Source organism: Aphelocoma coerulescens, chromosome 1 (genome assembly GCF_041296385.1).
Source record: "Aphelocoma coerulescens isolate FSJ_1873_10779 chromosome 1, UR_Acoe_1.0, whole genome shotgun sequence".
Taxonomy (NCBI): domain Eukaryota; kingdom Metazoa; phylum Chordata; class Aves; order Passeriformes; family Corvidae; genus Aphelocoma; species Aphelocoma coerulescens.
In genome coordinates this window covers 19,458,654-19,914,576 of record NC_091013.1, presented here as the reverse complement: position 1 = coordinate 19,914,576, position 455,923 = coordinate 19,458,654, and the positions used below count along the sequence as shown (strand labels likewise).

At 40.5% G+C, this 455,923-nt stretch overlaps 2 protein-coding genes and 2 long non-coding RNA genes across 11 annotated transcripts; 1 reads left to right on the top strand and 3 right to left on the bottom strand.

The window, feature by feature from the left end:
• Window positions 1-39,412: 39,412 nt before the first annotated feature.
• LOC138118011 (uncharacterized) lies at window positions 39,413-103,591 on the bottom strand. Its single transcript, XR_011154959.1, has 3 exons — window positions 103,518-103,591; window positions 43,925-44,010; window positions 39,413-39,480 (listed from the first exon to the last, which is right to left on the bottom strand). It is a non-coding gene; the product is annotated as an uncharacterized lncRNA (long non-coding RNA).
• Window positions 103,592-114,670: 11,079 nt separating this feature from the next.
• On the bottom strand, window positions 114,671-434,785 carry ARHGAP6 (Rho GTPase activating protein 6). Of its 8 annotated transcripts, XM_069003628.1 has the most exons (15): window positions 275,963-276,141; window positions 229,822-229,863; window positions 173,880-173,945; window positions 173,608-173,767; window positions 155,476-155,547; window positions 145,975-146,231; window positions 141,878-142,073; window positions 138,782-138,837; window positions 134,974-135,124; window positions 133,607-133,755; window positions 130,331-130,510; window positions 125,956-126,053; window positions 119,635-119,897; window positions 117,539-117,619; window positions 114,671-116,760 (listed from the first exon to the last, which is right to left on the bottom strand). In XM_069003628.1, the coding sequence occupies exons 1-15, from the start codon at window positions 276,005-276,007 to the stop codon at window positions 116,054-116,056; spliced, it is 2,523 nt and encodes an 840-aa protein (XP_068859729.1). In that variant the 5' UTR covers window positions 276,008-276,141; the 3' UTR covers window positions 114,671-116,053. The 8 variants fall into 8 exon arrangements, with proteins under 8 accessions (XP_068859729.1, XP_068859740.1, XP_068859769.1 ...); XM_069003639.1 differs by lacking the exon at window positions 173,880-173,945; XM_069003668.1 differs by lacking the exons at window positions 173,880-173,945; window positions 275,963-276,141 and adding an exon at window positions 250,324-250,741.
• LOC138118008 (uncharacterized) lies at window positions 392,954-411,513 on the bottom strand. The gene is made up of 5 exons (XR_011154957.1): window positions 411,410-411,513; window positions 397,983-398,065; window positions 395,480-397,560; window positions 394,256-394,458; window positions 392,954-393,643 (listed from the first exon to the last, which is right to left on the bottom strand). It is a non-coding gene; the product is annotated as an uncharacterized lncRNA (long non-coding RNA).
• Window positions 434,786-439,948: 5,163 nt separating the features above from the next.
• On the top strand, window positions 439,949-444,680 carry LOC138104383 (angiomotin-like). The gene is made up of 3 exons (XM_069003608.1): window positions 439,949-441,046; window positions 443,506-443,553; window positions 443,640-444,680. The coding sequence occupies exons 1-2, from the start codon at window positions 439,961-439,963 to the stop codon at window positions 443,512-443,514; spliced, it is 1,095 nt and encodes a 364-aa protein (XP_068859709.1). The 5' UTR covers window positions 439,949-439,960; the 3' UTR covers window positions 443,515-443,553; window positions 443,640-444,680.
• Window positions 444,681-455,923: the final 11,243 nt, after the last annotated feature.

The following is a 455,923-nucleotide window of genomic DNA, read 5'->3' as shown; positions in this document are numbered from 1 at the left end:
TTATTATATTCAGACATGATTCATTGTTAGTTAAGGCACTTCCACATCTAAAACACTGTTGGTATGCAAGAGCAGTTAGACAGCAAGAAGCATGAGGATAGGAAAAAAAGGAATAAAACAACTGATGGAGGAACACAAAAATATGAGTGAAAATGAGAAAAGTTTCAAGATTTGATAAAATTTTGAGAGGCTGACTTAAAAAAACCCAAACAATGAGCTCTAAAATATATGATTTTCTTTATTTCTGTCCCCCGGATATACTGTCTATAACTCAAAATGCACAAGAGACACGAATTTGGCTTCCTGCTGACCTATGGAGTGTTAGAAACAACAGTGTACCACCCAAAAGCTGGAAATTATCATTATCCACAGGACTACAGCATTTCTTTTTGCTGCCCAATATATGACTTGAAGATCATTAAATAATATACTGCACAGAAAAGCTATTCCTAATGTCCATTCCTAATGGTTTCAATACTTCTTTAGTTATAATTTTTCTCTTTCCCTGAGGCATAAACATTCAGCCTCATGATACTGAAGGCATTTGGCTTAGAAGTTGAGAAAATTGAAAAACAATACCAATAAAAGTTGTAAGACACTCAATAAATACATCTAAAATAGTCTCTCTGTACAGTATATAGGGAATCAGGAATATGTGGCCAGGGGCTTGGTGTAATGATCTCCTTTCAACTCTTTTGGGGCAGTTAACTCACTTGTGGCTTCACTGCATAAGAAGAGGATCATGGCCTTGCCAAGTTCATACTCCTGTGATAAGGCATTTGCAGTGGACTACACAGCCAAGTATTCCCTTACCACCAGTGGGCTTGTGACCAATTCCTGAATGAGTATCAGTTTTTTCACGTGAGTCAAGCCAATTAAAATTCATCAGATTCCCAAGACAACAAAGGAATTTTAAGAGGGCTATTAAGCTAATAGTAGATTAGATAGTAGATATTACTTTGAGTATGGTGGACACTCTGTCCTTAGGCCAGCACTTTTTCTGTTACAGACCCCACAATGAACATCACATTCATTTATCTAAAATACTCCCTCAATTAAGGATTTTCTCACCACTTCTTCAGTGCCCATACATGTGCTTTCTTACCCTAGTTTCAAGCTGAAAACTCAACTACCTTTCATACTCTACACCTGACATACCCCTTTACCTCCTGACATACCCATTTACCTCCATCTCTTTACCCAAACATCATATGGTGAATCAGTTGGGGGATTTAGGCTCTTATAGCCAGGCATGAAATCTCATGCTTTAGTTGCTGGCCCCCAAGCTGTGATTTCATTAGATTGCTGGCAAAAGCATGAAAAGTTTCCCCGAGTCCTGCATATGCTACCTTTGTAAGAGAGAATCTCTTTGCTTAAAAAACACTTTTAGTAAAATAATCATTTTTCCTCAAACGTGAATCAGAATGAAATTTTTTTATATTTTCACTGCACGTCTCTGCTAAAACATCAACAGCAGTTAATCATCATAATAGATGTCATAGTCAGAGCTTTTTTATTTGAGTCCTTTATTTTTTTAAGAAACTTCTATATAATTCTCAAGCAATCCAGCTAATTCTTGAAGCTGAGAGTAACCTAGACTTATCACCCCCCTTTACTGTGCTGTCACACATACATATCTGCACGCAATGCTAAGATAACACTAACTACGCTGAAACCATCCTCTCCTTTTCTCCAGGAAGAGGTCTAGTAGATTTGAGCTTGTATTCTGCATCAGAGGCTATAGGAAAAGAGCTGAGAAGACATCTAGAATATGTTGGATTTAATGCTAGGAATTAAAATATTCATTAGAAATGAATGCAATTGATGAGAAGGAGTTATTTTCTTCACTGCCGTGGTCCAAGCTGCCCCCAGCAAAAGCCCAGCATTAAATAGACACTCTCATTCAGTGTGTCATTAGCTGTTTCCTGTGCACAATCCCTACAAACAGTTTATTGGCGTTAGTTTAGTCCTTGCTGTTTAGACAGTACCTATTTGTAAGCCAAATTACCTTTGTCCGGCAGAGCCAACCAGAGTCCCAGGCAGAACCTTGGTTATTGATCGATGTATTGCTGCCTTTCTCTTTCCTTCCAGTTGCATGCCTTACAAGCCACGCTTCCTTCATCTCAAAAGGTGGTTTTTAAGAAATACTGTCTCTTATGAAAAGACTGATGGATTTTCCTTCTATGACCTCTGCCCATTTTTTAAATACGCTGTCCTGTCACTCTTTATACTTTTGTACCAGAAATGGAAACCTAGTGTAAATTTGCATGGTGAATTTTGATTGAATGGAGTAGGTAAGAGTAGTATTTTCTATACCTACATTTCCATAATATCTATTTCTTGTATATAAAAGATACAATTTTAGTTTCCAATCATCTTGCCATGAGTTTCTAAATATCTGCCTTAAATTTTTTCCCTATGAAATGCTCAGGCTGAAACACAGCAGATTTAGTCTCCTTTCACTGAATTTCACTCAATAACAAGGTTTGCTTCTGAAGTTCTTTGTAGGCTGAAATTGTCCACACTTGAGTGGCTAAATAAATTGGCTCAATTTAGCCAGATCAGTATAAAGCAACAGAGATCTCTCAAGTTTCACTGCACAGCACGATGGCTGCACATTTTCCAGAATCAAGCTGTTAATGCATTCTTGAAGTTCTAATTTCTTCCGTGCAATGGCAACACTTCCTTTCACTTTGATACGGGCAAGATTTCATACCTCATCTTGGTATCTGCATCTTTACATCTTCAGTTTCCCTCAGAGATGTGCATCACTGACATCCCACAATGTACGTTCTGTTTTGTGGAGTGCAACAAGATCATTCATTCAATAGTTTATTGTTTGTTCTCAGCTACATTACCCAGTCCTCAAATCAAGTAACGTGTTCAGCTAAAATGGCAGCAATGAGTACCCAACAAATGAGGCAGATTCAGTTCTAACAGCCTTTGTTTCACATACAAGTCTCTTCAAAGATATGCAGTGTTATAGTGCATCTCTCTTTCTACATCAAAAGGTCTGTTAGCTTAAAAACCTAAAGCTCTGCATATATTTCTACGTACAAGTCCACACGTGCTATTTCCTTACTGCTATTAAAATAATTTATACATGTGGAATGCTAATACTGCATTGTAAGATACTGTGTCAGTATGCACAGATACACATTAACACTCACACTCTCAGTTTAGAACCTGAACAAGCTGTGAACAAAATGCCCTGGTGTTGCATACAGTTTTCCCCAGGCAAGTTAACTGCTGGACAAACCTGGCTAAGTGGGTTTGACTGGGATTGAAGTAACTTCCTTCAGAGCAGCTATTATGGTCCTGTCTTTTGGCTTTGTGGCTAAAATTCTGTTGATAAGGTACTTTTGTTTGGCTATTACTGAAGAGTGCTTGCACCATGTCAACATGCAAAATTGCCTTTTTTCCCACACTGTCCCACTCCAGTGAGAAGGTCAGGAGTGGGCAAGAAAAAGGGAGTGGACACTACCAGTAACTACAGCTGACCCAAACTGGCCAAAGAGCTGTTTCATACCATGTAGCAAAAATTTATCAACACCCAAGATAGACTAAGAACAAGGAGGGTGGCTTCCCAAAGTAACCGTTGTTTGGAGACTTGGCTGGGCATTGCTTTGCCTTGTAGTGTGGTGACTCTGTTACTTTGCTGTGCTTCCCACCACACTCACCCATTAAACCCTCTTTGTCTTGACCCATGAGTTTTCTCACTTCTGTTCTTCCTGTTTTCTTCCCTTGCTCACTGGGGTGGGGGTGAGAAAGTGAACTGTCCAGTCCAGAGACTAACAGCAGAGAAGTTTTGGAAATTTCTCTTTACTACTCATCAGCTACCTGCTTGTACCTCACAGAAGATACCTCAGAACAGCCTGTGTGTATGCTTCCATCTCATTTCATGGAAGAGTAAAAAACTGTCATGCTACATTGCCCTCTGCAGTGGCCCACTGAAGTCATTTGACTTCACCATGAAATGCACTAGAGGCATCTAAATGATAATCATACATCTGAGAAACAGCTGAAGTTGTCTCTCAGCCACAAGATCCTTGACTATAACTATGTGCATGCAGGAACTTCAGGGAAAACCACAAGATCTGCATGTCAGCAGGTACACTAGCCACAGACTTGGGCCTGAGATCTATGTAGTCACAGACTGTAATTCATGTACTCAACTAATAGAAGGCACGAGGGTTTAACATGCTATGCTTTTTTTTCAGCAAAGTAAAAATTAATGTAAGAAGCTACACTCATTCAACATTCAGGCTGAGAATGAAAATATTCAAAAAAGAAGAAACTAAAAGGTTAAGTTATTCAGAAGCAGTAACTCACAACTGCACATACTGTGGGCAGCTGAGCACGTACCTTATCTGGGGAACACTAGCTGTACGGATCAGTTAACTTTATGATACAACCCTTACTTTTTATTATTTCCTGATCTGGTGTTCAATTTTACAACCTTAATGCAAGTACTTCGTTAATAAAGCATTACTTATAAAATTTGACCACATTACTTAACCTTTACACAGAAACAAAGATGTCAAAACAAGTTAAGGCCAATGACTAAGGGTATTATTTTTACCCTTGGGAAATGAATTGAGCTTTCTTCCTCACCAGTCTTTCAAAATGCATCATTAAATCAATGTAACACAAAAAGTTGCTATCTTTACCCTTGTACCATGTGTTCTTCAGGTTTCAGTAATATGTTTACACTAAACAAGAGCTTTATGTTTCCATTAAATACATTTAAAACTCAAGGTTGTGGTATTAGATGGAGCTATTACCACACGATCCAGCAAATAGCTATTTGCTTCTTAAGAGTTTAAACACTTTATCTGGAAAAGTTAATGAAGTAATTATAATGTTTTTATTAATGAAGATTAGAGATGGATTTAAATGGCATTTGGAAAATAAACTAGACAATTAAACAGGCTTTCAGAACTGTGAAAACTCCTTAGCGTCAGGGGAAAAAAGTCTCAGAATACTTATACTGAGAAGGACATTTGGAAAACACTTAATTCTTAATGCTACAGAACTCCAGACAGCAGAAATTATCTTCATGTCAACATCAGCACTGGGGATTGTAAGCACTGTGATGCTTAATGCTGACCAGCTGTGCTTGAAGCTTTGTTTTAAAGTCCTCTCAAGATGTCTTTAACTGCAGCACCTTCCACATTAAGCATACTTTGCTAATGATGGGGTAGTAGAAATGTCATTAATGTTTGAACTGACACAACTATCAGATTAGTTAAATCAGTAACGTGATTTTACATGGAGGAGAAGGATGATGCTGCAAATGAAAGAGTCATTGCCATGTGAATTTTTGTATCTCATCCCATGTAATACTGCAGAAAATAGAAGAAAGCACGTGTACTGGAAAATCCTGAATGAGCCCAGAGAGGTGTTCCAGAGCAGGAGAGGGCAGGAAAGGTGACGCAGGACTGCGTGTTCCCTTGTTTGCCATGAGGGCAGCATAGAACTCATGGTTTGTTGACACACTTTCCCTAGCACTTTTGGAGGACTCACAGCTTGGCAACTGCATAAATTCACTTTACCTGAGTAAAGTGAAGTACTGAAAATTGGAGTTCAGCCACCATAACCTCTTCTGCAGTTTCTGGAAGAAAAATACTGCTGTTTCTCAGACAGTGGATCACCTGAGAGCAGTGCACCTCTCTTAACCCTTCAGAGGGGTGACCACACACATGGCTTAAAAGGCCAGTTACATTCCTTAAATTAGGAGCTATGACTGCTGGCCAAAGAGCATGTGAAAATGAGTCACATGACTAAGAAAATATTGATTAAAATGGACAGTAAGCAGATTATTGTGACTCAAACACCACTATTTCTTGGCAGAACACATGGACTAGTTTGATCCTTAGTTTTAAATAGTCCATATCTTTAAGCCTAACTGTGTGCATAATAACATCAAAACTTGGGGAAAGACAGTGAAGGCCAGACAAAAATTTGCATTCCGAGAGATTGGAGTATTTAAAGGAAAGTGTGGAATTTTTTATTTACAGGTCTTTGTCATGTGGAAAATCTGAAGCACTGGTCAACAGCAACTTTTGTCATGGAGTTCCCAGATGAGGAAAGGGAAGGAAACCATTTGACAGCACATAAGGAGAAATGTGTGTATATTGCAAAACCAAGTGCTTTTAATAAAAAGTGATCTGTCCTAGTCACTACTTACAGTACACAGTGAACTATTTTTATTCCAAAACTTATTGAAAATAACTAGTTAAAGTGCATTTTTAGACTTTGTGTCGATAGAAATGAAAATCAGACATAATACTGGTATACAAAGAACACATATTCAAAGAGCTGTACTTAAGAGTACGGAGGTAATAATTCATGTATCCACATGACAGCTGAGGCCTCACTTAGGATATCCTTTGACCTTCTCACTGTGAAGATGAGAGAGCAGCAAAGATGAAGAACATTAAGAAAGCTGCAAGATATAAGGAACAAGATGGAAAGGACATGTAGTTTAAACAAAATATGGAACTTTCAAGAAGTTTTTGAGAGAAACAAGATGAAAGAAAGAGACTTGATCATGGCTGTTCATGGAAAATGTTCACCTAAAACACAACAAATTTAGATTAGATGTAAGGACAAATCTCCAAATAAGAGTTATTCATCAGTGGAGAAGTCTGCCAAGAGAAACTTCTGGGATATCAGAAGAGGAAATACTTAAAGGGAGATTAGATAGTATACTCAAAATAGTGCAGCAGATAAACCTGTAAAATATGTAAAAGACTCGAGTAGATAACTTCTTTCAATCTATACTTTGGAGCCTTTGTTTAGGACTTTACATATAAAAATTCCTTTACAGTATTTGGCTTGTGAGAGTAGAAAAAATCCAGTTCTGCAAAGGACTGTAAAATTCCAGAGCTATGCAAGTAGCCTCTCTGTATCTCTCTGTATTCAGTTTATTTTAACTTAGTTCATATAATTATATACATATAATACAGAGTGACCAGAAATGCTCAGAAGGTTACCCTCCCTAACTGTCTGAAAATTATTTTGACAGCAAGCAAAGGATTATAGCTGAAGACCAGCAGATAAAAAATAACAGAGGAAAATATTCATCTACCCGGAAGGAAATATGTCTCCTCCATTGTTCCATTGTCTCCTGCTACCCAAGGCTTGCTACTGAGTGACACCTGAACCTTCTTAAACTGGAGCCTTCTTCCCAAGGATTTTATTACTTTTACCCATAAATACTCTTCTGATGTAGATTTAAATGTTGTTAAGTAGCAAGTTCAGGAGATCCACAGGAAAGAAAAGGGGGAGGCTTTATCATGCCAGACCACTCCACCATTATTCTGCTCTTTTGGTCCTGCCACAAAGCATCTACACTACCAGTCACAAACCCAAGGCAAAGGGAAGCCACTGCCCTGCCAAGCTGCTTGCTCTCTCAAACAGCATTTAACACCTGGTATAGTATGCTGGGATGTGGAGGAATTAAGCTTAAACTCACTTGTCAAGTCAGCTCTCAGGTCTGTGTGTTGCATGTAGCACAACAATCAGCTCTGTGTACGTGGAGGCCACCTTACCCTATAGCAACATGTTCTGTGATCAGATTCCTGCGATGAAAACATCTTCCCAGATCCATAATACAGCTGCCTCCACTTCTAAGTTATAGGCTCTTGCTGTATATGAAATCAGCACTTCCAGGGCTCGGTTTAGCTCAGCTATTTTAGGCATCTGCTTTAGGAATTATGCCCTCTAAGTGCCTATTTTTCTCTGGGGACTGTAAAGTGAATATTGATTGTTGACTCAAACACTTTGTCAGCTGATTCCCACCTCTAGATATTTGTTTTTCTGTAAAATTTGACATCACCTTACCAACTACTGCAAGTAGTCAGACAGCAGGAAAGTAGTAGACCTGTCACTGGAGGAATAAAACCAAATAATCAAATAGCCTTTAACCAGTCATCTTCACCACCAGGATCCCTGGAGACGGTATGTGCAATAAAGAAAGTTTAGCTATTTGTTCTTTCAATTAAATATAATCACATTTGTAAATATTTGGTGGATAGAAGCTGGCTGGTTATCTTACTTTTTAGATTATTTTATATTTTTTTGTTTAACTTCACAGGAGTGCCATGACTCTTCTAACTCTTTTTAGTAGAGAAAAGCAAAAAACTAGATATTTTTCCTGTCTTTTTCTTTTTCAAAGCCCTCCTGAAACACTGCACTCTTTTCTAAGAAGTAGGAAACTAACAGGTCTGTGAATGTTGTTTCAGATCCACAGTTTGACTGACTCTAAAAGGAATTAGAGTTGCATGAATAATTAAAACCGATTTCTCAGTTAAAAAATCTACAGACTATTGCACAAACGTTGGCCCAATCCATGTTAATCACAGAGGTGGGAATAAATGCTCAATTAATGGCAGATACAGTAAAAGAAGTTTAATTAATTCTAACTATTAAGAAACTTAGTCTGTGGGCTGATCTATACATAGGAAAATGTTGGCACTGTCCTTAGGGTTTCATTATTCTGGCAACAACATCTCCTTTTTTTTCTTTCCTATTTCCTCTACTGCTTAAACATCTCTTGTTACTCTCTCCTCCAGTTATATTGAAGGTGTAATTGAAGGAAGAAGTGGACAAAATTTTTCAGCCCATTATGGAAAATGCTGCAGTACATTTTTTAAATTAATTTGGAAATACTACCAGTTGTGTCTAAAAATTGAAGGCAGTACTATATTTTTTTCAATACAGGAGTTTTGAATTTAAAACAGTGTTAGAATGACAGTCTTCATGGAATCAAAAACCAATTTTGTTTACTTTGGGAGCTCATAGGTCAGGGAAAATGGGAGATTTTAAAGAAGTATCTATTTTTTATAGCCTAGAGATGCCAGCATAACTTAAAAAATCTATGTGAGCAAGGTCAAGATGTGAAAGCAACTTTCTTTCCCTGAAAATTTCACCTTTCTATGCCGCAGTATAAGTTTTCTCATGTTTTGTCTCCAAACGTGATTGAAAAAAAACTAACAGGAGTTTTTGTGACTTGAAACATACACTCCAAAGAGAAGCATCAGAATTCACATAAAAACTTTTAATTACTGATTTCATTTTGCAAAAAAAAAAAAAAATTCACTGTTGAAGTAACTAAATGTACTTCAGTTAATTCATTACAAAATGAAAATGAGTAACACTTGCCCTTCTTTAAGAAGTCTTGTACCAATGGCCTGTCTCCTCCTATTCAAAAGGCAGGTGCTGGAAAATGACTTGCACTTTTAAAAGGGGAAAAAATAGTTACTCATGCTTCATTTATATGGTGTTTAAAGTTTGAAATAAGAAGAATACTAACAGAAGATAATATGACATTTTCATCTGTCATAGGCTTAGAAGAAGCTAGGTTTAGGTACGATTTATACATGAAACATTATTATTTCAGGTGAAGCATTCAATAATGAAAAAGTGATACTCTGATATTGGAAACAAGGTATTTTAGAGCAGACAGAGAGTCAAAAATTTAGCTGTTTATGTTTGTTGAGCACTATTACTTATAATAATTTCATAAGTTTTGTAGTATTAACAGTTAACTCGAGTAAGTTCCAGTTCAGTTAAACCTACTCCATGCATGGCATTTCCTTCAATCATCCCAAACGCCTTCCACTTCTTTACTTGAGCAACTGTATGTAATGGCCATGTCCAACAAAATCCCCAGCAGACTTCTAAACAGTCAAAATCAGCAGGAGAGTCACTCATCAACATTTGAAAATGTGATCTTATATCAGGATTATTCAAAAAATTATACTTCAGTTCATGTTCAGACCACAAAAAAACTTTGCACCTTACTGTGATCTCTCCCAGGCCTGTAACATCTCCCACACTTCCAGGAAGGGATTCCCAATGTCCTTCTCCTCTTCAATCCTTTCCCAGCACAAAGAGCATAGCAGGATGTAGCTTTCTCCTGGCAGCCTCAGTACAACAGCCCAAATTCTTTCAGCAACTGATGCGTTCTCTCATCAGCTGGAGCTGCTCTTTGTCTGTGTGGGGGGGATGTGTATAGAGGCTTAAGATTCTTATTGCTCCTAGGTGGAAAGGCAGCTCCTTACCCTTACCTTTTCATATATCTGCAACATATTTCTGGTTTGCCAGCAACAGGAACAAGCAGCCACCCATTCCTGCTGGGTGGGAGTGCTGGTGGATGGGGTGATCCCAGCTGTTTGTTTCAGGCTACTGAACTGTTTGGAAAGGAGGTGATTCTGCTGACATTGGCTTCACCTCTGCAGGGCTCAGCTGGCACTTATGTGATACGTTATGGCTTCCTGTAGAGCCTAAAAAAACCCACCTAAAATTAAAAAATTAACAGAGGGAGCACTTTTTATGCTGTCTACAGCATATGAATAACAGCAGCAATGGGGAAATTCTGTACTAGAGCAACAGACTGCACAATGGCTTTTTTTTGAAAGCTATATTAACCTGAAAATGCTTTCCAATATTCCTCTTACTTATATATTAAATGGCTCCTTGGCTCAACCCATCTTGTCATATTTGCTCCCAAGGTATGGAAGTAACAGATTATTAAGCTCAAGGACTGTTCAGGCTCAAGGTTTATCCCTGAACAATGCCTTCAGGAAATCTGGGAGAAGGCAGAACTTTGCTTTCAGAGAATGGTGGTGCTAACATGCAGGAAAGAGTCTTATACTGCTTTGTAGTTACTCATGTAAAGAAGACAGCTTTTGAGATGTACTTGTCCTGTTAAACCCAGGGGAGATGGTTCAGGTGGTAAACTGTGACCTCTCTATAACCATCCACAGTGTACATCTCCCTGAGGTCCACATGTTCCTGCAGTAGGTTGTGCATATATTTAAAAACTGAGTTTCTGATTTTTTTTCCATTCTTGTAAGTATGAGATATATGATATATGTGACAAGCCAGCTCATTAGCATGACAGCAAGGTGCCCCAGCATGTATGACACTACAGTTTTAAGACATGGGTGACAGTAAGGCACTAGTAAATAGATAAAAAAGCTAATAATGTTCTGCTTTCCTTTATTTTGGACAGTGAAGAGTTTAGAGTTAGTTAGGAATTTTTCTTTTTATTTTTTTCTTCTTCTTTCTGGTTTCTGTGGTATGAAGCATGTATCCCTTGGAATTCTTCTTCAGAAACATGTCAGCTTGAGGTTTCTTCTATTTCCAGCAAGCAAGAAGATAATTGAAACCCTTCCTGAGTTACAGCTATGTTTCCTGCTGGAGAGACTGACAGATCCAGCAAAACAGAGAGAACACTGAAATGCAAAAGAACATTTACTGTGTTGTTCCCTTCATATTTTAACATATACAGCAATTCCCTGGACCAGCCTACAGGTCCTAAAAGGCAAATAGCAAGATATACCTGAAAAACAGACAGGAGCAGAAACTTCTCTATTTTTCTGCAGCTTGTGAAAGTGCCAAACCCATCAGTCTACAACACAGCACACCAGCCTGGCTGCTGAGGAACAAGGAACATACAGACCCAATGGCCGTTCACCAGCTGGTTTCTCTGCTGAAAGTCATTACAGCCACCTGCCAGCAGGTTTGTAGCAGCAGGTTTGTTTGTGCCAGGAACACCTGCCTCGTATGAGTGGGGTGGTCATCCCCACTGTGGGGATTGCCTGGCTTTCCAACTGCTTCTCTGAGAACCTGGGGTCTTCTCTTAGTCCCTTTATGGTGGGACCTTCATTTCCCCATGTATTTGGACTGAAGCTTGCCCCACAGACCAGGTGAAGATAATGTAAAGCCCACCTGTGAGACATAGCAACTACAGAAATCTGATATGATCATAGGGTATAATAGGGTTTTGTCTGGTGTGATGGGATACTTAGACTGTGCTGGTAGTGACTAGCTGGGCTGGATTTTTTTCTTCATTGCAAATGGAAATGTTTATATTTCTAAGAAACAAAAAAAAATTCCACTAAAAAAAATATTGGAAAGTGTTTTCCAGACTCCAGACAAACTCTTCTATCAAAGGAAAAAGACAGCTGCTGTGTAGGGAATACAGAACTGTCAAATCTGTATCCATGTTATGCCCATTGCACACTCCTCTGAAAAGGAATCTATTGGCAAGCAGCAGCACAAATTTGCTGCCCCTTGGGGTGTCCAGCAGAGAGCAGGGCAGCCAGAACAGCAGTGCTGTGCTGAACAGGAGTGGGACTCTGTGGGAGCTGGCATGGTATGGCTGAGCTCAGTGAGGAGCTTCCACAGCCTGTCCTTGGATGTAGGATGCATCTCTTACATGATTGGACAAGTATATTTTTATAAGGGTTGGATATGTAAACTTTAAACCTATGTAAATTATGAAAATTCTACCTCTGAGTTCCCTACCAAAATCATGCACAGACTATCCTAAATACAGGTAAGATTTCTCTGATTGTAACATATAAAATACTGATCACTGTATTTTACATGATGATAAAATTGCACTTTTTTTTTCCCATTTTCATATTGAAAAAGAAAGATCATCTGAGCATCAGATTGTTTCTGTCTTACACTGGAATTATATTCAAATATGCATGCACAAGTAAAGCATCATTATTCAGTTCTTTAAGCTGTATTGAGCTCTTTGCAAAATGATTCAAGATTTTGTAATGCTTCTTTTAAGTTTATCCTGAAGAATGTCTCATGATATAAAAACAAGGAAAAAGAATATTGCCAAATTACTTGGATATTTTTACAGTAATAAAGACTGTACTCTGCTATGAGCTAGGAAGACAAGAGATGTAGCTTTCACAGTCTCAGACTAAACACTGAGTCCGTCTTTTTGGTTATTGTTTAAAAATAGTAATTGATTGGAAGAGAAAGATGGAAAGAAAATATTTCATAATTTAACAGACCAGTGTAAAAATAGCTACTGCCTTTTGATTAGGAATATAACATTTGCATTTCCTAAATGTATTGTTCTTTTTTGCATAAGTTGTGTTACTAAATGCATAGCCTAATGTGTTGGGATGTGAGTGGATAATACATTAGGAGCAAAATTGAAAACATAACATAAAAAGTAAAAGAGGGAGACAGGCCTGTACATAATTTATATCCTCAAAAATGTATTCCAAATTCTTCTCTTTTTCTTTTTTCATAAAATAGAAGGAGGAAGAGAATGGCAATTTTTTTTTACATTTTCTTCCAAAAATAAGAAAATAGTTGGAGCTTTTTCTGACTGTAATGAAGCAACTTATTGGATGGCGAAAGTAGAGAAGGGAAGCATCAGCTGTTTTTAAGAAACTTTTTGCTCTCAGTTCAGACAGGGTCTGAACACTTATGAAACCACTTCCTGACAGGACACATTTAGCCAGGAAAAACTCTGTGGGAATCACCCAGTCACTAACAAGACAGTCATACCCATGCATAGCAGAAACAAGACAGTTATACCTGTCCACAGCAGAAGCATAATGTGCAAGTGCAGAAACACCATTTCTGTGTTTTAGAATTATAGGCAAACAATCAGACCTCATTAGAGTGAGCTGAGAGATGAAATAGTCTTTGGTGCCAGTTAATGCAATCTCAGGACTAGGATTTAATTTTCACTATTGGTCTTTGTAGTCCAGTTTTTAGTCCTGTAGGATCACACATTTGGTACATATGAAGCAGAACTGCTCTCTTGGGGATGTCTACCTTTAACCAAGATGGTTAAGTTGTGCAAGGTGTGCATCAAGCAACATCAAGCTGAGCTTCCCAGTTACCAGGCTTTTTTGGTGGATTCTGCAATCCATGAGTTTGATAGTGTCATAGCACCTTCACATTTGCACACTGGCTAGCTAGATACTCTTGCTGAAACAGCTCAAAGTGACAAACTGCCATCATTGTGACTTCCATACACACCGTTTCCAGAGCGTCCTTTGAAGTATCCCCTTTTTATTGACCTGGTAGTTCATAAGTCACACTTCCCAACATGCATCAGGTAGATAATATGTCATCCTACATGTACACTTCAGAAAGAAGCAACGTTCCCATGGAGTGCAACTGCAGAATCCTCGTCTCCCACTAGCACAATAGCCTGGGGTGTAATATTAAAGCTTAATTTGTTTTACATATGGAAGACTTTATAAATGTACCATACATATTTCCATTCTGTGGTTAGATTTATGGAAAGTCTGCAGAACTAGATGATAAAAATATAATGCAGTTCCTGAGAAATTCACTATAAACTGAATGTTGGAAAAAAGCCTTTGCATAAACAACAGCACCAATAATGCTCACAGAGTGACTGTAGAGGCATGGAAATCATACAGAAGCAAGAGAAAAAGCCACCTATGTTAAGTCCCAGGGGGAGAAACACTGCATTTTATCAGGAAAAACAAGAGTTGTTTCAGCATGCTGTGTTTTAGGCAGCACAGTAATAGACCACTGGCATTTAGATGCCACTGAAAGAAGTTGTTTCCATCATCAGAGTGCTGGTTCACCTCCACTGCACATCTTTTCCCTCTGCCCTGCCACCTTCAAGTCCAGTAATGAAATCTCATAAAATAGAGCAGACACCATCTCAGACTATGGTGCACAAAACAGTCTCATGCTACCTGTGAACAGTCACTGGCATCTATGGAATACATGTAGAGAAACATGCTGCTCCCCCAGCCTCCCATCATGTTGAGCTACTTAGAGGTCTTTAAACGTGTTAATGGTAGTAATTCCTAACTGTCCACTTGTTAGTACTTTAATTTCTCCGCTAAATTACTTCACAGGCTACACATATGTTATTGGAATTTACGCCTTGCTAGAAAGCACGCCTGGGGAGGCCAAGAGAAGCCATTTATTTACACTTGTTTTCAACTGCAATCAGCCTGCTCTTTCCTCATTTTGTCTCAAACTTATCCTCTCTACCTACCTTCATTTTCTGCTTCTCTCATCTGTTTACACCAGGAAGGAGAAAGGCCACCATGAGATAATTAGATTTAAATTGCCCCACCCCATTCAATGTTCCAAGAGGCTGAAGAAAAACCTTTCTCGGGGACTCAGCTGTATTTATTTTTCACCACCTGTGGCAGCAGTAACACAGTCTCTCTCAGATTTGTCTTCCACCTCCCTGGCTGCTCTGGAAAGCTGTGCCCCTGTCAGTCACAGCCAGAATGATGCCTGGCTTCTTTGGGAGGATGTCAGCATGGTTACAGGTGGTGGGGCAGCTAGAAGATAACTGGGCCTCCAGAGGTCATGAATGAAGCCCCAGGTAGCAGCTTGGAGAGGGACTGGATCATATGAAATCCTGCTCCCCTTCTGCAGCTACTGCCCTTCCCCTTATTGCTTCTCACAGATGGGGGACCTAGGACCGCTACACTTCCCTCACACATTAAAAACAAACTCTACATCTGATGTTTGCCTCCCTCATGTCTCCATGGGGCAATTATTCATGGTTTTCTGAAATGTTTTTAGGTGGATCAATATTTTATTCCAAATATTTTATTCCATTATTGTGAAAAGCAAAACAGGTATATTGCTATTAAATATTTTGTTTTGTTTTCCAGGAGACCTCACTCTCTTTACACGATTCTAATTAATCTTAGAGATGTGTTACAGCGGGGATACTGTAACACAATGCACCAAACCAGGAGTCCCATGGAAAAGAAATATATATGGATGGATTCTTGCTAGATGTTTCAGAGAGATGTTTATTTCTCCAGCCGCATGGCCAGGGCTCTGCTGAGGAACTGAGGCAATCACGGGACCCGAGGGTCCTTGCCCGCGCAGGAAACACAAAACAACCAATGGGGAACGAGGCTGACCAGGGGCAGGGAAACCCCGTGTCTCCCCCCCAGGGCCCCTCTCCCAGGGGTACATGGCAGGGGGAGGAGACCCCGACATCTCACCCGTTTATTTTTAACAAAAGAGATGTAAAACTTAACATTGAAAACAACAAGGACAGTTTCAAAACAAAACAAGCCACCTTCCTGAGTCTTTAAATGTCCAAACAGATTCTCTGGAACATCTTAGGGCTGACAGATGGGAGACAGGACTCTCCGAGCATGCTTTGTGGGGATACTGAGGCAGGAGAGGGTTGAATTTCTTCCCTCCCCCTTTTCATCCCCCACTCGGCATTGGAAAGGGATTTTTGGGGAAACAATTGGCATGGTTTTGTGAGGGAAACCATGGATGAAAAAACGGATTGGGAATACACTGGGGGTAATAGGACATAGGGTAAAAGGGAAAGGTGGGATTAGGAAAGGGAGACTGTAGGGGGGGTTTACAATGGAGATATTGTCTAACATGACTACGATTTTTTGCATATATACTGCCTTTTACAGGAACACCACCAGGCCCAGTGACCTGCGATGCTTGTAACCCTTTTCTACCTTGTATGATTTTGAATTCCACCACCTCTCCATCTCCCAAGCTTGGGATGCATTTTTCAGGGTTATTCTTTTTAATAGCAGTTCTATGCACGAATATGTCTTGCTGGTTGTCGCACCTTGTTATAAAACCATAATTTTGTTTAACATTATACCATTTTACTATTCCTAAAATCTTAGCTGCAATGGTATTTTCCTTTTTCCGAGTGGCTGCTGTTTTCTGTCTCGCTGCATCTTTGCTCTCTCTTTTGGTCACTCCCATTTGGAATTGTCAGGGCTGCTCGTGCCACCGGAGCTGCTGGTGCCTGCGCGCTCTTCCCGGGGTCACATTCGGGGCTGTGCGGGCCGGGCCGGGCTGCTCCACTCAGTTCTCCGTGCGTCGCCTCCTCTGCTCTCAGCTGCGCTGCCACTGCCAGGCCCTGAATCCACATCTTGGCCAGGTCCCCGAGCGGCGGCCCCCCCGCACCCTGCTCCAGCACGCGTTTCGGCTGGGCACGGCTCCGCTCTGCTGCCGCTGCCAGCTGCCGCCCATGCACTGCCCCTCTTGGTCAGGCATTCATAGGGCTCGCTCCACCACGCGCTGCGCAGGGCCGGGTGGGCACCGCCGGGTCGTCCCGCTCCCGCCGCGCCTCGCTCTGCTGCCGACACTGCGGCTCGCGTGGCTCCGCCCGCGCGCGGGAGCTGCCTCGCTGCTGCTCGGAGAGTGCTCGGTCCATGTGGTCTGGGTCGCACGGTCCCTGAGCCAGGCTTCCCTGAGCCAGGACACAGCTGACATTGCTCAGCAGTCTCGGTAATTAAATAATATTCACGTAAATATTCTTCCATCAGCATGTATTTTGACTCAAAAATTAACTGGGTCCAAACGGTGTTCCAAAAGTCTTTGGTAATAATTAAATCCCAAGAAACATGAAAAAAGTTCTTAAACAACCATGCCAGGAAGTGTTTCAGTTCTTTTTGAGCTTGAATCAAGCTAAAATTTACATACTGTTATTCAAGAATCATTTTAAGTTTAAGATAGATTTCCATATGTGGCTCTGAAAGCCAAGAGTCTTCCCACCACGGTTCCTCCATAGTTTAGATATGGAATAGCAAAACAAAACCAAGAAGAGGAATCCAAAGTTTCTAGGGTTTACTCACACAAATCAGTCGCTTAGGGATCGGGGATCGTTCTGCTCACAATTCTCCACCATTTGTTACAGCGGGGATACTGTAACACAATGCACCGAACCAGGAGTCCCGTGGAAAAGAAATATATATGGACGGATTCTTGCTAGATATTTCAGAGATGCTAACAGGAACATCCCTGGCTTTGCAACAACATCCATGTCTCAGTAGATCAGCTTCCTCTTTTCACTTGGAGTATGTGGCTCTCACTGCCATTTTCAGTGTCATTGCTGCCAGACTTTGGGCTTGTAAACATCACTCTGATTTTCCCTGTCGCCATAATTTCTTTGTTACTTATAAGTATTATTCCAAGTTGTTCCCCTCATACAGAATACCATGAATTGTTCTTGGTAATGCTGGATTTAACTTTTCAGTAAATGTGAATTATAAACCTTCCTGCACATAAGAAGTCAGCTGTAGTTCTAGTCAGGTTTTCCACATGGACATCTCTTAAAATGTATTTTTAAGCTAATGGGATATTTGTTTCATATGGTTTTGGGATGAGAGTTTTCATCTGATACCTTCATGCTCTGTACTATATAGTAATCCACTTGGGCTACATTTGCTTTAGGGAGTCAAAACATCCATTTTTCACTCTTGTCCTTCTGACTGAGTGATTTGCCAGATGCAGCAAGGAGAACCCAGAAGTGTGTAACTAGCCTGAAAGAAAGTTGGATGATCCATTTCTGGTGTAATCTCTCTTTTTATTATTCTGCAGTATTTCAAACATGGCAAAAACAGACAAAAAACCACTTCACTTCTATTTGCAAAGCTTTTATGTCATCCCTAAACTCTCCACAACAGCTTTGATCCCTTGGAAGCTACCTTCCACTCAGGAAATAAAACTATCAACCTCAAGAGGAACAGGTGTGCAAAATACAATTGATGGGTTTGGAAATCCCACGCATAAGGAAGGAGAGCAGCGGCAAAATACAACAATGACAAGGAAAATAGCAAAGCCAAATTTGAGTAGTGAGCTAGGGAGGTTTTTCAAGGCCCTGATCCAACACAAGTCTGCAGCTGTGCCATGAAGAGGCAGTGCCTCCCTTGTGCTTTCCTGTCACCAGAACTAGAGCCCAAATTGCCTCACAAAGGGACAAGTCAGGGAAGCTTTTGAGCTGGAAGACAATGTTCCTGGATGAATTTGCTTCAGAAAGAACTGTTCCTTGACCTTCCCTCACCCTGGATTACCTGGCACAAACCAGTAATCGGCCTGAATTTTTTGAAATTACTTGTCTTCTTTGTAAAATTTGATACCAGACAGAGAGAAAACAGGCAGATAAACATACGCATAATTCTAGATATCCACACATAACATTGTATTAAGGTTATAGACTTCAAAAATCCATATATTTTAATTTTATAATACTCCATCCTTAACTCATCCTAATCCTGAAACATAGATACCAAAATTCCTTTTTCACCCACTCAACATGTGCAACTACTGTAATCTTCGTAGACTCGGTTTTCCATAATGAATTTTACATAATACAAAACTTTTTTGTTCTCTTGCTTTTCTTTAGGCTTAGTGTCAGTAAATAAATTACAACTAACAGTGAAGACATAACTTAAGACCTCAAAATATTACTTTCATACTCTTCTCATACAAATGATTCTGAAGTCCATAGCAAACCTCAGTCTTACTTGTGGGACCCACTCCTACTGGTCTGTAACTACACTTGCAGGAGGACTGGATAGCTACAGAGACACCCCAGTGTGTAGCAGCAGCCAGGCAGGGGAGCTGGCTCAGGTGCCAGAACCAGTGTCAGTGTCATTCTCCTCAGACAAACAACCATGCCAAGCAAGAGGACTGGGAGAAACCTGAGCCAAGCTGCATCCCAGCCTGTGCACCTTCTCATGCAAGACCCTGTGGGCAGGAACCCTGACATCTAAGCTCACCTTTCACTTTCATCCTACCAGTTTAAGACATCCAGATTGCTTAACTTGGCCGCTCAATTCTCAATATTTTGACATGCTTTAAATCATCCATAAATTTTATTCACACTGCTTTTATATTTAGTTTTCAGTAATATCAAAAATATTCTTTCATAGTCTTGACCTGTAACTCATCTCTGCAAAATCCTATTTGAAATACTTCTATTCAATGATAAATCTTCCATGACACCACTTTGATATATACCAACTACCAAGTGTCTAAATCCATTTAATTTACACTTAATCAATATCAGTGTCAACTTCTAATCACAGTAACATGCAGTTCAGGGCTTTATGAAAGGCAGTTTTTATGGTATGCAATCAATTGTTTCAATGAAGCAAACTTATCTCATCAGAGGAATGAAACCAGATACACAAGCCATAAAGGCTGGTTGACTCATATTCCCATCTTTTGAATTGTAAATAATTAAATCCTGTATCAGCATTCCGATGTTCACCCTGCTGTCTAGGACTGACATCAGCCTGGTTGGTCTAACAGCTTCAGTGATTCTGCCTGCCCTTTTCAGCTACTTGTATTACCTTAGCACACACCCTCCTGCCTGGAGCCTCTTTGCCATCAGATAGATAACTCAGGGATTTTATTTAAATCATATGATATTGATAGATTCATCCAGTTATAAAGAAAATCATAGGTTTTCCATATTCTTCACAAAATCTTTTCCTGAACAGCTGTTTTTTTAATTGAAGTAGCATCACGGAAGGCAGAAGTGGCTATGGCTCTAGCACATACAAAAGTTCTGATGTAGCATGACTATTCAAAATCCTAGCCACAGAAATATTTTATTCAAGATACAATATTATAAGTATTAATACCTGGTTTTGCAAACAGCCTCACTTTACTTCAAAATGGATGGAATATAAATACTGTAGAGTATACGATATACAAACAATGACAACAAAACAGAATCTTTTTTCTAAGTTGTTTTTGCCATAACCACAAAAGTACAATTATGCAAAAAGTCTAAATTCCAGCTTGACATACTAGGGGCACAAGCAAAAGAAAAGAAGTTCTTAGAATGACAGACAGAAAGTTAATTCCTCCCATCTGTAGGTGTGCAACTCCATGGCAGTGTCAGAAAACGATTCACAATGTTAGCACCTCATTTTCAGCTGCCATTTAAAAACACAAAGTCCATTTAGTTTACCTGACCTCCAGTTATGCAGATGCATTCAGCTTTCTTTGGAAAGATCTTCTGTACATCTTTCTTTAAGGGCACTAGAAGCCTAAGAAGAAAAAGTTGAAAACATCTGATAAATATTTCTGTTATTTTATTTTCACTGAAGAGAGATGCAATGGTTAAAATTTGGCCACATCATATTTTGCTATCAGCCATAGCATTTTGAATTAATTGCAACCTATTCAAAATCTGGTATTTTCAATTAACTGGAGCTTACTCACATCTGGCAAGCTAGCAAACAGAGCAGGAGAGTGTTACAGCAGCTTAGCAGAAGCCTGCTATGAATACACATTTGGACAGCCTGGGAGAGCATCAGTGTCATTCTGGGAATGTTCCTGGCATGGTAAAAGAAAAACATCAAAGACATTACTGATTTAAAACTGCCTCCAAGAGTGCAATCTGTAGTGACAGGAAACGGAAAAATTGGCCTCAAAGGGACTGTGAAGAAAGAGCTAGTCCAGCATGATGGTGGGTTCCACACACAGAGATTATGTTTTGTCAAAAAGACTCACAAAAGCAAAATAACATGCTTTTTTTTGGGAGGAAACTCAGAAATAAGACTTCAGGACAGCTCAGAAACTGCAGGAACCAAACCAAGTTTGGTAGGGACAGCTCAGAAAGGAAGCCTTGTCATCTGCATGGTACATCTAATATTTTTAAAAGGCTACTGTAGCCTAGATACCAGCATTTAAAAAACAACAAAAGACTAATAAGGTCTGAAGATGGGACCCTGAGGAGCTATGAGAGGAAAAAAGTTGAGCAGAATAACTATCGGTGAGCTCTGCCTGAGACTACTCCAAACATGCCAAAACAGTACTCGTGGTAACCCAGCAGTGCCTTTTTGAAGTTCACATTGCCTTGGTTTGATTGATGGAATCAAAAGCTTCCAATAAACACAGGGGAAGAATAAGGATACAAGTTTGATCCCAGGGTAGGCTGAGGACTGTTATAGTCCATGGAATTTCTATGCATGGTTCCATGCCTAAGGCACAAATGCAAATTCTCAAGGAGTATATGTTATTAATGTTTAATTGGAAGAATTAATTGACAGAGGGTTTTGCAGCAGGAAAATCTATTTATAGGATGTGTTTTTGTAAACCATGGAAACAGACCCATAAGTTCCTTTAGCAGTTTTTAAGCTGAAGAACCTAGCTGCTAAAATGTGTTTTGGGGAAACTGTTTAAGTATTCAGGGACAATATACAGAGTAAATTTTGTGTTACAGTCTGAATCCAATCACTACACAGAGCCCTGTAAGAGCACTTCAGTACAATATATCATGCTGTTTACTCTTTAGCATTTGAATATTGCTCCACAGAAATTAATTTTCTATATGGAAGACAGGACATTGGTCACACTCCAACTTAACTTGGCTGCACACTTCTGGGCCATTCCCCTTTGTCCTAGGTCAACCAGAGGTCCACTTGAAAAAGTTGAAGGAGACACTACACTAAATTACATGTGCTTCAATGAACTCTTCCAACCTCCAGGGATTGTGAGAATGGTACAAAAGAGTAAGGCTGAATTTTGGATCTACCACTCCTTGCTGATTCACATGATCTATTCCTACAGAAACTAAATAATGTGTACACAGTCAATTATTGTATTTCTGTTATGTTTTGGAGGTATCAATATGGAAAGCAACAACCAAGAGTTTTGGAAAGAAAACTGATTTTCATGTATATTTCCTTGTGACATAGGTACTTATTTTTACAGCTCACCAAACAAACTGTAGGTTTGGTGCATTTTTGTCTATGTCTTAGATTTGTCTGCCAAATTTATAATCACTCTTAGGTTTCCCATGTGTCCAAAAGATCACTCCAAACAGCTGCAGTATTTGACCCAGGGGGCCTGTAGAGGGGTGACCACATCAAGAAACTCTGAGGAAGAAAAAAGAGCATATGCTACAAGACGGCAATGGTTGAGGAGTAAGTATGCATTTGGGATACAGACAGTCTGGAAAAGTCAAGGGGATCATTCTTAATTCCTGCTGAGAGTCAGTCTGTGCCAATGATCAGGGCAAATGGAGTCCCAGACTGAATGGCAGAGGAGGAAGATGGGCTGTGTTAAGTGGCATAAGACACTGGACCACATCTTGCATGTAACTCCACTTGGAAAATCCAAGGCAGCCAAGGAAGGAACATGAATTAGAAACACTACATGCATGTGTGACTACTAAATGACCTAGGTAGACAGCTTGCATGTTTAAAAAAATAAATCTGGACAAAGCCAAATCTTCACACATGCTGAGCAACACTGGCAAATTTCTTCATTATTTAGATCTCTTGAGCAAATGAGTATGTAACAATGTGTCTACTAATAAAAATGTAAGAAGACACAAGAGGTAATGCTAAAAGAAAGACAAAATTCCCTTGTTTCCACCAGCAAATCCGCATCTATAATCACAATGTCTTTTTTTTGATATCCTGAAGCAAAAAAAGGAAACCAGAAGTTACTGTGAGCAAACTGTACAATAGACATGCTTTTCAAGTGCATTACCCTTGCAGTTGCCAGGGCAGAGATGTTGTACTTTGCATTAAAAAACAACCGTTTTTCTCACAGTGCAAATAATACAAAACTTTGGGCCACAGTGCAAACAAAGCCAAGCATATTTTGGTTGATGCATGTTAAGTCAGGTTTTTTCCACTCGAATTTATTGGCAGTAAAGTCCAAGTTTGCTAATTGTTTCAGGCAATCTTCTCAAGATTAGCTGCTGTGTTTTACCTGTTATTCACCTAAATCAAGTGTAGATGTCAATTCCCTGGCCTTTTTAAAAAAGTTTGTACATGACTCTAATTTGGTTGTGCAATGCCATTTCTTCCTCCCCGCTGGGGAGTTTTTTTACAGTGTTGGGGCACTTAACATTGAATTACACAGAAAGTATTGCCTGAACATGATATTGTACTAGAGCTTCAGACAATGAAAACATTATGAAGACTTTATAGGCATCATTCCCACCAGAAAATATTTTCCATATTAAACGTTGCTGTATTTTTACTCCAAAGTCCAATCACTGTAGTGTAAAAAAGTAAATATAAATGTATTTTCCAAACAGTTGATAAAAAAGAATGGACAGGTGTGTTACACATATAAGACTCCAAAGAAAAGACACAAATCTTTAGATTTTGATTGTTATTCCCAACACTGTACTTAGAAAAATGTTCCACCACCACAAAATTGAGAGGAAACCACTTCAGCTGGGGAGAACTTCTGAGATCACAAGGGCCAAAAATACTAAAACAGGCAGAGACATAAACAGGTATAATTAGTACATAAATATTTGTGTATTGCCGTTTTTAGACCAGCATAATCAATTTAAAAGAGTCTTAATCAGTGTAACTGAAGTGTTGATAATGAGCAGCAAAATATAAAGTGAACTGCTGCTCAGGCTATCCAAAAATGTCTCCTCCACCTCACTGGCCCCATACCCTAAACTTGCATTCCTGTATGCATCAACAGACTGGAACTAAGATTAAGAGATTCAGACCAAATTGAAAAACGGCAGGTCCTTTGACTTTCGGTTATGCTCCAACACGTACCCTCATACTTACAGAACTGCATGTCAAGGGTGTCTCCCTTCACCTTTAAGCCTTTAAACCTACCCTCAGTCACACTGATTCAGCACAATCCTTTTTGCCTCTTCATAGGCAAGTTCCAGTGATGCAGCCAAGAAACAGAGAAACCTACTGTGCTCTAGTTCAGCACATTATTTCTGTTGCTGTCTCCAAAGTAAATGTTTGAAGAGACTTGAAATATGCAAGTGCTAAATAGCAGAAAGAATGGTAACAGAAGAACATCTAAAACACTGTTGCTTCCACATTTACTGAGAACCCTCAGGTCCTGATAAGTGTTCCTGGTCCTCAAAAAGCGTTTTTAAAACATTTTTCAGAATCTGTTCCAGTAAAACACTGAAACAAGTTGCCCACAGAGGCGGCAGATGCCTGATCCTTGAAAACATTCAACATTAGGTTGGATGGGACTCTGAGCAACATGGTCTAGTTGAAGATGTCCCTGCTCATTGCTGGTGGGTTGGATTAGATGACCTTTAAGAGGTCCCTTCCAATTATTGTATGATTCTATGAACATACAAAAATGAATGTAGAAGTTAAATTTTTAATAGAAGTAGCTGTTTTTGGTAAACACATGAGTCAAGATACAGTTTCCTTTAGTTTACATGGCTTTTTTTCTCCCATTACTTTAACATGAGAACTGTGCTTTTCATTAAAACCTAACTTTAAAGATTTTCAGCATGTGTGATAATGTGCATACATTTGATATAACTAATTACTTTATGTTTTTAAGCAGACACTATAAGTATACTTTTTGCTAAGTAAATCTGAAATACCAGTAATACAAATAGCAACAGCAGAGGTGGTTCATTTGATAGAAATATGAAATCTTTCTTAAGTAATGCTAGCAAATTTCAGTCACTGAGAGGAAAAAAAAACTTTTGTATATAATAGTGCTTCTCTACTGTAACATAATCTTGAGAAAATAGGGAAAACTCATTAGTAATTTAAAAATAATATTACGGAATGGCTCATTTCAGTTGTCTGAAGAGGCACTCCATCTTCCCTGCTGCATTCAATTTTCACTACTGCACAAATGTAACACACTAAAAAAGTTATGAAGACTAAACTTTACTTTCAGTATTGATTCTTTCAGGAAGGAGGTGAATTTAATAGATTATGGAGAGGAATCTTATCATACCATTTTCTAGGCATAAGATGGAAATTATTTTAGTCCCATTTATGCACTAGTATTTATGAGTTCCTTTTAAAAAAATTATATATATATATATACACACACATATATAGTATCCATGGTTTCATAATATTTTCCCTTCTTTACCTCATATGGAAGAGAAATTGAGACACAGCTTATGAAACAGGGCAGAGGATCTGATTCAGACATGGGACATAAAATAAAACTTGCCAACAGTTACCAGTGTTGCAGCTTTTTACCCTACCTCCAGCAAAGGGAATGCAGCAGAAGTTGAGGACAGATGAGGACAATGTGGCTGAAATAATCTGCTACATTAAGTAGACATAGCGACTCCAAGCTGAGGGAGGCTGAGTGACAGACATCGCATGACAAGACAACGCCAATTTTCTCACACAACTCAAGCACACAAATTTCAAGCTACCAAGACCTTGAGGATACTTGTACTGCTTCAAAAATGAGGAACATAAAGGGAGTAGCTGTTGCCATTGTTGTAAACTGAAGGTACGAGGAGAGACGGGCAAAATATAGTTAACCCCTTTTCCAACTCCACCATCTTATCCTGGATTTCTTTAAGCTTTTGTCTGGCCTAGTTCATGAAGATCAATGCAGGCAACATGAAATCAAACAAAAACTCTGGTTACATCCCTAGTGGTTGCAGAATGGTAGAGGTGTGCACATTTAAAAAGTTGGAGGCAAGGCACTGTTTGCCATTACCATCACCTGGATGCCAATAGTGTCAACAGTGTATGGCTGGATTGTAGCACATACCATCACACCTGCATACTAAGAGTGAGCAATTTTTTTAAGAGTATTGGTACCTAGGTTTTAACTTTTATATTTTCCTGATTCTGTACTGCTTAGAGTGTAACTCTGAGGTTTCTTGTAGCTTGCTAATTTCTGCTCACTTGTGCTAGGTGACATAACAAAGCTTCTCCGGGCCTGTTCTCAAAGGTCACCCTTGGTCCTAGGCCCAAAAAGTATAAGCCAAAGAGCTTCTAAGGGGGCAAGCAGAGGAGAAATTACATCATTGAACTGAAGCTTTAATTGGAGAATTAACCCTGATATGCAAATGAACCAAACCTATAAAGGTATGAAGAACTCGTGACCTGTCGTCCGTCTTGGGGTCCATTTTTCACAATAGCCTGTGGCTCCCAGGGTGTACCTTTGAAGGCCTTTCAAATAAATACCTATTTTATTCTTTTACTCCTGTCCAGTCTCTGTGTCTAGGAGGCCTCATAAGGCATCAGTATAACCTGCACAAACAAGGATCTATTTATTAGTCATATTATAAAAAATGTAAGTGCCTTCCTAAGCAGTTGGAGACAGAAATCTGAAGTATATAAGCACTTAAGAATCTGATGAGCAATCAAGTACTAATACAGAAGGGTTTTCCCTCCACCCAAAATTCTTAAATACTGTGGGTCACATTGTAATAGTACCATATAATACAGAATGTTAGAATTATGCTTCTTTAAGTTATTATTTCTGTGGTGAGAGGACTGCTAATGTTTGTCAGCCATCCTGGGTCTTATTGCTTTTGTAGTTAGAAGTCAGTAAGAGTTTACTCAACAAATTAGTAGCTAATTTTAACTCCTATTTTTGCAAGTTTGGGATCAGCAAACATGTAATTTTATTTGCTTCCACAGATTGCTTTCACTTTTGTTATGTTTCAATAAAATGTCTAGGTATGTCTCTGGGTGTTTGCTCAGTTGTAATGAATTACGTGATTGAGCACAGGATTTTAGTAAACCTACAGAAAGAACAGCAGAAAACTTCACAGTAGTGCAGTCACATTCCACTAACTCCTAATAAAAACACACCCTTAACAATTTTTGTCCAAGTTGATACCTGCGAACGCCACAATGCATCTTTAAAGAGCTAAAAACCAACCCCCAAACCAAGCTTTCAAACAGGCTGCATCAACAACAATAGCATTTGCCACCTGGTGTTTCTGTCATTTCTGCCCTCTTTTTCTATGTCTTCTGGTGCATTTCACAAGCCAAACCAGGAGGACGACCCCCTTGACTGACGTGGTTCCCTGAGCTGCCCAAGGGCAGCGAATCCCTAACAAATCCATTCCCTGACTGATGAGAAAGTTACAGCAATGTAATGGAGACAGTCTGGTAGGATTCACCTTGACTACATTTCTTGCCTTGAACTTTTGAGTTTATGCAAGACATTACATTACTTCAAAATTTGTTGAACTACAAATAAGCCTGCTTTCTGGTAAATTATATAAAATGTGATCCATATCAGGAATATTATATTATATTAATAAGGTAACAATATGGTTTTGTGGAAAGGGAGTTATAATAGCTCACTATTTCTAAAGCCTTGATAATTGCACATTTTTTATAATTTATATAACATATTCAGTTATTGTTTTATAAATCCTCTTGAACTCAACTTCAGTTTTAGGACTGCAAAATAAAATTCCCAAATACTCAACATAAAGTATCCAGTATAGTTGAATTAGCATCTCTCTGCATATTGGAAGTTAAGCAGAGTACCTGTGTATGCAGTTGCCCCAGCTGTGGGACTGCTCGGATCAGGGCTGCTCCAAGGTGCAGGATGTGATGCATCTCAGAAGGAAAGTAGATGCCACAAAATGGGAAGATTCAGTCTTGTCTCAGCCGTAGGAGTGCCACTTCTTGAGCTCAGTAAACCAACGGTGTGAAAGTATCCTTTCTTATCTTAGAATTATAAACCATAAGACACTCAGATGTGAACCTCAGCAATAACATTAAACTACCAAATGCTAAAATGACTCAGCTGACATTCATAGGAAAAAGGTCAGTTAAAGGACTGCACACCTGTGAAGAGATCACATTTGACCTATTTCTAGATCTCCTCACAGGTGTCAATAAAACCAAAGCTTGGTTACACTACATTTCTTCTCAATTGCCTATTGACATTAATTTGATGCTGAAAAAAAGCTTATAGAGGATTTAACTGACCAAGAAACTCACTCAAGTTTGCCATACTTGCAATAATTACAGAAAAGTAGGTCACAGCATCACTATAGGTGAGAAGTGCTCTGAATAGATGAGACCTATAGGGATAATGGAAATTTACAGAAACCAGTTGAAACACTTAAGCTAAAGATAAATAGCTACACAATTTCTTGTAGAAGTCCTACTAGATATAAATCTATTAAATAACTTCTGTGGCTTTTTACCATGAATACTTTGATATAGGCATCCACAATACCATCATATCATATCAATCTCTAAATTAAATGTATGCTGAGGACTCCACAGCTGACATTCTCAGTAGAGCCACATTGTTATTAACAATTGCTTTAAACACACTATAAAAGTTCAGTAGAAATCAAGCCCTACTATGACAGAAATATAAGATATGTCCTTGAACATGTTAACAGTAATTATTTCCAGTTTGTGGTTCACTAGCTTCTGCAACCTTTGTAGAGTAAGTATTCCATTAACTGCTTTGGTAGAGACTGAATTTGCTCAGAATTCAAGCTCATCAGGAGAGCAGGATAGAATCCTTAAGTAATTTTTTCTGTATATATCTAAATATAGTATTTGACCACCTGGGAATATAAATGACACAAGGTTTCTGAAGTGATATAGTTATAACTTTTTACCCACACATGTATTCTGCTTAAAAACACATTAAAAATATTAATTTTTAAAATTTTATGCAGTTATGAATATTCTTCATCTCAATGAACTTTTAAAAGGCTCCAGCTTTGGATCTGCTCGTGTAAAGTTCCACCTCATCTTTTACAATTACAGTAAAGCTGCACAATTTCCCTACATCAGCCATAGAATGAAACAAAACCACTCAAGTGCTGCAAGTATCCCTTTGCAAACAGCTTGACAACTCTGCGCACTGGTTGAAATAAACTGAAGCACAGTTTATTTTTAGGACAACTTCAGTCTTCCTTATTGGAATTCCATTTATTACAGTCAAAAGAATACAATTCTGATCACTGCAACTAATTAGCATCTTAAAGTAAACAGAAAAAGAAAGGCTGAAAGACAGCCGTTATTAACTTTATTTGCATGACTAGGGGAGGAAAGAATTATCTAATGCTTCATCCATTTTTCCATTAAGGCCTAATTTAAGACATTGACTCATAAATACATTTTAGGAGAACAATTTACAAGTAGAAATGAGTCTCCAAATGTTTCAAAAACAAGTCAATTGCAAGAGCAAATTACTGAATACCCAAAGGGTGTCTAATTCTCTTATTTGCCACCACCTACCATTGCAATTCATACACAGGGGGATGACATAGATATATTACCTACAATACTACATTTGTGATTTGCTTTTTTCTGTGTTTACACAGTTATATTCATTCATATAAGCCTAATAGACAACCTCACAGATGGATGATGTACAAAAGTGGGTTATTTCAGCAGAATATAGATGCAATGTTTTCCTAAATGCCACTACCAAACCCCAGCCCTAATTCTGAAGGTACATTGAGGACAGCTCTCACCCAGTCAGTTCCCTTAAGTGCCTCAGCCTTTCCTAATTTAATATTAAAGGGTGCCCAAAACACTGCTCTGTGTTGCTTGGTTTTACGCTTCAACAAAAATGGGAAAAAAATGCAAAGAGGTTTTTCACACTGAAATATCCTCAAGATGTTGCTTTATATGATCTGTCAGACAAATGCAGGAAAAATGTGGATTAAAGACTCTCACCTCAGTTTAGCCTCTGGCCTGGGTATTCAATCAAAACCCAGCAGGTAACTGAATAAATATATAAAGGAAAATTAATTTTCAGTTTTCTATAAGGGGCCAAGCATGAGTACAGGCTGTTTAAATGTTTGACAAGCAGAGCGTCCTCTTTCATTTTTTCACTTGGGAAAAAACAAAGATGTTTAAGATGCCATACACCCAGATATTTGGCAATTTGAAATTAAGACAAGTGATTCTGACTCTGGAAAATCTGAATTCCACTGTGTTATCAATTTACATGAAGAGAAATTGAAAAATGTCATCTCCAGACCAGAGGGCAGGACAACATTCTTCAATCAAAAGAGAAAACACGTCAACTTCTGAAATGTTAATATCTAAACAATCTTGCACATTGATTTTTGCAGCTACAAGGAAAACTGTATATCTTCCCTAAGTCAAATGGCAAACTTTTAACCCTTGTTCAGGCATTTGATTTTTTGTTAGATAGTAGATGGGTTAAGCAACTTCTTCACATGGATTCCAAATTTATTTAAACATCTCCCAATTAAGACACCTAAATTTGAACAAAGTTTATGATCTTTAGCCTCCTTCTTAGGTTATGAGATAAAAACAAAGCATGTAGAAAACTGAAAAATAATCAGAGACTTACTCCTACCTCTCTTAAGTCATAACTTTAAATTACTTGCATTTAAAACTTTAGACCTAGGTTCTTTTAAATGCTCAAAAAGTTAAAAAGCATGCATACCTTCTACATGCCTAGCAAAAAAGGAATGATGTTAATAATCTTATATGTAATGCTCTACCTCTTTACTGGACTGCTTCCATTGTACTTTAAAAACAATACTGAAAATGTATCAAGTAACCCTCCAGAGACTCAGAAAAACAACTTGCACAGTAGAGGTTCTTTTCTCATAAAGCTGGAGAGGACCTCAGCTTTGCCATGCACCAGGACACACTCCAGTATAGTCTCCCCATAAGAGGAGAAAGCCTAAAATGGCTTTATATATTTCAATTATAGGTGAATATTCATACATCCATATCTGTGTCTATAGTTGTGTCTAGACATAGAGATACGTATTTAGTCTGCATATATAATGTATGGTAATATACATACAACTATATACAGTATATATATGTAATAAAACATATAATGTATGTACAATATATACATGGATTTGTATGCATATCACACACATTCTCACAAACACTTGGTGTTTTAATATCTTCCCTCATAACTCAGCGTCGTGCATAACTTTCTTGACCATTTGATTTCTTCTTTTTAATTACACGAAGAAAAGTGTGAGGTAACTTAACATCAAAATGATCTTGTGGAAAAATAATCTTTTAGTTGTAAATAAAGTGTGCAAAATATTGTCTTTTTCTATATTTTTGCTTCTCCAAAGCTGTGCACGTCCTCTTTACCCCAAGTTTCTTCCTAATTTTGCTGAGGATCTCAAAAGTAGATCTCTGTTTCAAAGTGAGATTATGCTACAGCAGCATTTACACTGCTCAGCAAGTACTAGTGACCAGCCTACTTACCAAACTTCCTTGTCCCAATTTTTCCTCCCTTGACGAGCTTCATTTGGTGTTACCAATGAAGTCAGTATTATCTTTCTTCATCACTACTGCCGGTCTCACTGCACAAGTTTTTCTTTTTCTTTCCTCTCTGCTAGCACCTCTTGCCTCTACATTTCCAGCTATTACTACTCTTGCCCTTAGCTTAAAAGTTGTGCCCCCGGAAGTGCACATACAGCTTTCAAAGTTGCTTCCTTTCCCTGGCATTCACTCAGATGTACCTGTTGGCAGAGTTCCTCAGTGACCAGTACTCACCCTTCCTTCAAGACATTCTCTCCACCAGCACTCCTGTTCTGCCATCCCTGTCCCATGAGGTGATGCAGTATTGCATGCCACTTATTGCACCTTCCATGCCTGCTTCCCCAGTGTTTAGTAAGTTTGGCACCATGTGATAGACAGGACACCTTGAGACAGGAATCTGCCATGTAGGTACTTAACCCTGAACTCTTTCCACCTAGAACTCATGGCCCCGAATCCTCAACTCTGTCATTGCAAATAATTTCCCCTCCCCCCTTAACAATTAAGAGACTGCATTGCTAATGTTTGTGGAAGAGTGCTGCCTCTCCAGTGATGAATCTCGTCGGGAACAAAGAGCATACTTCATCTCCAGACAGGAGAAACAATGGATGCACTGCTGTCCCCCCTGTGTACTACTTGCCAGCACCACGTTCCCACCTTAAGGTTTTGCTGAATTTTGCTAAAACTGTTAGGTTAACTTTTCTTACTGCTAGGTTTGCTATTCTTACTACTTTGTAACTAATTTAAATGGTTTTGTGACATATTTCTGGCAAATACACCCACATCTCCCATGATACCACTGTGCACCTGGGCTTGCAAAGCATAGAAGTGTATGGGCAGAGGCAGGTCTGATGCAAAATTCATTGATGGCTACTCTCATTTGTTCTAATGGACTTATGTTCAAGATTATTTGGCTCATTAGAACAAGTGAGAATCTGCCACAGTATCCCTAATCTTTGTTAGCAGATGTCTGTCTTTGGACCATATGTTGGGTGAAATCACTTTCAGTTGCCATTTCTACTGCATGGTAAGCAATTTGGCAACTACTTCCTCTCATCTGAGAGGCATCTGGCACAGACAAAAGCAAGCCCTGTGGATTTTTCTAGCAAATAGAAAGATATTGAAAACAAATTATGAATATCAAAGACTGTATCTGGAATGGGCAGATAGTGCTTCCACAGCTATTTGCATATTTGTCTTCAATTATTCAGTTTTCTGTATGCATGAAATTAATTTGTTATAGAAAATTCATAATATACAAAAACATTGAGATGTGTGACTGCACAGAAAGGGAACAACAATTTCATCATATCATGATTTTCATTAAAACAATGGTACTCATGCTGTTCTGGGGTTCAAGACTTTCCCCCACCTGCCATAGAGTGGCATTGTACTTCATGCCACAAATTGGTACTTCACTATCACCAGACTCTGTTCTGTATCTTTTGACTATAAGCACAAAATAAGTAAATCCTTTGGAAAATTAGAAATTAATGCTATGGAATCAAGTCAACTCTGAGAAGTGTTAAATGTTTGTGATGAAATACATGAGGACAGTGAAACTGCTCATAAATATCCCTTACAGTCTCTTTTGACACTTTTCAAATATTTCTCAGAATTTAGAGATAAATTTCTTTCAGTTTTGACTAGCTCATTTGATAGACAGACATAAACCAAACAGAGTGTTATTCACCCTGCTTCCTTCTACTCGGTCCTGCTGTTCCACATCAGGTGTTACCATTGCTATTGTACTATAAAAACACTGATATCTCATTCAGCAAAGATTAGTATTTTGTTCTTTAAGGTTTCTTTTTGTTTTAAAGTGCTTTGATGCTAGAGGAATGTTTCCTTCAAACACACCACAGAAATGCATTTTGATGCCCTATAAGGCAAAGCTTCAATTTATAGCACTTTGAATAAATCTTCCCTTTCTCTCATGCAATAAAAACCTGCTGTGTTACTGGCATAGCTGTGAGTACCTTAGGGACTTCTGCCAACTCAGCTATGCCAGCAACACAACTTCCTTCTGCACCTCTTTGACCAATATGATTATTATTATTATTATTATGAAAGAAATGTGGTCTGTGGGAACAACTTCTGCTCAAGGATTTAATTTCCTGGTTGAGGCTCAAATTCCAATTTCCAAGCACAGTGACACAAATCCAGTGTAATATCAAACACCAGGATGATTCCAAATCCCACGTCTATAGAGGAAAGTTGCTCAGTAGATTGCACACAAATGAAAATGAGAGCAGAATCTGAACTACTGATGAAAGACTACCACAAAGATTCACTAGTTCAAAACCTCACAAATTGCAGGCAGACTTTACTCAGCATGTGTAAAGGTGGCAGACATATGCCAACATTTAGAACAAACACACTCGCTGAAGTTTTAATCGAATTTTAGTTCAAATTTAATTGAAATAAGCTTAAGAATTCTCAACATCATTAATTGTTCAATTCTGTGTATACAGCATGGATGGGAGGAAAGAGACACAGGCAGATGAGGGCATACTAGGCAAAACATCCCAGGAGCTTGTTTCCTTAGCAATTTACAAAGCAAATGAAGGTAATGTGAAACTTTCAATCTTACAATATCTGCTTTATTAGACTTTAGTTTCTTGTTACTCTTTTCTCATTAGAAAACTCTTTTAAACACTAAAGCCTCTATATAGCTCCTTCACCTCTTTCAAATCCCTTTCTCTAAACTCTAAGGCATGTATTAGGCTTCAAGCTTGGTACATGAATTAGTTCCTTGTGATACTGTCCCACAGAGGGTATTTTACTGATCTAATAAAACCACAATGAAATTACTGTACACAACCTAATACTGAAGCCAAATTATTGATTTTTAGGGCTTCATTTCCAACCCTAAAGTGGCAGCATGCTTGAAATCCATGCAACTATATGTGTCTTTGGCAAAGAACCAGCCAGGCGTAGCAACGCACTGTTCAAGCATTACATTTTAACCACTGCTCCAAGAGTCAGGAAATGATGTGTGCCTGTGGATACATGTAGTATAGATGCCACTCAATCATACTCCACCTCTCTAATTATTTTTATTGAACTTTTGTTTTTTAAACATTGAGATACTAGGGCGGTGAGAATGGTGCCTCAGTGGGGACATGACAAAAAGGTAATTTAGTGTTACAATTTGATGTCAGTCCCAAAGTATCATTTCTCCAGTTTGAGGGGCTTGGGAGGAAGCTTAAGTATCTGATACAAAAAATAACACAACCTAACTGGTCTTAGCTGTGCTACAGTATTAATTTATGCATTAACTTTTCTTCAATGTAAGGAAATGTTTGAAATTTAGCCTGTGAATATTTGCTCATGAGGGATTTTATACCACAGTGGCTGCATCCATGACTGATCCAAAAAATTGCTTAAATTTCAATAAACTTGAAATGAAAGTGCAATAGTTCATTCATACAACTAATTGGTGGAAAATTTCATAGTATATTATAGGAGGAAGATTTCAGTGTTCACATATACTATAAAGCATTCAGAAAACATAAAATAGTAAAGTAGAAACAATGCATAGGAAAAAAAAGGTCAAGAACTCATATCCCGTCCTGAAATGTATTCCTAAAGGAATAGCTTAAGTGCTATATGAAAATGAACTCCTTACTTCCCTTTTCTTTTAACTCTCTGAAAACAATGGAATATGAGACGAGAAAGAATTAGTGGCCAAGTGTGCAGTACAAAGTTTAATTGTAGAAACAAAGTAAAGTGAAGAAAATAGACAACAGTTGAACTTCTGTGCAACTTAGAGCTCTAATGTAATTTTCTTAATTTAGTTTTCTTATTCACTTAAATCCTCTTATTTCCAGGAAACCATTGCAAATTATTTGATTTGACATTTTTCCAAGCAGTCTTTTTCTCACAACAACATACTGATGTCTCTGAAGAGGGTTAGTTTTTATATGAAAACAAGTTTTGGACCTGGATGAATTAATAGAGAAGGTCTCAATTCATGAAACAATTATATGCACATATCAAACAAGTTCTTCTACCTTCTTGCTACCTAGACACAGATTAGCCACTATTACTTGTTAGCCTCATGAAAGAAGCAGCTGAATTGCCTATGCAGTACTCAAGATATGGAAAAAATAAAGTACATAAAATGAATACATAAAGAGTGTTTCACAGATATTCATGGGAGTAGAAGAAAAAACTAGCAGAAGAGAATATTTTGCAAAAGTTTATAGAAGCCACTAGTAGTGAAACACACTGTCCTGTAACTAGGGTACACAGCCTAAAAGACATGCCTTCAGGGTATTTATCTAATTATCATGATGGTTTATATGAAGTTAAATGTGTCACTTGGTCTCTTCTGCTTATAGAAGAACTTACCATCAAAAAAGGTAAAACACCAGATCTGAGTTTGTGCAGAAATATGGGAGCTGTAATGACTCATCGTTGGAAAAAGCAGTAGGGTATCCTAACTATTATCTTCCATCAAATCTCTCAATGGATGTTTAGTGCATCTGTTTGGTTTTAAGACACGACTTCTTTGTCTTCTACGTACAAGAACTGTCTGAAAACCTCTGACAATACTTTTCATAATGGTTCCATTGCACTGTGTATTATGATCTTAAATATTTTCCCCTTCTCCAATTCTAGAGCCTGTGCTCTTATTTCAGTCAGATGGTTACCTTTCCATACAGGAGGAAAAGATTAAGGAAAACTGAAGTGATATCTCAAATGCTTGTTCTCCCACTCTCATTCACAATATTGTGTACAAATCGAAGCAAAGAGGATTTTGAGTTTGGAAACTCCCGTATATAATTTTCTGATTAAGGCTGAAAGTCAGACATTCTGAAATTATCTCTAGTTCAAAGCTCCCTTTATTTTATAATGCTTGCAACATTTCTTCATTACTTATAAGGAAATCAGCTGAAGAATAGCTATGCAAAATTGGAAGCGGTAATCTGCTTTTGATGGAAAATCAGAGACCAGTAGGCTGTCTTCCGTAGGCAACAGTAATCTCGGTCCATCCATCCTGAAAATTACAACAGCAGGCGTGGATTAACAGTATTCTAACTCTATAAATTACCTCTCAATATCACTTAATTGGAGTCTGAATTCAATATACAGTTCCATGTTGAGTAAGCAAAAATAAGCTAACAAATATGCAGCCTGTCATTTCCAATGAACCCAGACTGCAGAGAGCTGACAGCATATAGTCTCTCATACAGCTCTGAAAATTAAAGATTGTAGCATGAAAGATTACATATTGTTAAGCAGTGTCAAGTCACATTGGCAGTTCTCACATGTCAAATGTGTAATTACGTAGGGATTATTGCTAGAAAATCGCAAGATCTGGGTGATTTGGGCTGAGTGCCAACTCAGCCATTCATTTGAAAGCACTTAGGGTAGAGATGTAGTTCAGAGTAAAAAAAACTCTGTGTTTCAATGAATTTGATTTTTCTTTGGCTGTTTCTTGTGATGTATCTCTGATGCCATATTGCTATCTCTAAAGGACACTCCTCCAACCTAAAAGCATCATCCTGTGAATGTCTGAGGTTTAAGGCATGCACATGCAGGAGCTCACTGATTCTGGCATGCCAGACCAGCACTAGTATACGAGCATGAAGCAAAGCAGCCCTTGCTTCAGATTTTCTTGCCTTTGTCAGTACAAAACAGAATTCTTTTTTAAATAGGATGCTCACATTTATGATTTTTCAGTGGTGCTATGAAAGAGTACTACCCACATTCAACTACCACAGCTATGGCAAAATAACACAGGGTGGAGAAATGGAAAAGAAGGTTGTAGAGAGATGCAACTGGACCAGCTGGGGATCAAGACGAGAAATGAAACCCCTCATAAGGCTAAATTTCATAAAAATGGCTGAGCTGGCAGACAGACCTGACCACCATCTGCACAGGTTTATTTCTGGTCCTGTGACTAAACATGAATTTACAGGGGCCTGTGAACTACTAGGTGACCTCAAGCTGAATTTTAACAGTCACTTGTTATAAGCAGAAGTTATTAACTTTTTATTCAGTTTAAAAACTTATTAATATTATCCCAAACATTTTGTTGTAAGTACATAAACTATAGATGTTGCTTTTAGGGCAAGTAGATGGCTATTTCTTCACAGGAAGAACATCATTACATTAATCAGAACTCAAATGAAGCAAAACTCAAATCTTCACAGGTGTTGTCAAAAGAGAAGAAAAATGGAAAATCAGAACCCAAACAACATGCGGAATCTTTTCTTGGAAAAATCCTCATTTTGCCCCAGCCAGGATTTTCAAGGCTTTTTAGGCAGGGTTGGAAGCTGAATCCAAGTTAACACCAGAATTTTCAGGCTTCTTCCTTGGAGACTGGTATCTTGGAAGCACAGACCAGGGATTGCCATCATCTGCCTTCTCCAGCTACTATCTTCATATCAGGATGTCTCACCAAGAGCAGTGACAGGTGTCATGCAAGCCAGAGGGAGCAATCTCCATCTCCAAGACAGACTTGCTGTGTGGGCATGCCAAGGGTGGTTACGTCTTTCTTTTTCTTTTTCAAGATGTATCTGGCAACACTTCTCACTTCAAAGCCAGTTTTCTGGGAAGTCAGGTTACAACTTTCCCTGAACTCCCATGATGATTTAAATGTATTGTTTTGCATTGTATTTGTGAGCCACTTCCAGCAAAGCAGTTTCTCACCTGCACTGCCTGGCAATGGTGGGACACGGTCTGAATGAAGACTGCCAAGAGCTTGGCTCAGTTACTCCCAAAGTGTCGAGTGCCATCTGTGATGGGGATATACACTAGGGTATCCCCTCTTTCAACTGCTCTGCCAAATTACAAGGATCTGCCATACTCCCATATATCCTGTATAGTATCTGTCAGCTACATAAGGCTGTGAATATGTTAGGGAGCCACACAGTGTGTAGGAAAAATAATGATACCCAAATTGATAATTTGTATCCAGCATTGTCAACTTATCTCACCAAATCATCCTATTCTTGGAAAATCATGGAACCAGATTTACCTCTTTAGAAGTTTGCTTTCATTAGAAAAGCTCATTTAAAGGTAAATAGAACTTATCTCCCTAGTTGAATTTTGTTATTAGAAAGTTCTCTATTGACAGGGCAGCCATGAGCAGCCTTGTCACCGACCATTTGTCTTATGATGAGTATTCCCTAGCAGCTATTATATGGGGTTTTCAGGCCCATATGTCAGGCCCAGTGTTTGAACACCCCTGTACAAAGGACATCCAACCTTGTCAGCTTGCTCAAGGCTTTTTTCAGTCTCTGAGTATCCCCAGGACTGGAGTTTTCATGGGGTGTCCAGGCAGTCTGTTGAAGTACTTACCCACTACCTGGATAAATATTTGTATCCTCATAATCAAGATTTCCCATGTTCCACCTTGTGTTGACTTCTTCTCCTATCAATGAAACCACTGGTAGAAATTCTGCCATGTAGCAGTAATTAAAATTAAATTTTTATCTTAAAGCAATCCACCTTTAGATATCAATGCTCTTAGGAAACCAGTTATTTTAGCAATGTTTTTCAGTCATGTATAAAACATAATGAGTACGACTAGAGTCCTATTTTTCCATATTATTGATAAGAGTTTTGCAAATGTTTGGCATTTCATATTGGTTAACTCAATGAAATCCATTTTTAGGTATGTGCTAGAATGCATAGAAGCCTACATATTTATGGTTATAGGGTTGTTTGACTAAACGAGATACAATATTTTCCAGATCTTATTTGAAGTCTTCTTTGGGGTAAAAAGAAGACTTTTTCAATGTTGCATGTTTGGTCTAAATTCACAGGAGGATAGCATGAGATGCTTCAGAGAGAATTTAGATTTAAACTAATGGGAAACCAAGCAATAAGACTTACCAGAAATGATCTGGTATCTCTCATCTTTTTTTTCCAGGACTGCGATGTTCAGTAGTTCACTGAGTATCTATACACAGCACAAAAAAGGGAAAGATAAATTCATACTAAGGCTTCTTTGGAACTCACATACCAGATACCATTGCTCTTTAACTAAAAGTTGTGATCAATATTAAGCAAAGTGTTAATTTATGCTTGATTCCTTTCAGGTACCAGAGGCTGTATCCCATTCCAGAAGAAAGGGACTGTTTGATAGCACTGTCAGTCAAGCAGAAACAGCAGACTGTGCTCTTTTAGCAAATTCTACAAAGAAGTTCTGGTAAACGCATCTTACAGAAGTTGTTTTGTGTAGTTTTGTGTTGAGGGAGAAGATGCAACCGGTGAGCCTGGCAGATGGGCAGAAACTCAGGGAGGAAACACCAGATACTGATGGAGCAGACACACAACATGTAAGGCCAGTCCTGTGCATTGTCCTCTCTTGCTGCCCCTTATCCCACCACACAATTTTGCCTTTCTCTCTGGTTGATCCCCTGCTGGGTGCACCAAGCCGCAGAGACCTCGTGGAGCCGGCACACAGCATCCGTGCTGCCGCCCCCAGGGCAAGGGACGTGCATGGGGCATCATGGCATTCCAGTGAGACCACAGCAGTCCTACCCCCAGTCAGGAGCATCTCTTCTCATACCTCTGCAAATTTTTAAACCCTCAGCCTAAAGCATTTCTGACAAATTACCTGGAACTTTTACACCCTTGATTTGCAATAAAGATGCCATATATGTCAATATTTGATATGGTTCCGTGTAGGGGCCATTTCCAACAGCCTTGAAAATGGTGAATCTTCTCAGGATCATAGTTTTGGGATCAATACCTCAATATTAAAATTCTTAGGTGAACATAGCTAATAAATAATATGGTTATGTTCCCATGATGTTTATCAAACTACTGTTTTGTTCAGTATGCTTATGAGCCACATACCTTTTTTCTCCACTGCTCTGAGTATGGACCACTTTTAGCAGAGGCTTTTTTACTCAGTATTTATAGCTCATATAAACCCTCTATTGTTCCTTTACACGATAAAAATATTTAGGTATTGGCAATTACATGCAGTTTAATGGGCAGCTTCAACAGTCTTTGTGATTTGATAGAGAAAGTAATTGTAATAATGTCCTGTACTTCTAGGCCAAGCTTTCCTGACTTTTGCAAAGATCAGCTCTCATTACCTCATGATTCCACAAGCTTCTATAAGTCCTTGATGAAACTTTCTTTAATAAAGACCCTTTCCAAACTCAACACTTCTTTTCAAAAGCTTTAGAGTTGATTGACTTCAAGAAGTCAAGAATGAATAAAACAAACACAGCAAAACACCAGCTGCAGGCTGTAATAAAGAATTAGGGAATTACAACAACTACTGACTCCCACAAGATTATTTCAAGTATTCACATATTCACACATTTCAATTTTGCTTCAAAAACAAAGGCTGGTTAATAGTTTCTATATCTATGTTTATTTTCTGAATTTCAAACGTAGTTCTGCCAACAAACTGAAGTAACAGTTAAATAAAAATAAAAATAAAAATAAAAATTTAACCTTTTAAAAATTAATTGCATTTTTTTTTATTTCCAGATTCACCACAGTTTCTGGGGATTTTCATCTTGACCTTCACAGTTTATAGGTTCAGGAATTTTCGTGAGTGTTCAGATGTCTCTGAGCATCAGATTTATACGGCCTTAAAGGGAAATAACATTCATATAAAGCTTCTTTGTTCTGTTGGAAAAATAAAAAAGCCTCTAATGAGTGTCTTATGTGCAACAACCAACACGACTTAATATTTGTAAATTGGGACTGTTGGAAGTTCATTAAATATTAATGTCATTTTGATATATGCTTATTAATTTAGTCATCGCTTTCAAATCCTTTGTTACTTGTCTCTTTTGTGCTTTGTAGCATACTAAGTTACTTTCTGTTAATAAATAACAAATGTATGTGTGTGCTGCAGGGATGTGGGACCCTCATGGAAGCAACCCATCAGAGAGACAGGAGAACTTGCAGACAGTAGTTCATATCACTTGCATTAAACTTCTGTGTCCAGGATAGGATGTAGGGACCTTTAGGAATGCTTGTTTTTTTCCAGTTACCTACAGAGTGTATTTGAATGCGTGGTTCAGATTATTTTTATTGACCAAAAGTGTAAATGATACGGATTTCCAGATATTCAGTGTTCCTGACCTTTCTTTGCCCCCAATATTTGCTGTTTTTTCCCACAGTTTATTAGGAAACCCTCCACAAATATGTTTCTCACCTAAAGACTTTTCCAGTCTTACTAGAGTGCAGATTACTTCACAATTTTTTCTAAATCTGCTCCAGTACACTAATACCAATTAACTCAGTCTTTACTTCCTTTGGTATTCCCAGTGCAGCACAAGAAACTTTGAATTACATCTCTATGAAACCAACGTTACTTTGATAAACTAAGCATTTTCTCATTAGCAAAAAGTACTCATGCATATGATAAAATCACCAGCAGGGTTAGCAGCTGTTTATTAATGGCTGTTGGCTTGTTGATACAGACATTTATGTTTAAACATAAGCCAACATATTACTGCAATGTGCTCCTGTGTTTTCCATTTCATCCAGGCATATCAGGTCATATTCCTGTTTCTTTTACCATTTGAGTCATTGCAGACTGGGAGCTACTCCTATTAAACTCGAGCAACCACACCAGTGTAACACTAGATAAAAATGAAAAAACAGACAAAGCCCATATTTTTAATGCACAAACATTTGCCATACATTATGGGTGCTTTATGCTTTCCCTGTTCATTTTCTGGGTATATTTTCTGAGAACTGATGGACTAAAGTATTCAAAATTATATTGATGAATTATTCAACAACTCTCTTAACTATGATTTATCTGAAAGCAGAAAGAATTCATCACCAGCAGAGCTAAAATAAACACACTCTTATGACTCTAAGATTAAATTACTGACATAAACAGAATCTGAAATTCCTTCATACAGTGCTCTACATGAACATTAGCAGAGAAAGGAATATTTTCTTGTAGGGGCTGCAAGACTGCAGAGAAAGTTTCTCAGCGAAGATCATGCCTCTTCTTCTTTCACAAGGGTAGCAGAAGAACTGTGTACCTAAAAATTTCCTCCAGTTGTATTTCTGACAATAAATGGTGACATAAATGGGAATTTACAGGTATTGCTAAAAGTTTCATATAAAGCAGTTAATAAAAAGTTCCGTTTACCAAGGTTCTCTTGATGCCAGTTTTCAGCAATGAGTAAAATCTGTAGTATACAGGAGTTATATATTTTTTTATTCAACTTTACCTGGCATGCTTTTAATTGTCCCCTGAGGAACAAGTTACAACCAGTGAATCCAGTCATCCCCTGGGTCCTGTAACCAGGGGTACACAGTTCAGCTTTAGTTCTATGCTTCATAATTAGGCATCCATGATGAATACACACACAAGATTGAAACACAGGATTCCATTGTGCTTTCACTTATTTGCAAACACGAAACGTTTATTTTTAAGCTCAGCATTGTATAGAGGGTCTTTTCTTTCCCTCCTGTCACATTAAATGCCAGGAAGGGATGGTTATTCTAGAAGGCCTTTTTTGTTACATGTGAACAGCCCAGAAATTAAGTCCCAGGCCAAACATTTTAGGATTTGAAACAGGAAAAAAATGATAGGAAACCAAAAACCAGACAATTCATTTTCTGAAGTAGGAGTTTCTAAGAAATTCATTTAATTCTATTGACTTACTTCATGCTTATGATAGCATAAGGAAGTGTAGGACTGGTGGATTTACAGCACAGTGCATTAACCCAGTGCACTTCTTTATGTTTTTGTACATTTTCCTGTCTGTTTCAAGGAGAAGTTCTCACAGTTCCACAAATATCTGTCAGATCTAGGTCTGGCTTTCAGGCATGTGAGCTGTTTAAATCCAAGGCCTGAATTAAGTCAAACATCTAGTGACTGGTGAAAAGTTATTATCATTGAATATAAACTTGTTTTCTTTTTTCAAAAAAAGATTTTTTTTTCTCAGTTATCTTTCCAAAGTTTTCATAATATTTGTCAAAGTCCAATATATCAAAACACAGCTGCTGGTGGAAAAGACAAATATATATTTTTAGTGTAATTATTTGAAAATATCAGATCTTTAAAAGCAACTCTCTGGGACATCATGTTTGGCTACAAGTACATATTCTCACAAAATAATTTTTTAAGTACATTTTTAACCTAAAAAGTTTATATCTCAACTACCTCTGCTATATTCCTTATCTACTTGCTGGAATAACCTTATCCACATGATTGTCTTCATCTTGTCTCAACTCTTCTCAAACTCCCTCACCCTATACATTTGCACAGCCTATAACAATGGTACTTTTATCTGGGGTATTATTTTAGATACAACTGAGATACACATCATAATAGCAGTAAGCACTGTAAGCCTTTTAAAATCTTGCACAAAATCCTGCTCTTTCAATTTAAGATATTACTCCATTACCTCTTTCATAACCTTCCTCTCCAGAGCTTAGCCTTGGGACATGTGAGAAATACTTAGTCACTGGAAGTGTTAGATTGGCACATTTCCTAGAACAGAAAACAAGATGCTTCAGCTTGTGAAATGAACAAAAAAGAGCAAGCAACAAGCTACATGTTTTAGACATTGTGAAATACTGGATTTTATGTGACCTTTCTTCTCTTCTGGAGTGCACACTGGGGCACACATTCTCCTTCCTGATGAAGCACAGATTGCTGTACAACAGAGGGTTTCAGAAGCAATGAAAAGCAATTTTTTTTATGATATTAGCTGTTACAATAGCATGCCTTCAAAGGAAATATTTTCCTTTAAAGTTATTACTGCAAAATATTAGATGAGTGCTTAACTTTATATTAATCAGTAGTCCCTTTGTCTTCGAGTGCAGTCTCTGTAAAATACAGCCTACTTTTTTTCTGTTATACACAGATGCTTCTCCTTAGTAGCACAAGAAGACATCAGGAAAGAAAAATTAATTTTCTCTCTAAATAGATATGTTAAAATGTAATGCCTGAATTGACAGGACCTTCTGTGCTTGAGAATATAGAAATGGAAGGCATGGAGAAAGTGTGCTTATAAAAGATTATTTTAGCAAAATGTATCCCAAGACTTATATACCTGGTTAGCACAAATGTGTGGCAACATTTTTTTTCCTAGAAAGTTGGGAATTTATTTCTGGTTTAAGGTTTCTAAATTATTTTTCATGAACTCTCAAATGTCAGATTATGCTGAATAATATTCCAACCTTCAAAAATTTCCCTCTGGTATTGGAAGACCAAAACACAGAAGAAAGTAAATCCTCAATACTCAAGCCAACATAACAAAATCAGACCTTTATTATGCACATCAATGTTTTCAAATACCTTTGTATACAGACATACAAAATTTTCATCCTTAAAAATCTATTAAAAAAAATTTCAAAGACAGCAAAGGCCACTTTCTGACATTGAGTGTAATACATGTTTTCCAAATATTTTGCTGACTTTCAACTGTTAGCATTAAAAAAAAAGAAAATATTTAATCCAAATTGGGTTTTTCTATTTTTGCAAGACTCTAATAAGAAACAAACAAAATAAAACCAACAATAACAGTAAAACCATTAACTTGACCATAAAGTACTTTTGCCTTACCTAATTGAAATTTCTGAAGGTCATAGAAGTCTTAACCTGCTACACTTAATCTTTAGATTTGGACCTAGTCCAGAGCTTTACTAAAGGACCTTATTGCTCTTCTTCTTAAAATTAAAATTTAAAAGAAGGAGAGAAAGTATTTAAATAAAGAGTTTTCCAAAGAGACATCTAAGGGCATTTCTAAATTTATTATCCTGTGACAACAAAGAAATTCTAGAGGACAAAAAACCAGTATCTCTAACAGAAAGAAACTATGTCATACAAATTCATCTTCAGGTATTTTGTTATTCCCATTTTTTTGTAACAAATTTATGTCATGTCTTCTTAAATCCCTTGGATTTATTTATTTCAGAGTAAATTAGCAAGCCTTGAAGCTTGTGGCCTTTACTTTATTTTTCTCTCCTAAGAGCAGCTACACATGGTAACATCATTTTAAAATACCCCCTTCCCAAAGCCTATTTGGGTTGCCATTTATCATTTGCAGATAGAACAAAAATTTAGAACACCAAAGTGCATTTTTTGATGAAAAACTGGAAAGTCTTTGTTTTAGGAGCCTCTGAACAAGGATTCAGTTTGAATACGAAGTTTTCACAGACTTTTTGTTGTCGTTGTTAAATCATCTGCTTTGGACTCACTGTTCAACAGCTGTGATAGGGATTCACAGTGGCTAAACCATTATTTAAGGGAAATGTGAGTCTCACTGTATGTCATACATTAGAGTGAAAAGCATGAAACATCCATTTATAAAAATCTATTTTTACTGTGACAGAAGTAAATCAAAACTCAAGAGTATATGTAACAGCTGTGATGCATTTAATGCACTGTTCTATCCTGTTTAAACTTGTTTTGAAATAATGTGGGAGAGGACGTTATTAGTGTAACTGGTATAAAGGGGTTTTGACTGAAAAATGTTTCCTTTACAGGGTGATGAGGCAAAAACACTATAACTACCTTCCATTTTAAACAAAGTAAACCATGCCACTAAGAAGGCATAATTTACTTTTTTTCTTATTCCTGAAGGTTATTCCTAATTATATTGAATGAAAGAGAATCACATTTTCGACATAAGCACAACTGCAGAAGTTTGATGGTCTTGATTAACAAGAGCCAAATTAAAGCACTATGAAAGACTGTAGCAGAATGGTATTTTTGGTCCATTCAGTTCAAATCTCTGCTTATTTAGAAGACAGTTTGCTCACTTTCTTGCTGCCTTTAGCTAGGATTTGTGCAAGCAAATATGAATAATAGAGGAATGCCATTACTGCAGGTTTGGAAGACAGCTGAAAGAAGCCAAATCACTACAAAAGGGAACAATGCAGATCAGATTTCTGAAAGAATTATTTTTCTAACCATGGCTGGAGAGTTAACATTGAAAGCAAATGTTAAAACCTTTGAACAGTTGTGTGTCTTTACCTGGATTAGATTATACCATTATAAGAGGAAAATTACTCAAACAAATTAATCCTGTGTACCTAACCATCACTGAAAACAGAATTAAAAGAACTGAGATGCATTTATTTTTTAAATAAAATATTTACATTTAAGATATGATTGACACCATTTTTAAGGCAGCCCTGCTGAAACTTTGTTAAGACTGGTTTGGAGAAATAATATTTGCCCATCATGTTGCACATTTTCATCACTGAAAAGTACAATATTTGTTTACTTGGGCTTGCTCATATACCCTGAACTTCTGGAAACAGAATTTTGAAGGAAGTGAGTCCAAACAGGCTGGGTCAGTCATAAACAGCATCTATCAGCATACTTCAGAGTGGCTTCAAGAGAAAGCATAAGCCAGTAAACTGCTTTTGTGCATACCAGTTAATTGCTGTGGAGTCCTACCTCAGAGAATTCATCTCCAGTAAAGCATTGCAAGTCCAAAGCTAGGACATAGGCTGCCCCTGGCCTTAAAGGATCCGTGGGACAAAAGGATACCAGAGGCTGAGACAAAAATCAACAATTTGTGTAACAAGCCACCTGTATATAACCAAGCAAAGTGATGACCATAAAATATTTCTGTACCATCCTTGTTGAGGACATAAACTTCATCCTTACAGTCTATGCAATGCCATGCACAGTGGCCAAGATCTTTTTGAGTAGTGGAGGCCAGATATCAAAGGCAGGAGAGCTGCACAATTACCCTGTCGTAACAGCCTCTTCTTCTTCTGCCTCCAAGACAGTAGTTCTAAGCAAGGACTGACCCTCCTACTCCCAGAAGAGTCACCTTGGCTACTCAGCAGCAGAGGCAGTGCTGGCTTTCCCTGCCTGCCTGCATGACTTCCCACGTAGTCCCACAACCAGTCATCCCTGAGAGAGGATCTACAGATTGGATACTGTCTTGGCAAAAGCAGGACTCCAGAGCACAAGTCCCTCATTTTCCAGTATAGTCTAACCACTACCTGAAAGAGACATTGTCCACCCTGCCAGCCCAATGTTCAACTGCAATTTTTGTGCAGTGCTCCACCCATGTGGCAGTAGCAAGAGATTCTTCTAAAATACCCGAGGGCCATCAGGTGACACGTAGCTTAGTATTTTAAGATTCTTTATTTTAAGCAGGATTAGGTATGAAAGACTAAATTGAGTTTCTCAGGGGCAGAAAACAAGAGAAAATGTGCATCATATTTAGGCCTAAGGTAGGCTAGGCAGGTACTGGATGGGGATTTTTCACAGAATATGTTTCCATTGTCCACCAAGATTCATCTCAAATGCTGCTTGGCAAGAGAGAACAAGAGGCATCTGAATTATTGGTTTAATTGAAGCACCTGAAATGTAAGGTAATCCAACAGGAACTGAGACTCTCCATGCAGGCCAGCATTTGTTGGCTGACAGACAGCTAGCAAGGAATAAGAAAACTAGTGGTCTCACAGATTGTAGTAGCCTCACAGGTCACAGGGATTATGTAAGATGAAGACTTCTATGTATAAATTTATAACTGTGAATTAGTGAATTGGTTGTGTGGTTGAAATGGTGGGATGATGATTTATCTTTTTGGGTGTGCAGAATCAGATGAACTGTCTGCTGTCCTCTTTAGTTACTTGGGACTTAGCAGAATTATGCTCCCCTGGTGGTCTTTTCATGTTCTATACCATGTAAACTAAGGTAACACTACACACAATGCTCACGTTTTAATTCCAACTGAATGGTAAATTTGACAAAATTGTTTCACAAGGAATGAATTCACAGATGTCACAGAGAACTTCCACTAGTTTTAAATCACAGTATCATCCAGGATTTCATCCACTGAGAAATCCAACAGTAAAAAGCTATGGTGAACAGTAAAAATAGAAAAAAACTTTCCATGGAAGTATCAAAATAATGGTTTTTACATAATATATGCTCTAATTGGAAACATGTCAGAATTTATGTATATCACAGCAGAGGAAAGGCAATTAAATTCTCATTTTAGATTCATGCTAGACCCTGTTCCAAATAATTCAGCTTTAATGGGAATTTACTGATTTGAGTCGCAAGGTCGAGGGCCACATGTGATCCTTGGCATGACATTTCTCTGTAAACCATACTGCCTTGTAAAATCATTATCTATTCTGAACTACAAAAATTGGCACAACTTTTCCACCCTGGCCTAAGAGGCTCAAAAAATTCAGGTGACCTTTTGATTCGCAGCAAGAGGACAGGCAGTAGAGCTGTAAGTGTAATGAATAACTATTCTCTTTTTGTAGTGCCTGAGGTAACAGTAAGGACACCATCTTCTTTACAGCAGGGGATTTTGCCTTCTTGGAAAAATTTACAGGAAAATTTAATCTACTGTTTCCATTCAGCCTATTTATATCATAATTTTTTAATAAAATGACCAATGTTTTACAAGAAAGCAGACATGAGTTAGATATGCCACGATTTAGAAGCAAAGCGGCTTTAATTTAATTTTATTTCATTTCAGACAAGTAACGTGGTATCTAAAAAGCTATGATCACCTTAGTCAAAGAAATATGAAAAGCACTAGGCAGTCTGGGGTAATTTAAAGGACCTATTATCTCAGGATTTCTAACAATGCACAAAAAAGACAGAAATGCCAGGTAGTATAATCCACTGCTGCTCAGTAATGACCTCACATCAAAGAGGTGAGGTCTTTATATTATTTACATGTGATAAATAATTGCTCTCATGGGTGAGGTCTCAGGTTACACCTGATCAGGGAACTTGACAATGTTTCCCCACTTTACATTTGTCTCCCTGCCCCAGACTATTTCTTATAAGGACAGAACCCAAATACACAACATCATTCCCCACTTTCCACAGAAAGGAGACTCAAATACAGGGGTCAGGCAAGATGCAAGTGATGCATGGACCAGAACCACAGGGCATGCATGGTATGCCCCAGCAGAAAAGTTAGACACAGCTTTAAAATATTAGTAGGAAAATAATTGATGAAAACCCATTTGGTTTGTAATGTCTGAAGAGCCCATCAAAAGTGAGTTTGCCCAATATCAGCTTGTCACAAAACCCAGCCTCTCAGAATGGGGCTCTGCAGGAAGAAACCTCACTCAAACAAAGATTTGGCTATCAACATTTGAAAAATTCATCAATATCCACTTTATAGTCAATGAAAAAGTAAGCTAGAAAAACCTGGAGCACTGGCATCATGATAGGTACATCCCTTAATTTGGTGAGCTAAGCTAATTTAATTTTATCCCTTCTTTAACATATCAAGTGAAGAAATCCCTTAACCAGTGAAATATAATATTAAAGAAAAATAGAAGCTTCAATATTAACCCAGTGTAACATATAAGAAAACTTCACAAACCACAGTTTTGGGTCCCCAGGATTTCCGAATTCAAAACCACACAAGTTTCAACTTTCAAATCACAATATTATTTCATTATGCTGAAATATTTAAGATGTTTGTAACACATGCTCTTCAGTCTTGGAGACAGATGGAAGAAAAAAAGGAGAAACTACCCAAGAGATGAGTGGAAACTATTATAGCACAGCAAAACAAATTTTATCTTCATCATTTAAAACTGACTCTTTTCTCTGGGTGTCAAATGAGAGGATGCTTGCAAATTTCAAAATTAGAGCTTCTACTGGCAGTTTTCTCTCATTTTTACTCCTTGCTTCAGTGTCCTGTGTCATGGTAACCCTATTACATCTGAAGTTACAGGGTTACTAACAACTTCATTTCAATACATTAAGGAGAAAGACTCTTCTTTTTGTTTGGCTTCTGAAAGAGTTTTTAATGCCTCCCTTATCTATATGCATTGTTTATAAATATGCATTATTCAGTACCTAATCTGGATAGTGATGGACCAAAAGAATTTTCATGGATCACATTTACAGCAGCTCACAGAAAATTACTTTATCAGACACACCACTAACATTATTACTGAAAAAGTTATTTCTGCTGAGCAATGGGTCAAAAACCTCAAAGACATCTGCTCAAAATACCTATGTGTGTATTAGAATGAAACTAACAGAAATATGGAAATAGTTTCCTTAGAAATCTAAGGCAGATTTAGTGAGCTTTAGTCAAACCAATATTGTTGCCAGAACAAATATTCTGGATACATCAGTTTAGTGATTTGTTTTGCTGCAAAGTTCCATTGGAAGATTTCTAGCTACAGACTACCCCATTTATTTGCTGGGCTAAGTGCAGGAATATCAGTTTTCCCCATGCTGAATTACAACAGCAGAGAGGAAAGGTCTTTCCATTCAGAAGAACATTCAGCATAAACTACTGCAAGAAGGCTTCCTTTGAAACTTTATTTTCTTTCTGTTTAATTTGGTATGGCTGATATGAAATTTGAATAAAGACATGAAAGCCTTATGGGAAAATCTGTGATGCTTCTAGTCTGTAAATGACAGTTTTAAGCCTCTTATTTTCTTTTTTATTCCCTTTGTTACCATACTATTGACAAAAACACTGGGGAATGGATCCATCCCCTAAAACCCTGGAGGAATTTTAGCTATTTGCTGAGCACACACAGCAGTACACAGTCAGCATTTGTCTTGTGTCGTGCAAGGTTGCCTCTCTTCACAAACACAGCAATACACTTTATGTCTACAAACATCTACACCCCACTATAAAGGTCTTTTATAACATCAACAAAATGCCCAAGACATGATGAGACAGATGGCCTATATGCCTCATAACTCAGTGACCCGTTGTAACTTGCATACCATCCTGTGCTCTTTTTTCCATTAAGGAGCTCGCCTGTAGAACTCCACCACAGCATCAGCTAAATCAGTTCAATCCTGATGCTTTACTTCGCTTCTGACCTGGTACTTTCAGTGAATTTTGGTGTGGACCCACAGATCTCTGCTATTTCAGTCCAAGAGCAGGCTCAGCGGAGTGACTAAGCATGGTGGTTACCCTGAAAGGATCAGTGCCCAAAGGATGTGTGTGCACAGTGCAGTGAGTTATGGTGCATGATCCCCTAGTCCAGTGTCGACCCAGCTTGTTCCAAATTGAAAACAATATACTCAGTAGTGAACTTGGCTGCTTTGCTCCTGCAATAGAGACTGGCCATTTTCCAAGGCATCCTGCAGTCCTAAGGAGATCTACTGATCTGCTGTAAGTAATGGGGACTCGTGACTTTCCCTACAGACACTGGAACTGTAAGAACCCATTACTTCTCCTACATAAGGTTCCCTTGTCTCTGTCTGTGTGTGTGTATGAGCACAGGGAGATGTCAATAGTTCATTTAATTCTAAATAGTTGACCCAGTTTTTAAGTTGACACTCTGCCTTCCCAGGATGGTGGAAGGTCAGCATTCCAGGGGCTCCATGAAGTCCAGCATCTTTTTTCTCAGATAGCCATACAGATGGGGCACCAATACAGCGTTTGTGGTTTGAGAGAGTGGTGTGAAGGGAAAGCTGCCCCCATGCTGGTAAGATTTCACTTTTTGATGACAAGGCGTAAAGTTGGCTTGAGACTCTCTGGTGTAATGCAGGAAGCAAACTGAACAAAATTACTAGATCTAGGAAGAGCTGAACCATCCCTCATTCCAAATAAAGGGTCTCAGCCTGAAACTTCACAAACTGGACCAACCTGGTAAAAGGGACTTAGAAGAGATGGTGATAATGCCTGTCATGGGAGGCACAAGTCACACACCTCCCATGGGTGGACAAGACACAAGATGCTGGAGGTGACAGTGCTGGCAGACATGGTGCCATGCTGACAACACACTGAGAGAAATGGGTCTCTGGAAAAGGCTGACAATGAGCACTGCACACCAACCTCTGGCTCCATCCCTGGGGAGGCACAAAGCCATGAACAGTGGATGGCTCATCTGCACTCTTGTGAGGCAAAATGCTGATTAGTAGCTTCAGCTTTTTTCAGTCTGGATCTAAACTGGGATAGTGTTCAAAGGCAGAAATATGACAGGCTAAAAATAGCTGTCAAAAAGCAGAAGCTGGAAGCCAGTATAGTGTCTGGGGTTATTCAGACTTGTGAATGTGTTATGAGAGTCTAGGGAATTATAGAGCTAACTCTCTTAAGGCATTCCTCCTAAGGCTAACAGTAAAACTCCTGTGATTGGAAATTAAAACATCAAATTGGAGCCTAATCATCTCAGCAGTTTGAGAAAAGAGCTTAATACCTTGACTTTCATTTTATAATTTGCTCTTGATTAAAAGGAAGATGAATTACACATCTGTGTGACTAGAATTGATTCAGACAGCATAGGAAAGGAAGAAAAAAACAGTTTTGTGGATATTTTTAAATTTAAATTTACTCCTCCCTTATTTACAGTGACAAATTGATTACATTACAAAAGCAAGGGCTGACATTCTTAGTTTTAGTACCATAATGACATATTTTCGTCAGTTCATCTATCAGCTTTTCTACAGCAACACATTTTATAGAAGAGGGTGCAGCACACCAGATAATATTGCTGGCTAAAGTGCACCCCCCTAACAACACCTTTCTACTACACACTAGAAGAATTGAGAAATTAAAGATCTTTGGCTCTTCCCATCAGAGAAGATTCCAAAGTAAACCATGAGTTGCCAGCAGCTTTCCTTTTAGGGTTTAAGCCACACTCATCCAAAGCCCCCAGTGTTTGCCCTCCTTTTGCTTTATTAACCTAACAAAGTCACACAGAACGCATCTGTGAACAAGCTTGAACTGGCCAGGGATGTGCTGACAACTTATCCTGTGGCCAAACAGCATTAGCTCTTCTTCATTCTGCAATTCTCCAAGCCTCCCCCACACAGCTATGAATGCAGTTCTCTGCAGGAGCACAAACCCCAGCTCCCACTGCTGCCCTTCCCATTTGAGACGGCATTGGGTGTAACTCCATCCTGTCCACTCTCCTAAAACAGTTTCTGTGCTCAGACTTTCTGTGTTCAAGTATCAGCAAACTTTGTGGTGAAATTCCAGGATGAGATAGCTGTTTCTGTTTCATTTCAGAGAATTTTAGGACCTACTCTTGAAGCTGTGGAAACAAACAAAGACCTCTTTAAAAGGTCTGACTTATCATATTGCTATTAAATGTGGACCGACCACCATTAATCCACAGAAAATTGGTACAAATCTCTTGCGATAAGAAAATAGGTGTGGAGGAAATAGCAGCTTTGCAAAATTGAAACCTGTGTTTAATTTTCTAACAGGACAAGTTTATGAACCTGATTCCTATAATTAATGCCTATACACACAGTTCCCTGTCCTGAGTTCCATCCAATACAAACACTGGTTTTCCAGCAAGGGAGAAAGCTGTGATATGTGCTGCAGCAAGAAGGCCAAGCACAGGAGAAGAGTGCACACTACCCAGATGGTGCAGACTGTACAAGACAACCTTGCTGTCTTTCCCATTAAAAAAATGAGTTTACTTTTAGTAGGTAGGTCTTTATCTAGAAAAAGAATAGGGAAACAACTGTATATTTCCCAGATATAGCCTGCAAATTAATTTCATTTAACCTCTGACATATTTCTCTTCTGACTTATGCTTATGAAAAGTATATGAAAAAAAGACTTATGCTTATGAAAAATGTATGAAAAGAGTATGCAGTTCTCAGATAGAGATAGTTATAGATATATAGATGTATGATATCTAGCTAGCTAGATGGATACATACACACATACATACACACATACATACAATTTTCCAGTTGATTTAGTTTGTTCTTTTCTACCCAACAGTTGCTGCTGTCATTCCTTCATCTTTCCCCTCTGCTCTCATTACTCCTTTCCATTACATTTCTCCTCTTGCCATTTTCATTCTAAACTGGATGCAAAACCAAAAACATTTATTCTCAGTGTATTAAAAACATTAAAAATGCTTATGCAAAGTAAATTCACCCCAGTATATAGCAACTCACTATATATAACTCTAATCACTGAATATAAAGTCTATCTTTAAAAAGTTCTAAAAACAGTGGGGTTTTCTTACAACATTCGTCATTGACATTAGCCCTGCTACAAAAAGCAAAGTAACTATAAATAAACTAGTCAATATCTCAAAAGGGAACACTATTAGAGCTAGCTATGGAGTGCTTGGGTTTTCACTCCTGAGGCTATAGAGTAGTAAGCCCCCTATTAAAGTTATGTTTTCTGAGATCTCAGTGAACTGCACGAAATTCCAAAGATGTTCATGGGTTCATGCCTTGCACTTTTAATACTTTATGTGGTTGTTTGGATGTATGTAGAAAATGCCCCTTTCAGCTTTTGCAGTCTGTATCTTAGACAGGAAGTTCCTCAAAAACTCTCCCATCGAGATGTATAATTTATAACATCAGTCAATGAGCAACTGGGTCTAGGTGCAAGGGACCAGATAATAAATCTGTGTCTGAGATTTGCCATTTGTTACTTTATGACTTTGAGCAAAACATTTCACTATTCTTTATGTACATATGTAGAGTCATTTGTGACTGCCTGCTACCAGAATTTAACTGATTACATAGGAAATGTTTAGATCGTGTTTAGTAAAACAAAGTTGATTCTAAGATTTCAAATGCTGAGATCAGAGTCAAACTGAAAATACATTTACTTTTCAGATATGGGGGAAAAAAAAGAAATTGTATAGTATGCTGAACAGCACACCATCACTTTGCATGCTGAAAGACTGTCTCCTTAGCACTATGATTTATTTAGGAAGGAAACAAATGTTCTGGATAAGCAACACACTCTTCATAAATATTAACAGTATTAACTATCAGGCAAGATAAATCCATGGTGCTGTAAGTGAACCTTACTTTAAGGTCAAAGCCATCCCTCTGGCTATTGCTTGCAAAATGTGCAAGACAGAGGAATTGTAATTTTTTTTTCTACTCTATTTCTCTCTCTGTCTTTTTAACTTATTTGACCACCCTAGGCTCAAAGCTTGTACTTGTAGATGAGTGTACTTTCCAGGTGGCTTCTCCCAGCCTTTTTAATAGGAGGAATTTTCTCTTTGAAGTGTATACAAACCATCATTTAAGTCTTAAGAGAAACATTGGCTGAGCAATGTCAGTTTTATGACGCTGTTTATTACCAGCTATATTATCCCAGTTTGAGGCAAGGATTACTCAGCACTTATAGGTAATCCACTCAGATCACTGCTATACCAAATGAGGACAGCACAAGGTTACACCAATTTAATCATTTTTGTTTCAATAATCATTTCACAGAAGAAAACTACAAAGTGACACTAACATATGACTTTAATAAAAAAATAGGTTTCTTTTAGCTCTCATGTTGAAAGCCACGAGGTAAAAGGTAGAGGACACAAAGCTTATTCAGAAGTACAAGGAAATTGGGAGTACCAAGAATCTCCTGTGTTTCTCTAGCCTCTGCAGAATCAGGGTCACTTCACATATCATCCCTCAGTAAATCAGATCAGTGAAAGTGAAACTGAGTATTAATGAAAATTCAGAAATAATGTCATATTGTGAGATTTGCTCAGCCACATCAAGCACATTTCTAGAAGTCATGTCTAACTAAACATGATAGAAATAGTTTCTTAACTGATGAATTTACAATCTGAGTTGTCACATAATTTAGGAACTAATGGACCCAATATGTTAGGACACAAATATCCTGAACACCTTTTCCTAGTTTTCAGGCACATATTATTCTAAACAGGTCAGACACCACTCCTGTGGCTCCCCAGGTAGTATCACTGAGCTCATCATGGGATGTGTGTTGTGAACATGTGTCTAATTCATGATCTCAGCCATGGAAAAGATTCAAAACCCAAGCAAACAAGTTTTACAAACATTCCCACAAAAGCTGCAATACACAAATCACCAGAAGATTGAACTTGCAAGTGACAAAGAAAGAGCAATTTGGCATATGCAAAACACAGTGTGCTGAAAAAGATAAAGAGAAACCTCCAAGTGGGACTGGGGAGACAGGCATGAACTGCTGACAAAATCCCTCTCCTGCCCATCCTCATATAAGAAGTACAATACGAGTTATTCCTAACTAAAATAGCTCTTTCACAAAAAAAGTCTATTTTCTTTAAAAGCTGGGATGAATAGATTACTCACAAGAGTCACTAGCATGCTCTCCTAGCCCTAGCTCTGCTGTGCAAGCAGACATCTAGCACTGAATAATTTAGGGGGGCTAATTTGGAGAAGGGGGTTGGAGAGAGGTAAAGAAAACTAATAACTCCAGCAGTCCCCCTCAATCATCTCCTAAAAAGGGTCAAAGTGCATCTGCCCTGAAAAATCCAGGCCATGTCTTGCCTGAATTCCTGACATTTGCAGAATTCCAGACACATTAGGAGACCATTAATGACAGGGAAAAGCACTGATCCTGTGCAATACAAACAGTAATTATCAAAACCATTGCCAAGTTTATGTCCCACGGATGCACACTTTCTTAAGTGAAATGGTTCTGATAAGCAAAGCTGTGGCAGCTAAGGAAAGCAAGGCATGGCAAAGAAGTTCTTTGGTGAGTTATCTCCCTTGTGCTGCCAGGAGGTGCAGGAGATTCCACAAGGCTGAAGTAATCTGAGCTGAGAGAAGGTCCTCAGCATGGGAATGACACACCTTTATTATCACCAGTCTCCAGCCTGAGAGGAAACCACCCTGCCAGCTAGGGAGTTATCTGTGCCTTCTCCTAAGCTTTTCTCCTCTTCTCTCACTCCTTCTCTAAAGCATGTTATCAATGAAAACACAAACAAAACCCAATTTAGACTAGAAGAATCTTTCCTTTTTCTGTTTTTCCTTTTTTCTTCAAAGAAGAACCAACAGAATTTCAAACATCTTATGACTGGTGATGAGAACATGAAGAGAACATTTCACAGTATGTGGCAAACATAAATTTTTAATTTAAAGCATGTAGCAGTTTCACGAAAAAAAATTCCCTCTGGCATAGGCTAAAATGGTTACAGAATCCTGAAAACTGGTACCAGCCATATATGTACTGATGTGACAGGAGGCAAACTGTCACCAGCTTGAAGGCACTGACTGGATTCATAATCCTAAATTAATGTACATGGGGATAATTCATTGAATGCAAAGAACCTATTTTCTTAATTGTTATAACTGTCAGGAGGCACACAGTAACATATTAAGATGATGGCTAAAATCCACAGTTTGAATCTCTGGAAGACTATTGAAAATATTCTGAAAGGTACAAAAGAAAGGATTTGAGGCATAGAAAATATCTTCAAGAGGCAGACATAAAGACTGAGCTTAACAAGGGGAAGACTAACAGACAACACGGCTGCACACAGTTATGTCATGGAGAAAAACAGCAGGCTCATTAATTGAAGAGCATAATCCTCAGTGGTCAGAAGCTGATGCCAGATAAAGTTAAATTGAAAGTAATTGTTTGTTTGGACTTCGTCAATCATCGACGAAAAGCTATCAAAGCAAACCTTCCTTAATTTCAGATCAAAACCGGATGCCTTTTTGGAAGGCATGTTTAACTTAAACAGGAAGCAATGTGTTCAACATGGATAACGGGATGAAGTGTAGCAGCTTGTGAGATACAGAGAGCAGACCACATTATCGCCTTCCAGCTTTGGGCTTTGTGCATTCCCGAGTTCTTTGGTGGACTTGGTAGATGCTGCCATCAACCCATTTTAAGCATTTCACAAGGCTGGCTTGACCTCCACATACACACTGGTCTGCACCATGCATTCTTTGCATGAACCTTTCCTCAGCCCATGTCAGAGGCAAATTGTTAGTTCACCAAAAATTCATTTGAACAAATCTAGCAAAAATTAAAGACAAATAAGTCAGCTGTGAAACCTGTGGCACAGAACCTAATTTTCAAAATATGTGTAAGTTGGTGACATGAAAATCAATTTCCTCTGGAAAGTGCTTCTCCTCACCAAGGGCTATTTCAATGCCACTGTGCTCTCTCACATCATTTGCTTTGGCTGTGATACTATTAAATGGAAGTGGCAAGACTTTTTTCCTTCCACAGCGGCTGAAAAACCCTGATTTTCTGAAGTGACTGAACAGGGTTTAAGGTCTAGGAGGGTTTAATAGCATTAATGTGTGTGTTTTGGAAGAAACAAGGCCTGAAGTGTAAAAACCAGGGAATATTAGATTACAGTGATTGAGAAAAGCAGTTGGGAGAAGATTCAGAGACTTGAAAACACAACTACCTAAAGCTGTAAATGTAATCCTGAGAAGTGATGAACCGACCAAACAAAATAACCAAAACAACTTACTATCAATGGAGTTGCAAGGAATGGGGCAGAGGGAAATCAAGCCTTATCCCTTCCGTGGGCTTCCTGCAGGGCAGCACAGTGCAAAATGTCCCTTTCCCTCAGGGCAGGCAGAGAGAGCACATGGGGAAAAGCAGCAACAAAACCCCAGCAATGCTGGGAGCCCCCGGGGAGCAGACACTGTCTGCTGCACACACTAGCCCAAGAAATTCATGCCAAGAGTGTGTTTTCTGAAGGGGTTTATGGTTGCACATGGTGCCCCTTAAGGATACAGGACATACTTGTATCCAAACATTTGAGATGCCACTCTTTGGACCCGAGCACAACAGGAGAGAGTGGAAAAATACAAAACAAAACAAAACATATATATATGCACAAAAGAACAAACAAAGAAAGAAGAGGAAAATGGGAGGGAAAGGAATATATGATGAGAAATCTTTCCTGTTCTCGCTGAGCCCACAAATCCTCAGGACCACCCTGGATACTAAGTGAAAACATGCCAAAAAAAAAAAGAGGAAATGCTTTTCACAGAGCAGTTACATTTTACCTCTTTGCTTTAGAAGTGCCAGGCTGACATTTTCAGAACTTCTATAAGAACTCTTTTTACCCTCAATTTTCATCAGTTATGAATCATTTTCTATTAACAATCTATTTTTAAAAATTATTACAAGAATCCACTCTCAGAAAGCAGCATCTGTCATATCCATTTCTAAAGGCAAACTTGTTTCACCCACTCTGAATCCTGGTTAGTAAACAAATCCATAAATCCATTTTGACAATGTCATCAGATCAAGCATTGGCTTTTTGAGGGTGGGGGGTGGGGGCATGACAGGAAAAGAAATAACTTCAGAGGAATAACAGAAGATTAATTTTTTTTTAAATGAAGTGAGAAAAAACATTAACAGTCTGGAGAAAAATAATTATTAAAACCCACACCAACCTCATTTCTCTACATCCAGCAGCATTTGAATTGGGCCTGTTTCCACCAGGAGTGAAGGTTTTCCATATTCCGTATGGGTAAAAAATCCCTTCCCAGTTACACAGCTATGATGGATTTTTTTAGTTTTGGGGATTTTTGGTTTTGGGTTTTTGTTGTTGTCTTTTGGTTGGGATTTGTTTTTTGGGGTTTTTTTTGGTTGGGTTTTCTTTTGGTTTGGTTTGGTTTTTTGCTGATTTTTTTTGTTTTGGTTTGTTTTGGGTTTTTTTTGTGCCAAATCCAATGCAGAAAATCAGTCACCTTCCTTCATTCATCTCAGGAGAAACACTCAAAACATAGTCTTTTCCTTTGGTTGAGGACAAGGAGGGAGCCTGCAATAGAAAGCAGTAAGTTCACATACCTGTGGTCTGAGTGCATACACTCATGGGTTTAACATGGGGTTAAAATACACACAGGTCCTATATATTTTTATCTGGCAAGGGGCTATGTGACATTTTCCATTCTAAAAGATTTGTAGAAGATTTTATAAAGGTTAGCTTCCTTTAAAATGAAAAAAACTAGCAACAACAAAAAACCCCAGAAGTGTTACAATTTTAAAAATCCTGGATTAGGGAAATGGCCTTTTTTATGCCATGAAGCTTAGCTAAATTAGAAATTTTCACAAGTCTGTATATATCCTCATAGGTTTTTCTAGGGAAACTTCAAATCAAGAGCAATAAATTAAACAGGGACATTTGGAGTATGCCTGTACCAGTAAATGACACAAGGGGATGCTCCCAGGCACTACAGCTTGGCCACAAGCACCATTCACTTCTGCTGTGGTTTTGACTTACACCATGGGGAACACTCACAAAATATTTCCAGGTGTAATTTGGAAGTCAGCTTGGGTCCATTGCTAACAGGGGGTCTGCATGGCTGTTTTGGAGGGTAGGAGTTTAACAGCATAGCTAAGAGCTGCTGCACGTACATTGGCCTCGGGGCCAGGCAATGGCTGGCCCTGCTGAGTGCACCAGTCTAGACCACGTGCCAGACTGATGCTGTTTCTAAGCAAAGCACACTCTGTGAGCACATCTAGAGCTGCTCTTTCTGTCATCAGACAGTGAGAGTCTCCATGATGAGCTATGTCAAGCTTTTCCCACAATCTCTGTCCTGCAGTCCCAGTGCCTCCCACATCGTCTAGGATGAGGAAGGAGAAGAAAGCTCAGCTCCCTCTTCCCCGCCCACAGACCCCACACAAAGCCCAAGCCACTCCTTGGCCAACAGCCGGCCAAATTCACTCATCTCCTTATTCCTAGTGGCAGAAAGCACAACAGAAGTGACTTAGTGACTGCTTTAATAAAAAGTTACGTATGCTACGGGAGTGATTGTAGTTTGACAGCACACATTTCATTTTACTTTTTATACTAATGTTGGAAATTTTGCACCAACTCTTTATCAAATTTATGATATTTTGGTTGACAAAGCAAATGTCTGTGAAAGCTACGAAATGCCACATTGCGGTTTCTATGCAAACATTATATATCTACATCTCTGATGTAAGTTTCCTCTAAACCAGGTTTTTCCCCCCCTTGCAAATTCCTCACTGCCAAATAAATGTATTTCCAGCTGTATCTGTGGGAAACAAATAGTGTCATACAATGAATAACCAGCTAGGAAATGCACACCTGTCATAAACTAAAGCGCATCTCATGGGATATATTATATTCCATTCCCAACTTACCAACAGAGGATACAATGAAAAAATGGATTGGTGTCAAATGCCAGATGTTTTCAAGCCTCTCTAATTAGGTAAAAATTAAACAACTGCTATGTTCTAGTTCATAGATATTTTGCAGATGTGTAATTCACATAAACATAAAATCTGATTTTCATTTACACAGAGGCGTCTTTACACTGCTTTGGCATCACAACATTGGTTAATATTGACCTTAGTTACTTATGTTTGCATTTCATGTTCCTTTTTTTATTGAGAGAGTATAATAATCAATTTCACATAAGCATCCCAGGATAAGACCCACAGTATGGTGGGGATGACTTCAGCAAGGAGTCTTGAGGGACACCAGAAGGAAAAAGAAGTTGTATTCTCTTTTAGTACTTATATTCATGCCATGTAGAACAAGTCTGCTGAGAATGACTTAGGTTCAATTCATCTTCAGTGTACATCTTTGCAAATGTCACTGCATATTTAATTGTAACTGTGATTAATTTGCTCATAAGGAGCACGAAATGTTGAGCTATTTCCATTACCTGCTTAGCCCTTCTCCTCAGGCTCTGCACAAAACCCCAAGATGAAAAACATCCAGAGGAAAAAATAATCAAGTAAATCCTGCTTGTACCAAAACAGCAGCAGTTTCTCATCTTCCAGATTAAAATAAGAGGAAAATTATAATTAGTCAAGGTAAAGAGGTAAAACTTTAACAAAAAATTCCAATATTGAACTAAAATAACTACTTAATTCTGTTCCTAACAATCAAGGGGGAAAGAAAAGGTCCTGTGTTCTTTCATCATAAGAGGACCAGTTTATCTAGCTATTCACAGTTATCATACATGAAGAACCTTAAGATGAAGGATACTTTGGTGTAAATAGTTCTGCTCACAGAAACTCAGTATACTTTATTTGTATCTTCATCCCAAGTAACAATTGCCAGAACTCTCTATAGTCAGATACACATTTGTAACCCTAATAATTAAGTAACTTTTTAAAGACAGAATATTCATTATACAAAGAACTAAAGATTGGAACGTGATTGACAATGTTTATCAGCACCTGTCTCCAACTATTTCAAATACAGTTTTCTCATTCTCCTCAGACTTGGATGTTTGTATTAGCGCTGCAACTGCAACACAGTCCCTCCACTTGGGACTGCTGCTGGGAGGAAAAGCCTGATAAACCATATGGTTAATAGAAAGAATGCCTCGACTGAAAATTATTATTACTACAGAAGGTTAGACAAACACATTCACAGTGTATCATTTTGCCCTTGGAGAAGACTCAAGCATGGTTATTAATGTATTTGATTTCTTTCTCAGCATTCCTGAATTATTATTTATCTTTTAGCCATCTGGTCCAATTGTTAATTTTCCTTAGAGATGGGCAGTCACACTATGCTCTTATGGTAACCATCACTTCTGGTAAGGATTTTTTTTGTTATTATAAGCAGTATCTGTCCAAATGATATTGCACTAGTCAAAAGCATTTGTCCAGAAAACTAACAAGATGTCCTGTGATAATCCTGATTAAAATGTTGTGTTTTCTTGCTATGATACAAATTACTTGGAAAAAGCAAGTGTTAGTCTAATTCCCACGTGTTGCTGCCTGTTCCAAGCTTCCCTTCCCCCTCCCCAAGACATTTGCCTTTGCCATGTGCTCTGAACTCCTTTGTTCCAAGCGCGGCAAAACCAAATGTAACTCAAACTCTTTAGCAGTGTCTGATTGGCCGCTCACCCTGGGTCTGCCCCCAGTCCTCCGCTTTCCCCTTCTCCGAATAAAAGAGGGCCTGAGAGGGGGCCTGTCCTCTTTGGCTTGCATCCCTTCTGCGAACATCTGCCTCTGTCTCTGCTTGAAAGCTTCTGATTGCAGGAATTGGCAATTGAAGGCTGTATTTCCCCCTCTTTGCTTCGACTGGTGGTATCAGCTTTGCAGCTACCATTTTGCCGCTTTTAGAGCTACTGAAATGCTGGATTGCCCGTGCTACCTCTCTAGGCTGCCCAAGGCTTTCTAAGGCATTGAACTACGAGCCTAGCCGGTAAAAAGCTGTGTCTCCACACCCATGTTCAACCATATTTGGAAGAGAGGTTTGTGAACTGCAAAGAAATCTGGTCTGGTTTCTTGCTTGATTTCTTGCTGATTTCGTGAATAAATTCAAAATTACAAGGAGGCAATTGCTTTTCACATGTGTGGAGCATGAGGATGAAGGCTGCCACCTGTTCATGGACAGCATATGCAGAAGTCACCTCAAATATGGACTGGCAGGGCAAGGAGAGCCCAGAAGACATCAACAGTTGGGCTACAAACACCATTCCAGCAATCCAAGATACTGTGCAATATGCATGTGGGATATGTCCAATACTATGTAATGTACCCTAGAAATCACACATAAGTCCTATTCCTCCTGATGTATTCTAAACTGCAGAGCATCTAAAAAACACGTATTTCCTCCTTTTGCACTTTCAGTCTCCATGTTAATCTGTGATCTCAATACTTTCATGACTTTTCTGTAACTTTTCTTTTGTTTGCTCACCTATTATATCTCCATTTCTCTATTCTTCTCCAAACTTTTCTTTAATACTTGCTCTGCCACTTGTTAATGTTTTATTCAAATCATCTTTCTTCCTTGTAAAAGAATGGGGGTCATTTCATGGCATGATGCAGCATTATCCAAATGCAGAACTTGTGCAGGTGCTGGACTGGACATGCAGTGTCTGGATGCATTAGCATGCACTCCCAGACTGAAGTTCATTTGCTAGACACACCTCAGAGAACTGTTAGTACAGCTGCTTGTGTGGCCGTGCCTTGGTCTTTCATTGTAGGGAAACATTGTCTACTGTGTCAGCACACACTGAGCAGACCTGCCTCAAGTGCTCAGACCAGGGATCACCTGTGCATTTTATTGAAACAATAAGCACACTCAATTCACTCAGGCACAAAAAAAGCTGCAAGAGTATAATGCTGGATGAGATACGGGTCACAGGATCAAAACAAAATACATAGGCATTGTCCCTTCTATAGCCTTCTCTCTACAACACCAGCACCGAACAATTAAATACCAATCACAAATAGGCTGTATCGATCACAGCAGCACTTTACTCAGTGGAGGCATTGAAGAGGGCAGAAGACTGATAGCTGCATGTTTTGCCATCTTTCAGAAGAGCTTAGCCCTTAGGTAGGATGTCGTCTTTGGGTGACTTTATGATGTGTATCCCCTATCGCTGCCCTATGCTCAGAAATTAACTTTGTGCCTTTCTGTGCCTTTAAACTGAGACTGAGAGGGGGGAGAGGAAAAAAATCAAGCAAACTTTTCAAAACAGTTGTTCAAGAACACAGACACACACTCCTCTGCTTCTGCAGCAGCAAGAGCAGAGGAAGCACCCTTCTTGCTTTTCAACCAACTTTCAGCTCCTTTTCTCTGGAGGGAGACAGAGAGTTGAACTTTCTTTTCCTGGGACTTCGGTTTTTTCTCTTTTTCTCTTCTGGACTGTTTCAACATCAGAACACATCTGGAGAATTCTCCACCGAGGTCCTGGAGGTGGGCCCACACTGACCCAGCTCTGAGGAGGAGGAGAGAGACCACACCTACAGAAGGATTCTGAAATCTTCCCAGGTTTCTCTCTACTGTGAGAGGTTTTATTACTTAGCATTAGTATCCTTTTCCCGTGTGTTTGTTAAATAAATAGTTTTTATCTCTTTCACTTTCCTCCGAGGAAATTTTTTTTTCCCAAACCTGGTGGGGGAGGGCTGGTTGTAACCTGCCTTCTACCAGAGGATATTTTCCTCCAAATTTTTCCAAACCAGCACAGATGTGTTAGAGAGAATTTGCCCTAGGAGTTGTAGTCATGTGGATCGCAGAAGAGGTAGGAAGAGGCTGCTCCACCCCATTCACAGCACTCCCACCTCCAGGCTCCAAAAGGATGCACCCAGCCTGGGCCTATGCCTGCCTAGCTGTGCCTCCCAAGGCCTGTCTGATGACAGCAAGTTGTTCCAAGAGGAGTTACACAGTATGGAGAACAAGCTGAAATACACACCTACTTCATATGGAGCAGGACAATTTATTTCATTTTCCACTTGTCCAGCAAAACTACGTTTGTGAACATGGAATGGCTGAACTGGAGCTGCTGGAAACTCCTCACAAGCATGTGCATCACTCAGTGGCTTTTGGGAAATATCAGTAAGGCTTTATGGGATAGGAGCCAGGTCAATCTTGGTGGGTATTCAAGTAAGGGAAAGGAAGTTTACCAGCAATGGTGAATAGTGGGGACAGAGACCTCCATCTCTGCCCACTGAAAGCCAACCCAACCACCCAATAGAACATTCCTCTTTATTCCATCACAAGAACAGCTCTCACCTCCCCTAGAGCCAGAAAATCCTTTGTGCTCTAACCAGGCTGCCCTTACCCACACACACAGACCAGACATCCTGATTTTCTAGCTCGGCTCCTCACCATCCTCCCAGTCTCACCAAAGAAAGCATTTCCTTCCTCCAGTAAGAGTCCCCTTCCTTCCCTTGCCACACCCCTGTACTTCCAGCAGCACTGACAGAACTGGGAAAGAGGCTGTGGGAAATGTTCCCCTTGTAGCAGAGTCAGGAGGGTGCCATAGGTTGGACCTGCGGATCCTGCTACCTCACCAAAGATGGGCACCAGTCACCACACCTCCTGCAGTGCCCAGGTCCCCTAGGGCTTCCTCCTGTAGCAGCACCAGCATCATGAATCATTTGGTGAACAGATACTCCTCCAACAGTTGTTCTTCAGCAGGAACACCACGGCAGCCAGCAGTCACCATTTCCTCATTCCCCTTCATCTCTGTGGACAACTGCCTTAGGCAATCATATCATTTAGAGAGCCCTACTGTTTTACTTCCACCTACTCATTTTCCCAGTAACTCACCGAGCCCCTGGCCACCCATACACCTCTCCCCTGAGCCTTCCCAGCCAGGAAAAACTGCTGCTTGGGGGCCCCAGAACAGACCCAGCTTTTAAGATCCAGCAGCAGCAACAAAATTATTTGGAAAGGGGTTTAAGTACATCTGGTCCTCTAATGAGTTTGTAGCATGGCCTCTTCAATGCAATTGAGGGGATAGAAGTGAGCAGAAATCAAAGGATGCCTTTATCCCATGAGAGCACCAAACACAATATATCACCAAACCTCATCTGTCTTAATAGCTTCCCTTCCCAAACACACCCTGGGCCTTGTAAAGCAAAGAGAATCGTTAGACCACCGGCCTCACCTTAAGGAAGTTTACTGTTGATCTGTAATCTCTTGGGTTTTATCTCTGAGAAAAGAGCAGTGGCACGTCTGGAGGAACCTCTGTCTACGTCAATCCCTATGGCCCTGTTTGCTTACCCCCACTATGAGCCTCTTCGAGAGCTAAACTGCAAACAAACCAGCTCCTATTTTCAATGAAATTCAAAGAAAGTCTTCATTGAGATGTACTGGGAATCTAAAGTATCACAACAAAAATCATGTGTTCCAGTCCTTAGCACGGGGATTTAAATGGGATGTCTATTCCTTTAACTTGCTAGTTTTAAAGAGCATTCCAGTTCTTACTACAGCAGTATTTTTATTCTGAATATGATCATTCCTATCACAAAGGGGAACAGATGGACTTTCTGCTCATTTTTGTAAAGCAGTTTAGCTCACTCATATTGACTGGGTCAATATTGAACTCCTGAGCTTGAATGCTATCAGGGAGTGAGGCCCTCTCAGAAATCCTCTCCTCAAAACCACGGTATTTCATGATGTGTGTAACTCTGAATGTCTTAAATGAAGCATTCAAGTGTAAAGAATAGAGGGATTTTGGAATCTGGTCTTGGATTACGAACACCTTTCTATTGGATTGGTCAATTATCACACATCACCTCCCAAGCAAAATAGATCCCTAATCTTTTTGCATAAGCATGTATCTACATTCTAGCAATACAAAGCTTAATCAGAAAAAAAACCCTTCTAAAACCTGTGTTGCTAAATCATACAGAGGAAACAAGATAGAAAGTTTGGCAAAGATTGTTTTACCTAAGCTTGTTCAAATAGAAGAAAAAAAACCAGGTGGATATGTGACAGCCATAATTGACATAAACAGGGTCTGTAATTTCAACTCAATATACAAGATATAAGTATTTTCTTTGCAAAAGTCTGATGAAATCTTAAAAAAAAAAAAAAAATCTGTTTATCAAGTTCATTGTGCACAGAACCAGAAGTAAATGGTTTTAAACTGAAGCAATAAGGTTCGTGTTGGATGGTAGGTCCTGAAGCACTTGAGAAAGATTGCCTAAGGAAACTCAGAGATTTCTATCACTGTAATTCCTGAGAACAAGTTAGATACATTTGACAAGACATATATAAGATATTCACCCAGGCCTTCTTGGCTCAGGAAGGAACAAATAATTTATTCAGTGCAGATCACTGTACTGTATTATCACAGAAGTGATATTATTTTTGAATTACAGAGTATTTACTATCTGGCATTTAAGAAACACATAATGTGTGCTTGCATTTATGCAGCTTCCTTTCATATTTGACAGATAAGAAAACAGCAGAAAAATTGTTTCATTACAGCCTTTAACAAATCTATAGCAAAGTTAACAATTCAGGAGTTTCAGCACTCATTCTCGTGTTCACTAGTGGGATTTTATACAATGGGCTAGCAGAAATAGCTTCTAGAGAGAACCCAGAAATTCTTTGCTACTGCTGGATTGTTTCAAATGAAATACCATTTAAAGCAAGTTTTATTTCTTTCACCTATGGCAACTGAACTTGCAAAAATATTCCCTCTACCATCATCTTGATATAACAAAAGAAATCTCAAGAGACTTCTACCAACAACTTCATGATCTAACTGTGGTGATGCTACATGTCACATGTGATGGAAGAGGGAAATGCAGAACTCGGGTTTTACAAGCAAACTTGAAGGGAAAAAAGAATTAAAAATCTCTTTTAGGGCTTTATGCAACATTAGCATCTTAACTGATTCAAAATAAATTTTTCAGATTTTATCAAATGGAATTATAAAACTACCTAATATCAAGATATTAAGAAGAAAATTTTTTTTTTTTAGGTCCTATGCTTCCCCTTTTTCTTCAAAAGCAACATGGTCAATAACTAGAAGGCTTTGATTTTAACACAGACTTATATTAGAGGTCAACTCAGCTGTATTTGTTTCTTAGAAAGCAGAAATATACTTTCAAATCTTTAAGTTCTTCTTAGAGATGATTTATTATTTAAAGAATCATATTTGATAGATGAATTGTGATAAAGTGTTCTAAAAACCAAACACAGAAAGATAATGATAAATTGTGCACAGGTAATAAAGAAATTGCAGACAAAAAGCTTTGAAAGCAAAAATAAAACAGCAAGATAGGACATATGGAAAGTTCTGAGATAAGATAAACCTGAAAAATACTTTGAAGTGTGCATTGAAGTCAATGAAACAACCTGCACTTTGCTCTGCTTCACCAGCAGCAGCAGTTTAGAGTCCTACCTGGCTATGTGCACCCTAGGATTATATTTTCCTGAAAAGTAGTTTGTTGAATTGAATTCTGGGAGGGTGGAAAAACTCATTATTTTATTAGAAACCTGAACTTCTTGGATCTGTCTCTTTGGCTACAGTTGCCAAGGAGCATAATGCACTGGAAGAATAATTTAAAAGTCAAGAAACATTTATCCAGCAATGACATAATTTTCCATTTTGGTTATAAATGTTTTAAGATATTTCTAGGTTTACTGTTACATCTCTTTGTTTTAGTACCATCATTTTATCCTATCACATAATAAATATTAGCATGCACAATGTATCAGTTTGTATAAACTGCTGTATGTATTTCAACATCTACCTTCAGTAGCCTTGTCCAGGTAATGAGTTAATCATTACTGTACCAAAGCCTGTACATTTGAGCTTTTGTGTTTTTTTTAAAATTGTCTCTACTTTAAGTTGTACTTAATGTAACTCCTTCATAAGGCAGCCCTCATTAAGAGTGCCAGTAAAGAATGTTCCTAGGAGTACAGTCTGTGTGGAAGCTGAGGTCCATTTCTGTGCAAGGACACCTCAGGCCATACTATATCAGTAGTCTTGGTTCCTGGGCTACACCTGACAAAGTTGATTCAGGTGCTTAGGGCCTAAAGGAAGCAGGAAGAAATTGATTCTCAGGAGCAATATTTACAAACCAACAGGCTGTGGAGGTTAACCTTTCCTTTTCTCAGACACACATGAGACCACAGCTTGAAATTCCAGCAAGAACTGAGCTCATGTCTCTGGACACAGGAGCATTGACTTCCTCCTTAATAGTACTTACATTACTGCAATAAAGTCAGCAGTAGTTGTGTCTACCTAATTACAAGTCATGGTTACAGCATTTCTCCATTTGAGCTACTTTAAGCCACAGCTCAAATTTTGCCACAGAAAGTCATAACCAGGCATTCCTCGGATGGAGAGAGAGACAGACTGATCACTTTCCATCCTCCACATGGATCAGAATAAAAGGCATGTATTGGAACAGGCATTGATGCGCTGCATTTAAGGAAGGAAGACAGAATTAAGACCAAGACCTGTTAACACACATTCTGTGAAACACCTGCTGAAGACCATAGTCCAACACAGAGTGTATGACCTAGAGTCTGGTGTCACAGGATCCAAGACTAATTCTGCCACAGAACACAGTGGATGATTTGATAGCTGTAACTGTGCCAACACCTCGCTTTTCCAACCTGTAAAAGTGAGATAGCTCAATCAAGCTAATCTGTGAAGTATTTTGATATCTGGAGAAGTGTATGCTGTTGGAGAAGCTCACATTATCTTGCACCTGCTTTGAATGGGAACTGGATCTAGCTCATGTTGGAATTCATTTGGGTTGGCTGGTTTGGAGGTGCCCGGTATTAAAAGTCATGGCAGGCCTGGGCTGTTTGGGACTGGTAGGAGCATACTTACCTGCTTAAGAGAGGTTTTTACATGATGAGATCTGGTGTGGTGCACGTGCGTGTGAAGTTGCCCTACCCAGGCACGGAAAGCATCAGCGGTCCTGATCCGGAGGGATGAGTGGCACAGGTCTCTCCCTCAGCACCACAGAGGTGCAAGCAGGGGTCAATTGTGACTTCACAACTCCTAAGACTAGGACTGCTAAGTTTTGTTTCCCACAAATATCCCAGAAGCAGCATTTCACTCTTTCCCTTCAGGCAGTCCCTGACTGCGGTCCAACATGGCCAAGGGAAGGGATAATAAGGATATTTCCACGGAGGGAATGTATGCTGTTACATAAATGCTTCTATAGGCCTGACTACTGTTTCCTGAGAAAGGAAACTCCATTCATCTAGTCTGTAATAAACTGACATCTCATCAGCAGGGGAAACAAGAGGAAGGTACTTGTGAAGGAAGAAATCTGTCCCCCTACATACATGAACTGTTTTCCTTTGCATGCCTAATCTGTGAGGTGACTAAAGTTTCACCCACTAGTGCTATAATACTCACATGGGAAACATTAAGTTAAATATTACAAAATTAAAGTGTAAGAGTTATTGGAAACCAGAGCCGAGCAAAATATTAGAATTTTCATCCTGGGGGAAATTCTAGTATTTCAACATTTGTTTTCTTCCAAAATTAGAATGGAAATGTTGAAATACCTCTCATTTCAGAGAATGAACATGTTCTCAGCTACGTTGACATTAAAATGAATTTGACAAAGGTGTTACAACATCTCCTGGGAACTGATGTTAAGGTACCTTGTACTTAGAACCATGTTAACAAGGGATATTTCATTTGGGTTATTGAACCAGAGCTGTAAAAAAATGCTTGGGGTCAGGCAGAACTTTCATTTCTTTTTTGTTTTCTTTGAGATTATTTAACTCTCGTATTCTCTTTAGCAAAAGAAAAAAGAAACAAACACCAAATAAACAAACAAAAGACAGAAAGAAATAAAACTTGCTCTGTTCTGAAAGGGAAACAAGTTTTGCAACCATTCCATTTTGAAGATATTCAACAGTGTTCTGGATTTTATTTCTGATCCTCATAAACTGTTCTTTTTGTGGTTAAATTTCAAAATGAGAAAATTAATTTTGTTTCACATGTTGTTGCCAAGAGTAATTATTAATATGGATTAAATAAATTACTTTGATTGATCCACAACTGAATTAATCAAAAAAATAAATCACTGAAAAAAAATCTATCTCATTTTTAAAAATATCTTCATAGGCTTCCTTCTTTGATTGCAAGCCCCCATAGTTGATCTTCAAGCTAGGAAGTTGAAATCCTCTCCTGGTATACTTCAACACTGACACTTTTGCAAGTAGCATCCTGGAAACTTACTATTTTTGTCTCTTCAGGAGGAATAATTCTTTTGTCCTGATATTGTGTTGGTAGGTGCTGGTTGCTGGGTAGATCACTTCTTTTATTGGAGTATTGCTGGCATGCTGGCTGAAGTTTGTGGACTTAGTAAGTGATGGAAGTATGAGCAGAATGGAAAAATCTCAGGAAAAATACCTTTCTCAGGAGGTGAAAAGGTATCTTGCTGCAATTAAATGAACACTAAAACACTTGAGAAGCAAAAAGGGGGGACCCCACTGTTAAGATTCTTTTTGCAGATTTAATCACACTAGAAATTTTCCACTTACTCACAGATCATTCATTGATCTTCTGATGTTAGTTTAGTTGGCTGGTATTTTTTAAGGTCTCAGGCCATTTTTTCTATTAAATAAATAGAACCTAAGACCTCAGATATCTATACACTCACTTTTTTTAAAAATTCCTGTCCATATTTTTTTGCTGTTCTCATACAAAGGCTAAAGGTTAGGGGTTTAATTTAAACATAATATTTTCATGGTTCATAAGAAAATCTGTATTGGTTTACATTTTTGGCAACTTTCATTATACACTAGTGATTCCTAGAAGTCCTTGTATTTTCCTGCTGGTGAGAGATACTTTCCATAAAATAACACACTATAAAAATAGTAATTATTAACTCACTGTGATGTATTTTCTTAAGGTGCAGAGAGTGTATCCAAAGGAATAAATATATTCACTGTCCAGTTTTGTGGCCATATTTTCCAGTTAAAAATTATTATGTAGTAAAAATGTACTTTAAAACCAGCATTAGAAGTTTTGCTAATGAGAAAGACAGGAGATAATCCTGGTTACTTATAACAGCCCCATATCCTGTATGTTTGACAGACAACTACAGTTCAGCTTTTAAAAGGATTTAAAGAGGATTTTAAAGGGCCTGTGCACTGCACAAAGGTTCCACTTTGAAAACAACTCTAAAAATAATTTCAGAAATTCCAGCTCTCTGCTCTGACACATTATCTGGGTTGATACCTGCATAAAGTATATTAAAAAGCTGCAGACATTTTATATTCAGTATACTGATGCAAAATAATTTTTCATATCTTTTTTTCCCTGAAGGATGTTTGAGTTGTCACAAAAGTGTGTATTCAGCAAATTTAAAATATGGCACATAAAAAGCCAGGCCCATACACCACACCTATGAACAGTGCTGCTCAACTGAGCTGTGATCTAGAAGATACCTTACATTTGTGTAAAAGGCTCTGTGACTGGAGAAGGTTAGTGACTGATGTGAAATGGGTCAGCCTTCACACAGACTGCCTGAGTTGAAGATGGGCATTGTAGATGAAAGCTGATTCTGCCCAAATTACAGGAAATCCTCTAAGATAACTTCATGTCCTGCATCCCTTTGCTGACTGTAAGTGCAAATACAGATGAGTGCCATTTGTTCCCAAGAGGGACTTGACTTTACACCCCTGAAACACACTGTGCTTGCTGCCACGAGCCTTCCTAGGCTACAGAAGCTTAGCCTATTGATGAGATTAAGGGAGGCTCAAACCTTTGCAAAAGATCCTTCTGTCTTGCTGCATTTAAGAAGGTGTTTCTGCAGGACCATAACATGCCCAGGTTGTGTGTGAATCTCTGAGAAGGGTAAATGAATAGTAGTGTTTCGGGGGGGTTGATGCAGCTATTCAATATTAATAAATTTATTTTTGTCTTTTTGTGGAACTCGCCTCCAGAAAGAAATGGAATTTTATTCCATTAATGCCTTTATAATCTCTCAGAATTATTTTTCTCCACAAAATCCCTTTGAATGTTCATATCAAATTGATGTACTCTAAGACTGAGAATACATTAACAGACTGAGAATATTTAAAATTTTATATGCCTGTCTTTACTGAACACTTACTGGCAAGAAGAAGCCTAGATGCATTTACAGAACAAATTTGTTGCTAGTTGCTTGAAAAGACATCTACCAAAAATTACCTCCAGAGAGATCTCATGTTACTTTGAAGTAGAAATCAGAACTGTGAGAAAAGATATGGAGCAAAAGGCAACATGGTAATCTTTCACATAAAAAAATTCAATTTGGAGATCCAAAGCAAGTAGTAGTATATACATTTTACAGATGGAGAAATGCATAAGCAAGAAAAAGGAGCATTAGCCTATTTGCACAGGTTTTTAATTTCCTTTCCACTGGAATTCCACTTGGATGTGCGCTCCAACATGTAGCTGTAGGGTCTACAGAACAGCATACAGTAAAGTCAAATGTTAAAGCAGATGAAATAGTGTGAAATAGTGAAGATTATGAATGGAAACTCTACATTAAAGTGTGCAAGACAACATTGTGGATGACAAGCTTTAAAGGAAATTATTATTAGCAGGATAACATTACGAGAATCTAAGACAAATGTGATTTCATGCAGTGCATTTAATGAGAGTTCTAAAAGGTTGTGCCTACCTTAATACTTTTATCAGAAAGTGAAATGAAAAAAATTACAATCATGCTTAGCAGAAAATAAATTCCTGCCTTCCTAACAACAGAACTTTACACGCTTCTCAAAGAATAGCAGTGGCACACATTCATCAGAGACTGTGCAATTCTCACAAGTAAAAGCCCAAAGTCAATAGCTTTGTCACACTGAAAAAGAAAATAAATAACTGTTCATAGGCTGGACATGTACACCCAAGGTTGTACAGTCACAGCCTACTAATGGATACAGAAACTTCACCACAGATTTTGAGAGAGGCAGAAGCAGACCTGAACTGTTTTAGCTAAAAAGAATGAACACCAAACTATCCCTCATATTCATATATTCTGTTTTATTTCTTGTATTCCAAATTCCTGTTCCTTTATTTAAACTATTTCCATTGCTCTAATTTTTCTAATCTTTCTTTCTTTTATAACTACTTTGTCTGGACATGCTGAACAAGTTATTCCTATTTATTGACTTCAGTCTGTGAGGCAAATTCTGAACATGCCAAAACGACTCATACAGATTGAGTCAGATAATGTGTCTGGTATCATATTTTGCAGAATACTTAAGTTACACGTGTAAACACACACACACACTGTGAGCTAATTTTTTGAGATATATTCACTTTAATATGGTTTCCAAATTCAAATATTTTCCAAAAAAATCATACATCCTTTAATCTACTGATCTTTATGTTAAGCAACTATGACTACAAAATGAGTGTTGTATATAGTCTGTATCATATCAGGACCAGCTGGCTTGAAAATTTCTCTAGGGATGTATGAGGAAAAAAATCCTTTGAAATAAAATAATTCTAAGAATCCAGTATGACTCTTAATGAAGAATCTTTCATAATGATTTCATAACCTAGGTCATGTTATATCTGAAATTATAAACCATGTTATATTTGAAATTATATGGGCAAAGCAGTAAAAAGTCTAAGCCAAAGGTAGTAAATCATCTGTTCTAAAAGCTGAAATCTTGAATCGACCATTGCCATAAAACGACACTTGCAGGAATAAGGGACGAAGATCAGATGTGTTTCATCTTCTAATACTCCGAGTATGAAAGAAAAATTGTTCTTTTCATAATGTAACTTCAATTTCAACAATTTAAAACACTTCCTGAGGAAACAGCGTGCAGTCAAGAGTCCCAACAGGTAGTTATTGCTATGCCCTTAACATACAAACTCAGACACTTGAATATTCTGCTTTTAGGGGAAGAAAAAAATGCTGCTTTTTACATGTATAGTTTCCATGTAACTAAGCATTAAAGATTTTTTTTTTCTTTTATCCCTTTATTTCTGTAAAATGCTGCACATTTCCATCTTACATAATTTGGAGGTGCAAATCCACCAATACAATGTGTTGCCTGAATGATTCAGAACAGCTACTCCTTTCTATTTCAGCCAAGGTAAAGCTGCCTTGGGAAGCAACAGCAGCTTTGGCAGCACCCAGAAAAAATGTATCCACAGGGAGAGAAAGCAGCTGTGGCTCCCCAAAGCCAAATTCAGCTCAGAGAAAGCAAAAATCCAAAGCATCAATGAAAATAAGATAAATATCTTGTCTCTGCAATCCAGTTTGCAAATTCTAGTTCTTCTAAGTATTGTAAGAGGAGATCTTGTCTAATCCCCAAACTACCAATTCTTCCTCACTACTGAACTGAAGAGTATTTCAGCCTTTGCAAAATCCAGTTCCTATACTTTTCACTACAAGTACCTCTTCCATTCTTCCTACCATTTGCAGCCTTTTGAACTTCTTTGTGCATATTGCTTAGGCCTACTTTCCTGTTATTCTTAACCTTTATTCCATCCTCTCTCTTCTATTTTTCACACAGGCAAGACCACAAAGGCACAAAGGCTGAGATTTTAAATCTGAAGCACTTCTGCAGGACTACACCTTCCAGCCAGGCATTTGTGCAGCTTGATAACGTGCCCTTAACAATAACAATTATTAGGAGCTGCATTGCAAGAGCTCATTTTCAGTTAACAGTCTGTCTAAGCTCCTGTAAAACTGTTAAGTTATAAATCACTTCACTCTGTTATTATAAAAAAAGTGGTAGCACACAATTAGCAATATAATTATAGAATTATTGCGCTCCACAAATTATACAGCCGGGCCCCCAACAGATGTAGCTGCAGGGTCCCAGTGCAGCCAGGGAATTTTTTTCTTCTAAAGCAACAGATGTGTCAAGACAGATTAGAATTTTTTTCCAGATGCATATGATATTAGGAGGGTTCTTTTCTTTTTTTACTTTTGCTGCCAAATCTGTTTTATCTTTTGAGATGTCTTCTCTGAGAAATTGTATAAATCAAGATATAGTAAAGATTTAAATAAAGGCTGTGAAGTTCAGCTTAAGACTCCAAAATTTAGCAAGCCTAGCTTGCATCTTGAAGTGTGGATGCTTGTGTGACACTAAGATGAGCCCACCATCACAGAGGCAGCTGAAGGCCAGCTGGCTTCTTTCCTCAGAAGAAATCCCTCCAAATGCTGGACATGTACAACCTGCTCTGAAGAAGACTGGAGTCACTTGCTGATGCCAGTGCTGCAGGTAAGGACCATCTTCTGCAGAGCAGAGCCCACCAAGCCTGCCTGCCACACATTGCCTGCCACAGCACAATAAAATACAGCACTTTCCCCAAAAGCTTAGTTAAGCCTCATTAATCAAAAAAGGGTTTTGAGACAAAAGTGTTGGCTATTTTATATATATGCCTAGTTAAAATGAGCAGTAGCACCTCACTTCTGTTTACAAGAACATAAACATGAACACAGGTAGGCAGACAAATTAACCCACTGACATGCAAGAAAAGTCAGAAGTTGGTCACCTTTTACAAAACCTGACATTTCCAGGAAAGTATTAGGATCATCTGAGTTATCTATTCACCTAAATCCATTTGACACACTACCCTGGCCCTAGTCACAAACTTAACACAGAAGCAGATATGTGAAATTGGACCCAGTCTTTCCTTTTATGAGAGGAGGTAAGGGAGAAAATAACAATTCTTTTTTTTTTGCCCTCATGGTGAGACAGCTGCTGAATTCTGTTCTAATAATAAAAAAGTAGGAGTCACCAGGATGGGTTTGCATTCTCAAAGAGAGAAAAAAAAGCAGCAACTGCTGCATCCCATACACCGCCTTTGGTAACTCCCCTTCTGAGACTCAATAGTATCTTTGAGGAACTTGAGGCAGTGGAGAGAGAGACAAAGGAACATATACAAAATAAGCAGCATTTCAAACATGTCCAAGGGGACAGCAGTTTAAAATGCAGCAGGATTTCCAGGCTGCAGTGGGCTGTGGAGTACTTCTGTCAGAAGATCTCCTGTCTCACTGTCTGGGTTCAGTTTTCTACTTAGCTCCATGCTATAATTAGTCTGATAGCTGTGCACTTACTTTAGTGAGTAGCAAAGCAGCTGCTGGAGCTGCCTATAGCTGAATTGATGTGTCAGCTTATAAATTACAGTTCTATTGCCCACACATGGGATCTTAAAGTCCTAAAGACATGTCTCTGCAATTTGCTAATTACTGTAATTTTGATAATTTTATATGACCACCTCCTACCAAACAAAAAATATATTGAAGAATTTTACTAGTTTAAACCTGCTCAGGAGTTAAAAAGAAAAGTGTTTAGCACTTCCACCATGTTTTCCAGTGTGTGAGTGCTGAGGGAACAGGTGGGTACTCAACTGTTCACTTAGCTGTCTGCTCTGTAAAGAAATGGCAGTCTATCAGAAATGCCTACACAGATGAAGAGATAATTTTATTATAAGGAAGTGATTTCTCAGTCTAGTCCTCTTCCAGACATTTGCTATTTTTTTCTCATTATTTTTGGTAATGCCCAAAGTGCCTTCTTCGAGCATCTCTCAATGGCAGCTGCTGCAGCAGAGTGGCGCAGCCCTGCTCCAGCAGCAAACCCCTGAATGAGGAGTTCAGGAACCTGCTCTTATCCATCAAACCCTCAATGACCTTCACCCCCCCTCACTTTCTGCAGTTCTGCCTCATCAGTCTGGCAACCCTGCTATGTATTCAGTAGTTCATGTCAGGGGTATGATTGCACCCCAAGGAGGGATTTCAGAGAGGTGAGCACTGTGTTTCAGCTGTGGACATCTATTTTAAAAAGCCAGCACCAGCATGCCCCAGACACTTGTACTGTGACTTCCTATTTAAACCTTATCAGCTTTACCACCATCCAAAATAGAAGACAGCAGCCTCACTAACATGGGACCTTGGCACTCCGTGGTGTTGAGCTGTTATTCCGTCACTGCCCAGGAGTCAGGCCACCAGACTGAGTTTTCCAGTGACCAAATCTAGATGGGCTAACACCATCTAGATTCAGTCATCTGCTTCCCTCCCCTGACCTTCTTAGGGCCTGAAATCTTTATAAATAAAAGTCAGTAGGATTCAAGCACGGTGTTCTCTGTCTAGAAAAAAGAGAGGAAAACACATCACTGAGTGTGTATATCCAGAGTAAATCAGAGCTAATTCCCTCTCAATTAACACCTCACCACTCTCTCCCCTCATCAAAAAAAAACATCGAGGAACTAATAGCCTGCTCTTGCCAATTCTTATTAAATTATCTGTAAGCTCACACCAGATTATCACAGTGGCTCCATCTGGTCATATAAACCACTCTCTCCAAGTTCTTGCCCTCTGGAAAAGTCATCTGTTCCTACTGTGAGAAAAGTGACAGCCCACCTCACACAGCAGTGGTATGGTGCCTGATGGAATGGTATCCACCGTCAGGGTACCCTAATAAACACCCATAGTCCCAGCTCCCTGGAATCTGGCACTGGGTGACAGGGTGAGCTGTCAAATCCTGCCCAGCACTGCAAAACACATGCAGAGCCCTGTGGGACCGACAGTTCCTCAAGTCCTTTTCAGTGGGTACCTAAGAATCATGAGTGTCTTTGAGAAAACAGCCTCTTTTTATTGTAATTACGTTCCTTTTGCAATATTACAGCATGCAAGTGTGGAAGCACAGAAGTTATAAAGCCAGAAAAATCAAGGGTGAAAGCTCTATCAGCAGGAGGAATACTACTTCTCTGCTTAGTCATGAAGACTGCCCCTAAGATCATGGAAGAAAGGGCATGATCAGGATGATCTAAGCCCAGGAACGTTCTCTGAACATGGACTGCAACTGGCACCTAAGCCATGATCTCATCCAGCTGAGGGGGAGTGACAGTGGCAGAAGGAAGGTTTGCTCTACACTTTTCTGGTTCACACTAGACAAGGTTTTCTAGTCTTTTTTTGCAAAGCAGATTAAAAGATGTGTACCAAACCAGAGAAGAGGTATATGAAGAAATCGCAACTGTTCGTGGTGCCCTCTTTAAGTACTTTAACTGTTCTAGCAGTAATGGTAAAAAAAAAAAAAAAACAAAAAAGAATTGCAGATTGCTGTTTGCTTTTCACACTGCACTTCAGTAAAGATTATTCATTGTAAAGATTAATGCAAACCACACCAGACTATTAAGTTTTGAATTAGAAAAAAGGGTCATTATCTACAACAGGCTTTGTAACAACTTCTTATGTGTCCTTTCTCACACACAGATTGAACTTCTACGTGCCTGTCTCTGTAAGCCTGGGGATACCCAGCAAAATCCCCACGGCTGGCTGCTCCACAGGCATGGGAATGCAGAACTCTGTACATTCTGATAGGGTAGTTAAAAAAAACCCTAGGCAAACTGTGATTTTGGGTTTTGACATGCATTATATTATTCCTGTCTAAAACTCTTTTTTCCCAGTAATTACCCCCAAAATTATTACTTGGAGATTTTATTTCAAAATAATGAATCTGAGAAACACTTTGCTATTAGTTTTCTAAATAATTAGTTGTGGTAGAAATCCTGCTTATACTGGAAAATTTGGCCAATAAATTAAATAGAAGAAGCTGCCAAAATTATATTTACCTTTAAAAGTAATTAATCACTCATACACACTGAAAAAAAAAATGCTGGGAGCTTTAAAAATTTCTTCATAGCTTGTATCTTAAGTCTGCAATACCAGGTATATAGAGAAAAAAAAAAACCAAACCCCCTGCATTCTGTCCCCTCCCAGCTTTCACTGCTATTTATTAAAAGTGGGAATAAGCAAAACCCCAATGAATGCTCTTGCACTTTGATTTTATTGAAAGAAGATTTTATTTTATTTGGAAGACAAAATTGATTCAAAACACTAAAGACAAATCTACACAGAAATCTCTCCAGATCCAACCCAGAAATATTCATGAATTCATTTTTTCATTAGTTTTGGATAATGGAATTAAAATTGTGTTTCATGGTCTCTCACTCCCAATCTTTGCTGGATATGGACCAAAGTAAGTCCTCACTTGTAGTGAGAAGTCCAAATTTACCCACTGGGCCATGCTCTTCGCTCCTTAGAAAACCCTAGTGACCTAAACTTTGTAAATTATCAGTTTTCATCTAAATGTGTTCTTTGAACTCACATTTTGTATCAGTAATCTACGAGATTATCATCAGACCATGCAGGATGATAGCGTGAATGAGTTTTGCAGTCAAGCTGGGTAGCTTTCACAACTGGACATTACTGCCTATGAAAATGGCATTAGCAAACATTGCCATTGATGGCTGGCATCAGATCATCAGCCTCATTAAATCTCTTCTCTACAGAAGTTAAGGAGGTCTCAAAAGCATAAATGCAAGCTAATTTTGAGCAAGAGGGAAAGAAATCAGATGAAAATGCATAATTATATGAAGGAAATTATTTCAAAATTGTTGGTAATTTCTAAGGACTTTGCCAATTCCTTTCTTTTCACTCTTTTCCTCTCCTATTTTAAGAGTAATCTAGAAATCGCAGAGAGAACTTTTAGAAATTGGTAGAAATCTCACTTTTCAACTTGAGTCTGGAGGAAGATGGGTTTTCATTTACTATTATTATGGCTTCTTTCTTTCTATGAAAAGTTACTGGCATTTAAAGTTCATCTGTGAATTGCTGTCTAACAATGCATGAAGGGGGAAACTTGCCCTAAAGAAGTTTAACGGAAGTGTACAAAAACCATTTTAAGACTCTGAAGTTAGTATTTCAGAAGTTATGCGTTTTGATATGAAAATGAGATGTAAATGACACAAAATATGATAATTTTTTTTGTTTGCTCTGTAATAGCCTTTCCAAATTTTTGAAAGTTTTGTGGCCAAATCGACTTATTCCAATTACATCAGAAGAGCACAACAGCGAGAGCTGTGCTTGCGAAATACATTCCTTTAAAATGGAAAATAAAACTGCCTGACTGAAATTCTCAGACTGAAGGGCAAAGCAAGGAAAAGGAAGTTGTAAGGCGGGAATGGTATCTGCAGCAGCACTTAGCAAGGATGAACAAGTAGCAGTGGGAAAAAAAAGGACTGTGTCCTTTACTAAAGAGAAACTAAATCAGACTAATTTGTTTTGATGTTGATGGGAAATCACTGCATGTTTTGAAACACTGGGACCTAATAGGCTGCCATTCGACTGGAATCACAATGGTCTGAATGTCAGGAGAGAGGTGTATGGGCAGAAGAGTTCATATGGACAAAGCACAGACAGGGCTGCCCCCAGTGACGTAAAAAAGGAAACAGGACAGCTGCAGTTTAAACCAGTTACCCACTGGATTTCATGGCTATTGTTAATAACACTTTGTAAAGAATATTTATTTAGTGTTAATTAAAAAATTCAGCTCCAAGGGGAAAAAAAAGCAGATGTAAAATTAATGTCTCTATAGAGATTGGAAGTGGTCCATTTGGAATTTCAAAGGCAGGAAATTCATGAAAACAATCATGCAGTGGAACTGTCAAGCATTCAGTTAAATCAGTTACTTAAGGAAAAGGCTCAGTATCTCAGAGTCTGTCACTGATTGCTCCACATATTTAATGGTAACTTATTCAAAAATTCATGTCCATGCATGCAACAGGACTACCCAGTATGTGAGCTGCTATTATTGAAAATGTTCCCTTTATTACCACAACATAATGGTAAGTACTGTAGCTAAGCACACACTGTAGTATGGAGTATACACTACACACTCTAAAGAAAAACTCTTGCCAGGCTTAATATCTATGTGGGGTTTTTAACTTATGAAAGAACTGCAAACAGGCAATAATGAGTAGACTATAACACCAATTACTTATTTTTATTAATAAACTATCAACTTGATCCATTGTGTCAACCATGAATTGTTGCTGATTGATCAGTGAGTCCTACAGCTCCTCCAATGACAGAAGCAAGGCAGGACTGAATTCTGCCACGAAGCCAAACAGCAGGGTAAAACTTTATGTTAGTTTTGCTTTCTCCTCTATAATTAGCTAAAATAACTCTATTGTTGTTGTTGCCATTCTTCTCTGACTAGCTAACCTTATTTTAGTATATTTCTCTTTCTATCTTGCCTGATTATGGATATCTTTCTGCCCCTATTACACACAGAGATAGGCCAAGAAAAAAACATTATTTGCCCCATATGTTACTTGTGATGTATCTCAAACTACAGCATAATCCAGAATATATAAAAAGCACTGTCAGATGCTAATGGGCAACTCTTCTCAGTACTTTGGAACCATCTTGGTGTCCCCCCACTACTTCCCTTCTTGGAGGAAGGAGGAGCATCTGTCAGTACTGAGTCCATATTTTTCTGATTTAGTGGAAGCAGAATATCATCCTTAAATGTCTTTGAGCAAACCCTTTATATTATCTGTACTCTTCTTTACTCTGATCTACCACCACCATGGGAACGATGTACCTTAAGTTTACCAGCATCACCTTCTACTACTTTGACCTAGGTTTGAGGACAAATGCATAGACATTTTTAGCAGGGCTGTCTACTTTGCAAGATTTAAAGAAGGGGGTTTAGATACAAGCACAGAAAGAAAAGATAAATGACTAAATTATAACTCAAATAAAATCCTCAGCCATGCTTAAGCTCCTGCATAGCTGTTTCAGCTCCACTCTGCCAGAAGTTCTATCTTGCCTCTCCTTGCTGTCGGTCCTGGGACCTTGAATTCAGATACATTCCTACATTCCCAGCTGCTCCCTTTCTTCTGGAGTCAGGTTTTCCTGCTAATTCAAGTGCCCCCTGACAATCTACCTAGCTCAGTTTTTCAGACTATTCAGCAGGATTTCTCCAGCCCCACTTTGCTCATATCCATCCAGGAACACATGATCCAAATGTGAATGCTGATGGGGCTGGTAAACTTGCGTGTTTAAGACTACTCTCCTTAGTCAGCCCTGATGTCTGCCTCCACTCAGTGCAGATCACTCCTTTGGTCCACTAGAGATTATTAAAATATTCATATTAAATGTCTTACAATGCATACATTTTGTCCTGCTTGTGATCTGGGTTTCTTGACAGCTTTCTGTGGAGACCACACAGTGCTTTCAAATAGCTGAGAAACACTCTAAGAAGTTAGGAAGAGAAATCCAGCTCTACAGGACCACACTGACGATCCATTTAATTCAGAAGATGATTTGAGAGTAGTGAATATTTTGGAACAGAGTAAGAGACAAAGGAAAGCAGACAGAGATGTCTCCCTTGTATATTCTACTTGTTCCTGGCCCTGCACAATTTCAGACTTTCTGAGCCAATGGTCACATCAGCATCTTAATGTTTAATAGGCCTGAGAGGAGAGCTCTTCCATGAATTTGTCTCATTGCTATGCCTGGAAATGGTAGAAAGGCTAGCTTTCCTCCAGTCATTTGCTTTTACTGGGGTTCCCATGACACAGGAGGCAGTGAAATGCATAAGATGTTTCAGCACTTCAGAAGATAAGTACCTGGAAAACAGACATCTGACTCAGCTTTGGTCTGGATGAGAGCTCAGTGCTGCTGTTAGATGGAAGAAATCTTTTCAAGGGTAAACCACAAGCCTGGAATTGAATTTTAACTGAATATATCTGCCAGGGTCTGATTACAAACCACTGCACATTCGAGGCAGCTTTCTCAGCTGCCAGATGCCCAAGAAACAACACCCCAAAAATTCACCTAACAAGCAGATGCATAATTGCAGTGCACAAATAGTAGTAGCCAACCTCACCAACCCTTTCATCACACCAGAGCAGAGCTCAGCAGAGGGACCAGTCATTAGTTTCAGCCAACCTAACCTGTAAGGTTAAGGGTGTTGGGTTATACAGTCCAGTGGTGGTGTAATGTACAGGGTTACCTACCAGAGTTTCTTCAAGCAGTGGGCAGCATGAGCTTGTAGTTCAAGATCCAGCTAATCCAGATACTGAAGGCAGTCCTGCCTGGCCCAAACCTGGCACTCTGAAAAGTCCAAGGCAGAATATGATGGCAGTTGTTTCCTCCAACTCTAACAAGGAGTGAGAATCTTTGCAGCTATACAGCAAGATTCAGGTTTGCAAACAAACACACAGCACTGACAATATATGAGACAGCCCTGAAGGGAAGAGAACATACAAATTCTCCCAAAGAAGTAAAGTCTGTGTGCGAATCCATTCTAGGAAGAAGGATGATTTCCCTCTCTGGGGCTGCAAAAACATTTGTGGCCGTACAGCAAGCCTGTAGATGAACTTAGCAGGTCATGAGAAAGTACTGAAAATATATTTTATTTCTGATGAAATTTATTTCCTAAAGCAAACCTTTCGGGAGCCATAGTGACACCTAGACACCCACAGATTTCTCAGTCACCATGTGGGTACAAAGCCAGAGTTCCTGAAGAGCTTGGTCTCAGATTCTAACCAGATAGAAATGCAGGAGGTGTCTGAGGCACAAAGAACTTGTCTGGAGTCAAAAAGGCCAAAAATCATAGAGAAAAAAAGCGACCCTGATTCTCCTGAATTCCAGGCTATTTCCCAATGTATGCAGTCCCAGGCTCTGCACAAAATTCAAGCCATATGAAGGACAAAGAATTATAAAATCTGAGACTAATGAAGATAAACCATGGACAATACTGTAAAGTGGATGTATGTGGCATAAACTCAACTGAGCCAAGAAAATCACAGAGAATCCTTTCTATTATCACAAATAGATTAAATTAATGTATATTTGTAGAAGTCTTCTCCAAGAGCAATTGCTTGATCCTGTGCTGTAATGCAAACCAAATGCAAAGGGAAATTTTGTGACAAAGGTCTATGAAAACAATAAATAAATATACACACGCACACATATATATATATGTATATATATAGGTATATGTGTATTTAAATGAATACTCTAGAGACCTCTCCTGGAAATCACTCTTGAACTCTTCTTTCCAAGATAAGGAAGTTTTGAAGTCAAGACTTTTAAATAACTATGCTGTGAAAAAAACCCAGTTGTAATTTTATTTTCAGTCCTTTCACACTCCTGCTAGATGGGTGCCTTGTCCTCCTAGCATTTATTCAACATCAAAATAGCTTAAAACATCATTTACCTGCATGTCAGCAATTGGGTTGAGTGTTCACCACATCTTTCTGCTTAGCTTTCAAAAATTTGCAGCAGGAACCACTTGGTTGTATACATGGAAAAGGTTTGCCATTGCTGCTGCAATGGCAAAATAAACCATTTAGGATTATACTGGGGACACCAAATTTCTGTCCTAAGGAATAAAAGATGGTCACAAAACAGCTGACCCAGCATTCCTCCAAGCCCATCTTTGGACAGTGGCAATATGAGGATGGATCCCAAGTATAACTAATATAATTAATAATATATAATTATTTTCCAGTGGTGGAAATTTTAAGGCTAATCCAAAAACAAAATCATAGAGAATATGGTTTTGAACAAATCCCAGTACCTCATCATGCCCAACATATGAATTATTACACTGTCCTCATGGATATTTTTAATTCTCTTGTTATACAAAACATATACATTCAGGAAAAATGGGAGGAAGATCCTTATTTTATAGAGAGCCTGCTGATTCCCAAAAGACTGGAAGTGCATTTCAAGAGTAATTTGTCTTAACGCAAATCTAAGCCATGGCTATTTTTGATGCAGTGACTGAACTCATAACTCACAAAATGAAATAGAAACATTTGTCAGGAGTTGCAAACCAATTGTTGAAAGGCGTGCATTTGTCATGGGATGTTAAATATAAACTTACACAAGTGTAGAAGGCTTTCCTGTGATGAGCCCTTTACAGAAATAGTTAATTAATGTTCAATTCAATTCATTCATGGTAATTAGCAAAGCTGATTGTACTAAAATGTCTTTAGCAGCCAATATTTGTCATCTGGAGACTGCAACAAAACTCAAAAACCCAGTTATGAATATGGGAGTGACTTAAAGTTTATTAATAATACAACAAACAAACCTGATTTCCGACTCCTCAAGGAATCCTTGTAATTTTCAGATTGCAGTTCAAAATGAGAGGGAGCACAGTGATTAATCTGTGAGCTACAGAATAACTACTATACATATAACAGATGTCTGCTGTGACAAGGGGCACATTACCTTCATGTTTATATTAAGAAATAAGAGGGATTCAACTGTTTTATATGGGAGAGTTGTGGGAAAGATCTCAGAAAGCCCCTATGAGAAGGTGGGGAATTATAAATATTTGCAAGTGTTTATTCAGGTGCCACTACAGTACACTGGTGAAACACGGCCTGAATGCAAAGGGGAGTGAGGGGAAAACATCTGATCTAAATGTTACTTGGTTCGTTTCACCAGTACAGATATTGACTCAGTTCATCTCACTTGGTCAACACCAGCCCTGAGCCAAAACTTTCATGTTCATTAGCATCAGCTACACAGGCAACAGGACATTTTTCAAAGTAAAATCTTGCTGGAGAAATAATACTACTAAAAGTAATTACTTCTGAATAATTAGAAACACAGGAAGCAGCTTATCTTCATAAAGGTGGGTGGGTCCCAAGCTATTTGGAGACATGGCCCCAGATACCCTCCTGCTTTCCTTGTGCTAGGATTTAGTATTGAAAGATGCTGATGCCTTTGCTCCTTTTCAACCACCACCCCAACCAGCTTGAAACACAAAGCCGGATTCTTCAAGGAATGTGAAAAGTCCATCTACGTTTGCATGAGCTGGTACAAGGATTTAGTGATTTTGGTTGGAGTCCTCTTCCACTTCTGATGGGAGAATACAAGTATTTGGGCCCTACTGGGAAAAAAAAAAAAAAAAACCAAACCAAAACAAAAACAAAACAGCAATGCAGACAATAGACATAAAGGGTAGGATTCAGCTAAAGTGACCTGTCATAAAGTCATATGTGTGTGACCCCATGTCATCTTGGGGCTTCAGGTCCCACCATGTTCAAATTGCCTTATCTGAAAATGCTAGAAGTGATCTCCTGGACAGCTCTCTCATTTCTGCTGAGCTCACTTTCCCCACATGGTAACACCTACATATAGACATCTAAATTTAAAAACTGAACATACCTGAATTTTGTCTTTATGAAAGAGAGACTATGAAAACTAGGACACAAGGGGACTGTTTGTTGAGATGGGCCTTCCCTTCTCACCTGTACCTCTGAGCATCCAGAGAGACTGACAGCAATTACAGCATAGGGAACCCATAATCATTCTCCTTTTTGAAAACTGATCCCATCCTATAAAAAATGGAGGAGTCACAACTGGCTGCTTCTCTCCCCTGTTTAACAACTTTGAGCAGTCCAAATAACACACACTTCATTCCAAAATCTCGCTGTTTAAGTTTGCCCCCCTAATAGGAAATAGCTCCAGTACTCATCAAATTCCTTTCCTCCCAACCATTGCCTTCAGGGAGAGGGTCTGGGAAGGGAATTGTTTCAGAGCACAACCGGCTCCATTTGCCCCCATGGACAGTGACAGGAAATGATCCCAATTAATTCAGCTTTAGGAACACTGCCATCTGTACTGACAAAGGAAAATCATTAGACCATTGTCAGTTGGTGGTTCCTTTGCCCAGTGCTCTATGTGGCTGATAAGAATTACTGTGCTAAATGATGATAAACAAGGCGGGCGGGAGGGGGAATAAGTTAAGCTCCAATCCAAAACACCCCAAAGCTTCCCAAAAGGATCCCAAGGATATAAGTTCAGTAGCTGGGTATGCACAGTGTTTATTAACTCTGCTTTTCTTATCGTCAATTTCTGATTTCATTTTAAACATCTCCCGGAGGAACTCAAATGAAAAAAAATCAATTTATGTTCCAATGCCAGAAAAAAAACTGGAATAGATAATATCCAACCAAGGGGAAAAAAGTAAATCCAATCTGCACCTTAGTTGAGCAGAGTGACTCATTGACTGGCTAGGCAAGCATGTTGTACGTTTGGGGAACAAAAGATGTGAAATTCCAACTGACTTCAAAAGCAACAGAATCAGGTCTTTCCGAAAGCAACCTATAAAATATATATTCACTAAAACCCACAGGCATAAGCATAACTGTATGTATTTCACAGAGGTTATTGGTATAAAATTGCAGTATCACCAGGCAGCAAAGCAACATTTGGTTCAGTCTCCAATAAAAAAACTGAGAAATGCTGTACATGTAAGATTTGTTGTACCTCATGCCTGCCAGTTCTCTCCATGCTTCTAAAATACCAATTTCAATCAAGACCTGGCAATCTTATGTATATGTAAACAGTCCCAAATTACATGCAGTGCAAAATGTGCCAGAATCAGAAAGCAAAGTATTACTAAAAATGGCTTTTTCCTACAAACCAGAAACTGGTTTGTAGGAACTATAAACTCTGAATCTAATCTTATCTCTAATAAGAAACAATTGGCCCTACACTGTCTCACTGGCACCAATTAAAATTGTCTTTATTAGAGATGATAATCACAGGAGGCAGGAAAAGGGACACACAACACTTCTGTTTGACCTTGGAACATCCCATATGCATCACAAGTCAGAACACGAAGCAAAGTGAGAAAATAAATCTTGTACAGGAGATGCAAAATAATACAAAAGCATATTCCTTTGGAGAGGAAAGAAGCACCTCAGGCCAACCCACATGAGCAAACAGCCAATGGGAAAGTGAGCCATGGCACTGCGGAACATGCAGGAGCCCTGATAGATGGTCCAAGTACCTGGGGATTGTATAGGATTTCAGGACTGCCCGGGGTTTGTTTTCTACTGGATTCCATAAGAAATGCTTAACAGAATGACTTGCAGCAAAAAACAAGATGGTATTTGCTAAAAGAACCACTCAGTTTAGTTAAAATATCAAGACAGTTGGAGGAATGCAATAATCCCCCTTAGTCCCTGATCTACCTCCTCTGCCTGAGAGTATGGAGGGGTAGCAGAAGGAGAAGAAGACTTCCAGCTTGCATAGCAGGATATAAACAATCCTGTGGGCTTCTGCTGTAGTACTGTACTTTTCTACTATCATCTTTACTGAGGCTGCAAACACAAAGGTCTACACCTACTTTTCAAAATCCAAACCAAACACAGCAGATGAGGAAAAGAAAAACTAAAAATAAACTTAAGATCAATGATTTTCAAATAAGAAACTTCTTGGGGAAAAAACCCAGGTTCTTTTACAGAATTATCATCCTGAAAAACTTCAGCTCTAACTCCTTTATTTTTTACTATTTTTTTTTTTTTGTAGGAAGAACATGGCAGCAGTCTGGAAAATAGTGAAAGAAGGAAGCAAATCTAGATGCCATTTTGCAGCTGCAGGTGTCTGGACCCAGCATTTATACTGAAGATAAAGGGTATAAAGAGCACTCAGTTCAGAACAATATCCTCTTCTGCCTGGGGGGAAGAAGCTACAGATGCTGCAAACCAGCTGTAAGGACAAATCTGACAGAGGACGTTCCCGTGTTATTGGAGAAAGGTCTCTAATCATCTACAAAGCAAAGCTGTGGAGCAGCCTTTCAAAAAGAGTAGTGGGACTAGAACTTGAGTCTATAAAGACAAATTTCTCAGGTGTAGGTATCATATGGCTGTCCAAGTGAGAAGTGGGCTGAACAAGGTGATCAAGGTCCTTTCCTATCCATATCTGTATGTCTGCACATAATGAACACAATAAAGATGGCAACTGTGACACAAAGACCACACATACCATTTCACATATTTTCTTCTGCTGAGATAACCTACTCACTTTCATCTAGATAAGTAAAGTAGATACAAAATAAAATAAGGTAGCTCCTACAAACCAACAGCAAAAGAATGATAGAGTTGAAACTTCAAAATTTTGATCAAAAATAGTTACATGGTAAGCAAAGTTTAATTTTCATCCATGACCCTAGTTTCCAGAATGCCAAAATTCATTAAGTCAAGGACAAAATTTGTCTTCAAAAGTGCTTGCCAAGCAACAAATACAACTCCATGAGCAGTACATTTTGGGTATCCAGCATGGTAACTTTGAGCCAGAAGCTGAAGTCTGAATGTTGGTGTTCAGCTTGGTCCCTCAAACACCCTCACTGTGTGAGAAAGGCACTCCAATTCTACTGCCTTTACCAGTATAGCCACGTCTGCCCTGCCCACAGGCACATTCCTCCCCCTGACAAATGGAAGGGAGAGGAGGGGCAGGGGCAATATTTGGATTAAATTGATTAATCTGGGAGTGATCCAGTTCTAATCAACACTTAAAAGAAAACCCCACATTCCCTCCCACTGCCAAAATTAGGCCTTAGTCTCCCAGATCATCTAGCACTAATGAACTCAGATGCACTTTATGTAGCTAATTCTCATATGGTCTGACAAAATGGGAAAAAACAACTGCTGTCTTCCAACATATTAAAAAGATCCAAACCAGTTCAATCCAAATCATCACATTTGAAAATATGTTCACCACATTTGCAAAAATTTAAGACCACCTTTTATTTAATTATTTCCAGGAAGTAATGGAATATTTCTATTAAAAGTTAAATCCCAGGACCACTGTTAGCAGATTGCACAATGTAGGAGATCCTGGTTTAATGCAGCTTTCAGGAGTTGGATTTTACACCATGCTTCAAGATCTAGTTCAAAACAAATGTCTGGTTATTAGTTGAACCCATTGTTATAAAAGTGAGCAATTCTGTAGCAACAGAATATGTGAACAGCTGAAAGAAATACAGAATCGGGAATCCTAAGCAAATGAAAACCTTTCATAAAGGAAACATTCCAAAATATATTTCCAAACAATGGTTGACTGCAACCAAGTAATTCACACCCTGTTGTGAAACAAACAGTAATAATATCTAGCAGACACTGGGGCTCAGAAGCAAACAACAATTCCCTTTATTTCCCCCTTCTCTTCCAAGCTGGTTTACCAAAAAAGTGTGATTAAAAGTAGCATATATTAAATAAAAGAACTGAACTCACTTCCAGCTCTAAGAGAGTAGATTAGTAAATGCATTTTTTCCTCAAGTGTTATTTCTAACAGAATGCTCTTTTAAAAAATCAATCAAGCTTCAAAGTCAGCTTAACTCTTCAAAAAATCACCTTCTATTTAAAGTATTTTTGGCATGAGGTTTGGCTATTGTTTTCAGCGCTCCTTCCAAAGGCTGGTTTGCTGTAACAGAGTGGCTACAAGCTCAGACCCCACATAGTAGCTGTATGCACTAATTTTGCAGTTACTCGAACTTGCATGGGGACAATGTTCACCAATGCTCTGTGCTGAAATCACACACCATTTAGGTTTGAAATTACTTTGCACTTCAATACAATTAATATTTTCTATTGAAACTATAGAGCAAATTTCAGCCTTAGTCAGACAATACTTCGAGTTATTTGAATGTTGACAGTGCAGGGTTTTTGCTAAAGCTGTGTGAGTGACAGTTTCCGGCACTCTTTTAGACATGTGGGTATGAGCATCAGCAATTAAATGTCAAGCACCGAAGGGCTGCCAAGGCCCCACAGGCTTCCTCCTGGCCCTTCAGGTTTGGGCAGGTGGGACATCCTTCTCCCAGGACCTCTCCATTGTAAGACAGATATCCACGTGTCTGTTTTCTCTCTGACCCAGCCAACGTCAAAGGGAGCTGTCTCATGGACAAACCTCAAGCACGTCAGAAGTTTTTGAGGTCTGTTTAATCCCTGAAAATTTGGATCAGTTTGAGAAATCTGTATCCCCATCTGGAATAAAGACCAGTCTGCTGTGGGGCCTAAAGCCTTAACAAAAGAAGAATCTCCAGAGATTTTAAGTGGTCTTAGTGTCAGAGAAGAATTAAAGTGCAAATGTTGAGAGGGAGTGGGGGGTTTCTTTTTTAATCATTAACATTTTGTAGTTGATCTTTTACTTAGTTGAAAACCCTGAGGCTGTTGGTTTTTTACCAAACCCATTCACCTGTGGCAGAGCTATGAACTTTGGCATTTCAGAGGTTTGGCTGCCATGCAGAGATTGCATGTATTTTTTGTACTACTTACACTGTTATCATCAGTGTACACATCCTATTGGAAGAAAAACCACCCTGAAGCAGTTAGCTAATGCTGAATTTCTCTGTTCTAAGAGCAAAAGATTTTGCTGAAGCCTGATGAGACTGACTCAATTTTACAGAAATCTCAAGAATCTGCTACTGCCCAGTAATAAAATCATAACAGAAATCCAATAATAAAAGTACTTTCACAACAAAGTTATGTGTAAATGATTTTGCATTGCCGGCTGTTCTAAAATGCCATTTTAAAACATTTCCTTCTAGAATGTTCTCTGAAAACTTTTTCCCAAGTTAAAAATTACAGAGTTTTTAAAAGTAGAAATTTGAAAATTTTTATTGATGCAAATGGTCTGTAGCATGCTACGCTCCAGATAGATTATTTTAAGTTTCTGTATGACCATATTTGTGGTCTTTTTCCCTCCCTCTTGCATTCTATAAATAAAAACAATTCAACTGTAATGCAGACCATCCTTATATAAGGTGTATGGAGCAAAGACCGACTTTTTCTTTTCTTTTCTTTTCTTTTCTTTTCTTTTCTTTTCTTTTCTTTTCTTTTCTTTTCTTTTCTTTTCTTTTCTTTTCTTTTCTTTTCTTTTCTTTTCTTTTCTTTTCTTTTCTTTTCTTTTCTTTTCTTTTCTTTTCTTTTCTTTTCTTTCTTTCTCTCCTTCTTTCTTTCTTTCTCTCCTTCTTTCTTTCTTTCTCTCCTTCTCTCTTTCTCTTTCTCTCTTTCTTTTTCTATCTATCTATCTATCTATCTATCTATCTATCTATCTATCATCTATCTATCTATCTATCTATCTATCTATTTCCATGGTACTTAGAGCAAAACCTCGATTGGACACTGTAGCATATAAAGTAAGGATGCTGCAGAAAGTGAGAGATGACCAATGTGTTGCTTCTGTTGCATCGTTCTAAGCATTACTTAAATTCAGAGGTTGAGGTTGTTTAGGCAATTGGTGACTGACAGAATCAGCCCCAGGAGTTTGCATCAGTTTCTCTCAGGAACGTGGCAATAGAACTGACAGGATGCTAGAAAAATATGCCTCTTATTTTTTTGTCTTGTTTGGGAAAAGGGAACATCTGCCTGTTAGTGGTTTTGATTAGCATAACATGACTACTCTACTGTGAGGGGCAATACTGACCCTCAAGACAGAGGGAATAGTGAGTCAAAGAGAAATAGAGTGAGTCTATTTTCCCTGTAGATTTTTAGGCTATGTAGCATTAGGGAACAGATCTTTGGCTTTTCTACAAGTTCCCTGAAAGTCACTACCACGGGACTTTCCTCTCTTCACCTCTTTGAGCAGGAAAACTGGAAACAATTAAAGATTTTAGAGAACAGCTATTCTCTCTCTTACCTCTGGGCATAACTCCCAGATGTTTCAATGCAAGTTCAGCTTCCCTGCAGGAGGGAAGAAGCAGCACCTTATGTCTCCAAAGTGGACCTTGTTCTCCATGCTCTAAATCCTTCAGATATCCAAAGTGGATAACTGAATGAACACAAAGACAATCTCATTAGGAAAATGATTATGGACCTGAACAGGTGTGCCAGAACAATGAGGCATCTGTACTCTGACTGGACCCTATTTAAGGAAGCAGAAATAAAAGTTTTAGAGATTTCAAGACAGTAGGCGACAAATGGCATTGCATACAAAATTTGCACACCATATGGAAAAAACCTCTTCAAGTCTAATTTCGGTCTTTTTCCTATCACCCGTCTCCTAATCTCCTGTGGAGATTAGGCTCACACAGACCACTTACATCCTCATTTTATGCCATCCAAAAGTTCAACTGTATTGAGTGTTCAAGAATATGATTTGGAGAGGAAGGATTTACCACAATGACCATTTGCATATGGTCTACAGGAAAAAGAAAAATGCAATGGATTCACATTTAGTGAATGAAATACTGAAGCTCCCTCTCTGTGGATGCCAAAGGTAAGTTTGGCTTATTCCACTCCATGTGTGTATAAAGAAATATAAAACCACACAGGGCTACAACGCAGAAGCTATGCTATATTTGCTTAACAAATGAAATATAGATACTTAAATGAAAATTAAACAGTCAAGACTTTGTTATTGTAGTAGAGCCAAACGAGTCTAAAAATCCATAGAATAAATAATCTATATAATCCTCTGGTTAAAATAGTTCAAGAGAGTAACTCATATCAACTCCAAGAATTTGCTTATGCCTGTCTGCTTGACTAGGTCTCTGTCTTTAATTTAAACTGCAAATAGGATATGCAGTTATCTTCTGAAGGGCTTTGCAATTGCTTTTCTCTAAATTAATTGTAGGATTCAGCTGGTTCTTAATCTGGATGGGACAAGATATGTCATACAGAGAGCCTTGTTTGCAATTTCATTTCAGATTTTTGTAATCAATTTCCTAATAGGATTATATTCAGGGTTCATTCACTTATCTCAGCACTGAGCCTTAAGTTTTCCTTGGCCCTATGCTTTACAGCAACACTCCTATTCTACTCCTTGTGTATTATTATCAGCACTGAGCATAAAAGACATAATGCTGATCATGTCCTTAAAATAATAAAAGATGGAAGAAAAGTCAGATATCATCTCCAAGCCAAGTGTACAGCATGAAGGAGACATGCTCTGACTGCTTAGAAAATATTTAATTCAAAACCCTCAGAAGCCTGAAGTGTTAGCAGTCAAAGAAAGGGGAAAAATGGGAATGAGTGGGGTCACACTCCTCTGAAATGATTTCATTGCTGATTTCCATAAGAACCAGAGACACCTCTTTGAAAATCCTGATGGACACTGATTGTAACTGCTCCCTCAGCCTGTGACAATCTCCTGAGGGTTGCTACAAAAAGTCCTCAGGCAGAAACCAAGCCAAGTTGTTTATTTTTGTTTCCTCTTTTTACAACTTCTGTCCAAGTATTTTGACCCCAAAATTTTAAGACATAGAAGACAATAACACTGAGTGTCAGTCAGTCTCTTTAGCACTTACACCAGGTGAAAGGATATTAGCTACAAAGGCTGTGAGCACCATGTAAGCCAGCACAGGGTTTTGCCATAGAACAGAGGCACAGAATCATAGAATAGTTTTTTTTGGAGGGGACCTTTAAAGGTCATCTAGTCCTGCCCCCCTGCCATGAGCAGGGGCACCTTCCACTAGAGCAGGTTGCTCAAAGCCTCATTCAGCCTGTCTTTGAACACTCACAGGGATGGGGCATCCACAGCTTCTCTGAGCAACCTGTTCCAGTGCCTTCATTCTAAACAAATTCTTCCTTATATCTAGTCTAAATATAATCTCTTTCACTTTAAACCATTCTGCCCTTGTCTGACCTCTACCTGCCCTTGTCACAAGTCCACATCCAGCTTCTCATAGGTCCCCTTCAGGTACTGGAAGGTGCTATAGGGTCATCCCAGAGACTTCTGCAGGCAGAACAGTCTCAGCTCACAGCCTGTCCTTACAGGAGAGGTGTTCCAGCTCTCTTACCATCCTCATAGCCCACATCTGGACTTGGTCCAACTGGTCCACATCCCTCTTATGTCAGAGCCCCAGAGCTGGACAAAGTACTCCAGGTATGTTTTCACTAGAGGGTCCTGTTCCTTCATCTTGATAAAGAACCACAAGGTCTATACGGAGAGATGGGGACGTGCATTTTTGTTTTATACAGCTAAAGAATTCCTCTACCAATAAATAGTTCAGCAGTCAGGAAATATGAAAGGTCTGGGAGCACCAACAAAACCAATTTTATTAGAGCCATAATAAACAGGAACTTGCACCAGTATTCCCACTGCAGAGCATGATTTTTTTTTTTTTTTCCCTTGAAATCAATTATTGGAGCACAGATTGCTTCATAGTGAAAAAAAAACCTGACAGAGCATCTCAAAAATTTTGTTTTCTATTTATATTATTATTATTATTATTATGCAAACCAATAAAAACTTATTTTATTGTTGCCTTTAAAACTCCTACTTAATGTGATTTTTGTCAGTTTAAAAGCTGCATAAACCTAATCTTGCACAAGGCAAGAAAACAGACAGTACCTCATGAAATTGGTTTAGAGGTATATGGTAGAGTTTGTCTTCTATTGTGGACACCTTCCATTTCACCAAAGCACCAAAAAAGGTTTCCCTTTCTTTTCCTACCCTTATAAACCTCCATAATGTCAGTCCTCATAAAAGGAAAATTTATGCAGTGGTCAAGCACACCTTCAGGGTGTCTTTTCTCTGAGAATCTCAGCTGTGTCCAAGGACCTAAAGTAAATTAATCAATCCTTCACTAAATGCATGTGTTCCTGAAGTTCAAAGTGTTTTCCCAGTTCATTGAACAAATCCTCATTTGCTAGGACATTTCCAGTCACTTAACTTTAGAAATCCAGCCAATTACTAAAGAGAGGAAAGTTGGATTATTCCTGTGCTTATCTTCCAGAAAAGCAAACTCTTGCAGACTATACTTAACAACCTAAGAGGGGAAAAAATAAACAGAACATTAGGAAGGTTTGAAATCTTTGTGGGAGAAAGGATCTAATCCTGACTGTGAGAGTATTCTGACAGTATAATAAGAGAAAATAATGCATCCCTTTAAAGTCATTATATATGTTTTGTATTGTACCCCTATACTCACTGGAAAGCATAACTAAATCATAAAAAAATATGTTATGGGAAGTGCAGTGTAAAATATACATGAGCTGGTTAAGGGTCATGTGTCTCAGAGAGAGCTCAGTCTAGCTAGCTGTGTCTTCAGCACAAACTGAGGAAAAAGGAAAAAAAAGGCTTTCCTGAGCCAGAAACCCACAGTGGAAGGTGATCAGAAGAGGAGAAGCATTAAACCTCCTGGCTGACAGACACTGTTCACCATTGCCTTGAGCTAACACAAGGTCCCTGGGCAGGCAAGGACAGTGGGCTCTAGGGCAGTCTCCACTCCTTTCACTTAGCTAGAGACCTGAAACTGATTTTTCCAGGTGCAAGGCAGCAGTTTTTTTCTGATGATTGAGAGTATGCGCATGTGTGCAGGCAGATTGTGCACCTTGAAGCACCCTTGGAGCTTTGCCCTTGTGGCAAGAAGAGGGTTGAGTGGTGCATGCACTACACTGCATGGAGGTAAGGAGCGAGCAGATGCTCAGGCTGGCTACCAAGGCAAAGCTCCCAGTCTTAAAAGACATATTTCGAGATTTTAAACATCCATTTGTTGCAGATAGAGTCTGAGGTGGTCATTTAAATTGAACTTTCATCCTTGATAATACAAAGGTTGTTAAGTAGGGCTTCCAGAAATGTGCACACACCTGTCTCCAAGGGCTTTAAACCTGGAACAGTAATATTTAAATCAGTTGAAAAAGTTACAGGATAAGATAAAATCTCCTCAGGTTAAAGAACTGATGCTTTGGTTATTCCCTCATTCCCACCCCAACCTTTACTTACCTACAGACATATACTATAAACTACAATTGTATTAATGATATTTGGAAATTTTCCCTTGCAAGTACCAGTTGTTTCCTCCTCTTGATAGACTGTATTGTTTTCTGCTAAAGTTTCATTGAATAAAGCATCTATTTTCAAGGACCACTAACAATTTTAATATGATTTCCTTATACCTGCAGGTCCTCTCATCTGCATTCACACTAGTGCTTACAGCCAACTCTGAAGGCAGACAAGTTCACTGCAAGGAGGACCGAACCTACTCAGTGTCTTGTATGTTTTCAGTAAATACAGATTTCTTCACCATCACTCTGCCGCTTGTGACGGCCAGATTTTAATGTTAGAATAGAAAAGCAGGTTAAAAACACACCTGGAAGAAAGTCTCGGTTTTCAGCACAAATTTACATGGCCAACTTTGCAAATAATAGCCTGGTGTTTCACGTGGTCTTGTTCCAAAAATCCTAGAGGGATTTCAGTTGTTTCCACTCCAAAGGAGCAAAACATTTCATTGCCCTCTGAGATTTCTTACATATTACATACAAACATTCAGACACCAAAATGAGTGCAGTAAGCCAAGCATACAAAATAAATGATGTATATGTTGTGTGCAGTAAAGGACCATGAGAACTAAGAAGAGGAATACAAGGTCTTACTCCACCTAGGGTCATGCTTTTCTGCTTTCTTGAGTTCTTTCAGATTATTTAGCAAGGAACCGATTCAGAATTCACTGGATGGCTATGCCTCTAGGACCAAGAACTCACCATGGTCCAAAACATCTGAGATAAGGAAAAGAAAGAGAGAGAAGATATTTTTTCTTTACTTGCAAGAAATTACTTCTTGTGCAAGCCATAACCAGCATCTCTGTCCTCCTGAAGACACATGGGTAACCCTGGCACTGCAGCCTGAAGGACCACACTATTGCTTTTATCCCTCTTGCATCTGAATGAGCACTTTGCTGCTAGGCAGCATCATGTGCCCTGGAATGGTTATTTCCAGTTCAAGAGCTGGCCTTTAGGCCAAAATAAAAAGCATATCACTGAAAATTTTGGGTTTGTTTTCTTGGAATTAATCCCACATTTCATTCCAAATCAAGCAAACACTTGTCAGGACCTAAACTAAAAATTTCAGTCAGCACTGCTGTGTCCCCAAATACACACTCCTTCAGTCAAATGGTCAGGACTTTTACCTGAGGCATGGAAAATTTAGGTTGAATCTCATTCTCTTTGTAAGGTTATTTATTTTTTATTACATGCCTTCTACATGCCTTGTTCTTCAAGTGATAAGGGCACAGTTCCCTCACTCTCTTGTTCACACCACAGAGCTTTGTGGAAAATACTGGGCTACTGCCTGGAGGAGGAATTGGATTATGTCTCACCTCTCAGGGCATGTCCTGTTGTATACTTTTTTTCCAATATCTGCATATTAATAATGGATGGCATAGCACTACCAGGTCACCCTGAGGAAGATCTGCTTGCAAATAACCTTTAGCCTTGCATTTCATAACCTGTCCTCAAAGAAACTGGGATGGGAGGAGGAGGGGAAGGAGTTGAAACTCCTGTGCAGGAAGAGAAGTTGTCAAAACTTGGTCTTCCACATTCCTGCTGGACTGGCTATTGAGCAAATTACAGAGATGCTTGACTCCCTTCTATTCATCTAGCACAAAACAACAGAATGCACGCTACCCAGCAAGTTCAGACACATAGCTTTAGGATGCCAAATCTTCATTTTTCCTTGAAGGAAATAATCCCTCTCCCCAGCCCTGTTTCCAAGGGGATTAAAAAGAATCTGTCAGCTCATTCCTCCAGGCTTGCCTATACAAAAGCAGCACTCCATAAGAGCATTTATTTCTTGAGTCAGAACAGTTTTTCCATCTAGTAAATAAAAATTTTTTTGGTCCTAATAAAGAACCATTCATATTTAATATCTTTAACAAGAACTTTTTATACAGTTCCAGAAAATAAACCTGCAACTAATATCCTGAGTCTGAGAGTGTTACTGATCTTGCCAAGTCAATCTAGTACATTGCTTTAGAGAGTAAGAAAGATAATATAGAGCCTCTGGGTGGGATTTCTTAAAATGGGCTCAGAGGAGAGCAGTTCTAGAGGCAAATGGATAGCAGGGAAATGAGCCCTTCTCCTCTCTAGCCCCTGAGCAGAAAAAATATTCATATTCCATTCCTGTCCCTCACAGCAGTGACACATCTATGTACTGTAGATCCTGACTCAGATAAAACCCTTACCTTCCAACTCACCATCCTTATTTCACTGTGCTGAGCACAGGATGGCCCCAAAAGCCAACTCCACACTGAGCAGTGTGAAAGCTTCTGGGGAGTTCATGGCTGAGAAATGTAGAGGCATAGAAAGCATGAGGTATACAACTGGACAGAACAGGAAAACAAAGATATACACAACACAGAGAAAACAATGATTATTTCATAAACAATTTTGTGAGAAGAACAGATGGATGGAAACACTAAGCAAAGGCTGCAGCAACTGTATAATGGGATAAGTTGTAGGGAGGGAGGCCATTTCCTATAACACCAGTCCCAAGAGGAGGGGGTTGACACAAAATTAGTAGAGCAAAGGATTTAACCTCTTGCCCAGCAGCTTTCTGTGCAACTCAGTACTGAAATAAGTGATCTTCTGGAAAGACTGGACTTCACCAACAAAGCATTTGTTACCATTCCTGTGCCTGGCTACATCAGTGAGGGGTTCTGGGACTCCGTGTCATGAACACATGTGCCACCATCAGTCAGGGCAGCAAAAAATCACTGGATTATCCTTTAGCCAAGACAAATTAAGCCAGAAAACACAATACAGAAGGCCTTCAGTTGCTGCAGGATCTTAAGCACTGATACCGAATTTCTGGGTGGGAGTCCCAGAGACTTCGTGGAAAGAAAAAATTTGTGTGATGAAAGAGGGCAAGCAAGGATTCCTTTGATAGGGATAGGCTGTGAAAAAAATTAAAATGGTGATTTGTCCTAGTAGGCTAAGCATAGGTATCCCTGAGGCACAAAATGGTGTGCAATACAAAAATCTCCAAACTGCTGTAGCTGGCTGTTGAACCAGTAGTGGTATCATTATCCCACAGTAGATACACAGTAGATTTTAATCAACTGATTAAAAAGGCAAATCTTAGGACCTTGTGCCTAACAGTATAGCAGTATACCGGTACACCAGCTGGATCTGATCTAGTATTTCCACATAGAGATGTGCTCTGTCCTGTAGATCTACAAGAGTGAGGTTTTTTTCCAGTTCTCCATTTCATAATCTGGGTACACCCCAAGTATCCCTAATGATGTCTCCTGGAAGCATCTCCTCTTTCATGAGCCCTAGAAACCCACCAATAAAAAATAGCTTCTTAGGGACAACTACTAATAAAGTGTTATGTTGAAAAAGTCTGAATTAAAGAAGACCTTAAGAAAGAGGACCAAGAGCTGAGCAAGGAGATTTCTCTTGTGTTCTCAGTGTCCCATGACCACAGTGTGATGATCACCTCAGATAGTGCTTGGGGTTCTAGATGGTCACAAGGCACAGGTAACTACTGCAGAGAAAAGAAAAAGAGTATGTATATATATATATACAGTCAATGCAGTATGAGGATTGGTATTCAGCAAGTACAAAGAGAAGGAAGAGTGGTCATTTTTACTTACACAGTCACAAAGACCTGAATAAGCAGTGATGGCTCATAGAATTGCTGAGGCTTGTACCTACCTTTATTTTTGCAGTGGTTCTTCTATGCAGTAGCAGGACCCCTTCAGGAGGTGGCATTTCCCCAGCCTCAACACAGTGCAGCCAGGGGGTTGAATACACAGCTGTGATTCCCCTTTGTTCCCTGGCACTGCACAAATACCAACACTTCCACAGACCAGGATTCTTCTCATAGATGCACAGCAACAGGATGAAAATGGCCACAAGCTGCATCAAGGAAAGTCCTGACAAAATACAAGGCAAAACCTTTTCCATCATGGCAGTTGATGGAACAGGTTGCCCAGAGAAGTTTAGACATGCCTATCTAAAAACTTGATGAGATTCAGAGCAAGCTACTCTGGGAAGCTGGCCCTGCTTTGGGCAGGGGCTTGGACCCGATGATCTTGGAGGTCCTTCTCACTGAACTGTGCTGTGGGAGTGCTCTCTGCTCTCCCATTAGTCCTCACCAAGCTCAGCTGATCCTGGCTGGAACAGGGTGGTGCATTTCTCACCCAGCTCCACACTGTCCTCTCATACTGCCAATAACAATTTAGCACTTAGCTCCCAGTCAGCCTATGAGGGACAAAGCTTAGGCTGCATCTCAGGCACCATCCATGAAGGACCAAGGCCCCACTCCCCCTCAAAGTGAGGGACCTGAAGCTATGACTTGTCCCACGAGGTCACGTTGTATTCCTTGTCCATTCAACTCTCCCTTTCCATCGCAGCAAAACCAGCGAGGTCTCACTGTGTCTGTCACATCACCATCACAGTCTCACAGTAACTGTGTGAGGACAGATCCCAGCCACTCTGGGTGGAGACTTCCACATGTGCAAGGCAACTGATGACCTGCAAGTAGATGTCCTAAAACTCCTGCTCACACAGCTTCTTGCCTCCAAAGCAAAGCTGAAGCAACAGAGGCCATGCTTTGCCTAGCCAGACTTCAGGTGTTACCAAAGAACTGTTTAGATCTGTTCATACCTCCATATGCTCAGAAGACCTAGGACCACCCCTTGAAAATGCCAGGATTTGAGCAACTTACTGGCAATCTCTTTTCCTTCCTTTACACCTGATAAAATCTAGCTGTGGTTAATATTCACATGTTCTGCTGCACTCTCTCTTAGCAAAAGCCTGCTCAAAAGCCCTTCAAGGCTTTATTCCTTTTGATGGGGTTTTGCTGGCCAATACAAAATCTGGATGAGATTACAGCCTGACTGAAAGCCATAGCTCATCATCCTCTTTAAAATCCTAGGGCTTCCTGTCATGGTAATCAGCTGCTTTGGAATACTCATCCTGATGTTTTACATTGCAAAACATGCAGGGTAACACCCTACTTGGCTAAGACAGGTGATGGGATCAGCAAGGTTGAAGCTGAACCTCCTGCTCTACCAAATGTGCTCCCATATGTGGTCTTGTCTTCCACGATGCTGGAGGCCTCAGGAACCACTAACAAAGAATAGCAACCCAATCTTCTTTTCCAGACAGAGCTTCCAAAAGGAGAGATTTGGGGAACTGTGTGGATGCTTCCATCATCCCAGTGCTCAGGATATGGTGGCATTCCCAGACCTTGAGAGAACAAGTTGCCAGGATGCAATTCAGTTATCCCAAGTGATGCCTAAGACACCACAGCACAATTAGGAATAGCAGCATGGCTGGAATACTACCAAAGATGGGATCTTTGCTTATAAGGTTTGTATTGAGAGAAAAAGAAGGTGAAACCCAAACATTTTGGGTAGCTAGGGCGGTAATGTCAGTTAACAAAAATTCTGAAAGGGGACTTTGTGTATTTTTATTTCATGCTGCCTGAAAGTTTATGGTATAAGAAGCCTTTCTAAACTACTTCATCACATCTCAGGGTGTTCATCTGAGCGCACTTCATTCACTTTGCTGAGCATCTATCATGCAATACTGAGATAAATACTGAGAAACATTTTAGGATTGCTCCTGCCTCTGAGAACAGGCATTAGGATGTGGCCCACTTTGTGCTTGGAATAAAAGAAGAGCTGAAAGGAGGACTAGAGTGTTGCTTTTCCCCAGCTGCTCTTTCAAAACACTGGGAAAGCACCCCAGCCACCCCTGGGACCATGCAAGGATTTGTCTTGTGATAATATGTGCAATGTCCTTATATGCCCCCTACAATATCCAGGAACAGATGCCTAAAATAAAGGAAAGTCATTCTAATGGGCACAGATTACCTTAGATGTGAGTCACGAGGACATTTCTTGGGACACTGCATTTATAATGCCATCAAGCTCTTCAGACACTGCCTGAAAAACACACAAAGGTCTTGCTACTGTTTCTGTCACAGCAGACACTCTTGCTTTATACTTGTTCTGACAGCTGAAATCTCAGCTCTCCAAATGACAGTTCTTGCATTCAATCAAGTGAAATGGTCAGTATTACATGAGTCAGTTCTGGCTTGCAGTGCCATCCTGTTAACATGAATCCCCAAACAGACTTTCTTTGGCAGCCCAACCATTCAGTATTCACTCCAGAGTGGCCTTGGTGTTAAACATGTGACAACAAGCGGAGAAACTGAAACAGAACAAAATGCCCTTCGAAAAGATCCCACAAACAAAGCTAATTTTATGTCTGTTCTGCTGTATCAACAAGAGTATAATGTTCAGGAAACATGAAAGGTAGCTTAGCACCCAGACTGGCAGAGAGAGCTGGGCAATGAGACTGTTCCTCTGGTTAATCCCTTTGTGGGAACATGGTCCAAAACTGTCATGCTTTAAAGTAAAGGTCCACAGGCTCTGACATGCAACAGATATTTGAGTTTTCTGCTTACCTTGCTATGTGACTTCTATCTTAGTTTACTGAGAAAAACTATAAAGCTGAGAGGTCTATATGAATGTATTTTATTTTCCTGTCTCCCTCCTCACTGAACATCTACAGTGAACATTCACAGGGGGCAAGGTTGGCAGGATTTTGGCTCCAGCCTTGAGGAACTCAGGCCAGCAGCCTGTTTGCTGGGTGGAAGAATTAAGGTATTCAGCACAGTTCTTGTTGATGCCAATATAAATGGGTTTACATTAACACAATTGTGCAGTGGGCATAAACTTTCTGAGCAGAAAGGTCTGCTCCAGTTGCCCTGCTAGTGTGTTTGCATAGGCCTGCCAAATAAACAACATTCCCTGCTGGGTGGTTGGAAACAAGCACAAGAAGTTCTGAGTGTAAAATGCTAATCCTTATGGTATAATCTCATCCCTGCTCTACAAAGATTTCTCCAGTCACTGGATCTGACAGGGTCACACAGCAAAGCCTGTGGGTTGGCAGTGAGAGCTGGATGCATGGCCACTGAGATTCTGCCTGCAGCTGAGGATGCAAAAATCCTGGAGCTCATGCCCTGCCCACTTACCTCCTCTTACAGAATCTTGTCCGGCACAAAACTTCCAGGCAGTGAGGGATGTGCTACAGAGGGGCTCAGAGAAGAGATGGAGACCCAAGGTGTGGAGATAGCAACAAGTCTCAGGGCCCTGTGGAAGGGCCAGCATTGCTCCTGCTGCAGCCACACAGGGCTGTGTGCAGCTGACACTCGTGGTGGAGGCTGGGTGTGTTCCTCATGGTAGCAGTGAGGGTGGAGGGGTGCTTGCTGCAAGTGAGGGCTGTCTCCATAGCAGTCAAGGAGACTGACAAATCCACCAAACTGCCTACAGAGATGTGAAGTGGACATGCACCAAGTGGCAAAAGCATTCTGACTGTGGCTCATGTTTTCTTTTTCTCTCTCCCTCCCATCTAAGAAAACTCTTAAGGTTTTTTCAGAGGTAAATGTAAACCTGAGGTTCAGCCCGAGTCAGCTTTTGGCTTTTGACCTTGAGTCCAAACCTAGCCCTAAAACGGACATGCAGAAATTTTTGCTACCCTTTTCTAACATGCAGCACTGCAGAGAAATGCCCTCCTTGCTGTGCCTAGACAAGTTTACAGAAACTAGGTATTTAAAAAAGAGGAAAAAAAAAGAAGAGGGAGGATGGAATTTGTTATTAAGTTGTAAATACAAATCATGACTCGGAAACTCTGATCTTATCCTGTTCCTTTTAGTTTTGAGGGGTTCACAGTGGCTTGCTGTGCATGTTGTGGCAAATGTCTGGAATTAGGCATAAGTTATCCACATTTTATCATTTGATATGAGCTTTGGTATCGCAGAACATGGCATACAAACCTTAATAGCATGGTTTTATTTTATTTGGTGTCCAAATTTATTTCCTTGCCTTATACTGCACTCAGTTCTCCACTGGGTGGAGACTGATCAGAATTGACATGGGGTATTGCTCATTTGCTTGAAGGAAAAATGGTCATGGAAGATTTTTCAAAAAATCTTTTCTATTAAAAGGGATGATGGGGTTTTCTGTCTTCCCAGTCTCCTATGGTTACTTTTATTCTTCCACTGCCATCTGCATGCCTCATGCTCCTTATCCATGGGCTTAAGCTAATCCCTTGATACCAGAGGAAACAACAACTACATGTCCTCCCTGCCCACTCCCTTAAAACATGGAGTAGAAAATTGCCTGGGGCTAGTATGAATATTAAACCAAAAATCTTCTGAACAACTCTCCTCACAGGGGAGTGCAGGCTCCTGCTCCCTGTTTTGTACACAAGGCAGATCCTACAGTCCGCAGGCATGTGAAGACCAGTGGGACCAAGGGGCAGAGCAGAGAAATACTAAATAAAACCAAGACCCCCAGAACAACCACAAACAGGACACACACCACAGGCATAGCTCTTGTAGCAGGGAGCTGAACACTGCCCTGCCCATCCCAGGAGGATATGAGAGAAACTCCACTTCTCAGGGCTTACCTGCAGTGACAATTGGATGTCTCCATGTGGACAGAGACAGGAGTGATGAATTTTCCCTACTAAAAGAGAGGTTTCTCTGGAATCCTTAATTTCTTTTCAGCCCCTCCCCTTGGGACTTTCCCATTATTCTGCAAGAGGAGTGAAACAGAGGTTTCTGGTACTAGCTAGCAAGGGCTCATTTTGCAGCAGTAACACTGCTGCTTTCTCAAGGCTCCTGGATCAGCTTGTCTGGCTCTCAGGGAAAACTCTCCTTTGGTGTCTGAAGGTGAATCTGAAGGTGTCCAAAGGGCTGCCCCAGACTAATGAGGCTTTCTGTTTACTCCCAGCACAAAATATGGTGTTGGCACAGGGCACATGAAGCTCTTCCAAGCTCCCTGTGCCTTAAAACACCATGGGCCATACTCACATACTCCAACCCTTGGGGCATTGGAGTCTCAGTGCAACACAAGCCAAAACAGCTCAGGCAATTTAATCTTCAGTGCTGAGCAACTGGGTCCCAGGACACGGAATTTTCCACATAGATCCCAAGTACTGGGCAGCACTATTTTCAGGTGTTCTTCCCTGTCCTTGGGGAAAGGCACCAGCTTCTCAGCTAACCTCAGCTGTCATGGGTTGTGGGAGAGACACGCATACTGTCATGGGTTGTGGGAGACTCCCCACCCCACCAAATTCAGTCCAGCAGCCTGGCTCCACATAGTACAGATTTCTGCTGCCCTGACCTCCAAGCCCCATGCAGACACAAACACCAACCCTGACAGGTGTAGTCCTTAGGCCAGCCACTGCAGCTGTAACACAACCATTACCAACAGCAGAGCCCTGCAGCCCCAGGGGCACTCCATGCTCCAGAACTCCCTGGGCAGACACAGTCTGCAGCATGGGCCCTGGCACTGCATGATCCAGGCTGAGCATCCCCTTCCCGAGTGGAGGGATAAAAGAAAATGGGAGGGGCTGGAGGAAGGCAGGACCTGAAAATTGTGTGTGGTCCATTGATGAGTGCTATGCAGCTGCTGCACTGCCCTTGGTGGGACCAAGGGCAGTGCAGCAGCTGCACTAGCCAGTGGAATGGGAGAAAGAGATGATACTCTGAATTTACATATGCCTGTTATATCCCAGGAGTATTGTTCAAATCACCAGATGACAAGAGGGACATATTGAAGATCCTTCTTCCGTCTTGGTTAGTGCACAAGGCAGAAAAAAGGAGCCTGAAAAGCAGAAGAAAAGCAGAACAAAAGGCAGTATGACCGTCCCAGCATTTGTGTAGCAATGCCATTGCAGCAAAGCTCAAAACTCACACATATTCTCACACTCATGTTCTCACTGGCACCAGGATCAGACAGAATTAGTTACAATGCCACAGAGGACAAGACACACAAGATAGCAGGGCCTCATCACACCTGCTGGGTTCTCTGGAGACCTTGTTCTACTCCATCACACCAATTCCAAATGTTTCCAATGACAAATCTTGACTCTTCAAGGATGGGAAAACTTAAAGATTCGGAAACTTGTTGTCATGGGTTAGCAAAGCATAGTCCCGGAAGTGATGTTCTTGCAAAGGGGTGCTTACAGCATCCTCTGTGACCTGATAGAACCTATCAGCTGGCCAGTTTGAATATGGACAATTTTTTAAGCCACTTAAAATTTTGACCGCCTCTGTGATCCACAGTTAATAATAGACAAATGCCGGGCAGAGCTCTGTCTCTTTTTTGGCACTGGGACAGGTGGCTGCAGGGCCTGTACGGGGGCTGGTGGGCCCGGCCCAGGCTCTGCTCAGGCCGGGCCGGGCCGGGCCACGGCCATCCTGGAGTCAATGGACCCTGTTCCACTCACGGTCCTTCCCCCCCCCACCCTCCCCAGCTCTGCTATGGGCAGACGGAGCGGCCCAGCTCTCCCTCTCCACTGTGGCCAAGATTCAGCTGAAGCTGCCCTCCTGCCCGGCAAAGATCATGTGAACAACAGCGATAAGCGAAATTCCAGCTGCAAGGCTGAGGTGAGATTAACCCTTTTAGTGCTGTGAAGAGCTGAAAACCTGAGGGAGGAGAAAGAGGAGATACTTAAAGCTGAAATTCTGTTGTAAAGTTATGATATATCAGAGTAGCCGTTGTAATTTCATGAAGGCATGGGGGGTGGAGTGTTCAACTTGTACTTGTGAGCAAAAGCACCTGTGCTGAGATAGGCAGATGCTGAAGCAGCTGTAATTTGATGAGAAGTTTGAACAGGGAGATATGGAAGCGATGAGAACTTTTGCTCCAAATGGAAAAGGAGAAGACCTCAGATCCTAGAGATGCTCCAGAGATAGTTCTAGAGATAAAGATGATGAGGACCCTTTTTCTCCCAGGGAAGGGGGAGGGCCTCTGTTCTTAGAGATGAAATGCTCCCAGAGATGGGTGAAGAGAACTTTTGCTTCTGAACAGCTCAACCTTAAAATTGTACCCCAGTAGCTCAAAATTGGACCCTCGAAAGCAGTTGTGGGAAAAGCTGCAAGTTGTGGGAGGGGACTCACATGCGAGCAGAGAACCAACCCGGGCGGCTGTCTCGTTGTGATGTCTCCATAGCATGGGCAAGAGAGACTCCTCTTCCTAAATGAACTGAACAAGGTTATTACGGAAGTGGTAAACAGACTGAACATCTCAAGGGTTGTCTTTTTACATTGCCAGTGGGAGAAGGGAGAAAGGTGGGGGGAGGAGAAGTGTTCCGAAGGTGTGGTATGATTTATATTTTTTCTTCTTTTCTTTTTCTGTATTTTAGGTCTATTAATAAACTTCTTTACATTCTTTCAAGTTTGGTGCCTGCTTTGCTTTTCTCCTAATTCTTATCTCACAGAAGGTAAACAGTAATGAGTATTTTGGACCAAACCACTACACTTGTCTGTCAGTGGCAGACATGGGAAAACAGCATTCACTTTGCATTGCAAACATTCTCTGTCTCCTTCTTTCTTTATATTTTTAATTAGCTTTTTTGTTCCTTTGACAGGGGAGCCCCCCAGCTCCCCAGGTCCTACCACTTGCTTGCCACTGTCAGAGTTAGCAATAGATTCCTCTGAAATAACAGCCCCAGTGGGATGAAGCTGCTACTCCAGAGCTCTCTTTTTTCTTTCAATTTTACTCCTTTTTTCACAGACTGAGAAGTGGCTCATAATACTGGAACCAGGGCCTTTTGTGGGTTTTTAAGGAATATTTCAGAAGAGCCTTCTTGCAGCTCTGAGGTCTTTCAGGGCTCCAGCTCTCCCTGCAATCAGTCATAAGGCCACAACTACACAATGTCAATACCACCCTGGGCAAAAGTGCAGCTGGCAACCTTTAGCTGCTGCTGGGAGCTACAGAAATAGCCTGTGGGTGAAAGGAAGAGTTTGTTCAGCATTTCACCCTTTTAAACCTTTCTTTTTGGGAGAAAAGCCAGATGCTGCTTCCATATTCAATACTCCATCTCCCCAAAGTGATCATATGATTCCTGTCCTCGAGTGAATGGTGTGTTTTTACTTCAGTAACCCTGCTTGGCAGGATACCATGTGAATTTGTTATTTTCTGCATGATAAAGTGCTTTTCAGTCTGATTCTCTTTCTTTTCTCTTTTCTTTTCTTTTCTTTTCTTTTCTTTTCTTTTCTTTTCTTTTCTTTTCTTTTCTTTTCTTTTCTTTTCTTTTCTCTTTTCTCTTTTCTTTTTTCTTTTCTTTTCTTTTCTTTTCTTTTCTTTTCTTTTCTTTTCTTTTCTTTTCTTTTCTTTTCTTTTCTTTTCTTTTCTTTTCTTTTCTTTTCTTTTCTTTTCTTTTCTTTTCTTTTCTTTTCTTTTCTTTTCTTTTCTTTTCTTTTCTTTTCTTTTCTTTTCCTTCTCTTTCTGTCTCTCCTTTCTCTCTCTCCTTCTTTTTCTTTCACTCTCTCTCTTTCTCTTTTTTCATTCTCTCTTTATTTTTGAATGGTGTCTCTAATTCACCTCTGTGAAGTTGAAGATAGTAATCATGGTTCAGGTGGTCTTTTCTCATAATGATTTAAGAGTTTCTATACTCTAAAGGATGCCTTGGTTGGTCAGTGCTCCTTTTTCAAAGCAGAAAAAATTTGGATTTCTATTAAGATGATGCTATTAAATCTTCCTTCCTGACCAGGGAGGCAAAGCACTGGAGCAGGGAGCCATCTATCAATGATTCCCAGTTGGAAGCTGTGGTTTCTGTGTCCATAACCTGGCTGGTCTGGGCAGAGGTGGTTCAGCTTGGCAGAGTTCCATCTGGCCAGAGCTGCGGATGGCCCTGACTGCAAAGAGCACCTCATCTGCTGAGCATAGAGAGCTGGGCTGGGGTCAGTTCCTTGCCCAGTGCCTGCGTGGCCCTGGGCACATCTGTGCTCCCCCTCCTCTCCTCATTCTCATGAGGGCACGAGGCCCCATGGCTGAACACTCATCTGCTGCCCAGACTCAATCCCTCCTGGAGAGCAGCGTCCAGTGCCCCCAGCACGTGCGCAAGAGAGAGAAAGGGGCTGCTCGTTGTTTGGTAGGATGGGGCAAGATATTTTCTGATCTTTTTCCCATACTGGATTTTTTTTTTTGCACACCAGAGGCAGATGATTTTTTTTTTCCCCAGGCCTGTTTTATTTTTTTTTTTTTTAATTAACGCCCATAGCTATGGTTGGAAGTAGACAAAGGGAAATGGAACAGAGAGAAACCAGCAAAAGGAAATGGTGATTGAAATGTCTATTCATGCCCCCTTTGTTCAAAAGAGACACTTAAAAGTTATGCTCTTTTATTTAAAAGTCTGAATAATCATTAGAAGAGCGTCCAGAGACTGGGGCTGAAGTCCTCAGCCAGAGAGTGTGACAACCACCCAGCTGGAGATACTGTTATCATCTGCACACATTCCCCCCTCCCAACTGCAATTTAAGAGGGAAGTCGATCCTCTTTCCTTCTCACTCCAGTGGCAAAGACATTTACTTTCTCAGAAGAAGAAGAAAGAGGATTAACACCTATCTTTCAAAAGGAAGATTTTATCTGCCTGTCTTCATTTGCCAGTCCCACTTGGGAATCAATACAAGCCCCCTCCCTACTATATATATAAAATGCCCAAATTAGATTGCTTTCATAAATCCTATATTCATTTTTTAAGTCACTGAAAAAATTAATTAAATCACAGTCGTGTTCATGAACACTTTCACATCACCTGGAAACAGAGCTTTTAGTGAATAAAGAAATCCAACTTAAAAACAAACCAACCAACCAGTCAAACAACAACAAAAAAAGTGAAATTCCAGACCACACAGTGTCTCTCCCTCACTTTGCAAAAGCCTGGATTTCTCACAGAGCTGACTGTGCCATCTCCCCAGGCCCCCAGGAGCAGCACTGACTCTGCCAGCCCCACTAGTCCCAGGTTCACCTAGGAACCCAGGGAACCATACAACAATGTTGAGGCCTCTGGAAAAGCTTCGCTTTTCCTAGGAGCTAGAAACCTGTGTTGATCATTCACCATCCATTTTCTGTTTTACTAGACCCTCAGGGTGGGATTCATTCCACCAAACTTGGAGGGCTACCATACTTGGGCAACTTAGGCTTCCTTTATACAGCAGGGGAAAGAAAAAATAGGCCCTTCCAGTGACCAGCCCTCAAAAGGGACTGTCCTTCAAAGACACATGTAGGCTGTATAAAGGTGGCACAGAAATACCCATCTCTTTCCACTGAATAAAAAGGGAGCCTGTGAGTTAAGTTTTCCAGATAGAGATACCACTTTTCGGGGTGCTTTGCACTTCAGAAAAAAATTAAATTAATGCTATTCTCAGAGACAGTGCATTTTATGCATGTCTGGAATAGCTCTGTGGTCTCTGCAGCACTGTCTGGCTGCAGATACTTTCCCCTATAGCAACTGTAGCACAGCAGTGCTTTGCAGTTCCCAGTGATGATGTAAAAGGACTTACTGATGTCAAAATACTCTTTAATTCAACTGAGAACCATTTCCACTGCTTTGCAGCTCTGTGAAGTTAAGTATTGCACAATGGGCCACTATTTTCTTTTTTTTTTTTTTAATTAATGCAAAAGGGAGGGAAAGAGAGAGACAGAGAAGGAGCAAGGTGAAGCTCAGACATCCTGTGTGTTTCCCAGAGGAGAAAGAAGTCCCTGATCCTCTGCCAGACAGCAATGCAAGGCAAATTGATGCTCCAGAAATGCTGGAATTGAGATTTCTGACCTCAACCGATGCCTGGGAAACAACAAAACCAGTAAAAAAACAGGAAACACCTCCCCCCCCTTCCCATACAGCCACAAATTCCAGTCCACTGACACATAATTTCAACAGCAGAGGAGTTCTGAGTGGCATTAATCTATGCCATGGTGGCAGCCTGGGCTCACAGTGTAGACAGCAGAGTGCTTGAGATTTCATGTACTCAAGGCAGCAGCTGGACTGGCTCAGGTTTGTAGCTCAGAGCCACTCTCCAGTGCTTGGCTGGGCTCGTGCCTGCAGGTTGAAGCAGCAGGCCCTGAGGTTGCTCAAGCACCTCACAGGGCTCACTGGAGCACCTGAGAGAGGAGGAGCCAGTCCCACCCTCCTCCTCTCCCCATCTCTGACCCTGTCCCTCCTCTTCCCCTGTGCCCACCAGTTGTGAGAGCCACTAAGCCACCTGAATTTTGTGTGTTCCTTGCTCAGGACAAGTTTCAGCCAAATCAACAAGCCCTGGAATTCCTCCCACCCACTGCACAAGCTGGTCTAAGGGATGGGAGAGGAAGCTGAGGAAGAGGGAAAAGGTGCAACAGACCCTTCAGAAGAGGAGCGTGGTCTTAGAATGCATGACTCAACATCATAACCACATCTTGTTTCAAAACATGGCAGCAACAGTAATCTTTAAAGTAGTATTTTAAAGTCTGTGTTTTCTTTTTCCCTTGGCTGGCAGGTTCCTCACCACATCTGGCTTGTACCTAGAGATGTACTGAATCCTTGCATTTTTTTGTTTCTGCAGCAGAAGTGCAATCCCTGCCCCATGGGAAACTCGCAGGCAGCCTGTCCTTGGAGCACCCACATCCCATCTCTCCCGGGCTCACCTGTGAGTGCAACACACCCTTCCTCCCAGCTGGGAGACACCTCCTGAGAGAGGTATTCAGCCCAGGAGGGGAAAGTGGTTTATTTACAATCCTAGGTATGAACCAGTGTGGTGCGATAAGAAGTGATAGGAGGGAAATTGAGTTTGCCCAGAGGCCTCAAGGCCTTCAGAGGAGGCCTTCTCTATCACACTCTTCATTAAAACACAGGCCTGTGACCCCATTGCTGAGATAGGAATCCTCCTCCCAAGGGAAACAGAGAAAAAGCTTTGATACGCTCACACTAGGGACCTTCCCTGTAAAATGAGTTTTATGGCTATACAAGAGCATGTGTATCATAAGAAGAAAACCATTGCAGAGATGATATCCCACACAGATCTATCACCCAACATAAAACTAGAAACAAGCTTTCAGGGCTACCTTTCTTGTGAAATATTAAAAAAAAAAAAAAAAAAAGACAAAAAAATTATGTCACTGATTTCAGCCTGGAAAGACGTACAACTAAAAATTACATTCTTAACCTGCTCGGGATAATTCTGCTCTGCCCTGTTAAAATGAAAATGACAGAAATAATGTAATCTTGCCAAGTGTTACTTTAATTTATTGGAATTTATTATGTATCTCTTTTCTTCCACATAACAATCTATTGAAATGTGTGCACGCAAGGCTGTCCTCCAGCAGTGGTCTTGTCTTTTGTCTTGTCTTTTGTTTTCATCTTTTGTTGCATAAACTCTGTGTAGATGGTCATACACAGATATATATAAATACATACAGGGAGAGGGAGTGGCAAAAGACAATCTTTTCATGAGGCTGAGTAATCCTCAGACATCTTTCACTAAAAAGGTGCAGGTGCTCCTATATTTAGAAAGGGCTTTAAAATACAGGAGATGGACATCTAGTGAATACAGTATCTTCTGCAGCAAGATTTACACTATGACTGGTTTTGAGGACTACTTGGGAGCTAATCCCCAGTAGCAAACCTCTATCAAGCCTAGCATAATACTGAGACAAGATCAGACAGGGAAGATTGTTTATAAGAGCTCATTTTTGTCTTTCCTTACATTCCACAATCATTTTAATTTGGGGTGGACTGCCTTTTTTTTTTGGGAATAAATAGACACAGAGCTGCTGCAACAAGGGACACACACTAACCTTTTCCTATCGAGTCTCATATCATGATAGTATTTAGAGAAGCCTTGCAACTACCAGAAGAGAATTATATTTATTGTGCATAAAAAGAGCTAAACAATCAAAGGCCAAATCCTGCCCCTTTCTACTTGTCTTGGTGCTTTTATCTAATAACTATACTTGGAAAATGGAGACACAATGAGAAATGGAGATATGAGGGGAAGGACTCCTTATATGATGGATTTTAAGCCTCAAACTAAAGTAAAGCCTTGAATCTTGTATATTTAACTTGCATTTGAAGGTGATCCTTAAGCTCCTATGCCTTTTAGATGTATTTGACAGAGACACTCAAGAATGTAATAAAAACGCATCAATATCCCGTAAACCTTACTTCAAAAAAAAAGGAGCAAAAAATATGCTCATTGTTTTACTTAGCTTTTTATTCCATCATTATGGCACAAGATAGAACTTAAAGACAACATCACTGAATAAGTCTTCAACTTCATTAAAATTAAGACTAATATGTTTTATAAAATTCTTCTGATATGATACACTTTCCCTTATGGCGCGCTACGAAGGAGTTTCTCTGGAACGCTGCAGTACATTGCCACCCGCTGCCCACAAACGGCTCTGCAATTGAAAAAAACGTGTATAAAACAGCAACATTGAACACAACACAACATACAGCTACTGAGGAAGTGTGACTGACCCAGACTTTGGCACAATATTTATAGAAACGAAGTTGTGAGCTTTTCTAAATGTCATGTTCATTTCTGAAGCTCTGCTTGACTCCCTTTCATGTGTCTGTCTGCAGTTTTTTCCTTTCTCTTATCTTTCTTAATGCTGGAGCTTTGTTATTTCAAAGGAAAAGCCATATTCTTTCTCAGTGTTACACATCCCAATTTATTAGGTTTGGTTTTCTAAAATTTGGATTCCAGTTTATTGTTTTAAAACAATACATAAAATCATACATTTATAAATATATATATTATATCCTGCATATATAACATTGGTTTTCCTTTAGAATGGGAGGGCAGACTTTGCACTACATACTTAGTTGGTTTAGGCACAACGTTGTTCTTAGTTGATTCTCTGAGCTGCTTCCTACCTGAATCTAAAAAAATACTTTTACAATCTTGTATCAAATTTTAAAGTTTTTTGCAAACATATGTGTAAGAAAAAAATATTTTGTATTTTCCCCTCTAAGCTCACTACTACCCTTATAAAATATATGGCTTTTCATGTTCCACTCTATTTTAGTGTTTTTCAATAGGCAGTGAAAAGAAGTAGAACTTTCCCCTTTAACAGCTTTTTTTTTATATATATAAGCACAGAAACCAGCTTGTGCACTTTCTATAGAATTCCAATGCATATCGGTAATGTAAGTGCAGTGATTTTTTAAAAAAGCAGTCATGATTGATTGACATCTGTATATGAAAACATAACATGATTATCATACAATACTCATTACAGAATATACAATCATCAAAACTGCAGATATATAAATACATTTTTTAGCAACATCAAAGCAACAGTTTTATCTTATACACAGCGTATGCATACAGAGTTATTACACTGAAGTTTTCACCTTGTTTTTTCTCAAAAGTTTGCTGAAAAACAGGAACATACCATATTTGTAAATTAACTGCTTGACAGTGCTGTTAAGAAATTAAAGTGAACAAAGTTTTTAAAAAGTATATGCAATTCAGTTGGTATAAAACAAACAAGCCCTCCCTGTTTTCCAATGTCACCATTTTCCTATGAGACAGAGGCATGGATATGAGTGGCAGCTCCACAGAGTCAGATCATACAAGGGTTTCTGGCAGGGCATCAGGGTTATCGGCTGATAACAGCTCCCAAATCTGCCACCTCTCCCTTTGCCACTCATTCCAGTCCGCCTCTGAAACACTTTTACTGTTCTGGCTATGAGGTGCTGTGGAATAGTTGTGACCTGCTTGCGTGCGCAGGGCCGGCTGCTCCTGCCTGGAGGTGGCCTGGTCGGGGGCTCTGGCTGGTGGCCCTCCAGCTGCTCTCAGCCCCAAACTTTTTTCTGGGCGTTGAAGTCTCCACAAAGAGTGCAACGTTGAAGAAACACTCGACCGCTGTGGCAACGCAGAGCTTGTTTTTGCTGGGCCTGGGTAAGGGGGTGGTGGCCGCTCTTTCCTGTAGGAGGGCTTGGCTGTACTTTGCAAACAACCCGCATTTGAGTCGTGCTCACTGAGGTCCTCCACACTGCTTAAAGTCAAGTGCTGCTCCAGCCTGGAGTGGGACAGGTCTGAACTCCTGCTGCCAACTTCCATGTGTGGGTTACTGCACACCCGAGACACCACGGGCTGGAGCTGACACTCGGGAATGGCAGCTGTTGTCTGGCTCCTCCGCATGACCTGCCTGCCACTGTCCAGTTCCGAGGAGCTGCCCTGCCACCGAGGGGAATACACGGCGAGGTTCCCCTGGGAAAGAGAGCACTGTCCGGGGCGCAGCAAGCTGCTTTCATAAATGTTCCCGTAAGAACCTAGGGGTAGAGTCAGGAACACAACATGAGTCTGCAGAACCAGTCATGTGGCATTTAACAAGCTACTGCTTTTCCCTTGTATCCCACTGTAGGAGAGGGATGGGGGCTGAGACAGGCTGAGAAAGTTGGGGCTGTTCCGCCTGGAGAAGAGGAGATTGCATGGAGACCTCATAGCACCTTTCAGTATCTGAAGGGAGCTGACAGGGAAGCCAGAGAGGGACTCTTCATCAGGAACCGTAGTGATAGGACAATGAGTAATGGGTGCAAATTGAAAGAGGGGAAATTTAGGTTAGATATGGGGAAGAAATTTTTACTGTGAAGGTGGTTAAACACTGGAACAGGTTGCTCATGGAGGCTGGAGATGCCTTAACCCTGGTAGTGTTCAAGGTCAGGTTGAATAAGGCCTTGAGCAACCCAGTTTAGCGGGATGTGTCCCTGCCCAAGGGAGGGGGGTTAGGACTAGATGATCTTTAAGGTCCCTTCCAACCCTTATCACTCAATGGTTCTATGATTCTATGAATTTTAGAAGAATTTAAAACTTTTCTTGAAGCAAATTTAAAATGACTTTTAAAATTACATTTGATAGTTTGAAATGTTGCTGCTCTCTGTATTCCACTGAATACGGTGTGCTCCTCTGTATTCTACTTAAGAGTCACCTTTTAAAAGTCCAACTCTGGACAATGTGAATTCTCCTACTGGTTTCACTGTGATTTCTTGAAAACAAGAAATTGCTTCTGTCTTTGCTAGATTCAGGCTTTAAAATTGAAAAATTACTGACCTGTGATTGCTGGATCTTTGCAGCCACTTTTCAGTGTTGAATGCCAAGTGCCCCAGATATCAAAATGATCTTCAGAAACATCTAAACAGCAGTAAGAGCAGGGAAAAGATGATGAATTGATCCTCTTAAAGATATTATTTAGAAATACAGAAATAGAAAGGTAAAACCTTATGTAAAGTACCAGAGTCATTAACACCCACTAGCATCTTCAATGTGCACCTAACACGAGCATCTCATATGTGAGCCCCACATGGTGTACTATGTACAGTTCTGGTGACCCCAACCTAAGGACATGGAAATGCTGGACAAAACCCAGAGGACAGCTATGAAGCTGGTAAGAGGACCAGAGCACCTTGTCTACAAATACAGGCTGAGAAGATTGGGGCTGTTCAGCGTGGAGAAGAGAAAGTTGTGTGGAAACCTCACAACAGCATTGCAGAATCTGAAGGAGGCTGACAGGGAAGTCAACAAGGGACTCTTTATCAGGAACTGTAGTCAGAGTACAATGAATAATGGGTGAAAATTAAAAGAGGGGAAATTCAGATTAGATATTATGAAGAAATTTTTTACTGTAAGGGTGGTGAGGCCCTGGAACAGATTGCCCAAGGAGGCTGTAGATGCCCCAGCCCTGGCAGTGTTCAAGGCCAGGTTGGATAAGGCCTTGAGCAATCTGACCGAATGGGAGGTGTCCCTGCCAATGGCAGGGGGGTTGGGACTGATGATCTTTAGGGTCCATTCCAACCCCTTGACATTCTATGATTCTGTGTATTTGTTCACAGCTACTAGTTTCAAGATCAGATCCCGCAATGGATTCAGTGAGCTCTGTTATGGGCAGGGTGCCTGAGTTTGCTGAGTCCGTAAGTCCTCTGCCTTACTGAAGTCAGAGAATTTGCACAAAACCAGGAGGATTTGGTCCACAAAAGGTAGTTTCAGTCAAAGCTCCCTCAGGCAGCCCCATCCACAGGGGTCACTGTAAGGCATGCTCTATCAACCCAAGGATGCTGCTAGTCTTACCCAGAAGTGCAGCCACAGAACAAAGATTTAATGAAATGCTGGATTATAAACAGTTTCATGCCTTTTTCTGATTCCACTAGTCAGCAGAGGAATTTCCTAATTTGTCATGGTCCAGTATCTTATTAAAGTCCAAAAGATGGTTAATAGGATAAAACTTCATGTAATTTCCTGTTCATAAGTTAACAGAAATCTGACCAAATCCTTAAATGTTTACAGAGATTTAGATATTGAATACAGAAGATAAATTCCAATTGGCATTTATTAAGCATATAATTGAGATATTAGTCTAAATCCCATTAATTCTAAATGGAATTAAGTGCCTAGGCAGTACATCTGAAATTAAATGGTTTTAAAAATACCACCAGTTATGTGCATCCCAAGGCATTGAAAGTTCTTAAAATTTGGCTCACTAAGTATGAATTTCATGGATGACAATTTTTTTTTATATATATTTAACAGGAGAAGCATCTTGAAGTACTGGTGAGCTATTAGTTTAAACCATAGTTCTTTATCAAAGAAATCACTCAGGTATGCACTCCCCAGGTAGCTAGGTGAATTAAGGATCTCTGCACTAGTATTGCTCAGTGTGTAACTGGTTGCAGATGTAAAGCTGTGCAGCTCAGCTCTGTTTTTCAGTGAGAGGGTGTTGACATCATTCTTTACAACTGGATAAAGTTTGTGGACTGAAATCTGAAAATCCCAGCTTTTTCCAAAGCCTGGACCATAAACCTGCAGGTATTACAGTCCCATGAATCAGGACTAGACTTTGCCATGCTGTCCCAGAGAAGCTGAAAAACTGGACATACATAGTTCTGTCTTCCTAAATAATATCTCTAAGTATTGAGAAGTGCCATACCAAGAGCATCCCTGACAGCTGGTAGAGCTAATGAGAAGGGCTGAGCACAGATCCTTTGGGCTCAATACAAAAAAATAGATACTGGTCTGCCATTTTTTTATAAGGTTATTTACACTATTGCTCCTCAAATCCTAGTAGCTAATAATACAAATCCGGCACTTTTCAATTATTTCAGGAATCTCCATCAGTCACTGAGGAGGAGGAGCACAAGCAGGATGCACTATACCTTTTCCAGCCTGTGATGCAGAAGAATTCTCCTTTGGCTTAGTTTGCAAGTGTCCAACCAGCGTGTACTGCTCAGGTACCTTGTAGAGCTTATCTGGGCTGCGGGCAACCTCTTCTTGCATTGCCACCAGCGAGCGCTCAGACAGCACTGGGGAGTTGTTGTCGTAAGGGGAGACATCACCACTGGAAGCTTTGTTGGAGTCTGTGGAAGAATGTCTTTCTCCTGTGGAGTAGGAACCTTCTGACCGCAGCATCTCAGGGCTCCTGAGAAATTTTGATAAACAAACTACTGTTAATAAAAAAATGCTACATGGGCACAGTTACAGGTGCAGTTTGACATCAAGGCCAGGTTGGATGGGGCTCTGAACAACCTGGTCTAGTGAAAGGTGTTCGTGCCCATGGGCAAGGGGTTTGGAACTAGATTACTTTTAAGGTCTCTTCCAACCCAACCATTCTACGATTCTATGATCACACACATAAAATCAAATATGGGAGAATGGTCACAGCTGCTGAAATGAAAACACTTCAGGAACAGTTATTGAGGTGGATTTTCCATGAGTAAAACTTTTGCTATGAAGTGGCCAGCAGAGGCCACTCAAAATCAAAAGATGTTGCTGTCAAGAAAGAAAACAAGAAAAAACCCACAGAACCGTACAGAAAACCACAGAAACTAAGCAGTGAATCAATTCCTTATGTTACCTTGACAATTTAGCTTGTGGCAACAATAAAGCTGAAGGCGTGATAGGGAAGATTAGTTGTATGCTAAAATAAATTTCTGTATTCTGAAGTTTTACATAGAGAAATGAAGCACTCGGCTCGCCTTTCACACTATGAGAATGATCCTCTTCCAGAGACATAAGAAGGTAAATATTCTACAGGGGACAAACATATGTATTTACTGTACTTATGACTGGGGCAACAAACAACTGGTTCTGCTGATACCTTCTACAACTTCTTTTACCCTTTCACCTTCACACCCCCACCAACATGAAATGCCTTTAATTTTGCCAAGAAAAGGCAAACACAACTCCCACCAAAGGACAGCCAAGGCTCAGAGAGACAATTCATTTTTGAAATGTGCTGGGAACATTGACTGAGATTTCTTGAACTGTCACAGTTTACAGTGCAGGCTGTGAGTCACTGAATATCACAAAGAATATGCAGAACTACTCTGTAAACAAAAAACTTTCTTCTCCTGTTGTTCCTCCCTAACTTGTATTTTTAGTACTCATTTTTCACTTCTCTGCACCTTTGTTTTGTAAAGCTTATCTTTTGCTTCACTTGAGTCAAACACTTCTTTCAGTGGCTTCTCATTAATATCTGTTCTAATTGACTGTGATACAACAGAGGCTCATTCCTGTAAATGTCTGAAAATGGTCAGCCCTCTTCAGAGTCAAATCCAAAGACAGCTTGAACTTAGTGAGCAGCCGAAACTCATTTCTCACTATGGAACAGTAACGTTGTTTCCAGACAAATCAAATAAAACTGAAGAAAGAAAATAAAGAAAATACACAGCTAGCCACAGCACAGTAAATATTAGTACAGAAATAATGACAAAATTTAACATCACTTCCAAGTTGTTGTTTTTTCCCCAGCTGATTTATGTATCACGTCCCAAAAAATAAAATATATACAGTTGACAGCATGATTATTATGTTATTCAATATTCTTATTTTTTTTTCAGTATGAAAGCAACCACAGAGTGTTGAGAATTAATTAAATAATGTTACTTCTCAGTAACTCAGTGACAAAACCATCGCTGGACTTTAACTGAGACGAACTCAAAAAACAGAGCTGCCATTTGGCAAAATTTGCTATGTCCCAGGCCTCCCAGTGCAACATGGTAATGCTGGGGAGTCATTAAAAAAAGAGCCTCCATTACGTAACTTCTCATTTAAACTTCTCATCTGAAGATGAGTCCAACATAAATTAATCTATAAACAGACACACACTGAAGAATTATAATCTTTTAAGTATGTATAATTCTATCACAAACCTTTTTTCTCTTTTTTTGCCACTTGCTTCTTTCTGTCTGTCCTCCTAAGTCCTAAAACCCCTTGTGCAGTGACATGAGATTCGAGCAATGTCTTGGGATTTTCAGAAGAACTAGAAAGACCTCGTAGAAAAGGGGAGAAATGCTGGTATCTGCAGGTGTCCTATGACCAAATGTCTTTGTTTCCAGCTTTCTACACTGAATGTCATCTAAGCCTCACCTGCCAGCATACAGACAAACTTATCACTAATGGTAACACCAGTAAGGTTTATTGCAGGTAAATCTTTGCAGCATCAAAACCTAACTGTGCTGCACAGGGCAAAGACAGATGTAAACCAGCACTTAGCCATGGCAAGGTAACACAAGGAATAAGGGAAACGGAAATGGAGATGAAAGAATGTGGGAACATAAACTTGAGCTTTGTGAAACACTGATTTCATGTCTTACCTTGAATGATCTGTTATAGTCTACCTCTTCTTAAGACAGAGCTCCTGCTAAAAATTTACCTGAATGGAAACTTTCAAGTCTTTGGAGAGATTCAAACATTCAAGTTTCTAAACTGATTTACAGTTTCTGTTGGTAAGCCCATACTATTTTTTATATACATCTATAATATCACTTTCATATTTGTTTAGGTAAAATAGCTTTAAAAATCAAAGGAACTGCTGTGGACCCTGTCAATCTTACTACAAGAAACCACCAAAATGGACTGAATACTTAAAAGCCAGAAACTGAACTCATACATTCGCAGCTTTACTACGCTCTTCACGAACAAAGTAAAACACAGTTTGCAAGAAGACTTTGGTTTGCTTCTTTGCAAATAAAGAACGAATTCTCACAAACTCCTTAAAACGAAAGTTTTGCATCTGTTTGCTTTACTGTTTGAGTTCATTAGCAAACCAGTATTTACTACAATCCAAAATTCTGCTTTCCTTGGACAGTGAGATTCTCTTATCCACTGACTGGGGAAAAACTATATTGGAAGCAAACATAAATACTGTGCAAGATACCCACTCCTCTATATGCAGTATATGGGGAAAGGCAGATTATGGTCCCCACAAAGAATAATCGATGATTACGTGCAATTAAATGTGAGGAATGGGAAGGTAAGTAACGTATTTTCCAGGGGTTATGAACTATGTTAAGGAAAAGATTTTAGAAATGGCTAAGTACAAATGGAAAAATCTGAAAGCAGCAAAAGGAACCTATGCCACACGAATTTAAAAATACAATTTCAGATTCCAAAACAACAGGCATCTTTCTATAAATTGGTGTTGTCCACCAGAGTCCACTTGCATGGATGAACTGGAAATGTGTTAATAATTGCTTCTACTTTTCTACTAGCATCAAGGTTATGAAAACAGGAAATCCCTTTCTGTTGCTGGCAGAAACCCTCTTCTGTTATAACTTAAAGCTTCTGAGTGGGAAAACAATTACACCTTCAAGAGGCAAATCATATGGAGTGTGATGGTTTGGCAGCACATAGTAGCAATTTCCACACAGATCTGTGTAACACAGGTGCTAACAACAAACCAGATTACTGGGATTATGATGTGGTTGCTACTGTAACAGGGTAGAGGATTCAATGTTTCAAGGAGCTTTAAAAACTGCATTTACACATATTGTATGACTTCCTGTATGGCTTCATCTTTGTGCCACAGGTCAGGATGGATTAAAAACTCATTATCATAATCCAAAAACATCCAAAAATTCTGTAACTTTGAAACTTATTTACTCTAAAAGGACTACTAACCATGATAAGCAATAAATAATCATAAGAAATAGATTTTATTTTTTGTTAAAGATGCTTCATCTTACAGCTGTAAACCCAAATTCCATTGTCATCAAGCCAACATACAAAAGTTGGGAAGTCACCCATGAAAGCACACTTCACAATTGCTGCCATTTTTAATTAGTGCTTTACCATGAACAACTTCCATAAATTCCCTGACACACTGTTCACAATGCTCAGCTCTTAAGAGAATTGAAAGATGAGGGAAGATGATTCGTCCTCCTCTGGGGAGGAAAAGAGATTGTGTTTTCTCTGTTAGATCAGAGCCAAGAAAGCATTTATAGTGACAGCAAGAGCAGAAATGTGAGGGCAATTGCAGAACAGGACCTTCAAAGCAATTAATGTGACATTAAAGTCTTGAAGTTGATTCTATACTCTATGCAGTCAACTAGCTCTTCTGGTGAAGATTGTCTCAAGAATGTAAAGTTTTTTGTTCCACAGATCCACATTTGTATCTTGAGTATGTGACCAGGCAATTTCCAAGAGCAATAAGGATGTATTTTGGACGCTCATTTTTATGAAATCAAGACAACCATCTCCTTGTTGTCTGCTGTATCACATTTCTTATAGGAAAAATAAGCAACAAATTTGTAGCCTCAAAATTGAGATTATGTTCTGAAATACATTAATCTCTTAAGAGCATCACACTCCTAGCAATAACACTAAGCAACATCCCCTCTAATTGCCTGGAATATCTTAACCAAGAAGTTGCAACCACAGTGAAAACATATCTCATTAACATTAAAAATAAATCACTTACATGACAGCAGAGTAGAAAAAAAATGACAGTAAGTTTTTCCTATCTCAGTGATATTTCATCTGCCCATTACTGACAATACAATAAATTAGTACTAGTGTAGCTATATGCTCCTATTTGGCTTCAGAACCTTTCCTTACAAAATGCCATCAGTTGTGACCAGCTTTCCACAAAAGATGCATTTTCTCCTGTAGGTGTGCACGCTGGCTAAAAGTAAGGAAGTTCAAGGAGAAGTCAATAAAGGAGACAGGATCTAACAATAACCTGTTACATCCACAATGATTTGTGACTAACTTATGCAGAATTGGTATGTGTACTCACAGGTGAGATACAATTTGATGTCTTTTTATTATATAGACAGTGAAATCCAGCATGAAGGTTTTTGTTAGCTTGAGTTAGAAATAATATGATCATTCCAAACTCAGGACTGAAAGGAAGAAGTGTCTACACACTACCTTATGTCATGTGATTTGTAGTGTCTGTCCTAACTGTAGTCTTGGTTTCTGGCAAATGGGAAACAAGTCTAAAAGACAGCTCATGTACCTCTAACTATCTGGCACTTACTGTGATCTAAATATACACATGGTTACTTGTCAGTCAGACAAACTAGCTACAATTATTTCACACAGAGAAAATTACCCCAAATCAGATGATCTGTGATAATTTGCTACTGTGTGTTATCTGTTCACGTGGTTAAATTAGCAAACTAATAAAATCCTTTACAGCACAATATATTCTGCACATATTTTTGTTTCCAAATTTTATAATTAAAGAAAGCGTTTTCCTCAAGGTGTTAGTTACACTATTTCTTCTATACCTCTTCCTTTAAAGCCAGGCACACTATTACATTACCTCAAATTATACAATGTTAAAGAGGGAGAGAAAAAAATCATAGCTAACTGACTGTACAAATTCAATTTTAATTATATTCTGAATGCACTAGGCACTTTTCACAAACACAGGAAGACAAAGTCCAATATATCCCAGAGAGTTCAGAGTCTAGAAACCCCCTTAAAAATAATTTAAAGCAAGTCTGTTAAGTTTTGTAATTTTTGGGTCTGACATATTGGGATTCACTAGAATGAAGACAATGACTGTGTGGTCCCATGAGAAAGCCAGGAATCCTGTTAATCTGAATGTACAAACTCATAGCATTAAGGCACAAGGGTGCAGGCATATATACACCATACACAAGGTCAGAATATGTTATGTATTGTAACTGCTATAGTGACCAGTGTGATTTTTTTTCTCTTCAGATCTTTCACAAAGCATACAATTAAATAATATCCAAAGTCTCCACAGAGCTGCTGTTGTGGCAGTTGGCTTGTTCACCATGTCCTACGTGTACAGGATAGGAGAAGAATGACAGAGTGGTCAAGCGGCTCACTGTGACGGTGTTAAGGCACTGTAGGGTGTGTTTCAAGGATAGTGGAATACATGCCTCCTGTTCCTGAAGACTATGATAAACCCAAGACATGAACCAGCAGATCACTAAAATACATCCTGTCAGATAATAGTGCACTGAATATTTTTATGTACGTCATTCTGTTTTCAGCAGAACACAATCTTTCCTCTGAATCAGGGAAACTAGTTTTGTCTTTAGAAAATGCTGTACAAGAGTCATAATTTCTTTGGCAGAGTCTGTGTAATAGGGAGGATATTTCTACTCCACTGTGGACAGTGCAGAAGAGCTGGGGAAAACTAGAACCTTTTGAACACTTCCAGTGGGAGATAGAAATTCCCAGCAGAAAAAGGGATGATGAAAAAACAGATTACTCACGATGACTGGGAAGCTTTCCTCCTCAGCAAATAGTCTACAACATCTGGGTCAGTCTCTAATAAGCTAATAAGCACTTCATTCTGTAAATCAGGGGAAACCTATGAAGACATAAAAAAATACTTAGTTGGAGGTTAATATCCTTTCACATACATTAATTTAGGTACAATGTTTAATCTAAATGACCAAGTACATTTACAGAGAGTATATAAAATATACAGAGGCTTTCACTTAAAAGAGAAATTTCATGTAACAACAGATGAAGTAGGACTAAAGATCACTTTGTACAATGTTAGATGCTGATTACTGTTGAATAACCAGTTGGTATCCAGTTGGTTATTATATCTGGAAATAACAGTGGGATTACTTATGTAACACAATCTCAAAAGCTCCAGTTTAAGGTCCTCACTTTACATCCCCCCTTCAAAGATCTGAGGACGTTTACAAATCTCCCTCTCTGGCTCTCCAGCCACTCTGACCAACAGGCTCAGTCAGAATTTGTGTCACCTTCTTTGGAACTTGGCCTTCTTATTTGCTAACTTTCTCTTTGCACTCTGTAGGGGGATGAACCTTCAAAACCCTTGATAGCTTCAGATGCTGCAGGATACAGCAACATCTCCTGGGCAGGTAGCAGAAACGGCACCCCAAAACCTGCACAAGTAAACTTTGTGCTTCCAATTGCACTTTACATGAGTCTTATCAATCCTCAAGTGAGTTTGTCTGCTTTGTCTGCATTACAGTCAAACATTCAACTCAAACTTCAAAACATTGAAACAGATGAAAACATCCAAGAAACTTGAACAGTCCAGGTTCACTCATGACAGACAGAACTCGATGCAAGACAGTCTCAACAAGGGGTCATCAGCTGGGAAATATATGTTACTGGATGCAATGTCAGAGCCTGAATCTCTTGACCTTCAAGTCCCACTTCATGGACCATTTGTTCTCCCTGACATTTCCTGGGAAATAGGAATAGAATTACTAACACATTCCCCAGAGGAATATCTCATTTTGGGAGGTATTTAGGGAGTCAAGTTACATAAAAGGCATATTTCTTAAAATAAGGAAGTAATTAGAAAATAAATGAAGATATGCATCATTTAATTCAAACTGACCCAAAATCTCTATGAAAAACTTGTGTAAACCACCTACACATTTTTCAAAAATTGTATTCAGTCTCTGAACTGGAAAAATATCTTACTGATGGTCACTGATATACTAGTCTTTAAACAAATTTTTTTATAGGACTGTATTTTTGGAAACCTGGTGTGCTGTAACTTGTCCATTCAGACAGCCTTTCTATACACTAGAAGAAACTCCAGATAAAGTTTGATGGTAAAACAGAATCCACACATTTTTGTCTGTAACTTACTACTCAGCTTTATATCAAGTAACCTGTAAGAAACTACTGAGAGAACTTTGTCAGAAAAACAAAAAACACATCTTGCCCTATTTAAAAAAAAAGACAAATCAGTCTTTCATTCCATCAAAACAAGTCTGAAAAAGTTCCACCACAAGTTCAGTTCAACAGAAAGCTTCTATGAAACCCAAACTTAACAGTTCTATTGAGTCACAGGACTTTTACCTGAATGAGTCTGAAAGTAGATTTGTACTGATGGTCTCCTTGCTAGCTATCTACTGGGTTTGAGGCTTCTTCCTGTGCAGCAATTTTCTTCAGTGTAGTTCAGTAACTTGGCAAGTGTAGAAATGATGTACATGTAATTGTAAACTTACAGAGAACTACAATATTGGTATCTCAGGAAGATGTCACTGTAATGATTACTGAATTAATTGTTTCACTGGTAATCATGCCTGAGTTGATGGATGAGAACTTGAAATTTGGGACAGAAGGGAAGCCAAGGCATTGCTGAAATAACAGCTCTAGAGGACACAGAAGGACATATCAGAGGGCTCTAGGGTTGTCAGGACTGCAGTAGAGTACCAGATATTCTGAGATCTTGGGGTTGGGTGCCATATGAGAGTCACAGCTGTTGAGACACAGAAGGATGGAGGGACCCTTGAAGTGTCTCCTTTGTGCTGTCCCTTGCCACTGATTTGGCACAGAAAGAGAGCATGTGGGAAGGCCACAGTAGCCTCTAACAGTAAAAATATGAATTTTCATATACTCTGTAGCACTTCTTTGCAGCAGGACTGGATTTGGGCACTAGGAGATGAAAACCATGACCAAGCTGCTGCTCTCCATCTTTCATGACAAGTCAAAGCCAGCAAGATGAAGGGTGGTTGAGTTGTGCCTCCTTGCATTCAGGCAAAAACCAGTCCTTTATACATCCCCATAAAACATTTTAATGCATCCCTAAGACTCGCTGAAATGGGCAAGATTTGGATATGAAAATGATTATCATCACTGACATCAACGAAGCATGGTCAGATTACATCTTCTATAAGAAATCCACTTTTGCATGTTACTGATGTTAACAATAGTTACTTACTAAAAATGGTGCTCAATATCCTGGGTTGTTCTGACAAACAGAATCCCTCTGACCCACCAATACGTAAGAATCGTTCCAATATTGTGGTCTGGGTACCCTACCACATCCTGGTTTCCTAAGGTTTGGTTCAAAAATGTTGATCCAGTTTCAGTGCTGAAACCAATCAGTTTTATAACCTTCCCATATATAAAAATTACAGAAAGAAAGAAAAAAAAACCAACACAAAAGCAGCTGAGAATCAATACACTATGTTATAGCTATAGCTGAATGTTTAAGTCCAGATGTTCTTTTTTTAGTAGCATAAATGTCAAGTATAAACAGTAAAAGCTACTCTGAAAACAGAAGAGGTTTTTTTTCTCTCACTTTGTTTAACCTTCAGATGAAAGTGCAAGCACTGAAGAGATGAAGGAATACATCCATCAGAATTAAAAGAGCCCAGATGCAGGTTAGTCTAACCTTAGGCCCATCCTCTCCACACTGAAAATCAGAATGCGTGCCTTAAGTATTATGTTCTGAGATGTGTCTGTGCTGTGAGAAGTTCTTAAAGAGAAACAACAATAAGAACACTTCAAGTACTGCAAGTATTCTTATTCAAGTATTATCTTAAACTTGATAGTGCCATCCACACTCTGGGCCAGCAGACCTTCACCCACGAGTGCAGTTCTGTCCTATTCTTTTCCTGGAATGAAAAATAGCACCTCGCATTTTCCCAAACTGTGAAAAGCATTAAAAAAAATAAAACAAAAAAGAAAATGATTGCAAGTGTCTCACTGGTACAAGAGTAAAAATAAAAGCCAAGAAAACCACAAAGAAGTTTATCTGAGGCTAAGACATCTGAGGCAGGGCTTATGACTGCTTTCTCATGCTCTATTCCCTGTTGAAATCTGATAGACATCTTCCATTTACAGTACTATGTGGCCGTCAGCCCACAGTTCAGGCTCATCCACCTTCTTCCAGCAAGGTCTCCAGCACTCAGCTTTGCTGAAGCACTGAAGGTTTCCAGAGTGCTCTTTCTGCTTTGGGAACTTACCTCCCCAGTGCAACCTACAGTGCTGCTTAGTCTCAGCACACAACGACCAAAGCTTTTTCCACTTTTTCAAGACTACTGGTTTTGTTACAATGTGTACTTTTACCAAAATAAAGACAGAATAGTGCCCACAACTAGATCTGACTGGCCTCTGCTACCCTAGAGCAGGGCTCTCCCAGACACAAATCACACTGAGCTGACCTGCAATTTTGTACACAAAAAGAACATAAGATAAAGCCACAGACTGAACTTCTTAGGTAACTGCTAGGCATGAGGAATGTGATCTAACTAAGCTGTATCTTAAGTGAACAGCATGTCCTAGTCCAAGGCCATCAGCCTTCTTATGAAGAACTTCCTTGCTTAGGTGAGAGACTTGAAGGGAACTCAGGAACTACATAGATTTATGTTTTATTCCTTTTACCCAACTAACAAATGAGAAAGCTTTGTCCTTCCTTTCCTTTCCATCCAACCAACAAATAAATATTGGTTAAGGAAGGCAATTCCTTAAATTAAATCCCCTTAAAAGGATCTCTGCAGAAAAATTGTCTTCCTGACTTCCGAAACTGAGATGTGAAAGAGCATTTTCAGTTTGGTCCATGCATTGCTCAGTATACAACTGAATAGCCAACCCCATCATTTCCACAGACAATCTTCTAAACAATATACCCTTACCTATATAAAAATAATTCCAAGCAAGATGTAAGTACATTTTTTTAATGTTTTTACTTACTGCAAATCATCCTCCTTGCTGGAAGACTACTCTTTTTAACCAATAATTATTGATCCTAATTTAATGCAGCTTCTACAGTTTATTCCATCCCCTTCTACTTTAATATCAACCAGATATTTTCCCATTTATCTTACAAATGCATACAAACAATATGGAAAAATATCCACCCACCATGAAAAGGGCTTCATAGTTTTCAATCATCTTTTGCACAACAGCTATGATAGCAGTACTCTCTTCAGCTCGGGCTGAGCTCTGAACTGAGAATTCTTTGTCTGTAGATTTCTGCTTGTGCAACAAGTTAGGGCCAAAGATGGTGGCCAGGTTAAGCGATGTCATTTTGTTCCCAGTAATCTAGGAAAGAGAATATATATATGAGGTTGGGTCTCACAGGGCCTAATGTATACAGATATGTATATGGACACATCTACACACACTCACACCCCTACACACCCACACAATAACACACTCTCTCTCTCCCCTGATTTGGTAGATGCTTGATTGATCAAAACCAAAACCTCGTGCTTGTCAATCAAAAATCAATAACTTTTAGAAACACCTTGTTTTGAACATCTCTGCAACAAGCACTGTAGATTTTCTGGATATATTTTCAAGTGGATTAGAGGAGCAGAAGGTGGAAGTGTTTTTGGCCCTTAATTCCCTGGAAGCTCAACAGTGGCATACTCCTGAATGCAGAGAAACTTCCCTCCTACTTCACCATCTCAGCACATTACTGTGTCCTAGGATCAAATAGTGAAAACTCCGGGCTTTCTCAAGTAGCAGTCATGATCTGAAACATACATAGTGATACTTTTCCATGTTTAAACTGTTTAGATAATTAAGGAGCAGGCTCATTGTTTTATTAGTATTTTCCTGTATTTCTAGAACATGCCAAATGTCTACTTGGCTTTTTTTAGTTTGTTGGGTTTTTTACCTTTTTTCCTACTTTTATAAACCTGTGCTCAAGGAAGCAACAGTAACCTGAATTTTGAAGAAGTAAAAGGCTAGGAATACATACTAGACTAGACAGGAATTACCTGAAAAATATGTCATATACATTATTACATCAAAGATTTCATTGTCATATTTGTGATTAGACTATTATTTTCCCCTTCTATTCCTTCAACAAACTAAAAAGTAGAGGTAATTTGAACTAATAATTTTTAAAAAGGACATAAATAGGGACCAAAAAGAGGTAATAAAACCAGAATTTCAAGAAATGAGTTGTACAAAACAGATGTTTTCAAAGTAGTATTTAAAAAATATTTTTGTAGCTGATCATTCACCAAATACTCTAGTCAACTTAAAAGTGCACTGACTGCATCTGGTTTATTTTTGAAAGAGCTTAACTAGACTGCCCAGAAATGCCAGTAAAAAGCTTGTCTTTTTATTGGTAGGAGCACTGTGTAATGTTGGAAAGACATCTGTACGAAGTAGGTGCACAGGCAGTCACAGCAAACACGTTGGCTCTTTGGTTAGAGACTCACCCCAGCACGACTGTGAGAACAGCACACTCCCTTATGTGCACACCCCTGAGCACCCAGCTGTTTCTCAGGAGACCTGCTTTTTAAACTCTGTCCAAGTTTTGAGCCACCACGGATGCACAGGCACACGTGAGCAGGGGCAGCCTCTGGCTGTGCCCAGATCTGCATGTGCAGACTGTTTGCACAGTGAGCCTTTTCTTAAGGGCAGCCTCAGGGCATCCTTAAAAAATGTTGTAAACATTTCCACTGAAATTAACTGAATGAGTAATTTTAATAAAGGTAGTCATCCATCTTCATCTTCATGAGAGAAGGGCTGTTGAAAGAAATCAAGAACAGGGCCTGTGTGCCAAAGCTTGGCTGTTTTCCTTCCAGTGATAGCAAACAGTCTGATAAAATACTTTCGCTTGCCCTGTATGCCTTTATTCACTTAATTATTCATAAATAGCTTAAAAAATTGTGAGCAGAATACTGTATTATCTATAAAAGGTATCCAGTTGCACATAATATTCCTGATGCTTACAGAACTGTCAAGACAGCTTACATAAATTTGCCTTGCCAAAATACCTGTGGCAAAGCTGATGTACAACTGCTGAGCCAAATCAACTCTGTTAAGCAGCATCCCCTAGCCCTGCAATAAGATCCTCCTGGGTACATTCCTGAACCAACAGAGAATTCTTTGCAGGACCAGAAGGACCATGACCTTAGCTGGCTTATACGTGTTTTTAAGCACAGTAAAACTGTTACAGGCTGCTCTTTCTAAATGCTTTCCATCACAGTGATAGAGTTTTTTATCAAGTCCTTGCTGAGAACAAAAATAATAGCATTTAAAGTGGATTTAAAAGTCAAATAGGCCTTGAAGTCACATACAACACTGGAAGTTAGGACCAGTAAAGATAGAATAACTGGAAATCAGGACTTGAGGCAGAAATTTGAAAAAACTACATTTCAAAGTGCCAGCTGTTAAAATTGGACAACTGCAAAAGGCATCCAGATTTGACAAAACCAGCAGGATTTTCCATCTGGAAGACAAAATTCTCTAGGAGTTTCCAAAGAGTCTCAGAAGTAACACCAGAAGTAGTCTCTGCTGCAGTTTAGAGGAGTGAGAAGTCCTTCCATGGACAAAACAGTGCAATTTGGTCAAGCAGTGACAGACCATATCCATTTTATTTAGTTAACAGAATAGCCTCCTTTGCACAGCAGACTACTCTAGTTCAAGCACTTCCCTGGCAGGAAATGGGAAACATGGATTTTCAGGTCTTCCCCAGCATGAATGGGCACAGGTGCAGATATGAGAATGCTCAGGGCTAGAGCCCAGCCCCACAGCTGGGGGCATTCTTGTCTCTGTGGGGTGAGTGCACACCAAACTCTACACTGAATTTTGTCCAGACTGCAACAGTTAAGGAGGCCAAAAAGAAAAGAGGCAAAGATGAACCCTGACTCCAGCTACTGATGAGGTCTGTCAGCTTCAAGGATATAACTGGAGTTCCTGTCCCCTGTTTTTTTATTTTTCACTACCCAGTGCACACAAGGAAGCTAAGAGAACAAAGAAGCAAACTGCTACGTCCAAAGGTCATATAAAAAAGCAACAACAGAGAATGAAAAAACGAAAAAGCATATTCTTGCATGCTGACCTTTTCTGAGTACTTTTTCCATAGAATATAATAGGATAAAATAAGGCAGTTGGGGAAGGATGGATGACATTAGATGTTCTTAACAGCAAGGTTGGTACACTGTGAATCTCCCCAAGGAAGTGGTAGATGCTTTACTGATTAGGTCATACAAAAATTAAACTTTCATAGCCCTAAGAACATAGTAAACAACTAAATGGTAGAAGTGCAGGCAAATAGATTAAGTCTCTCCTATCATTCAAGGGTATGCCACCACTGTTTATGTTCCAAGGCTTTAAAGGTCTCTTTTCAGACCACCAATTAAGTAAAGTCAAAGGACACAAGTGACCAGGACTTACCTCTTGGCCATCCTTGTCTTTGGTGTCTTCTGCATGGCCAGCTACTGTGGAGAGGAACTGCAGCAGCCGGTGAAGGGTATCGCAGTTACAAGGAGGTAGAAGATAAATGAGAAGCTGTAAGGTGCTTAGCTGTTCATCAGGCTCTAATACTAAGAGGGGAAAAAATATGTTCTAAGAAAATCACTCCAACTAACCTAAAAGCAGAACAAATATACGGTTCCCATCCCAAAGGAAGGTATAGGAACAGCTTTGTTTAAGAATCATTTTCCTTACAATGTCAGAAGAAAAAGAGAAAACTTCAAGGAAACATCAGAAGTATAACTACTACTGTTACGGGATTTTTGCCTTAGTTGGTCAACATTTTGCTCACAAGTTCACAGGATTTTTTCTCATCCTATAAGAGAGTAAAATCCATATTTTATACTCCATCAGTGTTTCTGGACTCAAATATTCTGCTTATTTTTCTACTTACTCCATTCATTTAGGTATAGCTACTGGTATGTAGAGTCGCTGGCAAGCATTCCAGTCAGGTTTATGCTTCAGCCATTTTAAATCAGTTTTCTTACAATTTTTCATCTTGCAGAGGTACCGGCAGATTGGAAAAGCAACACCTTTATACCCAGAGGTATGAAGGTCATTCTGCAACCACCACCACTTGAACCATCTAGCATCTAAATGGTAGCCAGTGACAAAAGTGGGACAGAGGCAGGATCTCAGACATGAGGGCTAGAAAGCATCTGAAGAACACATACCAGGCAGCTGCTTAAGCTTGAAAGGTGCAACTTTACTTTTTCCCAAATCTCTGAGAGTCTGGACTTGGGTCTTAAGCAACACAATTGGGAGTACGTAGTATCACGGCTTTGAGGACCATTAGCTATTAAAAAACTTGAATTTTTGAAGCCAGGCTGGAACTTTGGTCCATGGACATATCTAAGAATTTTAAGATACGAGCATGCAAATGACAGTCTGTGAGCTGGTACTGCTAGATCAATGACAGGGTCAGGTTTTAACAGACAACCTGAATTCCATCCTTACAAATGCAAAAATATGTATAGTTAGTGAAATCTTTCTTGTTCTAGTTTTCTGGATTATACTTATACAGTATAAAAACCAAGAAGAGACCTCAGTAAATTTATACTAAATAATATACTATATTATTTATATTGTACATATATTATATTTTATATATATATACTATTGTATATTAGAATATACTATATTCTTTATAGTGTATTATACAAATATTTGGAGCAAATCAAGGCTAGAGCATTAAAGGAACAGAATAAAAGAAGGCTATTAGTAGAGATCAAAGAATTTAAACAAATTAGCTTTTCAAAATTGATAAATCAAGATGCTGTAAAGCTCACAGAGAGTGTTGATGAAAGGTGTATAAAGTTCTCTGGTAAGAAGTGGGTCAGGCATGTCACGCAGAAATTCCTTTAACAAGGCAGCAACATCATGAATGCTGTGCTCTTCATCTAACACAACATCTATGCCTCGGTCAAACTCTTCGCGTAACTGAAAAAGATCACGAGAGAAAACCAGTCACTTATTGTCCCAATTAATACATCCCAACATAGAAAATCTTTTAAGAAGTAAATTTACTCATTTTCACTTTCAAGATTGAGCATGACTAGTCTCTGGTAAGGTCAAAGATGTAATTCATGTCTAACTGCTGCTTATTCCATGATACAAAACGTTTGTACCAGATTGTAATAAAATACAATTTTTTTCCCAGCTAATGTATGACACTCTTATATGAAAACATGTATCGAAGTAAAATTTTTGCAGAAATGCAAATTTCATAGCAAAAGCAGAAACCAGACACAATAAGGAAAACTACAAGACAGGCTCTTATACCACTTTACTGCATTATCCCTGGAACCAGAAAGACTAAAATTGCATGTCGTAACATTTATGATTTTGTACAAAAACATTATTAATAAGATCATGTTAATATCTACCAAATTCACACTTCTCTTGTCATTCAGATAGGCAGCAAGCAGACAGGTTCACTAAGACTTCACAGCTTTCCTACAACACACTTTGTTCTGCCTTCCTAATTTAGTTATACTCATTAAGAGATCGTCATTATGGAGTTCACAAACTAATACCATTGCAAGGTATCGCTGGGGTTTTTTTCCCCACCTTGGTCCTCAGCCAACTTCTGTATAATTCAAAGGCATCACACTTCCCAAAGGCAGAAAAAAACCCTCTCTCAAATCCAAGATACTTTATGAAAAGATAAAAGCCTGCCTTTCTGGACAGATTTTCCATCATCAAGAGCAGAATACTTTCCTCAAGCTGACAGCTTCACCTTTTACTCTCTTTTCATTTTGAAAACAGTCAAGACATTTTAAAATTATTTTCTAGAAAAAATTTGTACCTTTGCTAACATTATGAGCTATCACGATATCACACTTATCTTCTCAGAGAGTGATTACAGCTAATCTTATAAACAAGGAAATCTGAGGCATCAGGTTTCTTCACCAGGAATATTACAAACATACCAGAGAGGAAAGAAGCTAAGTCACAAGCAAACTATATGCCTGTGGTAATTTGTGGCAAATCTTCATCACATGCAAATCTATCCTGAGTGTGTTCAGTGTGCAAATCCTGCGTTTTCAGCTGAGATGTGCTTTCATAATGAGTGTGAAAGGTATTCACTAAAAACCACAGCCTCCATGCTCATTTATTAAGATTATTTTTAACATTATTAGTATCAGTCATTACTAATCATGAATAATTATGCTATGAAGACCAGAATGTTTTTTACCTAGTATTATTCTTTGATTTATGGTCAAAGATTTTCCAGTGCCAACTTGGGGACTTCATGCCCAGCTTAATTCTACTCTCCAGACTGGTAATGAATGCAGAACATCCCTGTGGAGCACCATAAATTACCTCAACCCAGAAGATTGTTTCTGCACTTACTGCTCAAAAGCAGCTGAGGAAACAGATTAGCACTGCATCAGGAATTCAGACTTCCCAAATAGCTGTCTAAATCATAAACTGCTGTTACAGTCTTGAATATGGCACTTCTGACCTGACATCCTGAGAGACCTACAGAGATGTCCCAAGAAGCAAAATATCATAGAAGTTTTGGTGAGACGTGGCCACATTTCAGGCCCAGTTATCAAGGCTGTTAAAACCATATATTGTAAGTTTCAACTTTAAGTCTTTCAGACTCCATTCACATGGAATGCTTTCAGACTTTTCAAAGATACAGCTGGTGAACAACCACAACCATTGAATCTTATGATATGAGAGATGAGGACATCTGTGCTGCAACAGGAGATAGGAGAACAGAGCTCCAGCTACTTCACTCTTCATCCTCAGGGTTGAACCTTCCACAATGTCACCAGGCCCAGTATTGACAGTTGCCCACCTCAACCTTGGCAACAATGCTCTGCTCAAGCATCTGTTCTGGGCACAATGATGGTACCTGGCATCCTGATGCACCAGACCTACCACCTTGAGTCAACATGAGCTCAGCAATCTTTGTCCTACAACCCAGTGAACATGAAGGAGGAGGTTTGCAGGAGATGCACATGTTCTGGATTTTCTCTTCCTGCTCACCAATCAAAAACCTCACTGGCACATGCATTTACTTATTTATGTATTTGCTGCAACAAACTACAGTTGAAACAGGACATTTTCTAACTAGGGAAGGAAGGAAAACAAAATATGTTTACTTTCTACACAAGAAAAACTAATGAACAGCTGCAAAAGCACACCAAAATCTGAGTGCTGGGTTTGGCTTTCTGTGGTTCAGAAAATGAGTGGAATTTTAATTGAATCCAGACTTTCCCATGTGTTCATGTTGACAGCATTTATTACTGTAACTACAAGGGCCAAGCTCATGCTTCCTTGCTGTTTAATGAAATATATCAATTTACCTAGTTTGATCAATTAGTCCATGTAATAAAAAACATAGATATCCAAATCTCTTGATTTCCTCACCTTTTGAAAACAGAATAAAAGTGGTGAAAAGTTATTGATGATCAAAGGAAGACTTAGTTTACAAGTAAATGATAGAAGCTTTATGCTTTTTCCCCAGACACATGATGCAATTGTACTCACCCCTAAATGATAATATATATGTTTTGACACTGAAGCTTGCAATGCAAATGTGAGGCAATTTCAATACTTTATCTAGTTCAGTGTTTATCTGAAAACTGCCTCTGCAGATGTTTTTTTAGCTTGGTGTTACACCAGCTACTCAGGAATAGGAACTGCTGGAGAATGAGCTACAAATCAGTAGGCTATACTGTCCTACCAGCCAAAATCAATTCAGTTTAGCCATTCAAGGTAACTTTCCAGAATGATAAAACATTACTCTGTGAAGTTTTTGCAGCTTTTTGCAAAGAAGTATAACTTCTGGGATCAGATACAGTCAAGCTTTCTTTTGGTTTTTTTTTTTTTTTCTGTTTGGTGTTTTTGGTCTTATACTTCCTGGGAGGGGTATTATCCTGTAACTTTTTATTCCCTCCTTATGCATCATGCAAACACTAACCACTGCTCTCCACTGCTCTAATTCAACAAGTATTCCCAGCTTCTGGGAATAACAGTGCAATATCTAGGTAGGTATACCTAGGAGTTAATACCTCCTAGCACTTGACTTTGTCTCTGGAACTTAATTGTACACTGTCTTTGCTTTTTCATCATTTGGCTGAGACTAAGACTTGGAAGGGTCTGCTCTGACCTTGAAGTCTAGCAAGGGTAAAAGAAAGGTAACATTTAGGAGCAGCAATCTTAGGGTCAAAGAAATTGTTCTGTACTTGCATGTTTTCTCATACCGTGAGTTTTCCAAAAAAGATTTACAGTTTGAGTTTACTTTGGGAGCTTCAGCTGTTTCTGAGATGAAATGAACAGCCAAGATTTTTTTTTCCCTGCAGTGTGACCTTTGGAAAATTTCTTCACTGTAGTTTATTTGGATCTCCAACCCTGTGCTACTTTTGCAGAGCAAAACATACAGAGACTGTTAACCTGCTGAGAACCTGACAAGGATTTCACCAGATGTAAAAGATACTGGAAATGCCTGTTATGAGCCATCAAAAAACCAATGAAGTCACTGACCCAGAAAGCCTAAATTTCACCATACTATGGATGGGGAAGAAATCACAACAAAAGGAATCAGATTTATTTGTATCATACCATATCCAATCCACTCACCTGTCTTACTCTCTTTTTTGAGCTTCCAACTCTGAATATTCCTACTGTCTGGAGACCTGCAAGTGTAACACATCATAGCACTGTTTTATTGTTTCATTTTCTCCTGAAAATCGCATTGAACCAAAGCATTCTGACCTATGTGTGTACTTAAAAGAATAAAAAAAAAAAAGGAACATATTTCTCCACAAACTTGTACTTACGATGTTGAGGCAAGATTCGGTTTTGGTTAAGAAGCCATCCACTGTGGTTTTTAAGGATCACACTTAATCTGCAAAATGGCATCTCTGTGACATTCTGGTGATGCCACTTTGGCAGTGCCACTGCTATGAGAAACAAAGGTATGCAGAGGCTGAGGCACTACTCAGGGTTTGGAGGTGTAATTTCAGGACTGACATGAAAGGGAACAGGCAGTATAACAACTAAATACATGGGCATTGAGCTGGGTCTTTGGATACAGGAAGCAGTTGGTATTTGGGGTTACTCACCGGCTCTAAAGTGCCTGTCAAGACAAAGTTGAGAGTTTCCTTCAAAGGTACATAAATAGGGCACTCAGGCAGACTATGAGAGGGAAGAACTTTAACTGGGAGTTGTGTGCAGTTTATAAGGTAGGAACAGCTATTAAACAGGGGGAAAGCTATAAAGAAGCATTTTTGTACTTTAGGGAAATTACAGAAGTGTGTCATTTAGACTTAAAGTAATTAGGAAATTGGTGTTGCCTGCTATTTCATAAGAAACCAGTTCAAACCTTATTTTAACCCTGTAGAAAGCCACTACAAATACAACAAATGGTTCTCGAATGGACATATCTTGCATTAATGGGACCTGAAAAATTTGAGAGGTGACATGGTCTTTAGCAATGACAATGTGAGTGGAAATTTTAGAGCCTTAAGGAGCTGTGTAAATAATATAATTTTACATGGTTATACATTTTTGCAAAAGGGATGAAGTTATCTATGAGCTTGGAAGTTTGTGGTCTAAAAAAGGGTGACTCTGCAGCTCTCATCTCTACTGACATACAGGAGATGCAAAATTACCTTGTGAAACAAATGCCTTTTGACAACCATTAGGCTACACTTGCTTGCTGGAGATGTGTCACCTTGAGCAGTGTTTGGAGTTGCACATCTTTGTCAAAGAAATTCAAATAGGATTCTGCTTTTTAGTTTTTAGTCTCAACATAACCTCTTTTAAAATCTTCTTTCTTTGGTTAACAGAAAATTACATTCATGGGCTATCATTCAGTAAACCCAAGAGCACTGGCAGGGAATCATCTGAGATGGAGACACACCCACGGGGAAAAGCCTGCAGGCTGGTTACCCATTCCTACACAGACATACAGTGCTTGTTCTACACTGCAGGTCTACAGAAAGTCAGGCCTTTCTATCTCTGGGACATGATCCCAGGGAAAACAGGGAAGATGAACAAGGACAGGGACTTCTATGTCTAAAAACAGAACCATTTTTTGTCACATAATATTTAAAATTATCCTTTAAAGCATTCATCAGAAACTGCTGGTGATTTGTTGCTGAAAAATCGACCTAAAGGACTTATGCATACAAATAAGTATTTTCAGAATCAGTAGCTTGGTCCATCATACAGCCTAGAATGATACTGGTACAGTGTCCATCTTCTACCATCTTTAATTTCTCTCAGTTCCAATGACTGTCTTGTGGACAGCAGATTAAATTGAAAATTGAAGAATTTGCACCAGATTATATCAGATTATTGCAATGTGGTATATTACAGTTTACTCTTAAACAGTGCACAATAACCCATCATAAATTTCCTTTAAAGGGAAACTTCAATGTAAGGCAAGTATTTTCGTACAGAGCATGACATAGAAAAGAATCTTTGTTATGGCAGTGGGTTAAGAGGATTAAAAATTTTATCACGGATGATCAAGTGACATAAAATCACAGTATCCAAATGATACTTAGCTGGATGGCTTTTTTGGCTGACTCAGATACTTTTATGTTCTCCAAACTCAGCTACCTTTGTTTAAAGGGATGGAAGTCATTCATCTCAAACTTAATCATCCCATACTTGTCAGCCATGGTATCTAATCTCTGTAAAAGACTAACAGTGACTATCTTTTGCCATGTTCCTTGATACATTTGTAAGGAAGATAGTTTTCAACTATGAATTGTGAAAGCTCAGCATTGTTGTTTGAATTGCAGTCCCTCATCTGCAAAAGCCTTTCATTCAGAGTCAGTAAATTATTTCTTTCTGGTGAAATTAGCATCAAATACATCAATTGCTGTTGCAATCACCATTATTTATGGTTTGTTGATTATCTGGCCATTTGATAACTCTATCTTGCTGTGGCCAAGTTATTTCAATTATCATTAACAAACTTTACAAGACTAAGATACACTGGCAGAGATGGTGAGCAGATACCTACATTGACTATTGTTTCTGCATTATGTAAAGCTGTAGGAGGTTTGTGTCTGGAAAATCATGAACACATGAGAAGAATACTGGCAGGAGTCTGTAATTTCCTTCAGAGAGAGCAGGCCTGAGCCTGAGGCTGGTCAGGAGGAATCAAGCCAGAGACAAACTGAGTATTCAGCCTTCAAGCCTTGCAATGAATAGGAAGAGGCTTCTTGGAGCTTAATATATATTTAGCATGGAATTCTTTCTTATTCTGAGCCTCCATCTTCAAATATCAAAAGTCTTGCACTACAGTATAAATAGTTCATCTAGCTCCCACACCTTAAGATCCACTGGTTGTGAAGAATGACTCCAGACTGACCGGCACTTTTCACTCTGAAGGTACAGGTAAACCTGTGGGGTGTGAAGAGCCATTTCTGCAGAGCTGAGCACCCCAGTACAAGATGAGTGACCTCCAAGAAAAGCCTCTATCCCTGTGCTCTATGGGCCAGTTTACAAGCTTTTAGCATAGATCTTTAGTTTGGGAAGTTATCATGTAAGTAATTACTTATGAGAGAGTATTTTTAGCAAGAGGCAAAACAGGAGGGAAAATGTCTAGCTTTCAAAGATGTTGCAAATGGAAGCATGTACTTGCTTCTCAAAATAGGCATTTATTTATATTATAGTAAAAATACATCTGCCACTCCTGGGAAAACAAAATATTCTTACCGTGCTTTTCCAAGTGCTGGCAGCAGCTATCTACAAGCCGGGGAACCTGCCTGTAAATAGGGTTCAGGCTTAGTTTCTTATCTCTTGCCTTTTCTTTCTTGCTCTGGGCTTCTGCTGGCAAAGAGAGCTGGAGAGCCTCCAACAATCTTGACTGATTGTCATCAAGGTCTGTAATAGAGTCCACAGACATCGCACCCTGTGAAGTACACACACACAAATAATCAGTAGGGCTGCAGAAATCTCAGCATCACAGGACATCCAACAAAGACTTTTGCCTACCTGCATTTTATACAAACTAATATAAAAATACAATTTGCTACAACATTTTTACAAATTAATGAAGTTATAATACCAGTGCAATGGATGGAAAAATTACAATGGTACCAATTTTATTCTCATGACATTACAAGGAATTAAAATACTGAAAAACCTAAATGCTTTCCACGCGCTTGCTCCATCTTTTTACTGTTGAAAGCCTGCACATACTGCAGGGCAAGGATGGATCACGGTCTGTGGGTGCACTTCAGCAGTATCTTATCCATGTGCCTGAAGATATACAGATATTTTTAAATCTTATTGACTACTACTTCTGTAGCTTGGACCATTGTATCAATGAAACTTAGGCAAAATGATTTACAACCATACACCATAAGAGTTAATATCAGAAATACATACAGCTATGGAGTTTGAAATAACCCCACATTATCACAGAATAAAGATACACCTGAGAAGTTGAGGGGTAATATTTTTTAAATATTTCTACTTCAATTATCTTAATATTTTAAAATCATTAAAATTCCAATGAAAGCTTTGAAAGCCAGGTTTGGATTACAGCAAGGCGCAGAAGTTCAACCAGTCTGTAAAACATAAAGCAGCACAAGCAGCAAGAGGTTTATGGCATGTTTCAGTGTTCACACTTGATAAACAGGACTTTTTTTTCAAACCACAAGATTATTGTCACTTCAAAATTATCATTTCTCTCAATTGTTCTTGAACTTATGAGGTGAAAACATACTAGGGGACAAGTAGGCTTACAAATAATAAAACAGAAGGAAAAACTTCAGGTTTCATTCCTATTAAAAATATCTGCTCTAAACAATTTTCTTTCTTTCTGAAACAAAGCATAAATTTTACCAAAAAATGTACTGTACAGGTATGCAGCATGTCATCCTAAGAAATAATAAAGAAAATGTAAATTCCTACTCAAAACTTTGCTGACAACTATAGTCTGTTAAAAGCACACTGTTCTGCTGACAGGTAATTTATAGACTGCTAGTCAGAGCTCTACGTCTATTAAATGAGAACTGTTCAATTGCCTTCAAGGGAATTTCAAGCTCCAGGAGTATTTTGTTCCATCAACCTAGCCAACTGAACTTCATGAAGATTTCTAACTCGTAGGCAAAACTCACAAAAAGTCCACCGAGATTTCAAATTCATTGATAAATTTCTAGTTCATAATATCTTTTAAAAAAAACCATTTAACTTATCAGGTATAGTTCTGTTTCTTGTAACTCATTATAGATGTATAAATGAAGTACAGTGAAGTTTTTTAGATTTTTTTTTTCCCACATTACTGTAAATAATTACTAGATCCTTCAGAATGCAACTTTTGACCTTTATTTCTGATGTCTCTCTGCTTGATTCCCTTTGCCATTTCCTGCCAACAGGAAACAAAACAAACAAACAAAAAAACCCTCCAAACCAAACAAGAACCTCTGGCTATGATCCACGTGTGTAAAATTCCAACTGAATGGTTTTTTGATTTTGTTTTATTTAAGAGTTTGGCATTCTAAACATCAAATGAATCGATTGACACTGAAAATCCTAACACCATCCTCACCACTGCAGCCCCTGTGTGACAGGTGCCCTCCTTTATACTCTGCCTTTACTGGTCCTTTCCTGTCTGCAAAGCATCCTCACCTCATGAATCATTATCAGAGTCACTTAAGTCGGATTCAGATCCCTAAAATAGATGCAAATACAGTCAGTTCGACGTTGTCCTTGGGCATTTTATCAAAGTTGTGGATTAACTGGCACACTGAGCTGGCTTTAGGAAGAGTGACCTTGAGTTCAGTGACTGAAGTCACTGCTTGGCAATACCAAGTCCAGGCCAGCTCTGAGTCTACAAAGTGCACAGGAAAGCATTACCAACATACTCCACCGATCCAGCTGATCAAACTCAGCCAGACCTATTACTCTGGGCTCAGACAGACCTACCTGACTGCTGAGGAACAGTGGAGAAGAGACAAACAGTGCAATGGTGCTCAAGAGATAAAAGATAAGTGCAGGCTTCCTGACCATCCCCTAAATAAGCTCAGGGGAGAGCAGTAAGCATACTGATAAACAGAATTATGAAGACAGACAACATATGGGAAATGAGTTGATACTAATGTTAAATAATTGACAATTCATAAAGTTCATTAGCTAAGTTAGTTCACTATAGAAAATGCCAGCTCCCTCATGTCACACTGCCCAGCTTAGTCTACTCTTTCTTCTCTGTAGGTGAACCATGTCCTACTGCATCCTCATGGCTATGGGCTAAAGGCTCCAATTCAGTACTCTGAAAGCTGCAATGCCAGTACTGACAAAAAAAAAACCCTAAAACCAACCATGCAAGAAACTGAAACACCCAAAACCCTCCCTCAGCTTCTAGGAACTTGGTCCTGATAGAGCTCTATGGATGTACCAAAGGATTCATGATCCTCCTGCTTGCTCACTGGTCAAATGCAGAAATCTTATCATACTTCATGAAAAGAACAGCAGATGGCTCACCTCTGGACACATGAGTTATCTTTCCCTCCTATGAAAAAAGGTTCTGAAGCCCATGAGTGCATACAGTGAATTTTTATTTTTTATCACTGACTGCCAAATTCTGAAAGTTCATGCGTTTCCCATCACACTCAGTCAAGTTACTTTGCACTTTTGTGTAAACACAAATGCCTGTTTACATGGTTTGCACAGACCAACAGATGTGTATTAAAGCATATACAAGACTGCAAACATCATGTTTTCAGCTATTTGCAGACAGAATATAGACACTTCAAGCTTCAGCTGGCAGCTAGAGAAACAAAGAGCCCCATGACCCACTTTCTGCCTTCTCTCAACTCGCAATTTACTCCAGATCTACCCCTCTTAAACCCTGGTTTGAAGAGCCCAACAGAGAATTTCTATGACGCAGGTTTTATCCTAAGTATGAAAGGTGAGATTCCTAAGAAAATATTTTCTTTTCCAGAGTCAGTTCTTGTACCTCAATTCTTGCTCAGATTTCTTAAAAGTGGTTTTATTCAAAGTCTTTTATTATGCAATTTTTTGTCCCTCCATTGCAAATGAAACTAAAAAGCAGTTAAGTCTAGAACCTCTATTCCATGGTAACAATAGAAAAAAAAATTACTACTATTATTAACTGTAGAACTGGAAAGTTCAGAGCGTAAAATTTACTTACGAGGAACAGAATTATGCTAAAAAACGGTCAATTTTACATGTAGCTTAATATTCAACCTAAAACCACCACACTGTGTTCTGCTGTCAAAGGCATCTTCACAGCCTGCATGCAGAAACATCCTTCAAAGACCCTGGTACAAATCTAGTCTGACAACTCCTTAGTTACCAGAGGATATGATGAGGGTTAGACCATAAGGATTTTTATTAATATTAGGAAAGGGATTAATAGTTAGATTTATTATCAATTTAGAGCTAAATTAAGATAAGTATACCTATAAATATCAAACACATAGGTTTAGTCTTCCCCTGCTGAAAAAATTAGGTTGAAGACAGATGGAATTTGTTAAATCTAAAAGACTTTGACAGAAGAAGGTAGATAAAGGGAGCAAACAGGAAGAGTTCTAGATAATCTCTCTGCCTCTTTGCGATCTGTAACAGACCTGCAGAGCCTATATGATCTTTTCCCACCAGCATCAGCAAAAGAAGATTCCCACTACAGTTAAGAGTTTCCTGATGTTGATGAGGCTGACTTCCACCTGAAAAAAACCCACTATTCAAACATAACAAAAAAATATTCCACAGTCCACACAGAGAGGTTTTTCCTGGTCCAGCTCTGGACCTACTGTCACACAGCCCATTGTGATGTGTCTACTTACACGTCTCCTTGCTCGTGGCGCTGGCTCAGGTGTGTTAGGCGAAGTGGATTCATTCGGTGTTTCTGAGGTTGAGCTGAGAGATGAGTTACTGCTTGAAAGTTCTTTGTTCTGTCTTTTAGTTCCAAATGGCAAGAGAAAGGCCACGAAATCTGAAACATCTTTTTGCTCTTCTCTCTGAGAGTCTTGCTTCAGCTTGTAGGCCCGGTCATTAGCAATGACTTGAGACAAAGGCATTCCAAAGGCCTGGGGAATAAATTCTGCAACAACAACAAGAAGATGCTAATATTTACCAAACATCTGAATACTCACTTAGTACAAAAAGAATTAACTGTTAAGTTGTTAAGAAATCTGAAGTCCCTTTAAATTCAAATGAAGTATTGGACTGAATAATAACAACAGTGCCAGGTAATTGTAGCCCATGGTATCTGAATCCTGTTTCGAGTCACATCATGCAAGATATACTGCACAGAATCTTGGAAAATCATTTGAGATCAGATCTAACTAAGATGTTAACTTCCACCAAAAGTAACTGAAGTTGGGCACTTCTGGTTACACATAGATCATGCAGAGGGGCATCAGAAGCTCTGGTAACCATCCTGAGACTGGGGAGCCTCGTTGGACTGTGCCAGAGCTCTCTCTCTGATGTTTCAGATCCCTTCACCAGGCTCCTTTCTCATAAATTCTGTAGGGCACCAGAGTCAAGGGGTACTGGCACATGCACAGGTTTCACTACAGTTCAGAGAAGTATGAATCTACCTGTGCAGAGACCTTCAAAGTACATTCACTATTCAGACTAAGCCATCAAGGATATGGTTTTAAATTTATACAAGAACTGTACTGTTTTAAATACTAGTAAGATTAAACCTGTTTAATAGTGGCATATCAGTATAAAACAATACAATAACTTTGTAAATACTTTGTAACAATAAAAAAAACATGGACACATGGAAACACAAGAGAACATGTTTGTCGCAATTAACAAAAAGAACATAATCCCATCCCACATCAATATAATTGTAATGTAAAAAAACAGCATATGCCACAGGTCTCAAAGTAAAATGCTTAAGTATTTTTACAAAATAGGAAAATGTTTCACAGTGAATCAGTCAGCAACAATCAAATTCTCATTTATTTTCAAATCAGACTTATCTGAGATTAGCAGAAGCAAAGCCACTAAGACAGATTTCCAACTAGAGCTGGTTTGTGCTCAAAAGAAATGAAAAAAATTACTATTGATGTTATTCACCCTGGTGAAAATGAGTGTAACTTCTACTAGCTTCCAGCTTCAGACCTGCTCGTATCAGGAATAAATAAAACACCAGAGATTAAAACCAAATTTTTAAGCATCAAAAGAGGAATTTTAAAGAAAAGGAAGCACAAAGAAAAATTCTTATATACTATACTTCTCTTTTGCCACAATTCTGCAAATAATTAAAGGCCAAAATTCTTTCTGGGATTTTAAGTCTAACTAGGTCTTTGATGACACTTCTCAAATTGTATCTGGACTTGCATTAAGGTAAGGCACTGAAAAGAAGAGGGTATTTTAAGAATCTTGAATGAGGACACTACTAGTCTATCACACTAAAGAAACAAGAGTCTGTTGTTCTGATTTGGTAGAAACATTCCTGCTCTTTGGAAGCATGAAATGTTAAGACACAAATTAACTTTGGTGGCCAGACAAAACTAAATCAGGAAACAGAGCCTCATATATCAAGCAACTCTGGAGGTGACCTATGAGTAGAATGACATCTAAAACCATCTGCATTTAATTTAGGACAAGAAAGATCATCACACAGATATCAAGCAATGCAGGGATTGCCAGTTCCAGGAGTTCAGTTAGACCTTTCCTTCCTATACGCAGCAGCATGTGTCTACAAAATATGACAGTATCAACATTAAATTTTTTGATTGTTCTGAATTATCTTACTAATGAACATTTAAGATGATGAATTTGAAACACACATATGCAACATGTGTCCCCTTCTGACTGTCTAAACTGGGTGCTTTGTTGTACTCCCAGCACCCTTTTTTTTATTTGTTCTTCTACATTTCCTGAGAAAAGCCACTGAGACAAATTAAATCCTGAAAACAGTGTATTTCTCTGGTTTGGCTCAGAGCTGCTTTTGCTTTAGATTGGGAGAGGGCAGGAGTACTGGGCTCATGTGATGCCCAACAGCATGTTGGTGCCATTAATCCTACATCAACTGGGGCAAGATCAGCAGGAGACAAGATCTGAGCCCTGCTTCATTAAAAGAAATTTTTATTAAAATGACCCTCTTCCTGACTTCAATATGTAAAGGCTGGTATTTTGAGGTAGGCGTTGCCCCTGCTTGGAAACTCTCAGGTGTGGGATTCCAGGTTTTTAACTGCTCTTGCTCAGCGTGGGCCAGAGAAGGGACAATAAGCCTCTACTCCAGGCTGCTCTGATGTAGGCCTTCTCAGAGGACCTCATGAACCACTTCCTTGATTTCTCAATGCCTGGCAGAGATGTGGAACTGGATGAAAACCAACTGGCTGAATTTCAGACTAAATACAGATGGTAGTGGTGCTGGCTGGCAGTGGTAATTACATTAAAGAGTTGGCAAACCCAGAAACTTTTTGCTCATTTGTTGAAATTAAGAGAATCAGTTCCCCCTCTGCAGACTGCTTACAGCCTCAAGTTCCCACCAAAATGTGTGTGTGTGCTTACACCATGGGCTGTGGTGGCAGGGAGCATGTTCTATCCACCACTCTTCAGGAGCATTCACTCACAAAAACTTCCTTGTTGGACAAGTAATTAGAGTGAATGTTAGCACTTCTGACATTTCAGATTCATTAAAAAAGAAAAGCTGTACTCATGTGAAGTAGTTAGCAACCCCATGGATGGGAGAGGCAGGGCACTAACTCAGACACAAGATGTGTGGGTTTGAGGCTCTGGTCTCACAATGCAGGTAAAAGGACCAGCTGCTTCTTCATAGCTGTAGGCTGGGGATCCCCACTGTTGGAGAGGTTTTATTTGTATGAGGAAATGCACCTTAAAGCAGTGGCTCAAACCTTGGTCTGTTGTATACACACTGAGTGCCAAAGCTACCAAGTTAGTTATTCTCTGTAAACTCAACAAAAAATTGACCATTCAATGAGGAGACTGGGCAGTTTAAAAAGATGTTTTGCAGAAAGCATCATGTAAAAATGTGAAACAACCTGGCAGATTGGGCAATCAGCTTGGAAACGCAGACTCGCATCCTTAGCCAGCAGCACTTTTAATACACTCCAGTTTTCAGTGTTTACTGGCAAAGGAGAGAATTTACTATTTTGGAGAAGTGCATAATTTCTCTTACCAGAAAGCCAATCTTGCAGCTGAGGCCAGTTTCTTAACAAAATTTTGATTGAAACTGATAAGTTCCTAAGAAATCTTTCTTTGGTGATAAATCACCATTTCTAATAAAAAGCAGCATGTCACAGAAAAATTCCCAGCCGGATCAAATGAGACTTTCAGTGATCCCAAATCCTCCTTTTTGCTAATCAAATTATAATATTCAGGATGTTGACCCACATGGTTATAGCTTACTTCAGCTCACGTCACCCTGTCCAAATAGAGTTTGAAAGACTTCTCTGAAATTTCAGCTGGTGAAAACTGCTTTTCATCCCACAAAATATAAGAGTCTATTAAGAACCAGTGAGGTCTATATTCTAGATTCTAATGAGTCTTTCAATACTAATAAAGTGAATATTAACTATGGTTAGTCTCCTTAGCATTTGGAGTTTTTCCTTAAGTACATTGTAAATGCTGGTTTTGGGCTGCTAAAATCCTGTGACCAAGATTTACTAAGGTGTTTGTCCCACCTCTATTTAAATGACAGGAATAGAGATTGGGGAATAACATGGTTTTAAAAGGATATTTAAATGGGGTCTTTAAGTCAATCTCCCCAGCTAGCCAGATACGGTAACTCTGTTTTGCTAACTGAAATCAGTTATTTTAGATCTGTAGGGACAGTGATGGAAGCAGAAAACAAGGAAAACAGAAACCTCAGAACATAATGGTAACTGCAAAACTCCTTCCATCTCAAGGTTCTTCAAAACCTGCAGTGACTCCACGAGATTTGAGATAAGACAATGTTCTCAGCATCAGGTCTGTGGCTGAAAATCACTTCTCCAGCTACTCAGAGCTCACTGACCTTCAAGGAGTGATATAAGGCCCTCCCAATCACTTATGCTTTTTTCTGGGAGTATGTCTGGGGTTTTTTTACAAAAAATTAAGAGATTATTTGGTACTTTACTTGATTTTAGTATAAAATATGATACAATGTTGCTTTAAAAAACCCTTTCTTTATGCCTAGAGAGCATGATTCAAAGATTTTTACAGAAGCATGGTAGGGCACTGAAAAGGCTTGAAAAAAAGCCAATTTCTGATAAACTACAATAAAACAAACTTCATTTATTCAGCTCTCTCCTTACACTGTGCCAAGGCACATGGATACCATGATAGGCTGAATTACTGAGAACAAAGGAAAACATTAATAAATACATCTTAATTTACTGAGCACGAATGGTAAGTAAACACAGAAGAGACTTTCAAAAAATTTGAACTAAAGAAAAATCAAACATCTACTGCTGGCGTTGCATATGCCAGAGTCACCAGGAAGGCCTTTTATCAGGAAGTCCCGTATACACTGCAGCTCTGCTAAGGCCCCACAGATGAACCTGCCAAGTATTTACATTCCACACAGAAACATCAGCAAAAGGGATGATTCTTAGTTACTCAAGCAATCACATAACAAGTGATTATTATTTCTGAGCAGGTCTCTCCATTCACCTGTAGGGTTTACTGAAACCAAGGCAAAACAAAGTTGGTTTACTGATAAAGTATTCTAGGACAAGTAATTTCTGGGAGGCATCTCTCTCAGGAATGCCTGTGTGTACTTTGAAAGTAGGCCTGCTTATGCTGACACCCAGATCACTGGCACGGGACGGACAAAAGATTCTGCTTCTGCTGCCGTCAGAATTAGCACTGAATTCACAAGGGAACAGTATCCAGCTGCCAGCATGCACAGTATCCTGAGAATGTCTTATTCCAAGCAGCATGGACATGTCACTGCTCCTCCAGCCTGAGTACTGTTTGTCAGCAGCCAAGCCCAATGTTTAGAGACATATGTAGACAGTAGGATCGAGGGTCATGATGGCCATTAATAACAAGCAGGCTGGGTAAAGCAAAAACCTTGAATGATGGAAGCTGAAAATATTGCTTAAATATCTGGGTGGAGTGCTGTTCTCCTGTTTAGTCTGTTTGCATCCAGCAAGTTTTGCTATATCCTGCTTTGGTGAATCACTCAGAGATGTAAAAACAATTGAAAAAAACACTTCTTTTACAATTTCTCCCCTTTTATTGAGATGTTGACAGATATCAAAAAGGACAAAATAGAGATATGAAACTCATTTAAAGTGCATTCAATTCTACTGTAGTGTCTTTATTTGCCTTCAGAAGTCTGGCAGGTTGCTGAAACTAACTTAACAGACAGGTTGACTGATCCATCTAAATAAAATGTGAAGTTTAGACAGTAAAAACTCCACAGATTGGACTGAGTCCTAAAATACAAGTTATTAAATCTCCAAACAGTCCTAGCAAAAATTCGTAGTTCCATTTGGTTGTGCCTTTTAAGTATAGACATCTGGTGGGGTGGTGGGGGGAAGAACAGTCTTTGGCACAAACTGGAGAGAGGTGGCACGTCTCCAGAGAGAGCAACCCCAGAAACCTGCACCCTGGGGCAGTTCAGTGCACATTGGTGCTAAAGGAGAGGGTTTGTCAGGCAAGAGCTGCACTGAGGCCTCCATCGTGCATCCCTGGTGACCAGCACGGTGGCCCTTTCTTTCCACCTCTGTGGCTTCCTGTGCCAGGCACATCCCTGTTATCTTTGCAACCCACGCACACGATCACATGGTGCTGCATGATTGTCAGGATTAACCTCCAGCAGTCTGTCTTTACAAAAGGGGATTTCAGGTGGCACATACTCTGGGCAGGACCTAACACCACGGTCCCCTCAGCTGTTACTTGTCTGGGTATGTGGGGCTCCCAGGCTGGGATAGAGAAAACTCGAAATGTTTGGAATTAATGACACTTCCAACTGCAACTGTGTTTACAAAAGTGATGCTGAAGGGATGGAAATGAAGTCTGCATTAAGGCAGCTGCATCTCCTCTGTATGAAGTGTCTGGAAATCAGCTTCCCTGATTGATTCCCCTCCGACGCCCTCTGTGGCCTGGTCTTGTTGTTTTCTTCTCCTCACAACAGCGCAGCTGGACTAGTTACTAAAAAACCCACCACAAACTCCCCAAAATAAACAGAAGGAAGGCGTCCCTTTCAGGCATGAGGACTGGGGACCTGCCTGGGTGGGTAAGTGTGTGCTCCCAGCCTTTTGTTTAGCACACCCACGTTCACAGTGAGGAGTGTTTGTCTTGGACCGGCTGGCCAGAAATGGGAGATACTCTCTTTACAGAACAAGCTTGCTGTGAAAGGCATGTGGAGGGAGGTTAACTCTTCCTTCAGGTGACATAGAGGCCACTGTACAGGGAACGTGGTGGGGCTCAATTCTGACGTGAGCATAGCAGGTTCATCTTTATGGAGACCAGCAGCACAAGGCCTTACATTTTTCTTTCCAGAGCCAACTCATCAGCTGAAAGCTGGGCAAATACTGTCCCCCCTAACTCCTGAGGCTGGAGGAGATGCTGGTGCTGCTGCTTCCCACAGGAAAACCACCACCTTTCAACCACTGTGATAGCCTCCATGGCACAAACCACAAATCCTGGTTGTTCATTCCCTCTTCTGTCACTAAGACTCTGCTCAGCAACTACCTGAGAAACAGATGCTCTTTAACAACTTAGAAGGGCAGAAAAAAGTACACCAGAACCAACCATTGCCAGAAAACCTGACAAGTAAGATGCCATATGCTTCCATTTGGGATATTTTTGCCTAATTGCTTTTGGCAATAAGTAAGAGCAAAAATGCCTTTCTTTTCACTCTGCTAACACAACCTGTTCAGAACCTGACTCCTTCCAATTTCCTGGACCCTTATTGATCAACCCAAGTTTTTCCTAAAGGAAGGAGAGAAATACAGATTCTACTCTTTGAGAAGTGATGGGGTATTTTCTTCTCAGAGGTTGCTCCTATAATATTTTATAAGTGGAGGGCGCATGTAAAACATCTCTGTAACTCAGAATAAGACAGTGAGAGATGGAAGAAAAAGGATAAAAGCAGAGGGGTATATGTTTGAAATGTGAATTTCAAATAACAATAAGAAAAAAGGAATTAAAATTAGGAGAATCAGCATAGTGATTTCTAAAAATGCTTGGTATAGTTAACCAGATAGTATGAGCAAGGCTGAAAACCAGGAAGTAGATAAATTTAAACAATGATGAATAAGTACAAAGTGCTTCACCGTGGAAACTAGTGAGCCCTAAAAGGCAAAGTGCACTCAGAAAACCCTTCAGAATAAAAATCAAGTATATCCCCAAACCTACTAACTGAATGAAGCATAAATGCTACCATGCAAGGCAGACACACAAGAAAATCCCTGAACAGAAGTGTAATAGCAGAAACTAATATTATCTGGAAGTGCTCAACCAGTGCAGCTGTGTAATTATTGGAAACAGAGGTCAGCTGAAATAAAACATGGCTGTAAGGAAATACAAAAGAATGCAAGGCAATGTAAGAAAATTATTATTTGAAAGATCTTTGGCAACAGAGAATTTAGCGGAATAAATACCAACTTTAGGTTAAGGATTTGCATCCATCACCAAAAGGACACACTCACTTCTCAAGGCACTGCACCAAAGAGCATTGGTGGAGCTCTGAAAGTGCAATTGCAAAGATCCATCAGGTTTGGGTGACACAGCAAAATTCTGTCTTTGGTGAATTATCAAAGCGATTTATCGTTGTTAAAATCTACTACAGCAAAGAAAAATGCGAGAAAAAACCCCAAAATGTATTTTAACTCTCAAAAGAGCTTCTAAAGAGAAACTTTCAACAGAGACTACCAAAGTCATGCTACCCATAAGGCAGGAAAGATAAAAGCTCTCAGTACATCAAATATTTGTGAGAGACAGATCATTTCAAAAAAAAAAAGCAGGATGTGGTTATCCTTTTCTGATGCAGAAGAGTACTCCACAAGCCCTATTAAGATCAATATCTGGCAAATGCACTGAAAGGAGGGCAGGTTTTACGCAGAATGAAGTTGCTTTGCACTTCTAACTGTACAAACATCAGAAAAAAACAGAGTAAGAATCACTAATTACAGTGTAGCCAAATGTAATGCATTAATAGGACAGTACAAAAAAGATTTTCCCCCAAAAGAGGCTATTAAATCATTATGACTCCTGCATGTGGGCTCAAGTCATATATCAAGTAATTCTTGTTACAAATGAAAACGTTGATATTTGCAATGTAACACAGGAAGCCACTGGATATATCAAACCAATGTGTCAGGGGACATTCAGTTTTAGAAAGATTAATACAAATATTTACCATAACCAATGTTAAATCAAGAAAATAATAATCACGTATTTTAAATCATCAAATAAAAAATTAAAAGAAAAAAATTTTTTTCTTAACAACTATCTAAAGTAACTTTGAAATGGGGATGTTAATTTTTTCAGTGGAATTTCAAAGTTCCCTTCTTCTACTAAACTAGACTAAAAGTAAGGACATCAGAGTAACCAGGTCACGTCTCCTGTCACAATTTCCTGCATTTGTGTGCATGTTTGTGAAACTGGGGTATCAATACAGAGTTTTACTACCATTTTTACAGAAATTCATTCCAGAAGTGAACATAAAATTAGATGCACAATTACCTACATGCAATTTCACAGACATTTTTCAATGTCTCAGTATTTAGACTTGGTTCAAATGGCTCTGAATTACAGTTCAACTTCAGGTCTTGCATTAGGACCCAGCCCATAAAGGTGATTAGTTTCCAAACAAAAGAGTACAACCATATCTGTAAATCCATGTCACATGGAGTTTATTAAAATCCAACTGATCAGTAGTACTGAAGCACTCACATATTTTAAACAATGTCTCTTTTCCTAAGGTTAAAGAAAGAAAAGCAAACCAACTGACTTGCTTGGGCAGTGCGGGGTTTATGTGCTTTGTAAATTGAAAGATGAGAGAACAAATGCAGGTGAAGGACTGGATCATGTTATCCAGACCACACTCGCACTGGATGGTGAAACTGCGGAGAAAGAACAATGGAGAAAAGATGCAGTCCTTTAAGTCTTCCTTATTTTCTCAGGGGGAAAAAAAAAAAAAAAAAACAAAACCAAAAAAAAAACCAAAAAAAAACCTTTCAGTGGAAGAGATCTGAGTTACACTAAAGTCAAACAGAAAAGATAAAACATATTTTTCAGCTTGAAAATAAATACGTAGACAGTGTATCAGCTCAACAACATTCTCCTACTTTAAAAAGTATGTTTCAGACTAAAGAAATCTCATATGCAAAACTAAGACCTGACCACTGAATATGTACTCATTTTACCTTTGTCTCTGTTCTTCTCCTTTCCTAAAGAGTCCAGTTTCTTTCTTAATGACTTCTTCCTCTTTTGTCCATCTGCGAGAGGCAAAAAAAAAAAAGAAAACAAAAAAAGGAAGTAAGTGAAGAGAAGTAACACTGAACAAACTGCTGCACAAGCTGTAGGAACATGGAGTGAGATGGTCACAGCACTGGGGATCAGGGAGGGTGTGAGGCACATTGCACAAGGACTAGGAACCGTCACAGTCCTCTGGCCCAAAGGAGGGTGCCTTTGTTCGCCCAAACACTGAGGCTGTACTGGGGAACACAAATGGATGTATCCCCTGCATGCTGCTGGGAACATCTACATGTGTGGTCACTGAAGAGTTAACAATGGAGGTTTCTTGCTGGGTGCTCTTGACAGCAAAGCACCATAAACCTACAAGGTACTGGGTAGCCTTTCATCCATGGTCACACGACTGTGATTCAGCCGTGGAACTAAAGGCAGTATTTGGAAAGGGAGGATTACTAACACCCAGGATAAAGTTCTGCATATCAGTCATGTATCACCCTATCCATGGGTGATAGCTGACCACCTTCATGACCCATCTGATCTGAACTCATATGGGGAGCTGGCAGCTGGGTACAGCAAGTCCAGATTGGTTCAGATGGATTAGAGTCTCAAAGGAATGATTGTTCTGACAACCGATATATTGTCCAAGTTTTCACTAAGGTATTAAGGACCGAAGATTTTAAGCAATATCAGAGGCAGGTTGGTTCTTGAAATGATTATATCAAAATGATTATATCATTATTTCCTTCAGCAGCATCTTTTATAATGAAAAGTCAACAAAACAGCATTTTATTTATTAGGTCTCAACAAATACCAGGGATTTCGTCAAGGGCCTGCTTTAACTTGTACCTTTTGAATTTTGCAACTTTCACAGCAATATAAAGGGTCTACCACAGGAACTGATATGCTAGACACTGCTCTAGATGAAGTTTAATGAACATGTACCTCTTCCTTACTGATTTTGTAATATGGCAAAAACTCAAAAATGAGCACACTGTATCCATTTCACATTTAGGGCAAGAGGGTCACCAAATAATCTGTCTCAACACATTTTTCTAGTTCTGTAAGTCAGCGGTCTTTTATAGGAAGGAACACACCCCAGAGGAGTGAAGTGGATCTTTGTTGATGAACTCTCATCTTTGCAATTAGGGGTCATGAGAGAATACAAGCTGTTTCTAAATACTTTTCCCACAAATCCTACTAAAAATCAAGTCCAGAACATCACCTGATAGACTGCTCAACAAATTCTGACTTTTTTATAGCCAATTAATATCCTTTTAATTTAAAAGTAGCATTTCATTTTACTTTTTGTAATGGTGGTTGGACCAACTCCACTCGCACTCTGCAGTTATTTCCAGGATACCACAGAACCACAGAATGGAAGGGAGGGTTGGAAGGCAGTTCTAGTCCCTTCCTAGGAGATCATCTAGTCCAACCACTCCCCCCAAGTGCAGGGTCACCTGGAGCAGGTGACACAGGAATTTGACCAGGTAAGTTTAGAATGTCTCCAGAGAGGGAGACTCCACGACCTCCCTGGGCAGCCTATTCCAGTGCTCTGCCACACTCAATGTAAAGAAGTTCTTCATTGTGTTGAAGTGAAAATTCTTGTGTTTTCCTTTATGGCCATTACTCCTTGTCCTGTTACTGGGCACTGCTGAAAAGAGTCTGGCACCATCCTCTTGGCACTCAACTTTGAGATATTTATATGGACTGATGAGATCCCTTCTCAGTTGTCTCAAGTCTAAAGAGACCCAGCTCCCTTAGTCTTTCCTCATAAGAGAGATGCTCCAGACCCCTCATCATCTTTGTAGGCATTTCCTGGACCCTCTCCAGTAGCTGATTGTCTCTCTTGCACTGAGGAGCCCACAATTGGACACAGCACTCTGGATGTGGCCTCACTGAGGGCAAGAATATGGGCAGGATCACCCCTCTTGCTCTGCCGGCAAAGATCTCCCGATGCACCCCAGGCTACCAGCAGCCCTCCCAGATGGAAGGGCTCCCAGCACTCCCTTAACTAGGATCTTTGGTTCCTGTCTCGAGATAGAATTGCCATGTGTTGGTTATGTTAATTCCCCTTTGCCCACACCTGCTCCAGTGAGAATTCATCTCTCTGAAATAAGGCTGACTAGTGAGAAGGTATTCTGGATGAGAGTTCAGCAATATAATGGTGGTAATTCATTGCCTGACATGGTCTATGATTAGATTTTCCTTTTTTCTTAGCCACATGACAAGGTTATAACTCAAAGTCATATTCTGATTGACTAAAAGCCCAGACTTTTCACACCTTCTGACATTTCCTGTTGCTAAGATTGAGTTTATAAAAGAAATTCTTTCACCTCTCAGCAATATGAATAGTTGGTAGCCTGCTTACATACACCTGACAGGACAGCTTATTCTTATAAGGTTCCCTGCTATCATTGTGTTCTGGCTTTATATATATAAAATAATTTTCAAATTATTTTCCATGTTATAAATTCAAATTACTGCTTCAGAGAAGCTTTTTGATGGATGACTAACACTTCTTTGGAGTCACAGAGCCTTACTCTCCAAAAACCCATTTATTGATATTCTGGCATCCCACTGAAGTCTACTGAGACATTAAAAAATGAGAGAAAGAATCAAAATTTAATGTAAAATGCAGTGTTTTGCTATGATCATTTACAGTTTACCTCACGGCAAGAGAAAAGGAGTTGCGTATGAAAATAAGGTTGAGAGGAATCTCAGTCAAAAGCTAAAGCTCAGAAGATCTACCAAGAGGTCTGAGGTCAGTTCAAGTTCTCCTCCTCCTCAGCAAAAGACATGATAAATTGCAGTCTATACACTGTACATATAAACACGTTTTGAAATTACTGTTGATTCAGGGTACATCAGGCATGAACATTGCTGAAATATTCATAATGTGTTTAAAGACTTATGCAACTCCAGCAGTTTTACATATTAAATGAACTCAATTCACAATTATAATGCTTAGTACTTACTAGCTGCAGTGTGGTTTTGAGAACATAATTAATATCCAAAATATTCTTGAGAAAGTGGCAAAGCATTATTATCCATGCTTAATACCTACTGTATGTTTTTAAATTAATTAGCAAATATTATGCAAAATAGCATTGTATCAGTCCAAAGCGCTATTAGGTATGGATGGACTGGCTATTTTTAATTTCCACTTTGGAAATGTTCAAACCACATAGCAATAAAAGCTGTTGGGCTGTTATCCAGCCTTTTGTATATATAATTGTCAATTTATGTCTTCTTACTATAGCTTAACAATACACTCCTCCTTCAACAGATTCCACTCAAGAACATCAGCAAGACTAGAGGAACACTCAAATGACAACGGTCAAAGGAAAGGAAGCTGCTTTTTTTTCCTTTGCTAACCCACTGTTTTTCCTGAAGGGCACCTGTCCAGGCAGCTGTGCAGATCAGTTCATTTTTCAGAAATGGACTTGACCTGTTCAGTACTTACTAATTTATATGTTTGCTGCATTTTTCACTGCAATGCTACATCACTCCCTGGGCTTCTATGTATTAAGACTAGCACAATAAATATTTAAAAGACCAAGAGTCTAGAATCAAACTCCTGAGTGCACATTACATTGCTACATGACCTGTTTTTCCAAAGTGGTGAGCACTTCCAGGTTCAGTTAATGCCAAAAAGACTTTTCTATTTCAAAAATCTCTTTAGGACTCTGTCAGTGAACCACACAGCCTACAGAATACAAGATTATTTGTATTGATCTACTGACTTTTGACAAGAATTGAGCAGTCTGACTTCTGAGATTATCAAAGCTTAAATATTTTGTGTTAAAGTTGAAATTCACCTGAAGTGTCCTCACTAACACTATTTCTTTAGCATTTACACTATCAAATCTCAGACTTTCTACAGACCATTTCACGGCCTAAATTTCTCTCTAAGTGAGACCACAGTTCTACAATCTAGGTAATAAGTCATTTTCACACTGAGGATATATAAACTTCAGCTTTAACAGTTTAAAAAATGAAAAGAAAGAAAGAGAACTTTGTAAATTTTTAAACTTATTGTTCTGTTGCTTTGCACAAGACCACCTACCAACACCTTATATGACTGAAAGAGAGGGAGTGCAGGCTGAATCCAGTTGCTGTTTACTTCCAGTACTTCTTTAGTCAATTTATATTTATGGAAATCAACAAGTCTATTTGGTAAGTAGAATTATTGCTCAGCATAAGCTAAAGCATCACAAATTAGGTACAGGTAATTAGCTCAAAATTACACAGTGGCACACAAAGTTAACATTCAGGAACTCTTGGCCAGCAGTTTCAGATTGTGTCACTTAATTGTCAATATCCTGTGAAATCCTAATCCAATATATTTTTTCAATAATTAATATAATAAGCAGTAAAAAAGTACAACATCATCCAAGCTTTGTACATAATTCTGGGACACTATTACAGTATTACGGTTCAGAAAAAACACCCTGTGTCAAATATGTTTGAAGTGAACCTGTAACAAAATCAGGGTCCTTCAGCACTTTCCTTGTACCTGGGCTGGCGGATTATCTAAAAGAATGGATGTCCCTTTTATGTTACTTATATGCAAGGACACTTTATTAATCAAAAACATAATTCATAAATTCATACAAATCCTTCAAACTAATTTAACTCAGTGGGCTTTCGACAGAAGAGATGATGTGCTGCTGACAGGGTTGTAGAATGAAGAGAACTTCCCTCCCCATCTATTGGCAACTTCCTTTGCTTAAGAGAAATGAGTTTCTTGTCCATTTAGGGAAGAATATTTGTCACACAGTATAAAAAGAGGAGCTACCTCGGCAATTATTATCAGACCTATAGCTCAATTATCAAAACAGATAAAAAGGTTGATATTGTGAGATTTCTAAACTACTTCTTCACAGTAATTCTAATTCTATTCATGGCCATTTTTCTTAATAACCACTAGTAATTGGATCTAACAGCATTTAAAGAAAAAAGCCAGAATACACCTTCTAAAACTGCAATCAGTTTTGTCTTGAAAATTACTACCAATGGAACTGAAAAGCACCGAGTTTGACCTATCTTGAGCACTCATTGGTTCACTTCACTCATCGAGAGCAACTCATTTCCCCAGTGCCAGCCTCCCACAGCCAGCCTGCGTGCTAAATGTCAAGCTGCAGTCTCTCTGGCCTGTGCAATACTGCAAGTAATTGAGAGTGTCAATCAGAAAACACTGCTAAATTCTGTTGACAGAGCACAATAAAGACAAGACTGCACTTCATTCACTGACAGTTGCACAGTGTTTGTGGTTGCAGCTACTTCTTTGGGTCACTATACAAAGCAAATTTATTTCTGAATATGCACTTGGGGCTGCTCTGCTGAAGAAGAGGGTGCTGGTTTTACTTAGCCATTTCTGTGACTGTAAATGTCCATCTCGAAACATTTATTTATAAAAACATGTTGAAATGCTTTGTCTCCATGCAGTAACTTCCAGAGCACTGCCAGCTGCAACACAGATGGAAGACAAAAAAAGTCAACCAGAGAAACAGGAGCTACAGATTTTGGCACATAACACAATATGAAAAGGGGAAGCCTGAGCCTTCAGGTATTTCTTATCACTCTCACCCTTTGCCTCAGCCATTCACACACAAGATCTCCATTGGTGATGCAGATAACTGTATTTATTCAGAAGCCTTGGGCTGTTGTCCCATTTTTCCTTATGGCCTATTTGCTCGCTTTATTTCACTTTGACTTAAATCAGCATTTCTTTGTGCTTGTTAGCCAGCAGCTGATGGAAGAAAAGCCATATTCATTCAAGAGTATCCCTCAGCTGCAGTCATGACCCTCCAGGTGGCAGCTGGCTCACCTCAGCCCACAGCGCCAGGTTCAGGCTGCTCGCCAAAGGCACCACACACACATCAGAGGCAGCTTTCCTCTTACACGCTGCTTCCTCTGACGCAGCAAACAAGCTTCGGCATTCCCCTCTCCGAGAAGTTCCTGATAAATATGCTTATGGCAGAAGAAACAGCATGAAAAGGGCAGAGCTGAAGTTCTTCAAGAGAGGGGATGTCCCTCCCCTTGGACTGTGCACGGGGGGACTGGGCCGGCGCTCTGCAGCCCTCCAGGAAGGAGCTCCACCTGACCCAAACCCTTCTCAGGGCAACGGCGAGAAACCAGGAGAGCTGTGGGGAAAGATGACTGCACAGGAAACAATGTTCTCAGCAACACACAGTGCATACAATACAACCACTTGAGAAAACCCCCAGCCACCTGACAAAAGTGTACTTTTAATTCGCCTCTTCCACACCCCAGCAGTCTTCAGTAACTTGCTAGTGCATCTTCTTCAGACCTAGGCTTCAGTCGCTCTGGGCTAAGGCTCTACTAATTGTTAAAATGAAACACAGAGGAATTACGAAGTACAGTTGTGCAGGTTTAAGTGATTCAGCTGCTGGAAGTTTAAAAGCTGCGTTATACACAATTTCTTTACTGCTGAACAGTAAGAATTTGGTCATACTGTTAGACGAATTAAATTATTTATTTAGGAAGTATTCACAAGTTTCTGTGGAACCTGCCTAGAAGGCAAAACTGCTGGAAATCTCTCCTACTTCAAAAGAAAGCTGCATCCCTACAGGAACTACAGTTTTATTAATCAAATAACACTTTACAATACCTCCATTTTACCACCTCCTGTGATTCTGATACAAATTTAAAAAAACCCAAACAATCAATGCTACATTATTTGCTTGCCAGGTACTAACAGATTTTTGATACACATCTGTTCATACTGCACTGCTACTCTGAAGACAAAGGTGATAAATCAATTTATACTAGCTGAGCATATTACAGTAGACAGCCCTGTGTTTTAGGAAAACAAATTTGAAAAGTATAGTTCCAAACTAGACTCAAATCTAGAAAAATGCACTATTTCTATTGAAACCTATTTGCAAGGTCTATTTCTATCAGAAGGAGCCATGACCAACTTGTTGAACAAAAAATGTTGCACGTTGGAAAACACAGACTGTAACTGAAGTGGGATAGGTATGACTTTTTCTTCACAATGAAAAACCCCAAACAAACAAAAAACCCCCAAACAAACAAAAAACCAAACAAAAACACAAGACCACCATCACGGCAACAACTTACTTTGGTCACTGCTCTAATTCAGATAACAAATGCTACTCAACTCCTGTGGCTATAGGAATCATAAGAAAACATGACATTTCCACTCCGTTTGCCTATACATTCCCTAGTGTGTTTAAGGATTTAATTAGTCTCCAAGTATATATGTTATAAAGAAATAACTACTTTTGTATTTTCAAATATGTTCTTCCATGATTCTCTGTCATGAAGAGACTGGCGAGCAAATGCAGGGGCAACATATTCTAAGGGTGAGAACCAAACCTAAGTTGACAGGGAATATGGGATTTGGGCTCTGGAGCAAGGCCAGGGCTCCTGAAGCCACAGACAGAGGGAGGGGGATGTCAGAGCCCACCCATGCAAGGGGAAGAGCTGGGAAGGAGCAGCTTCTCAGGCCTGCCCAGGCCACTGCACTCCTGCTGTGCAGGAAGCTGCAGGTCTTACAGATGAACACAGCACAGCTGCATCAAAAGAAACATTTCAGCAAGTACAAAGTGGATGCCTGCCTTGTTTGTGCAAGCCACGTATAAATATCCTTAAAATAACAGAATTCTTAATAGTTGCAGAATTTTTTGAACCACCACACCAAAAGCAAGAATAAAGTTTCCGATCTTCCCTTTTAATTTGATTTTTTTGTTTAATGTATTCTTTAAACTTTTTGCATTTGGGACTATTGACTAGAAATTATTGTGTTGGAAAAGTCAGGAAAAAAACCCTCTTCAGTTACTTTGCCATTACTGTAATGAAAACATATATAGTTTTACATAATTTAAGTACTTTTTAACTAATAATACATTTAAAATGGCTGCATTACATGAGCTCTGAGGAACAAAATATTCAGTGAGTTTTAGAACCCGAACACTAAATTATAATTGTTTGGGAGCTCATTTGTTAAATCTTTTGCCATACGTAAGGAAAAAACTCATTTTGACATGAAAATAAACAGTTACTCAAATACTTTTCTATGCCAGAATGAGGAAAATGGCTGCTGCTGCCATACATAGAAAGGATGATGGAAATAACTCAAAAAAACCATGCAAAGCTACCTGGCAGCCTTTAGAGGATTACAAAGGAAAGGCCAAGTACCCTTGTACACAGCTGTCAGTGGAGAGCAGCAAAAAGCAGGCAAATTCCTGGAAAGGGAGAACAGATGCAGGATGCCAGGTCTGACTTCCCTGTGCATAGACAAACTCAGATTTTCAACTCATACACAACTCTGCTTGCTGCAGCACCTACATTAGCACAGGGTTTTCCGTGTCATAAGAAATCCTAAATCACAGTAACCTAAGAAAATAATATTAAAACCGCACCTCCCACCCACCCAAAAAAACCCTGCAAAAAAAGCCAGAGAGAGTGTCCAGGTGTTTTGATGGAGCACATGCCTTGTGTCAATAGTGGAAGTAAAAATGTGTCTAGGCATACTGAAATTAGAGGGAACCATTCCTTCTAGGCTTCAGGGTGTATTTGCTATATTGACACTGATGACAGGATTCATGAAACCATGAAACAGCAATGTCAAGTAGCAGGTGCAAGACAAAATATAGACACTACTTTTTCACATTACAGCAGTATCTACAGTGTGACAGGAGTTTCCTTAATCTCCAAAGATAGGCAAATTCCTGACTTAAATAGACTGTGATACATCAGGGACCTTGCTGCTGCCCTTCTAAGTGGAAGACACTCAGAAACCACAATGATGGGCAGAGGTTTAAAAGCTTTCAGGAAGACTGAGCAACACTCCCTTCTTGGAGTGTTTTCATAACTCAGGAGAACTGTCAACACTAGAACTGGTCAAAAAAAACAGGTCAAAAACTATCTACACTAATAAATGAAAACAATTACAGTCGATGGAAGTATTTTAGCTGTATTGAAAAAAAATTCAAAACACCAAATGAAACCCAAACAGGAGCCTTGATGCTATAGTTTGAGACAGAAAAATACAAATAAGAGCTCTAAAAACACCTTAATTTCACTGGGGGGCCGTGGGGGAGATGAGAAATTGACTGTCTCCTGGCCTCAACTACCTAAATAAAGAGTAATTTTATAATGTGGAGGGGAGGGAGTAGTTTGGTGCTGTTGCTAGTCAAAATGACTCTTGATTTGGTAAGGAGCGTTACCTTTAATCCCTACAGACAGGGTGGGCCAGGGGCAGAGCAGATAAAATTGCCAGCATATAACTGGTATGGGATTTATTGTTATCAATAAACTGGCTTGCAGTGAATTGGCAGGTGAAGAAGCAACCGAGTTTCTTTACATCTCACTCAGACCTTTCCCCTCACATTGCTGTTAGTGTAAGCATGAGTTGAGCTCTTCAAATGAAGAGGAAATTCCTCTAACCCTCTGGAATTCAGGAGACCAGCCAGTGGTCACAGAGTTGGTTCAGGGCACCCAGGTCTCCACTGTCTTCTGAGCATTGCCTTGCTGTTATGAATCATTTCTGTAAGTCTTTACTCAGATTCTCACCTTAAAGAAGAAGCCATGCAAGAAAATAAAGCAGCCTTCATAACTTAAATTAGTCCACAATACTCCTGCTCAGAGCCTTGATGAAGAAATAAAATGAGAGAGGAGCTGTCAGTGCATGGAAGTGAAATCACGGTGCAGCAGGTCTCTCACTGGACAGTTTGGTGGCTCAGATAACTGAGCTGTTATCCCTCTGAAAAATGACCAGTGGATCTTACTTCTAATAATGTCTCCTTGTAGTAATTACCTGTCCTTTGTATCATCAATCATAAGAGAAACAGGCGTTAAAAACATAAACCACACAGGAAAAAGACATGAGGAGCTCTGCAGAGAATACTTGGGTTGACTTCCTGCACAGAAATAGTGTCACATGGACATCTGCCTAATCTATTCTTAAAAACCTTCAGCAGGAGATTAGGTCTCCATTAAATCTCAAGGCAGCCTTTTCAGTGTAAAAGCCTAATACAAAGATATATATAGTACCACAGCTCTGATAAAATAAATCTATCTGGAGTCACTTTATCTTTCCTAATCAGTATCTATGAAGTTCTGAAAGGAGCAACACACACAAGACTACAGAAATAAGTCTGATTTTCAACTGAAACTTTCGAAGACAGATACTGGAAGAATACATGTTATACTGGTGTTACATGTTGGCAAAGCTCTGCCAAAGGCAAGTAGAACACGCAAACTAGTAGGCTGCAATGTCAGTATTCTTAATAAAGGTTCAAAAGCTTTTTCTTTGGCATATATTTATTGGTATTTATTCTTTGGCCTTGAACCATAACAAAGCACAAATTCTTAAGTCACTATAGAATCACTGGACAGATATGTCGATTATTGGCAAATTCAGAATCAAGGGTAAGTACTACACGAAAGTGCTAAAGACAGATTTGGTAGAACATAACCAGGAATACCTCTATTACACTAGTGTTCTCTCAAAGATTTAGGAAAAAAAAAAAACAACAAATACACCTAATTTTGCAAAGCTGTTTTAGAGCCTCTGTGCATTTTGCTTCCCAGCACTGATTCTTTCTGCCACATGTCTCAACTTTTGAATATGGCCAAGGGTCATGATCAACGTTTTAAAATTAAAGTCGAGATTTTCATGTCTGACACTAATACAGACAAAATACCAAATATATTTATATGTACTTCAAGTCAATAGCTATTTCAAGTGTACTCCTAAGGAAACTACATTAGATAGGATTTTTTTTGTCTCAGAATTTTTATACTCTATGGGACATAACATCAAATATACGCATGCAGCAGTCTCTGGATCTGATTGCTTAAGAGCAGTACCCTAAACCTACATCAGACAGTATCTAAATAAGCAACTGCCCAAGTAATAAGAAACTCTGGTCATGACTCTGTCTCCTCTAACTTTTCATGATATTTACATATGGAAATGCAGATTGTAATATTTTATTTATCTTAGGAATTTAAGCAAGATCTCTCCCCTTCATTGTGAGGGGAACTGAAAGACTCCTGCCTTTCAGCACTCATGCCCAACGAGCTCCATAGCTAAGCATTCCTTCCATGTCCATCCCTGTCTTCATTTCTTTCCTTTCTCTCCACAAAATACACCCACACAAGAGGTAGGTTCTCAGAAGTTACACAAATCTTTCCTTTAAATGTGCTAAGGTATGCACTCATTTTTTCATATTTACATTATCAGTGCCATTAATTTCCCCATGAAGAAAACAGCATTTTCTACCTCTGTTCTGCGTTCACACAGCACAATGAAAATGCATGCTGCTTCTCAATCAAAGCTCCTAGCTATTTACTGAAATACAATTTAGGAAAAAGACAAGCCTTTTTTGTTTGTGGTGAGCTTTGTAATGAGTAAAACCTTTTGCTTTTAAAACTATTAGCTCACCTCTAACTGACGGAATAGCTAAGTTGAATAAAGCTTTTCTGATGTAAACAGACAAGTAAAACCTGCTATGTGATACAAGCAAATCTTGGAAATCACTTTGCTGAGCATGGCATAGTCTTTTATAAAAAAACTGCCTCACAGCAAAAATTAAAAAAGGAACATCCCTCTAAAAACTTTCTTAAGTCTTGAAGATAATTTATTATTTCCCCTGTTGCAATGTTAGAAAAATTATATTCTTGCAAGCTTGATGTATTTCCATTTTGTTCTTGTCTCAACAGTGGCAAAAAAAAAAAAGTAAATTTGAACGAAAAAATCCCAACAAAAAATTTCTGCAAATTTCCTTACTGGGAGAAAAAAAAAATCGGAAAGTTTTTATCTTGTTTTCTTATCTCTCTGCCTGGAAAAACTCCTGTCACCTTCACTTTGATAAATGCCTGTGTAGCACAGTTCAAGGCTGTGTCTTACAATGTCTGCCCTGCAGCAGCTGGGACTTCTCCTAGTTTAAAACATTAATTCAATTTTATTTCCTTTTTTTTTTTTTTTTCCAGACTGAGAGATATTTGGGTTTTTTTTCTCAGGAGGAAAAAAAGAATCCTTGGAAAAATACATTTTTCCATGAAAGATTTGAATTGGAGGGCACAGGTGGGAAGTTTCAATCTGAAAATCAGCAAGTTAAACAGTTTTTACCTCTGACCAGTCTGTCTGATACAGTATAACCAAGATTTACTAATGTAGCATAAAGGAGGAGAATTTATCTCAGCCTTACATGTCTTAAATATAATCTTCATGAACTCTACTACACTGAAAGAAAATCCATGGATTCATAAGCCCATGTTAGAGACAGTATTTATATGAGAAGAATCAGCAGAGGTTGGCATTAAGAGGGGTGGCAACAAGCCTCTTCACTTAGAAGATACACTGATGCCAGTTCAAAACCACCCAGTCCGTAAGCCTGTAATTCCACAATGTATACACTACGCTTCACTTAGATGTTTTCCTCTGCCACAACAGCTATAAAGTAGGTAACATGGTCAGTGATTAGAAACAAGGAGCAGTTTGGAGCCTTCACAAAAATGCAAGCCCAGATAAAAATCATAGTCACTCTCGGCGTTAAGGAAAATGAATAATGAAATACAATGGCGAGTAATGTAAGCAAAAAACAGATTGAAAGAAGTACACCCTGCCAAAATAAACAAGAAGCAGAGAATTGTGTAACTCTTAATTCCCATTTTTATTCAGAGCTTAACTGGAATGTATTGGGGGCAAAGTACACAAATGAATGGTAAAAATTCAGAAAGCCCGGACATGTTTTCTTTCATTTCAGAGACAGGGTAGTCTCAGCTCTCAGTCTGTAATCGCACACTTATCCAGCCCTGCTTATTCAAACTCACCTTACTAAAACAAGTTGTACAGGAGACTAATGCTCACTTCATGTGAACAGATGCACAGTGTCATGTGTCACAAAACTTGCATGCAAAAACATACACCAGCACATGTCCAAGCAGCATCAGCTTCCCTTAAAATGACTTTCCTTAAATGACTGGAACTGCATTTAGGTTTCTAAAAGCATCCTTTCATCATATTCATTACAACTAAATGAATGAACCAGATTCAGCAGTAAGGTTAAGAATTACTTTCTCTCTCCCCAAAATGTCACAGAAGCGTCAAGGTTTGAAAAGACATTCAAGACCATTATCATGCTGTCAACCCAGCACCAGCATAATCACCGCTAAACCGCATATAACCTCAAATGCTCTCTTCATTTATTCTCTCTCTCCACAACTCCTCCAGCCACTGGCAAGAATATAAGCAGTCATTCTCTCTTTTTGAACAAGAGAAGACCCGAATGTGACCCCTAAGTCTGAAATCCTATTCAAGCCCCTTCACCAACAGGTTCACATCATACCTTCAAAACCTAGGCAGATGCTTAAAGAGTTGAATTAGGGTTAAAGACCAAACATCCCATTTGCTCAACTCATAATGTCCTAGTAGTTCCTACCACTGCTTCCAAACACAGGATCAGTGAAGTGGGACAGGACTGTGAAAGAGAGTCATTATGAACATGTGGTATTTAGGAAACTGATCCTATCAAACCTCATTCAATAACCCCTCAGCTCAAGAGATACCTGGAACCAATGAACAGAAGAAAATGAGCTCCTCTTCTGCTCTGATCCCAGTTTTACTCTGCAGAAGTCATCTGACCTGAGTTAGCATTTGCTTGTGAAGACCTTCTTTAAAAGGTTCATTTTTCTCTCTACTTGTGTGCAAGGACATACACAGAATTGTAATGTCACCAAAATGTAAGCACACCTAAAGTGAATTTCATCATTATTTTTTTTTCTCCTATTATAAAGAGAAGGTTGACTTCTCTGAAATGAGAAAAAAACCACACTATATTGTAAACACGTAAAGCTGCAAAGAAGCATCACCAGAATGGTACTGTTGTGCCATTTAGAACATCAGCAAATTAAAAATCTTCCACAGAGTAATTGCATTAGTAAAGAAACTGTGTAATGCTTTGCCTGGAAATTACATCCTCTTGCAACTTAACACATTAACCAAGGGAAGATAAATGATTCTTGGTCTAGTTTCTGGTGGCAAATGGGGGAGGTCACATGGTGCAGGCTTGTTTTGTTTTGAAATTGTTCTTGTCATCTTATGTTTATCCAGTCATTTTCAATGTTAAGTTTTAAAACTCTTTTTGTTAAAATAAAAGGGTGAAGTGTTGGGGTTCCTCCCCCCTGGTGTGGGGTCCAGGGGGAAGGGGGACCCTGGGGGGGAGGCACGGGGTTTCCCTGCCCCTGGTCAGCCTCGTTCCCCATTGGTTGTTTTGTGTTCCCCTGCGCAGGAAGGACCTGTCTGGTCTCGTGATTGCCGCAGTTCCTCGGCAGTCCCCGGCCACATGGCTGGAAAATTAACATCTCTGAAAAGCATCTACCCAGAATCGGGCCGTATTTCTTTTCCACAGGCCTCGCTGTCTTATACATGTTGCAGTAATCCCCGCTGCAACAACATGGGAGCAAAAAAAAAGTGTTGATTACATAATTTGAAAGATAAAGGGTAGAAAAACAAAACAACAAGAAACAAACCTGAAGCATCTCATCATCTATGTAAAACTAGTAACTCTTGGTCAACTTGAATTCATTCTAATTACCTACTGCAGTGCAACTTTAGCATATTTTAAATGACATGCTGGTTAAAGAAATTCCTGTGGGAGGTAATCCTTTCTCTGTGACCACAGAATATTTTACTAGGAGATGTTAGTAACGTTCTTCATTAATGGTAATGGCTACAATACAGTGAAGGACAGGAATTACATATGAGGTATCCCATTCTATGCATTCCTACGCAAGTGTGGGAATAGCCAGATGTGCCCTGGAAGAGGTAAACTGCACTTCCTGTGACAAAGGGACCTTCTGAGCACAGGAGGACTGAAACTCTACAAAGAAGCAACCAGTAACAGCATGTCTGTGGTTGTAAAGATAAGGCAGAGGTATCTGTACTCTGGTTTAACTTCCACACATGCGTGTTTGGCACAAACACCTGTTAGCCAACAACAATGCATTTTTACTTTTCACAATACCTATGCCAGTAAATGTAATTATTCAAATGCCTGCAGGAAGCAAATGTCCAGCAGACACATGCATGTTCTAATGCAATTCTCTAGCAAGTCTTGAAAAGCAGCCAAAGAACCACAAAGAAGTCTGACTTTGTAAACAGCTTTCTAAACCTTCTAATACGTAAGTAGTTCCATTCGCCTCTACTCGTGAATATTTTCATAAGGCATTCTCTGAAGTAGATGAATTGTAGAGTAGATCTTTCATTTTTTTCAATCTCTCCAGATCTACAGACCTCTTTAAGCTCCCTCAGACAGTACTAGTTCTATATCTCACTGTTGTGGGTTTGGGTTTTTTAAACAGAAAATGTTTAACAGTCTGTTTTTAACTTGAGTCTGGTTTTAACTTGATGGCTGTGATGGAATTTTATTTTATTTGTATTCTTGGATACCCAAAGTGCCCAAGCCAGTTTCACATGGATAAAACTTGAAATCCCCAGTTTGCAGAGTCCTATGATGTTCATCTGTGATGATTGACTGGATGGCTGCCTGTAAACTCTTGTCATAAGTTTTCATTCCACACATTTAAAAATGATAGGAACATGAGATGGACTTCAGACTGTCTCTGCAATGGACCTAAACCAACCTGTAATAATTTGACAATATGGTAGACTCTTACTCTCCTACCAAAGATGTAGCATGATGGACTGATAGAGTGATTATTATATATCCACTTCAAAATATTATTCATATCTGTTGCCAAAACTGGTGCCAAACTTTGAAACGGGATGGACATTTAAATACTAAATGTACTTTAATTCTAGCTATTACCTTCACTTCGTTCAATAGGTGATATTACAACATTTTAAAATTCAATTGTACTGGCTATTCCTTCATGATGTATACCTTAAAACATACAAAAATTCATTATCTGGTCATTCAAAGCAGTAATATTGAGTGCACCCTCAGAAAATCTGCAGACGACAGCAACCTGAGCAGTGAGGTTGACACACCTGAGGGATGGGTCATCATCCAGAGGGACCTGAACAAGCTTGAGAACTGGGCCCACGGAAACCTGATGAGGTCCTGCACCTGGACCTGGGCAGCTCCTGGCATTCGTACAGGCTGGAGATGAACAGATTCAGAGCAGCCCTGCTGAGAAGGACTTGGGGGTGCTGGTGGATGAGAGGCTGGACATAAGCCAGCAATGTGCCCTCGCATCCTGGGCTACATCACAAGCAACGTGGCCAACAGGGAGAGGGAGGGGATTCTGCCCCTCCACTCTGGTGAGACCTCACCTGGGGTGCTGCATCCAGCTCTGGGGTCCTCAGCACAGGAAAGACATGGACCTATTAAAGCAGGTCTAGAGGAGGGCCACTAAGATGATCAGAGGGCCGGAGCACCTCTCCTACAAAGACAGGCTGACAGAGTTGGGGTTGTTCAGCTCAGAGAAAGAAGACTCTGGAGAAACCTCAATGTAGCCCTTTAGTAATGAAAAGGGAGATTATAAGAAAGATGGGGACAGACTTTTTAGTAGGGTCTGTTGCAACAGAAAAAGGGGGTAGTGGTTTTGGAACAAGAGAGGGTAGATTTAGATTTGGTGTAAAAAAATTTTTACAGCAAAGGTGGTGCGAAAAGGTTGCCCAGATAAGTAGTAAGTGCCCCATCCCTGAAAACATTCAAGGCCAGGTTGGATGGGACTTTGAGCAATCTCATTGAGTTGAAGATGACCCTGCTCACTGCAGGGGGTTGGACTAGATGACCTTTAAGGTCCCTTCCAAACTAAGCTATTCTATGACTGTGTGTACTCTACTGTCTTGGATGGTTATCACCATACATCCTCTTATGGTAGGATCTCCATATGTGTATTTTCATCTCCCACAGGAACAGCCAGCGGCAGCTCAGACTGTCAGAAATTATTGCAGTGCCCTTAGTGATCCAGTTCCTCCTATGAATATCCTATGAAATTGTTCTCCTTTTGATCAAACATTTTTTTGAGGGACCAGGGGAGCTGGTGAGGCTTGAAGAAGTTGATTAAATCCATCTCACTATAAACTGATGCCTTGCTATACGTGTAAAATCGGACTTTGTTGGTTTTGATAGGAATTTTCTGCAGATCCTAAAAAGCTGATGAATAGAAAAGCCTGTCTCTTTCACATTTGTTCTTTTCTACATCATTATTTTCATAGACTGGACAACTTTTTTCCTGCTTAACTTACAATCATTAAAAAATTGTTCCTGTGGCATCACTATGTATATGCTACCACGCAGCACCTCTGCTCAGAATCAAAGGTGAGAATTCAGTCATCCCTTGTTATTCCTCATGTACATATACGACTGCAAAGAAACAACAGGAAAGACAGATTTGCAGATGATTGCACAACAGCTATCTCTGCTATGCTTGATCTCTAGCCTACAGGAAACAACAGAAACTTTCTCATTAGTGAGGTTTAGATCTCTTCCACAGTAACCTAAGTACAGGTTCTACCACATGCATATATCCTGCATCAGGATTCCAATAGCTGAGCTTCTCCTTTTCAATTAATCTCCTGTTTCCTAGGAGTTCAATGTTTTATATTGAAAATTAACTTGTTTTCTAGGAAATAAGCAACACTGTCTTTAGGAAAACTTGGGTCGGACTCATATTATTTGATGCAAATGTCTTCACTCTGTATCTGAACTAGTGACAGTTGGCTTCCTTCACAGACAATGTAACACAGAACCAAAAAAAACACTTCTATGGTAAGATCTACCTGACCTACATAGACATTTAATTTTGGATATCAGGAAATGTAAGAAAAGCATTTTTCTCTCAACTGAGTATCAAGACATCCTGGCATGAATGGGTCTGATATAGATTATCTACCCTGTAGACATCTGCCCTTGATCAGATGATCCCACCCCCAGGTGGCCCAAATTGGACACAGCAGACAAACAACTTTACTCATCATTTTTACATAATGACTGTGGTTACACAAAACTGAAATAGAAGACAGAATCTGTGGAATAAAAAATCTAGTGTTTACTGCTGTAACATGAAATCAGTGGCTTAACAATCTAAACAGAGACAGCTTATCAAGCCCTTACCTTTGGGGATAGTAATCTGACAGCCCAAGTCACAGTCCTGCTGCAACTGATAAAAAGCCACTTCCTGCAGCCGAGCACGCTCCAGCTCTGAGAGGCTTTGAACGGGAACTGACTTCAGCCGAACACTGCGCCCTGACATGCTGTTCCAAGTGAAATCACCCTACAGGAAATCAAATGGAAAAATATGAAGCATTGTATTAATGCACATGCACAGTTTCATAAACAGAACCATCTCTTTTACTGCTAGAAAAAACAACACAGGTTCTTCTTACCAAAAGGCCATTTTCTTGGACATCTCTAACCTTTCGAATATCTTTATTTTCCCTAGAGCAGCATTCCTTAAAAGGGATACAGACACGCAAAACAAGAAGTCAGTTCTGTTTGAAGTAATTTAATCAAGTATTGTTGCAAAAATATTAGGATTCCAGTAACAAAAAGCACAGAGAAAGGAAGGGGGGGGGGGGGGGGAAGGCACCTTTGTCTGCTTTTCCCAGTCTGCTTTCTCTGTACAGTACTTGATCATCACTTACTTCTTTTCTGACACCATCAGTCAGAGCAGCAGACCTCCAAAGGTCCATGGACAACACCCATCTTACCTCCTACATCTTGCTAATCAGACTCCACCAGACTTGGAGAGTGCACTGGCAGAGCCCCTTTTCCAACACATCCCATCACCTCCTTGTGAGGATGTTGGGTTTAGAATACAATCGAGTCAAGAACAAGCTATTCCATGTTTTTGAAGAGCCGGAACAACAACATATTTGTTAATGTTTATAGAGGAAAACAGCATGAGATATGCTACAGCTCTGTAAGGTACCAATTATGCTTGGAAAGGAAACTGAAAGCTGTAGCTGTTGTATCCCCCACCTGTGAGAACCTATACAAAAATCCATTCTCCTAGTATTTAGCTTGGGCCAGAGAAGTAATCATCACTCTAAGAGAAGAGCAAGCACAAAGACAAGCTTAAAGCCTGACAATTAACTTAAAGCAAGACTTTCAGAATTCATCAAAGCATCATCAAAGAGCACAGATTAGTACTACAGGGAGAGAAAGAAGAATTTGTTTTTCATTCTAACCATGTTAAAAAATAAACATCAATCTTGTCATTAAGTACAACCTGATGCAGCTGTCGATAATGAAAAAACTCTGATGTACAGCAGCTGGGCTGTAAGACAAACCCACCAACCTGCCTTTCATCAGAGCATGGCAGACTTACAATTAACAAACTTCACTCTCATTTTCAGTTTAAATTTCCATATCTGTACCTTCACTGCATACCAATTTTTTTCACTCTAAACTTATGATTCATCTGCACATCCATTTGCAGTCAAAGGATGTCCACTGACTTTAAAAATTGCCTGAAGCTCCTTAATATGAAAATCAGTAAAATTTGACTTTACTTAGCATCCTGTTGTATGTAAACATCTTTGTGCATGTTTCCATATATTGTGCCTGTATTTGTGCATATGTATTTATATGTGTACATACAACTCGTACATACATTTGTATATGAACATATATATGCCCACCTATGACTGCGTGAGTGTATTCACAGATGTATGAAACAAAAACCATTTACAGCTGTGCAGCACCATTTAGCAATACAGATTAAAGGAATCACACAATTAACATTGTTTCTTGTGATTCATGAAGTATGTTTGAATTCAGCATGGATTTTTTTTTTTTTTTGCCAGAGTAGTTTTTGCAAGTCGTTAGGCAACCATAATAGGTAAAGGCATCACCTCAATGTGAACAACTGCACCTCTATATACTTAATGCATGTTCTATGATCAGTGTCTTTATATTATTTATATGCACATGGGTCACACATGCAAAACTTCTGTGTTAGCCCAGTATTTCACCACTGGAATTTGTTACTTCATTTTTTTGCCGCTTCACCTCTTCTTGCTCTTCTAGTGCCTTACTGTTGACTAATCAGATTTTGTGATCTCAAACTAAAGGTTTGCACCGTGTCACAAGCCAAGCTGAGCAGCATAACTCCAGCAAAACCAAACCAGCAAGCGTCACATAAACCTTATTTGCAAAACTGCAAGTAAACGTTTACATTTTTTAAAAAGCTGTTGTCATTTACAGATAAAAGTGATCAAGAGCAGCATCCACAACCAGATAATGTATACTACAAAATTAATTCCTTTCCAGCCCTGACAATGCAAAAGAAACTTTACAAGCACAGAAGTATGCAATTCAATCCTTGTGAACATATAATATATAAAGTATTCTACAGTCAAAATGGTACATACAGAGAAATAGATGTCTTTATGGTGGAGGGTAGGGGTATTTTATCTTAGTTATTTCTCCAACATGAGCATTTGCATAAACAAAAATATGACTGATATGTCTACCATAAAAAATTTCAAATCCAAACCCTTAATACTAAAACATGAATGGGAAGCAAAAATTACACCCCTTAGAAAATGTTAAGGTAATAGAATACATGTGCTGTTTCCTGTAGATCACAAAAACTTCCAGAAATTACCAAATATTAGGCAAAAGTTCCTTAACTGCTTTCTGCATTAACACATAAATTATTCCTCTTTTTCAGATAGATTAGCCCTTGGCAATTTTTAACTCTGGAGGTAACTCCTCATCCTCAGCCTTATCTCTGAGGTGGCTCTCTAACAGTGAGCAGTGAGCTGTTGCACTGCAAAGCCCAGTGCCAACATCAGCCCTGCCAGAGCAGGTGACCTCTGACACAGGGTTTGCAAGATGTGGTACAGCCCTGCACAAAGGTTCTGCTCTGGGGACTCCTGCAAACCCCCCTGCACAGAGCAGGGCTGCTTTATATGAGCAGAGCACTCAACGCAGCACTACCCAGGCAAATCTCACTTTAATATGGGAGTATCCCACCCTTCCACCCAGGCAAGTGGTAGGATCACAATCCCTGAAGGTATTTAAAAGATATGTAGAGGTGGCCCTTAGGGATATGGTTTAGTGCTGGACTAGGCAGTGCTGGGTTAATGGTTGGACTTGATGATCTTAGTCTTTTACAAGCTAAATGATTCTAGGTTTTTTTGTCATAGGAGTTCAAGGATTTAAAGCCAACACAAAGGTGAAAGCACCAAACAAGACTATGAGGCCTGTTCCTTTCAACCCGGTTTTAATTCTGCCAGTTTTCAAGCTCCCCATACGTTCCTGGTGCTCACTGTCTAGCTAAAAACAGTCATTTGCAACATCTGCACCTTGCAATGCCACAGCAGGTTGCTGAGCATCTATAAAGAATGTGGAATCACTCTGCCCAATTGCTGTGCACTAAAGAAGAAATTCCTTTTCAACACTTGATGGGTTTGATAAAATCTCTGCTAGGTCACATTAACATAGGTTTTTATTATGCTAATGGAACACACGACTAATAAACTAAAATATTTTTGGAAAATCATGTGGTAGGTAGGGCCAATGAAATCTCCTAATCTTTAAAGGCTCAAGAAATGTTTCCTTGAAAAAGTCTGTTTCCTTTTGCAACTATATATCACTGTCTTCTATGCATCAAAACACAGTATTTGAGAATTTAATCTATTTAAATACTCCTATGCTTTACATAATACAAGGTAAATTAAAGGCCTCGTCTTCCTCCCAAAGCACTGCACAGTTATACAAACAGCCTATAAATTATTGCAAAATAATCCAGGCTTGGGAGAGGTCCAGAAAAGTCAAGGTCCTTTGAAGAATGGGTGCTGGTGTAATTACATCTGCCTAAAGCTATTCTGCACTCTGTGGGGCAACCAAAAGAGGATAAGGGCAGCACAGACATGAAGAATATTTTCTGTTTCTCTCTTCATATGAGAGGCAACACTTCACCAGCCTAATTCAGCATCAGCCTGACACAGCTGGAAGCTAAAAAGGAGCAGAAGATCTTTAAGCAAAACAAGTCAGAATGACTTGTTTTTTGAAGTTCATGCCTATATGTGCTCAAACGTAGTACACAGGTTGCTCTCTATTATTTACATTATAGGACTGTAGGTCTGAATATGATCTGCAAATGATTCCATCACCAAGAAAATAAAAGGCAACTCACAAACAGAAGAGTACAAACAGAAATACTGTTCTGGGATAAAGTGATGAGCCTGGCAGGACATAAACTGCTAATTCATCAAAGAATTTTATGAAACCATAATCTAGACTAAAAGTTTTCTCTGGCTTCTTCCACCAACTGGTCATGCATTTTTCCTCTCAAGTCTGCAACTTCAGCTTCATTTTCTCTCTGGCACTTCCATTAATATTTCACATCTTTCCTCCACTCAACCAAGCAGTTCACTTATGAGGTAACTGCCTAGAATACCAGAGCAGATGACTCAACAAAAGAGATGACTGAAAAACTGCATCTTTTGCCTCTGAAGAATCTGAATCTGTCCATTTTCCCTGTACTTCTTGTCCACAGTCATAAGCACATTTTTAATAGGAGACAGACTGCAGCTTTACTGATATTCTTTCAAGCATTTTTCTAATAGGTTGGATGTTTGGTGGCTCCAAAATAAACATTAAGTGGTACATCCTGACTTAAGTAACACTGTGCACTTAAATTACTGTTAAACAGGTCTAAGCTATTCTTGTGTGCCTGGCCTCCTTCTCCTGAGCCTCTGACAGGCAATCTTTCAGATGTCTTTTAGAAAAGTCTTGTTCTCCTGTCTTTTGTGCAATATAGAAACCAGTTGACAACTGCATGGAATGCTGAATGCAGATGCAAATCTATGGGCAGTGATCAGCTTCGATTTCTGTGGAGTTTCAAGCCTCAATGAATTATGTGGATGGTGCACAAATTGGGAAATAAGAGCCTCAAATATCACAGTTTTAGAAAACAAGCATTTTAATCCAATATGGAGGGTGCAATTTTTGTCTTATGCCTTATTGCCATTGTTAATGATTTTACTCTGTACTCTTTTAGGTGAATGCCATTATCAGATTAGCTGTCTATTTTTCATTAGTCTTCTGCTCAAATCCATTTGAAATCACTAAGATCAAAACCAATTACGTCTACTCGTTTTTCTTTTATCCTAGAAACTCTTAGCTATGCACTTGTATTTAGATGGGTGTCCACTGTAAAAGAACTCAGTGGTTTTGCACAAAAAGATTATATTGCAAATAACATGGCAAATATAGCATTAGTGTGTCTTAATTCTGTTTGCTTAATTACTTCTTTAAGCTTCATGAAACCACATATCATTGCCACTTAACAACCTTTCTCTTCCCCCATGTCATTTATTTCACCCCTCTCTACAATTATTTCCAGACTCCTCAGGCAGAAACTCTCACAATTTGGCTGTTGGTACAGGTAGTCCCTCTCTTCTTCATTTCCCTGGTGTTGCTGTTAGTAAGAACCAAAACCAGTTCTGAAGAAAAAGTCAATCACTTCAGTACAGCTACATACTCTGGCCTATTGAATCAATGTACAGAATACTGTTCCTGGACAGGGTGAGAATTAAAGAGAAGTGGAAAAACTCATTTAAGTAGCCTTTTAAGCATTACATGCAGTTAAGGACTGCATGAAAATTCCTTTACTAGTGCCATCCTAGATAACCACCTGCAAATTAATGAAGAGTTAAAGAGCAATAGATGGTACAAGTGTGCTACAGCCCGACTCTCTCTGCCACCCTCATTTCAGACACTCTTCCATAGCCAGCTCAGCACATTACAAGCAGCACACTGGTTTCTAGCTGGCATTACAAACTACTGCACCCTAGGATGCCCTGGGATCACAGAGCTGCTCCTAAGGGTCTGATAGTATCGCAAAAGAATTCTTTCAGATGAACAAAATGCCACCTCAACACTATACAAAGAAGCACAAGACTTGCTGTGTGACATCAAAGCATTCAGAGGAAGATATCTGGACATGGATGCACAAAGCATGGGGCCCCAACAATTAATCTTCATTAAGAAAGACTGACTTCACTAAGGTTGTTATCTAGGGTGACATCCTGTTCCCCTTGACGTCAGCGGCGGAATTATTAATGTAATGTCTCCACTAGGAAGAGTAAGTACAGTCCAGATGATTCTGTGTTACAGCTTGAAGCCTTGCACTAAAGTTGCCTTATCTCCTGCTGTATTGTATTAAGTGTATTTTTTTCAGAAAGATCACATTTTACGAAACACTGGTTTAGATATCAAAACTACTTAACGGCAATTAACACAACCACTGCATTGCCAAAGACAGACACTTCCTCACATCCTGTCTCATTCCCAAGGGTGGAAATCCATGTATTCAGTACTGCAAGGCAACCCCTGGGGGAACACTGGAAAGCTGGTACTCCACTCAGGAGAAACACAATTCACATCCACAACAGAAATACTTCATCTAGCAAGAAGGCATGAACCCATGCCCAGGTAAAGATACACATTTCAGACTATTACAGTGGTGATTTGCATTTATCAGAGTAAAAACTAACTTTAGTCTAAGGATAAACAGAGAGCAGAACAATGAGCATGCTTTCACAGCAGTATAAAAATTGTTAAAGGGAAAAATATTTCCAGATAAATCTTTCCAAGTTTTCTAAATGCCTCAGGATACTATTTCATGTTTAGAGTACTTATAAAGCATTCTCTTACAAAAACCTGATGCATAATGGATAAATATATTTAATTCTTTCTCTGACATTAATAAACCTGAATGATGTACAAAGGTATTGCACAGCAGAATATTCATCCCTAACATATACACTCTGTACAGAACTCTTTCAATAGATCCAGAAAACCAACCTCCAGAGGTTAGAAAGCTCCACTAAAATGCATCAAAATACATGGTCAGATTTTTTTTTGATTTCTTACTTCAGCAGATATCAATATTTCTTAAGGGATTTATCAAGAAGAACCACAATTAAAGCCAGGAGGGGCCAAATACCTTTTTGGAGGTGTCACAACAGAGACAGAACACCTTAAAAAGCCCAGATCCAACTTTAGAATTACAGCTGAAATTTTGTCAGTCTTCACATAAACAGATTTTTGAGTATTTTCATGTGTAAGAGAGAATGAAGCCATACTGCAATACTCTGAATTTTGCTGCAGGTTAAGGGTACAAGCAGTGCTGTCACAACCATGACCACATGAAGTAACAACCTGAAAAAACTGCAGTAATGAAACCATCTGAGAGCACAGTAATGGGCTACAAAAGTTTCATCAGTCTCAACACAAAAAGTCCGGGATAACCTGGCTTCATTAAGAGGAGAATTATTTTCCCTTCCATAGGTTCATTTACTGTACATTTTGAGAGGCTAGTGCTATGTTTTTCTCAAATGTTAAAACCTGTTCCTGCTTCATTGGGAATAACATGAACTCCACAAGCTAATGGCAGCTGAACCAAAATCCAATACAATAGCTGCACAAGTATTATTTTTAGTGGCAAAGCTGCCTTAAATAGACCCTACTCCAAATACCTATGATGAACACAAATGTGCTCCCAACAGCTCTCGGTGTTCAGCTGCCTGTGAAGGTGAACAAGGAACCACAGCCCATGATACAGTGAAGACTGGCACGTACTGTTTGAGTTTTCCTGTGCCACGGGTCAGGGAAAAGGGGGCCTCCATCCTGAGGACAACTTTTGCTCAATACTGCAGGTTACAGTAATCCATTCATTCCTGAGTGCCATCTATTCAAGCTATGTCCTTACTAAATGTAAAGCTTCCAATGAGATTCTGATTATGAAATAGTGCTCTTTCTCCTAAGCCTAATGAGATTAATGTTAAGCAAACCCAACAGTAAGGCTGAAACTGAATGAAAAAAATATTATCATATGTCCTATCTGGATATATGATCCTGAAGTAGTACAAAATATCCTGCTGAAACAATAAGGACCTCTGCTAGCCCAGCACAAAAGTTAAACATTTCCACACCCAATTAGAAGTATCAATGTGACCACAGCCAATGCAGTGAACATTTAGGAGTGGCATCTATTTCTATTATGTTCCATATAAAAGAAAAAATTGCAACATTTTAGAGAGAAGAAAATTACCTACTGTTTGAAAGAGAGAATGCATGTGAAAGAGTACACATTGTCATTTCCAAGCCTGCAAAAATTATATCTGCCTAAGTATTGTACACAAAGCTAAAAATACATATTTGAATACTTTAGTTCACTTCCTGGATTTTGAGACTTTAAGATTCATGCAGATTACATGATCTGACAAGGATACTGTCAGAATCTCATAATGAAGTTAAAATCAAATAATTCCATAACTGCTAGAACTAAGATTTAACTAATAGTAAAGTCTTTAACTCAATACAAAACCCTATTCTTCTTATTTCAAGTGGTTCACACCAGTATTTTCTATAAACTTGTACAACTGACAGAAAAAAAAATGAGGTCTGTTGCACACAAGAAAACCATCATCTGACTACCTATATACCAGATCTGGCTGGAAAACAATTCTAGGGTGTTCTTTTCTTCTTTTGGGGGGAGAGTGAGGCTGGGTGTGATTTATTTGATAGGTACAAAATGCAAGACATGTCTAAACATTTACATTTGGAAGGAGAGTGAGAGCTCTCAGTTACTCAGCTAAGAAACAAAGGACTTGGGAAGAAGTCTGTACTACCCGACCTGGAGCGAGAGTTTGAACTAGGCTTTCACGCAATCACAGAATCATTAAGGTTGGAAAAGGCCTCCGAGATCATCATGTCCAACCTTTGACTGGACACCACCATGTAAACTAAATCACAAGCACTATGTGCCATGCCCAGTCATTTCTTGAACAACTTCAGGGATGGTGACTCCACCACCTCCCTGGGCAGCACATTCCAATGCTTAACAATCCTCTCAGTGACAAAATTCCTCAGTATGTCCAACCTGAACCTGCCAAGGCACAGCTTGAGGGTATGTCCTCTCCTAATGCTGGTTGCCTGGTAGAAGAGACCAACCTTCAGCTCGCTACAGCCTCCTTTCAGGTGGTTGTAGACAGCAAGAAGATCCCCCTTGACCGTCCTCTTCTTGAGGCTAAACAGCCCCAGCTCCCTCAGCCATTCCTCATAGGACCTGTGCTCCAGGCCCTTCCTCAGCTCCACTGTCTTTCTCTGGACATGCTTCAGTATTTCAAAGTCTTTATTGTGGTGAGGGGTCCAGAACTGGACACAGGACTTGAGGTGTGACCTCACCAGTGCCCCGTTCAGGGGAAGAATCACTTCCCTTGACCTACTGGCCACACTATTTCTGGTACAGGCCAGGATGCCATTGGCCTTCTTGGCCCCCTGGGCACTGCTGGCTCGTGTTCAGCCACTGTCAACCAGCACCCCCAGGTCCTTTTCCACCAGGCCACTTTCCAGCCGCTCTTTCCCCAGACTGGAGAGATGCATGGGGTTGTTGCGGCCAAAGTGCAGGACCCAGAACTTGGTCTTATTGAACCTCATGTTGCTGGGCTTGGCCCATGGATCCAGGTTTACCCCATCCCACATAAATGCCCTAATCAGGAGGCCATTGCCTGTTGGGGCCCTCCCCCCCTGCCATGCAGCCCTGGGAGAGGGGCCCTGGGGGGAGGCACGGGGTTTCCCTGCCCCTGGTCAGCCTCGTTCCCCATGGGTTGGTTTGTGTTCCCCTGCGCGGGCAAGGACCCTCGGGTCCCGTGATTGCCTCAGTTCCTTGGCAGAGCCCCGGCCATGCAGCTGGGGAAATAAACATCTCTGAAACATCTAGCAAGAATTGGTCCATATATATTTCTTTTCCACGGGCCTTGTCTGATACATCGTGTTGCAGTACCCACACTGTAACAACTGCCTACCCCAACATTTCCACACCTGCTATGCTGAACCTCAGTAGAGATCAACAGCTCCCTCCAGAGCCATCTGCAAACTCATTACATGAATGGCTACTCTCAGAGCTGACTTGGATACCTCTAACAGTGACTACCCACCGACTCTGTACTGTGACCATGTGTGCTTCCTCATGCACATTCTCTTTTTCATAACCTGGCTGAGATAAAGGCTGAAAAAAGGTTATAGGAGCCATTTCTGTATTTAAGGAAGTTTTCTTTGAGTCATGAGTTCATATCACCAGACAGCAGTGCTGCAGTAAGTGACACAAGAGCTGTAGAAGGCAGGGACAGGCCCATTTCAAACATGCAACAAGTAAGCAATTAGCTTTTAAAGAACAGGAGTTTTCACTTCTTTTGCTACATAATCACTCTACACTTCAGTTTTATCACTCTCACACACTATGTTCACATGTGCAAACACTACCCTGTGGTACACGCTGGTGTCATGCAGCCTGGGACAAGTCTGTACCACTGAGTGGGTTACAGTGCTCTGCCAATGTCCTCTGGTTTATTGGGACTGTGCTTCTTGCTTTGTTTGTTGGGGTTTTTATAAGATCTGGCATATCAAATTCCACCCACACTAGCATCTGTTTTGATGTCTTTTTCCCAAAGACCCCGCAAAGACAATTCTCTCTGGAAAAGTTCAGAAAATACACAAAGTCTAATAACAAGGAAAAATATTGCGAGTACAAAGAGCTGGCTTTGCACTCCTTAGTAACATGAATACTTTTCATCCATGCAATTACTTTTCTTTCTATGCAATGAAGCACAATGTGATCCCTTTTTGCAAAGCACAGCACAGGACATTGCTTTAGCTTATTGCAAAGCACTATTTCGGCATTTCTGAAAAAAAAAATTACTGTTTGCATACATGAGTCTGCTGATTTGCCATTAAGTTCAATATCAAGCAGTTTAAATATTTTTTAAAAACCACCTCAACTATACTGGAACTATACAAATGCTCTGAATGGGTATATAGCTATAGGTCAGACTGATGGATCTTTGTACATACCTGGAAAGATCACTAAAGAGCACCCTGAAGCTCATCATTATCTATTAACATGGAGGCTTGTTAAAAATGTGACTTTTAAAGTAAAAAATGTAAAATGGATCCACACAAATAAAAACACTCTGCTGCAACATCAATTTTCAGGAAAAAGGTATATTTTTCTAAACTGCCCTCCAACCTGAAGGACCCCAAGTTCAAGTTTTGTGCCCACCAGACATTCCACCACTTCTTTCTTTGTTTTTAAACAGCACATTTGCTTTGGACAGAAAAGGGGGAAATAGCCATAAAGTTCCCACTGTTATGAAAAACAGAAACAATTGCTAGAGTTACAAGCACCTCACAGACCGAGCCAGAAGATGAACAGCTCTGGGTCTCTATTCTCCTGTATGCAGTTAACTCGAATTTAAAAATGCAACAGTAACAGTCATGGCCATAAAACCTGATGCTTACAGAAACTGTTGTTTGCCAAAACGAATCTATTCAGCAGCAGCTGTCATGCCATCAGCTTTCAAAACCTCTTTACCCTCAACATATTTTGCTCACAACTGCCTGGGTTACGTGCCCTTCATGCACAGAGCACACAAAAAAGGATAAACTTGTCACCCCAAACTTCAAAGCAAACCACCTGACGAAGCCACTCATATTCAAATCAGCCTAATTACACACTTTGGTTTCCAAACATTAATGTCACTTCTCATTCCATAGTTTCATTACTTTCAGTCTTTGTGAAAAGAGGCAAGGTCATGAAACTGATCAGGAAACAAACACTATTTGAAGCTCTCAGATTGTTGATGGATTTCCAGAGCCTGATGGTTGGTAGTGTCAGCTTTTTTTCCCACTGAATAAAAGCTGTTCACTTCTCTTCAAACCCATCTAAAGCCCAAAAACATTGAACCTGATGTCACCATGAACACCACATTCCGACAATGTTCTCCATCACACTTACCTCTATCCTATGACATACAAGGTTATTCGGTTTCCTTACCCATCTACTGAGCTCTCTTTTGTCTTCAGTGTTCTTTAGTACTTGATCAAACCAGGCTTGAATTAAGGATGCAGATCCAGATCCAGATATGCCGTATCATAAAATAAATTAAGAATAATGTTGTTGATCTGAAGCTGTGTACGAAGCAGCTGAGAGTGAGCCCAGCTGGAGCAGTTGTGACTCCCAGGACACCTTTTGCTGCCAGACGTCATGAATCTTAAAGAGGAAAAATTATCTTTTCCTCTTTTCACTTTGAAGCAAGCTGAGAGCCTGGCCCAAGGAAAAGCTCAGTCACACAGACAAGTTGTGACTGGGTTCCCTGCTTCTTACTCCAGAGATGTGCTGAGACAGTGCAAGGAGCTGTGAGAAAGGTGCAGATCTCCCCCCAAAAATCCTTCAGCCTGGGGCTGTGCAAGCTCAGAACCAACTGCAACTGCCCAAACTCTCCCGCTAGCAGGAGCAGCCAAGAGTGTTGGACACAGCTGCTGTTGCACCTTAGAACACAGCAAGGAGCTCTGAGCAGCTTCTGACTGACATTCTCACACAGAGCTTTTTAAAAACACCTTTGAAAACTTACTCAGGCAGGCCAGCTATATTTACAACATAGTTTTGACAACAGCAACACAGAGACTGAGCATTTTACACAGTCTGCTAGGGAAAAAAAAGTCCTTTATAAAGGTGCTGCTTCATAAAGCATGTCTGTCATGTTCACAATCCCCATACAGAATGCTGTCATCTATACTGCGTGGGCAGGGAGCGTAGGAAATTTGTGAGAAACAAACAGTGAATCACCAATTATTCTAATGGCAGCTCTGCCCTACGTGGCTTTTCACCAAGTCATTCTTCAGAGTGACAAGTTTGTTTGTTGGCTGGCATGACCAATGTTCTGTGCACAGAACCATGGGCTAAAGTTCACAGCAATGGCAAGGGAGATTATGTAATGTAACTTTTTCGATTTTTGTCTCCCAAATATCTACCCAGATGCTTTATCCACCTCTAAATCATCACGCTGAAGAGCTGCCCACCTGCCAGGGTATGAGAGCCCCACCTCAGAAACTCACACAGTCCCTCCTGGGTTGACATCTTGGCCATTAGCCTGGTTCCTGGTAGCACCAAACTCAGACATTAGATGTCCCTAATTTTGGAGCCTTATGAAAGCCCAGGGAAATCAACACAGAAGCCTCAGCATTTTCAGTACCTCTTAGATCCAACATCAAATCTTCAAATTATGCAGCTCCTCACCTCCATTCCCAGTCTTTTTCCACACCACTGCCCAGGGCTGAGAGGTGCCAAGACCAGCTGGTGTGCTGAATACTAGGCATCACACCATACCCCATTTCCCAGGCAAAAAAACCATCTTATCTGCAGAGAGAGATGAATAACCCCAGCAAAGTACTGCCACTGACTGTCGAAATGCTGCAGCCAACAAACAGTGTCCTGCTAGTCCTCTTGTAAATATGCCGTACATTTGTAGTCCTTGCAATCTTTCTTCAAAACTAAGTTTCTTTAGCCCACATATCCCTTGTGCCAATATTCTTTGAGTTTCCTTAATGAGCAAAACTCTGCTGTTTATGTAACTGGAAATGGGGTTGAGCTCCTTCATGAGCCTGGCTCACTCAAACCATGTGATGAAGGAACTGCCATTTCCAGGCTCCACGCAGCAGCTGCCCTGCAAACAAAGTATCTAAAAATCACCAATCTTTCCTGGTGGCCTGCATAAAGATAAAATTTTATGTCTGTGAAGTGTCCAACTAGCCTGTCCCCCTTTTATTTCTGAGCTCCAGAGGTGGGTTTTTTCCTTTATCTTAGATTTTAAAAAAAGTGAAACTGTATTGGAACTATAGGTTCCAATTCATATTTACTGGAAATACAGGTTGACAGACTTTTCCTTCTTAGAAATTGAATTCTGCAGGTTACTCAGTAACTGAAAGTGTTCTCTGCAAAAAACCCCAGGGTCCTTTGGGGCACACTGTCTACATGAACTTATTTGTATATAATTTCTAATAGCTACCAGCACATCCAGGGAGTTATTTTTCCCATTTCAAACTACTTTTTTTCAGTAATGCACAGCTTTATATTTAAAAACATGCTATCGGAATTACATGTTGTAACACAAAATGTTCACAGCTTATGGAGAGATTATATAAAATATACCCTATTAGCAACAAAAAAGGAAGAAAATGAACATTTGTTCTTTGGATTAATTTCTTCCCAGAGCACTCAAAAATATTCATCTTAAAATTTTGAATTAAGCTTGGCCTAAACTCTCATAAAAAATTACACACTTCTGAGATTGTAACTTTGTCATTCACAGACAAGGAGTATGGGACTTTAAGTTTGTTTCTTAATTGTTCAAAATTCCAAGGACTCACTCACACTCTGGAGGGGCGCAGGATCAAGAGAACTAAATTAGCAGGCATTGAGAATTCCTCTGGCTGATCTCTTGTTACACCAATGACCAACTCTAGACACAAATGCCTCACTGTTGAAAATAGCTTCAGAAACAGAACTGACCTAAAATCTCAGTTTTTTCAGTGGAAGAAAAAAATAGGATTTTGTCTTAAAAGAACATTCATGAAAGATATGTTTTCTGTGGACAAAAATGATGGCTTGGTGAAAAAGTTAAAAAATGTTTGCAGCTATGAATGATGTTTTTGGTCCAAAAATGTGCTAGTGTGCCTCATGGGGGCTGCCATTCAGGAACTTTGTATGTGTAACTACGTATCTTTCCCCTTGCAAGCAGGAGTTCCTGTGACAGATTCCTTCCTCCACCTCCAGGGATGTCACTGCACCACCGAAAGCTCTTCAGGCTCATTAGAAAGAGCCTGGGGTATAAAACCCCCTGCAGAACAGCTTCCAGGAGACACAGCAGAGCTATTGTGAATAAAAACATACTGGATCTTCGCATTTCAATGAAAAGTAACTGAAAAACACTGATTAGTTTAGGGTTTCCTTTATTCTTTTTTGAATTCTACTGTAAAGCCTGAGAGACAGACTGAGCTTCCACAGTTATACAAGGTTATATGCTTTAGGTTCAGCTGAAACAGCTCACTCAGAAGTAGAAATAAATAAGAGAAGTACAACAACCTCTATTAAATTCACACTTCATATGATCCTAACACCTGTGAAAATAGAGAAGTAGTTGCAAGTTGCATATGCAAAAAAGGCACTTTAATTGTATCTCAGCTGTCTGGTCCAGTAACCACAAAACACCCATCTGCTCCAGAGACTCTCTGCCTGTGTCTCACAATCTCTAAAAAGCAGAAAGCAAATAAAAACCAATTAAATATATTTAACTTGGGGGTTTCTATCTCTTGATTCTAAGTGTTATCCATCACCAGAAACTGATGACTCCAAAAGAGATGATGTAAGTACTCTGACAAGTTACATTAAGTTATATTAGACTCTAATAAAAGCCCATACATTGAGACAGATGAGGAGAGAACGCGCAGCATCATTCCTCTTTCCAGAAAAGGGAAACATCACAGGGAGCTGCACAGACTGAAAGGCTGATGGAGAGTAGAAAGGCCATCCTGGAGGGACCAAAGCTGGGTTTGCTCTAACATGCTGGTGCTGTCATCTCCAAGAAGAGTATGCTCTGTATTTTCTCAAAGACTTTTAAAAGCAGTCAAACACATTCAGAGTCATTGCAATATCCGGAAAACGCCACTTTACAGCTTTGCTTTTATAAAATCACAGAGCAGATTTTATCTTCATTGTAGCTCCAAAATCCAGGTGCAACAAGCAACATTCGATACAGCCTATGCCTCACCAGTCCTTGAACCACAAGGACAAACTCCCACCTTTGGAGGTGTTTAGATATCTGACCTGCAGAAAGCAGAGCCTAGAGAGAACTACGGACTCAACTGATATTTTGGAAAATGCTAGATTTTAGAAAAGAAGAGGGGATGCAGGAAGAGTCTTATCCCAGCATCAGAGGGAGCTGCAGGGCTAGGGAGAAGCTCACAGCAGCTCCCCAAATGTGCAACAACAGCTCCAAGTCCTGTTTCAGGAACCAAACTCAAGGAGCACAGGCCCTACTCCCAAAGCATTTGAAAAGACATGTCTCCATCCACAGTCTCCAAAGGAAAGACAAACATAAACAAACTCAGAGGCAGACTGAAAACCTATTTTTAGATAAATGAAGAGCACAAAAGCTTTCCAATGTCCTCTCCTTACCCTCCTTCTATTTCTTGTCTTCCCCTCCCCTTGTTCCCTGTATGCTTTGGCTGGTGACTGTCAATGCTCTCTGCTCCTATTTAAAGTTTTTAGTGGCAATCTAGTAAGCATCCCCAAACCAATTTTAATATGTCTGTGTTAAGTGGCCATAACAGCTCCTCTTATCAACATTATTATTATGTAATATTATGTAATTAAAATATACATTAGTCAGCTCAAAGATCCACAAAAGCCTCTTCAAATTTTACCTTTCATTATTGGTTGAGCAAAGTGTTTAGTGAAAAGAGAAGGAACCGAGAGTGTGGACTTTAAGAGCCGGTATGAAGCTCTTGCAGGAAAAAAGGCATGCAGACACAGGAAGTTAAAGAGCTTTCACTGCAGTATCCTTGTAAAACCAACAACTGCCTGCCAGGTTGTTTCCTGCTGAATCTTGCACTGTTGCTGTACAAAAAACTCCCCATCCCACAGACACATAACAGCACTGCATATTGCTTTTGAACTTTTATCAAACCCTACTCACATCAAAACATCACAACACTTCAGCTTACTACCAAAGATTTCCAGTAACATATGGGTCTAGAGACCAGATTAATTTTGAGCTTTACGGGGTCTAAAGTGTTCTTATCTGCATTATGCCCTTTAATGAGCCAAATAAGATTATTTGATATAGCTCATTAATAATCACAAAGAATATTCAAGGGAAACTCAATCCAAACGCCTGTATTTTGAAATAAGAGGGATTATACACTTAAGCATCATTGCAATGCACTTCTAACAGGCTGTGGATGCATTTTAGTTGATTGCCTTAGACATGCTCTTTGTTTTCCAGATCCCCAGGGATCTCCTACAGGAACTTCCACACTAGGGGAGACAGCCTACCTCATGCCAACCTCCTTCAGAAGTCACACTCGCTTTAATATAATTACACATGTGTACTCACGTAAGTGTCCAGCTCTTCAGAGAAGTCACACTGCCTTAGCTGCAGTATGACAATTTTCAATAGCTGAAGTTGTTGCTATTTGTTCAGAAACAGAGCATGACAGAAAAAAACGGATATAAATAAAACTTTTTAAGAGCTTTTACTCAGGTCTGAAGAATTCAACAGCTGCATCCCATTCAAAAAACAGAACAGAATAAATATCCTCAGCTACAAGAATGACTTTCCAGGGGCCAAGCTGAAAATTTGGTACATTTCTAAAAGAAGACATTGATTTTAAAGGCATTTGCAACATTTGCACATTTCGTGGCATTTTTACGAGTTAAAATATCTTTGTGGTATTTGATATTTGCTTTAAAGCTTTATCTCCAGGAGGTATGTGAAAGTCTAGGCACATCCCATCATATGTATTTATGTAAGGAATACATAAAACTCCAGTTGTTGCAGAGAGAAGCCTGCAGGTTTGGAAAAGGACAATCTGAGAACATCGTACACAAGAGATGTTTTGGTAAAGATACATACACCTAGCCAATAATGTTTGCAGTGGAAAACTGAGGTAATAATAAAGAATGAAGCACTTGTTAAATGTGTAACTTTGTGTTTATTATTCCACAGAAGGCTACTTCCTTTACACTTCTCCATTCAAACCCTCCACTGAATAAGCACTAAACCTGCTTTTCCTTTCACACAGCACAGAATTAATGAAAGCGCATGTTACTGGTGTTACTAGTTTTATCATTATTATCCATAAATCATTCATTACAGAGTGAACAGGATCATCCTTCAGGAATCCCTGAAACACTGTGAAATTTCCCCCTTTCCATTTGACAGAGAATTAAAGCCAAAAATAACAAAAGTGCAGGCTAATTATGGATGTTTCAAATGCTGACACATCAGCTGTGGGGCAGACCAGACCTACAGTGGGACTATGTTCAAAATATTGCCATCTCTAACTAGACATTCTAAGCACCACCTCTAACCAGCAGTGAGAAACAGGAACTTTTGGGGAAGTAATTAATTTCGTTTGGCTTGCAGAGATAAGGGCAAAACTCCAGAAATGCCTTTTTCCCCATTTCCTCCCATGAAGGGGGGGAGTGCAAGGTGGCCAGCTCAGAGGTATATGCTTACACTGTGGCTAAATAGCAAACATGTATTGAATGAACTGAATTCTGCTATTAAATACCATTTCCCCTGGCTGCTGAGCACCACTAAGTTTCCTCTGAGCTCTGACCTTTGCTAGTAAGGCTGCAGATACATGATGAGGACGCTTATCAGTGGTCAAACTCCACAGCTGCTTGATAAAACATCGGGTTTGTGGAAAACTTGCCAGCAAGTTTCCCAAAGCTGAACATTCGTTCAGCCCCAGCCCCTCCCACAACCCTCTGAAAGAAGTGGCTCCGGCGGATCAGACTGCCACCACCTCCAGTGCACTGACCATGCCAACAGAGCCCAAACCACACTTCACACAAAGCTGCAGACCTTGCAGTGTGCACAAAACACCTCACAGCTATAGTTCATGAATTTCATGCCCGACAGTGAAAATGTCAGCTGCAGATGAACCTGCCATTGCTTAGCTCGTTGTCTGCTGTAATTTCCCGAAGTGTAATTGCCATTTATAGCGATGGGGCTGGGTGGAGCATCCCTGGGAAGGAGATCACAGGCTGCATTCTTCAGCTGCTGCAAGAGTCTCTTCCCCTAGGAACTGGGCATATGCTGTGCCATTACAAAACAAACAACAGTCAGCCACAGTTTTCAATTATTACTACTGGCTTTCAACTAAATTGGTGCCAACCTCTAGAAGAATGGTTTCCAACAGCACAAAAATTCACCCTGAAAGTTGCCTCAGTGAGTCCTGTTACTACGGATGTGAACTCCCACAAAAATGACCAGCAATACAGAGAATAAAACACCAGATGAAGCAATAATATACCCATCATGAGTTGCAATGCACTGTGGCTATGTAACTAACAGCAAGTACTAGAAACCAATATAAATCAATAGTGCTTTAAGGTTCCTTGCCATTTACTGTCTTCACTCAAAAACCCACCCATAGCCTTCAACAGGAAGAGAGTCAAAGCTCTTTCAAGTCCATTAGGGACTTGGCTGTTGCTAGTCTGTTCTACGCAGGAGGCATTCAGGCTACCATGCACTGCACAGAGTAGCCTGCAACAGAGAAGTGCAAAGAGCAGAGAATCCACAGATTGCAATGACATAGTTAATACTGTCCTCCTCCCTCATCTTTTCCAATGGGCTAAAACTGCCTTCTATCTGAAAGCAAATCAGAAAACAATAGTACAAATACCATCCATAGTTCACACTTCCAAGAAGGCTCTGTTTAAAAGAAATAATCTCATAAATTGCTTTCCAAAAAAAGCTCCATTTTTCTCTGCTAGTTAATAATTACAAAAGAATTTTCTCAAATTTCTTGATGGTGGGAAAGAGCACTGCAGTTAAACCGTTGTTTTCTTGTAGAGAACTAACATTTTTTTCCAGATTTCCACAGAGATGTTCAGTGGAAAAATGCCCAGTATCCTAAAACATTTCTCTCTGGAAATCCATTTCACTCTTTCCTTCCCCTACAGTCTTTTATGGATGGATAGACAAGCACACAATAAAACAATATGCAGCCTTTAAAAGCACATTGAAATTTTAATTTCTGATATCTGAAATGTCTGGCTGCAAGTTTATTACACAGCATTGCAAAACAATAAAGATTTTCTACCAGCCTAAAAAGTCTTAGGTTGTTTTTTTAAATAGTTTCCTATCATTGCACCCGAACAGAATCTACAAGTTCTGTTTGGGTTAGGTTTTTTATACAAATAGGTGCATAAAAGAGAGGGGTGAACTCCTTTATCTAAACCTTAAGCTCTAAGGTAAAAGAATAAGATGCCAACTATTAAAGCATGACTGCACATCTCAGGTTCTCATTTACTTTCCATTTTTCTGGTAATTACAGAAGTAATTCTAAGAATCATCCATCATCCTGATGAAGATATATTTACAAAATGTGCCTACATGTTTTTTCACAGTACCATGGGTGAGAGGATAAGCATCATTTCAGACGTGCAAGATGAACAGGTTTTTTAAACCTTAGATTAGCCAGACAAAAAAACTCTCAGAAAATTAGGAGAGAAAGAGGGCAGAGGGTGGTAGAACAAAGAGGGAAGAGGCACTGACCCAGCCTGTTTATCTCACTGGAGAAGAAAGCAGGGATACATTCCAGAATAGGCAATCATTTCAATCATAGCACCTCACACAACCAATTTAAGTTTGCCTCGCCTTTTGCAATAGGAACTGATATGTTTTAAGTGGTACTCAACTCAGCAATGCCAGCCAGTCATCCCACCGCCTTGTTGCTGTCCCTGCACGAGACAGAGACTCCTGTCCAGGGGGAGAGCTGACAGAGGTAGAGCTGTCCTTCACCCTAAAAGCTCAATGTCAGTGTCCTGCCCCCTGAAAGCGCTCAGCTCCACCACTGGGACTCAGCCATGAGCTGAGGGGCCAGTCCTGAAGGCACACAGACAAGCTCAGCTGGCACCACTTTAGGTTTCTAACCGTGTTACCCCATTTTTCTTCAATGTTTTTCTCCAGTCCTACTGCTCTGTGGTAACTACTCCCCCTCCTGCCCTTCAGCCCTGCAGGACTACCACAAAAGGAAAACAACTGCTGTACAAAACAAAGGCAAATGGCAAACTAAGCAGCTCTTAACATCACAAAAGAATACAGCAATAAATCAGAAGGATGAGGACGGAAAAGGGCTGTAATTTATCTTCTTTAATACCTCTCCTGTATTACAGCACATACAGTATTTCAGAAGCAGTATGGTTTTAAAGATAATTACCCCTCACAAACTGTATTCCCTTTTTACCCACCTGTGATGAACTATTTGAGGCAAGTCTAGAGAATGGCAGTCCAAGTTTCATCCCACTGGCCAGGCTGGCCCCCGAGGGATGACCCTGTCCTGCTCCCTAACACTTCTGTCATCAAATAGCATAGCCTCTTGGCAGACAACTATTTTACTGTATAATGTAGCCCTGGGCTGGCCATACTGACTTGTTCTAGACAACACCAGGGACTGCCTTTGCAATGCCTAAAATCAAAAATAAAGTATATTAAAAAAATGTATTTGCCCTCATTAAAACATGATGCACAAAAAGCATTTGATAGTCTACTGATCTGTGTACCTACAGCTGCTTTGATTTATATTATGCTGGTATAAAATCAGCAAATGCTTGAAATAAATACAGGACTTTTTTTTTATTTAACAAAATGCTTGAAAGGTCACTTAGTAGTACACTGCTGTTGAAGAAAACATTATTAATCAGGATGTTACCTCATGTTTTTATTTGAGTATCTTGTTTCATAATTTAGGATCCACATTTTGAATGTAAAAAATTATACTGAGTGTTTGTTTCCCACTGACCTTACCACCAGATTTGCTCATTCGAGTTTGAATTAATAAGGCTATTAAATCACTCGGCATTTGTCCTCATGTAAACACAGTCACAATCTGCTGCTTCACTCTTGGTCACTTTACACGCTTCCTCACAGACTTTTCTTTGTATAAAAGGCATCCTCTGTATAAAGACATACCTTCTGGAGAGAAGATAAACTCCAAACTGCAAAATTTACCTTGCCAATAGTACTGAGTTGCTATCCAACGCCAAGGATGTAGAATTTATTGGCTCTGCTGACAGCCACCATGGATTTTAAAACTCCACAAGCCAAAAAACATTCATCTAAGCCATCATGTGGGTTTTGTGCTGTGCTGGATCTAGACCTGTTTTCTAAATCTTGGACTCTGCCTCACCAGTAAGACAACCCCAGGGAAACCAGTGCAAAACACAGATACAGCTGGAGCCCTGCAGAAGCTGTAAGGATTCAACATAAAATGTGGAAGCAGATACATGTGTGTGTCTGCATTACAGATATGGGTATGCCTGCATCATCAGTTTAAGAGGAAAATACCTTACATTTAGAGGAATTCGTTGACAAAATAGTAATAACAGAGTGAGAACAGTCAGTTGTTCCAGGTTAAGAAGCAGAAAAAAAAGGCTACTGCAAGGAGGAAGACCTTGTAGCTTTCTCCTACACCCCTAGTTTCCCACCCAGACTGAGCTACTGTATGCCTCCAGGTGTGCTTGGGCAGTCTACAAAATTCTCACTGTGTCCTACTAATGCACTAGCAAACACATCTGAAACAACAACAAAACCCCCATCTACTGAAACTTGTAACATTCTGTAACAAGTTATTACCTGTTTTAGTTGCCTATATATTTAACAAGTTCCCATACAAAGGTACCAACAGGGCCTGAGCATAAAGAGAGCCATGCAGGTTACCTGGTCTTTTATAAGAGTGTTTTCCAGTGGGTTAAGAGCTAACCTCACCTTGTTTATTCTACTGTGAAAGTGAATAGTCCTGCCTGTTCTGTTTGTATGGCATCATGCTCTGAGTATTCTGGAGGTTTCTAAGTGCTGGTAGAGACAGTCCCCACTGTCCCCAAAAGAGGTTGTAGAGGCCCAGAGAAGGTGGCTTTAGTCATGGGTTGTCACAGCAGAGAGCAAGCACAGCTTCACATATATCAATAACAGAAGCTTATATTTTATAAATATTCATCAGAAAGTGTGTGATCCTCAGGGCTGTCCCTACACTTAGGGACACCCACCATAGTGCCTGCTCAGGCAGTGCTGATGGAGAAGCTGCAGGGTCTTACCAAGGCTTCCATCTCATCCACCCACCTGGGTTTCTTTGCAGGAAGGGGCTGGTGTGCAGCCAGACCATGCCCCAGGACCCATGCAAGTGAGCCAAGCTGTGACCTTTCTCTGCTATACAGCTGCAGCCTCCAGCAGCTCCGCATGCACAGGGACAAGACACAGATCTCCACAGCCAAGGAGCTTCTACGTGAGCAACCTTATGCAGCTGAAAGGTGACAACGCATCAACAGCAATGCAATTATTATCTGTGTTAGCACTGGTAACTTGCAGCTATGGAAAGACACCATGCACTAACTCCTGAACATGACCAAAGTCAAAATGAATGTATTTGCAAAGTGCTTTGCCAGTCAGAGGGAACGCATATGACTGGCTGCCTTAGCTCTACCATCTACTAAGCTTCATCAGCCCTGTGATGTTCCCAATACTGTGTGGCTTATCACTGCTGATACGGACAGTCGACCAAAAGGTTCCCTCACTCAGGGCTGAAGTGCTATGTTGTTGTGCTGGAGAAAACCACAAACCCATAACCAAAGATTGAAATGTATATTCGCAAACTACACGTGTCTGGGCTCGTGCCCTGGCAGTGACCCAGCTGGCAGGGAACAGCTTTAATCCACACTATAAACCTGCCTCCCTTTGCAGAGTGGCCATGTCCAAATGGTCTGTCAAAAATTACTCCTGGCCTATCTATGCTCACTCTATACACCAACAGCACAGATCGAGTCCCAGCACCAGAGGAAGCTCTCTGACATGGTTCAATCTCTAAGCAGGCATGGCCCAAGAGAGCAGGGCAGGAGGCAGAAAGACACGCATGGCATTGAGGTATCTCTAAGAAAGCTACTCATGCTCTGCAACCAAGTGAGAAGACAGGAAGCAGTACTGTCAAGGGTAAAGCAAGGGGGCAGAGAGAGAAGCATCTTCTTGGATTAATTCTGCTTTCACGGCTGTAATAGAGTTGTGCTGTCTATTGCCTCACCTTCAGAATGCATATGAAAAAGAGAAAGAGGCTCTGGCCTGTGACTGAGCGGGCCAATTCTTCAAACCTGCACGAAAAAGGTAATACTACATTTTATGGTGTATTTTTGCCCAAGCTTTGTGAAATACTCATGTAAGAGTGAACTTGTGTGTATATGACACAGTTTTAACTCACAACAAAAACAACCTACATTTATCATTAATATCTTAACATTAAATAAAATTAACATTTTACCCGCAATAGGACAGTCTTTCCAAGGTACTCTTAGTCCTACTGATAGGGTCAAGCTCCTCTCAAACTGGCTCCAAGCTTCACCTAACCTTCAGCTAGATTAAGGTCAAATGTTAGAAGACTCAAGGTACTGCAAGTCAGGCTGATTTATACATTTGTTACCATTCGATGATGTTTTCTTACAAAGCAGACACTGGGACTGCTTCTCTGAAATTACACGTACACTCCAACTAACAAAGCTGAAGCTACCAGAGCGATTTGCAACAGTAGAAAATACTTCTTTTACCTACTCGCCAGCACACACCAGTCAGTGGAATCGCATGTCCAAGCAGTTACACACAAGATGACTTGGTTCTTTTCAATAACAGCCAAACCAGTAAATCTCTGAAAATACAAAGGATAGTTCTCCTTTGGCCACTCTGTTGTATTTGACTTGCAACAAATTTGGCTGTTGGCAGTCCTTAGCTCTGCGAGAGCACGGTAACAGTGCTGTCTTCATTGCATATTTTAAACCAGATTTGTCAGCTCAGTATATTTTTCTATTTTCACTCCTGCACAATTCTTCTAATTCCAGAACAAAAACAAAACAAAAAAAAACCATGAAGGACTTGTTCTGACACAATGGGTTCTCTGATGGCTGCAGTAACCCAGTTACTAAGAGGAGATTCCACTGTCTCCAAGCCCCTCTCTCCTGGTTCTTCTGGGACAAGAGAACAGTTCGACATTTTCCTCAACTTTGGAAAGGCAAATGAAAAAAAGGAGACCTATAATCTACCAATTTATTTTCCTACCTTGAGAAGGCTAAGAAGGAGCTGTTGCAGCCTGTTTAATCTTTTTCCTTTAGCCCAGAGAAAATGATCTTTCCAAAGGAAAAGAGCTATTCCCCTCACTCTTTGGCAGAAGGTGAACACATTACTCCTTGAAAAGCAATAGCAGAAGGGATATTCTCATCTCCAAAATAAAACACTAACAGGCTCTGTGTAAGTTGGGCAGAACAGAAAGTTCAGGCTGCATAAGGATTTTCGATAGAGGTTGGTTCTGCCAGCAAAAAAAGGTACTTGTCATTTACCATTCAGTTAATGCTGAGCATTTTTCACTCCGCTTTACCTCAGCCAATGACTATCCAACCAAACTACTGTTCATCTCCTTCTCCTACTTAATGCAGAACATTAACATTAGCATCTAATTAAAGAATTCTCACAGGAGATGGAAATTTTATACCACAGAAAATATTTGGGTTGATTTACACTACTGTTGCATTTTATTTTTCATTGTGTGAAAAAACATCTGTAATCTACTGCGCCTTACTCAGCATTTATACCATGTTCTTCCTTGTTGAGACCTTAATAACGTTAATAATATAATACACTTGAAAACATCACTTAAAAATTTAGTGTATTAGCCTAACTTTCATCATCATAAAAACCCTGAATATTTTTGTCCTGAAACATCACATCAGAACAGCAGAAACACTGGCTTGCAAAATACATACCCAAATACCTGAGCAGCCAGGAGCTTTATACATCAAAATTGAAATTTTGTTTCCTGAAATTATTTCTGAATATTACCAAACCACCAAATAAGTTAAGCTTATTTTCATGACCTGATATAGCACTACTAGCACAGAACATGACCTAAATTGGCTTATTGTAAGAAAAGCAAAATACCTTACTTCTCTTCAACTCCCAGCTGTGACAATGTAAATGATGGATGACCTCAAAGCCTTATTTGTAAAGGCACGAAGTCATTAAGTGCTGGGAAATGGAAAGCCCTTCCAAATCCAAATGCAGGGATTCACCCATCCACTCCTATCCTCCTCTTCACTGGGGAGAGCAAGGATGTTCCCTGTAGGGAGATCTGGGTGCTCACTCTCTGGGTAAGGCATGGGTGACAGTTCTGCGATCAGCTAAAACTATGTGCAAACAGACACTAATCCTTCTCCTCCAATACTGAATCTTGAAGCTGTGAAATCTTTTTGCTGGAAACCTATTATTTCTTCAAACTATGAGAGTGGGACAAATTCCTGCTGTGGAATTATCAACTCCACCCAGATTCTTAGCTCTGCTCATGGCAGCACACTGAAGGCATGACCTCCTTAACTTTGATGCACACTTCTGAATAGAGGTCACTTCAGCTAATACTTTTAGCAAGACAAATGCACCACACCATTATAATAATAAACGATATGAGAATTTGGCACAAAATGCTATGATCTGTGAACTAAGCTACATTAAGATAGATAAAGCAGCCAGGAAAAGGAGAAAAAAAAATTAACTGTAGCGAGGGAGTGGTCTTCAAGGCAGCTCTTAAGTAAATACTTTTATCAATTTTTTTTAAAGTCTTCTGTGAGGGTTTGCAAAGAAAAAAAATCCTAAACCCAACCCCCAAAAAATCTTGAGAGCAAAAACTCAACACAGAAAGTAGGGATCATGCACAGATCTCAAATATTTTTGCAGATTCTCCATTTGCTAAAGCTTATTGTTGTTTTTTTTAAGGCTATGACTGCTCCCACATTCCTGTCTCAGAATCTACTAAAGCTGTGCTGTTGGCAAGTATTGCTACATTACTTTTAAATGACATTTAGTCCTTTTGCTCTTGGTACTCATGAACAGGGCTTTAAAATTAAAGGGAACTGCCCTCAGAGATTGCAAAAACAATGGAGACCAAAACCAAAAAAAGTTCAAACATTTGCATTCTATCTTAAGATAAATTCCAAATTCCAATTTTATCACCAGTTTGCTGTTCTCACTAAATCCTTAATAATAAATGAACAAAGTTTCCAAATTGACTGCAGAAAATTTTTCCTTGATATCTACATATTTTTAATATTGTTGATATCTACATATTTTAATTCAGATGCTAATATATGAGCATTGTTTTCTTCTGATATAATGGTAAGCAAAGCAGTATTTTTTACCCCTCTTGTTACAAATACTAAAATTTGAGACAGACAGCGGGATGAATGTTGATCACTTGCCTCCTCAGTGCAACATTTGTTACACCAGTGAGTAACAGAGTCCCATTGTGATACAACAGCAACTCAGCGTTGTTAAGCCTCATAGTGAATACTCTTCTTACTTTCTGATGCAACATCAACCATACCTATACAAAACTATAAAGTGAAAATTCCAAACGAAAATAAAAAGCTGGTACAGTAAGCGCTCTGGCAGGATTTTAGCAGACCTCTTGGGAATGAATGCCTCGTCTCATTGATGAGACAGTGCCACTGGCTGAGGAAGGTAGAAGCCCTGGTGCTGAGAGCTGCCGTGGTGCAGGGAAGGACCCCTTCAGATCAAGGACCCTTCTAAGCCCCCAGCATTCCTCATGCCAGGAGTGCAGAGGTTCAGGGAGATGGAGGAGAGCCACAGCACAGCAGCACACAGACACACCCCGGGGGTGTAGGAGAGTGTTAACACCAAGACACCCAGCTTGGTCTCAAGAGGTAGCACATAGCATTTACCAGCCCTATGCTATCACTGCTTTCAGAAGACTCCCCTACTTCCCATGAACAGCACAGGGTAAAGATTAGTACTGCAAATGCAAACTTGCTCTCCTGATACCTGGAATGGCATGATATGACAGAATTGGCAGCCATTCCAAGCCAAAGAGCAAGATTTCTTTTCCAAACTCCTGCAATCTTTGCTTCATTTCTATGGAAAGATTAAAGAGATAGCAATGCTGTTTTGACTGCAAATGCTTCATGTAAAAATAAACTCCTAAAGACTTCAGACAGAAGGCAAATTTGCCAGTCAGCAAAACATTTGAGTACATGCTTAGTTTGAGAAGTTTTGCTATCTGTTGTACGCAATTATTCTCTTGGATCACAGATGCAGGCTGGGTTTTGTAAGGCTGAGCTATTTTGCAAATCATCTCACTTATCCTACCATCCTTTGACCTAAAGAGGTACTCACTGTGTTGACTATAGTGAGGTACAAGACAATTGCCTTATATGTTTAACTGGCAGATGAGAAAGCTCACGCTTGAAAAATCCTACCCTTAGTGGCCGACCAGTTAATCAGTGAGACAAATTCATCACAGCTCCATTTGTTATATGAACTCAAAGACTGCCAGCAAGACCCAGGCCAAAAGCTGTGTTACTTCAGAGAAATTTTACTTCGTAACACCAAGGTAAACAAAATACAGTTTACTTTCCTAGCTACCACCATCCAACACAACCTAGTTTTATCAATTTCAGCTACAATGTAAAGTATTTTCATCCTTCTGACACACTCGTTCTCTTTAAAATACCTGGCAGCAGGACGGCAGTGATTCATTGAGTTACATCAGTGTCAAACAACCTCCAGTGATATAAAACCAGAGCACAGCAAAGGGAACCTGACTCACTGGATCTTCAGACAGAGACAATCCATTTTAAAACGAGTTTGGAAGATGAAAACAGATCAACTATAAGGAATATCTTCAAGTGTCAGTCCTGGTTTATCAGTCCAGAAATTGTTTTGAACATGGTAGTTTACATGGTAAATTCAATTCTGGGTTTGTTGTATTTTATGACAAAGGAATTTGCCTAAAAATGGGAGATGTTCATGCATTTGTATTCAGGTAACTCCATATTCATAAAAGTCCATTATATCCTTTAAATGAAACAAACAAACAAACAAACAAACAAACAAAAAAAAAAAAAAAAAAAAAAACCAAAAAACACAGAAACAAAAATCAATTTCAGGGAGCTTTTTTTGCCTGTACCTAATCAGAAAGTTCAGAAGCGTTGAGTATTTGGAAAAGGTTATCTGCGTAACAGAAAACTTGATCATTACATTAGGAAAAGAAAATTGCAGATTTTGGAAACTATGATATCTGGGATTTTTTTCCTTCTTTAGTGTTTTAGCTAGTACAAAAATATTTCCCATTCCTCTAAGACCAGATGGCTTTAAGTTTTAGCCTTGTGGACTGCAGCAGCAAAGCTGAAACAGAACTGGAAACACCGAATTTTCATTCTCATGAAATTGTAACAGTTTCAAAATGTAATTTCAGTTCATGAGACCTGTAACAAAACATTCAAAATGTGTTACAGCAGGATGCTCTGCTCTCTGGAGGAAAAAGAGAGAAAAAAGTTTATCAGAATGTCTTGTCTGCCTTTTCACCAAGCCAATTCAGGATTTCTGAAAGGTTATGACACTGGCCCAACATCTCCATGTAGGCAACTCTAAACCAGAAATTTCAGGCTTCCAGACTCACCTGAAAAGACATTCTAGAAGACCTTGTCATTTTAAGATCTGCATCTTCAAACTGCCAGAAATTAATCAAACTTTGTAAGTTTTGTCCCACAAAGTCTGAGACTTTTTTTTCATGGAATTATTTTACTTAAATTGTTCTGTCTTCTTATAGTGCTGTTCAGCACTCAAGGATACTGAAAACCTTCTCTAGAAAATAATGCCATCATAGGTGTTACAACTGATTCAGAGCACAGCAGCATGATCAACACAAAGCTTGGCTTTGCCATCTGTTCTCAGGCAAGGAAAAATCCTAAGCTAACATACCTATGGGCAGATTACTCCTGCACTAGTGCTTACATTTATTACACAAAAACCCAAGTGCCAAGCATATAAAAGTTCTGTGTCAAGACACCTGAAAAATAAACGCTTAAGAACCTTCATGGATACATAAGTTAGAAGAAAGCAAAAGAAATTTCTTTCCTGCATGCTCCATAGCTTGGATTCAAACACGAGGAAACAAAATGCATGGGGTCATATGCCACATGGACAGGTATGACACTGCATTGTGGAGTTCAGACACTTTCCTCTTAAACATCTCACAAGAGTAAGCATCTGGCATGCTTCTTCTGTTTTCATAGAATCATGAACTGGTTTGGGTTGGAAGGAACCCTAAAGATTACCTAGTTCCAACCCATGGGCAGGAACACCTTCCACTAGACCAGACTGCCACACCCAACCTGGCTGTGAACAGCCAGGGATGTTTCAGGGATGGGACATCCACAGCTTCTCCAAGCTAGCTTCTCTGGTTCAGAGCTTCACCACCCTTAAAGTAAAGAATTTCTTCCCAATATCTAATTTAAACCTACTCTCTTTTAGTTTAAAGCCATTACCCCTTGTCCTGTCACTATTATGCTCCTATTATATCAGCCTGCCAATTGAGGAAGAGAGTAGATTAATAAAATAATAAGATCCCCATTCTGGGGAATACAGTAGTGTTCTTTTTTGGTTTGAAAAGATGAAGACCACCAAATCAAAGGGAAGACAAAATGTGGTCCAAGACCTTTTATTATATAGTCTGGACAGCATAAAAGGCACCATCCTCAAGAGTCGCTACCTGCCACTGGATACATGCTAAATTTACAGCAAGAGCACAATAAAATTGGTATCTTTCTCCAGCTCTGCATTCAATCATTGGCAAAGATTCAAGAGGAGCTGGCTACACTGCCAACCAACATCCACAGATGCAGAGCCTACCACCTCTCCAACACAGACTCATCATGGTCCTCCAACAGCAGCTGATGTAAATCCCAGGCTGTATCAGTCCCACAGCAGCAGCCAAGCCTGCCAACCCAGCTCAATCTGCACAGCTGCAGGTGGGTGAACAATCAAACACGCCCCAGCAGCCTCAGCATCCTGTACATCCCAGCCAACCCATGTGGCCCCAATGGCAGGGGAATCCCCACCCAGCCAGGTATCCCATGAACCCACCATCCTGTCTGCTCCTGGACACACAGCTGGAGCCACGGCAGTCCATCAATAAGAAAAAGCAAGAAGAAGTAATAAAAAAGCTTCTCCTTCATACCTGCCTCCCCTCAGGCAAAGAGTGTGATAGTTAAATCACTGCCTCAATCTCTGTGCAGTCACACTCTTGTCAGGTCGGGATTGGTTTACATCAGTTTAGCTTCTGCCAGATTGGAGCAAAAGATAAAATTTTAAACAAATTTGTAATTAAGCCAGATATCTGATCTGACAGTCCTCTCTCTCTCTGTGGAGCTGTGATATCAATACAGCCTTGAGTCTGTCCTGTCAAAGTTCATTAAGTCACATGGAATTTCAGAGGAAGAAATGTGTATTAACCATGCAATGCTGTACAAAGGGAAGAGTATACTTTGCAGGACCTTGCATCCTACAGGAAAATATAAACAGAAACATCATGGCCTTTGCAACAGAGAGTTAATAACATGTCCTGTTATGTTTAAAAGAAACCAAGCATGCAATAAAGTACATGCTCACTAAGTGATTCAGAAGGCATGAAGATTATAGGAGCTTCTTTTAACAGTGCAACAAGCTTACACAATTTTTAGCTCACTGCTTTTCTCCCCATTTCATACTTCGAGCTCACTGATGTTTTTACTCATGAAAAGGCCGAAGAATTTCATTCCTTCAGTATCTTTGAACTCATTTCTTATCACCACTAGAAAAGAGACAAAACACAAACCCCATCACCACTGCACGAGAGCTCTCTGTAAGGCTGGTTTTAATTTCTTTTTTTTTCTTCTCCTTCAGGATTAAAGATCAGGAAACCAGAAAAAAAAATAGCTGAAGTATTTCAGGCATTTTCACTTGTTTTCAGAAATCAATCCATCTCCTGTACTCAGCAGTGCATGCCTCCAGTAACCCTCCTCCTCAGGGAGCACTCTAACAAAAAAAACCAAAGTGTGTAAAAAGCAGAGAATAAAAATACTTTCAGGAAAAAAAAAACCTAAAACCAACCAATCAACCAAACAAAAAACAAACAAACAAAACCCCCAACCAACAATTCTTTTATTGAACTTTGGATTTAAAATGTGAGCTTGAGGTGTTACACTTTGTACTGAAAACAGCACACTGATTGAACTGAATAAATACACTATCCTGAAAAATGGTCACACTGGGGTTTGAAAAGCTACAATATACCAAATTATAAAGACTATCTGATAACTTTAATCTGAAAAAATTACTTAAAATACAGAAATACATAATCCGCACTATGTATGCATATCATGATTGAACTTGACTTTAGACAGCAAGAACCTGACACTGCCACAAAGCATCCTACACTTCTAATAAAAACATAGAGAATTAAATCTCCATGGACTGTTTCTAGTTTTGTTTTTGCAAACTATCCAAGAACACAAGGCCATACTCATTCTCTTACTAATGAGGAAAGAAAAAAACCTTTTTTTTCCTGAGAGAACTGAACTTAATAAAAAACATATTATTAAAATCACTAGCTTCATGTCACAAGAGAGCCTTAATAATTTATATTTCTGTAAATAGGCACACTCACACAGGGACTTATTAACTATAGTACCCTTAAATTAATTAGGCTTATACTATAGAAGTTAGTACTATTCAAGTCACAGTGCCAGTTCACAGGCTATATCAGCATCCTCAACAGACACAGCTAAGGGAATGGCAGCAGAGAGGTATTTGCTACCAGTGCAGTGAGGACTATCACTGTGCTGGCACGCTGGGAGAGGATTTCTGCCACACTTGTCAGAATTCACTTTCCTAAAGAGCCATAAAAACAATGAAAGAGTCTTCAATCTTTTCAGTAAAAAAGATCTTGTGGAAGTCAGTGCCACACTGCTGTCGGCCTGCTTTGACAGTAGAAGTGCTGCTGGAGCTCTCTTGGAGAAAGGCAGCAGAGCTGGCGATGGGACAGCAGAGATTCAGCCACCAGTGGTGAGCATTGGCTGCTAAGAAATCCCCCAAATGTGTCCTAGCAGTGAGCACAGGCTGAGCCCCCAGGAGGTACACCCAGGCACAGGCTCACAGCTTTGCTGCTGCTCACTGCGCACTCACACCCCCACTGAGCCTTGCAGAGACTGTATTTCCAGTCCCTTAAACATCTCTGTGCTTTTGTTTTGCTTTATTCAACAGGAACAAAACCACCCAGAAGTGACAGGGTTCACCTGGAGTAGCTGCCTTCATGTCAAACTTGTGTTGCTGGCAGCAGTGTCAACAGAAGCCGCCTACACCACCTGGCTTTAGGTCCAGGCACCAAACTCTGACCCTCTTCAGTATCACTGACAAAACTTCAAGGCATAATCTCTTCTGCTCTCATCTCCTTTATGCATGATGCTAAAGATTAGTTCTTATTAGCTTAATTGTCAGGGCAGCATCTCCTGAAGCCAAAAGAAAGTCATATTTCTACTATCAAATCTACTTTTCTTCCAAAATATTCTGTATTTTTAGAATGCATGGCCAATTAAAAAAAAATAATTTTACTCTTTTTTTCTGTTTTAAAAAACAAAGAAATGTGAGAATAACAGCAACCACGTAGAGAGAGAAGGAGGGGAAAAAAGCTTTACTTGACTTCAAACCAACTGTTTGCTTTTCCAAACAAAGTGAAACCTAACCTTTACATTGTGCTGCCCATACACAGAGACTTTCATTCTACATAATGGCAATGTCCCCCTGCATGGATGCTTGCTCAAAAAAGTGTAAATGGTATCGAACATTTCAAAATAACTGTATGACAAGTGTTCTTGTTTAAAAAGAAAGGATCTTATACACTACACCAGACATTTTGCAGAATCCCATTATTAGATAATCCTTTAGTGTCCATTCCAGCCCTAGGAAGCTACACACAGTTCATCTCAAAGTCCTACAGAGAAGAAGTATGGACAGCTGGAAAGGAGCTTTGCAGCACTGGGGATCATGCACTTTAATTCATCTCTAACTCCATCGCACGGGACTGCCCCACCACGTAACACAACACAAACAGAAGAGTTTAAACCTTGCCTGCCTTGAACTGGTCCTGTATCTGCCTCTTGGATCTCAAAGAGCAGCTTACAGCAATGGATGTTTACACACAAAACACAGGAGGCGCAGTTCAGAAGAAGAGAAATGCAGCAGCAATGGGGGAAGAAAAACCTCCTTTCCAAGAGATTACTCAGAAAAAAAATTAAAGAAGGCAAAAACAGAGGAAGACAATTAAAAAAAGAAGAGAACAGTATTGGTGGGGGGAATGGTAACAATAAGCAGTATTGGACAGACAAAACTTTAATATTGATTAAAAGGTTACTAACCTTACAGCACAAGCAGAAGCAAGAACACCGAATTCAAGTGGAAAATGTTCAGCCTTGTTTGTTCTTAGAGCTAATTTGCAAGTTAAGACTGGACTGAATGCCTTCATTTGTTTCTGAGAACCAAAGTGAGACTTTTAGAGAAATGAGAATCAGGAACTGGTATCAGAAAAAGGAAGATAGAAAAATAGTTCATTTGAATGAGACTAGAAAAAAACCAGAGGCAACAGCCCTCTGCATATAGGCCAGTGGATCTGAACGGCAACCAAAATCTTGCATATCAACATTTTGAGGGATCTGTGCATCTTCTTACCTATTGGCTTACCATGAGAAGACTTTCAAAGTCACAAAGGACAGCTCAGAGCCACAATCCACTGGGAAGCCCACTTGCATATTAACCATTTGTAAACACAAGAAATGCATATCTCTGAGTCCATGCTTCTGAAAACCTGTCTCCTAAGATGGAAACTTTGCAAGAGGAAGTCAACTCTCAGTTACATGTCCATATTATTACCACCTTGCAATGACTTATAACTGTCATCTATGATTTCAGAAAGGTCCATTTTCATTATTACCCTGACAAAAGACATGAAGTGACAAGAGAATGATAAGTGCAAACAATCTTTTTCTTTCACACATAGTTCACTTCTACAAAAATGCTCACTACTCCAATGTCACTTGCTCCAGAATCCCTTCCCCATGTATTTACCACTTCTAAATTTTGAAAGCAGCATTACCCAGCTTACTAATTCCCACCTGATACAGAATTATTCCCTTATTTCCTCACATATAAGCAAGGAAGAACAAAAGGTAAGCTCAACTTACCATGAAGCAACATACCCACTACCTTCACATTCCTCTTTCAGATAAAAAGTTACATGCCTGGATTTAAGTTCTATTCCCTCACTTTCACCTTTGCTATACAGCCTTTCACATCAGAAGAAGGCATACAAGCATAACATATTTGCATGGAGCAGACAACTTGAGGAAAATCACCTGCATCTTGCCGAGCTCCTTTTTCTTCCTACAGCTACTGACTTATCGCTGGGAAAAAGGTAACCTCTATAAATGCACACCACACTTGGCATAAGGCACTGCTGAAACTCAAGGTTTGTTGCTGCCTGCTCCGAGCTTCTCCTCCCCCTCCCCAAGCTGAACCCCTTTGTTCCAAGCGCGGCAAAACCAAATGTAACTCAAACTCTTTAGCAGTGTCTGATTGGCCGCTCACCCCGGCCCCGCCCCCAGTCCTCCCCTTTCCCCTTCTCCCAATAAAAGAGAGGACCAAGGGGGGGAGGGGCCGCCCTCTTTTGGCTTTGCAGCTCTTTCTGCGAACAGCTGTGTGCTTCTGTTTCTTTTGAAAGCTTCTAATTGTGGGAAATTAAGCAAGCTAAGAGCTAGATTTCTCCCTCTTTGCTTCTTCTGGTGGTATTAGATTTGCAGCTATCATTTTGCCGCTTTCAGAGCTACTGAAATGCTGGATTGCCCATGCTACCTCTCTAGGCTACCCGAGGCTTTCTAAGGCATTGAACTACGAGCCTAGCCGGTAAAAAGCTGTGCGTATACCCCCACACTGGTACAGAGAAACAATGCCTGAAAAAAAACCTTCATTTTGTTTAGCCACAGGCAGCTGTCTTTTGCAAGCCAATTAACTGGGCAAAAATCCTGTGAGAGACTGAAAGGGACAGAATGGGGAAGAAAACCAAGAGGGGAAAAATGACAGGAAAAGAGTGGAAACCTCCAGCAGATTGTAAGGGACATTACATGACCAACCTGCAACCTGAAAGAAGATGGAGGAATTTCCCAAGATCCAGAATCGAGTTGGGCTGAGAGTGTGAGACATGCTGAATATCCCACTAGAGACAGGTGAAAAAAGTAGATGAAAGTTTGGGAAAAGCAAAGGCACACTGGTATAAAGCAAAGAATAAAACAGAGAAAGAGAACTTACAATAAGAAGATGAAAATCTATGCGAGACTACATGAAATTAATTGAAATTCATCTAGAAAGCAAAACAGTTATGATTTCCCCAAGGGATTAATATCTCTGTTTCTCTTGATACAAGTTCACATACAAAGACTATTTATTATTGTTGCCTAAAAATTTCAGCAAAGTACAAGTATTCTCAAGTCTAAAGCATCCATGGGAAATTTATTTTCTTGATAGCTAAAATCAACCAAATTGCTAAGTCTCAAATATCATAACATGACGAAAAAGAACAGCATGAAGTGACTCAGGTATTTTTTTCCATCACTTACATTCTACCATCAAAGCCATGTAAAATGACTGAAAAACATTCTTTTAAAAACAAGAGAGTTAAGAATCTTTTGGGGCCCCACAGGGATTCCTAGTAACTCAGCTGTCTGTGGAATGCAGCTGCCCTGGGAGGCTTCATCTCTTCACTAAGCAGGAGTGAAGGGATCCCATCAGATACTAATTGTCCCAGATAATATTACCAGCAATAAGATCAATTAGAAAATGAGCTCCTGAGAGAAGTATTGTACCATTAACTTAAATGAGTCTGCATGTTATCATACGTTAAGGAGTGGAAAATTTCCACAGAACTTAAAAACTTAGTGCTTGAAGTCCATTTAGATTCCTGTAACCTGCTTAGGTCCTTGATTAATGAAGAGAAAGAGATTATTTTGAAGGCCTCTAAGGTAGAGATCACTCCCCTGCAGCTAACAAAGAGAGCAGCCCACAGTTAGAGCACACACTGAAGAGCCCAACTGGAACATACTATTTTGAAAGAGGCAATTAACAGAAACCTTAACTGCAAGGTCAGCCACCCTCTTGGTTCCTCCCACCATACAGGTTCCCCTCCCAAACTCTCCCAACTGCATGGGCAGCCCAGAAGACAGCAACTGTCCATCCAAGTGCAGTATCTCTATGAAGAGAACCACTGGTAAGATCAGGAACATGGAGATTTCTAGACACAGGCTCTTTTTTCACATGACTTAGTCTTTTAATTTTGTGTCTGTGCAAGGAGTGTTATTTTAGGCCCAAGTGAGCTCCTCCTTAAGTTAATGGCTACGCACACACAGTTAACTTCAAAAAGCATGCCTGCTATTATTATCAGATCATATGTTCTCTCACATCTAGTTATGCAAAGCATGAACTCAGATCAAGTTAAGCATGGCACAAGGGAAAACAGTTTTAACAGTAAAGACTAAATGGAGGGGGCAGAAAAGATCAGAAATATGAAGATCAAGGTTAAGGAAGGAACAGGAAACTCACACCTCAAGGTGGAATTCCTTCATCCCTGGTGAATGTCAAGTGGTGTGGATCAAATTCCCTTGATCATACTTTGTAGAGACAGGTAAGGTACTTACTTATTTCCTGAGCAGCCCAGGAAGCATCCAGATGCTTAAATAGTGTCTTCCTTTATCCTCTTCCACAGATGCTTGGGCAAGATAAAACTGGTGGCACTCAAGCATTCATAAAATGAGAGAGGAGTCTTCCAGAGAAGAACAGGAGCAGGAAGAAAAGTCAGTTCACATTACAACCCACAAACAGAGGAAGGAACTGTAACAAATAGTTCTGTGCCTCATGAGCTCTCATAACAAACACAGTCCTCCTTCATCAGAATATGGATAAATTACCTCAGTAAAGTTTCTACCTTGGTGTAATATGCTAATCTGTAATGATTAGAGAAATGTAAATATTGCTGTCATCTTCAAAGCACTGCACAAATAATAACTAGTTGATCAATGAACACTGCACTGGGGTCTGCTAACACAGGATTAATGTGTTCATAGGTGTGAAGGTGGCTAATGTTCATGGTCAGCATTTAATTTATGTGCCTGATTTCACCTTCCAAGAAAGGTCACTCCCTTAAGGCAGGTCATCTGTCTGCCTGCAAGGGAAGGGTGAGAACCAGGAAGCAGTGGCTGACTCAGTGCCAGACCCCGCCTGACAGTGGAAAAAGCAGCTTCAGAAAAGCCCTGGAATGGTCCCAAAACCTCCCCATCTCCCGAGCCAAGTGAAGAGAGGGAGAGAAAACTTTACAACTTAGGCAGGATAAGGCCGGAGGTGGCTGACATTTCAAACAATAGCATACTAAATGGGAAAAGTAAACCTTGGGACACAAAGCAGGTCTGAAGCAACTCGGTGATACAGCACCTTGCAAGCACCCAGAGAAAAAGTGGGCATGGGCAGGAGAGCACCCCAGTATTTCTCTTTCAAGCCATCCATCAACCCATGTGTTCAGGTTGTCAGAGCCAAAGAAACCGGGCACCACCTCAGCCAATGTGCAGGATTTGTTATCGTTTTGAGAACCTGATGATCTGTCTGATAAGACCCTGAAAGGTAAGAGATGCAGGCAATGCAGCACTATCTCTCTGTGGGTAAATAGCTCCTGTCATTACACGCCTGTGAGCACATCTACAGCCTGAGGGGGATGACCCATGAGTGACCAGTCTTAAAATACAGTAAGACCACGTTAATAAGTCTCTAGACTGACCACGTGCACAGCAAATCAAGATTTTTCTTTGTAATCCCATTAACAGGGAGCTCTCCAGTTTAGCTTTCCCCAACCTGCCACAGCCATCTCTTCTTTCTGACCACATCTTGCCTACCCATTTCTGAGGTCCATTCTGAATGGACAGGTTGCTCCACTGCCAAGCAGCTGTTTTGTAACAGCAAGGTAACTGCACAGGATTATATAGATGTAAAATCTTAATTGGTGAAAGCTCCTGCACATTCAGCTACCATAAAAAAACTCTCCAGCTTCTGTTCTCATTGTTATCTCCTAATATCTGTTAGCAGAGTTTAGCAATCAACAAGTGGTACAGTTTAATTTGACCTATAGATAATGGTCCCAAATGGTCTCAGTTTGAGACAAGTTTAGGAGGAAATCACCCCAAGACAGTAATCTAAAAAACGTTATGTGGAATGATTATGACTGTGAAGGCCATGCTGTTACTCTTCAGAAAAAACCCCAGTGACAACTAGAGAGACTCAGGCATCTTGGTACAACCATTTCCCCAGTCTGCTTTCATTTCCAGGCTAAGATGCTCTGTGTTGTATATGCTGAGAAGAGAGGGCCAGTCTTTGATCATCCTATCTCCCAGCTTGTTTTCCTCCAGCCCAGGAGCACAGCTGCTTGCCAAGGGAACCTACACTCTCAACAGCGAAACTTTCCTGCATAACAAAGGAGCCTTGACCCACACTCCTGAGAAGAGGAATCTCACTGCAGATAGCAGAGGCTTTTCCATGGCTGCCTTTGCTTCTGCAGGAAAAGCAACACCCTGGCAGTATGGAAGCTCTCAAAAGCTGAGGGCTGCTTCACTCTTTCAGCCTGGCTTCATTTTCACCCCTCAAGAAGTTACAACCCAGATCCATAACGACTTCACAACAGTGTGACATGGTAACAGTTATTTTTGAGAAAAATTAGTATTTTGACAGTGCATCAGAATTTGGCTCTTCTAACACAGATGCTCCATGGCAAACACGTCTAGGAAGGGGTGAACAAATGGCTGCTACTCTTCATTAACTTGTGTTAGGAGTTCGCACTGCTAAATTTAGGTGGCAGAAGCTGCATTTCTTCATCAGTGTTATAAGTGCAGTTGTTGATGCTCCTCTCCTTATTTTGTTCTCCTGTCAGTTTTGCTAATAGAATTCCCCATGGTCAACAGCAGCGTCTCCCAACAGAGATTATTTCCATACCCATAAACACATGGAAAGCTATGTAACCACCCAGGCTGCACACAACACAGTCAGAGCTATGGAAATTCTTTCCGTCAGAGACTTGGTGTGTGCACAGTTCAGACACCTCACCACCACCACACAGGCAAAGTGGCAGTGATAAACCCAATGCTTGGCCACGATGCATGGAAACAGCAGAAATACAAACCAGGATGAAAGACTTGTCAGACCTGTGAATGTAAATAATCATGGCTGTAAAGAAGTGACAGCTCTACACAAGTGCTGCTGTTACATTAGATGTTAAACACACCTTCTTGTAAAACTGCATGTAACTATCAATATTTCTGGCAATGTAGATTATATAAATACTTAGAAACAAAGGCCAGGCCTCACTAAAAACTCTCCAAATGTCTTTAGGTTAAAAAATACTGCAGCCCTTTGTGCTGCAAGGTTGGGCTCACATTTAACACTCCAGGGTATCATATATCAAAGAGAGCTTCCTCTTTCAAAGAGCTGAGTGCCTTTCTTAGAAAGTTACCAGAACTGCTTTCCTTCTTTTTTTGGCAGTCTCATGTAACCAAACTTATCATATGCAGACATTAGGCAACAGAGATAACACTCCATAACTCTCCATATAGTGGACCTGGTCCCGGAGAGAAAGACCTACTGCAACTGGTCCAAACAGGACTGCAACTGTCAAAAGTTTCACTCTCAGGCTATGACCACAGCTGATCCAACAAATTCGAATCCAACTGCTTTTAGAAGAGCATCAATTATTTGATAACAAAAGTCAACATATCTCGGTCACCCCTTATCTGCAGCTAACTCTTTTTTAAGTGCACTCTTACATAAGGCTACAGATTTCACATTGACTCACCAGGTTTCACATGCTACGGAAGAGCTTTTTCCAGAGGCTCCAGCAATACACCACCATGCTCCAGTATCCCACCAGGCACCCCCTGGACATCTCTGCCAGGAACCCCCACACAGGAGGATGGTCATAGTGCAACACTGATGTTGCCAAGGGGGTTTTCTTCACAGGACATGATCAAGGGATGCTTAAGGGAGTCCTCGAAGAAGGCACATCCTCCTCACCACAGCCTCACAGTGTGACCTCTCTGCTAGCCACAGGATAAGGAGCTCACTGCACAAAGCCCCATTCCTTAGGTAAGGGAACCAGTTAGGAAGGGGTTGTACCCACCAGTGACAGCCCCACACAGAGAGGAGAAGCCCCTGCCGAGGTTTGCAGAGCATCCCCTCTGTGTGTCCCTGAGCCTTCCCAGCCTGGCAGCACTGGCACTGACATCTTGAGCATCACCTCCCCAGACACTGACTCAGCTCACTCCCTCCCTCTCCTGCTGCAGAGGATTTAGCAACTCTCTTTGATGTTAGGCTGACTTGGGCATGGTAGGCTGCACAGAGAGAGCCAGGAGACATCTCCTCTAGATCTCATGCTCTCATGTTCACTGCTACGAAGCTGTGCAGTCTGCAGGACCCAATCTCCCTGCTTCTGCTTTAGTTTGTTTTTTTGGTTTGTGTTGAATATAACAACCTTTTACCATTCAATTTAGATCAGTGCCTTTAGTGGTGCATTAGTACTAAACTACAGAATGGAAACCCAGCCACGACTACAGTTTTATACATGACCTTCTTGACAGAGTAAAATCAGTAGAAACTAAATCAGATTTTCTTTCTACCCAATAAAATTCAGTGGTGCCTCAGGTGAGCTTGTGCATCTACCTTAGAGAATGACAAGGGCAGTGGAAAAAAAATACTCTATCATAACAATGTGAACCCAAGTCAGGTCAGCTTTCCTTTCAAAGACACAGACTGCTAAATTTAATGTTTGTGGACAATTTTGCATATGGAGGCTCTTAGTATTAACAGCTGACCACCTGTTTTCATTAAAGAACCATTTGCTGGAAAACATGGAATTATTCTGTTCAATTTCCCAAATTACAGTTTTCTGTCTTTAAAAATTGCTGAAGATAAAGACAGGAGTGCTGTTTTCTGACAATAAAATACTATCATCAATTGCATAAACTGGGCTTCAGTTCAACTCCTTTGGACTGTAATGTCATCAGTATGAGGGCAGAAAATTCTTTGGTTTAATGCTACTTTGAAAATACTTAAGAGTAGCTATTCCTAACCATTTAGCAAGAATTCACTTTCAAGACAACTGCAAATCATTTCCTGTCATTTTTGATCTGAGGAAAAAATAAGTAAAAAGAGATGACTACTTTTCTTTCAAGTTTTGTAGGAAAAAAATGAATGTGCAATATCCATGCCCAAAAGGCCTTGAAATAACACTAGCTTACTAAATTAAACTGGATAAGATTCTTCTGAGTATCTTAATATATTTCTGCCTCAATCTTCCTAAGTTTTTTACTAAAGCCAGTGGTGACTGATTAGTCTTACAAACTGCAAGTAACCTGCTTTTGCTTTCACATGATACCATTTCTTTAGGTGAGAAATTCCAGTTTATCTAAAGAAAAGTCTGAAGTGGTTGGCTAAATGAGACACTAAAACATTAGAATCATCCAGTAATCCTCAAAGTTTAGTTTTCAGACAATTTATAAAAGTGTGCTGCATGCCTACAGCTGTCAGCAGCATCGGCACATTCCAGATGAGTGCCCATGAATCAAGAGATCCAATAATTGTATGAAAAAGCAGCAGCATACCAAGTTTTGTAAAAAAGAAAAAAAAAATCTGATAAATACCTACATGTTCTGTCATGCCAGATTGTAAGTGACAGTATTAAGTGGAAGACTTATCTGAAACACAGTTACATACAGCTGAGAGGAGAAACCCTTACCTTGAAAGGTATGGGAGGTTTGCATACTGTGTAATTGCACCCTGACCATCACATTTTCTCAACCATTTTTTACCTTTTACAGAACAATGTAAGAATAAAAATGTTAGCATTTTCAGGTACATATAGTTCCTCTTCATGTCACAGGTGTCCTTATGTGTTTCCTAGGAAATCACTCCACATTCACTAACAATTCAGTGGAGCTGAAAGACTTCCACTTTGTGTGACCTAAAGAGCAGAAAGAATGCATTGATCAAGTGCAAGTTCTGCTGGTGTCCCTCTAATAACACAGTGCTATTTGGTAGTCACAGGATGCTGGACAAGGGCAGTCAGGTGCCGTGGAGGGGATGAAAGCCAGCCTAGAAGTCCAGATGGAAAAAAAACCAAAAAAACCTTCAGGGAGCTGAATCAATCTATCTGACAAAAAAGCAAGAAAGGACATAGGCAGCAGTTGGAATAGCTGATGAGAGAGATGAAAGCAGGTTTGTCTCAGTGAGGGAAAGATGGTGAGACATAAAGGAGAATCTTGCAGCAGGGTGATCCAGAGAGACCCTGAAGGAGTGAGAGTAAAAGAGATTTGGAGATCAGGTGGTGTCACTGGGGCAAGTGAATGAGTCAGAGAAGCAAAAAGGATAAGCCATCTCAAGGTCTGGGTAAGGATGGAAGAGGAGAGGGTTGTAGGAGGAAGAAAACAGCAGACAGGATGCTGTGGGGAGGAACGCATTCATGTCACAGATTTCAAACTTTGCAAATTTCCTTTCTAATAACTACTGGTCACTAACCCATGAATATCTAAAACGAGATCTTTTTGTCAGTCTTCCCTTTAGTTCAAATATTTCAGTTATTTCTCTCATCTCAGATGAATCCACAAAATGCCGTAATGAATGCAAGAAGGTAGTAATTATCCTCTACTGAGTTTTAAAATGCATAAAATTGGTTGCACAGGTTTATTACTTTTTCATCCGTGAAAAAAATGTGCATGCTTCATGCACTGCTTCTCAGCAACTCAAGAGCAGTGAACTTATTCCAGTTAAAATACCTCAGTGTCATTCACTTGAAAACTGGCCCTTAGTTCAGTCATAATTTTTTGAAAATGCACTGTGTAATATTGTCATGAATTGTATTGAAGGTAACTTTCTTCTTTTAAACTGCAAAGTGAAACACAGGATTTAAACCTACAAATGTGGGAGCTCTGATTATGAGTTGTTAATGCTCAAAATATTAATAAGGACATCTGTAAATAAATCTTAGTTCTGAAGAGCTAGGTAAACATGCTTGGTTCATGAAAACAGGTCTTTAAAAGTAAGAACAGCAAAAACCTGTATTTAAGATTCTATACTTGTGCATATTTATGTTTCATTTACAAATATGATTAATAGCTTAATACCTACTCTTCAATTAAAATCAGCAGCCTTAACTCAGAATTACTTCTGATCTTGCATAAAGAACCCAAGGGGGGAGGCAAAGTGCCTTTTTGCAGCCTAAGACTTCCAGCAACATTTCAATGAACAAGAGTATTAGCCAAACTTTCTTCCCCTGAAATTCAGCTGTAAAATACCCCTAAATTTCAGTAGTAAAACCGAAACCACCACTAAATTAAAATATGTCATTTTAAACAGACTGTCAATTTAGGCACCTTTTTGAATCCTAAAGTGATTGTCTCTACACTCTGGGATGTGATGTGTGGTTTCCACTCATGTATCATTTCTCCTGGATAACAGCAGGCAGCTGGGTCCTAAAAAATTACAAGGGTTAGAGTCTCTCTCTGGACAGCAATTACTGGAGCACATCTATGCCAGGACAGCCAGCAGAATTCCCCTCCTGCCACAGGTTTGCATCAGCTTTCCTTTACTCTATAATACATCATCATTCCTACACAAAAAAGAACTTCAGAGTAACCCAAGAGAGTTTAAAAAACTTTGCAAAAAAATAATTGTGGCCGGGAGGAAGGGAGAGGATGAGAAGAAAGGAAGCTATGAGATAAAAAAGGCTTGTCCCACTGACATCCACATCAAACAAAATTTCTTCAGGCAGAACAAGGAATGCATTTGTCCCTTGAAAAGTGTACTTTTCAGAGATGCTTGAATCCCTGCTTTCTGTTAGGTAAATAATTTCTTCTCTGTTGTCTCTGTAAAGATCACGCAGTCTTGCAAATGAGGCTGAGCTGGGCAAACATAGAGCCATTTCTCAGCTGAAGTCATAAATTACTTATTGTTTTAATATACTGGAAAATTGGCAGGAAGCGGGGGAAGGTACGTCAGTTACACAAGACTTTAAACCATCACTTATCCTTGCCTTCCATTAAAAACGCGTTAGTTGCTGTAGCAACTGTCAAACCACACTCTGGTTCCTCTTCCTCCAAGATACAGAACTTCTCCAAAACACTCACACACAACACAGCTCTTCCCCATCCAAAGGACAGGTTTCTGGCACTTTTGCATTGTTTAAAAAGAAAGAGGCTCTCCAAAGAGCTGACAAATCCCTTGCAGGCCTTTTACTCCAAGGTATGATCCTGTAGAGAAGAAATCCTTAAGAAATCCTTAAAATTCTTGCTTTTCCCCCCCATACATCTACCCTCTTTTTTTCTCCTCTTCCTTTTTTCCCTTCTTTCTGCATTAGACAGAATGTTACTCCATTCAGCTTAATGCACCACTACATCTTCCAGCATTAAACAAAATGCCTACACATCTGTCAGATGTCCCTTCCCCTCTCACTCCTTCCATCATGGGAAAGGCACATGCAATGGGGACAATGTCACATTGCAAACACACATTGCAACATCTCTACATCAGGAAATACAACGGCAGAGACAGGTCTCCCACCCGACATCTAAAGAGAAAACCCCTCTCCACAACCACAGCTGCTCAGTCATTCTGAAGGGATCCCTGCTCTGTCACCAAGGAGAACAAGTGTTTTCTCACTGGTTGAAATTCTACTCTATGGGACTGAGATTTGAACAGGCTAAAAAAAAAACCAACCAAACCAACAACCCCAAAAAAATAGCAAAGTGAAGAAGAAACCATTATCATGAAGAGAAAGCTCTGTCAGAAAAAGGACAAAAATCACACACTACTGAAGAAAATCTCATGAGGAAGTGGAAACATATTCCTCCCCTTTGTGCAGCATGCCAATATTAATGATAAGCAAAGATCCCTGGGAAGTTCTTGCATGTTCAAGGATACTACCATGGGCAGGATGCTTCCACAATAAAGGGAGGGCTTACCCACCTTCTTACCTCCTTCAATCCTTAGCAGCTCCATCCTACTTCTAACTAGAATGTGATGCTTAAAAAAAATGTTCACACCTAAATGTTTTTTTGTTTTAGGAACACTTAATGCAAGCAAATCTATTGTGCACAATGGGATGATTATTTTTAATTGCTGTTCTGAAAAGAAAGCATCATAGTATTGCACAGATTATCTTCAGGAATGCATATGAATTCTGCTCTTCTTCAAGAATTTCAGTCTTGGATATACTTACCTTTTCCAGTTTTATAATGATTCTTCTGAAGCGTGTTGTAGACCAGGGGATTAGTGGTTCCACATAAAATTATTTTTGGTTCCTCTAGCAATATCTAAACTACCCAGCCACTTCACCTTGCAGTTCATTTCTTCAGCACCATATGCATCACTTTCATTCCTTTCTACCTACACACTTGTTTCTCTAACAGGGCAAAAATGAACCAAAAATGTACAATGCACTTGTGCTGCCTACAGAAGCAAAAAGCACTGAGGCAGCTATGGGAGAAGGGGTTTGTGTGTGTGTCCATACAAAGTTAATTGCCAAGTAATATGCACAGGCATACCCTGAACCCAGCTTTCTGTGAGTTTACAGTGGAAACAGCTGCCTACTGGCCCAGCTACACATTATAAACAAGGTCACTTGACTCCTGGGAGCAGTGACACTACCACTGGTTTGAACCACAAACCGGGCTGTTCCTCGAGCGAACAGCAATCACTCCCTGCAGTTAAGTAAGGAGCACTGAGGAATGTTTTTACTTGCTCCCAGTTCTGCCCACCAAGAGCAGTCACTGAACAGGTATTGGCGGCTGCTCTTCCTATCAAAAATTCTCAAACCAGCCAATATGTTTCTTCTGCACTTAAAGAGATTGTTGGACTGTTCCCATACCCTTGTTTTTCTAGTCTCTCTCTTTTGTAATTTGTGTTTGAGCAGACACTCTAAGCAGGTTTGTTTTTCTGTGCTCAGTCATCCTTTCATGCTTCTACTGGTGCTGCCCCTCTTTTACCATATCCTTAACTTTTATGGTACCCCATAATTTATCCAGGCTCATGCACTTACCTGATAAGGGTTCAGGCTGCTATGATAATGAAACAACCCTGAAGGAAGTGCAGGATACCATTTGCTTTTTATTACCACTTAGCATCTGTACATCTTGCACAGAATGAAGAAACAGGGCAGCCCGCAGCTCAAGGACACCTTGTGACATTTTGACTGTCAGATTTCAGGCTGCAACAGAGAACTCCAGAGCAATGAACAAGGGCTGCTGACATTTGCACTGAAGTTCCCAAACCACAGCTGTGAGATTTACATCCAAAAAAGGTGCGATGGAGTAGAGCCTAACTAATTACAGTGTGCTTAAATACAAGGCAAAGCAAGCACTCCATCGCATTAACTCACCAGCTAAGTTTAGTCAATCTACAGCTAAGATCAGTCTGGAATTAACCAGAGATCTTCATCCTAAACATAAAAAACATTCATGCAGTCCTAAAGCCACACACCAGAACACTTTCCCATATGTGAACAGATTGGACTGAAAAGTTACTGACTATAGAAATTCATCACCACTTCTCAGCTGGCATACCAAAGTTCAGCTTTTTTTTTTCTATTATCCCTATACAAAATTGTCCAGATTACACAAATCTCTTCAAATACAGCATTTTAAATATGATAGCCAGCTGACAGAGTCAGCCATTGAGCAAGAGGCAAGTATTTATAATACTTCTTTAAATACTTCCTCTATTATTTACAGCTTTATGTTACATTACTTTATGTTACATACATTATGAGCTGTATCACCCATTTTTGCTGCTCCAATAGTTGCAAAGTTGATCTCCCTTTCAGTACCACACCTATTTAATCTGAATTCTTTTGTTCTAGAATGATAACGTACAAGAAGCTGTGCTTCCGCAATTATCTTACTTAAACCTGTTGTAAAGGTACACATATTCAAGCCAAGTTTTATTCATATATAAACAAGGTGACACTTTAAAAGCTGAAATTATAAAATGTGGAAGAGCATCTGTCTAACTTCACTAGAGACAGATTTTAAAATACTTCCTTTTTTTTTTTGTAACTTCAGTGTTTTAACTTTAAAACATTGTCTGTCTGCCCATAAATAATGAAGTGAATCTGTCCTTTAGAACAAGCAAATATTTGATAACATTTTCTTTTGAGTTCTGCTTTAGCTACAAACCAAAATGGACCTCTTACCCCACATATCCCACTCCTGGAGCTGATTAGTCAGCTCCCTTTGGATAAAAAAACATCCAAACAAATAAACCAACCAAACAAAACCCAGCAAAAACCCCCAGGGCCTATGGAGAGAGAAAGAAGCTTATACTCATTTCCTAAGACAGGAAGTTTGAGTACATACAGCCTGATAGGAGGGGGAAAAAAACGCCTTCAAATGTCTGAGCCTAGTAGCTTGGCTACTTCTGAATACATACCAGGATACAGCAAGTTCCTCCTTCTAAAAAAAGCATGATGAATCATACACTATAGCACAAACCCTTGGGTTTTTTGTTTGGGTTTTTTGGTTTCTTTGGGGGGAGGGGGGATTGTATTCTTGTTTTTAAGTTTCTAAACAAAAAGTTTTACAGCAATACAGAGGAATAAACAACTCCAGGACAGGGCAAGGAAACTTAAGAAAACTTAGACTAGGACAGATTTTCCCACATAACCACCTGCAACAGTACCAAAAAAGTAAAGAAAGTCAACCTCTTGAGAAAGCAGGAGGTTTTTTTTCCTTTCATTCTTTGGATTTCCATTCTCTTCATTCATGTGAGGAGCTACTGCTTAGAGGTGATGCACTGCAATTGCACAAATAGCTTCTACTGCATCTCTTTTTCAGAGGCAGTTTGCAAACCCTGCCCCCCAAAACCAAACCACAAAGCCCCCACTTCCCTTAGTAACATTTTCATAGCAAAGATAATAATTTTGTAGCTATCATGTACCATTAGCATATTGAGGTGTCCCTAAAAACTTTAAAAAAAGAAATAAAATAAGAAACCTGTATTTCAACAAAGTGCAATATAATGACATTCAACAATATAATAATAAAGTCAACATTATGATGTAGAAAACCGTCCAGTGGAGAAATGCCTACACTTGACTGTGATGAAAACATTGGTGGTCATGCAACAGAGAACTCCATAACAAGCCTTGGAAAAGACAAAATATCAGGACCACTGAGCTACAAAGCTTGAATCTGGTGGTAAATAGATTGAGAGTCGTGAGGAGAAAGGGTAGAAGAGAGTAGGCTTGGAAAAAAAGGAGGGGCAATGGTCTTAGAGATGTTTCTGAACTAGATTTGACTCACAATGTGCTTTACTAAAATGAAAATCCGTCACTATTTTCTACAGAACTAAGCTATCAGAATGTTACTCAAAAATTAACATTGTTGCCTGGTTATCGTGAGTGCAGAACTTGATCTATGCAGAAAATACCCAGGTGAGCCATGTAGGCACTCAGAAATGAATGACTAGAAGCAATCCTGAGATATTCAAGTATGATTAGCATTTGTTAAATGTGAAAAGGAGAAAGGAAGATGAAGCAACACCATGATTATATTGACATACAATTCACATCAAGCTGTGATGTCAAGATATGGACTCCTATTCACACATGCACTCAAAGAATGTAAGACATTCTGAGTTCTGACTGCAAAGAAATCTTGCCGAGTTCAGAGAGGAAATTACTTTATAAATGCCCTTACTAATCATGATTCCAGCAGTATTAAATTTACTGTGGAACTACCTATGATACATAAGTTCTGTAGGTTTTTCACAAGGAATCTCAGAAGGAATATATTGCAAACAAAATTCAACAGAAACTTACCAGTCGGATGCATCTATATTGATCTATCTTGCCTCCACGCCCACAAAGATAAGCACCAGAGCATCAGAAAAATAGCTGCTCGTGAGAAACAAGCAGAAGCTTATCTCCAGAAATAATATTATTTTTGAAACTTTAGCACATCTTCCATTTCAGTTGTCTGTAATCATCACTCCAAAGATTGATTCTCATGTCACATGATTTTTACAAAAATTTGGTTTTGTCAAATTAGGCACGCATATACTTGTATAATATGCTACATATATATAAAATACATCTGTGAATGTTTAGAGGGGTAATTTTTTTTCTGGACATTCCCTGCTCCCCATTGGACTCTTAGCTGCTGTTGGCATATACTGCTGTTTCATGTTTCAATTGCTGTTATAGTTACCACTTGCATTACTGTCATGGATCAGGTTAATACAAGTGGGTTGTCCAAATGCTTAACAATAATAATAGAAGTAATAATAACAGGCTCTTCTGCAAGGAATAAAATTTTAGAGCATTTTTCACATCTGGACGAAGACATACCATGAGTTTCTATGCAAAACACACCAATCGTGGAAGCCATGAAGCAGGCTTGTTCAGAGTCACACTAGCCCAGTACTATATTTGAGCTCCATTTCCTATCTAAACACCACAAGTGCTGTCAGACAGAGATACCAGCAGAGACAGTGGAGCAGAGTCTGGTGTCTCAGTAAACACCCCAGCAGAGCAGGAACAAGAAAGGCACCAGCAGCTGGACACAGCTGAGCAGATGGGAGTGCAAAGGAAGTGTCAGGCTGTACTGGCCAACACAGTTGGCCAAGCTACGAGTGCGGCAAAGCTTGGCAGGGGGGGAAGAAAAGTTGTACTTATGTCCCAGCCAACATTATCGACCAACGCCTGCTTGCCTGTTCTGTTCAAAGCTTGATGATTACTGTCATTTTAGTTTGACTTTTCCAAGCTAGCACAAAATCAACTCCAAGCAGTTTCTAAGTACCAAAGAAGCAGCAATCCACAGCAACTTCCAACACCAGTCAGCTTTGATGAAGCAACCACATTTAATGAAAATCTATTATGGTCTCAGATTACAACAGGGTGACATTTGTAAGAAAGGTTCTCTCTTTAGCTATAGCAGATGGCCTGAGAAGCTATTGCATTTCACAACCAATCTTTCATAGCACTGAAAGTATGAAAACATACATACACTCACATAAGAAATCTAGAATCCTCCTAAATTCTTCTCTGTGGAGAGAAGGGGGGATAAAAAGAAAGAAAAAAATTAACAGTGGGAAACAGCATCATCAAAAGAAAAAGAAGCAGTAACAGGTACTGGAAGGCTGCAATAAGGTCTCTTCAGAGCCTTCTCATCTCCAGGCTGAACAACCCCAGCTCTCTCAGCCTGTCTTCATAGGAGAGGTGCTCCAGCCCTCTGGCCATCTTTGTGGCCTCCTCTGGACCTGCTCTAACTTGTCCATGCCTGTCTTACACTGAGGACCCCAGACCTGGATGCAGCACTCTAGGTGGCGTATAACAAGGGCAGAGTAGAGGGGCTGAATCCCCTCCCTTGACCCACTGGCTACTCTTGTTTTGATGCAGCCCAGGGTGCCATGGGCCTTCTGGGCCATGAGTGCACACTGTTGGCTCATGTCCAGCTTCTCATCCATAAGAACCCCCAAGTCTTTCTCTGAGGGGCTGCTCTCAATGACTTCTTCTCCCAGTCTGTGCTCATGTCTGGGACTGCCCTGACTCAGGTGCAGCACCTTGCACTTGGACTTGTTGAACCTCATGAGGTGCTTGTGGGCCCACTTCTCAAGTTTGTCCAGGACCCCCTGGATGGCATCCTGTCCTGCTGTTGTGTTATCAGCAAACTTGCTGAGGGTGCACCAATCCCACTGCCCATGTCACTGATGAAGATATTAAAGGGCACCACAGAATCACAGAATAATGAGGTTGGAAGAGACCTCCAAGATCATCAAGTCCAACCCATGCCCTAACACCTCAACTAGACTATGGCACCAAGTGCCATGTCCAGTCTTTTTTTAAACACATCCAGAGATGGTGATTCCATCACCTCCCTGGGCAGACCATTCCAGTACTTTACTATTCTTTCCACAAAAAACTTTTTCCTAATATCTAACCTATACCTTCCTTGACGCAGCTTGAGACAGTGTCCTCTTGTTCTGTCAGTTGCTGCCTGGTGGAAGAGACCAACCCCCTCCTGTCTACAACCTCCTTTCAGGAAGTTGTAGAGAGCGATAAGGTCACCTCTGAGTCTCCTTTTCTCCAGGCTAAACAATCCCAGCTCCCTCAATCATTCCTCACAGGGCTTGTGTTCCAAGCCCCTCACCAGCCTTGTTGCCCTCCTCTGGACACGCTCAAGCACCTCAACATCCTTCCTGAGCTGAGGGGCCCAGAACTGGACACAGTACTCAAGATGTGGCCTCACCAGTGCCAAGCACAGGGGAAGAACGACCTCCCTGTTCCTGCTGGCCACGCAGTTCCTAATGCAGGCCAGGATGCCACTGGCCTTCTTGGCCACCAAGGCACACTCCTGGCTCATGTTCAGTCGGCTGTCTACCAGCAAACCCCAGGTCCCTTTCCACCTGGACACTGTCCAGCCACACTGTCCCCAGCTTGTAACGTTGTAGGGGATTGTTGTGGCCAAAATGCAGAACTTGACACTCAGACTTACTAAACTTCATCCTGTTGGACTCTGCCCATCCATCCAAGCGATCCAAGTCTCTCTGCAGAGCCCTCCTTCCTTCCAATAGATCGACACAAGCTCCCAGCTTAGTGTCATCTGCAAATTTACTAATGAAGGTCCCATGAGAGTCCCGAGGGACACCATTTGTCACTGGCCTCCACCTGGACCTAGAGCCATTGACGAAAATTCTTTGTGTCCATCCAGCCAATTTCTTATGCAATATTAGTCCACCCTTCAAATCCATGTCTCTCCAAACTGGAGATGAAGATATTGTGTAGGACCATGTCAAAGGCCTTATGGACATCTAGGTAGATGACATTGGTCAGTTTTCCCTTGTTGACCACCGCAGTCATTTCATCATAGAAGGGCCATCAGACTGGTCTGGCATGACTTGCCCTTAATGAAGCTGTGCTGGCTGTCTTGTATCATCCATCTTCCTTGTCTTGTATGTGCCTTAATAATGCTTCCATGAGGATCTGCTCCATGATCTTCCTGGTAACAGAGGTAAGGCTTACCCATCTGTAGTTCCCTACATCTTTCTTTCTCCCCTTTCTAAAAACAGGAGTGATGTTTCCTTTTTTCTAGTCACTGGGGACTTCGCCTGACTGCCATGACTTTTAAAATGTGGAGAAATATATTCCATCTTTGGAATAATCAATAATTGAAATAAGCTATTACTGGAAATATGAACTTTAAATGACTGGGCAGCACATTCACATTTGTTCTTTGTGTCCATGTGTAAACTTTTTAAAGCTAAACTGGGGGACCAAGGAGTGGTAGTGGATTTTACATTAAATAGAAAATGTCATGCAAAAATTTATGTTAGTAGCAAAGTTTCTCAACTGATTAAACTACGTGCAAGTCAGTTTTATAAATGCATAGCTCTTGAGGACACATGCTCTTACAACAGTTCTATAAATATGCTTTGTAAAACGTTTATGTGGGCTCAGTGTGTGGGCCCATTCACAAATAGATGTGCTAACTCCCTTCTTCCTGATGACCAATAACCAGAAGAGGAAAAAGAAGAGATCCCTTTTAGAATAATAGTCTAGACAGTTCAAAAATAGCATCTGTGCCCTTGCCAGGTACACAGAAAACTGAAAAAGTAGGAACCATGGTGCTTACTAAAACCAGAGTGTTGTTTTGACTGTGTTTTCCATCCACTGTCAACATTCTGGATTTCAGCAAGGAGATTCACACCCATTCATGTCCCAGATAAGGCCACTTCATCCTGAGGCTTAACTGAGAAGAACCATCAGCAGGTTTCCAGGTGACCTTCATACAGTGCAAAATCCTGAACATTAGGAGTATTGGTGATGCAAAGCAGCAAGAGGTTTCAGAAGCTGAGATGTCTTCAGAGCTTTAGCTGATCCTTTCCCTATTTGTTCTAATAAAGCTCTTTTTTGTTTGTTTGCTAGCTTACGACATGTGCTTGGCCTGGGGAAGGACTTAAAGGTAGAAAGGAAAATCAAATTCCCTCTTTCCTGTCTTTGCATTTCCAAAAAAAATAGCAAAGAAGAGCTGTTTATTCTGCCAAGTCAATGTGCATGTTCTGTGCACTCAGGATGACATTCCCTCACTGGAGACATGTGGAGTTAGATAACATCAATTTATGTTAAATAATCTTAAAATAGAAACACATACAGTGCTGTTTTAAACTTACTAGATAGTGCTTTCTCAGAGTCTGACTCTGCATGTTGTTTTTTGTTTTCAGTGTGTGGGAGATATTATCTCATGTTTTAGTGGATGTGGTCATTTTCTCTCTGTGGCCAAGTTTATAAATTCTTGCAGGTTCTGTTCCCACATTTGGGGACTCTACATTTCCCTCAAGATCCTGGGTGAGCAGGAGTTTGTAAAACTCCACTCTGCAAGTGAGCCTTCACAAACCTGAAGTGACTGAAACTAGAGAGCCCAGGGACAGCAAGAGCTGCTGCAGGAAGGTTTATCACGCAATGATCTGGGATGTTAAAGATTTTAATTTCTAAGCAGAGTGCTAACGTTGCATGCACACACTGTATCAATATAATAAAGTAAGGCTGCAACCATCAGATCACATCATAGCTTGACCAATTTGAATTGACAATACTGAATTATAAATTACTATGTTTAGCACCACCAAACTCCCAGTCTGTAAACCCTAACTCCATCCTGCTCTTACTAGCTGCTATAAATTTGCCATTGGAAACTAAGTACTGTGGAGAGACTAAAGTTTAATTGTTTTATATCTTCTCCTCACAAAGTTTTGATACTGTCAATATGAAGACAGCTCTGCAAGTCAAAACTGATTAAGTCTCCAAGCTGCTAAAGACCAAGCTACCGTAACCTGGATCTACTTGATACTTCTGCCACAGCAAGCATGCTCTTTAACTGCTCCTTTCCCAGTCTTCCAGCATGTTGTAAATTTGTCCAGTAGCTAAATAGTCAACACAATACACTATACAGAAGACGGAAAAGAGATTGGGCTTGCAAACACCAGTGCAACTAGAAAAAGAGAAACTGGGCTTAAATTTAACAGGTTTTGTGTTGTGCCTACTTTTCCCCTGCCCTCCCCTTCCTTAACTCCACGGTATGCATCAGCTCTCAAGGGACATTCCCAAAGTTGTTGTCAATCTCTAGCCTTAATTTCCCGCAGAATGCATGAAAGTCCCTAAACCCAAAAGTATTAAGTGGAAAACATCAATGCTGGATGGAGTCCAGATCTGATGATACAAAACACAATTAAAGGCTCGGCAATTTAACAAATGACAGAAGCTGCCTAACCACATCAAGAAATATCTTACCATGCACACACTTCAAGGGGTATTTTCTGAAGCTTTATAAATACCCTGTTTCTTGAATTTACACTCTCCAAAGAGTTACTGTCAATGGTTCTCATAAAACACTGCACACACAATCCAGACAAATTAAGTGCTGCAGCCAACGGTGATTCCTCCCAGCCCTTAGAAGCAACCATGCTTTACACTGCTGAACTAATGATGCATTTTGCAACATTGCTTGGAAGGAAAGAAAACCAGCACACTCAGAAAATCTTACTCTTTCTACAACAGCCATTTTAAGAGAGTAAGGAAATAAGAGTGACTAGATATATTTGTTTAATGCAAAGATGCTAGTGTTTTACTCCATGATCTAATTCAAGCAAGAAGCAAAATAAAAGGAAACAACAGAAAATTACTTACCTGGAAAAAAAATTCTTATTCCTCAGTAGACTATCTAACTTTATTTCAAAATTACAGCTGCCTGACAAGAACTTGCTCTAACAAGAACAAAAAGTTCATAGTTGCTTGGCCTAGCAAGTGTAAGTAATTATTTTCTGAACTGACAAGTCATTATGAATGGGACTTCATACTTTTAACTGCAAATCTTCTCAAGTATAGATTGAATCCTAACTTTGATCTAAGGTGTCACACCACCATACTTATTTGAATTCCTACATCATATAAGGAGACTCAATTTAACCCAATTTTCACAGAGCAGGCTATCAAAATACCCTGAGGTGACAAAACAGGGTAATGCTGAAGGAACTAAAGCAAATCTTTCCAAATCAATAAAATCCTACACCAGACTTCCAAACTATCCGACAAGCGCCAAATTTGCTTAATAAGTTAGTATTCATCCTTCAAATCTTAGGCTGCAGAAAAAGAATTGTAGGTATCAGACTACCAGAGAAACAAGAAAAGAAAAGAAAAAAGAAAGTTTTGACCCAGCCATCTGCAGCATGATCCTGATCAGTTATTTATTCAGCCAAGCACATCACATAAGCACCCCCTACACTATCGCTGCACTTTTGCTCCTAGTTACCAGAGAAATTGCATTTTGGCACCTAGTTCATTGTCTGTAACAAATGACCTTTTCTATTTCAGAGATTAAAATTCTGTGATGAATATTTTTCCATCTTCCCAACAGGTGTTAGACTGCAGCAAGTCAGACATGGTGATGTCTTTCAAGCAGACCCGAGGTTCATTCACAGCAAGGCGAAGCAGCCCCTCCCATGACACAGCGCACTTCAAAGCCTCTCATAATGTGAAGTTTAGACTCAGAACCAGACATCTCTCTAATAATTCAGCATTAAAAAAAACCCAAAAAAACCAGATGAGTCATGGAAGTGTTCCTGTTCTGAAGCAGTAATGGCAGGAATAAAGATAAAGAGTGATCATGTGCATGGCTCCTTGCATTTCTAGGTCTTCATACTGGTACTTCACGAAGGGTTTTGTATTTTTTCAGTCAGATTGGAAAGTTCCCAAAGCACTGCTCACCTCTAAAATGCATGAATTGGCTTCCCTGGAAATGGCACTCAGCTGGAAAAGAAGAGTTATAAAAGTAATAATTACAACAGGGAATAAGAGAAAGAAATCCTCTGCGTTTACATTTTAAATTTATGAAGCACTTTGCTATAGTCAGAATTCATGTAGCATAAAATAATGGTGGGCAGACTGAAGAAAAGACAATTTTGACAGCCTGGTTTCCTTTAATTCTATGATTCTACCATCTTCCTTACATCTTGGTCATTCCTTCCTATCATCCATACCTTTAATCCATACTCTACTGTCCAGCATACAGAATCAGAAGCACTCTGGGCACCCTGATACTGCATTATCCTGTACATAGGGAGCAGTTCAGTTTTCCATACACTCAGACTGGCATGGTGGAAGACATGTGTTACCCAAAAGCCTAGACATTTCCAGAAAAAAATTTGCTAACAGCCAGTCATCATTCCCTGAGAAAGATGTGCTAATTAGAAAACGAGTATGTTTTTGCAACTTCTTTAAAATGTCATCTCAGGAGCTCCTTGAGTTTTCACAACGAATAAAATCTCTTCCTGCTTTTTTTCAACATGACCTTTAAATCTCCTCTTGCCTTCAGGTAGCTTTTTCTGCAGCCAAGAGCATAACATTTCCTTACATTGTTACTGATGCTCTAATTATGAGTGCAGCATTTGCCCAGGAAATAATAGGAACTCATAGATTATATTATCTAAACTAACTACTATTTCCCTTCCCACTCATTTGGAAACTATCCCAAATAAAGCCTAACACACAGTTTACAAGTTTCATGCCCACTTGGGACTACATTAACAGCAGATTTGCATGTAAGTAAATGCATCACAATTCTATGCTGTCACAGCTTTTGGTTGATGGACACTTGGAAATTTGCAGTAAACTCTGTGAAGTGCAGAAAAGTTTCTGTGCTTTTAAACCCAACCCACGATTACATAAAAATCTCCATTTCACATTTTATTCTGCCTCTTAAAGCAGAGTTTGAGCCCTCAGACTTGTGCAGAGAATTTGGGAAATATATTAATGTTTAGAAAACAAAAAACAAAAGGGTCACAGAGTATGTATTTTTTTTAATGTATCTCTATATTTTTCAAGCCATCTCATGATTTCTTAATGCTCCAGATTGGACAGTTTGGCTGCAAAGGAATTTTACAGAAGTTTAAAAGAGGTATGGCAAGCTATGAGAAGGCTGTAAATACATGCATAGCTTTCTCTCTATCAAAGCATGATTTGCAGATCTCCGGAATAAAAAGGCAGCTGGAAAGCAAAACACTTCAAGGGATGGTTAACTGTAGAATTAATTTGCTGTTGGTTTGGTCATTTGTGAATCTTCCAGATATGTTCCCACAGTAGAGAGAGGAACCAAATTAAGAATTTCTGTTATTTATAGTGCTCCAATAGAGGAGCAGTTCTAGCGTACTACATCTGGAAATGAATATTTGTATACTGAATAAGTTTTGCTATGAAAATTAAACTACGCAAAACTCTAAGCACAGATTGTGTACCTTCTAAAAATACAAGCAGAAATACACAAAACTGCAGCACTGATAATAAATTTTAGAAGCCCCAACATCCACAAGAAATTACACACTTCATTATCAGACTGTGGTTCTACATACATTTATGTCTAAACATATCCTTACTCACACCATACTAAACAAGGCATATCCATTCAGGATATGAAGTCGCAACAGTTCAATAGTAATAGCTATCTTCACAGAATTCAGATTATTTTTCACTATGATAAAAAAAAAGTACAGGGAAACTGAGATTATGTCAGTGCTTTACAGACCATTACAAAAAGCAAAAAAGAAGAAAGGCAGAGTTCCCATCTCTCTGGTTCTGCAAAACCATGTAGAAAAAAACCCTCAAATGATGTGCAAAGTAAGTTCACTGAGGAATTATTTTGGATTGACACTAGTATCACATTTCCTTCTGATATTCTATAGTCTACTATATTTAACCACAATCAATATTTATATTGCCTAACTTTGACACACATCAGGTAACATGCCATGGCTCTGGCATTATACTCAGTGTAGGCAGTTTCCACTTCTTAGGATAACAATTCAGTCAGATGTAATATTAAGTAAGATTTTAAGACAGCAGATGGCATCACTTAGTTATTTTTAACTGTTGCACACTGACCATTTACTGTGTATCATAATCCATTTCTGAATATTAGTAAATGGAGCTTATGAGCAGCACAGAAATGGGACATTAAAAAAAAAAATACTGTTTTACCTATCTGGTTGCCTTGATCTGTACTGAATGTCCTGCAGGCATTTTAAGAGTGCAGCATTTCCCACAGCTGTAGCTGCCCTTCTTTGGATTCACCAGATACTTCTGAGCCCCCAGATGAAGGCATTCTTTTCCTCCCTAGATCAGCAAGAGCAATGGCAGGCTTTCAGCAACCTGTCAGCCGTGACTACAGCTTAGTGGGATTTATAGACTTTTCCTTGTTTGTTTCTACTGGGATCAGAGCTACATCACACCATCAGGCATAGAATCACAAAATGTTTCAAACCATTATTAAAGAAGTTGCCCATTCAACAAATCAGAGTTGACAAAAATGGTGAATGCCAGAAAGGCTCCTCATGCCCATCGAGCATCACACAGGAAACAACAGCCAGGATGAAAACAGACCTGGCTCTAAACTTTGAGAGGGACTGCAAAACCAGATCTGCTACTCCATATTCCTTTTATAATTTCTTTCTCAGTGTTCCTTGTATAATATCTATCATATTGTCGGATGATGTAAAAAAGGCAGAAAGATGCATTTCCTTTGTCAATTCAGATGATACGCAGATTTTAAAAGGTAAACTTTAAAAACAGAGGTGTCCATACACAGGTTCAAGCTGCCTGGGAAAAGGGGAATTCAGAGATGACAATGTACCAAGTCATTCTGCTGAATCTTTTCAGAATAATAAAAAACATGTTCTACGCAGGGTATTAAGAAAGTGCCTGTCACAGTAGTTAGTAGGTGTTACAGTCAGAGTGTGTGATCAAAGAGGTGTATTTTTCCATGTACCACTCAGTCAGAATGCAGGAATGCACTGTGGGGAACGTGAGCTTACAATGCCACCAGGGAACAGTCAGCTGGACCACCTTCATCAGGCTCATGGCAAGACTTGTAAGTTCAAGGATGGTGGCCCATAGTGCAGACCTGGTGCAGAGGTGGCCCTATGCTGGTTCATTCCTGGTAAAGCCATTGGAATCTGTCTCCTCCTGAGCCACACGCTATTCCAGAGTACAACAGAGGGTCCCTTGAAACCTTGCATGAAAGAGTTGCATGGGAAATGGGGAATAAACCATACAGAGAAGGGAAAAAATAAGGTCAGGGTACAGGAGAAACACTCTCCTCCTCACCCACATGTACACAGCTCTGCTTTTCTTTACCCACTCTAACTTCTTCTCTGGTCTCACCTTTTTAAAAATCTGTATTCAGAGAGCCATGCTGTACATACTGTCTGAACTTGGAGATGGCAGTCTTACAGAATATTCAGCAATTCTCTGCAGGGCTCCCAAGAGTATCCTTACTTGCTGGCTAAGTGCAAATGCCCACCAGAATTCATGCTGAGTATTTAGTGTGCATTTTATAGCATCCAGAAGCTTGACCTGAGCATCTTCTGTTGGTAGCAATAGATTTTTAATTAATAACGAGTCATGAAAACCAACAGGGCAAAGGAACTTATGTGGAAGCTGTAGATTTCTTCAGAAAAGAAAAAAATACTGCAGAAAATACTGAAAACAAACATTAGAAGTAATGAAGAGGTTATAAAATAATTTCATTTTCTGTCTTCATAAAGCTCTGTTTTCTCCCCTAGCGTTCAGATCAGCATTGCACTTCCAAATCATTCATCCTTTCTGCTCCAAGCCTATGGCAGAAATAAGCCTTTTCAGTCACTCAGAGAATGTCATTATACTTCTGGAAAGCAAACACAGCTCCAAAAGCTGTGGAGGAACAGAGGGGGAAGGAAGGGAAAGTATCAATCTCTGCTACAATTAATTATTCAAATCTTACTTTTTTTAATGGAAGTCCCTTTCTAAAGTGTTGTTAGTGTGTGCATTAGACAACATTTTGTTTCCCCATGGGTTAATTTCTTTTCCAACCTGCTAGCAATACAGACTGTAGAATGCAGAATCCATAGCAGAATGAATTAAACTTATACATCCAACAAAAGTGTGAATCCAAACTAACAGCACTATTACTAATGTCACAGTAATTGACATTGATACTCACTGTAGCCATATGCTTTCTGCCGAGTCGATTTTGAAACACCAGTCCAAAAGGTAGTAGACAGAAGATAGAAGAATAAATTCCTAGAGGTCACCAAATAGTCAGTAATGTTATTTGTAATGAGCATCACAACCATAACAACAAGAATTATCTGACACAGTTGTTTATAGCAGCAGGGGTTAGCCTCAAGTGATTCTTCCCTGTCCTGTCTTAGGGCTGCAGCTCCACAAAACACGATACAGACACAGAAGCCAAAATCCACAAGAAACAAGCTCAAGAGGTCTGTCCTCAGCATCAGAAGTGATGTCAGGTAGACTTCAAATTTTATCTGAAGCATACTCATTGAAGTATCAGACCATATTTTAACATTACTTAGAGGTCTAAAATTACACATAGAGGTCTCACAGGGCTAAGCCAGAAGGGAGTCAGTTGCCTAAGACCTGTTCCAATCAGCAGCTATTAACTTGGTTTAAACACTGTAAAATGCCACTGAGGACTTCCAGGACATTTATGTGCCTAGGCATTTCCAAATATCTGATCTCTAGGTACAGGCAAAGTGTAGCCCTTTAAAATTCCACAATATGGAAGCCATTCTGTCCTATTTGATGAATTTTGTGGTAACTGAATCTCACAATCACCTATGTATTGTATTCTTTATGCAGAGGCACACATACAGAAACAGAGGAAAAGCATTTTCTAAAATCACAGGGAAAGCTCTGTAGACATGCCTGTATTATTTTAAAGCCAGCTACAGCAAGCTTTTGAGCTAATCTGTGTAAATGAAACATTATATTCTCCCCAGGAGAATTTATTTATTTATTTACCTCTGACAGGAAAAAGCAGACTCCAGAGCACCAACAATTCCTACCATGAACCCCTAAAGGATTCAGGTCATGATTTGACTTCCTGCACCTTCAGAATTACTTCCAAATCTTCCTTCCCCTTTTTTCCTAGACTAAATTCTGAATTTAAATAAGCAGCAAGAACGTTTCTCAAGTGTATAACAATCTACTTACACCTTTATCCCAAATCCCAGGTGTCTTAGTTGGTTTGCAGACACTTGTGCAGCAAATGCCAAAGGGACTGGCTATCTCCTCAGCTCCTTTAACAGAGTGCAATTCTGAAAATATGAAAAATTATCTCCTCCTTTCTGTCTTCTACAGTGCTTTTGAACTGGTGGTGGGAGGAGCAGAAAGTCTCCCTATCTTGCAATGTGAGAAAAAGCCCATCATAAGTGACTCACCAACATTAATCACATATATACCAGATTGAAAGGCACTCAGAACATGAAGTCTGAATCCCAGGCTCAGTTAAGCAAATGAGAAACAAATTGCTTGGTACCATCATATTCTTTTAACTCTGTATCTGTACAGTTTTGCATGATGAAGCTGATGAATATAAATTTATTGTTTCTAGCACTGAACTTATACAGAGAAGTGATGCTGAATATTTTGGAAGAACAAGCAGCTGAGTAGCATGCTACTTCCTATGTCTTGAAATGAATAAGCACCAGTGTAAAGATTTTCTCATGTAAAACATTCACATTACTCACCACCTGGTCTGTGCATTAAAATCAATATCCTTATAGCTTAACCAAGCAGATGAAGATCAGAATCTTAAATAATCAAATCACACTGCAGCTTGAGATATTTCATCTTCTGTTTGCTTCTCATGGAGAGTATTGTGAGTTTTTATTCACTAAGACAAAATCCAAGTATAAAAATCCAGAGTGTACTGCTTAGATTCAAGACAACAGCTAAATATTGGGGGTGAGTAGATTTGAAGAAAATAAGAAAAATAGTAAGAAAAAGTCCTACTGCCTCCAAAAGGAAGCTTAAGAATGAGAGGATTTCTTTTCTTATTTAAAAAAAAAAATACAACTAAGCCATGTTTGGAAATATATACATGCTACTTGAATCTACAAAGCAGGGAATTTTCCTATTCACACGATGTATGTCATACTGCTCTACATTCTTCATAAACTGGACTCAGGCTCTTTGCCTTTCTGGTATTTTTAACTCTATGTGATACCAACTATCCAGCTCCCATAGCACTATTCCCAGAATTACATATGAAGAATATTCTACTAGCCATAAAAAACAACAATATAATTACAAAAAGTAAACTACACTCCTCCTGTTTTTCAAGGAAGTATTCCAATGCCCAGAACTAGATTACAGTCTGCCACAGTCCTGTAAATTCAGGATAAATCAAGTGCTGCTCTAACATTACCTTGGCATAAAAGAAATCAAGACCTCACTGCAATATAGTGCTTGAGCTACTACCAAGTTAACAATTTCTATTGGCATTTAATTACAGTACATTACCTGAAGCTAAGGCACAGCTTTAGCACGAGCAGGGCTGCTCTGAGCAAGACACTTGTTCTATTCAGATCAACACTTACCTGACAATTAGGTTTAATATATAGCAATGCGTGACACACAAAACCAGGCAAGGATATAAATTTAGCTCATCACTGATTGCTAGAGAATGTTCAACCCAAACATTATAACTGTAACTGTAAATAATAACAATACTTACGTAAATCCTACCTATGTTTTGCAAACGTAAGAACAAAATGGTCAGATTTTCTTCTGGGTAGATGTACTTAAAAGAGTCCTGGTTAAAAACCTGCGTTCTGATATATTTTAGACATTTATACTCCCCTAGAGAAAATGCTTGCATGACTTCAGAGCTTCAGTCTGTTCTAGTTCATCACACAACAGAAGAACGTGCTGCTTTGGACAGATCATGTCTTGCTTCTGGTATTCCCTCTCCCAAATCTTGACAGGGAGCAAGACCCCCAGAAAGAGCAAAGTGATAATCTCACTCTCTGTGACATGGGAGTATGGCTTTTTGTATAAATATGCAGCTTCAGACTTAGGTCACAACCACTCACTTTGAGAGGCTCTCTGAGGTATATTGACCCTGTGCCCTCATCCTTTGAAAAAAATCAGTGACTTGACTTTGCCATCCAAAACCTGAGGTACCCTGAAACACTACTCACTTCTGAGACACTTGGGTCTGCTTGTACATTATTCAAGGAAACAAAAATCCAGAAAGTAGAATCCTAAACTGGCCATGATGCCACATTTAAAGGGGTCCCTAGTAATGTCAGTAAACTAAGTTAGCCAGTGAGAAAAGAGTTAAATGGGACCTGGCAGGGTGGAATATCTACAGAACCCAGCATAGACCCAAAACCATCTCTCTCTCTGTTGTGAATGCACAGGAAGACAACTTTGCCCTAAAGGAAGCTCACATTAGTCTTTCAGTAAATGTTAGCTGGAGCAGGACCACACTCATTTGTTCTGCTTTCACACCTTGTTTAGGGAAGCTTTTCTAATGTCTTAGCTGGCAAAAGTGATAGACAGATGGAAAGCCTTTCCACAAGGGCTAAAGAGTGCCAGGCTCTGTTTCGTGAACAGAGAAGTTCACAACTTCTCACAAAGATCCTGAAGGTTTATCTTACAGACTCAGTCACAACTTTGTAAAGCAAGAGAGACAGAGATGTTCTAAGTTTTGGTGACTGGGCTTTTTCACAGTATTTTGACATGTTTGAAAAAAACAAGCATTCCATAGAAAGGGTTAGAGACATCCTAAGATGCAAATGTCCCTGAAGAATAACTCCACATCCTCTGGGTAAAGATTTTAAATAATAAGTAAACACTGGTGATAAAGTGATCCAAAATGCTACTGATGGTCCCAATGCTGTTATTGTAGTTTGATGTGCAAACGCGCGCAAGATCTTGAAAAATCATATTAATAATGTACAAAAGTTCAGTCTAAGGACTATCACTTTGGTTGTTACATAAGATCCTATGAAGAGAAAAGCAGAAGGTGGTAAGCCTTTGTTTCTTGGTAGATCTTGAGAACATAAAAAATGACTGCTTGATTTTACTTTAAAAATTAACATCTCTGCTCTCTTTTCTGCACTGTTAGAAATAACTGAGAATAATACCTCACACTGTTTGAGAGTTGTGACCAGTAAGAACAAATCAACCATGATCAGCTTGCAAACTATGTTTATAACAATATATACAGGTTATTGAATCCAGAGCAGCAGAGGGGACCAATCCATATTCCTGTGAAGTACCCAGCTCAAAAATCACTCCAATTTACATGTGAGAAAACCAAAACAAAAGGTTTGTGCCACATGCCTAACAGGGACTGTACATAGGTGTTTAAATTTAGACCAGGGAAACTGCCCAGGTTTCCACAGCCCTCCTGGTACAACCAGCAAAATGTCAGTCTGCTCTCCATACCTCAGCCCCACCACACCACACTAACATCCACACAGCAGCGACTGAAAAGGCAGAAAGTACAGGAGGTGGTTTCCCAGAGGTACATGTAAAAGGCCACACGCTTACAGGACAAAGAGATGACCACAGTTTTCATTCAAAAATATGGAAATAGGCTCTTCTGCAAAAAAAAAAAAAAGAGCTTCATCGCCAGAACACTAAGCAGATATGGGAATATATTTCTGAAAAAAACCAAAAAACCAAAAACAAACTAAGAAAAGGGTGAAGGGAAAAAAAAAACCATCAAATCCTCAAATCAAACCCAAAAATCAGACATGACCACCAGTAGGGAATAAAAAAATCAAATGAAACCAACATAATCAACCAGGCAAACACAAACAAACAGATTCCTGATTTTAGGCTATTCTCTAACCTAGTGGCTTGCAGCTTTCCCAAGAAACTGGAGTTGGAACCTCCCTACAGGCCACACTGGAGAACAGTGAACCCACATTTTCTGGTCCTGTGCAGCCCTGTCTGGCACGCTGGCAGGTCTGTGATATGGCACCTGCTTCATCCTTTCCACTGCACAGGGAGCTTACACACGCACTCAAGGCTGTAGTTTCCCCTCCAGAAAAAGCCAAGCGTTTCACAAGTGTGTTACAACTTTGCAGCTTGACACTTCCCTCCCTCTTTTAACTCAGCCCCAAGGAAACTGCTGAAGGTCAGCATGAAACCATTTGCACAGGCAGGAATAGAAGTCCAGCACCAGTCTCAGATGTGGACCGCACCCTGCTACTCACTGCCCAAGTATGAGCGCATCGGTCAAGATCTAGGGCTTAATCCTTTCTCTTCTCCAGATGCTTTACAGCAACTGTTGTCAGACAGGCTGGAACTCAGTGTGAAGAGTGCTAAATTTCAAGTACATTTCTGTGCTCGTATGACTCTGATTCGTCTTTCTTGTCTGTTTAGAAACATACTGAAGTAACATACACCATAAATAAAACCTTCGGAAAAGGCCTCAGCAAGATGCTCACAAAGTCTTCTTCAATGTGTCTCCTCTCCAGTTTAACCTGACATGTTGGCTTGTTATTAATCTGTGTGATGCTTCAGATATTTTCAGTAAGTCTTACTGAGATAAATTTTCCTCCCATTTAGACTAAATTTGAGTTTTCATCCATGTTATCTGAACTTTTTCACTGATCAGAGAACAAGTTCTAAACTGACAATACACTGATGTGGGGAAAGTAGAAAGGGGCTGATCTGAATGTGGAAAATCAGAAATTGCAAGGCTATCTAAGTAGAGAATGCTCGTGAAATTTGAGTCTCCAAGCCAAGGAGAAGCTTTTATCTTTTACACTTCTAATTAATTTCTAGCCCTGTTAAGTACACCAAAATACACAGTTGCCTTTGTTTCTACCTAATGACGATACAAGAGTCCCAGAAAATTTTGTTGGCAAATAGGAATAATGACCAATCTTGACTGTGGTATAACAAGAAAGGAACAAAAGAAGGATCATGAAAAATTGTAGAAGTAAGCAGTAATTATCCAAAGGGAAAAATTCAAGGGAAGTTAATGAGTAGCCAATATGGGACTGAGCAGGAAATCAACAGTGTCAAAAACCTATGGAAAAAAAGCAGCAAATGCAAACAAGGAGAACACAGAATGAAAAAGCAGCAAATGTAAACAAGGAGAACACAGAATGAAATAGGGTGTTGTCAACAGGCAAAGAAAAATTCAGGGCATTAGGAAATGAGGAGAATTGAAATGACCAGTCAGATGCAGGAAGGTGAGAAAGAAAAAAAGGCCAAAAGAGTCACAAATAGTTTCAAAAAATAATGCACTATTGAAAAAAAAAAAATGATGTGATATACAAATTTTGGCAGCCTGTCAAATTTTAATTATCTTTTCAATTACTACTCATGTCTTCTCATTGACTGAATGAGAAGACAGACTTTCACAAGCTTCAATGTTACCTTTTTTCCACTTCTATTACCTCCTCATGACACTGGAGACCCAAACCCCATTAACAACAAGAATGGGACATTTGCTACGAGATAATCTCTGTCCCTTAACACTACAAGAAACCCCAAGTAAACATTTATCCTAAATGAAGAAAGGCAGAAATTTCAGTTACATCAGTGGAATAGGATTTCATACGTCTTTGTGACAATAAACCTCTCTGAGAAAGCAACCTATCTAAAATGGAAATTATGTTTAATTTTTTTTTAGTCTTAATTGGAATAATAACTTGTCCAACCATATGAGCATCAAAGAGAAACACAGCTGACGAGCATCAGCAGGCACACATGACGCCCAGCAGTGGTACCTGAACATGACCATACTAAGTTACATATATGCTCACCCAAAGCATCTCCATTTCTTCCTAACTGTTCTCCAGACTGATTTCCTTTTAATCAAATAAGAGACATAAAGACACTGTTGGGCCCAAAGCCAGTTTTATCATTTCCAGGTCACCTTTTATCCCTCCTCTGTGGGTAGCAGCATTGGGACACAGTGAAGGCAAGGGAGCAAAGTCAGGGATTTTCCCAGCACTCTTGAAAGGAATAGCAGCGCTTCATGCAGGACAAAGCCGACACGGTTAGTGCTGGAACTAATGCCTGGCCCAAAGTATAAAGAGAGATACCTGGAGCTTTGCTCCTGCTCCTTTAGGGATAGTACACAGAACATGTTGTTATTTACAAACTACAGAGAAAAAGCCAATTGAATTCTTTTCACTTAAGATGGCTTTCAACAACATGTGCTAAATCTTAAAATTATATAAATTAAGGTGCATTTGCCATGGGAACATTAACTCATTTTTGTACTACTGCTTTTCCTGAAATTACTTTAACAGACAGTTTATTCATTTAAGATAAAGCTTTAAGTCTCTTTGTTCAAATTCAATGGGAACACTTATGCAGTACATGTCACAATGAAATAAATGTGCATTAAAATTTGGCCTCTGATAAGATTCAATATATAGACAGTAGTGCTTACTCTGAAGCAACCTGGGAAGACATCCTTTATCTCATATTTTAGTTTTAGTATTTAAGACTAATGCTTTCAATAATCCTTAATGCCTAATTAAGAAAGATGACAGCAAGAGTAAGCTCTGTTAGAGAATCCAATATAAATATAAATGTCATTTCAGAACATCTGTTGTTATAGATTAGGTATAATTAATATTATGTTGAAAATGGAAAAAAACTGAATTAAACTGATACTGTACATCTAGGGAACCCTGATAAAGTAAAAACTGTTCACAGCTCTATGCTCACAGCTCAAAGATTAATCACTACACTCTAAAATAAGCTAAATCTGAAAGAGAACACACATGGACCTCTGTGCTCATGGTCACTAAAATGCAAGGATAAATTTTACAGAATTTACAGAACAAAACTGGGTTTGCATTTGTACTAAAAGAAATGTTCAGAGTACCTGAAATTTTGCTGGAACTGAAAGAAAAGTTGAAAGGCAAACAAACTTCCATTTCTGCAATGGAGAAGACAGCAGTGAGAAAATTAATCTGGTGTATTAATCTTAGCATTCCTCACAAGTGACTCAGGCCTGCAGAAGAAAACATTCCCACTATTGGGTTAGAAAACGTCATGTTTCCCACACAGAAGGAAGGAAAAAAGCCTGAGCAGGGCTGGTTTTACTACTCTCACCCTGATTAATTTGCTTGCAGACCCTTCTGCTGGTCAGAGTTCCAAACTTTTAAGGAAAACAGTTGCCATTTACCAACAAAAAAATTGAACTAGTCCTCATGTGTAGAATAAGCTTGAGTCAGAGCACTTCTAAACAATTATTTAGCTATTTATAATTTATTATAATAGTCCTTGGTAAAAGCATTTTAGAACCACAATCAGTAGCAAAACAGAAGATAGACTGATAAATTCTGTGGCAATGTGGGTTTACACACTTAAGAGCTATAAATACATACTTTGCATGGTGATAAGCACAAAGAAGAGCCCAATAAGCAGTGAAGAGTAGGAAACACCCTTGGTGACCTGGAGGAGTGAGAGAGGTCAGAAAGCCACCAGCAGCACCTGAACCCCCACCATTTCTCACATCTGAGCCAAACGTCTCTTTTTAAAAGTGAAATCCCAGTTCTGTTGGGAGCACTGCAGTTCTCACATGCCTCTGTAAAAGCCAGCGTTGTTACCAACAGGGGAAAAAATACATGGGCAAAAAGGACAGCTGCTGGCGATGCTTCACTAGTAAACCCTCCATGCTTGCAAGCAGAAACCTCCTGCTGGGCAGTACAGGACAAAGGGGAGCTACAAGCGGCTGCTTCCACACCACTATGGAGCAGCAGATGCGCCTGTCCCAGCTTCCATCACCTCAGAGCAGGAGTGACTGTGCTCAGCAGCCAGGAGAGCCTTGTGCCACAGCAGCCCGGAGAGCCTTGTGCCACAGCAGCCCTAGGCCTGCTCGGCCTCCTCAGGACATGGGTGCCCATATGGAAACTGCAGCACATCCAAGAGGGAGCAGGAGGCCAGTCACACCACAGCCGGGGGCTGGCACCCACATCCTGCAGGACTCAAGGGAGACTCCGCTGGATTTGAAGAAATGATTGGCAGGACACAGCTGAGCACTGAAAACTAATTTACTTTCTCCATAAAAAATATGGGACAGTGAGGCAGGAGACTCAATAATGACTCCTGTAGAACCAGGTAAAAAAACACCAAAGCTTAACCACTTGCAAAACAAGAAGGAATCAATATGAAACAACTAAACTACACAGAACACTTATACAGATTTCTATTAATCTTAAAAGCATTTCCCATACAGTTACTCAGCTGAGCTTCTGATTTGTTTTGTATTAGTGTGACATGAAAGTTGAATTTTGAATTATTTTTCTCTATTATTATGTATACACGTGAGAACCATTTACAATTCAGGAACAATTTTTTACTGTGTCCCTGAAAGAAAATTATCAGTTTGGACTGAATAGTTTTTCTGTACCAGATTAGGTCTTTCAGTAATTGCTCTTTCACAACACAATATTTGAAAAAGGACTAAGATTATTGAAAATAATTGTATTGGCAAGGAAGGAAGGCAAATTTTTAAGGGCAAATATTTCAAGTTTTTAAAGTCAAGTCCTCCTATTATGAATTGTATTTCCAACTTTCTGCTACTTTATTATATTCTACCAGACAGAAATGTTGTAGAAAGACATAAATCTGCTTTAAATGTTTTCCCTCTCTCTCTCTATAAATATATATCTTGCATGTTAGGTCAGTTGCTCCACTTTGCAGCTCAGATGAAAATTTATAATTAAAACACAGAGGTAAAATACATTTGAAGAATGCCACCATAAAAAATATGCACTTCTTTGCTCTTTCAAAGAGACTCAAGGAGTTTCTCCATTTGTCACACAATGGTAGGTGACGTAAGACAAAAGGATGGAATGAAAGTTATTAACAGATTGTTCCCATCTCTCTTCTGTATCTCACTGTGGTTTATAATATCCTTAGTCATGTTTGGGTTATGTGTTGTTAGAGGGGTTTTCTTTCTGGTTGCTGTTGAGTTTGGCACAAACAAAGCGTCTCCAAGCCATGACCTATTAGAAACTTCTACACAAAAAAAAATAAAATAAAAGCTTATTACTAGCTAGGTGTTCATTTTAATCTGTCAACAGGTTACAAAGAAAAGAAGATTAAAGTAGATAGCACAAAGAATTATAATATACCAACTACATTTGACTGATGAGTTTCCAAGTGGATTTTAAAAATTAACACTTTCACAAAATGTGTATATTGCAGACTTTGTATTACATATGTGAAAACAAGACTATGGCAGTTAATTCAAGACAGAATACGACACAGAAAGGTTGTATGTTCTTAAAACACTTATGAAATTCAACAACTTCCTTCCCCTCCTGTCACCAGGTGCTTAACAATTTCACCAGAAAGGAGCACCAAGTAGATATCCACACATACTCATTTTTTCATCCACCCATAGCCCACTAACTATTGTAATCTGCATACATGCTAACATTATTTACTGATGTAAGGTGTATAAGCACCTTTCATACATATACAGACACTGATGTGAAGTTGGGGAAGAATTATAAAAAAAACTTCATAAAGAAATCTCCTAATTTCATCAGTGTCTGACAGCTTCACTAAAAGACTTCACTGGAAAGATACAACCCAGCACAAGAATCTCAAACTTTGTTAACCTTAACCCAGCAGGGCAGAAACTGGAGATCTTTGTCTCATTTGGAGTGACTGCCATTCTAATGCTTCAGAGCATCTCAGCCATATCACAAAGGCATCTCTCACAGGCAGCATCTACAAAAACAGTAATAAATCCAGCTGTTGGTCCCTAATAAATGAAATAAGAACAATGCCAGACATTTTCAGAATCAACAGAAAGACAGGGAAACTTAAACCACTGAGAAGTGAAATAACATCCCACAAAAAAGTCAGTAAAAGAAAAGAACACCCAATTTCTACTGACATATTAGATCGGCCCCAGGATGGGAGAATCCACCTCAAAGAAGTCAAACATACCAGGTTAGGACAACTATAATTTATCATAATGCCATTATTCTCTATAAAAAAATAAACTCTGAGATTTCTTTGACCCCGATTTTACACAGTGAATTGGAATGCTTAGAATTGTAAATGTTAAAGAAACAATCTTTATATAAGTCCAGATTTTAAAATGCAAACTTTTTAAAAGAGCTCCTCAGGTATTATTTCACACTATCAGTTTGGTTAGCAAGATACTGAAAGCTTAAGAGTAGAAACAGTCTGCTAAAGTCAGTGGGTCTACACACACCAAGTTCAGTCACGCAGGATTTTTTCTTTAATGCTGATGCTCCAGAACCAGCCAGGACACTGCTTTCATGGTAGATAAAGTTTAAAAATATAATCCACATCCTTCAGCACTGAAGTCAGCCATTATTAACTTCTTTCATTCAATAAAGACTGACTTCTTGATCTACAAAATCTCCTGGTCACCTAGCAAAACATGACCTATTTGCTCCATTGCTGATTATTATTAGGGATCTCTCTCAGGAGTCATTTGACGTGCCCCTCACTGATATTGTCCCTTTCCCTATAATATTTGTTCTTTTAATCCATCTCATCTACCTGGATGAGCTCTGCATTCTCCTTTCCCCATTTCTTCCTCCTAAGAGTTCTTGACTCTCTTCAGTGTGTCTTCCTCTTCACTTGTTTTTATGTCCATACTATAGCCTAGAAATGCACTAAGAGAAAAGGACAATTACTTTGAAAATAGCATGAATCCCACTAGTATGCTGCTTCCCCTGCTTCTACCCTTCTTACTCAAACAACATTCATTAGCAGTTGTCTGATTTCTTCTTAGCATGGAACACAGGCAGATCAGGCAGCTGCTGCAGCAATGCCACTGGGTGAACTCTGTGGTAAGATTGCAGTGGAGAAGACTGTGCTCATATGGCAACTCCACAATGAAAGTGAACTACATCACTCTTTAGTGACAAAGGGGCATGCCACTTTCTGGGTACCACTGAGTAAGAGTGATCCACCTGTAATGGACAGAAACTTCTTAATATGGATATGCAACAAACTAACATTTATCTTGATGTAACTTCCTTACATTTCCAAAACGTAAATAATTCAGGAGAGTTGGTTTAAGTCTTGCTGTCACATAAGGTACCTTCAGAGTATACATATTGTACCACTAGTAGCTGCTTTACACAGTCAGAGAAATGTAAAGGAATGTTACTGCAAGTAACAACTGACTCTTTTGTATTACATGTAAAGAAAAATGCATCAGAACATATCCATATGATAAAAAAAAAAAATCTGAGGGGCCATCAAACCTCTCTAAAAAGCTTTGTTTCTGTTATTTATTTAAACCTTGCACAAACTTTGTGGGGTTTTCTAATGAAGGAGACTAAAACTTAAATATTCTAATTTCATAAATAATGCAATAGAACTTCATTGTAGGTATACTTCGGAGCAACTAAGAATGTTTAATAACTTTTTCCTAAGATTCTCCCACAACCTGACATTTCAAAAGTTGTACAGTACATCAACAAAAATAATGCACTGATGGGAATATCCTGACAAAAGTAATGAAATCTGCCACACTTAATTTTCTTAAAAAAAAAAAAAAAAAGACCTAAAAGAACATTTAACTACAAAACTATAATTTATTTTCTAATATGTCTCTTCATATGTGCTAACTAGCTCCTGTATCTTTCTGCTAAGAAAGTATAAGACAACTTGGCAAATAAATGTTAAAAAAACAAACTTTAGAAAGGTCTCCAGATGTTCAACCCTGCAAAGGTCTGAGCACCTGAACGTGAGAGGTTCCCCAGATGCTTAATGCTTAACAAGTACTTTCCATATCTCTCAAGACCAAGCCTAAAAGAGCTTTTTATTTCTTGGTGCCAACTCATTTAATACAAATCTATCTCCTTCATGAAGTGTTTTCTGGGAAATGTGAGCAGTGTCCTATTACAGCTGGGGATGGGGTCCGAGGCTGTGACCCAGGGAGAGGTGACCAGTCCGGGGAGATGGTCCCGAAAGGAATCGCCTTCCCGAGGCCCGGTGTCTTCCCTCAGCTGCTGGCAGAGGGGCCCTTGCAGAGGCTGTCAGCTCTTTAGTGATTATCAGCTCGTGATTCCAGCTCAGCTCTGCAGGGCAGCCTCCAGGCCAAGCCAGACCAGAGAGAGACGAGAGGCTCGTGTGGCTGGTTCCACACAGAGGTGGCTTTACTGTTGGTCCCCTCCGGCCAAGGGGGGAGCCAGTGATGGGAGCCCTCTCCCAAGGGGCCCAAGGGAGCTTGCCTTTATAGGGATACAGGGGATCAGTAGGGGACCAATGGATTACAGAGGGTCTGGGACAGACCAATGGGTTACAGAAAGATCTGCATAGTGTCTCCCAAAGGATTGTGGGTCTGCCTTTCCTCACCATGACCAAGAAGTGGCTGCCTTTCCAGGGAGTCCTGCTGGGAGATTGCTCAATCTCCTTATCTCAGCAGACGTTCCTCCAGGGCAGTGGCTGGGCATACCCCACAGTGTCCTGTCTTTGAATAAATCTTTACATTTTCAAGCCTTGGAGTTCTCGGTAACATTTTAGCCATATACATCTACAGCTTACTTTGCATGAATTGATGTGACTTTCCCATAAAAGTTGGCTTTAACATTGTAAATAACTGACAAGCGTTAAATAAACTCTTTGGAAACTGAAGCTCAGGATGAGATGAAGGCTCCCTGCAGGCACCCCACCTGTCAGCAAGAAGACAGAGGCCACTGCAGCTGCTCGTCCCCACCCCTCCAAAGCTAACTGGGACATTCCAAGGCAGTGGCTCTTGTAAATATTTTGAATGTTGCATTCACAAGGAGCATAACTGGGTGTCATAGGTTAGCATAGCTCCAAGTGCATCACTGAGATGGAAGTTACTCTGAGAAGATGTAGGTTTTACAAGAGGTAATGCTTTCTGCTTCCCTGCTCATGAAAAATCCTGGGTTAGCATATAGCCAAATTTTCACAGGCTTTCATCCATTTTTCAAGTTACAGAGCAACATACACATCCTAAAACTCAGGCAGAAAACAAAATATTTACAACCCCTTCTGACATTTGCCCTTACACACCATTGTCTGCCATTTTCCTTGACTTTCCACCTGTTCTTTCCACCCTAAACCCATTCACCAGTACATCAGCCCTTTCACCTCCACTCGTGTGGTGCCATCCCATGGTGGTATCCATGTGGAAACTCACTGTGCCGTGGCTCCCTACACACTTCCATTTCTACAGCTCTGGCAAGGAGAGAAGGTAAGATCGGGGGCCTGAAGGGAACCATCGAGAACTGGTTTAGAAGATGATTGAGCAATACACATTTCCAGCACAGCTGCTCTGTGCATGCATACAGCAGGTCCAGGGAGATAACACATTCAAGGAAGACAGAGTCTCCTCTGGCAGGGGAGGCTGTCTGGAGGAGGAATTACAGGGCAAAGACAGGACTCTTCCTTGGCACTGGGCCTCTGCCAAGACGAGGCAATGGGATGAAAGGACTTGACCTCTGAAACTTGCCTGAAGATTAAATGAGCTTCTTCACATGGTGTACGAATGTAACTGTTTTGATTGTGGTTCACTTTCCTACGAGACTGTAATAAGAGGTTTTCTCTCAGCATAAAAAAATTACATCAACAGCCCAAGGCGTCGTGGGACAGCATGCACATATTTCCTCCATGAGCACCTCCTCTGTGTGACATTGCACCACCCCTTCATCTTAGCAGGGAGGAACAACCTTCCTCACCCACAGCCAGAGCAGGCCACCACAGGCAAATCCCTGCTGGACACCATCATGCTACTCAGTCAAGACAATATACAAAGAGACATTACATGCAAAAATTTAGTATGACAAAGATCCTTCGATGACTTTTGTAAATGACCAAATCTCCTCATTCTCTACCCTGACAGTCACCAGTGACATCTTCTCAAAGTCTAATGTGAAGATGACAAAGGGCTGGGTTCAAACACCTTTATCAAAGAAAATATAGATGCATGAGGAGAGTTGTTTTTCAGCTTCTAAGAATATTTTAAGTAACAGAGTTAAAAGCAGATACAAAAATACCAGTTGACAGAAGACATAATACTACCTGAAGGACAAGTAACAATTATCTTATATGACAACAGATGCTGGACTTCACCCAAGGTGACACAGCACAAGCAGAGAGCATTTCCCCTTTTCAGCACCCCATCTCAAACCTTACAGTTAGTTACACTAACAAAAATTTATAGTGCCATCAAACACTCCACAAGGGGCCTCTGTTATGCAAAGTTCCCACCTCAAAAACGTCTCAGCAAGAAGCTACTCCTCATTTGTACCATGACAGGTGACACGCAAGTACAGCAGCATACACCTGGCTGTTTACCACACATAAAGCACATGCTGGCTGCTGCCCCTCAAAGGCCCCATGTCGTACTTCTCAGTATTACCAGCAGAGGCAATTCCTAAAGCAGAATCTGGTAAAAATCTGAAAGAAGTAGCTTCTAGCATCTGGATGATTTAACTGATGTATGCTAGAACAGTCTTTCTTTCATGTAGTCATACACTGAGCCTGGTCCTGTTATAAATACACCCAGCGTAAGAATAATCACATATACTGCCAGGATTCTGTGTACATGGCAATCAGCCTTGGTCACCCTGAGTGAAACACTCAAAGAACTGAAGGGGGAAAAAAAGAAAAGAAAGTCTGTTGTAAAGACAGAGTATTGTGTCATTTGTATTATTCATTTCATTCCACTGATGAAGAGTTTCTCTGATAAACTAGGGAACACAGCCACAACCTTCAGACAGCAGCTTTCCAAAAGGAACAGATCTAGCAACCTTCTCATTTTAAATTCCAAGAGAACACTGGTACTGCAACAAATCAATCTCTGTATGCTTCCAAATATCCAGTGGGATATTTGTGTTTAACAACATAACAACACATTAATGCCTCCCAAACATTAACAGTGTGACAGTGCTAGTTACTGGTAGTCAAACAGAAACTCACTCTTTCACAGCTAGAAGGTATGATTAAGTCCTAGCTGCTAAGAATTAAAGAACAGATCAGGTTAATGTCTAGAAGGGATGATATATGCAGAGTTCTCCCTCATGAACTGAAGACAGCTTTTTGAAAGACTTTCTGCAGGTTCAATGAACACTAAGCAACAGAAGTGAGCTAAGTGAGTACTTGAGCTTCTAAGGCTGCTGCCTCAGTATGAAGAGCATTTCCGTACTCTACACAGAGGGGTCTTGCACACAGACAGAGCTGGCAAGAGCTGCAAGGGGCTCCATGAAGCTAAGGTGCCAGAGGGCTGTAAAAGTAAAGTGGAAAGTGAGCTACTCAAAAACCTAGTATTTTAACACTAAGGAGAAATGTGAAGCTGGCTTATCAGAAACAGCTGCTCTTCACATACAGGACAGCAATGGGGAAAACTATTCAATGAGAGCAGAAACCTTTTAAAGGCAGCAGGAATGAAACTATTCTACTCCAACACATCCTTACCTCACTTTACATATCCACATACGATCAGGACTCGCACACACGTATTTATTTCAGTCTAGATCTTGTAGGGACTCCTCTGTGGAGTGCTGAGAAGTATTAGCAGTTCAGTCCAAAACTTTGTGCACATCACGTAAGATGAATACTGCTCAGCTTGAGTAGAAATAGCCACTGTTAGAAAAGGAGTCTCCTCAATCATTAATCATTTCTGCATCAGCACATATAGTCCAGGCACATTCCTTGTTTTGGCGCACCTCTGAGAGCATGCATTTACAGTCCGGAGGAAGTCTACAAAGAGATGACAAATCATCTCACACAGTAAAACAGAAATATTTGGCTAACTGACTGGTACCGAGAAGCATCCAAAACAACAAAAAAGTTCTCCCTTTTCTGCTAAAAAGCTCAGCACTCTGCTCCTTCTTCCCCCTTTCCTTCCACTGAGTGAAGATGGTTGGTCCAGCTGGTTTTATCTCAGTGACTTGCAACAGCTGTGCTCTTCTTCAATACAGGTACATGGGACTCATCACAACAGTCTGTGCCTAAAAGACACTACCAGTCTTCCACTGGACTTTACTATCAGTGCAAATACTTTTAACTCTCATTTCAAAGTCCACCTGATTTTTCAACCAAACTGTTCTTTTTCCAGAAGTTACTGAATATTTATAATTGTTTGTATATAGACTCAGGCATTTATCTTCTCTATTTCTTACCTAGTTGCTATTCTGTAAGACTGCCTACTGAAGAATAGCCAAAGCCAAGTTTAATTCTTCACTGTTCTGGTGAACATTTGGAGCAAACCAAGTAACTGCTTTCGAGTTTTAACCCTCCTAATTCAGGGCAACATGCATTTTTCAGGATGACACCACTATGAGCCTAAAAGTAATAAATCCTTCTAAATGCTGTACATCTTTGAGATATAAAATATCCATTGGCAGCAAATCCAGGGGAGGGGGGAAAATGTTTTATGTAGGCTTTTCATACTCATTTAAGTATTTTGGCTTCAAATACAGTTGTAACATTAGGTACTTTCATCACTGACACAAGGTTATACAATTTAAAAAAAAGAAAAAAATGTTACTTTTACATCATACTTCCTCTTCAAACTGGGCTTCAAAGCCTCAGTACTTTTGAGTGTTCACTTAATAAAGCAATCAATTCTTTCATGTATTGGCATTATACAGATAGTAAGCTTTCCTTACTTAAAGGAAGAAAACTGGAAAACCAGATTATCATTCTGACAGTCTTCTGCATCCAAAAAGATAGAATTGCATCCTTGCATCTGACAAAAGTATTTAATGCCTTTATAAAAGCACTGTGGTGTAAAGTTACAATGTTAGAGGTCTTTTATTTCCTTGCTTTTGTTTCAAAATATTATTCCTCTTTGATAAAGTTTTTGCAAGATGTCTTAAGTCCACATGCTGGATTTCTTGGCCCTGAACCACGCATAAAGCTTTCCAGATTCCTTAATTTTTCATAGACATGAAAACACAAGGAAGGGTGAGCTGCAATCCAGCATAACTCAAATAGGTAGCTAAGAGTAGTGACAGGTACTATGTCTGCTGAATATTACAAAGTTCTGTTGGTTTGCAAGCTTTTTCCTTAATGTCAGTAAAAGATCCACACTAAAAAGAAAGAAGCCTTGCATCCACAAACCACTCAGGGAAAGTGGGTATGTAAAAACCACGGAACTACACTGGCTTTAGAAGACAAGCCCATTTCTCCCAGATACTAGCTCACATTTTTGTGTAAGATAAGACACGAAGCTACCCGCAACAGAGAAAGCTCAATGCGGAACCAAGCTCGTGTATTCTCGTCCACACTGTGTGAACAAACAAAGCACATGGTATTGATTCCATGCCCAGGACCATGCTCCCTAGCAGATCACTGCAGTCATGTCCAGCTGCCACCATAAGGGTCCCAAGCCAGCTGCAGATATCAAATGCTGCATGAATTGATGGGCATGCAGATTGCCTCTGCTGCCTGTAGCACAGAGCAGGCACGCTGCACAAAGGTACACAAACCTCATGACAAGGTCACCTCTCAGGCCCACATCACATCTGACCTGCCAGACCTCTAGGGACACTCGGGTGCAAAGCAAGAACTGCTCAGCATATGAGCCAAATATAGCAGGGCCACCGGGCTAAAAACAAAGTTGTGAAAGAGGCCCTGGTTCTGAACTTGAGCCAACAACGTGCCCTCACAGCAAAGAAGGCCATCAGCTTCCTAAGCTGCATAAGCTGCATTAGACAAAGTGTCACCAGCAGGTCAAGGGAAAGGATCCTTCCCCTCTGCTCAGCATGGCTGAAACACACTTGGAATGTGGGATCCAGTTCTGGGCTCCCCAATACAAGAGAGACAAGGACTTACTGGAGCAAGCTGTCCAGCAAAGGGCCACAAAGATGATTAAGGAATGGGAGCATCTCTCATGGGGAGAGATGAGAAAGCTGGAGAAGAGATGTCTTAGAAGGGTCTTATCAAGCTGTAGAAATACCTGAAGGGGGAAGGCGTACAGTCACAGGACAAGAGACAGTGGGCACAGGCTGAAATTCCACTTAAACATAGGAAGAAACTTCTACAATTAGGGTGGTCAAACACTGGCATGGATGCCCATACAGGCTGTGTAGTCAGTCTCTGCCTCTGAAGATGCCCAAAATAAAACTGAACAGAGGCCTGAGCAAACTGCTGTAGCTGACCCTGATCTGAGCAAAGCATTGGACTAGATGATCTCCAGATGAACCCTTCCAATCTTAACTATTCTATAATTCTGTAAAAAATAAAGAGAAAGTATATTACCACTTGTAAAACTAGTAAGAATGCACAGAAAGAAATACAGGGTTTTTAAGCTGAAAGCGTCATTCATTGAAGTTTTATCAGTAGACTCAAGTGAGTTACTACTTTCATTCTTCACTCTTCACAGAGAAAGGAAAAACTGTTTTAACTCCATAAAATTTCTTCTGTCAGATAAACAGAAACTTTTACCAACAGCAGTTTACCAACCAGCTGAGAAAATAAGTGGCAAAATAATACTTAAAAAACACAAATTAGTATATTATGCTATTTTCCCCAAGGCTTCACTGCCAGTCTTAAAATTTAAAAGTTATTAACATGCTAATTAGTACATGCTGAAATAAAAAGTACCTGTTGTGATAAATAATTACACCCCAGAGAATATTGAAATTTATGAAAACGATGATAGCACATGTTTTTTCATTAGGCAGCACATGAAAGCGTGCTGGCCACACGCTTATATTCCATCCGCATGCACCCAGTGAAAATCATTGCCAAAAGCAAGAGTTCTTCTTGAGAGAACAAACAAAAAAAAAAAGGCAAGAAAGAACATAATAAAAACATTTGTCTGAGTAATTCATTACCAAATTACAAGAAACTAATAAGCTAATAACCTTTTTTAAAGAAATCCATCTCACTTAGATTTTATTTTACTATTTCATGCCAATGATGAGACTGACTCAAATAATTTACATTCAAATGTGACTGTGAAGTTGCCCAAGACTGTGTGTCTAGGGAAGAAATCCAAGGAAACAGTCTGGTCTCTTACTGCAAACCAAAGAAAGCAATTCTTAAAATAAAAACTGACATTTTCTAAAGTCACAAAACAATAAAGTCAGACTATTTCTTCCTTTGAGGAGTTTTTGTTCGCCTCACTGCCTTAAAATTCCTTCATAGGGGAATAGTATCTTCCATTTGAACTCAAGGCTCCATTCAAAACCCACAAATCCTGGCATCCCTCTGATGCTGACACTCAGTGAGGAACAGTGCTCCCCTGACCAAGTCTCCTGCCTTGCCTTCTTGCCAGGATGCTTTTTCACAAAAGCTCTGTCCCAACTCAGCATCTCCTGAGCACATTTTCCCACAAAAAGGAACACAAATGTGCAGGACTAGCTAAATGCATACTCTGTGACAAATGGGACATGTGACTTTCACTGATGTCACAACAGCATCACCTGTAGAAGTGGACTCAATGTTAAGGAGAAGACAACATGAAAAGGTGGCACGAGTCTTTGTGCCTTCGACCAGCCTAGTGTTCCTTACAAACAGAGGTAAATGAACCTGTCATGTTAACAAGTACTTATCCACAACTGGATTTAGCTGCATCCTGTACTGGCATGGCATCCTAACATTTATTGGAAATAAAAATACTGAGGACTACTATAAAGTAGGAAAGGTTGTTCTGCCCTCTGTGTCATGATGATTACAAATGAAGACAATGTCCAGTTAAAGACTATTTAAAGTCTGGTAATAAAGCCATTTCCAGAGGTAAAATAGACAGACCCTTGGGAATGCTTAGGCTGTGCTGGAGTGTCTGACATACCAGCAGTATCTGGGGGGGGAAGAAACAGTGAGAGAAGAAACAACTCCCATTCATGTTAAAAGGATTAGGATCAGCGTCTTGCAGACAGAGGTATTCCACAAGCCACACAGAAATCAAGTATGTTTTAAAAGTTCTACATATAATAAAAGCAATGCCAAAAATTTTTTCAGGATAGACTTCACTGCACTACATTTATTCCCAGCCAGATCACACTCACAGCCTGTTGCCCATACTAGAGAGCACCTTGGCTAAGCCAAGGCCATTCCAGAGAGGTTTCACAGATCAGAAGATGCATTAAGGGATTTGATTTACAGGAATTATTTTAACATTTTGCTAATCTAAGTGATATTGCATTAAACGCATTCTAATACCCAAATTAATACAGTTTAGAATAGGAAAAAGTAAAGATTGCTCTGTCAGCTTGCAAAGTCAAGTACCTTCTGACCATCAACCCAATATACATTTCATAATAAAACCACACACTGGAGAGGGCATTAAATGTTAAATGTAGTGAATGTAAGTGTAGTGAAGCACAGTGCCTGGTGGGAGGAAAGTTAGGTGGAGTGTGCAACTTAATCACAACCACTTCATGTGGGAAAAGCTGGAAATGTAAGGCACATAGGAAAGAACTAAGTTGTCCCAAAGCAGCAATCCCATTTCTCACTTTGAACAAAGGCTCACAGGATTTGCCTTCTACATAATAACTGTAACCTAAGGAAGCACAAAATCTAAAAACCCTCCTTCGCTGCAGTCTTTAGTAACTCATGGAAGCCAATTACTGAGGGCTTGTAAAACTCTTCAGATGTTTCTTTGATACCCTAGCTCAGCTAGGTTTGTACAACAGGCACAAACCACACACTCCCCAACCGCTTGAAACAATTTGAAGGTAAAGAAGCCAAGACGTGCATCAAACCTCGAGCTAACTTTTATGGAGCTCTGCACTTCTGCTGCTGTTTCTGGTTTCCATTTTATTCCAGCACTTCTCCTATTATTTAATGATTTACATAGCACCTATATCCATAGCTATCAGCCATCCTTCCCATATAGCCTTACAAGGACTTGTTTAGATTTGCAGGGGAAGGGGGAGGGGAGTAAAGGGGGTTCCTTCTAGCTGCACTATGTCAAGGTTGTTGGAAGCCAGCAAATCCTGGCCTCCTGACCCATTTTTAAATAGCAAATTATCAAAACAGTCCTCACGCTGTTTCTCACTAAAATCAATTTTATGATTCTCCTCGTAGTGAGAGATAGAAATCTGCGTTTTGGTGACAAACAGAATGAGAAGCATTCTGTAACTTTCACTTTAAAAGGATGCAAGAATCACTGGCTCCTTACAAACTTGACATACTCAGCACACACACACACAAATTTAAACAAGTCCTTTTAAGGCTGCATAGCTTCTGTCTTAAAAAAAAAAAAAACAACAACAAAAAAAAAACAAAAACCAACCCTCACATATTTGCTGGACTGGGTTGCTAGCGCTTCCCAGGGTTCTTCTCCATCCCTTTACAAAAATCAAACTGTGCCCTGTCCCCAGACACATGGGGACAAACCCACCATCTCATTCCTCACCGGTGGGGAAGGGATGGCCGAGTGACATTTCTGCTGCTTGGCAGAAACCTTAGAATAAATTATAAAAAATAATTTAAAATTACAGTACAAATGGAAAAAAAAAAAACAAAAACAGGAAAGTGGGGAAAAATGGAATTGGATTAAATCACTGAAACTACAAGCTATTTTTCTGCCCCAGTGAAACTAAAGCTCAGTCTTCATTTTCCTAATGCACTTGATTACCGATCTTTGCTGGCTTCAGTTCTGCATTTCCTGCCTTTGTGATATTAACGTACTTTAAAGCCCAGAAGACCAATTGGTACATAGGATCTGTCCCCATCATAAATACATTCCATAATAAAAAATTCTAGAGATGAAAATATCTCCTAACTCTTTCAGTTTTTATGTCCTCCAGCACGTTTTGTCTCCATGGATACTCAAGGCTCTACTTTTTATTTATTCTGTGTGGAAATTTGCGCCTTTGAACAGATACATACAACACTAATGGTCCTTACACACAAAAACCACCACAAATTCCTCCATGAAAATCTTTTCAATATAAAATACTTGTTCTGTGAAAACCAGTATTTCTTGTGGACTCCACAAGTCCTGGCCAGAAGAGGTATTTCCTATTTCAGCCAACTTTTTTTATGAGAGAATGTGACAGGAGAAAGGTGAGCATCAGCTGACCTAGAGGGTGTTCAAGAAATACCCTGCTTCTATAGAATAAGCTTCTAATTGCTAACCTGAGTTTATTTATGCCTAGTTTATGATTCATAGCTGTGCTTTAATGGAAAGAATTCTTTCTTTTCTGTTTATTCCCTTGACATATCATTGGCAATAATCACATCCTTCTCATCTTCCCTTTCACTATGCTAAGCAACATTATTCTCCTTCAGTCCTCAAGTTGAGAGTACCTTTATTTCCTTAATTGTTTTCATACAATTTCTCCAGACATTAGTTCATCTTTCTTGAACACAAGGCACTGGAAATGTATTCCTATTCCCGGTGAAACTGTATCAGTGCTCTTTGCAATGCTATAAATACTTTCTTTCTCTACCAGAAACCTAACACCAAATACAAGGCTTGTGGTTAGAAAAGGAAAAAAAAGAATCCCACACTTTTCAAAAATGCAACAACTACGAAGGAGAACCATCAAATTTTTCTGACACAATCTGGCCATGGTAAGGTTATGCTTCATTTTCCTCTCCCATTCATCATTATTCCTTGTTTTTAATAATGACTTCCTTGTTCTAAACTCTTTCACACAACAAATGTCAGAATAATCAACCTATAGGTGCCCAAGTCAGATTTTTGCTTCTTTTTAACAGGAAAAAAATATATTTGTTATTCTGCAGTCATATGTGAGCAGCTCTGGAAGGACTGAGCTATCAAAAATGCTTGAGATCACATATTAAGGTTTATGTGTCAGACCCTACAATATTTTGAGCTGATGTCTAATGACACAGCCAATACAAACCTTGCAGAGAGAGCAATCTATTCTACAAGAACAATGAATGTAGCTAGGCAGAGGACCTTGTGCCATTACTAAAGTCATTTAGGATTGATATCATACAGTTCCCAGGATCTGGGAAGATCAGACACTTAGGTTTTACTCTTAAAACAGAGATTGTATTTTTCAGGCCCTCATTTACACAAATAACCTTGGTTTTAATTCAGAACCTCCAACATTATCACTCTATTGAGAGTGAAGGTAGAAAATATCTCATTTAGAGATAATCTCGATATTATTTTTAAGGTATACTACTTATTCAATGTATCATGGCTTAATTTCAGTCCCTCATTCTGTGTATGAAGGACATCTTTTATTTGCATCAGCTTCCTCTGCAAAGAACTCCGCTTAACTTCTTACAATTTGCACAGAAGCCTTTAGCTTGCTTTGTTTGCAGGATCTCTGCTTACCCTTTATTCTAAGGCAGTTAATCGTACATTTGTATTTCCAACATAATGCTTTACGTGCAATTTTGACAGCTTGGGGACTTTGTTTTCTGGAGAAAAAAATTAAAAAAAAAAACCAAACCAAAACCAGTCCCCTGATCTCTTCAGTTTAGTTAATTGATTCCCTTAACTTTATTCCCTGCATTTGGTTCAAATTCCATTTGAAATTGGTTGTCGGCATTTGTTCCAGTACTGTTTTCATAGTCAGCTCTTCCACAAGGTCATTCCTACATACCAAAGCCAAGCCTGAAATGGAGTGATCTTTTCATTCAGTAACTATTAGAAGAAGAAGTATGTTGACTACTACATCCAGAAATATCCTTCCTATCATTATTAATAGCATCTTCTCCAAGGAATAAAAGTTTCCCATAGATATGGATCTCCCAGTAGCATTTCCTTCTCTAGCAACATAGACTTCTCCACAAGAGCTGAACTTGGCATCTACAGCAGACCCCTAATGCCATCTCACTGCACCTCACATCTCAAACCTGCCCACATAAGGTAAAGCAGACAAGGAGAAGAGACCTGTGCATTTGTCCACCCCATCAACCAGGAGGCCTTCCAGGCAACCAGCAACTGGGATTACCTTCTCACCACCCCCAGGCCATTCTGGCACTGTGTAACAGGCTGGGAAGCACAACTAACAGTGTTGTATATTTCATTAAAAATTTACTCAGAATCCATTTTTAAAGTACTCCAAGTGACAGAAAAATTTAAAAATTCATAAACTTTGCCACGGTTTCTAAAACTTCTTAAGTTTGTGGATCCCTTCTATCAAAAAAATAGAGAAAATTAGCCAATCTGACCTAACAGAAGATTTTTATCATTATTAGACGTATGTTTACAGATGGACAAGTTTGAGGACAATTTATTCTTATTTTGGCATTTCAGAAGCACCTCTCACCTTTGTAGTGTAACAAAGGCAGCTTTAAGTACTTGAGTGCAGTTGTATTTATTAACACTCTGCATGAGTCACCACTTCCAAATGCCTTATGCTGTCCTTAAAATCATACTGGCATATATTTCCTTTTAACATTTTGCTAAGTGCTACTAAAACTTTACAGCCCTGGGGGAAAATTAGGTAGGAGAGAGCTGGCACACTTACACTTCAAACAATGAGGCATACATAGATCTGTTCATCCTTTACCCCATTCAGATTCACAACAAGCAAAAAAACACCTTTACTTAATGTAATGTCATCCATAAAATTTTACAAGTATGGATTACATTTCCCCCAGAAAATGCGATGTATCCCCGGTAACCCTGCAAAAAGGGCCACTGCTTAGCACAAAGATAATGATCTTAAATCTTCTGTGTAGCCATGTGAGAGAGGGGAAAAGCCAACATGAATTTAAAAATGAATAGGCTCACAATAGATACTCTTTAAGGGTATGTACTGTTCTGACTTTTTTGTCTTATATTTTCTGTTTTCAAAAGTTTGGCAAAACAGAAAGAATAGCACCACTGAAGTGAATTACTTAGGAAGAAGACTGAAAAAGTTCACATTATTTCTTTTAAGTTGGTGAGGTCATCTTTGTCAAATACCTATATAAATTCCAGGCAGATGTGTGTTTTTCCCATTGACAATGTATCTGTAATCACTGACAGTGAAATGTGGAAGATGGGGGTTTCCTCCAAATTAAGCTATCCGTACAAAAGTGAGTTACTGTCACAGGAGTAGTGGTGCAAACAAAAGGAATCTGTTTGTATGAGCAGAGGGTTTGCCCACTGTAATGAGCATCTGCTTCACCTACTGTGGTTTAATGTGGCAGGAACACACCTAGGACCTCCTTCCACAGTTTCTACTCCAAGTGCCAGAGTTTTTATACCCCTGGGCAGTGCCACAGATACTGGCAGAAGGGCAGGGGGCTGCAGCAACTGCAAGGGATCAGTGCTTGGGCTGTGGGCTGGTTGCCAGACACAACAGCAGCAGGGTCACCTCATCTATGCCCTTCTCTCTCTCTCATCAGTACTTTGCAGTTTTCCTTCCTTTTCATTCCCCATTATCTTCAGTTTGCTATCTCCCAACTCCACCTCTCCCCTCTTCTGTCCTCAAAACCAAGCACCATTAACCAACACACTTCAAGAGAAACTCCAGCAGAGTGAGAAAGATGAGGTATGTCCTCAGCTTCCCTCTTCTCCTCCACCTGCAGAGGCAGCAGAACTCAGTCTCTGAGAGGATGCTTCTTCCTTACTAAGGAACTGCAGAATAATGTTGATTAAGGCAACTATTTGAAGGATGGGAAATAAAAGGAAAAAAGTAAAGCCATGAGCAGAAAAGGTTGCCAAGGGCGGTATTCATCTAAATGAAGAACACTGCAATGTTGATGTCAGCTGTTAAGCTTGGGCTCCATTTATAGTTGGGGTGAGGAAGGGATCATGACAGAGGACATTTTCCCTTTGACTTCAGGCCATGAAATGAGCTCCTGTCACTCTGCTCTCACATTTTTTCCCCACTGTGTGTGAAGTTCATCCCTGAAGAAAGCAACAAATGCAGAAGATAGTTTCTATGCAGAAACACAGCATAAGGGTCTCCCTCACAGCAGAGCCAGCATCCCTTCCACAGACAAAACAAAATGAAGGGAGGAAAACTTGAATAAACAGCAGGCCAGCAAAAGTGCAGTCTCAACTAAAAGCTCATATGCTCATGCTGCCCCAAGAATAAATTTAAGTCAATATGAAAAGTTGGTCACAGGGCTCTGGAAGAGCCCTTCAGCTGAAGGAGTGAACTGAAAAAAACATCCAACTTCTGAGACACAGACCCTGCTGTGTTTATCTAAGCAATTACACATAGCTGTGTGCAACAGTAAGGGGCAGGGATCCACAGCCCAGGAGGTCCCCCATGTCTTACATTCCGAGATATTGGCCAAGGCAAATTTTGCTAACTTTTCAAGTATTTTCCTTCCCAAGAAATCACTTTCCAGTTTCACACAATTATGAAGAGTTACAGGCTCAAAGACTGATTTTCTTATAAAAAGTAACATTAAAACAGAACAAATATGCTTCTTTGAAACTTTCAGGAAAAGGATCAGTCCCCTAGTTTGCCAGACATGTAAGTAATAATTGCACTAGCATGTTTCCAGACTGCTTTTTATCTCTTTGCTATTACCATTCTCTTTGAAGAAGCAGTTCTCGGGAGAACAATAATTAATAGAGTCAGTCTAGAGATCATTTCCTCCAGTCCCTCTGCAGTGCTAAATTGTATGAGACTCCAGGAAACAGAGTAAAGTGGACAATCTAAAAACAATCTAAACCTGCTACAAATGGGAGGAAGATGTGTATCAAAGCAATGGGGGAGGGGGGCATGCACATGTTTAAGGGAGCTCCAGAAAAGCTATTCTTTCTTTGTCTTATTTTCCCCCATTTTCCTTGATGCTCAAAGCTACAGAGGTTTACTAAGACTAGAAACACGTTTCAAAGGTCATTTAGAAAGTAATTTAAACACATTTAAGATTACGTACATATAAACCTATGAAAAGTGTAAGTGAGCCAGGAAACTACCAAACACTCCCGACACAAATATAAGAAATCCGTGACTAAAAGGCAGGATCATCATATACTCCCCCCAGAATAAGGCCAAACTGCAGACACAGTTTTGATCCTGAAGCAGAGAAAAAGCACAAGAGCATCAAAAGAAGGCACCAGGAAGCAGGCTATCAGAACTAATATATGACCTGAGAAACTTCTGGATGAATTATTTTTATGCCTCAGATCCAGCCTAGGTGCTGCAGAAGAGGCACCCTCCTGTAAGCACAGCTACAGGTAAAAGTGCATCAGTATAATTACTGCAAGTTCACCTCTGCTTTGTCAAAACATGCCCTTATATTTTTCTCCAAGTTGGTATACTGTTCATTTGCATAACTAACACAATTATTTCTGCTGCTGTCAGAATCTCAACTCTTTTTCTTCCTTCTTTTTATTTGACGAAAGCTAACACTGTAAAGAGAAGATTTTTAAGGAAAAGGATTTCTGAGAAGTAATTGTGCAAAACTCACAGGTGAGGCTTCTATAATATCAACACTGAAAATACCACAACAGTCTGTACTCTCAATTAGGCCTTAGAACAGCAAATCTAAGCCTTCATCGGAACATGGAACACTGCTCTGTTTTACAAGATACAAGAAATGACTGTACCCATAAAGGAAGCGTTTGTAAATGGATAACTGACCTTAGTTTTGGCAAGGTTACTTAAGCATCTTCTAGTAAGTGTGGACAAGCTTTGTTACAACCTCAGGAGGCCAAGTAGCAAGATTTGCTCACTCCTCCAGTGTGGTGGCCCTCGATGCCAGTGGTATTCATTAAAGGCCAACTGTGATGTGGTGATTGGGTAATCTTGTGGATAATCTGAAGTGAATACTTCCAGCAGAGAAGAAATACAAGAACGGTATACAAAAACATACACAACTAATACATTGCAATGTACATACGAAAGAGAAAGATAAAAAGCAGAAAAGCTTCTGATTACAAGGATCTTTTTTCCCCAAAGAAACATCTTTTGAGCATTGCTCCTCGCTAAAATGATGGTTATGCATTTACTTACACGGGTATGTCAGCAGGGCTGTTTACATGAATGTGTAACTCAGTCTCAAGTGCTGCTCTTCAGTGATGCTGATGATTCAGTGAGCAAACAAAAGCTGCAGCCAAAGTCTGGGCGAGCTATCAAGCCCCAGGACTAATGAAAACCAAGACATCGGTAAGTAGCTGACAAGACTCAGGATTCACTGAGCACCAGAGTACAGGGCTATTTTTTCAGCCCTTTTTTGAGTGTCAACACAGTTTCTATACAAGGAATTCTTTTAAAGTATTACTCAGACAGAGCATGAACCAAGCACTGGTGTATGCTGTCTGAAGGGGCAGTGGTCTCACAGCAACTGCCTGCTGCCAGCAGGAATGGAGCTCAGGAAGATATCCAGCCACACCATCAGTAGGACTGTATCTACAATGCCCACCCAAACACCACATTACTTCTCGTTTGAAACAAATGTGAACACTCCTGTAGCTCTGAGCAGGTCAGCATAGCCCTGACCTTCAGTCTTCACTATATTTGCTTATTTATAACCATCACTGAGGCTGAAAGCACCACTCATAAGGCCGGGATCATCTGAACCGTGTGTGGCACAACATGGACAGAAAGGACTCTCAAATGCAAAGAATCTGCATCATAAGACATAATTATAATGGGTGCCAGGGAATACAGAGCCATTCATTTACCTACTTCTGCCTCAAGCAGGCAAACCTTGAGGATAATAGAAGAAAGCTCATGTAAAAGCAACCTCATTTGCCTGATGAATGGAATCAAAAGGTCTGTTTCTTTGTCCGCTTATTTGGAGCCAGATTGAGAAACTGCACTTAGAGTTAAATCTCTCTCTAAATACCTAAATATGCACTGTGATGAGTCAGAGTATTTATTGTTGCTTTGCTCCAATCACCCTGTTAAATCTGCATTCAAGCTTGCTTTAAAAGGGATCCACAAAGATAGTTAGAGGCCAGTTTAGGCAAAACGGCAAGACATTAATTCCTCATGGTAACTCCATTAACTGCAGAAACTTATCCCAGAATAAGTGTGACCTCCCCTTTTCCCCCTTGCTTTTGCATCCTTGATAGATAAATAGAAATTCTACTCAGTTAACAGAAAACTGAGTAGTATTACCATTAGTGGGAAGAAAAAGCTTCATGAGAGAAAAAACAGTGAGATGAATCACCAAGAACATAACAAGGTTATTTGTGAAAACCAAGGACATACATACACACTCTATTACACATTATTACTTCTAAATGCACCAAAATGCATTAAGCACTTTACAGAACAAGCTATGTACAAACTCTGCTCTTGTCAGTTTATAAAAATTTGACTTCATAAACTCTGAAACCATCCTCACCCCTTGTCAAGCAGCCATGCGACTGCCGGGATTTTCAGAAGCAATGACTGAAATCTGCTTTCAGTTTTGAGGTTTGTTTTACACCAGACCTCAGGAGCAGAGCTGCAGCACTTCAGAAAACTTCAGTAATATATACTGTAAAGAAAGCATTCATCCATGTAAAATGAAACCTTGACTTAGCCTGGTCTTGCACCCTTAGGAGAGGAACAGTGTTAGATAAGAGATCAAACCTACAAGTGTCTCAAACACACAATACTAACACACGATACAATGACAATGTATACAAGACAAGGGGAAAAACGAAGAGAGAGTCATTTTAACATCAATCTTCTGTATCTTTGCAGCTGAAGGTCTTCATTTGAATTTGAAGGGTTCAAACCAAAGCCCCGCCTTGCAAAATGCCACCAGCAAAATTAAAGGCAATATAATTAAGAAATGTCAACAGCATGAAGATCTGAGCTCTAACAACCCTATCTTGGGAGAATGTGTGTTACCAAATGACACGCATAACTTGGAAGACGAAGACGTGAAAAACCTTGCTATCTCCTGTGACTTTTAGTGAAAGGGACAATCTAATCTGCAAAGCCTCACACATTTAAGTAAATAGTTATTAATAGCCAATTGTATTGTATTTATTTTAACACCAAATGATGGAGAAAGCTGATTAAAAAGTGTAAATGTTCCACCAGAAATCATACAGAATGAGTTAGGCTGATAAATGTGCTCTGCACAGCATTTTTATTAAAAATTGTGCATGATCTATAGAGTATCTGTATTTCATGATGGTTTGTTTTCTCACTTTCTTGCAAGAGACAGAATTTAAGAGAACTTTAAAATAAGCAATAAATAAAAAATCATCACCAGAAACATGTTAGTAAAGGAAAGGAATTCAATGATACTTCTTCAGTTGGAATTTCAGGCATGAATTCTCCATAAAGGACAAGTGATTTAGACAACTGGTACAAAATATAGTAAGACAGAAGTAAACTCTGCTTAATATTACATGCTAGCTAAAGTAACAGGCACTCTATTTGCAGGCACAGATAATAATTGTAAGGACTTCCTGGCAATAATATTTCTTGTCAAATACTTTGGGGTTATGCTCAAGAGAAAGGGAAAAAAAAAAAACCCAGCAGCTTGCAACTCATCAGATTTTCTCCCTGTGTGCATTTCAGTTACTCTTTATTTAAGGTAGGGACAGAAACACTGTCCCCTTCACCTTTTTCAGTCTTGCTGAGAAAAAGGAGTTGCAATAGGATAAAATAGTTTTGCTGCACAGCAACAACTACTGGGTATTATCTGGCAACACCAGATGAGAAAGAAAAAAGCCGCAGCCCGAGGCCTTAGCTGGCCAAAGGAACAGGGCTGACTCCTAGTAAAGGCATCTTTTCAAATTGAGCTGTACAGACCTCAAAGCTGCTGAAAGACAATACATTTGACAATCAGCCAAGTAATTTTTTCTCATCACTTTATAGAAGATGACTAAAGGCCCCTATGACATATTTAAGGGCAGAAAAATAGTTCTTGCTTACCTGGGTTTGAGAAAGCCTGCACCAATACAAATACAGAATGAGATGACTTTAAATGGATGATGGGAATGCAGAAATGAAAAATGATACAAATCGGTGTGACACACAGTATTGGAAAAATTAAAGTCATACCACTGCAGCAAGGGCCACAGTCTTGAGTTCAGCCTAATTTAGAGACTAGTAGGCACTCTGGCAATTTTAACTTATGGCCAGAAATGCTGTTCTAGTACTGAAAGATTTAAATGCTCTCCAGCCATTATGTATACTCTCTGGAAGTAAAATACATGATTCAGCATCACTGACAACAAGCCATCCAAAACCATGCAGAAAGACTCAATAACTAGAGACTCACAGATTTCTCATCTCAAGGAATGCTTTCAAGACTACAATGCTATCAGTAAATAAAGGTTTGCAAGGACCACTTCCAAAGCCATGAATCACCTGCACTGGGACAACTATTGCTCATTAGACAATTGACAGCAGGGAGAACGTCTTCCAAAAAAAAAATATAGTTACCCAGAAGGGAAATCATCAGCTAATCAGCATTCAATAAGGACAAGAGCATCTCTTCTGTAAATAAATGTAAGCAACTCTCCTTGTTACAATAAAATAACAAAAACATTTGACAGAGTAATGTACAATGTACAGAGGACTGCATAGTTTGCTCTTTTTACCCTTTTTCTCCTCTGTAATTCTGACAGAGGTTAATTCTGCCCTCTTGCAATGTTTTTATCATCTTAAATTCCTAAAATATAGAATGCAATATTACTTCACATGGGCTGTGCATTCATGCATGGAAAATCCTGACTAAAATGCAGATGCATTCTGGAAGAAGACAGGTAAGGGGCAAGAAAACTAACAAATTTGCATTTAATTAATCCATTCTCCTGTGGCCTTATTTCAGATTTACATCAATCTAAATCAGACCTCACAAATACATTTCAGGGTAAGACATGCAAAAATAAAAAAATCCACAAATATTTATAGAGAAATTCATGTTGACAGTCCTCAAAAACTCTGAAAACAAAGCTCATCACTAGCAACTTCATTCCTTCCAGCCACAGCATCCAACTGCAGCCTCACTCAGCCACAAGAAAACAAAGCAGCCCAGAACAAAGCACCAGCAAGATCCTTGCCCAAAAGATAAAATTGTGTGTCCTGAATCACAATGGAGCAGGAGCTCACTTTCTGCTGAAAGAAGGACTGTGAACTGCCTCTGGAAAGCCCAGTGACTTTATATCCAAAACTTCCAGGTCATGCTGAGAGAAGGATTGACTCACGCACTTGTGTGACATTGTCGTTTTTACTCCTGGAAAAGTTAAGCTTCTGTCCATCATGTACAACTGGAAGCAAGGGATGCAATTTTCAGCTGCTCACAGTTCTCTATCACAGTCTGCAGTCATCTTCCCTGCTCCTCCAACAGTCATCGCAGGCAATTCAGCTTTTGAGGTTACAGGGACATGGGTCAACATCTCCCCTACTCCTGACCTGGACAGAGGTATTAGAATGTGCTGCCTGTCACTCAAATGATGCTGAGAGCTATGCTGTGCATGTGCATCTCTGCAGGGCAAACCCATCAATGAGGTACATACCTGATCTCAAGACCCAAACATGTGGCATCTCTCACTGCAGGCGCAGCCCCTGAGGTTCACATGTGCTTCTCATGGGTTGAAACAAAACTCCCTGGTCATTGGTGCTTCCTCTACTTTTGCAAGACACTGCAGACACCATAAGAAGTAAGAGACTCAGCAGCTACAACCCTGAAAGAGCTTGCTGAATGACATGTACCCTCTAGTTAAAAGCCAAGCCACGAACTTCCTCTTCTGCTACCTGTTCCTACCATTTGTCCAGCTGTGCTCAGAGGCCAGAACAGGCTGTGAACTCGACTACAAAAGCACAAGGGAGACCACAGAAACAGGCATCTGGGAGAGGAAGCAAGCAGCTAATCAGGGGGTTCCTCAATTACCCATAGAGATCTCTGCTTGCAAACAAGAAAACCCCTCTGACATTCTACCACAAGTTCCTCAGTGCCATACTCTGCAGTAAAATAAATCACTCACTTTTATTTAAGATAATTTTCATAGAAATGGGGAATATTTCCAACATTCAATATGTGCAGCTACAAAAGCTGACATTTAAAGGATACATAATAACAGTATGTAAATATTAATGACAGCCTGCAGTGATACAGGACAAGAAAAATTTACCACAGAAAAAAAAAATAAACATTTAAGGCCACAGTACCAATTAAAGGATGTTTTGTCCAGAGGGTCGCTGGAATGCAAGACAATTTGCCAAGGGAAATGGAGGGTGTGGCCTCTGCACAAAGCTGGACTCCACATCTGTTTCAAGAGCTGGGACATATTTCAGCAAGTACAGGACTAGGCTCCAAGTACCTACAGTTTTCTTCCAGCACAATTTGCTTATGGGTTTGGTTTGGTTTTCATACAGAGAAGTCTACATACTGTGCTCATTAAAAACTCCCACCTGGAAAGCAGAAATACATTTCCAAGTTTTAAAGCAATCTTAATCAAACAATGATCTTCAGATTCTTTTCCACAGCTTGTATTTAAACAAAGCCTCGGGATATTTATTAATAGGACCAGACTGGAAAAAATACAGTAATCACACAAATGAGAATTTCAGCCAGAAAGGGTACTGAATCCATATGCCAAGTCCCATACAGATGAGCGTAACAGGACCTTTTACAAATTAACAGGAAAAAGGGAAAAATAGTCATCGTTAAACACCATTTAATTTAGGTCTCTGCATCAAATCTGACACCCCAAACAATGCAACTAACTTCATAAATATTTAAAACTTTGCAAATATTATTACCTTTATCAACATCAAAAGAAAACAACTGCAAGTTTCAGGAGATAAGACACTCAGGCCAAAGTTTGGGTGCTATAGGGATACTTAGTTATTCAAGATGCTTGATTTCAAAGAAATTGATCATCTACAGTAAACAAAAACAGTGAAGACTGGCTCTAATCTACATGTAATTACATAGCACAGTAGTAGCTATAAAATCATAGGATCATCTATCTTCACGGCACCGCAGCAAAAGTGACCAATAATCAGATTCATATAAACTAACAGGCAAAAGTATGAGATATTATTTTGAAGTAAACAATTCAATTGTATGATGAAATGTCAACAGCCTCCTGTATAATTTCCACAGCTTCAATCACCTGCTTCAAAAATGTAAAGCATCCAAGTATGAAATAACAGCAGACTACCCTGCAGGTAGTTAAGATCAGCACTTACTCTTTCTGCATACCTGAGGGCACCACAGCCTGAAAAACCCAAACTTTACTTAGGCTGCCCTTAACAACTGAACACTAAATACAGTCTATTAAAGTACTGCTGTAATATTCAATTTTCCATCAGCAATTCATAACATTTTTGATTTAGTAAAGGAGATTGTCAGAAAATCCTTTTAAACGTGGGCTATCAATAACACTTAGAATAGTAAGCATTAGAAAGAAAAAATATTACTTACTTTTCTTTTTAAGTCAGCCATGCCTGATAACATCCAGGTATCTCCCAAGGGAGCACTAAGATTTGACACCCCTTTAGAGAAACTTAATGTGAACCATGTGGACTTGTCAGCCAAGGCACGTTACAGAAAGGCTGTCACATTCTTTTTGTAAGCAATACAATGCATGCAGACCTCCTTTATTCCCTAGACAAGAAAAAGACATTTCACTCCATGCACTGCATGGAGTGAAATGTCTTTCTATTATTCTCAAATGTCATAAAAGCAGCAGTAGTGTGGAATTTGAACTCTGAGGACATCTTTTCCAAGTCACTGAGAGTTCAGCTGTATTTCTGCCACAGGTACAGGTATTCCATTAGAACAAGAGCAGCAAACATGCCTTGCACAGAAATACTACTTGGTGAACAACAGAGGTACTTAGCAGACAAATGGAAGATGCTCAAAAATCACTATTTACATGATGACATGTAAACCAGCGTATGCCTTAGGTGTCTTTCATTTGAGATTAAAATTCTAAATATATATGAAATTTTGAAGAAATGTAGCCAGCAAAACTACTTTACTATATATAACTCTACAGAAACAAATCTCTCAAGTAAGTAAATCTCCTTCTTCACAGTTCTAACACAGGTGTTTGCGCATAAAAGGTAACCAATTTGCAACTGAAGATAAATAAAAGTACAACCAACTATCTAAATACATCTGTGACCTTAAGTATCTTCCATTTACTTCACTCTTCAGGCTGAAAGAAGTGTGAAGACACATCTGCAAATTTCAAAAATCTTCTGGGAAACAGAACTGAAATACAAACCATCAGCTTGGGTGGGGAATATTGACTACGTGAAGTTCAACATTTTTACTTACAGGTAGTTCTGTATTCACACCACCTTCACACCCAAACAATCTCTAAAGGCTAGCATGTGTTTCCACACACAGGTTCTTTTAGGCAGAGAAGTATTTCCACAGGGGAAAAAAGAAATTTAAAAGGACCAGAGAAGAGCCTTGCTCAAAAATTACCAAAAAAGGACATAACAGAGACTGAAATTCTCATCTTGCACTTCATCTACATGGCTAACCTTCATTACAAGCACAGGTTGCTGACTTCAGCCACACATGACCTTGCTGCTCAGGCAGATCTGAGCCCAAAACCTCATCCTGAAGCTTTGCAAAGGACTAGTGCTGATCGATTCAATCTTCTCTGGGAGAAGCAGAATCAGCATAAACCTTCCTGGAGAAGCACAGCACCACATCTGAGCCTAATGATTGCGTGCCCTTCTGAAGAGAAACCCTGAAGCTCCACTCATGTGGGGCTTATTATTAAACAGTATCTTTGTAAGTATTATTACAAGAGCTGTAATTGCTCCGCAGGGAAGATTATGCTAGACACAGAGAGAGAAAATGAATAAAGGGAAGCTTTACCTCCTGTTGTCTATACACAGGGTGGCCACTTTCTCCATACTTTAGGCCACTTCTATTCCTGCACAGTATCTGGGAGCAGACTAATAAAACCACATCAGAGTGGCTCTGCACCTAACCTAGCACGTCCTGCCCAACTCAGTCTGCATTTGCCCCCCCATCTTTCTCCTGCATATGAGAGGAAGAACATTCATATCCACATGTCACTGAAGAGCTCCCAGAATACATCAAGTGTTCAAGAGGTGTAAAAAAATAGAACCTGATCAGAATGGAAATCTACGTCCTGTAACTTTTTAAAATCCTGTGACACACATGAGCCCCTGGCTTCCTGTCTTCGCTGGATTCTTTGGTGTCAACTCATGGGCACTTTGCACAGCAGATAAAAAACAGCTGGACTCACTTCAGATGCTATCAATCCCAATCAAAGCTTGGCCTTGGTGTTCATATTGAGCGACAAAGAGTGCTCACTTCCTATATTTAGATATGCTCTTTAGAGATTAGCAATAAAAGTACTTTCAAATGTTGCAAAAGTGTAAGCAAAGTCACCACTGTCACTGGGAATTTCACCCAAATGAATAATGAAGCACTGGGCTCAACAATCATCAGAAATCATATTCCTCCTTCTAAAAAAACCAACACGCAGAAGATGAGCATAAGTCCTTGATGAATAAAATCCAAGAATCAGATGCCAGAAATCTGACATTTAACCATTCCTCTACTGCTAGTTGCCTCCTCTGTAGCTTGCTTATTTGGTGAATTTGATAGTTTTCTTCACAATTTTCTAATTTGAAAACAACACCTACAGAGCAACTAAACTTCCTGAACAAGTTAACTCTGCTTGTGAGTTAATCAGGATAGGAGAAAAGAAGCAGCTACCTTCTGTGGAGTAGAGATGTTTTTTTGGTGGGCAGGAACATACTCGCCAACCCACAGCCTGTCCTTAACCTCACCAAACCTAAGTACAAAAATACATTATGATTGACCTGGATACGCACTGGGCCAGCCTGCTCCTATGCTGCTTCTTGCTGGCAAGCCCATCGGGAAGAGAGAGAAACCAGTCAAATTATCTAGGTGAAGGCAGCACACTTACTAGTCCAGTAAGATAAATTACTTGTAGGATTTCCTACAATTATGGTAACAAATGTGGTCTGCTTGCGGCATATAAGTTTGTTGTTAAAATCTGTGAGTGGCTGAAGGCTCAAGCCATGAAGCAATGTGTCCTGAAATCAGAAACGCAAGCAAATGTCTTTAAAAGTGGATTCTTGCAAAACACAAGCAAGCCCACAAGAGGATGTCAGTGCTTGGGTCCTCCTCACAAGGAGATTTTTATACTTCTAGCTTACGCTTTCACAGCGTCACCACCAATCTCGCTACTCCACCTTGAATTATTCGAATACCTAATTGTTATGAGGTACAGTTAGCATTACTACAACTGGAATATTAAAGGAAAATATCTATTATCCTCTTTTTACTCCCTCCATGCTCCAGAAAGCAGAAGGTTCACTAGTGTCATAGTTTCCCTTGCAAACTGTTTCTTTTGTTTTCTCCATCTTTCCATGCAGACTGATGGCTTTAATACACTAAAGAGTGAGCAGCCAGTCTGCCCATCACCCCAGCAAGGGGTCAGCTGGGCAAGGGCTGAGCAAACACACAATACAGTGCCCCAAACACTGCTGGAGGCTGGGAAAAAAAACCCTTCTTTTCTCAAAATACTCTCCTCCAGTGTCTGAATTTGAGGTGACTTCATTATCAGCAACAAATTCAGAAGCTCAAACCAACTCAAAAGTTGTGTTGTCCAGGGACTCACACATCCCCTCCACTCTGGATGCCAAAACACTCCGGTTTTGGCCCCAAGAAAGAGTCACATCATCTCTTCAGACGAATTCCCCAAGGTACCCCTCAAGTCATGGCAGCCACTTCCAACTCTCAGCTCCTCCCCACTTTCTCATATTCCCTGGTGAAAGGCAGCCAGAGTTTCCGCATCAGGGTAAAATGTCCTTTCCCTTGAGGGAAATCCTTTCTGGTAAATGTTTCAAGACAAAACAAGATTAAAGATATTACACTAAGATTAAAATGGCTATATACAAACCAGATCATGCTCCAAGTTTCCTGCTTTGAACCACTGAGGGGCCGGTTGATTGGGTAACAGCTAAGGCTGTTTTGAGTCTTTCTGTTACATAAAAAAATTCTACATCTCAAGTAACCAATGGATATCTCAAAGTAAGTACAATATTGCCTTCTGGTATTTTAGCCAAAATATATGAAGCAGCTTTTTAGTTCCCCCCTAAAACTACTAAGTTGGGGGGGGGAAGGAAGAATTTAGCAACAAACAGGAAGAAGTCCCAAGCCAGGAAGGTGACAATTTCTTTTAATGAAACTATGTGAAAACTATTCCTGGAACATTTGGACATCTTAGTATTAGTTACAAACACCATGATACCAAAAAGAGCTTGTAAATCAGAGTAATTCAGCCAGATGATTAGTGGGCAGGTAAAACTAACCCACGTCTAAAAATTAAAGGGTACAGTTTGGCCAGGCAACATACATCAAGAACGAGATATTATTTACCTTTCTGCAAGTTTTCATTAAAAAAGACATATAAATATATGTGAAAGGGAGAAGAGGTCTTTGGACTGGTGAAAAGATATTCAGATAAAAAAAAAAAAAATTGTTTCTGTGATCCAGTGCAAGTAGAACTCTCAATCTGCATTTTTGGTTTGGTGGAGGTTTTTGGTTTTGTTTTTTTTTTTATTTTTACACCTACTCCTTTAATAATATATTTTTATTCATTTTCAAATGGCTGGTTTCTTTTAACTTACTTTTCACTGAAAGCAATGTTTCAGCTTATTAAAATCACCTCTTTGTCTGCTGGAGTTTTGGTAAGTCAACACCAGTGCTGAGTTCAAAATGGAACCGTGACAGTCATCCCACTCTCACTTAACACACACACACACACAGGATCAAATGTGCTATAGGTGATATGATCATACCCACTGACATAACAGTCTTAAGCTATTAAGTCTGTGTTTGTATAAGCTGTGCTTGCAAACACACTAGGAAGCCTCAGAATCACAGTGTCATCCCTGTTGATTTATTGCTACATTATTGTGTTGCACTGGATGTAGCACATTGCAGAGCTCAGGGGCTAGTACAACAGATCGAATGTCCAAACAACATGAATTTTCCAAGTTTAGCTGACTCTAGCTTGGTCCTGAGGCTCAAATACCCTCCAAGTTCTGTGAAGCACCAGGAGCACATTCCCCAATTCAGCATCACCTGAAAAAATGCTGTTTCCCATGCTCTGACTACCCGAGACATGAAGCTAAGCACACAACTGGGGAAGACTGGGAGACTTCCTTCAAAAGCACACTGCTGATCAGAACAAAGATGCTAGTGCAGATGCTTCCTTTTATGAAAACCATGAAACTTTTATTATCAGTCCTGAAAATCTGAAGAGAAGCTCACCACAGAAATCACTATAATTTCTTCTGCCAATAAATTAATTGCTATTAAATGCTATAACACTGCATAATTTTTAGTTCACAGTTATCAAAACAATCCAAGAACTTGATTGGTATTTACACCACGCAATTACTTAATGAGAACAGTACTACGTTACATGTAAGCAGGAATTACTAAGGTCTCAATACAAGAAAGCTCTACAGTCTTAGCTTATCATCAAGCGAACAAGCATTTCTTGTCATCTAGGTTTTTCATAGACTCCACGTTAAGCTTATGCATGGATAATGCAGCATCCAGATCCCTATTCTCCAGGCAAACCAGTAGTATCAACTACAAACGTCACTTACCTCCATGATATAACTATGTGTTGCTACTTTATTATTGAAATATATCCTAAAATAGTAAAAAATACTTAGAAGTTTCATTCTTAGGTGCACAATTTCCCTTTTGGTATATTATGTAGCAATGAAAGAGCAGGGGTTTTGCAAAAGGGGTAATGGTCACCTGAAATGGCTGGCCATCCTTTTTCCCTTGCACGCCTGCTGTCCTGAACTCAATGCACTACCTGCTGCTGGCTCTGGGCATAAAACAGACTGATGCCCACCTGACAGAAACAATAATGTGTTTGCAACTAGTAGTTAATGGAAGACTGACAAGCACAATCACAGGAAGTAATAAAAGTCTCATGGCGCTAGCACGTGACGTGACTGGCAGTGGTCTCCACGCATGGAAATACGGCACCATTACCCTGTTGAAAGACGTGGTTCCAATTCATTTGGTGTATGATAACTAGATTCCTGGTGAAATCACTATCGCTACTCATACAGAGTACCAAAGGTATTTGTTTCTATTAACTAATTTAGGTGACCTACCATTACCTCCAAAAACTCTCGTATTATTACAGCAGCTGAAGCACTAACACCTACAGTTGAGTGGGTACAAAAATATGTAGAGAGAAAGACTTTAAACCTTGCGTCCCAAAAAAATCCAAGCTGTCTCTTTCAAATTGTTCACAGTAGGTTAAAAAAAAAAAAAAAAAAAGGACGTATAAAAAGAAGTTTAATTTAATGTCCAATATTGAAGGAATCAAAAGTGAAGCAAGTGAAAAAAGAAGCATATCGAAGTGTATCCCGTAAGTGATACACTTAGAAATCCACCAACCCATCCACCAATCCAGCACCCGTGCTCCCAGGACCAGTGAAGCAAGCCTGCTCTGACTGACAATTCCCACACAACTTTAACAACAGCAATAAAATTATTCATCACTGACATGGGTGCAAACGAGAGCGGCAGCAGCCCTCGCATGCTATTACTCGTGCTGGAGTTTATTTATGACTTCAGGAGAGGAGGCAGCTGGTTGTTTTTACGCGGCTTTTTTTCTTTTTTTTTTTTTTCCCGCCAGAGCAAACGAGAAAATGCTCCTAATAAGGCTGGTGGAAGTGCAGCGGCTTCTAAACAGCACCAGCTCTCGTGAAGGAAATGAAATAAAGTATGGTGTTATTCTCTGAACCGCGGCGGGAGCGGTGCCGGAACCAGCCACCGAGAGCACTCCCGGTGCTGGGCTCACCCCCAGCCCGCGGACGAGAGAAGGGGCCAGCGGGGGCAGGACACGGGGCTCCCGGGATCCCCCGAGCGCCTCCCTAAGCCGGAGAGCCCCGCTACCCCCGGGGAGGGGCGGCACCGCCACCGCTCCTCCCGGCTGCAGCCCGGCTGCCCCGTGGCTGGCACCGCGTCGCCCTCTTTTTTATTAATTAAAAAAAATATATTTTTATGTCATCGCCAGCAAAGCGCGACACTCCCACGTAGGAAAGCGGGGGAAAGCCTCCAGCTCGGCTCCCTGCCTGCAGGCTGCGCGCATCGAGTCCTCGCCGGGGCAGGACTGCAGCCACCTCCCCCTGACCCGCGGCTCCACGCCCGTGCGCACGGACAGACGGACGGAGGGACGAACACTCCCACCACCCCATGGCACACGTGGGCGCCCCGGCCCCGCGCAGCCCCTTCCCGCCGCGGCACTCACCGCGTAGCGCAGCGCCGGCCTCTCGCTGAACACCGAGTCCCCCATGGGTGCGAACGGGCGGGCGGCGGCGCCGCTCCCTCCGCAGGCGCGGCGGTGCCGCTGGGCACGGGCACTAACCCTGACCTGCCGTCCGGCGGCCGCCGCAGCGCTGGGCTCCCGCCCGGCAGCCTCCGGCCCCCGGCGCCCCTCCTCGTAACTCCCGCCCGCAGCCCGCCCCCGGCTGTCCCCACCCCGCCGCGGGAGCCGGCAGCCCCTCGGCAGCGCCGGGCGGCAGCGGGGGGAGGCGGCGCCCGGAGGGGCGGCGGTTTCGGTTCTCCCGCCCAGCGCCGGTGCCTCCCCGCGGCGCTCGGCCCGGCGCACCTGCGAGCCCTCCCCGGAGGGGCGGCTCCGTTCCCGGCTCTGGCCGTCCCGGGCGGACCCCGACGGCGGCTCGGGGCCCGCCGGGCGAGGCGCCCCGTGGAGGCGCTGTCCCGAGCCCCGACCGCCCCGGAGCGGCGGCTCCAGCCGTCCCGTCCCGCAGCCCCGGGGCAAACATCGCGCCGGCCCCTGGCAGCGCCTGGGGGCGAGGAACCTCGTCCTGCAGGCGAGGATCTAAAGGTGAAGGAGAGACCGACAAATAAAACGTAACTTTCCTGTTCATGTTTTCACAATGCGTGCTTTGGGTGGACTGGCTTCATGCGTAGGCTTTGAAAAGAGAAATGCTACGTCACAGCCTATTTGTTATTTTATGAATGTGTCTTTACACAAACTGTAGAAGATCAAACAAATTTTGAAGGAAAATTGCATTGCTGCATTATATAATTAGTAGTGACTTCTGTGTGACTTGCTTGGGGAGATTATTCCATCAATGGAAGTGTTTAAAAATGTATGAACCTCCCTCAGCTAAGCAAAGCCTCAGCAGAGCCTAGGCCAGGCTACATGACTTCCTGAGCCCTCTTTCACCTTTTTAATAATTTTTCAGTTCTCTGCACAAATCTTGGTAAGGGCAGCAACCCCCCCCAGTTACTCTCAGTTGTTCTCTTAGGAAGTGGCCTTATTCTAGTGGTGCATGACATATATGAAATCAATCAGCTTTACTGTTTCTGACGTACAATCTAGGCAAATGCTACTAGTGCATCGCATTACCTCAAAACAGAGGTAGCACAGTACATTAGGGGGAAAGGAAAAGGTATTTTAGGGAAAAAAAATGTGTACAATAACACAAAATACATCCTGGAAAGATAAAAGTTGAGACAAAGTTTTTATGTGCTCTGATGCTGATGTACTGTACTCAACAAGCTTCCAGTTATGGATCTTCCATGGATCTTAATCCCCATTGCAGAGGAAATAATCTTTAAGTGTTCCCATGGACAGTCAACTTGGCGTGAACAAAGAACACAGTATCTGCATTTGCTAATAAAGTCCATTTTTGTCTCTTGGGTGAACAATCTGTGCTACTCTCCTTCCTGGAAAACAAGACAGGGTAGATGCTTGAGCAATTGCAGAGCATGTATTGGAAAGCAGCACCAAGAGAAAGAAACCTTGTATATCAAACTTCAAATCATCAGAATTTCCAGGCAGGCAGGTGGGAAAAAAAGGGTAAAAGAAAACCCTGAGTGCCTGGTTTTCCCTTCTAAATTTCTGCTTTTTATTTCAAGGAGGTGTTTTCAACTGGAAAACTCTACATATATCAAATGCTCTGATTCCCAGTGTTTGTCTGCTCTGCAGGTTTGACCACAGAAGGCAGGTAAGCAAGATGGGAAGAGATTTGCAGGATTTCTACCCTCAAGCTCTGTACCATCAGCTTCTTCTAACCATGGCCAATGCAAAAGAAAATGCTAAACATCATAAAAGGATTAAAACAGGGGTGTTGTTTCTAATAAATACCCCAAGGTGAAAAGAATAGTATGGAGGAGAGCAGAAACCCTAACTGGAAAGTAGAGAAGAAGCAAACCAGCAAAGGGAGAGATGCAAAACTCTGAGAAAACAGACTAATTCAGGGGAAGGGAAAAAGCCAAAATGCCAGGAAGGTAAAGAATGCCCTAGAGGGAGAAGCCAGAGAGGGGAAGGACTAAAGGTGAAATTTTGCAGGTCAAACTTGTTTGGCCTAGAAACTCATTGTCACTGCAAAGGAGAGTCTGCCTCCCATTAACCCTCTTCATGCCCCTCCTCCAGCCACACGCTGCCACCACCTCCCTTCCCTGTCCCCGTGCTTCTCACAAACCAATACCGCAAATGAAGCCCACAGCTTTCTTTTCCATTTAGCAGACTGAATCAGCCCTCTGAGGGAGGAGATGAGTGCCAGAGCTGGCACAAAAGAATTCTGGAGTCTAGTTGGGAGCAGGATACTGGCAGCAGACGAAGAGCATGCATGGAAGTGCTTTGCAATAATAACAGGTTGTTACATTGGTGCAGCTAAGATTAAAAATAAAGAATACACAATAACTAAACTGCAGTTGAACTTTTTATGATGACAAGGAGAGTTATGAGCAAGCAGTTACAGTTTGGGGGGGTATCAACCCAGAAAAACACAGGTTTACTAGATTTGGTTTTGTTCTGGACCCACAGTATAAAAAATAGGGAGAAAGGATTCTTGTGTCTTCATGTATAAAATCTTAAATGTTTTTTTAAGTTGCAGCTATCAGAAATTTCATAGCAGAGTTCAAGATTTTTGTATACCTAGTATCAGAATTTAAAACTAATTGCTGACTGCAGAAGGTGTTTTCAAAGGCCAGACCTCAACAAAAGCTTTCTGGATTTTGAACACAAGCTGTTGTGGCTGTGATTAGAAAGCTCCCTTACACTGTATTTATGGTGGCCAAGGAGCCTCTGATTTCAAGCTGCACAGGGTTTGGAGCCCACCCTGGTCTGCAAAGAACAGGAACCCACTGAGCTGTAGTATTCAGTTGCCGGCAATCATCTGTCCCTCTCTTAAACCACTTAGCAACTAGGATTAACAGACAGATCTTTCTGGCCATTCTGATTACCTCTTAGCCTTTCACATTCCATCCTTATTCACTTGAGATGCATTTATGATTCCTCCCTGCTGTTCATTCCAAATTCCCTTCCTCCTTTATTTACCTGATAATGTGTACCCAAGGAGTAGATGCAGCTCACTTTGGGAAGTGTAAATCTTCCAGGTCAGCTTCTCTTAAGAGATGATACAAAGCATCACAGTTAACTTCCTGTATATTCATGCCGGGGCAACTCAATTCATGCTTTCCATGATTCCCATTGTGGTTGTTCCTTACACAGCTTTAAGGAGCTGTAATTTGGGCTTTACACCTACAAACATAGATTACAGTAAAACCTTCACTCCTCTCCTGTTTATCATTTGTCATTGACAACAGAAAAGAACAATGAACAACACTTCAGCTAAAATTTAGTTGCTTACAACACAGCAGCTGGGAAATGAGTAGGTAATTGAATCTTACCTACCTGATCATTAATGAAGGCAGGTTTTGTTTTTCCAGTATTACTCTAGGAACTGAGTGCTTCCTCAACAGTAATTGCTAATAAACAAAAGAAAATAGCTATTCAGTTGCAGACAGCACACAATTATGAAACTGGGGAGAAGTGACTTCTCTAATTCTCAGCCATTAACTTCACCTAGAGCTAGTGACTCAAGCTGTCTGATGTCACACCAGATGAGGTAGGAAAAAGTTTCCAAATGCATCCTATTTTGGGAGGGCAGCCAGTATGTTCCTTACTGCAGTAATGGATTTGTCTCACCAAAATGTAAACATCTACAGTCTCCGTCTCAGCTTATCACCCTAGGCTTCCCTATTCCACAGGAAGAAACCCACACATCTGGTGGACAATGTAGGTCACTCCAAGTAGACATCTAAACTAGAGCACATAATTTGAAGTGCTTCTTCACTGCAGTGGGAATCTGTGACAATTAGGCTGCCCTTCAGGCATCTGCAGTTAAGTGAGGGGAAGCCCACCTGGGGGCCCAGCTATTAAAGCTCACTTGACTTTCAGAAAAGTCCTTAATAGTCTCAGTGCCTTGATTCATTGCATTCAGAAAAGCAGTGGCTACCATACTTATCAGGTGAAAACACAATCCATACTTATCAGGTGAAAACACAATCGATATCTTCAGGTGAAAAAGCTTCAAGCAAGCATGAAAGTCTTGTTTTGCTTGACCTTTCTAATAGTACATGAATGCAGCTTCCATACAGAGCTAACTCCACATCTGGAAAAGACTTGCCTCTGTGGCTGCTGAACCAGAGCCGAGAGTGATACTGGCAGCACACTTCTTCATTGGGGAATTAGGACTTTTCTTATTCTGGCCAAATGTTCATTCAGTTGATACAAGTAACGGTTTAAGTCTATTTCCCAAAAAGAATAGAGAGAAAAGATGACAGACAAATATATGAAGTGCATAAAGCTCTAAAAATAAAACCTAGAAACTAAGGAATCAGAATATAGGGATAATGTACTGCAAAAATTTTTTGTTCAGAACTTTTTTTTATTTATTTGCTACCTATCAAAATATGCTGATAATTTCTCACCAGTTTGTAACAGAACTTAGGGAAATAGTATGAATGCCCATGAAGAATGAAATGCCATCTCACTCCTGGAGATGCTTCTTTACAATGACACAAATCTTCTTAGACAGAAAGAAATCCTATTTGGAAAGAACTTGATCACTGTAATTTCCTAGATGTCCAAAAGCTCTTTATACAAGATCCAATATATTAGAAGAGTGTGACGCTGTTACTGCTCTCAAGGAGTTGCCCAAGTGTTGCTCATACTGGTGGAGAAGGAGTACCTTATTCGTGGGGGGCAGGTACAAAGCATGCTGTGTTTCCTCGATGCAAACACTTATCTTGTGCTTGCACCAGGTGGTGCAAGCTGAGAGGAACTGCGCCTTGTGCACACCTACAAAACGCTCCTGTACAGCCCAGTGCCAAGAAGCCCTCAAGGGCAAACTGGACTCCAGATTACAACTCAAAGATGCAAACTGTGCTGTGCAGAGGGGCAGGAGGAGCAGCTTTTCTTAAGAATGTAATCAGTAAGTATCTAGAGGAGGACTCTCCACTCTTCTCCATGCCCTCTGCCTCTGGTCAGCTGGAGCTGCCAGAGCTGCTGCTGCCTGATGGGGCATCAGCTGGGAAGGAGCAGCAGAAACAAACGTAGCCTTAGGGAAAGGTGAGAATCAAGACAACATGCCCCGGGGCCAAAACCGCCTCTTCTGGTAAGCACTTGATATAAGAAATGGACAACTCATGGAGCAATCACAAGGGAAACCTCTTCCCTAATGTGAAAGATGTTAGCAAGCATCCAGGAGTTTGTTACCACTGGTGTGCTACCAGAACCTCACTCAGGTATTTAATTCTAGCTATCACATTCGTATTTATTTCATCTGATAAATCACTACACTTTTTAATTTGTAAGTCCATATCTCTGTATCTATAGACAGATATACTGTATAATTGGTAGGTCAATGATGTCCTGCATGTGATAGTGCATATTACTGCACTATCAGTTATCAGCAGCATGGCAAAGAAATTTAATTTACAATACTTTGGGTTTAGAAAAAGGTTAAATTACTTTATATCCCTTACATGTGCACAATGGTCTTTATTTCCAGCATCAGTGAAAATTCACTGGAATATCTTTAAACTAAAACTACAAACCACTGACTTGTAGATCAAAACACCTACCCTAAAACATAGTATAAAATATTTTTACAACAAAAATTAGCATTTACCCCATGAGTCACTAGAATTCTTTTGGGTTTTAAAGCTGCAGAAGAAGCTACCAGTTATCCTGTCATATTTTTCACTCCTTAGAGGCTACAGTTTAAATAAATGGGACCACTCACTGTTTCATGTGAAGATAAATGACAGGGTTTCAGGTCTAATTTTTTTAATGTTTATTTTTACTTGCTGACACCGACCATGATAAAAATAAGGGGAAGAATGCCAAGGCTGGGGGAGGGGAAATAAGGGGGAAGAAAAAAGAAGCAAGTGTAACTTCCAGGTTAAGAGTATCGAAACAACTTAAGGGACTTAAGCACATGCAAGCCAAAAATCTCAGTGAAGTCTCATCTCTGTAAATTATACACATCTGGGAAAATACCAATTCACTGGAAGATTTTTCTAGTTCCTGAGAGTGGGTAGATCTCCATTTATTTCCTTCCTTGTTTATCTCCTTGCGACTCACCTTCACTGTAAAGTAAAACTGGGCTGAGCTCTCACTAGCACTTATCCTTCTCCCTTAAATGTGTTCCAAGAGCTGGAGAGGGAGAAAAACACAATTTTCTTTTATTACGTATGATTTTTACAGAAACTGCAGCTACATAAAAAAAAATCTAAAACCACTAACTTGAAATGAGTCAACTACAGATACATGATCTGGTTGCTCTGACTAGAAAGAAGAATGCTTATCAACAAGTCAGAAGTACAGGCTCCTATCTAAATTTACCATCTGAATATTTGACAAGAATTTAGGAGGAGGAAGGGCTCTTTCACAAACCAAAAGTTTATTCAAAATTGTTTCATGAATAGTATGGGATTGTTAAAATCCATTTAGTCTGTGGAGTAATAACACAATAAACCTCCCAAGAAGTAACGTGACTACTGTACATTTTGATTTAATGTTGTAATTCATAAACCAGTTTTGCAGTGTAAAAGCAATTATTTCAAGACTGGAACAAGACCAAGCCTCTTGGACCCACAATAATAATATTCATAATGTTAACAAACCTCTTCAAATGAAGTCATTGTTTAATACATCTCAGTCTACATGTGAAGTGGTTACAAACATCATGTTTTTGTAGTTGTCAATAATTTGGGGATCATGTAAGCAGCCGGACTTTGTGTTCTTCAGGATATCAACTATTAGTCAGTATTAGTATTCACTGAGGCTGGTTGAAAAGCTAGTGTTCCAGCTGAGAAGGAACTTTGCTTTTCAAAATTTGACTTTCATCCGATTGAGTCTAAAGCCAATGTTTTCAAAGTTTTTGTGAACTATGGAGCCAGAAGAAGACAAATCATGAAGCAGTCTGCTTGGTTAGCAATAAGCCTGACACAAATTCCTCTTTTCTCTGAGTCCTGGGGGAGAGCTCATGCAAACTGTCCTTGGAGTGACAGTCCCTGGGAGGCATCCCAGTCGATCTCCACTCCAGGGCAGGGAGCCTGGGAAGCCAGAAAGGCAGCCTGAGAATTACTATGGAATTAGGATTAGCCACAGTCCTGTGAAGCCCTGAGGTCTTGGCACTGACAGGCTGCAGGGCTATGCCATCTCCGGCGGTGCCAAGCCCTGGCAGGCAGCCTGTCCTATAGCCAGGGAGGCTGCTGCAGAGCAGTTTTGCCAGGCAGCCCACACTAGTAATGGGAACTGAGAATTTTCAGGATCACTGGATCTGGGTTTGGATCACTCGACGGACTTAACCAAAGACACACACTCTTGAATCAGTCCCAGGCCTTGGACTGTGGGACAGCCCAGGAGGATTTTTTCTCAGTCATAAACCCAGAGTCTCCATGCAGCCTGCTTGTAACTCAGGAATAGTTTTCCTGGATTGATTAGAAGCAAATTCAAGGAGTTGCAAGTGAAATATTCGAAACCCAGAAAACCAGCTTTTTCCACTGCAGTAAATTTCTACTCATTAGCGTGATTAATGGCTTTTGAAATGTTTCTTCATCTGTATTTATAAAATGGAATCATATCCAATAACCTCACACACTGAGTTCCTCATGAGGTATTTTGAACTTGTGTATATGACTGTCCACTGAATTAACAATGAGCATTTTTACAGTGTGCTCAGCAATTTACATTCACGGTCTGGTTTTACTCTGAAGAACGGGAATGGTTACAATTTCACTGTGTGGAGTCTGAGGGCTTCAAGCAGTAATGAGTTTTATTTGAGAATCATTTTCCCTGGCCATAAGTTTATTGTTGTTTTCACCTTGAGGCTGCAAAAGCATCAAAGCATATTTGTTTTCTAGTAAGAAACTTCTGTCACCTAATGATTCAGGCATAAAAGTTCCCCTGACCTGTCATGACAAGTGAGAGATAATATGAGGGAACAGACTCCAGCACTCAAAGGGGGGAGATGGAGAAATGCAGAATGTTAAGCACTCTGGGTGACTCTTACCCTAAGTCTAAAAACATTGTAAAGTAGTTAGGAAAAGAACAAACAACAACAACCATGTCCAAGTGTTCTAGGTGGGACTCACCTACAGGTTCAGATAGTTACCCATCAGTGTCTATGCACGAGTTAGGCATCTTGGTCCCCATTTAGTCACTGAAGACCTACTCTCTACAGACAGTATATACAGACAGAGATGAAAGAGTTTGGGGCATGGCAGTCTAAAGCAGATGCCGTGTTTGATATGCTGGACACATTTCCAGACACAGATGCAGAAGCTGCCATTGCAGACACATCCACATACAGATCCCTAGAACAAGCTGTGCTACCCAAAGGTAGGAATGACTGTGTTAAAGACTTTTGGTCCAACTGCCTGGATAGCCTGTTTCAACAGTCATGTGTTTCTAAAATATAAACCAATGCAAGTTGGAGCTTGGGAAAGGGATCTGCAAGAAGGCCTGTCTTCTATGTCCAGGCACAATGGATTAATACCTTACCCAAGAAGATCCATGGACTAACGTGCTACTTAGCAGTGCACATTGCTGAAAACACAGCCCAGTAAACATAAACCAAAAGGTGTATTTATTGTACTTTTGTTCTCCCCGGCAGCAATTGTGACAGTTGCACTAGATGTGACTGCTGTAAATGTGGCATCTCACCCTCACAAATTAGTCTCCACACCACAAGAGCTGAGTTTAACTGAAGAGTTATAATAGTTATAATATGTTAGTGCTCAAACTGCTTCCCAGTTGTACTGAGGAAAACGTTAAATCACCCAGCACTTGGGCGGCTGGTTCTCCCTGTTACCTGGAAACTGGAGCTCTGAGTGCAAGCACTGTTGAGAAAGTGATTTACAAAGCAACAGGAACATGAAAGCACCATTCATATAAGACATGCACCATCATCCAAGCAGTTTCTCTGATTGCAGAGCTGTATTGTTTTAAGCTGCAGGATCCTTTACTGATGGAAGTACACTGAATTCCTCATAGCTTGGGTGCAATTATTCCAGTGTATCCCATACTGTGGCTATTTACTTTGCAGAGGTTGGAGGAAGGTGAAGGCAAAGCACAACCCACAGCCTTCCAGATCCAGGGATCCAGAGGTGGTATAGTCACAGTGCTGCTGAGCAAGGGCACTTATGCTAATCTGGGAGGGGAAGATCCCCCTAGGCAAAACAGCTTGGGAAAGGCTGGTTTGTATAAAAATGCTGACCTATTCTCACGCAATTGCTTTGTAAAAAGGTAAGATATGAATTGAAAGCACTGAAGCTGTTCCTAAAGATTCCCCCACCAGTCTGCTCTCATTCTGCAATAAGGACGCCCAGTTCCTTTGTAGTTAAATTCTTCTCAAGTGACTTGTATTGCTTAAACTGTCCTGGTAAGACTCAAAAAAAAAAGTAAGTACAGAAAAGGCCTTGGAAAGATTCACTGCGGTTTTACACTAACTTGATAATACTGGTAATTTCAATGAAGCCAGCATAGGGAAAAGCAGGAATAATGCAGCAGTGAAAGAGAGCCGTGCTAGAGCCCTGCTCTTTATTCTCCCTTTTTGTCCTGTTCCCTTGATTAAAAAGTTGAGGAGAAATCTTGGAAGTGATCCTGTACACGATTTGTGCTCCTAAGCAGAGCCAGAATGCCTCGAGCCAAGCGCCAGGCTGAATATCCAAACTTTTACTGTTTATATTGAGGCATATATTCCCTGGGTGCAGGAGTTTGAGACCACTTCTCCCCACACACCAGCTGGGAGGTATCAAAGTCCGTGTGCACTATCCACCCATTCACCTCCAATTAGAAAAATGTCCACAAGATGCTGACAACATCAAAGTGGTAAGGAAAAGGAATTCATCCACACAGGACAAAGAATTTAGGCTGTTTACAACTTTCTGCTCTCTGATGTTTATTACAACCCCCGCTATAAAATCTGTCTCCATGTGCAGTGCCGTGTAGTGAGAGAGTTAATGAAAACCCAAGCCACATTCCAAGGATGGCAATACAGAATGAGAGCGACCTCAGCATTGTTTTGCTAAGATCTCAAATTGCCAATACTGCAAAATGAAGTAATGCGCTCTGTCAACATGTAGTATGCTCTATAAATGGGATTGCCTATTCATCTGTTAGTAAAACATGCAGAAAAGCACTATTCGACTGGCCTTAGAGCAGCTGACTGCTTGCTTTGACTTCTTTCTTTAAGATTTATTTGAAGCGTGAAACTGCTGAAAGTCTCCAGTGATTAAAAAGGACAAAAATATATTCAAAATAATTAAGTATATTTGCAAATAGCCCTCACTTTATGTGGCTGGTCTTGAGTTAGAATTTCTTTATCAGAAGAATTAAATCTAAAGTTAACTAAAGCACTGAATGCTCAAAGTTGATTTCCACAGACTTCAGTAAGTAACTTATAAAACTTATATCTTTTTACAAACAGAAGATTACTTCAATAGTTAACTTAGAAACCTCAGACAGTTTTAATAAATTTATAGACAGCTTCCAGATTGAATTTTGCTGATCCAGGCTTCTTAGGAGGAGTTTATGGAGCCAGACTTGTCATATGAGCTATTTCTATAAGCCTCAGGTAAATATACACAGGGTTCCTGTTGTTAGAGAAAGTGTTTTTTTCTCTTCTAAAAAATTTTAGTTAATCTTAAGCAAAAACAAAAGTTCATTCAGTACATTTTGTATTTGTTATTTTTGACCCATTTTGGGAAGTATTTTCCTTCCACAGATCTGCACTGTCCATGCTTCTCTCCAACTCACTTTAACTCTTTCATTTCTTTTACCACTGTTTCACAGACTGCTGCTCTGGTCTCTGAGTTTGAAAAAACTAGATGGCACAGCTGGAGAAAAGGAAAGGGGTTTCAGGTATTTCCTTTTCCTTCCCACCCAGTAGCTCTCGTGCCTTCCCTTTCCTACATGTCTGCTTTAACTCAAGTTTCATAGAAAAGTTTGACCTGTGTTGCAAAACCAGTTTAGAAGTGTAAGTTGTTACTCATGTAGCGGAAGTCCTGATGTGGATGCAATTACAGTGATCAAATGGATATGTTTTATTTCCTTTTCCATTCAAAATTGCTATGGCCATCTGAAGCAGCTTTATTAGAATATCACTCTATAAAAACAGGGTTCTCCACTTTTCATAAGTTGGAATTTGTAAAGTCCATAGCCAAAGCAGTATCTCTTATTTAAGATTTCAGTTTAATGTTGTTCTTTCAATGAAGTGTCACATTAAAGTTTACCCATAAAACTCAGAGTCAAAAGTACACCAAAGTACTCAAAGACAGGAAGTCAGGAATCAAAGGATCTGTAGCTTCCCTTTTAGGTACACATGGGCCTGCAAGTGAGATGGGAAAACATCCCTCCCCCTGGTTTCATCTATGACATCTCTCCATCCACCATTGGTACTAAGCTGAAATTTGCAAAGCAATGCAGGGTTTTTTTTTCTACTAAAGTATGATATACTGTACTTACGACAGGAAAAGGATTGTTAATAAACATACTAAGTCTTGCTGCGACAGATAATGTGAGGAAAGGTAGCATTAGCAGATAAAGAATGAAGAAACTGATATTGCAACACAACAGGGATGACCAAAATTGAGAATGGACACCTTCACGTGACCAATGCCCCAGCTTGAGGGCCTGTTGGAGCAGGCTCCAATACCTGCTGAAGCAGTTCTCAGAGATGAACACACGATGGCCAGAAGCTCCCACTGCTCCTCTCTGAGACACCACTAAATTTCTGAAACTGGGAACCCAGTCAACCCAGCAAGGTTGTCCAAGCAATCACTGTTGGCTTAACTCTACTCACAGCCAAGGATACAGATCAGTCACTGTGCCAGCACAATTTCACTGCTGCCTTATGATGGAATTATGGCCCTTGAAATGCCCTGTGAGGACTGAAGACACTGGCTACAACCCATAAGAGACTCCAGACAAAATGAGAGCAGTGTTCACATGACAGAAACCCAGGCACGCTGTCTGAGATGAGAAAAGGTAGATTGTCACTTCTTGTTGGTACTTACGAGGAAGGCAGGCAGCAGTATTTTGCTGCTGATGGTGCTCAGGCCTGATGTTTTGCTACAGAAGAGCACTCCAACAAAAGATATGAGACAACAAAGTCATGTCTGAAAACCACCCACGACAGACTCTTCTGCTCCCTCTGTACTGTCTGCTCCCAGCTCTACAAGCACAAGAAGTTCTCTTGTGATCCTGGGTAGATCATCACTGTCCTAACAGAAATTACTGATCCCATGAGTCCACAGAGAGAAAAAAATTTATGCCGCTTCTTATTTAATTTTAAGCAAAAGCGTCTTGGCTTTGAATAGCTCACACTGGAGATTTGACTGATTTCTTGCTTGAACCATAAACATCCAACTTGCACACATCCTGGTCTGTTGGCACCTCTGAGACCCACCAGCACAGTCCAGTGATGAACAGATGGTTGCAGTAACCTGTTCCATCAGCCTACAGGGATACAGAAGACAATGCTTGTATATGTCTGTCTACCATCTGGATTAGTCCAATAAATGGGATCATTTTTAGACTACTGTGGTTGCCCTACTGATTTGCAAATGAGTGCTCTCAGTATTGTGTTACTTCAATTCAAAAACATTGTGAAACATTCACATTCATACACGTCTCCCTCTTACTCTTTATTTAATCATAGGCTGCTGACAATGGCTGTAATTCAAGGTAGCAGCTAACTACTCACATAGTTTTGAGTATGTCTGTAGTCCAAAGACTGTTCATACTTTAAAAATTCTACAAATCTAAATCTAACTTGGTTCTTTTTTGCCTTTGTTTACAAAGTATTAGAGCAGTGTGGTGAATCCCACGGTGACCCCTGAAAATTTTAACTATGGGATTCTCATGGAAAATTGCTTCTGAACCAAAGGCAGAGGAAGCTACACACCTCTCGTTGTGAAACCTGCTTTATCAAAGCTTGGTCTGCAACCAAGCTTTACTAAAGCTTGGTCTGGAATGACCTCAGGTCCAGCTAAGGATCTCAGATGGAGAAGCCAACTCTCAGGCACTTTACTTCAACTGGACAGAAAGCTACACAGGAAAGCTTCAATATTGCACCTTTTATCACTTCCTCCACATTCACCTACAAAATACCATCCAAGGAGCAGAGTGTTTCACTTTGGACTCTGAAGTGTGTAGTCCTGCCAGAGGTGCAGCACAACAAATGCTGCAGCAAGTACCAGCACATGAACCATGGTGCCCACTTGATGAAGGCTCAAAAGAGCGTGGCAGTTCTGCTGCTCCAGGGCTGGCATGACACACAGACCTACACTCTCCCATTTTTGGTGGGAATCCAACCTAAACAAATGCAGGGCAGCTCTCAGCAGAAGAGAGGAGAGCACGCTGTGTCTGCAGTGAACTGAAGTCACCAATGTGCCTCAGCCTCGGCTGCAGCTGGACCATAGCATTCCTTTGGAGATCATGTATTTCTCAGAGGCTTTTCTGTTTATTTTCTTAACAAAGCTTTGCAGACTTTTTAAGTGAGGGAAGGGAGACTCAGATATTCCCCTCCCTCAGTTTTAAAAAATCAGGCTCAATTTTGTAAATAGATACAGGAAAAAGAAATCTCTATTAGAATCTGCCAGTCCTTTAAGGTCTGAACTTCATGGCTTTTGTTAGCTGACTCAAGATCTTTTCATGTTTTAACTATCACATTTATTTTCAGTTGAATATTAAATAAGCAATTCCATTATGGCAAAATTGATATTACTGTAATTGAATAATATGAGATATATCCAAAGGAAAAGAAATTAAGTGAATTTTTACTTAAATTCAGAAGTTAAATCCAAATACCTAAGTGAACTTGACAGTGTCTGTCACTTGGTCTGCAAGTAAATTCTGACTTCTTCCCTCCAGCACTGGAACATAAAGGGGCTGCCAATATGTGGATAAGCACTGTACATTACACAAAACAGCAGTACATTCATGCCTTGTGTTGTAATGGGAACTCTCAATTTAAGATCTGAAGAACAATAATAGAGAGAAGGAAAAGTTGGAGCTACGATTTTTATCATAGCTGGTGGGATTTTTTTCCCAAGTGAGGTCAGGGAAACAGACTGGAGAACTACATTTACAAGGCTCCTCTTTGTCAAGCACAGTAGGACTTAAGCCCATCATTCTCCTTGTGGCTACTGAACTACGGTCTGTTCAAACTTAGGTGGCTGTTGTGCCCATGTCACTGAGGGTGGAATTTGCCTCAGTGGACTGCAAAAAACCAAAGAAATTTCTCACTTAAGGAGAAAGCCCTGAAAAGGTATGGTATCTGTGCAGTAAGTTAAACAAACAGCTGCCCTACACTTTTCAAACACATCTGCCATTGAGACTCTGTGCAGACACTCAAGGGGCTTGGTCCATCCAGGGGTGCATTGCCCCTGGAGGAGGGGTCCTGCATTCATCTACTCTTCTCATGTCCATCCACTCCAGGTTTTGTGTGTTTGTGGCAAGGCTGCCACTCTGAAGAGAAATTAATAGTCTTATGGTGGACTAATTGTCTGTCACATCAATTCTCCATGAGGTCACTCAAGTACTATAGGTGTTGCAGGGAAAGTGGGAGGAACAGATGGTTTCAGGTTGCTTTTAACTGGAGTAATTAAATCCTTACCAGAGTAATTAAACATTTGTTGCAACTGTACATTCTCTTTTCCCAAACCCTGCGTATTTAGGGCATATTACTCTAAAAAGAGATGACATTACATGTTGATTTTCCTACAAAAGGAGAGCCTTTATCAGCATTGGGAAATAATTTCATTGTGGAATTTACTGTAACAACAGTGAGAACCAGGATTAAAAATGGGTTAAGGAGTTTGAAAACTGAATAAAGATGTTCCCAGCCATCACTGGCTATGTCTTAGGTTACAATGTAAGATGTAACCAAAAGTATGTATTCTATCACCATCTATTAAAACCAGGTGGGGCAGTGTTCTTTATCTCTTCCATGACACATCCCTGACAACTCCCTCCAGGGAATATCTTCTGTTAATGGGCCATCCAGCCTCACTGCATGACTCATAAAATTACATCATCCCATTGTGAGATGCTCCGCCCAGGGGGAGGAACCAAGCATTCCTAGCTGGGTATAATCTGAGGTTTGCAACACCACACTCAGCCCTTACCTACTGGGTTCCCAGAGGACAAGAGCTACATAACCACTAGTGGACCTTCAGAGGAAGAGCAGATCCTTCTACAGGATCACTGCTTCGACAGGACCACATCCATCACTTCAGGAGGACTGCAGCCACCACTTAATTGGACTGCTACTGCCACCCTGCCCAGCAGGGTGTCAGGTTGTATCCTGACTCTGTCAGGTTAAGCCAGTGTTTCTGTATTACTGCTTTGTTTTATATATATATGTATATATATATATATATATATATATATTAGTAAAGAACTGTTATTCCTATTTCTCATCTTTGCCTGAAAGCCCCTTAATTTCAAAATTATAATAATTCGAAAGGAAGGGGGTTACATTTTCCATTCCAAGGGAGGCTCCTGCCTTCCTTAGCAGATACCAGTGTTTCAAACCAAGACAGGCTATTAAACAACATCACTCAGATTATTGTGTAGAGTATTGTCTATTGTACAGAAGACCCTAAATCACTAACCACAAGGAAGGGGAAAACATAACTTACATCTTACACTTATTAATTGTTCTACTGTCTACTACACTTTTGTTACTCATCATTCCTGCCTCCCACAGGAAACAGCATTAGGGTGTTAGGGATCCTCTCTTCATCTCCACCAGTATTCCAGTTTTTATGTTAATGTACCAAGACCTCACAGGAGTTTGGCACCTCATCTGTGGAGTACCTCAGAGGACAATGCAGTGCTATCACGAGCATTCTAGCTGTGCCACTACCAAAAGTTTACAAATGCTGAACTCTTCTATAAAGAGTTGCTTGCAAAATAAAGCCTGAAAAGGGGAGGAAAGAAAGGAGAACCATGACGCCGAATGTCTTCAAAAAGAAATATGGAACAGGGAAACCAAAATGGCAGCAAAGTGAATTGTTTTTGGACCCAGTGATATCAGTAAAGATGATATTTTTTACTAAAAGGATAAATAAGAATACTAAGAGGAAATACTATTTTTTTATTTAATGCATTTTAGATTTCAGATTTGATTTAAACTTCACATATGATGCATTAAATTAAGTTTTTGCATAAGATTCAGGTTGAGACAGATCAAGTTTCTCTGCAGTAGGGGCCTTAAGGTCTCACTAGGCTGGAGGGGATGTAGTCAGAGATTTCAGTACTGCTGTTCACTGGAGCCCCTGTTTCACAGGACATTAATGTGCCTTTCACTCTAGAAACCAGGATGCCATAAAAACAGATCTACAAATGAAAGCTCAAGAGTACTCTTCAAGAAGGATGCTTTCCTAAACTTGTAGCCAGAGGACTGATGTGGACTCAGCTCCCATATGCCTGTGTTAATGTGTGATGTTGAAACACAGTCCTTTGATGTACAGACTCACGTTCAGAGAACAAGACCCTCTGCGGGATGGCTCTTCTGACTTATATTTTGAATTCACCAGTGATGGGAGACCTCAGCAGAGCAGAGCATAATTTGACAGACACTCTGTCCAGAACCCCAAATCCCACCTGAGTTCTGTGCACAGCTGGACACTCACCTGCCTCCCTAAGGCACAGCCACTGCGGGGCAGGTGGTCCCTGCTCCTTCCCCAGCACAAGTGGCATGCAGGGAACAGCAGGCACATCGGGAGCAGCAAAGCTTCCATAACTGTGTTACAGAGCTGGTCACAGAAGGCACGAGCAGGACAGGAGGAGTAGAAAGGACAGAGTCTGCAGACAGATCTGGCGCCCACAGCCAACCACACTTACTGACTGGTGAAGGAGAAAGGCAGGCCTATATTTAGCAAGAAAAGCAGATAGGCTCTCTTGAGAAATGCTCACTGCTTTGAAAGATCAACAAAAAGCAACAGCCTCGTCCCTGCTCTTCTGCAGAGGCCACCAGCAGTCCCTGCATTCCCCCGCTGTCACCACCCTCTCTGCTCCCTCACCTCCCAAGTGCTTGGGCTTGTCACAGAAGGCTCTGCTCACTCTCCTGGAGAGCCCCACTCATATACTGCTGCTCAGACACACAACACCCATGCATGCCTTGGCTGCTGCCATTTATGAGCACAGACTAGGAAAGAAACACAATTGTTTGATAATTTTGTAACTGGACCCTACTTTTATATTATTTGGGCTTGTTGTCCAGAAGCAAAAAGGCATTTACTTAACCCATCACACTTCAGAGTTTGCAAGTCAGATAATTTGTAGTCTGCTGAAGACATGGAGCTGAACTCAAGAGTGACTGTTGCTCTTTAAAGCTATTTCTGCTGTCTAAATGCTAAGGATTCAGAACAGCTGCACAATGTGCACAACAGCTTTACTCCTTGTTTTCCACAGACACATTTTTCTTCTCCAGGAACCCATAGCAGCAAGGCAAAGGGAAGGCAGAAAACTGCAGAAGTTTCCCCTTTCTGCAAGGAAAACAGTTTTGAAGAACCACAGAGGATGGAGACTGCTCTCCCACCACACATTTCAGAGCTGCAAGGAAGAAAGGAGCTCTTGGTTGGCTTCTTTCCTCTTGCTGCCACTGCTGGGAAGCTTTAACATCACTGTTTGCTCTCAGGCATCTCTGCAGCAGGGGACACTCAAAGCTCAAAGGGTGAGGTATTCTGCCCGCTTGGATGCCTGATCATGGATGTGATCTTCTCTTCACCAAGGTTTAGTACCATTATACATCCACATCTTGTTCATGCAAGAGAAGCAAGACAGAGAGGTGATTGGAAAAACCTTTGCCTTCACAAAAAAATTTTGCTTCTGTTTCAGTGCAGTGCATAATGTGAATTTTCAGTAGAAAATCTCAACATTTAGTAATTTGTTTTTAATGTAAGGAGATGTACTGACAAAAAGTTATTTTTTCAGTATGGTGAGCACTTTTTGAGGTAATATTGTGTTTCAATGAAGCCCAGCTTTTCCATAGAAAATAAAGTTTCCTTATAATCACACTAAGAATTAAGTTGGTTTTAAGCACAACAAACTCCATGGGTGATGCAAATCTTTCCTTTTTTTTTTTAACAGTCTTACATAGTTTCCCAAGTACATTGTTTGACTCACCTTTTCTGTGCTGGCTTATTTCTTTGGTCACTTGCAGTAATAATTTTCTTTCTGTTACTGTTTTTAAAAATATCAACATTTTGTTTCAAAATAATTTAATAGTGCTTCTGGCCCTCCTCTTAGACTGTGTATTTCCAGCTCTACCTGCCTTCTCAAGAAAGTTGGCCTTAAGCCTATTTTTTCCTAACTTTTGGAGTTATCCCTGTCCCTTGTTCACTGAAGTGGCTTGTTATTTGCTCTCTGTTCCTCCCACTGTTTCCTGATCATTCCCAGTGTTTCCTGTGTTGTTCAGAGAAAATGATCGCTCTGAGGACTTAAAGGGAAGACAAAGGATAAAAAGAACTCAGAATCATTACCATGACCTATAATAGTACATGTCCAGGGCACACACACACTGAGACACCCCCACTGTATACAACCTGAAACTAAAATCTGCAATTACTTTAACACACTTTGTCTTTAAACTGTGCAGTTTTCCTATAGGGAAGAACTGAATGTAATCCTGGATGAGATGGAACTGAAACATTAGAAGACTTGCCTGGAACAGACTTTGCCTTTTTGCAAATTACACTGTGGTATGTTTAATTTATCTATTAATACCCAGACCCTCTTCCTCACTGTTACTATATAACATTTTTTTCCCTCTGGGTTTTGATTGATAAAAGTTTGTCTTGGGATTTTTTTTCCTCTCATTGACATAACTTTATGATGTTGAATTTCCTCTTGAGAGTCGCAGATTTTGCTAGAACTCTCCAAGGCAGTTTCAGTGCTCCAAAACCATAACTTTCCACAAACTGCAATAATCAACTAGTTTAAAATTCCAGATAATGCATGAAAGCAAAATTAAATATGGATTTACCCTTGACACAAAAGTACTTAAATTTCTAAACTCAGTTTCATTGCAATACCAGCCCTGAATTTCATATCAACTACCTTACTAAACAGCTTGTGATTAAAAAGCTTCAAAAATATACAAGCTTTGCAAAATCTTCTCTGTTTTCTAAAAACCCGTATTTCCCACAGTATATCAACCTGTTACCATCTGACCATTTACAGAAGAATCTCTCTATTTGCTTTTTGCTATGCTAAATATTGAAGTGAGACAAAGTGGTCAGCAGCTCCCTGGGTTGTTTACTTAGCCATTTACAAAGAGGAGATCTCAGCAGAAATAAGTGCTGGCATTGCCCCTTATTATATCATCTGAATGGCTTTATTTCTCCCTTCAGGACGCTCTGGTTCGAATCTCCAGGTCTAGCTTATCCTGAAGTGTTCTATTTATCTGGAGACTGAGGAGTTTGTTATTACGAGTAAGGAACAATACACTGCTTCTCCTCATTGGACCTCTGCACAAACCCTGGCTTGGCGTGAGCTCTGGAGGCCAGGAGCAGGGTATGGTTCCAGCTGGGTTCTCTAAGCACCTGCACTGCTTTCCTGCTTGTCCCACCAAGCCCTGGCTCATTCCCTGGGGAGCATGGACCAGCCTTTTCTGAGCAACCATGCAACAGGAGGAGCATTCTTTGCTGAACAAAAAACTACTTTCAAGTCACAGAATATTCTCAGTTGGAAGGGACCCACAAGGATCAAGTCCACAACCTTGGCATTATTAGCACTGTGCTCTAACCAAATGAGCTCACGTCAGTCACATTTGACCACTTAGTAATTATTCTGCTATGAACATCACACTGTAAAATGCATTCAGCAATTCATAAGCCTGGTGGGCCAGTGGCCCAAGAATTCCTTGATGCCCAAGAACTGTCTCCCTCCCAGCTGTACCAAAGGCAAAACCCCACTTTGCACCAGTTACACTGCCCTAAGCACAGTGCCAGGGGCAGGAACTCGTGCATGCAGCGCTGCTGCCAAACCACTTGCGCTGTGGAACCACAGTCCAAAACACACAACGTTTAATCGCAAAACTTGCTTAGGCAGCTGCTGAAAAGGAGAGACAAGTTGCTTACACATGCATAGTCCTGAATGGCCTATCTTATGTGGACTTCAAGGTGCTTCATAAATATCATCTAAACCCAAATATTATTTAAACCATCTAAAAAGAAACCGCTTCTCTGCAAGTCAGAGCTCTGGTTCACACGCACCGAGGTGATGAAGTGGGTACTGACATCCAGCAATCATTTGCTGCTCAGACGCAGTGACCGCAGCAAGGAAAGCTGAACAACATCTGAAGCAACTTCTAGAGCTCCATGGCCCAGTACTTCAAAGTAAATTGAAATTGTATCACCATATGGTCTCACTCAGGAAGGGTATTACAGTAACCAACTCCCATTTCAAATCAAATGCAGGTAAAAGCATGATTATATTGTATTAAGTATGCACATTCATATTCGGACAGCAATGCTGTAGTCTGTAGAGGGTACATGGTTTCGAAGCTGAGAGCACAGGACATGGCTTCTGATCACCTGGAATTCCTTATGCTGGATCATAGCTCTCCTGTGGACTAGGCAGTACTGCCAACAGCTCACTCCCCTACTTGTGCACGTTTCTTTTCCAGTGCTTCTCACAATGTTATTACTGCTTTTCCCTCAGGTTTTAGCAAAAATTATAACCTGATTGATCATTTTTCTACTGTATTCTCCTAATTACTATGATATTTTCAAAGTTTCTTTTGACTCAGTTTTTATTTCCCCCAAATATTGTTGTAGCCTGGAGAAAGTAGGTCTGATGTCAAGATGGGCCTAGCTTTGAACCCAGGGTGGAGAAACTTTTGATACACTTCCAGACTATTTAATTCTCTACTCAGGTCTCTCGAGTGTCCGAAAAAAACAACTTTCCCAGGCCCCACTTGCCTGTGAGATGCTGGAGAGTAAAGCACCTCTTTCTGAGAGGTAAGGTGCTGATTACACAACTTTCAGCACATCCTGAAAGCTGATTCCAAAAACTAATATTGTTTTTGGCATCACTCAGAGTTCTTCACATACCCTTTAGAGGGGAAAGCAAGTGCAGGAAGGTGAGTGTTTTTTAATATAACTTGCAATAATTGGTGTTGAGAAATAAGACAACCTAAGACCCAGCTCAGACTAAGCCAAATCTCAGCCACATCATTCATGAGATTTTGTTTTTGTCCTCTCAGTTCAGTGTGATCATGCATCAAAAGTTGCTCCACAAAACTGTATTAGACTGAAATTTTTACAGTCTCTCCTCTAGCTAGTACCCAGGATAGGTGTGCTGCAGAATTTCAGTATAAACTGCTTTACATGGAGACAAGAAAGCTCAGAGATTTCAAAACTGCTCCTCAACTAAAACTTCTTCTTGCCAGACTGATGTCATTAATGGTTCTAAACACATTCAGTAGTCAAGAAGGCAGCCATCAAAAATGATCAAAGCTTCAGAGTGTGTCTCAGAGCAATTCTATTATTAAAATAAAAAGCTATTCGTTAAACATCAAAGTGTGCTGAACAAACAAACCCTTTATTATTACAAAGCAAAATAATTTCCATATATATACATATATATATATATATGTTGGGAAATAGAATTATTGGGATCAATAAAATAACTGTAGCAAGAGCCTGCAAGCAAAAGGCCTGTGTGCGAGAAAAAACTCTCCATGAGAAGATTCTTGTGTGAGAAAAGGCCTGGGGAATGAAAAGGGAGTGAGGACTTGCAGCTGCTCAGATAAGACCCAGACAAGGGAGATGAACATTGAATTCTTTTAATCATAACATGACTATGGAAGCTTGCCAATGTAAGTCCAATTAGGTAGAAGTAGAAATGCGCTCTGATAAGCTTTAAGCCACTTAGGAGCTAACAAGCTGGTATACTATATAAGTGCCTTTGGATTGCTAATAAATGGAGTTTGCTCTTATCAACCATATTGGTTATGGACTGCTTCTCTCCCCTTGCCAGGGTCTGCCTTCTCCCTTTTACAATTCCGACATATATATATCTCCATGTATATATATGGAAAAGGAAGCAGGACAATGCAAATTTCCCCTCAAAGCTGGAAGCAAAATTTTCTTTATTGGCAACTGCCCAACTACCTTTCCTTAAAATACAATACAGTAAAAAGAATCTTCTGTTCCCACATCTCATATTCAAGGTATCCAAAAATATTTACCACACAGACCAACACTACAGTTCTGTGTACCAAGACAGACTCCTGAACGCTGACTTTGCTTAACATAAGAGCTGCCTTATGTGCAGACTGGGTGGGAGATGTGCCTGTGGCTGCTGCCTCCCCCCACAAAACCAGTGCCTGTGCATGGTGCTTTCCTACAGCCTACTCCCACTTCTCCCAGTTCTCACAGGGGAGCTCACCCCTCTCAGCATCTCTATCTCCCCTCTTGCAACAGAAAACTGCTGTAAAGTGTTTGAACCTTGATAGTGTGCCCCAGCCAAACCATTTTTAGTTATTTGTACCAGAGCCCTCAGAGTGGGACCAGGATAGAATTGCCCTCACTGGCTTCACCCGGCCTTTCCACCTTCAGCTGCAGCACATCAGCCCCAAGAGGGCTTTTAAGCTCAAAGTCTGAAGGCTCGAAGGGAGAAGTGGGATGGGTTTTTATTTGTTCCCTGTTATTTGCTGTCTTGTTGTTTGGATTTCCTGGACTAACTTGGCTGCTGATCACTGGGTGGGTTTTGTTGCTGTCATCATCTTGACGCTGCTTCCCTGGATCAGGAGCCCCACCTGTTAGAGCCCTTAGGAATTCATCAAGGACTGAAAGGTAAACTGTGCTAAATTGGAAGAGAATTGGGAAAGAAGAAGCTGAAAAACTAAATACCAAGGCATAAAGGAATAGCTAAAAGAGGACTGTGCTGCACTGGATTAAAACCAATCATATTATCAGAAAGGTGCATGCAGAGCTCATGGACAAAATAGAGAGACCAATCAAGCAATATGAGATCTCATGCACAGCAGTTACAAAATGTATATGTACTGTATTATGTAAAAGTTGTAAAATGTATAAGTAGTGTATTATGTATAATTAGGTAAAATGTATAAGTAAGTAAAATGCATAAGCACTGTTATGTAGAAGCTGTAAAAAGTATAAGTAAGAAAATGTATAAGTAGAGTGATATGTATATGTATAGGATAAGCAAGTGAAGTGCATAAGTAAGGTATTATGTCAAAGTTGTGAGATGTGTGAACACAGGGGTACTTTAAACAATAAGAAGCTTCTGCGTAATCATACTGATTTGTTGATCAGAAGACATGAGTTCCTGCAGAGAATGACTGTAAATCGGGATAACTTCACCAACACTGACTGGAAGTCAGAGAGATGTGAAAATACATGGAGCCACCAGCCTTTCCTAGCTCCATGCACCAGTGATACTCCTGGAGCAGTGTGATTCCCTCAGCACGGCTGTGACAGCAGAGTCCTGGGCGTGAGCAGAGAGCTCTCTGCCAGGTGCTGCACAAACAGCATAAATTCAGAGTTTACTGAAAAAGAAACCAGAACCTGAAATGGACACTCCCTCCAGGGCAAAGGAAGGGAAAATAAATAAGTGAGATAGAGAAATAAAAGCTGGCAGAGAAATTAGTGTCTAGCCTAGAAAGTATTTCAGAAAAAGGGTGAGCCTCTCTAAGTGGTATTTAAAAAGAGAAGCAGAGTTGCTGAGAATCAGAATATTTTCCCACCAGGTTTAAGATGTTTTAACAAAACACAGTTAGTTTCTTCTGTCTTGAAAGAACATTTAAACATTCTTTTAATCAGTGGGAATTTTTCTCTACTTTCAACTCATGGCTGTTTTCACCCTTGGCTTGGGAGCAAAAGGCTCTAACCTATTTCTCTCTGCCACTGGAGAGAAATAAAAAAATTTTAAAAAATAAAAGAACCAGGCTTAGCAAAAATGCCATCAGTTTCTTTTCCAAGACAAAAGAGGACTTTTGAGATTGCAAGCAGGTTCAACACTCAGCCTTTGAAACTAGTGTATTTTCCCAGATGGAGTATCTGGTGGAATAGCGGTGGACATCATGGAAGGCAGCCCATTGACAACACAGTACTGGGAATAGCTAATCATCCTGCTGCTTTCCTGCATGATTGTCACTTATCAGGTATTTGAGCTAATATGGAGAAGACAGTAACCATATTCTTATGTCCTGCCTGTGAGCAGGACAAAAATCTGGCTTTTGCCCAGAGGGCCCAGAGGAGGGACTGGATGATTCCTCAAGTCTGCCTTTCTTTAATAGCTAGACACCCAGGAAAACAAGGGACACCATGCTTTTCGTACCTGTTTGGTTCAAGGTAAAAGATTTTGAATAGGGGGTTCTCAAAAATGCAAAAGAATAAACCCAAGGAAAAGAGAAAAAATCATGAGACCTAGATTTATCAATCAGCAGTATAAATAGATTTTGCAGTTTATTTAACTTGGTTTTGCTGCATACTTTGGCATTTGAGCCATATATTGGCTGGGACAGCTTTTTCACAAGTGTTTTTCTGAGCATATTGCTCCCAAGATCGTGTCCTTAACAACCCAAGTCATGCATCCAGAGGCCTTTTCTAGCAACAATGACTTCATAAGCATATAAATTTGAAAAGTGAATTTGCTTATGATGACTTAGTATTGCTCATGTAGGACATCAGGGATCTGGCTAACTCCTGTGCATTTGGTGTCCACACCACATGGTCAGATGGAGTGGCTCTACTCCATTCTGTCACAAACCCAGTGCAGGTGGGACAAATGCACATCCCACATGGAAACACAAGTGGTGCTGAACTTTGGTCCTTGTGACTCATATTTTTCCAGAAATCTCTCCCAGAACAAAAACTTTTCTTGTGTGAAACAAGGCTTGGCACAAAAAAATCCAGAATAAATCTGCTTTTTAATAAGCCCTGTTGCAATAGGATGAGGCACAATGGTTTTAAGGTAAAGGAGGGTCAATTTAGATTAGATATAAAGAAGAAGTTTTTTACAATGAGGGTCATGAAACACTGGAACAGGTTACCCAGGAAGCAACCTAGTAGATGTCTCAACCCTGGAGACATTCAAGGTTGGGTCGGATGGGAGTCTGACCTAGTTGAAGATATCCCTGGTTACTGTGGGGGATTGGATCTAGATGGCCTTTAAAGATCTCTTCGAAGTCAATTTTTCTATGATAATCCAAAGGGTTTCAATAGTTTTATGTCTTCTTGTTGTCAAAGCAGTATCAGACAAAAACTACCTTTTTTCCTGAAGGAAAGCAAGTTCCAAAAAAAGTTATACAGCACAAACTTTAGAAAAACATTACATTATCATGCAAATTATCAGTTTCTTGTCACTTAAGGTATTCAGGCTATTTCAAACTGATTCTCACAGTAACACTTGTAAACCATATCAATCATAATTTTAGAATAAATTTACCTATGCATGACAACCAATTGATTACTTAAAAGTTCAGTGAGCTAAAAAAAATACTTCTTTTTTGTCCAGAGATAAATCCTTGGTGTCCAAAATATGTCATGGAGATATGCATCTAAGAATTACAAAAATACATTTAATGAAAAGTATTTTTCCATGCTAGCAACTCTTAGGACCTAAAGCATGTATTTTTTGTAATGATGGATTTGCTCATGGAGGCATATTTACTGTAGATGTGTTTTTATTTGTATTCATTGGTGCCATAGGTTGCATGAGAATCCATAAATCTAGCATGCTGTGTTTCTTATATCCCAGAAATTCAGCATTGTACTCTTGAGGATCAGTGTGGTAAGTACATCAAGTGATGTTCTCAACAACACAGAGCATGTATTTTAACCTGCTTCCCATCTGCAGATGCTGTTTTGCACTTGTGCCACTGAAAGCCTTCAGAAGGTGTGTGCCAGCTTATGAGGATCCAGAGAGGTTTGCAGGGATGCAAACTAACTTTTCATTTGCTTCACATGCACAAATTATGTTTATGTATCAGCCTGTCAGCAGTGTTCATGTAACCTTCAGCATCAACTGGATGCTACCTGATGAGATGGTGCCTGTGACATCTCATTAATTCTGCCCTGTATTTTGAACCTCTTCTCATCTACAGGACAGTACTGGCGGGAGAAGCAATAATGATGGTGAAGAGAAAAGGCTTTGCAGCACTACCTGAGATTCAGGGCATCTCCCGGCACTTTAAGGAGTGCTCCTAGATGAGATTTCCAGAGGGACATCAGTCTGAGGCAAAAAAAATGGTTGCTATAAAATGTAGTGCTCGTACGAGCCTGTGCTTGCTTTCCACTCTGCCACAGCCTGAGAAGAATGAGGTAAATGACTCAGCTCTCTCCACACATGTATAAGGCATTTCCATTGGCCCTGGAAGATTGCAGCTTTTTTGACATACAATAGATATGGGAATCTCTGCCATCATGAAATCAGGCTTCTTCACAAAGACTTTCAACTCCTGGGACATTCTTATGATGAATAATTAGCCCCATTTTAAAGCTGGCAGCAAAAGCAGGGAAGAACTTGCAAAAGATCACACACATGGGCTGGTCTTCTGTGGTAGATCCACTTAATTCCAAGCAACTACTTAAAACACAAGACTCTCATGAATTTAAAACTGAATTTCCACCATCTCCTGTATTGGAGGTCATGTTGAGGAGTACTATTAAAATTAAATTCAGCCCAAAATCTTAGGGTTAAAATAATTTTTAAATGTAGCCTTAAAAAAAAATACATGAGCAAAGACAAGATCTGCAATAACACAGAGGAAATTAATTACCTAGGCAGACTCCTTTTCAAGTTCATGACTCATGCCAGCATATAAATGTCTGCATGAAGCCAGCTCTTAAATGCTAATTTTGTCACTGTAAGAAAATTGTAACCTTCTCTGAGAAAGACTGACTGCATACCTTGCTATTGATTTTTCAAGAGTCTGACTGGCAGAGTACTGTACTGTAACTGCAGATTTGTGCTAATGCTCTAAACTGTTTTGCTAAATTTAATCTTTCACCACGGATATAAGAGATTCCTGGCCATGCTGCAGCTGGCCTCAGCTGCACAGAAGCTGTGGTCACAGCCACTTAATTTGTTCCTTTTTACTGAATATAGACATGCAAGTGTATCACTTAATAGGTCAAAAATCCCATTCCATATAATGACAAAACCACAGTACAAAGAATACAAAGAGTAGGAGTAAGAAAAGATGCATTTCTGTTAGAACTAATCTGTGGTTCAAACATTCCCCCTGCCAGAAGCTGCTGTGTTTATCAGCTGGTGCTGGCATGGGGTCGCAGTGCCGGGTGATGACAGAGCTGCTGAGGGACCTGGCCCCATCTGCCTCCACAAGACCCCTTCTTGGAACTATTGCCTCTTACCACAGAGTTAATTTAGAGACATGAGCTACCAACTACAGGGATCTGCTTTTTATATAAGAATTACAAAAGTGCTCCTTGGGTTTTTTAAATCTTAATGGAGCAGTACAAGAGCCAGCAATTGTGTCTGATGGTCCATATGCACAGCTGTACTCGGCCACACGGTGCCAAAAGCTACACACACCATGGCTGAAATTACCCATTACAAGGGCAGCATCTCCATTAGGGGTCATGGGCTCATTAAACTGGGGAAAAAAGAAACACAGGCACATGGACATGGGCATTTCTCTCTGCTGGTGGCAGGCAGAGCCCAGGCACTGCAGGGAGGATGGAGCCAGCAGCACTGCTGGGCTGCACCACCCCAAAGGCTGCTGCTCCTCTTCAACTCCCCTGGAAAGTCCCTGGCAGGGAGTGGGATGTCTATATCGTGCTGACATTAGAAGTGTCATCAACACGAGGACCTCATTGTGACAGAGCCTCTCCAAACATGTAGCCACACAAGGGGCCTGAAGCACTATGTCTGACTAGGCACTGAGCGCAGCAGAGGTTTTTGACTGGCAGACTGAGAGCAGGTCCAGTGTTCTGGCAGAGCCTGGCATACCACTACACAAAGCAAAAACAGCATGAGAAAAAGGATAAGATGGGGGAAAATGCCTCCTCCCCACCATTGCTTCCCCCTGGCCTATGGCAGCAAACAGGGAGCAAGGCTCAGTCTGTGAAAGCCAAGGGCCCAAGGAAAATGTCACCTGCTGTCACCCGCTGCACCCAGCCTCACCCCAGACACTGGGCACCCAGGGGAACACATGTCCAACTGGTCCAATGTTCACAGGGGCTCGCAGAGCAGGGAAGGGGCAGGAGCTGAAGGCAACATGGGGAGTGCCCCTGTGCAGCCCCAACCGCCCCTATCCCACTCTGCAGGGTGGCCAGGCTGGCCCCAGGGGAAGAAGAGATGAGTGGCGAGTAAGATGAGAGAGTGCTTGTTTCATTACATAAAGCCACACAACACAGCATTTGCACCCAAGCCAGAGCAGATACAAGCAGGGACATTTATATGATGCACTGGCACATGGGGTGGAAGTCTGAGCTTGTACCTCCAAAGAAGCCCAGTCTTATCCCAAAGTGCAGAACCCAAGCAGCATCTGGAGGCAACAGAGGGAGAAGCACCTCTACATCCCATTTTCTAGGCTATGTGGAGGCAGTATTTATATTCAAAGGTGGTAAAGGGAAAGATAACTAAAGCATGTAGTCTTTTTTACTTTCCAGAAAAACATTGTATCTCTTGCACTTCTTTTAAGTTAATTTTAAATGCAAAGTGATTGGTTACTAAGCACATTAATTCCTTGCAAGTATTCTCAGAAAGTGAATGTGGTCAGCCTAGATTGATTTTATGACTTTGTTGTTATATTTTATTCATATCACTGTCATAGACATGCACACATGGAACAATCAGTCAACTGGACAAATATTAGCATTTCCAGCTAAAGTGAAGTAAAACCATTTGCTGGATGCTCCAGTGTTTCTGTAGCAAATCAATAATGGGTATTTAAATTGTTGTTTAGACATCAAAGCTAAGATGAATGGGGACATTCTCATTTCTTTCCTGCTGCTATGCTTTCAGGTTATACCTTTTAAACAAGACCTGGCAGGTGCAATTCACATCACAGAATAATTTATACTTAAAAGCTACAGGTCTAATTTTCAGTGCAATGTACCAGCCACCTCCATACAATCGTACATGGATTTGGCCGGTTCATCTTAATGGCAGCAACTGAAAAGCATCCACAGTAATCTGTTATGTGCCTTGAATAACCTCTTCATTATTGCATCCAGACAACACAGCGCTTGTTTGCACTAACCACTCAGCCTGCCAGGGAGGATCTATGGCACACCCCTGCTCAGGAACCCATCCTATGCTAGACAGCTTCCAGAAACCAGCACAGTGCTGGGGCTTGAGAGGAAACTTGCATACAGTTATGATTATATTCTCAGGGTCCATTAATTTTGTCAGTGTCACTTCCCAAACACAAAGAATTCTCATTTTTACGTCAAGTCTATTGGTATTTTACTAAATTTTGTGGGAGGCTGGAGAGGGAAGAGGCAGAGTACCATGAGGTGTTTGATGCAGCAATGATCCTTAGAAATGTTGCGGATGTATTTATTCAACTAAGAGGCTCTTTGCTGGATATATTATTGGATTTGTGATTTATTTGTTATTTGATGCTCTGCTCAAGATGAATTCTTTTAAGGGCTTTAGTCTGTAGTAACTATAAGGGTGAGGGATGGCTGTATTTTACAGAAAACAGGGATGTGGCTTTTTAAATACCTGAGAAAATATTTGCATTTGCAAAACAGGACAAACACAAGAGCATAAATCAACAACAAGCATTGCAAGTACACTATCAAGGACACAGACTTTGAGGAGGCTATTTAGCTTGTGTAACTTAGGCCATACTTGGAGATGTACAATTGCACAGGAAGGTTATGTAATTTCTCTTCTAAGCAATGCAAAAAAATAACAGTTATTAATTTGTGTTTCTGAAATGTGCAATGAAAAGAAGATGCCTGCAGGTCCCAGATGCATTCTGTAATTCCCTATTTTCCTGTTCTGGCCATGCTGACTCCAAGAGTACACCAGCCCCCGTCTCCTCTGGCCCCACCTGCAGTAAAGCACCATGATCCTCTCTTTGAGAGTGTGCAGGATCACACTTCTCTACTGCCAAGAGATTAGTAGCTCCACCGAAGCAGAAGCTGATCCTTTGGAGGCGTCTGCAGCTCTGGAATGCTCTCGAGCCTTTGCCTTGCAGGTATTATCAAAGAGATGCAACAGAGGCTAAATCTGCAGCTGTGTTTTAAATTGAAAGCATCAAGCAGGCCTATTAGGAAGACAGCCCAGGCATTAGTGGAGCCAAATGTTGCTCCCAGATATCTGGTGTAAAGTGACTTAGCCTGCATGAAATGAGGAAACGAGCTAAGGCGCTGAAGAGATGAGTGGGACAAAATCCTGAGGCATAATTGATGGCTCTTTTCACCTGATCTTCATGTGATGAAACTGAGCCTCTGACTCATTACATTAAATTATATTTCCAAACTGCCACAGTAGAGAACTGAAGAGCAAAAATATCACTCAGAAACTAAAAGCTCTGGTTTTCAACAGCAGGTGGACACTGTAGGGGACAGGAAAGGAAGCAACAGCCATGGAGGCACCTTAACTTCAGCCAGTCTTACTTCATTTGGCTAACAGTATGTCCCTTACCAAAGGCTTTGAATTTCCGGCTTTTAAATAAAAAGACTGGCAAAAAAATTTAGAATTGTAAAGACAATAGGTTCTTAAATAAATATTCTTCAGCTCTTCACTTCTATCAGGTGTAAATTCCATCCATAGCTGGTCTCTGTCATTTTGGTAGCAAGAGCATATCCCAAAAAATCAGGATAGAAACAGCAAGACTCTTATAATGTCAGGTAATAACAGAAGAGGGTATTTAAAAGGCATATCTAGACAATAAATATATGTTTTCATTTCTCAGCTGATTAGCGAGCTAGGAGGTCTGATGTGTTCTTGTGATGCAGAGTAAGTGCAAATCAATACTCAGTTTTCCAACAAGTGAAGTCAGTGGGCATCCTAAATTCTGCTCAAAAACTGTATCTGGCCTCTGTGACAACAGTTTCACTGTCATGGCCTATTATTGAAACACTGGGTTATTTTTTATATCAGTGTGGTGGCAAAAATGGAGTTTGATTACACATTTTCCATGGGATAGCATCAAATATATTTAATTATTTTTTGTGGTGGCTTCCAAAACTCATTGGAAAACATAGCTTAGGTCTTTCATTTCTGAACTAGTTAAGGAATATTCACTGTTTTATGCAATCTTTAGTATGTTTTTTTGTTCTCTGTGAAATTACAGAGTTATAATGGGACAAACTTTGAATAAAAAGACACAGAAATGACAAAATCACTGTTCTCAACAGCTTCATGCATGGAAAAAAAAACCAGATACCCACCTACAGAATAAGGTCCAGACATGATTTCCTTCCATTCACCGTGTTTTTTCACAGCTAATTGCAAAACTGAACAACTTTTAAACCCAAGTTTAGTTACAACCATGTCACCCTGTCTCAGTCACCAATAATATGCCCTTTCACTCAGTGTTTGCATAGTCACTTTTAAAAATGTCTTTCAAATGTGAAGAGATTAATCTTTTTTTATCATATCCACATATTAAAATTACTTTGTTTTCTTAACTGCTCTTTACGGATGCCTTTTTTTTAGTTATAGTATAGAAGAAACTAATGTGTATCAATCCATTACAGCTAAAACTGCAGTCACACTCACTCTTTGTTCTTGTTAGAAGTATTATCAGCAAACGTGCCTGCACATGGCCCATAATTTACCTGTAAAAATAGCCCACATAATCTAGCAGTAATGCAGGCTTTATATACATGTGTCCTTTCCTGTAATCCCTTCATTTTGATCCTCCACGTGGTTACTATACTAAAGCAACACAGGAAGAGCTCAAGAAAGATACTCAGTGTGCAGAGAGTAAGGGATATTCCCTGTTGCAAAAGTCTTGTAGTCCCAGTGAATGACATAGACTGAAGCAATAAGGACCTGTTTTTTGCCAGATCTTCATTTTACTATGAGATTGGTGGAATGGAATAAATATAATTCAAGATACTTATTCATAAATATTAATTTCAAAAAAGCACTCTTCTGGTAATGAAAACTCTGAAAAAAAGGGCAACATGTTAACAAAACAAAGGACTGCTTCATTCAGGGAACAGGGTCAATCCCCACTAACTTTTTGTGTACGAAGGTATTTGTGGCTAAGACACTATGATAAACCTTGCACATCTTCAATATTTTAAACTGTCATACAGCCTTTCACTGACAATGGTTTGACACACGTTGAAGGTAAGTAAACATGAGTATTCTCATTATAGACTCATGCACAGGGAAGTTACAGGTGGCGTAGTTGAAAGAAACCCCCCGCTAATGTTTGGTTTCCCTCTTTCTTCAGTCACTAGTTCACATGTTCCCCTGAGCCCATTACATTTCAGTCCCTAAATTATTATTTCTCATTCTGTGTTACTGATATTATCTTGATATTCTTGGCATATGTTAATAGCACCCACAGGGCAGATAAACTGTTCTAGTGGTCTCAAACTAATAAAAGAATGGTTCTTACCAGGCACAGAGAAGATTCCTCAGAAACCCATTAACAGCTGCAATGATTCACTCCATTTTCCATGGATCTGTATTTGCTGTGGCATCAGCTTTGCATATTAAGAAACGCCTCATTTGGTAAATCCCCAGTAAATGGCAATTTTCCCTCAACTAGTTCAGTTTGACATGCACGACTTCAAAGATATGCCTTGTGGTGGGGTGCAGTCCAGTAATGTCTCTCTCTGGTTCAGGGGATTTGCCCAGCTCTGGAGCAACCTCCACCCTCCTCATTTTTATCAGAGGGGCAGGATACTGACTTAAATGAGTTCTTGTATTTCAGGCACCACTGCTCCCCTTACACCCACAGTCTTTCTTAGTATGGTCTCTCCTCCTCTCTTCATAAGCTTTGTCTAGTTCCAGAGAAAGCCACTTAGGTCCACAGCTGCTTTTCCTCACTCCTGGCTCCCTCCATGAGGCAGCAGAAACAGAAAACCTCCCCAACCTGGACTGCTCAGCTGCTGACAGCAGTGATTTATCCAGGACTTCTCAGCAACCATGACCTAACAGCATTTCTGAGATGTGACTTGAATTCATGATTATGAAAGAGCTGAATGCTGCAGCTTCTGTGGTTTTTAAACCTTCAGAGATGTTGTCACCTCAAAGCACGCTCCAAGTCAAAAGGCTGGGCTTGTACACACAAATACATACATACTTATATTGTATTTAAACAATGGCACAAACAGTCTTCGAGGAGTATAACTGCACAAGCCAAGCCTTCAGCTAACAAAAGTCAATATGAAATCCGTGTGTTCATACACAAATGACAGATTTATTTGTTTATGGGGTTTCCTCACAGTGTAATGCTTACCATCTCGCTGCATCTTATCAGTGACTTTGCATTGTATGAACAAACTTGAGGACACTGGGATAGCAGAAATTATTATTAAAGTATAACAAGATTGTATTGGGTAAACATGCATGGATTTATTTTACCAATGGTGATATAACCCAAAAATCTAGGTTTTAGGGTAGGTCAGCACATAGGAAACAAGCAGAGAAGACAGGTTGCCTTTGGACAAAGACATGACAAAACTGATGTTGTTTAAGTTTTGGTTTCCTACTAACACTGACACTTCAAAGCTGGGGGTTCCTGAGCCAGGGGCCCTGGGAAAGGAAGCATCCTCAGCAACTAGTCAGTCAGCAAAGGCTTGTAAGGCCACAGCCTTGATGACTGACAGGAAAAATGAAGAAAAAGTCCAGAGTAAGCAAGGGGGCCCTTAGAATCACAAACAACAAAGATAAATGGTTTTTTCATACACTTTCCATCTTCTGATGAAGCAGATGAAAGATCCTAGCTGCTCTAGGATGTTGGTTCTGGATGCCAGTATTTCCCATGCTTCAGTACGTTTTGCTCTGACTTAACACGCTGTATTCCAATTTATGGAAACAGATTTCACAGTGTTTGAGAGAAAAAGAAATATGATTTTTTAATTTTTGTTATTTAGAAAAGTTGATCTAGAAGGCAGCATTCCCAGTTCCAACATGAGTTAATGACAGTTTAAGTACAGTGTATTTTTTAATTTACTCAAAATATAATTAGGTAATTGCAAGCAATCAAGTGAGAGCTGTTTAAAAGCTACTGGCCACAGCTGTTAGCTACCTCATCTCGTCAGAAATCACCACCCCCTCAGCTGGGGGATTTAACCAAACCTGTTTTATGACAGCGAAGTGTAAGTGCTCACGTCTTCAATTACTCATCTGAGAAATCAGTAACTTCTGGGAGTAGGGCAGGAAGTTTGTTACTGCTCCACATGGATCTGGAAAGGGCGTATCTGACTGGGCCCACCAATTTGAGCTATTCTTTCTCCAAAGGTGACTGTCAGTTTCTAACTCATATTGCTACTAATATTCCTCTCAGGGCTGCCAACATAGTATGTGTTTAAAATGCTTTTCTCCTCTGAAAAATGATTTTAATTAAAATGATATTCAGGGGTCCCATAGTCTTTGGTTTTTACTAATTATCATAGCGCATTTGTACAGTTTCCAAGCTAATGGGTGCTTTCACTACCTGCCAACTCCCAAATTAAATGTGGGATCTGAAATGCCAGGCTTTTTATTTCTCATGTCATGTTTTGCTGCCATTCCATCTTCTGGGATTGCATAGTCACTGCACAGAGAGCACCCTCCAAAGTCTCTTTGCATAAAACTCAGAGATGAGGCTGGCTGAATGTGTCTGACAGCACTGCACATGGTCCAGCCACTGTGCTAGGTCTGTGGATGAAATGGCAGCAAGACAATACTTTAGAGCTTAAAGTAAGCAAAAAATAATCACTATGAAATCATCAGCAGTGAGCACAAAACACAGAAAGCAGAACAGTTAAGCAAGGAAGTGTAATTCGGACACACAAGCAAGCAATGCTCAAAGATACAATATTAGAATGCTTCCAGAGCAGTGGTTTTTGTACAGCAGTTCATCATGCAGCTTTCTTCTTCCTTCAGCTCTCCTGTAAGGGGTTCTAAATTCACATTGATTGCACACACATGGAAATGTAATGGAAGTAGGAGAGGATTTCTAATATAACACAGTCTTGAAAACCTGAATACATAATGGGTTTTTCATACAAAGTGTTTGCAATACACTAGATTTTTCAGGATGAGATTTGTGTTAGTTAGTTTGACCTCTACATCCCATATTTGTTTGTTTCAGAAATGCAAGCTAACATGATAAAGTTATACAATCCAAGCCTATCAAGCAGATACAGTGAATTTTCCACAGAAAGTCTTATTCAGAAGTCAAGAAGATTTAATTTTAGGACTCCCACTTTGATGTGTACTTAGCCAATTTCTAACACAGAGAACAAAAAATTTCAGACCTTGCAAGTAATGCTGCTCTTCTCCCTGCTCAGAAACAATGACCTAGAGGAGCAGGGGTGCACAGAGCATAAACTGGGGACAGATTGTGTCGCAATGACATCCACATGCAGTGGTCCCATGCATGGAAATGAAAGACCCTGCATAGAGTGAAAGGATGTGCAGTAGATTTCTGAAAAGATCAGAATGTAAACACAGTTGTTAAAGATATTGTACAAGTTTATGGTTAAACACTCTTTTTGCTGTGCATTGCTCTTCCAAACAAACAAACAAACAAAAAAAGGTGTACACTAGTAAACACAGCTGTGAGCAAGCCCAGGAGCAGCCTCAGCAATTTGTTTCCCCAATAAACCCAAACATGGTTCCTGACAACCCAACCCTTTCTGTGGGCTCACAGAGGCAACTGGCCCCCAAAGGAAAACTGCTGCTCACAGGATCCAATGAATGAAGTTCTCAGAGGGTGCAGGGACAGAGGACATGTAGGTGGGAGAGGATGGAATAAGAATGCTTAAGAGAAAGGGGTCATGGGAGCCAGCACTTGCACTTGCACAGAGGACATGACTCTACTCGAGAAAAGTGATGGCTTTATCACTAGCAAATTAAAACAGTTCTTTGCTTTCTGAATGTTTCAGTTAGTGTACCAGTCTGACATTTCCATAGAGATAGCACACTCATAATTGCCTCAAAAACATTGTGCACTTAATCTTTAGGAATAAAGTTACTGAAGATACTGATAGAATCCACAGACATGCGAGTACTTTAAATTATATTTGGACAGATACTGCCTGAGGCCTGACCTGTGCACCCAGTTTCTGGATGGATATGACTATTTCTAGAATTTTGAGGTTAATGCATTTACACCGGATGTGTCAAAACAACCTTCCTAAATCAGGATAGTCTAGCAACAACAGATCAATCAGGGATGAGACCTAAGGCAGTGAGCAGATTTCTGGAGGACTCTGTGGTTTTGGCTGCCCTGGAGGAAGAGTTCATCCATCCCAAGCAGTCCTTCACAGCCCCTCTGCAGGAGGTGGAGCCCCTTCAGGTCTGCAGGCTTTCTTGCTCAACCAAGGATTTCCCAACTCATGCCCAAATGATTCAAGATAACTCAATCCCTGGGTTTTGATTAACCTGGCTCTACAAGAAAATCTGAGGAAACACAAGGGCAGGCAAATGTGTATAAAGGAACTTTTTTTTTTTCCTCCTTTTGCTTTAATTAAGAATATTTCTCATTCCTTCCTGAGCAACAAAAATGACCTGGGAGCCACTGCATGTCCCAACACCCACAGCCACAGCCTGGCCAATGCTGCCAGCTCTCCCAAGTCTTGCTCCTAATCCCATTGTAACCAGATATACACTGGCATTGCTATTACTCACCTGCATCCCTTGACATTTGCAATTCTTGTCATATGTGATTGAATGCCAGACAGACCACTTGGAGATATGGTCTTGGTGCTTTTTTGTACATACATGGGTAGGAGAGAGTAGGTGAAAGTGTGCGAAATTGATTTTATTTTAAAATAAAACTTCTTCCCCCTTCCATACAACTCTATTATATTAGCTAGGTTTTGTTTCTGAAATGTTGTATCATTTACTATGCTGCGGCCTCAATTTTGCATCATCCAGATGCTCTTATCATACAGCTATGAAGTAAATTTGTGGCTCCTTTATAAGCAAGAACAACATTAGGGTTTTTTTGTTTATTATGAAAGAGACCTTCAGATGCCATACTGTGTACAAGGGAACTTAATCCATTTTTGAGGAAAACCAATCTATTTCATTTCACATAGCACAACAGCAACTGGACAGGATAGGTGCAACAGGACCTATTAATGCACTGCCCCCTGTGCTGCCTGCAGTAAAGCCAGTGCCATGTGCTCTGAGCAACTGCAGCTGTGTACCCTCATAAACACAACAGCAACTTCTGCAGATTTAATGGGAATTGAACAATGGCACTAGATACAGAAGACAGGAAGAAATCCAAGTCGCATTTTAAGCAGCTTTAAGGAAATTAATGCTGATCACTCAGAAAGGTGAATAATGAGAAATCTAAGGAGAAATGTATAACCAAAGCTTGAACTAGACTGTCTAGACACCATTGTGGTGACACAAAACACAGCATCAAGATTTTGCAGCCTTCATTCCAGCATCTGCACAGCAAGAGGACTGTGATGTCCTACCTCATCCTTAATGCACCTTACCATCCCTGCTTTGTTCTAACAAAACTGCACAGAGTGACATAATAAACTTCACACTTTTTGTTGCTTTGTAAAACTGTAACAACAACTTTAGGGCTGTTTCTTATCATGCATGGTCTTTACTAGTTTCTTATTAAGCATTAATTAATCACTTGCATACCAACAGCACTGAACACTGCTGAGCAGGACCCAGATCATGAGGTACTGGGTCCTACCCAGTTCTGTTGCCACAGAATATCTTTGCCTCTCCATAGCAAATAAGGATATTTCTACAGCCAAATCACACCAGATATTCCAAGAGAGCCATCACCAACTTTCAGTTATAAGAAGGATTTTAAAAGGCTACAGAGGAAAACCAGAGAAATTCAGAACAACTTTATTAAACTGGTAGCTATAAAACTGTAGTTCATGTTGCATGGCAAAGCTCACTCCATCTCACAAGGCTCTTTCTTTCTTTCCTTAGAACAGACAATGCTCAAGGGAGCATTTATAACAAAATTCTTCTTTGCTAATAACCCACTAATCACTAGGATTGCTACATCATACATGCATATGTACAAGAAACCCTTACAGCAGCAGTGTTGTCAGGGATGCCTTTGAAAATGCTGAAGCTAAAGTCTTCTAAGCTCTGTTATTCCCACTGCATACACTTTTCTGCTGTTTCATTTACTTAACATGTCAGATAAGGCAGTGAGTCCTCAATTCCTTTATAGCCCAGAAAAAGAAGCAATAGTAAAGGTGATTTTGCAGCTGGAAGCTCATGTGAAGCCTGACTGCTTTCGTAACAGACAGGACACATAATTTGGTTTTACCTTGATAATGTAACTTGTTCAGTAACTACCAGGTGGTGAAGTGTGCCAAGAAGTCTAATAATTTCCGTGAACATTCCATTGCAAAACAGAGTTTTACCCCAAACAAGTGCACTTCTACCAAGAACAACTGTGAAGAACATTATTTCACTAGCCAGAACTTTCTGAGTATATGTTCAGAGTCCTTGCTTAGAGAAGATGCAATAAATCTACTATTTCCTGAAAGCATTAGGCCCACAAGGTCTACTTGGGACTGCCCAGAAAGTTTTGGAGTGTTAAATTAAAAAAATGAATAAAGTCCTCAGTATATTAAGTCATCAGTAGACAGAGAAGCAGCTCTGTGGAGTTTATCTGTGTTTACCCACAAGTATGGCACCGAGACCAAGGCTCAGAAAAAACACTGGATTTACCTGAATCTGGTGCTACACAATCACATGGCAGTTCAGTTTGGGATGTAAGACACTTGAAAGAATCATAGAAAAATCCTCAACAGCTACCCTGACAAAATTTCCAGGCATGCAGGGAACAGTACATCTAGAGAAACACAGAAGGAGAATAATGTTGGGCATAAGTAGCAAAGTCAGAGTGGGGCCTTGCCCAGTACTGCAAGGAACGAGTTGTTCGTGGAGAATTGAACCATCAGAGTGTTCAGTCAGTTGGCTTGAACAGAAAATTATTGGGTTTTTTTTAAACACCATTCCACCTCTCAAATAATCTTTAATATAGGTTTTAAACAAAATTTACTAATTTCTCAATGTGGTCATCTTTTCATTCTGTGAACAATTTTATATTGGAAACATGTAATTTACAGATGGCTCATTAATTTAGACTCCAGATCAGTTATTAAAAAAGAAAAATTGCTTTCCATTTACTTAAACCACTTGAAGGGTATTTCATTTAATTTATGGTTGGTTTAGGTCCATTGCTTTATATAGTTCCAACAGCACCATTCAGCTGAGTATAGATATGGAGCTGCATAGGCAGCAGGTAACAGAGCTCATTAAGTGTTAACAATGTTTCATTTTCTTCAGTCAACAAAATATTTTCTAATACTTTAATTTTCATGTTATAGTTCTTAGAAAAGTCTCACGAATTAGAGGTGTACATGAATTATAAGCATCCATTTTATGAAAAAAAATTGTATTTCTGTCTTTTTTCCATTTTAAAATGGGGTGAAAGGCTGGAAATGTGACATATTCTACTGAATAGATATTTCTGAGAAATAACAGGCTGTCATACCACCTCCCTGTATAGCTGTCAGTCAGCACTTCAAGCAGCCTGCCTTGTTCATAGCCTACCTACTGCACTGGATGGGTAGGAGGAAAAAGCAGGCTTCACCTCCATGAAGAATTGCAGTAGAATTGCATACATCACCAGGGATATTTTGATTCCAACATACAAGAGTTCTCTGAACAAAAGCTCTCTTAAACATTGTGGTCAGCACACATATATGTGTGTTCACATACAGATAACTGTTTGGTACAGGTGAGAGTGCACATTTGTCAGACCAAGCAAAATCCTTATGATTTTGTCTGTGTGGGGTGTGGAGAGATGATGATAAAAATGGAAAGCCAATGGGATTATCTTTAGGATGAGAACGCTATCAGAGCACATCTTCTACTCAAAAGACTGGAAAAACCTTGGAAAAAAACTCAGACACCCCTTGTAGACTTCTTTTTTCTATACAACAAAAGGCCTATAGATGTAGAATGGAGGTGTGGTAAGGGACAGTGGCTCACCAAGATTCCCACAGATATGGTTCCAGCTACAGCTAAAGGGCTCAGATTATGATGGCAATAAATTACAAAAATAAATCAGGAACAAAGCTAAGACTAATAGAATTTTACTTCTAAATAAGCAAAGCTCTGTTATGCCCTCTTTGAGCCATTGCACTCACAGCTAGGCAGACACAGGAACTTGGGATTGAGGTGAGCAGTCCTGGAAATCACCCAGACACACGTGCTGTTTGCCATATCTAAATTCTCTCCGACCTAATCCATATGTTATTTTAACTGTCTATTCTCTACAACCATGGCAATTGGCAGTACTTTGCTATATCCAAAGCCTCTCCCTGAAGTTCACAAACCTTTGATGTGCCACCCTACAGGAAGTCAGCATTTCTTCAGGGGGACAGTGCCAAACATCCTCCTGCTGAGCCCAGGTGGCCACATGGGGTTAGTTCGCAATGCTCAAGACACCTGGCTCACTTTCCTGCAATGGGATCTTTTATCTCCTAAGTACAAGATTATTGACAGAAATTTGGGTAAACCCCTGTCTCTCTGAGCTACAAAGAGCACTTAAAAAGTTCTGACTCATTGCATACCCGTGGCACAGTGTTTGAACAAGCTCTGCTGACAACCTGCAACAGCAGCTGGGAGAGGTGAGATCTTTCTCAGAGCAGCAGGCTGCTAATTTTGAAAGCCAGTGATAAATCAACATCAGCTTTGTTAGCAACTTAATGAAATTACCAGAAGTAAGAGGGAAGATCACACTTTGAAGTAAGCAGTTTGAAGAGCTTATGAACAGAATTTACAATAATGTCAATAGGGGTTTTTTTTCAGATATTCCCAGCCAGGAAAAATAATATTGAATTCTGCATCTCAAGCCAAATCCTCTACTCTCACAAACATCCACATCACACAAAACCTTCTGTAAATCACCTAAGCACACAGGCAGAACTAGGTAAGCATCTCCACTTCTCTCATTGGGAAGCTGTTGCAGAATATTGCTCCTCTGGTGGTTCAAAGTATTTTCTAACCTCCAAGCCTAAATGTGTCCCTCTCCAAAGCATCAGTTTATACAATAGGACAGGCCTATAATTGAAACAATCCTAAGCATTCCCTGATTTTTATCTTCCAGACAGGTAACAATCAAATCCTCTCAGGCTTTGCTTTTCTAACCCAGACAAACTCCCTATCTCACCTCTTTAAAAAGGCACTTTGTTCCCTATGTCACACCACTTCCATTTGTCTGATTTGCAAGATCCAACTCCTTCCTTCCCCTTAAGAAAGGGATATTTGAATCCTCCTTTCTCTTCATTACAACTCCAAGCTTTGAGTCATCAGCATATTTCATTAGTACTGTTATTTTATTGCAAAGGTCTATTATGCTAAACTGCTCCCAAGACCAACAGGAATTTCTCTAGTAAGTTTCAGCATTTCAGCTTCCAGCACTAATTGTTGTCATATTCCCATTAGTCAATTCCTTACTCATCTCAGATTTTTCTCCTACTAATCTGACTCATTGTATATAATGATTCTCCATGTAATAAAAACATTTAGGTCAATTAAAGAACTATACATCCAAAACCCACCACATTAAAGGAAAGGCTCAGGCAAATACTTCATGAAATCATGTTCCAGAACCACTAGAGCCATAATAGAGTAAAAGCATCTGCTAACTAGCCTGTCCTCCAGTGGGGAACACTCAGCTCCCTTTTCCCTTTGTCTTCACCCAGTCTGAGCACAGAAAGTGAGTATGGCACGGCTTTAACCTCAGCTCTGGTTATTTCCATTGCAAGAGCACTTGTGCCAAAGCTGATTTGGAAGGATGTTGGCTTTTCAGTTAAGCTGCTCCTGAAAGTAGTTTTATGCCAGGATTTGACAGTTTCCACCCAACTGACAGACCTTTTATTCTGTTTCATTGTGTGCCTGCTGTTGTGAGGGCACCCATCTGTTGGGAGATGGAGTGAGAAAGGAGGGAATAACTTCTTAGACAGATGAAGTAGGGTTTTCAAGAGCACCTTCAATGACACACTAGAAAGAGTATTTTAAACTAATCTCCCTAAATCAGGAGATGCAGTGAATTAAAGCCAATCAAGGGTGTAATTCCATGTTATAGGTTATGATGAAGTGTCACCAAGAGGTGCAGCACAGCTGCACCAGCTCCTGCCTGACCTTACAGTGTGCTGATACCAGAAATTCAGAGAGAAGAAAAACTATTATTTCAGGGTTTTTTCAGAAAGCTGTTTCTCTCTCTCAACCAGTTTTGCCAGAAACAGCAATGCCAGCACTAGTGAAGCTGTTTAAAGCTTTACTGGAATAAGAGTACTCATCAGGCAGTTGTGCTGCCTGAAAAAACAATTTATAAACAGACTTAAATAGAAAGAATGAAACTTTTCTCTCTTCTCTTCTCTTCTCTTCTCTTCTCTTCTCTTCTCTTCTCTTCTCTTCTCTTCTCTTCTCTTCTCTTCTCTTCTCTTCTCTTCTCTTCTCTTCTCTTCTCTTCTCTTCTCTTCTCTTCTCTTCTCTTCTCTTCTCTTCTCTTCTCTTCTCTTCTCTTCTCTTCTCTCTTCTTTATCTTTTCTTTCTGTGCCAATGAAGCCTGTAACCCCAGATTTACAGGTGGTTGCTCCCACCCCCAGCTGTCTCTCTTGTCCCCTTGCCAGACAATCTTTTGCCTGTAACAGGGACAACAAAAATGGATGTGTTTGTGCTCAGATGGCCTGTCTGAGCATCATCACCCAGGTCTGCTGTCCCTACTTCAGGCAACAATTAAAGTCATGCAGCAGGGATGGCCACTGAAAGATCTGGGCTGGGATGATTAGAGGCACAGCTATCATTCCTCAGCAAAGTAAGTGGAAATCTATCCTAGGCCTATGTTAATCTCATGTCCATATAACTTACACCTTCTTCTAAAGAATCTATGTTAAAAGCTAACTTCTGCAGCATGTAGTCTTGTGTGTCTAAGATACTGCACTGGAAATATTACAGTGGGCTGGGGGGCTGAAGCTGTTGAATCCTCAGAATGAAAAATCTACATTAAGAATGAAAATGTATCCCATTTCTCAGCAGAACTTTAAAAGCACACAAATACTCTAGGCAATCAGTTGGCAGATGAAAGTAAGTTTTTCTCATAAAATATGGCACTTCAAATGAGATATGCTAACATTTTAAATTCATGTGCTTCCTTCTATAGATTTCTCTTGACAAAATTGTGAATGCTGTTAGCAACATTAGGAAGTTTTGCCATATCACTTATTCTACATGCCTGAGTGAAAGACTTGAGCTTCATGAAGTGCAGTAATCCCCCATTGTTTGAAGGGCTGTATTGTTTTCACGTAGAAGGGTGAAGATGGAAAAGTCCACGTTTATGTACTTAAGTAAATTCTTCATACACAGTCAGGAAACTCTTCTTAAAGTATTTCCAAACCCAACTCCAAATAATATACAATACTGTAAATCCCTCTCATGTGTAATCTCGTCATCTGAGATGACTCATGTTCCTCTGAGGTAAGAGAAAGTCACATGGATTGTCTTGCTGAGCAGCTTCCAACCATGGTAGAACTAGAAATATGTATGAAAATGAAAATTATAAATTCTGAATCACATAAAAGTATTAAAAGTATTAATATAAACTGTTAGACCCGATTGCCACATTTGACACATGTAGCACGTGGTGGACCCAGCACAGTCCTCCAGCAATATCTCTACAAGCTCTGCACTCTCATGCTCTCCCCCATGCTCTCATGCCATATATATCCTTTATTATATGTTATAAAACATACTCTGTGTTGCTGTGACATAGCCACCTCTTTATCCCATATACTTTACTATTATTTCTCTTTGTATTTCTCTCTCTAACAACACACAGTGTGAACCTTGTGCAGCTTTGGAAGGTCAATCTCACCACACAAATCAGAGGATTGGACCTTCCACTTCACATATACTTGGCCAGAGCTAGATCTCTCTTTCTGTCTTGAGTTAAAGCAGCATGGAAGGCTGTCAAAAGAAGACTTGCTACCAAAAGGATTGATCCTGCAGACCTGTGCAGCCAAACCTCTACAAAACCAATCCTCTGGCAGCAACACTGGCATAAGGCATTCTCAGCTCCCTGATGTCTCATTCCCTTCTCGGCTCATGGCTGAGCACCATCACACCTCACAGTGCCAATGAGGGATTACATTGTCAAACAGGTCGTGCCCACTGAGGCCATGGACATTTTGCTGGCAGAGCAGCAGAGCAGAGAGGGTTGCAACTTGGAGCACAGAGGTAGGGCAGGAGTCCAGTGCCAGAGGAAGGCCTGCATTTGGATAATTAATCAGAAAGCTCTGTATCAGCACTGTTTACAGAGCTAATCTGTTCTTCAATTCCTCTGGTTAGAAAGTGCAGAAAGTTGGAGGGGAAAAGACAATGTAAAAAGTGAGGATTCTCTTTCCATCCCCCACATTCAGAAATCCTCAGAAATACCACTTTTATTTTGCTCTCCACTAACTTCGTCCCAGTGTACAAAACCTAGAAGTATTTCCCAAGAAGCTGAGCTGTTGGTATCTGAATTTTTCTCAAGTATTTATCATTATTTTTTCCTACAAGTTAATTTTCCTATTAGTTCACTGGCCTTATATTTATAATATAAATATTATAAATTCTAAGCCTGTGTAAATATTTGCTGTATAAATATTATAATTAACTACAGTAAATTATTTCTAAGTAAAAGCTGATCTCAATCAAGTTTCTCATATTAGTGCTATGGACTACTGAAAAAAAAAAAAAAAGATACTGTATAGAAACAGGTTTTGTTTTACACAACATACCGCAACATACCATCTTTTATGTTCTGGGCCTTTTAGCCTCGCCAAGAATTACTTCAGCTGGAAAATATCCTGGTTGGGAGACGTACTTGTAACTTTAGATACCATGAAGCACAAGTCTGAAACTTCAAATTTCAGCACTTTCTTCATAACAGTAAGGGGTAAAAGAACTCCACTTCAGCTGGAATAAGCTAAGTGAAAGCTAAGTGAAAATATTATTGCTTAGTAGACCAGCTAACAAACAGTAGCAAAGAAACCAACAAAGTGAAATTAAAGCAAACTTAAATCATTTACAAAATGTCAAGAGAACTCAAGATTCACAAATTTCCCTTTTTGTGTGAGGCTTGCTACTCTGGTTCTGCATGCCTCAACAGTGTTTGGGTGTCACAAAATCATAGAATCCTATAAGCACAGGATGGTTTGGCTTGGAGGAGACGTTAAAGATCTTGTCCTTCCAACGCCCCTGCCACGGGCAGGGACAACTTTCACTACACCAGGTTTCTCAGGGCTTCATCCAACCTGGCCTTGAACGCTTGCAGGGATGGGGCAGCCACAAGTTTAGTGGGCAACCTGTTCCAGTGTCTCATCACACTCACAGTAGGGAATTTCTTCCTAATATCTAATCTACACACACTCTCTTTCAATTTGAAGCCATTCCCCCTTGTCCTGTCACAACAAGTCCTGGCAAAAAGTCCCTCTCCATCTTCCTTATAGGCCCTCCTTCAGGTACTGGAAGGCAGCTATAGGGTTTCCCCAGTGCCTTCTCTTCTCCAAGCTGAACCACCCCAACTCTCTCAGTTGTTCCTCATAGGAGAGGCACCCAAAAGTAAGTCTGGTTTCCTGACAGCTTATTTTCAAAGAGTGTAAGACCTTGAAATCTTATTCAATGGCAGAAATTTTCATTCCAGGTTTTTCACAAAAACCAAACAAGCAAACAAACAAACACAGAGACAAAAAAAAAAAAAAAAAAAAAAAAAAAAAAAAAAAAAAACACCAAAAAACCCCACAAGCATTTGAACTTCTGAATAGGTCTTGATTTTCAAGCCTTCAAAGTTTAGCTACTGCCAGCCTAAAACTCTAGATGTAGTTCATCTAAACCAGCACAGCTTGTCTCCAAATATCCAAAAGATTGCAAAAGACTAAGCCCACCTGCAGATCATAGGAGAGAAGGGATTGAGTTGTGCACAGCAAGTAAAACTTACTGCTGGCCAGCACAGTACCTTGACCTCTGAAGACACATCAAAGCACCGCCTCATAAAACTACTAATGCTGTCATTCCTCAATCACACATTTTTTGTTATGCAGCTCTACCTCTCTAATGTAGTTTCTCCACCACAGATAGTTTATAAAAAAGAGTTCAATGGCAATTAGACTCATGTCGTAGCAAGGTGGATGTCAGCCTCTTCTCCAAGGCAACTAGTGACAGGATGAGAGGACATAGCCTCAAGCTGTTCCAGGGGAGGTTTAGGTTGGACATCAGGAAGAATTTTTTCACAGAAAGGGTGATTAGACACTGGAATGGACTGCGCAGGGAGGCAGTGGAGTCACCATCTCTGGAGTGTTTAAGGAAAGACTGGACATGGCACTTAGTGCCGTGGTCTGGTTGACAGGGTGGTGTTCAGTCATAGGTTGGACTCAATCTCAGGGTCTTTTCCATCCTAATTGATTCTGTGATTCCTTGCCCTCCTCTGCCATGTGATTTCCAACCCCACTACTTTAGCTTTGTCATCTTGCAGGTGTGTTCCTGCCTTATTGCTAGCACCCAGGAATGCCTCATCCCACATGACAAAATATGGATCTGAAAGAGAGACCACAGAAAACTCAGACATCTGCAGAAAGGGATGCAGAAGTAGCAGAGACCCTGAAACTGCATCATTCTTCAGTACAAGAGGATGATGGTCATGATAATCATCTTTGCAGCACTATAATTTACTCCAAATTAAACACTTCACAGATCTTTCCCTGTTGCTAAAAAGGCTCTTAGGTTCCCTTGCCAACACTGATGCTTGGAGGTGGAGTGGAAACAGGAAGGGCATAAGGGATGCAGCAGAGAAAGGTTTCTCTCTCAGCTCCCTAAAACACAAACCTTGATGCTTCATTAAGCCTTTGCGTAACTGTCCTGACAAGTTAAATGCTGCTGTCAGTCCTATGTCAGTTCTGGTACAGAAATTCATGCCAAGCCCTTCTAGAGAAGCGGTCACCAGAAATGTATTGCTGAGTGCTCTGACCACTCTGTTCCTCCACCTCTCCAGCTGCATACTTGGAGGCAATAATTCTCAATTACCTTCACTCCCCAGAGCAGTATGAGATCACTGTACTAAATTCTAATCTCTTCACAAGAGGTTGTTTACACAGACATGTCTGTTTGGCTATAGGAAAGAGTACCTCTGTGCACAAGTTTGTCTATCTCCCACTGTGAGCCACTAAATATTTACGCTAGCTAAAAGTTAATATGTTTTCCTGATTCGTTTAATCCAATTTTAATGTAACTGCTTCCTAAAGTGATGGTCACACCTTCCCATTTCTGCTGTCTTCATGTTCCCAGTCCCCTCCTCATCGCAATGCTAAAAATTGTGTGACTGCATGATAAAGGAAATGACTTGCTATAAATTCACCCAGTGGTAAAAAAGGAGCAAAAGATGAGTTTTCAGCTGAACCAGCTCTCTGATCCAACAACTTGCTATGCAGTCCTGTCCTTACTGGGCGCTGACACAGGAAGCAGAAAAACACCAACTGCCTTAAATAATGAAATAGCAACCTAACCAAAATACTGTAGCAGTGGCTGAAAGTTTTGTAAGTGGGTCCCTAGAGCTGAGAGTACCAGTCCAGTTAAGGGAGTGGTGCCACAAGGTAATCTTCACCCACAGGACCCCAGGATCCCCTCAGCAGTCTGACGGGTGGAGTGCGAACAGGGCCCTCACTCTCCCCTCAGAATTAAGGGTGTCTGTGTCACAGTATAGCAACAGTGCTGTGTAAAGAAGAGCACGAACAGCAGTTACTGTTACCGGAAAGTCATGATACAAACACCCCTTCAAACCAGCAAGGCCATGGTCTGTGAGAAGCCAGGAGGCCGGACCTTTTTGCAGAGGTTTTGCTTTTGTTCAGCATTAGTTACTCAGATATTGTCATACTTTCATTTCAGGGAATGGTTGGCTCTGACACTTTTGCACCTTTCTTTTCTGTTTTTATGATTGGTGTATTCAGGAACAGTTTTCTGTGAGGTTCATTATTGCCTTATTAAATGCCTAATCCTGTAGAGCGTGGCTGACACAAATACTGACTTAAAATTTCTGGCATCAAATAGACCCACATAATTCTACCTTGATGTTAAATTTTGCTTTTGTCTAATGTAGCTGACATTGAATGACAGGTCAACAGCAGTAGAACTACAAACTAAGCACATACCAAAATGTATGAAGCCTGCCAGGAAACCAATTCAAAGAAACACTGATTTATGAGACATACTTGTGCCTAGCCTTGTGCCAAAGATAAGGAGATGCTGCCTCCAGAAGAAGTCAAATGCAAGGTGCTTCTTTCCTCAGCAGGAAGACAGCAGCACCTGGGGGGAGCTCCACATCAGCTGGGCACTCCTGGCCATGGGCTGCTGGGGGTTTGCAAGGACCTTATTTGCAAGTACAGATCTGCCCAGCAGCTGCCACAAAGAAAGGAAACTAAAGCAAGAACTTGCAATAAAAAATATTTGTTCCCCATCCCAGAAATGTCTTCTAGCAAGCCAGTTCACACTTTTGAAGATCCTGTGGTAAAATGAAAATGTCAGCAAGCACCAACATGGCATAGCAGTGGGGTGCTGACACAATAATCACCTACACCAGTGCACTGTGGAGTTAATGTCAGTTCTCCAGTTCCTTGAACACTGACTTTGGTCCCCAAAATATGACCCAAATAATTGGGGTTATCAACAGTTCAAGTTAGGACTCTGGTGACTTCAGTTTTAGAAAATGAGATTGCAACAAAGAGCTATGAAAAAGGTGTGAGCGCAGCTCCTCACTGATTTTAATTATAGCAATCACTACAAATGTCCTCCTATTTTCCCCAGGCTCCTTTAAATGCACTGCAATCACAAGGGTGATGTTAACCATGCTGGAAGGAGGACACCTGACAGTAACCTTATCTTCAGCCTCTGGATAACACGGTGACACAAAACTGGGAGGCCTGCCTGGGATTGGGAACAATCTCCCTCCTTCAGTCCTTATCAGACCATGAAACTGGGGCATGTGGTTTCTTTGTCTTTCCAATTGTCTCATGCCTCCACGCTGAACTGGAATGTCAAGAGCAAACAGTATTACCTTAGCAATTGAGGGCTCATCAGCTGTGATGTTCCACAGAAAACAGCCCCCACAGAAGGGGCCAATTGCTTCTAGCCAGAGTGCTTCATCAGGAGCTGGATGGGGGTCCTCAGCACACCCACATGAGTCTTTGGCCCCCTCCAACAGATATTCTCCTGCATCCTCTGGGGGCCCTCTCGCTACTGAAATGGAGGCATTCCCCATGACTTATCAGTCCCCCAGTCCTGATGCAGTCCTTGATGCTGCAATTTCTGGTTGCACAGACCATGACAAGCTGCCTCAGAGGGCAGGCCAGCTCCTCTCTGTATCTGTGAGCTCATCTGAATCACTCTGCCATCATACTGATGCCAGGGAAGCAGCAGGAACATTCTGCGGGGGGGGGAAAGCCCCACAAAAGCCTCTCCTAGGTAAAGGTAGGAATGAGGACGGGTAGTGAAGCAGGCTAACATGCTGACCTAGATTGAAAATGTTAGCCTGGTTTTGCGTTGGTTCCATCTTGACTGGGACAGCAGCTCCAGGTGAGCCAGCTCATCGCACGACCTCCTGACCTGTGTGAGAGAGATGATCTGTCAGCCTGCTGTGGGGGACATTGAATCAGAGACACTGCAGTGCACAGTGTTCCCTCCTACGCAGTGACCTGTCCACCTGGACACAAAACTCATGGTTCATAAGCCTGTGGTTAGCCAAACACAGCACCATCCTTGCCACAAGGAAAAAAAGCAATACACAAACTCCACTGGGAAGGAGCCAGTTCAGCTCTTCACTTTCCCCATGATCTTAGCCTTGATGACTAATATGATAATCCCAGATTCTCAAGAAAACAAAGCTTATATATGACTGGTTCATATCCGGGCCTCAAGGGCACATCAAGGCTGAATTTCCTACTTCTCTGTGATAACTAGGTTTGGTTCCAGTAATTTAGATTCTCAAAGGAGTTACTGTCCCTTATACTGAAAGTTTTCAGGCACTGAAAGCACAGTAAGAAGTTTTTTAAGCACCCAAGGGGTAGATTGGAGCTTTCCAGACCATTCTGAGTGAAAAATGACTAAAAATGGTACCTCAGGGTTCAGTAGCAGCTAATAGCCTGATAGCCAAATTAAGTCTTGGTCACTTTGGGGTAAATAACTCTTTGTCCTAGCCTTATAAAACCTTGGTTGGGTTTGACAGATGAACTGGTTCACTATAAAAAAATGCCAAGACCTAATGGGAGGGGGAAGACACACTGGGGAATATCAAGTGAGGAAAGAGTGAGTCTGTCCCTTCTGGCAGATGTGAGCTCTCAGACTGACCCACTCGTAAGGTGACTTAAGAGTACTGTGAGCCAGGATTGGTCCTTTCTTAAGGGTTTTTGCAGTTCCACACATGCTCACATTTAAGATGCTGCTTTCCTTGAGTTTTAGTTTTAATGCTTGTGCCAAGCTTAAAAGGTGATTCACTGTTGCATCATGGCAAGTGCATTTCTGTGCAAATTTGACAAGCACAGTAATAATTCTCTTTTCCTCATATGATTCTAATCTCTGGAAAGAAACTGTGAAAAACTATTTCCAGAAAATAACTATGATAAGTGCAAACAATTCAGTGACATTTTTATAGCAATGTGCTTTCAAGCCATCATTAAGTCTGCGTGAGAAAAACAACCACAAAACTACTGGAGCACACTGAATGGCAATTGGAGGTTTTAATGTATCTGTCATTTTCCATGGTATGTATACATATTAAAAAGACTCAAACCAACAAACCTTTCTGGCATGCAGAACTGTCGTATTCAGAAAAGTTAGCAACATAATGCTTCAAGAAATGTACATGTACGTCTTTCAGATTTCTACATACTGAATTAGTTGATCTCACTGCAGTTATCCATATGCACTAAATTTTAGGGGTATGTAAAAGTTGGAAAGATGGAGACCTAAACTATCATGTTGCAACTCTTTTGGAAGTACTTGAGACTGAGGAGGAACAACTGGATAAATAAAACATTGCAAACTCCTAATTTCCACACAAACCTTAAGGAGAAAGAGCAGTGAAAATAGACAACAGTGTTATGCAGGACAGTGTTGGGTGTGTTCCATCTAAAATGGGAGAGACTGTCAGTTTTAAAGGTCTCCTTTCCAGTAGTATTGATGTTCATCTTTGTGAGTACGTAACAAAAATCAGTCTAGTCTTCCTAAACCCGCAGACAAGATTATAGTTAAACAGTCTGTCCTTCACAGCTCACTACTGGACTTGTTCCCTTAGGAAAGATCACATCAGTGCCAATTTCTTCAGATTCATTTTTAAACTGAATTCCACTAGGAACCTTTTAATGCCACTCTTCCACACAAGCTTATGGAACAATGAAATATAGAAGAATATCCAGTGCTTGGGCAGTGAGAGATCATATCAGGCTGGCCTGTCACCTAATGAGAAATTAATCTCCTTCTGAAAACGTATGACTGCCTACCTTAGCTCCTTTTTTTCTACCCCTTCCTCATATGTCTCAGTGTTTAAGGAGTTATTCATATGATCTTAGAAGATGCTTTTCCTTAGCCAAAAAGGCAGTACCTGTGATAAAAGACAGCAATAATAAAAGATGCAAAATAAGTACGGTACTCCCACTGATTTTGAAAGAACATGGATACTTCCTGAGTGAATTAAAACTCATATTGCCACACATTGTTAATTTTTCTTATTCAAAATCCTTTCTACCAGTACTTCATACTTTACTGGAATGTAAAGGATATAATTTATTCAGCATCCCAGTATTTATTGGCCACTGCTACTTTGCTCTTATGGTAGGATTAAAATATATATTATTCACTGTATTCATATAAAGCCTATTATTTTGTGCATGGCTATAAACCTCATGAGAAAATTGTGACTATATGTGATTTCAACATAGTCAGAATTCCACCTGATAACCTACTGGGAATCTGTGCAGCTGGAACTGGAGGGATTTCCACCTGTACCTTTATTTTCTGTGAGGTTTCTGCTTCCCCAGCTGGAGGAAGCAAAATACAATAGTCTTCTCATCATAAACCCAGTGGAGATGAGGAGCAATATGCTGTGAATTAAGCTGAAAAGAGCCCTCAGAAGGAAGCTCAGACCTTTCACTTCACATTTCCATGAATGGGGAGCTGTGCAGGGGCATCAATAACTGAGAAATGCAAGATGGGAGAGAAAGGACTGAGGGACGGGAACACAAAAACTACATGCTGTTGGGACCCCTCCCCCCTGCCGTGGGGTCCTGGCAGAGGGGCCCTGAGGGCACAGACACACGGGGTTTCCCTGCCCCTGCTCAGCCTCGTTCCCCATGGGTTGGTTTGTGTTCCCTGCACGGGCAAGGACCCTCGGGTCCTGTGATTGCCTCAGTTCCTCGGCAGAGCCCCGGCCATGTGGCTGGAGAAATAAACATCTCTCTGAAACATCTACCAAGAATCGGTCCATAGATATTTCTTTTCCACGGGCCTTGTTGTCTGATACATCATGTTACAGTATCCACACTGTAACAAATGGTGGATAATTGTGAGCAGAACGATCCCAGATCCCTAAGGACAGCGACCGATTTGTGAATAAACTCTGGATTTCTCTTCTTGTTTTTGTTTTCCTATTCCATATCTAAGTTATGGAGAAACTGTGGAAAGACTCTTGGCTTTCAGAGCCACATACGGACATTTATCTTAAACTTGAAAAGATTCTTGAACAACGATTCGTAAATTTTAGTTTAATTCAAGCTCAAAAGGAACTCAAACACTTCCTGGCATGGTTGTTTAAGAACTTTTTCTATGTTTCTTGGGATTTGATTCTTACCAAAGACTTTTAGAAGACTGTTTGGACACAGTTAATTTCTGAGTCAAAATACATGCTGATGGAAGAATATTTTCGTGAATATTATTTAATAACTGAGACTGTTGAGCAATGTCAGCTGTGTCCTGGTGAAGGGAAGCCTGGCTCAGGGACCGTGCAGCCTCGGCCACGTGCACCGAGCGCTCTGCGAGCAGCAGCGAGGCAGTTCCCATGTGTGGGCGGAGCGATGCAAGCTGCAGTGTTGGCAGCAGAGCGAGGCGCGGTGGGAGGTCACCTGGCCCCGCGCAGAGCATGGTGGAGCGAGCCCCGTGAGAGGAGCGGCATGCAGGCAGCGGCGGCAGAGCAGAGCCACATCTAGCCAAAACACGCGCTGGAGCAGGGTGCGGGGGTGTCGTCGCTCGGGGTCCCGGCCGAGACGTGGGCGCAGCCCCAGGCAGCGACAGCACAGCTGAGAGCAGAAGCGACGTTTTCCATAGCGACATGAGAAGCCACACAGCGCCGAGCTGAAACGAGGCCGCTCTCAAAGCAGCGTGGAGTTGGCGGAGCGGAACCGCTTGCAGGGTGCGGGGCCAGCGGCGATGGCAACGCGGGGCCGCGCAGAGCCCAGACACGCGCCGGAGCAGCGCTGCTCGGACGACACAGAGCAGCCGCAACGCGAGGCCCTGGCCAAGACATTGGAGTCGGCGAGGCGGCGGCCACGCGGGACCGGCACCCACGACAGACACGCAAGCACGTGATAGGAGAAGTTGTAGCCATGAAAATCACAGGAACTGTGAAATGGTACAATGTGAGAAACAACTATGGATTTATAACACGAGATGATACAGGGGAAGATTTATTCATCCATAGAACTGCCATTAAAAGGAATAACCCTAAAAATTACCTGCAAAGTGTAGGAGATGGGGAAGTTGTACAATTTGATATAGTGCAAGGAGAGAAGGGTTTTCAAGCAGCGAATGTTACTGGGCCTGGAGGTATTCCCGTCAAAGGCAGCCGTTATGCACAAAATTATAAACAATATCCATCCCATCAGCTTCCCTACCCACAGCCTACTTTCCCCTTTTACCCTATACCCAATATGAACCCTTTCCTAAGTTTACCCCATCCCCAATTTATCCCTAATCCATTTTTCACCCCATGGATTCCCTATGCAATTCCCTTTCCCTACAACTCCTCTCCAATGCCGAATGGGGGATGAAGAGGGGGAGGAAAGAAATTAACTATTGTTGTTTAGGGTTCCAACAGGTACAAATGGAATAAACCCTCTCCTGCCTCAGTTTCCCCACAAAGCATGCTCGGAGAGTCCTGTCTCCCGTCTGTCAGCCTTAAGATGTTCCAGAGAATCTGTTTGGACATTTAAAGAGTCAGGAGGGTGGCTTGTTTTGTTTTGAAACTGTCCTTGTTATCTCATGTTTATCCAGTTGTTTTCAATGTTAAGTTTTAAATCTCTATTTGTTAAACGGGTGAAATGTTGGAGCCCTCCCCCTGCCATGGGGTCCTGGGAGAGGGGCCCTGGAGGGAGGCACGGGGTTTCCCTGCCCCTGGTCAGCCTCGTTCCCCATTGGTTGTTTTGTGTTCCCCTGCGCGGGCAAGGACCCTCGGGTCCTGTGACTGTAGCAGTTCCTCGGCAGATCCCGGCCATGGGCTGGAGAAATAAACATCTCTGAAACATCTACCAAGAATCCGTCCATAGATATCTCTTTTCCACGGGCCTCGTTGTCTCATACGCGTGTTGCAGCATCCCCGCTCTAACAACATGCCACTGTGGGAAGCCAGTAACAGGTGATGAAACAGAAGCTGTGTGAGGAAAGGGGTGCAAGGAACTGAGGATGGGGACTAGTGGGCAGCCATTTTAAGATAATTTCTTGAGTGTATCCAATGCATTTCCTTAAGTGTTGAGCAGACAAATGAAATTCTCTGCTTCCAGGAGGAATTAGAAAACAAGACCAAAACACAATAGAAATTAGAAAAAAATACCCTAGTAATGGAGAGTTAATATTATTTTAGTCATTATCTTAAACCAGTCTGTTTATATTTTGGGTTTTATCATGTTTCAAATTCACAGGCAAAATACTTATTTTTCAGTACATGATTATTACGTGGTATTTTTCTGCCATATGTTTGACTTTAGTACTACATGCAATTTGTGGATTTAAAATTTGTTTTCCACAACCCCTTTGGTTTTGAACTTGCAATGGTCTCTACTATCCTTTACCTCACAAAAGTATTCCAAAGATGTGTTCCACAAACACTAAACCTACATCACTTTAACCAGCATTCAGCAAGAAACCATCCAGCGGCTTAAGTTTTCCAGCCAATTCTCTTTCAAGCAGTGAGAAAAAGCATTTATAGCATTCTTAGTATTCCCTGCCCTCACAGCCCACACTTCACAGTGTTTTTGTTGGAGGCAAGAAGAAGGAAACATACAGAATAACCTCACTGAAAAGAGCCATGGTTTAACACTATAAAAAGCTAATTCTGTTTCATCTGCCACAGCATATAAACCCAACTGTATCTTGTCCAGTGGCAGACAAAATTAAAAGTGTTGGCATTTTCCTAGTGCTTTCTATCTTAAGCTTGCTGGCCTAAATTAGACTTCTAAAATTGCTAGTCCCTTTTGAAAAACTGAAAGGATATTAAATGCAGACCATGTTTTCTGAAAAACACGCAGTCATCCATGCCTTTTTCAAGATGCTTCAAGCTGGGCAAACAAAATCACCCATGACTATTCTTTAATATCTCCAAAGTTTGGAAACAAATGCAGCTTTTCATTGACAAACTGAGTTTTTGAGTGCTGCAGCCCTATCATGTAGCAATGGAGTGTCAAGAGAGACAAAGGTATAAGAACAAGCTGATGGGAAAGCTATTACCTATCCCCAAGTGCCCCATACAACTTGTTGAATATAGAGGGAATCTGCCAAGTCAGTTTTCTAGATTTCCCTACCCTAAGGCTCCCAACCATTTTACTCACACAGGAAGGCTGATGCGTTAAACCTGCCTCTGGCTGGGATACCCTTGTTTCAACAGCACCACTTTTTGCTGTACAGAAAACCTCCAGCCCACAAAAGAAACACCCAGCAGGCTGTGTGCAGCTTTGCCAGAGGGACTACCTGCACACAAGGCATTCCTGCCAGGAAAAAACACGGGTATGAAGGCTCTCACAGCTTCATACCCCAGATACTCCAGGTGCCTTGGCAAAGATTTGGAGCACAGAGCTGGCCTCAGCCTTGGGTTGTAACCACAGAACTCTCCTCTCCGTCATGAGGATGAGTCAACTCATTTAATTCCTCTTGATAGATGGACTTTTATGCAATTTCACCTGGTTTTCTTTCTCCCAGAAAGAAAACTATAAATATTTAGGCTTCTGAAAAATAAAGAGGGCCAACTTCCTGAACGTGATCCACATGCAATTCTTTTACTGCTACAAGGAAATAGAGAGTGTAGATATTTGAGTGCCATCTGGACAAACAACTTCTTCCATCTATATAAACATGTCTCAGCAAGTGCAAGTCCCATGGGCAGGATACTTGCCACCAACTTTCAGATTCACATGACCCTTCTCACAAACACTTCAAGGCCTTTAGATTAGGCATCTCTATTCCTGGCACAGCCTTTTGGTGCATACTCCCTCACATCTGGGGAAGAAGGAGCTCATCTATCTGACTCTGGTCCTACTACTAGCTCCACGAGACCCCAGTCACAGACCTGCTGCCAAATATATGGGACATACTTGATTTGTACATTTGGCAGCCTTTTAACACAATCCTTCCCTTTCCCAAACAGTAAAGTATTTTAAAAGATGTATTCAAATTCAGTTTTAACTAGGACATAATGCTTCTTGCTATGTCAGGGCATAACAGTGTGTGAAGGAACAGGGGCACCCCAGACCTGCTGGGAAGACCTGGCACATTCTCAGCCTGACCCTTGGCTCCAGATGGTGAACCATGATGTGCCAGTCAGTGCTCTGGCCTAAAACAGGCAGTAAAACCATGAGGGTGTGCAGAAGATGGTGAAGTCCAGCTGCATCACTTGTGTGCTTTTTCCATCCAGGTATCACTGATGTCCTTATTGGAAACAAGAGGAATCAGTGGGAGTCAAGCTAGGGATGCCTCTCCATTTCTACTCTTCCCCTACCATCACCTTCCTCTCTCCAAATCCCTCTTCCACCCAGTCTCTTCTGCAATATTGTACCTATCCTTCAAACAGTCTTGTCATTCCCTGACTCCCCTTCCAGCCCTTTGAGTGGCTTCTCTCCCTCAAAATGGAGTCAGGCTTATTCCTGCTGTGAAGAGCAGGGAGGAGGGGAAATCTTAGGAACAGCTTCTTCTCCAGCATCACTCTGTGGTATGCCTCCTGTGTTAGGGAAGAGGCGGGAGAATGCAAGGTAATTTGTAGGTGTACTAAGCAGTACAATGGTAATTGCATTATTAAAATCCTCTAACGTAAGACTGCCTGCAGAAAGGAAGAAAAACAGCTAAACTGCCTACTCAATACTTCTTTTGTCTTGTATAAACAAGACCATGGAAATGTACGCAGTGTACCATGGAGACTGGCTTATGAGAGCCTCCTTACAATCCTTGATGCTTTCTAGGGCTACATTTGCTCTGTTGTTCCCTTACCTCTCTTGTTTCTTTGTTCAGTGTTAGCTAGTTATCCAAAAACGGGAGTTCACACCCAGTCACAATAACGCTTTACCTTTCTACCAAAACCACCAAATTCCTACACCTGTATTTTTCAAGAATCAAAGTCAAGAATCAGGAAGAGGAAGGCGTAAGAAAAAGAACTTAAGAATATTTAAAGGAACATTTTATTGGTGCTTAAACAAAAAACAACCCCCCCCCCCAAAAAAAAAAAGAGGCAAAAAACCCAACAGACCCATCATGCATTAATTTTGTACCATTTATTGAACATGCCAGGTAGACACAGACCTCTTTTTTTTTTTCTCCTACCTGATGGCAGTCCAGACTGGATCCCTTCTTTAGGTAAGCCCTCCCTTCTGCAAGCCTCTCGAAGCATGCTCACCATGTAATCATTTCAAAAGGGCACTATTCAAAAATAGAGTTCAGAGCTTCAGTAACCACCTACCTGGGGATTCACATACCCTGTCCCTAACTCCATCCCACACTTGACTGCCCCTGCCCCCTACAGAGCTGGCATTGATAGTCAAGACAGTCAGAAGCAGGGTCTTACACCTGGAGAGGCTGCTACAGAGCACACTGCCACAATGCTTTAGCATCTGAAGCCAAAGCCACAGGTTTGGCAAGCCCTACAGCCTGCTTAAAGCATACGTTTGGAATGAGTGCTGACTGTGCTTTTCTGAATATCTACTCATGCTGACATGTGAAAATAAATAATAATTTTGAAAGGTATCCCTGGAAGTAAACTAGGCTTGGCCCATAGCTAGAGAAACGATGGTTTAGGGACTGGAAGACACCTCTGAGACAAGAGGCCTGGGTATGGACAAATATGACAGTATTTGCTCAGGCCACAGTCACAGCTTCCTGAGGAGACAAGTCTTTTCACAAACCTGTTGCCTTTACTCTCATTACTTTCATTCTGAAATGTCTCAGAGTCTCACTAGTTGGAAACCATCTTCTAATTTCTGTCCTAAGGTTATTCAGTGCCACATTATAGCCCTTTAAATCTTTAGCTTAAATAGCTCTTCCATTTCATCCCTAGTATTTGGTCCCTACTAAGAAAGGATAATCCTACTGCTTTCCCAATGTCCTTTTGTGAGGCTAAGCAACCTAAAATCTTTTGATCTTCCTCCTCCCTGACTTTAGCAACACTTACTTGGATCTACTCCAGCCCTAGGTCATTTTACTTGAATATGAATGACCAAAATTGCACGAGAAGTCTTAGTCATACTTTGTAAAATGGAGTAACACTTCTTCACATAAAACTATGCATACACAAGCAAATTAATAGTTTTACAAAGATCATAATGTATGCCATGAGTGCTGTCCCTTAGGGGTTGGTATTGGGACTGGTGGTGTTTAATATCTTTGCTGGTGACATGGACAGTGAGATGCAGTGCACTTTTGGCAAGTTAGCCCATGACACCCAGCTGAGGCTGCTGTTGGCACACTGGAGGGAAGGGATACCATCCAGAGCGACCCGGACAGGCTGGAGAGGTGGGCCTGTGTGAACCTTCAGCAAGGCCAAGTGCAAGGTCCTGCACCTGGATATGGGCAATACCAATCGCAAATACAGGCTGTGAGCAGAACGGACTGAGAGCAGCCCTGAGGAGAAGGACATGGGGGTATTGGTTGACAAGAAGCTCAACATGACCTGCTCTTGCAGTCCAGAACGCCAGCTGTGAGCTGGGCTGTATCAAAAGCAGTGTGGCCTGCAGCTCATATTGATGCCTAACCTACTCATAATGGTAGAGGTATGAAACAACAATGCTGCTAAGACACAAATATGCTGAGAAGGGAAATACTAGGGGCAAGTATTCATGCACTTACTGTGAAATGTAAAAGTAGTTTCCATTTTTAACCCATCTTCGAGTTCTTCAAATTCCCCTACAGTAAAGCAACTCATCCTCCAAAGTGCTCCTCATAAATCTTTACAATTTCTATCCTAAAACGGTTTTGGAGCAGCTGTGGTATTGAGATGGCTGCACAAATACACCAATGCCTGAAAGTCTGAAGACTTAAAGGTCATCATTTAGGAAGACCACAGCATGAAAAAACAACTTCTCTATCCTATGAATGGGCCTCTCTGAGGCCTGGTGTGTCAAAGCAAAGGTTGGCTTGATCTCAGCCAGTTCCTCTGTCACTACATGTTTAACAGGAGCATGTAAGCAGTGCACAAGTACAAAGTTGTCCTTACACTGACTGGCTTCCCCCTCAGTTCTAGCAATGCAAAGTGTAAGGACTGCCACAAGCTATATTCAAAGCATGCTGGTTTTTATCTATGCATTTGTTTCTCCTCATACCCTGCAGGAATTCAATCATGCACTGTCAAAAAACACCATTGTTCTATGGCAGAAATATAACCTGGGAGCACCCCTTGGAAGCCCTCAGCAAAAAAGTATGTTGTGAGCCCCAGCTGGAAGGGATCTATCCCTGCATCCAACACCTGGGACAGACAGTGGTGTTGATAAATTCATTATCAACATGCTGTTGTCAGGTACATTTGACCTGCTTCAAGACAGTATTTGTTCTGTCTTGCCAAGAAGCTGGGTAGAAGGTTAAAATCCTGCTCATAACCAGAGGCCTAACATGCACAGCTTTCCTGGCTTATGGGGCCTCTTGCTGAAAGCTTGGCCAATAACAAGAGATGTGGCCAAATGAAGAGAAGTTGTGCAACTGAGTGTTTTTGGAAGATCATCAGTTATATGGCATAGCCATGCCTCCCAACTTACTGCTTCTCAGAGGGGAAGTGTTCACAGCAGTTTGCCCAATATCCTGAATAATATACAAGAGCAGGAAATGAAGAGACTTTTGAAGATTTTGGGCAGTCTTAAAGGCCACCTCTGAGAGACAAAGAGGAATTTGTCAAAGAAATAGGTCATAGATACATTAGTGTTGCCACTTCAATTGCAAGGGCAGTTGTGTTATTAAATACTCTGCTAGATAAGAAATATACTTTTGCATGGAGAAAGAGAAAAGAAAAATGGAAAAGTTAGGTACAAAAAATGCAGAAAGCTGGCATATTCTAATTTGTGGATTGACCAGAGTTATATAAAGGTTTTTTGACATATAGTTAAAAATGCATTTGCTGGTTTCAGAAAACAGAAGCATTTGTTCCACAAAAACTGGAAATTTTTAAACTTGGGAAGAGGAGAACTAAGTCATACCAAGGAAGATTTTATGTCCTGTGGGACTGAGCATGGTGGAAACAATCTGGCAAGCTGGCTGATTGAAATGGATATTCCAGTGTGGAGTGGTTTTTTTGCAGGGCACTGGAGTACTTGATCTTGCAAAAGTGGTACAACCTATTGTCTGTGTTCTTCTGTAGGTTTTAATCATACCACTAACACAAAGCCACATGTTAACCATTTGCTCCACTGAGAACTGCTCCAGGAAGCTAAATCCACAAGTCTGATTTTGCATCTCTCAGCTGTGATGAACCAAATGTTTCCTGGAACAATTTGGAGCTATTTAGGGAGTCCTGAGAGAATTACTTGATCATTTACTACTCTTGTCAAACAGAATACTTTCTTTGCCTTAACTCCCACAGGCCAAGCTATAGTGCATTGCCAAACTGACAGTTTTCTGTATTACCACCACACAAGAGAGTGCCTTATGTACATCAGGATTTTGAACTCTGTGCATCCCTGTTTGAAGCCTTTGAATCCTGACCTCTGAAATTTCATGAAGGAGGAATGCATGGACAAGATACTGTAAGAAATAAAAAATAAAATAAAATATTTCAATCTCCAGCATAGAGGCCACTTGGGAAAATCTGTCAGTAGGAGGCTAACAGCCACACATCATTAGAGAAGTACTTTCTTCTAACCAAAAAAGTGGTAGGCTAAGAAAAGTAGCTGAAATACACCTGCTAAATTACACTGCAGGGAGAGATCACACCTCTGGAGAGACTCATAAAATAATGCTTTCAAAGGGACTGTCCTCTCAGGGGTCTCTTGGAGCATCACTCACAGATAATGTTCCTCTTCAAATTGATTAGCAAGTGGTCTCTGCAGGGCTTTTCACATTTCCCTTTTGACTTGTGGTAGCATTTTGTCCAAAAAATAGGTTCCAGTTCTTCAAGGAAAAAGTAGATATTGGACGAGTTGCCCAGTGTGGTTCTGGGTACATCTACCACAGAGACCTCATTTTAACACCTGAACAGTTACAAGCCCTGGCAGTATGCAGCAGCCACCTGTCCTATGGGACATGCAAACATGGATATCAGCTCCAGCCTTGACTTCATGTCTCATGCACCACTTGTTTCTTCAATGCAAAAAGTCATCCTGGATGCCTCAAGCACTAGAAAAGAGTGAAGCAACTTGTGACTATGCAGCTACCAAGCATCTAGATTTAACTAGTGTAGGATGCCAGCTTGAGGCAACAATGCAGCACCAAAGAATTTGTCTATGCAAGCTTAAAGAAAATTCCTGCTCTGTGACACAGAAAGGTTGACACTCTGGGAAGATTACATACTGAAATTTAAAGAGCAAAATAAATTACTTTTGGACAAACACTTCCAACATAGCAGATGCTCTAACACGAACCAGTGAACTAGAGATAGAAGGTTTGCAGGTAAGCTCCAACTGAACTTGTGCTTCTATAGGCAGGGAAAGAGGGAAGCAGAAAGCACACAAAACAAACCCTGCCTGCTTTCCCCTGACTCATCCTCCCACAACATACACACACTCCCAGCACGGCTGGTGCACAGGCTGGAAAGCTGGTGTGCCATTATGAAGCAATAAATTCCAAATACTGTCCACTGAAAAAAAAAAAGTTTGGGGTTATTGAGAAACTACATCATCCTGGAAAAAGTTGAGAACTGCTGAAGAAAATGTTTTCCTTTAACAGGGTGAAAAACCACGGATCTTAAATGTCCTTCCTAGCAAAAGAGCTGCTTGCAGCCAGACACTCAGAACAACACTCCCTCGTGTGGTCCCTGAAATAAGAGTTCTTCCTTCCTGAAAAGCTGAATCAGAATCGCCATCAAATCAGAACCACCTAGCAGGCTAGGAAACCTCTATCAATTTTAGCCAAATGTTGACATCAAACAAGGGGCATTGAAAAACAATGACAAAAAAAGTTTAAACCCTTCAAGAGGGACTACCCCATCACAAACTTTTACTAAAAGAGATACCATTGAACAGCACAGCAGATGCCCAGCTTTTTCCTCCCCAGGAGTGGCTTCCAAAGTTTTTTACTTTTTTCTTCCAAAATAATTTTTTTTAAAAATTTATTTTCTGTTTTTATGGGAGAACTCTGAGGTGGTCAAATAGAAACATCTGTTTATTTCTGTAAATGAAAACAAAAGCTAGGGTTTGGAAGAACAGAACATTCTTCATATAATTTTATCCCTTTTTTTCCCAAGAATTAGCCATCTTTGCTGTAGCTAGGTGTTAGAAATGGGCATTGCTTCAAGCTTAATACTTGTAGCCTTTCTCAAATGTTTTGTCTAGTTTGTTTTTCCTTATCTAAAGAAATAAGGGATTCTTTTTTTCCCTTAAAGGATTCTCCAGGAAAACTTAATTTGTATTCAAATACATCTAACTCTCAAATTACTAGAGCCTGTATGAACCTTTCCTTAAATTCTGGAAAAAGTTGTTAAGCTTTGCTTCTGCTTAATGGGAAAAGAAAGCATGAGGGAAAAAGTGAGTCATCACAGGCATCCTCATGTTGTGTATCAGTGAATCACTCCCTGAACACTCTTTGCATCACAGATGTCCCGTGCAGCACCCGCAGTATCTACGACAGTTAAAGATGCATAAACTTGTGTACACCCGTACATAAACAAAAAAGAATGACGTTTCCTTTTACCTTACAAAGCTGCATACACACACTCCTCTAATCTGGGCCCAGTGATGTTTGTATCTGTATCATCAGCCTTCTCAAAAATTACAGCTTGAATGATGATTAAGCAAAACATTTTCAAACTATGTTCCCTACATTTGCAGCAAACATGCTGTAAAAGACACGCGCCCTGACGCACAGGCCTCAGCTTTTTGGTCAACATTAATACATCTCCACTGGTACACACTGTAATCATGTCTTGCTGTTCCATTCAGAGTCACTGCAAAACACCATGTACAAGCCCCCAGGAAGTAAGGAAAATCACTCAGCACAGTTCTTTTTAATTAATCATTTTTGAAAAATTAGTCATTATTCTACCACAAAGAACAGTCACCGACAACCTTCAGAGGAAAGCAGTGTAATTTTCTAACCCCCAATAATCACTTGTCTCCTTATTCCCATATATATAAAAAAATATCACATGGCAAATTGTAGCTTTTTTCTTTTAAAAAAACCCACATACCCCCACTACCTTTACAGAAGCAGCTTTAAAATGGCTATGGCGTGACTCTGAGGTCATGGGCAAATTTTTTGTCAAGCAACAAAACCAAAGGAGCTAGAAAAAAAAAATAGCTAACGTTTTTGAGGAGAAGACTGAAAAAGGATTTGCTCAGGAAGTGGTTTGCTAACTGAAACATTAGCAACAAGGCAAGAGAGGTTTCCCTGAAGTCCACACCTGCTTTCTTTCGGCCATGACCATGCCTGGCTCCTGCTGACAGGCCAGCCACTCCCTATTCCAGCTCTGCAGTCCTCATTGCCCACACCAGAAGGGACCACAGAGTTGCAGAGGGGCTGAAGACATCAAACCCAGGACATGGATAGAAACAGTGCTGGAAAAATCCAACCTGATGCACTGGAGTTGTCAAAACGTTCATGCACTATGGGGTGGTATTTCACAGCCCTGCAACTACAGCTTCAAACAAGCCAGGTATACACAGAGTTGAGTGTCCCCTCAGTAGCAATTCGCTGGGTGGCAAAGGCTGCATTTTCCCTGAGAGGATTCATTTTTCCAAAACCTGGGCAGCAGTGATCCAGGCCAGCATATGACTAACAGTGCGGCTGTGAGCCATGATGGATGCTGTCTCCCTTGCAACACAACAGAAACAGTAGGACTGCCAAGAAACATTTAGTGAAAATAATTTGATCGCTTTTCACCTGCCAAGCAATCAATTACTTGAAAAATTAATTTGTTTTGCAGCAGCTCATGAGCAGACCTAAATGAACTCTCCCCATGAGAACAGACAGTGGACACAGGCAGCTCTCTGGGATGGGACAGTATCGATGTCAGGGTGGGCTGTTCCGCTTGGGTTCAACCAGGGCTCACAGCAGCAAACCAGACAGGTACCATTCAACTAAAATCCCACCCTTTCAGGTGAAGGCAGGGGTGGAGGAAGAGCCAAATTTTTTGAACCTGAGAGCCACCTTCATTATACCTGTGCTCCTTCCCTGGTGCCTTTGCTGCCTTCAGCAACCAGCACGAGCAATCCCAGTGACACTGCAGGAGCCTCAGGAGCCTTCTGGTGGGAACACCATGGAATATCACACACAGCTTGGGAAAGGGAAGATGTAGGCGACATGCAGAGAGCTTCACACTTCTGCAAGCTGCACCTTGCCAAGCTTCTTTCTTTGTGAATGTTTTTAACCCCTAGTTTTCCTGAGAATTTCAGGACTGATGTCATGTTTTGTGACTATGCCTAGAAGAACATACTTGACTGCAAGTACCTAATTATAGTGTACTAGTCATTAGAGAACAAATTAGTTCCCTGTATCTCAAGATACCAAAAAAGTATTTATGAATCTCAAGGGAAAAAATCCCATGTATTTTTCTAATTTTCTGCCAGAAAACTAGAGTTGAGTTCAAGGATGTAAGAATTGGAGAAATATATTATGGATAGCAAAATTAAATTAAGACTTTTCAACATGTTTCATTATCTCTTTTATATATAAGGAATCATGAAGTATATTTCAACATTTTCAATATATTCATATATTTCAATATATTCATGAAGTATATTTATAAACATTTCAACATAAGATAAAATTCATATTCAATCGAAAACGAAGGTTTGGAATAATGGAATTTAATATAGCCTGTAAGCTTCATTTCAGCACAATTTAAAAATACAGCTTACATTAATAAGAAGAAAACAAAATTGCCAGGAAAAAATTAAAATTTTAGGTATGTTAGTAAGACAAGAGCAAGATAATTAATTAATATAGAAAATGAATAAAAATCTTATTTTCATCCCAAAATTAGTGGGTTTGTATCTTTACCAGTAAGAAATTCTTATTTGCATTTTTTTCTTTAGTCAGAAGCAGACCATTTTCCTCTTCTCCACTGGGTGGCATTACTACCTAGAGTAATACAAAGTAAAGTACTACCTAGAGTTGTACTTGACGACTACATTAAGTTGCTACAATGAAGTAAATGTCTCTCACACCTTACTGATCTGAATCGATAGAATTAAACCACCCAAAACAACCTGAGAACAACCGTCCTGAGACAACCATCTAAGCTAGTCTGCTGATGTGCAGAGCTACCCCTTCTTAGACAATTAGTCTTGTCTGATAGTTTTGGAATGAATATTGCTGAAAAAAAATAGACATTTCAGCTTAATTTAATTCATTCTACTGTGTTCACCAATGTTGAATCACCTCTACAAAGAATAAATTCAGAGGGATGGATTAATGTAGTAAAAACACATTGTCACATTTCACATATGTGAAACCGAGAAATACAAGAAGAAAATCTGGATATGAAATAACTCACAACTTCTAGGTCTGAAAGAGCATTTGAACTCTAGCAAATATCTGAGCATTCAAGCAGTTAAACAGTCCCAGTGAAGTGAGCCACAAGCTTACAAGTACACCTTGGTGGAGTATGCTGAGGGTGTCAGAAAAAAAGGCTGTTACTGTCTTCTGCACACGAACAAGATATCTGGGCTCTGCAAAGCATCCCATAAATCCCACCACCTATGTCCCATGACCATTCTGCCTGTTTCCTTCCAGTAGAACCAAAGTGCAGGGAATGAGGAAAGAAGCTTAAAACCTGTTAGGTGTCAATTGGCATGAAGAAGGTAAGTGGTGTGCACACACAAATGCTGGGTTGGGAAATATTTGGGGTCATGGTTCAGATAGCCACACAGCACTACTAGGAAATACATGAGGAATAGGAAAACTTCTCGATAATCTCTCTTTTCTTTTCCCCTCCCTTTTGCAAAATTAAAAAGTAGGACATCAGTAGTAAAAAGATTAATCCAGTTTTATTCAAGAATCCATATAAATAAATATTAACAGATAGATGGTTGGATTACAGGGTAAAAGCCTAGCAAGATTTTCTGATGTTGTTAAGGGTTTAATTTTAATCTGGTTTGACTGTAAGTCTTAGACCATGATCCCTGAATTATGTTTGTTTGGTTATCCTGTATTTCTCAACACACTTCCTCTACTGCCTTTCCCCACAAACACCGCTGTTAATGTCCCAAATAGACTGTCTTTATGTGCACCCTCCTAATACCCATCAGGCTTTCATCCTTGAAGGACTTGCACACTTATGACAGGACAGTGAACCCAACACTTTTGGAATATTGTAGCTCCCTCAATGTGAAGTTCTGTTCTCATCTTACTATTTTCTTCTGGGTCTTACCCTAGGCTTGAACATCTTCACAGCTGGGAGAATGAGCACAGAGGAAACTGTCCTGACTGACCCTTCTGAGAAAACAAAACCAAAACCCAAACCTTCCTATTTCCACCTCGACTCCCCCAAAATAAAAAATCCAAAGACTCTCTCATGTCTTCAGTAGTGCCCTCTTCAGTAAGCCCTCTCTAATGAGAATAAAACCTTCCCAGGGTGAGAGGGTCGTTTATGTTGCAAAGCACCTTTCTTCTTTTGTATTTATTCCAGAAAAATCCACTTGAAAGGATTTATAGTCCAAACTGAAAGACCTGAGCATGCCCAAGCTGGCTCCCACACAGTGAAGGGGAGCTGCACATTCCTGTCCCTCCACCCCTTTGCATGCACAATGGACAGGGCTGACCCCGCTCATCCCTATGCATGTGCAAAGGGAAGCTCAAGACATAATGTGCAGTGCATTTCCACACTGCTGAATTAATGGAAATGTAATTTAGAAAAATACAAACCTCTCTGTGCTATGGTCTACCCACTACTTCCTTTGCTCTGGTATTCCCTCTATGAGCATGTACATTTTGGGTAAGAACTTGATTAAAGAGCCAAATTTGTCTTTCCCTGAAAGGTTTGTATTTGAAACCTCCCCACAGAAACAAGGATGGAATTCTTTTTCCTCCTTTCACTTCCATTCAGTATCCATATTTAACCTAATTTTGTTGCTTCCTGAGACTTCATGATTTTTGTTCTTATTCATCTCTGGACTAGCTGCTATAAATTTATTTTGGTCTTTGTCCTCTAACAGGAGGCTAGAATAGGAGGAACAAAGTTTTTCCAATAACGACTGTTCCTCTCAATAAAGCAATTTACAGATTTTATTTATGTCACCAGGACAAAGCTATTTTTATAATGTGATTGTTATTCAAAAGTGAGCAGAAGAATACAAGAATTACTCTATTATTGCCAAATCTAGTTTATCCACTTACTGTTTTCAATAGTTCATATAACCCTCCTACCTAAATCTGCCATCTTCTCAGTTCTGCTACTTTAACTATTTGTCCAGTGTTATCCTAATGTAACTTTCTCAAGTGATCCAAATTACGAAAAAGGGGGAAAGAAGAAGAGAAAAAGAAGAAAGAAAATCTAATACCAGATGTTCTACACACATACACATTTTGCAGTCCATTAAAAAAAAAGTTTATTTCACAAATTTGGAAGAAAAGCACTAGTGGGAAAATAAAAATAGCAACCATATGAGCCAAATCTATCACCAAAAGAAGAAGCTCTCCTACTCAAATGGTCTTATGAAGGTACTTTCTGTAAGTTCATCTCCATTCATGCATTTGGGCATTGGTTTGGGTTTGGCATACCATACATACCTTCCTGCTCCTATACCATACCAACCACATCAAAGAGGCAATGTCACCTGGAGAACTCGGCATTACCTTTATAGTAAAGGCAGAGAAGGTTTTTCCTCCTTGCTTCTCACTCTCAAAATCTTGGGCTAGAACCCTGCTGTGGGGCTGAGCTCTTAGGAGCTGGAGCCAGTATTTTTGGGCACATACCATGAGTGCCAGAACTGCACTTCTGGTCATGCTGAGGCAAGTGATGCTCCCCACCATCCTTGCAAAGATGCTGCTCTTTATTTTAATGAGTATACAGAATGAGCAACTTTCAGCTCCATATGCCACATCATGTATGAGTTAGCAAGTAGAAAAAACGTCTTGCTACAAGAGCTAGACTAACTCACTGCTGCGCTGCTGTGTCCGAGAAACACCTTGTCATATGTGAGAAAGGCTGGGTTTAAGATGCACTCAGGCCAGTAGTTCTGAGTTCCCTTTTTTCTTCACATGAGGGATTTGCAAATAATCCTACAGATCTCTCAGGTGTCTGGATATGTGGGCTATGCACACATCAGAGAATGTGCACTGCTATTAATTGCTATATCCTCTTTGTAAAACAGCCTGTCAACAGATGACTTGATAAAGTCTTTGATTCCTTCCCTTGACAATTAATGGCAAATTCTGGCATGCATTTTTGGGTGACTTAAAAATACAGCTGGTCTATCCCACTTTACAGTAGAATTCACCAACAAACTCTAGCCATTGGAGATCTACATGCACCTCCTCTCTTTAGAACCACACATTGTGACCTTCCCTACTTGCTTCTTATCACTATATAAACCCTTGAGCTCAGCTGTATACAAACATTAAGAGTCACTGAAGACAGTCATAAAATCCTGACAGCCACAATCAGCTGCAGCTGAGCTATTCCAAGACACAGCTACCTATCAAAGCCATGAAATCGCTCTACCTGGAAGGTAAGAACAGGGTAGACAATCTATTTCAATTCTTAACTATCCTTTATCATCAGAGAAATACTGATGTTTACATGTCTCCTTTTCATTTTGTTTTGGGGAGTTTTATTTCCTGTGGATGCAGAGAATTATATTGCCTCTTTGCCTGTGGTTGTATTCAAGAAACTTGGAGTGCATCTCTGACATCTTTTCTGTAAATTAAACAAACCCACTCCTTACAGACTTTCAAAACATGTAACAGTCTGTAAACTTTTGGTAGGTCAGAACTACCTCAAGATGGCCCACAAAGTTCTTGATGAAGGATGCCCGAAAATGGACACAACACTTTTTCACTCAATCTTCAGCAGAGCTAAGTAGAGCAGGAAGATTACTTTGCATGCCTTGTATACAGCAGTCCTGTTTATACTCACTGGATGGTTTTACTTCCAACACATGCCACTCTGAACCACAGATTAAATGCAAGGCAACAACCATCACCACATCTTCCTCTGCAGACCTGTTGCCTAGCAAACAATTCATTCCCTAACACAGGCATGTGCCCTTGATAGCTCATAAATAAACAGCATTTTGCACTTGACTTGTATCTTATTTCAGACCCAGCTGACAAAAACAAGTAAGTTTTAATCCCATTCTTCAGTGTTTGTAAAGCAATTCCTCTCTCACTTTGGCATTGGCTGCATAGTGAATAAATTTAGTCTCCACTTTCCAAGTCATTAATAAAAAGGTTAATTCTTATTGGACAATGATAGGTGTGTAGCTCAGCACACAGGATTGACCTCTTCTTCAATATATAACTCCCATTATATTTGCACAGACAATTTACTGTGGTTTTGGAGACAGCACACCAATCTCCCACAATTCCTGGGATTTTCAAGAATTTTTTTTTTCAAAAAATTTTTATTTTTTAAATTAAAATAAAAATCAGGTCTACTACATCTTCCTTTCTTGAAAATTAGCTCTTTTCAAAGAAAAGCATTAGGTTATTTTCCATTTCTTTTGTTTTTTAATTAGTCTTTCCCTCAACACATGCTCAAAGCCCTCGGGTCATAGAGACACTCCATTAATGAATTCATATTGCCTAGACCACATTTTTCTACCTGTTCTTAAAATCCAGTACTGTATTTCTGGCTGTGTGTTTCTTTAAGGATAGTCACCAATTTGACTGACTTGATATTCATTAAAAGTCCTTGTCAGATCTACTATTTCATTCACTTTAAGATTCTGGCAATAATCAGAGAAACACTCCCTGATTCACTCACTTGAGTTGTCCTCTTGGTTGTGCTATTTTCCACTCCCAAGCTTCACTCCCATTAGTCCTCTCTCTTTCAGTGGGTATCTCTGAAACCTGACGCATATTTTTCATTTGATCATTTTGGTTCTCTGTTCTGCCATCTCTGCAGAGCAAATGAGATCCCTTATTTTCTAAAAAGTTAAAAGACCATTGCTATTGGCACATTTCTTTCATGGTAACTAAGCAGGACTCATGGTTTTTTACCATGGATCTGCGTTTCTGACTTTTAGACACTTCTTTATTCTGTTCCTTTTTTCTAATCTTTGTGGGAAAACGGACTGCTTGCTTCTAACCACCTCATAAAGTTCTTTGTTTGACGGGGCTGAGCAGGCTGCTCTGCAAGAATTTTTCCTCAGTTTGAAACAGCACCTCCAGTTCCTCTGTATTATTAACACTATTCACCAAACCACACATAAAACAGGATTAACAGGTTCATTGGCTATTTGATGAGAGTCTTTTACATCTAGGAATACCTAAAAATCACTTGTTCCTACCTCCACACCTGCTGTGATGGTAAGTGCCAGCAGTCTGCTAATGCTGACTATCTGGCCCAGGGACCAAGGGAGTGAAGAGTTTCCCTGGGCTCATCTCCATGAAGCTCTCCATGGAAGCCCAAGAGTCCTTTTTGCTATGCCACTTACTGGCTTTTCTGCCCTACCTTTCAGATAATACAAGGATGTTTTTCCTTCAAAATGTTTTTGTCTCTTGCCCTGATAAAATGCAGTCAAAATGAGACAGCAGCCAACCACCAATGGCAAAAGCAAAGAAGAAATTAGCTTTAAAATAAATTCTTTTGTCCTCATAATGCAGTTTTTATCCCCAAGAGTAATTCTGTAAGAAAATACGAAGAAGAAACATTTATTTCAAGATGACATCTGACTGCTCTAACCTTTTAGCTAATGTCATCCTCATTTTCTAAGTAAAATTTGAAGTAGAATCCCAAGCAAAGGCTTAAGCAGTTTCTCTTACCTTTCCTTTATATCAATACTCTCATCTGCAACCAGCAGGAAAAGCTCCCATCGCCTTTACCCAGCACCCTCACCAGCCCATAGTCAGGGCACCAGCAGGGAACAGCAACATGGCTCTGTCCACAAATTCACCCAGTGTGCTCTGGGACAATCATTTTGGTCTTCTGGGCTGCTCAGAGCATGACCTCTCCAAAGGATGAGTCCTACCAGATACACACCAGGTTCTGTGCTCCATCCAAAGGGATGCCAGCACAGGAAAAGCTTTGAAAGACAGCACTATCAAAGGAAAATTGTATCAAACACGTTCTAAAGGACTCCCCCCCGCAACAGCTTCCATAGGAACCAAGGATTTGTGGGACAGAACGTCACATTAAACACTAAGAAAAATTACATTAGAAAATATCAGAGGCTAGGGGTTAATGGATTTACAAAGGAGTGACCCAGGGGATGATGGCAGCTGCCCCTCAGCAGCAGGATCCTTTGTCAGTAATACACATTTTAGGATACTTTTATATTAAAGTAAAGTACATTTTCAAGAATTCAAGCACTACACAGGATGAGTTTGCAATTGATTTTGTTAAGAATCATCTTTCTTTTCTCAGGCTCTTTTGCTGAACTGATGCAACATTTCACTGTCCTGCAACACTACTTTTAGAAATCATCCAGCAGTGATATAAAGAAATAAAGGACTTTCGTTTTGCCTTTATATCAACCTCTTCATTTTGTTATTTTGTGAAAGAGATATCAAAACATGGAAGAATACCCCAGGGATCTGTGACTCTTCAATATTAAATGATCCTTTTGTGAAGGTTTTATCTTATACAGTATCTCCATTTCAAGAAAATGCTCATTTCCTACTCAGAGGCCAGTTCTTCTTATCATTTTATAAACATGGATTTTGCAGATCTTTCAAAGATTTTCCTCTTTGCACTTTTCTAAATTAGGCCAGGACTGCTAGATGTTATCTGCAGGATATATACAGAGCACTCCCTTATTGCACCTTTCGACCTGCATCATTGTAAGTTTTCTTCTTAAATACCTAATATTTACTATCTCTATTCTGTACACATATTCATGCTTTACTGCACTCATGTTTTACTGTGTAGCTGCCCTCAGAAGTTGTGAATAACCAAAATGGCTTTTAGGCAGTTCAAACCAAAAAAGTGAAATGTTTCAGTGATCAACACCAGAAACTGAGGTGTGAACAAATACAAGCTTGCAGGTTACAGGTATTTTATGTTCCCAACTGCCTCCACTAAGTGGCGGATACAGTGCCACACCTTACTTCTCAGTAAGTCTCCTACAGCTACACTGGGGCAGAGTTAAAATCATTTACAAAGTCTTTAATGATCTGAAAGAGTAGTTCTCACATCTGGCAGAAGCAAAATAAGACCTTGAGGGTTCATGTTAGGCTGCAGACCAGGTGCCTTCCACTAAACACAACTGGCCATGGTGGTCACTTCCTTCCTGAATGGAAGAAATGCAGTAAATGCCACTGATGCTGTATCACCTGGGAGTTACCTGGTCCATAAAGCTTGATGAGGAGGAAACTCCTTTCAAGTCTTCCCTATTCATATGCAAACCCCATCTATACTCTGAAAATAACACACAAAAGCCAGCCTGTGGTTAGGCTAAAGGGAAGTTGAGATGCTTACAGACTTGTCATGTTCCCTCAAAGCACAGCATCTGATTCTTGCAATGATGGGGTGAGAGCTGCCATGCCAGCTATCTGAAGAAGGGTTTTCCCAACATGACAGGCCACTTGCATGCTGAGCCTTACAGGCACAGTCTGTCTACAAAGTAGAACACCAGGACCTCCACACCAGTGGGAAACTAGTATCACAGCAAGAGATAAAGATGCTTGGTACACATCCCACATTCAGAAGTTATTTATTGAGGCAATAAACTCATAAGCAATTTATCCTTTGATATTCAGCTCACAATTCCCCATGGAATCATAGATACTATGGAAACTATGATAAATAATCTGTTAAAAAAGTGCATCTGTTCCTTACACCAATGTTTCCAGCATGAAACCAAGCTTCAACAGATGGGTTCTTGTAGTATGGGATCATTTTGTGGATAATTCTCCCAAACGACCTCAAATGCTATTATATTTTCCATGACCAAGTGAGTGTTTACATTTGAGCTTCCTCACTCTCTCTTCTTGATGGCAGCCCATTTTGTAGAAAGCTGCCTGATTTTAAAATGTGATAAATTCTGTAAAAGAAAATGTTTTCATCTGATTCAGAAACTCAGGGATTGTCACAATAGCTCACCTGCAGATATGAGGAATAATCTGAAAGCTGCTACAAAGAGTACAGTTTTAGCAGTAACTTCTTTGTCATCAGAACTCAAGAGTTAAAATTAGACCCAAAAGTTCTTCAGATAAAGTTCTAGGAGATAACATGGTAAAGAAAAGGGGTGATAGCAAAATGTCTTCAATTATTTCCTGCTGTGATTATACAATAAATGTGTGCTTTTAAGTCTCATGAATAATCTCTGTGAAAAGAAGAGGATGAGTCTAAGTCTGGAAAATTTCCAAGTGTGTCTCTCCCACATCCTTTCACTGTTTCAATTTAACAAAAACACCCACACATACATACAGAAGATCTGCTTCCATACTAATGAGTAAAAGTACTCACCAGCAATCTAAGAGGCTTCTTTAATGGATCCAAGGAGGTTTAAGCACAACTAGCATTAATTTAACATTTGGTCATTTTCTTGCCAGCATTCTGCCATCACTAACATCAATATCTCTTTAATGACACACAAGTTCTTCTCACAAGTGACTGACCTAAAGTATACCACAATGAAAGAGCTGCTCTTAAACCAGTCAGCTTTTTGCTTCCTAAAAGTTCAAGGACAGGATGTGATATCCCTATTTCTGTCATTTCTTACGAAAATTCAAAGCAGGGAAAGTTCCCCAGAGCATCCCCAAAAATACAGTGTTATCTCAGTGCACATGCTTTCTTCATTCTGCGTGCATTTCATGTTGTTTCTACAGAGCTGAAGCACCACTGCCAAACATCAAGATTGACTTAGGGTCTAATCTTTCACTTGAAAAGGGCAAAATGTGTTGTTCCCTTGCCTTTACACCAGCTTCTGATGGGGCCCAGCCTGGAAGAATGGTCCTCAGAGTGGAAGCCCTAAAAATTCACAGAAAAGCAATGTTGCAATACAACAACCATCTGGAGAAAGGCCAGTGTCTCTCTGGAGCAGCACAGAAAAGACTCAAAGCACCAGGCTGAAATCCAAAGGCCCAAGCACAACCTGACCCTGCCAAAGGTGAAACGGATTATTAGTAGTAATCCTGGCCAGACTGTGGACTGGCTTTGTTGATATTTTCTTAAAGAAAAGCAACTGTCCTGTACATATTCAAAAGGAAAGGGACCCACTTTATTTATTTTTGCCACTCTCCAGGATGGGTTTGTTTTATCATCCCGAATTCAGGGGCCCAACTTAGTTTCTAATTCAAGGAGAAATGTTTTTTGCAGTACCAAGAAGTAAAGGGAGAAGACCCAAACCTACACTGTCTGCAGTGATCCCTTTCCAGTGCCAGTCCCTTCTCTTCTGCCAGGAGGCCTGAAGCTTCCTGGAACATTGCTCCAGAGAAAAAAGAGAGGATACAGGAAGATAGGATTTCCCTTTACAAAAATCTAGGGCTACGGAATAAATTCATTCACGGGAAAAGCACACCAGCAGCACAACCCATGTCATGGCCAGAAGCACAGACACTGTGGCAAGTGACAGCAGGATGTGAGCTGCTGAGCAAATGACAGCCAAAACAAGAAAGCCCTCACAGATCTGTAATTATGTCTGTAATATTCAAGGAAATGTCATGGCTACAAGTGTCTGTATAGATCTCATTTTAAGAAGTGCACACTCAGTTTTACAACAAAAGGTACAAAGGATTTCTGGATTAAAGAATAAAAAAGAGTCATAATACTTGCTTGAAGGGAAAGCATAATTGTGATTGTTTCATAGACTATAAGGCATCTAAAGACAGTCCCTGAAATGGAAATGCTTTCTTAGACCAGTTTCTAAGTCAAATTTTTGAGCATTGACAGAAAACATGGAGTCCTCCTGGCAGATTTCATGCATTTCGCCTCCTTCACTTCCACTCTCTTCTGGAACCCTAGTACTTGGAGCAACCAAATGTGAAATACATGTTATTTACATAAAGTATTACTGGAATATGCATCCAGATGAAAAAGCCAAAACCAAACCATTCATTTGGATGAACTGCCATTTTTAAGAAGTCCTCCTCAGGGACTGACAGGATAGGATTCAACACTGCAAATCCAAGCTGCTCATCAAGAGGCTTTTTATAGGCAAGAACAACACTTCCAGGATACTGCTCATCTCATTCTTTAACAGGTACAAGAAATGCTGGTGTTGTTCTCTCCACTGGACTGCCTGCAGAGAGACCCCGGGGAGGGTAACGGCCACGTAGAGATTTACATTGAAAACATCTAGACTTAGACTATACAAACCCCTACCCTCCTAGGTCAAGGAGAAGGGAAAAAAGAAGGGCTTGCGGTGAGAAAGGTGCAGAGTGAGCCTGGGGATGTGCTGTTCTCAGAAGGACAGGTTGGTGTGGCTGTTCCCACAATCAAGCCAGTACATCCAGCTGGAATCAGAGCATCTGACACATCAGCACAGGGGTGGCCTCCAGCCCATGACATCACAGCAGGACTGGTTTGGCTTGGCAATGCTAAAATTAGCACTTTATTCCCAAGTATTGGCTGTCCTCTCCCATGTGGTGGAACTCTTTGCCCTCTTCCATGGAAACCAAAGATTTTCCTCCAATCCTCCAAGCCTCCAACCAGGTGACTCCACAAACACATTCCTAGAGTCTTATCTTAAAGACACAAGCATCCAGCAAGGAGAAAAGGTTCAGCTAGGGACACCATCAAAAGCTTTGATTTTTAGTGATTAAGCGATTCAGGCGTGACATTTCCTACTCCCAGTTCCATTTCATCCTTTTCAAATTAAGGACTGGATTCAATCACTGGCTTGTTTTTACAGGCATTTAATCATAATAAAAAGTAAACTAAAAACCTGGCGATGAGACAAGCTCTGCAGCCTGCCTTCTTCCTTAACACTGCTACAACTCATTACAAGGCAGTTCAGCTCAGTTTTGAAAATGCCAGTACCTATCCTGATGCAATGCAGAAACCTGTGATGCATCCCCAGCTCTCTGGACAGCAATGAGAATGATCCAAAATCTAAAACAAGCACACAAGACACGTTCTTACAATTACAAGTAGCTACGGGAGAATATTAGCAGAAGATAGTAAAAAAAAAGCTGATACCACCCTCAGTCTACCAAAAGAATTACCGTTACCCAGTTTTGAATACACATTTATTTCTTTATTTTTATTACACTTGCTTTAAAAACAAAGTGTTAGTGCTTATCTATTGCCTGGGTCCAAATATTTGTTTTTTCTAAAAAGCGCCTGAGAAGCCAAGCAAATCAACAACTTTAAGTTTCTGTTGGAGTCTAGGAAGGATTTGAAGTTCAGGACAAACAAGGTTTGTCACATGATGGGCAAGAAAAAGGAAAGCAGAATAATAAAACGCAACATCAGCATCTCCCTGGGAGGATGAGTTTTTGCATCATTGCTAGTTCCTAATTTCAAGCTGTGTTCTTTACATTAAAAAATTAGCATGATCATTCTTATTAACTCTGGCAGGAAATTCAGTTCTATCAAATGACTACTTATTATTGTCATTGATCAAAACCATGATTAACATAGAAGAACCTAAAAATAATATTTTGATGATATTTTAGGAATTTCTAACATGAAAAGGAGGGGACCAGAGACAGGGGAGATGATTAAAGAAGCATACCATCTAATGAAATTAAGAAGTATCTGTGAAATGGAGTTGAATCTCAAAGTTTAACACGCAAGAGACAAAATAGTTTACACCTATGATACTGAATTTTGGAAGGCAGATAACTTTTCCCCATTCTCTTCCCTTGAGCTGCCCTGAGGAAGCAACTGAAGCCATCACAGAGGAGTTCTCACTGCTGAGACTGGCAAAGGAAATAGTACATTAATAAATACTGACCCACGCCAGCTCCATCATCTGTGCCACACACACAGGCAGACCCTTCCGACAGGCCACTGCTGGAGAAAGCACAAGCACACTGTGCACTTTGAACTTTTCCAAGCAACCCTCTCTCTGCTGTGTTCCTTTTCACCTTCCTTATGGCCGTGCAGGAAGAGTCAGGAGAGGCTGAACCCAGCATTGATATGTCCGTCGCTTTGGACGCAGCCGTGCAGCTTCGCCTTTGCTCTGCCCGGCCCCAGCAGTACAGGCAGACACTGGCACCTCTTTGCTGGTGAGGTAGCTTTGCAGTTATACTTAGGATTAAAAAACATAATTACCGTTCACTTCTGGAGACAGAGTGATCTTAAATGTCACTGGGAACAAAAAGTGATGCTCTTACAGGAAAGAAAGCTGCACATAGCCACAGGGTGAAATCATGAGGATGCAAGGCATAAAACTGGGCTGTTGGTGACAGCAATTTTCAGCATATCCTCTGCAGAATTGATTAAAAATGTTCAGAGCACAGAGTTAATTCAGCTTCAAAATATGACACCCTTCTTTTTTGCAAACATTTCCATTAAATATTTTCCTGTTTGTCATCCAGTTCTCCATCTGCATGCCAAAAGGGGGTGCTGTCAATCTTACTGAGCAGTGGTAACTAACCTTTCCTTTCTAGCTCCCCTGTCCTTTGAAAGCTTGTCTGGTAAGTGATATTTGGCTTTAAGCTGATTGAAAAGGTCTGTATTTAAGTATTCAGGACTCCTAAAAGAGTCTTAAAAATTCAGGGAGGAACTAAGGTCAGCCTGTACTTAGCGGAGACTTCCTGCAGGATGGCAGCACCAGAGGGTAAAACTTCTAATATCAAAGGAAACAAATCTCTTCCCCCTTCAAAAGCTCAATAAAATAAAGTAAAACCTGAGCAACATTAAACAAATACCTAGTGAGAAGACAGTACCCATTCTGTAAGCCACAGATCGGTGTTCTGTTTGCAGTATGAGCAGCAATTAATTCAGCTCTCTAATGAAAAAACACACTTCTCACGTGGCAGATCCTAGATAGCTATCACTTCCAAGCAAGTCTTTTTGACATCATTGACTCCTTGAGGACCAAAAAACTGTTATTGGTTTGCTACACTCCTATTACCAAGAATGAATGTTTTCTGGTCCTTTCTGTATCCAAGTGGTGAAAACTTTTTTATGCAATTCCTTAGCCAGAAAAGCTTATCTGAATGCCTTATTTCTTTCCTCTCACCCAGCACTGATTTCTGCTGTCTTCCTACAAATTAAGGAAGATTAGAAGCATTTTAACAGTACTGGAAGATTTCCATTACTTTTCTTTAATACAAAAGAGTCATTAGAAAGAGATAATAGCCATCTGCAAAGAGAGATGTAAATCTAGGACTGTTCGGCATTCTAATGAAAATGGAATCCCAAAGGCATTATGTTAATGCTCCTAAAACTGGCTCCCTCCGTTTTGGGGAAGAAAACTCACCACAGCAATCACGGCATTTTACAGTTACTATAGAATTAAACAGAAGGGCCACCCGTGGTTGCCAGCAGCTGAAACAAAGCATTCAGCAATACATGACAGCTAAACTCAAGCTCCTCCTTCTTGTTATTAAAATGCAATACACACGAGAGGTATTTTATTTTATTGTCTGCTTCAGAAAGATGGTAACAGTCAATTTGGAATTTATAAGCTCTAGTAAGGTAATCCAGTTTATCCTCCTGTTCACTATTAGTGTTGATGAGACCCAAAGATGGGAGATAAGAAAAAAACCCACAAATGTAATAAAATGAAAACCAGTGACTCGTCTTGGGTACCAAGAGTTTGTGGAGAGGAAAAAGGTGGAACCTTAATGCTAGACAAGTTCTGAGCCTCCTCAGTAACTTTCGCTGTTTAATGTGCAGAGCATTGCAAAGTAAGATGACTTTTATTTTTCTGCACAGGAGTTCTTGCAGTAGCCACAAATGAAGGGAGGTGAATACAGCATAAGAAGATGAAGCATGATATTATTAAGAATTGATGCAGAAATGTGCCATAATACATAAACATGCTATCTAACTTTTGTGTAATTGTAGCAAATTGTTACGGCTAGCTTGCATGTACAACAGGGACAGTTGCAAGTAATTCACCTTGCTCTGCTCCATGTCCCTCTAACAAAATATAGCTCTTGTTGACATCACCTTTTTTTTACAGTCCTTTTGTTTTTCTGGGAGGAATGACAATGTAAGAAGAAGATGGTATGAGCAGCTTAGATTTCTTCTGAGTCTTGAACTCAGGAGTAATTTTCTTTGTTCACTCCTTACCCTCGCTCTTCTTTTTCCACCTCCCCCACCAAACAGATAACCTATCTCTACTTAAACAGGAAAGCAAAGAGGAGTGTGAATGTCTTTGTAATTGAGGTAAGTGTATTTATTTTTTCCCAGCATGCTTATTTTAAACTGCTTTAAACACTCAGCAAGATCATGTAATTGCTCCCAGCCCCAGCCTGGCAGCAGAGGCACCATGCAGGGCAGCAAGGCGGGGCTGGCAGCATGTGATGCTGCAGCAGAGCAGTGTTCACAGGGCTTGCTCAGTGTGAGACAGCATCTCCATCGCTGCCATCAGCAAAAGCTGTGTCTGCATCTGGAACAGCGGCAGCATCTTGCGCACTGAAATCCTAAAGAGGGAGGTCCAGCATTCACCACACAGAGATGGATTTTGTGGTCCGTGTCATTTCCAGCTGGATGGTTGGTTTTGAGGGCAGAAGGACACCACAGCTGCACGGAACAGGGAAATTAAAAAGAAAGCAGGAGGCTGGCTTTCTCTAAGAGCTCTTTCTAAAGTCCTCTTTGCTGTTCAGAAAGCCCTGTTTGATACTGATGAGAGGCATGGATTTGGGTTACTATAGGTTGCCTTATGCTACAAATATCCCCTGATTTTAGTGGGATATTCTTTATAAAAAACCAAAATACAGTATTTTCTACAGTGGCTTGTAATCTCAGCGTATAGAACATATAAAATACAAGCAATATCTCTTCTCAGTCCATTTCCAAGTCTATTAGGAAAGGGTAAAATATACAGTCTATAAATTCAAGTGAGCATTAGTACCCAGTTTGCCACTCATGATCTTTCACTGAGTAGCATTATTCCTGAATTAACTACTATTTTTAAAAGGAACCTGTTGTTCTCTTCAAAATGTCATGCATTCTTTAAATGCCGTACACCAACACTGAACAATGAAAACCATTTTATCCTTCTGGAATTCATACTTAGAAAATTTAGTTCTGCAAAAATAAATTATTTGAAAGAAGTTTTTCATCAGAGGTTTTGAATTCTAATAGGTTCATAATGTTCATCTACCCTGTTTCTGGGCTACAGGTACTATGGGTTCCTATTAACAGATAATGCATTTTCACTGGAAAATTTGCCTATCAGAAAGAAATTATCTGAGAAACAAAAATGTTCCAAAACTATATAGTAATTAGGTGAAAGCTAAAAATTTATTGACTTGTCTGTATCAAAATGGTTTAATTTTATCAGAAAAGACCCCACAGCTAAGAAAAAATTTTGTCTTGAAATTTTGAATTTTCAACTTTTCATATCAGTTAAAGGCAAGAAGTGCTACAGGAAGCACATTCAAATTTTCTGGCAGCTGGAAAACCCTGGTTTAAACAGGATTATAGGCATCCCACTGTGTCCTATCATAGGACAGTAAATCATGTACATCCTCGCTGAAAATTTGCTCCCTATCACTTGAAGAAAGTTACCAGCTTCCAGTAAGTGAATTAATTATAGTTCTTTTTCAGATAAGTTAAAAGTCAAGGTGTATCAGAGCTCTTCTCTCCAACCACAGACATAGTCTCCACAAGCCAGACTAACCATGGTGGTGCCATAGAGAGGGGTATTAAATGGACACAGAACAGGGTGTCAGTATTGGCATCAGCATTTTCCTCTATTGCTCTAACCCTCTAGAATTTACTTTCATGATTAAGTTTCAAAAGCCTGTTGCAATACCAGATTCGCTACATGTTTTGCAGCTTTGGTAGTTACACTTCCAGAGTAAGCAGCAAGTGGAGTCATACAAGGCTGGCAAGATCACCACGCCCTTCAGATGAGAGAGATGACCTTGCTGGGGTCAAAGTTACAGAGAAGTGGACCCATTTGGGGATTCCCGTTTTGGTGGCAAAATGGATCTGAATTGCAACTGAATTGAACTGTTGCAATTGTAGCTGCTTGTATTTTGTTATTTTTTAGATTCAGCAAAAGAAAATTTAGGCTGATTTAAAAACCAAAAAAAACTTCAAAGTTTTCTCATTGAAGTTAAAAAAGAAAAGCAGAGCATGGTTTTACTGCAAGTGAAAGGAAATACCTAACTTTGCACTGAAATGGCATGTTTCCCTGGCAAGTTTTCTAACACCACAGGGAAGAGAGGACAGCAGCTGTGGTGGTGGCAAGGTGCTCAGCTGTTGTAAGTTACAAGCTGTTGTAAGTACATGGATAACCATCTAGACCAGGTCTGGATGTGAGCACGTGCCCTAGACACCAGTGCACCCTCCCCCTTAATTCCTAGGGCTCATCAAATTTGTAAGTCTTTTATTTTATTGTTTTTAAAGGAACAGGAGCAAAAGGAGAGATAAGGAGTAACATACCCCCAAATATCCTTTATTTTGTAGATCGTATTACTTTCTTAAGTGATGACTGATGTGGCTTCAAATCCTTTTGGTCTTGAACCCATACTTCATTATCACTTCCTAATCAAGAAGAATTACCACTTTAGCCTGAAGCATTTTTTTGTCCAAACCTATTCAGCGAATCATCCCAAATTTCCAAATAGTTGCAGAGAGAAATCACATTCTGTTTTGGGGCAAACTATTTTCAAAAAGTGTTCAACTGAAAAGTACATTTTTCATGGTTTATGTGGATCCACTGCAAAAAAATGCCCATAAACCCCACTTTCAGGTTAAATGTAAGGTATTCCACTCCTTTCTAAGATGAAATAAAGTGACCAAGACATTTAACAGTGTTAAGTTTTTGAATGTTTTTTTTTGGTGGAAATTCCCTTCCTAGGCAAACTTAAGGGCTCGAGCACATGGTTCTTTCCTGGAGTCAACAAGTTCCTGTGCGTCCGCTGGTGTGCCTTTACCTCTTCTTACACGTGCTTACACTTAGATAAATGCAAGTAATACAACTTAAATTCTCATACTTTCACTGCAATCTAAACTAAATTGGATTACTTAGTATTTGCCATGGGCAAGGGACATGTGCACACGCTGGTACAAACAGCTTCTTTACTAAAATACAGTACACTTTGAAGCAGCAGTAATATGATTATACAACTGACACCCAATGTATCCATTGCAGTGCTCCCAAACTCATCATTTCATGAAGCTGTAATTGCTTTTTTAGACTGCAAATGCAATATTTTAAAGCTATAGTGGTCTTGTAATTCATCTCCCTTCCCTCACCACATTACTAATATATACTACCAAATTTCACTGGAGTTTAAAAAATTTGTCCTTTGCTACTAAGAAAGAGCATTTAATGTTACAAGACATACAATTATAGAGTGCCTAAGAATATTTTCAATTAGCAAGATGACTATAAATATGGAAATCTCATTACAAAGAGCTGTTTGAAACTTCTACCAAACAGATCCTGACAAAACCTGCTAAATGATAATTTTATTCCTACCCTATTTTTAGGGAGAATGCTAGTCTTGCAATAAGATACCAGTTACTCTCACTTCAGTCTTGCAAATACCTCTATGTGGAAAAAAAACCCCACTAAGTAAGGTTTAATTTTTGCTTCTAACAGTATAGGAAAAGATGGAAGGAAAAAGTAAAGGGAACATGTTGAAATAATTGAAGCACAATGGTCATAGGGAATTGCCAGGAAAAACAAACAGTATAAATTGAAAGATGTTTTTTAAAGACTGGATTCTCTAGTCCATTACAAAATTGAGTGTTTTCCTTTTGGATGGATAAAGAACATTTATAAGAAACAGCCCTCGCATAAACTGCAGTCAAAAGTACAGCAGGTGTTGAGGGACAGAGCAAGCCTTCTCCTTTGAAGAACCTCAAAAGTGACTGGATAAAGCACACATGGGTGTTACTTTGTTAATTTGGGAATATTCGTACACAAATATAAATACTTTGCAAGTTTGCCAGTTATAGTGGCTCTTTTAGCTCCCCCTGAGGCCAAGCAAAGTTGTCCCCTCTGGCAGGCATTGCAGATTTCTCATTTCAAATTCTACATGAAATGTAAGCAGCAGAGTTACTACTCAGAGGAAATCTTTCTGTAAAGGCAACCATCTCATACTTTTATCATCATTTTATCACTGCTCAGGCAGTAATTGTTTTAGTGTTAATTGGTTGTAGTTTTAATATCGGGAATAATGTGAATATTCCATTATGGAAAAAGTTCTCCATCAGCTACTTCAGAAAAACTGTATTAAGAAAAATGCTATTGGTTCCATATCAAAAGTAAAATAAATGTTTTTCTTCCTTGCTTTTAGATTGCACGTTTAAAAGTCTAATGAACAACTGCAAAGTGCACAGGGCTGCTATGAACTCAAGTCCAAGCTTGCACACTTTGAGCCAGGAACTTATTATTGGATACAGAGGTTACCCGTGTAGGAGACATAGTTTGTGCTTCACCAGAGGAAAATGCTCCTGCTCAGAATGGTCAGAAGGTTCTGACCCTGCTTCCTTCCCTTAAAGCCCTACACACTGACAGGGCTGTGTTTAAGTCCACAGAGGGGACCAGTTGGCAGCAAGCAGCTCCTCACACGTGGTCTGATTCAGGGTACGTTAGAGTTAAATCTCAGAGCCTGGGCCCATAAAATAAACTTAATGCAAGATGTTAACAAGAAGTTATATTTTTACATTAACAGGATACACAAAATGCATTTGCTATGAAAATAAATCTCTTGGAGTGAACCAAAAAATGCCCTTATTTCTAATAATAGGAGGGAAAATTACAGTTGGCAAACTTAAGAGACAATTAATCCAGTGTTTCAGAGAACTCCAGATCAGTGCCAAAACAAATATTCAGATAAAAGAACACAGCTTCCACTCCCTGCTTCCTTATTAACTGTGTTTTCTTCTCTAGCCATTACAAATAGCTTTGTAAAATATACTCGAAAAATATATGGGTCTCTGTTTTTTCATTTGCACTTGATTGTTGTTTCTGAAGATGCTACCAGCTGCTGAAGAAGAAAGGATTGCACTAATATTCACTCTATAAATAATGTAAGAAAAAAAAGGGAAAGCCACTGCACAGCAAGGTTAAATGAGGACAACATGGGAAATTCAGCGTAAGGGACTGTGAGGCCTCTCACTTGGCTTTCCAAATGCAGCACATTCATTGCATTTTATTAGCTGATTAATGAAGTGTGTGGCAATTCATCTGGAGCTACTGAGGTCCTTTGATCCACCCTTCTTACAAGCACTCCTCATAAGAGACAAAAAAAGTTCTCTGCAGCTAAAATCCCTGTGTCCAGCAGGAGGATGCTGCTGGAGACCAGGCTGGAGACTGGCAGCATGGTTTTCCCACATCAAGGAGAGAGGTCCAGCTGTCTCATCCCCCAGAACCAACCCCACAGAACCAACCAACTGCCCCCTGGGGCAGCCTGAGGGTCCACCCTCCCACACTGTGCCAAAGCAGACACATAAGCTGACAGTGAGCTTTCTGTGTGCCACCCCATGGCTCTGTGATGCTCTGAGGAGTCTCCCCACTCCATGTCTCAATGGGACATGCAGCTGTTGCATCAGTGCTCCTGGACATGTATGATTGCTTTGGGGATGCCCTCAGCCTGCAAAGGCCCTCGTTGCCCTTGCACACACAGGTATCAATAACCTCAATACAAGAATTTTAAAGATTTTTTTCACACAGAAATCATGGCCTCAGACCTGCACGCGGTTTGTAGTGTTCAAGCCTAAAAATCTCCAACATTAAACCTTTTAGTTTGCCCTTGGGTGCTGAAAAAAGCCTCTTCACCCACTGCCATTAGGCAGATATATGCAGACCCCCCTGGACCAACCATCCATGGAGCAGCAGCAGTGGGAATCTGGACCCAATGACACAAGGGTTCTGCTAATCTATAGGCTACAAATGCCAAGGTTAAGCTTTATATGATAGGGGACATCATCCTGGCTGCAGGCAGCTTAGAGGTGGCGTCTTGCTGCTTAATGTACAGGTTTAGAACAATACAAAATAGTACAATCTACAGCAGGCACTCTTGAAAGGCAGAGAATTGCCTCACTAAAGAGACAGTTTTATGTAAGTGTTCTCTTTTCTGCCATCTTCACTTATAGACCAAAACCCTAAAGCTGTCCTTATCTTGTGGCTTTGGATGTCACTCCAAGCAACAGAACAGCAGATGATGTGAATCCAGGGGGAGCAGCACAGGAAAGAGGCAGGAAAAGCAGAGTGATAAGAAGCAGGAGAGAGCAACTTTCATCTTGATCAAGACAAGAGTACAGTGTCTCTAGAGAGCAGCTGGGATCTCCATCTGTACTGAAAGAACAGAGACATGATAGCTTCACAAAGGTCTCTGGGACGGGATGAGGGAGTCCTAGATCTACACCAGCTGAGCATCACAGCAACTGCTGATGAGCTTTACAGCCAAAAAGTATCCAGAACTGAATTCTGTTTTTCTGTACAGTTAGCATGCTTCTGCTTTTCTAATCAAGAACCAAAATTTTCTAGAATAATCCTATCTAATTTTAATCTTCTTCTTCCCTAGTAACACGGTTATCTCAGAAGAATCAGAGGCACTGAAACACTCGTCTCATCAGAGAGTGTGCATATATTTTGGGAGGCACCCTGGGGCCTAAGTATAGCCATCTAGTGCCACTTCAAATGCACTTTAGGGCAAACAAGACTTCTGGGGGACCAAGCAGAGTGACATGGGCCCTGTGCTGGACTTGCAACAGGTGGGACAGCCAAGGTCACCTCAATTGGTTCCAAACAGTTGTGAACCCCAAGTGCCTGTCTCAGTGCCAGGGTCACCTAAGAAATAAATTTTAATTCCCAGGTAAACACACATTTTTCTCTACCAAGCTGAAAATGGTATTTTAAAAATGTAAATCTACCTATGGCAGGGATAAACCTGCAGCCTTTTAGCAAACAGCAGCTGGTGGAGAAGTACCTTATGAGTTAAAGTTTACACAGAAGTATCATTATGGAGCCATTCAGTAAGATGGAGGCAAAAAAAGTGAACTCCAGTGACATCCTGAAGGACAGGGAACTGCGGCTGCTGCTCCTGCCTCATCTGGAAGGCAGCACTCACCACAGTTCTGCTGTGAGTGAGCTTCTGAGTCCAGTAACTGGAAGCTGATGCTGCTGTTAACAATTAAAATCCAAGTTAAGTTTTATGGATTCTTAGCTGTAATGGAGTTTCCAACAGCCTGTGCCTGGCACTGACCAGCCTGCCGTGGTTACTACAGGGATCAATTGTTACTACACTTTTAAGTGTGAGCTGTGCACAAGTCTCAACGATGCACAGTTCAGTGATAACTTTCTATTAAGAAATCAAATGTGCAGAGTAGAACAATAAATGGACTGTAGTGCTAAAGATTTACATATAATCATTAACAAAAAGCCAATGCATTACTTGAATTTTTTAAGAAGGGCATCCTATGCTGTGTTTTCTAACAGTAAATAACAAGGGATAAAATGAAGCTAACATGAAACAGTGCTAACAGCCAGTTTCAAACAGAAATTAAATTTACTCTGTCCTGACCTGTGTCAGATTAAAATCTTTTCTCCAGTAACATTCAAAATTACCTTCTCCAGATCTTTAATACAGCAAAGGAGATACCTGAGGAACAGGAAAAATTTCAAATAAGTGAAGTGGGCAGATGTAGATGAACTCTACAGTACAGTTCCTCCACGCTGACATTTTCAGTCTGCAGCACTGATTTGCCACACTGGTGTTTGCTTCATCTGGTTTTATGTCTTCCCTGGGTGATAAGGGAAGGGAAGAGGGGCAGGCTATGCTGTGATTCTAGGGAGAGGCTGATGCCGCTCTCTTTTTCTACATGTGGAGTATTTCCTGCAATTCTTCCCATAATTTCCTGGAGACACAATTTGACATTTCCCTTAGGAAACCTCCTTTGCATCACACAGATGCATCTTTTACTGAAGTCACTTAATTGATATTCCTTTGACAAGGTACAGAGCAGCATGAGGCAAGACCTATTACTCTATTCTCAAAAAGGCAAAATCTAGCTCTAATTCTGCTATCCCTGCTGCTCATCAAAGTCATAGGTAGCAGAAGTCTCACTGTCCATGAGGGGATGTCCTTGCAGGAGGCTTGAAGCAGCTCTCTGCCATCATGAGCAACCAAACACCTAGACCTATTCCTGGTCTCTGCACCATGAACACTGGGTGCAACTTCAGGAGTGAATTAGTGCTTGACCCCCTTGTTGTTGAGCTGCTGATGTGGGATTCAAAAATCCTTTAGGTTCAGGCTACCTACCTACCTACCCCTCTGTCACCCTGTGACTGTCACCCCCTGAGGCAGCAGCTGCTCACCCAGGGGTCTGTGAGGCTCGACTTCCAAACCAATGGGACCAGATTTGGGAACACGATGAAAGTGCTTCCTCAGGACTTTCCAGTCATGGCATCAAAATATTTTTGCCTGTCCATTTTTGTACTGCTGAAGCTCGTGTATCAGTGCAAAAGCAGTTCCAAAACAACTGATGTGTTCCAAAATTTTCAAAATTATCTATCTGGTGTGCTTCCTCAAAACAATCTTTTAGTTTCAAAATCTTACTTGCATAAACAGCAAAAATACTTGAAAGGCAAAAACCACCAAACCCCTTGAAATCAATCTTCTCATTCAGCCTGAAATAAATATGCTTGTTATTTATCATCCAGGATTCACTTAAATAGTTTTGTGGACTTGACCCCACAGGAATGTATGCATTTCTGGACATGCTGACAAACCAGTGACACTCCAGGCTCACATCCAACACTATCGATTTTCATGGCTGCTGGTGCAAGTTGGAGACATTAGAATGTTAAAAACAGTGCAGCTACACTTACAAGCACTCCCAACAAAAAAGCACTACCAGAAACAATTGGAGTTACTAAATATATTCAGTAGAACTTGCACAGCATGCAAAAGCCAGGCATGGCAAATGCCTGCTTAGTAATTGGATCTACTCTGAGATTGTCCTCCACGCCCCTTGGCTTACAGGAAAATGACAGCCCTTAACGAGGGCCATCAGTGGAGGGGGAGGAAGATGGGGAAGTGAGGGGAAATGCTTTTTCATTCTATAATTGTAACTTAATTTTGAGATTAAACCGATCATTTAATGACTCCTACCAGTTTGAAAACAGGATCCGGGAAGAGACGTGACCGAGCAGAGGCAACTGTCATCTCCCATCTCTGATAAACTCCCAGCTGCTAAAAGTAGTGTCTGCCTGGTGGGAACTCCTTATGAGGGCCGAGGCCCTCATATCCCTCATTCCTCGCACTGCTGGCAGGGACACAGACCTGGGGACACTTCCAGCCACTGTGCGTTTGGGACCTCTCTCTCAGTAGGCGTCTGAAAACCAAACCAAAAAAACCAAAACACTCCAAAATGTGACTTAGGACCTCAAATCCTTGACGTGGAGCAAAGAGGTCCATGAGGAATGGCAGCTGCCTGCTAAGCTGCCGCAGAAACTGCCCTCATGACAAGGCTCATCCACGCTGCTCTTCTACCTGAGCCTGATTTCTGCAAAACTGGACAGAGCTTCTCCCTGTCTCCCAACTCTTGCACAAAATCAGAAGTTATTCATGGGGGATGGTGTGATAGTGTGAGACTCACTCGCAGAGCAAAACAACCTAAAAATAGTTTGAAACTACCATTGGGTAGTTTCTATTTGTCCTTATCTTTCAAGATATTTTCTGCAAGCCCAAACAAACAATTTTTTCATTTTGGAGGACAGCTGCACTCCTCACATGTGTACATCCCCCACTGAGTATAAGTTTAAGACATGCAAGAAACAGGGCAAGGGTCCCCGTGACTCTATGACAGGTGGCAAAGGGAGTGGATGAGAGGGTATGGCATCACACCATGGAAAGACCTTTTCCAGCAGCAGGGGTCCTGGCAGAGTGTGAACGTTGTGGGCAAGGCCACCAGGAGAAGCAGTGGGAAGACCACCACCACCAATACAAGGCTGATGCAGCCAGCTGAAGGGACACCTGCACTGCAAAGCTCCATATCTGAATGTGTAGGAACAGCTGGGGTGTATGAACCTCTTCACCTGAAAAAACTCAGAGAAGCACCTGCATGGAATTTAGGAAGTATGAGCCCTGAAAAGGGGGAAAAAATAAAGAAGAAATAGTTGAAAAGGCTAAGGAAAAAACCTGACACTGAATCCAACATATTGCAAGATGAATGCATTTGCAGACAAAGCCAGACTCTCCACGGCTCAGGAAAAATCAGGAGAGTATCTAACATTTTCAGGAGAATCAGTTCACCAGCCTGTGCTAAGGATATCCAGCCCAAAGTTTTGCAATTCTTTATCTGCTGTTTGTAAATGATTTCTGATTTATTTCCCCACCAAGGAGAAGACAGGCTAATCTAAAAATAAGCTGTGTGAGCAAAACCACAGAATTACATTCAGAGCTTTGGCACTTGACAATTTTTAGGCTGCAGTTCCAAAACATCTCATTTTCTTTCAGCACAAAGAAACAGCAAAATATCTTGCTGAAGTGACGTCACATAATACATATGTTTGATAGATAGACATGAATATATCCTTTTGTCCCTACCACTGGGCATGCTGAAAACACTATGTTTAGAATAACATCAGGATGCCTCAATTTCAAGCATAAAAATCCTAAATGATTAACATGGCAACACATATTACTCAGGACCCAGAGCTTTCTTTTTCACCTCTGCCCCCTCCCTAAATAAGGCAAATATGGTTACTTTAAGTTTCCTTCAGAGGTTGTGCCAAAAATTTAAAAGTAATAGGAAGAAAAAAATCTTTCTCTGCAGATTTTCATCAGAACAGTATACTTCCAAGAAGAATGGTGTGGTATTATTTTTAAAGATTCCCAAAAAGAAAGTTTCAGGGTTATTCTGTAACAAAACTTCACAAGAAACCTGGGTTTCTGTCCAGCAGTGACATGGACTGTGTTAGTCAATGTGTGCTGCTAGGTCTTTCTTCCCAAAGAAACTATTTTAAATGTTTTAATGTGACACAATCACATCAGTTTTTAAACTCTCATACCACTAATTATAGGTTTGACTTTAAAATCATCATACAGAGAGCCAACCTTGCCTGCTGTTCATGCATCTGTTAGCATTCCTACCACTGCTGATGTGACAAGAAGCCCCAAACACTTCTATGCTTTTCATTTTTAGCAGAGTTCTTGGTCCTGAAGCATTTACAGCTTTTTAGGGAAGACTCCACACTGGGAAAAGGGAATTTGATAAATATTCTTCCATTTTGACTCCAGTTTTCTAAGGTAACAAGGCTAATGCCCTTTTTCCTGTCTGTCTGTCAGTCCTCCTACAGCAGCACTTTGGGACAGCACAAGCCACATTCTTCAGGAGAAGAGAAGTCTGGTGGAGGATGAGTTGCATCCCCACAGACTTTGCAACATCCCTGGTTGACAAGCAGAAGCCCAGAGGGAAAAACTACGAAGTGAGTCCAGCACAAGTCTGTTCAACCTGCTGGGCTGGGCTGCCTGTCACTGTGTGTGCCAGCCAGGTCATCAAACGGGGACCTGGGAGGGACACAGCCTGCTCAGCCCCAGCCAAGGACTGTGCCAGCAGCATGGACCCACACAGGGAAGGATGCGAGAAGGACTACCAGAAACATCAGGGACTACCAAGTCAAGCAACTACCAAGCCAAGGGCGAGACTTAGGAAGGAACATATTTCATCAGTTCTTCTCCTCATGGTTATATCTGTTAAATATATATGTAAGATTGAGCAAAGCTCTGCTGTTTTAGTTTTTGGTCCCACAGCTCAGTGTGCTGTGAACAGCCAATCAAGAAACAAATTCACAGCTATTAAAAGAGCACAGGGGTGTGGGCATATTTATACACCCACCAGGAGAACAGTGCTGACACCAGCAGTGTCCATCCTCCCCAGAAGTGACGTGGTAAAAGGTGTGTCTGTGTGTGTCTGTGAGCCAGAGACAGATGGATGCCCCGCAGCAGCAGGCTGGATTCAGTCACTAAAGCAAAGCATTTGCTGACCCCTCCATACCTGCAGTGCCACAAGTTCCGCACCCAGCTGCCAAGCCCTATCTCCTATCAGCAGACACTGCCCTGCTACAGTTTTAGTTTATAAAGCACCACTCTGGAAAGTGTTCTTTTTCCTACAAATCAAAACCCTTCCAGGTACCTGCCCACAGGACAGCACTTGCTCAACAACAGATTCCCTCAGGGGCTGAGAAAACTATCTGACAACCCAAAGACTCCTTTCTTCTTCAATGTGTTCACTTCACTGCATGTCAGGAGTTCTAATGGTAGCTGTTCCCAACCAGACAGCTCATGGCAGTGACGGCTGGCAGGAGCCCCCAGTGTATTTCTTCATCGATGGGAAGTCAGTCTCTCTCTGGAGGGTTTATAAATGAACCTCTATACTCACAGCTGCCAAATGTTTCCTTCCAGGCATTTTATCTATGTAAACCAAACAGATAACAAGGAGAGCAAAGACCTTTGAAATATTTATGAATCAATTAAAGCCCTAAAGCTTTCTACTGCGCAGTGATAAGGAGCAAATTCTCACATAAGATGCCAAGGCATATGGAGCAACTGATTTTATATGAGTTCAGAAAGTGTAGGTTTGCATACAGAGAGAGGAAGAAAAAATGAGCTATATACAGATTGAAAGATAGATACCATATACCACGAAAGTAATATGCAATAATGTGTCAGAACATACAAACTAAATGTTAAAGGTTTATCAGCCAAACCTAGAAACTATAAATATAGACTGATTTATTGATAGAATACTTTCTGACTGTTTTCTCAACCATTCACTATTATGTTAATTTTATGACCGCAGACAAAAGTTGTGTAAAAATACAGATAATACATAATAGCACTTCCTTGTTCAACGTGTGCAAAATTTATTCTCCTTTTCCCTGAGTGGCAAAGGTGCTTATTTGCCTCATAAACACCATGTTCAAGGAAACCTGAATGTGAAAATAAATGGCTTCATTTTGTTGCTTTGGTGTACTCAGTTTCACGACAATGAAGCATGACTTAGTGGGAAGGTCACTGCTCATTATGCACAAGAGCAGAAAAACAAAGAATGCTGGGATACACTGGCAGAAATGGGGACTTGAAATAGGTTTGAAAAATAACCCAATGCAGCAGGATCGCAGCAACACTGAAATACCATAGAGGCCTGGATGGTGCCATCTCTCCAAATTTGCCATCACCTGAAGACAAGAAAGAAGGAAGGGGCAGGCAAAGGCAATGCCAGAGCTCCATGACGTCAATCAGTGATCAATACCTTTCCCCTGAATCAAGCTGTGTTCTCCTAACTTGCCTCCTTCATAGTGGTTTTTAAAACTTTGAAGCTGTAATTAAAGCAATCTCAGATGATAAAAAAGCAACTGAATAAACACACCAGGAAACAAACTGCTTGTTTCCACCCACTGTCACTGCAGGGGCAGGTGCTGCTGGAGCACATGTACATCTCCCAGGTCATTCTGGTGAATCTGTCACTGCGGTACGAAGGCAACTTTTAGTCTGTCAGCCACATTCACAAGGGCATTGCAGGTGCTTTGCACAATCCACAAACACATCCAGGTCCTAAATTCAACACTTCGCTGGGAAACAACTAAAATGTTGTATTTCCTTGTGTGTTACAGTCTTTCAGGAGTGTCAGAGAAAGGGGAAAAGGAGGAGTAGTACAAGAAAGCAATGGTACTTTCTATTTCTAGCTATTTTTTCACCTACGTTTTGTTAACCCACTTGCAGGAAGAAAAAAAAGGCACCAAAAAAATCCCAAACCACAAAACCTCGCTATCATCATTGCTGGAAACTGCTTGGGCAAAGTGTTTTCCCTTTGGAACATGACAGTTCTTTGAGCATGAACATTTCACCAGATATTGTCAAACCCATATCCTTTCAGAAGAAATAATCCTGTTTTCCCAGGTCCCTCTTACCTCCCTGACAGGTCCTAGTCTGGCAGGCAGTCTGTGACTATGGGAGACCAAAAATCAGGCTCCCACATCTCATGACAGCATAAAGATCCTGATATCTATTTAAAACTTTTTATGTGCCACCTCTGTAATTATTTAAAACTCATTCTGTGGGAGCACTGGCTCCAAAATTTCAAACAACCTTTGGAAAATATTTTTCTGCATCCTTCTTTCAGGGTAAATTATTGCCATTTAGTGTCATTACAACACAGCACATCTGGAAACTGAGGATTGCAATGTCAGGGTGTCTGTATTCAATGACAGTCCCTAATTTCAAGGTGGTAATTTCTTATGGAAGAACAGTACAAATCTGGGCTGGTAACACTACATCACTTTTCATCTCTTGGGACTGCTTACCAAACGAGGACATGTGCAGTGCATGGGCATCTCAGCAAGCAAGCAGAAGTGCAGACACAGTCCCAAATCTTCCAAAGATTTAGCAGAAAAGCATCAGTTTTTTCACATCAGTGGCTGCAGTAAAACTCCTTGGCTAAAGATGTAAGGTCAGTATGCAAGACCAATCATGCATACTTTTCTACTGAGGAAGCTAGGCAAATTTTGGAAGCCTAAAACATGTACTGCTGCCTCAATGGTCGCAGAGCCTGACCCTGCCTTTGCTGGCTCTTCTTCAGAGACAGAACTGAGAAAGGCACGTGAAGAGGAGCAAGTGTTCTCTGAACTGCACTCTTCCTGGGGAACAGACAATTATGTTTGGGTCAGGAAAAATTCACCTCCTCAAATGGCAATTTATAAACCACTGGGGCTTGTAGGACCAGCTCACACAGCCTCTAACTGAATGATTTATAATTTATGTGAAGAACATCAGAGATTTAAATACCTCACTGCAAAAGGTGCAAGAGTAGAGATCTTTGCATTGTTTTGCTCTAAAGTAGCTCATAAACGTCCCACTGGGAGGGGAAGCCCTTGGATGATAGCAAGGGACCTGCTGGTGCTAACCATGGGCTGGAGAGCCCTGGGGTCATGTTTTACATTCAGACAGGGAGCCTGCTGCCCACATTAACATCCCCCAGCCGTGACACCTGTGCCTGTACCCATACATTAGCTGCTGTTACTGCCTGTTACAGCCCATAAACAGCACAGTGAGAACTGAACCCATGTGCCATTAGCAGCTGAACTGGGCACTTGTGGAGGCAGAAAGGGCTGCTCCATCGGCAGAGGTACCTCATAGAGCTGCTTCTGTTGTCACCTCTCTCCAGCCCTTCTCCTCCACCACCCAGAGCAGAAGGATTAGGCTGCTTGGCACTCTTCTCCCTATTTTCTCTCTGGGTGGTTTATTTACTCATCCCCTTATTATTCACAGTCTCACTGAAATTTATTTCTATCCCGGAGACGGTGATGGTGGAAACAGATGAGACAAAAAGGAAGCTGCTTTTGTGCAGAGAAGGAAAGAAAACAGTCTCTGTAAATAGAGCATGATATTAACAGGCTGATCCCTGACACTAAGCAAAAATAGCATCTTCTCCAAGAAACTTAATTTGCTGTAAAGATCACCAGATATGTGAGGATCTTTAATCTTCACAATTATTCACCCATGAAGCCTCTTGATCTAAATGGCCAACACATTTCCTTTTGGGACAGCAATGGCAATTTCTCCTTAAAAGGGGATAATCACGTGTCAAACATGTTTAAGGGAAGAACAGACATTAAGGAGTGAAGTAGACACAAAAATAGAGCATAATCAGTGGCAAAGTAGAAAATTAACATGCAAATTAATAAAAGTAGGAGTTTAGAATATGAATGTAATGAGTGCCAAGCAGACTATGATATGCTCCTTTTCTGTCAGCATGCTGGCTCCTCAGGAGAAACACAGCTGGCACTTTTGTTCCTTCAGCAGCCTCCCTTGTACATGCAGAAGAAGTGGTCTCACTCACTTTATACTCCATTTATCGATGAGAAAATGAATGCAACCAGAAACTAGCACTGTCAAAATATTTGAAGTTTAGAAAATCTTGCTTTCAGTTCTATAAAGCTTGGAGTCAAAATGCAGCTGCAGACAGCCTACATTACACACTCCCTCCAGTCTGCCTCCTGGCCAGCACGAGGAGCAGGGCTGGCAGCCCCTTGGTGCACAACTGCAAGCGTTGCCAGGGCAGGAGGCACTTCAACTCTGCCTTGCCCCAAGCACTGCAGAGGCTGTGACAGAAGGGCATTAGCTCCACCAAAAGGGGGAAACGAGTGAACTGGCAGCATGTACTGGTTCCTACGAAATATAAGAACTAGAAAAGGCACAGGAGTGAAGATTCACCTTTAAACACATCTGAAAGATATGTAACCATTCAGGACCTGAAGTGAGATGAACCAGATCAGTTCTTGGGACCACAGTATAAGGATTCCCAGAGCAAAACGAGCATCATAAATCTGCTTCTTCCAACTGAAAGCAACACTGCCTCAGGTGCAGGCAGCCCCAGGGCTGGGATGGAAATGGCACTGGCCCACCACATCACCCAGAGATGAGCCTTCACTAGTGAAAACACCTGAGAAGCAGCTGTGTTGCCTTGCCCCAAAAGTGAACTTCTCATTTCAGAGAGCAGCACAGCTCCTGTGGTGCTGCAGCATGGCTGCTCACCTACAGTTCAGTCCCCCACTCTGCACAGCTGCTGCTGGATTTTTAGAGGGGAAACAATTAGTCAGCAATTTAAGGCTGAAAAACAAAGGACTCAGTGACATAGAAATTGTAAAGTGAGAAGCGTATCCCCTTTCTCACTTGCAGTTCTGAGTCTCTGAATGAGCCCACAGTTCCCCAGAGTATCAGAACATCTTTTCTAGCCCACCTCAATAGTCCTCAGCAGTAACTTCAACAGGATGACCAATACTTTTCAAGGCTAAGTATGTATATATATATATATTTTTTTTTTTTTTTTTTTTTTTTAATATATGGAGGGGATATATGTATATGGGGTATGGTGATTTATTATAGTAACATTAGAGTTACATTTTCTCATCCTTAAAAAAAATTATCATTTTAAAACTACATGTTAAAGTTAACAGAAAATTAACCTAGGTACATTTTGAATGCAATGAGATTTAAAATAGAAATTACTGTTTGCTACCTGAATTTTCCCCTCCAAAATGTGAATCATATGATCTAATTATTTTACCAGTATATAAATAGTTTGTTTTTTTCCTCTGGCACAAGTTATGAATACACTCTTTTTCTGTCCTGTGTAAACACATTTTTCTCAGGACTTCCATAATTCAGTACATGGAGGGTATCCTGCAACTAGCACGTCCATGAAGCCCTACTGATTGCAATAAGCCATTTATATGCAAAGCACTGAAGTTTCAAGCCATGTGCTTTTCATTTTATGTATACAGCAAAATTACTACACCTGGACTAAATCCAAACAGAACCTCAAATCCCAGATCATTAACAACTTACTTTATGTGTTTATGCTGCAATTCACATCTGACATGAAACTATAAGAAGCCATAATAACAAAATGCTATAAAAGTACACAGTGCTGTCAAATTGAAATATCTTTTAACATAGATGTACTTATCTGACTTTAAACACATTTGTTTCCAAAATTATGTCAATATCTGCTATAATATTATATTTAAACTTTCAATGGTGTTTATCAAGTCAGAACAATCTGGTGAGACTCTTCAGTTGTCAGGGATTACAGGCAGCAACAGTGACATAAATGTCTCAGGCTGTGAGATCCCACTTGGAGCTCTGCATCCAGGTCTAGGGTCCTCAGCACAGAAAAACAGGGACCTGTTAGAGCAAGGACCACAGACATGATGAGAGGGCTGGAGCACCTCTCCTGTGAGGACAAGACTGAGAGAGCTGAAGTTGTTCAGTCTCAAGAAGATTCCAGGAAGACCTTAGAGCGAGAAAGAAGACAGATTTTTGTAGGGCCTGTTGTGATAGGACAAAGGGTAATGGTTTTAAACTGAAAGAGGGTAGATTTAGACCAGATATAAGAAAGAAATTATTTACTGTGAGGGTGGTGAGCACTGGAACAGGGTGCCCAGAGAGGTCATGGGTGCCCCATCCCCGGAATGTTCAAGGCCAGGTTGGATGGAGCTCTGAACCACCTGGTCTAGTGGAAGGTGTCCCTGACCATGGCAGGCGGTTGGAAGTCGATGATCTTTAAAGTCCCTTCCAACTGAAACCATTCTATGATCAAACAATTTCTGTTTATATCTGTATTATTTATTACACATATATTTAAAGTGATAAGAGCAATATGATTCTGATACCTAAATGGCATTGAGACACTACATGTATCACTGTATTCATGTCATAAACTGATCTTTGTGAATCAATATGAAAACTGAAGAATTGCAGAAAATACAATTTTCTTGTACAGAAACCATTCTATTTTCTTCCTGAAACAACTGCCCATAATCAATATCAATATCAATTAAATCAAGCAGTTCACCAACTTGTTCTTTCCCATTCATTTTTCTAGGAAGTTAGGGGCTACTTTTTACTTTCTTTTAAATAAATTGTACTTACATTCAGTGTTGAGTGCTATTTCACAACACAACAAAGGAAATACTTCATTTCTAAGACGACAAACGCTTTGATTTTTCAGTAATGTGTCTCCTTGTTTTTCCAGCTGGAATTGATCACTGAAGGTGTACCTCATTTTTATTCCATGTTCAACCAAACTCTTCTGACACAAATTTACTACTTCTTAATGAATTGTTTATTTTATTTGATAAGTCATGCAAAAACACTCAATATAGACCAGTAGAAGAATGAAAAAGAGAAACAAACATTCAGATCTCATGCATGTCCTGTATCTAGAATTATTAGCTCACATATGGGTCTCATCTACTTCAAGCTGAGTTTAGGAAGAGTGTAAATAACATCATCTTTGAAAGCTAAAGGAGGCAATACTAAAACATTAAATCCTGGAAAAGAGCAATTTCTGACTATAATCTTTAAATATATGGAAACAATTATTGATAATTTGTATATTCATTATATGATACAGGATTTAAATTATGTCTGCTCTAGAAACTCTTTTAGGAATGGCCTTGATAGGGAGTCAGAGAATTTTAGGATGCCTGATGAAACACAATTCATCTCTTCTGTACATTTCTTCGGTGACAGTCACATTTTTCAGAGGAAAAAGAATTGATTCCCTTTGAAGAAAAAGAAAAGCTACATATACAGGAATAAGATCTGCCAGCTCTTCATGCCAAATATAATCATGCTTATGAAACTGATCTATTTAGAAGAGATAATACAGCTAAACCAGTTGTTAGAGTTGATTAATCCAAGCCTTTCTTGTTAAAAACAGATGGCACATGCAAGAATAACAAAACACATTCTGAAGGGTAGCTGATGAGAAAGTCCATTAACTTTCACTAGTTTCTTATATATACAAAGCAATAACAGCTGGACCACAAATAATTACTAAATATAAACAGAATGGAAGGCTGAAAGCAGAGACCAGTTCACGACATGTTTGGACAAGTACTTTTACAGATTTTGAGCAGATTTAAGCTCAGGATTCCCCTGGTCCGCACATTAAAAAAAAAAAAAAAGAAGTCCTCTTTTTGAAACATCATCTGGAAATATATCTATGAAGAGAAGTACCATTTTCCATTTTCATGAGTTCCTACAGTGACTCTGTTTGACTGTACTGAGCTAATGTCCATTTATCCAGCCTTTCATGATGGCCTGATTGAGGCCTCATTGCATAGCTTTTATTTGTCTAACTTGGATGGTGTGTGAAATGAGGGCTTTGAAAATGTTCAATTACTAATAATGCCACTTCAGTGTCCTATAAGATTAAATGCCTGGAATGAAAGAAAAGCCACAGGAGAAGAGAAATAAAGAACTCCGCTGAGTGGCCTGAAACCTACACCTTTATCAAAGGCAATGAGAGCAGCTGAGCTGCATAAGGGAGGAAACAGCAAAACATATTGTCACCACTCGAAAAACATCATTAGATGTCTGAAAAGCAGGAAGTCAGAGCAGAGGCCAACCAGGGCACCATTCAGCAGCTGCAGCTGATTTTTACATACCATGGGCTGGAAGGAGGAAGCACCAGAGATGGACAGCACAGACCACATGTCAATAGCTCCATGCAGCCTGTTCCTCTGGGAGCTAACCACAGTGGTGACCATGATCAACCCTGCTGCAAAACACCCACAGCACCACATATCTCTCACCAGCAAATTTGTGCTGGGAACACAGGGCACCAGTTTCCCCAGGGTCCCCGGGCATCGTGCTCCAGTGCAACAATCCAGCAGCAGCCCAATATCTTTCATCCAGAAGTCTGCTGGTGTGAATCCCATTGTCCCTCACATTCCCCACACAAAACCTCATCAGCGTGACACAGGCATAGGCACTCTGCCAATATTTCCCATTGCACCATTAATGCCCAGGGAACATGGCCCTGCTCCTTGGGCAGGGACCGCTGCTGAAGGATGGGCAGAAACCACAGGGTCCACCATGGAGGCAGACAAGGCTTCCTGCATCCAGCAAAACCAGGGCACTGCTCCAAGCCCCCTTCTCACTCAGGAAGTGACGAGAACATTGCAAAGAATTGCTAAACTACATCCCACTTCAGTCTGGATCAAAATGTACAGCCTTTTGGCAGCTATGAGAGCTCTGCACAGCGCTTACAACACCTCCAGACAGGACACAACATAATAACTAGACCAATTTCTTCGGAAGACCCGGAATCATCACATGAGTTCTTAGTGAAGAAATTTACATTTCCTCTTCATAATAAGCATTCAAGGAAGAAAAAACAACATCTGGAGTTGAGTCCTCTCTGAGATCATGTATCAGGTCACAACCTCAATATCCTTCAACTTTCAAAAGGGGAACAGTTTACAATTTAGCCCTTTTCCTATAAAGTCCTTTTCGTTTCCTTCCTATTACCCTTCTTTCTGACAGACATATTTTAAAAAATTGAACTGCATGGGCCTTACCTGAGGCAGGCATCTCCCTCTGCCTCTCTCCTGGCTGTAGTCCTGCCTCCTGATTTGGCCAGGTTCCAGGAACATCAGGGAACAACCCCACTGCTTTCCTTCTCAGAAGTGTAACACAAGGAAACTTTGTATGAAATGGGATGCAGTGTACAAAACAGATGTTTCCAATACACTTCTACCATTTCTAGATGGATTAAACACTTTGCTTCCCCTGTATCCTGCAGCATGATGGAGGCAAAACCTCTCCAGGTTCCCAGAAACACTTCTCCATAGCAAAGAGGATCACGAGAGGAACTGGAATATAAGGAGTCAGTCTATGACAGCTTTCAGTTAGAAGCAAAGCCTGATGTGAAAAGAGCCAAAGGGAGTTCTGGGGGGGAAATAAACATTGTAGTAATAAACTAAACAAGCATGTGCAAGACTTGTGCAAGAAACAGCAATGATGTGAGCCACGTTCAAAGGCTACAGAGTATATGCAATTGGTTTCTTTCAGTTAGAAGTCTGCTTTAAATTCCTATTTAACAGGAACTGTAGCTTTGATTTGATTTTCTCTGATCACAATATAATAGCATTATTATGACAAGTAACAAATTTGCATTTAGAAGACATCTGGAAGAACTGTCTTCTCCAGTTGGCCTTGATGATAAATTCAGACATGGAATACTTTCATACTCATATTATCTTGTAAGCATTAGCATTGCCTTCAAATCCAAATGTACACTCCTTGGGATTACAGTGTACTTCAGGCTGCCCAGGGGAGAGCTGAAGGAGCATCCACACCTCCTTGAGAGCAGCCTCCATCGGGAGTTGGGCAGGGAACAGGATTTCCTAATTAGGTCTGGAGCTGAAAACCAGCCTCAGAGCTCAAACAAGTAATGATCCATGGGGTTAGACAAGGTCACAGGAAGGGTCTCTGCCATGCAGGGAATTACAACATAGAAATAGCAGAAGGAGTACCTTCTGCTGTTTCCCAAAGCACATGCACAAAGCAAATTCACATGTAAAATGAACAGAGGAATTCTCCTCAAGGCAAGGGCCTGCATTTTTTATGGGTGTAGCCAGCACACTACTCTGACTCTCAATGTTTAAGCAACAATTACTGGATAAGAGGGGATTCCAATAACCTGGAAGTGTCATAAGGAGTTACACCAACCCAGCCCTTACATTCACAAGCCAGTGGCCCTGCTTGCTCGCAAACTTCTCACCAAGCTGTACAGCCCATCCAGCTCTCTTTAGCAAGCAGCACAAGGCAACTCTTGCCAGATCTGGCCCCTGGCTAGCACAGAAGCCAGCCCAGCTCAGCCCAGCCCACCTGGAAGCCTGGGCTGAGCAGCTCAGGAAGCAGGCTGGCTGCACAGCCCTCGGGCAGCCCCGGTGGCCAAGCGGCACGGACAAAGCCCAGGCTTCCGAAAAAAGCTCCGCCAGCGGGAGGGCTTCTTACAACAAACATAAAATGCAACATTTCAGAAGAAAACATTTTTACATTGACAGAATTCTGTTAAACTCATTGGCAAAGCTCCCACCAGCTGCAGCAGGATGCTAAGACTTTACCCTTGCTATTTAAAAAAAAACAAACACACACACAAAAAAAAAAAAAAAGAAAAAAAAAGAAAAAAAAGAAAATCCACATATCTAAGATGAAAAAACCCAACCATCAAACAAGAAACTGAGAGACTCTTTGGGGATCTTCACTAGGGGCTATCAGACACTCACATACCATTGCAAAGTCCTTGTTAGGCCCAAGTGCTGCCTGGTGCTTTTCTTCTTCAGCCATGTAAACACTAGAGTGACATCTCCAGAGATAGGAAGCCATCTCTCTGTTTCCCCAGGGATTCTTTGGACATCTGATCAAAAAGGGTGCTGTTTTCCCAGGACTCTTCACATGGATGCAGGAGATGCTGCTGGATGGACAGAGTGGAGCTGCCTATCACCCAGCCCAAGGGAGCACAGTGCCAGAGACAGCAACGGAAGAGCCAGTTCCTGGAGAGCTTTTTCCAACTACAAGTCTAGACAGGAAGCTTGAAAGAAAAAGAGTTGCTTTATACAGGTTCAGATTTGAGTTTTTTCCTTTTCAAATAAAAGGATATTCCTTTTACATGCTATCATATATTCTATATATGATAGACAAGACAGAGTGACTCAGGCACATTAAAATTTGTGCTTTCCTTTTATTTTTCCATGACACAATAAAAGCTATTCATATTTTTTATTTGCCTACACCTAAACAATTTCTGAAAAATTACACAGCAAATTTGCTATCTAAATGCTATGGTAAACTAGAATTAAGATTATGTTAAAGCAATAATTAATTTACTTGTTAAAAGTAAATTACAAATAGAAACATAAGCGCCGCATTTTCATTTCCTCTGACACAAGTACTATTACTCATAAAAAAGTCAAATTCAGGTGTAAATTGGAAATTAAAATATCAAGCATTGCTGCAGAAATGTATAGGAAGGACACCAAAGGGGCAACTATGGGCTTAAACTTCCTCAGGTTATAAATGGTTTCTATGGCCCCAGACAGTTCTAGAAGGAGCTCTTGTTTACACGGGGATCTGAGCCCCTGATCACCTTGTGGCATGATTTCTTTCCTTCTCCTTAGATGAGAGATCTCTGGGACCATGTCCAGGTCTGATAAAACATTTTTCCTTAAAAAAAACCAAAAAACCAAACAAAGACATTAGCAAGAGAAAAAAAAATCAGAATTGAGCAAAATGGTGGTGACAATGATTGTATTTCCCACTGTATCAGTCACTAGTAAGTAGGAAAGAAGCTAAAAATGACATTTGGAAAAAAACAATATAACAGTGTTTTGAGGAGCAGAGGGAGTGGCTAGATCAGAGTTTGAGGCAGCAGTAGACAAATTTCAATTTGTGGGATTCTCCAGCTACAACCAAGGTGCGGGCTGCAAAGCTGCAAATGGGGTACAGGAACAATAAACCAGAAACCAAAGGGTGAAAGGACACCCCAGTGACACTACCAGGGCCTTCAAATGCCTCCACAGGTCTGGCTGATGTAAAAATTTACACCTTATTTATGCACTTCAGCAGGTTAGCGGTGTAGTTCCCAGACATTTGATTCAAATTTGACTTCAGCAGTGCATCCTGATGTCCCTGCCCACGGCAGGGGGTTGGACAAGATGATCTTTCAAGGTCCTTTCCAACCCAAATCATTTCATGATTCTATGTTCCTGTCCTTAGTGTCTGATCTACTTGCTTTATAAAAAAAACCCACTGCAGTCAGCATTCATCCCAGAGACCTGCAAGGCCAGCCCAAAAGTGAAGAGCAAGGATAGCTCCATGGGCAGGCAAAGGTGGCTGAGAAGGCTTTGCCACAGCAGTAGCCCACAAGGAGCACACTGCCGACCCCACATTAAAAGTCACTCTAGTTGTGCTTGAAAAACAGATGGGAGCTGAAGTGCTGCCTGGAAAGTACTGGTGCTCTCTCAAGGCACTGTTATTATGTAGATAAGAAATGGAGAAGTATGTTGTTTACTAGAAGCTCTGCTTCAAGGACACTTTTTTTAGTCATGTCTTACTATCTAATTAATAATCACATTGAAGTTGCTGTGCTGAATCAAGGCTGTACAAGACAAGAAGCTGTAATGCAGATCTCTGAAACTGGAAGCTAAGAATATTTTTTTTCATATTTCAGAAGCAAAGATCTTTTATCAAGATTGGCAGCAAAATTTGTATTTCTTATTTTGTAGTACTAGAAGAGCAAGAGCAACATTGGAATAACCAGATGAAGAAAAAAAATTCTGGCATTAGAAAACCTAGTTCATTATTTGTGTAGGATGTTTTAAAATATACAGAAAAAAATTGCTTCCATGACCTTAAATATATTTTCATCATTGGCACACACAGGTATAAAGCCTCAAAAATCAGTATTTATTTTGTGGGGCAAGCAAAATACCACTCAAAACTTGCTGTTTATAAAAGTTACAATAGTAAAATATTTCTCCATTGCAAATATTCTTCAATTACTAAGTAATTTATAGGAATACTGTAATAAAACTTACACAATTTGACCGACATGGAGGTGGAAGTTTCATAAAGCAGCATTGCTGAAAGCTAAGTGAATAACAATTCCATTATAAAAATTCATTTGAACATAACAAAAGGAATGTTCCTGGAAGAAAATCATTAGAGTGCAGATGGTGACCTGCTTGTAAAATGTATGATTAGCTAAGGCAAAATTTAGAATAACACTACTTGCTTCTTTCATTTGAAAGAAAATCATGGGCTTTGAAGGACTTTGCTAAAAGAGGCTGAAGCATTTCAATACCATTCTGGTAAAATGAATTCTTTAATAAGGTTATGGTGCCTGAACTCCTTGTCCAAGGAAACAGGTCATTCTTAGGATGGACAGAGTAGGTGGAGGCTAATCTACAAGCTGGTCCCAAGGTGGGCTATCAAGCACCCCAGAAGCCATTTCAAGCCAAGATGAGGCATGTCCATGGGCCTGTTTCTAACTGGCACTTGGCAAAAGCCATGCCTGCAGCTTCACTGGTGTGTCACATCCCACGTGCTGAAGTGCACCTCACAGCACCTGCCCCAGGGCAAAGGGCTCCCTCCTGCTCTGCACCACATGAGCTTTATTCCCAAAAGAGTTTTGTGCATGGGATGATGAGCACAAGCACAATCACAAGCTCCTGCAGAGTTTGAAAGCACTGTTAAGACCGATTGCTCCTGGAGGTGCTGGGGTTTGCTTCATGAAGGTGCCTCTGCTTCCTGCTAGCCAAGACAAGCATTGGTCCTAAGTGTGGAAAGAGGGCAAGGATGGAGCAGGTACTGTGACTCCTTTGGCAGAGGGATTGTCTTTGATGTTTGCTCTTTTCTGTTTTTATCTTCTTTTCATTGCCACTGCTGCCTGTCATTATATATCATTTCCTTATTGAACCTTTTGCTTTGTGGTTTAGTCAAAATAGATGCAATCAGCAATACTTACTCAGTTTAGCCTGACATAAATGTTTAAGGAGACTCACTGCTGGGCCACATATATGTTGCAATATATAAAATTTATAACATAAACCCAGTTAAATGGGAGAGAGGATAAAAAGGCAAGAAAATTAGTAAGAAAAGCAGATATAACGAGACAGGTAAGTTGATTCACTTTGAACTTATTGTTTCTGCTAATTTGAAGGTTTCTTGGTCCTTCTGGCTATTCCAAGTACCCTCCCTGCAGCCTGACAGCTTCCACCACAGCAGGTGGCTCGGGCTATGCGAGTTAATGCAAAGATCAAGGGCTTGAAGGATTGAGAGTCTCCTGAGTAATTCCAGATTTGCTGGGGTAACTTCAGCTACACTGAGAGATGAGAATTTGATACTCTGTCCTTAAAGAGATTAGTTTTACGAAGGAGTTATGCAATTCAGAAAAATGAAGGCTGCGGTCCCACATTCTTCTTCTCCTGTTTTACTGTATTTAGCCAGCCTGTCATACCACGGTTGTATGTGATAAACAACTGGAATGCTCGAGTCTACCCCAGGCATTTCATAGTGCAAGGGCGTGCATGGGCAATTGCTGCTTCCATATATGATGCAGTGCTTTCAAACACTGGGACACCAGTGCCAAAAGCCACTATGCTGACAAGAAATGCACCAGCACCTAAATTAAGTAATTAAAGTGTTCTGTACTGTAAAAATCCCATCAATCTCAAAAGTTAAGGCTGCCTTCACAGCTGTTTGTGCTTGATGAATTCCCATAATCTCTTAAATAGGCTTTCTCCACATATCTTTGCATGACAGTATCAGGGCATTAAGTTTCTATCATTCCAATAACACCAAGATTTTTCCTTCAGTCTTTTCAACAGTGGATGATATATGTTTCCTGCATATCGTCACCATCTTTCTGAGCTTTACTGAAGTATGCTACAAAATCCCAGAGTTACCTTCTTACAAATGTATTTTTGTTTCACTAATCTCTGTAAAAAAAAAACAGAAAAAAAAGGAAAAAATAAAAAAAAGAGCAAGAAACTCTACTAGAGCTCATCTCTGACTTTCCTTTCCCACAAAGAGGATTTTCCCCCTTTGCTTACAAGAGATGACACCTCCTTCACCTGAAAATGGATAGGATTCTTGGTGAATTCTATGACAACATAGAAAGGCAAAACAGCTACAATATGACACAACTTCCTGCAACTTAATGCTTTTGAGCCTACTTTCATCACCCAGGAGACTTAAATATGGGGGAGGTCATCCACACAGGAGACACAGAGACCCCATGGAGAAGGGATGGTGCTGAAAACAGGTAGCTGACAGATGCCAGCTATGGTGCCACCCATCTGGGACCTGGCAGCAGAGCAGCACAGACTCACATCTCCTTCCTCCCTCCTTTGTGGCCCTCCTGCTCCCCATCGCAGCCCTGACCTCCCTGCTGGCAACCACAAGGACTTCTCTTCAGGGAAAGGCTGTCCCTCTCCATGAATCCAGAACACAAAACCCACAGAAAGGCAGTCCTAGCTCCTTGCTGGAGTTCTGCCACAAGTGACCTGATGGTAATGAAGTGAGGACTTGCAACAAAATGGAAATGGAAACAATGAAGTTTTATGCCCTGGAACAAGTAATTAATTGTAGGCAACCCATGTTGTAAGCATAGTAACTTGAGACCAGATAGACATTATTACTAACAATCTGATCCAACGCCATGCCCTGAATCTGAGGCTAATCATGAAAATATTTCTCTCACACCCACTCACTACAACAACAAACACAGCCAAGTGTAATAAATTACCCTTTTTCTGTTGATCTGCCTATGTCCAGAGTTTGCTGCCTTTCTGTTAAGATCATTTCAACAAGAACAGCGTAAATACTTCTCTAGCTGCCACATTATCAGTAATTGCAATTCTTGAGAGTTATTTTGCCAGTTTTTACCACCAAGGAAGATAACAGTAGATAAACAGAAACAATGAAAAGAAGAAAAAAGATCAATGCATTAAAAATTGAGCACAACCAGGTCTTTTAAGTAAACATATGTACTCCAGCCTCAAGCTGGTAATACATAATTTTCTGGAAAGGTTACACACTTCACATGAAAGTGCTAGTCCTAATGTGTGCCAACTCAACGTTCCAGCACAGCTCCTCTGTCCCACTGTGGTCCCAGGCCCCAGCCAGCTCTCCAAGCTCACGGAGTAGCTGTGCCTGATCTCCTGCCTCTGTCTCCTCCCCTGGCCTGTTCTGACCATGCTTTATTTCATCCATGGATATCCACACATGCTCAGGGCCAAGGCAATGAGGTCAGTGAGCATCGTGAAGCTCAGGTTCACCAAACCCACCATGCTTTACCCACTGCTGCTCTCATGGCCTTTTCCATGATGGTCCAGCCAATAAGAGTTTTCTCCTCTTTAAACCAGTCCTTGACTATTTTCATTGTCACCTCTTCTCTTGGAAAGACTGGTTTGTGACTATAACAATTCAATAAATTCACCAAACATCCTCAAAAGCATTTGTCAGAGCTTGTCCCAGCCTGGACAAACGTTATTTAGCAACTCCCTTTTACAGAGCTTTTCCCCCTGAATTTAAAAGCAATCATCCATTTTGGATGATACAGGTGCTCAAATAACAAAAACGGGAAATGTGTGACAGTGAAAAACACTTGGGGGTATGAAATGCATTACAAAGGTTAATCATCTACCAGTTAGCACAAGCAGATCTTTTATTGCATTAAACTGTCTGTAGTAACATAAAATGCAGTGTTGGAACGTAGCAAATGCACCAAAATACCACAAAAGAACATTTTCATATCCAAGAATACATATTTTCCATCCCAAATGAAACTATTGCTTCCTTGAAAGAAACAGATGTTATGGCAAAGCTGGCTTCTCTTTTAGACTGATGGTTTTTCTCAATTTAAAAATACTTAGCTGGTATTCAATGATACAATTCTGATCAGTCACTGCTTTACCATAGAAATGGAAGGAAAAATGAAATCTTCCCGAGATGATGAATCTTAATCACAGCAGGAATATTTTATGAGACTTCTGTAGAAGCAGTGACAAAATTATGAAAAAATAAATTGAGGTAGACTGGCAGCTCAATTACACAGCATCATTGAAAACAAAAATTTTATGGTTTAAAACATAACATTGCTCAGTACTCTACTTTGGGCTAAACTGATACGGCAAGACAATTTAAAAACTCTTAATGTTCTCATTTTATTGTATTTCCCCTTTGAAATTGCTAACCATTCATGACTGAGTTGTAGCACAGTGGTCAGGAAGTATGCCTGAAATATTGTCAAAGCAATATTACTTTTCCATTTGTCACTTGCAATAAAGTGTGATGATACACTAAGATCACTATTTTTTCTTAACTTCTGTTTGTGGTAGCTGAAAACATCTGTCCCACACACAGAAGTGCAGCACACAGTCAGCTCACACGGAATGAAACGTCAACTCTTTCCAGGCCAAGCAGATGCAGAGATGGGGAGGTTATCACTGGGGTCTTAAAAGTGCAGTGTTGACTGCCTGACCCTGCATGTTAAGCACCAAGAGCCCTGTGAATGACATCAATTTTAACAGATAGACTCTGAAATTTGCTAGTGATGATCTACATTTCAGTATGGACCCTTTCATTCCTAATCCAATCAAAGCAAAGACTATGAAAATACACCTAGGAAGAGCCTTTGATCCATGCTCCATGATATTCATCCTGCACGATGCTGGGTAAGACAGCAATAGAAATTTGATCCAGGCCAGGAACAGACACACAATTACATTTTTGTTGAATAAGCTACATCATTATACTTTTATGCAGGCTGCAGAAGGCCAGAACAACATCTGACACAGAGAAATTTTGCTGGTATAAGGTTAACTCCTAAATATTGAAAGAGCAGAAGCCAACATTGGATGAGTGCTTTGCTCCACATGGCCACAGCATTTCTGATCTGATAACCAGGACCAAAAAGTTAGATGGATTTATGATAGGCCCTGCATTCAGTATGAGAAAAACAAATCTTGTAAGAAAGAAATAGTTAACCAAGGAGTCATCTTGCCTTTGGAAAAGTTACTAAGGTGTTCAATATACTGCCTGTGTTTTCCGTAACTGGTCCAGATTTTATTTCATAAAAATCTTATGAGACTAGAACTGCTCAGTCAGAAAAGAAACAGAAACTTGAATTTTAGAAACACAGAGAATCAAGGAAACAAAGATTTGACCAACAAGTGGGAAAGATGGAGAGGACCTGCCATAGCCATTCACCCTCCTTGTGTGCTCACTCAGGTCTGTGGGAGACAAAAGTGTCCCCTCTACTTTTCCTATAATGAAAATTGTTTCAGACTGATCTCTCTTTCCACTAAAAGTCAGAGTGGAGCCTAATGCTCTTTAACACAACTATTAACATGTTACTAAGTCCTCAAACAGTATATTTTTAAGGAGATTTCAGATAGGAGTTACCATTCCCTGGAACAGCCTAAGATCATTGTTAATGTTCAGTTCTTGTCAGTCATCCTCCATAAATTAACACTAACAGAGCTAAAAATAGCAACATAATTTTGGAGAAGGATATTCTCCCATGTAAACAGTTTATAAATTAAGGGAGGTTTTTAGATTGGGTTTATATCATCAGCAGAGCCAGTTAAGTATGGCACAAAGTAAATTGTCCATGAAAACAGAAGAAAACCTTCCATATTTTCTCAGCCTGCTAGAAAGAAAGAAAAATTACTGAAATTGTTCTTTTTTCTGTGTCTGTTTAAAGTGTCACTGGACTGAACTCTGGATAACACCCAGGAATCTGGAGCACCCTCTTTGGCTAAAGGTGTGTTTTCTAGAATGGAGCTGGAATTAGCACACAGCTTCATGTTTCACATAACCTGACTTTAAGTTACAAGCAGTATATTACAAAATACTCAAAAATTACCCCTCCCCTGCTAAAAAAAAAAAAAAAAAGCCTTTAGTAATAATAGCTGATAGTTTAAATGCACAGAACATATATACAGATTTTTATCTGCAGTATGATCAGTGCAAACTACAAATCCAAAGACTGCCTTCTAGTAAACATCCCACCTTGCCATAACTTCCCTAGGGGCATATCCATATTATTTCTAAGACACAGGCAGAGCAGCATGTGGTGGAACAGAAGAAACATATGGTTTGTGGTTCTTGCCTATGCCCTATTTGACATTTGGGGGTTTAATAAAAGCTGGTTGGCTTAGGTTAAATTACTGGTGCAAAACCAATCAGACATAGTTAGGCATGTGCACATGTCCTCATGGGCAGGGATCCCAATGCATGGGGGGTGGGGGGGGGGGGTGTGTGTAGGAAATGTCCGTGTGTGGTACGTGTGAATGCTCTCTGTTCTCGCTGGTGCTAAAGGAGAGATCCAAGGTAAAAGACAGCAGTCACTGAACCACAGGGAGAAACAAGACTAGGCAAAGGAAAAGATAATGAAGAAAAAAAGAAGGGAAATTGGAATAGAGAATAAAGGGAGGAAATGAAAAACTGATGGTACGCATAGCAGAAGGATAAATCTGTGGCTAACGTACAGGACAAAGAGTCCTTGCCAAGCACCATGTGTAACCACAGTCACATCTTCCCTTATTATTTCAGTTAACGCATCTGCCAAGCGAGGGAAATACTGAGCTAACGCAGGTAGGAAGGATTGCAGAAAGTCCTGCGAGTAACGCTGCTGACTTGCTGTTAGCACAAAATGAACTAAAGGTATCCCAACCCTTTTGGTTCAAAAGCCAAATAAAGCCCATCATTTTGAAGAGGTCAGAGCTACAATGAACACTTGCTGACAAGACACCTGCCTTGTTTTGATCTGCACCCCAAAATCACCTGGGAGGGGGTAGCCATGGGGAGGCAGGAGGATCACTGCTGCTTGGAAGGACCTCGGGTGGAAGGGGCCAGTGGGGACAAATGAAAGCAGTCCCCAGCCCATCCATTCTCAGTGGGACCAGCAGCTATTCCTAGCTGCTCACACTCAGCTTCTCCCTTCCTTCTCCTTCCACCAACAACTCAGGGTGGAACTCAAAGCAATCACCTACAAAAATCTCCCCTTGGCTCTCTCGGCTTCTTCCATACAGATGCAAGAGTGTGAGGAGGCCAAACTCCCTTCTCCCTCTGTTCCACCCAGTACAGCAGGGCAGCAGCTGAGCTGGGCAGGGCAGAGGCTGCCAGGCCCCCAGCTCACACTGTGGCCACAGCTGTAAACCCAGCAGCAGCCACACCACAAGTGCCAACACCCTGCTTTGTGCTTTTCCCAGGAAGGACTCCCCCAGTGCAGTTTGGGAATCTCATTTTGTACACAATTAAGTGCAGTTTTTCCTCCTAAATGAAGTTGTCCAAAGGTGCCAAAACTGATGACCACACAGTCCTAAGTAAAGGAAGCCCCAGGCAACCCAATAACATTTGCTCACTTCCACTGCATTCCCAAAAATAGCTGTTGCTCCAGAAACTACTTCAGGCCTCTTCAGAGCAGCTGGTGGATCTGAAAGCTGTCTTTTACTTTTCCACGGTATCTCTGCTGACCTAGCCAGCAACCCAGTCTCCTAATTTGGTAGCGATCCTCTGGCTTCTCCTGCTGTGGGCTGTGTGTTTGCTTGCAGACCAAGGAAACTGCTGCCAGGCAAGGATCTGTCTCAGCACAGCAAAGTGCAGTGGAGGAGTATTTCTAGGATGATGAAACCTGCACCCCAGACATCTTGGACCCACATGCAGCAAAAGAGCAAGGAAGCATGAGAAGAGCATGAGTGGTTGGGTATGGCCCAGGCCACAAACAAGATCCTTAATAAAAAAAATTGCATCACTGATACCTAATTTTGCCTCACAAAACATAGTTTCTTAACATTTTGGGGACAGACACATCCTCCTCCATCTCCCCAGCTCACCCCTTGGTTCAGGGAAGTTCCTGTCTCTCAGGCACACATGCTAGCCAGTTATGGGGCTTACATCTCAGCTGGCCTGAAAAAAGGCTGCAATGGAAAACACTTCAAATTTTCTGCCAGGTTGTCACAGCACTGAATTGGGTAGAGCAAGACCCTGAACCTGGCTCCTCATACCCAGATGATGGGGTAGGAGAGGTCCATCACTAGTAATTCACAGGGGTTTTTTTGCTCTCATATCTGAACTTGCCAGTAGGAATCCTACCTTAGATCCAAAAAAATACACAATGTAGAAAGTTTCTGCCTGTATAATTAGATATTTCTGATACAAAACAGATTTTAAAAAATTTGCAGCCATCTCTACAAAAGTTTCTCCTTTTGTACTCAGCATGAGTACAGCATGAGCTCTGTAAGTATGCAATAGCTTCAGGGTGAGAGTAAATTTTAGTGTGCTTCTCCTGTAAAAAGCACATACAAATGCAAAAGCAGAAGAGAATCCTCCCTATATTTCAGCTGCAAAGACCTTCTACGCAAGTACTGAGAAGTTACTGCAAAGAGTCCTGTTTCCCCCATGGGATGGAAACACATAAATTCCAAATAATTCAAGGTGAGCCAAAGAGAAAAATCACCAGGCAGGATAAAAAATTCCAGCTGCATGCTGACTGCAATAGAAATCAAAACAACTGTTCAAAGAGCTGTGCCAGGCATCCAGATGCTGCTGCTGGCATCAGAAGATCTTCCACAGTCCGATAGCAGCTGGTTCCAGGGATGGCAGCCAAAGCCTGCACATAAATAAGAGGAAAGGAGAGAGAGGGGGAGAGTTGACAGCTTACCACCCAATCAGCATCATTCCTTCTATACAGGCATATGCATGTCAGCTACTAATCATTTTTATATTAAAAGAACAAGATTGATACCAGGGCCTATGACCTTGGAATGAATAGGACTGACACCTGCAAAAACCTCACTGCTCATGTAGGCAGGGCCACTGCAGACAGCTCCCTAGGATACCTGAATGAGAAACTGCTTGAGAGCATGGAGCCAGAGCCCTCCCTCAAGTTTTCCACAATTTCTGCAGAGTGTTCTGTTTTAAAATGTTCACTTCTTTGATTACTGGAGCAATCAGGGCTTTTCAAATGTTCTGTGCATCTGTACCTATCCCCTTGCTCTCAAACTGCTGCCCACCTCCTGCTGCTGACACCTCCTTCAGCCTCATGGCACATGGTCTGGGCACTGCACCAAGTAATTGTCTCAAACTGAATGACTGTTATGCCTCCAAGAAATTGGAGGCAACTTGAAATGACCGTATAATTAACTGTCCCCAAGGTTTGCTTCCCAGGCAGCTTCACGCATGTTTGTGGCTCAGAAAACACATATTGTGCACACTCCCTCCACTCCCAGCAAGCTGAGACTGACAAAGCAAGTCACCAAAGTGTAGGAGCTTAAGTTTCTCCTCTGCTCCACTCTGCCTCTATACTTTTCTCTGGTAAGATCCCACCTGGAGTACTGTGTCCAGCTCTAGAGGCCCCAGCACAAGACTGACATGGTTCTGTTGGAGTGGGTACAGAAGGCTGGAGCCCCTCTCCTATGGAGATAGGCTAAGAGAGCTGAGTTTATTCAGCCTGGAGAAGGGAAGGTTTCAGGGGGACCTCATTACCTTCCAGTACCTAAAGGGGGCTACAAGACAGCTAGAGAGAGAGTTTTCCCATGGGCATAGGCATGGTACATGTAGTGATAGTTTTTAAAGGAAAGAGGGAAAGTTGAGACTGGACATAGAGAAATATTTTTTTGTTAATGAGTGTGATGAGACACTGAAACAGGTTGCACTGCTGTAGATGCTGCAATCCTGGCAGTGTTCAAGGCCAGGCTGCAGAGGGCTTTTAGCAACCTTGTCTAGTGGAAGGTGTTCCAACCCATGACAGGGATCCCAACCCCATGGGATCTTTAAGAGACCTTCAACCCAAAGCATTCTTCGGTCCTGTGATTCCAGGTAACGTGGAATTGGCAGAGAGAAGTAATGACTGACAGAGAGTAACTCAAAGTTACTCTTGAGTAACACCTGAGTTAGGTGTCTGCTCCTGGACACATTTCAAGTAGCCAAAGTTCAGTCACTGTTGTGATGTGATAGAAATAAACTGTTCTGGTTTACATACAGATGGTGACAATTAACTATGACACTATATTCTAGTTACATAGGTCAGAATGAATTAAGATGGAGCATCACCAGGAGGAAGAAAATGTCTCTGACATGGAAAGGTTACAGAGGGAAAACTTCCAGGATGGACAGAGTTGGAGTGCAACTCAGCCAGGGGATCCCATTCCCAGGCCTTTGCTAACAGCAGCAGTAAATCTAATTCCCAGGAGAGAAATAAGCTTTTTCTTAATAAAGGATGTGAACTGTATCAGCTACAGGATGCATGTTTCTCTCTCTTATATGGAGAAAGGGATGCAACAAATACACAGTTCCTGGTAATGTCCTTAGTTATCAAATGACCCAAAAAGAAAAACAATATGGCCATTTTTATTTTTCAGTAACTCTCCGTAATATTTCTATTAATGTCTCCATTAAAATTAAGTCCCTGAAATACTTCACCCAACCAGAACATACCAGAGGTGTAGCCTGGCCCAGTGTCGGGTCCCCAGTCCCTGGAGATGCCCAGAGAGGAGAACAAGTGCACAGCAAGTGCAGCCATACAGCACAGTCCTGTCCACCCCCCGAGAGACAAGCTGCCTCCACATCATCAACACCATAGGGGCTGGTGTGCAGAGAAGAGGACCTGGCCCTATGTACCTGTTTGGGGGTGTTATTTTGGAACAGGTAAGACTCAGTGTCCCTTTGCACATGGAAAACAGGTGTGCTTCCAAAGTGCATGTTCTGAGTGAGTTTCACCTAAAACAGCTTCAGCTTGTGGGCTCTGAGACTACAGCTGGGCAAACCAAAGCACAGGAGGCAGGGATGGATGAGGCAACTCCTTCAAAAATTGTTTCTTGTTGCTCTTTGTTCCTTCTCTGTAACTCCTAACTTTTTTTTCTTTTTTGATAGCTACTGAACTGCATCTACAAAATAATCTGTTATGAACTTAAGGTCTTATTCCTCAGGCACAGCAGAATGCTCAGACCCACTATCAGCAGTGAAAAATTAGACATTAGAAATCTCAACCATGCCCAGCTTTTTTTCTTTTTTATGTTCTTTAAGGATCAGATCACAATTATGGTCAAATATATCCCATCCCCAAAACCACAATTAATCCCTCCATCAGATTTTCTCTCAACATTCCTGATCACCAGTGAGCTTCAAATGAACTACTTATTTTGACTAAGTATCTCAGAGGAAGATGTTATTTTCTTCCACTTTGCAGAACAAAAATGTTATGGTTGGACACACTGGGCAAGCCAGTGTGGTGAAAAGCGGGAAGAGTAATTGCACTCTTACAAATAAGTTCATCACCTAAGTAAGTCTGGCTGCTGGCATTTCTGCAGGATTGAAAGGAAGCCCTCTACACCACCAAAGAAGTTTCCCAAGCTCCAATTGCACCAAGCTAAATAATCCAGTCTTGGCAAAAGAGGATCCTCAAGTCAGAGGCATCATGTGTGGTTCACAGCTCCAAGGGGTCCCTGGAGGAAAGGGCCAAGGTATACCAGCGATCCCAGTTGCACAACATGGAAGAGGCCCCATTAGAGATGACAAAAATCATGTCTCACCAACCCTTTGTGGGTCCTGCCTGCGTGCTTCAAGTGCATTTGTTTTCTTTCTTGACCAAACCTGATCCTTATAAAAGTTATTATAAATCAACCCTGGCCTAGAATGTTGTTCTGCTAAAAATACATGCACTCTTCAGTTCTTCTTATGCCTGCTCAGCAAAATAACGACTGCTGCTGGAGATGCAAGGACAGTGTGTCTAACCAGGCTGCACTAGGGGTGCTAGGACAAAGGTTGGGAATGAGAAAGCAGATGAGAAAGGGGACAGAAATTCCTGACTTGGGGTCGTCCTAGTTGGAACATCTCCTGCCTCAGGCCCACGGACTCTGGAGGTAGTGACTTCACAACAGACAAGATGCACTGGAGATGGAGATGTGGTCCTCAAGGCAGTCAGCCAGTAATTCCATCTTGTCAAGCATCTCCTGGAGCCTGCCTTTCTTTGGTAAGAATTCATCACACCAAAACTGCTCTAGAAGCCATCAATTTCTTCAACCAATAGGATTTTTCTAACAAACTTATATTTAATTTTGAATTCATTCTAGTCTTTACAAGAATTTAAAATTCTTGAGAGTATTCCTATGCATATATACAGTCATTTATGTGGGTTTTACATGATAGAGAAGTTTCTTACAATAGTTTCCCCTTCATTTATCCAAATAACTCATTTGCTGGCCCTTGCCCAGAAATAACAGAACTATTTCCATGTTAATGCTGATAAACCTTTCCTTCAAATCATCCTGGATTTTCTTCCCTATTTGATATTATATACACAAGAAAAAAACATGGACAGATACATTAAAATGTACTAAATTAGGGAATTAAAAAGGAACAGGAAAGAGGTTCACTGCAACTTTATATAATGAAAACAAAATGTGTTCATATCAAGGCAAAGTCCAGAGCAAGAAGTCGGTCAACTCAGCATGAAATTAAACAAATATGCAAGGAAGAAGTTCTACAAGAAGGTCCAGATTTCATCCAAGGATTCAAGTTCAAAGGGGAGGCAAGGTGACAGCTCAGGCCCCATAAACCTTCTTGCATGCAGGGAGAGTAGGAACTGGTTGTCAACAGAGGTAATAAAAAGCATCTTGCAATATCCTACAGCACAAATTGGCTATTGGTGGCAGCTTCCTGAAGCCAGTGTTCAGGGACTGCAAGAGACTAATATCTCTATCTCTGATCTGCAGACTCCAGGATTTTGATTTTCATTTTGCTTCCTCATCCCTTCCTTTGAGTTGGGATCTAAAAGGAGGTAGAGAAAAATGGGAAAACATCAATCCACTCAGTTTCCCTTTTCAGTAAGACCATTCTGGATGACTGACTGCAGCCCACTTTCAGTACAAGAAATCAAAGGATTGTGCAGAAAGGGCTGAGGGGAGTTACTGAAATAACCCAATAATTGGATTCAAACATTGGACCCAGCTCTCAAATCTAGTGCCCAGCCCACAAAAAGGAAGAAAAAAAGAGCAAAGCAAGGGCAATAAGGAAAACCAATGTCATATATTGCCTGAATATTCCAGCCATAGGCATAGTTATTTATGAATATACATAGTTTTGACTAGATGCCCAGCTACCATGTAAAAATGATGGTAACTCTAATGAAACTTTGTTCACTATAGCATAAATGCCAAACAAAGGTACAATATTCCACCTTTTTTTCTATTATTTTGTTAGGAATTTATTTTAAAATGGAATCAGCCAAAACAAACAGCTGCCAAGAATTTTTTCCAGTATTATGAGCAATCTGCTTTTAATACTTACCAGGTTGTGGGTTTGCCTTTAGAGAAAAGGAAAAAAAGAAAAAAAACCCTGTGTTTGGATACAAGAAGTCACATGCAAAATGCTAAGTGTTACCTCTTGCTGCATCATCTCCTATGCTGTACAGGTAAATTCCTCTTGCATTAGAAACATCTGCATCCCATTCACAGGATGAGAAATCAGTCAGCATCTAGTTTCCATCAGACAGCAATGGCACTCATCCCAGGACAAGCAGGTGATTTTCTTCAGTCTGCAGCATTTCATGATGGCACTGCTCCCTACCATTGTTTATCTTCCAGCTACAAGTGATAGCGTTTCAAATTTTGAACCAAATAAATCAGAATTAAGATACTACCTGATCCTCTATATTTTTAGAACTAGGTCAATAGTTATTTTATTCCTGGAGCCAAATAAGTTTGAGCAAGACAAGCTGCATCAATCAGTACAAGATGTATTCATTAGTTTTGCGTATGTATTGGCTTAGATGTCTAGTCCAGCTTCACCATTTTATTACTGACATTAAATGCATTATGCTGAAGCAGATAACCTTACTAGATTTTGACCTTCACTACTAACTCTGTCTAGTTAATGTGCTGTATCAGAAATGTAAGTTACATGTATGGTCAGAGGTGTGCATATAAGCATTTATGTATTTCTGACCCATAAAGCCAAATTTCTGCTTTTGCATCTTAATTGTGTCAGCAAAAGAAACCACAATGGAAATGTGCATTTGTCTGATAAAGCCCAACTCTCTTACAAAAAGCATGCAATGCCCTTTCCCCTTCTACACAATACAATCAATGAAAAGATAGCTTCTTTGGTAACACTTCCCACCCCTATCCTTCAACAGTAAGCCTGAAAAACCTGTTGGTCACAGTATTTTCTCCAATCTTGTGGAGAATCACTTGTTCTGATTTTGTCCTGCTTTCCTAATGCTTTTCCCTTAACCACTCATGTTTTTAACATACCATCTTTCCATCCCACGAACGGTTATCAGATGACAGGGAGTACCTATTCTGCCTTCAAGTTAAGCCTCTGACAGACAAAGGACAGAATTTTGGGGACCAGGAGGCTCTCAAACTTTTGTCTCTTTTTATAATGCCCTTCTTAGTTTACTGTGAATAAGATAAATCAGTTAGGTCATCCAGTCCACAATAACACATCTTTTCATCACGAAAAGGCTAAGAGTAAAAAAGGGATCTAATTTTCAAACAGGTTATGTACCTGACATCTGGAGCCAATGTATCTAACAAAAAAATTAGTGTAAGTGTTCATTTGCTTTTAATGCATTTAATTTTTTACTTATGAAAAAAAACTCACATGCTGATTTATTTCAACCACAAGATGCTGGGGTAGATACAGGAACAGTTGGCCTCAACAGAGGTCAACCTGAATCATCATGTTCCGTTCTTGCCTTAAAGTCTAATACATTATTCTGGATACAGCAGAAATTACTCTGAAGAACACACAGGGAGATTTTCTTTATGCACCTGCATTTGAAAAAACGAAAAATGCTAAAGCAGAAATATATACTGTTGTCTGTTGCCAGTGTATTGCAAAACACACATTTCTTCCAAAGTCTCAGTGCAGAAAGGTCTCAGATAGGATGGGAACTGGTGTAACTCTTCTAATTTGTAAAGAAGTTTATTTAACATTTAAAGATTTGATGTCTCCTCTGTGCTTTTCTGTTATGTTCACACGCATTATTGCCCTTCCGTAAAAATAACTTTATTTATTTTTAAAATAGAAACTCTCTATGATGAACAAAAATAACAGTGTCTCAACTGGATTTCCTGCCACCCCAATTCCAATGCCAAAAGATGTGGAGGAACAAATCAGTAACATTCGGATTTGTGCTCAGATTTCACAAATATGATGAGAAAAGGGTGACAAAGGAGACTGTATTTCATCACCCTAACTGCTGTCATCTAACATAAATATTCAAAAATTTTCCTGGCATCCATCATTAAATAATCCCTGTAGGTTTTCTCCATCATGCATTCAATTAACCAAAGAAATCTCAAGTTAAATTCACCCTGAATTACAGAAAAGTCAGAAGTGCTTTTAAGGGGTGCAGTGACAGAGTTTGTAGTCCAGTGAGGACAGCTTTGGCACTTGGATAGCCCTCTACAAGCAACTTTCCTCTTCCTGGTTTGTGAATGATACCCTGGGAGGCAGCATAGTAGGGAACTGGACCTCTTCTGCTTTGTTGTATGTACCAAAATGGCAGTAAAGAACAATCATTCAAGGGTTTTTAGAAAATAAGAACAAAGACTGAACACTGTGAAAATGAGGTAAAACTACAAAAACTTCAGTTCACAGTAATTAAATTCAACTCCCTGTTTTAAATCAGCTGATTCTGCAGCACAAACTTAACTTGATAGCAAAGGTCAGCAGATACTCCTGGGAACAGATGCATCAGGAATAAGGTAAGGAAATGCTGCTGTCATTTTTGGAGCTTCTTTATACAAATCCACCATCAGAAGCATATAAGAAGCATAGTTAAGGAGGAAAATCAACCTGCAAGTATGACATTTCTAGAATTTTTAAATTCAATTCTTTAGTATAAACTGCTGGAACTTGAACTGCATTACTATTTGCCTGAAGCACTATAAAAGAGCCTTAGTGCCTTTGAACACAAATGAAACTACTGAACCTCAGGAAGAAAAGAGGAAAAAGAAAAAAACAGAGAAACATTTCTGGCATAATATTCTGTTCAGAAGCTGGCAAAGTTCAAAGCCTTAACAGACTATGGTAAGCATCCTGTAACAACTTGGCATATTTGGGGATCCACGAGAAGACTGTTTAAGTTAGAAGTTTAGACAGTGAACTTCACTAAATGCCTTCTGTAGACATTCAGCCTGGGGTGTGGGAGTTGTCTTTTAAAGCTGGGAACTTGTTCCATTGGCTATTGATTTTCACAATTATTTTGGACTAAATATGTGTCAGTAACAGACAGAAAGCTGCTTCCAACTATTATGAAGAGCAATTAAACAGCAAGGCAGCAGAGGTCCAAGAACCATTTTCTTGATTCCCTTATTGACCATGTGAAGGAGAGCCACAAAAAAAACAATCATGCTGGGCTGTAAGACAAATGTCTTAATATCAGCTATAAATGTCTGGGTTCATTTAGCACTCAGAAATGTGATGAATCCTCAGTCGATATATTAATTGCTGCTGCAGGAATTTAGATTAATTCCTGCATGAATGTCCTTCAGCAGTGTCACTCTTTGTCCTTTCTTTGCTGGCTGTTGAGGTAGCAAATACTCAACAAGGCAGGGAGAGAAAAATAAATCCCAATATCTTCTGATCTGGAAGGATCTGAAGCAGAGCATTAAACAGGCTCAGATAGTTACCATCTCCTCTGACTCAAACTCTCAGGAAACATTCGCCTATAGCATCTGAAAGCACATTCAAAAATTGAGAAATATAGATAGCAGGAAATTAAAAATATTTACATTACAGTTCTCAAATTGAATTTTCTCTACTGAAGTATTACATTAGTTAGAAACCAAGACCATTTACACACACACAAAATCCAGCTGTTGTATCTGGAAAGCCATTTCTAAAACAGTTTGTGTGAGCACAGTTCTACAGCAAACATTCTTCACCTCTCCTAAAGTTTAGTTTTAAAAAGCTATCATAGTGAAAGCTGTTGGGTTTTTTTTAGAGCAACAACTGGTGTACCCTTTGAAATGGCTTATTTATTTATAAACCATTTGTGTGCATGGAATGGTGACATTTGTTAACTGTCTTGGTGCTGCTTTGTTTTGATCCCACAAACTGCTTGTTTTGATTCTTTGTAACACTATGAGATGCTCACCATCCAGGCTAGAGCTACTGAAGCTGAGAGATGGAGATGAGGTAGTACTTCATCAGCAGTTACTTTCTGTGGAGCCCTGAAAACTGGATATTTTAATATCACGTTAGGTTTCACAGAAAGAGTTAACCAAATGCTTCAGTACACATGCAAAAAAATGTAGAAAGTATAGCAAGAGGGACAGGTCACATTAGGACTATTTGCCAGGCTAAGCTGAATATGTGAGGTAGAACTTCTACAGCAACGTGGAAGATGAACATTTGTTTAATTTTGACTACTTATAACACACCACAATACAATAACGATTTCCAAAAATGCTCTGGAGGTGTTACTGCCTTTTAAGACACCTGTTAAGAGTTTAGACAAGCCCATACAAAACAACAGTACTTGCACAATGCACACACTGCCATTATGGTCTAAAGGCTTTAAACAGAATAGTCCAACATCATGTCATTGCTCATGGCTTGCAAAACCACCAAGGAATGATGTTTATCTTAAGTGAATGTCAACAAAAGCCTTCCACAAAACTCAGCTGTCAAGTGTTTTCTGTAAGTCATTACAGTTTGGGGAAAGTTTGTATTAATCCCTGTAGTGACACCCAGGCAGGAGAATTTCCAGCCTGCAGTGGGCAGCAGCAAGACAAAAGCCACACAACCTCTGCAGCTCCAAGGGCTGGTCCCAGTTCTTGACACGGCACTTATCTGACAGGGAATGCTGCAAAGCACGGGCAGGGATGACCGTGCTGGTCTTGCAGGAGCCATCTGAGGTTGAGACACAACAGCATCAGCCTTTTTTTATTGACAATACCCTGCCTCCCTGTTGCCATAACTAAGGTAATTCATTGGGCTGCCTTTTCTGTCCACACGCCTGCGAGGCTGAGCTGCTTCATTCATGACATCCAGCTTTATTGTGGATTTTTAAATGTAAATTCCACCTCTGTAATACTGACCCTTCTATTTATCTCTTCAGTGCCTACTTCTCTAATATTTCTTCTATTTTGCCCAATACAGCAATGGTGTAAAATGCCTTCTCTCAGGATACACTGTATCTATAAACACGTTGTACAATTCCTTTAGGAAGAGGGGAGTGCTTGCTTTCTAGTATTGTGAGGCTTACTTTTATGGTCCTATTAATTCACAAGTTACCAGGCTGTAAATCTGCCATTATTCTAACACTGTATTTTGGCTCCTCTGCCCCTCAAGCTACCACATACTTTTCAATCTTGTAAGAGAAAGAAACGCCGCATTTTGAAGAAGGAAATATTTCTACAGACAACAGTAAGGAGGATGTTTCAGCCAGCAAACAAAACATAGAAACCAGTCATCTGATAAATATGTATTTTACCTTTAACTGCAAACTCTACAGTACTCTTGTTAAACACTTATGCATACTTGGCCAAGGAACTCAGAAACAATAATTTCAGAAAATTAGTAAGACAGTCCTTACAAACTGATCATATGACTGGTTTGAAATAATCTTTTTCTAACTGAATGATAAATAGTATTCCCCTTTCCTTTTACTTGCCTTTCCAATGAACAGAATTTGTTTATACCTGATTGTAGCAAGCATAAATTAAATTTAAATAGTCACAATATACAGGAGGCTCTCAAGCTTTTTGTAGATTCAAAGTTTACTCAAATAAATATTACGGACAACTTCAAATAACTGAAAAGAGACTTACTACAGACCAAATTATTCCTCCACAACTACAGTGACTCCTACTTATGTAGTTACTCCAAAATTCAGCAGCCCCCACCCTCATTGCAGGGGAAAAAGCAAGACTGGAAAAGATGTTACAAAAGGGCCATTAACATACTGCAAGTTCATGAAACTTGGAAGGACGTTGTCTCCTGTGATGCTTTACAGATCCAAATACAAGGGGTTTTTTTGTGATATTATGCTTCCACAAGTCTTTTTTAACCCTAAATTACAGTAATTTAGCAATGTAAATAGAAGGACTAGAAAAAGAGGCAAAAAATGCAGGAGCAAATCCTGTGCACCCCTCCCACAAAGCCCAGGGCTGTCTATCTGGAATGTCCTTAGAGAACTTTATACCAGCATAAAAAGCTAAAGCTGTGACACTTTTATGTAAGGATAAGCTAGCTGGAAATCATGCAGTCATGACCAGCTCCAAACAAATCCTCCTGTCCCTCTTCCCATGAGAGTGATAACACTAAATCGGCCCTCAGAAAGCTGGTATCACACAAACCATTCCTCTTTTGGAGAGACAGACGGCCTCAAGAGCAAACACCAAAGACACCAAGTTGAGAAAGAACAGACCCACGAGCTGGGAGTTTTTCTTTAGCACTATGCCAAATATGACATCATGCTTGAACTACAAACAAAAGCTAATAATAGTTTCTGATCTTAATTTACAAAACAGAGTTTTTACACATTTTTGGAGTCTTACCAGATTTAAAAGATCCATAAAGCTTAATCATTGCCCAGGAGAACATTCATATTCCTCTCCAGCCACTAGAAACAATTAATTGCTCTGCATCTAGTGTAGTATCCCACAAACATTCAAAAGGTTGAAACTAATGACTATCAACTGCAAAAGCCCATTTACCAGTAGGGAAAAAAAAAAAAAAAAATCAATATTTGGCTTTAAAATAAGGTCAAGTTCTTGATTTTTCATTTCAATCCAGTGTTTTCTACAGTAAAAAGAAAAATCCTTACCAGATGATAGCAATACGGTAGATCTAGGGAACCTCCTTGCATTTTGAAAGAAAGACTAAACAGGCCTGTCCCAGCAAGGACACCAGAGCTTTGAGCAGTTCAGCAGAGGGTTATGTAAGATAGTTCTCAAAGCTAATGAAAAAAATTGTTGAGAAAACATCAACCAAGTAAGCACTGAAGCCATGACACCAATTCTGCTCTTTGTAACAGTGATTCTTCTGGTGCCAATGCATTGCTTCCAGCTGACACCTACAGAAGGAGCCAGCAGGTGGAACAAATTACTTGAATGATGTTATTTACATAGAGAAAGACAGTGCACATCAGCAGCTATCAAGACACAAGCAATCTTCAATATTATAATCACAGACATTTAGGGTGTAGAAGGTATTTGACACATCAAAACTGAGGACTATAGTTAATGTTGGTGCAGCAGATGGCATCTCAAATATCTATCTGCAAGCACTCCCATTATTATGTAATGAAAACTGTTCTAATTTCAAGACTGGTTCACTGTTTCAGGCTAAATGCTGATATTTGAAATGCAATTTAATGGCTCACAACTCAGGACAATCTTACTAACCTCACCAATCAATACACCTTTCTGGTGATGTTATGCCCATGATTCTGGTCCTGAGCTGTTTCATCCTACAGGACAGCCAGCCAGTGCAAGGAACTGAAAAGGTCATCTTGGATCAACTAATTGCACTCCACTTAGGACAGAAGTCCTTTCTAATTTCACCCCAAATGCAAAAAGAATTGTATTTTTTTTAATATCTGAAGGTCAGTCTGTCTTCTATCCTTTTCTTCAGTTTCAGTCACAAAATCAACCTAGGAGCTTGTGCTTCAACGAAGTGTTAACTACTTCAAGTTCCAAAACCAGATCTGAAGCTCAAAATTTCTAATAAGCTTACTTCCTTTTCTTTAGGCGTTCCCTCTTCATTATTTCCATTCCATCAAAGAACACTTCCAGTGCAGCAAAACAAAACAAACTCAGTAAGAAACCAGACTCTGGCAGGTCCTTGGGGACATTACCCTTAATCTATTAGATAGGAAAAGATCACAGTGCCCAGGTGCTCTGTTCCTCTTTCCACGAGTTTACAGACCTGGGGTAGCTTCTCTGCAGAGTTACAAGTACAATCAATATGGGGAGGAAAAAATCTATTACTGTTATTGCTCATGAAATAAAACTCTTAACTCACATGCTGCAGTGAGTATAAAAACACGATGAAAGGAGTTTAATGCCTACTTAAACCTCTGCTATAAGGAAATGCTCATTAAGCCAGGGTGGTGAGATGTGGGTGTGACTTTGACCCACTACAGGGACCAGCATCAGGAACATAGGAAAGAGGCAGGAGCTTTTTCCCTCCTGAGCTAGCAATGGAGGGGATCACCCAATGCAGCTCCCTCTGGAAACCAAAGCCAGATCCCCATAATTCATCATTTAATTATAAGTACTTTGCAGAGCACACTGCAAGAGCAAAGCAGCCTCACAAACTACCTAAATTGCTGAAACTGAAAAGAAGAATTTGCGTTGTGTACCCTTACCAATATGTTTTTGTGATTTTAACTTTTTTAGTGACTTCATTCCGTTCCTGTAAATCTGTATTTTGAATAAACATGCTTTTATCATTAAATATCCTCAGTGATAAAGCTGACTCAGAGTAATATGACACACACCAAGACCTCCTTCTTTCCAGGGTACCAAGTCATCTTTCCAGGGCAAACGAGTGCTCTCTTTGTTTCCCACTGAATAGCTCAAAGCCTTCCTGAAAGCCTCCCAGCGATCTGCCACAGGGGCGCAAGGTTTCAGCTATAGTTTCTCAAAAGCTGTGTCTGTGCAGCCCCCCTCTCTCAGCAGTGTGAAGTCAGTGGGAGAAAGTCCCAGAACTTGAGCATCAAAAGAAATAATATTTACACTCAGCTTTCCAAGAAAAAAAAAAAGAGAAAAAAATATAAACAAAGCTGTAAAAAATATTCAACTGGATCCTTAAGAAGACAAGCATAACTCATAAACTCTAGGTACCACCACACCTCAGGGTTCCTGCCTATCCCATCAATTTGTAAAGAAAGAGGAGGAACATTTCAGTCGAGACAGCCTGAGCCTCAGCAGGTCTGAGCACAGAGCCTCTTCATCAGGGTGGCTGATTAATAGCTGATTACCACAGACATTCACCACTCCCCAGGTGATCACATGAGGGGGCCATCCCTGTGGGCAGCCTATTCTGCCTGCACATGTTTGTACAAGGATCTGAATGCAGCACCTTGGGCAGAGAGGTCCCTGTTTTGGGGTGCCAGCAGCTGGGGAGACTGGGATCCAGGGGCAGCTACAGACTAGACTGAGAACATGTATGTGCATACATACACTGCATATTGGTGTATAAAGATGTGCTATATACATGTCTGTATTTGACTTTGATCTTACATAGCTGGAGAGGAGAAACCAACCAGGCCATCGATGGCTCTCCTATTTGTGTCACGGCCGTGTATCCTCTGTGTGTGTTGATCTGTGAGTCTGTGTAACCCTGTTTATATGCACACTCATATATAGTGTGCACATGTGCCTCTTGGGGATACAACCAGACCTGGGGACACAGAGCCACAGCAGTCTCATCTCCCTTTGCCTGTTAGATTCTGCACCCCCTCACTCTGCATGTTCTTGAAACGCTACCAGCCCTTCAGAATGCATTTGGAAAATGATTAGTATAGCTTAAAGTGCTGTTGGAAAGCATCAAACAGTTCTTCTGAAGACTGCATCACCAGATACCAGCCTGAATCATAAAATGCTTTTTGCAGCTCTGCATGATATCCCTGGATTCATCTGAACAATCTGAGTAACTACAGGAGGCTTCAAATGTCTTTACATAACAATTTGCAAGACAAAAATATACTGCTTACTTTATACTGCTAAAACACTTAAGGTGCCCTCTTTTAGCATCTCAGAAAGTGATCAAAGAATCGCCCTTCTTTCAATGCTGAATTCTTGTAAAAAAACAGTTTCACCACCTTGATCATGTGTATCTGAATGTTGTTAAAGAGTAATACAGATTTTAAAAGGAATTGGACTAATTCTTTTTTTTTAAGAAATCATATAGGTAACTAGTAAAAGTTCAAGAGTCCATCCTTATCAAGAAAATACTACAAATACATTTGGAAAAAGATTTTCCTGCTCTCTGAGAAACCATTTTAGCTGTGGAGTACTATGAGGACACATTATAGCCAAGAAAACACAGGGGCAAATTATTCACTGGCTCAAAGAGATGAGAAAAGTCTACGAAAAGGGAAAATGAGGTACCAGTCTCCAGTTTCTTGATTCTGAGAGTGAACTGCAGTTAGAAATCAGAAGTTTTCTATTAAGTACTAGGTACCGCTTTTCATTGGGGTATAAAAATGGAAGCAAAGAACAGATTCTCCTCTTCTATGTTCAGTTTGGAAAGTAGTAAGCTCTGGTTCTCAGTGTTACTCAGGAAGAGATAAGCTATACCATGGCAGCTGGAATCAGTTGCAAACATACAGAGTTTTGAGATTGTTCCAGTTTCTTGTGGGAATGGGTGTTCTTTGGTGTAGCTTCAGTTCCCAAGAAAGGGTCTGACACAAAGTTCACTGAAGTCTCTCTCTGGCTACAGATAGCTTTACATCAGGTACAGAGAAGCATGCAAGGGGACCTTCATTTATAGAGCAGCAACATCAGGACCTGATGGGATACAGGTGGTAAGAGCAGTCTCCATCACCAGGAAGATCCTGAAGGTAGCAAAGGATATTTGGCTACGGGCAGAAATGCCAAACTGCACAGAAATGCTAAAAGAAGACACCAGACCAGAGTTTTCACATTCCTGATGCTGAATTCTCCACCAGTCATTGTATACAACACTAGCCACAAGTTTCTTCAAAGTTCATGAATTAAAACTGTTAGCAAAAGATATAGACTTATTTGGGACATCAAAAACATAATGGATTACTACAGTACAAAGCACTGTAAACAGGTGCACACATTTGCCATTTAAGGCTGTAGATATTTGGGTATTCTTAAATGAAGTCTTAGACACAGCTTAAAAATTTAAGTTCCGCAAACATAGTCAGGAAAAGAACTGACTGTGCCTGAGTTCACATGACTGAAGATGTACAGCTGCAATCCAGGTTTATAACTTGTCATCTTGTGGTATCTGTGGTTGCTGCTTTGCAAAACCAAAGTGGCAAGAAGACCTTCTATTCTTCCAGAGACTATGCTTAAGGACGTTAGAAACCATTTCCTCAGACACAGACCCCTTACCTGTATTTCCTGAAGGCAAGGGTTCTCAGAGGTCCTCTGTTAAAGCCACTTAAGTTAACGTGAGGATTATGCTTCACCTCCTGCCTGATGGCATCAACCTGCACCGCATGCCATCCACTCCAGAACAGCAGTGCACAGACAGCGAGTCCCCCTTAGCAAAAGGATGCCCTGAGACGGACACCAGTTTCCCTTGGGGTGCTGGAACAGTGCTTCCCAGGGGTGAATGAGCGAGGAGGAGGCTGCCATTGAGCTTAGTTTAGTTTGCACCCTATTCATATAAATATAATATAAAATAACATTAATATAAATGAGTTCTTATTTTACTTCGATTTGAGCCAAGGAACAATTTAATTTGTTCTAAGAAACACATATTTAGCATAAAACAGTTACACTGTGCTTTAATAATACTTCCATTACAGAGGATAAAAACCTGTACGTTTCCTATTAAAATAACAGTGTGCATTCATGCTAAGGGTAGTTCCCAGCACCAGTTTTTGGTAGTCTAGCTCAGGAGGTTAAAATTCAAAAAATAAGCTTTTTACCATTTATGGCTCATGTTTTCTTGTTTACATTGCACTGTGCCTTCAGAGAGACACGGCCAGTCAACTGGAGTTTCAGTCTTCAACATCAGAGCTATGTTACTGTGCATGGGTTTCCAACACTAACAGAATTACTTGTCTCCAAAATAAAACCGTTAAACGAAATTAGGAAAAATATTTCATGTTCATAGAAGCAACACAGATATTCAGAGCAGATTAAATGCCCTGTTTTGCATTTTGAAAAATTAATTTAGAAGACAAATTCATAATCCTAAAAAAATTGGTGTTTGCCATACTAAAAGGTACAAATATAAATTACATCTATTGCACTTACCTGGTTATTTTTAATCCTAAAAATGCAAAATTAAATTGTTTGAGGACAAAGTCACCTTGCTGACTGTTGATAAATGTATATGGTTTCATTAGGCCATATGGGGATGGGGGCACACTGGGACATGCATGCACAGATAGGTCACTTTGCAGGATGCTCTCGTGTGTCCTATCACAGCAAAATGTTGAGCACTACTGTTTTAGCTTGTTCTGAATACATTTATTAATGTTAATCAGAAGCTCAACAGTAAAGGATAAAAAAAATTCCATGTTTCCTAAAAAAGCTATGAAGAAACCCCTGAATTCTGTGTTCTACCCCATGGGAAAGTTCCTAAGAGGTCCCCAGTTGTGCCTCATGCCTTTATACAACAGGAAATCTAGTTAGATACAAATGCTGACACTCTTGTGTGCTCTATCCAAGAGGTTTCAGGTCATGAAACAGACCTCGCTCAGCTAAGTACTACACTCATGTTCACAGGACAAACCACAGCAATACTTTCAAACCGCAGCTAATCCTATCCAAATGGGAATGTAATCTGTTTGAATAAATAAGAAATAAAAGGAAGAGTGAAGCCAAGGAATAATGAGTGTTTCTCAGGGCTGTGTGTCACGGCTGAGTATTTGAAAATAGGGTTGCATCATTTGTACTATATACGCTGAAGAAGACAATCTGTGCCCTGTAAGGCAACACAGACAAATGTCTTGGGACAGAAGACTCCATGCGTTAAACCGTGATTTTCTGCCTGCTGGAGAGTGCTCTTTGAAGTTACTGTGGATGAATTCCTTCTGTACTTGTATTCACACAGGCGCACACACTTGCATTACGAATTTTTCATCTGCTTCCACAGCACTGAGCATTAGGCACAGACAGTGACAGAATCACCGATTCCACAGCATAAGGTCTGACTAGTGCAGTTTCTTGAGCAGCATGAACTAACTTACAGTCATGTCCAAACACTGTATTTCCTAATACTTTTTGCCATAACCATTCAAAATGTTTCAAATGGCTGCAGTGGAGCCTACAGTTGTGGAGGGCTGTGAGCTCTTGGCACAGGAGCTCTCTGCACTCCCTTGAAGGAGAGAGGTCTGAGGCCCACAGGACTCTCCCCAGGGATAAGCAACCTTCCTCAGGTCATGGTGACAAAGTGAACCACCCCCAGCATGCCTTGTTTCTATATGGCAATAGCCTGTACCCAGTTGGCTAACTGGTTTCTACCCCACCCCCTGCCTTCCCCATACAACCTCTGTCCCCTAGCCCTGATGTAGGGAGCCTTTGTCCCTGGCCTTCCCTTCACAGAGGCTGCTGGACAATAAAAGCCACCTCTGTGGAACTGCCAAATGAGGCTCCTGTGTCTCTGTCCCCGAGTTTGCCTTGGGTGATTTCACAAAGAGCTGAATCACAAGAGCTGATATCACTTGTAGCTGAGAAGTTGCTACACTTGCTGGAATCACCTGCTGCCCAGGGAGGCCGGCCACCACCCCTGGCAGAGCAGTTCCTTGCAGGACACTCTCTCTAGGAAGGTTGTGGCACAGCAGTGCTGACCAGCACTGGACTCCCTGCGATATACAGTTATATTGCAACTATTCCTACTGCAAAATGATTCTTATATCCCATGCAGAATGGATGGCTATTGCAAAATTTGAGCTGCAATCACATGAGTTTCATCTCCAAAAGCTTCCCACTGCATAAGTTAAAGATAACATATTTGGTATGTGAAATGATAAAGAAAAGCACAGTGGGTATTAAGTGCCTTTGCAAAGATGAAGTATTTGGCCACATGTCACTCTGCTGTGCCAGCTGTGCTGACTGCAAAGGTTACAGCCCCTGCCCCACTGCCTGTCATCTCCCCTTCACTGGAGATTAACACCTGCCCTGGACTGCTGGCACAGCCACTCCCAAGAGTATTCCAGCACCTTTTCAGCAGAAATAGCGCAGTACCTGAAGCTGAGAGAACTGAGACTTAACACAGTGTGGATCCCAGAAATGGCTGTGCCAGACACCTGCAGCAGTGCTGTGCAGGTAGGAGCAGCCTGTGAGCAGCTGGATGGGGACTTCTCCATCTTGGGAAGCAGGAGAGGCAATGTGATCACAAACAGGACACAAAACCCTATTTTCTTTGTCTGACATCACAAAGTGTCATGGATTTGCACCCATAGACACTGCACCCCACAGACCTACAGACAAGCACCAAACCTGCTCTGAGCAGGTATCTTTTGAAAGTCCCTAAGAGACTGAAGGGCTGAACACTGCAGGTCTGGTAGATTTCTTTCATTTATGTATCATTTCTAAAGAAACAACCTCTTAATATGTATGAAAGGTGGAATGAGTGTTCTCAATATGTCCCACAATAAATCTCTCTGGAAACATCCAAAATCTACCTCCCTCCTTCTAGATGATCCCACCTTCCCCACCAGGATTTCTTCAGAGTCTAGGTTTAGAATAAAGCTATCCTAACTCTGTACCTCCAGTCTTCTACTCCAGGTTTTAGTGTTTCTATTTCTCCTTCCCCGTGAATATCCATGAACTAGCTTTCATAACTATTCCTGTCATCCAGAAGAAATTTAAGTGGAAGCACACGTGACTTTTGCCTTTTTCTTTTTTGTCCCAAGGATTGAAATAGCCACAGGGAAACTGCCCACTATGTTACCAGAATCACTTGTCTGCAGTTTGGCAAAGTTCATGAACTGGCAAGTCCTGGAGTTGTCTAATGGCAAAATCTGGAAAACAACTTTTAGCTCAGCACATTTGGGAGAGAGGTCCTCCTGAAACCAAAAGAACTACAGATGTTTCTAGCTAAACTTAAATTCTACTGGAACTGGTAATGCTTGTGTCTTACTCCCTCAGCAATAAAATACAACCTCACTTTTTTTGAAATGTTGACCTTGTAACTTCTTTGAAAATATCCCCAAATAACAAGATCTAAAAGCCAGTAGAATAACTCTTTAATTTTATAACCATGTGAAAAGAATAGAGCCTCCCTTTTTGCTCAGCAACAATAAAGATACTCAGAGATAATAGAAGCACACTGGTGGTGCTGTGATCTATATAGGACTCCAAATATGCCTGTAACTAAAACCTCTTTAAAGTACAGCCTGGGTTAAATAAACAAAGACTGATCATTGTAAGCAGCAGTGCTCAGCTGAGTTCAGTCACTGCATATCCAAAGGTCTTGCTGGATGAATATTCAAGCAATGCATTCAGCCTCATGACCCTGGACTCCGCTAAAGAAAATTCCAGGAGACCATCGAGGTCTGATTCTCCACAATCTCCCTGGGAAGAGAATGTAGAGATTAATGACCTGAAAGTGTAATGTAACAATCGGGAAGAAAATATAAACCATACTGAACTAGAGTTGTGAAAAAGGTAAATATCTGCAAATAGCCATAAAGGCACTTTGACAGATATGAAAACCACAGTAGGGGCAGGGGAGGAAAGGAAGGGAAGAATAAAACTGCAGTATCAAATGACAGCACATAATATGCCAAAGAAAAACGTTGTAGAAAATGGACATAAAACTCTGTGCACACACTGTGAAATTTTGCTGCTGTAGTCAAACTGGGGATCAAACTACATGAAATAATAAGCCAAGAGTTGACAGCACTCCCTACTCAGAAGAGCTGTAATGCTTAACACGTTGTTCAAGTATACTCATTATATAGAAAAAAAAATACTAAAAGGAATACTCTTTCCTTAGTAGAAAAAAAGCACAGATTTTGCAAAGATCTCACTGTGAACAAAAAAAAAAGTCTTCTTTCATTTTTCAGTATCAGTTCTTACCTTGGACCTAGACAGTCCAAAAGCAACAAAGAAAATTGTTCCTCCACTTTCAGTTGTTGATATACAGACAACCACAACCCTGTGCAGGTGAGCACAAGGAGGGTGAGTTCATTGACTTGCATCCCACTAGACACATAGTCTATGCTCTCATGGGATAGCTACACAAAGGTTGTACATACACTGCCAGCTTGGCCAGCTGCAGGCTGGGGCTCACACTCTGCTGTGTGCAGTACTAAGCCATGAACCCAAAACACCCAAAAACTCTTCTCTCACTGCAGTCCTCTCTAGCCATGGGGCATTTTTGAAAACGCACTAAGGGCAGACCAGCGGGCCACAGCCACAGAAGCAACACTTCTTGCTTCTCAGAACACAGATGCACTGTTCCTTTGCTCTGTTTGTCTCAGCCCAGTGCCGGCCATCTCAGAAGGACACAGACAACTCTGAGCATACGGGACACCCACGCTGATACAACTGGTCACCGGGAGGCAGCAGAGCACGATTTTTCTTTCCACACATCCCTGCCACTTCTGTGCTTACATCACTGCTGACCCCAGTATGAGCACGAAAGAGGTTCATTTTTTCCAAGATCACATCTTAGAAACAGAATCATGGACTGGTTTGGGTTGTAAGGACCTTAAAGATCATGTACTTCCAACCTGCTACCATGGACAGGGACACCTTTCACTAGACCAAGTCGCCAAAGCCCCATTCAACCTGGCCTCAAACACTTCCAGGAACAGCACATCCACAGCTTCACTGGGCAACTTGTTCTAGTGCCTCATCACTCTCACAGTTAGTTCTTCCTAACATCTAACCCAAACCTATCCTCCTTCAATTTAAAGCCATTCTCTCTTGTCCTATCTTCTTCAGGTACTGGAAGGTGTTATAAGGTGTCTTTGGAGCCTTCTTCTCCCAGCCTATTCTCACAGGAGAGGTGCTCCAGTCTTCTGATCATCTTCATGGCTCTCCTCTGGACCCACTCCAACAGATCCACGTCCTTCTTATTTTGGGGGCCCAAGAGCTGGGTACAGCACTCCAGGTGGGGTCTCACAAGAGCAGAGTAAAGGGGGAGAAGCATCTCCCTTGACCTGCCTAGGGTGCTCCTACCCATGTTCTGGAAGAGCCACTTCGAAATAACAGCAAACAGAATAGGTACAAGAAGGGACAAGAAAATAAGGAAAACACACAAAAAATGCCTGATTTCTTTGCATCTTCTCTATTCTATCTTTATAGTGGAAGGACATTAGCAAAGTAACATCCATACTTACTCTTTCTGAAATATACTGTTGATAGATGAAGATAAGAAAGAGCAGAAATAATGAGGGCCAGGTATGATTTGCATCCAAGGGTTTTGGACACTAGAAGTATCAGGGACTGACAAAATACATAACTATTTATCTAGAGATCTCTCCCTTTAAAACAGCACACAAGTCATTATAACTCAGCTACAGTGTATGACATCTTTAACACTTAGAAAATATCTCCAAAAAAATAAACACACTTTCAGAATGTGAAAATTTCATTTACTATAAACTTAAGTTTTCTTATTGTATTAAAGAATTTATATTAAATTTGAAGAGTAAATAGCTGCTGATGAAGTTTACAAGGAAATAAACACTCAACAGAAGAACAAACTTCTAATCACCAACTATTTTGTTGATAATAAAGAGCATTTTCTTTAGTTCAGCCTGGTTCAAGAACAGGTTTGCTTAAAGTGTGAAGAACTGATTGGAAGTAAGGACTTTTCCCCTTCCAAATCTCTACACACTTGGCAGAAGAGGCTGACATAGCTTCAAGAAAGAAATGGAGACCAAAACCAGTCCATTCAGACACCTACCTATTCCTACCTACAGATACTGTCCAAAATTTATAATAACCTGCCCTCAGCTGCAGAGGCAAAGCACAGTTTACTTTGTCAAAGATCCTGAGTACCTGAGATAGGCTGAGCACGCACTGGTGCATTTGGCAGTCTAATTTCATACAAAAACAATTGCAGCCACATGCTCCAAGGCTGCTCCAGCATGTGAACCTAATCAAACTCAATGAGTGCAGATAATCAACAGAGTGGCTTCAAAATACACACACCTGATCCAAATTAAAATAATAATTTTAATGCACATAAAGTGCTGTTTAACTGATTTTTAACTGATAATTCCCTTAGTCTCAACAACAAAATGTGGTTTTACACAATTTCCAGTTCTTCTCTTATATGTACTCAGTATTATTTAAACAATGTTATAACACTGATTTTTCTGCCTCATGAACTGAATTCCAAGATATCACCACAAATAAAACATGACCACATACTATATGTATTATTCACCATTTATAACTAAGAGTATGTATGCAGTTTGTCAGTCTGAATAGCAAAAGAAGTACTAAATTAAGGAAAATATTGTATTGCCATTGACACTCAACACATGAAACAGCTATCAAACAATACAAATCATCTTGCAAGAAAAATAACTCTGAAATATAATCCAGAAAGTTGTAAGTCAAGTCCCTCACTTACTAAATTAAGCACACATTTAAAATCAGTGATGAAAATCAAACTTCAAGCCCAAATACGATTTAAAGGGGTACTAATAAAATCATAACTGAAGACCCAGTCAAGAGACAAAGGGTTATAACTCAGATATAGACAGCATATGACATCCTTAGCACCTGTGAAGTTCTCATAAAAGATTAAATAACAAACTATGAGAATGCCAAAAGTATCTGAGGACAAGAAACAACTGAGTAATTCTTGGTTTTCTAGTTTACTGTACTTTTAATGAAATTACAGATGTGATTCACACATTTGTTTGTATTTTTCAGAAAATTTTACAGGTTTAGTGATAGTCCCAGTGACCTCTTTCCTTCTTTTTTCCTTGATTAAAGGAAGTTTTGTTTCTCTAGATATCCACAGCTCAGATCTGCAGCTACATTTATTTTAGCAATGGGGTGAGGCAAAGTTTAGATGTTTACCTACTCAAAACAGACAAGAAAGCCTTGCCAAAGCTTTTTGATGCGAGCCTCCAAATCACTTCAAATTAGCTACATTTTCTCTGGGAGTCTGTTTCTTATTCCTGAAGGCTGTTTGGCAACCCACAATTACATTACCCTAAAGAAATTAACCTCATTTTAAAGAGTTAAAGGTGAATGCATTTTCACAAAAATAGCCAATCTGCAATTCAATTGAGCTCTGAAAGCCAACAGGGACCTCAGGGAAAATTCGGACAAATTCGGACAGGGAATAGAAGAGGACACCTCGACTACCCCTGCCATTAGCCAGGGAAGCATCAAGCATTCTGGATCATCTTAAAGGAGCAGACCCTAATAAAGCAGAACAGAGTGGAAGCAAGATAATGAATACACTGTATGAACACTGAAAATATTTCAGATTAAAACTAAAAGAGCCCTGGCCTTCTGAAGGCCCATGTTTATACAGATTGTGCTGAAGTGGGTGGAATTTTAATCATTTCATTGGCAGCTCACCATTAACAAAGCCAAATAAAACAACACCAGAAAAAATCAACTGCAACAACTCCACATTTCCACACATATATAGAACTGTAACAAAGTAACTGTTATTTTTTGAATGTTCCCAGAATTCTGATCTGGGTAGACTGACTTAGAGAAAAAAAAAAAGAAAACAGGCATCCTTCTCTTTCAGGCTTAGCATTTTGGCAGCTGATAAGTGCAATCCCATATGACAGGCCACCTCACAAGAACATCGAGTGTTCAACCCTAGAAACTTTCGATGATAAAATTGCTTGTGTAACTTTGACTTTAAACTCAAGTAGGAAGCAGTCGTTAAGTAAGTACACAATCACCAGAATTTCTCTAGCATGATGCTGTACACATTTTTTTCTATAACTCTAAACATAATAGCATTGTTGTTGAAAAAGCAGTGGACATGTCACGTGCAAAATCAAAAAGCACTTGTGAAAGTCACATAATAGAAGTCACCAGTTATACAGTGCTTTCTGCCTAATACACGGAAAAACCCTAAGAATGTAAAGAGACAGCCAAACCAAATCTTCAGCTAAATTAGCTACATGGAGTATTTCAGTGACAGACTCGGGAATTCCTCTGTGCCCTTCAGTCCTGTTGGCTCTTCTCCCTACCCAGAGGCAGGACCTTGGTTCACACTAGACCTTCTCATCCCACTCCCTTGCCTCTTCACTTCTACATGAAGGAAAAAGACTTACACACAAGGAAAGCAAGATTGAACCTATTCAGGTGGCTCTTTGATGCCAGCAGATGGGGATCAGCTCCCCAACACATCCCTGTCCTAACATGGCCCTTATGTGGAGACGTGCTACGCTCATGTCTCAGTTTGCTGGTCAGTACTCGACGAGCCAAAGCTCCTCCTCCTGTGCTAGAATGGCACTGAACAGGAAGATCTGACGCTCATTTACTAAACAAGCCTAAAGAGGACTCTGGAGGAAAATATTATGCTCTAGAGCTTCCTCAGATGTGAGGCCAATAATGAATCTTTATGTTTGTCCAGTTTTCACACATAAAATTCAGCCTGTCAGGGACAAACGTGGGAAACATTCTGTCCTGCATTTGAACACACACAAATTATTCATGCACAAAACTATACAGGAATATACACATGCACAAGAAATATATTTGTAATGATATATGGGTATTGTTCTTTCAAATCTTTTCAGCTGCATATTCGTTTCTGGTCTCAGCATGTATAGGTGAAATTATATTTATATGGAAACATAAAAATGAGTGATGTCTTCCAATTCAAGGAATTCAGAACATAATATTGCTTGTATATATAGAGATACAATAGTTCATATCTTGTTGAATGCTATTTCTAACATGAATGACATGTCAACTGTCTGCCTCCGAAGTGTGGTAAAACATCTAAGAAAAGCTATGTAATACCCCATACAAAAATGATCAGAAGTATTTTGTCATAAATACTATCTTATAAATGCATTCATGTGTTCATTGACCAGTTGCAAACAGCATGACAGATAACTGAATAATCAATCATACATTGGAGCAAGTCATAGGAGCAACACACTTTCTAGATGAATGTTGCTAACTCCTCTTGCAATACCAATGAGTGTCTCCATGAAGATCTATCTAAGCCATGAAGTACTGAGTTATCTACAGAAAAAAGAACAGTGAAGTGAAAGAAGTCTCAAAATTAAATAAGCCTGAGGGTGTATGATGTCTGGAAGGAGACAGATCACATCTTATATAAAAGATTATCAAGAGACTCATGCAGGGACATACTGGAGTCAGCCACAGCATTGCTTATGGAAGTGAAACACAGCTGTGATTGATGGGACAGCTTAAACAAATATGCACACAAACCAAAATTTTCAAAATGTTTTTTAAAGAAATATGGTAAATATGAAACAGTGTCAAATAAAAGCAAATCAGGTCCTTATCTCACCGCTGCAGTTGACATTGTATTACAGCTTCCCAGCAGGTGTTCGGGTTAGATCAGGCAGGGTGAGATCTAATAAATACAGTCCTCCATACTACGGGAAGGCAAATTAACTGTAAAAACAAACCCCCATCACAGACAGAAAGAAATACTGTCAAGTGAAGACTGCAACAGAGTCCTGACTGACAACATCACACCACAGCTTTTTTAATTGAATGTTACTTTTCATTTTATTAAAATAAACACATGTTTAAAATGTACCATGTGCTGTGATTCCCTGAGAAAAAAGTTACATTGCTTCAGTCCCAAAATAGGAACCAGGATACCCTGTATTTTTCCAGTATAAAAGAACACATTTCCTTCATGAGCATTATATGATCAACCCTAATTTTAAAGCTGAGTTATTTGTGACTTTTTCCTGTTAGGAAGAGCAGGGTGTTTACACATCTGTTGAAACACCATGTCATTTGCAAAGTAATAGTTAACTGATTCCACAAGGTGTTAAGACATGTTTTAAATAAGACCACCACTAATAGATGAACTGTGGCAATTAACACCAGATGCTGCTTGATAAAGCTTCGTGTTTGCTGGCCATAGCAATCTTCCTTTTTTTTGAAAAGCTGCAAAGAACTTGCTACAAAAATCTCTGATTTTCTGACTAGAAATATTTTTCCTACAGACTAGTGGGGTTTTTTGCAAAACAATCAAAGCATGGCTATTTCAAGTCGAACACATTCTAGAAGGATAAATGTACCATAAATACTAATAATTCTTCAGGTGAGCAGCTCTCTCCCACTATGTCTATGAGCAGAACTGGAGCCCAGGATCAGAAATCAAACAAAAGCTGATATACATGCCTTTAAGGAGAGCCAACTGTATTCCTTTAAAATTGAAGGTTTTATTTTTTAAAATAGTTTAAAGAGATTCATCAATTAAGATGAAATATGTTCTTCAGCTAATTCTAAGATTCAACTTGGTTACTTTCATTTAAGACCAAAGGATTCAAAAAGAAAAGTATGCAAAATCTTACATGCTAAATATTCACTGAAGATTATAATTTTTCTTGTCCTCTTAATGGGATTGCATGTGTTTAGGAGAAAGATATCCTGCAGGACAGGGGGACACACACCCAAGGACAGCCAGGAATGTTCAGCTGTGTCACCAGTGCCACCACTGCTGCAGACCAACCCTGCAGTGGTTAAGCCTGGGTGTGCAGAGCTGCCCCACGAGTCACAACTTCAGCACAGGGAAGGCTTCTGTGTATTTGCCTCCAACACAACATATTTAGAGCTGGCAGAACAGGCTTCACTGCATCTGCCACTGGATCCTTTTTGCTGTCCTGTTCAGAAAAAGGTAAATCATTATATTCCTCTTGGTAATGGCTAACTACTAGGGCAGGGACTTCTGTGAAAGTCTTTGGTGCCCTAACGAGGCTGAAATGTCGGAAACAGGAGTTGCCTGTTCCACTCTCAACCTCTCACACAAAGATCTAATCAAGGCACTGAAATCCCTGTCTTCAAGGACAAAAGGTAACAATTAATTCTTCTTCTCAAGTGACAAGGTCACCAATAATTCAAGTCACATTCCTGAACTTGTATTTCCAAGTAAGATATTTGGCCTCTTAAATGGAGAAGGGTCTTCAGATTGTGGTGGTTTTGTTGCAGCTTTTTCTCCTTTTCTTTCTCCAGTATTACAAAGTGGCCACTGCAAAACCAATTTTTACTGAAGTAAGTTTCCTTCTTATCAAAGAAAGTTCTCACAGAAGTAGTCCCTGGTTAGGGGAGCATGACAGTTCTGAAGGGCAGCAGGACTGGGACCAGGAACTGCAGCATGCAACCTTGCCTATAATACCCACCAGCTTCCTCCAGAGATGTTATTACAAGGGGGAAGCTTGACAGTCTGTCTCCAAAAAAGATACTAAATGGAGAACACAAAGATACCCATCCAAATGAAGACACTGAGAAGCTTTGGCGTGCACCTCTCCTTGTCAGGGGGCTGAGGTGCTGAAAAAGACAAACGCTGTGCTTGGCTCTGTGCCCCACAGGCTGCTGCGGTCTGGCACTGGGTACGGGCAGGAATGGGGCTCCAGGGAATGAAGCACTCCAGACTACTGTGTCTGGTTGAAGGCTGGTTTACCCTCTCGTAGAGAAATAATGAAGAAGGTATCTAGAGAAGAGGCTTACTATCACTGCTGCTGATAGAATAACAGTTCAGAAGTAGTTAAGTGGTCATAACAAACAGGTAAGAAACCCTGAAGTTCATGAATAGCAGCACTGGAGGAGGCTCAGCACAACTGTTACACATAAACAACCAACAGCCACTTTCTTCTACATCATCTGCACCTTCATTAAAGCACAGGCTTGCAAACTAAATGTTTTCATACCGAATTACAGAGCTAAGTTTCAAGGCAAACACGTGTAAACACCCATTAGGTAAGTGTTAATAATTCACAGCAAGATGCCAGCTCTCCAGTAAGACATTGAATGTGCAAAGAAAACATTGCAAAATGTCCCTGGAATAAACTGGATAACTTTCAAACAAAAGGAATTGCCTTGTGTATTAGTGTTGTTCATCAAGCCTTTCTTTTGCTGCTTTTAATTTTTTTTAAATACAAGTGTTTCTGCCTAAGGTTTAAATATGTGTACTTAAAATCACATATATAACCTCTTCCTTTTCTGATGATGATTCCTTTGCCTTTGCCAGCCAAAAGGGCAGAATCAGGCTGTAGCAGGTGACAGCCGGACAGCAGGATTCAGTCGCCCACCACAGGGGGTGGTACCTTGTGGTGGTAGCCAACAGCTACCACAGCACTTGGGTAACTGGTTCTTAAGGAGCACCATCCCACACACTCAGCAGACCAATGGCGTGACAACAACACTGCTCAGGGGGATCAAAAAAGATTGTAAGACACCTCTTGGGAAGAGGAGTAAAACTGCCCCAGGCAAGGAGCAGTCAGAGAGCCAGCCAGGCTGGGACAGGAAACAAGTGGGCTGGTGAGGTATCCCTACATGGGCAGGAGCTGAACTTGGTTTTATGCTTCATCTCTGGGTAATCTCACACATAAAGGTGTCAAACTCCTCTCACAGTACAAGCATGATCCAACACCACCCAAGTAAGGTATAATACGTGCTAATCAAAACAGACTTAGTTCTGTAGAAATAAAAGTAGACTGTTCCTTAAATGCATTTACTTTTAATTTATTGTTATTGTGATTTACCAGACTATTAGGTTTTATCATATTTCTTAGCTTAGTCGCGGTGGGCTGTGGCTGCACTGCTGTGAGATCTCAACAGATCTTGTGGCACAGCCATAAACTGCATCAGCTTCTCAGTTTAGACCAGAGTTTACACCATGCCACACTGTGCATCTACACACAGTCTCCAGGACACCGAGAAAATCTGATGCCTATGGAAAGGGAGGCAGGAAGGCAACAAAGATCAGTATATGCTGATATATTCTTCTTATCACAGTATATTCTTCTTATCACTGACCCCTGTCTAGGAGCTAAAGGAAATTCTATTTATACACAAATTACCAATGCACAGCCTTTTCACTACAAAACCCAGGTAGAAATCCTAAGCAGACTGCTTTCTTCTCAGTGGCTCTGGTATTCTCTTTCCTCACCTTTCCAATACAATGCTGCTCTGTTTATATTCATCCACAATGCTCTGCAAAGACATTTTGGTTTTGATGATGCCACCTTTTTCTGTGTAGCATTCCATTGTATCTCAGCCTTTTATCACATCAAACATTAAACATTTTCCTTCTTAACTAGTCCCATCCTCTCCATCATCCTCATCTACTGCCTATGTTCATTCCATCATGTCAGGTCTCTGTCACCCAGTTTTGCGCACTAGGAATTTATCTCCTCCCCTCATTTTTGAAGAAATTACCACTAAATATTATTATTATTATTATTATTATTATTATTATTATTATTTTTATTTTTATTTTTATTTTTACTTTTATTTTTATTTTTATTTTTATTTTTATTTTTATTTTTATTTTTATTTTTATTATTTATTATTTATTATAACATTGTCCCCATGGTTTAAGAATCTCTAAAACTTAGCAAGGCCAAACATTTGCTTGCTCAGGCCATTAAATATCACAAAACAGTCTCAGTACAATTCTTGGTGCAACTGTATCTATCTATTGTCTCTTCTATAAAATTTCTGGAAATAAAAGACTCTTGTGTTTATACACCTTGTACAGTGATGTCCTAACCCACAAATAGGGTGCCAAGATACTATGGTAATGTAAAAATCACAAAAATCACTTCTGCAATGCAAGGTGACCCATGATGCAGGAATGCCCACACAAATTCTCTGGATTCTGTATGGATTTGCACACTGCTGGATGCATGTCTCTCAATCCCCCACAGTCAGGGGAGAAATAACAGATACTCTTATCACTCACTTTTACTGTCTTGTCCCTAATTTGGGCATAAGCCCAATTTAAACCAGTTACCTAACAGCTAAATATAATTTCTCTAGCCTGTGTGCTTTCCAGAAATAACTAATGCTGCATCCCCCATCAGGGGAACACCCAGCAGCAATTGCCAAACCCCACTACCCTACTCTGTAGGGCCATGTGGCACAGAGACCTAGCCCTCACAGCAGACACTTCCCACACTCCTGTGTGGATTAACCATCAAATCCACAGGCTCATCTGCAACACTGCTTTCTCAAGCCTTCTCTCTTCCCAGTGCTTCAATGAGCCACCCCCATGCAGCTCCTAAGGACCAAGCAATCACCTGCCCACTGCTTCTGTCCCACTCTTTGGGAGGTAGTCAAAAGATACTCTTAAGAAACATCTGAGCTGTGCATACTGTAAATAAAGTGTATATTCTTACAGAGTGGATGTAGCCCTAATCCACAGTACCAGAGGAGGAAGAAGAAAAATGCAAAAACTTTCTCTTAGTCCCTGAAGCAAAATCTGCAGCTGATCCTTTTCCAAGCTGAGCAAATTAGTTTTTCCCTCAATGGTCTTGAGCACTGTCTCAACCCTTTTAATTCAAATATTTCCTAAAAAGCTAGGAAGAACAAAAGCAAAATCAGAAACAGAATATTTCCAGAGTTATCCTAATACAGAGCATGGAAAAAATATTTCTTCATTTCTTTCAAATTCAGTATGTTAAATCCTTTTCTACACACTGATGTTGCGCCAGTTGAGCACAATTCACCAATTCCTCACTCTGAAGTAAAGGCAAAAGCCCTCCAGTTCTCTTTGGAAACGAATGACCTCCAGCTATTTGATCTCAGAACCACTCCTGGAAGTTCCTCCACAGGAGGCGTCTGAAGGAGTTTGGTAGGGACACCCAGTGTCATCCGAACCAAGCACGGTGGTCCCTGGTGTGGTGGCATACGGAACTGTGGAACTGCTGTACTGGAATGCAAACCAATATCCCACTGATTCACCACAGTGAACAGTCAGACACATGTCTGAGGAGCCCTGGCTCTACCTGCTACAACCTTCACCCACCCAGCTTTGCAGTGTCTCGTCTCCAGGAAACAGTATCTCAGAGCTGGGAGATGTTTCCTGACAAAATGAAAGAGATGGACAATAAAACCTTGACTTACATTACTAAGAAATAGTACATTTTATATTATTTTTCTTTTCCCTGACATTGTACACTGCAATGTTGTGTAAGTAACAGCTTTTTAATAACCTGGACTGCAGATGTACTTAAATTACTGTGAAATGGTTAAACTAACATTTTTCCATGTGGCAATCACTCACAGCAGCAAAGGATCCAGACACAAAGAGTATTTCCCATGCAAAAATGTAACATAGCAAACATAATTTTCAAGTTTAGAGTGAAAGAAACAATATATGTATTACATATAAATGTATTTTGCAGGCAAAATATTTTGTCACAAAAGTTAAATAATTCTCCTGCAGTTTATAATTTCAAACATCCCAAAGTACCTCTAGTTTCCTTTTCCCTTATTGTGCTCCTAAACTCTTCCCCATTCTCCCATTAAACATTTGTAGCCCAGCTTTCCTGGGCAACTACACCTCACAGAAGATGTGATAATGGAGATGCAATTCCCAAATTCTCTCCTCCGAGGTTCAATTCCAGGCTTCATTAAGGTTTGACAAATAAATTAGAGCACTTCACCACTGCACAAAATAATCTTCACTTCTAAGACAAGCCCCAGCAATTCAATTGCTTATCCCCAAATGTATATATGGCACTTTGAGTGCATCAACACAACAGCTAACCCAGTTCCATCTCGCACCATGCTCACTGATCTACAGATCTCTGTTTGGTCATCCCAGTCTTTCCCAAATCTTCCATGCCCTTCCCAGCAGGGCTTCTTAGTCTCTCTGCCTGAAAAGACTGGGTTATAAAATAACCAAAATAGTGGAAAAAAAAAAGAAAAAACCTTTGGACCTGATGGGAGGTCCCATTATACTCCCCACATGCTGCTTTTTCTGTGTCTTCAACAATTCAGCAGCTGCTTCTGCTGCACCAACACCCCCAGCACTCAAACTTGGAAGCAAATCCCTTCCCTTGTTCCTCTGGCCCTTTATCACTGGCTCCAAGGAACATGCCAAGCAAACTCCCCTTTGCTTTTCTGTTTTCAGCCTCCTCTAGCCTTGGATTTTCTTTCAAGTGGGGTCAGCAAGCAAGCCCCTCTGTAGCTCCCCCTGCTATGTATTTTCTACAAAAATCCTCACATTCTCCTTGGGAATGTCCTCACAAACTGCTCCCATCCAGCTTTGCTTTGATTTGGCCCAGATGTTGCCAACCATATTTTTCCTTTCCCATTGGCTTCCACTCCACCTCCATCTGTCTGAGTCAGATCCAGCACAAGAAGAGCTCCTGCTTTCCTACAAATGCTTTCGTCCTATTTTAATTAAGGGGCCAGTCACCCTCTAGCAGAGCAATATGGTTATTAAATGTCTTTATCTCAACTAAGGGAGTGTATTTCAAAGAACTGTAAGGAAGCCAGAAATAAATAATTCACTGCAGTAATCTCAGTCCTTTCAACCATAATTCAAGTTACATCTTAAGCCTGCTATCTTCAGCTCAGAAAAGTTCTATGGTTAAATCTCATGCTGCATGCTAAGTCCAAGTAGCTGGACTTGGTCCAGAAGAAGGGTCTCCAAGAGCTCAAACCACTTAAGAAAGGCATCCTGTCACCTGAGACCATGGCCACCACAAGTGCAGTATGGCCATAAAGATGAGCTCATTGCTGCTCCCAGTGTTTCTATTCCCAGGGCTCAACAGCTCTTCAACCTACCAAGTGATGAGGGTTCTCTCTGTTCCATATCCCACCTTTGGGATTCAGCAGCTTTGGCAGAAATGTTTGTGTTTGTGGACCACAGGCAATAAGGGTCATGCCCTGTTATCTCCACCCACTCCTCTTGCAGTGGCCACTCACTGTCTCTGCAGAGCTGCAGCTTTTCACAGCCTTTCAGGATAAGGGAAGGATAAGCAAAATTATATCTAGTTTCCAGCCAGTTTGTCAGACAGATTCCCAAACAACCAGGCCTTCAAACACCTGAGAGCTTTGCTTTAAAAAGACTTCCAGAGAGGAAGCTCTGATAAATATAGCAGTGCAGCCTAGCTCCCTCCCTGAGAGTCCCCTCCAGGCCAGCTATCACAGAACATAAGTTACTGAAGAGCAGCAGATATTCTCTTTTTAATTCTGGCAGTTATGCCAGATCCCACATTCTAGGGCAATCAGAATTTCCATTTACCATCTGATCAGCTGGATGCTACTGGTTTAAAGAACTAAAGTGCACACATTTGGACTTTGATAATGCATTGATACAGCCTCCAGATGTGTTTCTAAACACAGGTAAGCTGTCACAAGCTGAAAACAACAAACAATAGTAGAAGACAAATATTATATAGCAAGTTGTGCTAAAGCACATAGCTATCATCTCAAAACAAGCACAAACAAAGCATGAATATTTGAAACAGCAACAGCTGAAAGTGCTACTGAAATGAAAAACTGCACAAGAAAACATGAACAAGGCCTAAGACCTCTTTACTGCTAAAAAATAGTAGTCATTCATGTGGAAGACCTCAGCATTACAGTCCTCCTTCTCTGAGAAGGAAGAAGAAAGAAGGCGCTAATTACACTAGCAAAAAGTAACAATACAAAAGATCTAGAATAAGATTTCAAAAACTAGCTAAATAATCTAGGAACTCAAGGTTCATCTTCAAAAGTGAGTCAGAAGCTTCAGAAAATCCCATCACAGAGAGGATGATGAGAACTACTCAGGGAGCACAAAGCACTGTGGCAGCCAGTACAGACCACACACAGCTGGGTCCAACACCAGCCTTTCATCTCACTGAACCACACTGAGGGCCTGGAGATGTGGCAGGCAGAGCCGCAACGCGCCGAGCCACGCCAGGATGGCATCTTGGCCCCAGCGCTCCCAGCAGGAAACCAGGGCATCACACCAGGAGCAAGACAGGGCAGGGACACCCAAGCAGAACTCAAAGCTCTTCTCTGCCCAGCAGTGGTGGAACTTCAGTAGGAATCATGCTTTCCAGCCTTGCTGGTGTTCACTTAGCCACTCATTTGCCACACTGTGTTGTCTTCTGCCCTTCCTTACCCTCTTCTATTTGAACCACACAGCTGTGAATCACCTTTTCCTCTTCTTATGTTCTAGTCCATGAAGGAAAAAAGTACTTACTGAGACTGCAAAGGTTATGAGTCCAAGCCATCGAAGCTTTGTTTTACTGTGGGCAAGATCCTTCTGTCAGCCCATTTTCATACTTGATGCTGGAGGCTGCACCTGCTTGACAAAACCTCTGCCAGCTAAACGTAGACCTGACAAAATCATTTCTCAAGAGCATGGAAAAGACACAGAGATCTGATATTGATCAACATGATCCAGAAGCTCAAAAAAGCCCACTGCTGCATTGTAAACAGCAGCAAATTATGACCTGTACTCCTTTTAAATAGCAGAATGGAAGCACTTATTTCAGCAAGCCAATTTGGTACCAGCTTTTTCCAGGCTGTGTGGCCCCATCTGCCTATTCCAGTTTAGTTTAGCTTTGACTGATCCCAGTTACGTAACTGTACCCTTAAGCTCATAAATTGTAAGGTCAGTATCAGGTTAAACTCTTGCTGTGTAAGACAATATAGGCAAATCCTGAACAGTCCTATTGCCACACCTATTTTTCTGTGTATCTGATGCAATTCCCAGCTCAAAGCTCTGCAGGAGATTTCCTTTCCTTCTTGCATACCTCTTCAATTTTTTTCCTTCTTCCATTCCTCTCACAGAATATTTTTACTTTTATAATGCAAGATTACAAAAATGATAGTTAGAAAAGCTAAATTGACTGCTCTGCTTCTGAACCATCATTTTATTACAGGCATTGAAACGAAGTGTTTTAGGCAGCACATCATATGGCCTGTCATGAGCACAGTGAATTACCATGAAATGGTAGGAAAAGTTGACTGTGTTTTGCCAAATCTTCAATATTTTTAAACTTAAGCCACAAAAATGGGCACAGCTCAATATCAGAACAAGTCTGTCCTAACAGCACGCTGTCCTGAAGGTGTAAGCTTTTTTAGCCCTGGGCTCCCTGATGCCGGAAGAAGCAGGCTGGATTGGTTAAATGAGCTGACAGGAAACTGACCTGGCAAGAAGTTACTAAAACTTCCCCACCAAATCCCTGCTGAAGTTCTGCTAGAGCACTGTCCAGCTGCCTCTGCAAAGCACTTGAATTTCAGAAGGGTTTGGTTGTGGTTTTGTTTTGAATTTTACTGACATCTTTAAAGAGCCATCCTGGCTTTCTTTGCATTTGTGAGACGCCAGGAGTAGCGTAAGAGTAGGATATGCCTCACAGAATAGAAACATACCAGCAGCTTTGGAGAATGATTGAGTGAGAGAAATTACTCTTCTTACAAGTCTGCTTCAAATGTTGGTGCTGGAGAGCATCATAATTTCTGTAGCTCAGCAACTTTTGTCCCATCAAAGGTATGTTGTAGCACAAGGGAGAACAGCAGCAGTTTTCATTCTACCATGGAAAGAAACGATACTCTGAGTCACAGAATCACAGAAAATATTAGGTCAGAAGGGACCTCTGCAGGTCATCTGGTCCAATCTTCTACTCAAAGCTGGGTCTCATCCTAAAAATTTGATTGAATCCTTTGGGCCTTGACCTGTCAAGGGCTAAAAATTTCCAAGAACAGAGATTCCACAGCCTCTCTGGGGAATCCATTTCAATAGTTAACCACTCCTGCTGTGAATGCTTTTTTACTTAGATCTACTCAAAATTCCTCTTGCTTCAACTCATGACTGTCATTGTACAACTCTGACAATACCCAGCTGCATCTTCTTAGTCCCCATGTAGGTAATAAAAGTGGATTTTCATCCCCCCTTAATTTTTCTCCGGGCTGAAACAAATCTCATCCTTTTCTTACGCATTAAGCACTCTCATCCCTTAATTGTCCTGATGGCCCTCCACTCCATTTGCTCCAGTTTGTCAACATCTCCCTTCTACAAAGGAGTCCAGATGGGGCCTCACAAGGCTGAAGTCACTTCCCTTGACCTGCCTGTTACCTTTCTGCTCATACAGCCCAGTATGCAGGTATCCTGCACTTCACCTTACGCACCTTCCACAGCTCACTAAAGGAGTTAGATTAACTCGTTTTCCTCTGGTCCATGTGAGGTGGTGTAATTTACCTGCTTTGGGGCTAAAAAACAGGTGGGAGGCTCTGTTATATAATTTACTCCAAGAAAGAGAAGTATTTTAATCTCTTACATTCACTCTGCTTCTGTTCAGGAGAGGTTTACAAAACAGAAAGGTTCCATCTGAGCCTTTACAGAGTGAGGAAATCATATGTGCTCATACCTCAAGCAGAGAAAAGCATCAAGAAGCATTTTGGACAGTGTGCCAGAGACTTCTAAAATATGCAAATTTGCTAATGTAAATCTTACTAACTATTCTATTAAAAAGTTGCTTTAAAACCCTCTGTATATATTGGCTGCCAATTACATTGCATTCCTTTAGTGACTACAGAATTAAGACACTTTATCTCTGAAATAAAACTTCAAATTGTGTCTATTTAAGTAATTTGGCTGCCTTATTCTCCTGGCTTGCTATGGTTTGGTACTCCCTAGTATGGTACTCCCTAGCACAGCCCACTCTGTGTAGCATTTCTGAGTCCGCCACCCCCTTCTAAAGACCTACAAGATGTGTCCCTGTGGTGTGCTGGAACAAGAGCTGTCACTGGATGCAGACACAAACACATGCTTGAGAAACAGTAGTGAAGCAATGAGCAAGAGGCACGCCATATTTTGTCAGTAGGAGTGTTATGAAATAGCCACAAGAAAACTCAACCATGTTGTTCTAATTTATGATAGAGTAGATAGGGTCTTTTTCTGGAACATGAAAATGTAATCCATCCCAGTCTCTCTTTCCCCACCACCCCTTTTAAATAGTAGTCTGTACTGTCATCAAATTAAACTAACAGTTAAACAGAGCTGATTTCCAACCAGGACCTTACAAGGATTTAGCCTTCCTATAAACACATACACTTTCAAAAGGAATTGTGGTGATGAGATTGAGAGCAAAATATCACCCAGAATCCTTTTAAGATTGAAGACAGGGAAAAGAGAAAAGGGATTTCTTCATGATTTAAGAAAGATAAACATGAGATTCAAACAATCAAAATAACAATATTTGAGAAGTGATAGCAGATGTGCCAATCCACATTGTTTAGCTTCAAATTCTCCCATTCCACATAATTGTCAGCTGGCCCCAGAGTCTCACAGCACTGTATAATGAAACAATTGCACATCTTCTAAAAACAGAAGATGGTGAGATCTCTTAAACAGCTTGCCCAAAGACAGTATTGTGCCAAAATTTTTATGGGTTTATTCAATAAATTAAAAGAAATACCTCCTATGGGAAGCAAAAGACATAACAGAACTGAAAACATTTCCTGTAGGAGGAATATTTTTAAACTTTTACAGAGAGAGGCAAATGAAAAGTGAACAGAGCACGGCCAACTGGTTTCTCACCACATTACTCTCAGTAGGGTGCTACTCAACTGAAATTACCCTTCAGAGAAAAAGCGAAAAAGTTAGTGCTCAGAAATCATCTTGCCATATTACAACAGTGGTAGAAAACAAAGGGATAAAGTAAATAAAACCTGAAAATAGAAATGGAAAATTTGTATTCCTCTTCCTCTTGCAAAATCAGTTTTAGACGCTCAGCAGAGGTACAGTTCCATGACTGAAAATCAAGTCCAGGCCAACTCCAAGGCAATGCAAAAGTAATCTTAATTGCACTAAAAAACCTAAAACTAAATCTTTCATTTGTTAGCAAGGTCTGTAACATACTTTGTACTTTGCTGAAAACCAGTTTGTCCATTTATGAGAACAAAAGTACTCATTAACATTAGACTTGGCCAACCCAAATAGGAGGCCACAGCTACAGTAAAACAGCTTTTTTTTATTTTTCAGTATGAATTTCAGGTGATGAAAGCAACAAGACACAGTATCGTCTTTTTTAATGTTTGGCAGGGAGGATAACTGAAGATACACATAAAAAGGAGTCCTAGAAGTGGATAAAAGACAAGCCCAACTTAAAAAGGTCCAAGTGCATGGAACAGGAAGTCAGAACTTAACAGGTGAGAAAGAGAAAAGCAAGTTCCCAGCAGCCATCAGGAGAGTTTCTGCATTGGAATGAGTGTTCATGCACATCCTCACTAAGTGCAGTGCTCAAAAATCTCTTTTTGACCTTACACACTCATAGAGTCCTCATGGGTAAACACTTAAGTCAGAAGGTCTTTTCTTTGAGAGGATACAGAAGAGATGAAGTAGGAAGATCCAGAAAAGACAATTCTGGTTTCACAACTGGGGATGCTGATGCAAGCTGTTCCCATAGCCAGGACTGTGAGGATGATGACCCAGGGATGACAGCTTTAGGGTGTGAAACTGATGCTTGGTTTTATGAGCCAGAGACACAGTACCTAACCTACTTAGGTCCAAAAACACAAACATGTGGTACCCAACATCTGGTTCCAGTACAACAATGTGGCAAGCATCAGGGACTGGAAGCTCATCAAATCCTTCAAAAACACTCTCAACTCTCGCAGGGATTTAATAATTCTTAGCTGACAACTGGAGTGGAAAAAACGTGTAACTTGAAATAGCCAGTCTGTATACATCTAGGAAAAACTAAAACTCAACCAGAAAGCCTCCACATACATTTGCATTGACATGTATTATCGTTACAGGATAAGAATAGATAAAAACTAATAGAAATTATTTTGAACTACCACAGCTTAAACAATTTTAGAAAATAATTAATACAACAGTTTTAAAGAGAGGTGAAGAAAGTAAATTCCTAAGATTGAATGGTAACTAAAGGCTTTGCTTCCTTCCTGATACTCTGGTTTGATTAGTAGTCACCAGCCAAAAGGAAAGCACACATCTTAGTATTCTGTTGAAGTATGAAAGTTCAGTACCTTCCAAAATTGGCCAGTGAGTTGCAATGTCAAATTCCAATGAAGTCTGAACCTTGCCCTGAACCTCCTTATTGCTCCCTTTCCATTTTCCATAAATTGAATGGAATATTTGGCCTCTTCTCCCACAATCCAGACACCTGGTTCAGTTAGCAACCAGTGTAACCGAGGAGGTACAAAAGGTACATTTTAAAATGTTAGCTTAATTCCAGTAATCCTTATGCTATCAAATACTGTGCCACGTAGCCAAAGAATCAAACATGAGTGGTGTTTTATCATGTTTAAAGAGACTAAGATGGGATTGCCATTATAATTTTTATTTTTAGTACCTTTTTTACATGAAGATTTCAACTCTCCAACTTTGACACCGCTACACTGAAGTTACTACTATGCCATCATGACTGTTCAGCTCTACGTGCTCACAACTCCCTGCTGGTTTCAATTATGATATTTACATCTGGAAGGAAAAAAAATCCCCCAAACAGGCTTAATACCTGTGCACTTATACAGCCAGAACACTGCAGAAGAAACTTCTGCAATGTTCTTCACCTGCAAGCTGTCACAGCTGCAGTTCTTGCCATACAATAGAGTCTGCAAAACTAAATGTGCTTCATCTCCACCATGAAGTCAAGACAGCAGTCTGGATTGTTAATATTTTAGAGGTTACTCAAAATTACTTTTCAGTCTCATTTCTATTATTTTCACAAGTTCCTTTCCCATTACTTAAGCAATGCACACTTGAAGAATTCTGTCTGTCCTAGCCATCAACCCCCATATTTTCATCCAGTGTCTTCAGAAGTAATTTAGTTGAGAATGGGAAGAGTACATTTGCCAAAATCAGAAATACTGAATATATTTAGTTACTTTTAATGGCATTCCTGTCACAAGAGACACACAACATTCCTGCCCACCAAATTTTGCTATTATAGAACTCTTACAGCATTGAATGGGACAGACTTATGCTGAGACTAATCTGTGTGTCGTGGTTTGGAATGTCTTATGGATGAAAATAAAGCAGAACAGTTCACTGGTAAATACGAGCACACACAGTTTTTTACTTAAAAAAAAAAAAAAATCTTCCAAAGTACAGTTCTCACACATCTCATTAAAAATCCCCCTCAACAGAAAAAATGCAAGTTAGCCATTTAAACATGCCAGACCCTCATTTTGCTTCCAGGACAGTTAATCAGAGCTCTGCAAGGGAGTATGTTCCAACATGTCTTCTATCCATACAGCAAAATCTCTGGGATAGGTATCAAGGTGCTTAAGGGTAACAGACACTGTGCTCACAATTGATGTCCAACCTGAACCTCCACTGACACAGCTTGAGGCCGTTTTCTCTTGTCCTGTCACTGGCTGCCTCAGAGAAAATCCAACCCCCACCTTGCTACAAGGAAAGAGAGAATCTGACACTGCCTTCCCAATGAACTTAAACACTGAAGTATCAAGCCAGTGAACTTACCAAAGCTGACCTCCCAAGGCACCTGTCAGCTGAAACCTGTGCTGTGAACATTCACTACTTCTGATGGCCATGCTATAAAATAATTCAGTTAAACTAATGTTGTTCTGATAGTGCAGATTGGCTTCTCCAACATCCTTGCAGCTTGTCACAGCTTGGCCAACCAGCAGCACAGGAGACACATGGACAACTCCTGGCTTCTCCCCCAAAACCTGGTGAGGAACAAGTGCAACCTTCCTTCCCATGCCACGGAAAGCTCCTCCTGTAGTGATCAACAGAAAGCCTTTCTGGGCGACCCAGGGGATCGCAGGTTGAGTCAGGAGGAGGAGGTGGGGAAGGGTTGAGGCATCCACCCGCAGCAACCCGGTTTCACTGAGAAGCAAATTGCAACCTAAGGATGCTGCCCCCTGCCACCCAGGGGCCAGGCATGCAACTGGGAAGGCTGCAGATGTTATGCTACCATTGCTTTAACATCAGCTTTCCCCCCAAAAAAAGCATATTAGTTGGAAATGGTAATGTTTAATTAGTTAGTTACACACAGACAATGACAGCAAAATAATCAGGCCATTGAAGCTTAAGTTGTAGATTTGGTTCATCATATCAAATAGATTACTCGGATACATTCCCATGATTTCCCATATTTTTTATACACGTGTTGTGGCTTTCCATTACCATCTTTAAGACAGAAAAATAAGCAGAAGAATTAACACAACTTGAGACTTCACACAGATCTATTAATCTTGAGTTATTCTGGACCCAGCAAATGTATTTCAGCCAGTCAATGTAAACACTTGCATCCTTAACCTGTACAGGAATACTCACATATGTTAGCATAAATGTGTGACCAATTTTGGCAGAATCAAGGCATCAAGGTATTTCTAGATATTTCTACCATCTTGTCCATGATATTAGTTTACTTAGAGAGTCACTTGAGTATACGAAACACTTAATGAAAGCATAATAGACTTAATTTTGCAAGTGAAAGTGAATTTTCTTTAAGGAAAATGGCATAAAAGGACAGCTGGGAATGGAGGATGAATGTTTTTTTTCCCCTTATTAAAAATCCCCCTTGTCTTTGTCCTACTGAAACCACTGGAAATGTTGTTGCTGATTTCCACAGATCCAGGAATGGGTTTTTTTATTTAAGCAGCTTATATACATAAGCCGAAAGGTGAATGAATAGTTGTCAACAAAGTAAAGCTCTACCAAAAATAATCTTTACAGTTGTAAAATATTATTGTGAAGAAAACAACCTGTCACTAAGGAAGTGCCAGGTCACGGGGTAGTGAGAGACACATCTGTCAGACGAGGCTTCACATTCAAAAATCTGTGGACCTAAGCATACAGGGCTAACCCACTTAAGTGTGACCTGCTGCTGAAACTGGAAATCCCCTGTGCATTCAGGCATTCCATTAAAAATTATTTATGAATGGTGGCATGAACTTAGCAGCAACCTTTCTCTCCCTAGGCCAATAGACAGGCTTGTGGTATAAATTGCAAAAGTCAAAGAATTACAATGCAAAAAAAGGTAAAATAAGCAATCCATTTTATTCTCATGGCCTCATAACAAAGTTAGTATGGACATTGTGGCCTCATATACAGAAATCCCAGATTAGTAGGGCATGCATGCTTTAAAGCCTGACTAGAGCTGGGCCAGGTGCCCCTACCCCTGCAGCCCCAAGGCACCCGGTGTCCTGGCAGGATTCACCCAGCGCAGGCTGCAAACCCCACCTTCAGCATGTCCCTCTAGGTGCCACCACACAGATCCAGCCTGGGACAGGTGCAGGAGGTCCTGCCCAGAAGTTATAATACTGAAGGGGTTCTGAAGAGGAAACCTCCATGGCATTTTTACTTCTCTTACTCCTTTACAGATTAAGGTAGTGGGGGAGAAAATAATTCCCACATGTATCTCCCAGTGCATAACCCTGTTGCTTCCACAGTGGCTCTAGAGCAATATTTTCTAAAAAAAGCAATTACACTGAAGGTGTTGGAATGAAGGTAAAGAAAACAGATTTTACAATGAACATTTATTTTACTCCCAGCTAACAGGATTGGAATTTTTAAGTACCACAACGAAAACTTTCAATGTTCATTTTCATTAGGCAGTCATCTGTTCAGCTGTCTTTTACAGCCAAGTAAAATCATCATTGTGATGTATTTCATTTCCTAAGTTGAATAGAAATGGAACTACAGATTTCCTATTGAGAATACAATAATTTGAATAATGGGACCTTTTAAAGTTATAATATTATAAGCAGTTACTTCTTTTTCACCCAATAAAATGTGGGTTTTTTCACCTTCTCAAGCACACTTTCTTTGCTGCAGCCAGGATGAAGCTGCAAAGACAAAAAAATCCTTGGCTTCCAAAAAACTGAACCTTTTCAAATAAACGCTAAATAGGAAGCAAACAACTAAATCCTTCAGTAATAATGCTATTTCATAATGAGACCAGACTCAATGACCATTAGGATGCATCCCTAAAATATGAAGGGGAATAAGATCAAAATTACGAATGTGCAGCTTCTTTTAAAATATATATTAATATAATTTGTACATGTCTTTGCTGAATAAGTAAGTTCATATTTGTATACTGTCTTGAAAATAGCAACTCTGAAACTACCAAGTATCACGTTAAATGACAACTGACATAAAATGCTACCAATTCATAGTGACAACACTGACCCTCTGCAGGAGGCCAGCACACCCTGCTCCTGCATCACAGCCTCACCACCGTGGCGGCTGGGACAATGACATCCCTCCCAAAAAAAGGTTTGACTATTTAAAAATGCTAGACACACACCAAATTAAGAAAGGACTCAGTATTTTTCAATTTGCAGTCTGAAGATGTGCTGTGCTGTGTGTTTTGATAACATACAGATCTGAAAAAAATGCCCCAAAGTGTCCATCACCTTCAAATAGATTCAGAGAAAACAGGAAGACCTGCTTAGATTTACACATCAGAGACTGTGCTGTGAGTCTCGGACTATGTCAGGAAACTCTGCACAGGAAATCTTATGTATCTTATACTTTTTGATGTACCCTATAAAATCATAAGTGGATAAGCAGCAAACTTATCCTTAATTAGTGTGGCCACCTATTATCTCACTGTCCACTGGAGGGTTTCTGCCACTGATGCTGCAACTCCCATAAAGTTCTTTGACATTGTGAATTTTTTACTATCTTAAAATTAAAGCATCAAGATGAACTCTTGCTAAGAGTAACTTCTGATTACAAGACTTCATAATAATCCATTTTTAAAAACTGCTAAAATGCTTCACCACCTCTTTCAACATTAGCCAACATGCCTGAAATCACCACCCACAGGTTGACACTCCATCCCAGATGGCAGATGCTGACAACTTTTATACTCCAAGCAAACAGGGGGATATGGGAGCTCAGGTAGGAGGCAGCCTTTGCCCTTAAAAACTACATTTTGTAATCTTGTGCTGTCATGGTGCCTAGTTTGGCTTTGGATCTCAGATCACTGCGCAAAGTAACCATTTTACAAGGACTTCCACATCCCAGTGCAACAATGGGACTGTTTTATTGATGCATCTAACTATTACCGACTATTTATAGTAAGTACATCTGAAATGGAAATGGAAATGGAAATGGAAATGGAAATGGAAACGGAAATGGAAACGGAAATGGAAACGGAAATGGCTGCCTTCTGATCCCAGTTCTCCAGAAGGCACTATTAAACAGTTAAGCAGGAAGCCTCATGACCATGAACAGGATGGAGAATTTCTTAAAACAAAAAAATTTCTTCCTCTTCTGCTACACAGGGCTCAGCGTAACCAACTCACTGAGCAATCGCAACCAGGAAACAACGCTACATTTTTTGAAAACATTCGTCCACATGCTATGGTATCTGCAGCCCAACACCGACGACATCCAAGTTAAATGAATAAATATTTGCATTGCAAAGTTGGATTTGTCTTGGAATACAATTGCTCCTCATGTGGTTTTGACACATGTGCGTTGTCAAATAAATCACAGCTCACTGGGTGTGCACATAAAAAATAATTTGTCTATCTTGTTTCTAGAAGCCATCACATACTTCAGTTTAAGAGGTGTGAAACTGGGAGGGGAAGGTTATACAGACGTGGGATAACTACATATGGAACCCGTCGACGGAACGTCAAATATCCGACCATCCAGCGCCGCAGATGCCAGCTCCCAGCACCAACAACCACGGCGGCCTCGACGGCCCCGCCGCACGGGGCGGACACGCGCGGGGTCTCGCCGAGCGGCGCACCCACCACCGGGTGGGCGCTGCTAGAGCCCCGCGAGGCCGCCCCGCCGGGACGGACGGACGGACGGGCGGGCAGCGGCGGCGCACGACGGGGGCGAGGGCAGCGCGGCGAGTGCCCGTCCTCCGGGGGCGGGCGTGCCTACCTCGGATTTCCACACGACGTAGGCGGCGGGGCGAGGCTCGGGCGGCGAGGGTTGCCCCTTCCTCTGCTGCAGCCAGCGCCGGGGCGAGGAGAAGATGCTGTTGGCGGGGCTGGCGGTGCCGCTCAGCGCCAGGGCGGAGGGGGTGCGCGCCAGGAAGGGCAGCTCGCAGCCGGGGCTCCGCTTCCCGCGGAGGCTCTCCTCGTCAAAGAGAGAGCTGCCCGGCGGCGACCGCTCCAGTGGGGTGCTGGGGGTGGAGAAGGAGGCGCCGTGGGGCGGCGGGGCGCCCCGAGGACCGCGGCGCTCCCCCGGGGGGCTGCCGGCGGCCCGCGCCCGCGCCGCCCGCCCCGCGCCCTCGCCGTCCTCCCGGCCGCCGCCGATGATGGCGGGGTCGAGGCTGCGCGTCTGGCGGAGCCTCCGCTTGGAGAGGCTCTTGGCGGCGGCGGGGGCGGCGGCGGCCGGGGAGGAGCAGGAGAAGACGCTGCTCAGGAGGCTCTGCGCCGACATCGCGGCGGGCGCTGCCCCGGGCACGGCGGGGCGGCCGGCGGTCCTGCCTGGGCTCTCGCTGCCTCTGGCTCCAGCCCCCGCCACGGCGGCGCGGAGCCGCTCTCGGGGCGTCCTCCGCGCCCGGGCTCAGTCCCCGGCAGCGCGGCCCGACGGCGGCACCGCGGGGCTCATGGCGGCGTGCGGCGCTGGGGCTGCTCCGGGGCTGCCGCCGGCGCGGTCACTTTGCTGGGAGGGAGAGGGAGGGAAAAAAAAAAAAAAGTTACGAGAGAAAAGGGGAGGGAAAACGGCAGCAGCGGAGCTTTTATCTGGGCTCGCCGCAGGCTGCCAGAGTCACTCCCCCCTCGGCCGCCACGCGCAGGGGAGTCGCGGGCCGCCCCACACACACACACCCCGTCGGGTCCAGCGGTGGCGAGGCCCGTCTGCTTCCTCGCACGGGGCGGCGAGAGCCGCTCCCGGTGTCGCCTGCACCTCGGTGCCGCCGCGGGACGCCCCTGTCGGGGGCGCGGGGGTGGCAGCCCCGCCGGGCTGCGCGGTCCCGGGCGCTGCCGCACTGGGACGGTGCAGTTGCGTTTTGGGCAGGGATCGAGTAGCGGCTGTTTTCCGGAACTATCGTTCCCGAGGTGCAGCCAAGCCTCGGTCTGGCCCTTCTGAGCCCTGCGCCGCGTCCCACTCCTGCCCCGGCTGCTGCTTATGGGACCCCCGTCTGCCCCGGCTGTGTCGGGCAGAGATGATGTCTTCAGGAAAAACTTCCAGCAATAAACAGGATGCTCACCGTGTGCAGCACACGGGACAGGGTCTTCAACGGAGCTCGACCTGTACCTGTGTTCTGGCCCATGTCTCTCTTTCTATCCTCTGCCAAAACACCTACTTTGAGGGCACATGGACGTGAGCCCCACAGGCAGCATGAGTCACCAAGACCTGTAACTCTTCTGCTGAGTACCTCACAGCCACAGAAAAAGAAAGGAGTGGGACCAGTGGAGCTAAGCCTGCTGAGGACAAGTAACTAAACATGTCTGATCTTCCACTGAGATTTTCTCTGTTCCCACTCCAAGCATAGGCAAAGAAACATTTACAAGAGAAACAGAACAAACTTACGCAAAATTATAAAGAAATGCAGAAACAGCACACAGAGAGGGACAATATCATGCAGCCCCATGAAGGCAGCCAGCTCCCTCACCTGGAGTGAAGGAAGAAGCCCCTCAGCTGCAGAATCTGGCTCCTGCTTCTTCTCCTAGATGGGAATATTAAGAGTTCTCCCATCACAGGGGGAGTTCAGCAGCAATGCTTGTCAGGTTCTTTCTGGATCCCCAACACCATCATTTACTTAGTGTTTAAACTTTATTAAGTAACCTTTAGCTTCATGGGTGGGTTCGGTTCTGTTGCTATTGTGTCAGTGAACGCTACAGCCATTACATTTTTCAAGTTGGAAAACAAAACACAAAATCAAATCCTGTTTTTCTTCCTGACCTATACTTTTATTTATGGAGTAAGTGGAAGATGCCCAAGGACAACTCCTGTGCAAGCGGCGAACTTCCGCAGTCTCAGATGAACTCACAGTTAGACTACTGATTTCATGGGGCCTAAGCATCCTTCTTTTGACTTGAAAACCCACCAGCTCCACAAACCCTCCAGTCTCCCCAAAACTCTCACAGGCAGATCTTAGAAAATTTCCCTAGAAAAAGCCTGGTTATTTTGAAAAAAGAAAAGTGCTTTAGCATGACACAAGGGTTATTTTCTCCTCATGCTGCATTTTTGCCTCAAGCCCTAGTGCAGAGTTGTGTTGCTCTCTCTGGGGTCTTGAAACCAATGCAGGTAAATGCTCTATGGCAGCACTTTCTGGTTTCATCAATAGAGTAGACAGTTCTCTATGGCTTTGTTCAAGGTTCATAAAGAGCAAGAGCACACAAGTCAATCCACTTTCAAAGGGAGGTGTTCTGATTTTAGGTAATGTTTCCAAATGAGATTTTTTTTTTTTTTTTTGGTCTGCAAAGTAGCTTTCCCCTCTTATTTTAATAAACTGTCCTATTGCCTAATTCCAAGTTCCTCCACAGCTAAGGTTGCAGCTGTTTCTGTTTAAAGCTTCATTTCATTTTGCCTCTTCATTAATGCCTTCAGTAAGGTCTCATGCTTGAGACTAAAAAGAAAGTCTGAAGCATAAAACAACAATCTGCATTTGTTTCTGCAGTTCTGTGCCCATTCTAACAATTTGGTTGAGAGACACATCTGCAATACAACTACACATACGTGTGGCTCCAAGTATTCTCTTTTTTTGTCTTCTACAAACATGTCATGGGAACATGAAGGGACAGGAAGACATGAGGAAAAATGCAGAGAGGGAAATTCAGAGCTGTAAGGAACTCATCACATGAGGAGTAGAGAGGACAATCACATTTGCTTCCAAAATTCACCAGAAACAGTTCCCGCCACTCTCTGTGAGGTGCCCTGCCCGCTTTGAAGAGCTGATACTCTTGGGCACAGCTGGTTGCCAGCGGGCAAACCTCCAAGTTTCTGATTCAGATCCTTATACACTGCCCACACAGCCTGTGAAAGGAGACTGAAACGATCAGACAAGTGCATAGTTAGGAGCATGCATCTGCTTATGAGGAGCTACTCTAAATGAAGTGGAGGCAAAGCATTCTTATTTCCACCTGCTTCAGCCCAGGTATTACTTGCTGCCCAGCTGGTTTACTTCATGAAAGCCCTCATGAAAAATTATAATTGTCATAAGACAGAGACCTGGAGGATCACAGCTGCAATTCAAAGAGTAAATGCAGCATATGTATAGATATGCTCCATCTAGACAACTTCACTAATGGTGTTAGCTGCTGTCTGCATCTTTCAGGGGAAACAGCAATAAAAGCACTTATTGATTATTTTTGAAGTTTGTGTTCATCATCACTATGAACTGCATTATTGTTAGACCTGACAGCACCACCCTGAAATAGGCTTGAGCTCTAGTGGGCATGGACAAAAACACAGTCCTAATTCCCAAACTTTACTGATGTCTTCCAGCCACAAGATACTGGCTGGGCAGCCATATCTGCAGAGGATTAGTGAGATAATACTAGTTGATCTGATGTTGGTCATCATCCCTTCTCTTCTGAAGCAAAGCACTGGAACAGACTGCCCAAGGAAGTGGTGGAGCTGCTATCCCTGGAGGTATTTAAAAAACTTGTAGAAGTGGCCAAAATGATTCCATGATTCTACTTATGCCTTCATTGCCTTGACCTTCACCAACAAAGTGTCCCAGCCCTTTGTGCCTCAAGGTGAAAAAACCTGTAAATAGGGGAAATGGACCAAGTTGTGGATCTTTGCTTGAGGAATCCCAGGCCATGCAAGTCTCAGGAGCCAGTGGGGATGAATCCAAGGGTGCTCAAAGATCTGGATGATGTCACTGGAAGGCCACTTTTTAAGTTTGAAAGGCCATCAAGATTTGGAGAGGTACCTAATGGCTTGGAAAAGGCTAAATGTTGCACCTATCTTCAAAAAGAGCAAGGACTACCCAAGCTGCTACAGGCTGGTGGCTTCACTTCAGGAAAATCACAAAAGCGAGTTCTCTTAGAAGCCATTTCTGGGCACATAGAGGAGAAAAATGTGACTGGAAAGACCCAGCATGGATTTACCAAGGGTAATCATCAGTACTGAAACAGGTTGTGGAATCCCTATCATTGGTGGTTTCCAAGACCTGACTGAGAAAGGCACTAAGCAACCTTGTCTTAGTTTAGTTTCTGCCCTTCTGTGACCAGGAAGTTGCACTATAGACCTCTCGAGGTTCCTTCCAATTTGAATCCCTCTCTGGTTCTAAACATATATTAATTTTGAATCAAAGTCAAGAAAACCTTAACCTTCAGAAAATTTTCAGAGACTTTGCATAAATGCCTATAATCTGACTTAATAACAAGCCCATTGAATGGGTTAGTTTTAGAGAAATGATGGTCTTACTGTTATTTTAACAATGTCTGGTTTTATAATGCCCCATTAAACTGAAATTGGAAGGAGATACTGCCAGCTGTTTTGGTTGAATTTTTAAAAAATAATTGTTTATCCAAATGAGTGTGTATTCATCTCAAGAATTTTAAAAAAGTCTGTTTTGTTCAGACTTCTGAACAAATCCCTGAAAACAAGGGTGATTTGGAAAATAGTAACTTTTTGTTACTCTGATTATTTCTTTAGAATTTATTAAGCATTAAAAAATTCCCAAAGCCCCACTTTCAGCTTACTCTTTTCTTACAGAAGAATTCCTTACTTTGTCATTCCTGGGATTTGATATTTTTGGACAAAAATACTTTTATCTAAAATATATCTCTTCCAGTCTTTCTGTGAAAATGAAAGAGCTGTTATTTTTTTACAGAAGTTTTGTCTGTATTGCAGTGGAACTGTTCTATAGACATTTCAGCACAGCACTCAAGGCTGGTCCTCCAGAAGAGAGAGTGCTACAGAAGTGTTTGTGGAAGCAGATGTGGAGTGGGTGCATAAGTCCACACAAGGAGCCAGCACCCAGATTTGGCTCCAGTGGGGTTCAACCTTCACCCAGCAGGTGATCAGTGCTTAGCTAGGACAGCTGAAGCTGTGTGACAGCACACACACACACACAAAAAAAAAAAAAATTAAAAAGAAAAAAGAAAAGAAAAAAAAAGAAAAAAAGCCATTTTCTATAAAGGGAAAAAGAGGCTTATTTATACTGGAAGGGAGAAGTGATCTAATGCCATTACTCCTCAAAACGTTTGCTCTACTGAAGCAATAACAACGACAACGGGGACTGCTACTGTATGTCTACTACATATCCTTACAGCAGTTACATATACAGGGTGCATATGTATTATATAGCATATAGAATGTATAACTAAATATGGTGTACGTATTTATATGTGTGTGTCTACACGTATATACATATGTACGTTTAGATATACATATATATATATATAGCATGCATATGTATACACTAGTACTGGGGGTTATTTTTCCAAAGAGGGAGAGAGAGAGTATTATGCTTTCTGCGCGCCAATCCAAGCATTTCAGTGTCGCACAGACGAATCCATGGAACGTCCCGGGGATCGCTGAACCTGGGCGGGCGGGACCGGGGCCGGGCAGGGCAGGGCGGGGATTCGGGCCCCGGGCCCCGCCCCCTCGCGGCCCCGCCCCCCGCCGCGCGCGCCGCCCGGAGCCGCCGTGTCGATGCCACGTGGGAGGCGGCGGAGCCGCCGCCGCCGCCGGGCCGGAGCCGCGGCCCCGCTGACGCTGGGGACGGCGCTCGCCGGGCGCCGCGAGGAGGGGAGGTCGCGGAGCCCCCGGGACCGCACCGGCATCGCCGAGACCCGATGGGTGCTCGGCGCGGTGGCGCCCGGCTCGCGGCTCGGCCTCCCGGGCCTAGAAGCGCTGGCGGCGGCAGCGGGGCCTAGAGGCGGCTCCCCGCCCTGGGCGGCGCCCTCGCTGCTGCAGGTGCCGGCGGCGGCCCAGCCGGCCCCGCGGCGGGACGGCAGCGACCTGCCCGCCGGCGCGCCCGCCGCCCTGGCCGTGCTGCGCCTTCAGCCCGGCGCCGAGGGCTCGGCGCGGGCGGCTGCGGCCGCGGCCGGGGCCGCGCCGCGCCTGCGGACCGTCTACGTGAACCCGCGCTGGCTGGAGCGCCAGGCCGCGCTGGGGGCGGCGGCGGCGGCGGCCGCCAGCCCCTGCGCCGAGGCGCCGGGGGCGGCGGCGGCAGCGGCGAGCGGCGCGGCCGGGGCCCCGGCTCCGGCTCCGGCGGCGGCGGGGCAGGGCGAGGCCGAGGCGGCGGCCACCCCCTACGTGGGGCTGCGGCGGCCGCTGGGCTACAAGCTGGCCAAGGCCACCAAGGAGCGGATCTGGCGGGGGGAGTTCATTGACCTCTTTTCCTTGCTCCACACAGAGCTGGCCCCCGAGCACGGCCCGCGCCCGGGGGACACGCTGGACCAGTGGGTCTCGGCCTTCCTGGTGTACGCCAGCGTGCTGTGCGAGAAGCACCCGGCGCGCTGCGGAGCCATGTTCAAGTACCTGGACACCATCCGCAAGCTGCACGCCACCTACGGGGGCACCTCCTGGATGAACTACGATGAGGACTTCCGGCGGCGGGCGGCCAAGAACCCCTCACTGCCCTGGGGCGACGTCGACTTGGACCTGTGGATGAAGTGGATGGCGCCCCTCAAGTCGCTTGTCCCCAGGCGCCCGCGTGCTGAGAGCGAGACCCAGGCCTCGCCGGCCCAGCCGCCACCGCCGGGCCAGAGCCCCAAGCAGGAGGAGAAAAGCCAGGTGTGATGGGCCGATGGCCGCATGTTTCTCTGCTCCGCTGGCTGGGCATGGTGCTCCCTCGGACGGGAAGAGGAGAAAGGGGCAGTTGGGGTGCCCTTGCCTTGGTCGGCAGCTCTCGTCTCATGGCACTGACCCTTTGCTTGTGCTGACCATAGGGACATGGTATCGTGGGTGCCCAGCTGGCCACTGTGAGAGGTGTACGCGTGGATGGATGCTCTGAGCAAATGTTTGAGCATTTATTTCTCCAGCCACCAGAAAATAGAAACCCCACTAATTCTCTCTTCTGGTATATTTTTGTATTTTCCTGAAGACATTAGAAGAAAGATGTTCTGTGGTTTTGTTTATTTCCTCTGAGTTGTCTTTAAAAAAATCAACTTTCTCAGCAGTACAGTTATTTGTATGTAAGACAAAGAGTACAGACTTTCCTGTTACTATGGGAGCATGTGGGCAGTTGCAGGCAGTGTGGGATGGCGAAAAATAGATATGAATAAAGATAAACTTCAATGGCCACAGTGTGCAAATTCACCATGATTTGAAAATGAAACCTGGTTTGGGGCTCAGTAGATTTAATCCACAAATTAGAGCCTGTTTTGTGGGAAAAGATGATGAGTGTGATTAGGAGAAGTAGGGAGGATTTCGTGTACTTGTTTTGCTTTCCGTATAGGCATCACTATATGAATTGGTATCACCTGTGGTGGATGCAGGCAGGTCTACCCTCTCTCCTGCCTGAGGCGTGACACTGAGCTCCACAGCTACAAAGGGCTGCCTGCCTATGTTAGGGGTTGTGCTGCTTCTCTTACACTGGTGATTGCAGTCTTCCAAATCCCCAGCACAGAAAATGCTGAATGTTGAGTTTCATGCCAGCTGAATGGTGACAGATTCTGTTATATTGGCTGTGTTTGTTTCTAACCAATTTTTTTTTTACAACTGTAGAAAGAACCTTTGCCTTCCAGAAGAATTTTTACTAATTTTTCGGATGCTGTGCTTCCCTGGGGTTGCCAGCACAGAGTGGCTAAGTTGTTTGGCTCATGTTAGCCTGGTCCTTTTTCAAGGCATCTGAATATGTTTGGTGTGTCACACCAAGTCTTGCCTTTGGTACCTATCAAAAGTAACTTCCCTAGGCCAACCTGTGACAAAGAAAGGGAGCAAACACCACACAGTAATATAGATTAACCCAGGCCTGTTGGCCTTGTGCTTTCCGTGGTCTATGCTCTGTGTTCTGCAACTTTTTCTGATGTGTCTGTTTACACTTCTCCATTCTCAAGATGAATAGCTTGGTTCTTGTTTTCCTGCAGATCTTATGTGAGCAGCAATGGCATATAGCTTTCATCTGATCTGAGACTGTACTTTCAGCTTGTCATGTTAACCACTCTTGTAACTTCTTCCACAGCAGCTGGTCTGTCAGTGCAGAGCTTTGCTCTGTTGTGTGCTGAGGCACCAGAGGTCTCGATCCAGTTTGATTTCATTGAAATTTCAGTGGTTTTTATCAGTGTCATTGATGTATTTTTTTTCCCAGAAAGTGTGTAAAAAAAAAAATAAACATCTTTATTTTAACAAAGTTACAATACCAGAAGTTTAATGTTTGTGAATTGAGTGGTACTTTAGCAGCACAATGAAAAAGTAAAACCCGTGCAATTAATCACTGTGGTTTCGGCCACCTTTCTGTTATTAGAGCAGTTTTTAATGGGTAGCATATAGTCTCTTATAACTGTTTAAAAATGTCCTTAAGTGATAGTTTGGGCAGCTGTCAAATGTTGATGAGGCCTAGGATAAAGCATGAGTGTATCATTGGCAAGGTTGTAGCAAGGAAATGTTTTCTTGGAGGTGACCTGTGCATTTCCCCCATATCTCCCCAGCTCCTTGCAAGCTCTATTTATGTTGTGTAAAACTACTTCAGCAAAGTAAGATGTGACATCACACTCGGGCAAAAGAACTGGAGAATTAAAATGGGAGAGAATAGCCTTTTATGGTCTTAAGCCATAAGAACCTAAGCTTTTGGACAGAACCTAAGCTTTTCCACATTCATGGTGCCAAGAGGAAGAGGAGGTGTTTTACAAAAACCTTTTTTCCCAGATTGTTGGTTTGAACTGATTTTTGTTTTCATAATTTCAAGGCAATAGCATTAGGCCGCCTGACTGGATTTCATTTCCCATTTTAGGCCAAGACTCCTTGAATTTCAGTATCTAGTTTAGTGCCTCTATCTCTGATACTGTGTTTCCACAGATGGTTAAACAGTAAAAATGAAGTCAAGGTATACAAAGTGTTGTGTCTGAAGATAGCTGTCCTTTCTAAGGCACTGGTGAGAAGCTGTAACTTTGCTTTACATGGAAAGAACGAAGTGAGAAATTCTAGTTTTAGTTTGAGTGCAATAATTTGTGTGTGTGTAGGATAGCTGAGATTCATTCCTGCAAATTTATGTCTGTATGTATAACTTCAGACAATTCTCTTTTTTTCCCCAGACTCCATGAAAACAGAAGACCAGTTGGGATGAGAGTCAGACTAAGTGGGTGAGTTTATTTATAAAACTGAATAACTTTGGATCTTAAATATTTGCAGATTTGTTAAATACAGAATTTCTTATTGGTGCCAACAGCCTGACTCCGTTGGTGTTTAAGTGGAGCTCTGGTATTCTAGTGCATTCTTTTACCTCTGCTTCTGTTGCGTTGCAAGCTGTGCTAGAGAAGACGTAGGAAATTCATTTTACCCAATCAGCAATTGTAACAATGGACTACAAACCTGCAGAGCAAGCCGGTTTGCTGGAAAACAGGAATTCCTGCAGCGCAGCACTTGTCACAGACTATCCAAAGAGGGCAAAGATTCAGGAAGGTGAATAAATTGAACATTGGTTGAATGAGGTCAGGAACACTCTCCCGGAGGAGAACCCTGCCCTAAAATACTACTTTGAAAGTAAAAGCCAATTTAATGCGCAGATTAAACCTTCTCATTTGACCAAACTTGTGTGCAATCCTGGATCTTTGCAGATCACAACCGGACACTTCAAAACCCTGTGTATTATATTTGTTAAAAAAAAAAATAAATCATAACTTGTCTTGTTACAGCTGTTACTTTTGCCATTTCATTGAGAGTATCTGCAACATAAATGTGTATTTCATTCAAAAAAGGATCATACACTCGGTATAATAACTCAGGTTGTCAACAGAATTATTCTGTGAGGCTCAGTTCCTCTCTCAATTGTTCTGCATTAACCATTGCTGTCATTGCCAGGGAGCCCAATTGTGCATTACAAAATTCTTCATCAATTACAATAATTGACCTAAGTTATGATTCTGTTTTTATCCTAGTAGAATACTTAAAATCCTGACCATCAGACTAGACCTTTGTAGTCTGGTGTTCATGAAAATCTTTTTCACTAATTCACAGTTTTCATTCTGCATCTCAGTATTTTGTTTTCTCCTTTTTCCTTACATACTAGGGGGTATGGTCAGGGTAATACTATGATCCAGTAATGCACATGATGGAAAGGGTTTGCCTTTAGTTGTTTCAGGAAAAAGCTGCCATTATCTTCTCTCCCTTTCTTGATAGTTCCAATAATATGCATAACATAAAGTGTTTGTAAATTGATATCAAACTGTTTGTGACTTCACCTAAATAAATTTTTATATTTAAATGTTAATCTTATCGGGTTTTTTCCTCCCTTGTTCTTGTATTGCTACTTCCTTTTTGTAATCACTTTTTTTCATCACTTGACCTTTTACACAACTTCTGGTTTTCAGTTATTAAAGCACAACTGAATTTTAACTAGCAAGTGAAAATAAATCAGCCTTTGGAATTTCTTTCCAATATTTTGCATAAAGACTTCATAATGTAGCTGTAGTTGTTGGGGCTTATTCATCTGCCAGTTGCTGAGACAGTGATAGCAAGTATCAGGCCTTGAAAATGAAATAGCTTCTGTACTAAAATATCAGTATCTTAATGGCCTCCAAACTGAAACTGATCTAGTAAATGCTGAGATTCCTGCATTTGATACAGTAGAATATAGAGCACTTTTACAGATGTTACAAAGGTACTTTTTGTTTTCAAGAAGGGTCTTAAGCTCAGTCATCAGATCACTCGTGCTATTTTTCCCTTGCCCTCTTGTTTTAAGAAATCAGAACTTGGTTACTCGCTGGTCTGTGCTGTGTTTGTTCCCATCATTGCTATATGAACTACATGGCTGCTGCATTGCTGCAGGTATCTCCTGAGCAAGTGCTGTAATAGTGGCAGGATTTAGGGAGAGTTGTGGGAAGAGGTGGATGTGGAGTGAGGAAGGGTGAGCAGATACTGGTCTCAGCTGTCTCCCTGATGAATTGTACAAGTGTGGGTCTTAACCTACTGACTCAGAGCAGCAAAGCAGCAACAGTTTTGGTTTTTGTGTCCTCTTCGGGAGCAGCATAGCCAGCTGGAGTCTGAAACACTTCCTAATGTTCTTTGCTGAGACCTTCTGCCAAGAATGTTTTGGGTTTGTTTGTTACTCTCTCCAGCTTTCTTACAGTCTGTTGCCCTTCCTGGCGCCCTGTCACCTCCCAGTCTCCTGGTTGCTACTGGTGCTGGGTTGGACCACCCTGTCTTCCATGTCTGCTGTAGACAATTGCCAGAGCTCTACCTTGCTCTCCAGTGTCAGTGGCTGCTTTAAAGTTGCTGCCTGCTTTCATAATGAAATGTATGTTTCATGTTATTGGCAGTGATGTTTTTGCAATGTGTGGGACCTCCTCCCCTCTTTGCTGTTTTTATTCCTCACTCTCTTTGAGCCACCCTGTAGTTTCACTGTGGTACTTGTGCATCCTTGCTTTGGGGTTTATTGTTGCGTGTGTGCTTTGCCACTCATTGCTGTGCTGTAAGCTTCTGCAGGAAAGTTCCTTCTACACTAGTTTCTCATTGAAAGTGTCGGACTTTCAAGGGGTTTCTTCAAATTTCAGCAGTTAAGTTACTGAAAGGTATGCTTCTATCCTTGACACTGGGAATAACCCTTTAACTAAGTGCTGTGTGAGGATAGAGCACACGCTTGGAGAGAGGCTTGGGATTCAACCATGATTCTGTTACTCTGAGTAATTGTGATCTGCAGTGGAAACCAGTGATACACAGGAGTTATTTTTCTATAAATACTGTTTCTCTAAGTCCTATTTCATAGCATGGGGGAATGTCTTTGGTGTTGCTGCAATTTCTTATGCTTTGCTCAAAAAATTTTGAGCATTTTTACAAAAGTGCTGCAGAGCTTTTCACTAAGACTGATGGAATTTCCAGTTGGGGATATTTGTGAAATGTGTGTAAATTGATTTGTTTAGGAGGACCAGCAGCTTATGAAAAGACAGTTTTCTCTCAGTTAAGTAGAATTAAGGGGCATACTTTTGAGGAGTAATTTCAAGTAAGTTTCTTTTTAGGGATTTCTAGCAGGATAGCTTTTTTTTCCACAGATGTGCTTTTTCATGTGCTGGATTAATATGCATTGTTTTTGCAAAGAACAAATTAAAACTAGTGCAGTGTGATTCTGACAGCATAAAATGAGTTGTAACGTACGGATCAGACTAAAATACTTAAGTCTTTGAGCACGCTGGTGTGCTTGGGGAGTTCAGAGTTGAGCTGTAGCAGAAGCAGAGTCAAATAAATGGGATTTCTAACTTCCACCTGTGTGCAGCAGTTCAGTTTGAGGTATTTGAAGCATCTGAAAAGACAAGGCTGTTACTACTCTTCTGGCCTTATTAGTATAATGCTATGTCTTTAAAGATAAGGTGACAGCAGAATGTTTTGCATGTGGGGTAGCCTGTTGCATCTGCAGGTGAACAAAACTACTTCCAATCTCTAATGAGATCTTCTCAGTTGCTAAGTTCGACTTCCAATTTAAGCTTCAAACATTGCTTTCCCATCTTCCACTGTCTCCAATCATCTTACCAACTTGGTTGTCTTCTTTATAAAAACCTGGTGAGCACAGCAAACGTTCTGAGGGCAGTGTCTGATCAGCCTGTCTGTATGTACAGAGCCTTTCACCCCATGTGGGTAGTTCTACTAAGTTGGGTAGTCTAGCATGAAGGAGGTCAGAGCGTGTCTTCAAGTGTGGCTGGACGGAGAGCACACTGGAGGCTCCCCAGCTGCCTGCAAGGCTTGTGTGTTTTTGAGAAGGCAGTGGCATTGACAGCATGTTTTTCTGTCCACTCCTCTGGTAAAATCAAACCCAAAAGCCCCAGAGACTGTTGTAACCATTGAGGGGAAGGGATGTGACTCAGTTCTAACAGCCTTAGTGTTGGTGGAAATGTTGCTTAGTGAGTTACCAAACTGCTTTTTAGGTCATATGCTTAACAGGCACTGCAACAATTGATAGTGTCTGTGGAAGTGCTTTTGGTAGCTCTTCCTACAAAGAGATTGTCTCTGAAAACCTGGCTGGAGAAATTATAAAGATCTTATTTTCCCATCTTGTTTTGGTAGCCAGGTTTGGTTTTTACCCTATCATGAAGTTTAGCATGCCTCAGCCCAACCCAATAAAGAACAGAAATTTTTATCCATAAAATCTTCTGGGTCCAGCATTTATTTTTTTTCTTCACCTGGGAATTCTCATCAAAACCACTTGGCATTGTTGCAGTTTAGCAGTTTCTGGGCAATCAGTTAAAGAGCAGCAGAGATTTAAATACATATATATATACATATAAATACAGGAACATGTTTATGATATCTTACTATTTGTAAACTTGAAATAATTCAGTAAGTACTTCCACTTTTTTTGGTGGTTGTTGCTCTTTATTTACTTTAAAGAATACTTTCTTTTTTGCAATGTCTCAGTGCAGTGTTGCTGTGTCAGTATTTCCGAGGCAGCAGGGGAATGTTTACATTAAAAAACCAAAGTGTTTTCTTTAAATTGTTTAATTGCAAACATTTGTATCCATAAAATCCTTTCCACAAAACTTAGGTAGCTCTTTTGCTTCTTTTCTTTTCTTTTCTTTTTTTTTTTTTAATTCTACTTAAAACCCAACCCAGATCACTTTCAGTTTCCAGTTTTTTTTTATTTTCTGAACTGTATAATATGAGCATTTTATCTGAACCTACATAAGCAGGTGTAGAAGATGCCACTTGCCACTTCAAATGGCAGTTCTAATGATCCAAAGTCAGGAGTGGTTGTTTAAAACCAGCTACATTGCTTACACTGGCTGCAGATATTATAAGCACCGTCTGCATTGCTGATACTCAGAGTGTCCATGAATGCCCTCTGTTACCCCCAAATATGAGGTTACATGAAGGTAGTGGGCAGTAAAGTGTGCTGATGTTGGTTGGTGAGGCTGCTTAGGTGATAACCTACGAGACAATATGGTGGCAGAAGACCTGGATTGTGTGTCCCCTGTGGATGTTCCTGGCATAAACAGGGACAAGGCATGTCCTTGAAATGTGTAACATGGGCCAAGAGTTAAAGCCTCCTCTGCCTAAACTGGGGGCTGCTGGTTCCCCACTGGTTCACGGCATCAGAACTCTTGGGCTTGGAGATACACAGTACCTTTTGCTTGTCTTGGCTCTCCTGCCCACAGCCCTTGAATGAGCAGTTTCTGCAGAGCATGGAAACAAAGAAACTCTTCTTTTTTTGTGTTACTTTTTGTTTTTCCTGTTCTGCAGCTTCAGTCTTGACACCTTGTTCTCTGAAGCTCCTGCGAGAAGTGGTGGAACTGAGAAACAGGTGAAGATGGCTGAGATGTTTATGTAGAGTGTAAGAGAAGTGCAATGCTACTCAGCTTTCCTAAGTCTGGGAATTGTTTGTTATAGCCTGGTTAATATCTCCAAGTGGTGGAGGACCAGAAAAGGTAAACCTACTTATTGCTGTAGCTTGTGTTGCCCAGGAGTGTATCACAGCATGCCCTGTATTTTGAATGGCATGGGCATGGGAAGATTTGGCTGTGGCAGGAGGTGAAAATTACTTGACAGACGTGTCCTGGTAAGATGGCTTACTCTGTTGCTTAACCTGGCAAGCCACAAGAAAGTAAAATATGTCTTAATTCTCTTTCAAAATGCAAAGTGAGTTTCTTGAGATGGTGTTGTTGCCTTGAGCACATGTGCCTTTTTGGTGTAGAGTGTTTTAAAACTAGTGATGCAAGTAATGGGTCTGGTCAAGCAAGAACCTGAAAGCTTTGAAACGTTAGCTCTAGATAGCTTCATATGTGAGTTTGCTCTGCTCAATGCTAGCGGCAATTAAATTAACTGATGTATTCATGTTTTAATGCCTGTGAAGTTGAACCACAGGTTTACACTGGCATTATTGATCATTATTATTTTATGCACAACAATCACAGGACCTAATCTTCGATCTGTCATCTTCTCTCCTCCCCCTCCTCCTTCCCCCTTCCACCCTGTCCCAATCTGTGGGAGAGATGCCACTGTGAAAATGAGAGCAATGTCACGCATCATGGTGAAGGCTGGACTTACTTAGGGAGCTTCAGAGAGTGCCATTTACCTGATGTTCTCCTCTCTGTTGCTGCACCCCTTAAAAACAGGCAGGACTAGAGGCAAAGAGTCAGCAGCACCCAGGTAGGTCAGTGAGGAGGAGCGAGCCCTTTCACGTAGGAAAGGATGGGAGAGTTGTCCATATTTAATGACTTTCACCTATGGTCCATTTTAAGGATTTGGAAAAGTAGGAAATGCATCCACCCCACACACTAGTACTTATACAGAGCTCCAGAAAAGGGATGAAGTTTGGGGCTGGCTTTAGATTCCCTGCTTTCCCTCCTTGCATGTTTGCCGTGCTTGCTGTAGAGGCTTTGGCAGGAGGAAGGGGTCAATTCAGCACCCCTGCTGCCTGTGACACCTGGGCTTGTGGAGTTCCAAGTGGTGCTGGAACAGTTGGTGCCGCTGGGAGAGGTGGGTGAATGGTGGCTGAGGGCTGGTGGGAACAGTACAGAAAATCAACATCGTGCTGTGCCAGGGCTGCACAATGACTGCCTGAGCTCATCTTGCTCCAGGAGGTGATGGTGGAAGCAGAAATTTAGTTGATGTCTAGACAAGATAAGTTTGGCAAATTTGTATGTAAGTATTAGAAATTGTAACTACAGACCCACAGGAGGCTGGAGAAAACATAGTCAACAGTAAAATAGGGGAAATACTCTATTTGGAGGCCTCTTTCAAGCAGTGAGGAAATAGCAAAGTCTGTAAGACTTTGTCATGTGTTATGCTAAGGACTGTCAATACTGAGTCATAAATTACAGAGATGCATTGTACAGATCAAGTTGTAGAGGGTGGCATTTGAACATTTATTCCCTGTGTTATTTCCTATTGCAGCTTCTACTCCAGTCTTTGTCCTGGAAAAACTCTTTTCCCTTTTTTTTTTTTTTTTTTTTTGACTAGGAGTTCCCAGGGCAGTCAGTGGCAATGCCCTGAGTAGAAGCTCTTTAGAGCTGTCCCAGATACACTCATGGTTTACCTTCCACATGTCTCCTTTGCTTTTATGTATGCTGGATTTTACCTCCTGTTGTTCTGTGTAGTTCAACAGTTTGACAGGGCCCTTGCAATTTCTCAGTGTTTCCTTTAAAGATGATGATTCAGCCCACAAATTTCCAAATATCCCAGTGTTCCTTCTAATGTCTTCTGAATGAAGGTGCTTCCAACATCTCTAAATACTTCTGCTAGGCAGTGGGTAAGAGAAGCTCAGCTTCTGTGTCTTCGAGTTTATTTTGTTCCTGTCATGTCTCTTGTCCTCTGAGACACTGTGCTGTTCTTTACAGTGCAAGCTTTTACTTCTCATGTTTCTAAAACAAAGCTTAGCCATCTGACCTAGGATGCAGCATTATGGCAAAAAATATCATTCAACCCATATTGTTCAAAGTGAAGCTGCTCCTACTGCAACTATATAAAAATTACTCCAGTTTTTCTCAATAGATGAGCCTCTTTTTTCAGCATCACACTCATGTATATTAATTTCCAATTTTCCAGTTGACTGTTTTCGTTCTTAAAGATGTTATTTTAACAGGTTGTAGCATCAGAAAAGTTGTTTGTTTCTTCCAGGAAACAGCAATTCCTATATAACAGAAAAGGTCCTGAAAACCCATCTCAATTATTCTAAGATGTTTTGTTCCTTTTTACTCCATGAAAGGAAAATTGATTGATCTAGGAATTTGCACAGAAATTTCTCTCACTTTACTGCAAAGCCCTAGAAGTACATGATAATCTTTTCATGCACTTTTTACTGCATAAAGTTGTGTGTGCTAACAAAATATGATTCTTGGCTTTTACATTAATGAAGATGGCCTGCAATACAAGCGGGATGTTTCAAAACCTTTTAAAATCAGAAATTTAAAATAATTTCTTTTTTTTTTTACTTAGAGGATAACCAAATTATGTGAACCAATTTCTGAGATTATATTTGTAGCACTATCTTTAGTTTCTATTTTGGTGGTCTGGCTTGGAGCCAGACTTTTTTTGTTAACTTGGAGTTTTTCCTGACACAATGTAAAAATGGCTCTGTTTTATTATTCCGAACATTTTGCAAAAGCTACTTTCAGAGTAGACTTTTCTAAGTTAACCAACACTTGTGCAGTTATTTTCTACTTCTTAGAAAACCACAGCTGAAAAGAGCAGTTAAAAACTTGACTGCTGCTTTAAACTTGGAATTTAATCTGTATTTAACACAAGTAAGCTCTCATTTCAAGATTGTTTGATGCAGCCATTTCCTCTGTCAATGTTAATCATACTTTTGGGTGTGAGCAGCCTGTAGGATCTCGCACTTAGGGATTTAGAAATCATGGGCTCTCACACAAGTGATTCCAGATGGGTGGATTTTTCCTTTGGACACTCCTGGGTCTTCCCAAGACATAACTTGTACAAGCCAGTCCACACTTGCAACATGATGCCTCTCGAGAGGCATTTGGTGTAGCTCGGCTTTATTGTGCTTGGTAAAGCTGCACTGAATTTCTCTCATCCAGACTTGCAAAGAGATAAATACTAGGCCTTACCAATACCAATATAAAAAGAAACACATGAAAAATCCCTGGAGGTGACTCGCTGCATACTCCCTCACTTTCACTGTCACTACGGGAGCAGGGAGGTGCTCTGTGCAGAGATAGCTGAGCTGATCCTGGCGTCAGGTACCACAGAGCTGTGGCAGCATCCTGGGGATTTGGGTCCTGGCAAGTCCGAGTCCCCACAAGCATCCCCAGCAAGACAGGAACACAAAGGAGGGGAACTGCTGCTCATCTGTGCCTTTTGGGCAGGGCAGATGTCCACCTCTGTAGCATGAGGTATAGAGCTAGGATTTACTCACAAAGCAGTCTAAGTATAGGAGAGCACTGGATCCAAGTGACACCAGTCCCAACCAGGGCAATGACTAAACCTGCATGTGACTGAGCTGTGAGCTACTGTACAGGACACCAAACCATTGTGCCTGCCTACCTTTATTCCCCCTCCCCCCAAAATATAAAGCAAAGTTTATATAAATGTAAAACACTCATGTAAATACCAACTGGATTTCATACTCAAGTTTTAAATAAATGTTCATGGTCTAAGCATTAATAAACAAATAAATAAATAAATGGCTGTATGTGTCTGTTTTATTCAAAGCCACATTTGCAATTCAGAAATGTTTGCTGGAGCCATCAGACTTTTCCCAGCTCTAAAGCAGAGAGAGAATCTACTGTTGGGAAAGCAGCTGCCTCAGGTGATGCACTACTCATGGGTGTGTTGCGTCTATTAACTGAAACAGCAGTCCCTGTCTGAAATTTGGGGTGGTGTGGGGCTCAGCTGCCATCTCACAAGAGCATCACAAGGCTTGTCATGTAAAATCAAGGCACCTCTAGTTGGACCAACTTGGGCAAGCAGCAGCATGAGGACAGAAAATCTGATCAAAACCAGTTGTAAAACAGTGTCTTTTGGTTGCTCTCTTAGTGTTCATCATTCCTGTATCCTAGGAAAGTTCCCACCATCAAAAAAAAAGTTTGTCTTGTTTTAAAAGAGGATGAAACTTCACATGCACAGGGTTGGTATCCACAAAGTTTCAATGTAAACTTATTTCCTGGGCAATAATAGTTCTCACTATCCTGAGGTATTGATAGTCTTTTCAATTTCATTCTCCCAGCAGACTACAGAGCAAGTAACAAATGAGCACTTTGATTTTTACCGTCTTTTTGTAGTTGGCCTGTTTTCATAATGCAGAAATTATTACACAGATTGTTGTTTTGGCTGGAGGAATAAGTTCTAACACACTGCAGATCTTTAACAGAGAGAATTTGTTCTGGAGACAACCATGTGTCCTGGGAAAGAGATGAGAAAAGATTAACAAAATAAATGAACATTTGGAATGGAAATGGTGAGTTAGTAGCTGCCCAAAGTGGAAAGCAGAATTCAAGTGTATTTCCTCTCATGCATGTGCAGTAGTTTGGTGTCTTGGATCAAAAGAAAGAACACACAGAATCTGCCCATTCTTTCCAGTAACTGCCTGCATGTTCACATCCAGCTAACATTTGCATTTTCAGCTTAAGCAGGAATACTGTAACAAGTCCTAGTCAACCAACAGACAATATATTGCAATGATTAATTTGATGTATTGTTAATCTTTTTTGTTCCCATTACATTTAGATACTCGTTTGTTTTCAGCTTGAAAATTTAACAAGGTGTGAGCTCTGCTTTTGATTAGCTATATGGACCCATCCCGCTGTGCATCATTAATTGGTAAGATTTTAATATCACAAAAACTACACTGAGTTACAGCATTAGCAATGGATCCATCCTCCTTTGCACTGATTACGGGTCAGCTGAGGATGTCACTGGTGTGGGAAGATGTATGGCTGATGTGAATCGACAAAGCTGGCCCTACACTTCACTCATCTTGGCCCTTGCCAGTATCAGAGCTGTGCCTGCTTGAAAACAAGAGGTCACACTCAGTGCACTGCTGAAATATGCCTGTTGTTGGCAGGAGGGTCCCTACTGCAGAGCAGTGAAATTCAACGCAGTCTTCAGGATCAGCCTGGCAGCAGCTCGTGGGTATGAGCTTTGTCATTCTCTTCAGGACGTGCTGAACAAATCCTTAGCCAAGCAATGGAAATTAGATATGTTTCCAAGTTGTGTCATTGAGTTTCAGTGCAGTGCTTGTCAGTAACTGTGTACACTCCTACTTTGCCTTGCTAAGAGATGTGTTCTAGTCTGTCCGGGAAAGGGATGCAACTTGCAAAGTACCTGTAAATGCTCTGGCTGAGCCTCAGACTGATTCTTCAGCTCCTTAAACAAACCAAGAGATTGAAAGAAAAAGCACTCTCAATCTGTTTAAGCTGACATTTTGTTCTGCAAAAATAAATATTTTCTTTTAAGCAAAAAACTTCTAGAGGAAGTTGTAGAGGGTAAAAAGACAGACCTATTTCTTACTGATGAAGAAGAGACAATAATATGAGAAGGCACCTTTCAAGGACACCATTTGCTCCTTGTCAATACTGACCTACAATACAGATTTAATTATCAAATCTGAACTATTCCTCTTCTAAAGTTTTTTCTGAGCTTTCTCTTCACACATAGTTACTATGCTATTTGTTTCTTTCTGCCTCTGTCGTTAATTCCTTCTTTAATTTTTAAAAATTATTTTTATTGTTAATTTGATTAAAAACACCACTGTGAACTTTTTTCCCTTGCCTTACAACTGGGACCTTCACCATGCACTCAGTTTCCCACTACTGTCTCCTCTTGTTGTATGCCACAGCCTCTCTGCACTCCATCTCCCCATACCGCCATCCTCTGCTTCTCTGGCTTTGCCCGAGGCTCTGCATGTCCTCGCACCTGATCTTGCTTCACTTTTTTTTTTCCAGCAGGTCAGCCCCCCAGCCTGTACTGATGCAGGGGTTTATTGTAAATTTTGCAGCTGATTTTTTGTTAATTGGTACTGCCATCACTCAATAATCTCCTTTTTAAGTGTGTCTCATATGCCCATAATACTACCTAAACTGGCTTAATTTTTCCCCTTCCAATTCCAAGCCTTCAGGTCTATGGCTGCCATGTTCCAGGGAAGCAGAGAATGCAGGAACTCAAACGAAATGCCACAAATGCCCACTGACTGTTTTTTCCAACTACTCCCACAACAACCTACAGCCTTTTTTTGTGGCTTCAGCACGTCACACTGAGTCTGCAGCCAGAAGCATGTGTGTGTGAGCAGGTGAGTGATTATCTGGAGAGATGAGGCAATGCGGTTTCACTGTGGTGCGAAACCTCCTGGCCTCCATGACCTCCTTGATAAGACCGGCCCCCCTCACCATGGCAGGTGCAAACCTTTTGGAAGGCAAGGTAGAGAAACGTATCTTGGGAATATCCTACAGGTCTGAAAAGGTTTGAGGCACAGCTTTGTGAGCAGCTTTTATTTTTCACTCCGGTCACAAGCCTTATCATGTGTATGACTTTTGGAATGGGTTGTGGTCAAGAGAATTAGGAGTGCGTTCAGATTTGCTACTAGAAAAAGAAACCAGCAGCAGCCTGTGGTAACAGAGCATTGTAATTAATCCAGGTGACAACCAAAACCACATTGAAACTCTCCCCTAATTTGAAGTCTTTGAAATCCCAAACTACATCTAATTTTTGTAGCTTAAGCAGATACTGCTGTTAGATGCCTTAGCTATCTGTTTTAGGCTGAGGTCACCTTTGAGTCAGGGGTGATCTCGTGACCGATATCACATCACATGTTCCTTCCCTCCTCTCCCCAGGACTGATGAATGAACAAATCAATAACTACACTGAAGATTTTTTTCAAAAAAAACCCATAAATGTATCAGTTAAAAAAATTAGTTAAGATATTCCACTGTTAAATATAAAATGTGCTGCTCCTTATTGGTGGCAAATTCATTTTTATAGCATTTTACTAAATGAGATTGTGTCAAAATCATTCTCTTGAAAAATGAAGCATTCTTTTGAAACAAATTAAGGTCACCAGTCTGTTTCAACTTGGAG

Coding starts and splice junctions, on each gene's coding strand:
- ARHGAP6 (XM_069003617.1), bottom strand. CDS start 434,785: ATGTCGGCGCAGAGCCTCCTGAGCAGCGTCTTCTCCTGCTCCTCCCCG. Junction 155,548..173,607: donor TCAGATTACTATCCCCAAAG/GTAAGGGCTTGA, acceptor TGCCTCTCGCAG/ATGGACAAAAGAGGAAGAAG. Junction 146,232..155,475: donor GGAGAAGAACAGAGACAAAG/GTAAAATGAGTA, acceptor TTGTTGTTGCAG/AATTTATTCCCCAGGCCTTT.
- LOC138104383 (XM_069003608.1), top strand. CDS start 439,961: ATGCCACGTGGGAGGCGGCGGAGCCGCCGCCGCCGCCGGGCCGGAGCC.